The 576716-nt window shown below is 42.0% G+C and overlaps 1 protein-coding gene across 6 annotated transcripts; it reads right to left on the minus strand.

Moving 5' to 3' along the window:
* Nucleotides 1–45782: 45782 nt before the first annotated feature.
* LOC124721164 (single-stranded DNA-binding protein 3) lies at nt 45783–431898 on the minus strand. Of its 6 annotated transcripts, none has more exons than XM_047245993.1 (17): nt 431703–431898; nt 349851–349923; nt 336981–337042; nt 277915–277999; nt 241305–241346; nt 143521–143607; nt 141988–142086; nt 98248–98325; nt 80381–80429; nt 77455–77484; nt 64377–64612; nt 62235–62273; nt 58871–58931; nt 51562–51627; nt 49833–49903; nt 49522–49722; nt 45783–48474 (listed from the first exon to the last, which is right to left on the minus strand). In XM_047245993.1, the coding sequence occupies exons 1-17, from the start codon at nt 431756–431758 to the stop codon at nt 48370–48372; spliced, it is 1440 nt and encodes a 479-aa protein (XP_047101949.1). In that variant the 5' UTR covers nt 431759–431898; the 3' UTR covers nt 45783–48369. The 6 variants fall into 6 exon arrangements, with proteins under 6 accessions (XP_047101949.1, XP_047101948.1, XP_047101953.1 ...); XM_047245992.1 differs by having other exon boundaries at nt 241296–241346; XM_047245997.1 differs by lacking the exon at nt 141988–142086.
* Nucleotides 431899–576716: the final 144818 nt, after the last annotated feature.

Consider the following 576716-nt stretch of genomic DNA (forward strand, 5'->3'; position numbering starts at 1 on the left):
ATAAAGTACTTGATAAGTATTAGGTGTATGTATACACTTAGTACTAATTGTTACCAATTCCATTTTCATGATTTTATATTAATTGTTTATTATTATCTAATTTATGTAATATACAGGGTGATCAAAAAGTCAGCATAAATTTGAAAACGTAATAAACCACGGAATAATGTAGATAGAGAGGTAAAAATTGACACACATGCTTGGAATGACATGCGGTTTTATTAGAATAAAAAAACAAAAAAACAAAGTTCACAAAATGTCCGACAGATGACGCTGGACAGCAAAACTGCTACCGTGACGGGTGAGAGGTACGCCGATATGTTACAGAATGGCATCATCCCCAGCCTGGCTGATAAACACCTGCTGGAATGTACGATGTTTATGCAGAATGGTGCTCCACCCCATAATGCTAGACGCGTGAAAGATCTCTTGCGCGCGTTGTTTGGTGATGATCGTGTGCTCAGCCGCCACTTACGTCATACTTGGCCTCCCAGGTCCCCAGACCTCAGTCCGTGCTATTATTGGCTTTGAGGTAACCTGAAGTCGCAAGAGTATCGTGACAGACCGACATCTCTAGGGATGCTGAAAGACAACATCCGACGCCAATGCCACACCATAACTCCGGACATGCTTTACAGTGCTGTTCACAACATTATTCCTCAACTACAGCTATTGTTGAGGAATGATGGTGGACATATTGAGCATTTCCTGTAAAGAACATCATCTTTGCTTTGTCTTACTGTGTTATGCTAATTGTTGCTGTTCTGATCAGATGAAGCCCCATCTGTCGGACATTTTTTGAACTTTTGCATTTTTTTTTGTTCTAATAAAACCCCATGTCATTCCAAGCATGTGTGTCAATTTGTACCTTTCTATCTACATTATTCCGTGATTTATCCAGTTTTCAAATTTATACTGACTTTTCGATCACCTGGTATATGATTCTGTTGTATGAGCAAATGCACACTTGTTCGTGGCGCAACGTTTATGGACTACAAGACACAGTCGCAGTCTGTTGTTGACAGAGAATGTAAGGAGAAAGCCACAGTTTAGCTGGTGGCCGAACGTGACACACAGCCCGGACAGCTGATAGCAGCCTTGTGTGAAGCAGGGCCTAATCTCGTCACGCGGGGCCAACTTCCTGGGCAGCTCTTCAGAGGAGCATCTTCCCTGACAGCAGTCGTTATAGGGGGCCGACCCAAGGTGCAGCAAATGGAGCAGACATCCTGACAAGTATAAAAAAGCATTTTTTAAGTCCATGATACACCGAATACTAAAATTACCACTAGAAGCTAATGAGATCAAAAAGGAAATGACCATCTTAAAACAAATTGCAAAAACCAACTCTTTCGACACACGACAGGTAGATATCATTTTTAATAAAGTACAACAATCACAAAGTATTCCACTAATAGGTAATCCAAAATATATGAAGATGACATATATGGGAAACATATCAGATAGAATTACTAATTTATTCAAAAATTCTGGAATAACAGTAGCATTTACAACTGACAATACTTTACAACAAAAATTAAGACATACTGTAAGTAAAGATAATGTAAAATCTACCAGGTCAAGAGTGTACAAGATCCAATGTAGAGACTGTGAGAAAATATATATCGGCCAAACAGGCCGAAATTTTGCAGTAAGGTACAAAGAACATACGTCGGGTACCTCATGAACAAAGTCTGTATTTGGCCATCATATAGCATTCAATAATCATGCTGAGGGGACAGTAGAACAGAATTTACAAGTTCTTCATTATGCAAATAAAGGCTTACTTATGAATATCCTAGAAGAAATCGAGATATATGCTCATTTGAAAACCAAATCATCAATGCTGCTCAATGAACAATTAGATTTTCGCGAAAAATATTATTACGACCTTTTTGACGAAAATTTTATAATAAAAGCATCTACTCTTTTGTTTTTTAAAAATATAAGACTAGTTATACCCATGGCAAAAGCAATGTATGTAAAATATGCTGCACAACATAAAAAAAATTATTAAATTGACATTGATTATTATAAAAACTATTAGATCGATGAATTTTAAAAAAATTTAATCAGCAGTATCATCAGTTATTCAGATATACATGATGTGGAACGTACTCGTGGCTGCTACCCTACTGCTATAAAGAATATTGCTATAAAAACTACAGTTAAAATAAGACGATTCTGCAGCATCCAACAAAGATGCAATTGTGATGTAGGCGACTCGGTATAATCGATATATACCACAACGCCAAGGACTTTCACATCTTTGATGTAACTGGCACTGTAATAGTATCAAGGTTGCCCATAGAGGGCACAACTATTACACATCTTAGTTCACTGTTTTTATCCAGAATTTAAATAAGCTGTAGACATACTAACTATCTGTTAATCAGACATTTAAATGAATCAATTTTATGTTATTAGTGTATTTCCTACTTTTATACTTTGACGGTGGCGTCATATTATGAACGCTGATTGGCAGTTGTGAAGTAGTGTGACAGGAAGTAGGCGGAGCCTCTGCATATTTAAGCTCGTGCTTAGCACTCATAACCATCAGTTGACTGCGCAGCAGCGAGGAGAGCTCCGCCTACCATCCTAAGGGAGCCATGGGTATAATTAATTTTATTTTATCTTGTTAAATTTTGACATCATTAGACACTTTCATTTTATTTAAAGATTGGTATCTAGTATTTCTTAAAATGTATCCACAGGTCTGATGATGGTTTTGTAGAAAGAACCGAAACCGGTTACCTATATTATTAAAACATACATGATGTGATCAAGACTGAACTTTAGTCAAAATATAACAATTAATTGATCACTGCTTTCCAAAAATGTTTACCAAAATTGTAGACAACATGGCGCCTGAGACAGCACAGACATAACAGCTCATCTCAGGGACTTCTCAAGAAGCAGAGACTTACTGGTGTACTTAACTTTTCTTGCAAAGTTAGCGTTTTTTTATTACAAGAGTAACCACAGCGTTTTACTCACTTTAGCCGCGCAGGATTAGCCGAGCGATCTAAGGCGCTGCAGTCGTGGACTGTGCGGCTGGTCGCGGCGGAGGTTCGAGTCCTCCCTCGGGCATGGACATGTGTGTTTGTCCTTAGGATAATTTAGGTTAAGTAGTGTGTAAGATTAGGGGCTGATGACCTTAGCAGTTAAGTCCCATAAGATTTCACACACATTTGAACATTACTCACTTTAGTGGAATGCATAACCTCTTCATTCCTTCTTGGCACATGAGTCCAAGAGACTCGACTAGTGTAGCCACAACAAAAACAGTTCAGTACCAGGGGCCCAACCGTAAAGAGTATCTGTTTCTCTCCATCCTATCGTCCTAACGACCGTGAAAGCAGAATCGATCAGGCCATCCATCGATCTGTTTTCAGTTAGAAAGCAATAGCGCGCCAATGTGCTTCTCTATCAACAGTTCTGTATACAATTTGCCCATTATGCAGTCAAAAACCAACAACACCCTAGTTGTGTTTCTGTATCATCAGTTCTACATACACTTTGCTCACCTCGAACTTAGAAAGCAACAACACACCACACCACTTACTCTTCTCTATCGTCGTTTCTGCGTACGCTTTGCCAACCATAAAGCCACATAAATACCTGACTACGCATCCTGTGTGCTTGTCACATGCCAGAAGACTGAGAGGAAGAATGCACGTTTCTGGGTGCACTGCAAGAGCGAGCACGTTGTCCCACTCACTCTGTCTGCCCATCCACTATGATTCCAATGCCATTATGCTGTGCGGACAGCATGACAATGAAAACGTCTTGTTCCAGTCCTTGCTGCCACTGCCTAGAAGGAAGGATGTTAGGAACCGCCCACAACTGTTCCACAACCATGGGTACTACTAGAAGGTGGTCCTCGCCACACTTCCACGCCTTGAACGATTCAACCATCCTGTATCTACAGCTCCAATTTGTACATTCAGTTCAGCGAGAGGGTGTCCTGAACTGAAGTGAGAAGGTATAGTTCATGAGATCATCTGACGTGTGATTCCTACTGCCACAGTTACTTGACCTTTAGGTTGCTCTTTTCCTTACAGAGTCCGTACATCATCGTACAAGCCATTTGTTTTTGTGACTGAAGACTTTTCTATTTGTATGCAACGTTGTTATATCTTTGTGATATGGTGTGCTAGTGTTATAGTTGCCTATGCTATTTCTAATGCCTTTAATTGTAAAAAAAAAAAACAGCACTTAAACACTTGGAATACCACAATATTTTCGGTCAATCACTTCTTTATGTTATTACTCAATGAACTGCCATTATCAGAAATTCTATCCCCGTTAAAAAAGTTAATGTTTGGTGATATTAGATTATTTCACACTTATTATAATACTGATGTTTTGGCCATAAATAATTGCATTAGCAGTTGTGTCCAGTACCATATGGTGTAATACACTGAAGCGGCAAAGAAACTGGTATAGGAGTGCGTATTCAAATACAAAAATACGTAAACAGCCAGAATACGGCGCTGTGGACGGCAACGCCTATATAAGACGAGTGTCTGGCGCAGTTGTTAGATCGGTTACTGGGGCTACAATGGCAGGTTATCAAGATTTAAGTGAGTTTGAACGTGGTGTTATAGCCTGCACACGGGCGATGGGAAACAACATCTCCGAGGTAGGGATGAAGTGGTGATTTTCTCGTACGACCATTTCACGGGTGTACCATGAATATCAGGAATCCGGTAAAACATCAAATTTCCAACATTGCTGCGACCGAAAAAAGATCCTGCAAGAACAGGATCAACGACAATGAGCAGAATCGTTCTACGTGACAGAAGTGCAACCCTTCCACAAATTGCTGCAGATTTCAGTGCAGGGCCTTCAACAGGTGTCAGCGTGCGTGCCATTCAACGAAACATCGTCGATATGGGCTTTCGGAGCCGAAGGCCCATTCGTGTACCCTACATGACTGCATGACACAAAGCTTTACGCCTCGCCTGGGCCCTTCAACACCGACATTGTACGGTTGATGGCTGGAAACATGTTGCCTGGTCGGACGAGTCTCGTTTCAAATTGTGTCGAGTGGATGGACGTGTAGGGGTCTGGAGACAACCTTATGAATCCTGCATGTCAGCAGGGGACTGTTCAAGCTGGTGAAGGCTCTGTAACGGTGTGGGGCGTGTGCAGTTAGTGACAGGGGACCCCTGATAAGTCAAGATACGACTGTGACAGGTGACACGTACGTAAGCATCCAGCCTGATCGCCTGTATCGACTCATGTCCATTGTGCATTCCGACGAACTTGGGAAATTCCTGCAGGACAGTGCGACACCCCACACGTTCAGAGATGCAACAGAGTGGCCCCAGGAGCACTCTTCTGAGTTTAAACACTTCCGCTGGCCACCATACTCCAGACATGAACATTATTGAGCATATCTGGGATACCTTGCAAATTGCAGTTCAGAAGATATCTCCACCCCCTAGAGCTCTTGAGGATCTCTGGACAGCCCAGGATTCATGGTGTCAGATCCCTCTAGCGCTGGTTTAGACATTACTTGACTCCATGCCATGGCGTGTGGCGGCACTTCCGCGTGCTTGCGAGGCCCCTAGACGAAATTAGGCAGGTACACCAGTTTCTTTGGCTCTTCAGTGTATTTTGCGTTTAAGTGCCACAATGATCAAATTTAAAATCTACATACAGTGACGACAGTTACGCTTGTCACACATATTCCAGTTTAAATGCAGTGATTTATGTGCTGATTGAATTACATTAAATATGTTTGATCCACTTACAAGGTGATCTACATCCTCTACTACACATTCCTACTCCATATCTTTTGTTTACATAGACACACTTCAATTTTACCTCTTTATTGTATTTGTTCAGAATATGAGTGTCTGTCTGCGAGTAATTGTGCAATGCCTGGATCCTCAGTCGGTTCAAATCCTTAATAATCAGACAGGGAGACCACAGTTTTGACAGGGGCCAGAATAGAATTAGTGTACTCTTTAATTTATATTAAAATCGTTTCCCACACTGTCCTCAGTAATGTGAGTTAGGTTTTTTTCTCTGTCGTACTGGATGTAATTTTTTACTCACGTTTCACTTGTTTAATTGTGTTGGCAGTGACTGAAGGGACCATCTGGTCCAAAATAACGACGTTTGTAACACCCAACATGGCCTTAAGCCTCGTACTCAGCATTAATTAAAGTTACAATACAAATATCTTTCGGCATTGTTGAGTATGTTTCTGTGTTCAGTGTGAAATATGTACATGTGGTGACTACATGCGATCATGCGCGTGGAATGCGCGATCAGCAAATCGCCACCGAATGTCAGGAAGTTCATGTACCTGCCGCTTGGTGCGCTGCATCACGCTTATTCCCTGTCGCAGCACGGATGCTCTGTGAATTCTGTGACTTCGCAATTAATTATTCTGTTACTATTGACTAGTAATTAGTTCTTCCACTACTGTTAAGGGAAATTAATGTTCATATTCTCTCTCCTATTCGAGTTTATTACACAGATCAACTGGAAGCAACGTATGTTAACTCAGAGCAGCGAATTGTTAAACGCAATAACTGCCGTCCGTAGTACACTGTCCGAATTGCTGAATGCAATCACTGCCGTCCTTAGTCAACTGTCCGAGCCTTCAAATAAGCCATGGCCTCGTATCCCTGTGAGATTAACGACACCGGTGGCCCTGACATAATCGTGGCCAGAAATACGGATTGCAAGTGAAGATATTGTGTCGCACAACAGAAACATGATGAATTACGACGCACCTGTTACTTCAAGACCGGCAGTTCGACTTCCGCCGTTTAGGCCAAACAACCCTGCGCTCTGGTTTGTGCAGGTGGAGACAAGTTTTCGATGCTCCAGAAGAACGACAGATTCACCAAATTTGCACTAGTGCTTAGGCAGCTCGATCACATATATGCAGCATAGGTACAGCGCCACCAGAGACAGATACGTATCTGAAAGCTGAAGTCACGTTGACTGTCCACCTCGCAGAAGAAAGGGTATGAAGTGTGCTCATCCAAGAGGATATAGGTGACAAAAAGTCTTCACGATACCTCCGCCACCTACAAAACAAGGTCGACGTGCATGCTCACCTAGACACATTACTACACACGCCATGGAGAAGAAGAAAATGCCTCTGAACGACGTCGCCAATCGCCATCGTACCTACCTCCTGCTCCAACCCGACGTTAATGTGCAATAGTACTTCGACAGACTGCGACAAGCTGAAGAAAAAAGTCGCAGCGCTAGCACACGAACTGAATGACCGCCTGTTGAACAAAGTTGACGCCCTAAGCAAAGAACTGAGTGAACTTCTTACTGACAGGCACGTTAAAGGTAGTTATCGCCAGAGATGATGGAGCCATTCTGCATCCAATGCGCCGCATCATGACAACTCACAAGCAGCTAACGTATGTTGATACCATCGGTGGTTTAGTGTCCAAGCGCGTAAGTGCAATCTGCCTTACGAACACAACCTTGACACAACCCTAAGCGCCAGGCAGAAGTCCACATATCTGATTGTTCCTCTGCCCACCTTATGCAAGGCGGGGTCAAAATTTTTGGCTGACACAGGACTGGATTTGAGTATTTTTTGCCGAGACACAAACTGCATAAGTGCGGTCGGCACTTCAGTCCGGAACCACGTGGCTGCTGCGGTCACAGATTCGAATCCTGCCTCCGGCATGGATGTGTGTGATGTCCTTAGGTTAGTTAGGTTTAAGTAATTCTAAGTCTAGGGGACTAATGACCTCAGTTGTTAAGTTCCATAGTGCTTAAAGCCATTTGAACCATTTTTTGCCTAAGTGCCGCCCAGACACAAACTTCAGACTATCGACAACAAACAACTCCGCCATCCAGATGTACAGCATGCAGCATGTAGAGCTACGTCTTGGGTTGCTGTATCCCTTAGCACGGAATTTCTTCGTCACAGACGTGGCACAGTTGATAATTGGGGCGGATTTCTAAGTGTATTACTGCCTCCTCCCAGACCTCACCCACGTCAGTTAGCTGGACGCTATCACTGGGCTGTCTATGGCCAGTTTCCGACGCCACATGGCCAGCTGCGATGCCATTGTTATCCAGGTTGCAGAAAGAGAGTACACCAAACAACTCGACCAGCTTCAGTCAGGATCTGCGCTACCGCTACTTCCGCAGGTTCGAATCCTGCTTTGGGCATAGATGTATGTGATATCCTTAGGTTAGTTAGGTTTAAGTAGTTCTAAGTTCTAGGGGACTGATGACCTCAGATGTTAAGTCCCATAGTGCTCAGAGCCATTTTGAACTCAACCAGTACAAGGCTTCCCGGGGCCCCATAATAGGTATGCCATGATACTGTCCACTATATCAACTCAATGTAGGTCACCCGGTGTCATGTAGGCCGAGACAGCTGGCCCCAGACAAAAAAAAAATGGTTCAAATGGTTCTAAAGCACAATCAGACTTAACATCTGAGGTCATTAGTCCCCTAGACTTAGAACTACTTAAACCTAACTAACCTAAGGACATCACACACATCCATGCCCGAGGCAGGATTCGAACCTGCGACCGTAGCGGTCACGCAGTTCCAAACTGAAGTGCCTAGAACCGCACGGTCACACCGGCCGGCTACACCATTGCAGAAGCAGGATTTGATACCATGCTGGCCTAAGGCATCACTCCCCAATCCAGCAGCACTTGGTCACAACCCCTCCACCTCGAACCCACGAAGGACGCATGGCGGCCATGAGGTCATCACCATAGGTTAAATGCAAGGACCGTCCTTGACCGTTACCCTGTGCCACATTTGAAATGCTGTAACCGTACCTTAAGCAGAAACACATGTTCAGTGTGCTAGATTCTGCTTACACCCTGATTTCTGTTGCCAAACAACACATTCCTAAAACATTCAATATGACACCTTTTGCCCTATCTGAAAGTTTATTTATGACCTTTGGCCTGAGGAACGCGGCGCAAACGTAGCAGCGATTTACAGACTCAGTTCTACGAGGTTTACCGAATATTATTGCGTACTTGGGCAATATCCTCATCTTTTTGGAAACACCAGAGGAACACGAGCGTCATCTCATGCAAGTCTTTGAGCGCTTGGGTGCACTTGGTATTGTCCTGACTGTTTCTGAATGTGCGTTTGGACAGCCTGAAATAAGTTTCTTGGGTCATTAAATTTCGCCGGAGGGATTAAGAATCTTGCCAAAGAAGCTTCACATAATATTAAGTATTCTGCATCCTCAAATAACTTACGGGTTTGCTGCCGGGTGACGTCGTCGAACTCCGCCGATATTTCGACAGGAGCACACCCTGCCATTCTCAAGGCACAAATGCAAGGAAGAAAAAATGTGCAAGCAAATTTCATACCTCGGTTCACAGAGGGGAAACGAGGAAGACACCACACACAGAACAAGTGTCAACACAACCAAAGATAACCAACATCAGAAATATCGATAGTTACTATTAATCAACAGGTGGGATAGCACTAATTCTGTCCCTCTGTTTTTTGATGAGACAGATCCGGATTCCAAGCAGCATTTAAACAAAATCCAGCATCTCTGTTAATAAGGTTGCTTGATAGTCTGATTTCAACAGCTTCCTTAATAACACTATCCCAATAGCTGGACGTGCAAGCCAGAATCTCCGTGTTGTTGTATTCCATAGAATGACCGGTGTCAAGGCAATGTTCTGCAATAGCGGATTTGCTCGGCTGTTGTAAGCGTGTGTGACGCTTATGTTCAATACACCGGTCTTCCACAGTCCTGATTGTCTGACCAATATATGACATGCCACAACTGCAAGGAATAAGATAGACCCCAGCCTTACGCAAACCAAGATCATCTTTTACGGACGCCAACAGGGCCTTAATCTTAGAAGGTCGTCGAAAAACACATTTCACTTCATATTTCCGCAAAATATGGTAGGCATACACCAACATATACGAAGGCAGCGTGACCCAAGGTTGCCCTTCATGTCAATTAGGCATATGAAACGTTGAGTAGTTGCATTTTGGTGAGAAGGACCTGAAGAGGTGGATAAACAACCAAGGGAAGAGTGTAGTATGTAGAGCAGGTGGCAGTTTGAACACAAGCGCTTATGGGAATCAGGTCGCGTAGCTGCCGTAATAACCTGAACACCACTTGTATGAAACTTGTATTTATTCTAACTGCACAATTACACACATACACACATAAACAAGCCTCGCGAGCGTCACTGGTCGAAACGTAAACACACACTGCACAAAGGCGCGCGCCAAGACCCGCGTTCTAAGAGCGTGTCAGTGCGCAGAGATACCACTCTGCTCTATTCCGGTGGTCAATAACCCCCACAGAGACCCCCCCCCTTTCCAGTGCGGAGCATGGTGAGAGGAGGTGATGTAGGTTGGCGTGGTGATCGGTCCGTTGTGATGAAGTCACGGTGCCACGCCGGTGGGTGTAGCGGGCGGCCGAAATGGGGAAACTGGGATCAAGCGGCCCGGCGATGCGGGGGCGTGGTGTGCCGTGAGTGGCACGCGAATGCAGAGGTGGCCGTCCTCGTCAATCGAAGCGGTGATTGCCGCCTCCTCCGCGTCTGTCGGTACCGCAAACGTGTGTAGCAGTGTAACCTGGGTGGCTGAATCGTCCAATGTGCAGGGGGGAACGTGCAGGATGAACAGTGTCCCATCTCATAGCTGGAGGGACAGGTCCTCGACTGGAAAAGGTGACACGTCGACGTGGAAAACGGCGACGCTGGCACCGTCGGTCTACGTTGGCCGGTCGACAGACTCACTTAGGTGAGTGGAGGGAGGGGTGAAACCTTCACACGTGACCTTTCGTGCAGCCTCTGAGCTGGGGGGAGAACACAAACCACTGGTGTCACACGCGTCATCACATGCTTCGTCACACACGTCACGGGTACCAGAAGGGGGGGGGGGGGTTCGGCGCGTTTGAGGTATTAGAGATGGAAGGTGGCACGAGAGTGTGGTCGGGGTGGAAGTTGTATTCTGAAGTTGCCTCGTCGTTAAGGCGCCAAGCTGGTTTAAGGCGCGAGACGGACACTGAATTCTACCATTGCATAGAATGTCTGCTGCGAGCGGCTATCACTTTGTGTGGGCCCGAGTAAAGCGGGTGTAGTGCGGGTCGTACCGTATCATCGCGCAGCACCATGTAATCGCAAACGTGTAGGTCTTTGTGCACGAAGACACGAGGGACCGTGTGTGCTCGTGGGGGTGGGGGGCATAAATTTGCGGCGAATTGTCGGACGCGTTCTATAAGCGTTGGAAGTTCTGACTGTGGGGGAGGATCGGAATCCTCGACGAATTGTGCTGGGAGGACGAGGGGTTCCCCGTACAACAATTCCGCTAGGGAGGCTTGCAAATCGTCTTTTTAAGCGGAACAGACACCTAGTAGTACCCAGGGAAGGGCTGTTGTGGCACATCAGCGCTGCTTTTAATGTGCGGTGCCAGCACTCGACCAACCCATTGCTTTGCAGGTGGTAGGCGGTTGTACGTAATTTGTTTGCACTGCATAGATCGCATAATTTGCCAAAGAGCACAGCTTCAAATTGTCGTCCTCGGTCCATCGAGACCGAAGATGGGCAACCGAACTGCGCGATCCAGGAGGCGATGAAGGCCTGTGCGACAGAGTCGGCGGTAATGTCTGTACTGGAATCGCCTCCACCCACCGACTAACACGTTGATGATAGGTAAAATGTATCGGAAACCCTCGGAAGGAGGGAACAGTCCGACCAGGTCAAGATAGACGTGACGGAACCTGCCTTTCGGTACCTCAAATGAGCCCAATGGTGGGTATGCGTGACGGCCGGCGTGTAGGATGTGCCACCGGAAAAAATTTATCATCCATAAAAAACAACGTAGGTTGCGGTAAGTCTCAGGCAGGGGGAGGTCGCGTATAAAGGCGACTCTGTCTGACGTGGGGCGGGTCCCTTCCGCGGAAACAGTATACACCAAAAATGTCACACTGGTGGACCGCAACTCAGATTTATCGTCATTGATTTGGACTCCATTCTCGGCGAGAATACTAAGAACTGTTGATAGGTGCTGTTCATGTTCCTTGAGGGTAGTTGATGAAATGAGGATGTCGTCCAAATATGCGTAACAGTACGGGAGTGAGAAAAGGACGGAGTCGATAAACCATTTCCAAGTCTGTGCGGCGTTTCTGAGGCCGTACGGCATGTAACAGTATTCGTACAGTCCGAAATGGTTGATAATTGCTGTTTTAGGGATGTCGTACTGGTACGTGGGGATCCGATGGTACGCTTTTCGGCGATCCAGTGCACTGAAAACGCTTGCACCATGGAGTTGTTGGGCGAAATCTTGTATGTTTGATATAGGGTAGTTGTCTAAAATCGTTCTGTCGTTCAACTGTCAACTGTCGGTAGTCGCCACAAACGAAATGAACCGTCCTTCTTGGGCCCTAGATGGATAGGCGAGGACCAATTGCTGTTGGATGGACGGACAATACCTGAATCTAACAGCTCCTGTACAGCGGTTTTTGCATGCTGTAATTTGGTGGCATTAAGGCGTCGAGCCTTGTTGCGTACTGGGGGGCCTTCCGTGGTGTTCAAACGGTGACAGTATCGTTAGTAATCGCGCCTTTCACCTGCGGGACACCCTGGGGAACCACACTGGGATTAGGTGGGGTAACACGCGCTACATTAGATGTAGGAATGTCACTGACCTGCGGGAAAATGCATCGTTGCGGAGGTATCTGCGCCTCGGTGGAGTTCTCGTGGGTGTATCCCCGCGGTGCGGAAGCGTCCCCTGCTGCCTCCCGTGCGCGTGACAGTTCGGCTGACGTGGCAGTGATCAGCTATTGTAGGCGCGCGTTTTCGGCGCGAAGGTCGGTGATCTCGAGCCGCTGGGTTGTCAGGTACGACCGGGCGGCGGAGAGCTCTGTCGTGAGATGGGCGCATTCGGCTGTCACGGTGGGCAAGGTATCACAGTGTGTGGCAGGGGGCGGGAGGAAGGTGGCGAAAATCCCTGGTCTCCTGTTGCCAGAAGCGTGATGCATGAGGCCTGCTGCCTCGAGGTCTGGCGAGAGCCCGAAGTTATGCAGGAAATCCATACCGATAACGGGGCAGTCGACATCCGCGACGCAAAATGTCCAGGTGCAGCGTAAATCAGGCGAGAGATTTAGTTGTAGTTCGGCTGAACCGTGGACGCGAATTGCGGAATTGTTGGCTCCTCGCAGTGGCATGGCGGGCGTCAATGTCGAAGATGGGGCGCTCGACTTAGGAATGACCACGACGAAATAGAGTGTGCTCGTCCTGTCGTGGATGTACAGTCTGCCGGCATGGTGGGCAGCGGGGGTGGTCAGTCGATAATGTTTTTGGCGCACTAAACTGCCGGTGCGAGCCGTGGTGCCTATTCTGACTCGCGCTTCCCATTTGGGTAGTTGCAGGGTGCGTGACAAGAACGCACAGCGTCGCCGAACGTGATATGATACCAGCATGGTGGGTATGCTGGGTGTTGTGCCTGAGCCGGCGAGCCAGCAACGTCACGTGGCGTGTTCTGTTGCGACCGGGTGGAGGTGGGCGGGCCAACCGGTCGAGGAACCGTAACGAGTACAGCTGTCTGGCCACCAGGGGCTCCATCGGCTGTTGCTGCAAGCTGCGCGCCTGGCCTCTGCCGGCCGGTGAAACGTAGTAGACATGACGGCAGTGTCGCCAACATTCGGAGTGTCAGAAAAACAGGAGGACGCGACCTGTCGATGTTTGATGATGGAATATGCCTGGTCCGCCAGTTGTAGTTTTTCCTCCAGAGCGGCGTTTTGGTAAGCCAACAGGTGTAGTTGGAGGTCTGGCGGTAATTTCACAAGCCACAACGCCCAGAGTGCGAGGTCGGGGAGTTGCTCCTTGCCCACCTGGGCCCTTAAATGGCGCCAAAGTTGTGAAGGCATACGGGCCCCTACTGGCACGTCGTGAATTATGTAGTGGATGGCTTCTGCTGGAGGGTGCAATAAGCGCCTGATGATGCGAGCTCTTGCGATGGCATATCTGTGCTGGCTTGATGGCAAGAGCAATAGGTCGCTGACCAGGTCCGGTTCGTCGTGGAGGTGGGTAATTAAACAAATGAAATGTGCATCGTCTCCCCACACTCCGTGAATGTCCAGAATATTGTCCACTAACACAAACCATGATATAGCGTTGTCCTTCTGTGGTTGTGGCAGCTTCGGCAACTGCCCTACAGGTGGCTGCTGTGGCGTTGTGGGAAGATGGCGATGGGGGGGGGGCGGGGGGGGGGGGGACAGCGGAGGCCCGGAAATTGGTATAGGGTCGAGTGTCAGTACTGTAGCGCAATTAGGCCTCTGACCACATGAGACACATGGCGCGGGAGCAAACGTGGTAGGCGCGAGCATCACGGCTGCTGCAAATGCGGTCGCATGCTGTTGGTATGTCAGGAACATAGCGGTATGCGCTTCGGGTGAAAGTACCTGGTCGTGTGTCAGGCTGGTATGTATCATATTCATACGGGATGTTGCTGAACACTGTGGTGAGGGAAGTTCTTGTTTCACCTGCAGTATGAAGTCCAGAAACTGCCACGCTTTTGGATGCACTGCAACATGTGTGGGCCATGGTGCGTTGACTGTACTAGTGGGGTTATGTTGTGCACCTGGGTTTAACACTGTAGTCGGAGCTGTCGATGGCTGAATTACCGGCAATTCGTCCGTGTATGAAATTGTAGGCAAACTCATGACGAGCTCCGGGTGACAAATCACGTGGTGCTTATTCGGTGCATAACGGTGGCAGGAGGAAAGATGAGGAACGCACGTAGTGTGGTCGTATCGAAAAAGTCTGGGGTCACCACAATGGGAATCAGGTCGCTTAGCTGCCGTAATAACCTGAACACCACTTGTATGAAACTTGTATTTATTCTAGCTGCACAATTACACATATACACACATAAACAAGCCTCGCGAGCGTCACCAGTCGAAACGTAAACACACACTGCACAAACGCCAAGACCCGCGTCCTAAGAGCATGTCAGTGCACAGAGATACCACTGTGCTCTATTCCGGTGGTCGATGACCGCCACGTGCTTATTAAGTACGTAAGTCTGAAGTTCTATATAAGTGTTCTCACAATGTAGATAACATCAGCCAAGCAGTTTGTCGTATATGGAGGAGATTTATCCATGACAAGGTACGCCTAGACCTTCTTTGTTTATTTGTGTCCACAGCCAGACAATGTTGAGACTGCAAACAATAAAGAAGAGCAGGGAATCTCATGGGAGGTAGTGTTCTTACTGCTGCTAAATCACCTGACTGCTCAAGGAGAAAAGGCTAAAGTACACTCCAAAGTTCCATTCTTCCCAATTATGATGCCACACCTAGCCACAAGATAAAATAACAACATATGAATAATACTGACAGCATATTGAGGAAATGTTTCTTAAGTACCTTTTGGAGTAGTGTTTCAGAAACTAGCGTCATAAAAAGAACAGTCAGCCCACGGCAGTTAATGGAAGACATCAGGTGATGCAGGAGAAGCAGTAACGGAAGATAAATGTTGATCTTCCCATACCTGAGGACACATCATTTGCAGGAGAGAACGACAATCAATGATGCTTACAGCGCCACAAACAGTAGTATGCTAATTTATAGTTTTGCCTTTTCAGCATTTCAACATTGTACCTGTAATCCATCATGTAGACCATTTTTAATTAGGTGATTGTTTGTAAAGCATTGATGAACTGAATAATTAAGTGTACGTTTTGTGACTAACAGGTTTTTTCATCCCCATATACTCTATATTTGTTTTCAACATGTCTTCTAAGTTGATATTTGTAATTATTTTGTAGAGGCATTTGGTGCATGTTTTCTGTCTGAATTAAGAATTAAGTAGGAAGAGAGACAATCATTAAGTGGGTTTTTTTTGTTTTTGTTTTTTTTTTTGTTTATTTTTACAAAGAATGAAATAGCATAGGGCCAAGGTACTGAAGAATGGAGCTACGTATATATAAAAGGGTCATCTTGATAATGGACACAGGTGTTGGTGTATTTGTGCTGACAGTTGGGATACTAATGCATGTTTCTTACTAAGTTTAAGGGTATAGACCTTAAAGAATGGATTTCAGTGCACACTTGGGGCCAAATAAATATTAAATTGTGTGTCAACACTCGCAGGTTAATGACCGGTAGTTATAACACATTACATTAAAATAACTCACTAACCCTGAGGAGGACTGACTGCCAATGTGTGGAAGTGTGAGTGCAGATGAATATGATTCTTCTTTTCAGGCTTTATTGTTGCTATTAACTAAGTATCCTTATTTACAAAGAATTTCCTTTCCATTGTACAGTTGTCTTGAAGGAAATGATATAATTTCACGTAATAACTTACCGGTACCTTAGCAAATTCCATTGATACATAAATGTAAAGTAACTCGTTCATTAGGTACTGAAAAGCAGCATCTGATTACTTGCTTGTAGCTTGATATTAGTCTGATTAATTTTGAGCGCGCGTGCACACACACACACACACACACACACACACACACACACACACACACACACACACACACACACAAGTGGTTCGAATGAGTGTCAAAACAAACAACTTAATGGGAGAAGGACCAGCATGTCAACACCAGAGAAGGGTCTACCTATCATATTCACACCACTGACTCCTGACAGTGTGGGTGACATGTAGCACATCTTAGCAGGCAATAACACATGTATACAGTGGCCCATCTGTGTTAACATGATAGTCATTACTGCATATGGTTGCATGTCCCTGCAAAGAGAGGGTGAGTAAGGGAACCAACTTATAAAGCCAATGGCAGGTCATGTACCTAAGGCTGTTCACTGCTCCTGAGTCACAACAAAAGACACAGAAGCTGCAAGTTATACAAGTCAACTGCAGTAGACACAACACTACTAAGGCAACTGATTTCCCACGCAGTGTGAGCAGACTCGTGTAACTCACAATGCGTAGTGGTGAGGCATGGTTTGTAATTGGTATGGCTAGCTTTTCTGGTAAAAGAATGAACTATGTGATTACTGGTTTGCCACAGCATCCTGTACCTCACAATGCTATGTTTGTCTCCCAGTGATATCTGTGTTAGCAATTATGTGTTGTGACTCACATTCACATGCTTGATTATGTATAAACAGCCTACAACATGTATCCTCAGCTTCTATCAAAATATATCAATGCCCCAGACCTCTTTGCTGCCACACATGCATGTCAGAGATGCCATGGCAATAAACCTGCCATAGTTTGAGAGGCATTTGGACACTTCCTTGATGTTATCACAAGATGCAGCCATCATGTCAATCCCAGTCACTCATGTTTCCCCAAAAACACTGTTCCTGAACATTCCACACATTGTCATCAATTGTGTAACATACACATGTTGTATGAAATCATGTAAATTGCCATGTGCCTTCCTCACAAAACAAAGTATTGTCGATTGATAAAATGCAGTCCCTAAACTGAAGCATTCATATGGACCTCTATGTGAGGTAGTGTTTATTGTATTTGTTGTGTTTAACAGCTGGGCATTTTTCTAATGCATTTTAAAATTCTCTTTCAAAGTACTCACAACTGTAGTCTTCTAATGTTTAAATTACTCTGGTATGTCTTTGTATATTTTCACTTCCCTATGATATTCATTGTTACATAATGTAATCTTGCCTGAGATTTATTTCTGCTTGATTTGTGGCACAGTTAACACTGACGTGCACATACATGTTACTCATTTCATAGTAATGTTGGTGTATATACTTTGATTTTCTTCACATTGTACAGAACGTCCCACATGTTTCGTACGGGGTGACAGTTATTGAACTATATGAAATAAAATCATCATAACTTCTGAATGGTTTGTGTTAGGATGTTAAAACTATATGGTTAGCCTCAGGACATGATGAGAATTAGTGTGCGCATTATGGTTTGGCTTAGCAATGAAGCCCACTTTAATTTGGATGGGTTTGTCAATAAGCAAAATTGGCATATTTAAAGGAATGAGAAGCTGCATTTTGCGATCAAGAAGTCTCTTCACCCTCAACAGTTGACTATGTGCTGTGCAGTTTCCAGTCATGGAATAATTGGTGTGATATTCCTTGATGGCATGGTTACTACCTAATGGTATGTAAAGGTTTTGGAAGGTGATTTCATCCCCATTATCCAAGGTGACCCTGATTTCAACAAGATGTGGTTCATGCAAGACAGAACTCAATCCCATCAAAGTAGGAGAGTGTTTGATGTCCTGAAGGAGCACTTTGGGGACCGCATTCTGGCCCTGGGGTATCCAGAGGCCACTGGCATGGAATTCGATTGGCTGTCATATTCTCCGAATCTGAATACATTTGACTAGTTTTTTGGAGCAATATTAAACACAAAGTGTACAGCAATAACCCCAAAACCACTGCTGAGCTGATACAGCCATTCAGGAGGTCATTGACAGCATTGATGTTCTGACATTTCAGTGGGTCATGCAGAATTTCACTATTCGTTTGCGCCACATCATCGCCAATAATGGCAGGCATATTGAACATTTCATAGCCTAAATCGGAATTTCTGTAGTGGCTTTTACATGTTGAATAAAATGTGTGCATACCATAGTTTGTAACTAATTTACGTTTTTTCTTCATATAGTTCAATAATTGTCAGCCTGTATAATGACGTGTACAAAATATTTGTTCATTTTGTGCTATGTACATCACATCATTTAGAGTGGTGTCATCTGCACATTTTCTTCTGCCATGTGATAATGCATCTCTACAGTGAACACAACCATCAAAAACAAATTGATATAAAACATTTTATATATCCATGTTGCTACACAAATGATAGTAAATTGACTGCTACAGCATTTTAATACAGTCTCACTCTAAATAGTTCATAAGTTTTGCTTGTACATTTTCATGTGCAATTTATTATTTGCTCCCAATAATCCTAGTTTATTGTTTATCTGAATCAGCTTTGTTTTTGTAACTTAACTGCAGAACAAGATACAGGTAATGGTTAGGCAGAATGAATGTTGGTAATATCACTGAAGCAGTACTTTTGATATTTACAATTTCCACCACAACACCTTCAGTGAATGAGTGAATGTGGAAGTTGTAAATGAATGAATAACTTTTGCATAGTCACAACAATTTCTCCATCTGTTTTCTTTCTTTTTTGTATTTTCTTCTCATCTACATTGGCTGCCAGGTTGAGGAAAATTGTTTAGTGAAGGTTTCATCATATTTCTTGATGAAACCCCTCTTGGCAACAATTTTAAGAGGGATTACAGACTGATGTGAGATGCTGGCTTGTTCCAGGCCGTCCTCTCACATTTGTATTCCTATTTAAGTAATGATTTGCATATGTCTTCCCTGTCAGCTTTATTCTCTAATTCAATTCAGACAGTATTTGCTTTCCAGGATCAAATGATTTTCGCACTTAACTACATGAGTAGTTAGGGATAGCAATGCATTTTATTTCAACTCAGTTCTGATACTGTGGAAACCTTGGGTTTGCAGCACCTTCTGTATCTTGCTGCTCTTGGCTCATGGGAACCTCCAGCTGCAACAAGTAATCAGCCTTTCCCACAGGGTAGGTGCAATGATGGCAATTCAGAAACAACGTTTGCAGTTCTAGTGGGAGTAAACACAAGTACATGCTAGCCATCCTAATCCAGGGCTATGGAAGAACAGCAGGGTTCTGCTGAATTGTCAACATCAACATTGTGTTCACACAATACAGAATGGAAAGCTTTGGAATGTAGAGAGGCAGAAACCTCTTAAGCTCCTAACCTGCCACAGGGGGTCTGGATGACCAACTGCTGAAACTACTGTTTTGTCCTGTTGCTGGGCAGCATTCAAAAATTCTGATATATTGCCACAGATGCACCTGAGAAAATTTCCACTTCTGTTTTCCGTGCGAAGAACAGTCCACAAATACCTAAATTCGTAGAAATGCCAGAATACTTGCCTTGCCGTGAGAATATGGTTTGGGCCTTTACCGGGTGCAAAATAATGTCTCTGACTGGTGTCCTGGCATTTAAATTGTTTGCGAGAGATAGCAGGCTTGATTCCAGTCGCTTAATTCAAGGGACAGTTAGGCCTTTTTGGTGATTGGTGAAATAAAGTGTGCTGAGCAGTGACGTCAAGGTCTGAATGGAAGCAAGTGTTTCTCTGAGAGCAGAATATGGATACCTCTCCCTGGGCACCACTCTCAGGACTTTCACCACTTCGATAAGCAGATTTGGACTTCAGCTTTGTGCCACATCACTGGAGTTTGATTTAACAGTCCATTGGACTTGAATAAATTTCTTGCGATCACATCTGAGAAGATGACTGTGTCCTGTGACCACAGCCACAACAGCTTGCCCTATGCCAGCCAACACTAGCTCTTGCCGCTCTACAGTATATGGTGACACAATGCAGATTCATTGCATACATGGTACATCCACACTCAATGCCATCAACTGATGACAGTGGTTTCAGCTGTTTGAGGAGGGTGAGTTTTATTCCTGTGATTCACTTCCACTGATATCTTCCTGTAACATGCACTTCACACAACTGTTTGCATCCTTCTTTTCTTCCTGTCATATTGAATTTGGGTGAAAGCTTTAATTAAGCATCACTCTTATATTGCCATTGGAATGATGAATAATTTCTTTCAGATCATTTTGATATGATTATTCTCTTCTTTTTATTTTCATGGTGATGTTATGTACTCACTCCATGTTCTTGCCCTTCTTTATATTTTGAATGAAACCACAGTTGAATTAGTTTGCTGACTTTGACAGTAATTCAACATTAATTCAGCCAGTATTGTCCAGCAATACACTTATGGTTACCCTAGTTTGTCTTTCTGAATAATCTGCTCTTTGGTTTGTGATATGTAGTCATCGTCTACAAAATATGTTTTCTATGTGTTATTCATGAATTAATAAATGTATGCCATTAGCATATCAAACCCTATGATCCCACCATCAAATTACATTGCTAACACACTCCAACTGTAAACATCTGAGTAAAGCCCCCTGATGAAATCGGGACTTAAATTAAATGGCTCAAATGGCTCTGAGCACTATGAGGCTTAACTTCGGTGGTCATCAGTCGCCTAGAACTTAGAACTAATTAAACCTGACTAACCTAAGGACATCACACACATCCATGCCCGAGGCAGGATTCGAACCATAGACCGTAGCGGTCACACGGTTCCAGACTGAAGCGCCTAGAACCGGCCGGCTACTTAAATTAACATTTCCTGCAAGGGTCAGATCTATATTGATAATCACTGCAGGCTGCCAAGTGTGAAGAATAGCCAGTGAATTTAGGAGTACAAGGAATCAGAAGTTAACTTGCACAATAAAGCCAGGAGCGAAATTAAGCGCAGTCACATCAGTGAGTCCAGAAAAGATTTCTTTGTTAGCTAACATAGACTTTTCCATCTTCCTGGCAGGATCAAATGATATTGCAAGCAATGAAAAGAAAGATCCTGTAATCTCGCTTAAAAGAAGACTATTTGAGCTGAGACAAACAAACATCATCATTTTCTCAGTGCCACATTGACACAACTTGGCAGAGTGGTTATGTGTCAACAAAGAAACTGAAAGTGTTCATTTTGAAAATGCAACATTTGTGGACATTAGCAATTTGAGGAAAAGATTCAGCACTACACATGGGTTTCACATAAATACTATGAAAACATGTTATAATGAAGATCTTACAAATAGCAAATAAGATCTCTGCCGAAAGGCAAAATTCCTGAGTTAGCGTCTTGGTCCGGCACACAGTTTTAATCTGCCAGGAAGTATCATGAAAATTTCATTCTGAAAATATGTTACCTGTGCCCCATATGTATAAAACTTCTCCTAAATATGGGAGTGAACGAAAAGATGAACTGATAAGTTCAAAAAGCCAGATGGAATTTGTTGCACAAGAGCATCGGGTGTATCATGGACATAACATAGCTTTTGACTCAGATAAGCAATATGAGGAACAAAATGAAAACTACAAGTACTAATGTAACTGATCTACATAAGCAACACCAATGTGGAACTACACCATTAAATGGAGGACAATTACACCCACAGAGATTGCAAAAGCAGTAGCAAAGTTCTCAAACTCCACAAGCATTGACCACTCTTTGTTGTCCAGTTACAAAATTAGTAAAAACAGTGCATATAATTAGTGAGTTTGACATATTTCCTACAGTACTAAAAATATCAAAAGCTATTCCACTGCACAAAAAAAGATGACAAAGATGATCGCAAAAACTACCAATCAGTTTCAGGAGTTCCTATTTTCTCAAATATATTTTAATCTCTTATTTATAAACAACTACTCTGAGTAGCATAATTTACTTTCTAATAGTCAATTGGGCTTCCAGAAGGGAAGAAATACTACCACTGCAGTTGTCTCAGTTGTGAACAAAGTAATGAAAGCCTTTGAGAATAAAAATAAAGCTTCCCTTCTTTTGTGTGATTTAGGTAAGGCACTTGACTGTATTTCTCATGATATCTTACTTGTCAAACTCAAATTCTATGGTGTACAATACTCTAAATTGGCAGTATTTATATCATACAGAAAAACTTCCCAGATAAACTAAAATGTGCATATTGAGATGGGCAGCAAATTCAAGATATGTTCCTATGTATTGTGAATTAAAATAAAATGTGTGTAAATAGACATGACTTAATGGAAGACTCGTGTGTAAACAAAGAAATCATCGCGACAAATCGGAAATTCAGGAAGATTTGTAGCGGTTTTGTGCACACAACTTTCATTGAAGCAACGAGTTCAGTAAGAGAGCATTTTACTAGACATGGACTGCACAGAAACAACCTAGGCAAGAAAGTGCTGGCCAAAGAAATTCTCCAGGTGATAGAGACAGCAGGAGTAGATTCCTATGTAAAAATAGCACTACCTGCAACAGGTTTTCTGCCAATGACAACAGAAAAGTGCACCAACAGCATATGAGGAAGAAACATCTGCAGATACACCCTACGATGAAAAAATTACAACTGTGCAAACATGTAAAGCGTCACAGTCACCAGTGGCATTATCAGTAGCAGCAGTGGAAAAGGAAGTAACAGTAGCATCAACAGCAGAAGTTTCACCAGCAACAGTAACTATAGTGCCTCTAAAAGGAGAAATGAGAATTGCAGCAGGAGAAGCAGCATCAAGTGTTACGGGTAGACGGAAAACAGCACCTGCTGTCCGTTTAAATGATTTTTTAGTGGAAGGCAGCAAGATGAAGCAGCCCAGGAGATAAGTAGTGTAACAAATTTCATAACACCTCACCAAAACGTTCAATCTAAAATAAACAACATTTATGATCTTAAAATTTGCTATCTGAATGTTCAAGGACTTTAAAGAATTTATTGTAAACAGTTTTGGACTAGATAACAAATTTGATATTTTCTGTCTGAGTGAACATTGGGTTACTGAGAGTGTACTTACAGTTGTCAAACTTGATAACTATAATGTAGCAAATAGTTACTGTAGAAAACTGCATATAAGAGGTGGTGTGGCAATATATATTAATCAGTCATTCAGCTGCTCCATTGTTAAGTTGGACCTAGATTATTTATGTGAGGAACAGAACTTTGAAGCCACTGGTATAGTTATGGACAGTCTTAAGTTAGTAATAGTATCCCTTTACAGGTCACCTAAGGGTATCATCAATGTATTTCTAGAAAAATTGGACATGCTGCTACATGTACTAAGAGGGACCAGATGGTTGCATTATGACATAGTAATTGGTGGAGATCTGAATGCAGATTTTGATATAACAACACATAAACGTACTGTGACTGAGTTGAAAAACCTTTTAAGACAGTGCAATTTGCACTCAGTCAATAACAGGCCCACAAGAGATAAAGAGAGATAAAGCATGTCTTGACAATATTTTTGTCAACTTTAAAACTACAGAAGAGTCGTGTACTGTTACAGCATTTCCATTTTCAGATCATGACTCTGTATCTTTAAACTATACAAGTAGGTTCTGTATTGATAATAGTAATATTCGTAAGCCTGTCCCAAAAGTTATAATCACCAGGCCTGTCACAGATGACAAAATTGTTCAGCTCTGTAAGTCCCTTGCTGAGAGAGACTGGTTCAACCAATGTCATGGTGACACAAGTTATAGTCTTAGTGCTGATTTGTCAGGGAAACTATTATTTGAGAGATTTTTAAAACATTTCTGACACAATTTAATGACAATATCCCCATAAAGAAATGCAAATTAACTGACAAAGGCTTTACAAACAGGGCTACAAACAGACAAAATTCATGGTTCACTAAACAATTATCAAGTATGAAAAACCAAGTTATGGTGTTGCACAATATATGTAGCAATCAGAAAACAGAACATGCCAGATTAGCCTATATAAAATGCAGGAATGAGTATAAAAAAGCCATCGTGGAAGCCAAAAAAAGCACATAATTTCAATACCATTGATAATTCCACAAATAAGTGTAAAGCTGCATGGAAATTAATAAATGGTGTTGCTAAAGATGTAAGAAGCAAAAAAATTAATATAAGTCCCCAAAAATTCAATGATTTCTTTATTAAATCTGTTGAAAATGTAGGAAATACTATAATCAAACCTGATATCAGTTCATCAGAGTTACTTTCTAAAAATGTTTGCAGAACACCAACAGACACAGGTACGTTTATGTTCTCCGAGGTCTCACCTAGTCATGTCCTAAGCATTGTAAAACGGATGAAATCTTCAGACAGTGTAGATATATATGACATATCCTGTAATTTACTAAAGAAAGTAATAGACTATATTGTGTACCCCTTAACATTCTGTATAAATAAATGCATATCTGAAGGCTATTTTCCCGAAGAACTCAAAGTGGCTAGGGTAATTCCAATATATAAAAAGGGAGATATGGACTCACCTTGCAGTTACAGACCAATCTCCATAGTCCCAGCTTTTTCTAAAATACTGGAATGTGTAATTTACCAACAGCTATCTGTCTATTTTGAAAAATTAGGAATAATTAGTGACTCTCAGTATGGTTTTAGGAAAAAGTTGTCTACCGTGGATGCTATAAACTTTGTAGTCAAATACTTACATCAAGTGTTTGAGGATAAGGGCTACGCTCAACTCACATTTTGTGATCTAACCAAAGCTTTTGACTGTGTAAAGCATAAGCCACTCCTACAAAAACTGGAATTCTATGGCATTAGACATAATAGCCTTAAATTAATAAAATCATATCTTCAGAATCGTAAACAAGTTGTTTATGTAGGGAGAGAAATGTCGAGTATAGAGCAAGTCAAGGTAGGTGTTCAGCAGGGATCTGTGCTGGGCCCCTTTTTTGTTCCTGATAATGATAAATGATCTGCCGTCATTTATCAAGTCCACCACTGTGTTGTATGCAGATGATACATTTCTTCATGCTAGTGAGGATTTCAATAGCCTTAAAACTTGTGCAGCAAAGACAATTGACCAAGCATCCTATTGGTTCAAGGCAAATGGATTCCTGCTGAATGAAAAGAAAACACAGCAGATGGTCTGTAGTCTTAGAGACAAGCTTCTGTCAGATGATCCAAGTAATGTCAAATTTTTGGGGGTATACATTGATGATAAATTCTTGGGGTCAATATGTACAATATATTAGTGGTAAATTGTCAAGGGTTATTTACCTGTTAAGGCAACTTATGGATTGTGTTCCTGAAAAATATGTTAGAACATCCTATTTTTCATTCTTTCAGAGTATAATATCATATGGAATTATTTTGTGGGGGAACTCTAGCTGTGTACATGACATATTAATACTGCAAAAAAAAGCTGTTAGGATAATTACTGGTTCTGCATATAAGGCACACTGTAAACCATTGTTCTGTGAACAGAAAATCATGACTGTTATAAACTTGTACATATACTATGTTCTAATTTATACGAAGAAGAAATTTCCAGAAACAAAAACCAGAGAAAATGTACACAGCCACAATACAAGAAGGAATAGGTGCCTCTATATTCCTTACCACAGGTTGTCAAAGTCACTCAACAGCTACGAAATCATGGGGTACAAATTACTTAATAATCTTCCTCAATCTGTTCAAGAATTACCTGAACAATTATTCAAACAAACAATTCATGACTGGCTAGTCCTCCACCCATTCTATGACATAAGAGAATTTATCAACTGTAATATAATACTATGTTAACAAGAAACCTGTTGTTTCTTTCAAACTATTAATTGTATTTTAGTATGTATATGACGTTGTCTATTGCTGTAATGGCCGAATGACAATAAAATTATTATTATTATTATTATTATTATTATTATTAAATAATGAACAGTTTGCCACTGTGAGAAACAGGCACTCACAGCAGCAAGAAGTTGAAACAGGACTCCCACAAGTGTCTGTCCTTGGCCCCTTCTTTTTTATAATCACAGTCAATGATTTATGCCACTGTGTTCACAACTCTCTCATTTATTATGCCAATGACACAACTTTGCTAGCTCAGCATGAAAACATGCTAGTTCTATAAGACATGATGCAAGATGGCATGGAAGCAGCATTAAATTGGTTCTCATCAAATGCACTGTTTTGCAACTGTGATAAAAACCAGCAGACTACACTAAGATTGTCAAAAGAAATAGAGGGAAAGCAGTTAAAGTTCTGGGAATTAGAGTAGACTCTAAGTTAACTTGGGAAATACATATCAACAATACCTGTACAAAATTATCTTGAGTTACATATTAATGTGGAAACTGGGAGGCTAAGTGACAAAAGAATATTTAAGAGTTGTTTATTTTGGATTCTTTCAGTCACATATAGAATATACACTGTTGAAACATGTGTGTTCTCCTCACTTCAGTGACATTCTAAAAATACAAAAGATGGTGATACAAGCAATGAGAAATGCTGGTGGATAAAGCACTTCCAGCCATTATTCATACAGCCTAAAACATTAACAGTCATTAATCTCAATATACATGTCTCAACACTGTATGTGAAAAACAATATAGCAGATTTTGAAATGAAGGAAAACATACAACACCATAAAACTAGATGCAAAATATAATTAGATATACCCAGGTACAAGCTGGCAAGAACAGGGAATTCCTATCTTACAATTAGCTTAAGAATATTTAGTAGCGACCGATGACCGTAGCAGTCTGGTCCCTTCAATCCCACAAACCAACCAATATTTAATAAACTTCCATTTTCTGCTCAGTTAACTCACATAACTAGCTTCAGAAGCACGCTATTAATCCTTTTTCCGATATAACTGAATTTATTAATATAAAATCATCTGATATTCATTTTTAAGGTTTTTATTATGTCACATCAGTGACTGTTTTTACTTATTATTTTATTGTTTATTCTATCATTTCTAGATTCTATTTGCAATACAAAATGCTCAATTAGTTTTAAGGTACTATTGAAGGAAAATGTAATATGCCATCTGAATGAGTACATGCTACTGCTTTCTGATCTGCAACAGTAGTACTGGCAAGTTGCTGGTTGTATTTCTGTATACGCTCAACTTCTGGCAGTATATACTTACGACATTCAAAAAATTTTAAATTATGCCACTGTAATTGTACTTTTGTCACTCACTAACCCACACAATAGCTCTCTTACCTATTTCTGAAATTCTGTGTATACCATATAATGGTACATCAATAGAGCAACATAAAAAGCATGAAGGAAGCAAATGTGGCACCCCTAGAGCAGTTTTTTTTTTATTCTTATTGACAAATTAAAAATTTTAGTTTATGTACTATAATTGTTTGATATGTACCATAATTTTATGGCCTCAAACATGTAATTCCATCACTTCAAGCCATCAGAACTTATTGTACATAATAGTTTAAAGTAATAGGTAGGTTTAAGATATTATGGGAAAATTTTCTGAAATAGTATGCTATGGGGGAATTTTGAAAACCTGAACTGGAAACACTGTCCTTCTTTAACTTCTCATGCTTTGTACTTCTGTCTTTTGCTTTGTTTATATTTCCAAAACTATCTTTTGTCAGTGTTACATCACCTCCGAACATCTGATGCATTGTTGGCTGCCATTCAGAGTTAAGAGCCATGAATAAATATTTCTTTTTTTGCTTATGCCTTTCTGAGAGATTAGAATATTAGGTGTTCAGCAACTTCTTGCTTAACTTTAACTTTCTCATAGAGGCATCTCACAGCTGTGGAAACTTAAGCTATATGAGTTTACTTACAGTCACAGAACTTGTTTCTTGGTGACACAAGGCCATGGTTAAAGTTTTCTGTAAAATTAAAGAACCAAAAAGAAAAGATCAAATAGCATAGCTGGAAGCAGGTTAATAATCAAATTCTACATTTTGTCACATTCAAAAGCATAGTACGTGGTTCTTAAGCAAATAAATGTAGAGTAAAAGAAACGACTTTTCTCTAGCACTAGTGCCAGGGTCGGCATTGTGGGATTGGCAGTGCTCTAACCCCATCCCCACCCCATACCCCTTCTCCCTCACCACTCACAGCCTTGTGTCCAGCTTCCTATACGCACATGCATGCAACAGTCAAACACCATGCTGCTGTAACTGTGAATTGCACAGTTCTATACAAAGATTTATGTATCGTTTTCTTAAACTTGGGCGGAGTTGCTGACATTAAGCTTAAGGACTATACATTGTTACTGATAGTATCAAATGGAAGTAGAGGATTCTACAGTTCCACAGTGCCTATACATGAACTGCCACTGATCTTTTTTATAAATGTTTCATAAATGTATTGTTGTTTCAGTTTTCAAACACTAGAGTACTCTTTAATTTCTTGTATTTCTTAAAATTGTTCATAGTCATCATCAGGTACAGCTGAGGTGCCAAATGTGCTATATGCTTATATACTATGGAAGAACCCTTGTGTTTGTATTTGTATTTTCATTTCTTTACTCATCCTGTAAATCATGAGTCTGTACAAACAATATAGGATAATTCAGGTTTGATGTAGTACATACCAGTTTTGTACACACTGTGATTTTGAAAACTCATTCAATATATATTTAATATTGGTAACATAGCTATAAAAACAATAAAATGATAGAAAGAATAGCATAGTAAAGATAATTTGACCAGTTGCACTATATTTTCTTAGTGCTCAAAAAATTCCAACGCAGAATAGAAGGAGTGGTCAAGCAAATACTCTTTCAGTTTCACTTCAAACCTAAGTAAATTTTATATCTGTTTCAGAGACGATGGCATGTGGTTATACAACGTAATGCTAGTATGATACACTCCTCTCCTCCAAACATTTGTATTTACTGTACTGACAGGCAGGTAATGCTTCAGCCTAGTATCATAAGAATGGAAACCACAATTATGTTTGAAGATTTTTCTTCTTTTAATCTGATTGCTTTTGTGACATATAAACAAGGAAGGGACAGAATATTAAGACTTTTAAATATTTGTTAACAGGAGTTTCTGTATTTAGCATGTGTTACTATTCTAACCATCATTTTTGTAGCCTAAATTTTTTCTGCTATGTATGGGGTTCCCCAGGAAGATAATCCCATACATCAGAAGTGAATAGATACTGCCATGGAACTGTGACCACTGATGCTTGGCTTGTATTTTATAAGAGGATTTATAGCACATGTAAGTGTATTTAACTTTTTATTTACATTATTCAGGTGTGTCTCCCACTTAAGGTTATTGTGGATATGTATACCTTCATAAAAAGACAAGTTTGTCCATCAATGTTAAAAGTTAGTGTTGCCATGTGGACTTTCTGGGAAGTGTGGACACTGACCTTTTTTTCAAACTTTATTATTAGCTTGTTTGTTCTGAACCATTGTGTTAAATTTTGCATTTACTTTACTTTACTTTACTATATCTTTGTCATTTACCAGCAATGGCTGGACAGACTGCGTCACAAATACAATGTTTATCAACTAACATTTATACGACACCATATACAAAATTTATATTACAAATACAAGAAAATATTTATGCAGAGCACAAAAACACATAGAACATAGCAGGAATGAAATATAACTAAACAGGAAAGTAAAACTTCATAGCAGCAAATGAAAATACCATAAAGCAAAATGTCACACACACAAAGTTTCATTTTGGCAAAATATGTACTTTAAGTAAAACACAAAATTAAATGTGTAGTTAACATAAGAAGAAGATTAAATTTTGGCAAAATTATATATAAAACATAACAATATTTATTATTTTGTCCATTCAGTAGAACCGCTGTTGGAAAAACTCTTCCAATGAATATAGTCGATGTTGTTTCAAGTCCTGAGCAATTTTTTTCCGAAATAATTCAGGTGACAGGGATTTCACTTCTGGAGGCAGTTGATTGTACATTTTTAGGGCAACTGTTGGAAAGCTGTCTTGTGTACTTGATAGGTGACACCTTGGCACTTCAATGTTCCTCTTACAGCGAGTGTCATGATTATGTATTTCTTGTCTTATGCTAAAATTCCCTTGATTTTCTTTTATATACATGAGGCAGAAATACACATACTGGCTAAAGACAGTCATTATGCCTAGCCTGGTGAAAATAGGCTTACAGTGGTCCAGTCTTTTGCTAGAGGATATGATCCTGATGGCTTTTTTTGTAATAGCAACACATCTTTGCTGCCTGAGGAGTGTCCCCACAACAACAGTCCATAGCTAATGTGGCTGTGGAAGAGTGCATGGTAGACTATTGTGAGAAACTGGTCAGTTATTACCCTCTTCAGCTTCCTCAGGAGGTATATCACACGAGAAAGTTTGGTGCATACATATGCAGTGTGATCATTCATGGAGAGTTTGCTGTCAATCTTGAAGCCCAGTAGTCTGACAGTCTCCATGTTTTCTTGGTCTTCAATGTTGGTTAGACTGCATATCAAATGTTGGGTTTTTTCTTCATTGATCTTCATTTTGTTTATTATGAACCATTCTTTTATTTCTTCAAACATCAAATTTGATGCACCAAGAGCTTCTGCGGCTGTATGTCCTTTGGCAATAAGGGTAGTGTCATCTGCAAACTGCAACATTTGACTCTTACAGCTCATATCATTGACATATATGAGGAATAGGAGAGGTCCTAAGACTGATCCTTGGGGCACTCCATGTTCCAGTTTTTGTTCAAGAGAAGTTGCTCCATGCACTGATACTACCTGCTTTCGGTTTTCCAAATAAGATTGGAGTGTTGATAGAACAACACCTCCTACACCATAGCATCTTAACTTGGCTGTTAGTGTTGTGTGTGAGATGCAGTCAAAGGCTTTGCTGAGGTCACAGAGTGTCAGTGCCACACTCTCTCTCTCTCTCTCTCTCTCTTCAAAACTCTGTCGAATTGTTTTTAATAAGTCCAGTGTGGCTGTCACTGTTGATCTCCCTTTGCGGAATCCGTGCTGTGTGTTTTGGAGTAAGTTGTTTTCCTCAAAGTAATTCAGTACCTGGCGGTGCATCACAGACTCAGTATCTTTGGCTAGCACTGGTACCATTGAGATTGGTCTGAAGCTGGACACCTCACAAGGATCCCCCTTCTTATATGTTGGTACTGTGCACACCAGTTTAAGGAAGTCTGGGAAGACACCAGAAGATAGACATTTGTTTATTGCTATGGCTAGTGGCTGAGCTAATTCTGCAATAATTTTCTTTAGCAGTGTGCAGGACATGCCATAGATGTCTACACTTTCTGAGTGTTTGTAGGAGTTCACAATTTTTATCATGTCTTCAGGGTGTACTTTCTTCCAGTTTTGAATACTGCAACTGTCTGCATTTCTTATGTTTGCAGTTGGATCTAGGTCAGAGTGTGGAATTTCACTCACTGTCTTTTCCACTATTCTGACAAAATATTCATTGAAGTCATCAGGGCTACACGAATTTAAGCAGGAGGTAGTCTTCTTTCTGTTCTCATTTACAAGATTCCAGGCAGCTTTACAAGGATTTTGGGCCTCTTTAATGTATGTATCATTATATTTCTTTTTTGCTTCCTCTACTGCCTTCCTATAAGATTTTTTGTCTTTTAGGTAGTTGCAGTGATGTAATTCTTTAGCTGGAATGTCTAAAGCTGATTTCATTCGGTCCTTGCACATTGTTACAATACACTTCAATTTATTGAGCTCGGCAGTGTACCATTGTTTCACATTGATAACTATCTGCCTGCCTTGTGATTTGTCCAGAGGATTCTTCACTGGTCTTACCGGAAACATGTCATCAAATATTGCTTTTAAGGTTTGGAACAGACATAAGAAAGAATCACTGCCTACTAACTCTGCAATTTTCTGCTGCCAGTTTACACAAGATAGAGCTGCTTTGAGATCATTTAGTCTCTCTTCTTTAACAAATCTTCTTTTGAATGTGTAATTTGAATGCCATGTGCTTATCTGCGGTTTGCTCCTCATACTGGTTTCCATTACTAGTGCACAGTGATCTGCTATCATAGGTTCAACTACACTGAGTTTATAATCCCAGATGTTGAGGTTGGTGATTATGGTGTCCAGGCATGCACCACCCCTTGTTGGGAGCTTATTTGCAATAAACAACCCATAACTGGTAATTAATCTCATAAAGACCTCTCTCTGGCATCTCCATCACCTATGTGTATGTTAAAATCTCCACAGTGCGATTTTTGACTTTAGGCGTGTTAGGTAACACAAACAGTTTTCCATATGTCCAAGAAAATTCTCAAAGTCACCATCTGGTGAATGGTACACAGAAACAACAACTAAATCAATATTTGTTAATAACAGTGCAGCTAATTCAAGATCAAAATCCACACAAAAACTGCTTAAATCAATTTCCTTGATGCTATGATCTCTGTTGGCATACACAGAGACCCCACCGTGGGTTGCAGCTCTTTGAAACCAAGCACTGGCATGTCTAAGTATTCAACAGATTTATAGAAATCACCTTCTGCTTCAGCTAGCCAGTGTTCACAAATACATAAAACATCTAATTTAATTTCTTCTATAAAAAATGATAGGAGATCCATTTTGGTTCTTATGCACTGCACATTTACACTTGCAATGATTATAGGCATATTGTTTTCAGTACTAGAAACATTCTTGTGCAGTGATCCTTGATCCTTGTTTTTAACTTCATAATCTATTTTATTGGCATAACGGATGGTCTCCGGAACAAAAAACGCTTAATTACAACATTTTTGGGCCATACAGCAGTGTCCATTAGCTTGTCTTTTAGATGAAAGTCTACACCAATCTTAAAACTACTATTTACACCCTTAGATTCCAATTTTTCTACGTGAAAGTTGCTATGACCTGGTAGGATTTTCTTCAAAAAGTTAATTACGTTTTCTGCTGTCGTTCCACTTTTCACCTTTCCTAAATGAAACCATGCTCTCTTTTCCCCATACAGCATTCCTTGGTCATCACCAGTGCCTATTATTTTATTTTTCCTGTCACTAACACTTGAATTTCCAACTACTGAGATGGCATTGGTTGGAGGAGTTGATCTGATAGTCACTGTCTGTGGCAGTTTGCATGGTATATCTGTATTTAGCGCTGTACTATTTGTTTGTTGTTCTGCATAAGTTGTTGGGGTTTTCTTGTCCCTATGGCGAAAACTTCTTTTCCTAGAACTCACTACACGCCACTCTGTATTGGGTGAGAGTTTATTTTCTGAGGAATCTGCAGAGTTGTAGAGACTATTTTCGTCTTTATTAACACCAGATCCTGTTTTGTTGACCGATACATTGTTTTCATCAAAACACTCATTTGATTCCATGATATCAGTTTGATTACAATTTACGGTTGGAGATTTTTCGTCTGGAATGATCTGTTTTCCTTGTCGTAGAAAAGGATTTGAACAGTTTCTGTCACTACTTACATTATTACAGCATTCATCAGCGCCGTTTTCTCGATCACCAACAATTGTTTTGGATGTGTGAGCCAGGTTTCACAGCACATTAACCACAACATGGTGTTCATGTTTATCTGCCGGCAAATCCGTTTGTTTACCATTTGCAGTACCAATGTTTTCCTGCACAAATTCACTTACTTTGCTATAACCACTTTCCAAGGAGTCAGCACCATTTACAAGTGGTTTTTCACATATGTTTACGTTATATTTTGGAGACTGCAATTCTTCAAACTTAGAATCAGCACTGATAATTGTATCCAGCTTTTTATTCATTGATAGGTTATCTTCCGATATTTTATTTGTTAACTTGAGTATATTTTGCAAGTATTCTAATAATTTTACCTCACCGTTCACTTCAATATCACTTTTGTGTTTCTGCACTTCAGGTTCATGTAAATTTTCGCTACTTAACCTCTTTTCGCAGGACACTATATTTGGTAGGTTTTCTTCATCATATGATTTAATCAGGATATTTATGTCATCTGCAAAAACTACTATTGTCCCTTTAGTTAATTTTTCTGATAGATCCTTAACACAAAGAAAGGAAAGAATGGGCCCAAGAACTGACACTTGAGAATTCCATATATGGTGTGACCTTTTTGTCAATTACTATAAAAATTAAAAATTTTGTACATTTTTCTATCTTTGACAATAATGCAGGTGAGAGTGGGTTCACCTGTTAGGCAGGCATCGTGTTCCATAATTACTTAGCTTCTGCAACGAAATGTCATGATCACTTACATTGAAAGCTTTACTAAAAATAGCTGACTGTGTTGATCTGTCAGTTTTGAATCCATGTGTCAATCACTTATTATCATTTCTTCAATTAAGAAGGCTGTTAGTCTTCTAAGAAACAGTTTCTCAAGAATTTTGCCGAAGCCTGACATCTCTGATACAGGCCTATAGTTTGCAACCTCACATTTCTCTCCTTGCTTGTCCAGTAGTGTTATTTTTGCCACTTTCCCATTTGCTCATCAACAATGAGTTGAAAATATCTGTTAATGGTTCTATGATAAATACTACACTTGCTTTGATGATATTATCTAGTATTTCATAAGCACCTGCTGGATATTTGCTGGGTAATCTTTTTATAATCGTTAATAACACTTCAGATGTTCTTGGAGACATAGAGTTCCTGTATAAATTTTTGAATCTGAATGCAGTGTATTGCTGTCTGGTTGTGCTGTTTGGCAATCAGCTGTTGTGCTATACCTGAAAAATAACTTAAATTTAATAGCCACTACTGTGGGGCCAGTTACTTTATTGTTATTTTCATAAAGTTCTTTGTTGTCATGGTCTAATGACATAGCACCTGTTTCTTTTTTGATGATATTCCAGGTTGCTTTCATCTTGTTCCTCAAACTTTTTATGTGTATGCTATTTCCCATCTTCTTTGCTTTTGTGATAACTTGACGAATTATTTGTTCATATTGTTTGAAATAATTTATTTTATTAAACAGGATTTGTGGTTTGCTTTGAGTATTCATATAGTTTCTTTTTATTCTGGCATTATATTTTTATTCCTACTGTGAACTATTTATCTGGACTGGGCACAGAATTCATTACTTAAGTTTGTTTAGGAAGAGCTATTTCAAAAATAATGTTCGTGCATGACCATAATTTTTTCAAACTTGTCACCTGTGCTGTCTGAACTGCAAACATCACTTCTGCATTTTCCTCATTTAACTTTCTGACATTAGCTCTAGATTTTTTGCGGTTTTATGTCTCCTGGAATGGAATAGCTATTGTTAGTGGGCACAGTGATCTCTAAAACCAATGTTTGCAATTTATGTGCTGAAGGTATATTTATTTGTTTTTACAAAAACCTGATCAGTGGTTGTTGCTGAAGTACATTATATGAGCTGGGTTACTTGCAGTTGCTTTTAAGTTACAGGACATCAGTAGATCTTTGATTTCATCTTTAAATTTATTGGGTTTGGAGAAATCAACATTGAAGTCTCTGCATATGAAAATATTCTTCTTGAGATTGTTGAAATTCTCCACAGCTCTTCAATATGCTTATAAAAGGCTTTTTTATCACCATCTGGTGACCTATACACAGATGATTATTGTATTTTGATTTGGCAGTTGTACTATTGACAGTTCTATGTCTTTCTCTGGATAAGCTGTCAAATTTGGTTATGTTACTGAACTCTATATTTTCCTCCAACAGATATGGAGCTACCACCATGCCTGGGAATTTTTCTACAAATATGTTTGCTAATTTGAACTGAGGTAGGTGCGTCAATTCTAATATGTCTATTCAGCCAATGCTCTGTACAACATAATACAGGCTGTGTAACAAGATTTCTATTTCATTCAGCTTGTTGGAAAGAGACTGAACATTCTGGTGGAGCAATTTAATGTTTGAACTAGGGATTATATTGTGTCTTGCTTGACTGCTTACCCCTGTTTTAAATCTAGCATTGTTAACTGTAAGAAATCCTCCTCATTTTGATTTCTCACTAGCTGGTCCTTGGAATCTGGGTCCTGGCTTTCTTGTCCTGTGGGGCTTCTAACGATAATCCATGTGTTGAGAAGCATTTGTTTCACTTTCGGTACTTGTGCCTCAGTGGCTTTCAAAGTGTATTTATTTTGATGAAACACTGATGTCTTCAGGCAGACTTGTTGGTTCAAAGATGAATGCACCTTTTTTGTACAATTGCTAATTTTAATTAATGAAGAAAGCCTATTGCATTCTTGCTCCTTCCCTTGTCTGTTCAAGCGAAAACAGTGATGTGTGAATTTATCATGTGACAGTTTTTAAATTTCAAAGTTTATGAATATTCTGCTTTCTTTTCATAGTACATCTTGTCCCATGCATTTGCTTCCAGTCACTCCTGATTGTCCATTATGCAGTATATTTTCCTTGGATGACTGGAAGATCTGACTCACTGCTTCTCAACATTGAATTCACCATGGAGGGGGTTTAATATCCTGTCATAGTGTTGCAACATGTGTGGGAAGTATTCATATAAAATGTGCACGTTTCCCAGAGGACCCGGAAGTTAAAGCCATTCATTACTGACTTATGCTATAACCATGTCTGCAAAGATCTGCAGGATACTTAAACATGGGGTGAAATATGATTCAGTCACACTAACTAAAACAATGGGACAATTAGGCAGTACCATGAATAACAGGTTTATGGGACCCTTAAATTTATCACATATGTAACAACATGGCATCACCTGTATCAGACAACTAGGACTGGTGAGACCCCATGTATACAACATGAAAGGCAATGAAACCAGACAACAGAACAAAATCGAACAATGGAAAGTCAAGGATGGTATGTAATAACATCATGAAATGGATAGTTGCTACCCACCATGCAGTGGAGATGCTGAATCGCAGATAGGCACAACATGAAGACTGTCACAGAGTAAGATTTCAGCCAACGAAGCCTTTGACAAAAATGGACATCTCTCTCTCTCTCTCTCTCTCTCTCACACACACACACACACACACACACACACACACACACACACACACACACATATGACTACAATCTCTGGTCATGTGCATGTGAGTTGCATTTGCATGAGTATGTGTCTGTTGTCTGTTGACTGAAAGCTTATTGCATGACAGTCTTTCTGTTGTGCCTGTCTGCAACTCAGCATCTCTGCTACATGGTGAGTAGCAACTATCTTTTTCATAAAATTGTTACAGACAACAAAACACTATCTCCAAATTCCTGCCTTCCCAGCGTGCACAGTGAGAGAAAGCTCCATGATCCTAGGGTAGCATAATAATAATGTTGATAGAAATCAGTCTGGCAGAAACCTCACCAGTAGGAAGGCTCAGTTGCAATCAAGCAAAACATTGGTTTCTGCACTGTTACCTACTACTGGAGCAGAGGTTGTGTGCTGCAGGCTTAGTAACATGGGGCTAACTATAGAGCAAAATTACTCATCTTTCACTAATACAGTAGTCCTTCAACTGGAAACCAAACTGAATGGAACTGTTCATCACAGTGACAATACTCATGAGCTAACACTGAAAAGGGATCACTTGCAAACAGGACTAGACCATAAAAAGAATGCTCAACAATACTTGGTCTCCCAGTATGTGTAATGGTACCCAACCTCACACAGAACTTTCAAGAAGTTTGGCGGAGGACAAAAAGTGATCACCTGTGCCTTAGCCACTTAGAACAGACTACATTAAAAACACTCAGACAGACGAGAAGAAATGTAATATGAAATACAACAACTCCCTTATGTATATGTATCAGACTGGTTAGGACAGGCTGTTCCAGCACTCATGTCTGCTTGCAGGCAGCTAGGTGCCTGTGTGCAGAATTGGGCTAGGGTGGCCAAAGTACATGCACTTGGACAGCTTGGTGACCATGGGCAGGGGTAGACAATTTGCCAGTGCACTGTCAGTTAACACTGTACAGCTAACAATATCACCTAATGAGGATACTATGACTGATTAAATATGATTGAAACAGTCTATATGTAACAGAAAAATCCAGTCTAAGTAAAAATACATTTCATTACTTTTGTAGAATCTGATATATCTTTTAATCCAAAAGTTATGAAATATTTTTTGTCATGCATCGCATTGCCACAAGATGCAGATTCTTTTCCTCGTTGAACCATGAAGCTAGGAGCTTTTTGTAATTATTATCCTCCTCTTGGCAGTCAAAAGGTGTTTACAACAAAACATTGACCCACAGACATGATGTCAGTGGTATTTCTGTATAGTTTGGGAAACTCTTCAACATCTAGATCATTATATCATCATTACATATTTGTGTAGCTGTGATACCTGAACTTTATCTGGGTGCAATTTTGTAAATTGTTCACTTCTGATTGCATTTTGAAAGGTAAAGTTATGGTGTAACTGAAAATGGAGTGCTAAATAATTTCAGTTCATTATTTACACTACACAAGTCTTGAGTCTGTCTCAAGACTAACAAACCAGCAATATGTTTTGTTAATCACATTCCTGATGGTAATCTTAGAGATGGAAAACATTTAGAAAAAACAAGTTTGTTTGTGTGGCCATCCTCTGCAGCAATCATATAAATATTTGTTTTGTAAATAAAACTGCCTTTTCCTGCTGCTAGTTACGTTATTTATCCCATACGCGTTTCGCCTTCTCCTGTTCTAAGGCATCATCAGTGGGATCCATAACTATACAGTTTTGTTAGTTATAGATTATCAAACAGTTCACTTTGCGATTTTTTTTGTATAAAAAGTAATTACTTACGATTTGCTGATCTGTGTTTCCTCCAGACCAGATGTGAGGAAATGCAGATCAGCAAATTTTAAGTAATTACTTTTTTTTTACAAAAAAATCACAAAGAGAACTGTTTGATAATCTATAACGAACAAAACTGTATCGTTATAGATCCCACTGATGATGCCTTAGAACAGGAGATGGCGAAACACGTATGGGATAAATAAAGTAACTAGCAGCAGTAAAAGGCAGTTTTATTTACAAAACAAATATTTAGAAAAAAGTTGAGTTTCCCATATCAAGCTGCCTTCTGAATAGAAGGCATTAATGAAGGCGTAATGGTATCATAATCCTGTAATTCACTTCAAGTATCACATTTAAGTCATTTAAATGACCTCTCATACCTGTGAGAGGACAGTTAAAGTGGCAGAATAAGGCTTGAATGGTCTGCAATAAGGCAACAGGTCAATATACAGGGTGAAATTTATTGAACTATATGGAACAAACAGAAATTAGTTACAAATTATGGTGTGCACACACTTTATTCAATATGTAAATGTCACCACAGAAATTTGGATATAGGTTATGACATGTTCGATATGCCTGCCATCATTGGTGATGATGTGGCGCAGACAAACAGCAAAATTTTGCATTACCCGCTCAAATTTCAGAACATTGATGCTGTCAATGACCTCCTGAATGGCTGTGTTGGCTCAGCAGCAGTTTTGGGTTTATTGCTGTACACCTTGTGTTTAATACAGCCCCAAAAAACTAGTCCCAATACTCAGATCTGGAGAATATGGCAGCCAATCGAGGCCCGTGCCAGTGGCCTCTGGGGATCCCTGAGCCAAAATGTGGTCTCCAAAGTGCTCCTCCAGGACATCAAACTAACTCCCGCTTCGATGGGATCGAGCTCTGACTTGGATGAACCACATCTTGTTGAAATCAGGGTCACTTTGGGTAATGGGGATGAAACCATCATCCAAAACCTTTATGTACCATTCGGCAGTGACTGTGCCATCAAGCAATATTGCATCAACTATTCTGTGGCTGGACATTGCATACCACACAGCCACCCCTTGAGGGTGAAGAGATTTCTTGATCACAAAATGCAAATTCTTAGTCCCCCGAAAGCACCAATTCTGCTTATTGACGAACCCATCCAAATGAAAGTGGGTTTCATTGCTGAATCAAACCATGGTGTACAAACTAATTCCCATCATGCCCTGGGGCCAACTGTGCAGTTTGAATGTTCTAATGCAAACTGTTCAGAACTGCAACATTATTTAATCTATCACATTTTAACTATGTTGAATAACGGGGGGAGGCGCTGTCAGGAGTGATAAAATCCCAGTGGTTATAGGGTTCAGAAGAGACCCTTTTTTAGGGTAGGGAGGACAGAAAGAAACCAAATCTTAAGAGAGGTTAGGACTGAGACAAACCTTCAGTTTGAGAAAGAAACCAAAAAACATAATTCTAGCTTATTACATCAGCATAAACAGCTATTGGTTAAGAATTTTCAACAGTCAGCAGATATTTCAACTCTACCCAATTTTAACTCAGTCAATGTGAAATGTCAGCTATCTTCATTGCATCAAAATATTCAAGGACTAAGAAACAAAATTAATGAATTAATTATCTGCACAGATGAATTACAGTCTTCAAACCCAGCTGACATAATCTGCCTCTCTGAACATCATACAATCACTGGTATAGAACTTTTAAGTGTTACAGGGTTTAGGTTAGTATCTCACTTTTGTAGAACAGAAATGGAGAAAGGAGGAGTTGCCACATTCATCAGGAACTGTCATAAATTTAAGAACATTGACATTCATAAGTTCTGCCAAGAACAAAATATGCAAGCACGTGCAACAGAAGTAGAATTTCATAAAAAGTCCTTCATAATATTAAGTGTATATTCAGCACCTGCAGGTAACTAATCTGTTCATAAACCACCTTGAAGCTGTACTGGCCCATTTAACAACCAAAAATGAAGAAATAGTGGTTGCTGGTGATTTCAATGTAGATTTCCTTAAAGGCTCTCCAAATAAGAACTTATTTGAGTTAGTAACACTATCATTCAACTTAATTCCCACTGTAAAGTTCCCCACTAGGGTAGTCAATTGCTCACAAACAGCCATTGATAATATCTTCATAGAAAAGTTCAATGGAGCAAAATTATATTACAAAACTGATAACAATGGCCTCTCAGACCATGACATGCAGTTCCTTCTGTTAAATGTTAATACTGAACAGGTTATAAAATCTGTTAAATATGAGCTCAAGAGGGTAATCAATAAGCCAAAAATTGATTATTTTAGGACACTCCTCAGAGACATTCACTGGACTGATGTTTACAGTGCTCATGGCATGAATGAAAAATATAACACTTTTGCTAATAAAGTGCTTACCTTATTTGAACACCATTTTCTCCCAAAACTAACCAATGTTAGAGCGAAGTCTACAAAGAAGCCATGGATTACTCAAGGAATAGGGGAATCTTGTAAAACAAAAAGAAAACTGTATCTGCCAATCCAAAGCAGTTCTGATGTTGATGCTACAGCATGATACAAGAAATACTGCAAAATATTAAAGACTGTAATACGGACATACTCAGTTGCACAGTAACAATGTACGCAGATGTCAGCATCTTAGACAGGACATGTATTTAGGCTCAAAGAAGCTGACTGGAGTAATCGGTGAACATTCAACATTTGATTAAGTGTGATGTTACTATTTGATGATGCTGGCAGAAATGGGTGAATTACGGATGAACACATCATCCAGAAGGAATTGGTAAACCTACAAAGACAACAGAAGGTGAGGAATGAGCAATCATCAGAGGCACTCAGTGCCCCTAATTCATCTTCATCATTGATTTGACTTGCAACTTATGCTTCAATGGCTGTAAGGACCATTAATATGTGGCTCACAGAAAGAAGACTGAGCTAACTGCACCCCCTGTACTGACTACCATTGACCTCTGCACACCAAGCCCATTTGCAGTGGTATTTAGTACATTCAGCCTGAAATTTCATTTACTGGAATAGGAATGTCTTCAGTGATGAGTCCCGATGACCAGTGAAGACATCTCTGGAGACACCTCAGACAGTGACTGTTGCCCACCATACAGCCCGACAGTCAGGAGTGATGATCTGGGGTGCCATTTCATTTCATTGCAGCACCCTTACAGCACAGCAGTACATCGACAATATTGTAGGACATTTTTTGTTGACATTTATGAAAAGCCATCTTGGAATTACATTTCAGCAAGATAATGCCCACCCACACACGGCTAGAGTTTCAACTGCTTGTATTTGGGCTTGCAGAACCCTACCTTGGCCAGAAAGGTTGCCAGATCTCTTCCCAATTGAGAACATTTTATTGGAAGAGCCCTCCAACCGATGTGGGATTTTAACAGTGTAACTAACTAGTTAGGCAGAATTTGGTAAAATGTCCCTCAGGAGAACATCCAACAACTGTCAATCAGTGTTAGCCGAATAAGGGCCACAGGTAGATCAATACATCATGGAGAAATATGCTACTAAAATTTCAAGACAGCAGTTCCCGGGAAGATTCAGACAATGTATTACTCTCTCCCACATACATCTAACATAATGACCATGATAAGAAATTGTGAGAAATTAGAGCTAATACAGAAGCTTACTGACAATCATTCTTTCCATGCACCATTTACGAGAGGAAGACGGTGGAGGGGGATCGGTTGGTGGTACCAGAAATCCCCTCTGCCACATTCATTGCATGGTGCTGAGAGTATGATGTAGAACCAGACCGACTTGCTCAATTTATGAATCTGTTTCTCTTGGATTAATCATCCAATTTTCTTAAGTTTTAACCATTTGTTTGCCTGTACACATAGATCACATCTACCAGATTCTGTCCCATTCACGTAATTCCTTTTCTGTGGATTTTTTTTTATTAATTTTTTTCTTACAGTGTATTTAATTGTTTTCCAAGAGATTCATCCACTGAAAACACTGAACACTGTCTTTCTTGAGTGTGCCTTAATAAAGTATTCATGAAAGTACCAGTCTTGACATAACTGTGTGTGTTAGCTATGATGTAAAAAACATTAAAGCAGATACAAATATTGATTCATTGGAGATTTATAGAGTTAATTAAATGGTAACATTTCACATTCATTTACGAATTACATAACAAAAGAGTACTAAATAGCTAAGAGACTTATGATTATATTGTTCTTACTGTATAATGAGCAATATTAAGATCAGGATCTTACAATAGATTTAACCACAAGACTTTAGTTCTCCTCTTGTTTTGTATCTTATCGTTTCTTGTCTAAAATGCAAATACGAATTTTAGCACCTTCAATGTAAATACCATCCACATGTAATGAGTAAGTTGGAGTGTGCACTTAAGTGGGAAAAGGTTTCTCTGTCAAAGGCTATAAAAGAATATTCCATGACCCTTTGTCAAAGTTTAACACATGTTTCCCATGATCTTCCTTTCCATATGATGTTTATACACCAGAAGCAGATGTAATATACAGTGCCCATGATGCACAGATATGTTAAGCCATAACTATTTCTGCACAAGATGGTAATGGAAGCAAAATATTATTCGGCTGGCTCAAAATTAATTTACACTAGACATGACAACAATGCCATTATTTCAGAATTCTTCTTTCAAATAGCTCCTCCTAATTTACACTGATGCACATAAGAAGAAACAAATAATGTGATTAATCGTATGTGCTAAGTTATGAATCTTCAGAACTTAATAAACATCTTGACATAGAAACTGTTTTGTTGCTCTTGCGGAAAAAAAAAAACTGTATGTTTGGTGTGGACACTGTCACTATGCCTACCAATGAAGAGTACCTGTTTGCAGAGCAATTTGTCCTCCATATTTTTTTTTATTACTACTATTAATTGGTACAGAAGTGCATCAGAATCAGCAGAATGATTAATTTTAGTTTGTCTGGTAATTTCAAAACCACGCAAAACATTTAACTACAAAATTTTTGTAATGAGCCTCAAGTTAGAGAAGTTTTAAAGACTTCTAATTAATAAATCTGCATCATTGATTTTCTATGGGATCTAGACCGAGGTAATATTTATTTTTAAGCCCTACACAAAAGAACTGAAGACATATACTTTTTAACAGATAACAAATAGAGCATCATGTTAGTAAAATAGTAATCATCACTAGTAATTACTCTCTCAAATCTTTCAGTGGTTGAAAATATTATGTTATATTCAGTCAGATTTGAGACAAGTCACCCTCATTTAGGTTTTCAATGGCTGCACTAAATCAATTCAGTTCAGTTTTGTGGAACAAACCTCAATACAGCTGGCATACAGGGTGATGGAGAAACTATTTTTCATTTACAAGGGCAGTGGAGCATTCTGTGATTTACATAGTGCCATCTGTGTGTGTTTCTTGTGTTACTTATTTTAGGTACCAGTTTTCATGCTCTGTATATTGTTAACAAATTGGGTACATTATAAGCACTTTCCAGGTTGTCTGTGCATTGTGTAGCCACCATTTCAAAAAGTGTGCTATGGGAGGGTTGGTGTACGCTCACAGAACAGCTTAAAGGTACTCTTTATAACAAACTTGGATAGGCCGAGGAAGAACCTTCAGTTTACAGGTGCCCTGATGTTTCCTTCAATAATGCAACATAAGGCACCTTCCATATTTTTCCAAACTTCCTACTCTAGTACTTAGTGCTTCTCATCAATTGCCAATTTGTCCACTTCATTTCTAAGGTACCTGTGTACTGCAATTTTGCTTCATATTTCTGCTACATATCACTCAAATAGTAATAAAAAATACTGCTGCAACAACATTATCATGTGATACATAACTAGCAAAGAACAGTAATTGGTGAATTCTGTAGACAGTACTAAAAAAGAAAACTTGAAGAAATATTTTAAAAATACAGTGTGTCTCGGCAGGAATGGTTAATATTCAGGGATATGACAGGAACGATTATTCAGATTATGAAAGACTAATAAACATGGACTCTAAAATGCATACCTCAAAAACTACGAGCACTTTCTCAGTGGAAGAGATGTGCTTCACAGTAGTGAAGGTAAACAAATGATCATAACCCTTAAGGGCCTGCATTTTAGAGCCTATGTTTAGTACACTTTGAATAATCATTCCTGTCATATCCTTGAGTATTGCCCATTTGTCCTGGGACACCCTGTATACAGACCCACAAATCACATGGCACCCTGCATATAGACTATATGTTATTATGCATTACAAAAATATTTTATATATGACTATTTTTTGCAATAACTGAAGCTTTTCTGGGCATCTCTGTTGCCTATCAGTAACTATTTCCTCACCTCTGCAGAAAATCTTTAACAAATAGGTTTTCGGAATGGGTGGGATGCATAAGAGATAGACACATCCAACAGGTAAAAATTTCAGTTTCCATTGCTCACTCTCTCTACTCTTCCTTAGGGTGGAAATTCTTTAATGTGGCCAAGTACTCTCACTGCCGACATTCTACTGTTTTCATGTAACTCTGTTCCACTGACTTGAATAATGTCAAATGAGTCTCCTGTTCATGTCCATACATTTTTCATACGTTTTATGTGTAAAATTATACAACTGTAATTTTAATGTTTAATATACTCATGATTATTTCAATGTTAGCCATGTTTGAGATATGACAATTGTTTTTAAAACCAAATAAAACTCGCAGTTCTCAACATATATTCAATCATCAAGTTATCAATGACAATTTTACATAGGTCTGTATACTGAAATACAAAATGAAAGAATGAAGAGGCAGACAATAATGAAGGATGTGGGATGGCAAAGGAAATAAAGTACAAGAATCTAATAACTCAAATGTGTTGCATTATATTTGATGGCCACAGGTACAGTGACAAGTGTGTGTGTAGAACTCAGAAACTGTTTCCCTGCCTGAATCTTATCTTTTAATAACAATATTAACAAAAGGGAAATGAAACAAACATATACAGTAGCAGCGACACCGATAATTTACATCATAATACATGCCTCTATTATTTACACATCAAAGATACTATAAAGTGTGAACAACATTAAATAAAACATAATGCAAAACAGATAAAAATGGAGTGTATCACGCAGTCATAATCAGAGGACTAAAAAAATATTTAACAAACACCAATGCTTCACAAAAAGTAATGGGCAAACTTGAGCAAAGGCTATTACATTTTGTGTTGGTTACAATGCAGGTCTGACGCAGTATGATGTAACACACAACACACACACACACACACACACACACACACACACACACATTCTCTCTCTCTCTCTCTCTCTCTCTCTCTCTCTCTCTCTCTCTCTCTCTCTCTCTCTCTCTCTCTCACACACACACACACACACACACACACACACACACAAATGACAAATACTTATTGAATTTGGGTTGCACACACTGCTTTCTTTACATCTGTTGTGATGGATGTTTTCACAAAGGGCACACCACATAGATTATATTTATTTTTTATTTTTTTAGTATAACTAAACTGGCAAGACCACATGACTCATAATCTGGGGAACATATACTACAATTCCACGCACTGTTCCTTTCATATACTGTACAAAGGTTGAATCTTTGAGAGTATATAAAGCAGCTCTAAGTACAATGGAAGTTAAGAACTGAATTTGTGAGCTGCTCCACTCACTATGTGAAGAAACAATCATTTATTTACAATAAAACAGACTGGTTAGTTCACATTCAGATGCTACAATTAAAAGGAAAAAAATACATTCATAAATATTTACATTGCACACATTTTTTAAAAACTATGTCCTCCTGGCAAGACAGAAATACCCTAACATAATTAAACAATTTAACACATACTTTATAAATACTGGACTGTCACGGCTATTTGGATATATGACAATTATTAACAATTTAATGAAGAATCATTTCCATCTTGCCTAATAGTAACCTTAATTTATTCAGTAACTTCTCCCTTTCAGACAGATTTCCCATTCTCTTGTAACAACCTTATTTTTTTTTTTTATTTGAGAGGAACCTATTGTTACAAAAATCTACATAAATACATGCGGATTACTGGAGCAATACATGTACTCTTCAGCTGATGCCTGTGTTACTTAACATTTCTCCATGAACCCAATAGATTTTAGCCTAAACGAATTCCACATATAAATATTGCAAAAAACAATTACATGGTACTTAATTAGCAACTTCATCTTATATGACGTATTAAATTTTAGTGGAAAATCTTTACCGATAATGGCAACAGCAAACACATAGGCAGTACCACATCCACTATAAGGGAGACTAAAATAATTATGATATTTCACAATCTTATATTTTATTCTAAACTAACATTATCTGCAAAGGGCCTCAGTGATATAAAAGTGTCAGAAGGTTGAATCTTGCATAAAAATGTACATAGACAATTTTCACAAATTTACAACAGTACCATAAAAGGGTAGCTGAAACAAGATTAAATTTGATGGAGTGGTGTAGATGACTCACAACAGTAATGTGTTCCTTTAAGAGATAGTCTGTTATAGTACAAATAATATAAAACTTTAATTTCTTGTATAGAGCCCCCATGTATGAAATTAAAATCTATTTATTTTTGATAATATAATGCAACTGGATCTATTTATTGGGCTTTACAGTTTATGAGTGAAATTAGTAGGATTTATGGCAAAGTTGAAAGGATATGGAATCAGATTCGTGGAACAAATTAGACTCGTGGAGCGAATTTACAGTCATGGAGCAAATTATACTCGCAGAGTGAATTCAGATTCATGGAGCGAATTAGACGCACAGAGTGAATTTAGAGTCATGGAGCGAATTAGACATATAGAGCTAATAGACGCATGGAGCGAGTAATACTTTACTATTGTTCTTATATCCAAGTAAGCTCCTCACTGTTTAACAGTACATAGCGTGAGTTTACCACTAGACACACAAAATATCACACACCCATCAATACTAGACACGAAAAACACACAGACGAAAAGTTATTTTAACACTTACTTTCGTTTCATCATTCACACTGCATGAAATAACCCACTCAATCAGATTGCCAGCCTTACTGCTAGCTTTAGGAACATGCTACAAGACTGATGTATAACTTTTTTTTCTTCACAACATAATTTCCATTTCAAAGAAGTTTAAGAGAAACCACAACATAAGCAAATTTTTGCTGTCAATATAGAATTCAGCCAGCATGTACATTTTTGTGTCTGAATAAGGATTAAAGTTATAACATTACAGACTGCAATCTGATTTTACAACAAGCTGATCCTCTGTCTGACTGCAGGTCCTGGAACTGGAAAGGACTAGGATGCTTGCTTGATGTGGTATATGGTAAGGTACTAGGAGACTAACAGGAAAGGAAATTTGTTGGGACCACAAAAGGTTTGAGGAATGGGCCTGGGACGGGGTGTTATTGCATGAAATAATCCGGATGGTCGGAGTCTTTTTCAAACCTCTTGGCTTCTTCCTGCATGCTTTCCTTAATTTTCAGAATGGCGGCTGATTCAGTTTGGTCCTGGAAGGAAGAAAGTGTTCACTGCACAGTCCAAACTTCCAACATTTTTTATGATATCTACAGAAATCAAATTTTTACCGAATTTTTATTTTTGAATTTTAAAATTTCAGAATTGAAAATTAGCAAAGTAAAGTTGAGTTTTGAAAAGAAATTTGGTTCATGCAACACACCCTTCCGTCATCACGGCTTCGTGTGAGTTTGGCGGGCGGACATGTTAATTGTGTGACGAAGGCAGTAGGGAGGGGCAAGCGCATTAACATGAGGCATACTGAGAATTAAACACAAACTTTAATACTTTTTCAGTAATTATACACATTTTCATCACAATTACAAATTTAAGAGTGCATTCCATCTTGCAGCAGTATGGTGTGTTTTAACACCCCTAGCAAATTATAATGAGAAAAAAAAGAAGCAATTTTGCAAGTGGATCACACCAAAGCGTAGCTTCCTCCCTACTTCCCTACTTACACAATCTTCAATCTGACCAACAAAATTTATTTTAAGTGTCTATAAAAAATGCTTCAAATAAGTAAGCAGCACAGAAACTCAAATGGCTAATTTAATTCTGAAATATTTCCACAGCATATGAATTAAAGTGAAACATTATCTCACATTCCTGCAACAAATATTTCACATGCAAATACTAATTTATAACTCAAGTTTCAGTGTTTTCACACATACAGTCTAGCTGTGATTAGTTATGTCATGGCAAAATAATAGAAAGCAAAAACGTAAACAAAAAAAAAAACTGAAAATGATAGCACCAGACATTAAGGTGCACAATCATGATTACAACTAGGAATCAAACACGTCTAATGGTCAGAGTGTACATTCACGTATGTTGCCCACATCTAAGAAATACCTTACATTAAATTTAAAAATAGTTCAAAAATTTTATTTTATTTATCTAGCGATGTTGAGATAAGTCGAAAACTTGGCAAGCAAACTCTTGAACGTAGGACGGTTCCTTAGGCAAGACACCATGTCTCGGCGTGTTTGTATCTGGCACTACGTCTCGGAGAAATAGCCACCAGCACTCATACTCACATTTTCCCCAGGTCCCCCAAAGCCCCCCAAGTTGTAGTCTCCCATCCCACTTCCGCTGTCTTCTCGTGGTGTGCCAGGACCACCATTGGCTGGGGAGTTCTTCATTCCATCCAGGCCATCACCATTCATAACTGGCCCCATGGTATTAGGTCCCATTGGTCCCATTGGGCCACCCTCAGGACCAGTGGCCATAGGGAAATCCTGCAACAAAAGTAACATAAAACAACTAGCAAAGTAAAAACAAATGAATGAATTTAACAGTTTTGGCTTATTATCAGAAACAGATCATCTTCCTTAAGTTTTCTACTTACACCTGGTATATTTCCACCGGGGACAGACTTCATCATTGTATACATGTTCTCACCACCAGAATTTGAAGAATCTGTGAAACAATTAATTCATGTCAGATGAGTATAATTTTAATACAACTCATTCTTAAACTTACTTCATGTAACAATAAACCCAAAAATTTTGTCACAAATGCAACTGCCTGCTTCAACGGCCCACTTAAAAACAAGAATTATATAAAATTGAAAATGGAACATAAACTAGATGCATAGTAAAACATAGTACCCTTGAACTGTTAATGAAAGGAGCATCATTTAATATAAGCTGACACATAACTTTATAAATAACACAAATAAACTTTGTTTTTACTACTAAAGATTACTGTTATATCAATTTTAATTAATTAGTTGTAAAAGCTATATCTTACATGAGATGCCCTAACATTAAGTTAAATTTATCATTATCTAATGGGGAAAAGGTGTGGAATGGAGAAGATCTGAAATTAAAACAGGAAAGCAATCTCCAGATGAGACATGGCCTAATAAGATTTTGTACACATGATCACATTAGAAGCTGCTGTAATGATAGGTCGATTCAGCTTTGACTTTTCGTTATTGCTTACTTTTGTTTTATATGTATATTACTTTATGGAATGTACCTGCTCTGCTCCCACTATTTTCCAAGAAATTATAAAAATGTTTCTTATTTTAATATGATACACGGCAACAACATAACCCAGATTTACATTTGTTATAAGCAAAGGAATATGTTACAGGAGTTAATACATTTAGAGAGGATCAAGGCCATGCATAAAGTAAAGATAATCTGTACACACACAGAGAGAGAGAGAGAGAGAGAGAGAGAGAGAGAGAGAGAGAGAGAGAGAGAGAGATGATATATTAAAAGTCATAATTGAGTGAAGAATGTGTGAGTAACCTTAAATTAAATGTTATCCTAGGAAAGGATGCTGTCACTGCAGTTAACCTAACTTGTTAGACAGTGCAAAGTTCTCAGATTATTTTGTTATACCATCAAACTATGACTTACGTATTACAAAAGCTGATTTACATTTATGCCATGTTTTAACATTATAGAAAAAGTAGGAGCAAGACCTAGATGCAAAGCAACAGTTTATAATACAACAGGGAGGACAAAGTGACATTTCACTTCATGAAAATTTCATTCCACGAATACAATGCATTCTAATGCAATAGCTGTTCAGCACTATGGGGTCAGGAATATGCCAAGGATTTGATTAATAAGCTGGCATTTCAAAAATTTTCCAGTGTTGGTTTAGAACAGGCTTCACTAAACTGGAAGGGGAGCTAATAATCTTTTGGTTAGTACTGTACTATGTCATCACACTATACAAGGCAGACTGTACAAATAAATAGTTTTCTTCCCCAATAGATTTTAGATCACACTATTTCAACATAAGTATCTATAGAAATAACACTAGTTTATTTACGCATACTCAGTGCTACAATTCAGGTTGAAGTACAGTGTTATACTAAAAAAAAAGAAAAAGAAATTTAAAAAATTGGGTGGAGAAAATAACTACTAAGTTTCAGTGATTCTGAAACCTCAGGAAAGTCGCTATGGATTTTTGGCTATCCCTGTGGCCAATAGATGTTCTCATTTGACAACTAACTGCTTCCTGCCTTTATGTATACACAATATATTGGAATAGATGGGTTAGGGCAAGTCATGTAAGCCTGACAGATATGCCTGTCTTGTATATTCAGTATTCACCTTGTCTCGTCACAGGACTGGGAGTGGGCATTCGGTGACTAGCAGGGGAATAGGGACCCACAGAACCTAGAAAGAAATACAATCAGTGCTTCTTACGTGACTCACAATTATTTTAACAAATGTGTTGGAATATCTATGAACTAAAGATGACAAAAGAGATTAAAAATGAGCACAACATGCACTACTAACAATAAGCCATGCTATTTTATGGACAATTTCAACACAAAAATGCCCTTGACATAAGTCAGCATACAAATTAAATTTTACTGTCACAGCCACAACTAGTTTAGATACATTTACTGAGCTCATTTTTTGTAACCAGTGTATTTCAGTTTGAGTGCTCAACATGAAAAATTACAATAGCAGACATTTATTACTATCAGTTACAGAAACAGTTTCTGGAGCTACAGGATAAGTAATGAGTCTGTGTATTTAGTACATTCTTTTAGATTGATGCTAGCAATTCATATTATATACAATCAATTTACATGCAAAACTTTAGAAAGGAGGGAAAAGTTCTCAAAGCCATACTTCCCAGAACATGGCATTTTCAAAAAGATGACGTAGCTTCAAGGATTTATACATAAATCTACATCATCAATGTCAATACCAACATTATTTGAAATATGGTTTTCAGTCAAAACTAGGCCCCTCTAACAACCAGTTAAGTTCTAATGCACTTTCCTATTGCATGCGAAGTGCAAACATCACTGATACACTAGCCTTCTAAGTTTTAATAAATTACACTTAAGAAGTAACTACCCCACTTTCCCATAGTTAGCTCAAAGTGTGCAAGGTAAGAAGGTTCTATATTCTGAATATTACATACTATAGAACTGAGAGGTTTAACAACAACATGTGTAGAACCAATTTTGTATTTGGTCACACTGAATTGTTCAGCTGGAAAAACAACTACTATTAAAGCAACTGCAATAGGTAAACAGCTTTCATACGGTGCTCTTCAAATAAGTAAATACTAGTTACACAAGTTAAAATTAAAAGTAAATTGACAAAATCATTACTGCATAGGCACCAGAATCATAGAAACACCACAACTGCACAATAATTTTTACACCTGCTGATCAAGTTATGAAAGTAGTGTCTAATATGATATGGTAACACAATTTGTTTACTGGTCCCATCAATATTCATGTTACCACTATCCACAGAAAAAGTCTCCATACATTTTAGGTTTACCCTCACATACATTTCAAATTTCAGTGTAATCTTTAGAGATATAAGTGTGTTACTGGCTATGCCAATTATGACAATTCCTTATTAAAATTCTGAAACTGGTAACATTAAAATAACAAAGGTACCATCAAATGGAGTGAGTTTGGTCACTGTGGGAATTTCTGACAGTATGGTTTATTTGCTCTTTCCCACTGCATAGCAACTAACTGTTGCTAATTTTCACTTCTCATTATTTTAAGCATGAGATTGTATTTCCTGCATTCCACAACTTTTATTTTGGGCCACAACTTTTATTTTGGGCCACAACTTTTATTTTGGGTCTAATGTTTATCTAGCTAAATATCTGATGAACAGTCTCATTGTTGAAAGTTCACACACTGCCATCAAGGGGAAACTTTCTATTGTTGCAACTGGTGGAAAGTATTATAACAGCAGCTGTCAACAAGATCAGTAGTCTACAGCATTGAGACAGTTGTTGTACAAGCTTGTCAAGTTTTTCCATATAGAATTATAAAATAACAACAGGTTTCACAAAAGTGGGTACTGTGTGCAGTGATTTCAGACACTGCCAAGAAAGTGCACTGATGGCAAAGGAAGATCCCAACACCAAGGAGGAGTTGTGCAAGATAAACGAAAGTTAGTAGGCACATTTCTACATCCGAAAGATGACAATTATTCAGATTTCATGCCAGTTATGTGAGAGTGGCACTAGTTGCTCCACTATGAGGATGCAAATCAGATTTGCTTTAAATACATGCTGTAAAGGTTGTGAGCATTAGTTACCTTTGAGATTGGACACAGTGAGTTGATATTAGTCAGGAATGCCTCTATGACAATGAAGACACCATTATTGACAGCTCGCTGAATTGGTTTTGAGGTGTGTACTACAGCTCCGAGAAGCTAAATGTCCCTTCCAAATTCTGCAGAAAGACTTGGCAGGAATATATCCACTGTGCGTAACTGCTGGCAGCAGTGGTCAGGGGAAGGTATCATCACAAGAAGACCGGGCTCCAGACAGCCACATAGCACTACTGAGAGGGAAGACCATTGTATTTGGCGTACAGCTGTGATGTATCATGTTGCGTCTGCAGCAGCAATTCAAGCAGCAGTTGGCACCACAGTGACACAACACACTGTTATAAATCGGTTACTTCAAGGACAGTTCTGAGCCAGATGCCCTATAGCATGCATTGCCCTGATGCCAAATCACTGCCATTTGTAATTTCAATGGAGTCGAGTGAAAGCTCATTGGAGGGCAGACTGGAGGTCTTTTGTGTTTTCTGATGAAAGCCGGTTCTGCCTTGGTGCTAGTGATGGTCGTGTGTTGGTTAGAAGAAGACTAGGTGAGCACCTGAAACCAGCCTGTCTGTGGCCTATACACACTGGACCTTTACCTGGAGTTAAGGTCTGGGGTGCGATTTCATGTGATGGAAGGAGCACTCTTGTGGTTATCATATGCACCCTGGCTGTAAATTTGTACATAAGTCTGGCGATTCAACCTGTCATGCTGCCATTCATGAACAGCATTCCAGAGTGTGTTTTCCAAAAGGATAATGCTCACCCCAAATACTCTACAGCGTGTTGACATGATGCCTTGGCCTACGTGATCACCAGATCTACCTCTAACCAAGCACTTACGGGACATCAGTGGATGACAACTTCACTTCATTACTCTATATTAACCAATTCTTGGTGTTGAGATTTGTTCTCCTAATAGCACCCATCTCCTCTAACCACTGGATGTAATCCTCTTCGGAACAATGAGAGGAGCAAAATTAACTGAATGGAAGAAGTACACTCATGGAACCATTTCCGAGGATGCTTTTGCATCTCTTCTGAAGCCGACACCGACTAAGATTTCAGCTAATCCTACTGAAAACAAAGAGGTTTTTTTTTTATCATAGGCCTAATCTCATTTGATCCAGATCATGTCTTACAGAAATTGCCTGATACTGAGGAGGACTTGCAAAGTAATGCAGAGGCATGAGAAATGTTCACAGAAGTTCATTATCCTCCAAGTAAACCTGGTAGTTCGCACCATCACAAACTAAACGTTCCTCCTGGGAAATCAGTTATGGGCCATGACTTCTAGGAAGACAAAAACAGTGCACAAACAAGTGATATTGCTTCTAGCAGTAATAAAAGTGAAAATGACCCATTATCAACAGATGAAAGAAGAGGCTTTTCTTTTTGTGGACTACAAATACACATCTGGAAACAAGGAACATATGAGGCAGTACATTGGAGTGGCCACAAATGTTGGTGCAAGGGGAGTATGTGTGAAATTCTTGTACCCACACAACAACAGTAGCAACATATTTGTAGTTCTTAAATGTCCTTGATGAAGACACAACACAATACAAAAACAAGTTCCGCAATTACTTATACACCAGTTGAAATGAGATGGATGTTTATTTTTAAAGATATGCTTTAGATCTGTAGACTGCCTTAACTTTATTGTCAATGTCTGAAGTGTTTGCAACTTAATTTTGAATGATGAATAAGAAATCTGATTTTGATCTTTTAGTAGAATTCCTTTATTTTGTTTCTGTTTTTAATATTTCAATTTAGAGCTTTAAAAATGTGCAATTTAATTTTTCAGAAAATAAGAATTGATCTTTAATATATTAGAATCATTATCTCAATCCTTATCAGACATTCATAATGATGGACATCCTTAAAATGTGTTAAAATCTCTGACATTAAATAAGAAAAATGTAGAATGTTTTTGAAACGTCAACTTATGTCCAAAATTCCACCTGCACACTGTAAATTCAGATAGAGATTTAAAAAACATGGGGGTAATTTCCGACACTATATCTGTCTCAGGCAAATATAAGTACACACAGCCTTTGTGGTCTTAGTATGTTTTATTCGTTATATATATACCTCACCACTTCTGTAACAAACAATGCAATCTAACATAACCAATCAAAGTTACAGTGTAAATAACCTCAAAACCATCAGAAATCAACCAATTTGATGGTATATTTGGCAACATTGCTGTATACAGTTTGTAACTTTGTACACAGATTACTTTGTCATTGATGATGAATAAAGATCAGTAGCTATCAGTGGTTTCTTCCCAAGTAAAATCTCTAAACATGAGTATCAACTATTGTGATTGCTGTCATTAACTATTCCTCACAGCTTGCAGATTTTCAAAAACTATCTGTTGATTCACAGAAAAATTATTAAAATAGTTACCCAAGAACTTAATACATACATCAAAAAAAGTTTTGCATCACCCTGGTTCCCAGAAATCGGAAAGACAGGTGATAATGTATCACAGACACAGTACCTTTGACTATTCAGAGACATCACTTAGCCCACCCAAAGATGTAAACAACCATGCCTGAGCAGCACCTATTAGATGGAGGCGGTCTGACAACCCATCAGTTCCGGTCATTCCACCAGGAAGGAGGTACATGGCTTGTGTTGTCTGTAGTTCAACCATGCCAAGATGGCCAATACCATGGTTTGATTGTGTCTCCATTGTTACTTTGTGCCAGGAAGGGCTCTCAACAAGGGAAGTGTCCAGGCCTCTCTGAGTGAACCAAAGCGATGTTGTTCGGACATGCAGGAGATACAGAGAGACACGAATTGTTGATGACATGCCTTGCTAAGTCTGCACAAGGGTTACCACTGCAGAGGATGACCACTACCTACAGATTATGGCTCAGAGGAATCCTGACAGCAATGCCACCATGTTGAATATGCTTTTTGTGCAGACACAGGGCATCATGTTACGACTAAAACTGTGTGCTATAGGCTGCATGACGCAGAACTTCACTCGCCACATCCATGGCGAGGTCCATCTTTGCAACCGTGACGCCATGCAACATGGAACACATGAGCACAACAACATGCCAAATGTACCGCTCAGGATTGGCATCACATTCTCTTTGCCGATGAGTGTCGCATATGCCTTCAACCAGACAATCATCGGAGATGTGTTTGTACAATACGTGAATGCCATCCTCCGACTGATAGTGCAACCATATTGGCAGCGTATGGGTGAGGCATTCATCTTCATGGGTGACAATTCGCACCCCCATCGTGCACATCTTGTGAATGACTTCCTTCAGGATAATGACATTGCTCGACTAGAGTGGCCAGTATGTTCTCCAAACATGAACCCAATCGAACATGCCTGGGATAGATTGAAAAGGGCTGTTTATGGACGACATGACCCACCAACCACTCTGAGGGATCTACGCCGAATCACCATTGAGGGGTGGGACAATCTGGACCAACAGCACCTTGATGAACTTGTAGGTAGTATGCCACGATGAATACAAGCATGCAACAATGCAAGAGTACGTGCTACTGGGTATTAGAGGTACTGGTGTGTACAGCAATCTGGACCACCACCTCTCAAGATTTTGGTGTATGGTGGTACAATAAGCAATGTTTGGTTTTCATGAGCAATAAAAGGGCAGAAATGATGTTTATGTTGTTCTCTATTCCAATTTTCTGTACAGGTTCCGGAACTCTCGGAACCGATGTGATGCAAAACTTTTTTTTTTTAATATGTGTATTTTTTAAGTCTCTTAGTTTATCTATGAATCTAACAAAGTTCAAATTTTGGAAGCAATTAACACAAAATTAATAATAATTTGACCACTTTCAAACACAATCCTAAAACTGCTAGGTTTTCCTGATTCACACCAAACAATATGTAAAGTTACATCCTGTCTCAAAAAATGTGGAATTAGGTATGTCTCAGTGAAATGTGAAGAAAGTATGTTGAAATGCCATGATTCTACTATATTAATATGTAAGTAGGATGTAGATTATGCATGTAATAACACCCAACACTGAAATGAAGACCAGATAATCAAATGAAAGGTTATAGGAATTTGCATCTATGAAGAAACAGCAGACATATCTATAGAACAACAGTAACTGCCACGTAACTTTATTTTGAAAGGAACGTTAGGGACATACACGGACACCAATTCCAAACATGTTAGGTTGTCTTCACAGAAAGATAGATTAGTTGTGCTGAAATTAGCTTTACCATAACCGGTCACTATCTTCTTATAGTCTTTACCATAACCAGTCACTATCTTCTTATAGTCTTTACCATAACCAGTCACTATCTTCTTATAGTCTTTACCATAACTAGTCACTATCTTCTTATAGTCTTTACCATAACTAGTCACTATCTTCTTATAGTCTTTACCATAACTAGTCACTATCTTCTTATACTTTGTATGATTTTTTGTATTTGTTTTTATAAATGACGATTTTTTGCAACATGTTTGGCTGAATGTCATCACAGCCGTAATGTGCATTATATGCTGTGGCTCGTATCATAGCAACATCATCACAGTCTTAAAACCAAGTACATATATGCAGAAAAAGTCATAAAAAGTTTAAGTAATTGAAGATAAAATAGCAGTGGTGTAAAAGCACCAGGTAAGTCTAACAACACATAGTGACTCATTACAAGAAGGCAATTATACTGTAATAGATATTATATAAGAATTATTTCTTAGGAAGAACAAACACAGCACAAGCATTTGTTTACTACTCTTCTATTGTCAAAATAATTAGTTACTGTTATTCACATTAATGAATTATTACTCTAAACCAACTATCTACATAATTTTCATCCAAATTTGTGTGAGCAGTATGTTATAGTTATTATTAGACTTAGAAACCTATGAAGTTAAACTAGGTTCCTCTGTTTTAAATTCAATAAAAGTAGTATCACACCTACGTATGTTCTTCCCACCCTCCAAAGATACAGATGTGCAAACACACTTTGTGCGTGAAAATTTTTACCCTTAGCACCAAGACTGATTATGCCTCATCGATCACAAACATTGTGGAATGAGAAAAAGAGAAATATGTGCTTTCTTCAGGCAAAATTACCATTTCTGATCTATCAGTTTAGACAGCAACCTGTTTTGTTTCCAATTGTTTCTGAATAGCTGTAAAATGTAATTTAGACTCTTCATTTATCACTAACACAAGTTAGGTTCATTTTCACTTGACACGAAAATAGTATCAAACACACCACTTCATTACTTAAAACTGACAGTATTTTATGATAATATGAATAAACAAATGCACCACATCTTTAATACCTACATCAAAAACTTACCTTGTGGGCTAGGCATTATAGGAGTTCCTGGTCCTGGGGGTCCTGCAGAACCAGGTGGTCCCTGTAACAGAGGAAGAAATCATACATTACTGTTACCATTGCATGCATATGACGAATTCAGTAATTTCATTACAAAAATCAGCTCCAATACCTGACGTGCCCACATCAAGAAACTGGGGCTGTTTTCATTATGCCAAGATACTGAACTGTTGGTGTAGCCACACTGTCCTATAACAACCATGGATGGACAAACTTCGGGAATGCTCTATACATCGGATTCACCACTAGGTGTATTTTTCTACTGTTTTTCTACCTACTTTACAAACTACCTAGCAAACCCACAACTAGTAACACTTTTGCAAATATTTAAAAACCTGTGTGACAAAGTTTTCAACAGTTCTTATAGCCATACAATCAAAAACAGCCACCGTCAAACAAGCTAAACAGTCTTGCATTTGCGAGGACAATATTGTTCTACACTAGTGACACTGACATCAGAAAAGATGTTTACCATAGCTATTTTGAATCTATTGTAAGATATGGAATAATCTTTTGGGGGAATGCAAACAGTGTAAATATGATATTATTACTTCAAAAACAATTATTAGAAATATTTGTAATATTAAGCCTAGGGATTCATGCCAACTTTCATCGAGGAATCTAAATATTTTAACTATTTTGTGTATTTACATTTATAAACTATTTATCATCTATATATGATCCAATCCAGAATTATTCACAGAAAACCATTTTCAACATATCTATGACACAAGAAACAATGATAATTTCACATTACCATGTCGCAGATTAAAACTTTACCCCCATACTCCTCAATATATGGCAATGAAAGTTTATTATAAGAGTGAAAAACTTCTTCATCCAAATATGCCACTTCATGATGTATTTTGCATATTATGGAAAGAATGCCGAAATACTTTTCATTCAAATACAATGAATGCAATCACAAAAATTCAACATGATGTTCACCAGCTTTGATGAATGTTAAAAATTGCATGGGGTGTATAATACACAGCTGTTCTGGTTTATTTTTTTTAAAGACGATCATTTTGTTCATGAAAATTGTCACATTGATGACCAAACGAACATATTTAGTAAAAGGTAATACAGCTCTTTATTATCCAGTGCCATTTTTAACTTAGATTACAAATCAATAGCTAAATCTTAAATATTGTGATTTAATTCCCAAACACTTGTGCTTTGAAGAATGATTAGCAATTTTTAGTTACTTCAACTTCCTGACATAAACAAGCTGCTATAGAAACATGACACCAACCTCCCTTACCTACGAATTAACTCTTTGGACTTTAATATTTGTTTATGAAATAGTCTTCAATCAAAAGTTCATACCACAACCAGTCACAATGTCTATGAGGCACTGGTCCTCACCCTCAGGCACCAAGGAATACAAAACACTTTAATACTCTATGTTACTAAGGCTGTTTTCTACATTATTCCTAGTTTTTCATCTAGCTGCGAGATTGTTCACAGTTTCAGATTGTATTTCTACCTATGTAGAAAGGGAAAATGTATGTAGTCTACTTCTTAGAAGATTCTGATGGCACAAAAATAATGGAATTATCTAACTTATTTGTTGTTTTAACTACAAGTAATCTCATAAAAACTCTTCTAGCATGATGTTTACTAAATCAACTGCAACATTCTACTGTCTCACATAAACTCATCTTTACTAAATGTATCATATCCAGTTCATATTGTGGTCTTACACAGCACTTTATCAAAAATACAAAGACTGTGTATGAGGAAGTTATTTGCCACTGCTGACCAAATAAACTGTGCGATTCTCATAATGTAACGTACATATCTCAGCAACTTCAGCCACTTTAAAACCATTTGAACTTAGAATCTTATATACAACAATTTGTTTGATTTTCATTTAAATACTGTAGTGTGTGTGGTGATGCTACAAGACAGACTCCACAAACGTTTCCAGCCTGATACTGAAAAGTTGTGAGAATTTTAAGAAGCTGCAAATGATATACTGGGCCACATGTGGAAAGAATGCACCATTACAATAAATGAGTGCTACTAGAAGGAAAACTAGTTACTACTTTGTGATGCAATTTACTGGTAAGGAAAACTAACTTCAACAGTTTACTAAATAATTGGATGGCATCGATACGGAAATCTGTCAGTTATATTCCACCATTAAAGATTTGGCAAAAGACTCATCTAAGATGTGCATTCATTGGAAGTTAACATTGCTATGGTGAGCAGTTTTACGAGGTTAACAAGGAAAACATACCACTTTGAAGTGCAAGTGTACATTAGCAGGTCTTTGATGACTGGATCATTTGAGAGACACTCATCACAAAAAATGAGGAGAGAAAGATGGAAGAAATGGGTAATTTCACTTCTCTCTGCAGCTGACTGGCACTATCCTGGCTCTATCCTGTTGAGATGTTACTTACAAATTTTAGAGCTCTTTCAAGAGAAATATATAAAATATATAAAATTTTTGGAATCTGTTATTACAAGAGGATATAACCTTTTTTTTTTATTGTGATCCTCTTCTTGACAAGAGGTGCCACTAGTCACCCAAAGCAAGAGAAGCATTACTGGATGTGATGAACATCTCTCAGTCCCTTAAGAAGATCATGGAAACAATCTTCTAGGGACTGTAAGGCAAAGTAAAAGGATGCTACTTAAAATGTAATTGCTGTGCTTCACTACTACACTAAAACTAAGATGCCATTATAGAAAAAAGGGACAAGAGAAGATGAGTCATGGCATTCCCCTATAGTGCTGTTGCTTCCAAGGATATGGAGAACACTTGTAGGTTCTAGGAACTGTGCCATCCATCATGCAGTCTAAATTTGATGTGCAGTAACTTTTTCTTCTTCTTGAAACTGAATAAAGATTTCTGAGGCAGAAAAAATTGGATGACAATGAAAAAGAAGGTGCAGCTAGAAGGCATTTTGCCACATTAATCTTCCCAATATTTTTTTTAGAAATGTGAATTCAGAAGTGGCATAGTTGTTTTCTTTCCATCATCTATCAAAGTTGACCAGTCGTGGAACATTGTGAATTAACCCAGAATCTTGACATGTGGCTCTCAACAAAATAGCGTTCACATTTTCCACCTCCACACCAATCCAACACCTTAAGCTCATACCAGCTGCAGGGGCAAAATTTAGTTCCTTGGTTGCAGGATGTATGTTGGTTGCACAAGCCCATTTTTTCCACCCAGAAACCCTTCATATAATCATCTAATTATGCTACGTAAGGGAAGTTAACTCTTTATACAATGCAAAGCAGGCAATATAATTTCTGTTCGCCTCCTCTTAGCAACTATATTAAATTGTATTTCAGTACAGATACATACCCCATAATTTCCAGGAGATGAAGAGGAATAATTCATTGGCTGTAAACAAAAAGGAATGTATTAGAACAATATGTCTATTTAGAAATTTTAAGAATAATAAAAATAAGAATTACTTAGTAAAAATAATGTGTGTGTGTGTGTGTGTGTGTGTGTGTGTGTGTGTGTGTGTGTGTGAGAGAGAGAGAGAGAGAGAGAGAGAGAGAGAGAGCTGTGAGACAGTCTCACATAAAACAGGGAAACAACAAAATACTAAGTCACCAAAGAGCTCACATCAATAACACAAGAACAAGAATTTATCCTGCTTTATCTGCCGCAAATGCCACAAATTTCTTATATTTGGAGGTGATTTACCTAAGGTAGTTTCAGTGAAACAAAGGAAAGAAGCACAGACAGAACAAATATAAACAATATAAGTTAGTAATGGAGGGCTAGCATGACAGGACTAAATGACATAATATGAATAACCTTGTGCAAACAACTGATTTGTGGAGCTGGTTTTCAGCTTATCTCCAACACTATTATTTTCTCTTCTTTCCTTTTGCTTAGTGATAACTTGGGACATCACCTGAGCCACCAACATGACTGCAGACAATAGGTTGGTATGTGGATCTATCTCTATGTCGGCTATGTTGGATATTAATGATTTTCAAGGAGGATTAATTATTTGTGCATACTTTGTTTGTGCTCCCAGTACCAATCGAAAATTTACAGAGGAAATACAAAACTAAAGCATGCCAAGTTTACGGTAAAATTTGACTTGCTAAAGCCAATAGAAAGAAAAGTAACTCACAGGGAGGCAGACATGATCAAAGAAGATAGTTCTGTAATAACAACAATTATGCCATAAAAGTGATAGTTAAATCCTAATACATGTCTAGACAAGACGGGAATGGTTGAACACTAGAGACAGTTGCTACTGAAAACCAGGTGGATGCAAAGAGAACCATTCACTGGTGGAAGGAGCACAAAACCTTGCATAACAACAAATGCAAACACGCAATTTTTATCCAAGAAGTCCATGTTGCTTTATTCAACACCAGCATATCAGTATTTTTGCTGTTTTCATTATGCCTCTAACAGGAAAAATTTTATTTAGAGTATGTTATGTGCACAGTTAGGAAATCAACATTAGTAAGAACAATATTATTTCCTAGTAACTACCTCACATCAGGAATTTGCAATTGCAATGTATGATGCACACTGGGTGCAAAAAATAAAAACTTGAAGGTAATTTCTAATTTAGACAGGAAATACCGATTCTAGCAAATTGTGTCAGAAAACCATTTTTGAGAAATATACCACTGTGACACTACTGACACAAAACAGCAGCCAGTCAGTGGCTGTGCATTAGAGGCCGTGAAGAGTTTGTTGCAATAATGACTGAGGCCGTGAACATTGTTCCCAACATGACAGGAAGTTTTTCTAGAGAGTTCCGAGAAAACAGATGCATTTCAATTTAATTTCAATTTCTTTTGTTGGCTTTGTAGTTTACCATTGCTGATATACCTGTTACATTAACAGTTCATTACATGCCCTCTGTACAGTAGTGAAACTTGAAACAAGTGGCCTCCAGAATTCTGATAACATGAGGCACCTTACACAACCAAATATCAAGTCACCTTACTGCTATGCTTTTTCTTGTACTGCAGTATTAAAAAAATAAGATGAATTATGGAATGTCTAGCATTGTTGATCTGATAGTCAAGCTCTACCCAACACACATCAAACAAAAATCATTTTTAATGAGCCATAGGTGGATAGGAATTTAAAATCTGCTTAGCTTAACTCTGCACCTTAGCATGTTATCTTGAGGTAATTCCACCAGTAACTGTGCTTTTTAGCATATCAGATGGGGAAAGTTAGATCGAGTGCACACGATTTCAAATGCCAGTCACCGATTGACTATTTTCTTAAGTTGCATCTTCATTTATTGTAACTCCGTACTTAGTCAGTTGCAGGCTAAGGCCTTTATTAGTCATGTTGTGTGTCAGAGTCACAAATTACTTAAATTATTTTATATTCACTCATTCAACACAAATTCAAAAACAAAGATCCCATTGTAAAATCTAATGTGTACACAAGGACTAAGTTTTGCCATGCAAAACTAATTGGAGTGAACAAACAATAATCATGTGTGCTTACTGTAGATGTATTGGGCTGCCACTGAGGCCGTCCTCCCGGTCCCGCCATTGACATAGGTGGCATACCAGGTCCTGCTGGGCCGCCTGGTCCTGGACCACCGGGGCCTCCAGGGCCCAATGTACCAGTTGGAGGTGGTCCACGCATGCCTGGGCCGTATGAACCAGGACCCATCGGGCCCATCGCAGGTCCCCTCGGTGGGTTCATTCGAGGATTCATAGGACTCATGCCTGGTGGACCTGAAAGAGGTACAGTGTACAGATATCTCAAAACTGAAGTCATGTTTTGTGTGTTCTTTCATTTTAAATTTACCTCATTAAAATATATCTACCCTTTTCTCCAAATGACAGTTGTGTATGGACAAATTTTGTCCTCAAAACTGAGGTAAAATCTAACATTTAAACACAGTACAATGTGGGAGGGAAACTTAGGTCAGTTTACAGAAGCATACAACAGCTCTCATCAAAGCTCAGTCTCATTTTACAGCTACAATAAATATGAATTATACTTGTTAAAGTTGCTGAATAATATTAATGAAGAGTTAATTACTGAACACATACTGTACTTCTTATAAAACATCATCATATTGATACTAGCATTATGTTTCCTTCCACACGGAAGTGAAAAAAGATAGCAATAAATAATATAAAGAGTAAGTAACATAGCATAATCTGACATGTTCCTACAGAAGAAATCAACAAGGCAACAAAAGCAAACATGTTACTTTAGAAGAGTGCACATTAAAGTCACTGTTGGAGCTGTTGAGGTTTGTGCTCATTACCAACAATTATGTTAGATGTAGTTAGAATTGATGCAAAACTAATCAAAAAGGAAAATGTTACTTGTTATGTCTATTAAGAGAGATTATCCTTTCCTCTTGAAGCTCACTTATGTTCTAAAGTGCAAGGATGAAATACTGTGAATTTACTGTTTTTTTCTAAAATCAACTTCCTCTTAATATATCATCCCACATTCTTGAGTGTACACTCATTAATAATTTTATATTTTACATCAACTTACTTTGTTGATGACACATATGGCAGGCTTGTCACAAAAAGCCAGAGAAAATATATCAATAAAATTAAATTTCAGTTTCATTGTTATGGAACATAACTTGTCATTTCTAAAAATCAGTTATGAAAATCGTCCCAAAACTTTGGCAAAAAGTGCTAGTTATTATTGTTAGCAACATTAATGATACAGAAAATTTTTAAATTTTAGAATTTGCAGATATAAGGAAATAATTGACTCTTAGCATATCTAAAGGCCACACTGGTGAAATTAGGTATATATTAACAAAACCAGGTATTTTACATGCAGTGGGCAGTTATTTATCACATACAGCGCATTACTTAATTACTTCACACCAGTAACACACATTTAGCACAAATAAGAAACAATTTAGGATATTTGAAACTAACAGATAATGTTTTCAACATGTGTTATCAGTATATGAATATTTGCTTCATAATTTAACCCTGTAAACACTGAAGGCAAAGTATCTCACTGGTACCTCAAGTTTCACAAGCTGAACTAAATATTTTGTTATACTGCAACTATTACTGAGAAGCAACTCAATTAGCTGAGCAACACAGACAATATGTACTGGAGTATTCTTATGCCAGAAGTAGAAAACACTCATACAACCCAGAGAGGAGTGATTGCCCCCCTCCCCCCCTCCCCACCCCATATCCCCTCTCGCAGATCAGGAAGGTCTGAGAATTTTGATGAGGGTGGGGGAGGGGGGGGTGGGGGGGGTGGGGGGTGAGAGGAGTGCATAGTGTGAGAGTGAAGCAAGCTCAATTATCAGCATACAAATTCTACAAAGGTAAATACATTATGAGTTTGCATACACTGAAGTTTTGGTACTGGGTACAGAGGTAAGAGGAGTAGTGGTCAGCAAGTAAGAAAGGAAACAGATAGAAGTTAAGCATGAAAGAATATTACTGAACTAACAAAGTGCTGGTAGCAAGTTCTCATGTTGTTAGATGGTAGGAGTAACAAACAGGTTTAAGACGTATCCATACTGTACTACAGGGAAGGAAGATTCAAGTTTAATGTCCTTTCAACATCGATGTCATTCAAGACAGAGTACAATTTTGGGTTGGGTAAGGATGGGGATGGAAATTGGCTGTGCCATTCCACAAGAACCATCCTGGTGTTTGACTTATGTAATTCAGATAAATCACAGAAAACCTAAATTGGATGGGCAGATGGGAATTTGAGCTTTGGTGCTCCTGAATTACATTGTAACTAGAATTCTTGAGAACAGGCACTTAATATCAACTCTAGCACCCACTGTATGATAGTATCAAAATTTTACCTGCTGTGAAAACTTGAAGACCACCTACATCTCTACAGATCATGTTGGAAGCAACATCCTGAATATAGGCAGTAAATAATAACAGTTGAAATTGTGGGTAAGCATATTTCACCAATGTATGAAAGTTTTCATGTATTATCATTCTTCTCAGTTATGTACAGTAATGATTTTCATAGGCCCATTTTTGATTATATAGGAATTATTTCTATAATAACTGCAGGGTATCTCAAACTTTCACAATAATAATTATTCTATATCAGAAGTATTAAAACAGCATTAAAAACGATGTCCAAGAAAAATTATAGAATTAATCAAGAATTCTGGAGCAAAACTTCAATGCTGACTGAACAAAATTTCACCAAGTGAGAAAAAATTCATGAAATGTGATCAGTGCAGCCATTAGAAAATGATGGCTTGGGCTGTGTTTCATGGTAAGACTACAGCCTTGTTGTGTTGGAAATACAAAAATATTGAGCAGTGATACACCCATAAAAAGTTATAGAATTAAGTGCAATGGGTAAACAGTCAAATGAAAAATCAGTCCAGTTAACTGTGAGCAACATGCAACTCCAAAATTTTGATTTTGTTACAGCAGGTTCATGGTGAAGATTTCATTCCACTATGAAGTAGAGTTTGGGTTCCTGGACAGTTTAATGGGAGTCACATTTAAAGTTCAAACAAAGTTGGCTAAAAGAATGCTATGAGATAACATTATCAAGAAAGAGAAAGCAGCAGCAGCAGCTGCAGCTGCTGCTGCAAGGGTAGGGCAATAAATAAAGGCAGATACATTAATAGGGATGTAAAACATTTTTCATAACACTGTTTTCATCATTTCACTCCCTCAGTTGCATAGAGGTGCAGTTATACACAATGGGGACAGAATAATAGAACCTGACCAAATGATGAGGAAACATTTGTAATAAGGTGCAACACTTTCAAATTCAGACAGGCCTTTACACACTGACAGTGTTGTTCATCTGTTTCACCAACATAAAATTGTTGGTGGAACTTCGTTTCTTTCCCTCTTATGAAGTCATAAGTGGCAAATATTTTCAGTCCTCAAATACTCTAGTGAAGTAGGTGGAGGGCAGTTCGAGAAGGTAGTTTCTGTTTGTTTTTCAGGACTGACTGACCGACTGACTGGCTGACACACACACACACACACACACACACACACACACACACACACACACACACACACGTTTATTTTTAGGCAGATGGAACATTAACAGTGACTGCCTAAAATTAATACAGTGTGGGAATGAACAGCAGGTAGGCAATCAAACACACAAATACCATGAACAACAACAATTTTAAGGTAATATTAATGTATGTTCAGTTTCATATAAGTAACATTGTAGTTTGAAACACAGGAACAATACTTTTACCTGAAACCAGAATAAAAGTCCTCATGCATGTAAGGTACTATATATTTAATAACATTTCTGATTTTTGACCAAGTACATTCACATGTACCCACTATCAGACAAATGAATTATACAAAATAATTGTCATTATAACCTTCTGGTAAGTGTCTGATGCATATTAGTAACTACTTTTCTTCCAATTTTTTAACTGTGTACTTCATATGATTCGCACCACTCTTGAGCGCTCCTTTGATGCATGTTGGCAACAATAGATCTCTTTATTCCATATTACATTAAGTTCACATATCTGTCTCTACTTCTGTATTATTGTCAGAAATCCTCCTGCCAATTTTCTTGTCCCACGGATAAAATTATGAATTACCTTATCAAATAAAATCAAACAGTAGTCCGAAAGAACAGATATTACACATTCAGATAACTGATTCGCCTCAACTAGCAATGAATCCACCACCTTCAGTGTGAATGCACAATTACATTCGACCTCCTGCAGGAATCCCAAAGTAGCAGTCATGGAGAACACAGATGGGGACTGCAGATAGGAGGTGCTTGATGGGACTGTGGGTCAGCCAGAAGGCACACTGAGATAGTATCCAAAGTTGCGACCAACACTGTGTCCAGATGACACAGCAGTTAACACAACTTCCTAGTAAGCAGGAGATTCCAGGTTTGAGTACCAGTCTGGCACACATTTTCATTCATCACTGCTGATTCCACATAAAGTCTCGATGCAGCTGACATTTCTTTCCTTTCCTTTTACTCCTCCCCACCTTCAATTTACATAATTAGTATTTAAGCCACAAAAGCTAGAGACAGCAATAACAATAGATCTGCAGTTACAATGTTGGTACATCTCTCTTTGTTCATTGAAGCAGTCAAAATCTGACTGACCACTAACCTTGATATGCGATATTCTCGAAATGACAATTTCTGAAAGTACCATATTTATGTGACTGAAATACAATGAGGAAGTGGACATCAACACAAAAAGCTCACCAGGAACACAGTGTAGCAAATTGTGTTGTCCCCTCTGTGAGCTGTTAACTAACTGTTGACAAAGGCATGCACCAATGGAAAGAGCGAAGGAATATGATGAAATAAGTTAAGGTAGTTAAAAACAACTTTCTGGTCACAACATTTCCACCTCTGATCAGAAAGATACGAAGAAGCAGTATTGAGGTGTTCCATATATGGAATTGTCTTCTGATACAGGGTTACCTATTCTGGTGAGAGATTGCTCTTGTTTGTTGTAACCACCACATACACAAATTTCAGTTCACCAAATTTTAATACAGTGTATTTTATACTCTAATGAAAAGGCAGCAGCATAATTTTGTGGGGATCTGTTCTTTATTTTAGCTGACCAGGAGATTAAAGTAGCATACACTTTAAATGTTCATGGATTGTCTGAGCTCCAGCCTAATGTTCTGTAACTCATATTTTAATGTGTGATTCCATTATCATCAATTCAGAATCCTTTCTTTGCTGACTGTGTGTCTTATGATCAATCATCAGTAACACAGAATATTTTTGTGTCCAGCATAAACTAAATGAAGTTAACAGAGCACTGAGAATGAATTAATTTATTCCTTGAATTACACCTTCATTACGGCCAACAGAAAGGCCTTGGGTGCCCTAAATCAATCAAAACACACACACACACACACACACACACACACACACACACACACACACACACACACACACACGCACACCTCTTCAAAAAAAAACAGAACCAATAACTTAATCTTGCCATGGCTAAACCATCTAAAAACGTCATTTCTATCCTCTCCTTTGCTTATGAACTTCAGTTCATACATTTAGTGACTCACAAGTGGTTTGGTGCAATGAAAAGAACCCAAAATCACTGCAGATCTGACAAAATTTTACACAGTGGTAATTAAGCACTTTTAGTACACCAACAACTATCTACAGAACTGGCAGTGAGTAACTGGTGCATACAGTATTAGAATTTCCTTCCCTGCTGAAAGAACAAGCAAGTTGTCATCTCCAGCTGCAACTAGAGGCTTGTGAGGACAGAGTGAGCAACAAAATTAATCAAACAAATCTTCTACAGACCCTTAACTGTACATTGAGTTTTTGCCTCCCTCGTGTATTTTGAAAACAAGACAGAGCAAGATGTGGGAAAACTAAGCCTCATATAGTTGTATATCCACAGTCACTTCTTTACCTCCTCACTGCATTCATGGAAAAACAGTGGAAGGGTGTGTTCCTCAAACCCACATTTTGGCTAACATACATGAATCACCCTCATAGAGACACACTTTGCAAGAGTACCAGTAAAAATATTCAAAAACCTTAGCATAAAATGTGGCACACGCTAACTTTCATTTTAATTCATGCTTTTCCTGAAGGTCTTTTTCAATTATAGGATAAAATTAATACAAAATTAAATTGTACTGAAAATAGAGCATATATCTGGCTGATTTAGGCACTGAAAAATTTATTGTTAACTGAGGATGCTTAGGATGCTTGCCAAATGCTCATACAAACTGTGTCCTCCATTACATAAGAACATCATAATAATTAAGTTGTTACATTATCCTGTATTTATATTTGCATCTAATACACAAGTCATATTTTGGAAAGAAAACAGAACAGGTGCCAATGGAACAATAAAACACTTCAGTTAATGCAAAAATTTGTTTCATTTCCATTTTTTATTACATTAAGGCTTTATTAGAACAGTGTTTGCCATTTCCCATCTTTTGTTCATCCTCTGATGATCTATGCTTCAAAATTTTAAGTTACATGGGGCTGCACACTGACAACAATGTTGTCAATGCGAAGTTGCAGTGCCAAAAATTTTAGTTAACAGCAAAGACACCTGCTAAGAACTGACACTTTGTGTAGAGATTAGCTTTTGGTCATAAACATAAACAAGTGTAAAACACTGGCATAAATAGATAGTAAGACCCATTATTGTTTGATTACGCAATTTGCAATGGAAATGGCCACAATTGTTGAACATCTAGAAGTACATATCTGGAGTTGTTTAAGTGGAATGATCACAGAAAACTAATTGAAGGAAAGGCAGATTCACTGGGAGAATCATCATGAAATTGAATTTACCAGAGGAGGAGGAGGTAGCTAACAGAACCCTTGTTTAACAAATTTTGGGTGTTACTCATCAGTATGGGACCATTACATAGAAGAGACAGAAGAGCCAAAGAAAAAAGGTACATTCTGTGATGCGAGCATTAAACTGCCACAGAAATGCTCAATCAATTTTAGTGACAGATGTTAAGAGAGGCATTGTGCATTATGAAGCTGACTGTTACAAGTCTCAGAGTGTGCATTTCAAGAAGAGTCAAGTAACACACTACTTCCTTCTGCATGTATAATGTAAAAGGACAATTATGTTAAAATCATAATTTTGAGCTCATATAAAGGCTTACTAACAGTTGTTCCTTCCATACATGATTTGCAAACAGAATGTAAAATAAAAGAAATAATGTGGTATATCTTGCACAGTGTAAGGTGGATAGTGGAGTACACAGGTAGGTGCAAATGTAATGACACCTTTAAGTATATGCTATTTGAAAGTGAGGAAGGGCAGTGCATCATTCAGTGGGAAAAACTTGCTAAGTAAATTTGTTTTGGGATTCAATAGAGGGGCAAAGAAAATCAAAGTAGCTCAAAATGCTGCAAAGACTATGGACAGAATACCAATGACAGGAACATGGTAAGAAAAGTTTTGTGTTAATTTGAAACACATCAAGCATTAATGAAGACACTCTGAACACTTTAACCCATGATGACCCTCATTGGTCAAACTAGGAATACCATTTAATAAGCTATTACAAGTGAATCATTGCATAAAGTTTGCATTCTATGAGGCCCAACAGCTTCATGTTTTATGTGATAAGCATAAACAAAAACCAGTGGGTAATCATTTGGTCACAACTAAGTAATTCTTAAACAATGTGCAAATCATAATATTAGAATACTGTTAATTGGATTAAAAATGCTGAAGTTATCTCCAGTCAAGATAAGAAAGTAATGACTGCATCTAACAAGAATGTAATCTTTCATAAAAAAAACTTTATATCCATATAATAGAAGGAAACATTCCATGTGGGAAAAATTATATATATAAAATCAAAGATGAGGTGACTTACCGAACGAAAGCGCTGGCAGGTCGATAGACACACAAACAAACACAAACATACACACAAAATTCAAGCTTTCGCAACAAACTGTTGCCTCATCAGGAAAGAGGGAAGGAGAGGGGAAGACGAAAGGAAGTGGGTTTTAAGGGAGAGGGTAAGGAGTCATTCCAATCCCGGGAGCGGAAAGACTTACCTTAGGGGGAAAAAAGGACAGGTATACACTCGCACACACGCACATATCCATCCACACATACAGACACAAGCAGACATATTTAAAGACCTCTTAAATATGTCTGCTTGTGTCTGTATGTGTGGATGGATATGTGCGTGTGTGCGAGTGTATACCTGTCCTTTTTTCCCCCTAAGGTAAGTCTTTCCGCTCCCGGGATTGGAATGACTCCTTACCCTCTCCCTTAAAACCCACTTCCTTTCGTCTTCCCCTCTCCTTCCCTCTTTCCTGATGAGGCAACAGTTTGTTGCGAAAGCTTGAATTTTGTGTGTATGTTTGTGTTTGTTTGTGTGTCTATCGACCTGCCAGCGCTTTCGTTCGGTAAGTCACCTCATCTTTGATTTTATATATAAAACTTTATATCCATTCACATGGCTTCATACTATGAACTAGATGGGACAAGGTGGTCTTTTTGTTAATATCTGTAACAAATATCTTATAGGAAGGGGGTGAAAAAATATTTCATTAAGCACTATGGCAGCAGAGTGAGGTTAAATTTCTACATTTCTACTGAGACAAAAACATCTTCACACAAACTTCTTTTATGGTGAGGATTACTGCAATCTGATTTGGCAGCTTTCTGAACTCTTAACCAGCAGATTACTTCAAGCATGGAATCAAGAAACTAACCAACAATAATAGGTAAACAGAGACAAATATAAAATCATTAATTCATTTCAATTAAATATCCTTCCTCACATTAAAAAAGCCATGAAATTTTGTCTGAACCGAGTACGTTCATTTCCATTTTTTTCCATCCAGCCATTCCTGTGCTCTATACCCAAACAACGCCAGGTAAGGACTAGTTTGGTACTTCAACAATGCAGAGAAGCACACCTGTATATAGGTTATTATTTTGATGGAGTCACATCTCCTACAGGCATTTTACAGCTCCTGTCAGCCCACCCCCCTCCCCTCCCCAAGGAGAAATTCGCATGTCCTTTGGCCTATATCTTGTGTATATCACTTGGTCAAATGTGACATCCTTTTTTACAGTGTTTGCCATCATGTAACTGAGGCAGAACGTTGGTACAAGCCTGATATTTATCTACATGTATGTGGAAAACTGCCTATAAAACACATCCAGGTTGGCCATCAACCAGCCCCCATGAGGTGGATTTGATCTGAGGCCAGCACACCTCCCAGTGTCCCAAAGCAGGCACTTTAACACTCTCTTATACATGGAGAGAGGAGGTTTATTTCATTTTTTTATCCTTGACAATTACCAAAGATTATATGTGCAATGTACACATTACTGAGTAATACCAAAGCCTTGCACCTGAACATAGCCATTTTACAACTAATTACCCCCTACAATATCAACAAAGTAACACACCTCACATGTTTTTAATCACATCAACTAGTTCAGTATGGCTAAATACCTATTTTTAAAACACTGACCAGTACCAAATTTTCTAATTAACTTTAAACACTGGCTGCAATAAGAAAGGTATGTTTAAATGAGAATTATTAATCTGAAAGATGACACTTTCTCTGTTACAATGTGTTATGATTTCATTATCTGACATGACTCATTATAAACTCATCAAACATAAACCTAAAATTCAAATATTATCTTACATATGTAACAGCTCAAAGAATATCCATATTCAGCAGCCACTGCACAAATCAAAGGCTGAAAAAGTTCAGCCAGGCAAGTTTTCACATATGGTATTAAAGCCAACAGGACCCTCTCCCTCATTTTGTCATGGTGAAGTGACAATGCTTTCGTCTACTTCCTGCCCTTTATATATCCTCCCTCCTCTTTCTTTTTATTTTATGCTTATAACAACTGCATCTCCTTTTGAAAGACACAAAGTGCACTTTCCTGAACATGCCTATTCAATTCATACTTCAGCTCTGCCTGCTCTGTTACTTTCACTATGTTTTATTACACTTCGTGGTATGTGGTCAGTTAAGGAATGGAGGACATCAATATCACAATTAGTTTCTTCTGTAGCTATACATACCATTTTGTAATACGTTAGCAGCAATACCAATGAAATTAAATACTTGTTAAAGAGAAAAATCAAATGGATTTTTTTTTCACCTTTCACGAGATACTGTTCTCAGACTCAATCCAAATAAAATCACAGGAATAAACTGCATTCCCTTTAGTACAAATCCATGTTACTTTGATACCTCTTTTGCTGATTATACATTCATGAAGGTCACTACATTGAGTGACTAAAGTCATGGGATACCTCTTAATATAATGTCAGATCTCTTTTTGCTGGGCATAATGCAGCAACTTGATGTGTAATGGACTCAGCAAGTCATTGGAAGTTCCCTGCAGAAATCCCTAGCCATGATGCATCTACAGCCACCCACAACTGCAAAAATATTTCTGGTGCAAGATTTTGCGCACAAACTGACCTCCCAATTATGTCCCATAAATGTTCATCTTCAGCAATCAGGGTGGCCAAATCATTCACGCAAACCGTCCAGAAAGTACTTCAAACCAATTGTGAACTATTGTGACCAGACGACATGGTACATTGTCATCCATAAAAATTCCATTGTTGTTTGGGAACATGAAGTTCACAAATAGCTGCAAATAGTATCCAAATAGCCAAACATAACCATTTCCAGTCAATGGTCAGTCCAGCTGGACCAGAGGAATGAGTCCATTCCATGTAAACACAGCCCACACCATTATGAAACCACCTTCAACTCACACAGGGCTGCATTGACGACTTGGGTCCATGGCTTCATGGGGCCTGTGCCACACACTAATGCTGCCATCAGCTCTTACCAGCTGACGTCAGGAGCCATCTGACCCGGCCACATTTTCCAGTCCAGAGTCGAAGTGATATGGTACACTGTAGGTGATGATGTGCTTTTAGCAAAGGCACTCTTGTCAGTTGTCTGCTGCCATAGCCCCGTAACACCAAATTTTGCCACACTGTCCTAATGGATAAGTTCGTCATATGTCCCACATCAGTTTCTGCAGTTATTTCATGCAGTGTTGCCTGTCTGTTAACACTGCCAACTCTACGCAAATACTGCTACTCTCTGTCATTAGGTGAAGGCCATTGGCTACTGCCTTTTACCCATGGTAAGAGGTAATGCATGAAATTTGGTATTCTTGACACACTCTTGACACTGTGGATCTTGGAATATTAAATTCTCTAATGAATTCTGAAATGAAATTTCTCCTGAATCTAGCTCCAACTACCATTTTGTATTCTAATTCCCATTATGCAGCCATAAGCACATCAGGAATCTCTTCATATGTATCACCTAGGTACAAATGACAGCTCTGCCAATGTACTGTCCTTTTAGACCTTGTGATTGTGATACTAGTGATATGTGTATATGTACATAACATGAACCTATGATTTTTGCCACCTCAGTGTATGTCAGGCTACCCTAAAAGCTACAAAATGTCATTTTACAGAATCATTCAAAATATGTGTAATTCAGGAATTTCAAATTGACAATTAGACCTAGAAAAAAAGTGAATGCATGACACTCTTTACAAATACTGCACAGGTTGTCAAACTGTCACCATGTCATGAAATAAATATTGTACAATGGATGTGTCATAAATTTGTTTCAGACTGGAAATCCAACCTAGACTTGCTGCTTTTTGTGAGCGGTCACCTTAACCATTACTCTATCTGAGCATCTGTATTTATTTCATCCCCATTATCTCTATTTATTTTATGTGACTGAATTCAGTTAAATTGGTATTGTGGCAGAGTAGGCTGTGAGTCCACATTATATCTGCGCCTCCTTTGGTCCTGTTACAGTATGGTGAAACATTTGTGTTTGTTCAGAAGGAATAGGAAGAAACAATAACAATGAAAGATCTAGTATGCCGGCACTTACACTCTGATAACTTTAAATTTTAAGGCAACTGATCCTGAAAAGTTAGATAGTCAGATTCAATTCCCATGCTGACATAATTTTTTTATTTCTCACAAAAAATGTATTCAGTACATCAAAGTTCAGTATTTCTGAGTGTTACTCCACTGGTATCATTTAATGTCATTGTATCTTAACTGATTTCATCTACATTACTTCCATTCATCCCCTATTGCTGAATTCAATTTAATTGGTAAATACTTCGTATGTTTTTCCATTTCCTTGCCAGCACCAATCTTGCATGACTTAGCTTTTACTTCAAACAATGGAGCTCGTTGCTGGCACCTATGTTGCTCTGTGTGAGAAAATCTGTTTCTATTACAACCATATGGAGATATATTAGGACTATGTTGCAAGTTTGAATCATCAGCATCTGTCAATGATCTTTAGTAAGATGAGCTAAGGAATCTGTGAGATGCAATGAACATTAACACAAGCACTTAACTTAAATTTTACTATACCAAGAACAGAACAGATGAAAAAATTGTTTTACAGTGGAGTGTTTCACTAAATGCTATGAACGAAAATCCCTTGACTGAGATACAAATTTATGGGTATTTTCTGCTAGTTTAAAAGTGTCAACACAGTTTACATACTGCATTGACCAGTAAACACAAATGACTGTGGGACAAGAAAACAAAAAACAAAAATGATATTCTCGCACCTACTGAAAACTGGAAAAGTTTTAGTTAAATGTACAAATGTACCAACCAGCTCCATACAAATTATAATGAAGATGACATTTAGAAACATCAGGCTGAATTATGATGGATACTCCAATGATGTTTGAGAATTGCTCTCAGGTTTTCAATAAAAATTCTCTGAATGTAACCATGTAGCTAATAAGCCAGAGGTATGTAAATTATTCATAGCAAATATTTTAAAGTAAGCATTTTATAAGCGTGTATGAAATTTATGATTTCTATCTAATAAGTTTTTGGTTAAATATGACTCAATTATCAGAAAATTGTCAGTATCCTCTTAATGCCAGGAACATAATTAAACTGACCATGAAGATATGAGCAAATAAAGCAAGTAATGTGGCCACATGCAAGCATGACATATGTGAGGTGTTAGTTACAGTCAAGCATTAATATTACAATTTCCCAGCCCAGTGCAAGAGATATGTGAGCTTGCCTACCTTGCCAACCTACAAATTCTCCGCCTTCACCTGGAGGAAGACAGAAAACATGAGGCAATCAGTTCAAAGAATTTATAAAATTATATAGGGGAGCATAATGCCCATTTACTCAACGTTAAAATACATCACTATTATGTATTTTTCCATCTTTCTTTTTTTCTCAAGCACACATATGAGTATGATTTGTGTTGGGTGTTATGAAAAGTATAATCAATAACTGTGCACAGATTACTTTACATTAAAAGTCTGAGACAGATTTTTCATGAAGTACTCTGACACACATTCATTTCCAGGAGGGGAGAAAGTTGAGAAGGGAAAAAGCTGATGATTATTAAATACCAATAGGATATACTCGTAGCAAAAGAATAGCATCTATAATAGCACATAAAAAATTTAAAATGTGACTGAGTAAATATGGGAAATAAGAATAAACCTGAAGATACTCTTGTTTCATGCCTGGATCATTAATTCCTCTTATTATAGAGTACCTGTTATGATCCTTATTTTCCCACAAATTAAAATGTGTTTCATTATACGTGTAAAAAGCATAAACATTATATGAAATAAATTGTCAAAATGCAAAGAGAAATTATTCCTTTTACATGGAGATGGGTGGAATATGCAGAAAAAGTATAAGTCCATGAAGGAAACCTCATGCAAAAAAAAATCATGAGCAATTAATTTACATGCAATCTCAGAATTATTTCCTTGCTTCTTAATATGCAAATTTAAAATTTTTTTTTGGTAAGTTTTGACCCCTCTTATTTCATTCAACCAGTTTCTTTCAGGTAATCAGCACAGTGACTTCATAACTCTCAATGACACCATTTCCTACTAGCAGTAAACCCATGTTACTAGCTGCAGCACATTGCTTGATGGCACTGAAAATCTTTACAATACTGTGTGGAAATTGAGAATAGGAATCAATGTCTAGAAATCTTATCCAATAATGTTACAGAGAATCAAAAGTAGAGAGACCAGATCACTATGTTCCAACTAACTAAATTGAATTATTTTCTCAGGTGCACTTTTCTGAATCTTGTTTATGAAACCCCAATGGAATCACAAGGACTTAATTAACATGCTACATTCAGCACTTGAAAATGTCCAGATTACAACAGGCATCTTTAAGAAAGTGTGTCAGTTGATGGTACACATGAGCCAGGCATGCTTCAATTCTGTATGCAGGCAGTTTGAGAAGTTCATTGATCTTTTTTTTCCATTTTAATTTAGTATTTGTTTGAATAGTAGCGCTCACATATTTAGAACATTTTTTGTGCACGTATTTGTGGACCACATCAACTCATTTCTTGTCATGCAATGTTTGTATTTATGTTTAATGTCCAAGACACTAAAGAAAAAGATTTACTTTTCCAAGTCTGTACAAGTATCTGGACTACATGCCGAATTTTCCAGTGGCAAAAGACACTTTTCCTTAACTTTTCCATGTATGTTCAGCAGTGTAATTGGATCAAATTTCTTGAGATAGTTTCCTTTCCTCAACTTGTCTTCTATTCTCTAACTTTAAATTTTTAGTATAGCTCTGAAATAACCTATATAAAAGATGAAACTCATTAACTAATGAAGGCTTCAGTTTCTTTCCTCATATTTTAGTTCAGAACAAACTAAAAGTATGATTAACTAATACCAAGTTGCAACAGGGAAAAACAACAATAATCTATGTGTACAGTAAGTGACATTTTATCTGCCCTTATGTATTTAATCCAGTACTTATTACCACCAGAAACTTAACAAAACCACTGATCGTGTTATGCATACTTTTGTTTTAAATAAATGCAATTATGATAGACCATTATTGCCATCACAATTTGAAGGACAAACAGTTGCAACAGAAATTGGCAACAGTGTGCTGAATTTTTATTTACTCATTATTCATGATAATACAGCAACCGAGACCAGAAAAACTGGTGATTTAGTTTCATTCTTCCATTCTCTATCTCTCACCGAGTTTCTTTGTTCTCTCTCTTACAATCTTCATGTTCCTGTTTTCATTTTTAGCTAATGTAAACATCTTGTTCAAACTATTTCTTCTCTTCAGCAATAAATTGTGATGTTTTGTAACACTGGTAGTTTGTCAACAGCAGTATTGTTTGCCTGAACTTTAATAATCATCTTTTCTTTCATTTTCTGGCTCCATTTTTTTATCTTTTCTAGGAGGGTGCCTCCAAATGTTTGAAATTAAGTTTATGTAGATTACAAGCATAGTCCAAAATTTTCACTTAGCACTCAAGTGGATAAGATTTTCTGTTGACTGTATCTATGTTCACACTGAGCATTCCAAGAACTGAATTCAGATGTCAGGTGAGTGTATTTCATAAGACATCAAAAACACAACACATCAGATTCTTGAACATTTATGTGAAAAAAAAATTTATAAAATGTATTTTCAGTATCTCCCAGAACATTAACTATACAGAATATAGAGTAATTATATGCATTCTGACCATAATGACAGCTACAATAAAATGTAACAAATCTGTTTAAACAAGGAAACAATATTTTTAATAAATAACTTGTCATTTGAGCTAACAGTTCCAGAGCAGATCAATTTTAGCTGAAGTTAATTTTCTTTCTCTTTATCACAAAATTGGCTCTGTTACTGCCACAACCAAATGCTTCCATTCATCACTAACATTTGTGTTATGAAGCTTCAGTGTAATATACCGAGTTTCTGGTAATTTATGTGCAAAAAATAAGATCCAAATAAAACAATAGGTTTTAATGCTTATGAAGACCAATCTTACATGAAATACTATCAGTCATATAAAGTTAACTGTATATTAACTTGAAAGAACATTATTTATAATGATAAAGAATGAAGTTAGAAATTTTTTATTCATTCTAAATTTGGAACAATGTAAGCCAAAGCATTTTAAATATTACAAGTCATAACATATTTGTATACCTTGCCGTGATGGATCCATACTGTTTGGCAGCATGGGTTGTCCAGGAGGCTAGAAAATATCAAAAGGTTTATTTAAAAATCACATCATGAAACTAAGAAAAATTACTAGACTTAATTAAAGTAAAACCAAATTCCTTTTTTTTCTTATTTACATCTTGGTATCCATGTTGTGAATGAAATTAATATGCTGAAGTAAATGACTGAGGATTCATCACATGGAGAAGGAATTCTTTACAACAGAATGTGGAAACATATTGAAGTAATGAAACATGTACCAGATATCTGAGAAATGAGACAAATCAGAACTCTGTAATTCTGACATGAGGTTAAAAATTACTAAAGTAATAATTCTGTGAAGATCTATGGCCTGGTGCACATCTTTCAAATGGACACTACTTTGGCAACTTCCATGTCCCTAACCTACCCCAGTAATCTTATTAGGGAAAGGGAACCCTGTGTTAGTCATGAATAATTAGTACATCATTCGGAAATAAAATGATTTGATCCCATATGATTTTACCTTCTAGGCACAGGCTTCACCAATGGACTACTACACCAAACCATTATTAATGTGATCTCATTACATATAAACTCCACAAAACATTGACAAGATCAGCTGAACTTAAGCATATCTCAAAAATATACAAATACTCTCCAAAATCATCTCTTAGGTGTTATAAAAATTGATCTGTGCTTTACTGGATGTGTTTACAGAGAATTTTCTCAGGTGAAAGTAATTTCATGTAGCAGAAATATCTTAGACATCTTCAGGCCTTCTACGCATCCTTTGAAATACGAAAAAAGAGACTTTACCAACTTGAACTACCAAGTTCTGTTTGTACAAAAACTTTTATCACTGTACATATTTAATACTTATTTAAAAGTAAATTACATTAACATGAAATCCACAACCATGAAATCCACAACCAATGAATTATAGAATAAGAAGTCACCAATATTACATCAGGTACACTGAAGATGCTACAATAGTTTTAATTGTTTCATCACTAACATGGGTAAATTAAGTAAGCTCATACTAAAGACCCAATGCTAGAATTATATATGATGCATGGTTGTCTTTCCTGAAGGGGCATGCATGGGCATGCATCAGTCATACCTCCCAATCCCTTAAGTGCCCAAATTCATCCAGGATTATGCACGTTACTTTAAACATAAGAACAGACATTCCATTAGTGTCAGCATTTTAATACTGGCATATCACATCTTTTTCCCATTAGTCAAGTGACTCTTCTGCAGCATTTTAGAAGATCCTTTCATTTTTGTAATGAATAGGTGACTTCAGTTCAAGTAAAAACTGCTCATCAACTGTTTCATGCAATGCCCAAGTCAATATAAGATGCCATATTGGTTCTCATTAAAATCTAATTTTGTTTGAAGTGTAATATTTTGTATCCCTCAGATAGAAATTTGGTGCAACTGTGCCTTGGAGAAAGAGAAGAAACTAAATCTGTTTAATGTTTTGAACATGGCTGTGATCAGCAACTGTAATTAATTACAATGTCACAAATTTCTAGCCAACCAGTTGCAAATAGGATTTAAAATTCTTTAACGAGTTTTCAATGCCAACTAGGGGCACCTTCTTTAGAAGAAACTGTTACCTTACTTAACAATATCACAGGAAGGTACATTAATAGCAGGTACACATTAGAAAAAACAATTTTGACAAATTAAATTGCATAAAGTGTTTGTTCTAATGCCTACCTGCTACTAATGTACCTTCCTGTGATATTGTTAGGTAAGGTAACAGTTTCTCCTGAAGAAGGTGCCCCTAGTTGGCGTTGAAAACTAGTTACAGAATTTTGAATTCTATCTGCAAGCAGGTGGATGAAAATTTGTGACATTGTAAATCTGTTTATTTTAAAAGTGTTTTGGGATAACTACACGACAGGTTTCATGCTTCACAAACTTGCTGTGAAAACAGTGCATCATCTAGTCATTAGCATGCCAATGACTGATTTGTGTATGGAATGTGATGTTTCAAAACAAAGGTAAATTAAATGCAAATCATAATCCATTAAGAGGACTCCATAGCCACAACTAGATGAAAATAAAAAGAAGAACAAACAACATTTTTCATATTCTAAACTGTAAATGCATGGAGATGTGAGGCCCGACCTGAACCCAAATCAACAACTTTGCGATGAGTTAAAATGTCGACTTTGTTCCAGACACCAGCATCAAAGAATGTCCAACATCACCACTTCCTCTGTTTTCCGTTCTTGAGGAAGAATGGACTGCCATTCCTCCACAAACATCCAGACATCTCACTGAAAGTGTCCCTGCAGAGTTGAAGTTGCTGTAAGGGGAGGGTGCATCCCACCTTAATGTCCATTAGTACGTGTCCAGATACTTTTGACCAGATAGTGTATATGTGACATATGCTTTGACAGTGATGCATTTCAGGAACAACTGGACAGCTTATGGTTTTACACAGTGATGACTGGATACAGCAGCAAGCAATATTACAGATACAACTGCTACCCTGACCTTTTATTTTGCCTGAAATCTCTTCCACTGAACACATATACAGTATAATAGGGTGGCAATTTCTCACAGTCCTATAGCAACCACTGTTGATGCTTTGTGGACTGTAATATAAACTGTATGAAGTGATATTCCTCAGGAACCATGCCACAATGTCTTGTGACTGTAATTGCAGTGTATTAATGCTTCACACCAATGTGTTTTCTTGAACTCTGTGCTTACACACTGGCCTATAATCCTAAAATTTTGTTCACTACTGTATAACTTATGTAATTTACAGAGTTTGTCTCATTTAGTTGTATCCTTCTTGGTGTTGCAGTTTTCACAAATGTTCATCAGAATTTTGTATGCTGATTGTATAACTGCACCGAGGATGAAAACGAAAATATTGTTGACATTTTGAGACATACAAAGAGGTATGCATGTATACAGGCATAAACTGTTCTAGCCTCGTGCAGCCTTGAACTGGTGTAAACATCAACTTGCATACTCAGTTTGATTGGTACAGCAGTATACTAAAAACTTAACTTCTACCGTCCCATTCACAATACTATTATAGAACTACGAACATAAGGAGACTAGCATCAGATGTGAACACACTATTTTTATGAGAAAGACGTAATAACAATAACAACTAAAAATGGAATAAGTTGAGTATTTATAATGAACTTTCAATCACATTGAATAAAAGTATGAAGAAAGAGAGGAGTGCCAAAACTCAAAACCGGAATTACTTTTGTGAGTACAGGAAATTTAATACCTAACCACATTTATGAACAGAGATAACGAAGTTCTTATACATGTCTGACTCTACACCTCCTCTATGTGGTGAATAGCAACCAATTGCAGATGTATAGTTCAGTGACATGCAGGGGTGTGAACAACAGTAATGACAGTGCAAACAGAAAACACTATGCTTGTCCGCAAAATTTTTAGGCTCTACACACCACAAGCTCTTCAGCTTCATAAGAAACGAAATTTTGAGTACATGGCATTATTTCAGGAAGGAAAAAAAATAGAACACAGTTTACAAGTAAAAACCATTTTCACAGAAGTTACTGGATATTGTTATTTGGTTATGCACCACAAAGGAAAAAAATTCAAGTATTTCATAACAAGAGCACAGCAATATGTCAAAGAAGAACAGAGATAGTGACAAATTAAAAATAAATATGCTGGAAATTTTAAACATACCAATGTTTAAGGGAATTGAAAATTAAATGAGTGAAAAAATGAATCTTGTTATAAATGATGAAACAAGTGTAAGTAATGGAATTCGTGGAATTCAGTCACAGTTAATAGCCAACTCCACTCTAAGAACATTTAAGGGCTGAAAAGTTGGTGGCTCCATGCACAAAAGAATCTTAAGTTCTCATCCCACAAGAAAATGTATATGCAAGTTAAAGTTTTGAACCTGCACACTGACACACAGTCTTGTGATTAGAAATTACAGTTGTCACCTCTCTTTATCTTAAAGGCTGAATCAGAATGAAAATTCTTACTATAAATACCACGCAATGGTTATAAGCTCCGCAAGTCCCAATAAATATTGTGACATTAACCACAGACGAATAGGTAAACTGCTCTAGTTTCATGAGATTACTTTATACCTTACACCCACTCCTTCAGAATCAAAGGCCCTATTTAACAATTTTTGTCGCATAAAGTGTTCATATAAAACATTATGCCATTAGAAAGCAGGGAGAAAGGGATATTGGTATTTACTCTTCTGTTGATAAAGTCATCAGGGACTGGTCACAAGCTTTCATATTCCTTTTAAATAAAGAATTCCTGCATATACCCCCCACCCATGCACCCACCCACCTAATGTCCACTGGGCTAACCATCATGCCAGCTCATTCACTTTGGTGTTAGTAAAATTATTCCTTCCAAATAAATAAAAATACTTCTACTGCAGATTAACTCAAATGAATTAGTTCATTTAATAATGTTTTATGTAAGTGAATGTAAGTACTTGTACCACAGTTTCCTCATTCTCACAGCCATGAAACAATCTCTATATTTCCATTCCATAGGAACTCAGGAGTCACATACTGCAAAGCCATCAGGGATTCTGAACAGAAAATTTAACATCTATGTGTCTGAAGTACATTCTCAAACACAGACATGCAAAAAGTATCAACTGTGTATTTTATTACAAATATTATCTGAGAGCAGAATAAAGTTCTTTACTGCATCATGCAAGATGTCAGTACTGCACGTACTTTACGTATAACTGTAACTGAAAGTTGGATCATATTTATCTAAATATAAGGAGCAAACTATACATTTCACTGTCGAATTCTAGTTCACTGTCATACTTCAGAGAGAACAAATAACTGCAGCACATAACTGACTAAAGATTAAGTTGTAGTGAGCTGACACAGAAGGCACTGAAATGGAAGCACTTTTGTGTGATCCTTTTGTGGTTTGAAAATGGGTATATGTGTAAGAGCTAAGTGCATTTGGTATCCTTCATGATCATGGTCATAGTCTTTTTAAATAGACAAAGGCATGGACGAATCTCTTTACACAATGAATGATAGTATGGGAATCCTGCAAGTTATTATTTGTAAAGAACCTGTTCTGTGACTGGTGCATGAATATGGAGGTTACCTAGCATACACCACCACATTCAGGTTACTATCAAAATTGGATTCTTGCCAAATTCTATAATCTTATTATGCGCCTCTCCATGTAAGCTGGATTTGCCACATAAGACACTCATCCATCAAAAGCAAAAGCAATACCTATGCAAAATTTTAAATTTTGTAAAGTAATTCAGGTGAGTAGCCAACTGTAGGTATTTACAGGACCTTGTTGCCGTATAACAATCAACCCTTTTCTGACTGGTGTTTGTAAGGAGTTACGAATGCAGGCACATGAGTCCATCTAATAGCCTACTTATGCCATTCCTTTCTCTTACCAGAAATGAAAGAAAGCAATCATAGTCCTAATGATGTATTCCTGAGCAACCTTCTCAAAAATACTAAAATAAATGCAAAGAGCAAATTGATATAACAGTCAACATGGAGAAAAATATATTTGAAGATGTGTTCAAAAAAAAAAAAAAACTGACTGACAGATACATTATGAAGAAAAATGATGTGGAATATAGAATGGGATGATAATCAGTATTTATTAATTTGCATCACACATTGTCCTTTCAGTCACCATCATTATTTCCTTTCTCTTCTTAGTGGCTGTTTTCTGCTTACAGTGTGTTGTTTGTACATTATATCAAATGGTGGTAATGCTGGTACATGCCTGTAACGGCAGAATTTCAATTCAGAGTACTACAGAAAAATTAAATGACAACAGAATTATGATATATTTATTAAGAAACACTATGTATCCAAAATATTCAGGTTACTCCTATTATATACACAATCAATGGGGACCCACTGAATAAAAAACTCTTAAAAGCATGAAAGCACGACACGGCTTTAAACATTGGTTGGTGAAATACTCTACTGACCATTTGCATGACTTATCAAAATGATGTGAAACAAGTCTGTAATGTGCAAGGGTAATGTGTGTATGGCTACATGTTGGCCATATTCAGGTTATACAGCACAATGGTTACATTTGAATAAGAATGAATATCTTAGTCTTTACTGCAGCTCTTATACCTATTCATACACCAAATTTAAAGGCTTCTTCTGTTTTTAGGTAACATACGTGGCATCCCACCAGATGTATCAATAGATTATGCCATATCATCGATATGCCACTCTACACTTGGACAGTTCACGGGACCAATAATGCTCATGAACAATGTGTCATTTATTTTGTTTCAATATATTCAGGAAGTGTCAATAAATAACTTTTGTGTTCCGAATTGAAGACCACAAAATTAGAGATAAGGAGGTTCCAGTTCAGTTCAATAGGATAGCTATCATGGATGTAAAAATCTTTGGACTTGTGGTAACAGCAGCTTAATCAACATCAGCAACTGACAACATTTGCACAGCTCAGCTCACTAGCAGCTGCAAGCCCTGTCAGCTATTCCAGCTTTCCAGCCATTTAACGAAGTGCACGAGGACTAGGACATTTACCAGAAGTTGTTAGCATTACATTCCCAGGCTACATGAGTTTTTTTTCCCTATCCACCAGCCCCATTTCCATGATCTCATACAGCCCCCTGGCTGAACCTTAAGTTACCCCTTTTGGAGATTACTGCTTTGTTGACAGAACATTTTTCTACTGAAATAGATGTGGCTGCAGCTGGATTAGAATTTTTGCAACATCACAAATACAACTGAACGCTTTGTCACAAACATTTAAAGGTTGAGTAGAAAGTGCAAATTTGTGTTTCCTTGTGGTTGATCATATGCAGGAAGTTTAATTATCGGTGTCTCAATTCGTCTTGCCCCTGACAGAAGTGTATGCACATAAACGTTATGTCAGTCAGATACATTGTTAGGAGAAGTGTTGCATATAGCACAAACTTTTGAAAATTTTCAAGTTACCCAGCAAATTTCTTCACTTAAAATTTTCAGATTGGCAGGCCACGGTCAGTACATAAAACTTTCCCCTAATGTTTATCCTCTGGCTGCAGACAAAATCCTCAGAGGCGAAGGATGTCTCCAGCAGTCCAAGACAAAACATTAGGGGAAGTTTTACATATCAACCATGGACAGTCAGCCCAGAAGTTTTAAGTCAAATGAATACTGGCTATGAAAGCCTACACAGTATTATTACTCAGCAAATGTTCTCCAATGACTTCGATATGCCTATGCTGTACCCAGTGAGGACCAACACACTGCAACAGTATTTGCCTTCCAGTTTTTAAATGATAATACACATTTTGCATGGTGGTGGCACACCTGCCCTGTTTTACTCCACCTCATTTGGTTCATAGGCATCAGACATGACATTTTTGGTTATTGTCTAGTTCCAACAGTTTCGCTATACAACCATGTCCTGCATGTGACCATTATGACACAACACGTCCACAGAGTTCCTGTAAAAGACCACATAGTGGAACTACGTCAGAATCTGACATGTGCCCACTCCGTGATACTGTGCTGGAGTAAGCTGTAGCCAGCACACTGGCCGTCAAAGTGATTGTGAGATGATCAATAGAGGCCAAAGACACATTTGCAAGAAATGCGCCGCCAATGCCTTCTTGGCTGCCAGTATTTAGATCGCCGCCATGGACAGTAGGGCCCAGTCTGTCACACAAGCAGTCAGTCATCCAGTGAGTCAATGAGTCAAGTCCTCAGTCACAGCCCAGTGGGATTCACAGTTGCAGTTAGCTCAGAGTCAGTCAGTACCTAGCGACCAGAGTAGTGTACACAGTGGGACTTGTACTTCACCAGCAGTGAGGCTAACATGGACTATTATGGAAGAGCTTACACCACAACACTTGGACTATCTTACGTTAAGCAGCTTCCTGTTTAAGTTAATAAAGAACCGTTTTAATACATGTGTGCAGTTGTGTTATAGAAAGAGGATACCAGCCACGAAACAACATCCTCTCCTTGCTTCCCATGGTACAAGCCTACAGTGACAACGAGACAACACAAAAGTTACTATGATCCAGATCAACAACTTAACAAGAAGTGACCACACAGTAGCACATGGAAATCAGGAATAAATCTATAACATTCTTATGTGATACGGCTATGTCTATGTCTATGCTGGATCAGTCACATACTCTAATACTGACCCTCAGCCTTTGGACAGAGTATTATAATTTGTGGGACTACAGACATCATGAAATTCTATTAGGTCATGTGAGGATTTCTCTGAAATAGAAACAAGTAACCAGAACATTTCGTTATCTTGTCATTAGTGACCTACATTTTTAAACTTCATGCCTATTTGGCATTTGGTTTTTCTACTTAGCATACTGTTAACACTATTCAGGCTTCAGTGCCATACCACGAAACTGTCATTTTATTTCACAGTACGTGCTGTTATATTAGCCTGGTCTAGGTTCAGCCTTGACTTTTCAGGCACACATTGTTTTATAAATTTCCTCGGTACTTCTTCTTCTTCTTCTTCTTCTTCTTCTTCTTTTTTTTTTAAGCCCACCAGATTCCTTTGGCCTTGCAGAATGAAGTGAAATTGGAATTACACATATGGAACAACAGTAAGTGGTTCCACTTTTCCCCTTTAGACAATGGGCCTCTCCCTTTAGAGCCATATGTAAGCCTGTGAAGCAGAAGTAGTTTTCTACATTTTACCTTGACCCAACAGTTTTCATATTAATGGGTTGCCAGTTCTTTTCAAAATTTATCAAGCTTCCATTGGCCAAGGAATAAAAGATTAAATACACCTGTTAATCTTTACCAATACAATAAGTTTCAGTCTGGAGTTGCAAGTGCACCTGCTATTTTTCAACAGTTCTTATAACAGTTGATATCAGATATTCCTGAACGCATGAACTATCTTCACAGCACCCTGGTTACTGGTATTACAACTGAGGAAGATCTATGATATTTTTGTCAAGTTCTCATGGCTCAGTCTGAAAAATGTGTTATATAGTTTTTCTAAACATCAATTTCTTCAGCATGCTTAGGCTAGTGAGGGCAGAGGTTACTGCCCACACAGGGATACATCAAAGTGATCAAAGATATGCCAGTTCCCAAATCTGTGATGGGCCTCTAACGGTTTCTCACTAAGATCTCAGCAAGGACATTCCTTTCCAGAAGCCTACGTCTCATCACCAGGCAACTTTCACAACTTGACTACCATCAGCCAACTTTTTTAACAATTTATTAGCCTCAGTTGCCACTGGGTTTGGCAACAGATGTCTCTCCTGATAGCACTGAGCTCATCCTATCCCTTAACGTTCCTGGGTGGTTCTAAAAAACCTATAGCATTTGTTTCCAAAATCTTAAGTCACGCACACAAACATTATTCATCAATACAGAATGAAACACAGCTAGTATTACTGTAGTGCACAAACTCTGCATTTTCCTTTATGGAATTGTTTCATTTGGTTACTGACCACAAGGCTCTGCCTTTCCCTCCCCCCCCCCCCCCCCCCCCCCCCCAAGACAGGACCGTCTGAATGAACAGCTTACAGTTTTCATCATTTGGCTTTTTACTTATCCAGTAACAAGTACCCCACACATTACCTCCTAACATTCTAATGGAGATGCCCTCTACTCCATATGAGACCAGATTTGGAATAGGACACACAGGAAACTGTATTTTCAAATTGATTCCCAAGCTGAGCAGTCTTTGAAGGAGTTCCTGGTAAATTCTAGGTATATCTCAGTGTAGCCCTGGAAGGATCCCCTATTCCAGGATTTGTCCAGCATGCCTGAGCAGGATGGCAATTGCAAGTATCTGACTGCTTGGCCTCCACTGTTTTTTTAAGACACCAGCAGCTCCAGATTTACCAAGGTGTCCTGCTGCTGATGCTAGGAGATGACATTTGCCAGGTAGTGACACCTGTGGTTCTGGAGCAACATGTGTTGCAGTTGCTCTATTGGTCTTACTGTGGTATCTCTCACAAGAAACATCTCACTTGCAGCTATGTTTACTGATTACGAATGGACATTGACAGCACACAGATGGCGCACAGCTGTTTATCCTATCAGGCACACGTACCAGCATCTCCTGTCATGCTACCACTGCCTGGAATGCACACAATTGTGGGACCATCTGCATGTGGATTCCTTCATCCCATTTCTTATATGTTGTCAAGTTGCAGCAGATGACCACCACCACCACCCTAGAGAAAAAAAAAATTTCCCTCTAAGGTACCCCTCGCATCTTAGTCACAAAGAATGGACCATGGTTTACAGTGGCTGCCTTTTGGCTAACCTGAACACAAGATGGCATCAGACACACCAGACTCTTTCATTTCATCCTACCTCTAAAAGCCTGACAGAACATTTTGTCCATACTTTTAAGACCCAGATGTCCAAAGCTACAACCAAATTGGCTCTCAATTTTTTCCTATCTTCTTATGGAGAAATGCCCATCCAAGGCCACAGTTGGCACAACTGCTGCACGGCTGTCAGATCCTGCTCAACCCCATCTCTGGTCGAAGAGGAAAAAAATACCTTTTTGGGTGAGCACTGTCATCTGGGAGTGCACCTTCTGGCAGATCCCATGTTGGATTCTGGGGTCAATTTTGGCACAATAAGACCATCAAGTTTTTTCCGGTGCTGACTGAGTGGCAGTTGTTCCACAGGCACAAGAAATAACCTTGGTTGTGATGTATCAGGTATACATCTCCACCACCCAAGGGGCTGCCACAACAGTAGCCACCTCTGTGCATTACCTCCAGTATCTCACCAGAGACATTAGGTGTTTGATCCTTCAATCTCCTTCAACTGTGTTTCCCTGCTGGTGGAGTCATTGGTGCCTCTGGCACCTCAATCTGAGCTGCTTCTTCACTTCTTCTTTTGCGCCAGAGTATTGACACCCCACAGATGCCAGCCATGACCTCATTTGCACCAGCCCACTACTTCCATGCCATCCCAGGTCAGCCAGATTGGTTTCAGCTCTATAATACCAATTCATGGGGAATGTGGGGTGGGGGGTGGGGGATCTTCTAGTAGCCCTAGACCTATCAATAGATGATGCTATACTACTCATGTGATTCAGGACATGGCCAATGGGAAGAAAAGTGGTGCTTCAAGTTATGGCAGATTTTAAAAATGGCTTATTGACACATGTCTCTTAACACTAGAAAGCAATGAGGACCATCAAGTGCCATCTATGTAAGAAATATAAATCACCATGGAGGAGGAGGAGGAGGAGGAGGAGGAGGAGGAGGAGGAGGAGGAAGGACATCATAAGACTGAGGAATTTCTGACAAAAAGCAAGCAGTAAGTTTCACAGGAAAAGTCATGCAACAGACTGAAGTAGGAGCTTCATGCACCTAGAGAAAAGTAGGAAATAAGAAACTGAGTAGTTTTAGGTAGGATGTGCATGAGAAATATATTGTGCTGCCTACAGAAACAAAAGAAGATTTGCTAATACAGGACATGAATCTGCAACAAAACCACAAGACTCAGAGTCAGTTTGTACTGAAAACACACACCTACTACAGAGCAGTTGGTAACAGAACACAAAGTGAAATAGATCTGTGACAGATTTATGGAAGCATAGAGATGACAACTCACTAGGTTGGAAGAACCGATGACACTTACTACAGCATTAAGACATCTGGTAAGGACTACTTTTCCTCTACATGATTTTGCAGACAGAATGCATCTGAAAGTGAACAGTCTGCCAACAGAAGTGAGAAAACTGTAAAAGTTATTGAAAGTGGTTTCTGCCAGCAGAAATCACATTGTAAAAGCATTTTGCCACTATGACTGGTCGTATCTCCAAATCAGCATCTAGATCTGTACTCCAGATAGTGTGTGGCAGAAGTGCATGGCAGGGGGTATGTCACACTGTACCCATTATTAGGGTTTTTCCATTCCATTCATGTATGCAGCTTGCTATGAATGACTGTTTTAATTCCTCTGTGTGTGTTGTAATTAATCTAATCTTGTCCTGGAATTAAAGACGAGAATGGCCAGACTGTCTAATATACAACCATCATCTATAATCAAGATACAAATAGGAGAGCTTAAATCCCATGAGAAGTGCCAGCATATCACATGAGGCTGAAAGAGTCGCCGAAGAATTGAAGTTAGATGTAGTGTGTCTCCAATAAACAGATACTAATGCAGGAAAGGTCCCCAGTGTGCCAATAACTGCCCAGATAGCCACCCAAGGGCAGCAATAATAGTATTTAACAAGGCTCTAACAGTGACAAAAATGTCACAGTATTCTTCATAACACTTAATATGTATGGAAATGTTAACTGGAAAGGAGAGTTGCAGCCTGGTTTCCACGTATTTTCAATTTAGTGATGAGATCAATGAGTATCTGCTAAGAGTAAATGATATTAGTAACCTAGCACAAATTAAACCTCTTGTGTAATCCACAGATGCATATGTGAAGTCAGTATTGTGGCATATCCACCTCACTGATGACTATGGAAGGCAACAAGAAGCAGCCATTATGGCACTCAACCCGCTGGTATTCAACACACATCACAATCCACCAATTTATGGAGGTAGGGTGGAATAACAGAGTTATTATATTATCATACACTACACCACCACTGGAGGTGAAATCCAAGACACAGTGGAGTTACAAAAAATGTTATGGGAAGACCATAGAAGTAATAAACTTGTGTACTCCTTCGCAGAAAAAGAAATTAGTCAAACAGTTTTAAGACTGAGAAATAAAGAATCTCCGGGACCACATGCAATGCCTGCCGAAGTAATACAAGTCTTATTTGACCAATTAGATATTTACTTGTGTGACATCATCAGTTTTGGGATGTAGCATTAGAGCCTATGATACACAAGTTACATGACAGTGGTAATGTAAGCAGACTGGTATCATTTTTCAGATGACATGCTGTTCACTCTAAGTGGCAGCTCCAAAAGAATTATAGAAGAAACTTTAAGCACCTCACAAAGCTATGTACCTCCTGCTCAAAGGAAACCTTGTAGGAAACCTTTTAAAAAATTAAACAACATAATGATTACAGTTGCAGTAACGACATATCTAGGAGTATTCCTGGATAAATGTAGTAACTTTGCACATCGTATAGAGGTGGCACGCAGACAAGGCACAAATGTGATTCGCAAATTAATAACCATTGGAAGAAGGCAATTTTGGCTTCCTTTGAAACAATCAGAGCAAATCATCAGTCTATATTGGTATCAGTTGCAGAATATGGTGTGAGTGTTTAGGATTATAGATTTCAGCTAGTGAAGCCAGCCTCATTAAAATGAGAAGAGTTCAACAAGGAGTACTACTAAGAGTAATGCGCACCTGCTGCACTACCCTGAATGATTCGTAGTTGATAACAGTAGGAATACACTCGTTGGGATTGGAAATTAAAAAAATGGGAGCCCTTTATGGTTAAAGAAAGGCAATCAAATGGAAGTACAAAGGATACTTTGTACTAAAGCTAGGCAACATACTCTGCAGATTGAGAGAAGCCAACTGATGTCGGGGACCAATGAATGAAATAGTTTCTCACGAATGTGCATTGTGTTAATACAGATTATCACAGAAGTGTGGATCCTAAGACTTTATTGTGGAATTGTTTGTTATAGTGGAAATGCTGCTGACACGCTGCCCTACACATAAGGAATCCAGCAGACAATGGCAGTTGACTGCAGTAATACTAGGGCAGATCCAGGAGCAGAAATAGCAATTTACAGTTTTAAATGTACCAAAATAAATTAACAAAAACAGAACAGATTCTGTAGCACTAATAGTAGTATTAGTAGTTGGTTTATTGCTTAAGGATTTAATTGTAGTTTTGTAGTAGAAGTAGTTGTTTAAGATCACTTGTAAACAACCTTTATTGTCAATTACCAGTTTCTTTAAGCATGGATACCATCTTCACATCTGTGAATGCATTCATACAATGTGAAATCATACAGTGATAAAATTAAGTATGATAACAAGTGCATTATAATAGCAAACCCATGTTACAACATACCACAGTAAAAGGGTATTACATGTTTCGTATACCAGCTGTACATGTACTCTTTCCAAAACACTGCCAGGTATGTGAAGGACAGAATGGACGATGCTTAGACAGGTGAAGGTTAAAACCACAGTATATGGAATAAGTTGCCAAATTCCCAAGTCCCATACCACACACTACTGCTTACTTCATCCCAGCCAGGAGTCTGTTAGACTGGCACATGGTGATGGCCGGTAATTGCCGGAAAATTGGCAATTGGCACGAAGAGCTGTCAGTAGTGTATTAATGTATTTCTTTCTGAAAAGTATTTATGTATTTTAATTACACCACAATTCCTGTTGATAAGAGATTCCTGAACACCTTTTTTATAAAAATTATTGTAAAATAGTGATTAAAACTTAAGCTAAAAATTATTCTTATTATGTTCACTTGCACAAGTGCTCCCATGTACAAGCTGCTTTAGAACTTAGTGCAATCTATGCAGACTGATATACAGTAAGTATGACAATGTTTTGTAGTTTATAAAAATCTGCAGACATAACTGTAAAATTATGAAAATATGCAGAGGTGAGTTACAAGGTGGGCATCCACTGTGTCACTTGAAAAGCAATCTATGCTGTGGATGACAACTTAAGTAATTACCACATACACAAATAATGAAATAATCATAGTGATAGTAGAGCAATAATCTGTGGCTACATTGTGTTTGAGGAATCTACCACTAAAAAACAGACTCATTGTGATGATGTTAATTGGTAAGTTAAAGCCAATGGGTTGATGACATGCTAAATACGAAAAACATAAAAAATCTCTAGATAGTGAACAAATTAAATTCACGTTTAAGATGCGTGACATCCCCATGAAATGCTCATTTACTATGTTCTGTTAAGGTTATCTTCCCACTTTTTTCTGTGCCAACCAATGAGTATGGGAATTGTGGGCAATGAAGATAAATCCAGCCCATGGGAAGAAACCCTTAATAGAACACAGTAAATGAGCATTTTTTGGGGGTGTCATGTGTCTTACACATGAATTTAATTTGTTCACCACAGAGTGTTTTTATGATTTTCATATTTAACATGTTGTTAACTCACTGACTTTTGCCTATCCATTAACATCATTATGGTGAGTATATTTTTTAGTAGTAGACCCCTGGAATACAATTTAGCCTCAGTTCATGGCTCTGATATAGGCAGCCCCATCATCTAACTGTTACTACGTGAGTTAAATGTGCTATCCACTATTGCTGTGATTATTTTATTATTTGCATACAGAAGCCCACCTTGTAACTTGCTTCTGCATATTTTCATAATTTTACAATTATGTCAGCAGATTTTTATAAACTACAAAATATTGTCATACAGCAACTTATTGTTTATTGGTTTGTGGTAATTGCACCAAGTTGTAAAGCAACTTCTACATCAGCACACTTGTGCAAGTGTACGCAATAAGAATGAGTTTTAGCTTCAGTTTTAATGATAATTTTATAATCATTAAAAAAGTGTTTAGGAATCGTATTAACACATAACAGGATGTGTTGTATGAAATACATTAATACACTAGTGACACCTCTTAGTGCTGAATAAAATATTCTTGGTTTTCAAGCAGCGTCAACTGAAAATAAAATTCTCAAGCTTTTGATGGCTAGCTCTACCATCACTGTCAGGAGTAAAACTGCCCTGCTGCCAATATTTCCCACTTATATACCTATGATTATGGCTGCTGGCACCAATCAGAGAGGGCCAATACGACATGTGCAGAATGTGAGTTGGGCAGTTCACAGCAGCTCTGGCCTGCTGCAGGACCGAGTGACGTTTGGTTGCGTGAAGGGCTGGCACCATGTTTCAAACCGCCACCCCTACCTCCCTATAAGCATTATGCATCAGCTGTTGCTTCCTTCTGATGGCAGATGCTTAACGCTTGTAGGGATGTGGTAGCAGCAGTTTCAAACGTGGCACAAGCCCCTCACGCCACCTGACATCACTCGGTCCGGTGGCAGGCTGGAGTTGCTATGAGCTGCCCAACTCACCTTCCACGCACGCATTGTTTTGGCCCTCCCTCATTGGTGTCAGTGGCTTTAATCATAAGTATGTAAGCAGGAAATAGTGCCAGCCCTGGCAGTCAGTAGTTTAACTCCTGATGACGATGGTGGAGCTAGCCATCTAAAGCTCAAGAATTTTGTTGGAATTGTCACAGCTTGAAAACCAAGAAGATTTTATTCAGTCATACCACCGCAAAAGACACCTCTTAGTGCCAACTGTCAATTTTCCTGCAATGCCCACCACCTACCAGTCTAATGGTGCCCCAGCTGCAATGAAATACACAGTAGTGAGTAGTATGGGACACAAGAATTTGGTAAACTACTGTGTATATTGTTGTTTTAACCTTGACTTGCTGATGCATTGTGAATCTCATCCCTCACATACCCGCAATGTTTGAGAAAGAGTACTTGTACGGTTTGTATAGAAAGTATGTAATAACCTTTTATCAAGGTTATTTTAACACAGTTTTGCTATTATAATGCACTTGTTATTACACTTAAATTCATCATTGTACAATCTGACATTGTATGAATGCATTCGTAGATCTGAAGATGGTAACCATGCTTACCAAAACCGGTATTTGACAATAAAGGTTATTTAGAAGCGATCTTGGCTAAGAGGTTCACCTTCTCTCAAGTAATTAATACAGATTGCCCCTCAAGATAAGTAAACTAATGAAGTAATTGTAGTATTAGCATTCCTGTAGTATTAGTTTTTTTTAACTAAACATTAGGAATAAATAAGTAATACATAAATTTATTATTATCCAAAGAAAATGTGATTTGTACGGTCTATTTTAGCTTCCCAGATAACTGGCTATAACTGTGAAGGAGATATATATATAACAAAGATGATGTAACTTACCAAACAAAAGCGTTGGTATGTTGACAGACACACAAACACACACACAAAATTCAAGCTTTCGCAACCCACGGTTGCTTCATCAGGAAAGAAGGAAGGAGAGGGAAAGGCAAAAGGATGTGGGTTTTAAGGGAGAGGATAAGGAGTCATTCCAATCCCGGGAGTGGAAAGACTTACCTTGGGGGGAAAAAGGGACAGGTATAAACTTGCGCGCGCACACACACACACACACACACACACACACACACACACATCCATCTGCACATAACAGACACAGCTTGTGTCTGTTATGTGCGGATGGGTGTGTGTGTGTGTGTGTGTGTGTGTGTGTGTGTGTGTGTGTGCGCGCGCGCGTGCGTACTAGTGTATACCTGTCCCTTTTTCCCCCCAAGGTAAGTCTTTCCGCTCCCAGGATTGAAATGACTCCTTATCCTCTCCCTTAAAACCCACATCCTTTCGTCTCTCCCTCTCCTTCCCTCTTTCCTGATGAAGCAACCGTGGGTTGCGAAAGCTTGAATTTTGTGTGTGTGTGTGTGTCTATCAACATACCAACGCTTTCATTTGGTAAGTTACATCATCTTTGTTTTTAGATATATTTTTCCCATGTGGAATGTTTCCCTCATATATAATCAATGAATACATAAATATTGATGCACCTCAGTATACCCACATCTAGTGGAGTCACAGTGAGCTGTGAACAACAGAGAAACTCTGGTCAGCAGGGTGTAGGTGGAAAGGTGGCGGGTGGTGGAGAGAGAGAGAGAGAGAGAGAGAGAGAGAGAGAGAGAGAGAGAGAGAGAGAGAGAGAGAGAGTGTTCATCACTACTTTTGTCAGAAATCACTGCAGAATAAACTACCAGTGTAAAAACTTGTGTGCTATCATGCCAATCCATGTTTTCGTCTACCTTGTACTAAGTTTTTGACTATTGGTGTTACTTCGATTTGAAAACATTTCTGTCTACTTTAATAAGATCACTTACCCCATTAAATTCATTTCCAAGCTGAGGCATCCGGACACCAGGACGAGGTCCTGCAGGGTAGCGAGGGCCCATGAATGGCTGTAACAAATAAAGGAACTCTTGGCAACACAGTCTCCAAGCACAATAAATTTTGAATGGTTTTTGAAACAGCAATCTGCTTCAGTGCTTATCCCTGAAATCAACCATTTTTTTAACAAAAGTGTAATTTTTTTATGTAACAACATCCTGGAAACAAAATATAAAAACATATTTTGTCAGAATATGTTAAAATATCTGCAAGCATCACAGAAATCAGTGCTATTATACTTTTATTTCTAACTTACTTATATATGCTTGGAAAGTACAAGAACACATTCTTCAAATAGTCCTACTTCAGTTTATAATTCCAACTGACAACAGCAAAACTGTTTCATTTTGGCTAAATAATATATTGTTTCCAAAAATAAATTTACACACTATATTTGAGTCTAAAATATTTCAAGATAAATATATCTTTCAGACCACAATTTCAAGTCGCACAGTTTTATGGGGGGAAAAATCTGCATTGGGTGAGGAAGGTACCATAGCATTACCTTTACCAAACAGATCAGCTAAGATTTTTGTATTTTTGTTTTTTAGTTCACTAATTAACTTTTTAATTTGCTCATACCAGAAACTGTTTATACACCAGATAAATAAATTTGTACACAGCAACTGGTGGTTCAAATGGCTCTGAGCACTATGGGACTTAACATCTGAGGTCATCAGCCCCCTAGAACTACTTAAACTTAACTAACCTAAGGACATCACACACATCCATGCCCGAGGCAGGATTCGAACCTGCGACTGTAGCGGTGACACGGTTCCAGACTGAAGTGCCTAGAACCGCTCGGCCACAGCAACTGAGAGTACATATACCAGACATAAGAGCATAAATGAAAATGGAGTGTTTAAATGATGATAAGAACTGCTCAGTTTACACAAAAGGCAGAAAAAAATTTTGCGCCACACTCATGACTTACGCTGTAAGAGTTTACCTCAAACTTTTTTCTTAATACTCTTTGAATCACAGGAAATCACTGAATATGGTAAACCATGGAATGAAAGTAAAAGTAAATATCTATTTTCATTGCAGATCAGTAGAGTGCACTGTGTCACTGTGGCCAGTGTACACAGTTCAACAAGCCTCCATGCTTAGATGATGTTCTCACTGTCACCTTATTGTAATAATAGGTTTCCAGCACAAGAAATTGCCAACCAAATTTGCAATGTCATTCAAAACTTCAACCATTATCTTGTGACACAAAACATTGAAGATCAACATCTCAATGGGCACCCACATTCAACAACACCAGTTGCTGATTACTACCAATTACGTCTTATGGGTAACCCCTAGCAGAAAGAAACAGAAATGTGCACAATCTTGTGTCAACCCAGACAGTCTCCAAATGATCAATATGGTCTCTAGGTATCCATTGTGAAGTACAGTACCAACTGCCTGTTCTTTGCTGCATTACCCTGCTCCCCAGCCTAAGTCATGTCTTGGGTCAGTACCAGTCTTTTATCTGACCGAGTGTAATTTGAGAGTCAAGCAGTATTGAAACAGGATACTTGAACCTATTGTCCACCCCTACAGTCAACATTTCGGTGATGGATCAATCTTTCAAAACAAAGCAGGCACATACTACATACACCTTGTGAGAATCTTCCTCCAAAAGGCAGGAGTCAACTGAATGGAACGACCAATGGTAACATGGTACTTTATGTTACCCAGCAGCAGATCTTGACTTCATAGATGTGCAGGGCTATGCTCTTTGAACAGATTACCTTTACTTTGGTTATGATTTTGTTAACATATCACAGTGAAGTTGCCACACACACACACACACACACACACACACACACACACACACACACACACACAAAACTGCAAGAATGCAATCCCCAAACTATGGCTATGGAAGCAACCAAATGCATATATGTAAATAGTCAGACTGTTATTGTACACAACTTTGAATAATGTGTAACGCACTACTGTGATAAAGACATTCCATGTCATAAAAGTAATCATGATTAAGATTTATGCAAGATTTACCTAATCCATTCTTACTAACTATGCCAACCTCAATGACAGTGCCCAGCTTCCTGCAAAGAAATTTACAAAATCTGTTACTAAACATTACATAAAACAATCTAATCATACTCCTTGTTCAGATTACAAGAAAAGGGAGAACTGGTAAACACGGTGAGTGGAGTGTGGAGAAACAAATCTTGTTTGGTGAAAAACTAATGGCCAGTTCCACTTTACACAACCACTTCTTCTATTTCACCAATACGATATATTCCAGTTTTATGAATGTACTTCACATCCTGCATAAAAACATACTGTTACATTATGTTTCTTCTTCATGACATGTACTGTAAATTCATAATTAATTAACCAGAATTCAACACTGATAGTCTCCTAATATGCCAACAAAAAAAATTACAGATTGACATACACAAATAATTTGATCATTTATTTACAGATGTGGAAAACTACACAGATGCACTCACGCAGTAATTTCCTTTAACACTTCAACACATACACAACATATTAGTATGATTAAACTAGTTTTTATAAATTACAGAAACACCACAAATGTAGTAACAACTGAAAAACTACTGTGTCTGCAATATCCACAGCCTCTGCCTCTGACCATGGCTACCCCCATACACATATGGAGCAACAAGCTGGTTGTGCTCCTGCTCTGCAGGGGACACTCCCTCAGCAGATCCAGATATCAACAGTTCAGCAGGCACAGTGTATCAAGCACAACAAGGTGGATTAATTCCTAAACATGTTATTCTTTTTTGAAGTACAACTCCAGCTGGCACCACAGAAATTTGCAGCACTAGCTTCACCATTCACCAGAAGAGGCGCCAGCCACAAGACCAGTGGCACACACATTCCTGACAACAGCACCACTATCTAGAGTATTACTTCATTTTTGCAAATGATGCGCTATGCAAGAATCAAGCAAATATCACTACAATGCGTGTGTATTTAGGAAGGCCACTCTCAACCATTTCAGTTCACTAAGCCAGTGCAAACAGTTCCAATGCACAACAATCACCAGGATCTACTCCTGACAGTTCCAGCAGCTGTCCAATCTGGAAGGCACTCACTGTAGGCACTACAGATTTAGTTATAAGTTAGCCCAGGGATAGGCCTTGAAAAACTGAACACAGATCAATCGAGAAAACAGGAAGAAGTTGTGTGGAACTATGAAAAAAATAAGCAAAATATACAAACTGAGTAGTCCATGTGCAAGATATGTAACATCAAGGAGAATCTGAGCTCAGGAGCGCCGTGGTCCCGTGGTTAGAGTGAACAGCTGCAGAACGAGAGGTCCTTGGTTCAAGCCTTTTCTCGAGTGAAAAGTTTAATTTTTATTTTCAGACAATTATCAAAGTTCAGGCACTCACACATAATCAACTTCGCTCTCCAAAATTCCAGGACATGTTCAGATTTGCTTGGACATATGCAGGATTTGACGGTCTACACACGGAAACATTTGAAAACGTAAAAAATATGTTTTGACAGAGCACAGGGAAAACTGTGCGACTGTGAAACTGTTGCATTTATTTGTTGCAGTTTATGTGACAAACTCTTATGTTTTCATCACTTCTTTGGGAGTGTTTATCACATCCACAAGAAAACCTATATCGGGCAAGGTAGAAGAATCTTTTTACACATTCGCCAAGTGTGCAAGTTAGGTGGGTCAACAACATATTCCTGTCATGTGACGCACATGATGTCACCAGTGTCGTATAGAATATATTAGACGTGATTTCCTGTGGAGGAATCGGTTGACCTATGACCTTGCGATCAAATGTTTTCGGTTCCTATTGGAGAGGCACGTCCTTTCGTCTACTAATCGCACGGTTTTGCAATGCGGTGGCAAAACACAGACAGTAAACTTATTACAGTGAACAGAGACGTCAATGAATGAACGGACAGATCATAACTTTGTGAAAATAAAGAAAGTAAAATTTTCACTCGAGGGAGGACTCGAACCAAGGACCTCTGGCTCCGCAGCTGCTCACTGTAACCACGGGATCACGGCGCCCCTCAGTTCAAGTTGTCCATAATGTTGCTTATGTTGCGCATGGACTACTCAGTTTGTATATTTTGCTTATTTTTTCATAGTTCCCCATAACTTCTTCCTGTTTTCTCAATTGATCTGTGTTCAGTTTTTCAAGCCTTTCCACTGTGTCAATTTATAACTAAATCTGAGGGGGGTGTGATGGGGAGGTTCCCTTGTCAGTAGTTGCCATCATTATACAAAGGAATGGATTTTGATTTTTCATCAGTAAGTGCCAGTGCTTAATCAACTTGGGATTTATTATCCTGACTGTCAACAAGTTCAGTTACTCCAGTCATTGTGATTCCTTCTGTGGAATTTCTTCTCTTTCAAGTATTTGTACATGGACAGAGACTAAATATTACTGTTTATCAAGCATTAAGTTGTGGTACAATTTGTTTGTTATTGTGTGACACTGGTAGTCAAGAGGTGTATCTTGCATTTTTGGATTGAAATAAAAATCAATACTAACTGCACACTACCTCAGACAATCAGTTATTGAGTGTGTGCTATTAAGTAGGACACATCTGTATCAATTTGATAGAACTCAGCCACAAGGTAGCATAAATGACATGGCATAAACATAACATGAGAAGAACTCAAGTAGTAAATGTCTGTCTAATTGTAGAAAATGTTCGGGGGGGGGGGGGGGGGGATAAAAAACAGGAGTATAAATAGTCCATTAAATTTCAGGCATGCAGCCATGCAAATAAAATTTCTTCCACTGATATTTTAGCCACATATCTTCCGACCACCCTCAGAGTGAGTTACAAGACTGATGACAAGGTGCCAAGTGCAGCCTTATATGCTCCACCATGGTGGTACAGCGCTTACGTGTCACAGGCGCTGGTCACCGGCAAAGAGATACGCTTACACATGCGCCGCCGGTGGTGAAGGCATACAAACATTCGATTTTCTTATCGATGTATGTTCGGTACTGGGCTTACGTGTCACAGGCGCTGGTCGCCGGCAAAGAGATATGCTTACACATGTGCCGCCGGTGGTGAAGGCATACAAACGTTCGATTTCCTTATCAAAGAATGTTCGGTGGCAGTGACACCATGACGACTTCTCTGCAGTTTAATTACCCCACGATCCAGATTCCATGCTTTGTCCAAATTAAAACCATTATCTCTATTTACTAAATTATTAGCTAATCTAATCTCTATAGCTTCCTTGAAGAAAGAATCCCAAGAGGAAGAGGTGAATGTTACAGTCTATCCCTGTAATTCATGGAATGCCTTGTATCAATACAATGTTCAGCCACAGCTGACTTGTCTGGCTGTGATAAGTGTGTGTATCTTCGATGTTCCACACATCTCTAATGAACAGTGCATGTTGTTTGACCTGCAGATAACTTCTCACAATTTTTGCAAGGAATCTGATACACACCCACCTTACAAAGCAATAAATTGTCCTTTACAGAGCCGAATAAACCTGTTACCTGTGTGGGAGGCTGGAAGACCAACTTAACACAATGTTTCTCGAGAATATGGCCTATCTTCGAGGAAAGAGCATCCACATAGGGCAAAAACGCACTTGATTTGAAGGAATTACTATATTCTTCCCAATCACATACCTGCACTTTAGATTATATACTGAACGCTTTACGAATTTCTTGCGGAGAAAATCCCTTTAAAAATACTCTTGAATGTGAGCTCTTCTTGTAAATTATCTTTATCGGATATATAGTGTGCCCTATGCACTAAGGTCTTAAGGACACCTATGGTCTGTCAAGGGTGATGGCAGCTACAGGCATGCAAATATAGATTTGTATGTGTTGCTTTATAATATACGGCATGTCCTAAAGTGCCATCAACTTTACGGTGAACAACAACATCCAAAAAGGGGAGACAGCTGTCTTTTTCTATTTCCATAGCAAATTTGATACTAGCATGGATAGAATTCAGATGTTCAAGACATCAACGTAATTCATCCGTCTCGTGTGGCCATACTACACACGCTTATCACATCCTGACAAGTCAGCTGTGGTCGAATTGATACAAGGCATTCCATGAACTACAGTGATGTGAAAATTGTAACATTTACCTCATCCTTTTGAGATTCTGTCTTCAAGGAATCTTCGCCCGCATCTCGTGGTCGTGCGGTAGCGTTCTCGCTTCGCACGCCCGGGTTCCCGGGTTAGATTCCCGGCGGGGTCAGGGATTTTCTCTGCCTCGTGATGGCTGGGTGTTGTGTGCTGTCCTTAGGTTAGTTAGGTTTAAGTAGTTCTAAGCTCTAGGGGACTTATGACCACAGCAGTTGAGTCCCATAGTGCTCAGAGCCATTTGAACCATTTTTTCAAGGAATCTTCAGAGATTAGGTTAGCTAATATTTTAATTTTAATAAATAGAGATAATGGTTTTAATTTGGACAAAGCATGGAATCCGTATCTTGGGGTAATTAAACTGCAGAGAAGTCATCATGGTGTCATTGCCGCCGAACATACATCGATAAGCAAATCTGATGTTTGTACGCCTTCACCACAGGCAGCAAATGTGTAAGCATATCTCTTTGCCACCAACCAGCGTCTGTGACCTGCATGCGCAGTACTCCCGCGATGGAGCTTGTAAGGCTGCACTTGGCACCTTGTCGTCAGTCTTGGGACTCACTCTGAGGATGGCCAGACAACACACGGCCAAAATACCAGTGGAAGAAATTTTATTTGTGTGGCTGCATGCCCAAAATTTAATGGACTACATTACGCCTTGAGAAGTTGAAAATGCACAGGAGTATAAATGCTGTACAACCAATTTGCCTAGTGAGCAACGTATGAAGGGCAGGACAGGGGAGTGTTAATGTGCCAAGAGTCATAGGCAAGTGACTGTATGTACCACATGCATGGTAGGTCAAACTAGAATTCACTACAGAATACTATTAGTGGGGCCAAAATGAAACATTCTCAGTTCAGTACAAAGACTGTGTCAATATGATTACCTCTTTTTCATTACATCAGTACATGTTTCATGAAAACTTAACTTCAGCTCTACATGCAAAACAGTTTTGTTTCTATTGATTTTTAACTGTAACTGTGTGGTTTCATTTGAAGTAGATTGACTGAAGTACAAAGCCATAATAAAATTCTTTGTTTGACGTGATTTGCATATACGTAAATATTTCTTGGAAGGTTTTGGATTATGCACTCCTACTTTATGACCAAATAAAAATTGGGTAGCTGTGATCAAAATGTGACTATACTTTATTTGCACAAAGGACATTCAATTACAACAACAAATGAACACAAGAAAGCATACAATACGTCTGAAATATCTTTCTTCGGGACAATGAAAGGGTATCTCATACCCAGAAAATCATGAAATCCTAAGAACAATTGTTACATACAACTCACTAATTTGGTACCACGTGACTACTGTCTGTCACCACATTTAAAGAAATTTAGAGGCAGAAAATGTTCTGAATTCACTGAAGATGCTCTAGTAGCCAGGGATGGATATTTTGTACCCTTACATAATCACACTACTGATAATGAGTCTGCTCACTATAAAAACAATGAACAAAGTACATGGACCTTTGGACATGGACATTTCTCGTTACCAACTGACATGAGAAAGACATTAGCATTTGCTCTATGAATATTTGAAAGAGAAACTTAATAGGCTATGCCTTCACCAAAGAAATGGAGAGGAAGATTACCTGCTAAAATATCTAGTGCTGATTTAGAAAGAGGTCGGTGCAATGTAAAAAAAGTTGGCACATCTTTTATACAAGAATCACAATCTCCCAATGTCAGGCCATAAAAGTTTTATTTTACTTACTGCAGGAATAGTAATTACTGCAAAATGTGTGGCCATACATACTGTTCATGTAAGTGTTTTATTGGCATTCAAAACACTGGTGTTTCCAACTTAGCAGCATATGGCATACACTCTTACTTGATCCTTTGTCAATTATACTAAAAGTAAGTATACTTGCACCCCTCAACACAAGCAATTTTTGTTTCAATGAATACCAGAACACTCACCACCCTGCATTACATACTTGTCAAACGCATTATACATCACAAGCAGAATAATACCAAGAATGATAAGCCCAAGAATCATTACTGGAACATGTGATGCAATCATTTATCATCTATACAAGCCTCAATGGAAGTGAAATCCAGCACAAACACATTTCTTTAGAGTACTGCAAACACATCTTATGGGATTCAGCTCAGTATATTGAGTTACCTTAGGGGGCACTGAATCTTCTGCTGTTTGAGATGTTCTACGTGACTGAGTGGTGGTGTGCTACATGAAGTCTTCATATATCTTTAAATGTACACACAAACCACCTCCTCATACACGGGCACTGCCTTTACCAAAGGTATCAATTTCACAGATGTTTGATAGCTATCGACCCACTTCTGTTACATCAAAAGATGACCAACTTCAATTACAAATGAATATGATATGTGATATAGTCTCAAGTATTTTAGGCATAGCAGAATGATGACAAAAGTTGTCCAAGGATGGCATATGTTGAGCAGATTGTACCTGTTCAGACAGCCAACAAGTATATGGTTGGCAAACCCTTCTTTGTTGCAGTCACACAACAGGGATGACACTACGCCAGTATGATGTAGATGTTTCCTATAGCAACAGTTGTTGCCTGAAAGTATGTTCTAGTGTTCTTGAATCTTTTGGAGCACTGTCATTTCTGACACCAGAACTTAGTCATCAGCACCAGTTTAATTATAGTGTAATATCTGTATTTGTATTTGTATTTGAATCGCTCTTGCCATTTTGTGTACCACTTTTCTTGGAATACCAGTTCAAGGATGTCAAAGACCTCTGTGGTTCTATGTTCCCTCTCTCTTTTGTAAGTAGCTGCAGTAGCTGGATTGTCTGCTGTTTCATTTCCCAGAATGCCACAGTGAGCTTTTTATGCAGCACGCTAACACTAGTTGTGAGCTCTGGTATCAAGTTTGCAATGTCATTTGCCACTAGATGATTGCTCCATCCACTGTAGAGGTATCTCTGTTATTCCAGTGCTGACCTGGAATTGTAGGAAGTAACAATCTGATCATCTAGATACCTATCAGCATTCAGTGGCGGTCATTGTACAATCATAATTTCAGCTGTCAATCTTTATGTCCTTAGATAGCATGAATTTCTAATCCCTGTGACACTCAGTAGCCAATCATCTCTCCCTTCCAATGGCTTCACAAAGGGTGGACTGTAATTATACTGGAGTTGAGGTAATTTTTAATAGCAACAAATCCCCACCACCAGAAAATTTAGAGTCCTGATCTATTCTTTGCTAAATAATGCCAAATGACATATTTTCATTACAAATTATTTTCTAGTTCTACTAAAACTAAAAGGATTAACATTTAAACACCTGCCTCTCTTCATCTGAGGCTTGGTATGCATCCAATCTGTCAAGGGCTCTTCATCACAGTTCCTTCAGTAAATGACCTCTGTATGCCAGATGCCCTCCCACTCTCATGTCACTAACAGTCATCATACTTCCAAACATATGGTTGTCTGCTATGTAAGGATTGCAGTGCCACTGCTTTTGATGTGTACATTTTGTGCTCCACCACTGCACTAATAACACAGTAACATAGACTGGCAATGGCAAGGACAGCGTTTCTGAAGAAGAGAAATTTGTCAACATCGAGTATAGATTTAAATGTCAGGAAGTCGTTTCTGAAAGTATTTGTATGGAGTGTAGCCATATATGGAAGTGAAACATGGATCATACATAGTTTGGACAAGAAGAGAATAGAAGCTTTCGAAATGTGGTGCTACAGAAGAATGCTGAAGATTAGAAGGGTAGATCACATAACTAATGAGGAGGTATTGAATAGAATTGGGGAGAAGAGGAGTTTGTGGCACAACTTGACTAGAAGAAGGGATCGGTTGGTAGGACATGTTCTGAGTCATCAAGGGATCACCAATTTAGTATTGGAGGGCAGTGTGGAGGGTAAAAATCTTAGAGGGAGACCAAGAGATGAACACACTAAGCAGATTCAGAAGGATATAGGCTGCAGTAGGCACTGGGAGATGAAGAAGCTTGCACAGGATAGAGTAGCATGGAGAGCTGCATCAAACCAGTCTAAGGACTGAAGACCACAACAACAATGGAAACACATGAATTTTATATAATCACACTTCTTTAAGTAACAACTACTATCAACAGATTTCTCTCCCCCACCTCACTCACCTCTACTAATGGCAGAATTTAGAACTATCAATACTCATAACCCAGAAAAAGGTCTGCCCAGGAAGTACACTGTTTTTATGCTCACTACTAGTGTAACGTCTTTCAGCTGAAGATATCATCAGAATTTTTTATGGAAGGAGGCCTTAAGAAACTAGTCAAATGTTTTCTCAAATGGTTGAGTATCAGACACATACATGCTGAACCCTCACTAAGTGACAAAGGATGCATAAGTGGTTACTGGAATCCTATTGCCAAAAACAAAGGGAATGTATGTATCTAACAGATCTCTAACAGAAAAGTTAATGGTCAGCCTGTAAGGTTTCTACTATGTTTACCACCACATGGAAACAGTACAGCAACGATTTTTTGTTTACAGTTATCATATACTGCCAGTGTTTACTCCAGAAATTGACTCATTTTTGAGAAAATAATATCTTTGGCATGAATGTGAATTTACACTAACTATAGATGAGAAACTAACTGCTTGCTAAGTATATTTATCAATCTACCAATAGAGAATACACAACTTGATACACTATATACAAGATATCCAGCCATTTTTAAAGACTTTTATCATTACAATACATGAATTAGTTTAAGAATTTTCTTATTTATCAAAAGTCATCTACATTTGAATCATTTCATATCTTTAGCTAACACAAAAGTGCTTGAAAAGAATCACTCTGATCCTTTTATGGAACTGCATCCAAAATTACAGAATACTTCTTTGTGTTTCCTGAGTAGCATCATAACTGCCTACTTTCAGATTGAACTTCATGGAATAACCATCCGCTGTCATCAAGGCAGCCGAGTATGCAGAAAAGATTGTGATTACTTTCCTGGCCAACATATCCCATGAATATATTTGCTCTGTGATCTTATGTATTGTTGTAGAATAAGCAGTAATCCTCCTCTGAACTTTTAACTCCAATTCAAAAGATTCCCACTTCAAATGATTGTGAACACAAAAATAATTATCAGAATTCAGTTTCTTTTTATTTTCATAGAAACTTCTTATGACCAATGTCTTTAAAATTGAAGCAAGCATTTGGCAGCATTTTTCTTGCATCTTTTGCACACCCATTTTCTATGATTCCCTTTTTTTTTTTTGTTCATACACATTGCACTGCTGTTTTGTGGGTGACTCATAATGGAGAGACCATTTCTTGTCTCTATTTACAATCAACTTTTAAGATTTTTCCACTTTGTCTTGAAATGGTCCATTCTTAAACATTTTTGATTACATTAGCAAAAAACTATACATAGGTATAAAAATTTTGTTGACACTACTTAGAGAATTACCAAAAGCTCCCCAATGATCTTACATAAATGTGTCCTGTCTAATGCAATAGATTTCACGCAATTTCTTCACTTTTTTTCTTCAGTGTGATTTCTTCAAAACTCTGGTGCTTGTGGATGGTCCTCACTATCCTCCTTTGCTATTACTGAAGAGAACCGTAACAGCGAGTTACTTTCTTGGTCTTCTTATAACTCGAATGACGAATTGCTCTTAGTGAGTGTGAACATACTTGGGGTCAGGTTCATCACACAGTTAAAAATTTTCTATGCAGTTAGAATCCAGTATTTCAGAATGAGACGGGAACAACACACTAAACCATAGCTCTTCAGTCATGGTTTGAAAAACATGGTAATTAAATTCATCATTTACCCTAACCACTATAATCATCTGATGACAACAGTACTGCCGGCCGGCGTGGCCGAGCGGTTCTAGGCACTACAGTCTGAAACCACACGACCACTACGGTCGCAGGTTCGAATCCTGCCTCGGGCATGGATGTGTGTGATGTCCTTAGGTTAGTTAGGTTTAAGTAGTTCTAAGTTCTAGGGGACTGATGACCTTATAAGTTAAGTCCCATACCGCTCAGAGCCATTTTTTGAACAACAGTACTGAGGTATTACTGCAAGTAGCAGACCTACCTTGCTTCTTTGTCTTCTTGAAACCATAACTCTGACTTTGCAACACAAATTATAGAAGAATTAGCCCAAAACAAAATGTTTGTACACTTTAGTGGAGTATAAATGAATAGAGGTGAAACACTAGATACCTACATAGGAATCTGTGTGAGCCTCAATTTCCGTTGTTGGCTTATCACTATTACTTTCCGTGAATATCGCTAAGGATGATTTACAAACAGCTTTAATTATTAAAATAATTACTCACTTTTAAAAGCACTGTTTAAATCTATAATGATGTTTTTGACTGAATGCAGGTTTGTGAAAAACCACACAAATGATATACAAAACTTTAACAGTTGGTTTATCACAACTTATAGCTGATAACAGATATTCTTTAATTACATTTTTTGTTGTTCTAGAGATTGGTAATTGTTTTGGCTATACTCCTTACTCAAAATCACAACACTATTTCTGCAACACCTTTTGTGCATATTATTGGTCACATATTTATTCTGGTGTCTGTAATTTGATTTCACAACTCTATAAAACCTTTTATTTATTATACTACAAAAAAGTAAAATATAGGCAAGTTTCTTTAAGTAAATGATTCTGTTAAAACATGGGGGAAAAGCAGAATAGGAAGTGACAAGTGATGCAAGAGTTAAATATTTATCATCTGAAGTACAAACTTTTCTATCACCTGAAGTACAAACTTTTCAGTACTTGCTAAGTAAGTTGATATGTGGTAACACATGGCAATTAATAATACTGCTGGTAATTAACGCAGAAGGTACAATGAAACAACACAGCTTACAACAAAAACTAACATCAGCATTGTGACAGAAATAACAGTATTAGTTTTATTCAGTCACTGTCACTGAAACACAATAAATAAGAAATAATTGTTCACATAACTTGCGGCAATGAACCCAGGTGACATCTTTAACAACCGCCAATATTTTGAAAGGTGCGCACCCTGTTATTTTCAAAGCACAAACATAGGAATGAGGTGTTGTGCAAGGGAATTTAAAACCCTGGTTTGCAGAGCATATCCGGAAGATAAAATGAACATAAACACAGGCGTGCAACCCCCCCCCCCCCTCCAACTACACACACACACACACACACACACACACACACACACACACACACACACACACACACACTCTGTATACACTAGCACCCCACCACCAAACCAATGATAAAATGATGATAGGGATAGCATTTGAATGACTGACATTTCAGTAAGTTCTGATGTGGCATCTCTTCACTTGCATTTGCACAGTTTGTTATGGTTAACAGAGGTCCCTATTAAAACATATGTTGACTTCCATTTACTTTTTATTCATTAAACAATGCTATTAACAGATGGATGGAGTAGTGGTGGCAATTTGTTTGCGGAAGTCTTTGAGGAACATGCCTTGGAGCCAGTGGCATTGAAACTTGTGAGTTTTTTCAAATGTATAGAAGATACTTTTGTTGTCTGACCTCATGGTTGTGATTTAAATGGCTTTTTAGAACATCTGAATTCAATCCGCCCAAACAGCCGTTTCACAACGGAGATGAAAAAGTATGGTATCCTTCCCTTCCTTGATGTGCTAGTGAGGAAGAAGTTAGATGGTACACTGGGATATAGTCTTTATAGGAAGCCAACTTAGACTGATATCTACAGGCTAACAGTCATCACCATCCAGATCAGCATGAAGCAGTACTTCGTACCTTGGTTCACTCAGGGCCCACATCATGTGCGAGCTTTTCAGCTGCGTTAGCCCATCTCAACATCATCTTTCGTCAGAATGGTTGTAGTGAAAGACAGATCAGATGTGCATTGCGCTACTGACTAACTGTGCACCGAGGGAGAGATGATAATACCATGGTGGCACCAATGAATATGGCCATTTTGCATTACACAGAAATGATTTCCAAAAGGGCTGAAATATGATGTGAAATACATTTTCTGATCACCATCCATGATAGGGCCCTCTTAGGATCCATGAAGGATGATCTTTGTTTGTGTAAAGTGGGTGTCTATCATATTTTTTGCACCTGTAGAATGTCATTTATAGTCCATCAGGACCATGGAGGACAAGTATACTGAGCATGTGTGTCACACATGCTTACAACAGCTGAGAAAATCTACTACTGCAGACCATTACCTTGTTACCAATCATACTATCAAATGTAACATGGAGATTCTTGCACACCCTGCCAGCTACTGGGATGGTGTTATTAACTAAGCAGTTGAAATAAAACTAGCAAGTGACCTTATAAAGAAAGAGTGACATTTTTTATTAAATTGTGAATAGAATCTCGCTCTCTCCCGTGTCAAGAAACAGAGGAATGAAGTTAATGCTACCTTACCAGTTGGTTATTAATTTTCACTATCTGTAACTTCTTAGGCTAATCATCTTTAGTTATGTGGTGGTGCTAACATTTCCAGTGTGTGTGTGTGTGTGTGTGTGTGTGTGTGTGTGTGTGTGTGAGCGCGCGCGCGCGTGTGTGTGTGCGCGCGGGCGCGCGTGCGTGCGCGTGTGAGCACTTGTGTTTGTTGTGGAAGTGAGGGAGTGTAACTTGAGTAGCAGCAATCATTCATGCAGAACTGTCTCCATTCATGTGAATTTGATATGACACATACATAAACACTCTTGCACTAGTAGTTCGGAATTTGTAAATTTGACAAACAGTTTTACTGAAGTGAAAAAAATGTGCATTAAAATATTCTTTGTAAGGAAGATTGTATCAATAGGTCTAGGTCTCTGTTTCTTAACAAAGAAATTTTACCTACAATATATGACACTATTTAGTCTGTGGAAAAATAAGCAACCATAGTATCCTGACTCCCAAAGCTATGCAAAACACCAGTATAATTCTAACAACCTTTCCTCACTATAGTCCTGAGATGTCATCCGACAGTGTGTGTAGTGTGTGCAGCGACTGAAAGTGATACATGAACAAACAGGGTAGCACAAGCTTTTTACATTATTAAGTAACTTCTTTGCAAAACTATTGTACACTGGGTATAAACCAAATGAGGTAACACTGTTTTAAACAGACTGGCCTGGCATTCAGGAGGATGGAGGCTCCAGTCTCCATCCAGTCACACTGATTTTCTGTGGTTTCTCTAAATTACTTCTGTCAAATGCCAGAATGGTTCCTACAATAAGGCCACATCCCACTGTATGTCCCACTTTAGATAAACCACACCTGTAACTATGTAAATGGCTGCAGTTATGTTATTTTAAAATATCATTTGTAAATACTATTGCCAAACAAACTGCAACTTGTTTCCTCCTCAATGGTGAACATCCTACACTAATGGAGCTACAATGAGTCCAATAAAATGGCTTCCCAAGAAGAAGAGTAACATGCAACACCATTTCTAACAGACTGAGTTGAAGGCAATTGAAGGTGTACATCTTACGGGTAAGTACTGACTAGTGTTTCTGTCTCTTTATGTGTAACATATTTTTTATTCAGAAACAAAACACCAGTTTACTGAATTACAAGACTATTCACTCGAGTTTTGCATATTACCTACCTATCCGAAACTTGAAATAAAAGCTTCAATTGCACAAATCAAACAATTTCCAAAATTTTGGTTCTGTGTTTTCAAGTTTACAGAAACAGATGGAGAATACTTAGAAAAAGAGCACATGCAGCACTGATATTCTGTGCCTCTGATGCATTGTTACCACAGGGAAATAGTTCATCTGCACAAACAAAGGTAGTGTCATCACCTAAAAATCAAATTTTTGGAACTGTATGAAAGTTTTTTAGTCCTGGAATATGGATAAAAAAAGCAACTAAACACAAATACAAAGAAATACACTAGGTCCTGTCAAAGGAAAATCTTTGGTTTAATTGGGCTGAACTGCTACATAAACAGTGTACTCTGTGTGAAAATCAGGTGTGTTATAAAAGTATACAATATAGAATCTGGTATGCACAACATAAGAAGCATGTTTATCAAGGGTATCCAAACTGTTAAGTCAGAATTTTTCATTTGAATATGCTTAGTGAACAGAATGGGCACACTATTGTTCTATAAATACAAATGGTACAGTTTGTGGGATGTCCGTATGATATTTTTCATATTACAGTTCATCAAAATGTAAACTAAACACTCTGCAGTCACCACCAGATGGTACCAATGTCTTAGAGTGTGAGCATTGCGTCACATAACATGAGATCAAATAGCATGTGCCTAAATTTTCTAAGAGATCTAACAAGGGAAATCAGAAGCAATGTTGACCGAGCTTTGGGCTCTTGTTACATATTTCCTTGAGACTTTGTGACCATGAACAACATGCAAATATCATCTCCCACAGTAAATGAACAAATGTTAAAAACATTAAAAAACCTGTCATTGACCATTAAATGGTGGCTAATGGCAAGCACAATAAGGAATGACATTTGTTTTATGTAGCTCCATACATTTCCTCTTTCTAAGACCTAGCCAAACTCAAAGTTGGAGAAATCGATTCAGTATAAGGTTACTGAATAAGAAACAACATGCTGCTTGTGAATTTGTCTAGCTCTGGTTTCTGTGGGCAAGAACATTCGATTTCTAACAGAGTAAACACATAATGAGAAACAGATTTTACAATCATTTTTCTCACTTTCAGTTCACTCATCAACATTAATCATCATGTGAAATGAACATTTCACCTGAGGAAGACAATGAAGATAATAATGTGCCAGCTTTATAATTAATTATTCGTCATTACGAACACGATATCGTATGAGCTGAGAAGCAATGCACTGAACCACGCAATGGCGGGTTAAGTGTTTCATGTGAATGAAGATTTAGTGTTTCAGAACGGTGTGAAGTCCCATGTGACTAAAACAACAGTGTGAAATCACGCAACTAGTGAAGGTAGGCGCGGAGGGCAGGCAACAGTTTACATTATCTAGCCCTACAAAAGGAAACAGAGCACTTTGATGGCGGTTGGGGAGAGGAGGGGTCGAAGCAATTGGTTGGAGCAACATCATCACAGAATTGTTTAAGAGGCAACTGTTAGTCATAGTCACATATTTCAGCTTATATGAGTAAGTCAGAATAGCTTCAGCATTACACCACAGTAATTTTTAGCTGGTCAAGTTTGACTGTTGTGGAACTGTGTGTTTCCTACAAAATTTATTGCTTGAAATCCACTGTTAATACGACATACACTTTTTCTCATTGAAACATGCTATTCCTTCACACCTTTCTTCCCCTTCTCTCCCTCCACCATGTTACCAAGGTAAGGATTACCTGAGAAGCAAATGTGGAAATATGAGTATAATACACTCCTGGAAATTGAAATAAGAACACCGTGAATTCATTGTCCCAGGAAGGGGAAACTTTATTGACACATTCCTGGGGTCAGATACATCACATGATCACACTGACAGAACCACAGGCACATAGACACTGGCAACAGAGCATGCACAATGTCGGCACTAGTACAGTGTATATCCACCTTTCGCAGCAATGCAGGCTGCTATTCTCCCATGGAGACGATCGTAGAGATGCTGGATGTAGTCCTGTGGAACGGCTTGCCATGCCATTTCCACCTGGCGCCTCAGTTGGACCAGCGTTCGTGCTGGACGTGCAGACCGCATGAGACGACGCTTCATCCAGTCCCAAACATGCTCAATGGGGGACAGATCCGGAGATCTTGCTGGCCAGGGTAGTTGACTTACACCTTCTAGAGCACGTTGGGTGGCACGGGATACATGCGGACGTGCATTGTCCTGTTGGAACAGCAAGTTCCCTTGCCGGTCTAGGAATGGTAGAACGATGGGTTCGATGACGGTTTGGATGTACCGTGCACTATTCAGTGTCCCCTCGACGATCACTAGTGGTGTACGGCCAGTGTAGGAGATCGCTCCCCACACCATGATGCCGGGTGTTGGCCCTGTGTGCCTCGGTCGTATGCAGTCCTGATTGTGGCGCTCACCTGCACGGCGCCAAACACGCATACGACCACTGGCACCAAGGCAGAAGCGACTCTCATCGCTGAAGACGACACGTCTCCATTCGTCCCTCCATTCACGCCTGTCGCGACACCACTGGAGGCGGGCTGCACGATGTTGGGGCGTGAGCGGAAGACGGCCTAACGGTGTGCGGGACCGTAGCCCAGCTTCGTGGAGACGGTTGCGAATGGTCCTCGCCGATACCCCAGGAGCAACAGTGTCCCTAATTTGCTGGGAAGTGGCGGTGCGGTCCCCTACGGCACTGCGTAGGATCCTACGGTCTTGGCGTGCATCCGTGCGTCGCTGCGGTCCGGTCCCAGGTCGACGGGCACGTGCAACTTCCGCCGACCACTGGCGACAACATCGATGTACTGTGGAGACCTCACGCCCCACGTGTTGAGCAATTCGGCGGTACGTCCACCCGGCCTCCCGCATGCCCACTATACGCCCTCGCTCAAAGTCCGTCAACTGCACATACGGTTCACGTCCACGCTGTCGCGGCGTGCTACCAGTGTTAAAGACTGCGATGGAGCTCCGTATACCACGGCAAACTGGCTGACACTGACGGCGGCGGTGCACAAATGCTGCACAGCTAGCGCCATTCGACGGCCAACACCGCGGTTCCTGGTGTGTCCGCTGTGCTGTGCGTGTGATCATTGCTTGTACAGCCCTCTCGCAGTGTCCGGAGCAAGTATGGTGGGTCTGACACACCGGTGTCAATGTGTTCTTTTTTCCATTTCCAGGAGTTTATGCTTCTCAGAGCAGTCATCATGATACCTAAGAGAAAAATTCTCTCTTAATCTGTAAACATCCTTTTCTGTCCATGATAGTGTCACAATTACCATCATTTACTAGAATATTACATTACAATAAATATACTCTTGTGATTCATTTTGCAAGTATGAGCTCAGGAAATTTAATTTCATAGTGCTCCCCTCTCAAACATAATCAATGTACCAGCTTACCCTGCTACTAAAATCAGTTTTTCTGCTAGGCAAAATGGTCTGTGCACTTCCAAATAAGACAAACTCACCTCTTACTTGAGGACAGGATATGCTTGTCACAATCCAGTATTAAGAGAAAGTGACAGAAATAATACCAGTTTGAAAAATCAGTACCGATGTATCGATCAGGCCCAGTTGGAAGTAGCAACTAAGGGTCCCCTACCAAGGTTACAGTGAAGACTAACATATTGGGGCATGTGGAAGCACACATCTCCTATATGACTCACAGGGGGAGGGGAGAGGGGGGGGGGGGGGAAGCAGCAGCTCTATTTGTCAAGCTGGTGGAACTCAAGGATATTAGTATAGCAACTGTGATGCTACCTGTTGGCATGGTCAGTATAGCTTTAATGGCTTCAGTTCTGTCATGTGGATGGTAACAGAGAAGAACCACATCATTCTTCCCTAGTACACACAGCTCCCTGCTAAAATTGTTATGGTTGTCTCCTGGATGAAATATTCTGAAGATAAAATAGTTCCACATTTGAATTTCTGGACAGAGATTGCTCAGGTGGAAGTATTAGACAAAAAGAGAATGTCAACTGCAGAGGGTCAAAGTATTGTTAAAACACTAACACAGTGTGGAAATTACAAAACGTGAAGGTAGAAATGGAAGATAATGCATACTAGTATTTCAGGTTTCAGTAAGATGTGATGGCAACAAAGTTTTTAAGGTAGCTGGGAAACCGAGTAAAGGGTTATATGCAGAAAACACAAACAACATTGACAGTGTAATTCAGTGGATATCAAATACACATTGAGTGATATTGCCATGTTTTGCCAACCTAGGCAAGAAGTGAAAAATGATGTCCCCACTTTTTAACAACCATCGGTCTCCCTGATACCCCTCCTTCTCCACCACCACCACCACCACCACCACCACCACCACCACCACCACCACCTACATCCAATGGCACAGCAATGCAAATCTATTATATTTTAAATCATTAGACTAAGGTGACCAGACATCCTCATTTCCTGGGGACATTCCTCAGTTTTCATGCTTTGTTCTCAATTCCTTTGAAACTAACTGAGGACAACAAATGCCTTCAATTCCGTATTTTTTGTCCTTAATTTTTGAAATTCCCCAAAATAATTTAAATTGGAAGAATATGTTTAACATTTTAAATTGGTACTCAACTGCATATACCAGTGCAACCAAATTTGGCTTCAATTACTTATTTTATTTAATTGCACAAAAACAGACTAATAAACGTGTGGAACTATTTTCTGGTGCGAATGAATTTTTTGCAGTGGCTCTTTCCCTTCCCTGGAGTGAGTGGCCCTAAATTAGAGATGGGCAACTGCTTTTAGTCAATCAAATTGCTCATGATAATCACTAAACTCTAATTTTTTTAACATTTTGTTAATTAATTTTTTTATTAAACTGTTTCTTCAAGAAAGTTACTGGACTTGAAACATTTCTTCTTCTGTAGAGTAAATTTTTAGCCTTAGATTTTTTCCTTGTCTAGTCTCAGACACTCAGAGACAGACTTACAGACAAACACCAACTCATTTTTATGTATGGGTAGATTAATTGCACTTACCTTTTACTCCTTTCAAATATGCCAAAAAAACTACAAAACCTAGCTTGTGAATACATGATTAATTATCCACAGGAAATAACAGTAGAAATAAAAACATCAACAGTATCACTGATACTTGAGAAATGATCTGCAGAGACCAAAACAAAACAAGGGACTGCAACCCAGAGCACATGCCCCATTCCAGCACATGACAGAGATGAATCAAGGTCATGTTTGTTTCGGCTTTTTACTCAGTAGCAGCTCCTTTAGTTTTGAAACAGGTAGAGGCAATGCGTTCACTTTCATCAAAATAAGTCATGACTTATTAAGTAGCTGTTCCATATGCTTTTGAAAACAATTTGGTGTTTTTAATTTTTCCTCTTTTTAATTTTCCCTCCTCATTTACCCAGTTTTTTTTGTCTGAAATTAATTTTTTCTGCTCTTTGCACCCCAAAAATTTTGCTACCCTAGGTGGCAACCTGGTCTTGCCTAATGGTAAAAATGACACTGCACACACTGTAATCATGCAAGTATACACACCAAAGGATGCACCTGACAGTGAAACTAAAGAGGAAAGTGATAACATTGTTGACCTCATAAAATATATCAAAGAGCATGAGAATTTAATCACAATGGGGTACTTTAATGCAGTTTTAAGTGAATGTAAGGAACAGAAAATAATGTGAGACTTTGGTTTTAGCAACAAAACAAGAGAGGAGAAAGATTAATAGAGTTCTGTGCTGGGCATGAGTTAGTCCCTGCAACTACACTTTTCGGTAGAATTAAGTACACATGGAAGATATCGTGGCATCAGACGATATTAAAATGCCTATTTTTTTAAAAAAACAAAAATTCAGTACTCGGGTTAAGAATTGGACGAGTTATACAGCGCTAGCACTGTTAGTAAGATATTGGTGTGGTATAGGTTAAAGAGGCTGAAAAGTTTGATCTACACAAGTTCAAGAAATTAGAAACTGCCTGCCTTGGAAGAGAATGTGGCAAAAGAAATAATGATACTTCAAAGTGCTACTGATGTGGAAAACTGATGGAATTACATTTACTGCACTTCTTTTGATGTATCAGATCAAATATGAAAAACCCTGAAAAAAAAGCATCCAAGGGAAACAGATGAGATAATGGAATTAATAGAGAAATTATAAAAATATAAAAATGTAGAAAATGAACAACAACATTATCTAACTCAGAAAATGAAATTATGCAGAAATGTAGAAAAGCTAAAGAATTATAGACTGAGAGAAGATATCATGAGATAGATACACAAATGAAACAGAGTAATATGGATGCTGCACAATGACTAATTAAACAATTCCTTTAGGAAACACAGAACATGAAGTACAATGACTGGAAATGAAAAGGGTAATTGGAAGCACATGATGGTGGGAACATGTAAACAATACTTGGAGAAATTTTACAATTGCCAATGAGAAATTATGCCACTTGAAAATGGGGACACAGTGCATGAATATGATAAGAAAGATTTAGTATCAGCTTTTGAATTTCAGAAACCTTTGCATAATCTCTGAAAGTATAAGTACCCAGCTATTGATGAAATATTAGTTGACTCTTATGGGTATCAGGCCAAAGACCGAAAGACCAAACAGTGTCTACAGGGAAAAAATTCATGTAATCACAAAATCTGTTTATCCTAAGTCGAATACTAAAAATACTGACCAGTGGGGTGCATTGTGGGATATGGAAAAATTGCAGATTATTACGAACAGTGTTTTAGAGGTCCAATGTCAATGTATATTGTTAAATAACATGGGTTAAGAACAAATATTAAATGTCTGTACCACGTCCAAGTGCAGCAGAACTGTATTAATGGATAAACTGGAGAATAACAGGGTGGAATGGTGGCAGTGGAGTGTAGTAGCATGAAGGCAGGTATATTGCCAGATTGTGGTCACGCACTTCCCTCCTTCATAGTATTCACAATGAAGAGTGAGCAGGCCATTCCCCATTATCTCTACTGCACTAGAAGATATTCCGCAAAGACATACTGACCCTTCCGCAGCTCACCTTTATGGTTCATTCGTGACGCAGTGTGCAAATATGCCCACAAGTGTTTATTTTCCATGAAGTGAATTAACACTGCATGATACACACACATGAATTACTAATAAAACTGACACAAGAAACACACATGGGCAGAATCGACATAAATCTCTGCCCACTGTTGTACTCGTACATTGCTACAGGGGAATTTATTCTTAGTTATCCTGTATGGCAGTTGCTGTGCTCTTCTGGGAAAGGCAAATTCCCCCACCATGAGTGTTGCTTGCTTTTCAGTTTAAAGACAGACGACATGTCCCTAGCATTTCCTGTCCAGTTCTCTCATGTGAGTAGATGAGGGAAGTTCACTGAGCTCATGTTTATATGGTGGATCTACATTTATAGCATTTTACACTTGCAGACAGGCTCTTCAATGTGGTAAACAGTTTACAGCACCGGCTGCTGAGTATTTTACATAACAGCTTACTTAATAACTGCAAGTAAATACTCACTCAATAAACTTAAAATAACTCCAGCATATAAACACTAGCCCAGTGAAATTATTTTGCCTGTTCACATGAAAGAACCAGACAGAAAAAGCTGGGAACATATTGTTCGTCTGTGAACCTAAAAGTGACCAACACTCATTGTAGGAGAAGTTGCCTTTCTTGGAACAATGGAGCAACTGGCATAAAGAATGAGAGTCAGTTTCCCACTGTAGCAGTGTAAAACAGTGTGTAGAGATTTATGTTGATTCTGTCCATACATGTTTCATGTGTTAGTTTTATCAGTAATTCATACCTGTATTCCATGAAGTGTTAACACACTTTGTGGAAAATAAAAACTCGGGGGCATATCTGCACATTGTGTCGCCTGTGATTCAAAAGGCAAGCTACAGAAGGATTGGTGTATCTTTGAAATACCCTGTAGTGCAATACAGAGAATGGAAAATTGCCTGCTCACTCTTTATTTTGTAGACCTGTAAAAGAAGGAAGTGCATGACCACAATTTGGTGACATACCTTCCCTCGTGCTTCTACCCTCTACCCTCTACTCCCTTCTTTCCACCCTGTTATGCTCCCAGAACACAATTTATCCCTTAATACAGTTTTGCTGCAATCAGGTGTGGTACAAACATTTAATATTTGTTCTTAATCCATGTTATTTAACATTATACACTATTTAATTAGCTGCAAGTTTTCCATCCCCTGAAATGCAGAAAATATTAGTCCTAGAGAAAAAATAAATATGACATTTTTTCTACGAAGTTCAATGTGGTCTAATTTTGCCTGGGAAATATTTTGACTAGAAGCTGTAGTTTTCAAGATATTCAGACCTATAAATGCCCCCCTCCCACCTGCATGCACACACATACACATAGTCAGGAATTTTGGAATGTTATTCATTTACCATTCCCCAATGACTGTACAAAAATTTGTGATTTCTATTTTTCCCCCCTAATTTTCCTTTGTTGCAGTCAACAAAGAGCAAAGTAAGAATGATACAGGCTTATGACTGAAATTTATGTAAATGAGTAAGTAACGTGAGAGTTTGAAAAGAATGTAAAAAGTAACTTTAGCGCTGCAGTTGGATTGACTCAGCAAAAATTTTAAAAAATACATACATTGCATTTGAACATTTAGAGAAAACATTGAAAAATACATGGATTATTCTCAGGCAATGTGGTTATCGCATACAGGGATAGAAGGGTAATGCATCCTGTTTGCATGATGCAGAGTCATCACTGACAGAATTATACAGGATGCCAAAATCAGGAAAGGTGTAAAGCTGGGTTACTCACTGTCACCACTGATATTTGATTTGTAAATCTGAGAGCATTACCTCAGAAAATAGAATATAGTGACAAGGACTGCACTAGGCAAAATTACTTTCTGTAAAAAGGAAGATCTGTTAACATCCAGGAGCATAAATCTAGAGACCAGAAAAGACTAATTGAAAGCTAAATTTATAGCATATGTGAGTAATGAGGATGATAGAAATGAAACGATCAGAGGTGTCTGAAATGTTGCGCTACAGGAGACTGTTTAAGATCAGATGGTTTGATTAAGTAAGGACTGAAGACATCCTATACGAATCCATGAGGAAAAATACCTCACAAAGGACATAATTAATCAAAGAGAGAGAGAATGATTTGACATATATCACAACCTAAGTAATTGCCAGAAATTGAAATGGACAGGATAGTAGAAGAGAAGGTCTGTTATCCCACTGGAGTATCGACAGATCAGTTCATGTGATTTCACACGTCTAATGAGAACAGATGCCGATTTACAGACTGTCACAGATTGTCTTGGCCTCACTTGTCTCAGCACGCTGAAGCATACCACACCCTCTCCAGTGGACTTATTTACCATGACCTATTGACATTTGGCTATATTCTGGATACTGATTTGTACTCTATTATTCTCGGCCATCAAACTTTGGCTTGCAGATTGTCAGGTCTATTTTCCTAATGCAGTGTGGTTTTCGTTCTCCATTCATCTTCATGTTGTGACTACCATGAGTACACAGACTGCGTGTCTGTGCACTAAGAGGGTGGTTTGTACTGGAATGCATCCCAGCCTGATGAAGATACTGTGTTCTCCAGCACAAATGTTTGGATTATTCAGTAAATCTCCATTGGTAAGAAATGTCCACCTCTACAAGTTTGTTTTTGCTTGCCTCAAGAAGAGTTAGGATCTAGTATTTTCTGTAATTTTTGTCCAACTGGTGTTCACTAAACCTGCATTATTGAAGGACACACACACAAGAGAAAGAATCACAGGCTTAGGTATGAGTATGTAAACACGTCGTCAAAAATATAGGATGGAGTAGTTATGCTGAAATGAAAAATATGGCTGGCAAGTGGGAGGAATGGTGAAATGCATTGTATCAGCTTTAGGGCTGACGACCAATACAATAAGAGCAACAAAAACAATTTAACTTTTGTCCTGAAACTGTTGAAGAAAGTTTTAGGAGTTAATGATTTAATACTATAATGACATAACTTCCAACAAAAATACTGAGTTGCATAATGTGATGTGTTAGAAACAGAACTTGCTACAAGCAAAAGTGAATCAGAATGACTTTACTAAATGTTCTGTTCGATAGGCTGCAACAGCCTTTTCCACATTTCTTCCTGAGTAATTTGGTCTTAAGACAATGAATATTTTAATACCAAACATACATTCTCACATTTCTAATTATAGTCTCACTAGCTGAGTACCCAGTGTTGCCCAGGTATGTGTGTATTCCAATCTTCTGTTACTTCATCTCCTCATCCCACCCCCTCTCCCTGACAGACTTGTCCCACCCCCTTTCTCTGTCCATCTCATCCTCGCTCTTATATGTGTCCATCTTCTCCTTCCCCCTCTCTGTCTGTCCACTTCCTCTCCTTACCACCACCACTGCAACAGGAGACTGGTGGTTCTGACTCCCACAGCATTTCTTTCCAGATCTCAACCAATATGTGTACCAATCAAGTCTGATTTAAATCATTCCAGTGGTTTAATGAGATTTTTACCAATGGCTTCACTCACATACATACATGTCAAATACATTTCACATGTATTCAAAATATTTTGTTCATTTTTGTATTCATATTTAATCTGAATCTCTAGCAAATTTCTCTCTGTAGTTTCATTTCCATGCTGCTCAATGCTTATGACATCTTATCTCCTGAACTATGTGTCATACTATGACAGAATTTTGCAGATACAGCCAGTGGAGTATGAGCAAACTGTCTGTGAATAGAGTTAGCAGTGAATTCGTAATAAACTAGAATGTCTTGCTTCACGCGGCAGTTTTACTGCATGAACAGTAAAAATGTAGTAAGCTACAATTTTTTTCTTTTCATCATACTGTAGGGGTCATCAGGGAGAAAATGTTTTGGAGCTTATAGGAACTCAACAGCGAGGTTATCAGCACAAAATGTTTTTAAATGTTTGAAATTGTGTGTAAAGTTTGTTGCAACTTTGGAAGTGCTCTCATTCTCAAATACTGGGTGACTGAAGTATGGTCATTCATGCGTCATGCGCTACACTGCTTTTCAATGCCAGCAGCAATTCTTTGAAGTCAGTAAGTGCTATGGGTACCTAGTTTAGTTGACATTGGCCCAGTCAATTAGGAGATGTAAGATATACACCATAAACACATACATACATTTTTATAGTATGTATGGATTCATAGCCTACTCTCAAATTGGAAACAGTAATTCTCTGAACGTTTCTAGCCTCTTCAGCCACTCTGGCATCAGGGATCTGGGTACACAAAATAATGAGGTAAGTATTTCTACTTACCTGAGATAAGATTTAAACAAATAAATAGTCATGTGATGAGACTCCCTAACCCAATCACAATATGTTACAGCACCACAGTTTAAATCCTGGGACGCTTATGAAAAAATGTTAAAAGAAGTACTACTCACTTTGGGTTGTCTCACAGCAAGTAAATGGGAGACTGACATACGTAATAAATTAAGTCACACAACACATTTGTATTACATTATTTTTTTTAAAAAAAACAATGGAAGTTCACTTGACTGGAAACAGAATCAAACCATAAACTCACATTGGTGTTAAATTAGTGTCTATTACGGATTGAGATTTTACCAAGATTTGTCTCTATGCAACTTATAATACCTAGTGCACATTATTTTTACGGAGAGACTTCCAATTCTGACAACATTAAACAAACACTGATTCATGGTTCCTACTGCTGCATGTTTGGATTACTTGTTACCAGAATGTAATTGGTAGGCTATGTTGTGGGTCATTATGAAGTGTTTGTAGCTTCAGTACAACAAATGTGTTTCAAATACGTGAACAATTTAGTCAATACACACACATATGCCTCGATGAGTACTTTGAGGTTACCATCCAGCACAAAGGGGAGTCCCACACCACCTATTTACCTAAATGCCTATGAACATAAATCATTGGTAAAATCACTGAGAAATATTCAATCCATACAAGGTACAGTATGCCAGAGCTGGAACTGGCATAACTGTCCTGTTCATGCTATTAGATTCCACATCACATAGTCAGTCTTTGTTTGCTGTTGCATGCCTGTGAGAAAAATCAAGGGGTGCACAAAACATTGAATGTACAACTTATCCATCAATAATTTGAATAACATACAAATAAAGACAACATACACATAGCTTAAACTGTAAATGACTGTATCCAGTAGAAAAGTGTAAATGGCAGACTAGACATAGTACATCTGTATTATCAATTCACATCTGCAAATACCCATAAACACCCCGTAATCAAAGCCCTTAATTCATTTACACTATTTTGCATTGATCCTAATGGTTGGAACTTACATCTGCAATTCAGCTGTATTAATACTGAGCCAAACTCAAACTGAAAAACAAAAAGCACTGTTATTGACAATAAATAACAAGTTCACAGTTGATACTGACATTTGCAGTGATCCCAGCAGTAGATAAAGACTGCCTTCACTATTACAACAAATAAATGAAACTAAGCGTACCAATGTCTAATTATACATATACAAATGCGCTACTTCAGCAATGCACAAAACTACTCTTCAACCATCATTAACCTCCACCACCAATACCAAACTACAGCTTCTAACACACAGTAGCAACAGAAAAACAAATGTCTCCTGAAAAACAATAGTCCATTGATGTATGGTTTACAGTTCAAAATCCAGGCACATTTTCCCAAACATAAAACACGCACAAAACTTAGTCATCACTGGTTGTGTATTCAGTAAGCAGCTGTTAGTAACGAAGAATGTACCTTTCTGAAATAAATGAAATATGAGGAAAGTTATAAACTACCTCCATAACAGGCTTATTCCATTTGCTGGTTTCAAGTGGTGGTCCATATCCTAAGACTATTCCTATAAATCAGGTATCAGCATTTTTCCGGTTTAAAGGTCACCATAACTACAGCCATGCTTTTAGCAACTATCACAAGCATGTGCAAAATTGTGTCTTTCATTTGAGTATTTTATCTTTTGTTTGTCATACAGATGGTAAATGTGGTTACTGCACATTCAGCAGGTTGCTCATGCTGAAAAATACACTAAAAAAGCAATCTCCTGATTTTTCCAATTTATTTAGAGGATATTTTTGATACCATAAAATTATTCAGAACATAGAGGGCATTAAAAGAAACACTTTTGCAAAGTTTGAGCGCAGATATATTTCACTAACCCAAGAAAAAAAGGAAATCATAAGCAGATACCCATATTTGTATCATTTTTCTCATTATTAATGAAAAATGTTTAAATAAAACTTCGAAGTCAGAAATGCTAAACTCTTCTCCGAAATATTGTTTCAACACACACATGCATTCCACAGAATTTGTGGGTAAACAAAAATCTCTGTATCTAGTATACAATACAGTACAAACCACCGGTATATTTTTTGATGCATGATGACATTTATAGACGATGTCTGCATTGTTTTGGTTTTTATGTTGCAGTAGTAGGTGTTATTCATCCATGTTGTTTTCAATAAGCCATTTAGATCCCTGAGCCATGGCAATCATTTGATTTTGTTCTGTTTTGTGTATTGTATATGATTTTCACATACATTGGTTTTGTATACAATGGTGTGTAAAATTTGATCAGTGTCCAGTGAAAACTGGTGTATTAGGAGGAGGTGGTGGCTGGGATTATGGTCTTCGCTGTAACTATATAGGTCTAATGGAGATCTGTTTCTTAGGTAAAGCTGTCAATCCAACAGCTGGTTTAAACAACGCAGTGCTTGACAAGACATGGAAGTAGTATTACCTTGCCTTCCTTCCACCTGTGAACTGAATCATCTAGGTAGTTACAATGTGATTACAATTTAAGGAGGAGTCAAAACTGTGGTGAAACTCAAGATTTGTCAAAGTAACTAAAATTGTCAGAGGTGAAAGGTGTTATAAGTAACATGAAAATCCTTGGACTGTTCAGCAACCATTCCCCAGACCTCTGGGTCCATAGGCTATCATTTAGTTTCTCAATCCATTTTCAGAAATTTTTTCCTGGATTTTAACCTGTATCTGCATATCTGGCAATGTTACAGGTAGAAGGGTGGTCAGATGCCATTCCTATCACCACCACCACTTCTACTCCTTCTACTCCCCCCCCCTCCCCCCCCCCCCCCCCCCACTACCGGGCATAATCTGTCTGCCCCATCTGACAGTTATCTCATGTTATTGCATGTGAAAGTGTTCAAATAATTTCTAAATGTTTGTGAATCATTTAAGTGAGATGGGAGATCTCATCTATTGATTGTTTCTTGTGGCCTCAGGTCACAGATATGTCTCTGCTTACTAAGCTTGAAGCTTGTATCTTCAATGTGTTGATGAAAACATCTCCTACATGCAAACTGCAACTACACATCACTACCAGTTTTAAGATTTTTCTATGGACAGAGAATGTAGTTTACTACCCGGTAGATCCACATTTCCTCCAAGGACATTCTGATGGTGTCTACAATGACTTTTCTCAGAACAGCCTCTCAGACTTACCATTGAATCTGCCGAAGAAAATACGAAAAATCCTCTGGATTATGTATGACTGACTACAGCACATTTCAGTCACATTGTTCATGATGCACTGAATGACATCTACCATCATTTATTGATAGCCACACAGGGAAGGATCATGTTCATAGCCTGCCTGTTCTCTCAACCTCAATCCTATGAACAATTATTTTTGGGGTCACCTAATACAGTTGTTTAAGCAGCAGACACCTCTAAGAAAAATTTCCATAACATTGCCACAGAAACCTGCAAAACAATTTAACATGCTCAGACACTTGTGTTTCACCTGGTGTGACAGTCCATGATCTGATGATTGCCTGCACAAGTACAAGCAAGCAGTGGACATTTTGAATATTTGCTATATGTTATTGACTTAACTTTGTACAATTTTCTTCATAAATATCTCAAAAATTAAGGTTTCTTGGACATAGGCTTATGTGGGTTTTTCTTTCTTTTAGTGTGAGTACTCTGTCCCCAAAGTTAGTCAAAGTATTTCTGATACAGCCTGTATGCCATGGACCCTCCTTCAACTATTTCTACATATAGGTGGGTAGTTGTTCCTTTCCTATAGCTCAGCATGGGATCCCTGTTCTTCAAAAAACTTCAATAAACTTCGAACTGGGAACAGTAACAAGTAGATGAGAATGTTTCTTCCCAGAAATACATGAAAGTCGGGTATTGCCAGACTTCTGTTTTTTTCCTCTCTAAAGGCAAGAATGGTAAATGGAAATTATGAGGAACTCTCCTCTAAAATAGAGGACAACACAAAAAATATAGTACCACACCCATTTACAATTCACACTGATTTAGCAGAGGTAGGTAAGCTTAAGCTATAGCTTGATTCTCTTCAGCACATCATTCAGTGAAATATGTTTCATAGCCACATTAATTTCAATGGTGCCCCTGACAGTGCTTAAGTGAAACAATGAGCTAAACCCTTTCTTATGCAGGCTATACCTCAGTAGCTTATATGGAGAACCTCTAAAGTATGGAAGATACAGAAAGATGAGAGGCTAGTTAAGGCTTCAAGTTTGTCTGTCAGGTTTACTTGGATAACACTGATGGTAATCAGCTGCATGAAAAATTAGGTATCTGGGTTAGATGTCACATCTGGCAACCAGTATTAAGTGGTGACTAATGTTCATTACAGCATTTGCACCACTAAAAGCTAGAAATATTTCGGTTCTTCATCTTAAATACTGCCAATACATATGGCTCAGTCGTTCATAAATAAATTTTGAGAAGCATTCTTGAACACAATGATCCCAAAACTCAAAAACCTGGGCCTAATAAATGAATGTTTATATTGTGGACCCTTAATAATTGCATTCATTCCTGAAGTGTGAAGAATGATCATTATTTAGATTTGCAGTGTTCAATAATTAATTTTTAGGGAGAATGTTTAGGATTGTTCATTTACAGCTTGAAAAATACTCAGATTAAGATTGTATTTTACATGAGCTGTGTTTTGATAATAGTTAACCAGTTCATAATTTGTAACGTAAATTGACAAAACATTTAGCTCACAATTAGCACACTTTACATAGTAAAAAGTGTGTCTGATAGTAATCTAATTGTGTACGTTCTAACGTAGTATGGACTCATAACATTTAAAAATTGATTCCTATTTATGAAAGGTGAGCATGTTACTACAAAGTATCAGTATCCTATTTGCCTGCTGTAGCAGTCCCTCCCACCCATGAGAAATTAGCTGCATTCATTTATTTGTTTTTTCAATCTTTAATACCTTTTCTGCACATTGATAATACTGGTATTTTAAAATGGTAAATACAATAATTACCATTCAATGATTTTTTTAACCTGAAGAATCAATCATTTTATTTATTTTTTTAACTTGAATCAATTACGTAATTTTTCTTACATACTCGCACTGACAATGAAAACTTCCTAAATACGATAATGGTAATTTTTTTCTTTAAACTTCAGATTATGCAAATGATGAACTAGTTGTTGTAATAAAGGATATATTAAATAATTTTTGTTTGTTGTGAACTAGTTCATAATCTCTGGATTTCCAAAGTCAGTGAATTGTAATGACCAATCCTTTAATTTCAAACCCGAGTTAATTACCTTATATATATAACGTATAATATTTTTCATTTCAAATCATATAAGCATTTTATTGAAGAAATGCAAGTGTTTCTACCTTTCAACTTAGCAACAATAGGTGATATATGAGCAGTACTTGATACTGAGAACAATGTGCAAAATGTGAAAAATGCAGGTGCTGCAAAATTTTTTATTTTATTAATTAAAAAGCTATGAAGTAAGTCATACAGCTACACGTAAGATTTTTTATTTCACTTCCTATCATCCACACTTTAATCACAAATAATCAATGGGCCATGGCTTACTTTAAAAATTTGCTTCCATTGTGCGACCATGAATTTGAAAATGCACATTAAGGCTTTTCAGTAAATTACGCATCTTTCTAACTAAACTGACTTCATTTATTGAACTACTGGTACAATGTTTTATTCCATGATTTCAATTAAAATCAATGACACAAAATTTCTCCATACAACTTTTTTAACAAATCAGAATACACCTTGATATTTTGGTATGCTATTGTGATAAAAGGACCAATGTGTTAGGTTCATCTCCAGTGGAGTCTAGAGCTACCTAGTTCATTCAAAACGTGTTAATGGAACTATCATCTCTAATAACAGCACCATTGATGGAACACTAATCTGTTAACTCATTAATTAAAAGTAGCTGCATTTCATTATCTAGCATCCAATTTGCTAGATACACAAATCAAATGTTTTCTCACAGCCCAAATACTATGTTTAAGTGGAAGACTGTTGCTAATACCCACCAAAACATGGTTTTCCAGCTCATCCGTTAATGACCGACATGTCAATAACCATTTAGGCAAAAACTGCATACATGGCCCACAGGTTGCAAGTGTTATCTCTACTCTGTTTACCACACTGAACACATTTTGTTGAGTAATACAGAAACATTCCTCCTAGCCTCCTGAAGCCAGCTGAGGAGCTAATTTAATATATAGAGAGTTAAACTGATGTGCAAGCAGACAAAGTAGCATGAAGTCTGAAGGTTCACATCAGATCATAAGGACAGATAAGAGTGAGAAACTATTAGTTGCTTTCTTTATACAGATTACTGTCTTCCATTGTAGCTACAGATGGGCCACACTTATTTTGCCATACAAGTAATGGCAAATAAGTTATTTTTTGATGGACTAATAATTTATAGTTATTTGTACTGTGAAGACTGTTGAAAAACAGACCGAGAAATGCCATACTTTATTTCATGGTTTCAAAGTTTGTGTGCCATATTTGGCAACTTTTGTGACCACATACATGCAACGAAAAAACATCTTCAGTCGCATGAGGGAACTGTGCAGTAAAAGTGGACGGATTGCTTTCTACACTTGCTCCTGCAGCCACCACTCTCGTGCCAGCTAGTGTGGCCGACACATTAAAGATCCAATGAAAATGCATCATTATTTTGTACTAATTCTACAAATATAATGACAGCAAACATGATGCTGATATATTAATACTAACAAGCAGTCCACTACTTGTATACACAATTTTAAGGTTAATTTATGCTGCAATAAGTAATGCAATAGATCATCATACTGCAGACGTGTTAAATCCTGGGTGAGGTAGAACACCAATGATTACAGGACTGGTTTGAGAACACTTTTACCACACCAGTGACTTAACATTTGGTGCTACCCCTCCCAATCTCTCTCTCTCTCTCTCTCTCTCTCTCTCTCTCTCTCTCTCTCTCTCTCTCTCTCTCTCTCTCTCTCTCTCTCTCTCTCTCGTACACTTTCACCCATGTAAGTTTTCACTGCTGACTGTGATACACACAGTACACAAATCTTGCACTTGGGCACCCCTGGCATCCCTCTTAGCTTGACGTCCCAAATGGTGACACGAATCATTTGTGAATGGCACTTGCAGAATGATTGTTGGTAAGCCTCTGTATGAACTAATTTCTCAATTTTTCTTGTCATCCTCATGTAATTAGATACACGCGGGAGGAAGTAACATGTTGTCCAACTCTTCCAGGAAAGGGCTCCTACAAAATGTCAATAACAGTGATGTACAATGACACTCTTGTAGCATCATCCACTGGAGTTTGTTGAGTGTCTCTGCCCCCGTTCTCATGCCAACCAAACTATCCTGTGACTCTTCATTGGGTCTCTCTCTCTCTCTCTCTCTCTCTCTCTCTCTCTCTCTCTCTCTCTCTCTCTCTCTCTCTCTCTCCAGTCCTGCCTGGTAAGGGTAGAGATCAATCAACAATTCTCCAGAATCTGTAGAACAAGCACCCTGTAAGCCACTTCTTTTGAGGATGGGTTTCATTTCCTTAAAATTCCTCCTTTTGCTACTATTTTCCACTGAAGGTCACTCTGGATAGTTATTTCTAGATACTTTATGGTAGATACTGTTTCCAGCAATTTTCCACCAGTAGTGTAGTGGATTTCTTTTCCTCTGTATGTGCAATATGTTACATTTACTGATGTTCATGGTCAATGCCAGAGCCTACATCATTCATCAATCCTCTGTAGGTCATTATGTAAAGTGATACTGTCTTCTGTCATTGTTACTTTCTTATAGAAGACCTCATAATCTGTTAAGAGCTTCTGATGCTTTCTGATCATTTATATAACATTGTAAAAGTTAATAGCCCTATCACACTCCCTTGGAGTACTCCAGAAATTATCTTTTACATCTGATGATTTTGTTCTGTAAAGAGCAATGTGTTGATTTCTATCTGCAAGGAAGTCTTTCATCAGTAGCAAATCCGGTCTGTTACTCAGAAAGGTCGTATTTTTCTCACTAAACGGCAGTGTAGGATGGTTTCAAATGCCTTCCCAAAGTCTAGGGACACAGCATCAATGTGAATAACTTGTCTACAGTGCAATGGATCTCACGGCAGAAGACATCTCTGTGTTTGGAATCAATGTTGCCTTTCATAGAGGAGATTTTTGTCCTCCAGAAAGTCTTCATTCTTGAGCAGCAAAAAATGTTCCATAATTTTGCAACAGACTGATGTCAATGACATACACCTACAATCATATGTATCTGTCCTATGACCCCTCTTGAAAAAGGAAATGACCTGCACTGTTTTCCGGTCGCTATGTACCCTTTGTTGCTCCAGTGAACTACGACAAACTGTTCATAGAAGGGAATAAATTCTTTCACAGAATATTTGTAGAATCTTATAGGTATCTCAGCTGGGTCTGATGCCTCTCCACCACAAAACGCCTGTAAATGCTTTTCTATTACATGACCGGTTATCTCAATATCTGCCATTTTGACATTCGTATGATGATTGAAAGGAGGGACTGTACTATAATACTATGATCTTCCACAATGAAACAGGTTTATAAGACCAAATTCAGCGCTTTGACCTTTTACCTAGTCTTCTGTTTTGGCACCATTATGGTCACTAAGTAATGGAATAGATGATTTCGGACCATCTGTTGACAAAATTTTACTTTCAAAGTCATTGAATGCTTCTCAAATCGCTCTCCTTACACTCAGTTTCTCTTCGTTCAGCTTTTGTTTGTCAGCTAGGTTTTGACTTCTCCTGAATCTGTGATGAAACTCTTTGTTTATGTAGCAGTTTTCTAATACAGCTACTAAGCCCTGCGAGTCTTTCTCGTTTCTTAAGACCTCGCTCACAACATTCTTTTATAACTCATGTTAAATGAAGCTTTTGAATTCTTTTCCATTTGTGCTCAACTTTATCCTCAGCACTGAATATTTTATGCTTACTACTCGTACACTCTGCAGCTTGTATCCTGTCACTCTTGCTAAGCAACAATATCTACTTAACATTCCTTGTCCAGCCTGTAGACATAGTTACTATCAAAGCCTCATGATCACTGATACCTTTTTCTCTGTGTTAACTGATTCAATAAGTTCAAGTCTATTTATTGCTAGGTGCTCTAAGTCATTACCTTCAAGAGTCGGTTCTCCAATTCTCTGTTTCAAGTAATTTTCGGACAAGACATTCAGAATAATGTCACATGAATCCCATCTCTGGTACCAGTTTTGGTAGTACGACTCTCAGTCTAAATCCGGCGAGTTGAAGTCACCGCCTACTACAATGGCATGATCATGAAAGTTATTAACTGTATTCTACAAGTTCTCTCTACCACTACAGCTTTTGACTCAGCTTCTGACTAAGATTGTCTATAAAATCATTCGACAACGATTTTTGACTGACCTTCGATGCTTCACTTCATTCAGATTAATTCACATTCTGAATCCACAATACCGACTCTAGATATTATTGAGTATTTTACTGCAATCGACATGCTGCCACCATTGGTGACTAACCTACACTGACGATAGATATTCCAGTCTGAACTTAAAGAGTTTCATTGCTATTCACATCCAGCTTTGACCAACTTTCTGTTCTTAATTGTATCCGAGTACTACAACCTCCAATAAGCAATACTAATGATGGGACCTTTCCTTGGCTGGTCTTGCATTTTACTAGTATCATAATAACCTTTCCTATACCTCACCTGTAAAGACAAGTATTCTCTGATAACACTGTGCCTCAGGTATCTTCGAATTTGGCAGTCATTTCATACACTCCTGGAAATGGAAAAAAGAACACATTGACACCGGTGTGTCAGACCCACCATACTTGCTCCGGACACTGCGAGAGGGCTGTACAAGCAATGATCACACGCACGGCACAGCGGACACACCAGGAACCGCGGTGTTGGCCGTCGAATGGCGCTAGCTGCGCAGCATTTGTGCACCGCCGCCGTCAGTGTCAGCCAGTTTGCCGTGGCATACGGAGCTCCACCGCAGTCTTTAACACTGGTAGCATGCCGCGACAGCGTGGACGTGAACCGTATGTGCAGTTGACGGACTTTGAGCGAGGGCGTATAGTGGGCATGCGGGAGGCCGGGTGGACGTACCGCCGAATTGCTCAACACGTGGGGCGTGAGGTCTCCACAGTACATCGATGTTGTCGCCAGTGGTCGGCGGAAGGTGCACGTGCCCGTCGACCTGGGACCAGACCGCAGCGACGCACGGATGCACGCCAAGACCGTAGGATCCTACGCAGTGCCGTAGGGGACCGCACCGCCACTTCCCAGCAAATTAGGGACACTGTTGCTCCTGGGGTATCGGCGAGGACCATTCGCAACCGTCTCCATGAAGCTGGGCTACGGTCCCGCACACCGTTAGGCCGTCTTCCGCTCACGCCCCAACATCGTGCAGCCCGCCTCCAGTGGTGTCGCGACAGGCGTGAATGGAGGGACGAATGGAGACGTGTCGTCTTCAGCGATGAGAGTCGCTTCTGCCTTGGTGCCAATGATGGTCGTATGCGTGTTTGGCGCCGTGCAGGTGAGCGCCACAATCAGGACCGCTTACGACTGAGGCACACAGTGCCAACACCCGGCATCATGGTGCGGGGAGCGATCTCCTACACTGGCCGTACACCAGTGGTGATCGTCGAGGGGACACTGAATAGTGCACGGTACATCCAAACCGTTATCGAACCCATCGTTCTACCATTCCTAGACCGGCAAGGGAACTTGCTGTTCCAACAGGACAATGCACGTCCGCATGTATCCCGTGCCACCCAACGTGCTCTAGAAGGTGTAAGTCAACTACCCTGGCCAGCAAGATCTCCGGATCTGTCCCCCATTGAGCATGTTTGGGACTGGATGAAGCGTCGTCTCACGCGGTCTGCACGTCCAGCACGAACGCTGGTCCAACTGAGGCCCCAGGTGGAAATGGCATGGCAAGCCGTTCCACAGGACTACATCCAGCATCTCTACGATCGTCTCCATGGGAGAATAGCAGCCTGCATTGCTGCGAAAGGTGGATATACACTGTACTAGTGCCGACATTGTGCATGCTCTGTTGCCTGTGTCTATGTGCCTGTGGTTCTGTCAGTGTGATCATGTGATGTATCTGACCCCAGGAATGTGTCAATAAAGTTTCCCCTTCCTGGGACAATGAATTCACGGTGTTCTTATTTCAATTTCCAGGAGTGTATCTGCTCCCCAGGGGGTTCTAAAGAAAACATGTGCACACCACATGTACTCCACTACACTAGCAGCCACTTCCCACATGTTGTTCTTGCCCTACCTATTAAGGAGAATCTTACAATTCTGCACCCAATAGAGGAGGTAAAGAAATTTGCGTCCAATACCATCACAGAATCATCTGAGTCTCTGGTTTAGAGCTTCTACACTGTTCCAAACCACACGACCCTGGGTGTGATGCTACAAATAATGAGCTTAGCCTGCACCCTGCATGTGATGCTAGTTGCTTCCACCATATCAGCCACCCACTGAAAGGAAACTAAGATTACCTTATAACACAAGTGGCAGACATCATTCACTGTGATATGTGCCATTATTTGCAGCTAGTTGCACCCAGTGTATTCGATAGCTGCCAGCAGAGACTCATCCATGTCTCAAATGAGACCCCTCCATCTGCCTCCCGGCAAACTTAACAGTTGCATGCTGGCACTCTTCACTGCTGTGTTTCCCTCAGGGGTTCCATTACCCACTTAACAATGGAGCTCCCAGTGATTAGCATAGCCCTCTGCACTTGTCCGGACTTGACAGGGAAATCAGCAGCTGGCCCAACACAAGAGGCACCCTGTGCCAGCTCAGAAACATTACCAACACTGGGTAGCACCGCGTACCTGTTAGTTAGGAGTAAGGAGCTAACTGTGTGGCCTGTTCCCTCTTTCGCCTTCCGTCCAGTGACACGTGAACCCCCCACTGTCAACCAAGCACTCTGGAGTGAAGACGATGTTGCATATCTGAAGACACGATGACAGCCATGTCACCAGGGGATTCCACTGGCAACTAAGTTGTCATAGGCCTTGTCACTGACACCCCAATCTCACCACAGTTTTGAGCAGTAGCCAGAATCCCGTCAACCATGGCCAATGCAGCTTCTGGCTGTTTACAGACAGCAGCCAATTCCCCTTGTGACCATTCACAACAAGCACAATCCCTATCCGCATAGTACTATGTAAAAAATTTAAAAAGATATCAAAAAACGCAGACAAAGCAGTCCAGAATAACTGGGAAAGTAGAAACAGACCCCCCCCACAAAACAGAAAATTACGGGACAGTGGCACCACTGAGGTTGGAATGAATTCAGAATATGAACAAGGAGAATAAACCAACACCAAAATCTGCTCTGCAGAGTTCTCACTGTAGCCTAAGATAAATACTAGCTCACTCCACACAAGTGGACAGCACATAGGCAGACAACAAACTGAGACTACCAACTGGCTGCTGTAAAGTGTTCGAACTACTAGATCACTAGCTCACTTAAACTGGCCCCCAAATGAATCCATACCAGCCCTCACCTCTCATAACTACCATCTGGTTTCTGCACAAGTTGTAAACAGTCTTTGACTCCCTGTATTTTACCCCTGCTACCTACAGAATTTCAAAAAGAGTATTCCAGTCAACATTGTCAAAAGTTTTCTAGAGAGTCAAAGTGTCAGTACTGCCTCGTGTATTCCTACGTTTCCGCAGAATCCAAACTGGTCTTCCCCAAGGTCAGCTTCTAGCAATTTTTCTGTAAAGAATTTGTGTTAGCATTTTGCAACCATGACTTATTAAACTGACAGTTTGGTAATATCTGCCAGGACCAGCTTACTATGGTAATAATATATTTGACATGTGCTTATGTGGGCAAAGTCACAGGTAGAAAGCTCATCCTAAACTCCTGGAATGATATCAACCAAATTTGGTACACACATTAATTATGATCTATAAAGAAACACTGTAGTGGTAAGAAACACTAGCCTCCCATTGTGGTGAGCCTGGTAACATGGAGAGAGGAGGGGTCTGGAAGAGATACACAACAATTGGGGGAGTTGGTAATGGACATGGAGAGGGATGTATATGAGACGGACAGAGAAAGGGGTGAGTAGGAGATGGACAGAGAGAAGAGGAAGGAGAAGATGGACAGAGAGAAGGGGAGGAGATGGACTGAGAGAGAGGGGGGAGGAGATGGACAGAGAGAGGGGGGAAGGAGATGGACAGAGAGAGGGGGGAGGAGGATAGACAGTGAGAGGGTGGTTGGAGGAGGTGGGCTGGGAGAGGGGGTGGAGGAGATGGACAGAGGGTGTGAAGTAGCCTGCCAAGACTTCGGTTTATCATCCCACAATATTGCTGCTCACGTTGGGCCAGATCATCCTGCTATCCTTCGTATGTGGAATTCCTGGGTTCAGGAGGGCCAAAGTTAACACCGTACAAGGCAGGTTTAAGGCCCAAGAGACACAAGCCGCAGCTTGAAACGCCAGCTGAGAGGGGTGCCAAACGCAACCCAGCTGTAAGATTTCTTTATGGTACTTATCACAATTAGAAGTGGCCCCTTGGGACACCAGGGCTGCCCAAGTGCAAGATTCATATACAGTCCCTATCACCATTCACAGGGAATAGTGACACGAATGAAACTGTAGGACGAAACGAGGTTGGGAGGGGGGGGGGGGGGGGCTGGGGCAAATGATAAGTCACTTGTGTGTAAAAATATTCTCGAACCAGTGCTTACACCACAAATGATCCAACTACCAGAAATCAGGCCTAATCGTTCCTCTGCCCATGCAGGGTAGTATAATCATGTCACATACCTTGAGTCAAGAAATAGGCTCTTATGCAGCAAAGAAACTGTCAACACATACAATGCGATGAGAACCAAGGACTGTCCATCACAGTGACCATTGTTGTGGCTTCCCTTGATGCAACAGACGAGTGTCACGTAGACAGTTGTGAGTCTAATGACGACATTCCACACACGAATTGCACCCCATTACCTTTTTAAACGAGTCCCAGTTCTGTATACAGCATCACGATGGATGCATCCGTCTAAAAAGTCTCAGAGGAGAAAGAACATTGCCAATTGCAATCCTCATCGTCATACTGTCCCAGCACCTGCTGTGGGGGTCTGGGATACCACTGGGTACACAACACTATCACCTCTCTGACGTGTGTTGGAGATGCAGTTATCTTTCAACAAAGTGACATAAATCGCATCTGACCTAACTCAATAAAGAGGCTGTTAGAGTGCTGCCATTGACGGCACATTCTCCGTATCTCTCACCCACTGAAAACATCTGGCCACGGATTGCAGAGAGACTGGCACGCCACCATTTCCAGCCACTGTGATTGATTAACTCTAGCACAGAGCTGGAGCAGCGTGGAATGACGTACCCGAATGTGCCCAGCATATTCAGTTACACTATTCCGAACTTGGTTGGAGACGTTGTTGCTGCCAGGAATGATAGCTCTGTGCACTGAATTTCTTAACCCGTATACCACCACATCTCTTACAACTTTATCATGTAGTCTCCTTACTGTACTGTATACGCACAGTAAGTAAAATTTCATTATATGCTATCCCTCCCAATACTGCCAAGCTGCTGAAGTGTTAATATACGTTCATGGTAAAACGACTCCGTGTCACATTGTTGATTGCTGAATCGTTACTGTCGTGCACTGACTAGTAACAGGTCTGGAGTTCTCCGCCAACGAAATGTTTCTAACGCAACAATCTGTTGCAAGTAAGAATGAGAATCTTGTATGGCGACCCAGCAAACTATAGTCTTCTTCTTACGTGCGTAACTTCAGTGCCAACTTCGCTAGCTTTTCCTCCCCCCCCCCCCCCCCACCCACCAACCACTTTCCTTTTAGAGTCATACTAAACAGTGCTCTCGGGGCCTCTACGATGTTGTTACTACTAATAAAGTTATTACACATTGGGAAGGAAATGAAAAAAATGGTAGATACAGTGTGAATATTTAAGTAGTCATAATAACGTATTCTTGTCGTCTTGTCTCGGCAGACAGTCTCTTGGATCCCATGTAAAACTTATTACATATTAGGAAAGCGGGGCATAATATTATTACGCAAAATTCAAAGGCCAACATTGTTCAGAAGCTTCTGAAGGACACTGGCACGTTGTTAGTTACATACAGGAATACTATACCAAATAACTACAGCGTCTCTGATGTAGCGCAGTATTCTGCCACAAAAATCATTAGTAAACTGTCACTAATCATGAAAAGCTGAGACCCCAGAGAAATATTTAAAAATAAAAGCAACAACGTAGCTGGTATAAATGGAGAAACTCGGTACTTCAGTCTCTCAAAGTTGACGGGAAATTCCAAGTTGATAAGAATTAACGACCCACGAATGAATGGCTCACAGTTGTCTCCATGTAAATGAACGTGATTCAGACAGACGAAGTGAAATTAGAATGCAGTCTTTTTAATGGTATTGCCGGCCGCGATGGCCGTGCGGTTCTAGACGCTTCAGTCCGGAACCGCGAGACTGCTACGGTCGCAGGTTCGAATCCTGCCTCGGGCATGGATGGGTGTGATGTCCTTAGGGTAGTTAGGTTTAAGTAGTTCTGGGACTGATGACCTCAGATGTTAAGCCCCATAGTGCTCAGAGCCATTTGAAATTTTTTAATGGTATGACAGTAATTGCAAGCAGGGTGAATCGAAGGCGCACAGTGTTGGCTGTCACTTCGGTAACTGCCCAGTACTGGTAACCGGTTAATACGATAACAACGAATGCTCAATAATTCGTTATTTACTGCAGTTATATTTCGCCATCTCCAACAGTAGCACAGTCTATGCCGGTAAGTAGCACAGTCTGTGCCGGTAACTTTCAATAACAGAAGAGGGAGTGACGAAATGGGATAACAACGCTAGCGACTTAGAACCTCTGTCTTTGGAGATATCAGAATTAAGATAAAGACAATATTAATACAGTCTCTCTCTCTCTCTCTCTCTCTCTCTCTCTCTCTCTCGCTCTCTCCCCCCCCTCTGTCTCTGTATATGTGTATGTGATTATTTCCTCAAAAGTTGCTGCCAAATTTATGTTATTATAGCTCAATAAATTTTGAACTGACCATCACCGATTAAACTATGGCATTATTAGCTGCAACTCAAAACAGCCTCTTCATGTTGTTAACAACAAAATGAAACAGAAGCTCCAACATACTACTTCGTTCGCATATAGCATACGTGAACTCATGTAATTGCTTGAAGCCAACTTTCTTATGTGCAGTACACACATAAGCGTCTTTAAAAAGAAAAAAAAACTTCTGAAGTCTTTATGATGTCGACGTGACTGCACTCCGTGGAATTAACAGTGCTGTGAAGATAAAAAAGAAAATCAAACAGAAAAAGAAACCAGTTAGTGCAGCGGTGCTGTCGTGCAGTCGAAGCGTCCACGCCGTCTGCCAATGTCGTCTTGAAATCCCGCCACGCCGCCGCCCACCAACGCTGCCACCTAGCGGGCAACGCTCAAATTACTTCTCGGGATGAATCACTTGCTGCCATCTGCCGACGTCGTCGTAGTGTTAGGAGGGGCAGAGTGGGGTATAAATAGCACACAAATCATGCAGGCAACATTGAAGGCAGAAGGCAATACCAGAACAAACCCAAGAGACCACACCAGCCAGCATGCGGCAGGCGGGAAAGGCATTAGGTGGGGTGCAGCATGCGAAGCGGGGACGTACACTCACCTGGCCGGACATCATTTGACTATGCGGGGGTGGGGGCTGGGGGTGAGGGGACGGCTGTGAAGACGGATGCGTCGGCGGTGATGGCCTCATGGTCGAGTTCTGGAACAAAGCGTCAACAGTCAACACAAACGCACACTCCACCGATAGGCGTAGGAAGGATCAAGCCTACAGGAGGAGCGAAATTAAGCTAGCCATACGCGCACAGTTTCGAGCTATCGCTGCTCCACAAATTTGGCCTTTCGCAGGTTAACGGACTGGGCAACATGTGCTCACGCACTGTTTCGGGCCATCAAGTGCTCCATACATTTGGCCTTTCGCAGTTACTACGAACTTCGTTAGTGTATGTTGGTATTCGTTTTCGAGCTACTGCTGCTGCTGTTGTTCCTGCTCCACACAGCTGACGTTTCAAATGTTTTACGGACTCGTCCTCATATGTTCTCGTTTCCATGTAGTGAAGTCACACTACACCGAACGCGGCAATGTTTTGCAGATCGAAGTTCAAGATCTTCAAGTGTTTTCGCGAATATTAAGCTTTGTTACAGTATTACAAATTTACCAAGCAATTTAACATGTCGTAGGACACACATTTTTATGACACTCAACTATCCACTCAGCACTGCCGTACTACGGAGCTGGTCCAGTTACACGTGAGGTTTTTCAAGCAACGTAACAATGGTCTTCTTCATTACAGGATGTTCAACATGTATGTTGGCTTACTTAAGTTACCAATTACATGCCTCAGTCATGCCGGAAGTATGTTTCCACGCAGCAACATAGATCTTGCCGAACGTCAGTCTTGTCTCTGTAGTCCGACGCTTGCCGACTGCCATCTTTTACAACATTTACTCCATTATTGGTATTCCCACGAAACTGTTACAACGCCTTTGTAGACAACGTGTGTACCTATCATTACGGGGTCCATGACGCTCTTGTCAAAGTGATGACTAGTTTTCCATTTGATATCCTGCACGAAGCTTCATCTGTGTGATAATCGCTAAAAAAATACTGGTCTTCCAACTTCCTTTTGTTTTTATTTTACAGCTTATATTATTCAGCTTTCGCCACAATATCTTACTTCCGGAAGATAATCACATACCAGTTTTAGAGAGATCGTGCCAATGTTCGGCATCAGTCGATGTTTCTGCATCTTTCGATGTTTCTTATCCACTACCATTCAGACGCGATGTCGTTCTTCACCCGGCGCGCTTCCGTTCCAGTCTGATTAGACCAATGTATCACACAACGAACGCAGCCGTTAGGGTAACATCGACACGCGTGCACACACAGGCAGCACACACATGCAAGTCTGGAACATGTAAATAGTTACCTGTGAGAGTCCAAACCTGCAAGAGAGACGACAGCTGAAGGGTTGTGGGTAAGTATGGCTGGCTGTAGCGACAGACAGGGGTAGTGTGCAGATGCAGGAGTAGGTGGTGTGGACGGGCTGGTCACATCCAAACAAAGGGAGAACAATCGTGCAAGCATCACAGGCAACGACAAACAGCGACGGAGGCACGCTCGCCGAGTACTTACTGGGAAGAAGCCGGGCGGCATCGGCCCACCAGGCATCCCGTCGTTGGGAGGCATCTGCCCCAGCGGACTCGGCGCGGGGCCCGCGTTCTGCAACAAAACCAGTTATCTTTAACGAAACCACACAGGATAACAACTTAAAGCGCACACAAATTTATTGAAACACCTATTCATGGCAAGACGCTTGTTTCTTCTCTCTCTCTCTCTCTCTCTCTCTCTCTCTCTCTCTCTCTCTCTCTCTCTTTCTCCTGTGTGTGTGTGTGTGTGTGTGTGTGTGTGTGTGTGTGTGTGTGTGTGTGTTTTAAATAAAAGCCGGCCGGAGTGGCCGTGCGGTTCTAGGCGCTACAGTCTGGAGCCGAGCGACCGCTCCGGTCGCAGGTTCGAATCCTGCCTCGGGCATGGATGTGTGTGATGTCCTTAGATTAGTTAGGTTTAATTAGTTGTAAGTTCTAGGCGACTGATGACCTCAGAAGTTAAGTCGCATAGTGCTCAGAGCCATTTGAACCATTTTTAAATAAAATAATCATCTTTCTCACACTAATATTGCAATTCACTCAAGAATACATGTCCTACACTAACATTTACGGAAGAGTCAGCACCCAAGGGGTAGCCTGAATGGATTCAGAGCCGGGGGTGTAGAACAATGTACCATCGGTGAGTGATTAACACTGGTTGCACATGACGTAAACGTAGTTCAAACAGCACTTTCTCTTGTTTGAAAGGGAGCACTCAATGGGACCACAGCAAGTGATGGCCCTATAGTTCCGTATGAATTGTTAGCTCTGCGTTTGAGGGCAAAAAGCTGTGCACTTGTCTGCATAGATGATGCAACAGCGTCTGCCACGGGCTAAGCTTCCCATTGTGCAGAAATTACAGTAATGCTTCAGTTATATAACAGGCACGTGTTGACCGCCACAGATGTGTTGAATGGAAAGATGTTTTACGGAAGATCCCCGCTTCAACCCCGACAACGATGACCGCATGTGATCTTATTTATTTAATTACTAATCTACTAGCTGTACCCAGCCACGCTTGAAAAAGCAAATGTTTCTAATAAGTATGGGAATTGAATATACGTCCTATTCTCCTCCCCCCCCCCCCCCCCCCGCTCTCTCACACTCTCTCTTCTCCTCCTCCTCCTCCTCCTGCCTCTGTGTCTCTCTATCTCCTCTTCCCCCCTCCTCTCACAGACGCTGAGCCTTGTGTATAGTTACTGCAAATTATGTAGTAGTAGTAGTAGTAGTACTCTAATCATAAACCAGTAAGCCATAAATACAACTTTTCTGTTTGCTAACAACGTTTCGCTATTACATAATGTGTGTAGTGTGTGTTTTTTTTTTTGGGGGGGGGGGGGAGTGTAAACGTTTTTTTTACAGTAACGTATAAGAAATTTAAGTAAATCGGAAAGGAAAATTTTGAGATGTTTGGTATACATTAGAATGCAAAGTTGTGTCAAAATTTAAAGGCAATCGGTCATTTCAAGGCAATCTGTCAAGAACTTTCTGAGATACACAATTCTGAACAAACGAATATTTACATTTTTATTTATACAAATTTATTTGCGTTTTGTGCACACGTGCCATAAAAGCACACAGATCACAACTGATTATTGTAATAGACAACAAACACTATTCTCTTGGGTTATTAAAGAAGAAAGTTACAAATAATTGGTTCTGAAGTAATATTGTGCTATTATCTTCCCATTACACACGCCTTCCATAAGGTAAAACGTTAGAAAGTCCATGAAGATTTTTCAAGTTGTCGCATTTTCTGGTAGTGGTAATGCTAGATGAAGACTAATCTTTCCATTCGGTTTTTCTCTTTGCTGAAGTTACTTGCTGATCGTTGTAACACGCGAAAAGAGCATGTGATTTTAATCAGTCAAAGCTGTGGAGTCTCGGACGCCGTCTTAAGGAATCTTCACAGGCGTTGGATAAACTCCCGTTGGTGATTTTAAACTCTAAATGAACAAAACTGTTGTGCAGTTTCAAGTTCACTCTTTTCTTTCATTACTGAACAACACACAGTTTCAAAAAAATTGAAGTTAACTCCACCTCTACATCATGCCGAGTACCCTTCCGCTTCTCATTTTAATTACGGCAATATTTGGGTTCTATTTAGCCTTATTTTAGACTTCTCTATCGCGCGGTCTGTTCACATTCATACAAATTATTGTAAGACTATCATATAGACCACGTAACGTGGGCCAGTAATTAGGATACTGGACACTCATTTGTGGACTCTTCCATATTTAGGTTTTCTGTGGTTTCCGTAAATCGCTTAAAGAGAATGCTAGGTGGATCTTTTCTATTAGACACGACCTGTTTCCTTCAACACTATTGTCTAATCTCACTTGCCCTTCGTCTGTTAAGAGTTCTTCGTCAACGGGACGATAAATCCCTGTCTTCCTCGCTTTCATCTTCCCCTACACCATGAGTGAATTATGAAAGAGCGTTCTCGTAATTTATTGCACGGATATCTGATATCAATGATCGCGCATGTACGCACATACAACATAAAACTCCATAACAGCGGAACTCCACGGCCGTATCGAGACAGTGGACAAGGCAGAATTATCTTCTCCCACTCCTGCAGTATTAGAATTAAGAGGCCTTGTTGCGCGTCTCCGTATGTGAAGATTACTTTCATGTAGTAGCATCGGCATTAACCAGCACTGTAGTCTCTTCAGTGTTCTGTAGCAGTGAGAAAATGACACTTGATAAACTGCACAGTTCTATCTCTCTACCTACCTTTGCAGCTCGCACTTAAGTGCCTGGCAGATGGTTCTTCGAATTAGTTTCAGACTATTTCTCTACTGTTTCACACTTATCGCGCGTGGGAAAAATCAACACTTTAATCGTTTTGTACGAGGTCTGATTTCTCTTATATTTTATTATGATGATCATTTCTCGCTATGTAGGTGGTAGACAGTAAAATATTTTCACATTCCGGGGGAAGTTGGTGACAGAAATTTCTTTCAACTATCTCGCCGCAACGAAAAACGCCTCTGTTTTAACGACTGCCAACCCAAATCGTTAATCATATCCATGACGTTCTCCCACGTACTTCGCAGTAATACAAAACGAGCGCCCTCTTTGAACTTTTTCGATATCCTCCGTCAATCCTATCCGTACAGGATACCACACAAAACAGCAATACTCGAGCAGAGGACTGAGTCTGTTTATTAGACCTGTTGCATCTTCTAAGCGTTCTGCCAATAAAACTTAGTCTTTGTTTTGCCTTCCCCCCAACATTATCTGTGAGATCGTTCCCATTTAAGCTATTTGTAATTGTAATTCCTAGGTATTTAGTCGAATTGACAGTCTTTAACTTTGTGTGATTTATCGGGTAACTGAAATTTAACGGGTTTCTTTTCGTACACACGTAGATGACCTGACACTTTTCCTTATCGAGAGACAATTGCCACTTTTCGCACAATAAAGATAGCATATCTTTTTGATCTGATGATTTTACTAGATGGTAAATGACAGATCATTTACAAACCATCTAAGACGGCTGCTCGGATCTCCTCAATCGTTTATCTAACTTAGGAACAGCAGAAGGCCTATAACACCTCCGTTGGGAACGCCGTATATCAGTTCTGGAACTCGATTTTACGTCGATTACTACGTTCTGTGACCTTTCTATCAGGAAATCACGAATTTAGTCGCACAACTGAAGCGGTACTTCATAGGCACGCCATTTGATTAGAAGACTTTTGGAAGTAACGGCGTCAAAAGCCTCCTTGATATCTAAAAATAGGAAATCAATTTGACATCTCCTGTCGATAGCACTCGTTACTTCGTGCGAATGAAGAGCTAGTTGTGTTACGCAAGAACGATATTTTCTGATCCGTACCGACGATTTACCAAAAGACACATCAGTCTTTCTCACGTTGGGATAGGAATAATTATCCACTGAAGGGATTACAATGCCCTACGTTTAAACTTAAAGCCGAATGAGTGTTTACTAGGCCACACAACGCCCCAATAGCAACAGGGGATTGAGAAGATGCGAAAATTGACACTCCCACCACTGCTGGCATCCAAAAGAAAAGTTCCACTCACAGATAGATACGAGAATCCTTGAACCTCCCCCCCCCCCAAGACACAGCAGCATCCTCTGATCCACTGCAAACATGGAGTTCTGCTACTGTCTACCAAACAACTACTAGCATACTTGCTGATTCCAAGCCGGTGAAACAATTTACGAGATTTTTCTGCACAAAACACGCAAAATTAATCCAAAATGATAAATCTGCATTGTGGCCGTATCAAAATTACTTAATTGCATAGTTCTACACTGAAACAAATCAAATTGTTCCGATACACCTGACAACGCAAACTTACGTTCAGAGCTGCATCGTCGTGTTTACGTCGAAAGATATACACTGAAGAGCCAAAGAAACTGGTACACCTGCGTAATATCGTATAGGGCCCCCGCGAGTACGCAGAAGTGCCGCAACACGACGTGACATGGACTCGACTAGCGTCTTAAGTAGTGCTGGAGCGAAAAGACAACATTAATCCTGCAGAGCTGTCCATAAATCCGTAAGAGTACGAGGGGTGGAGATCTCTTCTTACAGCACGTTGCAAGGCATCCCAGATTCGCTCCATAATGCTCATGTCTGGGGAGTTTGGTGGCCAGCGGAAGTGGTTAAACTCAGAAGAGTTTTCCTGGAGCCACTCTGTAGCAATTCGGGACGTGCGGAGTGTCTCATTGTCCTGCTGGAATTGCCTAAGTCCGTCGGAATGCACAATGGACATGAATCGATGCAGGTGATCCGACAGGATGCTTATGTACGTGTCACCTGTCAGGGTCATATCTAGACGTATCAGGGGTCCCACAGCACTCCAACTGCACACGCCCCACACCATTACAGAGCCTCCACCAACTTTAACAGTCCCCTGCTGACATGCAGGGTCTATGGATTCATGAAGTTGTCTCCATACCCTTATACGTCCATCCGCTCGATACCATTTGAAACGAGACTCGTCCGACCAGGCAACATGTTTCCAGCATCAAACGTCCAATGCCGGTGTTGATGGGCCCACGCGAGGCGTGCAATCATCAAGGGTACAAGAGTGGGCCTTCGGCTCCGAAAGCCCATATAGACGATGTTTCGTTGAATGGTTCGCACGCTGACACTTTTTGATGGCCCGGCATCGAAATTCGCAGCAACTTGCGGAGATGCGGTGTTCCATCTTTCGTGCGCCGACTGCAACACCACGTATAAACTCAAATCTTGATAACCTGCCATTGTAGCAGCAGTAACCGATCCAACAACTGCGTCAAGACACTTGTAGTCTTATGTAGGCGTTGCCGACGGCAGTGCAGCATTCTGCCTGTTTAAATATATCTGTTTTGAAGTCGCATGCCTACAGTAGTTGCTTTTGCGCTTCAGTGTATAACAAATGAAAAAGCCCAACATTATCCATATGGCAGGATTAATTTATTTAGTTTACCAGTTTGCGGCTTACAAAGTCGTCATGAGAATTTAAATGACTATCGTAGTCCAAGAATTTACGAGGGTGTGTCAAAAAGCACTGCCTTAGACTTCTTTTTTCTGTTCAGAATAACGGTTGTGGTACTAAAATCCATGCATATTACTCGGTTGACTTTCCCGCTTTTCTGACGCAAGTTGCAACCGTCTGCTGATAGACGTGTCTGAATTTTAGAATGTAACTAGGGGCTGTGTCACGTAACTATGTCAGTGCGTTAGGAACCGCGTGCTGCAGTCTAGTTTCTAACCGCCGACAACGTGCCTCCAACTGAAATCCACAGAAGAATGAAACCAGTGTACGGTGGGGTTTGGATCGACATCAGTAATATGCGACTCTGGGTTGTTCGTGCTCGTAATGAAGGAAACGGTGGGGCTAAAAATGTGTGTGACAGGGTTCGGAGCGGACGACCACGTAGGGCAATAGACGAGACTCATCGGAATCGGGTTGATGAACTCATCAGAGAAAATCTTCGGGAAACACAGACTCAGCTCTCAGATAAATGGGGTATATCACGAGAATTCATGCCTGAAGGCGCCGCCTTAAACTCTGCACGGTACTGCGAGATCCTCAGAAAAAAAGCACGAATTCGAACAGTGAGAATTCATGCCTGAAGGCGCCGCCTTAAACTCTGCACGGTACTGCGAGATCCTCAGAAAAAAAGCACGAATTCGAACAGTTCCTCCACACATGGAGCAGCCTCTCCTTCAGCATGACAATGTCAGACCACACACTAGCGTTCACTGTCATCGATCATCCTTCATAGAGTCCCAACTTGGCCCCATTCGGTTTCCACCTGTTTCCAGAGCTTAAAGAACACCTTCGAGGACTTCACTCTTACAGTGACGAAGATGTGCAAGCAGAGGTAAGGTTGTGGCTCCGTCAGCAAAGTCAAACCTTAAATAGTGACTGTTAATAAACTGGTCTCACGTTGGGAGGAATGTGTTCGCCGGCAGGGTAACAACATGAAGAATAAATACGTTGAATGTCAATAAGGTTATTTTATTTTAAAAGCTTTAAGAGTTTTCACATAACATATTCGATGGCATTACTTTTCAGCAGGCAGCAGCCACAATATTTCTACTCAACAACGGAAAAGATGTTACTGACCTAGACTGAGGCACGAACATACAGTGAATGCCATCTTCCACAGCCTAGTGGTAATGCAAGTAAAAACGCAAAAAGTTGAACAGTATATAAATGTTACGTGATGAAACCAGGAAAAATTACCGTTAAACTCGAAAAAAGCGTCTACATAATTATTTAAATTAACAGTCGTAATTAAATTAGTACTTGACAAGAGTGACAAAGTTAAACATCAAGAGGTATTACAGGTAAAAAGTGATACAGAAATATAGTAAAAGATAGAATTGACAATTTTAACATAGTATAGATCACATAGACAATCATAACAAAATAAATAAACAGAGGCAAATGGAGGAATAGAAAGAAAAAGATTGTGTGCTGGGACCGTGGCTGCTAGCCGTGGCCCACACTCAGTACATGCTCAGCAAATGTGGAGTCATAATTCTGTAACTTCCAGCTGCGTTTATGTACAGACAACCTAGTTGCTAATAGCCCAATATAAAACTTTCTCAATTAGGACTAGAAATTTTGAATACCCCACTGTTTACTAGAAAATGATGGTCAGGGCCGAACGCACCTCTGGAGAGTCGCACATGGTTAATGACTACAGTTTCACTATAACGTAGATCGTTAAGTGTACTGTGTTCAAATATTTGGATGTCATTACGCCCATGCAAAATTATCCCTCCCACAACCAAACACCTGGACCACCAAACCGATCACATTCGACAATGCTGGGCGTACCCTCTTATGGCGAGAGCTGGGAACATGTAATACGCCCAGGAACGATTTGGTGCTCCAGTTGGTATGTTGTAGAGAGGCGCCATACAGCATGGGCATACTGATATCCTAATCTTTGAAACCTGTACACTCACTGGTCAACGTTACTGTGACACTGTACTCCTTCCTCACCTGCGTCTTTTCATGGGTGCTCGACCGCATCCAACTGCGCAGGTTGAGAAACTCCTAAAACACGAGGATATTCGGCGAATGGACTGGCCTTGCAATTTCGTTTTTGAGATATGTAACTGGAGTCACAGCCGTACTGCTCATCACGTCTTTCATGCGACGCCTCGTGTCGACGGGAAGTGTCCGTTTGTTTCTAGGTACGAACAAACTGCTTTTTTAACGCGAAGTTTTCCGTTCTAGTTCTACAGAACACTCTAAAATTAGTTTCATGCAACATTTGTTCCATCGATATGCATTAACATCGGCAGTAAAACACGAACTACAGCCAGTGCTTCTGCTGCATGGCGGTAGCTGTCAGAACGATACTCTCGCTGTTGGAGTACTAGTTACTCGTGTGTAACTCTCGATGTTAACGCACATCAAATGTTTCAAATGGCTCTGAGCACTATGGGACTTAACATCTGAGGTCATCAGTCCCCTAGACTTAGAACTATTTAAACCTAACTAACCTAAGGACATCACACACATCCATGTCCGAGGCGGGATTCGAACATGCGACCGTGGCAGCAGCGCGGTTCCCGACTGAAGCGCCTAGAACCTCTCGGCCACAACGGCAGCTAACGCACATCTATTAAACAAATATCATAATAGACTAATTTGGGACCGCTATATCAAATGGGCGTCGCATGAAAGATGTGATGAACAGTATTCGTTTGGGTTGACTTTAGCTGCTCAATGCAGAAACGAAACTGCCACTATCTGCCGAAGAACCAGAGAAAATGCGCCAGACTACTATTAGGAGGGACACAAACCTGTGTACTTAAAAGAGCATTCTCGTTCGACAGTAACTCTTGCACACTGGCACTTTGCACACACTTATTGACTGTTTAACGTTAGTGAAGCCACGCTTCATCATCTGAAACCAATCTGGAACTTCCTAATATCAAACTCTTCTACCAGATAGATATTTTTGATAACTCATTCAATAACCCTAAGGAGACATTTAATAGCACAGCATTGTAAAGGAGCGAGTCAGACGGCGGAAATGATGGAAAATTAGAGAATCGAAGCATTTGAAACATTCTCTTGCGGAAGGATGCTGAAAATTAAGAAGTCTGATAACAAATGTGGAAAGAAATAAGTAGGAAACACTAATTGTAAGGACGCGTAGGAGATAGGACCAGTGTTACATCCCCTGATTAACTTCTGTAGTACTACAGGGAACGGTAAAGTGAAAAACTGTAGGGGACGACAGAGCTTAGAATACATAGGATATCCCAAGACGAATGGTCGATATTCAGGGATATGACAGTAACGATCGTTCGAAGCAAAAACAGTCTGGTATATATGGGCTCTGAAGTGCATACCTTACGTGCTATGAGAACTTGTTCAATAGAGGAGATGTGTTTCACTGTAGCGAAGATGAGCCAGTGCTTGTAGCTCTTAAAGTATGCACATTAGAGCCCACGTTTTTGAGTACTGATCAATCCTGTTGAGGCACTCTGTATACAACAAATAACTGAAGACTTCGTGTTTTACTCTGAGAAGTAATCGTTGAGGGCCACATGAAACAAATAAGTAGACTGATGACTAACATTTATGCTTATCGTCGATTCAACACGTATTGTGAGCACTTTTTTTCATCTTTTGAGAGAGTACTCTGATCTCCACGACCATCGGCATTGTGTCCGTCCTTCCGAAATTTGTACATCATCGACGTACTTTAAACATTTTATAAACGAGTTTCATCACCTTCTCTGGTACCACTGTCGTCTTTTTCAAGGTATCAGTTTCCATGCTGCACAGCAAGGTAAGAACCCGAAATTGTTTCAGCTGTAACCTGACGGTAGCTAGTCATGTGACGAAGTTAGTTGCTACTTACTTTATTCAGTAATAGATTTGTGATCAGCACCGCGTAGCCGGTCAAGTGCACCCCGTCCCGTAAGATGGTTGCAGACCTCATCGCACGTCGTTGTTAGGAGTAGGTGCGCCATTCGTGAAGCGGTGAACGGCGTGAGGGCGGACTAACATCCTACAGCGGGGCACCTCAGCTCACAACAAATTGAACCACTAGACTCGAGCACGTATTCTGGTAGACCGTCAGCGAAGATTTCTGAGAGAGGAGTTACCAAACAAACGGCCGTCAGTCCAGATATGCACTCGTTTGTCCGGAAAGACTAGTTTTCGCATCAGTATCGGTATACGACCACCGTTGGTTGGCTAGGAGTCCGTTGGGTACTTTATATAATGGCTGTACACTGGCGCAGTTGGTGTCAAAGAAGCAAGAAAATGGCGGTAGCAGTACTGTTTGGGGGACAGTCCCATGGCAGTCTGTAGTACTTCTACGGATCGAAAGTACATCGACCTATCATTTTAAACGATATGCGCACACACACACACACACACACACACACACACACACACACACACACACACACACACACACACACACACTATTAGGCGAACGAAACTTTTCAGCCTCCTTGTTCTCCGGAATACACATCCGCCGCAACACGTCCCTCATCGTGAGTGCTTTTTTGCGACACACTTCTGCACAACAGTAGACACAACTGGTGGCATGTCATGAAATATTGATAAAAACCTGATACCTGCACTTCATTTACTCGTAGCACATGTAAATTATTCTGGGTATAAATGCTTTCGTCGTCCATGTATGTTTATGCAATCAATAAATAAACCAGAGGGAAAAGAGTGGGCTTTGACGTTGCGTCAACGATTGTATCTGTAACTAGACGAATAGTCCGAAAGCCACTGTTAAATTCATGACTTAAGGTAATTTTTTATCAGTATTAGCCATTCCCTGTCCAACTCCCTTCGCATATGGAACGAGGAAAAGGACATTCTGGATACTCCGAATGCATCCTCACGTATCTTGACGATACCTACGCGAGGTGTCCCACGAAGACAGTGCAACTATTGCTTAGTCTACCTCTGATACCTATTTTTAAAATCCACACTGTAAGATTTCGCGACAGCAACGTCGGCTTTCTTCCACCGTTCTTATTTAAGTTATCCGACAATGTGTTAGATGTTTGTGGAAGTTTTACCGACCTGGTAAGATCCCTCGAGAGCGCCTCTCATCTACTTTGGCGTCCGCTGTCAGTAGTAGTACATTAACCCCAAATGCTGCAAAAAAGGAGCACTAGCGAATTGTGTGCGGTCTGTATTAGATACATAGTACTTCTCCAAATTCCGGGCAACAAAACCACGTCTTTTACGCGCCTTCTGCATTACAGATCTCGCGAGTTCGTTCCATTTTGTATCGCTTAGAAATATTGTTCCTATTAATTTTGCAACCGGATGCTATGAGGTTCTGAAGCGTCACTGCACACTGAGCAGAAGCTCTGACAGCAAAACGACGACCTTTTCAAAGGGGCCACCAGATATTTATTCCAAACGATTTAAGGAAAAATCAGTGTTAACACCACTCACCAATTATGGTTCAAATGGCTCTAAGCACTATGGGACTTAACATCTGAGGTCATCAGTCCCCTAGAACTACTTAAACCTAACTAACCTAAGGACATCACACACATCATTGCCCGAGGCAGGATTCGAACCTGCGACCGCAGCAGTCGCGCGGTTCCGAACTGAAGCGCCTAGCCGGCCGCGGTGGCCGTGCGGTTCTGGCGCTGCAGTTCGGAACCGCGGGACTGCTACGGTCGCAGGTTCGAATCCTGCCTCGGGCATAGGTGTGTGTGATGTCCTTAGGTTAGTTAGGCTTAAGTAGTTCTAAGCTCTAGGGGACTTATGACCTAAGATGTTGAGTCCCATAGTGCTCAGAGCCATTTGAACCATTTTTGAAGCGCATAGAATCGCTCGGCCACCACGGCCGGCCACCGATTATGCATTAGGGCTATTTCGACTGGGCGACTGCTGCCTTCAAGGTGGAAGGAAGTAAGTTTAGGGTTTAACGTCCCGTCGAGAACGAGGTCATTAGAGAGACGGAGCACAAGCTTCGACTGTGTCAAAGATGAGGAACGAAATTGGCCGTGCTCTTTCAAACGAACCATCCCGGCATTTGTCCGAAGCGATTTAGGAAATCACGGATTCGAACCGTCGTCTTCTCGAATTCGGGTCCACTGAACTGAGGGCAATACGAGGAACAACTTATAATCGTGGAACATGTGATCAATATTTCGCCATCCCCTCCATCCGTTATTGCCAATAGATGAATCCTGACCAGATGATGCTGCTGCTGCTCCTTCATTCAAGCAGTTCCTCATTTTGTCTCAAGAAGCTATGTTGACCCTCTTCCAGACCTCCCCATCTTAGAGAAAAACCTTAGGAAGTACGATGAATCGAACCCGGGTCCTTCCGCATTGCAGGCCGTAGATTTCTAAAAAACCAAACAAAATCCACATCTGGACGGCAGACTGGGATATGTGCTGCAAAAATGCGAATCTAGTACAGTAAACACGAGAATAATGTTGTGTATTACATTGAGAGCGCACTGCTCGTGTTAGAATGAACGCAGGTACAAAAGCTGTATGCATTTCGTAATGGTAATGTAGCATAAGACTCACGCGGGAATGACCTTGCCACTTTGTCGTAAAATTAAGACTGTTTAGAATACAGCGCCATCACCTGTTCCAGAAAGCCGTTAAAATAATAGCACCCTTGCGGTAGTGGTTTTACTAACAAAATAATAATGACTACCACGTCTAAATGTGGATATTCAATGCCGGATAATTATTTAACAACGTAATTATACTGACGAAAAGTAAGTGTTGTATAATTTTCCACAAGGAATTCTTTTTGGTCGTGTCGCTTGAAGAAAAGAAAATTTTTCTACCGTCACTGAAGACTAACTCTTCTACGTCGGTTCAATGCCCCCCTTTGTTAGATCACAGTGGCGTACTGAAAGGATTCCATCCTGCCTATGACCTGCAAGATTTACGTGGTGCAGTTAAGTGCCCGGAAACGTATTAACGCGGCTTCGATCCAAGGTCTGGTACAGAGATTTAACTTGCCACTTATGTTAACAGCAGCGTAAAATATCCTAATTGCCACATTAGGAACTGCTAACGAATTCGAGAATCGCTCCTGCAGGACTATAAATTCTAACTTTGTTGTGCTGTTTGTGCGTCATAGATAAAAAGCAAACGGAATATCAGATGTGGAAAGAGAGACGCAGAACATATTAAACACACAATGGTTTTGTCGAAATTTAATGATAAACAGTAGCTTGCAACACTTCTAGAGTAGCAAGCCTGTAAAGAAGTACATTTGCCACATGTCAAGGACAATGACCTAGTGAACGCGGTCGTCTTCTACAGGTCAGAAGACTTCAGCATAATTGCGTAAGCCTGCCCTGGTGAGGGATCTGTCATGACCTGTACCAAGAAATCATGCCATTCATCTGAAACTAAATTAGACTGACATTGAGGGAATTGAATGCCACTCACCACAAATTAAGAGGAGAGAGTCTTCGACTAATTCATGCCTCCCGCTGACAGTGACCGGCTACTGTATCTTAACTCTACCAGAAATCGCTGATCCAGGGACCCAGCTGGGAATAATAAGAAAACATCACGCAAGTTCTATTGAAACAAAATTTTACTACGAATTTTGTGTCGACCCATAGATCTCAGTAGAGAAAGGAACAAGAATTTATAGACAGTTCCAAATTCACGTCACTTCTGTATAGACGAGAAATTTTGGGCCATGGAAGAACATTAACATTGTTATTGTTATTACTATTATTATCATTATTATTGTTATCACTGTTCGTTTTCCAAGATGATAGATCCATGATGCAGTTAACAGTAACTCTTAATGAGTTTTATTGTTTTTTTAACCAAGTATCTTTCGCCTGATTGCTTTAGCCATTGCCAGGGGTCTGCAGCATGAATGATTTTTAATGATTTTCTTACTATTATTTTGTTTTCGGTTGTTCCTTCACATGCGGAGTGCTCAGCAGAACTACGTTTAATTACTTATTTACTATTTCTCTATGTCCGGTGATCTCGCCGTCGACGGAACGTTTATTAGGTTTCCCTTACAATTAAATTGGAAATTTGTGGTAAGGTCTTACGGGACCAAACTGCTGAAGTTATCGGTCCCTAAGCTTACACACTGCTTAAAACTTAAACAAACTTACGCTAAGGACAGCACATATACCCATGCCCGAGGGAGGACTCAAAACATCCAACGGGGGGAGCCGCACGAACCGTGACAAGGAGCCTTACAATCAAAACTCTAACCCTTGATGTAAACCGAAAATTCAATTATTGTTAGTGGACCAGCCTGTAACGTCAGTGTATCAAACACAGTACTGGCATGTTGGTGTCAAGGCAGCCAAGTTTATGCATTACACGTCGCTGTGTCCGGCGAGCACATGGATCTGGAGGGACAGGACGGGCCTTGGAGTAGAGGTCTCGTCGCGCACTGTGATTGGACCACAAAAAAGTATTCTGTTAATGTTCTTTGAACGCCTATAACAGGGCTATGAAAAGAATTTCCGTTTTTTTGTATAGTATCTCATCTGAATAGAACAATAGCGTGCACAGCGAAACAATCGCGTTTGAAAAGCATGTAGGATTAAAGGCCTACCCCACATTCCGTACAAGGATTTAACAAATTTACGGTTTTTCTTAACAATCTGCTGTATTGTGTTATAAACTGAAGCATGCGAGGTATATACATAATAGATGGATAAGCTCTTAGAACTCCTTCCCCTGCTTATTATTTGACAAATGTGTCTTATGTCTACGTCTGACAAACGACTCTTAAGTCTGTTCCACAGTAAGTACTTTCCGACTCACCGTTTGTCACAAATTTCTAACAAAGCAGCTACCCTTTCATTTTCCCACGAACTGGAATTTACAGAAATGAAATTTGCCTTCTTTACCTTCACTCTTAAGACTTTAATAGGAAAAATGGTCAGTGAATGTATTATGTTGGTCCCTTGGCATGATGTCCAGGGTTTAGAGCTAGAACCACGGCGTCTCCCCCTTCCCTATCTCCTTTTGCAAGTACTGTAGTTTCAGCACGAGACCTTATCACAGAGGGTGAGGAAAAATGTAAGAGGAAAGTGCTCTGAGCGCATGCGCACAACGAGTAACCCAAATCCTAGTAACAAACATCAGTCGTCAGGTGTCTGATTCTTAGTGTGGTTAGTGGGTCAATGTTAGCGGTTCAGACTGGAACGTCGGCGCCGGCTGACATGCTTACAGGCTTCTGAGACTACCTCTGGCACACGCGTGTAGTACTGGACACTCAGCTGCGAAGGATGAAGGAGTACTGTCACACGGAGCTGCCACTAGTGGTGGGGGAACCCTCACACTCGGCTTGCGAACAAGGCCACCGAAAAAAGGGCACTTTTTGCCCCAGCCTCAAACTAGAAAAAGCAGTACCGTCAAGTTGTGACGAATGCTGCCAAATCGTCACTCGTACGAACTGTAAAAATGAAATTCAGCAGTAATAATTTTTATCATAATTATCATATGAAACATTTATACACAGGCGACAAGTCATAGGATAGCGATATGTACGTACACAGATGGCGGTAGTATTGCGTGCACAAGGTATAAACGGGCAGTGTTGTCATATCTACTCAAGTGATTCATGTGAAAAGGTTTCCAACGTGATTATGGCCGCACGATGAGAATTAAGTGACTTTGAACGCGGGATGGTAGCCGGAGCTAGACGCTCCAGACACTCCATTTCGGAAATCGTTGGAGAATTCAATGTACCGCGATCCACAGTATCAAGAATGTGATGAGAATAACAAATTTCAAGCATTACCTTTCACCATGGGTAACGAAGTGGCCGACGGCCTTCACTTAACGACCGAGAATAGCGGCGTTTGCGTTGACTTGTCAGAGCTAACAGACAAGCAAGAATGCGTGAAATAACTGCAGGTATCAATGTGGGACTACGCCGAACGTGTCCGTTAGGATAGTGCGACGAAATTCTGCGTTAATGGGCTACGGCAGCAGGCGACCGACTTGGGTGCCCTTGCTAACAACACGACATCGCTTGCAGCGCCTCTCCTAGGCTCGTGGCCATATCAGTTGGACCCTAGACCACTGGAAAACCGTGGCCTGGCAGATGAGTCCCGATTTCGGTTGGTATGGGGTCGAGTGTGGCGCAGACTCTACGAAGCCATGGACCCAAGTTGTCAGCTACTTGGAGACCACTTGCAACCAAACAACGATGGAATTTTTATGGACTACAAAGCGCCATGTCACCACCCACCAAATTAGCCGAGAGCGCTAATGCGCTGCTTCCTAGACTCGGGTAGGCGCGCCAGCCCCAGGTCGAATCCGCCCGGCGGGTTGACGACGAGGGCCCGTTTGCCGGCCAGCCTGGATGTGGTTTTTAGGCGGTTTTCCACATCCCACTAGGTGAACACCGGGCTGGTCCCCACGTCCCGCCTCAGTTACGCGACTCGCAGGCATTTGTAACACACTCGCACTATTTCATGATTTACACTAGACGCAGACAGCTGGGGTACAATGTTTCCACGGGGATACGGGTTGGCGACAGGAAGGGCATCTCGCCACCCCTTCAATTAACCATGCCAAATCCGATCGTAAACATGCCGACCCTGCGAAAACAGCGGGAGAAAGGCACAAGCAAAAGCATAACATAATGCGCCATGTCACCAGGCCACAATTGTTTGCGACTGGTTTGAAGAACATTCTGGGCAGTTCAAACGAATGATTTGGTCACCCAGATCGCCAGACATGAATCCCATCGAACATTTATGGGACATAAACTAGAGATCAGTTCGTGCCTAAAATCTTGCACCGGCAGCACTTCTGCAGTTATGGACGGCAATAGAGGTAGCATGGCTCAGTATTTTTGCAGGGAACTTTCAATGACTTGTTGAGTCCATGCCATGTCGAACTGGTGCACGATGCCAGACAAAAGGTGGTCCGACACAACATTAGGAGGTATCCCATGACTTTTGTTACCTCAGTGTATTTTATAACGAAACATAGGAAGGATGGTGATATCTTTTCATTATCATTGTTTTCTCAAATCCTTTTACGATTATTGTTTTATATTAACAGAAAACAACTAATGGAATAATTGTATCGAAATTAGCTCAGAAAATCACTGTAGTTAGAATAAAATACGAAAATAAATAAAATACAAAAGTAGTACTAATTAACAATGAAGGCATAGAACCAGTTTATGACCTGTGTTTAGGCAAACTGAAGATGACAGGATGGATAGCAAAAGAAAAACCCATGGTTACAAATTACCTGGAACGCATTTGATAAGCTAAACTGCGTCCTCAAAATCAAGCTTCCGAACCGTCTTAAATGAAAACGGTGCAACTGGAGTGTGTTACTTGTTCGGAATTATCGCAGAAGACATGGGCATTTAATGTAAATATTATTTAAAATAGGTTGCTCAGCGTGTAATGGAGTGCTGCACGTTAGGAATTACTAGGAAAGAGAAATCCGGCAGATAGATAAGAGAGCAGACTTGAGTAGAAGTCATATTTTATGACTCTAATGAACGTGGAATGGAAGTGGGCGTAACATGTGGCCAAGCGAATGGATGACTGATGGACCAACGAAGCTTTGTTGGATTTCGAGTAAGAAGGGAATATCTAGATGACGACTTAATGGGAGGTGGGCAGATGTCATCAGAAAACATGCAGGAGTAGCATGGATGCGTAATGATGGAAAAATCTGGCGGAAACTTCTGCCAAGCAGTAGAGGTCCAATTTCTGATGATGATTAATGCACATTTAGTGCACGTCCCTCGGGAAATACTTATTTGTTTGACTGTCTGCTCCATTAGAGCTTTTATTTACTGACAACTGGCAGCAGAGTGTTCAAATTAAATCGAGTAAGTTCACTGAATAACTAGGGACAGACACTGTGTTACATCGCAAGTATTCAGGGTGTTCGGGCGGGAAAGGTCAATATTTTACACAGTGATAGTATAAGCAATTCTTAACAAAAAATGTTATATGAACATAGATCCACAAATGCTTCGTTAGGGAGGTATGAGTATTGAAAGGAAATTTAATTCGGTTATGTTGCGCATTTCTACTTAGTGTTTATTTACTTTGCATTTGGTATATAATGCATTAAAACATGCATGTTACATGTATTCAGTTGAAAAACGACTTACCACGACTTTTACAAACGGCTTTAACACTTATCGTACAGTTCAAAGAACAGGTTCGAATATCCCGCCACGAACGTTAATGTACTTTTGCGCTCTAGCGATAACATTTTGTGTTGCTTGTTCAATTGCCTGTGATTGGTTCCTAATCAATTCAGCAGCGTTACGAAGCAGTTCATCTCGTGTATTTACCTTCACTTTGTGGGCCTCTGATTTCATCCAACCCCATAAACAGAAATCTAAAGCTGTAAGTTCAGGTGTATTTGAGGCCAGTTAACGTCACCGCCACTGCCAATCCAGCGATTATGGTAGGTGTGGTTGAGATGGTCCCTCACACGTAAGGTAACATGTGGAGGGGCACCGTCATATTGAAAGTACATTCCAGTTCGCTTGGCTAAAGGAACGTCTTCCAATAGTTCCACAAATGAATTTTCCAAAAAATGCAGGTACGTCTCTCCCGTCAATCGCTGATTGGTGATGAAGGGACCTATCAAAAGGTTACCGATCATGCCGCACCAAACATTTATGGCAAAACGAACTTGTAAATTGCTATCCACCGAAGCGTGTGCATTTTCCCGTGACCATCGATGATTATTGCGTGTGTTGTTTATACCATGTGGTGAAAACTGGGCTTCGTCAGTGAATAGTATGTATGGAAGCAAACCACTATTCTCAATTACCCAGTGACAGAATTGAAGTCGTTGGGCATTGTCGCCAACGTGGAGATTTTGGACACGCTGTATGTGAAATGGATACAGGTTTTCCGCATGTTATGTTTCCCATACACGTGTCTGTGGGACACACGCAAGGGACATTCTTCGTATGCTCATACTGGGACTTCGCTCAACACTTGCGATAATTTCTTCCTGTTCTTGCAAAGTTTGTTGACGTGCACGCTCGGACGACAAATGTCTACTTGGAAGAGAGCCTATTGCACGCAAAGCGACAAACACTTTGGTAAACAACCTGCGATCAGGTAATCGTAGAGTCGGAAAGCGCCTGTGGTATTCTTCTCTTGCAGCGGTATCACTACCGTCGCAGAAGCCATAAACATACACCATATCTGCGTATTCCTCATTCCTGTACACCTGTGGCATTGTTAGCAGCGCTTGTACGAACACAGTTAATACCATACACTACACAGCAAACCGAACCGTCACTGGTACTCTACACAATGCGGCTTACACGGCACAACTACGCAAACAACGGGTGATTGTACAACGTACGTCACATAACCATAATACGTGGTAGGTTGCATAGCGTAAACATATGACATGTACCTATGCATTGTTTGCAAGAAAATCGCGTTACGGTCCAGTTGTACTGCGTATACGTTCACGTTGTGCACATAAGTTTTGCAGAATTGAAGTTCCTTTCAATACTCATACCTCTCTAACGAAGCATTTGCGGACCTGTGATCATAACATTTTTTTGTCCAGAATTACTTATACTATCACTGTTTAAAATACTGACCTTTCCTCCCCAAACACCCAGTACATTTAAGAAAAACTAGTGGTGCCAAGCGAACCATACGATGCTAGACTAGTCTTAAAAAAAAGTACAATTGAAAGCGAGTAACCGGGAAAAAAATAAATAGAAGCCTCCAATGAACACACAGCTATTTATCTAGATGGCACTGCAAAACTTACTTAACTTCCATTTCCCTAAACAAGTTTCACAGCAGACTTTAAAAAAATGGTTCAAATGGCTCTGAGCACTATGGGACTTAACTTCTAAGGTCATCAGTCCCCTAGAACTTAGAAATACTTAAACCTAACTAACCCAAGGACATCACACACATCCATGCCCGAGGCAGGATTCGAACCTGCGACGGTAGCGGTAGCGCGGTTCCAGACTGTAGCGCCTAGAACCGCTCGGCCAACCCCGGCAGGCCAGCAAGCTTCGTTTATCGTGTTTATCCGTTAAGAAGCGTACAGTTACACGGCATTTATTCACTATCTTTTGTGATTCACTGTCCATACATCTCTTATGTTATGTACGAAATTTTTCACCATTCCTGAAATATAATTCAACAAGAGACAATCAACGATTTTAACAAGGGCTTATGCCCAACTTGACAAAAGCAAAACAGATCATTACGTCGACAAACCTGGGACTGTTTGCTGTATTTTCGTCATTCTTGTAGCGTTGAAACAGTCACATATCCGTATAGCCACCATGAATAAAATATATTTGTTAAGTTTAGCATTACTATGGACATCGTTAACTGCGGCAGTGATAGCAGCAGCTGCTGGCTATGTTGCCTGCCGTAACTTGGAAGTTTGTTGTGCTTCAGCAAAGTTGGGGAACACGTTGACGAAACATTTGTTATTTTTCACCTCCTCTTTTGTTTACTGTTGTCGCTATGACAAATCGAAATGATTTTGTTTACTGACTTCAACATAGTGACATACACTACACGATGAAAGCGGCACGTGCAATCAAGGATTCTTATCTGCCGAACAGCGACATCGATGAAAAAGAGGGGAAAAGTCGCGGGTTAAAGCACTGCACAGGGCTGCAGTTTCATTAGTATTTCCCAACGCCAACGGAAGATGGCAGAAGTTGGGATCGCAACGAACGTATAACGACATGTGCCGCTCCTTGCGGAGAACTTGGGAACCGCTAGATTGGAATTTCTAATGCGGACACGTGTAGTCTTCGTTCTTAATTTTTTAAGTGTCTTCGATAACGAAGTAACTGTAGGTATATAGGAACACGTTCGATTCTAATTAGAAGCGAGATTAAGTGCTCAACAATGCGATTTACCGAATTAAAGAATACGACGGAAGTGACTGTGCAATTTAATCAGCTGTTCTCCCAGTGCACAGCAATAGAACACGACGTGACTATTATGTAGGCGTCCCGAGTTTGTTGTATTAATAATGCTGTTGTCCTCTTTTAAACTAAATTTCTTCGAGACCTACAAATTTGAAGTGACGTGTAAGTGTCTTGACAATATTGTCTAAGACTACTATAAAGAAAGTGATAACACTACTGTTAAGTGGCGATTTTAATCTTACGCACATGACACTGTTTACTACTAATATGCAATCATTTTTTCTCGCGACAGTACGTGATGTGGAAACTGACACAGATAGCCAGAGGAAAATATTACCATTTTGCCGCTTGCTGCAAAACAGTTACTACTGCTTTTCATAAGCAAAGTTTTGCGAGAGTAATATGTCAAAAAACCTTAATCCTGGCTGGCCACAGTATGTAAGTCAATACTGTCATCCAAAATTAATTTCCTCCTTGTTCGTTCCGTTTATCAGTTTTGGATGTGTTATAATTACAACGTAACATGGTTTTTGTGATACGAAGAAAGACATACTACAACATAAACCGTTTGTAGTCTCATACGTATGGTTTACGTGTCACGTAGAGCTATCTGTATCTACACAGTAAACTGCAAGATCTCGAAAGGTGTCAGAAGATCCTAAACTGGGCAGTGTAAAGAAGCGAATAAATAAATATCTAGCGCATCGCATCCCTAACAACGAATTATTGTTAACAAGAGCAGGTATATTGGTAACTTGTTTTTGAATACAAGTGACATTTTACAGTTAAAAATCAGTCATTGCTGCAACATGAAGTTCAAAACATTTAGTTCCACATGCAAGCCAATCAATTTTAACTTAGCTATGTCCTTAATTTTATAAACTACACAGTCCAAGAAAAAAAGATACTTTGAGTCACATAAAAATACCAACATTACATTTTTACTCGTGGATTCTTTGCATTTCCAACTTAACAGCGACATTCTTATAAGGTAACACTGGTTCAGTAGGTAGGGTTCTGTGCGTCGAACAGTATTCAAAAGCATCGTGTAATACATTACATTTGAACTTATTTGCTTTACCGCCAAGTTGATAAATAATGCCCGCAGCTCGTGGTCGTGCGGTAGCGTTCTCGCTTCCCACGCCCGGGTTCGATTCCCGGCGGGGTCAGGGATTTTCTCTGCCTCGTGATGGCTGGGTGTTGTGTGATGTCCTTAGGTTAGTTAGGTTTAAGTAGTTCTAAGTTCTAGGGGACTGATGACCATAGATGCTAAGTCCCATAGTGCTCAGAGCCATTTGAACCATTTTTTTGATAAATAATGTTTTCCCACTTTGTAGCTTGTGATTTGACGAGGACGTCCGTTTACAATTAAAAAATCCTAATTATGTTCTGACCGGCGCTGGCGGTCATGTGTGCATGAGGCGTATGAATTGTGTGTGTTTCTCTTCTGGTGATGAAGGCTGTGACCGAAAGCTTTGTATAAGTGACTTAATTGTGCCTGTCTACAACTTAACATTTCTTCTTTACGGTACGTAGCAATCTATCCATTCTTACATTGTTAATTATGTTCTGTGTAACACACACTAAAGAATTGGGTTCTTTCAGCGAAATAAATCTAGCTACTGACACTGCGAAGGAGATTTGCCATTTGTATAAAATAAAGTTTCATATATGCTCAAAAGCTACATAAGTTTCTAATGAATCTGTAAGAGCATCTAAGACTAGCTGCCACTAATAGATTAACGCTTTAGCGCAAACTCCCAAGATCATCTATCAGTTTACACATTAAACAAGGGAGTGGCCCATTGGCTATACGACATAGTAGACTTTATCCCGATCTTGCTCCCCGATAAAGGCTGGCGCTCGGAAGCTTGTGTTTGGCAGGAAGAAGCCGCCTGAGCGATAACGAGACAGGCGAGTTGGAAATCTGGTATTGATTTTAGGGACGCCGGGTGCGCGCGCTGTTGCCATATCACACGGGAATAAATGCCTCCTGGGTAGTGGGAGGTTTGCCAGCTACCTTCGGTTGCGTACTGATTCCGCAGGCTGCGGAAGACTGGCAGACTTGCTACGCCCTACGGTTTTCTACACCTCTGCAGTGGAAACTAAGAAAGAAGACCTTTCCATTAATAAGCCTCTCCATTTTTACGTGTTAACATGCCCGCAACCATCACTAACAATGCTACAGCAAAAACGGTGAAAATGGCACAGTTACGCTAAGAAATATTTTTGTGCAGAAAGCGAGGATACGTTGAAGGCAATCCTGTTCGTCGGACTGACATTCGTGTGGTGAAAATTTTCACTAGCTTGGAAAGATGTTTAAAGAAAAACGACATAATGTTACTGCTGGTTGTATCTGTTTACTTTTCTTTAACTGAGTCTTCACTTTATTTTAACGCGAAACATTGGGGTCAACACAACTGATGCCGCTCTGTAGAAAAAGTAGGATGCGACTATCTCAGATAAATACACAGAGCCAACTAACGGCTGTACGCACACAATATTTTCTTCAGGATCAATATTATAAGCAGTTACTATAGAATTTTACACACAAACTTCATTAACAGACGAAACAATAACTTTTTTATGCTCGGTTTTGCTTCTTTCTTCCCTTCTATCTTTTATTGTTTACGAAACTGAAGTATATAAAATCTGGACTCTTTGCTACAATCAATCCGTGATATATTAAATCACTCTCTCGTAAAGAAGGGGAATTCACTGTATGATGCTAGAAACCGTCGACAGCATTTGAGGAACGCGTAAAGAAATGAAAGTGGACTGTCAGGCAGACGATTGATATAATAAATGATTCGAATGGCCGTCTGAATTGCGTTATCTCTTGTAGTCACCGAGCTCCACTAAAAGGGAACTCAGGTCCTGTGTGCCTACACTGAACACAAATTCGTCGAACTGTACGGAAAGTAATATCATTAATTCGCAAATTGTACTACACATCACTAATTTGAGACATGCCCTGAAATTACTAATATGCAAGACTTTTTTGTTTCGATACCACGTTTAGTCCATTGTATGCCAAGTTAGACAGCGATTTCTTACACACCAATACCATCAAATTGCCGTGAAGAAAGATAGTACACTTGCGTCGAACTGTTAAGTCAAGACTTGATTTTAGTAACCATAAAACTACTACTTTCATTAGAGTGTGTTATAGGAGGATACAACAGCAGTCTTCGTTAAGATGGCCTCTGTCGTGGGCCTGTACTAAGTGTTTCCCCACCAACAACGACACCATGATGTCCGAAGATATTTGGATTGCTACATCGTAATATCCCACACGCCAAACAATACATTGTCTTGTCATCTGGTGAGCTGTGACACACGGTAGAGCTGAGCAAACGACCTACGCCAGACGAGAAAACCTCGCAGTATGGTTCAAATGGCTATGAGCACTATGGGACTTAACATCATCAGTCCCCTAGAATTTAGAACTACTTAAGTAACTAACCTAAGGACATCACACACATCCACGTCCGAGGCAGGATTCGAGCCTGCGACCGTAGCGGTCGCGCGGTTCCAGACTTAAGCGTCGGAAGGCAAGAATGGAACAGGAAACACAACTATACGCACTAATGTATATGGACCAGGTCCACCAACGGTATGTTCTCCGTGCCGGCCAGGGTGGCCGAGCGGTTCTAGGCGCTACAGTTGGGAACCTAGCTGATGCTACGGTCGCATGTTCGAATCCCGCCTTGGGTATGGATGTGTGTGATGTCCTTAGATTAGTTAGGTTTAAGTAGTTCTAAGTCTAGGGGACTGATGACCTCAGATGTTAAGTCCCATAGCGCTCAGAGCCATTTTAACCATTTCTATGTTCTCCGTACCTGTGCGTTTTTGAGATTATTCTATTTTTACGGAAGACAACGCTCGTTCGCATAAAGCAAAATTGGTGGAGGTCTTACTACGACGTGACTATCGTTGTAACGCCGCACCAACCATGCATCCCAACGTCGTCGTATTGATCATGTGTGCGGTTCGCTTGGTAGACGTTCTGAAAGACGTAACTCCGAAGAATGTTTCAGCGCCGGCGGTTAGCTGATTTTCTTTGCACATCGCCAAATTTCCTTCCAGAAGTTTCAACAATCTTCCCGAACTCATGCCACACGATGCGAAGCAGAGTTGGTCGTTTGCAATGACCACACACCCTATTTGAAAATTAATTATGTTTACTTAGTTTATGATATGTCACTGGTAGTGGTGGTGGAAGGTCTATATATCGACTGGCATGCGATCAAATGCAGAGAACTTGCACAGTAGTATTCCAGTAAATCAGGAGTATATAGAGGGTGGTCAGAAACAGTATGAAAGCTTGTAAGGGTGTTGCAGGGTAGGCTGTGATGTGAAGTAACAGTTAAGAAGAATAACTCGATACTCTGTATAGCTTCCGAGTCAGTTAGCATTTAAATCAGCCAATCAGGCCGTAGTGCGCTTAGATTCAAGCAGCCCACCAGAAAAGGTGTCGCCAAACGTGTTTCCGTCTGGTTTTCTAAAACCGAACAAAAGAGCGATATCACAACTGAACATGAGACTGTAGTAAGGATCGAATACGAGCCAAAGGCTAAGCACTCTCGTGAGGTATCATCCACGCTATGAGAACAACTGACACTAATTGCATGTGGCGGGTCGCTTAATTTGCTCGCGCAACGGCCTGATTCGCTAACTTCAATGCTAATGAACTCGCAAAGGGTGCGACGTATCGATTTTTTTTTCTTAACAATTCTTCCTCAGCACAAGTTACCCTGCAACACACTTACAAGGTATTCAGACTGTTTTCACCACCCCGTGTATATAAAATTTATGTGAAAGAATGCTGCCGGCCGGGGTGGCCGAGTGGTTCTAGGCGCTACAGTCGCAGGTTCGAATCCTGCCTCGGGCATGGATGTTTGTGATGTCCTTAGGTTAGTTAGGTTTAAGTAGTTCTAAGTTCTAGGGGACTGATGACGTCAGACGTTAAGTCTCATAGTGTTCAGAGCCATTTGAACCATTTTGAAAGAATGCTCACAAGCAAGTGAATCAGAGACAGCTTTTGTGTCGCGGAGAAAGCTCTGTGGTCGTCAAGGCAATCTGTTGAGCGTATCAGCGACTGGGATGGCACAACGCATTTTACAGATCGTTAGCGTGACAGCCAAGAGCAGAATGGCAAGCCGCGCGACACCACCGCATATAATTGCCGCTAGATCACGGATGACGAACGTACGGACGGGACTCAGCCTCCGAGGTCGCAAAGGAGTTGAGCTTTCCACGTGCATCTTGTGAAGGCTGACCATGAATATTTAGCTTACATGGAAGCACCCTCCACCCGTGTCAACTACGATGGGCAACGAAGTTTTCATGACACAGGTCACCGTGCACACTGGGAAACGTAATACAGGACAGACGGGAAAAATGCAAAGAATCACTCGCCAATTCAGTGCTTCTGAACAATAGTTGAGCAGTCCCATTACACAGAAGCACCTTGTTACGTGGGGTACAGAAGTCGTCGCCCCAAATGTGTACCTCCGATCATCGCAATCTTAGGGCACAGGTATTACGAAGGCCGGAGACGCACAGCTAGAAGTAAGTTCGCCGGTACTGACGAGCAGCGGAATACGATGGTAAAAGGCCGATGTAGGATTTGAACACGACGAATACCTCAGGAGGCCATGCATCTCTTCTCCCAACATGGCAACGTTCAAACAGGTGGTGGAGGTATTCTCGTGTGGGCAATGTTTACAGGGGGTAGCAACCCGCAGGAATTATGTACTTTCAAGCAAGTTCCCATCGTTCGATAAAAAGGTCTCCGTGTACATTATGGTGATTGTAAGGACTGGAAGGCGGCCTGTGATGAAACTTACTGAGGACATTGGGATCCCATCGAGCGAAGTGTTCGCGCATTGGATCCAGTTCTGAAAAATCTTCCCAATTTGTGGATGGCTTTCGTGAACGTGAAACGATGTATTCCATGCCACTAAGTTCATATGTGAAATCTAATGATTATGAAAGTATAACATCGAAGAGAATTGAAATCTTCTCCCTTTAATGTGTGACCTCTCTTCTCACTTCCCCAAATAACAAAAAACACCTACTTGTCTCCTGATTGTTTTGATTCTTAATTTAAAATAAATCCCTGAATATGGGGATTGCGCAGAGAAAAAAAAGTTATTATTCTTCACGCGCGGAATTGAAGCATAGGTCCATGTACAGGATCATTTAGTAATCGCGAAAGCGTTACGGAGATGATAGATAAACTCCAGTGGAAGACTGCAAGAGACGCTACTGTGGTAACATCGCCTTTAGCACTGGTAAAGACCTCAATTCGGCGAGGAGAAAGTTCGCAGTTTCCTTCAAATATGCCATATCCAGCTAATGCCACGCACTGATGATTTAAATTCAACAGAGCTACCAACTGCGTGGATGTTGATTGCTACGTTTCACCCTCAGTTCCAAACAGTAACAACCAAGCTCTGTGGGATTAAAACCGGGTGATTTAGCTGGCCAGTCGAGGAGCGATACTAGGTTCATGTTCACGCTAACCTGAATGATTGGACGCAAGCCATGGTACGATAAACACTACGAAAATACAGTAACACCACCCGCCCTGAATGACACATTCCACAAACAGCAGGCCGTACGCCTCACTGGGCTGTCAACCCTTTCATCATACGAAGAGGCAAAATCGCGACTCTTCTAAACACACTACATCGTCACCACTCAGCTAATTTTTAGTTTGTGTTTGGCTAACTGCAAAAATGTTGTATGAGAAATGGCCTTTTGCAAGATACCTGAACTCCAAATGTTCATTGCATGCAGTTCTGTTTGCTATATTCATTCGGAAACTGAGATTGACCTACGAAGGGTGCCCAATAAGTAATGCAACTAATCTTTTTTCTCGGCCAGTTTCGGTTGAAAAAATGCGAAATTTGTTGAGGGACATCGTGGAATATTTCCGCTTCTGCACCTATCGGTTCATGAAGTTCCGATAGGCGGCTGCGCTGTACGTAGCCTTCAAAATGGCGTCTGCAACGGAGGTGCGTTCCAAGCAGAGAGCTGTCATTGGGTTTCTTTTGGCGGAAAACCAGAGCATCGCAGATATTCATACGCGCTTCCACAATGTCTACGGAGACGTGGCAGCGAACAAAAGCATGGCGACTCGTTGGGTCCTGTCCGGTCTCCACCACCCGGCCGCACACTGCTGAGATTCCTGCAATGTTGGAACTTGCGTGTTCGTCGCCACATAAATGCAAACAAATGTCCATTCCCCATGCCAACGCCAAGGCCGAGAGGAGCTCACGAAACTTCATTGGCCTGTTCTTCCTCATCCACCCTACAGCCTCGATCTCGCACCTTCCAACTTTCATTCGTTTGGCCCAACAAAGGAATGCACTCCGCGGGAAGCAGTACGTGGATGATGGGAGGTTCTTGATGCAGCAGGACGTTGGCTGCGGTGTCGACAGTAGAGTGGTACCATGCGGGCATCTTAGTAAGATGGCGTAAGGCCAGCGGAGACTATGTTGCAAAATAGAATTTTGTACACAAAAGAGTGGGGAATAAAATGACGTACTGGAATCTCTAATAAAACCAACCCGTTTTCCGAAAAAAATGTGTTGCATTATTTATTGAACGACCCTCGCACATTCACTAACAGCTGAAATTCTATGGGGTCTGAAACCGAATGTCACTTACAGGGCGTGACACTCGTCTTGCGGCCTTGTCGGTTAGGATCTTTTTACGACCACTGTTCTTACGCCATATTACATGGCTGCGGGCGGTACAACATTCCTTGTAGACACGTACGGTCTGCATTGACAACTAATCGGGCAACTTCATCCGTGGCCATGTTCCCATCCAAAAACAAGGACTCATTTCTGTCATTCTGTCACGCCTCTACGTCGAACCATCTTACTGTGCCGGTCCCATAAAACCCACTGGCACATACACACGACTTCACTATCATGACATACGTCAGTGGTGGAGGCACATGACGTCTGGCACCAGTTCTCACTATCTACGGCGCTCCGAAGGGCCCAGTGTGCTATTTAAGGGTGTGACTAATCTTATTACTGTAAACAGCACACGGACCGTGTGGACACAGTATTATCTTGGGATGTGACATTTTATAAGCAATGCAAGTAATTTCAAGTTGCTATAAATTAATGTGGAAAGATCTCTCATGATAAACTGCCAAAAGTTCCAACGGAGAAACCGACATCATCGTAGGATGTTCAAAAACCAGTTATGTGTGGAAAATGCATTCAGTAAAAACGGAAACCCTTGTCTCAAATCAAAGCTATGTGAGTACACAACACAAATCTCTGAAATATTCAATTACAGAATCACTGAAATACAACCCAGGGAAAAACCGACACACCACGAAAGAATTATCTGTGTGGGACGGTATTTGGTATATGTGACGAACGGACAAACAAATGATTACGGATCTAGAAAAATTTAATTATTTATCAAGAGAAAGAGCTTTACAAACTAAGCAAGTCATCAACAGGTTGGTTCACCTCTGGCCCCTATGCAAGCAGTTATTCGGGTTGGCATTGATTGGTTGAGTTGTTGGATGTCCTGAGGGACATCGTGCCAAGTTCTGTCCAATTGGCGACCTTTCTGGCCAAGGTAGGATGTGATAAGCACGAAGACAAGCGCAGTAGACACTTTCGCCGTATGCAGGCGGGCATTATCTTGCTGAAATGAAAGCCTAGGGTGGTTTGTCATAAAGGGCAACCAAACGAGGCTCAGTCGGCGTACAACCGCGCTGTAAGGACGCCGCGGATGACTACCAAAGGGGTCCTGCTATGAAAAGAAATGGCAGCCCAGACCATCACACGTGATTGTGGGCTCGTAATGGCGGGCGAGTCAGGTTGGTATCGCACCGCAGACTGGGGCGTCTGCAGACAAGTCTTCGGCCTGGAATCTCTCTGACCGGAGTAGAACTGTCTTCAGTGATGAGTCCTGTTTCGAAGTGAGTCCTAATGACCGGCGAAGATGTGTCTGGAGACGCTCCGGAGTTAAGAGGGTAGAATCACCACGAGAGGTCAGCGCTAGCGAAACGAGTTGTTCACGTGATATTCATTGGACTGCCTGTAGCCGGCAGCGGTGGCCGTGCGGTTCTAGGCGCTGCAGTCCGGAACCGCAGGACTGCTGCGGTCGCAGGTTCGAATCCTGCCTCGGGCATGGATGTGTGTGATGTCCTTAGGTTAGTTAGGTTTAAGTAGTTCTAAGTTCTAGGGGACTGATGACCTAAGATGTTAAGTCCCATAGTGCTCAGAGCCATTTGAACCATTTGAATTTGACTGCCTGTAAACACGTGTCATGTCAGTGCTATTGGAACAGAGCTGTGGCGCCGACGTGGATGTGTTGTTGTTCCTGGGTAGTGATTTGCGAAGATGGAAAAAAAAAAAAAAAAAAATCAAGATTTGAGCTGTGATGAAGTACTTCGCACAGAAAGGTATGAAAGCTAAGGACATTCATGCCGATTTCCAGAATACACTGGGGGACTCTGCTCCTTCATATTCAACTGTTGCCAACTGGACATATGAATTTAAATTTGGTCGGGAGAGCTTAGATGATGATCCGCGCAGTGGTCGGTCAAGATGTGTCACTACTCCAGAAATCATTACAAAAGCGAACAAAATGGTCATGGAGGATCGCTGATTGAAAGTGTGTGAAATTGCTCACGCTTGCCAGATGTCATCTGAAAGGGTATATCACAATTTAACTGAAGAATTAGAAATGAAAAAAATTATCTGCAAGATGGGTGCCGCGACTCTTGACGCTGGATCAAAAATGCATGAGAATGGACATATTGGAACAATGTTTCACCCGTTTTAGGAGAAACGAACAAGGTTTTTTGCGCCGGTTTGTGACCACAGATGAAACTTGGGTGCACTACTGTACCCCAGAGACAAAAACAACAGTGAAAGCAGTGGAAACATGCTGAGTCTGTGCCACCAAAGAATGCAAAGACAAATCCTTCGGCGGGAAAGGTCATGGTGTTCTGGGATGCGAAGGGGATTCTATTTGTAGATTATCTCCCAACTGGGCAAACAATTACTGGAGAATACTATGCTAACCTCCTGGACAAATTGCAACTAAAAATACGCGAAAAAGGCCATGTTTAGCAAGGAAGAAAGTCATCTTCTATCAAGACAATGCGCGCCCATACACAAGTATCGTCGCCATGCCAAAATTACGCGAACTAAGGTATGACTTGTTGCCACACCCGCCTTATTCACCTGATATGGCTCCGCCAGACTTCCATCTCTTCCCAAAACTGAAAATTTTTCTTGGTGGACGAAGATTCACTTCAAACGAAGAACTGATAGCCGGAGTTGATAACTATTTTGCAGGCCTGGAGGAAACTCATTTTCGAGATGGGATCAAGGCACTGGAACATTGTTGGACCAAGTACATTAATCTACAAGGAGATTATATTGAAAAATAAAAAATGTTCAGTGATTTAAGTACTTTTTCTATTCCGTTCCGAGAACTTTTCAAACCACCCTCGCAGTTTCTCCAAAGTCAAGTATCGTGTAGCAAATTTTCTCTGGCGAACTCCATCAGCTGCCAGATTTTCAGCCTCCTCCCAGTTCATGTCCATGCACTGAAGATCCTTTGCCAAAGTTCGTTTCCAGGTATTATCGGAGCTTCCTCTACTGCTTCATCCTTCTGTTGGTTTCCACAATATTGCTGATTTGGGGATTCTTCCATCTTCTAGGCATAGAAAATACCCCGCAAACCTCAGTCGTCTTCCAGCAACGATTTTGTGCAGGTTGTACGGACCATTTCTTCTCAGCACATCATCATGTGAAACGTGGTCGCAACATCCGATCATCAAAATTCGCATCAAGCATCGTTAGTGAAAAACACTGAGTTTGTGTGCTGATTTTACTAACATTTTCCAGGTCTCACTTGCTGTTTGCATGGCCCATGGATAGGATGATTGAGTACAGCCGAAGCTTTGTGGACATACTTTTACAGTATGCCATACGGATCGCAATCTTTTCAAGACTGCAGAAGCTTCACAATTCTGCTGCTGATGTTTGCATCTGTGTCCCAGTTATTACAGATAAAGATGCCGGGATATATAAATCTCTCAACACCTTGTAGTACGTACTGTTGGACTACAGTCTGAGTGAATACATTTCCACTTTTTATGCACATCGTGCCTGTCGCATCACTATTAGCCTACAGAACTGACCATTCCATCTAGCTTGGTAGTCATTAGTTATAAACTTTATGATGTTTCTGCCAGATGAACCACGTCGTCTGGAAAGCCCCAGATCCGCAAGCTTACAGTTCTTATTCCAAAATACGCCCATGTTAGAGTTGTTTATAGTTTTTCTCCATTATGAAAACTATGACTAATATGAAAATGAATGGTGCCAAAATCCATCCTTGCCTTGTCTTGACGTCTGCAAGAATGCTAAAGCAACGGGAGGTACCTCCTCCCCTTATTATACAGCAGCTCGAATCTACTTATCGGTTTTTGAGAACATCAATGAGATCATCAGGGATTATACAGGCTTACAATATTCCACAACGATTGTCGGTGTATATTATCAGTACCTTTATAAGACTCTACTAAGTTGAGCTTCAGTAGACAGCCAAATTCTATGCACTGATCTATTATGTTTCATTGAACAACTATTTGTTCAGAGCAGCTACTTTATTGCTTTAAAGTGCTTTGATTGCTGCGCACACCTCTGTTTCTGTGATATTACCTATTTTTACCAAAAGCTCTTGTAGTGTGACTTATTTTCGAAATTATAGGTATTAAGTGGGTTGGGCTGGTTTAAGGTTTCTTTGAGGTACTCAGCTCATCGGGCAGCTCGTTCATCGTTTGTGAACCTAAAATTCGCCGTTTTTATCCTTTAGATGGCCGTTTGAAAATGTCAGTATTTTGTCACAGTGCCACCTCGCTCGATACATTTGTCTCGTGACGACGAATAACACTCTTCAGATGACAGCAGTTCCCGAACTGAGGGTAGCGTAAGAGAGGAGAAGGGGGCATTCTCGGGGACTGCGGCGTTGTAGCGTGACGCTGGGCCGTACCTGCGCCCTCCTGCTGAACAGCGCCGCCGGCTGTGCTGCCTGCCAGGCACGCTCGGGTCAATGAAAACCGCCGCCCGTGTTCCGACGTTGCTACGTCGCACCCGCTCATCCGACCGGCTCATTGCAATGCTGCACCCTAACACAGACGCTGTCTTCGCTTTTGCCCGTGTGTCATTTATTTCTCCAACATCACACGAATTCTTTTTTAACAGGCATCATCTAACACATTCCGGTCGCTGTCCAGTTATACTGATTGTCGCAGAAACAGCACACCCGCACTCTCTCTCTCGAAAGCAGAGATTAAGAGTTTTTACCTGTAGAATGAGATTTATGCAACAAATCAAGAAAAGGAAGAGAACACACACACACACACACACACACACACACACACACACACACACACACACAACGAAATGTAGCAATTCTACCCTGGATTCGATCAAGGCTTTTGAAGAGTTTCCCTTGGCTATCAGGCAAATACCGGACCTGGAAATCCTCTCCCAAATACACTGATGAGCCACAACAATATGACTACTGTTCACTGAGATCCAGATTGAATGCCGCCTGGTGCCGTTGTAGGCACGTTATCCAGTAAGTAATGCATACAGGGTGTTCGGAAATTCCCGTTACAAACTTCTAGGGTTTGTAGTGGAGAGTGAGTACATAATACTTTGAATAGAAACCCATGTCCGGAAACGGTAACGATTTCAATTCAGATATTTCGTTCATCCACTTCTGTTTGAGGAATTGAATTAGGCGTGACGCAGTAAAATTATTAGGTTACAATTCGAAAGGAAACATAACGAAACCTCTATCACTTAAGCATATTTGTTTGTATTAATACTTAAACATTACGCGTTTACATTATTCCAAAACAAAAACAAAAAAACCAGCATACTGTATGTACAGAACGCCGGCCGGGGTGGCCGAGCGGTTCTGAGCGCTACAGTCCGGAACCGCGCGATCTCTACGGTCGCAGGTTTGAATCCTGCCTCGGGCATGGATATGTGTGATGTCCTTAGGTTAGTTAGGTTTAAGTAGTTCTAAGTTCTAGGGGACTGATGACCTTAGAAGTTAAGTCCTATGGTGCTCAGAGCCATTTGAACCGTTTTTTGTATGGACAGAACAGTGCTGATGCATTACAACAACGGCTCGATGTCGCGACCGCAAGCATTGTTACAGACATTGTACCTACGATACAAGTTCTGGTACACAGTCTCCATCGTACCTGATGTCTCTTCCATTTCTAGTGCAGCGGCCAGAACTCGTACCAACAGGTCTTCCTCTGTCTCTATAGGAGTCTCATAAATTAAACTTTGCATACGTTAAGTGACATCAGGTGACCGTCTGACGTGGTACAAGTTATCCTGTCCACACTACTGCATACCAGGGCAAGCAACTCTTGAGACTTCTCTCTTTCCCTCGGGAGACGTGGACGCGTTTACACATCTGAACTGAAGCCGTCGCAGAACAGAAAAAGTACGTTTCCGAACATGGGTTCCTCTTCAGAATATTATGTACTCATTCCTCTCTCTACAAGTCATAGATGTTTGTAACTGGAATTTCCGAACATCCTGTAAAAGGGGAGCAGATCCGTATGGGTACTCATTCTAGCGACGATACAGGCCACAAATGAGGAACTCCAGTGACTTCAGTGACTCTGATAAAGGCAAATTGTTATGGCCCGGCGTCTGGAAACAAGCATTTGCAAAACTGCGAAGCTGGGCAACTGTTCGCTTGCTACTGTCGTGAACATTATGAAAACTGGTTGAAGGACGGCGACACCACAAGGCGGCCACGTATTGGACGTTCATGTCTAATCACATAACGTGGAGACCGGAGGCTCGCTAGCTCTGTAAAGCAAGATACGCGGCGATCTGTGGGATATTTGACAACGGACTACAATACTGGTACGGTCCCCAGTGTTTGAGAGTACACTGTTCGGCGCACATTGTTGAACATACGGCTCCGCAGCAGACGACCTCTACGTGTTCTCATGTTGACCCAACGATATCTTCAGTTGCGACTGCAGTGAGCATGGGATCACAGAGATCCTATCACGGATCAATGGAAATGTGTCCCTGCTCATATGAGTCACATTCCTTGTTACACAAGGCCGGTGTTGGCGTCCAGACACTCAGTCATCCAGCAAGCACCGTGCCATGGACACACGCTGGTGGGGGCAGAGCTATGCTATGAGGGACATACACTTTGACTTCCAAGGGATTTGTGATAGTAATCTAAGGCACCATGATGACTGAAGTAAATTAGCGTTATGTGGGCCAAATGCATCCTTTCACACTTCCCGTCGTCCCAGACGACGATGACACCTTCCAGCAGCGAAACCGTCCGTATCACACGGACAGGGTTGTGCCACAATGGTTTGAGGAGCGTAATATAAACTCACGTTCATGTCTTGCCCACCGAATTCGCGTGACCTGAAACCCTTTAACACATCTGGGATGCTATTAGGAGCCAGTTACGCGGCCCGAAACCACCTGCCCGTAATTCGCGAGAAGTGTGCATTGGCATTTGGTGGCACATACCTCCGGAAACCTACCAAGGGCGCGTAGAAACTACACCACGCAGAATCGCTGCTGTACTGAAATTCAGAGGTGGCCTAACACGCTGTTTAACATGTCGTAATAATGTTTTCGATCATCAGTGCGTATTTTTGTCGGAGTCCTCTGCTTCAATCCCATTCTTCTGGGATATTTGATGCAAACGAACCGCCATTGTACACTGGGTCGGATCTAAAACAGTCCGCTCTACCCCTTGAAGTAGAGAACAGAAAGTAATAAAACACACACACCAAGCAAACGTTGAATATCACTGTTTGCATTCTTTCGGAAACTACAGGAAACATTGTCAATTTCGGCACTCCAAACGTGAAAATGATAAAATATTAGTGTCTCTTAATGGAGCCCTCAAAATTGGATTTTTTTAATAGTTTGTGGATATGTTGTGTCAATACTGCATCAATACAATTTTCCTGGTTCTGACTGGTTGTAGCCGGCCGCGGTGGCCGTGTGGTTCTAGGCGCTGCAGTCCGGAACCGCGGGACTGCTACGGTCGCAGGTTCAAATCCTGCCTCGGGCATGGATGTGTGTGATGTCCTTCGGTTAGTTAGGTTTAAGTAGTTCTAAGTTCTAGGGGACTGATGACCTAAGATCTTAAGTCCCATAGTGCTCAGAGCCATTTGAACCATTTTTTTTGACTGGTTGTTTCTATTGTTAATGGTTGTCCAGAGGTGTAAGTTTCGGATGTCCTAAACACATTTTTAATGTTGTCAGGAAGTAACTAGCCTCACTTTCTACGTCAATTGTTTAACCATTTCACTGTAACATAACCAAAATTCTTCTCCTTACTATGAACACCGTTGTATTCGTTCTTCGAGCCCTTTGTGAACCACGAAGTGTTTCTGGATTCAGCAGGCTTTCTGGAACTGTCTATCTTTCGTTAAAGCACGCTACCACAGGATTGAAGTTAAGACGTGTTACGTCTTACCAGTTCTCTCCTAATTCTTCTTCTTCGTCCCGGCCTATATCATGTATCTTTTTGCAATCCGTATGTTTATTACTGGATCTGGCAATGTAAGTGGTAGAGGCTGGTCGGATTCGCTTCCTGTCGATAACCTCGCCCCCAAGACGCAATTTGTTCACTACCATCTGTTTGCGCCGTAGAAGCGTGCGAACGTTTTCTTCATGTTTGCGAATCGTGTAAATGAGACAGGACATGGATACGAGCCACATTTTCATAGTCGGATGTGGAAAAACCGCCCAAAAACCACGTTCAGGCTGGCCAGCACACCTATCCTCGTCGTCAATCCGCCAGCTGGATTCGATCCGGGGCAGGCGAGCCTCCCCGAAGCCCAGAAGCGATGTGCTAACGCGCGCAGTTATCCGGGGAAGGTCCTTCCCCAGTCCATCGACCTTGAAACTTTTTGAAGTGTATCTGGCTAGCAGATAGCAAGGGAATATGGCATATCGTGGCCACTACAATTTACGTGGGATAAGATGCAATTTCTCAAAGTACCTCATTAAACGAAAGTTTCTAAGTCTTTCATTACGCGTGGTTTAAGTCGTCAGCGTTTGGATGTTATGTAATATGTAATGATCTCGAATCTGCGCAGTGTTGCGTTGTCAGATATAAGCCAACGATGAATCACCGCCTAGCAGACCAGACCGTACAATAGCCCCCAGTTCCGGAGACTTACATTCTCTCACAGTGGGGGTGAGGACGCGGGAGATAGAATGGGGGGAGGGGCAGAGATATATAAGAGGACTGTAAAAACAGAGAAGGAGAAGTTTCAACATTGGGTAACCCTTTCAGAATAAAAGAGCAAATAATGATCATTTCTGAGTAATGGCAACACAAGAATAAAAAATCTTTTGCTTTTGGTTAAAACTTCCTAGTATTCAAGTAATTAACATTTAATCTATCTCATTAGAAACTACATATTTTTGTCGTTATGATAATCATATTTTTTCAGGAAAAATTAAGGTGAACAATGGAATTTTTGTATCAGTCAAGAGATACAATCCATTGATCAATGGGCACCGAAACTGACTTCCGATATGCAAATGAAGGCTGAAATTCAAATCGAAAATGAAAAGTTATGTCCGATTTCGGTCGGTCCTACGATTGCTTTCCAACGATTTATTAATGTTAAAAATTTTATGTTTCACCACGGTTCGAAGTCCACATTAAACAATAGGGTCCCCTGTAAGTCAGTTGGAAGTCTGAAGGAGGCAAGGGAATGCTATCTTCAATAGGACTATGCCTGGAAAATCACTGCGGTATTCGTCATGGACTGCGGCTGGTCCCGGCGGAGGTTCGAGTCCTCCCTCTGGCATGGGTGTGTGTATGTGTGTTTGTCCTTAGGATAATTTAGGTTAAGTTGTGTGTAAGCTTAGGGACTGATGACCTTAGCAGTTAAGTCCCATAAGATTTCACACACCCCACTGCGGTATTCACTCAGTCTTCCAGTTGTGAGCAGCTTTACATATAAACCCCACTACCCATTCTGTATCACAAAATAATTTAACATGTCGTATCACCCTGACGTGTTTCTTTTTTGTCAGATGAAGGATGGAATTGACCTCTTCGGATACTGAGAGCAGGCCGCATGTTACACTGAGACAAATGCTCGTCTCCTCACAACGGAACGGAGGTATGACAAAGGTACGCAAAATTCATTGTGTAAGTGAACGCCTTTGACTACAGGAAGAGACTGCAGCGCTGTCGCGGCCCGGCTGTGTACTGCAGGGATTCCTTTCTCGGCAAGAAAGCTGCGAAGACCCCAAGGTCGCCACGTCCTCATGCCGCTCGCGGCCTGCTCCACCACACCACACCACAGACGCTGCCAGCTTCGTGCTCATCGTGATCCTGCCTCTTTCCACTGGTTCCATTCTTTATTCAATCGCACTCTGTTTTTAAGCCCATGTCACAGCCGACGATTACCAGAGGTACATAACGGTACTCCCCTATAACCGTGACATCTAGGGTGGTAAAACACTGTATTAAATAAGACTTTGTAGCTACTATGAGAAGTTAATATGCAGAACTGCCAACAACGAAATAAATACGATTCACCAGAAATTATGAAGACATTCAACTTATTTCAAGAGGAGAGGAAGCAGATACAGCCCTAAAACCCAACGCCAGCCAACAAGTTCTCTTGAGCTATGTATTGACAGCTTTTCGCAACTGCAGTGCGGGATGATTAACGGCTTATACACTGAGCTGACAAAAGTCATGGAATAGCGATATGCACATATATAGATTGCAGTAGTACCGCATACGCAAGGTATAAAACGGTATTGTACTGGCGGAGCTGTCATTTGTACTCAGGTGATTCATGCGAAAAGGTTTTCGACGTCATTATAGCCGCATGACACGAATTAACGGACTTAGTAGTTGGAAACCGTTAGTGAATTCAATATTTGAAAATCCGCAGTGGCCAATGGCCTTGGCTTAACGACCGAGAGCAGCGCCGTTTAGTTGAGTTGTCATTGCTAACAGTGAAGCAACACTGCGCGAAATAACCGCAGAAATCAATGTCGGACTTTCGCCGACCGTATCCGTTACGACAGTGCGGAGAAATATGGCGTTAATGGGCTATGGCAGCAGGCAACCGACGCGAGTGCCTCTGTTAACAGCAACGACATCGCCAGCAGCGCCTCTACTGGGCTCGTGTCCGTATCGGTTGGATCCTAGACGATTTCAGTTTATAAGAGCTGACGGTAGGATTAGAGTGTAGCGGAGACCCCACGAAGCCACGGACCCAAGTTGTCAACAAGGTACTGTGGAAGCGGGTGGTGGCTCCAGAATGGTGTGGGGTGTCTTTACATGGAATGGGTGGAGTCCTCTGGTCCAACTAGATCGATCATTGACCGGAAATAGTTGTATTCGGCTACTTTGAAACCATCTGCAGCCATTCATGGACTTCATGTGCCCATGACAATGCGCAATGTCACCGAGCCACAGTTGTTCAACACTGGTTTGAAGAACATTCTGGACAATTCTAGCGAGTGATTTGTTCACCTAGATCAGTCGACATGAATACCATCGAAAATTTATGGGACATAATCGAGAGGTCAGTTCGTGCATAAATCCAACACCGCCAACACTTTCGCTATTATAGACGGCTATAGAGGCAGCATGGCTCAGTATTTCTGCAGGGGATTTCCAACGACTTGTTGAGTCCATGCCACGTCGGGCTGCTGCACTACGCCAGGCTTTTGAAGGAGGTCCGGTGCGACATTAGTCATTACCCCACGACTTGTCAGTTCAGTGTACGTGACCACCGCGGCTACTTATAAGGGGAAGGTCTCGGACTCGGCCAACCGATTCAGCTCATATTTGGCACGTCCCTTGTGTACAAACTAAAATAAAAGACTACGATATTTCGGCTCAACAGCCCTCCATTTTCGAGAAAACCACCTCTAAAGTTCATGTTGCGCAATCGACTTAATGTTGACGGGATCGATAGATAATTGACATATGAGCATATTTTATCATTATATATTACTCTGCAAACGCATATTTTCCTAGGAATCGAGGTAAGAAACTTACGACCTCTCCTTACGTAGCCATTATGTACACGTTGGTGAACGAAAGCGCCGCGAGAGTAGCGCTCAAGCTGTTTAGCTAGGGCGCAGAGAACTCGTGTTCGAGTCCCAAACGAATTCTGCCGATCTTTTTTTTTCTTTCTTCGTATATCGAAACTGATAGTAATATGACCGTTAATAAGGTAAGCAAAACAATAAGGAATATTAACAAGGTAGGAAGATAAATTCCTAAAACGACTTTGATCAGTTAAGGATTAACATTTTGTGCCTCGTACGAAAACAATTCCGAGTAGAATTGCTGCGAGTTTGTCACGGGGGATCACAAATACCCAACCGTGCGACGTCAGACTACAGTCAGGCGATGAACAACTTTTTTTTTACAATTTTTTTGAGGCTTCAAACTGCAAGGTTTTTCTGGAAATCCAGCGAGAATTGCCACACCGCATGGATGCAATAACGATTCATAGCATAATTCATGATCAAACGTCAGTACCGATTCACCAGGCGATGATATATAACATCAGGTTCGCATCAAAACCCGAAGCGCAAATATTTTAAATGTACAGCAAGTCTGTTTTTCGCCGAATCTTCTGAAGCAACAATAGAGTTGCACGAAGATCATGTTCATTACGTCTTCTTGATGCGCCAAGTATACTCGCTTCGAGCGTTTATATGTTAAAATACCATCAATGCAACAAGGTGAGTTAAAGTGCCCTGTAAGACGACCAGGATTAAAATTTTAAATTATTTACTAATGAAGTTGTTTGAGAATTTTGCCTACACTGAAGCGCCAAAGAAACTGGAATAGGCATACGTATTCAAATACAGATGCGTAAACAGGCAGAATACGGCGCTGCGGTCGGCAACGCCTATAGAATACAAGCGTCTGGCGCAATTGTTAGATCGGTTACTGCTGCTACAATGGTAGATTATCAAGATTTAAGTGAGTTTGAACGTGGCGTTATAGTCGGCGCACGAGCGATGGGACATGGCATCTCCGAGGTAACGAAGAAGTGGGGATTTTCCCGTACGACCATTCCAGTGTACCGTGAATATCAGGAATCCGGTGAAACATCATTTCTCCGACATCGCTGAGGCTGGAAAAAGACCCAACAAGAATGGGACCAGGGACGACAGAAGAGAAGCGTTCAACGTGACAGAAGAGCAACCCTTTCGCAAATTGCTGCAGATTTCAATGGTGGGCCATCAGAAAGTGTCAGCGTGCGAACCATTCAACGAAACATCATCTACACTCCTGGAAATGGAAAAAAGAACACATTGACACCGGTGTGTCAGACCCACCATACTTGCTCCGGACACTGCGAGAGGACTGTACAAGCAATGATCACACGCACGGCACAGCGGACACACCAGGAACCGCGGTATTGGCCGTCGAATGGCGCTAGCTGCGCAGCATTTGTGCACCGCCGCCGTCAGTGTCAGCCAGTTTGCCATGGCATAAGGAGCTCCATCGCAGTCTTTAAAACTGGTAGCATGCCGCGACAGCGTGGACGTGAACCGTATGTGCGGTTGACGGACTTTGAGCGAGGGCGTATAGTGGGCATGCGGGAGGCCGGGTGGACGTACCGCCGAATTGCTCAACACGTGGGGCGTGAGGTCTCCACAGTACATCGATGTTGTCGCCAGTGGTCGGCGGAAGGTGCACGTGCCCGTCGACCTGGGACCGGACCGCAGCGACGCCCGGATGCACGCCAAGACTGTAGGATCCTACGCAGTGCCGTAGGGGACCGCACCGCCACTTCCCAGCAAATTAGGGACACTGTTGCTCCTGGGGTATCGGCGAGGACCATTCGCAACCGTCTCCATGAAGCTGGGCTACGGTCCCGCACACCGTTAGGCCGTCTTCCGCTCACGCCCCAACATCGTGCAGCCCGCCTCCAGTGGTGTCGCGACAGGCGTGAATGGAGGGACGAATGGAGACGTGTCGTCTTCAGCGATGAGAGTCGCTTCTGCCTTGGTGCCAATTATGGTCGTATGCGTGTTTGGCGCCGTGCAGGTGAGCGCCACAATCAGGACTGTATACGACCGAGGCACACAGGGCCAACACCCGGCATCATGGTGTGGGGAGCGATCTCCTACACTGGCCGTACACCACTGGTGATCGTCGAGGGGACACTGAATAGTGCACGGTACATCCAAACCGTCATCGAACCCATCGTTCTACCATTCCTAGACCGGCAAGGGAACTTGCTGTTCCAACAGGACAATGCACGTCCGCATGTATCCCGTGCCACCCAACGTGCTCTAGAAGGTGTAAGTCAACTACCCTGGCCAGCAAGATCTCCGGATCTGTCCCCATTGAGCATGTTTGGGACTAGATGAAGCGTCGTCTCACGCGGTCTGCACGTCCAGCACGAACGCTGGTCCAACTGAGGCGCCAGGTGGAAATGGCATGGCAAGCCGTTCCACAGGACTCCATCCAGCATCTCTACGATCGTCTCCATGGGAGAATAGCAGCCTGCATTGCTGCGAAAGGTGGATATACACTGTACTAGTGCCGACATTGTGCATGCTCTGTTGCCTGTGTCTATGTGCCTGTGGTTCTGTCAGTGTGGTCATGTGATATATCTGACCCCAGGAATGTGTCAATTAAGTTTCCCCTTCCTGGGATAATGAATTCACGGTGTTCTTATTTCAATTTCCAGGAGTGTATATGGCTTTCGGAGCCGAAGGCCCACTCGTGTAGCCTTGATAATTGTACGCCTCGAGTGGGCCCGTCAACACCTACACTTGACTATAGATGACTAGAAACATGTTGCCTGGTTGGACGAGTCTCCTTTCAAATTGTATCGAGCGGATGGACGTGTACGGGTATGGAGACAATCTTATGAACCCATGAACCCTGCATGTCAGTAGGGGACTGTTCAAGCTGGTAGAGGCGCTGTAATGGTGAGGGGCATGTGCAGTTGGAGTGATATGGGACCCCTGATACGTCTAGGTACGACTCCGACAGGTGATACGTACGTAAGCATCCTGTCTGATCACCTGCATCCATTCATGTCCATTGTGCATTCCGACGGACTTGGCCAATTACAGCAGGCCAATTCGACACCCCACACGCCCACAATTGCTACGAAGTCACTCCAGGACCACTCTACCGAGTTTGAACATTTCCGCAGGCCACCAAACTCCTCAAACATGAACATTATTGAGCGTATCTGGGATGCCTTGCAACGTGCTGTTCAGAAGAGATCTGCACCCCCTCGTACTCTTACGGATATATGGACAGTCCTGCAGGATTCACGGTGTCAATTCCCTCCAATACTTCTTCATACATTAGTCGAGTCCATGCCACATCATGTTGCGGCACTTATGCGTGTTCGCGGGGATCCAACACGATATTAGGCAGTGTACCAGTTTTTTTGGCTCTTCAGAGTAGTAATTTTACTTACCTTATTAACCCTACTATTCCTACGAAAACTGATACGCGAAAAAAATACAATTAAAAAACCAGCAGAGTTCGTTCGGGAATCTACCACGGGTTCTCCGCTCCCCAGCCAAATGCCTTGGTCGCTACGCCAACAGCGTAGTTCACCAACGTGTACGTTATGGATACGAAAGAGGCAGTCTTGACAGTTTCTTTCCTCGATTTCTAGGAAAATATGCGTTTGCGGATCCCACATATGAGGGCGGCATAAGCTTACTTTTCAATCACCTGCGTCATGAACTTAAGAGGTGGTTTTCTCATAAGCGGGAAGGCGTTGAACCAAAATATTTTAGAAGTCTCGTTTCAGGACGCATACAAGCGATCTGCGAAATATGAGCCGGATCGGTTGGCCGTGTCTGGTGCCTTCCCCTCGAGCGCAATCCGTCTCTAATGCAACTGGCATCGTCCCAGAAACGAACATACGCCGGTAAGTGAGGCTTGACCATATAACCCCACAGCAACAATCAGCTCAAAATGACGCGATGTCTGAAGGCAGCAGGAGATACAGCTTGTACCTTCTGTGAATAGTAGGAGTGTATCTGCTGTAGTTACTAAACTCAAAGTAACGTGCGCTACACGTGTTTCACGTACAAGTGACAAGAGGACGCTTATTCTACGCGAGCATGCATTGCTTCGTCAAAGTCAGGTGTGAGAATAGTTCATTGTCATCCTCCGTCGTTAGACTGTGGTACCACTTCCATCGTTTCATTAATCGTTCCGCCGGCCTATGGTGGCCGAGTGGTTCTAGGCGCTTCAGTCTGGAACCGCGCGACCGCTACGGTCGTAGGTTCGAATCCTGACTCGGGCATGGATGTGTGTGATGTCCTTAGGTTAGTTAGGTTTAAGTAGTTCTGAGTTCTAGGTGACTGATGACCTGAGATGTTAATTCCCATAGTGCTCGGAGCCATTTGAACCATTAATCGTTCTAACAGTCATCTAAACATGATCACTTCAGATGTCTCCTCCGTAAATATTCGACGTGGTATGTTTTCCCAATTTTGCTAAGTTTATATGTGCTTGTCTGTCCACGAAAATCTCATCTCAGCCAAACTTGGACAGGGTACAATGCCATTTCACTTGAGTTTATCGACCGTATGGTTGAACTTGTAAACAAAGACTAAAGTCTTACAGAACTTGACGTCACACTTGACTGTCAGTATACATATCATGCCATCTGCAGCGCCTTACGGCAATTCCCAGTCCCATAGTCTTGTTCGTCTTTCCCACAATGTAAGTATGTACCTAATAAATCAATCTATTACATCATAAAAAACAACGATTCGTATTTTCTCCTATTTCATTGGCAGAGTTATCCCGCAAAACCTTTCTCCTAACTTTATTTTCTAAAACAAATACTCTTCTCCACTATCCCTGAACGTGTGTACCATCACCGCGGAAATACCTTGTATGTTTCCTTTCTCATAATCACAGTAGAAAATGTTAATTCCCTGGAAATTCTGTTCGACACAACACAGACATGGAATACACGCCGAGAACAGTTCTGTACTAAACCAGCAAGAGCCCCTTCCTGTTTCGTAGATTAAAACAATAAGCAGTAAGAAAGAACTCCTGTCTTTAAACTAGGTTAGCAAACTCTCAGTTACCACCGTTCGCACAAATCATTTTGATGTGGATTAAGAATAGTATAAGGACAACTACAGGCATTGAAAAAACAGCATTATCTCTGCTACAGTTCAAAGGACTGAAGATACTGACAGTATTCCCTAAATATGTACATAAAAATGAATTATGCATCACCCTCCACACAGAAGTTTCGAAGAATTCTGCATAAAAGTGAAGATGTAATTCAAATGTAATGCACCTTCCAATTTATTCACATCCAAAACCCAACAAATAACGTCTACAATAACCTAGCAAACAAAAATCACGTTTCTTGATTAAGTCCATTGTTTAACAAACTCACTAAGTACCGAGTAACACGTCCACTTGAATGAAGTGAAGACTGCACCCAACAAGGCAAGCCGTCCACGATTTCATTTAATCATTGTTTGCCCAATTTATCCCATTCTTCAGTGGCAGTTCTGCTTAACAACAGTAGACTTCGTGGTCGATCAGGAGGTCGCACAGCTCCTTCCAATCGAAAACAAGCATATTCCATGGGATTTATATCGGAGGAAAATGTAAGTTCAGCATAGTGCCTTGGTTTACGGGCCTGGCACTCTCCATTACCGTCTAGAACATCGAGTGGTGTTGTGGAATCATGAACATTACCTGTGTTTTTGAAATGATTCTAGGTGTCTACAGTATCACCTAGACTCACTGCTATTCGACTCGCTTCATTTCAACAAGGGCTGTGAATAAGAGAAGTTGCAACAATCCGTGTGCGATCAAACGCTGATATTCGTCTTCAGGGCAGCGCAGGACGTCCGTACGATGAGGAAATAGTTTGTGTCCGAACAATCAGCCTGATGCTGCTTTGTCATCTACCATCACAAGAAAAGTCTTGTACAATTTTTATTTTATACCATTCAAATACCATGTAGGTTTTAATGTTTCAGAAATTAATCTGGAGGAAACCGCATTTGTCGTGAATATTGCAAGCCAGCGGAACATATGAAGCCTGCATCGGACAACCAGCCACAATGTGGGCAATCTTAAGGGCAGAAATTAATCGAAAATGGCAATAAAAGTGTAACTGAGCAAATCTACCGTAAATCTCTTACTTACAACTATATGAACATTATGAATATACAACTTACTGATGAAAAAATAAAATTTCTCAAGGAAACATTTTACGAGCTTTAAAAAGCTGCATCTACACATACTCAAATATGGTCATCTTGAACAGTAGCAACTCTGAACCACTTTCCTTGCTGTTAATACTAAAGCTCGTTCACACACTTATTGTCAACACAGATTTTCTCCACATGAGCTGGCAACTTTTACAGTTGGAGGAAATGCATAGGTGGGGCAGTCAAGTGTCGACAAGCATCACATCCATTTTCTGACTAAGAATTGGCACCTCCGCATGTCACGTCACATGAGCTTTGTGAAGACTGCCTTATCGTTTTACAGAGTCATTTCTTCTCTTAGTTCTCGCCACACGGAGTGGCCGCTCGGTTAGAGGCGTCATAAACGGATTGCGCCGGAGGTTCGAGTCCTCCCTCGGGCATATATATATATATATATATATATATATATATATATATATATATATATATATATATTATATGTGTGTGTGTGTGTGTGTGTGTGTGTTCTTGTCAGTTTAAGTAGTGTGTGAATCTAGGGACCGATTACCTCAGCAGTTTGGTCCCTTAGGAATTCACACTCATTTGAACACTTTCTTAGTTCCCGTGCTAACCGTTTCACATGAAAATCCAGACTACTTAGTTAGATGTCACCCACAATAAGTATGCTTGTGTCTCGACATAGGTCCATTTACGACATTCCGGAGGGACAGTTACGTTTTTACTTCTGTACACCAGTGCCTTGCGAAAAATCAGAATTGTCTTCGATGGGGACTGGTTCCCAATGATATTTGATAGATTAAAAAACTGAAAACCCACCTCAATTGCGAAAAAAGCACCTAGTGTTAAGTGTTAACCCAGGTTTCGGCGTAGGTAACTACACCTTCTTCAGAACAACAATAAAACCCACAAGAGCCTAAGAAGACCTTTGTCAATGAGTAAAAGAACACCATAGCTATACATTTATACTTGTTTTATTGTTGTTCTGAAGAAAATGTGCTTATCTACGGCGAAACCTGGGTTAACACTTAAAACTAGGTGCTTTTTTCGCAATCGAGGCGGGTTTTTAGTTTTTTAATATACACTCCTGGAAATGGAAAAAAGAACACATTGACACCGGTGTGTCAGACCCACCATACTTGCTCCGGACACTGCGAGAGGGCTGTACAGGCAATGATCACACGCACGGCACAGCGGACACACCAGGAACCGCGGTGTTGGCCGTCGAATGGCGCTAGCTGCGCAGCATTTGTGCACCGCCGCCGTCAGTGTCAGCCAGTTTGCTGTGGCATACGGAGCTCCATCGCAGTCTTTAACACTGGTAGCATGCTGCGACAGCGTGGACGTGAACCGTATGTGCAGTTGACGGACTTTGAGCGAGGGCGTATAGTGGGCATGCGGGAGGCCGGGTGGACGTACCGCCGAATTGCTCAACACGTGGGGCGTGAGGTCTCCACAGTACATCGATGTTGTCGCCAGTGGTCGGCGGAAGGTGCACGTGCCCGTCGACCTGGGACCGGACCGCAGCGACGCACGGATGCACGCCAAGACCGTAAGATCCTACGCAGTGCCGTAGGGGACCGCACCGCCACTTCCCAGCAAATTAGGGACACTGTTGCTCCTGGGGTATCGGCGAGGACCATTCGCAACCGTCTCCATGAAGCTGGGCTACGGTCCCGCACACCGTTAGGCCGTCTTCCGCTCACGCCCCAACATCGTGCAGCCCGCCTCCAGTGGTGTCGCGACAGGCGTGAATGGAGGGACGAATGGAGACGTGTCGTCTTCAGCGATGAGAGTCGCTTCTACCTTAGTGCCAATGATGGTCGTATGCGTGTTTGGCGCCGTGCAGGTGAGCGCCACAATCAGGACTGCATACGACCGAGGCACACAGGGCCAACACCCGGCATCATGGTGTGGGGAGCGATCTCCTACACTGGCCGTACACCACTGGTGATCGTCGAGGGGACACTGAATAGTGCACGGTACATCCAAACCGTCATCGAACCCATTGTTCTACCATTCCTAGACCGGCAAGGGAACTTGCTGTTCCAACAGGACAATGCACGTCCGCATGTATCCCGTGCCACCCAACGTGCTCTGGAAGGTGTAAGTCAACTACCCTGGCCAGCAAGATCTCCGGATCTGTCCCCCATTGAGCATGTTTGGGACTGGATGAAGCGTCGTCTCACGCGGTCTGCACGTCCAGCACGAACGCTGGTCCAACTGAGGCGCCAGGTGGAAATGGCATGGCAAGCCGTTCCACAGGACTACATCCAGCATCTCTACGATCGTCTCCATGGGAGAATAGCAGCCTGCATTGCTGCGAAAGGTGGATATACACTGTACTAGTGCCGACATTGTGCATGCTCTGTTGCCTGTGTCTATGTGCCTGTGGTTCTGTCAGTGTGATCATGTGATGTATCTGACCCCAGGAATGTGTCAATAAAGTTTCCCCTTCCTGGGACAATGAATTCACGGTGTTCTTATTTCAATTTCCAGGAGTGTATTAACCAACGATAACTGACGCGTTGCGATGTTGAAGGTTCTTATATTTGATAGAATTCAAATGTGTCCTCGTCCGCTGTAGACACACACTTATTAGAAGTGTCCCTGGTCATCAATACAACAGTGAACGCTATGGGTATACCTATGCCAAAAGTAGACGTTTCCTTCTGGTGTCCATTTCCTTCAAACACTCAAGATGAAGCGGTCATCAGCATCTGAAGCCGTCAGTCGCTACCTTAAACTGCTGGAGTTGGCAATGTCTTTTAATGATTACTGGCTGCTAGGGGCGACTTTGCGCCACGGTAACTGATGTTCGATGCAAGCAGAGTCCAAGTTGGTTTCGATAACCCAATTTGTCATAAATGCTATGGACAGAGTTGTGATAATTGCTCTACTGGTGTATGGAACGACACATCTAGAAAATGGGATAATGGCGAAGATATATGTTGCAGTCATTCAACAACCAAAATTTAAAGCTGCCAAATACGATGGTAATCAGGTAAGTACCCTGCACTGGATTATCAAAACGGTAACACATGTAACGACTTTTTACCATACTATGTTGGCCTGAACTACATGTAAAGACGGTGTATAGAATAGTACTGGAAGCTACAACGCTCAGCTACGCTAAAGACGTCCTCGAGTGAAATGTGAATGCGAATGTAGAAGAGGAAATGGTGAAGTTTTAATACGTCACAGTGTGGAATTTCACCTCACAGACCATTTCCAAACCGAAAAGGTCTAGTCACACAAGTCAGATTTTTGGTTCGTCGAGAGAAATCTGGCCAATGAATTGCAAGATTGTTTACTACGCTTAAAGCAGAACTTAGGCGACGCCATATTGGGTTGCGGCGTTTATAGATGAAACCATTATTTCGTGGCTTTTATAACTTACGTGCTAAGACTATATGCTGTTTCAAAGCACCGGCACACCGAGGATTTCTCTAAGATGCTTCGTGTTTGATGCTATTTGCTATAGTAAAATGACGGAAAACGCCGTATTAGTAGTTAACGACTTAATATCTGATGTTTTTCGTATTACAGTGTGGTATCTTGCCCCACTCTTAGCTAGGGTGCCTACGGGACGCAGCGTTCTCGGAATGCTATACAACAATTCAACCACATGACGTTAGTAGTTTTATTTCCCGAAAGCAAGTTGACAATACTTGACTATAGCAAATGTCGCTAGCAAGAGGCGATATGAAAACAATACGGTCTGATAGCGAAGCACTAAACACGTTGCAGACTCGGGCCGATCTCGGGCTAGCAGGAGTTGCATATATATTCATTGGCTGCAGGGGGCGCGCCTGGTGCGGCGCGGTCCGATTCCGCGCACCATGGGCCGCCCTTTCTTCACCGCCTACTCTGCTCTTGCGTTCCGCCTCTTCGTTCCGGCGTTTTTGGTTACGCCGGAACATACAACTTGCGTGCTATGAAAGTGTGCCGGTCATGTGCACTGTCATATTGAAGATTTATCGGAAGCACGTACTTCTTGGTACCAATTCTTATAACTTAACGACATTTTTAGCCATCAGGACATCCTAAGACCTAAAATCAGAAAAACGTATGTAGTCTACTGGATAGAGGCATGGTTTATGATCTGAGAGGTTGTCTGCCTGTGTCTTGCTGTTAACAAATTTTTATTCACCTTTGTATTAACTAAATGATTCTAGGACTGACAAATTAATAGAAGTATGTTATGTATGAATAAGAGCGGTCTCCGTTCAGTAGTAAGTTCAATTTGTGAACGTGCCAGGGAAACCTGGACCAATGAACTGCAGAATTGCTGTTACTTCATTGGTTGATTCTTTGCAATTCAGTACAGTGTACAAGAATACCACATACAGAATACAGTTAACACGCGAAAAGGGGACACTTGTGCGTTTTAATAGACGCAGTGAGAGAGAAGCAGTGCTTATGTATCCCGTTAAACGTAACAATTACCACAATAGCACTGCTGAGCCGAAGCGTTTTCCCGTGTATCTGAAAAGGCAGTATGCATTATGCCGGAGTTCATGAATCCAAAGTAATGCCACAGCACTTTTTTTTTCAATATGCGACGATCACTGACAGATCTAACGTAGCTATTTTATGCGTGGACATTTTCACAAACAAACTTGAGTTTGCGCATCAGATATAGCCAAAAAATGCCACTGGGAAGCACTGCGGTCGCCGGATACGTTACGGAGCATGTCCCGTGCTACTTACAGGCTTGTCTGAGCGCACACCAAAGGCGTTGGAAACCACGTTTGGAGAAATATGTTCCGAGAACGGCTTTAAGGGTAATAACCAACCTCGAAAATCGATACCTCAAACTGTTTCACCTGACAACCTGTTTGAGGCGGAAAGCGGTTCTGCCAATAATCTCTCCTTTAACAGAAGCTGAAACGTGAGAGCAGGTCAGGAGTACTATCTCCGACAGTGAGAATGGAGATAGTAGTGTGAGATTCTGCGCGTTAGTGTCTTTAGAGTGGGTGACAAAGTGGCAGGTCATTGCCCATGTGTGTTAGAATCGTCACACATACATGATGTCTTTGAAGGGAAAAAAATATTCAATAGACAGTATCCACAGAATTTTATCTTTCATTTGATGTTTGTTTCCAGTGACGGTTGAGATCCTTACACGGGTTACTGTTTCACACATTTCATACGTGTACTTTACGGCAACAAAGTGTACATACTGTATTAAGTTTACAACCTTTACCTACGTCTCAACGCGACTTATTTCCCGTGGACCAACTTCTGTATACCGTTGCCGCAGAATTCTATCGCTAGCGACTTCAACCGAGATTCGATAGTGTCAGATATACCCTGAGCTATAAACGGGATCCATAAACGCATACTTTGTTATATGAGTACTTATTCACTCGAGTAGCTCAACTTGACGTTTGCACTTCGGCGTAAGGAATCACGAACTCTGAAGTTGACCTGGTCTTTGGTGGGCGTTCCGGCACGCATTGAAGACCTGTTCCTGCATTATCTGCTCTTCACTGAATGGATTGGCGTATAAAAATTCATTCAAGCGTCCCCATAACCGTAAGTCTGGGAATTTAGATCTGGGGAACGGGGATGCCTACGTGTGACGGCATCTCAGACCAAATCAAGGGTTATAAAATATCAGCTGGAGGTGTTCACGCACACGGCTGCAAAAATGCGATGGTGCGAGGCGAGGCCTTCCACTGCTCACTTTTTGGGGTCCTAGAGGACCTCTGCTTCTTAGACGCTGGGAAGTTGGCCTAATAGCTTGTCGTATGGTATACCATGACGTGACTAATATAGTGGGCACGTGTCCTCTGATTACGTCCATTGCTAATGGTTCCAATGGCTCTGAGCACTATGGAACTTAACATGTGAGGTCATCAGTCCCCTAGAACTTAGAATTACTTAAACCTGACTAACCTAAGGACATCACACACATCCATGCCCGAGGCAGGATTCGAACCTCCGACCGTAGCGGTCGCGCGGTTCCAGCCTGAAGCGCCTAGAACCGTTCCGCTACAATCCATTGCAAACAAGTGGTGGAAAAGAGAAAATGTGCTCATCTATCCTTACGCACAAACAGCACTATCAGTAAACACAAAAGTGAAGTCATTTTTGTAAGTGAGTATATTATCACGATGAACATCCAGCGCTGCGGCTAATTTATTACACGGTTAGATACATTAACACGACAAACTGAACACACAACGGACGGCAGACTACCTATTTCACTAACTAATGAATACCTAGAGAACTATGATGCAGAAAGATATCATCAAAATAATATGTTGGCACCAAGGGAACGACTATCGTGGTATCTGCAACCAAATGTATTGCAGCCCTCATATTCAGATCTCATAGTTTGCATTTACGGACACCATGGTTATCGGAGTTTTTTTCCTTTTTTTTTGTTTGTTTGTTTCGACGAGTGCTACTATCTCTCAAAGTATTTGACACTTAAACTACCAAAATAGTCCCTCCACAATATGACTTACATAATGGAACGTTGTCATAACGTAAGAGCTCATGAGGGTCAGAGATTGGTGGGGGCGATGGGGCAGTTAGGAAAGGAAATTATAATCTTTCCAAACCAAGCGGAGTTATATGTAACTACAGAGTGTTTCTTTAGCTGTTTCGCCAATACGGGGCTCTTTCTTGTGAAAGGAGCAAAAAACAGCATTTTTTAAATATAAATCGACTCAGTTTCGTGTATTGGAATGTTGTATAATAATAAAATAATAATAACGCGTCACTTTCCAGTTTTAACCAGACATAACGTCTGAGAAATGAATATAATAATAATAATAATAATAATAATAACAGTTTAATACCATTATCCATAGACATTCTTCAATTCATTCATGACTCGGTGTATCTATTATCGTTGATAAGTTTGTCGAGTTGGCACTTAACATCTATTGCCGGACGTTATGTTAAAAATCGGCGAGGGTATATTGCCAGAATCGAGTGGGTTAGTGACTCTGCTGGAGAGCCTTTGTCTGACTGTCCCTCCGGTGGAAAAACTTATTCGTCTCGTTTATGGAGATGTGTGTCAAATAATACCTCACGAGAGCCGCGCGGGATTAGCCGAGCGGTCTTAGGCGCTCCAGTCGTGGACTGTTCGGCTGGTCCCGGCGGAGGTTCGAGTCCTCCCTCGGGCATGGGTGTGTACGTGTGTGTTTGTCCTTAGGATAATTTAGGTTAAGTAGTGTGTACGCTTAGGAACTGATGACCTTAGCAGTTAAGTCCCATAATATTTCACACACATTCACAATACCTCACGAGAATTCTTGGCTTTGTGAACGAGCAATACTGACGCCCATTATTATCAAGCGGCTGCTATAAACCAGAGCATTTTGGAAAAAATTTATGGGAATGAGGCGATTGATCGACTCATAAATAAATTCTGGACTGGACCAATGCTACCACTTTCTTAACTCTTTTTCTGCATCCGGATTTCCCGCGCATAACATCGCTCTGAAAGTGAGTATTCCGATTATGCTGCTTCGGCACTTAATCCCTCCGAAGTTGTGTAACGGAACTCATCTTAAAGTGGTGTCGTTTCGTAATGAACATGGACAGGCGCTTCGAGGTGCCTGTGTCGACCACAGAACGAACTGTTTCTCACATGAGCGACTCTACATAGCTTGCTCGCAGGTCACTATCGCAGATAAATTGTTTATAATGGCTCCTATGGGCAAAAACATCAAATGTTTTACACAAATAAATTCTTTAATTTAAGTAATTTCTTTCAATACAACACTAGTTTTCTTCCCCTATCCAGATCTATAGGTATTTCATACTTCAAATATCTGTATCTGTGCTTACAATCAATTCTTTACCGTTGCGCCCTTTTGACAGCTACACCTCCAGTTTATTTTTAAATATCCTTCAAGACTTTTTCAAAATTCATGCGGGTTTGAGATCCTCGCCGGCAAAAGCTAGTTGTTTGTAACACACATTACCAGGACTCGCTTTAATTTTTCAGGCTACCGCGACCATGAGCCAGGACGTTTACTTCAACACTCTCGGTGAGAAAGTATTGTTTCCTCTACATCTTCATGCTGAGTTGCCGTGCACACTCTCGTTTTCCCAAGATAACAAAAGGTGCCTTCACGGGGCTGCACGCATACGTTCCTGGTTTGATGAACATACTACACTATTGCACCCCGACTGGCCCGGTGAATAATCCATTCTCAAACCCATAACTAATGTCTAGGACTATTTGGAACAGTCAGCGAAACGTAGCAATCAACACCACTCCAATTCTGTAGCTCTACAAGATCTTGTCAATTTGTGGCTGCAACTGGTATAGCACACCTCAAGAAACTTCTGGATTCTGATCTTCGCCGATCCGGAAAAAAAAGAAGGATCAGAGTTTATCGTTCCATCGACAGCGGGATCATTAGAGATGAACCGACGATTTGAGGACACTTTCAGCTCTGAAGATGGTTTACACAGTGTTATTTAAGTTACGTCTTATGGGGAAGAAACTTTTTTGCCTGGTGTACTTCATTGCAAGGCTATCGTAAACGCCACAGGTGGAGGCGTATTTTTTACACATTCCGAAAGAGAAATAAGCATTAAAGATGGGCCCAGAATCGTAACCTGGGCGGGACTAACTTTCGTCACTTAACCTCTCACGCTTTGACGTCATTCGATTCGCACACTGCTGCACACTGAGGTGACAAACGTCATGGAATACCTCCTAATATCGAATCGGACCTCCTTTGCCGGGCGTAATGCAACAACTCGACGTGGCATAGACTCAACAAATCGTTGCAAGTCTGTAGCAGAAATATTAAGCCCTACTGCCTCTTTAGACGCCCATAACGGCGAGAGTGTAGCCGGTGCAAGATTTTGTGCACGAACTGATCTCTCGATTATGTTCCATAAATTTTCGATGGTATTTATGTCACCCGAGTTAGGTGAAAAAATCATTCGCTAGAATTGTCCAGAATTTTCTTCAAACCAGTCATGAACAACTGTGGCCCGGTGCCATGGCGCATTGCCATTCGCACATGAAGTCCATGAATGGCTACGAGTGTCTCCAAATATCCGAAAATAACCATTTGCAATCAATGATCGGTCCAACTGGACCAGAAGACCCAATCCATTCCAAGTAAACACAGCCCACTCCATTTGGAGCCATCACCAGCTTCCACAGTGCCGTGTTGACAACTTGGGTCCATGGCTTCGTGGTGCTGCGTCACACTCCAATCCTGCCAACAGCTCTTACAAACTGAAATCGGGACTCATCTGACGAGGCCATGGTTTTCCAGTCGTCAAGGAGCCGCGAGGGGTAGCCGCGCGGTCTAGGGCGTCTTGTCACAGTTCGCGCGGCTCCTCCCGTAGGAGGTTCGAGACATCCCTCGGGCATGGGTGTATATGTTGTCCTTAGCGTAAGTTAGCTTAAGTTAGATTAAGCTGTGTGTAAGCTTCGGCACCTATGGGCTCAGCAGTTTGGTCCCATAAGATTTTACCACAAACTTCCAAATTCCCAGTCGTCAAGGCCCAACCGATAAGGACATGAGCCCTGGAGAGGCGCTGTAGGCGACGTCGTGAGAGGCGCTGTAGGCGACGTCGTGCTATAAACAACGGTTTTCACGTCGGTCGTCTGCTGCCATAGGCCATTAACGCCAAATTTCGCCGCACTATCCTAACGGATACGTTCATCGTACATCCCACATTAATTCCCACTGTGTTTCACGCACTGGCGCTTGTCTCTTAGCACAGACAAATCTATGCAAACGCTTCTACTCTCGGTCGTTAAGTGAAGGCTGTGGGCTACTGCGTTGTCCGTGGTAACAGATAATTCCTGAAATATGGTGTTCTCGCCAAATTTTTGATACTGTGAATATTGGAATATTGAATTACCAATTTCCCAAATGTAATGTCCCATGCGTCTTGCTCCTACTGCCATTCCACGTTCAAAGTCTTAATTTCCGTGCGGCCAGAATAACGTTGGAAACTTTGACAGCTCCACTAATGCACTGCCCTTTCATACCTTGTGTACGCAATACTACCGCCACCTGTATATGTGCATGTCGCTAGCCCATGACTTGTCACCTCAGTGTGTAATTGATGAATCTGGTAAGACGGCAATCAGTCGTCGACATGCCTCGCCGACGTTTACATCGTATTTACAGATGACGTCCTACTATCTACACTGAAGTGCCAAAGAAACTGGTACAGGCATGCGTATTCAAATACAGAGATACGGCACTGCGGTCGGCAACGCGTATAGAACACAACAAGTGTCTGGCGCAATTGTTAGATCGGTTACTGCTGCTACAATGGTAGATTATCAGGATTTAAGTGAGTTTGAACGTGGCGTTATAGTCGACGCAGGAGCGATGGGACATAGCATCTCCGAGGTAACGATGAAGTGCGGATTTTCTCGTACGACCATTCCACGAGTGTACTGTGAAGATCAGGAATCCGGTGAAACATCGAATCGCCGACATCGCTGAGGCCGGAAAAGGACCCAACAAGAACGGGACCAACGACGACAAGAGAAGCGTTCAACGTGACAGAAGTGCAACCCTTTCGCAAATTGCTGCAGATTTCAGTGCTGGGCCATCAAAATATGTCAGTGTGCGAACCATTCAATGAAACATCATCTATATGGGCTTTCGGAGCCGAAGGCCCACTCGTGTACCCTTGATGACTGCACGACACAGCTTTACGCCTCGCCTGGGCCCGTCAACACCGACGCTGGCCTATTGATGACTGGAAACATGTTGCCTGGTTGGACGAGTCTCCTTTCAAATTGTATTGAGCAGGTGGACGTGTACGGGTATGAAGACAACCTCATGAATCCATGAACCCTGCATGTCAGCAAGGTACTGTTCAAGCTGGTGCAAACTCTGTAATTCATGTCCATTGTGCATTCCGACGTACTTGGGCAATTCCAACATGACAATGCGACACCCGACACGTCAAGAATTGCTACGGAGTGGCTGCAGGAGCGCACTTCCGTGTTTAAACACTTCCGCTGGCCACCATACTCCCCAGACGTGAGCGTTATTGAGCGTATCAGGAATGCCTTGTAACGTGCTGCTCAGAAAAGATCACCACCCACTCGTACTCATACGAATTTCTGGACAGCCCTGCAGGATTCATGGTGTTAATTCCCTCCAGTAATACTTCAGACATTAGTCGAGTCCATGCCACATCGTTCTGCGGCCTTTCTGCGTTCTCGCGGGGACCCTACACGATATTAGACAGGTGTGCCTCTATCTTTGGCTCTGCAGCGTAAAACATTGTGTTGGGTGTCGAGACGGAGTATAATATGAATGTTGATCCAGCTAAGCCTGTTGTTGTGTTGCATGCTCAAACTGTGTTTGGTGGTGGATATTTTCACTTTCCTTTGACTGGTGTTAAGTCCATCCTGGACAAGCATGGTTAACTGTGGTTACTGTTCCTGTTGATGCTGGTCTACGACCTAGTGCTACTGGTCTGGAGAGCTTGCCTTCACGCGATGATCTTGTTTAGAAGACTTGTGATTACTCAATCTGAAATTACGATCCGTAGTGACACAGCCGGTAATTTCTGTGTTGACAAAACACTGTGTGTGAGAACTCATCGATTGCGTAAATTTATAGATGACTAGGCTCAGGAGTTGTAGTGACAGATCGTTTCAGAGCAAAGCTGCAGAACATTTGGAGTAAATTCCCTTATCAGGCTTTATAGAATAGGAGAGGTCAGTTTGCCAGCTACGGAATGTAGTAGTACGCGACCTACTGGTACAGGGGACAAATACGCCTCAGACATGTATATGCCGGATAATGTTTTGAGGGATGGGATACATGCGCCATGGTTCAAAAGCCAGGTTGGAAAGCTGCTACGAAGCAACAGGAGTTTGCAGATTAAGAGAAATTGATGCCGTGTTGAAAAATTATTAACAAAGCCAATATGAACTTAACGAAAGCAACCGGAGAAGCGTTTTCACTTAGCTCGAAAGTAAAATTTGCTATCACATCTGACTCAATATCCTATAAAGTTTTGGTCTTACGTAAGGTCAGTAAAGGGATTAACACAGTCTATTCAGTTGTTCGGTGCCCACACTGGCACCGAAACTAGGGGTTCCTCTTTTTCTTTGTCTCACGAACGCCAGTATGGTATACAGTGATTCAAGTAACTTAAATCGCTGAACTGTGGAACGATATCTAGATCAGATAAGATTCTAACATGATTGTAACACAGTTTACGAACTGTTTATTGGGAGTCGCTGGAGCAGCGAATGGTACTCAACGACTGGAAAAAAAGTCAAGTCATTCTCGTTTTAAATACGACTCTTCTGACGAATATACGTAATTACAGACCTATATCGCTGATATCCATCTGTGGTAGGGTTTGGAACACATTTCACGCTGACGTACTATGACCTTTTTGGATTACTAAGATCAACTCTGAAGTAGTCAACATGGATTCCTCAAACAACGACAATGTGAAACCCAGCTAGCTCTGATCGTGTATAAGAGGAAGGCCGCAGAAGATGCTGGCGCCCAGGTTGATGTGTTCCCTGAGTTCCGGAAGGTATTCGGTACAGTTCCACTTTGTCGCTAAGAACAACGCTAAAGCTTACCGATTATAGGACCAGATTTTGTTACTGGATTCCGGACTTCGTAGCGTTCAAAATGGTTCAAATGGCTCTGAGCACTATAGGACTTAACATCTATGGTCATCAGTCCCCTAGAACTTAGAACTACTTAAACCTAACTAACCTAAGGACAGCACACAACACCCAGCCATCACGAGGCAGAGCAAATCCCTGACCCCGCCGGGAATCGAACCCGGGAACCCGGGCGTGGGAAGCGAGAACGCTACCGCACGACCACGAGATGCGGGCGAACTTCGTAGCGGATGAACGGCTAACAGTGCGAAACCATCCGATACAAAATTGTTCAATAGCCTTTACTGCTCACAACAAATATAAATGATTTTACGGGTAACGTCAGCATGTCCGAGAGGCTGTTCGCTTACGATGCTGGTGCCTGTAGGGAAATTGCCATAGCCAGAAAGATGAAGCGAAATGCACGAGGACCTGAAAAAAAAGGGATATATATATATATATATATATATATATATATATATATATATATATATATATATATATATATATATATATATATATATGAACAACATGAATATGATTAGTTGGATAACAAGTCTTCCACGCGGACTTTTCATGTAATTTGTATTCTAACACAAATCTGTTGTGTAACCATATCATCACTTTTGGAACTGTCAAATGTGGTTTATCCTACGGCAACCGAACTGTGAACCAACCTAAGATGTGTTTCGGCGATATCATGAAAGCCTTTTGATTATAATTTTATCATTTCAGGTTCTTTTTGAATAAACAAATTAAAAACCCATGTGCCTGGTTACTGCTGTACACCAACAATATGCATCCAATGATGATTTCGTTTGGTACTGGTGCCACACACTTTGGAAATATCGAAGACTGGTGTTTTGAAAGGAACCTTTTCTTTTGATGGACAGCCTGCATTTTCCTAGTAGCCTACCAATGAATCCACGACTTCCATCTGCTTTATCTTCGACTGAACTCATGTGATAGTTACTCAACATATCCCTACAAACTATTGTAACCAAGTATTTGTATGATTCCAATTGCGACTCACTGCTACTGTGCTCAGAGAGTACTAACTTTTTTCGTTTTGTTAAGCTCACAAATTTATATATCTAAAACATTGCAAGCAAGTTATCAATCTCTGCATCCCTTTGAAATCTCATAAAGATCTGACTGAATATTTCAGCGGTTCTTTTGGACAATACTTCATTATAGACAACTACATAATTTATGAAAAGTCTGAGTTAATTGTTATGTGCATCGTCATTAAGGCACAACAAGAACAGCAAGGGTCCCAATACTCTTTCCTGGGGCATGCCTGAAGATGCTTCTACATCTGTCGATGACTACAAGTAGGATTAATGGAAGAGATGGATAAAACCGCACGAAGAACAGCGCATTTCTTCTGGTTCATTTAGTAAATCCGAGAAAGTTACCGAACAACTCATCGTACTCCAGAGGCAGGTGATATCAAAAAGTCGTGGTGCTTCACTGTAAAAATTCTAAGAGCATAAGACAGACAAATATACAGGCAACATGCTACATCCTACCACATTAATGTCGCTAAATCACTACAATGAGAAAATCAGAAGAATTAGAGTTCATATGGAGGCCCACTGACAGCCATTGTTCCCATGCACAATTCGCGTATTGTACAGTCATCCATACACAAAGAATAACTGGTTAAAAGCTCAACACTAGACGTAGAAACTCCGCCTGCCTGTGACTACAGCACAAAATTCAATATTAACAAATTGTTCGTTGGTACTACATAACAATTAATTCCTTGATGTAACTTAACACAGCGTCTCACAAGTGTTGTGAGATTTGAGCGATCTCCTGATCTCAGGACGGAATGGAAGAAAATACTGAGAAAGAGTGCTTACACATTAGAATATAGGAAGAAGTGGCAACAGCGGGAAGTGTTTTATCACCAAGGTTGGAGTTTAAGCACGGCGGAGTGTTCTCGGCTACCTGCGGCGGCGGCAGAGCCCTCTACTCGCCCTTCCCCACCCCTCCCCGGTTCATTGTGGAATTTTTGCCCCGGTCAGTCAATTCGTCGGCCCGCATTCACGGCGTTCCCGCCGCAACACTGCTGGGTCTAACCCGTCACAAACCTTACTGCGTATCGTGAGTGAAGCAGCCGTTCTCTTACACAAAACAGTAATTATTAGTCTTCACAAATATATACATCACTGCGATGCTCAGACAGAGCGGCGTTTACCAGATAAACAAAAGCTGTTTCCACCGGTTATTTACAGACAGCTCGCGTGTCAACTGACAAATGAACTATCGTTCAGATCTTCAAGAGGACTCGTGTAATTTGACGGTTCCAAATTAAGTTTTATTTACTATTCGCGATAAAATATGATTCCAAACAAGTACTAATCGATGTCTTCAATTTCTTCCTCCTGCTTATAAAGCAAAAAGCATATTTAATTTGAAGTTTATTAGATTTACAAGTGTGACAAAAGTTTAGAATTTCTCTTTCAACTTAAAATAATCACCTTTTCTCGTGGTTCTCCCGCGCAGTCAAGTATTTCACTATATACAGAATTCACATCGTTTTAAGTAATAACAGAAGCAGGGGGGGGGGGGGGGACCATTTTGAAGGTTTATTACTCTTTACATATTTACCCGTTTTACCGAATCCGTGAGGCATTTACAAACAAAATTTTCGGATTTAATAACGTATAAGTTACACTAGTATCATCGAACTTTTAATAGCATTCGCCGTTGTCACGAGTTAATCAGGGTGGCACCGAAAATCCGGGCAATCCGTATCTATTCCTGATGAGACGGTTGCAACTGTCTCGAGCCCTGAGATGTTAGCAAAACTAACATGGGAAGAAAAATCTAGTAACGTTCTGTTGATCTCCACTGGAATGTTGTTAACACTACGCTGCGTCTAAGAGCATCACGATTTCTCAATCTGTGTTTATCAACAATGGGCCACATTATTTGAAATTACCTTAGTCATGTAACGTATACTAATGATTACAATAATTGTCCCGGTGAACAAGTCCTGTTAAATATGGATACTATTCAGTCACACAGGCCGTGTAAGTTATTATCTGCGTTAAATATTTTAATACAGATACCGGGAACACACTTTCCAACGTTCTGAAGTGGGTTATTAAAGCAGGTGAACTGCAAATGAATGTGCTTTATAGTATAGACCTATACCATTATGTGAGTAATGACGCTGCGCGAGACAAATCATTGTTGGTTAGCTTCAGTGTGATCTCCGGTAGAGTACGCATTTCCATACGCAAAATCCATTTTCACAGCGTCTAATCTCTGGATTCGTAACATATTTAACAGTTAATTGTTTTCTACATCTAAATCGATAACCTGCAAATCACAGTTAAGTGCCTGGCAAAGGGTTCATCGAATCACCTTCACAATTCCCTATTATTCCAATCTCTTAGAGCGCGCGAAAAGAACGAACACCTATGTCTTTCTATACGAGCTCTGATTTCCCTTATTTTATCATGGTGATCGTTTCTCCCATGTAGGTCGGTACCAACAAAATATTTTCGCATTCGAAGGAGGAAGTTGGTGATTGGAGTTTCGTGAAAAGATACCGTCGCAACGAAAAACGCCTTTCTTTTAATTCTGTCCATCCCAAATCCTGTATCATTTCAGTGACACTCTCTCCCATATTTCGCGATAATACAAAAAATGCTGCCCTACTTTGAACTTTTTCGATGTAGTCCGTCAATCCTATCTGGTAAGGATCCCACACCGCGCAGCAGTATTCTAAAAGAGGACGGACAAGCGTAGTGCAGGCAGTCTCCTCATTAAATCTGTTCTTTGGTTCGCCTTCCCCACAACATTTTGTATGTGTTCCTTCCAATTTAGGTTGTTCGTAATTGAAATGACTAGGTATTTAGTTCAATTTACGGCCTTTAGATTTGACTGATTTATCGTGTAACCGAACTCCAACGGATTCCTTTTAGCACTCATATGGATTACCTCACATTTTTCGTTATTTAGGGTCAAATGCCAATTTTCGCACCATACATATATCTTTTCTAAACCGCTTTGCGATTTGTTTTGATCTTATGATGAGTTTAATAGTCGATAAACGACAGCATCATCTGTGAACAACCTAAGACGGCAGCACAGATTGCCTCCCAAGCGTTTATGCTGATAAGGAACAGCAAAGGGCCTATAACACTGTCTTGGGGAACGCCAGAAAACACTTCTGTTTTACTCGATGACTTTCCGTCAGTTACTACGAACTGTGATCTCTCTGACGGGAAATCACGAATCCAGTCACGTAACTGAGACGATATCCCATAGGCATGCAATTTCACTACAAGCCACTTGTGTGCTACTGTGTCCAAAACTTTCCGGAAATCCAGAAATACGGAATCAATTTGAAATCCCTTGTCGACAGCACTCAACACGTCGTGAGAGTAAAGAACTAGTTGTGTTTCACAAGAACGATATTTTCTAAATCCGTGTTGACTGTGTGTCATTAGACCGTTTTCTTCGAGGTAATTCATAATGTTTTCCTACTGAAAACAGTGGAGGATATTTTCGTAAACATTAAACCCTAATCAAATTTAACCACCATGGTCATCGAGATGCTCTCTCTCTCTCTCTCTCTCTCTCTCTCTCTCTCTCTCTCTCTATGCTGGTGTTTGTCCCTCTGTGGAAGAACATGAGTTAGTTGGCGCAGGAAGTGCACGTTGTACCTCTATTTTTATCCACGAATACGTGCAAACAGGTACCGCTTCCCCCACTACCGCCCACGCCACTCAACAAGTGTTTCTTACTATTTCCGGTCTTAACGATCTTCCTTGACACTACACAGGCTATGAGAATGAAAACTAATCAGTTTACCATAAGTATGAGTAGACGTCGTGAAGACGTTCTCGTGCTATGCAAAAATGATTATGGAACCATCCCATTCAGTCTTTCGTGGACCAGACCGTAGTTGGAACTACAGATATTAAACTTACAACGCCAAAAACACATTTTGCATTTAAACATAAATTCACGCATGATTATTCTATTACTTTCCCACCACTTGACCACAACATTAACTTACAAATGGTTTATTTTAATAAAATTAACCAGCACTGACAAATTATTTAAAGCTAAGAAACCACTAGATGCCAATGAACTTACACTAAATTTGGCGATGTATTAGCAGCATCCAACAACAATGGAAAAACTTCTGCGCAGTAAAAGGACTCGTAACTAGAAATACCGCAGGTCACACATGCTTTTAGATGGGTACGAGAACGTATACACACAATCTCAGACAAATATCCTAAATGGCAGTCAGCTGCACGATCCTCGAGCACTTTCTAACTTTTAAAATCATTCAGCTAAGAAAACAAGATTCTGGTAGAGTATAAAGGATTCAGGAAATAAAACTTGTTTTCCACGTAGATAACTTTTATCGCCAACGATGTGTTTGAAACTGCTGACGTTGGTTAACAAGCAGATCCCGTCTTCCTAGATTTCAGAAAGGCTTTCGATATTTTAACACACTGTCGATTGTGCCAATGTTACCAGGAACGAAGGTAACATCGGGTATGCTGCACAGAAGCATAATGGGGCCGCTCATAAATTTAAGCGACGGCCGAAAATTGGTATGTAGCTGACCAATGAAAACTAAGCCACTTTCAATTACTACTTTACCATGTACACTAGGGAAGTAGCGATGTACGTCATAGAAAAAAAAAAAAAAGAGAGAGTCGTGAACGTTCCTTCAATTATGCGGACAAACGCATCCCGCTATAATAACCTACAGAATTACACTGAACGAAGGATTACTCTTCGGGCTCTCCAATATAATGACACGACAGATATGAGCAGGCGTTCACCAAACGTGACACTGAAAACTGTACTGTGAAATATCGCATTAACCTCAATGATGACATAGGCATTCCACCACCTCTGTAGTCTAGCATGAAGCTCGACTCATCGGACCAATATTTGTGTTGCACAACGCTTCGCTGTTGCCTCTACTGATAAGGTAGTCGCAGCCAGAAGCTTCTTGAGTTCGGCGTCACGAATTTTGTGTATCGACCATTTCAAATGACTTCGTCTACTGGAATTTATGTCTACATTCAAACTCCTTCTTCCCAACCCTGGGCGAATGAATGTGTGTACAAGAACAAGGTGCAAAGTTCTCAACTCCACAGGGAAAGGCTGATTTCAAAAACAAACTTTTCGACGTAATTCACTGATTTTTCAGTGTGTGTATGTATCTCCACTGAAGTGCATCTCAGCAAACTCTACGAAACACATCTACGACTGCTACAGCCCCTTCAATGTTTTCAATTAGTTTTGATCCGGAAATAAGTGGACTTTAAAAAGTGTCGGATCTGCTGGTTGTTTCAAATATTTGTACTTCAGATCCCTCACGCTTACAGTCCCTTTTCGCGTTACGTACATTGTCCTACGATAAGATGATTTTTCCTCTCTTCCAGTTGATAAAGTTTGGCGTAAAGTTTTCCAGTTATTATTTTAGTCTTTGTGAGGTAATCAGTACGAAGAATACATTTGTCTTGTTATTCAGTGGTTAAAGAGAATTGTTGGAAAGTAGATTGATAATCCTATTACAAAGTTTAAAAACATTTTACCACTTTTAAAAGTATGTATTTACATATCTGAAAGCGAAGTTCATTCTTTGGCCACAACGCTAACGATTCACATACACGTACAAACGAGTTAAGACAGGGTCGTCGACAGAACAAATGCAGAATGAGAACAGATCCATCTAGTGGTAATTGCTGAAGCTCTTGGGCGATGTTGAGGGAAGGTACATCAGGCCATTAAGTTAAACGACGCTTAACTTTCCCGATTGTCAAACTAAAGGGACTCGACAATTAGCCAGTCGAGTGTTTCCGCAGGCCAGTTGGCTGGCAGGAACAGTGCTGGAGACATCCATAATGAAGTTTTCGTTACATATGGAAACGCGATTTTAGGCGGTGCATGAAGAACGTGAGGGGGAATACAGCAACTCAGTTTTGTGGAAGGAGTGGAGGAAATTAAGCAATTCGTAAATGAGAGCGACTGGAAGATGCACATCAATGTTTGCATAAATTCGTACGATCTCTGTATTATAGACTCTCTCTTAAAACCCTACAAAACAGGAAATTGGGCTTCCTTTTTGAAGGAACAATCCCAGCACACGCTTGAAGTGATTTAGGAAAACAATGGAAAAGCTAAATCTGGTCGGCCATGCGGGAACTTTAAATTAGCTTTTCTCACACTGGAGTCTGTGTGACAACTTGTTTACGTAAATAAATAACAAAAAAAGAAAAAAGAAAGAATTAGTGCCGCCATGCTCATATCTGTGAGAGCTTTCGTACAGTATCTAGTGCGAAATGGATCTACACACAGATATGCAAAGGAATCACTGAAATTGCATCAATGCAGTTCAAAGGTTTCCATTAACCGTGTAGTCAATTTTCAGCCCTGTGGTATGTGTTCGATCTATTGTACATAACTACAGCACATCCATGTAAAGGTATAATTTTCTTACTATCAATGAAAATGTCTATCGCACTCATCTTCTGTGGTGACCTATTAATTCAATATCTGTCGTGACGTCAACAAACTCCGCATGATGTATTTGATTAAATCTCAGAGCAGAGCTGAATCTATGAGCAGTCAGCTGCTGGCCTCTGCGCATACCAGTCTTGTCAGCTTGGTAGAGGAATGCCTGGAGGCAGCGGTGACGGTGGCGCAAGAAAAAGGGGGAGGGGGGGGGGGGAGAGGATTAGCAGCTTCTAACATCGTCCTTAGTTCCGATCAAAACAGAATTAAGTAAGCTCACAGAAATACCTTGTATAACCTTCGATTAGGTATCAATCCAGTATCCGTTCGAAGCTCTTTCAGTAAACGCATGGAACTATTCTTAGGCGTTCGTAACTAGGGTCTAACAGAAACAATTTTTGGAAGTTATTTTCTCAGAAAACAGCCTTTACAGCCTATGGAATGTCATTTGTTGCAAAAATGGAGGGTGATGGCGATGGAAATTTTTCATTCTGCAACAGAACGTTACTGCTCGCAACATAGCAGTAATGTTATACTTCTCTGCTACTTCATGCGGTCGGAATACGGATGTAGTCACTACTTCACAAATATTCTTGACATTTATGTTATTACTTCCGTAACGCGTATCCGATACATAATGAAATAGATCTGACAGAAGTTATCACACTTTTTCACTCTGCAAAATTTCGAATTCTGCCTAATTTCAAATGTTCCCCTAAAGCCAAAACTCTGGGAAACCCTGATATCAAATTTTCTAAAATTTCACTATATCTGCAAAAAAAGTTCAATAACGTGTTTGTTCATTTTCACTTTATGAACTCCGAGATTCGGACTGAGAACGTGAATTCAGTAACTAATGTGAAAGAATGTTACAAAGTAAACATACAATATACTTATCAAAAAGTAAACACATTTGACACTTACTTCGCGTAACACGTTCAGAAACGTACGCTTTACTTTGATTTTCATCTTTGATGCTCGTATGGCTGAAAATGAAAACTGCCTATGCATCACGCACGACAGGCTAGGCGGTCTGCTTTTGGAGCAAGTACACAAGCCGTCTGAAAGCTAAACTCAGGTGCTGCGTCACAGCGGCAACAGGGCAGTAACGGTGAGCTTAGCAGCGCACCTCGTTCCAGTCTTCTGCGGAGCACGACTCCAGCACACTTCCCCAGCATTTATTTCACCTTCCAGCGGCGACCGGTTGGTTACCTCAGCGGCGGCGGCGGCGGCAGCAGCAGCAGCAGCAGCAGCAGCAGCAGTAGTACGCGATGCGGGTTACTTCTGTTTTACCTACACTACAGTCAATTTTCTGGTCGACTATTCTTGGACATCTTCAAGATGCTACGAATACTTGCCATGCATATACGATCCAAACGTCATGTAAATTTTTGTGTTTTGCTGTCGCTGTTTAATCCTAATGTGGTTTATCCTTCCATCTCTGCTAGTTTTTAATATCCTTCGTGAAGTTACTTTATAAATAATTTTTCGATACAAGACAGGCATGATACAATGGTGCGCGTATACCCCGCACACAAACATACTGAAGGGAGGAACGATGGGACGAGACCGCAGAGCATATGCATTTACAACTTAAAACGTAATTCCTCAAAAAATGGTTCAAATGGCTCTGAGCCCCATGCGACTTAACTTCTGAGGTCATCAGTCGCCTAGAACTTAGAACTAATTAAACCTAACTAACCTAAGGACACCATACACATCCATGCCCGAGGCAGGTTTAATTCCTCCATAATATACATAACCACTATCATTAACCCTTAACTACTATGGACGTTGACAGGAACACAGTTACTAGAGGGGTCTCTCAGGCCGCCTTTTTATTTTTTATGTATAAAATAAGTCTTTCGTTGAATATGTGTTTTTATGACTTTCTGTCGCTCATTACAGTCCTTAGAAGTAGAATTTGGGAAATTTTAATGTTTTTAAACAATGCAGGACTTTGAACATTTAATACAAATAAAACAGCAGAACTTGCGGCACATTTTTAATTTATGTGTTACGAAAATAACAGTAGACAGACAGCTCTCTATCCACTCACAGATTATTATCAGACACATAATATTACAGATTCGCAAAATAACTAGTTGGGAAAGCGCATTTCTTTTATGAAAAATTGGATGCAAAGTCAGTTTTGAGTTTACTGCTCGTCATGTCAAAGTAGAGTGGCTATTGCATTCCATAATTCAACAAAGGTAAAAACTCTGCCATGTTTTACTTATAAAAGACCAAGTGCAAGATAATTATGTAGTCTTACGAACATCTTAATCATATTTCAATCACTTTCAACTGGTATGCATTTCACACAGACCTTCCTAGAACATTCCAAACAAATCAGAACACTACACTGTTGACACGGAAATCTTGTTTTCTTCTTCAGATGAAGAGGGAACAAGGAACGGTAGATATTTTTCGTTTTTCCAACTGTTCCTTCAGTGTCTACGGTTCATCTAGTATGTGAAGTATTCTTCTGGTGGTGTCAACTCTCGTGGCAAGTATCTTATAGAAACTCTATACTTAATATGGGGCTCAGCAGGATCTCTTGCTAGAGTCTTCATGAAGATCAATCTCGTCTTTACTTCTGCCTTTGGATAAACTTGACGCACCACGTAAGCATTCACACTACAAACAACATCCACCAGCGCGAAAAAAAATGTCCATCTTCTCGTTCGGCAGCTTGATGAATAAGCTGTCCGCACCACCTTTTGCCGTGTTATAAAACATGATGATCTCAGGTTTTCCTGATACAGGATCATTGTTCACTGCATGGTCGATAGAAGAGATCAGTATTGCAGCTTTTGACATCTTGGTCATAAAGGAAACCAGTGTCATTGTCTCCTGTAAAACCATAAACAGTTATCTTCACACCTCGTTTCTTATTAGGTAGAAACTGCTGTGGTATCTCCGTTTTATTTCTTTTCAGCGTGCCGACGTATGTGAGGCCTTTTTTCGAAAATGCGTTCACTGGGTCTACTGATGAGTACCAGTTGTCACGTGTAATATTTCTCCGCGAATTTTCAATGTGCTCTAAGCTTAGATATTTTCAGATGTATCAGTTGAATGATTTCATCTAGAATATCTTCGGTAAAGAACAGTTTCCATGCCTCCAAAACAACAGCGTTTCCTCGAGACTTTTCGCCGTCTGAAGCAGTTCAGGAAGTTGCAAGACGATGTTGTGTTGCCTTGTTCTTATGTTATCTGGCGGCTGCTGCTTTCTCCAGCGAAAAGATTTGTTCTTACCGAAGAAGTAAGTTTCTACATCGTCATCAGCTGTCACATCTTCATCACTTTCTGTTTCCTGCTCTGAATTAGTGTCTTGATCGCTAAAGATCTCGAAATCAGGGTCATTATCACTGTCGTCAAAGTCTTCGTCTGAGATTCACTGAGATGTCCTCGAACATTCACATCTGTTTTATGTAAAACACGTTCCCTAGAAGGTCCAGTTTTCCCCACCATACAGGACCGATGGCGTTCAAAGGGACGATGACACGCAAACACTAGGGTACGTCTGTGAGACGTGTCAAGGCCCATGAACAAGAAACAAAGGGCAGGAACAATGCAAGAGTTCTGGCACGTGTAGCTTGTCAACCAATAGGAAGGTACAAAGAAGAGTCCATTTCGCTTCGCACGGATGTATGAAATATCACGAGGCAAAAAAATCGTTTAACGTCCCACCCAGGGCGGGACCATTTGACACACTGTACAAACACTTAGCCCAGAAGGATGGATCAGGAAATCGGCTGTGACAAATTCAAAATACTATTCCGGCATTTTCCTGAACTTATTTTGGAAAACTACAGATAATGTAATTTTGGATAGCCAGGCGGGTATTTGAACCCCACTCCTCCTGAATGCGAGTGGATTACCTTAATGAATACGCCGCCTAGTTGTTTGGCACATCTAGTAACAAGTACATATGCGAATGCTTTACACATTATTAGCCAACACTAGTTCGGAACACAACAGGCACAAACTATGTAAATGTACAGCTGCGCATAATCCGAAGGTTGTCTGAACTTTTTCTCTCTCTTTTTGTATTTATTTCTTAATAATTGCAAGATATGAAAGCGGTAAGCTATACGAAAATCTTTAGATCAACTTAACACCGACGCTTCGGATTTGCTTTCTGACACTCGCCCACCAGCCAGCTCATGGATAGCAGTTGAAAGTGATAAATGCTGCGTATACAGCAATAATATTGATTTTCAAACTGCTCACGGTATCTGCAGCAATCGGTTGCTGCCAAGCCTATTAGTACGAAGACACACTGTTATCCGAGCTAAAAGCAAGACGGGTCTTATTATACGGGTGTTTAAGTGATACAGATAAATCTCATCACATGGATTAAACGATGCGGTTGCGCTGATGATCCCATATGAAAAGCAGCTCGCGCGACGCTCTGCCACCATACCGGTAATTTAACATCGCATCCGGAACGCCTTGCCAGCCGCATCGCCCAGAGCGAGACGGAAATCCCGCGGCGCCATAGGCGGGGATAATTAATTGGACAGTTAACACGGGCGGAGCGGCAGGCTTGCCAAGAGTAGCGAAATGACAGCTGTCTTTCACAATATGTCCTCCAGATAGAAAATCGAAACTGAATTGTTATTAAAAAAATGGCTGAGCACTATGGGACTTAACATCTGAGGTCATCAGTCCCCTAGAACTTAGAACGACTTAAACCAAACTAACCTAAGGACAACACTCACATCCATTCCCGAGGCAAGATTTGAACCTGCGAGCGTAGCGGTCGCGCGGTTCCAGACTGAAGCGCCTAGAGCCGCTCGGCCATACGGCAGGCAATTGTTAATAACTGAGGTAGAGAAGAGGCCTTGTATTTGGCACATAACGACCGTTGAATACAAGGATAGAACCAAGAAACATACGGCATGGCATGACATGACAGCCCATGTACTGTCAATTACTTCCCCATTTTGCGGAACATTTATGTATGGAGAGAAAATCTGTTGGTATGTGTTTTAGTCTCTTCCTTATTATAATGCTATGGGTTACACGGGGGTAGATGGGGAGGGGGGGGGACGGGGGAGAGAGAGCAGGGTGGTGACAGCAAGGGCATTTGACCACCCTTTAAATTAACCGTGCAAATCCGTTCATGACCAAGCCGACCCATCGCCGATGGGGGACGAGAGAAAGAATTTCGTTCGAGCCTTTCCTCAAAGTTGATATTTTTAAAAATTGTGCCGTGTATTTTCCAAAGACTCCTATGTCAATAAAAACCAATTTATAATCTAAGCTAGGCACCGCTAGAAGAACAATGGAAAAGAAGTCCCTGTAATTGGAAAACAGTGCCCCACTCGTATTTGCATTCACCAACCGAATGCATTTACCATACATTGCCCTAAGCAGTTCGGGAAATTCGCATGGGTTTCGTATCCATTCGGAACATTCTTCCACTCCTCCTCTGTAGGTTGAAGTCAAGGAGGCAGACCTAAATCGTACAGCACACTGTTCTCATTATGTTAAGGCTGTTGACTTGTCGATACTGTACGTTTAGCGCAACTGAACTAAATAGCCATATATCTAAAACCGAAATAATAAATTTATAAAATTTATGGGCAATATTTAGCCATCATTTAATTATGTTAAATATTTCAAAGGTATTGCTAAACCTTTGTTGCGTTTATTTTCTATTGTAGCCCATAAGGCTCAACAAAACTGCCATAACTTTAGGGACTATTGTCGGAAATATACAAAGAAAGTGATGATATCTGATTAATGGTGTGCTTCCTAACACACAGACCAGCTGTTATTTTCATTTTATGCCCATTATTTCGACGACCAAGTTTTTTCCTTTTATGGTACTCGATGCCTGGACTCCACCCAGCTTCTAACCATTGTGCTTGGGGTCCAGACGGCTAATACACGTTAACAGCAGAACCCGAAACACCTGAAGAAGATAGCTAGGTCAATAGTCGAAATAATGTCCATAAAATCGAAACAGCAAGTCGTCAGTATGCTCTGAAGCACACTATTAATCGATCACGCCGAGAAAACCTGACGATATCTGGTTCAGAAACAGTTAAAAGATTGAAGTTCGTTAAGCTGTTCATCTGGGGCTCTAGACACATGTTTTAGAAAGAAGAGATACAGTATCAACTGAAGTCTACAAGAAGACGGAATACAGCACAAACTTTGGAATAACTCCTCACAAAAGACAACACAGACTATCAGGTAACACCAGATGGTGTTTTAACACCTAAGCGATGTTGAGTAGGGTCGGATCTTTATAGTTGTGAATACGAGCATCAAGACGTGCGGCATGGAGTTTTGTAGGTCTCGAATGTAGTCCAGTAATATTCCATCCCATGCCGCTTGCATCTGAGCGCACACATTGTATCGATTGGTGAGTGGAAGTCGCGTCCTGATGACACGCTCCATGGAATCCCACACATTAGCAATCTGGGAGAGATTGGGCGATGCGTCTGGCCATGGCAGTGTATCCACAGCAGTAAGGCACGATCGGGAGGTCGCAGCAGTATGAGGACGACAGTTGTCCTGTTGAAATAGGGCATAGGCATGGGCGTTCACGAACAGCAGAGCTACCGATGTAGGACGGACCTCATGCATGTACAGTGCGGCTGTCACGGAGCCCGTAAGGAACTTCGACGATGAATGGGCACCGTCTAGGACAACGGCCCACACAACATCACATCATGGTGGTGGGACGTGTGACAGCAGACTACAAACTGCTCTTCGTGGTGCTCTCCACATTGATACCAGACAAGGACCCGGTGGTTGTGACCTCCAAGACAAAACCGGATGACCTGCTGTCAGTCTGCAGGGCCCCATGTCCGTCGTTGCCGAAACCAGGCGAGCCGGTCGGGACGCTGTGGGGGTGTGAGTGGAGTCCGGGAAGCCCTGCCTAATGCAGCCGCCTGCCAATAATACTAGCACTTGCAGCATGTTGCATAGAAGGAAGGACAGCGCACTGCTCGGCCCCTATCGTTGCCGTAGGACCTGCTCCCGTGTGGCTGACCATCTTTCGGCCCTCCCTATGCGGCCCCTCTCGAACTCATAGCTGGGCAATCTACTGTCAAATTTGTCACCAGGGCATATCGCATGTTCAGGTGATTGGTTCTTCTGGATGCGGCTCTTTATGGCAAAGAGTGCACATCATTTATTCGGCACTGTATCTTTCTAGTGCTTAAAACGATTTCAATATGTTAGCTACATTTGGGGACTACCACGCACACGTAGGCTACATGTCAGTTGTCGCAGATTACATAACCCGTAGGCTACGCAGTAACAATGGCTGTTAAGAAAGAACAGAATTTAAATACAAAACTCTGTAGGCAAGGGGGACTAAAAGTGGTGGGGGAGGGAGAGTTGACGAGAGTGAGCTGCAGACAGGTATATGAGTATGTAAATGGAAGTTTATTCCAAGTCGGGTTCCTGAAACTACGTAAGGCGCTCAGATCTGATTCCGTAAAGAGAACATCGCAGGATAGAAACGTGCCACGATCATGTATGTAGGTTTTACATGTAACGTAACTATATAATTACCCTCACTGGTTACTGAAACACTGACGAATGGCCATGTAACTGCTTATGTCGAATATATTATATTTCTTGAATTGAGTGCATAGCTTGGTAGACGAAAACCTATTGAACAAATCAGCAAAGGCTGCTTGAATACATTTAGGTCCACCTTTCGCAGCTATAAGAGAAATTCCGTCACACGTTCACATTGTCTTCCTCCGGCCCATTCTCCAAATCTTTCTTAAAGCCCGACCGGCCAGCGATTGTCGACGGATGAGACATCGTCCTACATCGCTCTAACACACCTCGACAGTTATTCTGCATATGGCCGTTTTCGGGCACTTATGAACGACAGAATACCGGCTGCACTTCATAAAGCATTTTGGGTGCTGTCAGCACTATGAAAAAATAAAAGGAATATTAGATTTTATCGTAGAATCAGCGTCTAAGTCAAAGATGGAGCAACAGGTTCGAATAGGTGGAGGAAGTCGGTCGGCAGTGTCCTTTCTTAAAGTAATCACGGAGGCATTTCAAGAATAAGAGGAACAATGAAAAACCTACACAGGGACGGTCAGACGGAGATCTGAGTACCGCTCCTCTCTAATTCAAATCCAATGTCAATCATTGCACCGTGCTATGGGCAACAGTACCATTTAATTACGTAATAGCACAGGGCACACGAGTGGCTACAAATAGGCATAAGAGTAGTGGTAAAATCCCTGCCCATGAACGTAGCGTCTATATGAGGTGTGCAGTGGCAAATGCTAGTAGTTCTCTAGACGGTTTGTTACGCATTTGTTTGAGCAACTTTCTAGACTTAATACAAACCGAATGAGTCTCCTTACCCCCCCCCCCCCTCGACTTTTTTTGGGACGACATACTGTTTAAATGGGACTAGTCTGACCAACTATATTCTTAAACGCATCTGCATTATGTGTAGAGGGAATGTTTATAAAGGATGGTGAGGTTGTCCACGACTTGGGCGTAGACTAATAGCCGGCAAAATCAATTACTCAATGAAGGGGATTCTTATAAATTATGTAAGATGCTACTTAAGTGACTCCTAAGTTCGTTCATTATATCAAAAATCCGCTTCTAAAACAGTTATACCGCGAGCCACATCAGGTAGGCATAGATAACCGGCTGTCAATCAGCCTAGCCCTGATCTCCACCCAAAATGTATTGGCGCAACAAAAATTGCGTCTGAAGTGTACTGACAGATATGATTAGAACGTAATATGCTCCTATGAGTTATTATTAACAACAGATTGTTTTTAATTTATGGCAGGGACCAAAATAAACTCACACAATTTACTTCTCCTTACTGGCAAACAAGTAATGAATTATGGGTCGCAGATTTGCCAATATAAAGTACAACGGTGAAAATTATTTCTGAAACAAAACATACTTGAATTTCACGTAATTGTTGTATCTGTGGACTGTTGACAGAAGGAATACTGGATTCCTATGTGAACATATGTCAAAATAGTATCCAGAATGGAGAGAGAGAATCCAATAGTATGTTACCACAAGATTAATAGTAAACTTGTGGAGCCTGCATTGACGTGTCAATATATGGGGATAATGTTGGAAATTGGAAATTTGTGGTAAGTTCCTATGGGACCAAACTGCTAACACACCCATGCCCGAGGAAGGACTCTAACCTCCGACGGGGACAGCCGCGTGAACCGTGGCAAGGCGTCTGAGACCGCACGCCTACCCCGCACGGCGGGGACAATGTTAAGAAGTGAAACTGAATGGAACAAATACACTATCTTATCAAAAATATCCGGACACCTAGAGGTGTACGTCAACATGAGGTGTTCCTCCAGGCCGGCCGGAGTGGTCGAACGGTTCTAGGCGCTACAGTCTGGAGCCGCGCGACCGCTACGGTCGCAGGTTCGAATCCTGCCTCGGGCATTGATGTGTGTGGTGTCCTTAGGTTAGTTAGGTTTAAGTAGTTCTAGGAGACTGATGACCTCAGAAGTTAATTCCCATAGTGCTCAGAGCCATTTTGTTCCTCCAGATATTCAGACACCTCACTTGTGTCCCCCAGAAAAGAGTTAGCCGTCATAAACGCTCTCTGCACGTTAGCCAAACCCAAAGTCTTTCATCGGATAGTCACACGGTATAGCATGACTCAAAATCACTCGTTTCCAGCCAATCACTATCTTGTGGCGAGCCTCTACACCAACTCAAGCGCCGCTTAGCATTGACTATGACGATGTACAGCTTATGAGGAGCTGATCAACTGTATCTTCTTACCGAGGGTCACTATGCTATTTCGACTACTGGGCACTGGAACCTACGAGTAATTCCACCCGCCAAGTTCGAGCGATTTTGTACACTTCGCAGTGCTCCGTGGTATCTGTCCGTCAGTACACGAGGTCTGTCTCGAATGGTTTAGCTGTGGGTTGCTCCTTCGCGTTTCTACTTCACAATCACATCAACAGTACGTTTGGGCGGCTTTAAAATGGTTGAAATGTCCCTAAATGGGTATGTTCCTGAGGCGACATCGAATGACCAGTCCAAGTTCGAAGCCACTGTGCACTCCTGGCCGACCAGTTGTGCTGTTACGGCTTCCTTTTATGCTGGAGAGTTCGCCTATCGCGACACTTAGTAGACAATTCCGCATTACATAGAGAGGTACGGGTACTCTTGGCCAGATGATGTACGTGAAAGTGCAGAACCTCTCTTAAAGATAAAGCATACAAGACGTCTAGACTCTAGAGTAATGTCCTTATGAATTAGGTGTGAAGGTAGACGCCGAAGTAATCCATAAACGTGGTGCTAGGTGAGTAATCAGACACCGGGACTTTCGCAGAATACCTAAAAAAAAGCGTTAAATTTATCTTCCATTTGAACGTGAATCTGTATAATTTACATCTTAATGACTGAAACGCAGCAGTTTTAGTTTATTATTTTCTTCCTTTTTTCACATAAATGCCTTCCTGACGAAATAAACGCCGTATGTTGCGTCTTTATTATTATTTTTACCTTTATTATTAAAAGCAACACTGAGTGTCGCTGTAAATCAACGATGAGTGGCGGTGCAAAATGTGGTTTTGTTATTGTTCTAAATTTCTTCTTTTTGCAGTTTTCATTGTGATGTCGTCGTGCAAGGTAGCTAGGAACATATCGCAATTCAGTGTTCCTTCGCGCATTGAACTGCAGAGTTACATTAACACTTTCGGATACGACGTATTTTGTACTGGCGGTAAAGCACTTCTGTGCAAAATGTGTGAGCATTCGGTGAAGTATATAAAAAAAATTCTTTCTAAACATATCAGTGCCATCGAACACAAAAATTCAACCTCCAAGGCTACTAAGAAGAAGCTTTCTTTGCTTCAAATGGCAACTGCACCATCGCGTCGAAAATCGCATTCTGTATTCGACTTACGTGAAGCTTTTGTTGATGCCGGAATCCTTCTGTAGAAACTACAGAATCCTACATTAAGAGAGTTTCTGGGAAATGTTTGCGGAAAAAAATTTAGAGGAGGTGACAGGGAGGGAGGGAGAGCGTGGACGTATTAGAACACTGCGTCTGCAAGTAATTTATAATGAATGAATTAGCTGCAAACAGTTGCATTTGTAGGCGTTCATGTCTACGTTTACATTTATTCACGTTATTGAACATTGCTTCTTCACTAACGGAGTTGCAGAATATGGCAACAGAAGTTTTTAAGACAGCTGTTGTAAATCTTCGTAAGTAAAGAAACATTGTCACGAGCGTGGCATGTCGGGAAAGGGGTGCCATTCATATCGGTGCGTTACCGCAAAAACATTGTCACGGACGCCACAGATTTGACTTTATACGCTAGAAGCGCTGCTGTTTGGTCACGTGATGAGAATCAAAAGTCCACGAATCACCAAAGGTTGGCCATGCTTGCTGCATACAGATGAAATTATGTCCATTGAGCCAAGTTCATGGAAAGGTTACGATGAAGTAATGAATCGCTACAGATGAAGTTGAAAATAAACATAAGGAATTCAACGGACGATCCAACTAATCCTTTGGGTTTTATATTGCTAATGTAATAGTTGGGCCATTAGATCCTTCAGACAGTGAAACAAAATCATTCCTGCTAACAACGGAGTGTCTGGAAAAACAATTCAACTACCGCTAAGTTCTTTACCAATTCATTAAGTTAATGTGGCCCGAAGAAATTCAATACGTGAATGTACTCCTCTTTATCTCTTCATACACGAAAATGTCTGGGACTACTTTATAAATGCTATTTCCAAATATGCTTTACGTGACATGCGTAGCACATAATTTCCACATGGTGTCAGAAGAGATACAAAGTTTGTTTCCGGATGTAGACAACCTGAATTGCAGTATTAACACTTTGCCGTCCGCGCGTCTCGTACAAATTTATTCGCTTGGCGCCGGCAGCGCTAATTCGGATTACTTGGCTTGTCGCCGGCCGTTCTTGACATTATCGAGAGATTATAAATTGTTACGTTTTACTAATTTCATCGTTAGTCCTCATAAGTTCTCAACCCTGTTTCCCTAATTTCATGAAATTAGGAAGATATACACTCCTGGAAATGGAAAAAAGAACACATTGACACCGGTGTGTCAGACCCACCATACTTGCTCCGGACACTGCGAGAGGGCTGTACAAGCAATGATCACACGCACGGCACAGTGGACACAACAGGAACCGCGGTGTTGGCCGTCGAATGGCGCTAGCTGCGCAGCATTTGTGCACCGCCGCCGTCAGTGTCAGCCAGTTTGCCGTGGCATACGGAGCTCCATCGCAGTCTTTAACACTGGTAGCATGCCGCGACAGCGTGGACGTGAACCGTATGTGCAGTTGACTGACTTTGAGCGAGGGCGTATAGTGGGCATGCGGGAGGCCGGGTGGACGTACCGCCGAATTGCTCAACACGTGGGGCGTGAGGTCTCCACAGTACATCGATGTTGTCGCCAGTGGTCGGCGGAAGGTGCACGTGCCCGTCGACCTGGGACCGGACCGCAGCGACGCACGGATGCACGCCAAGACCGTAGGATCCTACGCAGTGCCGTAGGGGACCGCACCGCCACTTCCCAGCAAATTAGGGACACTGTTGCTCCTGGGGTATCGGCGAGGACCATTCGCAACCGTCTCCATGAAGCTGGGCTACGGTCCCGCACACCGTTAGGCCGTCTTCCGCTCACGCCCCAACATCGTGCAGCCCGCCTCCAGCGGTGTCGCGACAGGTGTGAATGGAGGGACGAATGGAGACGTGTCGTCTTCAGCGATGAGAGTCGCTTCTGCCTTGGTGCCAATGATGGTCGTATGCGTGTTTGGCGCCGTGCAGGTGAGCGCCACAATCACGACTGCATACGACCGAGGCACACAAGGCCAACACCCGGCATCATGCTGTGGGGAGCGATCTCCTACACTGGTCGTACACCACTGGTGATCGTCGAGGGGACACTGAATAGTGCACGGTACATCCAAACCGTCATCGAACCCATCGTTCTACCATTCCTAGACCGGCAAGGGAACTTGCTGTTCCAACAGGACAATGCACATCCGCATGTATCCCGTGCCACCCAACGTGCTCTAGAAGGTTTAAGTCAACTACCCTGGCCAGCAAGATCTCCGGATCTGTCCCCCATTGAGCATGTTTGGGACTGGATGAAGCGTCGTCTCACGCGGTCTGCACGTCCAGCACGAACGCTGGTCCAACTGAGGCGCCAGGTGGAAATGGCATGGCAAGCCGTTCCACAGGACTACATCCAGCATCTCTACGATCGTCTCCATGGGAGAATAGCAGCCTGCATTGCTGCGAAAGGTGGATGTACACTGTACTAGTGCCGACATTGTGCATGCTCTGTTGCCTGTGTCTATGTGCCTGTGGTTCTGTCAGTGTGATGATGTGATGTATCTGACCCCAGGAATGTGTCAATAAAGTTTCCCCTTCCTGGGACAATGAATTCACGGTGTTCTTATTTCAATTTCCAGGAGTGTACATACGTAAATAAATACAAAATTTGTTTGTTTCATATATTTGTTTATTTGCATTGTCTTTGGTACTTAGTATTTTTTTTTCATATGAAGTGCAGCAAAACAGTCTCCAAGATGTAACGCAACTCCACAAGACTTGCACATTAAGTTTGTTGTTCTTTTTTTGTTTTCGAAACATATATGGCAGTTTCTTCGTTTTCGTTTTATCGTTTCGGAAATACGAAGGCCTATTAGGTGGTATAGCTTTATGTGACCGGAACGTCCGTCAACAGGATCATGATGAGACGTATGCGATGTAGTGGCAACTTCCAAGTTATGCTCCGCGCATTCATCGTAATTAATCGTATCGTCTCTTTCGTCTGCCACGATGACAGGGCACAAGTACTTATAAAAACAAAAAAAAACTTGCTGACGTGTTTAACTTATTGTTACCTAAACAAAACACTAACAGAATGCAAAAAAATACTGAAATGCTGCCGCCGGCCACTGCGCGATACTATGCTCACGACACCACTCTGGTGTCGCAGGGCGGCAGAGTGTTTATAAGATACTTGGAAAGCACCGCCAAGCATTCAGAAGTTTAAAGACACTGCACCAGTTGTACCTCTGCCCTGTCAGTCTATCATAATGAGATGGGGGACATGGATTCCAGCAGCAGTTGACTATGCTTCACATTTCCGGAACATGCTACTCGCTCTTGAGGATTAAGCGTCTCAGTTTTAGCAACAAACGAACTTCTCGAATCTTACATTGCGGCCGAGTTCGGTTTCCTGCCACAACAGATCTGCAAACTTCAAGAAGTAGTACAGCCTTTGACGAAGTCGGTAAAACTTGTGGATGATGCAGTGCAAATATTGGAGTGTGTGCCAAGGAAATGAGGTTCATTAGTTACGGAAGAATATAAACTAAAGTTTCGCAAAATGCTGATCGTGACAGATTTAGAAATATTTTACAAATTCTACAAGATGACACTTTTACTGCAGTAGAAATGGACCCTATAACAGTTTAGTGTTTAGAAGTCGTCTTCTCAGATGAAAAATTTATTATGTAACACAAGATACAACTTGTCTCCTGAAAATTTAAAAAAAAACGTAAGCTGACAATGCATTTCAATGCATCGGTTTTCAAGGATCATTTTCATTTTTCTGTCAAGGAAAGTTAGTATTATGTTTAAATCTTCAAACTTACTTTAAAAATGTAACATAACACTATGTTAACAGAAATACGCTGATTGTGTGATTGTTCGATTAATGGAATCTAGTAAATAAATAGACATAATTTAAGTTTCTTCTACATTGCCTTATATTGCCTACTTTCGCTATTTATAACGCCTTTTTGTCTGCCTGTTTTAATGATTTATAATACGTAACGTTCTAGTCTCTGGTTATAACAGTTCGGACAGCCAACCCAAAAATGTTACAGAGATATTTGAGGACTTACATGGGAACCTTTGGAAGAATTGTTATGATGAACTCTCGAAAAACTGATGTCAATTTACAGATTCTGTATTCAAGGTAGACTTGCGTATAGCCAGTGAGAACAATATGAGAGAAACTAAGGCTATTTAGACTTGCAATAATTTTTCTGCCACTTCATACGGGAATGGGATACCATGGAACGTAGCTAATTTGTTGCTAAGTACTCTCCGTAACTTTACAATAACTTGTGAAATATGTTCGTAGATGTGAAGGTCATGTAGTCAGGCATGGGTATCACTAGCCCCTTATTCTTTTTAATAGAAAGATGCATATACCGAGTTATTCCTCCATGTCCAATCATTTATTTCCATCGGCACTGGTTTTCGGGTACTTATTTTTGCGCTGTTATGGTCAAATAACTCTTCAGGATCTGTAGAACACCCTCTTTCTATCACGCCGAAGGCTTGTGAACTTAACTACTACGTCCACTATCACTAACGTTCACTATCTAACAGTGCCAGATTACCCACGTAGCAAGAGTTAGAAAATGCCACGGGCCCGACGCATTAGGGGGCTTCGCGCCTGACTGTAAAAATCTGTCAAGTTAGATATGAATGCTATTGTACCTACCACGGAATGGAAAGACGGTGATGTCCAAATCTACAGTGAGTAATGTTCAGTACTTATAGAAAGTTAATGTTTTTAAAATCTTTAGCAAAATTACTGTGGTCTTCGTTTTGAATTTGGTTTTAAATATAATTAAATTTAATTCCTGATCTTCAATGCCTCATTTCAGTCATTGTATTAACATTATTATTGTGACAAATTTAATCAAGTGAATTTATATTTAAAAATATGAATGCAATAAGTATCGTTTATATATTCTCATGGTGCTAAAAGAATTAAGCCGGCCGTTGTGACCGAGCGGTTCTAGGCACTTCAGTCTGGAACTGTGCGACCGCTACGGTCGCAGGTTCGAATCCTGCGTCGGGCATGGATGTGTGTGATGTCCTTAGGTTAGTCAGGTTTAAGTAGTTCTAAGTTCTAGGGCTGATGACCTCAGATGTGAAGTGTCATAGTGCTCAGAGCCATTTGAACCATTTTGAAAAAAATTAATGTGTGAAATCTTTGTATGACGATAAGGATTAAAGAAAGTGAACATATCGTTTTGGGCTCACCCAATATAATGTCTGCAAAACGTTTTGAGAGCCTCACCGCCGTACTTCGAGAGGCGTGTCATTTCTCACTGCTACCAGTCTTTGAGCAATTCAAGTGCACACGTGTTCAATTAATTTCATATTCATTACAACAAATAACTACCACAGATGAACGTGAGCATTTTTATAATGGGCTTTACGGAACTTGGTAAATTTGTTTGACATTTAAAATATATGTCAATAAACATACGTCGTCAGTTCTGCTGCAACTGTTTCCACCCCGCTGCACCCATAACTTCACAGAAGTTTGTAAGTTTGTGTATTATTTATCCTCTCCCCACATACTCCTTTGGGCAAGGATTACTAAAACTTTTACGGACTGTAAATAGAATGTTTCTTCTGCTATGTTTAATCGATGGGCTTGTATTTTTTTAAAGTTTAAATGTTATGGCCGGTTAATAAAAATACCGTAATTATGTCATAAGAAAAGATTCGAACGAAGAAAGAATGAAAGGAAGAAGAATTGTTATCAAAATAAAACGCCATACAACGATTAAAACGACGTGGGCTAAGATTCGAAATGAAGTACAATAATTATGTTTAAAATAAAATTACACGGATAAAAATAAAGATCACAGAGATTAAGATTATTGAGAAAAATTACCACGCCGTTGGAACTGGATCCACGACCTACAGTCTACGATCCTACAGGTTTTGTCTCTTCTTGAAGTGAAAACTCTTCCAGTGTGTGTAAAATTTCAACGTCGTGACTCTTTGCGACACATGTTACAAGCGAAGTGGGTCACATAACTAATTATATATGTATATATATGTAATGGTGATTGTGCGTGAACCGTATAAGATAAATAAATGCTGTCACGGACTGCTATGCACATACACTCCTGGAAATTGAAATAAGAACACCGTGAATTCATTGTCCCAGGAAGGGGAAACTTTATTGACACATTCCTGGGGTCAGATACAGCACATGATCACACTGACAGAACCACAGGCACATAGACACAGGCAACAGAGCATGCACAATATCGGCACTAGTACAGTGTATATCCACCTTTCGCAGCAATGCAGGCTGCTATTCTCCCATGGAGACGATCGTAGAGATGCTGGATGTAATGCTGTGGAACGGCTTGCCATGCCATTTCCACCTGGCGCCTCAGTTGGACCAGCGTTCGTGCTGGACGTGCAGACCGCGTGAGACGACGCTTCATCCAGTCCCAAACATGCTCAATGGGGGACAGATCCGGAGATCTTGCTGGCCAGGGTAGTTGACTTACACCTTCTAGAGCACGTTAGGTGGCACGGGATACATGCGGACGTGCATTGTCCTGTTGGAACAGCAAGTTCCCTTGCCGGTCTAGGAATGGTAGAACGATGGGTTCGATGACGGTTTGGATGTACCGTGCACTATTCAGTGTCCCCTCGACGATCACCAGTGGTGTACGGCCAGTGTAGGAGATCGCTCCCCACAGCATGATGCCGGGTGTTGGCCCTGTGTGCCTCGGTCGTATGCAGTCCTGATTGTGGCGCTCACCTGCACGGCGCCAAACACGCATACGACCATCATTGGCACCAAGGCAGAAGCGACTCTCATCGCTGAAAACGACACGTCTCCATTCGTCCCTCCATTCACGCCTGTCGCGACACCACTGGAGGCGGGCTGCACGATGTTGGGGCGTGAGCGGAAGACGGCCTAACGGTGTGCGGGACCGTAGCCCAGCTTCATGGAGACGGTTGCGAATGGTCCTCGCCGATACCCCAGGAGCAACAGTGTCCCTAATTTGCTGGGAAGTGGCGGTGCGGTCCCCTACGGCACTGCGTAGGATCCTACGGTCTTGGCGTGCATCCGTGCGTCGCTGCGGTCCGGTCCCAGGTCGACGGGCACGTGCACCTTCCGCCGACCACTGGCGACAACATCGATGTACTGTGGAGACCTCACGCCCCACGTGTTGAGCAATTCGGCGGTACGTCCACCCGGCCTCCCGCATGCCCACTATACGCCCTCGCTCAAAGTCCGTCAACTGCACATACGGTTCACGTCCACGCTGTCGCGGCATGCTACCAGTGTTAAAGACTGCGATGGAGCTCCGTATGCCACGGCAAACTGGCTGACACTGACGGCGGCGGTGCACAAATGCTGCGCAGCTAGCGCCATTCGACGGCCAACACCGCGGTTCCTGGTGTGTCCGCTGTGCCGTGCGTGTGATCATTGCTTGTACAGCCCTCTCGCAGTGTCCGGAGCAAGTATGGTGGGTCTGACACACCGGTGTCAATGTGTTCTTTTTTCCATTTCCAGGAGTGTATATTTGAGATCTACATTCGGTATGTAATTTAGTAGATTAGAGAACGCAACGAATAAGCTGTGTCGATGTAAATGAATGAATTCGGAGAAAATTTTGCCGCCTGTGCAATATGCTGGCTAAAGCCTGACAGATACATCAAATGGTTCAAATGGCTCTGAGCACTATGGGATTTAACATCTTTGGTCATCAGTCCCCTAGACTTAGAACCACTTAAACGTAACTAACCTAAGGACATCACACACATCCATGCCCGAGGCAGGATTCGAACCAGCGACCGTAGTAGCAGCGCGGTTCCGGACTGAAGAGCCTAGAACCGCTCGGCTACAGCGGCCGGCAACAGATACATCAAAATGATGTAGTACTATAATGTGTATCTCAAAAAATATGTACATAAAACACAGCAATAGCACGTTCTTATCTCATACGGTTCATCCACAATCGCCAGCTTGGTGTTTTGTATTGGCTATGCACGGCGACTTCCAACAACGAAAATAGCGATTGCGCGTAAACTATAAAATGTAGAGAGACTATCACTGGAACATTCAAAAGAATGTGTTACTTTCATTTTAACATGTAAAAGAAAATAAATTAATTTTTGAAAGGTTTTCTTTTTGATTAAAAGAAACTGAAACATGTTCTCCTAATTTTAAGTGTTTTGTTCTCACATGACGAACTTTGATTATATTTGTACCTGTTAGTGGCTGGGTGTATTTGCTTTCTTTGAAAAAACGTTGTTCAACGAAAGCATTTTCCGGGTAGGTTCGCCGCTGTGCGTTGTCGGCTCGGAATCAATGAGCGCAGTTGTCCGCGCACGTGTCGCGGCGTCCACGTGAGGCTGGCTCTGGCCTTTGTCCTCTCCTGCTAGTGGAGCATTCATATTGTTCCCTAAAGTTACTGCCTGTGTACAGCGAGGCTACGGCACTACCCACCTATGCTCATGATGATATTTTCGAGGGTCTACTGTATCACAAGAAATTTTTCGTAGACGAGGACCCACCAGGGTGAACAGCTGAAAGCTGTGAAACATGGGACCCAATATTATACAGCGGTGCAAGAGGTTTCGAAAATCGATTTCACCCCTTCGGTTCTGCCCTATGAGAACTTACGCGCTCTTAGATCTGACGCAGCGAACTGGTTCTGGCTTCAGTACAAAATGGGTGTAAATTGCAATACAGACATGTACCGGCATCCGCAGGCTCCATTTTATTTTGTAATTTTTCCTTCTACGGAGATCGAGATGGCCAACACGAGCAGCAGGCCTAGAGATACGGGCCGACAGTACGCACCGTAAAGTGCAAAGCGTAAAGCAAAAGACGAAAAAGAAAAAAAGCTTTTATCAAAAACTCGTAAGCTGTCTGAGGTTTTTAATGTTCAGACTGATGTCGAATCTGAGGGAATTGAAGCAGAACATACTAAAGTTGCACCTCATTGTACAGATGGTGGCATTGGGACCACAATAAAATATTTATCAGGATATGCAAGTCTTTCCCATGTAGCCACATTTTTCTACACGTGACACTGTAGTCGAAACGACAGCAAGTCCTCCAAATCCAGCCAAACAAAAGATAGAAGCATTGCACGCCCTCTCGCCCCAGAGACTCCTTCACGCCAAAGACAGGTGAAATGATATTACACATTCTGCAAGCAAAACACGAAACTAAAGTAAATTGTACTCCATAGGTATTGGTGAATGGCCGAGAAACTTTGATCCAGATTACTGGAAAGCGAATGGAAATAGTGAAGTAAAATATATGCAGAGCAATTTTCTGTCTTCGAAGATAAAATATTATAAAGGAATTAAACCACGATTCTGTTGAACACCATTTTTCACAGGTAGACATAGACTAAAGAATAAAACTCACATTTGAATTTGATTGTTTTATTAGAATCTAAAGGGAAAGTTTTATGTTTTGTTTGCTAATTTACTAATTCAGACAGCTCGTCATAGTTTACAACAGATGACTTTGATAACTGGAAGAACGATAATATTTTGCTGAAAAGACATGAAGAAAGTACGTTACACATGATTTCGTTGTTAGTTTGCAAAAACAAGAATGCGCGTATCGATTCTCAACTTGTGAGTCGAACAGGGACCAAACGAAAGTATTGGCGAACGCTCTTGAACGAATTAGTGCAGTTTCAACTTTGTTAGAGAACGAGGACTGGCATTTCGAGGTAGTGGTGAAGTAGTTGGCTCACCTTACAGTTGGAAAAAATTAGGTTTATTAGAATGAATGGATAAATTTGACATTTTTTGTTCAACATACACATATTCATGCAAATAAAAGAAAGGTATATGGATTATACATTTCAAGAACAACGTGCCAGGATATTATTTTGACAAAGACATGGTTGGAGAACGTGGCTGTTACATGAAATAAATTGTTGCTGGTATACAGCAACCAGCTACAAATTGGTTTTAGGTTACTTTAATTACTTTTGAATACATCGTGGGAGCAGACAGTGATCAATATTATTACTAATAGTTATTATTAAAATCAGTCTTAATCACGAATTTATTTCTTCTGGTAACCGGGTTCGACCACGACTGTGGTCATCTTCAGACCAAAATGCTTTATGAGCAGAAGTCTCCTTCTGGTGGTAAATCACTGCTCAGGCTCCTGCTCATGCAGCATTTTGGTCTGAAGATGACCACAGGCGTGGTTGTAACCGGTTACCAGAAGAAATAAATTCGTGATTAAGACTGATTTTAATAGTAACTATTAGGTTACTTTATTTAAAAAGCACCGTTACTTGTTTCAAATTTTTCACAATTCATCTTCAGATGGTTTTTTAATGCTTTCATCAAAACAAATTATACCAATTTTTTGGTTGGATGTTATAAACCAACAATTTAACATACGAGGAATTTACCCATTTAGTTGCATCAAGCATACAAGATCATATTTGCGAAATTAGCAAATTCAATCTTCCTGTTTCATTGGATTCTACTCCAGATACATCGCATGTAGGCCAAATGACTGATAGTGCATTATATCCTGCCATCTGGTCCAGTGGATAGATTGTTAAGATTCTTGCATATGGAAAGCCATATTTCTGAGCAACTAGACCAGATATTACTAACTTTTTTTAATTAGAATGACGTTGATATCAAAGACTGTCGCGGGCACAGTTCTCACAATACTAGCAACATGAATGGGAAGTACAGCGGCTTCGATGAACGAATTAATAAGATAAATAAATACGCAGAATGACTTCAATATAAAAATATACTTTTTCTTCGACTTCGTTGAAAGCCTCTATACATTTTTCCCGCTTCTGCCTATCAATGGGCTGTTCTTTTGAATGCAATGAAAGTAACTAGTCAAAAATTCAGATTGTGAAAAGGTTGTCTACAGTAAGCAAATATGTGGTCGGCCCGAGCAGTTCCTACGAAGGCCCTTACGCGGTTTGACCATTATCATGCAAGTTTTGGATGACATATCCAATAACATGGATCGCAAGGTAGAGTATCTTAATCGGGCTAGCTTCGAAGATAGGTTAAGTTAGAAACAGGAATACTGACTATCGCTTGGAACAAAATCCTAGAATGCTTGCAAGCGGCACACTTCGCTGCAGTCGTCTGACCAAGACTTTACCACGGGATACTCCTCTTTTAAAAACAGATACATGGGTACGTCCAAGCAATGTGGTCCACATTTTCAAATAATGAAGCAAAAGACAAAGTGCTGGCCGGATGTGAAGAATGTATGCAACAGAATTGAAGAGGACGCGAGCGAAATACAAAGTATGACAATTTCTGTGGCTCTACTACAGTCTATGACGTTGAAGAAAATCATACACCTTACCAACATTTCGAAAGTCAGGTGTTTATCGTCATAACTGATAACATGCTGTATGCCTTATCTAAACGCATGGAAGCGTTCATTGAGTAATTTGTATATTTGGAATATTTCGGCAATTTAAGCCTAACACCAGAAAATGTCTTGAAAATAATTCCAATTATCTTCAGTGCTTATTCACCCAACCGATTTGGAAGAAAGCCTAGGTAAAAAACTGCGGCAGTCTGCTGAGCTGCGCAAAACAAATGTGACCCTTGCTACTGACAGCAAAAATCGCGGCCCCTGGAACTGCAGTTTTACAAACTTTTAATGGAAAATTCATTTGAATCGTTTTTCCCAAATGTAGAAATACACTGACGGGAAAAAAATGCCAAACCAAGGAGGAGTTGTGCGACATAAGCAAAAGTTGGTAGGCGTGTTTCCCCATATGAAGGATGATGTCTATTCAAATTTCACGCCAGTCACGAAAGAGTACTGCTGCTAACGCCACTATGAGGATGGAAATCAGGTTTGCTTTAAATACACGCTGTAACGGTCAGGAGCGTTAGTTCCCTTTGGGATTGGACGTGGTGAGTCGATAGTAATCAAGAATGCCTTTAAGGCGACAAAAACGCCATTAACACCTCACTGAGTTTGAACGAGGTCGTGTAAAACGGATACGAGAAGCTGCATGTACCATCTGAGAGACTGCAGAAAGACGTGCCAGACATGTAGCCACTGTACATGTTTGCTGGCAGTGGTGGTCACGACAATGTACGGTCGCAGAAGACGGCTCCGGACAGCCATGTGGCAACACCGAGCGGGAATACAATCGTGTTCGGCGTGTGCCTCTGGCGCGTCGTAGTTCATCTGCAGCGGCCATTTCACCACAAGTTGGCAGAACACTGACACAACTGGTACAAATCGGTTACTTCAAAGACAGCTCCGAGCCAGAGATAGAGGCAGGCATTCCACTGACGCAAAACCACCGCCATTTGAGACTTCAGTGGTGTCAAGTGAGAGTTCACTGGAAATTTGTGGTAAGAACTATGGGACCAAACAGTTGACGTCATCGGTCCTTAGACTTACGCACTACTTAATCTAACTTAAACTAACTTACGCTAAGGACAACACATACACCCATGCCCGAGGGAGGCCTCGAACCTCCAACGGGGGGAGCCGCGCGAACCGTGACAAGACGCCCAAGACCGCGCGGCTACCCAGCGCGGCTGAGAGTTCACTGGAGGGCGGGATGGTGGTCTGTTGTGTTTTATGGGACTGCCTCAGTGCCAGTGACGGCCGTGAGCTGGTTAGGAGGAGGCCAGTTAAAAGCCTGCAACCAATCTCTCGTGAGTGCTAGAGACACTGGACCTACACTTTGAGCCGGCCGGAGTGGCCGAGCGGTTCTAGGCGCTACAGTCTGGAGCCGCGCGACCGCTACGGTCGCAGGTTCGAATCCTGCCTCGGGCATGGATATGTGTGATGTCCTTAGGTTGGTTAGGTTTAAGTAGTTCTAAGTTCTAGGGGACTGATGACCACAGAAGTTAAGTCCCATAGTGCTCAGAGCCATTTTTGAACCTACACTTTGAGTTATGGTGTGGGGATAGATTTCGTAGGACAGCAGGAGCACTCTAGTCGTCATCCCACGCACCCTGACTGCGTATACGCCCGTCCAGTGATTCGATCAATTGTGCTGCCATTCATGAACAGCATTCCAGGGGGTGTTTTTTAACAGGATAACGCTCCCCCACATACCATTGTTGTTACTCAACATGCTGTACCGTGAGTCTACATGTTGCCTTGGCCCGCTCGACGACCAGAGGTCTGAAATCGATCACATGTGGGACATAATCGATCGTCAACTTTAGTGTATCCACAAACAGCATTAACCGTCCCTGTATTGACCGACTAAGGGCAGCAGTCATGGAACTCCACCCCACAAACTGACACCGGGCACCTGTACAACACAAAGCATGCACGTTTGCATGCTTGCATTCAACATTTTGGCGGTTACACCCATTATTAATGTACCAGCACTTCACATTTGCGGTAGCTTATCTCGCACTTACACTAACCTGTGATCTCGCAATGTTAATCACTTAAATATGATGCCTAAACAAATGTATTCCTGAAATTTCATTACCCCACATCAATTATTTTTTGATATTGCGATTTTTCTCAGTCAGTGTAGTCTTAAGCATTTACTTGTTTTTTGATAATCGTCAACTGCAGAGGAGAACGTTCTTTTTCTTCATTACGGCGCAATGACTTACGGAACACCATGGGACAAGAATGTCTAAACGACCTCACCTTAAGGAACAAGAACTGTTATTTTCTTAGAGACACTGATTTGGGTAGTGTTAGCACTAAATTTCCCCTAATTAATTCGAGCAAAGCTTTTTAGTGAAGTGTTGTTTTATTTTATATCCTAAACTTTGAGGTCGAAAGCAAATCAACGGCCCCTTCTCAGGACTTGCCACAGGCTCGCGCTGGCTTAATCCGGCACTGATATCTCATCAAAACTATCCGGACACCACCATGTAATGCGGAATCGACGCCTAGATGTGACGAGAGGCGGACTCGCCAATATAAAAGGAGGTGTGTAGCACTGTGTGTCAGCAGAGAAGCAGCAACAGCACAATGGATCGGTCACGAGAGCTCAGAGACTTCGATAGTCAACTGGTTTTCGTATGCCACCTGCGTAACAAATCCACCAGGGACATTCAACCATTCTACAGGCGTCCACGCCGACTGTTAGTGATGCGATTGTGAAGTGGAAACGGGAACAAACAGCCACAGCTAAACCAAGATCAGGAATATCTTCCCCGACGTCACGCCATCACCTTACAAACGGCTCTGGAAATACGGATGTATTATTACCTGGATCTGAATTATTCCCGTTTATTCCTCGGAACGATAATGGCATGAAAACTGCATTAAAATGGCGCTTCTTATCTAAAATTACGTATTTATAAGTTCCAGTACGCAGAAATTATTATTTGCTAGTTCGATAACTTTCGTTTGTAGCTGTTTCCGTCACTCATATGCACTACGCGTGAACATACTATCGAGGTAATCCGCACGCACGGAATTCTGACCACCGTAGCATTACCATCCAATGCCATAAGGTATCCTTTTACGAAGAGACTTGCTTGACCTTGCTTTTAAAATTTCCGGTATTTCCCAATGTGAAACAATTTTCCACAGCCAACTACTTAGCACGTTTGGCAAATGGGGGACCATCGAAATGTACTCGTGGCATGGCCCTAATGGACGTGTCTGGCGGCTACATGTCGTTATTCAGGAACGTTTGTCAATTGTGTAACCATATACCTTGTATAGCCGAGTTAAGAACGCTTGCGGTTGTAGCGGCCCAATTGTATCCGCTACACACCTTCAAGTAGTAATTCTAGGTTGATGCTGCGAAGATATTAACTGAATGATGGAATTACGATTGTAAGTGGGGAATAATCACTTTAATAATTGTTCTGTGTATCTGAAACGGTGAGTAACAAGCCGCCACGCAGTATATCATGTCAGGGAACGGAGTACATGAATGGAGGAGGCGTGAGCAGTGACAGCAACCCAACTATGGCTTTGGCAACCAACGTCTACAACTCCTGCCTCAAATATACAGCCAAGGTTAACATCCTAAACCTGACATAAAATCCTCTCTTTCCTCAGAATTGCAGACTTATCTTTCTCTCAAGCATTCTAGGCACAACTTTAGAACGCCTAACCCTAATTCCACTGCAAGATTTCCTCACCGATAGGAACTTCACACTCCCTGAACAGTTGGGTTTGGCGCCGGGCATGGCATCATATCCCTGGCCACCCGATTGGTTGAGTAGATCTGCAAGGCCAGGGTTTTTTTGGGCATTTAAAAGACCTTCTATTGTGTCTGCAATGTCGGCCTAATATACAAGTCCCACCAGTATGACTGCCCTCGGCATCTGCTGAAGGTCCTTCCACTCATTATTAAGTAATAAAAGTAAATACTGATAGACATAATAGTATTAAAACAATAGAGGCAGGAGTGCCCCACGGTTCTATCCTGGGGCCCATTATACAGTATGTACACAAAAGACATGTCATGGCGGGACAGTACCCATCTAACACTATTTGCAGATGTTACCGCCATTTATGCTAGCCCCCCGAACTCCAATTACATCGTGCTCAACATACAAAGGCACCTTGATCAATTACACAATGGCGTAATTTATGAAAAATTAAAATAAACCCGACGAAATGCGATGACATGATCTTCACTACCAGGAGACTCCAAACGGTGGACACATTATAGACGGAAGGGATCTCCCCTGATGCGATATTACCAGATGTCTAGGACTAGCGCTTGATAGTAAACCGCTGTGGAAATCACATATACTCGACGCGTGTAATTATGGTTCACCTAGACTTTCCAAGTTATACCTATTGTTCAAGGGCATTGGACTGACCATCGAAGCTAAATTACGTACCTGGAAGATGGTGGTCCTTCCTGCAATATTATATGGTTACGAGATCTGGGACGTGGCCGCAGACACTCATGTAAGAGAAGTGCAAACAGTTGAAAACAAGGCCCTTAAAATAATCACGGATGATACACTGTTCGTCCCTAACACATTAATACATAGAGACACAAACATGCCCACCATTACCACAATCACAGAACAACTAACTCAATCATTCTATTCAAATGCAGAACATTCTGCATAAAATCTTATTTCCTGCTTACGATCTGATCCCTCTCACGTCATTCATAAGCATTCTAAAAATAAACTAACCAGAAACTTCATCTACATCTACATGGCTACTCTGCCAATCACATTTAAGTGCCTGGCAGAGGGTTCACGGTTCAAATGACTCTGAGCACTATGGGACTTAACATCTGTGGTCATCAGTCCCCTAGAACTTAGAACTACTTAAACCTAACTAACCTAAGAACATCACACACATCCATGCCCGAGGCAGGATTCGAACCTGCGACCGTAGCAGTCGCGCGGAAACCCATGTTGACTGTGTGTCAATAGACAGTTTTCTTCGAGGTAATTCATAATGTTTGAACACAATATATGTTCCAAAATCCTGCTGCATATCTACGTTAACGATATGGGCCTGTAATTTATTGGATTACTCCTACTACCTTTCTTAAATATTGGTGCGACCTATGCAACTTTGCAGTCTTTGGGTACGGATCTTTCGTCGAGCGAACGGTTGTATATGATTGTTAAGTATGGAGCTAATGCATCAGCATACTACGAAAGGAACTTAATTGGTATACAGTCTGGACCAGAAGACTTGCTTTTATTAAGTGATTTAAGTTGCGTCACTACTCCGAGGATATTTACTTCTACGTTATTCATGTTGGTAGCTATTCTCGATTCGAATTCTGGAATATTTACTTCGTCTTCTTTTGTGTAGGCATTTCGGAAGGCCGTGTTTAGTAGCTCTTCTTTTGCAGCACTGTCTTCGATAGTATTTACATTGCTATCGCGCAGAGAAGGCACTGATTGTTTCTTGCCGCTAACATACTTCACATACGACCAGAATCTCTTTGGATTTTCTGCCAGGTTTCGAGACAAAGTTTCGTCGTGGAAACTGTTATAAGCATCTCGCATTTAAGTCCACGATAAATTTCGAGCTTCTGTAAAAGATCGCCAATCTTGAGGATTTTGCGTCTGTTTAAATTAGGCATGTTTGTTTCGTTGTTTCTGCAACAGTTTTCTATCCCTTTTTTTTTTAAATCAAGCTATATCTGGTCTACACTTATATTATTAATTTAGAATGAGTGGAGATTGTATGTCAGGAAGGCGTCAAGTGAATTTTTATCTGCTTTTTTGAATAGGTGTATTTTTCGCTTATTTTTTGAGGATTTGGGGATTACAATATTCTATCTCGCAATGACAACCCTGTGTTCACTAATCCCTGTATCGGTTTTGGTGCTCGTTATTAACTCAGGTATTAATTTACAGTAACAAATAAACAACACACAAAAAATACACAAGCAGTTAAAAACCTCCATGCTTTAATAAACCCTAGCTGAAACATCAAGCATTAAGGCAACAGCCACTTGTCCTTGTGCAACGGCAGCACGGAACATACAGGTGCTGTCGTCGAACTGAGAGAAGACTCTCAAAAAACTTTTTTTAACGCCAGTGTTTGCATTACATGCTCCACGACAGCATTATCCACACTGATAAAATCTTAATTTCACTTCAAGAAATCTAATTAGATATTATGAGGCTCATTCAATGTAACTGAGGTTTCACAATATGTGTAGCTACTCTTGTATTCAGCAATTAATGGGTTTTCTTTTTGCTAATTTGGAGTGCAATGCCAGTTTTCTTTTTTAGTTAATGAATGTTAAGATTTATAGAGAGAGAATTATTCTTTGCCTGTGGTGGATTACTCCTCGGAACTCCCCGAGTTGAACTTCGATTGTTGTAGGACGTACGTGAGAATAGGCTGTCGTACGCAAATTTAGGGCCCCAGTACGATTTTATGAACTAGGTCTGTTGCTACAATCTTGGATTTTTATGTTAGGCCCCCTTTTATCGACGATTCACCCGAGCCGGATTAGCAAAAGTGATACATATGAAGTGTGTGCTCGGAAACTGGAAGTTGGACTTCTAATAGTTAAACCCAATCTTTCAGGCCATTCAGTAAGAAAACTGCCAAAAGATATCTTAAAATTCTTGTTGCCATTGGAGAAAGGTAGAAGGTATTTAACATACATTCAATGTTGAAGAGAAGAATGTAAATGACAACTGGCAAAGAAAAAAACTTAAGACAGATTAATGCGCTCTCGGCGCAAGCTCTGAGAACAAGGATGGTAAGGTTTCAGAAATGTCCTTTTCAAAATAACGATCCTGGTATTCGCTTTAATCAATTTAGAGAAACCACGAAAAACAACAATCGAAATAACCGGACGGAGATTTGAACACCGTTCCTCCCAAACTCTAGTCAAGCGCCCTAACTACTTCCTCACTATACTCGGTAGTAAGCAAAGAACGAGGAACTTCAAGATGTTTAACTTCATCCTAATAACAAACCGCCACCTGCGGCAGTCACACAAATGTGTGTGCATTAAACACGGTGCGCCTGTAAAGTTTGGTCTCAGAAGATAATGGGAAGAAGATTTACAAACCAAATACTTTTAATGACATTCAAAGTAATTACCATTAGCTACAACATACTTCTGACATCTGTCGTAAAGCTGTTGGAAACTTTCAGAGAACGAATTTTGTGGAACCGCTCGAAGAACGGTGGTCACGCGTTGCTAGACATCACCATCATTACAGGAGATAAAATCTGGTGCTACCAGTACGATACGGAGACCAAGCGTCATTCGACGGCATGGTGTTCATCGTCTTCCCCGCACAGCTCAGGTAGAATTTCATGACGGATCAAGCCCTTGCTGTCAAAAAAAAAGGAGATAACATCGTCTTAATCTTGGATTTTGTCAGCCGACTTTTTCTTGTGGGAGACAGGGAAGACTATGAACACCGTGACACTGACTGTCGCTTGGTTCGGGGTCGTACTAGTCTCATCTCCTGTCATGATGCGGATATCCAACAACGCGTGGCCACGGTGCTTCGAGCGATTCCACAAGAAGCGTTTGCTGAAAGTTTCCAACATATTTACAACCGATGTGTGTAGTAGTAGCTAATAGTGATTACTTTGAAGGCCAGTAAAGGTTTTGTAACTTGTTTCCTCTATTTTCTGATGCTATTCGTGGACTTTTCAGACGCATCTTCTATGGCAAGCAGCGCGGGGTAGCCGTGCGGAGGTTCGAGTCCTCCCTCGGGCATGTGTGTGTGTGTGTGTGTGTGTGTGTGTGTGTGTGTGTGTGTGTGTGTGTGTGTTGTCCTTAGCGTAAGTTATTTTAAGTTAGATTAAGTAGTGTTAAGCCTAGGGACCGATGACCTCAGCAGCAGTTTGGTCCCATAAGGACTTACCGCAAATTTTTTAAAAATCTATGGCAGCTGAGTCCATTGTGCCCAAGAAATGGACTCGTTTAAGATAATCTGTGTACTGTGAGGTGAAAATTGATATCAAAATCACAAAGAATTTAACACACGTGTCATTGCTATAGATATATATAATATATACCACTGACGCTGGATTCTGCACCCGAATACTGGTTTGGCTATTAAAAATTTTGAATGCAGTTCAAGGCGTTTACAATAGTCCTTTAAAGAAGAAGCTATGGAAGTCTTGGATGGATAGTTTGCAATCCTTCCGGGACCATATTTCTGCGATGTAACCCACATGAAGCTATTTAAAAGCCATCCTGGCCATCTTAACGTAACGATGAACTATCTGACCTATATCCCACAATTCACCGCTTTCCATAGTATTTGCAAGCAGTAGACATCACGTTAAGAAAATTTGTGGTAAGGTCTTATGGGACCAAACTGTTGAGGTAATTGGTCCCTAAGCTTACACACTACTGAATCTAACTGAAATTAACTTACGCTAAGGACGGCACACACACCCATGCCCGAGGGAGGACTCGAACCTCCGATGGAGGGAGCCGTGTGGATCGTGACAAGACGCCCTAGACCGCGCAGCTCACGTTAAGGCGACTTCGATGACTGTAACCGATGGTATGAACTTGGGAATCTGAATCGGCAACTGCATAGGTTGCAGTAAGGCCACGGACTCTGTCAACCACGATCAATGATTATGTACATATGTTCTATACGCGTGAACTGCGTATACTGTCGTTGACTCTTAATCAAACCAATCGTGACCGATAGAAAGGTTACCTGCGCCCCACCTGGTGCCGATGAAGTACTAGTTTGCGTAAAAGCACAACAGGAAACGGCGCCAGAATGATGCACCCACTCTAATAGTGGGAACTACTAAGTGGGATATGCGAACAGTCCGGCCGCCATGCCATCCTGTGCCATATGGAGTCATTGGGATGCAGTATGAAGGGGCATAGGGTCAGCAACCGCTCTCCTTGCCGTTGTCGGTTTTTCATACCTTGGAGCAGCTATTTCTCATTCAAGTCGCTCCTGAACCAGCATCACGAGGCTGAGGGCAGCCCGTTCCAATCCTCCCGCCACGGAAAAAATTTTTTGGGCAGAACCGACAACTGAACCGGGGACCTGCCACATGGCAGTCAAACGCGCTTACCACTCTAAATGAAGGCGGACAGAAGAACATTTATGACTAATACTTCAGCCATGTTACTTCCCTAGCGTCTGAGACGCACCGAATCGAAAATTTGTGTAGAAACATAAATATTCCGCTCACAGTAACCAGGTGACTGTGCACAACGACTGAAATTACATAGCACTTTAGCAAACCTTCCTATTTGTTCACTGTTTAATATCATGTGGAAGGGAGACGAAGAGGTAGATAATATTACCTACAATATAATATTAGGAATATGTTTTACGACAGTCATGCAATTTCTTGTCCCACAGTCGGCAAAGTTTCACCAGAGTCAAAGTCACATCGAATTTTCCACTATATACGTACACTAGAAATTATGATTTTCGTTCAAATTCGACGTAATACTTTTAGATTTTTGTGACAATTGAAAAATTATTAAACTACAAGAAAACATTATTCCCATAACTTATCAGATGAGGCTGCAAAGAAATATTTCTAGGTGCATTAGTTCAACTTAAAATTATTACTGCAAATCTCACTAACAGTCAAAATGAAAAAAAAAATTGTTAGTTCCGTCAGAGAAATCCAAAATTTATCCGTTTTCGCGGATATCTATACATTTACCTCTGGAACGTGAGAAAAATATTTTTTACAGAACAGTTATCTAATCATGCACATTCATATTAGTAGTGAAGCAGTATTACCATACTCACGTGTGCAATACCGTTGACACCATAACCGGAGTTTACGAAACCCTGTAACAAGAAGAAAACAATATTAGAACACTAACAAGCTGAACCGCGTACAATAACAAACGGTGCTTGTTATGCCATGGTTTGCAGACACGGTGAAACCTCTGCGGCGTTTTTAAGAACTTCCATAGTGTGAAGAATTGTGTAATAAATTTGTTTCTGGATGGGGTCCGCCTTGAGCAAACAATTTCCTTTCCTCCTCTTTTACCCAGACATGTTTCGCTGAAGTTTATTTTCTTTCTACAAGCAACAGGAAAATCGCTCTTAACTATATGCACATATATAAATTTGAGCTTTTAAGAAAATACAATTTTGAAAATAGGCATGATTTTTATAAACATCTTGGTACCACATGCTGTGCTTTTCTATATTTTGCGTTACTGTTTTTCTTTTCCAGTTTGTCAGCTGCGACGATTGAGAACTTAATACAGGAAATTCTTTACATCGAAGATTTACGAATGGGAATGTCAAAGTCAACATTTTATTGTATGTTGTGCTTGTATACGCAATATGTTACACTCTGTTTTTCTGATTTCCCTGTTAGCTTCATTGTGAAGAACTTTACTTTGTAAACTGCAGACTAACAAACAAATATTTTTTTCAAGAATCTTGGATCATCCTATTCCTAGCTTCGTCAGCTCCCTGACAAGAGTACTTTTCACACGATTGACTGAATCGTTGATTCCCGTCAACTTATTGTCAAACCATTGTACAGTTTGCTCTCAGAACTACAAAAGAAAACTGACAGTTTTCAATTGATTCGGTATGGTTTCTGTGAACATTGTGGATGAATACATCATCCAGGCAAAAATGTCATGCATGAGAATCAACAAGTAATTGCAATGTTCAGGCGGCTTTTCCAATCACTTTTCCAGAATGAGTGCCTCCTTTGTCAGGGCTGTCACCTTGTTTATTTATCTAACAGACAAACACCATCACGCAAGACATACAGAATATACCTTTGACGCCGGCCGAAGTGGCCGAGCGGTTCTAGGCGCTGCAGTCTGGAACCGCGCGACCGCTACGGTCGCAGGTTCGAATCCTGCCTCGGGCATGGATGTGTGTGATGTCCTTAGGTTAGTTAGGTTTAAGTAGTTCTAAGTTCTAGGGGACTGATGACCTCAGAAGTTAGGTCCCATAGTGCTCCGAGCCATTTGAACCATACACCTTTGACACTACAGTCACTACAACGTGAATTGCAGGGTTCCGTCCAGTCTTGAATAATTACATCTTTCATGATTTCCGTTCGTCGATTGAGACAAATAACTGGATGGTTCGATCTGAAATGGACACGATCGATGACTTCCTCTATCCTTGTGCACCGTCTCTAATGACCTTGTCCTTGACGGAACGTTATAACCTACTCTATCTCCCTTCTTGCGACCATTAAGGAACTTCAGTCTTGAGTACAGGCACGGTATAATCGTTTCACTTAGTTTGTATTACAGTTAATCAATATCAAGCTACTTGGTAACGATCCTACTCCGAAAATCGATTTAATTTCAATATGAAATTTATAGAAGACTCACAAATTCTTGCACGTTGGAGTCCACCTACAAAGTAACACCAGCTTGAGTAGAATGAGTGTGTACCGCGCAGTCAGACCTGGAACTGAAGGAGATCCACGCGACAGAAACCCTTATGCTCCGCTGGATGCTAGGCATTTCCTTACTTATATCATCTCTTCGACGACAATATCCGGTAGTTTTTTGTATTAACAGTTGTTCCTGAGGCTTTGAATAACCTGCTCCCAGAAATTTCCTGGTGGATAGGGCTAGGCTCTCCGACTTCACTGAATGTCGCACATGTAAAACATGTTATCTTTGTTTAGCAAGTGGATAGTACCATAATTACACTAACTTGCCTGACCTCAGACCACCTACTTTATCATGGACAGCTATTTCGTATCTTGGAACATCCTTTTCGCGAAGGTCTGTATCCTTGACGGAGACCAACGATTTCAATTCCGTTGTTAATATCGCCATTCCATCGTTGCATAGATCGTCCATATGTCACCAGTAAGTCGGTACCTAGATACACGAAGCTTATGTCACAAACTAAAACGTCCACTTAAGGGTGTGATGGTACCTGCAGAGTCGGCCTTTCATCTTTTCCATTGTAATGTGATAAAAATGTCGGAGAGTTGTCAAGAAGGGAAATGCCAATACCGAAGTGTGCATAAGTATTTCCACCGCATGATCTCTCAGTTCCCTGTCACACTGTCAAGTGTTCAGGGTCAAAGTAACAGCAATGGCAAATTTAGATTACTGTTCAAAATGTTCAAATGTGTGTGAAATCTTATGGGACTTAACTGCTAAGGTCATCAGTCCCTAAGCTTGCACACTACTTAACCTAAATTATCCTAAGGACAAACACACACACCCGTGCCCGAGGAAGGACTCGAACCTCCGCCGGGACCAGCCGCACAGTCCATGACTGCAGCGCCTGAGACCGCTCGGCTAATCCCGCCCGGCTTAGATTACTGTATTTGGGGTATCCCCCGCAACAAAAATTAGCTTCATACCCACGGAAATTTGTTCTCTACGCGGTGCTGGTCTCGCAGCTCCTAAATCTCAGTACAAGGAACCTAATAATTACATAAAGACAAAGGAAAAAGGACTCTAGTGTAGGCGTTCCATATTGATGTCACTGTAGCTTTGTGGATTGTCACCGTAAAGTGAAATCCTTCGAGAAAATACACTATGTAAGAGATCTTTTGCAGTCGTTATTGAACACCATCCATTGAACATACAACCAGTGAACCTTCGCTGCTTGTCTTCCAAGTTCTACAATTTCCTTGTCACAGCTGCACTTGAGGTGTTACTTTCCTTCACATTTCAATGATGTATCATGCTAAAAATTACACATCGGTACTGTAATCAAGAGAGATTTTATTTTTGCTTCTGCTGCTACGTCGTAGTTTGTTATTTTTTACTGTTATGGCCAGCTGCCGCATTTAATGGAACAACAAGTTGTCGCAGTAGCTCTACTGGTATTATTTTCCTGTAGATAGCTTAATCAGAAACTTCAGTGCGAATACAACGGCATGTCAGCGTACGCTATAGGACCATATCGATTTCTCCAAAGTTACAAGAGGAGTTGTATCTCGTCATGTAGTACGGAAGTCTTCATTTCTGCAGCTCTACACGTCCGTGTAGAATCACCGTCAAATGATGGATGATAACAAGAATTGTTTGTACTCCTAAGGGGACATCCATTAATTACGTGGGAAGTCTTCTTTAAAATTTGGACTCAACCTTCCCCCTTGGTGAGATTTGGTGGTACCGCTCCCCCCTCATGTGAGGTTTACCGTGTAGTCGGATAAAACTATGTAAAATGAAATCTTTAATTTGTTTTAAACGGGGAACCTATGTGAGTGTACAAATAAGTGACTAGCCACATACCTTCTACACTCCGAAATTATTCCTTACACTGACGTAACAGGTCATTTGTCCACATATCTGAAATACTGTGCCTCAGCTGCAAATTATTTTGTGGTTTCTTTCCTGCAATACCAACAGAAGAATTCTCTGAAAGTCCCGCTCCTAACCGTCAGGCATCCGCCCCCGGTAGCTGAGAGGTCAGCGCGAGAGAATGCCAATATTAAAGGCCCGGGTTCGATTCCCCACAGGGTCGGAGATTTTCTCCGCTCGGGGACTGGGTGTTGTGTTGTCCTAATCATCGTCATTTCATCCCCATCGACGTGCAAGTCGCCGAAGTGGCGTTAAATCGAAGGACTTGCACCCGCGAGCGGTCTCCCCAACAGGAGGCCCTAGTCACGCGACATTTACACTTTATCATTCAGGCAAAACTTTCCGCAGAAGCCTTCATAGTCCCAGAAGTTCAATTAAAGAAAAACAATAACAAACATGGATTAAAGATGAACATTTTAGGGAACTTCGGCTTTATCCTTTTACAATCCACTGCTTACGCCAAATTCCATGTGTTGTTGTTGTTGTTGTTTTCAGTCGGAAGACTGGTCTGATGATGCAGCTCTCTATAATACTCCATTCTGCGCAAACCTGTTCATCTCCAAGTACTGTAACCTACATCCTTTTGAAGCTGGTTATTGTATTCATCTCTTGGTCTCTCTCTACAATTTTTACCCTCCCTCCCTCCCTCCCTCCCTCCCTCCCTCCCACACACACACACACACACACACACACACACACACACACACACACACACACACACACACACACACACACACACTTCGTCCCATACTAAATTGGTGATCCTTTGGTGTTCCACAACGTGTCCTTTCAACCGAGCCCTTCTTTTTGTCAAGTTTTGCTACAAGTTTCTTTTTTTCCTTTTCTATTCAGTACTTCCTCATTAGTTACCTGATGTACCCATCTAATCTTCAGCATTCTTCTGTATTTCAAAAGCTTCTACTCTCTTTTTGTTTGAACTGCTTATCGTTCATTTTTCACTTCCATACATGGCCACAATACAGACAAATAACTTCGGAAAAGACTTCTTAATACTTAAATCAAAATGGTTCAAATGGCTCTAAGCACTATGTGACTTAACATCTGAGGTCATCAGTCCCCTGGACTTAGAACTACTTAAACCTAACTAACCTAAGGACATCACACACACCCATGCCCGAGGCAGGATTCGAACCTGCGACCGTAGCAGCAGCATGGTTCCAGACTGAAGCGCCTCGAATTGCTCGGCCACAGCGGCCGGCAGAAGTTTTGTAATAATCCATTTACACTGATCAATGATTGCGTCACCAAGTGAGAATCTCCTCAGGCCTACGCTTCTGAAACTGTGTCAAGTTAAGGGACGCAGACAGAAAAAGATACGGAGGTTCGAAGTAGCTACCTCTTACATGAAAAAACGCCTACTCGCGATTGACACATTGGTATACATCTGGGGATAAACCCGCTCGACTTTGAAGCATAACGTAAAATTTGGTACTTCAACCTCGCTTTTAATTTACTTTGTTTTATTTCGCTTGCAATTTCTTTGAAACCATTCCCTCACGTATCACTGCTACCTCAGCGTATGGTGTTTTACTCTGACATCCAAATTGTAACCGTTGTTGCTTTCCAATATATTTGTGAATTGTTACATTGATAAGAACACTAGACAGAAAAACCCCGCCTTTCTCTGAATTGTAATGAGAGCGCTAAGATTACGTTTATGGTAGTTATTCTTAGAAAACATAATTAGTTCCACAATTTTTCTGGCAGAATTTTTCGGTCGCACATACGCAAACTCAGCAGAACTAAGCAGAACTACTATCAGTTCCTCCTCCAATTCACACAACCCAGTAGAACAATTCTTTATTTTTTGGAAAGAGGAAAAAACTGGACAGGAGGCGGACGAATAAATCTTTCATGAGTCTACAATACGCCCGGAGAAGAGACAGAGGAGTTATTTTTCACATGTTATAGAATAAAGAAACACGCATTAGCCATTGCTCCTGGTTTAATATTTTTCGGGCATAATCAATTTTTAAGAACATTAGAGATCCAAATACATCACGTAGCGTAACTGAGAACAGAACTACGCATAACGAAGCATTGCAGAAACCCAATTATTACTCGTATTCATTCAAACTATACAGTGTGCTTATTTTTAATACAGGCTGGAGCACTTAAGAAGCTTAAGATTTCTATAACCAGGAGATGAATAACGCAGGCTTCAATGTTCGCGGGTGGGGTTTATTAGCTCACAATTCGGACACAAAAGAGAAACGACAAATTCCAAAAAAGGTAGGGAGGGTTGATACTAAAACATAGTGCAAAACAAGATAGAGGATGAAGTCGAGTTTACGCAGATCATTTTAACACAAAAGCCGAGGGCACAGCTAACGGAATGACGATCTGTGTAGAGTGAATAATGTGAGCTATATGAGGAACAACATTTCGTTATTCTCACTATGGAAGAAGTCATCAAAATGCAATGAAACGATTTGACGCTGTACCCAGCAACGGCACGGTACTTGTTGGTAAACACGCGCAGCTGCAGACTCATCTGTATCACGTGACAGGGGCGCGATCAATACCTGCGTCCAGGTCTCGACGCCGTGCAGACCAACACGGCGCGCACTCAATTCCCTGCCAAATGACACGAAAACTTCCCTCAGAACCTAGCAACTGACACACAACATTTTAACTACAGTGTTATTTGTGAACAATATTAATTGCACCAAGAAATAAAGCAGCGAAACTCATTTCCTATCACGATAACTGAGCTCCCTTTTTTTCTTTTTTATACATATAAAAAACAAAGGTTAAGTTTGACGATGATTTCATTAGGGTGGACTGCAAAACCCTGACTGCACAAGGTTCAGGAGTGAAATCGGTTGCACCGTATTCCAAGGAACTATCCAACAATTGCCTTAAGCAGTTTAGGAAAATCACGGAAATCCTAAATGTGGCAGGACGAGTGAGAATTTGAACTCCGCTGTCCCGAGCGAAAGCCCAGTGTATTAGACACGAAGAACTGTAACATTACGTTGCCTTACTGCTTGTGGTCCGGTAAACAACGCTGTGTACTGAAATAATAACTTTCTTTTCCACTGGCTTTTACTGTAGGGCGCAAGTCTCTCATTCAAAGTGAAGCATTTACCACTTCTGCTTCCTTTTTCTTTGTGTTACAGACCGTCAGTTATAGACGGAAATCTTCATTTAAGTTTGAAAATATCGTTGGACTGATGACCATAGATGTTAAGTCCCATAGTGCTCAGAGCCATTTTTGAAAATATCGTTGTACATGCTTCCAATTACTTCTGAGATAGCTTTTAATTTTACACTCGTAGGTCTCTTTATCGTAACACAATAAACACTTCAGCTACCTAACCAATCGCTGGATCCTGTTCGTCAACCATCGTAAATTCACTTCTTGTAACCAGAGGCACACCCAGTGCAAGTGACGAATATAAAGTTTTCAGAACCTCCAAATTCAAAATACTCCGTTGATTGTTGCTTTCGTTTTGACGTAGAGACTAGCGGGAAGACTGATGACAGGCATCAAGGCACCAGTCGTAGACTGATTAACTCGCCATTTAACACCATCCATAAAACAAGAGAAGCTATACTAAGGTCAACCGACAGCCTATTCCGTTTACTCCGAGCGAACTCTGAGTTGCTCGTCGCCTCCCATAGCAGAACCGCAGAAAGAGTGGTAGTCTGAACTCCGAATTACTTTACGGTTAACCGGTTCAATTCACCAGCTCCAGCGCACACGGAACGGAACAAAGTTTTTTTTTCCGCTGAAGAATCGGGATGTTTCAAGACGGACGACCAACGTGTCCACGTCTGGAGCTAGTATCTGACGTGATGGGGGAGAAAGAAAAATTCGCGAAACATCACGAAGTGGAACAGCGCGCTGACGTGGAGAAAAAAACTGGAAAGACGAACGGACCAGTGTCGGTTACAATGTCAGTCAGAGAGCACCTCGAGTTCCTGCTGCTAATAACGCCAGTACACTGTTCGTTTGTTATATATTTTTAATTCAAACAGGAGCGACTTCAGTAATATATAGGAATTGTGATGGTTGTGTACAGATGACTTGGTGACCCTTCGCTCTCAGCTCCAGGCGGTGTTGGCTTCTGTCACACAGCTTGAGGCTGCTACTAAGGGACATCGCTGTGGAGGGTCGGACGAGGGGATGCGAGTAACGTCGACCACGTCTCACGCGTCCCCCGATCGGTCCACTTCTGTTGCCGCCCCGTCTACTGCCTGCATCGAGGTTGGCCCCTCACCTGTGGTCGAGTGGAAGATCATTCCCAAATCTGGGAGGCAGCGAAAGACTTTCTGAGGGGCCGATCGTAGGGTTTCCCCAGTACGTTTGACGAACCATTTTCAGCCCGCCGCTGTGGCCGAGCGGTTCTGGGCGCTTCAATCTGGAACCGCGCTGCTGCTACGGTCGCAGAGTTAGAATCCTGGCTTGGGCATGGACGTGTGTGATGTCCTTACGTTAGTTAGGTTTAAGTAGTTCTACGGTCTAGGGGACTGATGACCTCAGATGTTAAGTCCCATAGTGCTTACAGCCATTTGAATCATTTTGAACGAACAGTTTTCGGGCATTATCTGTGGCTGACGAAGTCTCTAAGCCGGATGCAGACGTCCATCCTGTTCCAGAGGAAGCTTCTCGGCTCGCAAGGTCTGGGTATTCACAGGGGGCGGGTCTGCTGGTAGTTGGGAGCTCCAACTTTAGGCGCGTAATGGAATCCAGTGTGTACTCCATGTGAATACCAGGAGGAGTCATTCCGGATGTGGAAAGGGTGCTTCCGGATGCCATGAAGAGTACACAGGGCAGCCAACTGCAGGTGGTGGCTCATGTCGGTACCAATGACGTGTGTCGCTTTGGATCGGAGGAGATTCTCTCCAGTTTCGGGCGGCTAACGGGAATGGTAAAGACTGCCAGTCCTGCTTCCGAGATTAAGGCGGAGCTCGCCATCTACACCATCGTCGATAGAACCGACTGCGGTCCTTTGGAACAGAGCCGAGTGGAGGGTGTGAATTAGACGTTCAGGCGGTTCTGTGACCGTGTAGGCTGCAGATTCCTTGCCTTGCGCCATCGGGTGGTGGGTTTTCCGGTACTGCTTAATAAGTCAGGAGTTCACTACACACAGGAAGCGGATACACGGGTAGCGGGGACTGTGTGGAAGGAACTGGGCGGTCTTTTAGGTTAGAGAGTCTCAGGAAACCACAGACAGGGCGTCCGTGTAAAAGGGTGCAGGTAAAATGCAGTGCGGCAGTTGTAGCAACAATCGGTATTGTTAATTGTCGTAGGTGTGTTGGGAAAGAACCAGCTCTAATAGAAAGCACTGAAGCTTAAATAGTTATAGGTACGGAAAAATCAAATGGCTCTGAGCACTATGGGACTTAACATCTGTGGTCATCAGTCCCCTAGAACTTTGAACTACTTAAACCTAACTAACCTAAAGACATCACACACATCCATGCCCGAGGCAGGATTCGAACCTGCGACCGTAGCGGTCGAGCGATTCCAGGCTGAAGCGACTAGAACCGCCAGATCACAGCGGCCGGCAGGCATAAAACGTCATCCGAAATTGTACTGAATGCATCCTCAGAAAGAGATTTCGAACAATTAGTTCATCTACATCTACGTGATTACTCAGCTGTTCACAATAAAGTGCCTGGCAGAGGGTTCAATGAAACCACCTTCAAGCTGTCTCTACCGTTCCACTCCCGAACGGCTCGCGGGAGAAACGAGCACTTAAATTTTTCCGTGCGAGCCCTGATTTCTCTTATTTTATCGTGATGATCATTTCTCCCTATGCAGGTGGCTGCCAACAGAATTTTTTCGCAATCAGAGGAGATAACTGGTGATTGAAATATCATGAGAAGATCCCGCCGCAACGAAAAACGCCCTTGTTTTAATTATTGCTACTACAATTCGCGTATTATGTCTGTGGTAAAATCTCCCCTACTTCGCGATAATACAAAACGAGCTGCCCTTCTCTGTACTTTTTTGATGTCATCCGTCAGTCCCATCTGATGCGGATCCCACACCGCACAGCAATACTCCAGAGTAGGGCGGACAAGCGTGGTGTAAGCAGTCTCTTTAGTAGACCTGTTGCACCTTCTAAGTGTTCTGCTAATGATTCGCAGTCTTTGTTTGGCTTTACCTACAACATTATCAATGTGATCTTTCCAATTTAGGGTATTTGTAATTGTAATCCCGAAGTATTTAGTTGAATTTACAACGTTCAGATTTGTGTGACTTATCGCATAATCGAAATTTAGTGGATTTCTTTTAGTACTCATGTGAACAACTGCACACTTTTCTTTATTCAGGGTCAATCGCAAATTGCCACTTTTCGCGCCATACAGATATCTTATCGAAATCATTTTGCAAGTAGTTTCGATCGTCTGATGACTTTACAAGATGGTAAATCCTCTGCAAATAATCTAAGAGGGGCTACTCAGATATTCTCCTATGTCGTTAATATAGATCAGGAACAATAGAGGGCCTGTAACACTTCCTTCGGGAACGCCGGATATTATTTCTGTTTTACTCGATGACTTTCCGTTTATTATTATGAACTGTGACCTTTCTGACAGGAAACCACGAATCCTGTCGCACAACTGAGGCGATATTCCATAGGCACGTAGTTTGGTTAGAAGACGCCTGTGAGGAATGGTGTCGAAAGCCTTCTGGAAATCTAAAAATATGGTATCAATTGAACATCTCCTGTCGATAGCACTCATTACTTCATAAGTAAAAAGACTAGTTGTGTTTCGCAAGAGCGATATTTTCTGAATCCGTACTGACTACGTGTGAATAAATCGTTTCTTCGAGGTACTTCATAATGTTCGAATACAGTTTATGTTCCAAAACCCAACTGCAAATCGACGTTAATGATATGGGCCTGTAATTCAACAGATTACTCCTACTTCGCTTTTTGGGTATTGGTGTGACTTGAGCAACTTTCCAGTCTTTAGGTACGGATCTTTCTGTGAGCAAAGGGTTATATATAATTGCTAAATATGGAGCTACTGTTATCAGCATACGCTGAGAGGAACCTGACTGGTATACAATCTCGAGCGGAAGCCTTGCTTTTATTAAGTGATTTAAGCTGCTTTACGACACCAAAGATATCTATTTCTATGTTTCTCATCTCAGCATTTGTCCTTGTTTCGAATTCAGGAATATTTACTTCGTCTTCTTTGGTGAAGGAGTTTCGGAAAATCGTGTTTAATAACTCTGCTTTAGTGGCACTGTCATTAGTGACTTCACCGTTGTTATCGAGCAGTGAAGGTATTGATAGCGTCTTGCTACTGGTGTGCTTTGGGTTTTCTGACAGATTCCGAGACAGAGTTTCGTCATGGAAATTATTGAAATCATCTTGCATTGGAGTACGCGCTATATTTCGAACTTCTGCAAAACTTTACCAGTCTTGGGGATTTTGCGTTCTTTTAAATTTGGCATGCTTTTTTTCGCTGCTTCTGCAACAGCGATCTGACCCGTTTTGGGTACCATGGGGGATCAGTACCATCACTTATTAATATATGTGGTATATATCTCTCAATATACATAAAACGGATCAGGTCGTTGTTGCAGAAGCATCGAAAAAAAGTGTCAAATTTAAAAGAACGCAAAATCCCCAAGATTGGAAAAGTTTTGCAGAATTTCGAAATATAGCGCGTACTTCAGTGCGAGATGATTTCAATAATTTCCACAACGAAACGCTGTCTCGGAATCTGGCAGAAAACCCAAAGAGATTCTGGTCATACATAGAGCACACCAGTGGCCAGACGCAATCAATACCTTCACTGCGCAAAAACAACGGTGAAGTAACTGCTGACAGTGCCACTAAAGCAGAGTTATTAAACACGGTGTCCAAAACTCCTTCACAAAGGAGACGAAGTAAATATTCCTGAATTCTAATCAAGAATAACTGCCAAGATAAGAAACATAGAATTAGTTATCCTCGGTGTACCAAAGCAGTTTAAATCACTTAATAACGGCAAGGCCTCCGGTCCAGATTATACACCAGTCAGGTTCCTTTCAGAATATACTGATACAATAGCTCCATATATACAACCGCCCGCTCACAGAAAGATCTGCACCTAAAGACTGGAAAATTGCTGAAGTCACACCAATACCCAAAAAGGGAAGAAGGAGTGCACCGCTGAATTGCATGTCTATTTCATTAACGTCGATTTGCAGTAGGGTTTTGGAACATATACTGAATTCGACCATTATGAAGTACCTCGAAGAAACTATTTATTGACACACAGTCAGCACGGATTCAGAAAATATCGCTCTTGTGAAACACAACTAGCTCTTTATACTCATGAGGTAATGTGTGCTATCGACAGGGGATGTCAAATTGATACCGTATCTTTAGATTTCCAGAACGCTTTCGACATCGTTCCTCACAAGCGTCTTCACCGAGCGAGGTGGCGCAGTGGTTAGCACACTGGACTCGCATTCGGGAGGACGACGGTTCAATCCCGTCTCCGGCCATCCTGATTTAGGTTTTCCGTGCTTTCCCTAAATCGTTTCAGGCAAATGCCGGGATGGTTCCTTTGAAAGGGCACGGCCGATTTCTTTCCCAATCCTTCCTTAACCCGAGCTTGCGCTCCGTCTCTAATGACCTCGTTGTCGACGGGACGTTAAACACTAACCACCACCACCACAAGCGTCTTCTAACCAAACTGCGTGCCTATGGAACATCGCCTCAGTTGTGCGACAGGATTCGTGGTTTCCTGTCAGAAAGGTCACAGTTCGTAATAATAGACGGAAAGTCATCGAGTAAAATAGAAGTAATATCCGGCGTTCCCTAAGGAAGTGTTCTAGGCCTTCTATTGTTCCTGATCGATATTAACGACATAGGAGACAATCTGAGTAGCCCTCATAGATTATTTGCAGATGATGTTGGCATTTACCGTCTTGTAAAGTCATTAGATGACCAACACGAACTGCATAACGTTTTAGATAAGGTACCTGCATGGTGCGAAAATTGGCAATTGGCCCTTAATAAAGAAAAGTGTGACGTTATTCATATGAGTACTAAAATAAATCCGATAAATTTCAATTACGTGATAAGTCACACAAATATGAAGGCTGTAAATTCAGCTAAATACTTAGGGATCACAATTACAAATAACCTAAATTGGAACTATCACATAGATAACATTGTGGGTAGAGCAAACCAACGACTGCGAATCATTGGCAGAAAAAAATGGTTCAAATGGCTCTGAGCACTATGGGACTCAACTGCTGAGGTCATAAGTCCCCTAGAACTTAGAACTACTTAAACCTAACTAACCTAAGGACAACACACACATCCATGCCCGAGGCAGGATTCGAACCTGCGACCGCAGCGGTCGCGCGGTTCCAGACTGTAGCGCCAGAACCGCTCGGCCACCAGCGGCCGGCTTCATTGGCAGAACACTTAGAAGGTGGAACAGGTATACTAAAGAGATTGCTTACACCACGCTTGTCCGCCCTATTCTGGAGTATTGCTGAGCGGTGTGGGATCTGTAGACAATTTGACAAGCATATCTTAAAGACATGGTACGGAAAACGAGGGAGCGGCCAGGAGAGTTCCTACTTTGACACATCAGTGTACATTGGAAAAAGTCTCCGTTAGCTCCGGTTTGGAAAAGCCAACATTAACGACCAGGAGAGATACGTGCTAATCACTCCATACTTAAGTACAGCGACGCCACTGTTAAAGGTCACAGCGGTCAGTCAGAAACACGAGGTCCAGAAGCGCTGATGGAAGAGTTATCATAATCGGTTTTGATTTACCACTTTATCGGTACGCATGGGACAGCATGCGATCCCTAATACGTATGTTCCGAAGCACCGGCATAAAAATGGCATTTTTCCGGGGCTCATTTGTCGGGTTCTTATTGGCAATAGAAAGGTAGGGTTTAGTTTTATAGCCCTTAGGCTAGGAACCATTTATATACCCAACAGAATGATCACTTACTATTACTATCCTAAAGTACAGGGTTAAAGTTTGAATATTACACACTTCCTCTAGCTTATGCAAATGGAGCAAATCGGTTGGTTCTTTTTGCAATAGATGTTGTCTACGGTGCGCCTTAAGGGGCTTATGGAGGCATCATTTAGTTCATGGGCGTATCCTCATAAATTCAAAAAACATGGTTTTTGGGTACTAAACCCGTGCCGCGGATTCCAAGACGACTACGCACAGCAAATGGCTGAAATTTTTACGATATATTTCTAAGATTCCGATCTCTAACGATCTTGAAAATTTTCTTGATATGTTTATCCGTTTCCGAAGCACTGAGGTCAACAGTAGTCCTAATTTTACACGTAAAATACGCACATAAAATCCAGCCTGAATGGAAAACGTAGTTTATAAAGCGACGCACGCAGGGAGAAACAGGATGTTAAGTGTCTACGTTGTCATCAGCAGCGTTCTAGGAACCTTATGTTGTTTTAGTGGAGCACGCACCTTACACTGATTCCTTACAACCGACTGACCGACTTACCCGCATCACTGCTATGATTTCACATAAGCCTGGATCGTCCCACGACTGCCTGGCACCAGCTGTACACCGTCAACAGCTCTGCAAAGCGACCAATGTGCTCTTTCAATGGGGTTACTAATACATAACTTGACAAAAAAGTGAAGCACCCTGAATACATAGCCCGAGATCAATGTAACTTCGTACACGTACACATCATGGGTGGGTATATAAATGGATTAGCATTGCAATTCTCCGAGACAGAATAGCCACCAGTCTGCATTAGTGCTGTCCGTGTTTAGTGTTTTTACGGGCCTGGGAGGGTACGTAAGGTGTGTGAACATCGTCAGATGGTGATTGATCACTTAAAGACACTGAGACGCCGCGTTCTCATGAGAGACAGAATTATCAGGACCTGGCACAGTTCGAAAGGGGGTCTCATGGTGGGTCGCCATTTTACCCGAATGGTCAAACCGTTCAATAGCCAGATATGTGGGGCATTAGGGTGTGACAGTGGCCTGACGTTGGACTGCATGGGAACCGGATGCAGGAATACTCGTCATGGTTCCGGTCGACCACGTCTGACCACTACCTGGGGGGATCGCCTTATTGCGCACCGAGCACATCGTAACCCTTTCGCATCTGCACTAAGGATGGCGGTTATCGCTGAAACAACGGGTTTTCGGTTGCACTGGTTCTTTCCTTCTCCAGTTTAATCTGTCTCAAAACCGTTCAAAAAACCGGCTTCTAAAATAATCGACTCTGTTTTTTATTGATATTAACTCTAGTAACAAACGCGTACTTCGAACTACGGTGGAAATTCTAATGATGAAGGATGTATCACGATCGATACGAGGCTGCGGCAGAAGTTCTCATTGTCTCTAGCAAAGAATGCTCAGGTGAAGATCACGGATGTTGTGACAGCGAGAGCGAAACGTCAGGCTGGTTACATCCATGAATAGTCACATTTGAATGGTATCAATTTTTCACCCTGAAGCAACCACAAAATTAAGGATTCAGTTATTATCCCAAGTTTATAGCATCTCAATAAAAGTATAGCTATGTCGATCAGATTTACAGTCTCTTCTAAGGAACATAGGCCGGCCGAAGTGGCCGTGCGGTTAAAGGCGCTGCAGTCTGGAACCGCAAGACCGCTACGGTCGCAGGTTCGAATCCTGCCTCGGGCATGGATGTTTGTGGTGTCCTTAGGTTAGTTAGGTTTAACTAGTTCTAAGTTCTAGGGGACTAATGACCTCAGCAGTTGAGTCCCATAGTGCTCAGAGCCATTTGAACCATTTAAGGAACATAGCGGATATTTTCTCCGTATATAATGTCGCTAATCTGTTCTGCCTACTCCCGTTTTTAATCTTTTAAAGCAAATGGAGCATTGTACTTCTTTGCTACTGCACTTCGTAAAACACTTCCACGAACTAGGGATGCTACCATTCTGCAATACAACTGATTTTCGAGGACGACAGCGAGAAACTACCTGCATGCAGCACATACAAGCGTACCATCTACCAGGACACGCCACTAGGGTTGCCTGGAGTCCGACTTTAGCCGGATATGTCCGGCTATTTACGGCCTTTTCCTGCCAGAGAGAGATAGCTTTTGTTGGGCTTTTTAGCGATGAACTAGAGAACGTGAAGCTAAGGCCCGTAGCACGAGTAATAAGTATGAGGAGGAAGACGGAGATATACTGCAAGGATACATAGACACCAGTCATGGGTATTCGTATGTGTGTGTGCTATGTTTTACTTAGGTGACGGAACGAGTCTAGCACACAATGTCACAACCATGCTAGGCGCTGAGCGAGCGAGCCAGAGAAGAAAGTGCGTTTCGGCCGATGACCACCCTCCCCACGACGCCACGCTCGCGCGTCGCTCCTACCAGTATCCAGAAGCGCATAAGAAGGAATTTTATTCGGAATGATTGACATTGGCAGAATATTACATTGCAAATTCCAGACAATAATGCCAACGTCGAATGATTATTCTATTTCATTAACGCTCAATGAGTAAAGGAACGCTATAAACTGAAAATCGAAACAATCACAAAGATGTTGTTGTGTAATTTAAAATTATCCTGTCAAGGGTTCCACGAAATGATTTCTAAGACAAACAATATTCAAATGAGCAATTTGGTACTTAACTACATATTATTATTATTATTATTATTATTATTTATTATTATTCGTTTGTAAGCGCAACTGAAATAAAAGTCATGGAATTCTTTTCACTTTCTGTCCCAGAAGAACGTATAGTTACTTACTTTGCTTACTGAAGAGTTTTTAGTTTGTTTTATCTTAGGAAGAATGCAACAATAAAGCAGACTGAGCACTTAGTTGATATCATAACAGCCAAATTGTAAGGATGTTTACCGATTGTTTTTTAGTTTAAGCACGTTTATGGTTGGACTCGCAAAAAATTAACTAGTTTATTATTAGTAAACGACTGAAAATACCCACTGACAATTTCTAGTCAAAATTTGTAGTCCGGCCTTTATGGCAAAAATTCTGCCTAAATATAACGCCGAATCTGTCTTTCCTGTTTCTGGACGTCACACGGCAACGGGTACATTATTGTCTTTGCAATGATGTACTGATTCGTACGTCGTGCGTTTATTGCTAGTGCCCAACGGTAAAATACAGCCGGTCGTCTTTTCAAATTTCTATTAAACCCTATGTTTCTAAGCAATGGAAATTTTATGGATAAACTTCACCCGTTTTTTAAAGAAAAGTTTCATTTAAAAACCAAAAATTTCAGCACTGCTGCTGTCGAAAATCGATGTGCCGGTTTTTTACTAGGTTATTAGTAAAAAACGAAGAACCCGTTATAACCGAGACCAAACAAACAGCGGTTATCAAGAAATATACCGGTATCAATGTTAACTGGTTTTTTTTCCCCCATCCCTAATCTGCGCCCGCCAGCCGAGAGAAAGAAATGAACTCCTTGTAACATTCTGTGTCGTATCGCACCACTCGTCAGAGACTGGCAGCAGACGGACTATGGGATTACCGTCCCATAGATAGGTTGTCGTCAACACCACAACACAAACGACTACGTTTGGAATGGTGCCGTGACCGAGAAACAAGAACTGCTGAGGAATGGCGTCGCACTGCGTTCAGCGATGAATCTCGGTTCTGCACTACCCTGGAAGACCAATCATCGGGGAGTACTGACGTGACATGAAGAGAGGTCCCACTCTTCCAATTGTTTTGGATAGGCACAGGGGTGTGATGACGTGGGGAGCCGTCAGGTATGTCTTCAGGTCACGGGTGGTTGTGACCGAGGGAGCTCTTGACGACACAACGGTACGTCACGAACATCCTACGTCCTCATGTGTTACTACTCTTGTCCTGTACCGCAATGACCTTTTTGCAGCCGAAAAATGCTCGTCCAAACACGGCGCCTGTGTCTATGAACTGTCTGCAAGTTGTTGAAGTACTCCTGTGGCCACCAAGATCCCAAGATCTGTCACCGATAGAGCATTGGACCAGTGGCAACTGCTGTGCCTGAGGAGAGGCGTCAACAGCTTTAAAATATTCTTCCAACCAAGTGAGAGCATGTATCCAGGACAGAGGGACTGCAGCGTCATACTGCTAAGTGGACTCCTACTGCCAAGTTCTTTGTAAATTTGGCTCTATTTTGTAATCGCGGAAATAACGTCACATGTCCTCTCAACCCGCGAAGTTTCATTTCATTTAGTTTCCTCAAACCTTCCAGGATGCTTCACTTTTGTCAGGCAACGTATTTTGTCCGGGTAGCTTATTACCGTGCTGGTTTGTAAGCATTATCAGTGCCTAACTTCTGGGCTCTTTTCATAAACGGCTTTTTGAGTCTAGACTTTCTGATAAAGCGAGCTTCAGAGACAGCAACTAACTCTATCACAGAACTTAGTCTTTCCCATGTAAGGCTCTACCACATGATCCCTGGAAGCACAATTAACGGCTTTACTAACGTTCAAACTGGCCGTAATCTTCTTTTACAACTCAAACCCTACTAAACAAGCTCCTGGCATCGAGTATTTCTGCGAATATATAATGGCTTGTACACCTGTATCAGGTAGAGTAAAGTTTGAGTTTACCTTCACTCTTGTCAGGTAACTTCCAACTGATACGCGACCCCTGGCCATATTTAACTTTCTTAGTTCTCAATAAGTTACAGCAAAGGGAACACGACGGGAGGGAACCACACGCAGTCTGAATTTTACGTATGTATAGGATACGTCAAGTTCAGAACCGAAATATCACTCAGTAAACGAGGTTCGAAGTAACTTCCAAAAATTCTCGAGAAAATCGACTTTGAAGTTTTCTGACCGTCATTACTATGCTAAACCAAGGTCTGTTTGTCGACAGGCCGTGTGGTTGTGCGCTAGAGTGCCTGCGCCTCCCATGCGTGTGGCGCGGGTTCAATTTCCAGCACTGGCAAAATTTGTTTAAGGTGCATGTTCTATGAACATTTCCCTGAAGAGTAAAACACATAAGGATGAAAAAAAATAGTTTGTGGTGTGTCTTTTCTTAGTTTAAATAATCTTTTGTATAGAAAAACAGTAATTAAGAATTTATATTTGCAACGAAAACTGGATTTTTCTACGTGGTTTGTAATTAGAAATAATAAGACTGCAATTTTCATAAAAATAGCAATTATATATAGGTCAGCATATATTTGATGAATTTTATATTTGACTTAGGTACTCGTATTCGAACTGAACGAAAATAAAACGAAAAAAAATTAGCGAAACGAAACTCAAACCAGTGATTACCGGCCTCGAGGCCCATTGCTTCTTTTCCACCTTACCGTATTTTAAACTTCACGGAATTGCTATTAGAACATGTACCCCTGTTTAAAAATTTGCATCAGCCGGGAATCGAACCTGAAGCCCCCACGTCACAGGCGACCGTACCACACAGCCTCGCGACCTGTCGAGAAAAATCGATCTTGCTTTAGCATACTGACGAAGAACGGGAAACTTAAAGTCGACTTTGTCGAGAACTTTTGAGAGTTGCATGGAACTATTCTGGGAGATTAATATTTACCTCCTGAACTTCACGTACCATAAATATAAAAAAATTAAAAAAAAAAAAGATTGCGATTTGGTCCCCTTGTTAGTAATTTGTTTGGCTATTGTTCATTTCGTCCTAATTTTAACAAATTTCTGCTAGCTGTTATTCTTTACGTAAATAAGCTTAATCACTTGGTGTGTTTAAGTTAGTAGCAACTTCAGGCGCCTTTGTAAGGCGTCGGAGGGGGTAGGCGGTGCAATGACAGCTACAGAAAGGGTGGAAGAGCCTTCTTCCACTGGTCCCGGCGGTGGAGGCTCTCCCGCTTGGGCATTGTGGGTCCGAAGGGTTGTCAAGGTCAATGGGAGGCCGGCGTGAGGACAAGGTGGTAGCAGAAAGACAGACGGCGTCTAACTGAACACTCCATTACTCCATCAAGTTACAGCGGTTACAGGTGCGCACTCTCGTCCGGTAGCAGGTCGATGTTCCACGGTTGTGACCAGGCGTGTGTTCAAAAATGGTTCAAATGGCTGTAAGCACTATGGGACTTAACATGTGAGGTCATCAGTCCCCTAGACTTAGAACTACTTAAATCCAACTAACCTAAGGACATCACACACGGCCGGCCGGTGTGGCCCAGCGGTTCTAGGCGCTTCAGTCTGGAACCGCGCGGCCGCTACGGTCGCAAGTTCGAATCCTGCCTCGGGCATGGATGTGTGTGATGTCCTTAGGTTAGTTAGGTTTAAGTAGTTCTAAGTTCTAGGGGACTGATGACCACAGTAGTTAAGTCCCATAGTGCTCAGAGCCATTTGAACCATTTTTGAAGCGCCTAGAACCGCTCGGCCACTTCGGCCAGCGAGGCGTGTGTCTCGCGGCCGACAGCGGGGCGACACTGCGCTATGGCGCGTTGCCTGACCGGTGCGTGGTGTTTGTGTTGTGCTGACGGACTAGGAGCTGAGTCGGCAACTGGCGGTCACGGCCCACGCAGCGGCGGAGGTCGCAAAACAGAGGCAGGGCAGCGCGGCGACCCAGACACAGGTTCTCGAAGTACAAGTGGCGGCCTGACTACGACGACGACGGCTGTCCAGCCCAAGTTGAAGGGTTCCGGCAGCACGCCGGCCACTGGCTCCAACTTCTGCCTGGTGCCTCCCTCCAACAGTGAGCATAAATACGGCTCCGGTGACTGGCTGGCTGGCTGGCTGGCTGGCTGGCTGCCGGCGAAGGAATGCAGCAGCGTTAGTTGGAGTTGCTGCGCCGAAGGTTTCTTACGAGACACTTTCCGCACACTGACGCAACGTGCAGCGCGTTCTGCATGTTGGCTGTGTCGTCAGCAGCGCGCTTTCGGGATGGTAACTGAAACACTGTATCCCGAATTTCCTTCACGTCGCGGCGGTTCCGCAACAGTGTGAACGAAAGTGGATCGAGGGCCAAGTGTTAAACAAACGTAGACTAGGTTACGGACCTTGTACAGCACAACGTTCACATCGTGTGGCGTTGGGCGGAAGGTCGATGTCAGACAGTAATAAAAATGCGTCTTTCTGCCGTTGGACATAGCATTGTCCTACTGCAAGAGAAGTGTGGTTCATTGAAGGTGTATTACCACCGGGCACAGGTTCGAGCAGCGATTGTAACGGGATTACACGCAGTGGAAGACAACACTGGGCTACGAGAAATTTCAGTCAGGATTCGGATCAAAAGACTGTCGCGATGAACAGAGGCCATAGAAGTGTGCCTCTTGCCATGGTTCATGACAGAAACTCGATTCACTTCCCCGTAGAACATGACGGACAAAATGCACAAATTCGTACGTAATCCGTCAGCGGTCTGTATAAAAAGGTCGCTGTGCAAGATGATACCCTGAGACCGTTATGAGGGGTGATATTTACTGGAGGGTCACTCAATTTGTCACAGGCGAGCATCATTCTTGTCTCGGCTGGGGATGCCGTTCTAATCACAACTGAACCACATTTCATTTTCGAAATCGCTGCTACTTCCCCAAAGAGAGGGGGTATGTCTTTTCTTGTCTCTTAGGCTTACTACGGCGTAGCCAGGAAAGGAAACTGCAGGGGCCGTGCGGTCACCAGCGGAAGAAAGTTTAATCGGCTTTTATGTTAGTCATCCGCCATGGCCCCACCCACTCCGAGTGGAGGTTCTCCCAACGAGCATCACGGCTACCTGGTCAGTAATTCGTTGCCAAGTGGACACATAACCACCCGAGAACACTCTTTGCTATGGATAGTTAACCATCTAAGATTAATATAAGCACACAGACAAAGCAAATACTGGTGAATCCCTCCAGTACAGCAATAATAACCGGCAACTCCAGCTGAGTGTACCCAGCAGACCATTCCGCAACGCAGAGAAGGCGTATTGCACACTGAGCACAAAAAGCGACAATGTTACCAAGCATTGCACGATACCCAAACACTAACCACACCCTTACCCTTGCATGCTGTGTCGCAAATATCAGGAAAGCCGCTACTGCTCTTACTGCCCGTCCTGACCATTGTAGATGTTCTTTCCCCTTGGTGCTTGCCTTGGCACCTTTTTCAAAATGGCTCAAATGGCTCTGACCACTATGCGACTTAACTTGTGAGGCCATCAGTCGCCTAGAACTTAGAACTAATTAAACCTAACTAACCTAAGGACATCACACACATCCATGCCCGAGGCAGGATTCGAACCTGCATCCGTAGCGGTCGCTCGGGTCCAGACTGTAGCGCCTAGAACCGCGCGGCCACTCCGGTCGGCACCTTTTTCCCTTCTACCCTTCAACTCGCTACCCTTCGTTCGCTTTTCGACCACTTCTATGTCCTATATGGGCTTGTGTTAGTGGGTAACCCACCCCAGACGCACGCACAACATCACGACCCACATCGTGACATCTCCTCAACTGAAACTAACAACACGGAAGTGACGACAGAACTTTTGTAATGGTCACCATGTTGGTATGGGCGTGAAGGAGATCTACATAAAAACGGGGGGCACATACTCTTACTCCTTGCATACGTGAGGAGTTTCCAGCTCGGGTACCAGTAATGTGATTTGCGCGTGGTCAGGTGGCTACCACCGTGCAGGTACGTGACCACCACCACCACGGTATTGTGGTGTCGTCCGAAGAACGAGGTCCCGTGTCGAAGTTGGTACCTCTCGACCAACCACAAGTACGCATAGTCGCTGACAGACGCAAAGACGAATGAGAGACATCGGCGTGCACGCGCCCACAAGATTTCCACACGCCACTGCTGCTGCATGCTTGCTTACGTCGGAGCGGAGTGCAGCTGGACCCCATTCTGCAGTCATGGCCGTGGATGACAGCATCGTCTCACAACCGAGCTAGCAGTGCGAGCGTTGTATTAGACAAAACCATGTAGGAAAGTTATATTCAATTGTACATTCAGAAAGGAGGCTTAGCTTGTACTATATAAAGTGATAGGTTAGTTTACGAAATATTAGTCACAATTGCGAATAATTTTGACATCAGCAGCAATTGGTCTTGAAACAATACCTATTGGTCTGAAGGAACAAACACTGTAAAAATAAATATTACAGCACACACGGGCAAAAAAGATGATATTGCTAACGTTGAACACATTTGTCTCATTAACCCTGTTGCAGGAATCTCGGTAAAGCTGCGAGCACGAGGGGTGTAGACACTGTGGCATACGGAGGTTTGGATCTGTCCTGGGAGCCCGTCGAGGCATGGATACATCATTTGACGTCTGTGTTTCTACTATGACTGTATCTTCCCACTACACTGCAAAGATGATAAAATATTTCTCTCCCCCACTGCGGAAATCACGAAATGTGCATGCGTAAGGGTTGTGGACTCAGTCCAACTAGGCAATAGATCAATATAATACATTTAGACAACACTGTCCACAGGAGAACAGCGATCTTGTGCTATAATTTGGTTAAAATAACAGTCTATATCTCAATGATGTTTATCTATTATAACTGGTTTTGACTTTACCTTAAAGGTCATCTACAGCATAAAAGCCCCCGATGGCTGGTGCAGGCGACTCCTCGGCTGTTCTCGTGGTAGCACGACCGTTAACTGTTAAGATTAAGCTACCAAGAGAACAACAGCACCAGTCATAGGGGCTCACATCCTGAAGATCACTAATTTAAAGTCAGAACCGGTCATAATAAATATCATTGCGATCTCGGCTTATTTTAACCGAAAGGATCAATATCACTATTCTATAAAAATATGACAATGGAGTTGCAAGAAGGTTGTTGTTGTTGTCTTCAGTAATGAGCCTGGTTTGATGCAGCTCTCCGTGCTACTATATCCTGTGCAAGCTTCTTCACCTCCCAGTGCCTACTGCAATCTACATGCTTCTGAATCTGCTTGGAGTATTCAAGAAGTGCAAGAAGGTAAGGAGGTAATTACTACAGAATATCAAAATATCGAAGAGTTGTTATAGTTTTATTTTCTTGTATCAGTACAGCGACTGCTGAGATACGTTTATTGTTTCTTGTTGGAAGGGTCATTGCTGCATTGCATTTACGAGATCAACAGACCAGGAGATCATTCATCCTACCAGTTTATTGTAAGTTTAAACACATTCCAGACTATGGCCCACTGAAACTCCGGTGCCTGTTGTAAAGGGTTAACATGACAAAACAAGTCATTCACAAGAACAGAATCACCTCCACCGTTATCATCGGAATCACTTTGAAACACTGCTACCTTACGCTTTTTTATAGGTCTAATGTCACTCTCACTGGAATCGTCCTCGGGACAATGAAACATTTATTCACACATTCTCAATCTTCATTCTCAGAACGAACACCTCAATAAGCTTCGTCAAAAACTTCAGGAAGTATTTCAGATTCGTTCACTTGCTTCTGGTTTCTGAATAGGGCGATCTCTAAGAGTAGGAGGGACTGCAAGACGAAAGTAGTAATTACTTGAAATATCAAAATAAAATCAAAATGTGAAATAAGCAGGATGTAGATGATGATATTAAAGTCTTGATACGTTGAATTTTTGTGTTAACACCTAAATAGATGAAGTAGTCATAATGTATCACAGCAGATGGTGTCTACGGACAGCGTCTAGGAAACACCAGTTATCTCGAGATCCGTCCGTAACGGATGGCTCGCGAAACATGAGTCAACTCGGGATCCGTCAGCAATATGTTAACATGCTTCTGCAGCACATAATAGGGCAGATTACAATTTATATGCCGAAGAAATTTAATATTTAACGTATTATGTCTTTTCAAAACTTCTGAAATGCTTTAATGATTTTAATGTGGAATTATCCATTTGAAACAGTGATTCGCTTACTTAAAAATCAAGCTTCTGTAGACAAAAAAATAAGTAATTTTCAGCTTACTGTATTTTCTGGTTATCTACATCATGTGGATGACTTACTCAAGATATTATGTATTAGTGTAACATTTTTGACAAAAACTGTTTCTATAAAACTATTATTTTCTCAAGTTTTGTTACGTGTAGGATAGCTCCCTGTGGCACTAGGCCTATCAGTTATCGTCTTTAATAGCAGCGGAGTTTTTTGCTACTTACTCTTACTCCTCTCCTACGTAACTATACCACCATTTAGTTTTCATGTTCCTGACATCAATATCAGAAAGGCTAAACCAAACACAATGCACGTGAACAATTAGTTCTTGGCTTCGGTGAGCAATTAACGTCTCATTTCATAATGGATTTTTTGTTTTACTACTGAAATATCGAACATTACTGTATTCGGTATGCGACATTCATGCTCGTCGACACAGAAAATGGTGATTACCATACGGTAAAAGCCGGGCGGAGAGCCATAGACTCGGCGAAGTCTAAGCCGGCCAACGGAGCGTAAGAGCGCATGTCTCGCGAATGTCATGGCGCTCGTTGCTGCCGACGCGGCAACCTCGCAAGGCTCCCCACCAGTCTCCAAGTCCGAGGATATCATGGTACCCCGCCGCTCACGGCCGCCGACCCGCCGAAACAACTCTTCCGTCTCCCCCTCCTCCCCCTCTTCCAACACTGGCACCCAGCCTCCATATCTCTCTCTCTCTCTCTCTCTCTCTCTCTCTCTCCCTTTCTTTCTTCCACACTATACCCTTCATTTCTTATTCATTTAGGCCCCCCCCCCACTTCTTTCTGAGTGGTTTATTCAACGACAGCCCCCGTTACGAGCATACACACTGCATTGTTTAGATAGTATAGCATCCCCATCTGTAGCCCACAAAAGTGAACGTAGCAACCAGAACACAACTATTGTCAAAATGCCCTGGAAGCAGTAGGTTTAGAAGAGATACTTTTTGACTTCGGAGTACGACGAATGATACGTTGCAACTGTTTTTAGTACCGATTGGCCACTGAATAATGTAAAAATTCGAAACATTTGGCTGTATCTATTCCGAAAGACTATGAAGTAGTTCATCACAATGTGTATAAAATGGTTCAAATGGCTCTGAGCACTATGGGACTCAACATCTTAGGTCATAAGTCCCCTAGAACTTAGAACTACTTAAACCTAACTAACCTAAGGACATCACACACACCCATGCCCGAGGCAGGATTCGAACCTGCGACCGTAGCAGTCCCGCGGTTCCGGACTTCAGCGCCAGAACCGCACGGCCACCGCGGCCGGCCAATGGGTATAGTCCAACTGTCTTCCAGTCTCCCGTTCAGAATAGCAGAGACAATACCATCAATAGAAGAATAAGAAAACCAGTGACGTATCTATAAAAACGAAAATAGTATGCCGCGCGGGATTAGCCGAGCGGTCTCGGGCGCTGCAGTCATGGACTATGCGGCTGGTCCCTGCGGAGGTTCGAGTCCTCCCTCGGGCAAGGGTGTGTGTGTTTGTCCTTAGGATAATTTAGGTTAAGTAGTGTGTAAGCTTAGGGACTGATGACCTTAGCAGTTAAGTCGCATAAGATTTCACACGCATTTTTGAAAATAGTTTCCCATGTTTTGTGAACAAGTTAGCAATCAAATATATGTTTAGCCGAGTTGTCAATGCTCCTGACAGCAACACTTGTTAGGAATATTACTTGCATATTAACTTTATCGGCCGTGAGAATAAAAAAAATTCTAAATAAACGGCGTTTGTGGAAATGATTGCGTCCCTTTATTTATTGAGGCTGTCGTGTTCGACTTAACAGTATCTTGATAAAGTTTCAAAGTGGTGCACAGAAAGTTAACTTCCTTTGAACGTTCAGATATAGAACAGCAGGACTTGGACAAATTTTCCATTTAGTGTAATCAATGACAACAGTGTTTACACGTGGATAAATGTAAGATGATTCCCACTGGAAAGAGAAAGAAGCGTATATTTGGTTACATCTTGAGCACGCGATATGCAATTGAACTATCACGTAAAAACAGTATTACTGAAAGCGAATGGAAGACTTATATTTGTTGAAATTATTCTGGGTAACTGTCAATGTCTGTAAAGAAAATGACATACAAGACGCTAGCGAGACCAATTATAGAATAATGCTTCAGTGTTTGTAGTCCTTATGAAGTGGCATGACAGCACACTTAGAAGGAATTCAGAGACTTGCTGCTACGACCGTAACAGGACGGTATAGCCCATACCAAAGTGTAAGCGGTATGTTCGAGGAGCTTAACTGGGAATCCTTGGAACAAAGACGAAATAGTTCTCGCGAAACCCTGTAGGGTATATTTAAAGAATTTATATTCGATGAAGACTGTGCTACCAATATGCTGCCACCAACGCGTATTTCGCGTGGGGATGACGAGAACAAGGTTAAAAGGGATTTCGCGGCATACACATGCAATACAGACACGTCATCCCCTCTCCACCCTCACTCAGTATGAGAATGGAAGAGGGAATAAAGTCGATAATATCGTGCCACCGCCTCCGCCATTCACTGTACACTGGCTTGCAGGGTATGGATATATGTGTAGGACGCAGAACTGTGCACTCAAGAAAACGTAAGAACTTACTACTATACGCGAACATTACGAATCAGTTACAACTGGAGTCAGTCGACTGAAAAACTACGAATGTAACCATATACCACCTATAGGGATTTGGAAAGAAATGACGACATATGCTCGATAGCAGATAAAGTAGGTGACAATCTTCGGTTATTGGTGGGTTTACAGGGGAATTTTGGTTAGACCACAGACTTCTTACAGATAATTCGTGAGACCTATCCTGGAGCATTTATGAAGCGTGTGGGATCCATAACGAATCAGACGAACGGGAAATATCTAACGTATACAAGAAAGGCGTAGTACGAAAAATTACGAGATTGTTTGACTCATGGGAGAGCTCACGGAAATTACGACAAATCTGACTAGGTTTCAAAAACAAGTGTCATTTGAGGAATCTAGGAATACGCTGCAGCTCCCTATGTATCGCTCCCTTGGGGAGCATGTAAATAAGGTTAGACTAATTACAGCGCGTACAGAAGCTTTTACACAGACATGCTTTCCACGCTCCATACGTTAATGGAACGGGAAGAAACCCTAATACGTGGTACACTCGGAACTACCCTCCGCCATGTCCTCCATGAAGGTTTACGTGGTATGGATGCACATGCAGAGTTTAGACGAAAAGCTTAGATGATGTTTGAGTCTTTCGTAGGAGAACAAAAATGACAGTAAAAAATGTTCAAATGTGTGTGAATTCCTAAGGGACCAAACTGCTGAGGTCATCGGTCCCTAGACTTACACACTTCTTACACTAACCTGAACTAACTTATGCTAAAAACTACACACACACACACACACACACACACACACACACACACACACACACACATGCCCATGCCCGAGGGAGGACTCGAACGTCCGGCGGGAAGGGCCGCGCAATCCGCGACATGGCGCCTCAAACTAAACAGCAACTCCGCACTGCAAAATGACAGATGACGAGCATAAGCGATGTGTGTCACGACCCAAGAATCTCTTCATGTGAAAATACATGCTTCAGTCGAAAAAAAGCTCTCGTCCACGTAAAAGATTCGTCCTAAATGAACATTTAGGTTCCCAGCACCATATTAATAAACTAAACAGGACATACTGAAAACTCAGAATATCATTATTGACAAACAGAAAGAAAATTATCGACTGAAGCAGGGTATCATTTCGCCACAGGCTGTTCACTAATAATAAACATTTTTATTTTTATCTGTATACCCGATTGGCCGCTACTGTCGAGAGCACTCATGACGTAACGAACTCTTACAGGACACAATTCAAAAAAATTAAATTTATAATATTAAACTGACTGTAACATCGTAACAAAAAAACAATTAAGGATCATACGTAATCACATGGATTACAATATCGGTACATTAGGTGCGCGTCACAACAGTCAAGACTCATTATACGGCGGTTTTCACGTCTCAGAACAAAGCAGATGCAAGATATTCTACACTCGCTACATATTTGTCTGTTATATTGTGAGTCGTGCACATTGATGTACAATCGGTTTGCTTTTATTTTTACGCGCAGCTAGTGTAAGGAATCGTCATCTATGTAACTATGTATGGTACTTCACAGTTTAAATGCTGCGACTCAACAATCAGCTTGCTATTTTATATTGTATAATTTTTTGAAACGTGTCCCATTTGAGTTCGTTGCTACGCGGGTACTTGAAAATGGCGAAAATGCCGAAACTGATCTTTAGAACAGAATAACAACAAAATTTATGTTTTCATAAGAAATGAGCAATGTTGTACAAAGGAGAGGGAGAATGATACAAGTTGAAGACTCAACGACATCCAGGTCATTAGAAATTGAAAATAAACTTTACATCTGAGCGATCTACCGGGCCTCTGTTAACGTCATACCAGCAGCAGCTTAAACTGAGTCTGAGAAACGATACAATACCTACATCAGGATGTGACATAGATACTTAAAATCTGTTCCATCAGAATGTGAGTCGAGTCGCTCAATAAATGCTCCAACTCTGACTAGATGTTGACGGGATGCAGGTTGTGAAATTTGGATGGGATGGAGGTTATAATCTTAGCCACCATTCATCCCTTTAGAAACGCCCAACAATAGTTAACGAAAACAATACTTTTTGTCGAGAACGTTCTTCATACCTCACCAGCTGCGACCTTTTAATCTCCAAACTGAAGTTAATGACCTCAAATATGGGACACTGGAATTGTCTCTCAAGGCTGCTACGAGTTTCCTTGTAGTGATTTGCGAATTGTGTTACCCCTGCTACAATGTTACTTGAACCTTTCCAGTTGTCTTTTTCAGTGGCGTATTTTATTCGCCACAATTGCAATTTCTAGAAGTATGTTATGTCTGCGCTGGCCACTGTGGCCGAGCGGTTCTAGGCTCTTCAGTCCGGAATCGCGCTGCTCCTTAGGTCGCAGGTTCGAATCCTGCCTCGGGCATGGATGTGTGTGTTGTCCTTAGGTTAGTTAGGTTTAAGTAGTTCTAAGTCTAGGGGACTGATGACCTCAGATGTTAAGCCCCATAGTGCTTAGAGCCATTTTGTTATGTCTGCAAAGGACGGTCGTGAGGGTTCGTCACGATCATGATACGTTTCATCACACTACCGCAGCGCCGATCTCACAGTTTGACGACAGCTACCATAAATGACAACCATATCCACGTTTATGACTGTCATATATAAATTGTGAAAGTCTGACTAGCCCTCACGAGTAAGTTAACTGAACGCCACAGCAGAGCGCAGATTGATGGGCTTCACGCGGGCAGGTAAACACACCAACCGTACAGTAGGGCAGACGTTTGTGGCGAATCCTGACGACTGAACAGTGGTTTCTGCCGTTGTCTTCTTGTTTTTATTTGGGTAACTTCCACCCATGTTATGTCACTGAGATCCTCTCCGAAGGCTCTTCCCAATTCTACATGAAGTACATACTTCCATTAAAATTAAAACAAACTATATCTGTGTAATAATTAGGCAACTTTAATGGTTAAATAGTACTTGGCATACTTCAGAAAAATTCGCCATATTGCTCGCTTTAGCTTACCAAGAACCCCACATTGATGTATCTATACGTTCCGGCTGTGTTTGAGGTCTTACTGGCCTTCCCTTGTAGAGATGACTAAGACAGCGAACAAATTTACAACCGACCCAACGATGGAAATAAGTCCAATTAATATATTTAAGAAGTTTGAAAGACTGTATGGTGGAACTTTAATTAAACTGACAATACAACAAAACGAACAACAAAAACGGGCTAGCAAGACAAATTGATAACGGTGCAAACGTAACAGATATCCTGCTCCATCGGTTCTGTGTAAAATCAGTGCAGCTAGAGAAGACTTGTGGGTTCCAAAAATTTACGGTTTTATGGATTAATTCCACGAAACAAACAGCAATTAACATAAAGTACACTGCCCAACAACAAAAGTGAGGGACCCAGAAGGGGAGGATGAAATTCCAAGGATTGAGAGGCTTTGTGATGTCATTTCAGTTATTACAATAGCAAGTCAAATTTACAAAGAACTTTGTAATACGAGCCTACTTATCTGCAAGACGTTGCATCCCCTTATGACCTGGATGCCTGCACGGATTCTGTTAGAAAGGGTATCACAGCCGCTGTATCCTCTCCTGAGGCAAGTCGCCCCAAGACTGTTTTAACTGGTCCTTGATATTCTGCATACTGGCAGGGACACATCTGCAGATCTTGCTAGCCACGAGAGAACCTTATCATCACGCAAAAAGCTCATAGACACACGCGCCCTTTATTGACGAGCATTGTCCTGCTGAAAAATAGCACCACTATACTGTCGCATGTCAAAGCAGCATGTCCATGACGTATCGTTTTCTCGTCAGAGTTCCCACAATCACAACCAGCCGTGACTTAAGTCATATCTGATGGCTCCCAACACCATGACGCCAGGAGCAACACGTTGGAAAAACGGGACCTCTCCCCAGGTGGCTGTCGCTCACGCCGACAATCATGCCGGGTAGTAAAGAACCGAGATTTACCGTCGAACACGCTGTTACACCATCAGCAGTCCATGCTTCCCACTCACGGCAGCACACCAGGCGCAACCGTTTGTGGTGTTGTGTAGACAACCTACGCGTGGGACGGTAATCCCATATTCCGGCTGCTCGTAGGTCTCCGACTAATGGTATGCGATGACAATATTACAAAAAGTCCATTACGTTTCCTCGGATGGCAAATGCACATGTGAAGGCGTTACGATGTGCTTGGCGCACAGTACGGCGAACCGCTCCTGGTGGCCAGACGTAGTCAACCGTTACCTTAACGACAGATATACGCGTCCTCCCTTTGTCTTGCAGTCCAATATCAGTTTATGTCACATCCGAATGCCCTACAAATCTGCGTACTGCACGATTCAGCCAGCGGACCAAATGGAGACTCGCAATGATGCACCTTTCAGACTATGCCAGGTGCTGATAATGGTGTCTCACTGAAGTACAGTGACATCTCCGCGCACTTCACAGTGATCACTTAATACGTGACACTGTTCGCGCCCCTTATATCGACTACCAGGCCTGGTAACAGCATCAGACGAAAAAAAAAAACGCGAAAGAAAAAACCACCAAACACGAACAGAAAACACCAAACGCGAAGAAAATTAATGCACTCTGGTGGTCGTTCTACCTGTCACAGAAAATAACAACTGTTGAATCATTTACACACTCGCCCATGGTGTGTACATGTACGAAATGCCATTGACATCCGACCATGTTCTCTCGGTGCTTCACATTTTTTTGGTTAGGCAGTGTATGATCGATATTCTAGTTGTGGAAACATGTTTCACAAACGCTTCAAATAAGATGCGTAAAAATTTTTCTTTTGTTATCTTTGACCAGAGGCGCCAACGCTAATTAACCGAAATTGTGTCCCAACTTTGAATTCCAAGTCATTTCTTTGTTACATTGTGTATTTTAGAGAATCTGTGGTATAGACCAGTGTTTTTCAGTCTTTAGTATTCGCGTCCCAATTTTCAGTCATAATTTTCATCTCACCCCCACACCCCTTTTTGGTTCAAATGGCTCTGAGCACTATGGGACTTAACATCTGAGGTCATCAGTCCCCTAGAGCTTAGAACTACTTAAACCTAACTAACCTAAGGACATCACACACATCCATGCACCAAGCAGGATTCGAACCTGCGACCGTAGCGGTCGCGCGGTTCCAGACTGAATCGCCTAGAACCACTCGGCCACATCGGCCGGCGCCACACCCCTTTTCCTCGTATGATAGCTATATACATACGACGCTGAATGTACAAAGTTACAAACCTTACAAATTACCAAAAATAAGTAAAATTTTTGCTGTTTCGCAACGCCGATCGGCTACATTGACAAAACTAGAATCTGTGGCCATCTATCGCTACCTGTCTGACAGGTAGCGGGCAAAAATACTCCCGAAGGTCTCTCAACTGCGTAAGCAGTAGTCTATGAAGACATCACACCAAGTGGCGAAACCAAAAGACAGTTTAGTAATAAACTGCTCTTTGAATTCTGGGCAGGGGTGGATGAAGAGTTTCCTGTAGTAAAAACAAGAGCGTTTCGCGTGCTATTACCATTTTCAACATCCTGTCTTTCGCGAAACCAAATTTTCTGCGTTGACTGCTTTGAAGACCAAATATAAATTTCAGCTAAACATAGAAAAGAAGTCAGTGCGTCTATTTCTAATATTAAACCCTTCTTCGAAAAACATTACTCTGCAAGCCAGGGCCAAGGAAGTTATTATTAATTAAAAACTTTTTTTTAACTTGATACTGAATCGTAAATTATTGAACGCAGTTTGTAGTACTGCTACAGTCCCATTTATAAACGCATTATATCAGTGTAAACGTGAATTTTGGTTTTTGTTGTGTCAGAATATATTTTTTCTTTAGCTAGCGCACCCATTCATTGTTATCACGCCCCCAACCCACCCCTCCCCTAATCACCAAGGACCCCACCCTCCCCCACAGACAGAATCGCTGTTCTAGATTAGTAGCACTTACACGACGCCAACACATTTCGTTACATAGGACTTGCCTGTTGTGCGCAACTATAGGATATGATTGCGCAATCTGCAGTAAAGCAGGTCATTCCGTTATCACAGTCACAACGGAAAGATTAGTTACGCCGCGTGTTTCTGTAAGTCCGACGGCAAACATTTCGCAGCGAAGTACACAGTTCCTTGTCTCTCACCGAACGAGGTTCATATCTCCGCGCTATCAGTATGATTCAGGTTTTCCTTGATTTTATGTATCTCTCTAGGCGAACGCCGAGACATTTCATCCGATATGGTCAAGGTGGATTCTTTCCAGCACTTTTACCGCATATGAGTTAGTGCTGCAACTTATGTCCTTGGCGATGAAGACCAAGTTGAACGGTAATCGTCTGCCCGTCAGTTCGTCCACGTCTATAGGCCACTCGTTTTTCTAATTAATATTGGAAAAAAAAATAGGTCGAAGTGGGATACACAAATTTTTCCGTGGCTGTTAAAAACAATGTGTTATTGCGAGGTTAAGCTAAGTCCACCCCCCCCCCCCACACACACATATATACATACACACACAATTACAAAGCCTCCACCAGCTTGAACAGTCCCCTGCTGACATGCAGGGTCCATGGATTCATGAGCTTGTCTCCATACCCGTACATGTCCATCCGCTCGATACCAGTCGTCAACAGTCCAATGTCGGTGTTGACGGGCCCAGGCGAGGCTTAAAGTTGTGTCGTGAAGTCATCAATGGTACACGAGTGGGCCTTCGGGTCCGAAAGCCCATAACGATGATGTTTCGTTGAATGGTTCGCTTGCTGACAGTTGCTGATGGCTCAGGATTGAAATCTGCAGCAATTTGCGAAAGGTGTGCACTTCTGTCACGTTGAACGATTATCTTTAGTCGTCGTTGGTCCCGTTCTTGCAGGCTCTTTTTCCGGCCGCAGCGATGTCGGAGATTTGATGTTTTACCACATTCCTGATATTCACGTACTCTCTTGAACTGGTCATAAGGGAAAATAACTCACTTTATCGCTCGCGCGCCGACTGTAACAGCACGTTCAAACTCACTTAAATCTTGATAACCTGCCATTGTAGCAGCAGTAACCGATCTAACAACTGCGCCAGACACTTGTCTTATGTAGGCGTTGCCGACCGCAGCGCTGAGTTCTGTCTGTTTCCGTATCTCTGTATTTGAACACGCATGCCCATACCAATTTCTTTGGCGTTTCAGTGTAGATTATACTTACTAATCTGAGTGTGACCGCTCGTTGCCCTTTTCCCGGAGGTGGTCAAGGATCTGAGCTAAGTCAGAGTAGGGAAACATGATCTGGACAAATTTATCTCACACGCCTGTATTAGGGAGGTTAGGAACAGTTTTCTATGGGAAATGTCAAGAACTAAATGCAGAGAACACAAAAATACTCTGCTCTCCCCTCTATTACATCACTTGCAACAATCGCAAGGATAATACCCGGGAAGATGCGACATCTTTGAACTGGAGAGAAGCTCTTTCTATTCTTCCGGACGGACTCAATGAATAAAAATCAGCGGAAGCCAACGAAACGTTCTCCTGCCTCATACGTAACGATTGCATATATTGATTCAGTTCCAGGTCAGAAGGTACTGACGGACTGATTATCCTCAGATTATAAAAGTCCACTGAGTTGAATTTTTGGCTGGTCGCTCAAGCTCTGGTAGGATAAGGATGGTTTTGAGGAACCATGCCAGAATTTTCCTGAAATTATTTGAGAAAACCAGGGAAAATATAACCGGAGGGCATTTGAATCTAGCTTCTTTCGAATATGAGTAACGTGTCTTACATCACTGATCTTCGTCTTTCTGCTTAATCAGTTTCATTTCCGCCACTCAAACATTGGAGTCATTTACATTAAGTGTTTCGTTAACAGAAGTCCATCACTAATAATATCCTTGTTGCACTGAATTTTAGATTAAAAAGCTAGGTTCATTTCTCTCTCATTCTTTGGAGCACCGAATACTCATCTAAGGTAGAATACGTACAAGTATCGCATTTTAATTCGACATCATGCTTATTTTTAAGAATCTGTGCTTTGGAGTATCAGAAATGTGGAATTCACGCGCTGTTAAGCATGATGTTATTGATGCTTCAAGTAAGTGTGCACTACGGGAACAGTCACTATGTTTCAAATACTATTAAGCCATGTCACTACTGTCATTACGTCGCAGCTACATCGTCAGAATATATAGTGGCGTAAACAGATTTAAACCCAACAAATCACAGAACCCCTACGTTAAGCGATTTCATAAATAAGATCCGCTCGTCTGATACCCTGAAAAGCATCTTCCACAACATGTTTAAGTTTCAAAGCTGAGGCACATCGCACTTACGAATATCCCTGCGTATAAAAATTTATAGGAGAAGTATAAAGACTGATATAACTTGGCGGCAGGTTATATTCACTTTGAAGCCTATCGCATGTGGAGTGAGAGCAATTTTGTAATTACAACTCAAGTTATTTAACACATTCGGTCTCTCCCGAAAAACGTACCACGAGAGAAGCAACTACACTGGATTCCTTTGCATAATATTACGCATACAAGACGAAGGAACTTTCATGTTTACGTCATGTAGACGAAGATGTCTTAGGTAGCGAGTACACATTTGATTAGGAGAAGGACGTTTGCTTTAAATGACTTCAGGGAAGATCTAAAAACCTAAATCTGACCAGCCGGACTGATATTTGAACAGCCGTTCTCAAGAATGCGAGACCAGCGTGCTAACGTCTGCGCCACCTCACTGTACATGCGAGTGTGGTAACAAAATCCAGATTAGTACCGTGAAGAATAAACATTCGAAGAATAACATGGAACAAGTGATTAGGTGTGATTTTATTTCGGAAGACTGTAAAAATTATTCTAGTTTTGTGTCAAGAAAGTACGTGGTATCATTCACACGCTGACACGATATGTAAGACATTCAAAGACAATTAAAACCAAACATTTATTCTAACTGTTATTCTCTGCATTGCCAGGAAGCATCTGTTCCGAAGAAGCTTGCTAAAAATTGAAGCTACAGATAGGAAATATTAGTTTCAGAATAATAAAATCTAAAAACCCGACCAGAAAGTCGTGTGTGTTAAAAGTGCAGCTTCCGGGACGAATGTGGCAGGCGAATTAACGCTGAGGGTTGGTGTGCCAGCCAGCGTAGATGTTGTTGTTACGCGATTTCCCCACATCCAACTAGGTGAATATCAGCTGGTACCCTAGTCCCGCCTCAGTTGCAGGATTCGTAAACGATTTACAAAACTAACTTTCACTTTCACATGAATGACGCTACAGGCTGACACTTGGAGTATACACATTCCGTCCCGGAGGTAACGGTGTGGCGACAGGAAGGGCATCCGGCCATCCTTTACATGAATCATGCCAAATTCGTTAATAACCATACCGACCCTGCACCACTGCGGGGCTACGGTACAAGAAAAAGAAGATAATTACATCGAAAGCAAAATGAATGAGCGGTATTGAACATGGAGCACTAGAAGAACCTATTGCCGCTTTGAGCAGCAACTTCTTAACATACATACTTACAGAAATGAATGCCAGTTATTCTCATATTAGCCGAGCGGTCAGAGGCGTCTTGCCACGATTCGCGCGGCTCCCCAAGTCGGAGGTTCGAGTACTCCCGTTTGGTCCCATAGGAACTTACCACAAAAAAATTCTTATATTTACTACAAAAGAATACTTACATAGTCATGGAACGCCTTCGCTTCGCTGGAATGCTCGCAAGTATCCCTCCGTTCTGGCGCCGCACAATACAGATCCCAAAATACACTGTAACAAATAGAAACATTTCAGAATCATCATTCCATCCATCAGTATGAGTAGACCGAATTACTCTAAAATTTAGTTTTTATTATGAGGGAAGATGTCTGTAATAATTCTGTTGAAGATACCAACAGACCTCATGTAAACGAAATGGAATACGAGAGACAATGAACCCGTGCGGAAATATGAAATATATTCGATTCCCACTCCTGCCTACCTGGTAAAATACTGGTGCGAATGAGTGTCGAGATGGCTTTTTTTTTAAAATAAAAGTCACATGGAATTCATTCTCGTTCCTCTTTAGTCGGAGAAACTATCCAAATTTGCTTCGCGAGGCGTCGAATAGCAAAATCATGACCTACAAAACAGCAACAGATCTAAATTCCACTAGGTTTCTCGTAATATGCTTCCATCACACGAACGAGCGATGCATGACCAAGAACTCTTTAAAAGTTCAAATTGACAAAGTCCAAAATTCTCTGCCAGGAAAATCGAACTTTAAAGGCCTTCACGGGAAACAGAAGAAAATAAGACAACATACTCGTGAGGGAAATTAGAGAAACATAGCATGCGATCTCAACATACTGTTAATTGCTGAAATTGATTCGACATCATACACGAGATATATAAAATGAATGAAATCGTTCTTTGACTTCCACTATCTTAATAAGAAAACGTGTGGTCACAAAATACTGCTTCAGGCAAGCAGATATGAAGTTTATATTTAAATCAAACAACGGCACTATAACAGTATATCGTAGATTTACTTCTTCGTTACTTTGTTTGTAAACAACTGGTATTCCCGTGGAACCTAGTAAGTACATCCAAGTGTGACGGTGTCTTTCGTCCTAATTGTGAATTAAGAACAGCAAGAATGCGATAGATTAACTAATGAAGAACTGATTGTGAGTTTACAAATAAGTGAAGCACCAAAACCTGTCTGAAGCTACTTGTGTATGACATTTCTGGAGCCCAAAAACCTGATAAGTTGGAATCAACATGGGTTCCTTAAACAACGATTATGTGAAATCCAGCTCTGTTCGTCCACGAGACTCAGAAATGAATGAACAGAGACGCCTAGGCAGCTGCCGTGTCCCTTGACTTCCGGAAGGCATTCGATACAGTCCCGTACTGCCGCCTAATAAACAAAATACAGGCATGTGGAGTATCAGAACAACTGTGTTACTGGGCTGAAGAGTTTCTACCTGACAGAACACAGCTTGTTATTCTTAACGGCCACAAGTCTTCAGACGTAAAAGTTACTTCCGGCGCGTCCCAGTACAGTGTTATACGGCCATTACTTTTCACAATACGCCTTATGAATAAGATCGATAATGCTCTGAAATTATACGTATAATACTTAAGACATACCGTCCGATATTTAATTGATATTGGGTACAGCAGGTGGTGCCTTGCTTCTGAAGTTCCTTAATTCTGATAACAGTGTCTCTCAATGCGTTGCGTCACCCATCTCGTTGGCCAGCCTAGATAGTTTCCTTACAGTATTCCAACTGTCACCAAACCTCATCATGTCGTGTACCGCAGTTTCGAGTTAATATCGTGCAACAAAAGTAAACGCGAAATTTCTGACTAAAATAGTTGAGAAGTATTTAGTAAAACTTAAGTATCAATTGTAGTCGAGCAGTATTCATTTCGAGAAATATGGAAAGCATTGCACCTGAAACTATCTAAGGACTGAGTTCCTGCCCTGAACTCCTTTAATGGAAAGGATTTTAACGTTTCTCAATAGCGCAGTCCTTGTCACCTTGACAGATTCGTTATTTATGTGGCAGTAAGAATTATCTGGACGTGGCTAAGGAAGATTCATTTTCATGGGTACTCGCTACTACAGAAGAACTACTTTATAACGATACAGGAGTATAGCCGTATTATAGGCCTACGAATCATAAATGCCTTACTGTCTACACTACATGAACACACACTGTAAAATCTGCCTACTAATATAACAACACCTGATTAATTTTCAGGGGCACCTAATTTTCCTAATGCCGCTAGAACATCATTTTTTGCACACCTATCAACGTAACTAGCGAGCGACTTGGCGCAACTGTTATGATCTCTTATTTGGATGAAAATCCCCGTCCGCCAGTCCCTAGTTGCCCGTCCTACACAACTGCTCCGGAACCCTGAAGAGTTAATAGACGATTCACAAATTACAAAATTATGTATGTGACGTCTCTGTGTCACCTAGTTGTGTTAGGTTAAAGCATCGAACTGATACTCTACGGAAAAGCTATGCTCATATGAAAGAAACTCCTGGCTTATGCTAACAGTAACTTCCGGCAAGTGCATGCAGTGTGAATCGACGTGGAGCGCGAGAAACTGACTGTCGAGTGTCTAGTAGAACTAGTCTTCAGATTGTTGGCGAAGGTGGTACAGTGCAGTGGCCGCATAGCAGTGCGCTCAAAGATGATGTGATCGAGAGCCAAGACAAGAGGAGCTTGATATCGTGCGTACCATAGGTCTTCCTGTCTTTAAAAAGGCAGACTCTATTGTCACGTACCCTGACGTAAAATGATGTCGCGTTGTAGATGAAATTTAAGTGAAAAGAGGACAATGACTGAACGGTACAGCTGAGGTGAACCGAATCTTGGGTAAAAATATCTACCTGACAACCTCGAAGACTAGGAAGGGTAACAATGTCTGGAAAAGGAAGTCGGCAACAACTAAAACCTGTAATTTCCCTTCGCGTCTCCCGTTCTGAGCCGGCCGAAGTGGCCGTGCGGTTAAAGGCGCTGCAGTCTGGAACCGCAAGACCGCTACGGTCGCAGGTTCGAATCCTGCCTCGGGCACGGATGTTTGTGATGTCCTTAGGTTAGTTAGGTTTAAGTAGGTCTAAGTTCTAGGGGACTGATGACCTCAGCAGTTGAGTCCCATAGTGCTCAGAGCCATTTTTTTCTCCCGTTCTGATTTGTTATTTAGGTTTACATACGTATGTTCCTTCTTCGTAAAATGCCACACATGCCGGAAAGACATCTATGAATATGTAGATTAGGCAGTAACGTCATACTTTCAGACATACCAGAATTGTTACTTTCGCGCAGTCATGCCAGTCAACGCACATTATTGGTGGTTAATACGGAATACAAGCTGTGATACATCAAAAACAGAAAAACAGATGTAAGAAAATAATTTGTGATGATGGACGAGTTTCCATGTCCAGGAGCTTCGACAGACTTAGAATTATGCTAGGGCGGTTTCCACCTGCCATTTAACAGGAAGTCATTGATCAGAGTACACGCATAGTCCGCATGTTAGTTGGACGCTGTACGCAAGGTAGATATGGTCACATTCACGGATCCATCTTACAGATACAATGATACTGGTCACTCACTTATGACCACTTATTTAGACTGTAAACTGGGTGGGCCATGTCATCTCTGTTTGCAACGAAATGTCGCCCTCAACACCAGCTCATACCAGTGAGAATTGCTATGTAGCAGGTAGCCGGCATCCGAACGCGATATCTAAACGAAAGTATTTATCAGGAGTATTCTGAGTCGATATTGCAAATATCTGTCCTGTATCCAGAGCTCCTGTAGTTACATGTCGGTATCCAGGCGAGGTGCCGCGCGGAATGGCCGCGCGGTTTAAGCGCCATGTCACGGATTGCACGGCCCCTACCGCCGGAGGTTCGAGTCCTCCCTAGGGCATTGGTGTGTGTGTGTGTGTGTGTGTGTGTGTGTGTGTGTGTGTGTGTGTGTGTGTGTGTGTGTGTGTGTGTGTGTGTGTGTGTGTTGTTCTTAGTATAAGAAAGTTTAAGTAGTGCCTAAGTCTAGGGACCGATGACCTCCGTAGTTTGGTCCCTAAGGATTTCATACACATTTGCAAATTTGAACATCAAGACGAGGAAACGACAAACCGTCGGCTGTGAGAAATTTCACATCTTTAGATTTCATTTTAATAGCTCCGGCCGTGAAACCAACTTCTTTTTTCATTGATTACTTAAAGAAACTGATGTCTCTTCTTTCTTGCGCTGCAGGTAATTGCAGAGCCAGATATTAGTCGTTTCCCATGACCTGTGCACATTCCTCAACTAACATTTGAGTGACATACTCTGTACTGCTGGTAATACAGTCCAGTCCAGCATAAACAATGCCACTGGCGTCCTGACGACCTTTGACTTCTGGTCTCAATCCCATAGCATTAATGAAGTTACGGATTATTGAAGGACTCCTGGAATTTTCACTCGGTGTCATTCCCTTCATTACATGAACCAACAATACCACTCCATTCTCGGTAACAAAGCTAAGTGTTCACATGCAAATACCTATTAGGAAAAGAGGTTTTATGTGCCATATTGTAAAACACATAGTCTTAATTATATCTGTATGCAGGACGCCTGTGTACTGAGAAAAGGAACAAAAACAACAGATATCCTCACAGCTTAAGATCTTTAGCGATGATAATAAAAAGAAGAATGAAAATTAATTTTTAACATTCTAATCCGACGAGGCGATTGGAAGACGGAGGTCAAGCTCGGAGAAGAAGATGAGGTACGGCATCTGCCGTATCCTTTCGAAAGGAACCACCCCCGCATTCGCCTTAATCGAGTTTGGACAGTCAACGAACTCTTCTTTTTTTCCAACATAACTGCCTATAGGTCGTCGAACAGTACAAATATTTAGCGCAAAGTTTAATATCCAGATAAAAGAGCTATGCAATAACTTTAATGATGTCTGCGACTCTCACAGTCAGAAATGTTCAGGAACAGCAATATACTCACAACTCTAGGTACACTAGTTTACGATTATTACCAATGGCTACCTTACAAGGTATTACAAATTACTTCTTGACAGAAAACTGAAACCAGCAAGAGCGTACCCATTATCTGAGATAGGTGGCTGGGAGCAGCTCACAGTGTGTGACGAAATAGTTCTGAGATTTCTCCGACAGCTGCCTCAGGGGACATTTGTTCGAGAAAGTAGTGTTATATGGTTCAATTAATTTAAATCCGTAAGATGTACGATTCACCTGAAGACCGGAGTGGAAACTGAAACCAGCAATAGAAAAATTTAATTCAAAACTTCGGAACGTGGCATTCCTAAAAAAAATTTATTGCATCAACGAAGCTTTTTGAAAGGACTGGACCAGTGTAACATCTCCGATTAGTCAGTTTCTCTTTTAGACACACCTGGCTAGTTATTTGTGCAATACATTTTGAACAGTGAAACTATATTTAACGGTTACCGGTAATCGGACAAAGTTGTTAACACTAAGGTAAATAAGAAGCAGAGGCACAGTATAGAGCAAGGGGGGCTATCAAAAAGTTTCCTTTAGAAGGCTGTCTAGAGTCGTTATGCCAATCAAACAAAATTGCCGTAAACATTCAGCCAATCATCCCACCGACGCACCAGGTTGGTAAAATACGGTGCCCTGCTGCGTGAAGTAGTCCATATCTGCCTGCTACACATCCTCGTCCGACAGGAATCGTCGACCCTTCAAGGCATTTTTTAAGAGACCGTAGGCTTGTAAACCGCATGGGGAGAGACATCAGGACTATAGAGCGGGTGCTGGAGTGTCTCCCACTTGAGTTGACGTAACTTTTGCCTTGCGACATTTGCCATATGGGGACGTCCGTTATCATGAAGCACAAGCACCCCTTGCTGCATCATTCCACAGCGGTGGTTTTCGACATATATGCTGCCCCACACACATTCTTCGTTCCCCGACGAGTGTCTACCTGTGGTTCTCCTTTTGCAACCAAGAAATGAATAACAGCACATTAGTCCTGTCTACACTCATTCTGTAATAATGTCGCCGTAGTTCACGTTTCAAATGTGTATGAATTCCGAAGGGACCCAACTGCGGAGGTAATCGATCCCTAGACTTACACAATACTTACACTAACTTAAACTAAGTTAGGCTAAGAACAGCAATACACACGCATGCCCGAGGGAGGACTTGAACCTCCGGCGGGAGGGGTCGTGCAATCCGTGACATGGCGCCTCAAACCACGCCGCCACTCCGCGCAGCTTCACGTTTCCGTGCTTACCACATGCACAACGGAAAGACACGACTGCTACACTAATCCCTTGCCTACATGTAGGTCCTTATATACCCACACTAGAGTCGCGCTACGTTGCATATTCGCTGCAGCATCGCTCTGAAACGGAAAATGTTTGAACGTTCCTTACAAATCGACTCTCATCCCCATTTTCTAGAAACGATTCACTTGAGTTTCGAATTCGCGCGTGAAACTGTCCTCGCCGCATTCGATGACTGTGCACTCGAGCCATGAACAACAGTCGTGATGCCTTGTTTATAATTCAGTGCGAACACGCGACCGCAAGAAACTAATCTGGAAGAAAAAAAAATCGCAACACACAGGAGGAGTTGTACTACAAACTGAAGTTGGTAGGCATGTTTCTACATATGAAAGACGTCCGTCCGCAGCTCGTGGTCGTGCGGTAGCGTTCTCGCTCCCCACGCCCGGGTTCCCGGGTTCGATTCCCGGCGGGGTCAGGGATTTTCTCTGCCTCGTGATGACTGGGTGTTGTGTGCTGTCCTTAGGTTAGTTAGGTTTAAGTAGTTCTAAGTTCTAGGGGACTGATGACCATAGATGTTAAGTCCCATAGTGCTCAGAGCCATTTGAACCAACCAAAGACGTCTATTCAAACTTCGCGCCAGTCGCTTAAGAGTGGCGTCAGTAGCGCCAATTTGAGGATGCTAATCAGGTTTGCTTTAAATACATGTAACGGTCGGGAGGGATAGTTACCGTCGAAATTGGACGTGGTGAGTAAGAACACCTTTAAGGCGACAAAGACGTCATTATCAACACCTCCTTGGCAGGAATGTAGCCGCTCCATGACTGCTGGCAGCAGGAGAATGTACGGTCTCAAGAAGACGACCACGTGGCACTACCGGGAGGAATGACCGTCGTGTTCACCGTGGGGCTCTGGCGAATCGTACTGCATCTGCAGCAGCAATCTAAGCAACAATTGGTACCACAGTGACAACGAACTGTTACAAATCTTTTACTTCGAGGACAGGTCCCGGCCAGACGCCCTGTGGAGTGCATTCCACTGATTCCAAACCACCGCCAATTTGCGACATCAGTGGTGTCAAGTGAGAGCTCCTCGAGGGCAGGGTGGAGGTCTGTTGAGTTTTCTGATGAAAGCTGGTTCTGCCTCAATGCCAGTGATGGCCGTGTATTGGTTAGGAATTTGGGGGCCTGCAACCAACTTGTCTGCGCGCTAGACACACTATACCTACACATGGAGTTATGGTCTGGGGTACGATTTCGTATGACAGTAGGAACACTCTCGTGGTTATCCCACGCACCCTGGCTGCAAACTTGTACGTCAATCTGGTGATCCCACCTCTTGTGCTGCCATCTATGAACAGCATTCCGGGGAGGAGAGTTTCCAACAGGATAACGCTCGTCGACATACCGCTGTTGTAACCTAACATGCTCTACAGTGAGTCGACATGTTGCCTTGGCCTGCTCGATCACCGAATCTCTCTCCAATCGAGCACATATGGGACATCATCGGACAGCTCCAGCTTCATCCACAACTAGCATTAACCGTGCTTGTAGTGACTGACGAAGTGCAGCAGGCATGGAACTTGATCCCACAAACTGATATCTGCCACCTGTACAACATAATGCCTGTGCTTTTGCATGCTTGCATTCAACCGCCCAGTGGTTACACCAGTTATTAATGTACCAGCATTTCACATTTGCAATGGTTATCTTCAGTTTACGTTAACCTGTGATCTTACAATGTCAATGACGTAAATAAGTTACCTAGATAAATGTAGTCCCGAAATTTCATTAGTCTACATTGATGATTATTTGATATTGCAATTTTTTCCGTCAGTGTATTACACCATTTAATGCACTATCAGTGTTTATTAGCAGAAACTGAATTTCACCTGCACGTTCATGAACTTACAAGGACACACTAATGCCATTACATTCTGTAGATAACAATTTCAGCGTCTGTTCGAAGTTTTCTTTTCTCCTGTTCCCTACTGTTTATCCTGTCCTGCACAGGGTTCGCTTTTCAGGATTTAGCAAATCTTATTCATAATTTATCTTTGTGACCGAATGCTCTCCCTGACGCCACAGCTGTCAATGGACGTCTGTCTGAATAGCATGAATTTGTTCTGTGTGGTATCGTATTTTAACTATTTGTGTACAATGTTATCAGAGGCGGAAACGGGGGCACAGCCCAACATTTGCCTACACGGGCTTAGGAAACCGCCTAAAAATCAGACTTAAGCTGGCCTGTGTACCAGCCCACGGTCACTTACCCGCCACGCGTTTTCGATTCGGGTCTGGTTCACCTCCCTGTCTCGAAAACTGGAGCGCTACGCGTTACCTTGTACGAACAGATCAGTTTCTGCGCAACACATATGAAACAAAAGAAGTAATCGTACGAGCTTTGAGTAAGAATGAAAATGTGCATTACGAAGCCACATCATTAAGATTGCGCTATTTTCTTTAACACTGACTGCCTTTCCCGTAACCCTTGCCGTTTCCGTTGCAACATAATGACCGATCGAGCCCTCAATATAAGTGATTTAGCATTTAAAGGCAGGAGAAAATGTTACACCTTCAAATCACGGAATCGGCTGTCTACCGAAATTTTCGCGCCCCGTCAGTTGATGGGACTGGCAATTAAGGCGTTAAATGTGTCGACATCTATACCTCGTAAGGACTGTAAATTTCTACATGGCCAAAAAAATTTTTGTCGCGCACCCAAACTATATGATTTCATTTCTATGAATGACGATATACTTATTTACTGCTATGCATACTACTACGTTGTAGATACTTTTGCAAGTAAGGATTGATCTCTGATGTCAGATTCAGTTTTGATCAACAAAACAGGAAATGAAGAAGCACGAAACTGCGGTAACTTTAGGAAGGATTCCTGCTGTTACGGCATTCCATTACTGACTTCTGTTGCTTTAACGGCTTATGAAGCTGACTGTTTCATAGACCTCTAGGTTTTAACTTTTGACCCCTCTCAATGGACTGTGTATTATTTTTATGCTCTTACATCTAAATATTTTAGCGTTCATACGCCGTTTGAATTCTACAGCCTTTAAATGCAGATTTTGACCGTGTATCTTCTGCCAACTCTTACCAACCCTACGAAAATAAGAACCCATTTGTGTCCTTACGGAAACCGGATTTTTTAGAATATCAATCCAATGAATACGTATGTTCAGTAGATATATCCTTAAGTTCCGCACAGAAATATAAACAGATTGCCGGCCGGTGTGGCCGTGCGGTTCTAGGCGCTACAGTCTGGAGCCGAGCGACCGCTACGGTCGCAGGTTCGAATCCTGCCTCGGGCACGGATGTGTGTGATGTCCTTAGGTTAGTTAGGTTTAATTAGTTCTAAGTTCTAGGCGACTGATGACCTCAGAAGTTAAGTCGCATAGTGCTCAGAGCCATTTGAACCTATAAACAGATTTTCACTGCTATCTGCAATACGATACCATAACAGATACGAAGTGCAAGATAGGTAAGAGTCATTTCATGTACCACTTAATGCTAGAAACTTAAAGAATGAAAGAACTTTAATTCCACAGCAGAGTTTAAAATGATACGAAACATACTGACGCGTCAAAGCTATTTGGCTGTACTAGTGCTCTAACACTTGCTTGTAACTGACAAAGCTCTGAAGATACCTAGATACTCACCAAGACCCACTTTTAAAAATACCGCAGGGCAGCGACTATGTGCCCTCGAAGAAAGGATACGACGAAGAATGGCTGCTGGTCCAAAAGGGCATGCAAGAGAACGTCGCGAAACGTAGATGGAGAACTCAGTCGGTAAGAATGCTGGCCGTGAGAGGCTAGGGTCCACGTTCTGGTCCCCGCCCTGCAAACATTTTTAGTCTGTCAGGGAATTTCGCAGCTCTTTTTCCCGCAAGTTATTTTTCTCTTTAAACTGAAGCTATTTAATGCGCTATTAAGCATTGCCCCAGAGAAGTAGTCATTTATCAAAAATTTACCCACTATAGACAGATAATAATGCAAAGTTGCATACTGTCAATAAATTCAGTAATGAAAATTTATGTGAACATTCTTCCCAAAGAATCTTTACTCTTTTCACTTTGGTACATCTCTATTCCCTCTTGATCCGAAGCCATATACTAATTACGCCCAAGCACAAGACTTACAGGTGAATTCTGCACCAATTCTACGCCATATGAAATGCCATTTCAGGCAAACGAGAGACACGTACACTCAATAGTTTCGCCACTGAGAAGTATGTTTTTACTTATTCGAGATGAACTTGGCTTGAACGCGGAGCAAAGACACGACAGCCCGAGAGACTATTTGAGGTAACTCAATTCGCACAAGTTACATCATACCGGTGTGTCAGTTTACGCACGTCGAAGGTATCTTCTGTTTCGCCTCTGTTGTCGGCGGCCATACAAGCAGGATTTATATTATACACCTTTATTATTGCTTAGAGTGCACGACCTTATGACACATTACACTTGAGTAAGCAAATAAGCAGGCAAGTCACACATATACAGTCTTTAGCGTGATGATAAATATTACCAACGAAGAGTTAGTTTAGGTTTTGTAAATATAGGCTGCCCACAGTTTTGACAACAAAAAAATCACTTATGGCTACATTATTCGTTTAAGCCTTTCACTGCGCATTTAGCCTGAGCAGCCGCCTGTCATATGCGGGTAATTTCAGTGTGGTGCGTATACGGACGACTGTAGCAGCGTATCATTGTTGAGAAAAAATTAAAACGCAAAATGCATCATCATAGTGTTAAACCGATTCTTTTTTTAATCTTTATAGATACACTTTTTCAAAAGGGTATTTTATTAGGAGAAAAAAATACTTAGGTTATTTTATTAGGAGAAAAAAATACTTAGGTTATTACATTAGTAAAACTTCGAAGGGTGCTATTTTTCCGAGACAAAACTTCAAACATAAAGGCGCATTACACTTTATATAAATGTACCTAAGGTCACTTCACTTGTCATATTTTGCACATACGATACGCGTTCTCTCAGCAGTCTCCTTCTTTGATGTTTCTGGGATTAACGGGGTAAAGTGCCGCTCGGTTCGGCGTAAGGGATTAACACAATCAGCCGATCTCCTTCCACGATGGCCCTCTGTTTGCGGTCAGTGGTGAATCTCTAGGATCTTCTTTGAGAGTTTCTGATGAGAATTAGGTGCCGAAATATTTCTTCTCGTTTGAGTTTCTTATAACGCAGTCGCGTTCAGCAGAGTCACATCCATCAAATGAAAAATACTTTTTTATATCCTATTGAAGTTTCTCGCACACATTCTACTGAACTTAGCATCATATCTCTCCTGTCGACGGCCCCCTATTTTCATTTTAGCTTAAGATGCAAGCTTGTTTCAATTTGGCTTCATTTGTGCTTGTCAGTTTTGTCAGTCGTTATAGTTTCACGAGTTCTAAGCACATCACTTCCCGCTTTTACCATTTGTTACCATAGCTACGTCGTTCGCCGTCATGACTGGACAGACTGTGTCAGTGCTACAGCTTGTCCTGCAACCTGAGAAGAGCAGGAAGTGTATTTGTTGACAAACTTGATCTCACCTGTTATAAGATTTTTTAAAGAAGCAGGCATACCTTTACGGTTTCTCCTTACAGTTCCACACGCATTAGCCACTCTGTCATGCAGATAAGCAAATAATACTAATTATCAAAATACAGTGTATGATATTTACCAAGATACCGTTCTACTACAGCAAGAACAATGCTTCTAGGTATTCCAACATTTCCACAAAAATGTCCGCTGCTGCACCCACAGAAATAATACAGTCAAGAATATACCCAGTTTCACAATCATACAATACAAAAAGTTTTATGCAAAATCTATGGCGTTTGGATGAAATCAACTGTTTGAAGATGACTCGATCTTTGTACATAACTAAACTTTCATCAATGCACAAAGTTTTAAAAGGATGGAAAAATCTCTAAATACTTTTCTTAAATGATCCACAATGCGCCTAATTTTCCAGATTTTATCATCTCCAGGGCCCTCATTGTTACCAAGAAAGTGTAACATCATTAGTAACATAAGGTACTACTATTGGATTAAACACTAACGGGTAGTTCGTCCAATAAATGTTTTACCTCATTTTTTCCCACTTGAGCCATGAGAAAATTTACGGCAAGGAAACAATAAATTTCATTACACTGCGAATTTCCATCGTCACAGTTTTTACTTATCACTATCGTCGTCGTCGTAAAGGCACTTGTAATTCAGATTAAATTGCTCAGCTACATAGTTAACACTTTCTTTGCTAAAAATGACTTGGAAGCAGTCATACACAGTAGATGAATAATCTAAACTTGCGATTTTGCAAACGAAATGACTGTTACCGAAATTATATACTTTGGTGTCTAAATCATAGAGCCTTTCCCTCTAATATCATCTGTTTTGAGTCTTAAAAGGCTCTCCTTCGGAATCTGCCGAAAAAGCGATGGTATATCAAAAATCTGTATCTGCATTTACTGGTTCAGCGTTACCTGATTCACCAACATTCTGAATATTTGTTGTGACAGAGTCACCTACATGCTCTTCGGCATAACTCTCTGTCCAACCATTGTCACCTGGATTGGGAATAATGTAGACGTCATCACTTTGATGAAGAAAACTGAGGAGCTCATCTTTTGAAAACGGACAGTAGCGCCGTATCACTTATTCGATAACAAGGAAAGTGCAGCACATAAACTAGAAAATGATACGATACCAATGACCTCTAAGGAGATTTCAGCGTTCAGTAAGTCGTTCGGGTAAGTATATACGCATTTTAGCTGTATTCACGCATCTAACTATTTTCATTAGTAAATTCCCTTTGTTCCGAATTTCTGACTCAGGAACTCCGTCTGCATTTTTGTTGCCTACTTGGTTCAAATGGTTCAAATGGCTCTCAGCACTATGTGACTTAACTTCTGAGGTCATCAGTCGCCTAGAACTTAGAACTACTTAAACCTAACTAACCTAAGGACATCACACAAATCCATGACCGAGGCAGGATTCGAACCTGCGACCGTAGCGGTCGCTCGGTTCCAGACTGTAGCGCCTAGAACCGCACGGCCACTCCGGCCGGTTGTTGCCTACTCCTTAGTCGCCAAACTCAGTTTTTTTACTCTCCATCACGTATAAATTTAGTCCGTGAGAGGTACCTACATTTTAGCTATATGAGTTTCATTTCATTATTGAGCGATCTTCAGAGAAATACGCAGAATATTTTCCCTTGCATAGAGACCAACGAACCTAGTTTTTGAAACAACTCCGTTCGTAAGGTACTTTTCAGAATAAGACCCCATATCTACCTGATTCAACGAGGTCAGTTTGCACTATTATTATGAAACGTTATAGAGTTGCCGTTATTTTACCTCCTATCATTTCTCATTGATATCATCGAACAGTCTAGACATCTACTCTGGACCTATAAATACTCCTTCTTCGAATGTAGTCCAAACATGTTAGCTTTTTATACGTTTTGCCGGCAGACGTATTTCTCTTCTACCCATCTGCGTTCTTTCCTTGACGAGAACGCTGAAAAATGGATTGCCGTTATCTTCCGTCTACACGATTTTTCGTACGCAGCCTCCTAGTAATACCCAGAGGTAGTGATGGGACAGCAGACTTGTTTTAACAACCGACTGGGCTGTCTACTGTATTGTCGCTCAGTCGGTTTTTTTCAGTCTGCCGGCCAGAGTGGCCGAGCGGTTCTGGGCGCTACAGTCTGGAACCGCGCGACCGCTACGGTCGCGGGTTCGAATCCTGCCTCGGGCATGGGAGTGTGTGATGTCCTTAGGTTAGTTAGGTTTAAGTAGTTCTAAGTTCTAGGGGACTGATGATCACAGATGTTAAGTCCCATAGTGCTCAGAGCCATTTGAACCATTTTCTGATTAGTGCTCACCGAGCATTTCGCATTAGGTGCGAACTTGACCGACATGATTCTCTTCCTGATAGAAAAACTATTCGAATTTGGGTATCAGACGTAAAACGCTGGAGACGATCCCATTGATTATGTTCGTAAAATGCACATCTTCCATGCTGGAGGCCAATTTATAAATACAAACAGAAACCAGTACATTATAATAGTAGTAAAGGCGTAGAAATTATAAAGTAGTCAAATTGTGTATCCATCGCGAAACTGAAGTAATTATTGATGTTCTGAAAAATAGGACAGCTTACTTTTAAAGAAGCGGAGGAGGAGGAGGATATTGGTGTTTAACGTCCCGTCGACAACGAGGTCATTAGAGACGGAGCACAAGCTCGGATTAGGGAAGGATGGGGAAGGAAGTCGGCCGTGCCCTTTCAAAGGAACCATCCCGGCATTTGCCTGGAGTCATCTAGGGAAATCACGGAAAAATCTAAATCAGGATGGGCGGACGCGGGATTGAACCGTCGTCCTCCCGAATGCGAGTCCACTGTCCTACCGCTGCGCCACCTCGCTCGGTTTTAAAGAAGCGCTCTATGGTAAATAGATTTCTGCTAAAACCCGGTAACTAAGTACTGTTCTGTTAATTGTATACAATTCAGTCTACCATCGTGACAGTCCGTCCGAATTTCCAAATAACTGATACGTTTGACATTATCGTATTATGAAAGATGCAAAAAAAAAAAAAAAAAAAGAAAAAATTGAGCAGATGAAGTAGATGGCCAAGAATATTTACTCGTACATCAACGTTAATAGAAGATGCGGGTAAATCGCAAAATAGCATGAAAGCCCAATTTCTGAAACGTTTCAGATTTTATTTGTACGTGATACCAAATCTGCGTCGATTATTCCTACAAATCTAGAATCTATTTTGCAGTCCACGGTGCTTTTATGATAAAGTTTTTCTATACATTAAGCCTAGGGACCGATGACCTCATCAACTTGATCCCGTAGGAACTTACCATCGCCACTCCTCTTTCCCCTGGTGCATTTCCTCATAATATGTTACGCTTCTCAAACCATTCTAAATTAACATCTGTGTTACCGCTGCTAAAATGTTAGTTATATCTCTCTCATCAGTTGCTGATCTTTTTCGATGGTGTATTTTATTCTTCACACTACCAGTTTCTTAATTTTTTTTAAGAATGTTTGCAAAGATATATCGTAAGGAAATACATATGAATCGTAACGGTTTGGCACGATCAAGATGTTTTTCAGCATACAACTCACCGCTGCTGGAACAGTTTGGCGACAGTCGCCATAAATGACAACAATATCCACATTTTCTACTGTCCAGTACATTGTGTACGCCTGAAGAGCCTCACGACAAAGTTGTTTGGACGCTACGACAGCAGAACAGGCTGATGGACTTAGAAGTGTATGGATAAACACACCTGCCATACCTTAGTTGCGCGTTTGCTTCCGTTGGGTAAAATATGGCACTTGTTTGTGGGATCCGTTCTCCTAACAACTGGAGAGTGGTTTGTGGCGGTGTTATCTTCTTAATATTCAAGTTCTACACATTAACGTCGCTGTAGTCCTCTTCGAAGGCTTTTTCCAATGCCACGTAAATATGTAATTTCATTTTAACACTTAAAAAGCGAAGCCCGTGTCAGTGTGGCAGCCATGAAAATTGAGTTAAAAATGGAGTATATCAGAAAATTCCTCACACTGACAGCCATAATTTACATCTACATCTACATTGATACTCCGCAAGCCACCCAACGGTGTGTGGCGGAGGGCACTTTACGTGCCACTGTCATTACCTCCCTTTCCTGTTCCAGTCGCGTATGGTTCGCGGGAAGAACGACTGTCTGAAAGCCTCCGTGCGCGCTCTAATCTCTCTAATTTTACATTCGTGATCTCCTCGGGAGGTATAAGTAGGGGGAAGCAAAATATTCGATACCTCATCCAGAAACGCACCCTCTCGAAACCTGGCGAGCAAGCTACACCGCGATGCAGAGCGCCTCTCTTGCAGAGTCTGCCACTTGAGTTTGTTAAACATCTCCGTAACGCTATCACGGTTACCAAATAACCCTTTGACGAAACGCGCCGCTCTTCTTTGGATCTTCTCTATCTCCTCCGTCAACCCGATCTGGTACGGATCCCACACTGATGAGCAATACTCAAGTATAGGTCGAACGAGTGTTTTGTACTCGTAAGCCACCTCCTTTGTTGATGGACTACATTTTCTAAGCACTCTCCCAATGAATCTCAACCTGGTACCCGCCTTACCAACAATTAATTTTATATGATCATTCCACTTCAAATCGTTCCGCACGCATACTCCCAGATATTTTACAGAAGTAACTGCTACCAGTGTATGTTCCGCTATCATATAATCATACAATAAAGGATCCTTCTTTCTATGTATTCGCAATACATTACATTTGTCTATGTTAAGGGTCAGTTGCCACTCCCTGCACCATGTGCCTATCCGCTGCAGATCTTCCTGCATCTCGCTACAATTTTCTAATGCTGCAACTTCTCTGTATACTACAGCATCATCCGCGAAAAGCCGCATGGAACTTCCGACACTATCTACTAAGTCATTTACATATATTGTGAAAAGCAATGGTCCCGTAACACTCCCCTGTGGCACGCCAGAGGTTACTTTAACGTCTGTAGACGTCTCTCCATTGATGACAACATGCTGTGTTCTGTTTGCTAAAAACTCTTCAATCCAGCCACACAGCTGGTCTGATATTCCGTAGGCTCTTACTTTGTTTATCAGGCGACAGTGCGGAACTGTATCGAACGCCTTCCGGAAGTCAAGAAAAATAGCATCTACCTGGGAGCCTGTATCTAATATTTTCTGGGTCTCATGAACAAATAAGGCGAGTTGGGTCTCACACGATCGCTGTTTCCGGAATCCATGTTGATTCCTACAAAGTAGAGTCTGGGTTTCCAGAAATGACATGATACGCGAGCAAAAAACATGTTCTAAAATTCTACAAGAGATCGACGTAAGAGATATAGGTCTACAGTTTTGCGCATCTGTTCGACGACCCTTCTTGAAGACTGGGACTATCTGTGCTCTTTTCCAATCATTTGGAACCCTCCGTTCCTCTAGAGACTTGCGATACACGGCTGTTAGAAGGGGGGCAAGTTCTTTCGCGTACTCTGTGTAGAATCGAATTGGTATCCCGTCAGGTCCAGTGGACTTTCCTCTATTGAGTGATTCCAGTTGCTTTTCTATTCCTTGGACACTTATTTCGATGTCAGCCATTTTTTCGTTTGTGCGAGGATTTAGAGAAGGAACTGCAGTGCGGTCTTCCTCTGTGAAACAGCTTTGGAAAAAGGTGTTTAGTATTTCAGCTTTACGCGTGTCATCCTCTGTTTCAATGCCATCATCATCCCGTAGTGTCTGGATATGCTGTTTCGAGCCACTTACTGATTTAACGTAAGACCAGAACTTCCTAGGATTTTCTGTCAAGTCGGTACATAGAATTTCACTTTCGAATTCAATGAACGCTTCACGCATCGCCCTCCTTACGCTAACTTTGACATCGTTTAGCTTCTGTTTGTCTGAGAGGTTTTGGCTGCGTTTAAACTTGGAGTGGAGCTCTCTTTGCTTTCGCAGTAGTTTCCTAACTTTGTTGTTGTACCACGGTGGGTTTTTCCTGTCCCTCACAGTTTTACTCGGCACGTACCTGTCTAAAACGCATTTTACGATTGCCTTGAACTTTTTCCATAAACACTCAACATTGTCAATGTCGGAACAGAAATTTTCGTTTTGATCTGTTAGGTAGTCTGAAATCTGCCTTCTATTGCTCTTGCTAAACAGATAAACCTTCCTCCCTTTTTTTATATTCCTATTAACTTCCATATTCAGGGATGCTGCAACGGCCTTATGATCACTGATTCCCTGTTCTGTACATACAGAGTCGAAAAGTTCGGGTCTGTTTGTTATCAGTAGGTCCAAGATGTTATCTCCACGAGTCGGTTCTCTGTTTAATTGCTCGAGGTAATTTTCGGATAGTGCACTCAGTATAATGTCACTCGATGCTCTGTCCCTACCACCCGTCCTAAACATCTGAGTGTCCCAGTCTATATCTGGTAAATTGAAATCTCCACCTAAGACTATAACATGCTAAGAAAATTTATGTGAAATGTATTCCAAATTTTCTCTCAGTTGTTCTGCCACTAATGCTGCTGAGTCGGGAGGTCGGTAAAAGGAGCCAATTATTAACCTAGTTCGGTTGTTTAGTGTAACCTCCACCCATAATATTTCACAGGAACTATCCACTTCTACTTCACTACAGGATAAACTACTACTAACAGCGACGAACACTCCACCACCGGTTGCATGCAATCTATCCTTTCTAAACACCGTCTGTACCTTTGTAAAAATTTCGGCAGAATTTATCTCTGGCTTAAGCCAGCTTTCTGTACCTATAACGATTTCAGCTTCGGTGCTTTCTATCAGCGCTTGAAGTTCCGGTACTTTACCAACGCAGCTTCGACAGTTGACAATTACAATACCGATTGCTGCTTGGTCCCCGCATGTCCTGACTTTGCCCCGCACCCGTTGAGGCTGTTGCCCTTTCTGTACTTGCCCAAGGCCATCTAACCTAAAAAACCGCCCAGCCCACGCCACACAACCCCTGCTACCCGTGTAGCCGCTTGTTGCGTGTAGTGGACTCCTGACCTATCCAGCGGAACCCGAAACCCCACCACCCTATGGCGCAAGTCGAGGAATCTGCAGCCCACACGGTCGCAGAACCGTCTCAGTCTCTGATTCAGACCCTCCACTCGGCTCTGTACCAAAGGTCCGCAGTCAGTCCTGTCGACGATGCTGCAGATGGTGAGCTCTGCTTTCATCCCGCTAGCGAGACTGGCAGTCTTCACCAAATCAGATAGCCGCCGGAAGCCAGAGAGGATTTCCTCCGATCCATAGCGACACACATCATTGGTGCCGACATGAGCGACCACCTGCAGATGGGTGCACCCTGTACCCTTCATGGCATCCGGAAGGACCCTTTCCACATCTGGAATGACTCCCCCCCGGTATGCACACGGAGTGCACATTTAGCTAAAACTGCAGTTATATACGGTGGTCAGGAAACAGTCTGAAAAACTTGTAAGGGTGTTGCAGCGTAGGATGTGCTGCGAAATAATTGTTATGAAGACTTCGATACATTGCGCCGTTTCCGAGTTAATTAGCATTGAAGTCAGGTCGTTGCGTGCGAGAATTCAAACCACCCGCCAGAGACGGTGTCGGCAAACGCCATCCTCGTTTATTTTCCTACAACCGAACAACAAAGCGATATCCAAAAACTGAACATGGGATGGTAGAATTTGCGCTCGCAACAGCCTGATTGTCTAATTAGCTCTGAAGCGGCGCAACGTATCGAATTTTTTCTTAATTATTTCTCAGCACAACCTACACTCCAACACCGTTACAAGCTTTTCAGACTGTTTCTGACCACCCTGTATAAATGGAAATGTCCAAATTTGACAGCCAGTCCAGAGCACTTTAAGTAAGTTGGTGTAGAGTCCTCGGATCACCGGCAAACACTCGAAGCTTGCACTCGAAAATGTGTTATGTTGTTTGCTTCTCCGCTCCGCAATCGCTGTCAGCGGACGAACGGAAACCCCATTTCTTCCATGTGTAACCACACCTCCCTTGAACCGTCCGGATGCGGTTGCAGCCTCGATCAGGTTTGGCACGGTAGCTGGCATCCCTCACCCCTCTTTGTTCAATAAGGAGCCATATGAGCTCTGTTGTGCGGACGGCCGTTACAGCGTTGTTGACATATGAAGGTCACGTCGAAAGAACTGATACTTTCTAAATCAGCCCGTGCGGTCTGATTTCAGAGGAGCTGTTGGTGACTCTTGTAGTGCACCGTACAAAGGAGAGTCCTTATGAGGAGTGATCTTGAGAATTTCTACCTTAGCTGCTTTCCCCAAGGAAGAAGCCACCCCAAGAGATCGTAGTTATTTGCAAACGGGCGGTTCATGGGCAACGGTTTAATACCGGCTACTTCCTCCACGAAGTTCCGCTACACAGCAGCACGTATGCAAGGGAAATATGATTAGTTATTTTCAGGACCAAACAAGCGTGGAACACTCATCAATCAGCATGAGGGCGATTTCATCTGCCAAGAGTTGATATCTCTTAAGCCTTATGTTGCAGATGTTATGTTCAGATGTCGTAACAATCCAGGCGATTCACACCGAGGATGACATTTTTCCAGAGGAGAAGATTCCATGGACATGTTCTGGTTGGTGCCATAAATGGTGAACAATACAGCATTGTAGGGTATGTCAGATCTCATCTCAGTAACTTATCAAGACAGGACAGATGGTACCTGTTTTGGTTGTAGAGATTGCCGGCACCATCGTTTTAAATATCTGCAAACTTCCGCACGTACGTTGACCAAATCCATATGTAAAATACTTCAGTCATTCAGCTGTGTACGTTGGTGATATCATCGGCCATAGTCCTGTCTGGTATATCGAAGAGAGGACAGCTATGGAGTTATTTTAAATGAATTCATGGATATATACAATATGCGGCTTGTGTACAACGCTGAATATCCAGGAACGTCCCTATCAATTACATTCATGTCGACAACAATATCGAGTGCTGCGCGTGATGCTTCTAGGGCAGAAGGATCGTGTTTATGTGAGAAACGCTAACACGGTGCATCGATAAAGAATATCTATTATTTGGTATCAAAGTGGACTACTACTTATTCACAAGGGGTATCATGTATGAGTCACATTTTCTGCTCACCGGGACCGTATGAGGTGGCGAGTGTAAGACACTTGAGTTGCATGCTACAGGGCCGTGCTTCGAATTCCCTACAGATCCAGATTTATATTTCCGTGGTTTTCCCTAAATCGATTAAGACGAAGTCTAAGAAGATATAATGAAATGAGACACTGTCTATTCCGAATGCCGGACATTTGCCACACTTGCCCCTTCGCCAGGTAGCTTGAGTAGCGATCCCTCAGGTAAGGGACGCTCTTCCCCGCACTACCTCTGTCCGCTTTCAAACCGCCATCTCCACGTCTTACTCGATACAACCAGTACGTAAGGGACCTACTTCTTCGACATCTTGGCCAAATACAGAGCTTCTTTCCCGAAATCGAAATATTTACAACTTTTGGGAAACGAAAGCAATACCGACGATTATATCAGTATGTAATTAGTTCTGCCAAGTATAAATATAGATTCCTCTGTCTGTACGGTAGCTTCCTTTCACGCTTACTGATTGCGATAGAAACAGTCCATCGGCATGGGAGCAAGAAGAAAGGAACGATGAAACGAGAATGTGAATGTACGCTAATAATTTCTTTTTGATCACTCCATTTGTGCCTACCTTAATCACTACAACTGCATACCCAAAAGACAATAGGAAAGGAATAAATGGGTTTGTGAATGTTTGAAAAGAAGAACGACATACTCCATATTAATTTACTCTCTAAAAACATTAGTTAATAAAGTGTAGCGGGACAGCCGGCCGCTGTGACCGAGCGGTTCTAGGCGCTTCAGTCCGGAACCGCGCCGCTGCTACGGTCGCAGGTTCGAATCCTGCCTCGGGCATGGATGTTTCTGATGTCCTTAGGTTAGTTAGGTTTAAGTAGTTCTAAGTTCTGGGGGACTGATGACCTAAGATGTTAAGTCCCATAGTGCTCAAAGCCATTTGAACCATTTTGTAGCGGGACAATGTTCAAAATATAACTGAACACCCGTTCACTAAACAGAGATAAGGACATCTATGATTGACATGCCATCTTAAGTCGACTTACAATTTTAAAATGTTAGAAATAAGGAAATGAAGTAATACAGAATGCCACGCTTGTAACGTACGTTGTTGTTCCACATTGTTTAGCTCTGGTATTTACAGGGTCACAGAGAAAGCATCTTAGGTTCTGGAGGGAAAAGCCGCAATTGTAATTACCTGCACTACAACAGAAACAAGGACAACTTAAGGAAAAATAATGTAAGCTCACAATAGACTTTGAAGCAGATAGTTCCTGTGACTTAGTATGGGCAGAGGTTATATTCGACAACCGGAATAAACTAATAACTGGCTCCTTTTACCGACCCCCTGTCTCAGATGAAACAGTTTCTGAACAGTTCAAAGAAAACTTGAGTCTCATCACCCCACTCATACAATTATAGTTGGCGGTTACTTCAATCTACCGTCCACATGTTGACAAAAATACATTTTCATACCCTATTGTAAATAGAAAACAACTTCCGTAATTGTTCTAAATGCTTTTTTTAAATTATTTTTAACAATTAGTTGACAAGGCCATTCAAATTGTAAATGGTTACGAAAACACACTTGACCTCTTAGCCACAAATAATCCTGAGCATCACAACGGATACAGGGATTAGTGAACACGCATTCGTAGCGAGGCTCACTTCCGTAACAAAGAAATTCACCAAAACTAAACGCGAAATATATCTATTTATAAAAGCAGCTAAAAATTCGGGTGACGTCTTTCTAAGAGATAGCCTCCAATCCTTCCAAACTATGTAAATGAAGACCATATGTGGCTTAAGTTCAAAGAAATAGTATCAACTGCACTCGAGATATTCATACCAAATAAATTAATAAGAGACGGAACTGATCCCCCATAGTACACAAAACACTACAGAAATCTGTTGCAGGAGCACCGCAAAAGGCACGTATAATTTAGACGAATGCAAAATCTCCAAGATTGGTGAAGTTTCACTGAGGCTCGAAATTTGGTGCGGATTTCAATGCGAGAAGCATTTAATAGTTTCCACAACGAAACTCGCTCTAGAAATGTGGCGGAAAATCCAGAGAGATACTGGCCCCATGTTAAGTAAACCAGCGGAAAGGCTCAGTAAGTACCTTTATTGCGCGACAGCGACGGTAATGTTACTGATGACAGTGCCACTTAAGTGGAGTTAGTAAATGCATTTTCCGAAATTCCTTGACCAAAGAAGATGAAGTAAATATTCCAGAATTCGAAATGAGAACAGCTGCAAACATAATTTAGAAGTAGATATCCCTGGTGTTGCAAAGCAACTGAAATTACACTGTCAGTGACAGAGGAAATGATCATATATCTTTTCAAAAACTCTCTAATGTATATGAAAAGTAGGTCTAATATATTTGTTTCTGATGTTTTTTAGTAACAATTAATTTTCAGTAGTAAGCTCCTTGCTTTTACTGACCTGTTTAAAGATAATCAAAAATTTAGTAAGAAATTTTAATTGTTAAAGGACTATATCTAAGTGTACTTAAGTAGATTTACATCTACTATAAATGTTTGCAGCTAAACTTAAATAAAAAATACTTGAGGTGCCAAAATTGTCAACCTTAGGATCAGATCAGTTTTGGGATGTCAATTTTAGGTGCAATTAAAAGGTTCAGTTCCCATTTTCTTTTACAAAAGCGTATTCTATCAGTTTAACACACCATGATATTTTAGATGATAGTTGCGATTCTGAAGCTTCAGAAAATTATTTTAGAACTCACAATTATTTAATAGTATGGCCATAATATTGGAAGGTAGAAAAAAAGTTATCTTAACGTGACAACAATAGGGATACTTTTGTGAGGCTTGAAACACTTTTTAATTTTTATATTTAAGGGTGATTTGCATCACACTTTGCACAGGCTTTGGACCTTGAAAATGATAAACGACCATTTACCATCCTGACGTATGTAAAATCGGCCTAAACACGCTGAACTAATGTACACTCTATTTACAATTACAACTTAATATTAGCTCCTATAATGCTGCTTCAATGTTTTAATAATTTTACCTCAGTAATCTGCGAGGACTCAGTGGCCTTCATAGTTTTTTAATACATTATTTTTAACGTATTTTAGTCCAGTTTCTGAATATGGGGAATGGCTTTCAAGCAAGGCCTAATGTTGCCAGTCTCTTCATAATTCTTTACGATTCTCTCTATCCTGTCGTCCAGCTTCAAGTACTTGTTCTTCCTTTTCTTACCTTCAAGATTCATTTCCAATTTCATGTACATGCAGTTTATGAGCTCTGCTTCCTTTTTCAAGCACTCCACCAAATAGTTGATTATTGGGTGAGGGGTTCCAATAATACTATTTATTTTGTTGTGACACCTGTCAACAGCATTCGTCGTTCGGTGGCTTTTCCGTAACAGTCCCACATTTCTATTGCGATATCCTCATTCTCTAGCCACTTATCCACAAAGTAGTCAAAACATTGAGAGAACCTTCCGTTATCAGGAGCTTCTGCATGAATCTCAATCCATCCATTGCTTACGTCCTCCGGTTTTACAACTGCCAGCACTGCACACATGCTGACGTGAAGTCTTAAATCCTCGTTCTAGCGGCACTCCTCAGTTAGACCGAGAACTCGAATTCTTCTCCATAAACTCTTCTTCACATGGAAATAGAATCCATTTATTTCAGTTGTGGGAAAAACTTGACGAATGGCCAGTATCGCAGCTGCCTCAAAGTCCACCTTTACTTGTTTAGGACACCACTCAGAGACTGCCTGTTTTATCAGACGAAACGGGAGAACATATGTGTCTTTCTTCTTATTAGGGAGCAGTGCAAATACAGTAAGAAGAATGTTTGTTTCTTTAATATGGCCTCCTAAGTCTACGTATATGGTGTAGATCTTTGTAAAGTGCTTGCTGCATCTCTTAAATGTTCCATCCATAAAAAAATAGGAACAAGTTTTTAAACTTTCTTTTCCTTTGCTTCCACTAAAAATCATTATTCTCACCTCTAATCTATCGTCTTCCAGAAGAAAACTACTGCAATCTCCCATTTGTAATAGATCTTCAAGAAGATCAATTTCGTAAGAGTTCTTAGGCTCTTGTTGGTTCCCCCGCTCTTGACTCCATCGACGACGCATGGTTCTCTTCATGTATTCTGAATTAGGCATCACTGTAACAAAGTCGTCAACTTTATTATGTAGATTACCCATTCCATCCGCGTATATCTCCGATAACTGTGTAGTTTCTTCTGGAGACCTTCTCTTCGCCCTTTCCACTTGATTTCTCACTTTCAGAGCCACATCGTCAGGTGGTCCACAGAGATGTTCTAATACGTTCAACACTTCTCCGTTCCTCGAAAGCAGCTTTCCCTTGCAATGATCCTCTTTTCGGCGTAAGCACATCCATGTAACAACACCTTCTTTAGATTCCCTCTGTTTAAGATACGCGTAACCTTTGTAATGAGCAGGAGGCCTGCCCTTGTACGTTGTAATAACTTCCATACTGATGGTCACGTTAGGAACTTCGAAAGCAAACACGGGGTGGGCGGGTGAGGAGGAGGAGGGCGGGGGGGAAACAAGGAGCAGGTAAAATCGTGGCAAATGTCCGGCGTGGCAAATGTCCGGACACCGTCTATTCCATCCCCAAATCCCAGCTCTTGCTCTGTCTCTAATGAGCTTCTAGCGGACAGGACATTATACTCTTATCTTCCTTCATTCCTTCCTTCCTTGCTTGCTTGCTTACTTCATACGACGGGTGGAAGTTATAAAGTTCGCCGAGAAACACCAAAACATACTCACTGAAAGCATTGCTGGGAGAATGTAAGTTATACTCAGTCGAATGTTTTTTATTTTTTTTAATTCTCTATGATGATTAACCGACGTCTACGACACTGTGTCTTACACATATTGGTTGCATACCCCGCTCCGATGTTTCTGTTCGCCTTGGCATTATCGCATTCCTTAAATAAAGCTGCGAAATTTCAGCGAAGATAAAGCATCTTGCCTTAAGGTTTTAAGTGCTCGCCAAATTGCTGGATACGCTGGATGACATTTCCCTTTGAAGCTTACTACACATGTGCAGGGCCAACTCAGTCTTAGTGTTCGCTGTGGCAAGAACTGCTGACAGCATGGCCCAGATATCCCGGAAGAGCTATCAGCAGCACCTGATTAACTTTTTTCCACCTTGTCTGGTTGCAGTGTGAGCACTGTAACTGGCAGTTGCTCTCTATACTCATACATGGTGACAATATTGTAACTCGACAATGCACACCTACCGTGAAGACATTAACTACATTTCATTTATGACCTCTCCGACACTGGCACATGAATGATTCTTTGAAAGCTAAAGTGGGCAGCCAACTGGAAACGAGACAGAGGGGGGAAAAGTAACTAAACTGTTTACTGTTATTTCAGAAGTGACCGTCAATGGTTAATACTCGTACATTTATCTCATTGTGAGACAAGACGGTCAATGTCTTCATGCAAAAACGTTTGCGGTTGCCTGTGGAACCATGGTTGAACCAGGGCGTGCTCCCCTTCGTGCGAAGCAGATTGACAGCCACGAATGCCTGTCTTCAAGGTTCTAAAAATATGGAAATCGCATAGGGAAAGATCGGGACTGTATGAAGGATATGTAAGGGCTTCGCAGAGGAACGTCTGCAGAGTAGTAGGAACAACCTTGGTAACATGTGAGCGGGAATTATCATGCAACAGGATGTCGTCTGTCAACATTCCTAGATGGACTGGACTTTTTGGCGTGCTTCAGTTTTTTGCTAAGTGTCGATATAAGGCAGTGCGTTAGTTGTGGCGCCATGGTAAACTAAATCACTGAGCAACGGGCCTCTGTAGTAAAAAAAAATAAGGACATAATGACTTTCGCGGAGATGGCGTGCCTGTTTTGATAACGCTGCATAAGTTACGCTGGGAAGTTCTTACACACCCCCATGCAGCCCCGATCTCTCCCTATGCGACTTTCCTATTTTTTGGCGTCCTGAAAAAAGACAATCGTTGCCGTCGATTTGCTTCGGATGAAGAGATGCAGGCCTGGGTACAACCTTGATTCCATAGCTAACCACAAACATTTTTCCATGACGACACTGACCGCCTTGCTTCACAGTGGGATAAATGTACTAACAGCTATGGAAATTACTTTTGATATAATAAGCAGCTTACTTACATTTTCCCGTATGTCTCGTTTTCATTGGACTGCCCCTTATATATCCGTGAAGTCAACTCAATGTGTGGTATCATGGTAAGAACTAAACCGTGATCTCCGTTGTACTTTACTGCAGACGGATGAAGACAGAATGGCGACAAATATATACTCACTGAAAGTGAGCCCATCAGAAAGGGCGTTCTGATCCTATCGCTCTGACAAAAAATCAATAAATAAAAAAAGAGAGTGTAAAAAATACATATTAACGAACAACGTATACTGGAATAGCTGTTGCGATTTTACTTTGGCAGCAAGCGTTTGTACATTCGTGCGCAGTTTCAATCCGCGTGTAGGAATCGCTACGTGATAACGGATGCGAAACTCTGTTTCGGCAGTTTTGCCATTCATATCTATCGTGATAACCGGTATGTCTTTCGAAAAGTTTCACCCTAACACTACGTTCTAAAAGCCACCTTATGTGGCTCGACGGAGGGTACTTTCAGAATCGTTTATTTCTCATTTTCCTACATTCCACTTCCATTCGAGAACGAGCGCAGGACCGACAACTGTAGGGAAGCCACCATCGTCAGTCATATTAGATCCACTGTTGGATTAAACACTTCTCTAAATGGGCCTCATCTACAGGTATGCCTATTACTCCTGCGTGTTTTCTGATGTCATCGATCTACCTTTTCAGGCCTACTTTCAAACTGCCTCTGAACGTTCTTCAATTAGTAGTTCAAATTCACGTGCACAAAAGGCAAACAGAACGGTATCACCAACATGATAAATATGGTTCACATATGATACACAATATTAAACAATGTTCCTTATCCATTAACCCAGTTCAGGGACCTGGACACTACTTCCGGTTTAGCATCGACGAATATATCTTTCGGTGTACTCCCACAGGTCAAATTGAGATTTTTTCCTCAAGAGCTATTAATACAGAGTTGGTTCAAAATAAATTAAAAGCTTCCTCAAATATACGGATCACAGGCAAAGGGTTAATATTCATACTCACTTTTCCGTTCTACACGGTGTCTCAAGAGGACTTGTCCATATTCAGGAATAAAAGATCTAGTAGTACTTGTTGATTTTCGCTACAGTGAAACACATCTCCTACTGAAGTGAGAAGATTAGTGTTTAACGTCCCGTCGACATCGATGTCATTAGAGACGGAGCACAAGTTCGGATTTGGGGAAGGAAGTCGGTCGTGCCCTTTCAGATGGACCATCCCGGCATTTGCCTGGAGCGATTCAAGGAAATCACAGAAAACCTAAATCAGGATGGCCGGCCACGGGTTTGAACCGTCGTCCTCCCGAATGCGAATCCAGAGTGTTAACCACTGCGCCACCTCGCTCGGTCCCTACTGAAGTGCTCATACTTTTCACGGTAAGTATTTTAGAGCCTATGTTTATTAGACTTTATTGTTTGGAATAATAGTCTGTCGTATCCCTGAATGTTGAACATTCCTCCTGAGACACCATGTATAACTGTAAGTGAGCCACTGTTTCTGGCCGGGCGGAGTGGCCGCGCGATTAGAGGCGCCATATCACGGATTGCGCGGCCCCTCCCGCCGGAGGTTCGAGTCCTCCCTCGGGCATGGGTGTATGTGTTGTTCTTAGCGTTAAGTTAGTTTAAGTAGTGTGTAAGTCTAGGGACCGATAACCTCAGTAGTTTGGTCCCTTAGGAGTTCACACACGCAACACACACTGTGACTGATTTTATGTCTCTGAGCACTATGGAACTTAACTTCTGAGGTCATAAGTTCCCTAGAACTTAGAACTACTTAAACCTAACTAACCTAAGGACATCACACACATCATGCCCGAGGCAGGATTCGAACCTGGGACCGTAGCGGTTGCGCGGTTTCAGACTGTAGCGCCTAGAACCGCTCGGCCACAACGGCCGGCGACTGATTTTAATCCAGTATTGTTTCTATGCATTTAGTGGTATTTTAGTTAATATCTTGCACATTATGGAGTGCAGCTGCCGCTCCGGTCGCAGGTTCGAATCCTGCCTCGGGCATGGATTTGTATGATGTCCTTAGGTTAGTTAGGTTTAATTAGTTCTAAGTTCTAGGCGACTGATGACCTCAGAAGTTAAGTCCCATAGTGCTCAGAGCCATTTTTAGTGGCAGCTGATACTGTTTTTCAAAACTTTTTTTGAGTTTGCTTTTTTTTTGCAATGTGGAAGAATTATACTCTTTTTCCGCCGACAGCTGCACATAATTTTGACAGTTCCTTTTGTTTTCCTATTACTACTGAAACATCTACCGGCACCTTTCTTGTCTTCATACCTCAAATGGCTTGATACACGCAGTCTCTGACTACAAACTTAAACGTCCGGGGTTTCTTTTCCTCTCACTTATCACTACTTTCATTTCTGTCAATTATTTGTTAAAGTGAGAAATGCTAAGTTGGTCGAGGTTCGGAATTTGCGTTAAACTATAGGTCCGCGTATATCTGGCTGAGGAAGTCCAGGCCTAGGTCAGAGAAAGCCAAGGGCATACCACCTCCACTGTGTAGTAAAGCTCTGCGGTGTCCAAACCAGTTTTCGGGTTGAAGACAGCTCCAGTATTTTTTTACCAAAATACCAGAACGTCTTAGGATTCTTCCATCAGACTAGGACGACAAATTTGCTTACGAATTCATGTAACGCTTTCTTTACGCCCAGTTTTGTTTCGCTCGACTTTCGTTTGTTAATTAGGCTGGCTTCGCCTAAATCTATGACGAAACTATCTTTGTTTTCATAACCACTTTACATAACGGCTATTTAACCACGGCGGGTTCTTGCCACTCCTCACTACTTTGTTCAGCATACAGCTGTCTAAAGCTCATTGTAAATATTTTCGTCCCCAGAAGTGAATGTATGCAGCAGACTGCGGAGGAAATCTCTATGTCTTGTTATACTATCTAAGCAAAAATATTTTCATACCTTTAACATTCCTTTCATCTGTAGCCACTCATGCTCTAACAGACATCACTAGTTAGTTCCTGACTGTTCAACATAGTTTTAAGGAAAAACCTTATTAAAATTACTTACAATATAAGTTTCTACCCAAATTTAAGATTTCGCCGACATCCGCTTCTGAAATCAGCCATCTTTTTGTTCTTGGAAGAGTGTGAGCATCATTACCGTCAAAAAGCGACGTTATTTCTAGGCTCTCACTAAAGCTCCTAGTGTAATTAACCTTGTCGATCTTTTCATCTCTTCGAAAACCCAACAATATATCAACGGCCCTACAGAGATGTTCCTCTAACCTGGTAGTAGGTTGTGTTTCAAAAATGAACAGCATAGAGACAGAAGTGATAACACTTTCTGCAGGACCCCATCATTTTGCAGGGCAATGTTCAAGCATGTACAGTGCAAGCTGTTAATGATTTGTTTGACTGATGGGGCTGCTAAGTGCTATACCACCTACTGCACTTCCCTGACTTAAGCCCTCGTGAGTTCAACTCGATTTCTAAACTGAAGGAAACACTTCACGGCATTCGCTTCAGAACTGCTACAAATTCGTCGGGCAATAGACCGCGCTGCTCGAACTGTCAACACAACTGGCGCTGCTAAGAGTATCGTACGACTTCCACATCTCTGCAACGGGTTATACACAATGCTGGTGACTACTTTGAAGGCCAGTAAAACTTTGAAACACGTATCTATTTTGTACGAGCTGTAAATAAATAGTTGCCACTATTAAAGTTCCAACCCTCGTATGTAATTAAGAACATAATACTATATTAGAAACATCGAGAATGGGAAAAATTATTTACAATAAACGTGACATTCATATGAAGTGATCACAAGGGTTATGACAGAACTAAATCATGAACCTGTGACAAACATCGATTGTGGATCCTCATGGTTACGAATCCTGCCGTCAATCAGTACAGAAGATGACACTTGGGGAAGGAGAAAGCAGAACCACGGTAACTGCCGACTAGTGAACAAGTTTTTCACTGTGTGGGCGGTGTTGTCGCTTACAGACCGAACTGGCAACAGCGTGTGCAAGCGAAAGTACGTCAGTCGACAACGTAAGCTCTTGTTTTCCGGCCGGTGCCGACGACCCCCAGCTTAGGGCAGGTGCGAACAGCGCCACAAAGCTGCAGACATCCTACCCCCCTCTATAACTTTAATAGCTACGGATACAGCTCTCCGATATGCGCACACTGTCATGCTACTCAGTGCATCTCAAGGAATGACCTCAACTTTAACGGGTCCATGTTTTGTCATAAAGAATTTTACTTCAGGATGCATAAGTTGTGAGTGTCGCTTGATTTGAATCAGGTGCTGCTTAGAACAGAGAGATTTACCAATCTCTGAGAAAACTATTTTATTTTATTTTTTTTACATTTGTAGCGCCCCAGAGTTTAAATAAAAGTATTTTTTATATCTTTCGCAGTTGTTTCGCTTTTATTTGTGGAATATTCTGATTTTCCTGAAATAAATTGTACGTCATTAAAAGTGGTGGGACAACGTAATTTTGAACGTGTGTCTAGACCAGACTTTTTGGTGCTATTTTTGAAAGTTACAAAGAATTTATGATGCACCAGGTAATTGGAGCTTTAAGATTCAATTATTCGTTTGCGGAAATGGAACGGGAGTTATGTAACATCAAATCTAAAATAGTAAGATTATCGGAAGTGCGGAGTAATAACGAGTGCCAAATAGAATGTTTTATTACAAAGTAACAGCAGGGAGGAAATCAAGATGCAGGTTTTCTTGTACAAAATAAACAGAAAATAATGTTACACAACTGAATGCATCCCAGACAGAACAGAAATGGCAGCAAATCCCACTAAAGACGAAAATGGGGCCTTTTAAAAGCAAAAAAGGTTAGAAACTAAAGAATGATTCTTCAGTACGTAACGTTGGCCATGATACCGATTATTATATAGGTCATACAGGAGTAGAAAATCCGCAAAGAGATATAAATATTTATCCGTAACACAGCTTCCCAGAAGAAATCAAATTTTAAAAAAAAATCGACTTGGCAGGAACAAACTGGCACTATAAACAGGACTATATTTAATCACGCATAAAAAAATTTACAGGTTGTGAATGCCACCAATTTACTTTTGAATTGCAAATGATCAGATACAGAGTATACACAGATACTCAGTCAGACAAAAATAAAATCACTGAGGAAATTATAAATGTATGCTATCGGGATTTATTTATGAATAAGAAGGTGTACGAGATAACATTAAGCAACAATTTCAGCCTCTTAGGTGATCATACATACATAGAAGAATGACCATTTAACAAAGTTACTTAGCTAAAGAGTACATTATTTAACAGGTATGAAGGTAACTGGAACAGGATAGAGTATGATGAATTAAGTAAATTTAGTTCCTAATGTCTTTGGGAGGCTACAAGAAGATACGCTGCTGTATTTTCTTCTGCACTAAATTTTCCATGATTCATCGATAGTTCTACAGAACAGTCACTTGAAGACAAATATAAAAAACAGAGGCAGCCAGATAATCTCAAAGCTCTTTTGGCTAAAATGATTTTGTCGAAAGACATTGACACTCACAATTCTTCTATGTACCCTTCAGCCATAAATTTTGGACCTGTTATCAAGATCTGTCAAATCAGTATTGAAGGCATGAGTAAATCAAGGTCTTACAGAAGATTTCATCAAAAATCTACCATCAACACTGCTGCTTTTCAGGAAACCCACATTGAAAATGACGACCAAATGAATCCGAGAGGAAAAATACCTTGCTTTGATTTCCTAGGAACAATGTACCATCGTACTTATGGAGTGGCAACATACGCACGATCGTCAATCAAGAATACACATTATGCTCTGTATCTGATCTCAGTGACATCCGCGAAGTTACAACAAAAATTGGAGAACTAATAGTAATTAATATATACGAAACTCCAGTTATCTCTTGGTCTTCATAGGTCACACCAGCATCAACACCCCGCCACATATCTCTGAGACTTTAAGTCACCACAATCCATGGAAGTATACGGAAAATGTTGAAAATGGTCAAGCTGTTGTAATGCATAGAATAAAGGAACACCTGTACCAGCAGCTTCGAGACAGGAGTATATTCCCGATTTATGGTTTGTAAAAGACAATGAGAATTAGCTCTCCCAAGTTCCCAGTTCGTATTACACGACTTCCCACACACCCAATCTTGATTGAAATTTGGACAAGTATCTAACTCGTATCATCCTTTCCACAACATAGATGTATCTTTAGAGAAGCGAAATAGGGTGGGTGAATTTGCTAAAAATCTTGACGAAGTCCTGGTTGGATTTCCCCAAAAGCAAGAAATTGTGAGGCCTGTTTGTAGCTATTGTAAGTGCATCAAAGAAGACAATCCCTAGGGGCTACCGGAAGCAATATATCCCAGGTTGGAATGGAACTAACTGGGAGCACTGTGATGAATTTCTAAAAGGCGATGATCCGGAAACTGCGGATAACCCACTTCAAAACTTCGATAGAGCGGAGACATACTAACTATAGAGGAATTATTAAGTCACTGAAGTTTCAAACATCAAGTAAAGAAGCATGGTCATTACTAAGGAAGTTGGGTGAAAACAAAAAGTAAGAACAACACTCATATTAGCTAATACGTTTGCGCCACATTTACTGTTCACATCCTCAGTACCAAGCAAACTTACATTGCTCAAAAAGAACACTAATGCTGGTTTCTGATATCTTTCTCTGAATCTGAAATTTCTGTTGCTCTTAAAACCAAAACCTGGATAGGCACCGGGAAATAACGGACTCCATCTCTAATTTCGTCTACATAGTGGATACCACGCAAAAAAAGGGCTGGCGGATTTCTCGGTGACATTATAATATCTGGTTCCATCCCATAAAAAATGAAGCAATCAAAAATCATAGCAATACTCAAGCCCGGCAAGGCATCAGACCAGTCGAAGATCTATCGCTCAGTCGCACAATTTCTAAGATCTTTGAAACAATTTTATACAGTCTGAGTATTCCAGTGATCTATCGAGCAATCTGCATTCCACCAGGACCAGGACGGAACTGCACTGATAAACTATCATTAACAACATTTACTGAAGCAGGATACCAATTGAAGCAGCGAACATCAGTTGCGTTCTTTGATGTAAGTGCAGAGTATGACACGTTTTGGAGGCATGGGCTGCTTCACGAAGTATTACAACTTGTCCCATGCAGACGGACAACAAAACTAGTTGACAACGTGATGGCTAGAAGGACATTTCCAGTATCTACAAGAAAAGACACTAGTTGGCCAAAAGTATTGAATTATGGCTTACCACAGGCATCCGTCCTTGCTTCTCCATCTTTTATTTTAGAATAGAGTGGTGTCCAAAATTAAGGCACCAAACTGAAATTTTGCAAGGTTGTGTAAATTTTGCCACAAAACAGTATAAACAGCTGATAGTAAAGCGGAAGCAATGTAAAGAATACACAACGTAAACAACTGCAGTATGCAAAACAGTAGAAAAAAAAAGTTCTTTGTCTTTTCCAATTTGGCGGCTTTGCATACACGTTCAAACTGGCTGATGTGCTCAATATGGGGTGTGACGACTTCTGGCAGCAATACAGGCCTGACAACGACAGGGCATGCTGTGAATGGTATCATCAACCTCATGTTGAGGCAATAACGCCCATTCTTCCTGGAGAATAGTTCGAGAGTCTTGGAGAGTAGTCGGTGGATGCTGAAGTGATGCAACCAGTCTTCCTAGTACACCCCAGACATGCTGTGTTGGATTCAAATCGGCAGAGCGAGTAGGCCACGCTATGCGTGCAATATCAACCACTCTTGCTCTATTATGTCGACCATTATCGTCCATCAACACGAAGCCTGGATCCGCACCACCTCGCAACAACCGCACATGAAGTCCCAAGATCTCTTCTCGTCACGATACCTGACACCAGTTACACCTTACCGATTCACCCACACAATTTCATGACGAAGTGTTCATGCGGTCAACATAATTCCTGCACACAACATTAGGGATCCTCCTCGATATCGGTCTCTTTACATAATGTTTGGGTCCCGAAATCGTGTGCCATGTTTCCTCCAGATGCGAATGCATCCAGAATCACTCTCCAGATCAAATAGGGAGAACATAGACCCACTGTTCGACCGCCCCGGTGGCATGTTGACGACTCCAGTCTAGACGTTCCTCTCTGAGAGGACGCATCAGAGGTACATATACAGGACGTCTCTAACAATAAATGCCACTCTGCCGAAGCCTTATGGACAACGTTTGTCTCGATACAACACGTCCAGTGTATGCTGCGAGGTCAGATGCCAGTTGCCATGCAGTGCTAAGGCGGTACCATCGTGCCCTTACATCCAAATAGCGGCCTTTCTGATATCACACGTGGTCGGCACTGCCATGGTCTTTAGGGTACTGTTTCTGTCTCTATAAATTGTTGCCTCATCCGAGAAACACCAGAGCGATTAACATTAAGCCATCTGACCTCATCAGTTTGCGACTGTCCTGCTTGCATTCTTCTTATGGCCCTCTACCGCAGAGAGACTGGTAGGAGTCTTCTTTGTGCCACACTGCACCGTCGGTGACTTAATACACAGCGATAGTGGGTGTAGGACTCCCCGGATAGTGGGTGTAGGACTCGCCGGCAAACACTACCCCGTTTGATAGGTGTTCTGACGCCATTGTGGATGTAATTGTCCATTGACCGGAATGCCATTTTCCGTGCAGAAGACGATTGTGCTGACATCTGTTGACAGCTTGTATGATTATACAGTGAATTAGACACAAGACAGTGAAATACGGGTTGTTGCTTTAACTTTGGACACCAGTTTATATCTAATATTCCTCCAACAAAGTCTAGAAAGTTTGGCTGTGCGGAGGACTGGGCAATAGTTACCCAACGCAAAATCTTTGCAACAACTGAAGACATCTTAAATTCTGATCTAGAGATCTTACGCCAATATTTCCGTACATGAAAGTTACAACCAAACTTAGATAAATCAGCAGCTACATGTTTTCATCTGCCCAATACATTGGCACGCAGAGCCTTTGATGTCTATTTTGAGGGTGACAACCTTCATAACAGGCCTTCAAAATATCTTGGGATCATGTCAGATAGGACGCTTTCTTTTGAAAAGCACTTAACACAACCATCTGCTAAGCTCAAAAGCAGAATCAACACTCTCCACAAATTCTGTGGCGCTGGTTGGGAATCGTCAGCACTCTTCACATATAGACACACTGATCAGTATACTCAATAGCAAAGTACTATGAGCGTCTCTGACTTAATAACCCACACGTAAAAAAATTAAGACATAGAATTTAACGAAGCCATGCGCACTGTCAGTAGCTCAACACGATCTACTCCCAAGAACTCTTTAGCCATATTCGACCGCCTGATATCTGAGAGAAGAGCGCGATACTACGTGAAAACTGCCGATAACCTTGACCTTCCAAAATTGAACGAAGTATTCCCTGCGGAGCGAAAATGATTAAGATCGAGACATCTCACGCTTATCACACTCATGGCTCTTAAGGAAACTGAGTTCAATGCCACCGATGAATGGAAACGCTGCTGGCAATAAAACTATCCTCCGCAATGCCTGAAACTGCTCTGCATCCGGAAGAAAACCCCTGGATATGTCCAGCCTCGGGAAATCTGGACTACCCTGAACTACATCCGAACGGATCATGGAAGATGTGCAGACACACTGCAAGTGGGCTAAATGATTGTCACCGTATTTTGACTGTGGTACGGAACTACAGACAGTTGCTCATGTTGTATCATCGTATCCCGCGCCTGTCTATAAGGGTCCTTTCGAAGATTTCCTGGCAGTGACAAGTGGAGTGATAAAATATATGGAAGATCTTCATACTGGTATATAGCTGTTGTCATTTGTGTTATTTTATGCTGGAGACCTGTTTTATTGTTGTTGACATGTAGTAATTTAGTAATCTTGGATATGTGTTGCCGTATAATAATAAATCATACGAGTATTTCATCAGTTAATATGACAGATGGCGCAGTAAAAAGATGACATTTTACACATATTCCAACAGTTTGTACACGTTTGGGTAGTTTCAGAGATGGATCAGGAAAACAAATAGCTAGCAATGCATATGTTATTCTGGAAGAAATGTTAGTTTAAATGTATAAGGCCATTTCGACTAAGAAAAAAGAAAAGGGCGCCGAAAGAGTGTGGTTTGAAGCGAATAGCTTAAGCTGGAGGAAAAGTTACACGTACTCCGAAATGCGCAACATAATTCATTAAAATTGTAACCAAAAGCGCAGGAAAATTTTAATCAAGCAAAGGAACCTTCTGGTGGATATAGCATAATATAGTATTTGCAGATCGTGAAAATAATTATAGAACGGAGCTGGAAATTCCACGAAGTATGATCAGAAAGGGCTTACGCACAAATATCACATACATTTAAAGATTTTCTTCCACAAATTTTACATAACGGGGTAACGGCATTCCTATTCCCTCTGTAAAGAGAAATCCGCCGCACGCTGGTCGTCACGGTCATTGCAGATCCTCATTTCAGGTGAAACTTCGTTCTCCCAACCATTTCTTCACCTCCGGAGAAAGGTGGGAGGCACTTGGTGCCAGATCTGTACTGTAGAGATAGTAATTCACCAGCTCCCGTTTCAGATTTTGAAATGTTGCTTGATGCAGTGCAACACCTAATCCCAGTACGCCTCTAAGTTGGTTTTGACCGATCTATGAAACCTTCGCGATTTCTCACAATATGTAGCTGCCTTGATTGTTGTCCCCAGCCCCGAACGTCCTGTGCTTCCCCAGAACAGCAACTGCAGTTATCTGCTACCACATGGTCCCAACAAAAGACGAAAAATTTTACTGTGGGGAGAGAGAAGCTAGTGAACGTTATGACACTTACCTCGATCGTTATGCTGATTATGTCGAAAATTACTATATAGTTTGCGAATATAAAGCCTTTCAGGTATGTTCTAATTTTCGGTGCTTTCGGATTTTCTTAAGTACTCTTGGTCAATTGCTTGATTTTAATTACTGACTTCAGAAAGGGCCTCCGAAATATGCGACTTCAAAATTTAGAAATACAGGGCACTTCAAAAATCGTCCAACACGATTGCCGAACACTATCAATTTCAGATTTCTTACGATAGCACAATGTGAAGAATCTAGAAAGGAGGATTGAAAATTGCTTCACTTGGTGGCAGTTGAAAAAAAAAAAGTTGTATTTTAAAGCGAGCTCCTGTGAAATTCTTCTAGCAAGGCAAGTTCTGAGAATCCCTTTACAACAATTAACATAATATATAACACTAATGTCTTCATGAAACCGCCCCTCCATCCACGTAAATGCACTACTCTGTTTCACTGAACGAAATACGTGTGTGAACTGAGTTGAGTCCTCAGTGTGGGCTGTTTCAGTGGCATCATTCTGCAGCTGCATATAGCTGTAGTTGCTCCTCATTTTATGCAATAGAAAGCTACAGTAATAGTGCACCGAGCGGTTTAAGTACTGTAATTCCTTTAATGCACATAGAATTATATTTATCACACCGAAAATCTGAATGTAAACGCTCCGTATTTGAGATCCTATGTATACTTCTTCAAATTCGCCTATATGAATTTGTTTTTTTGAAGGTAGAGTAAAAGGTTTGTTTCTTTTGGTAGTGCCCATCACTGAAACTTAGAGTTTGGAATCTATCGAGGTTAGAACTACCTCTGCACAAACAATCTCAAACAAAACATTAGCCGCCAGTGCAGCTGTGGTATGTTACATTCTTCCTATAACGTTGGCATAATTTCTGTAAATACCAACGCTGGGAAGTATGGTGCCTTCTAAAAACTAGACGACAGTAGGTCTCACAATATTCTCTTAAAGATTTCTATGGTTAATATCGTCATATTCCCAATCTTTAATAAAATTACATGACAATTACATTAACATGAATTTTTAATAAAAACAAATGAAACTGATGCAATATGTAACAAAAGTACAAGTAGGAGACGAGGTACTGGCAGAAGTGCAGCTGTGAGGACGGGTCGTGAATCGTGCTTGGGTAGCTCAGATGGTAGAGCACTTGCCTGCGAAAGGCAAAGGTCCCGAGTTTGAGTCTCGGTCCAGCACATAGTTTTAATCTGCCAGGAAGTTTCAGTACAAGTATACTTTTAAAGGTTTTATGTACACTTTACTAGCATCTGCTAGTCATATAATGTAATTCGTGAAGAGACCACGTTCGGTAGTAATATGCTGCAACTAATTTACAGATGCCAATAAGCATCGAAAGCGTCCCTGGACTAATACCTGTCTTTCTGCTGTGATACAACAATAGTGTTTACTAAAACTATATGACAGCTGTACGGGAACAGACAGGTCACAGAAGAACAGAAATCTTCTACAATGATAACAGCGATTGCAAAGTCCTTTCGGTGAGTGTCCTCAAGTTTGCGATTGATAGCTGAGTGGTGACGAACCCATGAAGAAAAAGGTTTTGTTGAAGGTTACTACTTCCTTGAGTTATGTCAAGTGGTAGGTCAAACAACATTCGAGATCGTCTTCACGCGATTCGTCTAGTGCAGGCAGGGGTTCAAAATGGTTCAAATGGCTCTGAGCACTATGGGACTTAACATCTGAGGTCATCAGTCCCCTAGAACTTAGAACTACTTAAACCTAACTAACCTAAGGACATCACACGCATCCATGCCCAAGGTAGGATTCGAACCTGCGACCGCAGCGGTCGCGCGGTTCCAGACTGAAGTGCCTAGAAGCGCTCGGCCACCAGCAGCCGGCCCAGGCAAGGGTGCTCAACCTTTTTTTAGGTTTGAGATCTAGTACATGCAATTTAATCCATTTAGAGTACTGACTTAAAAATGCATAAAACTTTTAAGTAAAAAACAATAATTCGTCAGAGTCAATCTCACACAATCTGAAAGATAAGGATTAATCAGTTTATTTTGACACTTACATTTCACTATGTTCATCGTTGAAAACGCTGCCCTACAAGAATAAATTGATCCAGAAAAAGATAAAACATGCGATGCCACTTTTACAATATTACGGTAGGTTTCTACACTCATTAATTTCCAGAAGTTTATCTACATTGTTTTGTGACTTTAAGGAGATGTCTTTTGTACTCATACTACTTCCTCTTCAAGTTCAAGCTCACAACGAGAGAAGAGAATACTCATTCTAATTGAAACACCTTCCACATTCACTTTGTTCAAAGGTTGAGCTATGAGAATCAGAACAGGTTCCAATCCCTTCAAATCTGAAAATCGGTTTTCAAACTGTCTTCAGGGCTGTCAGGTTGGCCATACACTTCTTTGCAGCTTCTTGATCCAACGATATTTGCTGATCCGACAGTTCTGACTGCATTTGAGGAAAGTTTTTCACATGTAATTTCTGCATGTGCTATCCAAAGGTCCATTTTTTCCATGAAACACTTCATGGCAGGCATAAAAGTTATGACAGTTTCGTGTTTTCCTTGAACTTCCTTGATTAACTCATTTAGTTTACGTGTCACATCAGTTACAAATGCCACGTGCAACAACCAGCTGAAATCGTGCAGTTGTGAGTAATCTTATTATCTTATGAATATGAACAGCACTTCCAGTTTCGATAACACAAAGTATTTTAGTGATCATTACCTCCGTCTTTCACATTGTTGTTTTGTGGAAGCGGGAAAAAAGAGGTTTATGTTGCCTACTCTGGAGGCGGAGCTCGTTCCCCGTGCTCCCCGCTCGGCGTGACACCCGCTCATAACGCGCCGTCAAGTTAAAAATTCGCCAGCATTAAGATCATCATGCTGGCGGGAAGACTGGTTGGTTGGCATAAGCGTTACAGGCGGTGTGATGCAGGTGGAGACGAGAGGCAGTGACATGTCAACAAAACGGTGTTTTACAAAAACAGTTCTTTTAAACAGATTTCGGACACAGGGTTTGAAAGATCTACTCATAAAGCCATGTCGATCGACATATCGATCGCGATCGACAGATTGAGCAACCCTGACCTACAGTAACGTTCTAAATTGCATGCTTCACCATTGGTTGCTGTTTGCGTACATTTGTCACCGTACTGCTCTGCTTGAAAGACTTGAAAATTTATCGCCTTCTACATGCCTTTTGTTAGAAGAGCAGGCCAACTTCTACTATTATTCTATTGTAATTTTATGCTTATTTTGATGTACAATATATTAAGTCTTATGTGTATATCGCTCTTCAATGTGTCCTAACTTATATGTATGACGATGATGGCGGTGTAAGCCCTGCTCAGATGCGAAAATAAGAATACTTGCTGGTTGCCTGAAACCAACGCGTTTGAAAACACGTATTATCTACTAAGCATTGCTCTTCCAACTATTTACCGTAATATAGTCACACACGCTCAAATACGAAGTGGTCAACGAAATGAAATATTCTGTCTGCATAGGTAAAAGCCATGACGGGTATATTGCAATGAACTTACTACTTCCTGCTATGAATAAGGCATGTCCACAGAAACAGTATAACCTGTAGGAACTTTTGGTAGGGAGAAGTAATTTAAATTGATTTGCCGCGCGAGGTAGCTGCGCAGTCTGAGGCGACCTGTCACGTCCGTGCGGCTGCCCCGTCGGAGGTTCGAGTCCTTCCTCGGGCATGGGTGCGTGTGTTGTCCATAGTGTAAATTAGTTTAAGTGAGATTAGGAAGTGTGTTGGCTTAGGGATCGATGACGTAAGTAGTTTCCTCCCATAAGACCTTACCACAAAATTTTCCAAATTAATTGATTTAGGAGTAATTCCCTGGACGCACTAAGGCGTGGACAAAAGAAAAGAGTATCTAAGTTGCGATACTCCCAACAATCGTCTTACTGTGTCTGTGAGGGCGAAGACCATGGAACTGTTCCACAGAGTCTTGTAGTTAATAAGAACATTTCAGTTTGGAGAGAAGACAATTCTCACAGTGTGTCTATCACGTCTGAATGTTAAACACGAATCTGTGTGAGGACGTTATGCTGTGAACAAAAAAGCGATCTTGTGGGTTGGGTACGTCAGCTAAGCGTGAGCTTACCAGAAATTCGAGAAGAAATTTTAATCCCACGGCGGGCAAGCCTATACTGCATATGGTGTCTTAGTTGTCATGCTTGAAGACTGTACCATGCCTGCCCTCTTTTCAGTAATTAAACTTTTGTGGTTTCTGGACATCCCAGATCGTTTTCCTTGGAAATTTTTAATCGTCAGTGCGCGTGAATTCAGTAACTTAAACCACGGGATCTACGCGACATGAAGCATTAACACTGGCCACTAATGATGAGATTTAGTAACGGCGGTAGGACGAATACTTTCTTACGTTAAAACAACTATTAGGACCATAGATACTAGAAGGTGTTTGGGACAGTTCAAGGCCGGCTGGAGGGGCCGTGCGGTTCTAGGCGCTACAGTCTGAAACCGCGCGACCGCAACGGTCGCAGGTTCGAATCCTGCCTCGGGCATGGATGTGTGTGACGTCCTTACGTTAGTTCGGTTTAATTAGTTCTAAGTTCTAGGCGACTGATGACCTCAGAAGTTAAGTCGCATAGTGCTCAGAGCCATTTGAACCATTTTTGAACAGTTTAGGGTAAACGCATCTGCGCCACGAACGCTTCGCGCTATTCATTGATTCATACACTGGTGTGACGAAAGTCATGGGTTAGCGATATGCCCTTATACAAATGGCGATAACATCGCGAACACGAGGTATAACTGGGCAGTGCTTTGGCGGAGCTGTCATATATACTCAGGTGATTTATGTGAAAAGGTTTCCGACGTAATTATGGCCGCACGACGGAAATTAACTGACTCCGAACGCGAAATGGTAGTTGGAGGTACAGGCATCGGACATTCCATATCGTAAATGCCTTGGAAATTCAATATTCCGAAATCCCCAGTGTCACGAGTATACCGGATTTTAGGCGTTACTCCACACCACGGATAACGCCGTAACCGAAGGCCCTCACTTAAGAACAGAGAAAACTGGCGTTTGCGTATAATTGTCAGTGCTAACAGACAAGCAGCACTGCCTGAAATAACCGCAGAAATCAATATGGGACGTACGACGAACGTACCCGTTAGCACAGTGTGGCGAAATCTGGCTTTAATGGGCTATGACTGCAGACGACCGAAGCGAGTGTCTTTGCTAACAGTACGATGTCGCCCGCAGCGCCTTTCTTGGGCTCGTGTCCATATCGGTTGGGCCGTAGACGACCGGCCGTGCCCTAATCAGATGAGTCCCGATAAGTTGGTACGAGCTGATGGCAGGGTTCGAGTGTGGCGCAGACTCCACGAAGCCATGGACCCAGGTTGCCAACAAGGCACTGCGCAAGCTGGTGGTGGCTCCATAATGGTGTTGGCTGTATTTACATGAAATTGACTGGGGTCTGGTTATGTTAGGCTACTTGGAGACCATTTGCAGCCATTTATGGACTTAACGTTCCCTAACAACGATGGAATTTTTAGGATGACGATGCGCCATGTCACCGGACCACAATTGTTGGCGAATAGTTTGAAGAACATTCTGGTCAATTCGAGCAAATGACTTGGCCACCAAGATCGTCCGACGTAAATCCCATCGAACATTTATGGGACGTAATCGAGAGGTCAGCTCGTGCACAAAATCCTGCACCGGCAACACCTTCGCAATTATGTACGGCTTTTGAGGCAGCATCGCTCAGCATTTCTGCAAGGGACTTCCAACGACTTGCTGAGTCCATGCCACGTCGAGTTGCTGCACTACGCCGGACAAATTGAGGTCCGACATGATATCAGGAGATACCCCATGACTTGTCACTTCAATTTATGTACAGCCACGGAAAAATACATCGCGAACTTAACAGCAGTGCAATGAATAACGGCTGCATACGTCATCCTTAATCGTTGTCTCATCTCTCAGCTCGACATACTGGTTTTCAATGCCACTGTTCTTTTGAGTTATATGCTTCCTCACGCACATATCAAGTGGAGGTAGGACCTAGGAGAGAGGCAACGTCGCACAGTCTCCGTTCGACCAACTAGGAATGTTCCCCATCATTTTAATATATTGTACATCAATATAAGCATAAAATTACTACAGAATAATAGTAGAAGCTGGCCTGCTCTTCTAACAAAAGGCATGAAGAAGGCGCTAAATTGTCAAGTCTTTCAAGCACAGCAGTACGGTGAAAAATGTCCGCGAACAGCAACCAATGGTGAAGCTTGCATTTTAGAACGTTACTGTAGACCAGGGGTACTCAACTCGTCGATCGCGATCGACCTGTCGATCGACATGGCTTTATGAGTAGATCTTTCAAACCCTGTGTCCGAAATCTGTGTAAAAGAACTGTTTTTGTAAGACACCGTTTTGTTGACAAGGAATGTTTCGCATGGAATTTGTAGGCGGTACAGTAATTCTGACAACACTGTCACCGCCTCTCGTCTCCACCTGCATCTCACCGCCTGTAACGCTTATGCCAACCAACCAGTCTTCCCTCCAGCATGATGATCTTAATACTGGCGAATTTTTAACTAGACGGCGCGTTATGAGCGAGTGTTACGCCGAGCGGGGAGCACAAACCTCTGTTTTCCCGCTTCCACAAAACAACAATGTGAAAGACGGAGGTAATGATCACTAAAATACTTTGTGTTATCGAAACTGGGAGTGCTGTTCGTATTCACAAGATAAGATTACTCACAACTGCACGATTTCAGCTGGTTGTTGCACGTGGCACTTGTAACTGATGTGACCCTTAAACTAAATGAGTTAAACAAGGAAATTCAAGGAAAAAACGAAACACTCATAACTTTTATGCCTGCTATGAAGTGTTTCATGAAAAAATGGACCTTTGGATAGCACATGCAGAAATTACACGTGAAAAGTTTCCTCAAATACAGTCAGAACAGTGAAACAAACCTCCTTAATGCTGTTTTAAATCTAAGCGACTACACACACCATTTACCTCATCTGACTTTCTGTGCCAAATGAGTAACTGATGAGCTCTACCCATTCAAGGCATGTATTCTTTCTTGAGCTTTCTAATTTTCTACCTACCACATTTGCTTTGTAAGTTCACTTAAATTATATTCTTTTCCAACAATAGTGTTTTAATAAAGTAATTTAAACATAATTGTGGAACGCCTGCTCTCACAACACTCGTAGTGGGGTTAAGCGTAAAGCGTAAATTCGAGTTATGTATGCGTACATGCATACTGTGGTAACCCTAATATACAAGTGGAAGAAACCAATGGCGAAGCAATTTTTCCAACTGAATGAAGTCTCATTTACACGTTTTTACAGGATGTACGCTGCATATGAGGACAATCATTGTCTTATGTCGATGACTATACTGTGTTGTTTAACAATTTCATTATCTTTAACAGGGTCACCCGAACTCCAGAGAACACACGTTATTCGATATATTTTCTGAGCATTTTGTTATAAGGAAACCGTAGTCATTGTTGATTCGTTTTATTTCTTTTGACTTATTACCTGTATTCATCTTTGCACTTTTACTGGACTGAAAATATCTGCTCAACTGTGCAAGTTCGACAGTATGCGCTGTGTATATTGTTTGGAAACATTTTCTATCTACTCACGGTACTTGGCCGCAGACAACAGTACTACCCGCTTTACTCTATGACACCAATCTTGCATTCAGCACTGCTCAGTTCTGTATCGGGTTTGTTTATCCGGCAATAGTTGTTTTATATTAAGACTGATATACAGCAGAATGGATAGGTTTACTGATGAATAGCTGCCTGGTACGCACCTCGTGTATGAGTTCACTAAATGCAGTGAAAGAGCGGGACGACGACACCATACCGAGCTGTTCACCCAGCGACGGCAAACATCACATTACTTTGTATCAGCGGGTTGTTGCTTTACTCATTGTTTCCAATGGGTCGCTTTCGTGTTGGAATATTACAGTCTTCTTCACAGTTGTCAAGATATTTACACAAAAAACAAAGGTAAATGGCGTAACAAACCGACTGAGTCAGAATTACACTACGACCATCGGAGACAACGGGTCCCTTATGCGACACAACTTCCGAAATTTTGACGACAGAGTTTGGGTTAACCTCGTATAGTATCTTCCAGCAACGACGTAGTCCTACAAGCAGGCAGTATCCCTTCAGAGATTACACAATACTACCGAAAAACCTGTCTTGATGGCAGGGCGCGAAATTGAACACCGGTCTCCCCAAACAAAAGGCCAGGCTTACCAACACGCCACCTAGCTGGGAGCAATCGGTTGCAGATACGCCTGATACCATTTTGGAAGATACTATTCCACACTATGAGTATTTACACTGTTGCGGCAAAAAAAATGTGAGCAAAAATACAGTCAATAATACAGAACAGCCCACCCGCCGTCCTTAATGGTCTACACATGTGCTATGAGGGACAGGTCTGATAATAATGCTCACCAGGAAGTTGGACATCTTCGAGAGCGTTTCTAGTAACGGGAGATGTGTGTGGTGACCAGATGCAACAGCCTACCTCTTGACGCTGTACAGGCAGCAAAAGAAGAGACTGTGTTAGGTTCGGAGTTTATGTCACGGCGTCTAGTGCTTCCTCAACAGACACCAGAGGTCAAGTTAGAATATGGCTCCCTACAACACGATCAGAACTGGTCATTTGCGTCGTTGCCTACCACAATCCAACAGCTGCCGCCCTTGCCGACGCACTTGCACTAAGTGGCGATCACTGACGACTAGGCATGGTCTGCAGTTCTTAGCCTTCGGCCCTGCATCCCTCTAGTTTCGTCTTTTACTACACCACTGGAACCTGCCTGTACCGCAACGAGGTGCAAAAGAAACCGTGGCAAGGGGAGCACATGCTTGCAGCACAGGCTCCAGCAAATGGCCCCAGGTGGCCGTAGCAGCCACTTGCGTCAAACTTTATTCCTTGTCGTATTACGGTCGTCGCGCCATGTGCAATGGTTGCTCGTCTGAGGCGGCTGGTGCGGTATCTGTGTGTCGCTGCTGTCCGAGGCAAAGACAACGAGAATGTGCACGTCCTTTGGTCACTATTGACACTGCTACTCTCTGACACTTATCGTCGAATGTTTTGGAAATTTCTTTGGGGGGAGGGGGGGGGGGCTGCCATGCCTTTCGCTGACTCACAATAGAAATATTTAACATTCACATAACTACACGAATTGTGTTCGTCTATGATGTAGTGGTATGCCTGCAATGTGTAGTATTGCAATCCGATGCTCGAAACATCAGAGAACTCCTTCAGAAAGCCATACATACACTCCTGGAAATGGAAAAAAGAACACATTGACATCGGTGTGTCAGACCCACCATACTTGCTCCGGACACTGCGAGAGGGCTGTACAAGCAATGATCACACGCACGGCACAGCGGACACACCAGGAACCGCGGTGTTGGCCGTCGAATGGCGCTAGCTGCGCAGCATTTGTGCACCGCCGCCGTCAGTGTCAGCCAGTTTGCCGTGGCATACGGAGCTCCATCGCAGTCTTTAACACTGGTAGCATGCCGCGACAGCGTGGACGTGAACCGTATGTGCAGTTGACGGACTTTGAGCGAGGGCGTATAGTGGGCATGCGGGAGGCCGGGTGGACGTACCGCCGAATTTCTCAACACGTGGGGCGTGAGGTCTCCACAGTACATCGATGTTGTCGCCAGTGGTCGGCGGAAGGTGCACGTGCCCGTCGACCTGGGACCGGACCGCAGCGACGCACGGATGCACGCCAAGACCGTAGGATCCTACGCAGTGCCGTAGGGGACCGCACCGCCACTTCCCAGCAAATTAGGGACACTGTTGCTCCTGGGGTATCGGCGAGGACCATTCGCAACCGTTTCCATGAAGCTGGGCTACGGTCCCGCACACCGTTAGGCCGTCTTCCGCTCACGCCCCAACATCGTGCAGCCCGCCTCCAGCGGTGTCGCGACAGGCGTGAATGGAGGGACGAATGGAGACGTGTCGTCTTCAGCGATGAGAGTCGCTTCTGCCTTGGTGCCAATTATGGTCGTATGCGTGTTTGGCGCCGTGCAGGTGAGCGCCACAAACAGGGCTGCATACGACCGAGGCACACAGGGCCAACACCCGGCATCATGGTGTGGGGAGCGATCTCCTACACTGGCCGTACACCACTGGTGATCGTCGAGGGGACACTGAATAGTGCACGGTACATCCAAACCGTCATCGAACCCATCGTTCTACCATTCCTAGACCGGCAAGGGAACTTGCTGTTCCAACAGGACAATGCACGTCCGCATGTATCCCGTGCCACCCAACGTGCTCTAGAAGGTGTAAGTCAACTACCCTGGCCAGCAAGATCTCCGGATCTGTCCCCCATTGAGCATGTTTGGGAGTGGATGAAGCGTCGTCTCACGCGGTCTGCACGTTCAGCACGAACGCTGGTCCAACTGAGGCGCCAGGTGGAAATGGCATGGCAAGCCGTTCCACAGGACTACATCCAGCATCTCTACAATCGTCTCCATGGGAGAATAGCAGCCTGCATTGCTGCGAAAGGTGGATATACACTGTACTAGTGCCGACATTGTGCATGCTCTGTTGCCTGTGTCTATGTGCCTGTGGTTCTGTCAGTGTGATCATGTGATGTATCTGACCCCAGGAATGTGTCAATAAAGTTTCCCCTTCCTGGGACAATGAATTCACGGTGTTCTTATTTCAATTTCCAGGAGTGTAGTTATTTTCTCAGTACTTACATACGCAGCATTTAATTCAGATTCCCGTGCGGTTCTAGGCGCTTCAGTCTGGAACAGCGTGACCGCTACGGTCGCAGGTTCGAATCCTGCCTCGGGCATGGATGTGTGTGATGTCCTTAGGTTAGTTAGGTTTCAGTAGTTCTAAGTTCTAGGGGACTGATGACCACAGATGTTAAGTCCCATAGTGTTCAGAGACAATTCAGATTCCGTCCACAAGAAAATTGTTTGAATCATTGTCAAAATTTGATATTTTATGTGGAACCTATCTTGTGTTTAGTTTCCAATTGCACATATGTATACAGGGTGGTCAGAAACAGGCTGAAAAGCTTGTAAGGGAGTTGCAGGGTAGGTTGTGCTGAGAAATAACTGTTGTAAATTCGATACGTAGCGCCGTTCTCTAGTTAATTAGCATAGCCAACCAATTGGCTGCGCGCAAATTCAGGAACCTCACCAGAGAAGGTGACGCTAAACGTGTTATTCATTTGGTTTCATAAAACCAAAAGAGAGAGCGATATACAAAAACTTAACATGGGACGGTAGCTAGGATTGAACTCTAGCAGATCCTGAGCAGTTTCGTGCGCTATCATCTACCCTACGAGAACAACTTACACCAGCTGTATCTGGCAGGCTACTCGAATTTGCGCGCGCAACGGCCTGGCTGGCCAATTCAAGTGCTAATTAACTCGGAAACAGCGCAAAGTATCGAATTGTCTCCGTAACAATTCTTTCGCAGCACTACCTATCCTACAACACCGTTAGAAGCCAATTATTTTCTTGTAGAATGGGTCCATAGCTTCTATAATTTTTTTAAAAGACTTCATTTCGCCTTCAAGCCTTTAGAATTTTATTTCCCACAATAAAATTCTAATAGCTGAAAGCAATATGAACTCCTTAAAAAAAACTTCAGAAGCTTTTCAGAGTATTTCTCACCACCCCGTATAACTGATCCCTAAGGATAATGTAGGCTGAAGTAACGGTATTCCCATGAACCTTGTCACGCCACATTTTGTAATAGATAACCTTTAACCGATCTCTTTGGATTCTTGTCATAGTAATGAAACTTAACAGAAATAAATTTTATTTTTAATTCGCAGGCAACAGCGGGTGTACCAGCGAAGACGCGCTGTTTTAACGTGTTAATGCGCGTGCGGCTTCACATCTATTAGCTATGATATATGTATGTGCCAATCAGCGTCACTATTAGTGCCGATCTGCAGATGTGTCTCCAGTACTCGCCGCACAGAGGCCACATATTAGAAGCTGAAGCGTTTTCTCTCTTCGATTTTTGTCACGGCCGCACAGCGAGCAAAAACCCGCTACGATAACAACACAGCCTTGGCATCTGCTCAGGGCTTCCAACAAACGTCAATGGATTTATGACGAACCATCTCTCACCAGCTGGAACTCTTACAAGCAAGTTCCAGAAAACCAGCTGTTTCAAGTCCAGCAACAAATACACTGATCAGCCAGAGCGTCATGACCACCTACCTAATAGCTGGTACGTCCACCTTTGGCACGGATAACAGAGGCGACGCGTCGTGGCATGGAAGCAATGAGGTCTTGGTAGGTCGCTGGAGGAAGTTGGTACCACATCTGCTCACACAAGTCACCCAATTCCCGTAAATTCCGGGGAGGGGGCGATGAGCTCTGACACCACGTTCAATTACATCTCATGCGAGTGCGACAGGGTTCAGATGGGCCAGCAAAGCAGCTGAAGCTCTCCACTGTGTACCTCGACTCACTCCTTCACACTCCTGACCTTGTGACATGGCGCATTATCTTGCCAAAAATACCATTGCCGTGGGGAAACATGATCGTCATGAAGGGGTGTACGTGGTTTGCAACCAGTGTACGATACTCTCTGGCCGTTATGGTACCTTGCGCGAGCTCCACTGGAATCATGGAGGCCCAGATTCATGTTTCCCAGTGCATAACGGAGCCGCCGCCAGCTTGTCTCCGACCCGCAGTACGTCAAGGAGCTGTTCCCCTGGAAGACTACGGATTCGCGCTCTCCTATCGGCATGATGAAGATATCGGGATTTATCAGACCATGCAACGCCCTGCCACTGCGCCAACTTCCAGCGCCGATGGTCAGGTGCTCATTCCAGTCGTAGTTGCCGATGTCGTGGTGTCAACATTATGGGTCGTCGGCTGCGGAGGCCCAGCGTTAGGGGTGTTCGGTGCACCATGTGTTCAGACACAGTTGTACTCTGCCCAGCATTAAAGTCTGATGTTAGTTCACCACAGTCTGCCGCCTGTCCTGTTTTACCAGTCTGTCCAACCTACGATGTCCAACATCTGCAACGAGGGATGGCCGCCCAACCCTACGATGTCTGGACGTGGTTTTACCTTGGTTTCACCACATGGTGAAGACACTCACCACAGCACGCCTCGAACACCCGACAAGTCGTGCAGTTTCCGAAATGCTCGTGCTGAGCCTCCGGGCCATCACAATCTGCCCTCTGTCAAACTCAAATAGATCACGCGCCTCCCCATTCTACACACGGAAAGACGCTCACTGATACTACATGCACCGTGCGTGTGTCTGACTAGCAGTCATTCCTCGCCAGGTGATGCTGCTATCGCCTGGACGGGTTTATATCGATAGTAGGTTAGTGGTCATGATGTTCTGGCTGATCAGTGTAATTCTTTCGTGGCCACAAAATTTCAACTTCCCAAAACAACGACACATATATGAGAATGGAGGCACTACGCACTGTGTTTTACTATGACAAAATATTGAAAGAGCAATGAAAAAAGTTGGGTGATTCGGCATTCAAAATATTTGAGTCACCATGCACTTCATGGAATTTACTTAAGCTACTGTAAATGGACACACGATCCAATGCATCTCCTGTGTGTTCATTTTCTTTGCTTCGGGGTAAAAATCTACTTTGATCTAATACTGAACAGAAACATTTTAATGACTGACTGAATACAGCCAAACAGACTCAAGATGAACATACTACACATTTCAAGTGGTTCAGCATTGGGCCGGCAGCGGTGGCCGAGCGGTTCTAGGCGCTTCAGTCCGGAACCACGCGGCTGTTGAGGTCGCTGGTTCGAATCCTGCCTCGGGCATCGATGTGTATGATGTCCTTAGGTTAGTTAGGTTTTTAAGTAGTCCTAAGTCTAGGGGATTGATGACCTCAGATGTTAAGTCCCATAGAGCCATTTGAACCATTTTGTTTAGCATTGTGGCGTAAAAGCTTAAGTTTTTCTATAGTAACGATAGCCTTCCTTACACATACTACGTCGTCAATGAATGATCATCTTGTGGACTTGCAAACACAGCAATGTGGCCATGCGACAAGAAAGAAAGGAGGCTGGTCTACTACTTCGTCGGCGTCGAGCTCTTTATAAACAGAGCACTAGCTCAGATGGGGAATAAAGCGGCCGCTTTCTGTTCATGGAACCACTCCCATATACTTTTTAAGTGATTTGGAGAAACCACGTGAATTTACATCAGCATGGCTGCACCAGGATTCGAACCCCGCTTTTATCGAAGGCCAGTCTTACTTCTTACCCGACGCTGGTCCTCGCTCAGTCGTATGCTACGATTGGTCACGCACCCAGTGAGTCAACAGAGAAAGGATTATCAGATTAGACAAATGGAGCCTCCATCTCTCGAAATGCTGAACATTTAGGATGGTCGAGAGCTGCCGCAGTGGAGCGTATGGATGTTAGTACGAATGGTGTGAAATCTACCTTCGGCAAAGCTCTAGGGGCAGATATACGCTTGGTTGTCAATGTGAGAGTAGACTGGGCGCTGCCAAAACGCTACCTATTCTATGTAACACTCAACATTCGTCATCTGTAAGTAGCCGTCAAATGAAAAGAGACAGGTGAAAACAAGCAACTGAACTCGCTTTTATATTAAAAGTAATCTCCATATGTGTTAATACATTTATCCCACTGAGACAAGACGGTTACCTACGATATCACTTTGTACCCATGCGTGCACCTCTTCGAAGCAAATCGACGGCCACCAATGTCTTCTTGCAGGGATCCAAAAAATATAGAAAACGAGTGAGGAGAGATGAGGACTGTATAGAGGATGTGGAAGGGCTTCGCAGCCAGACTTCAACCGCGTAGTCGAGACTACCTTGGCAACACGTGGGCAGGCTTTATCTTGCAACAAAATAATGCCGTCCGTCAACATTTCTGGGCATTTGGACCTGATGGCGCTCTTCAATTTTTGCTAAGTGTCCATATACCACTGTGCGTGATTTGTGGCGTCGTGGTCCACAAAAATCAATAAGCAGCGGAACTTTGTAGTCAAAGAATAAGTTCATCGTGACTTTCGCGGAGTTGACGTGCCTGTTTCAGCTGCACTGTAGAAGTCGCAGTTTGTGAAGACCCATAGCAACTGGTTTAATTTTTAGGAGACCACAGGTATGATACATTAAAAGACACCTAGCGCACAGTATGACAGGAATCTTAAAATACTACTACGAATTTCGGAAGCATATGATGTCAAGTACCTTACTAAACACTTTCTAACACTAACCTATCTGCTTTATAAGCTCTATGCAAGGTTCCGACTTAACCTCTCGTCTGACAATAGTATGTGCATGTAGGAAAGTCTATGTTCAATCCAACATTACTGTTTACGAATATTTTAAGTACCCTGTTGCTGATCGCGATGAGAAATTTGCACCATAATTGATGATGGTGGTGGTGGTTTGTGGGCGCTCACCTGCACACCGTAACTACCTCTACATTGGAATAGTTCCCTTCAAAAACGACAAGTGAAAGCAGAAGGCAAAAAGCAGTGTCACTACCTATTTTTGAAATGCAGGGAGGTTATAACCATAGGGCGTCGATATATATTTGGAGATATTAGGGGAGGAAACAGGAAGAATATTTGCAACAGTCATCTAGCGTAATATCGGATACTATCGCACCGAACACCTGGGGATATATCTTCATTTAAGCTGTTAGAATCATTAGCTCCCTCTCTAATACGGTCGAGCAATCAATTATAAAACTACTTAAACTGTAATTCTTCATAACGCTCGGGAATGCAAAAATCCTATCGTCTAAGGATTATCACGAATCCTCGCATTAACGACCGTCAATCTACACATACTTACGGTACCAGTAAGCCCCACAATATTTTGAAATATCGAATTCACATGCATAAAACACCTTCAAACATCTGATTACTTTACAAATGAATTAAATCACTGTGTTACATATTTTACGTTAAGCATGTAAGCGAGAAAAAAACTAGGAAAGATTTAAAATTGTGCTCAAACATTTTTGTTGGAAGTTTTTAAGTGTTGTTATTCCCAAATCCTGAATGAATGAAACCGGGTATTTGCCCCCCGAAAGACAATTTCAAACCATAATACGTGTTATATTATGTTACACTTTTAACACAGAAACATACCTCTTAAGGAGCAGATTATAACAGTCTTTAATTTTTACATTCGGTCTATAAACTACGTGAAATATTGAAAATCTAATTTTTATTGCCCCTGGAAACCTTAAGGTACGGACCTGAAGCTGTTCTGGATTACGGAATAGTCGCTAAGTTATATAGAGGATGACTCGGAAGTGAAGTTACGGACTTTAAGGGATGATGGAGAAAGGTAAATGTATGAATATGAGGTAAGTGAATCTGGCTCGGAAACGACCGAGTCTGAAGTTATACGCGAAAATCGTTCTGATACTGCTGACATTAGAATACATGTACCGGTACTGTTGTAGCTAAGATTGTAGGGTACGCGACTTACAGAGATGGTAGTATGGGACGAAACAAGAGAAAATGGCTAGTAAACATGGGCTCTAGACTGCGTACCTTAACAGCTATGAGCAACTTTTTATCTTCGCTATGTGAAAAAAAATGGTTCAAACGGCTCTGAGCACTATGGGACTCAACTGCTGAGGTCATTAGTCCCCTAGAACTTAGAACTAGTTAAACCTAACTAACCTAAGGACATCACAAACATCCATGCCCGAGGCAGGATTCGAACCTGCGACCGTAGCGGTCTTGCGGTTCCAGACTGCAGCGCCTTTAACCGCACGGCCACTTCGGCCGGCGCGATGTGAAACATCTACTCTACCCAATAAGTGCCAATAGCTCTTAAGGTATCCATTTTGGAGCCCCTATTTAGTGGACATTTTGTTTCGGTCCATACCACCTCGCCCAAAAACAAGTAAACCGAAGAGTTTGCAGTACAGGAGCACCCTCTGTTGAGTTTGGTGACTGCCTGGGGAACGTGAGTGGTCTAAGCAGGGAAGTACAGAAGAAGTGGTGTTACAGTTGGGGATTTTTTTCGTGGTTAGGATGTGGTTCCCTCACTGTGCTTCAGAAAACGCGAAATGTGGAAAGATATGAACGCATTTTACAGCGTTGTATTCTGCATACAGTAGATGGACTGTTGGGAGAGTGACTGATTGTATCAGCATGACAATGCGCCCTGTCAAAGCAGCATCTCTGAGACAAAGGTTTGTGGGCAATAACATTCCTGAAATGAACTTGCTTGCCGTAAGTCCAGACTTGAACCCAATGGAACACCTTTGGGATGAGTCGACTTCGCTCCAGATCCCAGCGTCCAATATCACTACCTTCCCCGTTTCGGCTCTTTATGAATAATGAGCAGCCATTCCTCCAGAAACATCCAGATGCCTCATTGAAAGTGTCCGCTGCAGATTTCTAACCGTCACAGAGGCAAAGGGTCGACACATCCTAAATTAATGTACGGATACTTCTGGGCAGATAGCGTATTTGATTTGAAAGTACCAACATTTTGCTTGTAATTATAATCCTGCCAATTATTAACAGTACTGTCAAATAGAAGAGATGTAAGCATTGTGAAATTTTAAGTTAAATAAGATAATATTTAAAAGCGCAGGGTATGCATGATAAAGAAACAACATTTTTTTTCTAAAGAGACAATGCATAATATGATTTTCGATGTTAGGAAAGAATATGCATGATGACAGAAAGAAAAGCAGGATTTAAACATTTGATCAACTATAACTAGTGCAATACGCGTATACAAAAAGGTATAGTGTAGAACGTTATGTCGTCCACTGGTGGCGCTATTCTTCCGGCAGCAGAATGTTTACGTTGTTAGTCATTCGCATGGACTCGTCAGCGCGGTGTGGACGGGTAGTACAACACCTCGTTGCCGGTAAACTGAACGTTTACGGTCAACGGTGAGGACTCTACGGGTGCAGATAGGCCTTTAGTTAATGAGCAATTAAGTCCCCAGGAAGACAGGGCGCAAATTCCATATACCTGTTTTGCAACGATATGCGAAGAATTGCCCATTCATACAGCACACGTACCTATCGCCACTCATAGAGCGCACGCATCTCTCTCAACGAATCCAGGACAACTGCCTCGAGATACCTGCGCAACCCTTTCTCTTTCCTTGGAAATGCCATTTCTTCCAGTCGCCAATTACATTCCAACATTTACCTACAGCAAGGCTTAGAGGCCGTAATGTCACAGGATTTGACAACTCCGACTCCAGCCCGCATCCAGATTTCTACGATACCTTTTTTCCTTGTGTAGAGCTTTTGGTAAAGCGTATCATTACCCTTAGCTGTCAATTTTGTCGCTCAACAGTACATCTCCAGATTATCGCAAAAGCGTTTCCGGAGTTGGCGGTCTCTCTGCCGCGCGAGCAATGCACGTCATCAAAGATTACAGAGGCGCCCGCGATGCCCACTACTATAGCATTTGTGCATTTCCCAACGGGACTGCCCATCGCGCGCATATATTTATTAATAGCATTATCATTTGATTTCCTCTTTCTCAATCCAAACGGATTGCCAGCTCCATGTGTGCCTGCAGACGGGTGTATAGGTCTTCGCATATGACGCCTCTTTATCGCGAACAATAAAGTTCAATTGCTTCACGAATAGGTAAGGGTAGAAAACTATATTTGGTTAGCAAGCGTAGCGATGCTTCAGTTTCCATGGCATCCACTTTGAGCTTAGCATCAAAGGAAACAGTCCTTGCGCAACCATGTTCAGTGTTAACAGTCGACCATAAATGGACTGTGTAAATTTCCGCGCTTGCTGTGATATGAAATAATACAATTGTCGTGAGAGAAAAAACAGAATCGTTGTTGGCACAGAGGTGTAATGTCGGAAGATCAAGGGCCTGATACCTTCATTAAGCTTTGATAACACTCCGCTTACAACACACTCCTACAACCAGAAACTGTCGGTAGGCACTAGAATGTTACAGGAAGCTACTGCTGACCTTTATCACGATGGCACAACCAGAAAAATAATTTTCACTTAAAAATGGCATGTTCGAAGGATCATTCATGTTTGGATATTTTTTATTACTATCTCGCTTCGGAATAGTAACGCAGTGGGAGGTTTATAGTATTACAACACAACTCTACGAGACGCTTGCAACCACTGTAGTACAGGAAAGCGCAGTCCGGCACCTGAAAAATTTCCACGGACACAGAATTTTTATCTGAAATAAGATAAAGTTTACGGCACCAACCGATAAGAAGGCTACTAAAAAGCGCGAGCATGTTTCAGCATAGCTTATAAAACAAGCTCAGAGATAACGCTTTCTTGCGTGGGCTATCTGTCCATACTAATGACGGGCTTGCATGAAAAACAGCGCAAGTGGTTCAGAAAATTTAAAGACTTCAGGTAGTGTTTTTCCATCTTTGTTGTTTTCTTAATGCGTAGCCTCAATGCGCGTTGCATTAGTCAACATTGGGGCGAGAATATCTTAGTATTTTCGAAGAAAACTGCCAGTACTTTCCTCTGTTTCTCGCATTCAAACTAAACTATTCTAAACGCACGTAAAATATTTCGAATCCTGAAAGTTTCAGTTAAGTTTTTAGAATAATCCTTTGCTTTTGATGGGAATCTTATTTTTTTCCATCTCTATTAATGCATACGCTTTACTAAAGGGCCAAATCTCATTCCTCTGGACACGCTGAGTGCAGCAGTCGCTAACTTACAATCTCTAGGGGGTCTCCAGCTTATAATCCCCCTATTCTGATTGTTCCAGTATCCTGAGTATCAACTCAAGACTCATGAGTCACTTCTACAAGAACTAACGAGCGTATGGTCTGTACAACATTTTCAGAAGTTGTGATATTGCCTTGGACTCCGCAAAGTTAGGGTAAGTTTTCAGTAAGTTACTACCTGCCTACCAGGAATGACTTAGTATTCCCCGTGAAGGATTGTTCACAACCGAAAACTGCCAACTCTGCTTTTGTTTCCACATTATATATAATGTGGAAAGTGACATTATTAAATAAGAAGCAGTAATGCTACCTACTTAATATAAGACGAACTATGATTTAAAGGCGCGATTAATTGCTACGGTTTTCGAAAGACAGCATTGCCACTCGACGACGTAAACTAGTTGCCAACGTTGCACGGTATATCTAACAAATATTTTGTGAACGTACAAATTTCGGAACCCATGTTCAACTCCGAGCTTCGTTTGATAGTTATAGATGCAAAGAAATGGATACGGCTTTCAACTGGACCACGCCTCATACAGCACAAAGACTCTTCAAAACCAACTTTGGTTTCATGCCGTATTTAACACTTCAGAGTCAGATTCACGGAAACTGTATGCCCTCTAAGTCTAGAGTTGCCATACTTGTGTCTTGCCGCAAAGTCATTTTTTTTTTTTTTAGCAGAATAAAAGTAGTGGGCGAAATGAATCCGTCAGTACCCCATTCATAGAGTTCACTATTAATAGGGGCTTCCATTGTTTGATATTATCTAGACATCTTCAGAAAATGCTGTATCTTTATTGTTGGTTCGTTCTGAATCATTTTTCCTCCTTTCAGATTTTAAGAAAGCCTGTAACACATTAACACTTTGTTAAACGACACGGAAACGCGACAAATCTAATAAAAATACGACTACGTATACTTCGTTTCTTTCTAGTTATGTGAGCTATTTATTACTGTATAGGATTGACTTCTAAAACTCAAGATCTCATTCCCATATAACGACCCCAAAATTTATCGACCATGTTTTAGGATCCAGTTAATACCCGAATCGCTTCTGTGAAACTTTTAGTGAAACAGCGGAAGTAAATACAACTGACATGGTAACGCACTTGCTTCATTATTACAGTTCTTTGTAAAACTGCACTACAGCGAAAACAACTATGATCAATAGTCGAGTATGTTTCGTAATCTTTAGTTTGGGATGGACCCTTCCAGTCTTAGAGGACACAGACCATACACAGAAGCATTTATTTACTTAAATTATTTATTTATTTATATTCTAAATACCATCAGCATGTTGCTTCGCATGCATATCAAACCCCATGTTTCCAGAAGCGTGGTCTCTTTGGTTTCCAGATTAGATAGGAATTGGCTACACATCTAATGCTTATTCACTCATTGTTAACTGCAGTGCCAGTGGAGCACTAAGTATGCAGCCGATTGTTTCAGAATACGGTACTCGTTGACAAGAGCTCACCCCTATAGGAAACATGACATTTAATTGCCGCGAAGTTCTTAACCATGCTCCCACTTTTCAAATGCCGTAGACCTTACCGCTAATGAAGAAATATGTACTCACCACCACCACGAATGCAGAAACCCAGGAGGTTCGCCTAGCGTTATGTTTTTCTCCCATCGGATCTGGAAAACAAGAAGCGAGCGTTAGCAGGGGCCGCCAACCCACGCTCAAAACCTGTATTGATTTTTGCGGACGCGCAGTCCCTCGCCAGCTGGCTGTCTGCAGGGGTGCTGCCCCGGCCTCAGCTGCGCCAGTCACAACTGCGCTCGTACAAATACATCACTTACCACTGCCACTGGAAAGGTGTTGTCTGAACTGAGTGTTTATCAATTCTGTATTACGTATCATCCTACAAATTTTGAAAATGCTACAATAATTCAGAAGGTCATTAATTCTTTATCATGGCTTGACGAAGGCATATTTAAATACCTAGGAAAAATTTCGCTATTAAAAATTACTTGAAAGTCAAGCTCAGTTAAACAACATTGTATAATGTGAATGAAAAACACGAAGGCGAATCGCAGTTTTACATTTTATACAGACTGACGGAAAAAAAATTGAAACACATGCGACATAAACGAAAGTTGGTAGATGGATTTCTACCCATCAGGTTTGCTTTAAATACACGCGGAATCATCCATGCATTCAGTTGCTGTTTTTCATGCTCACTTTGATTGGATTGAACGTCGACCTGCTTCTCCGCAGTTTCGTGATACCACGGGGGTAGATTCCTATTGCTCCTGGTCTTAAGCGCCCCATAAACACTATAGTATTAACGATCCCTTTAAATGTTTACGAAATTTTACTTTTTACAGTAGACAGCGGGAAACATTTCCGATGTTTCTGCAGTTCTTTATGGGAAATCCTGTGTACGATTCATATTAACAGGGTGCCTTTGCTGGGTGAAAACCTTAAATGTAACTTAAATGACAGAATATCCTGTCACATAATTTCAAATTAACTGTCGTTAAATTCCTCTATTATTGCTCCAAGATGGTATTTGTAAATTCCTTTCAATACTGAGTTACTACCATGTGCGTTAGAGTGTCTTCTCCGTTTAAAAGCTGTGAACTCACTGTCAAATATATCATGGATTATGGAGTGAATCTATGATCAGACTGCTGCATCGTAACCCAGCATGAGCAATTGTTAGAACAAAAACGTGATTGGAAATTACGTTTTTCCTCATGTTTGTATCCTGCCCTTGACGAGCCGAAGAAACCGTTAACTTTGGAGCAATCCGATTTTCTCTACGAGTCATATTTGACTCCTGATTGCCATGGAAGGCATTTATTTCAAGGACGACGTGAGAACACTCAGTTCATCTGGGAAACGCGAAAACGTTGTTCTTAATGTTTGAAGGCGATATGAACTGCGGTCTGCCGGCCGAAGTGGCCGCGCGGTTCTGGCGCTGCAGTCTGGAGCCGCGAGACCGCTACGGTCGCAGGTTCGAATCCTGCCTCGGACATGGATGTGTGTGATGTCCTTAGGTTAGTTAGGTTTAACTAGTTCTAAGTTCTAGGGGACTAATGACCTCAGCAGTTGAGTCCCATAGTGCTCAGAGCCATTTGAACCATTTGAACTGCGGTCTGGTAAGTACAATCCAAGAAAGTTCATAAACGATGGCAAGCAAACATTCGCCCTGGTTTACTGGTGACATTCGTAGAATATTCCGAAATCAAAGATTACTACACTATCGCTAGGAGAGGGACTGCAGGGATGCTAACAAAAAAAGTTAATCTTAAGAAGGGCTATGCGTGAAGCATAGAATAGTTTTAAGTCAAATCCTGGGGAAAGATTTACCAGAAAATACTAGGAAATTCTGGTCATTCGTAAAGTCAATGAACAAATCCAAACCTTCCATTCAATATCTCGCGGATCCGTCCAGTGTCGAAACTGAGGACAGCACAAAGAAAACACGGATTTTCAATTCCTTATTAAAAATGTATTTACTAAAAGTATAGGCATACTAACCTACCAATGCTACACCGCCGCACACTTACAAATTGGCTATGGCGGCATCAGCATCCTTGGCAATAATAATTGAACTATTAGGGCAAGAGCCGGCCGTGGTGGCCGTGCGGTTCTGGCGCTGCAGTCCGGAACCGCGGGACTGCTACGGTCGCAGGTTCGAATCCTGCCTCGGGCATGGGTGTGTGTGATGTCCTTAGGTTAGTTAGGTTTAAGTAGTTCTAAGTTCTAGGGGACTTATGACCTAAGATGTTGAGTCCCATAGTGCTCAGAGCCATTAGGGCAAGACAACTGAAGACGACACAGATGGCAAAGAAGTATGTGAACTGTTTATTATTTCAAAGTAATCGCCGTAACTTACTGCATTTGTCCCGCTGTGAAGCAAGACGGTCAATGCCTTCACGGAAAAATGTTTGCGGTTGTCTGCAGAACTATGATTTTACTAATGCGCGCACCTCTTGGTCCCATGTAAATCACACCACAAATGTCTTCCTTCAGGCCTCCAGAAATATGGAAAACACATGGGGAGAGATTGGGACTGCATGGGGGATGTGTATGGGCTTCCCACCAAAATTTTTTAGTCAAAATAACAGGCACGCCAGTTCGAAGAAAGTCATTATGACTTTTTTCTTAGACTGCAGGGTCCTGCTGCTCATTGACTTTGTGAAACACTTAGAAAAAACAGAAGCGCGCCATTAAATCCAAACCGCCCACGAATGTTGACGGACGGCATTCTGTTGCAGGATAATGCCCGCGTATATGTTGTCAAGGCTGTCTCGAATACGCTGCAGAAGTTACACATCCTCCATGCAGTCCCGATCTCTCCTATTGCGTTTAACATATTGTTGGAGCCCTGAAGAAAGACATGGGTGGCCGTCAGTTTGCTTCGGACGAAGAGGTGCATGCCTGGGTACAATCATGGTTCCGTAGGCAACTGCAAACATTTTTCTATGAAGGCATTGACCGTCTTGCCTCACTTTGGGATAAATGTAATAGCAGTTATGGCAATTACTTTTGACATAAGTTTGCTTCTTTTTTTCCGTATGTCTTGTTTTCATTTGATTGCACCTAACTGATAAAGGGAACAAGTCACTTGGACTTGAAGGAATTCCAATTTGATTTTACATACAATACTCCATGGGACCAGCTCCTTTGCTAGCCCATAGTTACAATCAGTGTGACTGGAGACTCTTCTCCAGGTCATTCTTGTACACAAAAAGGGCAATAGATAGGATGCACAAAATTTTAAATCAACACTGGTAACGTCCTTCTGTTGCTGGATTATAGAGCAGGCACACTATCAGATCAAAGGTATCCGGACACCCAAATGTAATGCTGAACTGACCATTCAGTATCACGAAAGGGGAACCCACCAGTATGAAAGGAGACAGGGAGAAATGTGTGTTAACAGTAGAGAAGCAATAACAGCAGAATGATCTGTCAGGAGAGCTCAGTGACTTCGAACGTAGACAAGTCATTGAATGTCACTTATGTAAGAAATCCGTCAGGGACATGTCAACCCTTCTAAAGCTGCCCATGTCTACTGTTAGTGACGTGATTGTGAGGTGGAAACGCTAAGGAATGACCACGGTTTAACCAGGACCACGAAGATGTTATGTAATGATGGACAGGGGCCATCTAGTATTGCAGAATGTGTTGTAAAAAATCAAAAGAAATTAGTGGAAGGAATCACGCTTGAGTTCCAAAGTGCTACCAGCAGTCCAGCTAGCACAATGAATGCGTAGGGAGTTAACGCTACATGCAGAAGGATATGAACACATTTTACAAAAGAGTGTACTGTGTACTGCAGAGTAACAGTTCAGAGATGATGACTGACTGTATCAGTCTGACACTGCACCCTGTCGAAACAGGGTCTGTGTGGCAGTTATTTGTGGACAGTAATATTCCTGAAACAGACTGGCTTGCCGAGAGTCCCAACCTGAGCCCAATGGAACACCTTTGGGATGAGTCAGAATGTCAACTTGAATCCTGGTCCTAGCGTCCAATATCACTACCTTCTCTGGTTTTGGCTCTTGAAGGATGGAAGGATAGTCATCCCTCCAGTGATATTTAGACACTTCACTGCCTGTGTCCCCAGCAGACTTCCAGCCGTCAAAGGTGAAGGGTAGGCACACACCATATTAATGTCCACTAATTGGGTGACCAGGCACTGTTAATCACATAGGGCAAACACAAAAATTATTATGATGCTCAAAGAAAACGAGTACATCTCAGAGAATTGGCACAAATTTAGAAAAACAGTTATGTGCAACACAGCTTGTTCCATTCATGGAGGTCACCTTGAAAACAACATACACAGGTGAAAAAAAATAGGTTTCTTCTCTTCAGATTTTAGTACCACATCGTAAAAAATCTTCAGCTAGTAACCAGGATACGATTGCATGAAGTATCTTCACAAAAATATGATTGGCTGGAGGAATATTTCACTAAACAAGTCCAGTACATTGTACTGGTCAGTGAATGTTCCACAGAGAATAAAGTACAATTGAGTGTCCCTAAAGAAAGAATATTGTTAGTTCTAATATTTTCAATATCTGTAAATCATTTAACCAACAGCACTGTAAGTTTGTTTGCCAATGATGCAGTAGTGGATAGCAAGCACTATCACTGGAAGATCCTATGGAACTGCAGGAAGACCCTGACAAGAATTCCACTTCATGTAATGTCTGGCAGCTGACCTCAACTGTGCGTAAATTTTACATAATGTCTGTAATAAAGTGAAAGAGCAGTGTAATATCTAATTACACGGTTAGTGGTGAACACCTTTATCCCTTCACATTATGAAGTATTAATGGTAATATTAAGAAACAATATGAAGAGGGACAATCACGTGAAAACTATTAGGGAGGTCAAATGAAAGACATAGATTCGTTGGAAGGATTTAGGTGAAGTATGGCACATCAAATAGAAATTGCTTTAGTGCAGACAATTCTTGAGTAGTGTTGCTGTGTTTGGTGTCCATCTGAAGCAAGTATGTCAGCACATACCAAAAAAATTCAGAGGCACACTTATATAATCCTAACAGCTCAGTATGGCTCATATTATAGTGTAACCATAATGCTTGGAGAGCTTAATTGGGCAGCTTTGGAATAAAGATGAAACAGTTCTCACAAAACCCTTTTGGGTAAATTTAGAGAACTTGTATGTGAAGATAACTGTTCAACCATTATGCTGGCACCAACTTATATCTCTTAGGGATCATGAGGAAGAGGTGAGAGAGATTACAGCCTGAACAGAGGCATTTACAAAGACATTTTCACCTCACTCAATACAGGAATGGAATAGGAAGGTGTGGAAGATCACAGTGCTCTAACGATGTCTGTAACTCTCATCGATACCACAGAAGATAGTGATGTCTCACTGCATACTGCAATAATGAATGGGAGTTGCTGGTGAAGCCACAACCTGTCTCCCAGCTCCACAGTGCTACCACAGAGGCCGATATACAGCTAAGCAGAGAAAGGCTAAGCTCAGTTTGTAATGTCTGGTCAAGAAGACTACATCTATTTAGGACCCAAGTTACTCATGCCTTGGATTGAACTGTCACTGTAAACTTTGCACTTCCAGAGAAGAGTTAAGTAAATGTGCATATCAAGTGCTGCTTTAATATCCAAAGACAGTTACAAATATTCAGCACATGCCTTTGGAAATGGATTTTATTAAGTTAAGTAAATAAAGTGAACTAATATTTCATATGTTGTAGTTACACACCACAGTCTCCCATACCAATCAAAGAAACCACAGTTATACTGGACGATTGCAGTTTCAACAGGACATAACAGAAAGAAAATTTATAGTTCTGGTATGATGTAGCCTTCACTTTGCACTGTACAGTGGATTGCAGAGTATTCATTTAGATTTAGATGTATTAGGAAGTTTAATATACGTGCATGAAAAATTAAAGGAATAGTAGTGAATTTTTCCCAAGATTTGTGTGCGGCGTTTAAGATATCAGTAACTATTGTAAGGAAGGTATTTCTACTACTATTTCCATAGATCAATGAATATAACAGAAATACACACAGGCCTAACACATGTTATCAGCATAACAAAAGCAGCCACTTTGTATCTGCGGTGACAAAGTATCTATTGTTGCCTGTAGTATTTCGGGTATAATTCATTGTGACAAATTAATTTGTTACACCCCTACAGAGATAAATGACAGGAACGATGACACTTAATACAGAGGCCTCAGCCTAAACTTTACTATAGATACAACAAGGTGCAGAACTAGAGATTATTGAAGACTGACAGCTTTAAAAGGAAATCTGTGTTGTTTACATTTAACAACAGTGGTGAGGCATATCAACTTGTTTGCATCAAAAAACTTACTGAGAAACAATATGACCTAGATTAATTGCATTTTCTCTGATAAAAAAAAAATCAGCCTCAAGCAAAAGTAATAAAAACACAAAACCCTATACTGCACCCATCATCATAGAGCCACGGCGATACAGTTGGCAGACACACATTTAATACTCTCCTTGTTATCCAGCAACAATGCGCTCTGCACAAGCCAGGGACAATCTGTAAAAAAAGTAACAAGCCAAAAAAACTCTTCTTCATACAGTGTTCAGTACTAACACCTTCACAAGTCTAATAGACACTTGTCCCACAGTAGCTAGGCAGTTTGACCAGGCTGCATTGATGCCATTTCTGATGTTTTGTGCATCATTTCAGATATTTTCAGCTGAGTTGAAGTCCTGTGAGTTTGCAGGCCAGGCCAGGTCTGCGACTGCTCCTCAATGTTCTTCATGCAAATGCTTCCAGTACAGAGAATGAAGGAGTTGTAATTTTTGGCTACAGAGCAGGTAATGCCTTGATCCCCATTAAGATGACAGACAAATGCAAACATTTGATATTCTAGCTGCCAGTAACACCACTCCAAGAACTCATTGATAAAGTTGTCAACCGCTTCTTCTCAACCTGGTGGATCCAGGGTTGTTTGTGTAGCAGTGTTAATCTTTGGGCTTTGCCTACAGCTGTGTTTTTTATGTCTTTACGTGTATGTGGATTGGACTTCTCTTTGTGATACTGTTATCAGTGTGCAGTTTCTCTGTTTTGGATTTGCTCCTTCCTTTCAAAGTGCCTCATCTCGTAATTGATGATGGGTCTGATGCTTGCGTGGTGGATGTGGGGGGCCAAAACTGATCAACAGTGTTGACTTCTGGTTGATGAGCAAAACTAATGCTCTAATGTGTTACATTGTTTTCTTATGGATGTCAAAGTGATTCTTTCATGTGAGCTTCCACTCAAGGATGACTCCCCCTAGGTCTTTTGTTGATAGTACATAGGATATGCTTGTTGAAGATGTCAGTGGTGTTGAAGTCTGTTTGGTGTCTTCTGATAAAGATCACCCCTCTTTGCTCTTCGTAGCATTGAAAGCTATTCACCATGCTGCAGTCTACTGCTGTTATGTCCTGGTAAGCTTTCTGCAGTCTTGTGTGTACAACAGTTAGCCAAAAACTTGTGGTGGTGAGCACCGTATCAGCAGCATACACTGTTTTGCTGATCCTCTGAGATGTGGGGTTTCTATTGTATGAAATGTACAGAATGGGAGCAAGGACACTTCCCTGTGATAACTCAGCATGGATATATATATATATATATATATATATATATATATATATATATATATATATATATATATATAAAGATGATGTGACTTACCAAATGAAAGTGCTGGCAGGTCGACAGAAACACAAACATACACACAATATATATATATATATATATATATATATATATATATATATATATATATATATATATATATATATATATATATATATATATAAAGATGATGTGACTTACCAAATGAAAGTGCTGGCAGGTCGACAGAAACACAAACATACACACAAAATTCAAGCTTTCGCAACAAACTGTTGCCTCATCAGGAAAGAGGGAAGGAGAGGGAAAGACGAAAGGATGTGGGTTTTAAGGGAGAGGGTAAGGAGCCATTCCAATCCCGGGAGCGGAAAGACTTACCTTAGGGGGAAAAAAGGACGGGTATACACTCGCACACACACACATATCCATCCACACATTATAACTATATAAATAATGTGTGTGTGGGGGGGGGGGGCGTGCGCACGCTTATGCATTGACACATTGACACTCCATCCCCTACACGGGCAATGAAGGTATGATGACATAAATAGCTGGAGGCGAGCAAGACTTACAATTAGTAGGGGGAGAGCTCCGACTGAACACCTTGAAAGCATGCCACGGTGCCAAACACTGTCAAATGCTTTTGATACATCCCACTGAAGTATTCCATGTTGGCAAAAGCAAGTATCACATTCTGTCCTGGGAGCGATGTCTTCTTCTAGGTTCTTGTTTGCAAGGATGACTGATACACTGTCTTTGATCAGATGGAGATGTCGCTGATTGGTAGTTGCTGAGTTGTTGAGTGAGTGTGGTGAAGGCTCATGGGGCAGAATCATTACGTGCTGTAGCTGCCTGGTCAGTGAAAACAAGAAAGAATATCTTCTCAGATACTTTACTCAGTGTTACAGTGTAAAGCCAGTGTTAGCACACCTGTTAGTAATGATAGGGAAGAGATGGCTGTGATGAGAGGTCAACCAATCTCACACTGGCAGACCTGCCTCCAAGACGACAACGTGACAGCAGTGGCCCCTAGTTGAAGAGGACATAAGTGCCCCACTCAACTGGTGGACCCCACTTTGATAGCAACTTCAATGTTAGCCACTTCGTTAGCACATGCATCATGACCTCTATCAATATTACTCTCTACATAGCACAGACTCATATTTATTCTGAAGAAGACTGATTGTTTTGTACGTCGCCCTTTGTTTGTGACACATCTATCAAAGGTAAGTAATTGTATCTTGTCTCATTGTAATAAAACTCATTAATACGAGTTGATTGTCTAGTGCACAGAGTATGCAGGATTCTTATAGCAAAACACTCAGCGTGGGTAGCAGGTTTACTTATTGGTACTCACAGTTAGCTGGTTCTGACTGTTCTTTGCTTGTGTTAGGTACAAACATGCTTCGATGCGTCTATGTACTGCTTCTGCAAGATAATAATGTTGAAGAGTCTGGTAAGGCAAGCAACAGTTACTTCAGGGAGTTACTTGAGAGTTCGGCCATTAATTTTGTCGCATCCTGCTGCCTTGGTTGTCGGTAGAAGACATAAGTGGGAAGTCATCTCACATTCTGTCATGGGAGCAATGTCTTCTATTTCTTGTCTGCAAGGAAGTCTGATACACTGTCTTTGATCAAACAGAGATGTTGCTAGTTGACAGGCTGATTGAGGGGTTGAACATTGCTCTCAAAGGCTTCTGCCAAAGTATTTGCCTTGTTTGCTTGTGTGTCTGCTGGTCAGCAGGGTGTGGTAAATGGTGGAAGTCTGTCTGGTGAACGCTCTATGATCCAAGATGGACTGTCAGGTTCCAGGATGTAAACTTTTCTTCCATCTTCTAGCAAGAGCGGTTTCTGCTACAGAAGATTTATGTGCCACTTGGTGGCTGGGTGAAGAGTCTTGTGCTACTCCCTGCATAGATGATTTCGTTTCCTGATGAGAAGGATTACCACAGGACATAGAGCTGGAGTAGTAATACTGGGAATGTAGTTCAGCAGAGTGGTGAGTTGGAGACAGTCGATTACCATATTGTTATTGTTGACTGCATCTTCCAAATTAGTGTCATCAATTAGCACTGCAGCAATACTTCTGGAGACATGTTCTCAGAAGTGATTTCAGTTTGTCTTCCTGGTCTTAAGATGTGGGTGTCGAGGTAGGCTCCATCATCGAACTGGAGGCCACCGAAAGATGGCCTGACGGGAATTTGTGGACAATGTTGGTGTCTAGAAGTCAATTGATGCTCTTAAGGATGGTTATGTCAAGGATATCCAGATGACTATAAGAGATGGTACATTCATCTGGCCTGAACACTTGAGCATGACGTCACTTTGTAGCTCACTGTAGTCTTCGTACACCAGAGTTAGTGATGTGGGAATTTCATTCCTGGTTCTTGGCACTGAAGTCTCCAGCAATAAAGACCTTGCCCCGAAGTTGCAGAAGGGCATTTGCACCGTTGACTGTCACTTGTCCCTTTGGCACTCTACAAACTGCGACAAAGGTAACTACCATTGGGTGGTTTCTATTATGACAGAACTGACCTTTATAATATCAGTTGTGGTGAAGTAACATTGTGATTAAGTATGAATTCTTTCACACAGATCGCCATTCCTCCACCATGCGTAAGTCTGTTATTCCTGTAGTGTGCATAGTTGACAATATTTACTGTTAGCTCAGGCTTCAGATTGGTTTCGATGACTAAACAGACAGATTTCAATCTGATGGTGGGGCAGGAAACTGAAGTTCAGGACGGGAGGGAAGAGACTGTTTCCATCCCACATCACTGTGTGTAGATGCTGCAGTCTTCTAAAGTCGGCCATGTTTGAGGTGCGTCTCCTCTTATATCGGTGCAGTGCTGCATCTGATGGCAGCTTGGTTGTTGGCCAAAATGACGTTTGGCACATTGTCCACGATCGTAGCTACAGCTTATAGCATTTCGTTCATTGTTCAGATGTCCTGAGGAGGGCGGCGAGTTCTGTTGCTGGCTGGTAAGCAGTGGGTTGGCATGCTTCAAGCCAGTTTACAGATGGTGGTGCAAGCTCTTCTAGTTTTACAGGAGCTGCTGTAGGCGTGCTTGTGGTGATGGTGGCTGATGCACAAGCTGTTCCTGTATATCAGTGAAGTGAAGATCGTCCCTCATGGTGAGGACGTGTTGCTGCGCTGGCTGACGCACAGATGTGGTAGGTGTGGCAAATGCAGTTTGGTCCATTCTGGACTGGTTTCTTCTAAAAGTCCTCGCCTGGTGCATCTTCTGCGTTAGTGGTTTGAGTTCTCACTGGCCACAGCGTGTGTTTCTGTGAATCTAGCATCCTCTGCAGCTTGTGGGACAGATTTGTTGAAGTGCATATTTCGCTGGTTTGTCTCTATGTGCACTGTCTACTGTGTTCTGTTGTCACTGAGGAGGAAAGCCAGGAGTGGAATCTTCCGTTCGAGCCACGCATCATCATTCACTACACTTTGGTAGTGACAAAACCGATGTCTTCAAGGACTGCCCTGACCGTGTCTTCTGTCGTCTTTATCTGGGTTTCTCGAAGATCAACTCTTCACATCTTGGGTTTTAACTATGGGAACATTAAACACCATATATTCATCGTCCCAACCATGTTGATAACATCAATACAGTCCGTCCCAGTGATAAGCCTAAGCTTCAAGCTGTCCCCTCCAGTGTTTTGCTGTTAAGTCCGACTTACAGATGGCTTACCCTGTTGTACAAGACTCTGTATTCTTCTGGAAACTCAGTACAACTGGTGGCAGGTTCTGTCTAGCACTGGGTGGTTTTTCTTCTTCTTCTTCTTCTTCTTATTGTTTACAACTTGCTTCTTTTGCTGGTGCTTCACAGTCATCTACAGCTACGAAAGTGTTTGTTGCCTCCACTGGATGAGCGAGTTTTTTTTTTTTTTTTCGTGGTGGCCTTACGAAAGCTCCGTCGCTAGCCGTCGAAGAACGTTGTACTCCAGTTGTTGTGGTTACTGCTGGTAGTTTTCTTCCACTAGCTGGAGCAGAAGCTTCTATTTCCATGACTTCATTGGAAGAATCCAAGTTTAAAACCATATTGTCGTCCGTGTGCAAATGCCGGAATGTCACCAAATCGTGATCCTCCTTACTTTTCCCGGTCGTCGTCGTAGCAAGCCCCGCCGGACGGCGACCGGCAGACTACGACGGGACAACAGCCTTGTTCGCCCTTACGTCTGCGACATCGGGCGCTCGAACTAGAACCGGTCATCATTTGAGTAAAACATGGCAGAGTATCTTCCGGCGTGCACCAATCTTTGCACACCATCCTCCCGGAAGACTTCCGGAACACGGCGTCGTGTACACGGAGAGAAACTTTATTCTTTTGACCACACGACGAAAGCTGTCCTGCATGAACCACTACTTTTGTGTTTACAGACTGCAACTGGACAGGAGTGTGCGGGTCTCTTGTGTGCAATTCAATCCGAAGTTTGTTTTGAGTTGAGCGGAAAGACTAGCGTTAATGTCCTATAGTGATCTCTTACTTATTGTGAAATAGTTTGTTCATTTTTGCCACGTTATTGGCAAAGGGCACCAGTGAACTGTAAAGTTCATTTCAATTCATGGCTATATCTGTTCGGACTGTCTATAGCCTATAAAACTTCTTTCCCGATAGCTGCATCAAAGCATGCTAGGAGTCAAGAACAGGTCTTTAAATGGTTGAATTCCGTCCCAACTCTGAAGTGAAGTTAGTTCCTTACAGACTCTGATGTCTGGCACTGTCTAGTTCACAATGTCCATGAGCCTCAAGTTACTGTACGTGCCTTAACGTACCCCATGAATAAACGTCTGTTCAGGAGTGGTTGTTGCTGTTTGTTTTCGTCGCCGTCGTCGTCGCCGCCGCCGCCGCCATCGCTCCTGTCTTCCCTTGTCCGGAGACTGGTTTGATCTAGCTGCCCCCGCTGTGTGAGCCTCAGTACTACTGTAACCACCATCTATTTGAGCCTGCTTTCTATAGTCAAGCCATTGATTTCCTCTGTAAATGCTAGGGACTTCACTATTTGGACAATTCATTGCGACATTTACATACATAACTCCACAAACTACCCGCACTGCTATTTGATTCTAGAGGTGCTCTATAAGATAATGAAAGAATAGAACGCCAACTACAATTTTCCATACAAACTGACAAAATGTTTGGATTTGTGTCCCAACATTCTGATGATTGCGACGATACGTGGAAGTATGAGACGAACCAGGTACTATGTGCAATAATATTCTGATACGATACAATTTGATTATATTCCATTTGGCCATAAGAGATTGTTACGAATAGCTGTTACAGTCAGAACTTCACTGAGAGAAACGTTGAAAATGTCTTACCTCTGACAGAAACGTTTGAGCCGCCTTCTGCGCCCCAACATGAAGCAGATACTCGTACACGTAAAGAGCTAACCTGCAAAACAAAAGGAAAACATTACTACAGCGGAACAACAGAACAATGACATGCTGCAGTTCTAACGAATTACTGGCGGGCATATCTTCCAAAATTGCACAACATGATGTGATAAAACGAAAATTACCATCTGTGTATCCTAACGCAACAGGACTGACACTGCTTTCTACCCTATAACTCAAAGTGAGAGCTTAAGACTAAATAATTATTTTGTACAGCCTTCACAAACTTTCTAGTTGCACATCGGGCATTACAGTTTGTAAAGACCTGTAACGTTTCCTCAGTTTTGGTAATGGAAAAGGCGGAGAGGTCTAGGTACCTGAAATATGTCTAATACATTGGTTCTAGCTCCTTGTACTCCCTAATGTTTTATGATTGCTTTGAGAACATGTAATATCTTTCATGCAAAAGAAATCAAACGGAGTATTAAGTCCTGATAATTTTGTCCTGAAGGAAGAAGGGGGAAGGAAATAACTTTTAGTAAACATCAAGGAACCTACTTCTCCGTTCCGCTGCATCTCTATTTCCAAGTCTTCGTGGAGAGTGCAGAATCGCTATTTTAAATTTCACAGGAATATGCACCACCAAAAAACCATAACTTTCACATTAAAGCTACAAGAACCTGAAATAAGATGTTATGTTGCCGATTTCTATATAACAGACAAACATTATGTATAATAAATACTTCAAACATAACGCACTGAATATCAAGGGCCTCGACTGATTAAAATAAAAATAACTGAAGAAGAAAATAGTTTATTTGTGTTTTGTTACGTCGGGAAATACCACAAAATCTAGCAGAAATTTTCCTAGGAAACGAATGACTCGGAAATAAGATGATAAATGATCAGAAATATCCACATACATATCTACCGATGACGTGTCTCAGCTGCAGAATTCAGTTCGTGGATGGAATGGATTATGAATTTCTGTAATGTGAGAAAATCAATCGCCTTTTCCTTAACCAAAATATGAAACGATTCTGTAAGTACAAACATTAATCTTGAGGACAATATGAAAATAGCGAAACATAAACTAGAATGGTTGAAAAATGATTTGAAGCCTTTTCCTATAGAACGAGTTCAGTGCCTTGACCACGACAGCAATTCATACAATAGTCTTTCAACTTAGTCTCAAATCTAATAATTTCGTGCAGAAAATCTACTCAGACTTATCACTACGTGGATATGGAAAGGTTCACTTCGACAAGATGTAAGACAATCGTCCAGGAGAAAGCATGTGAACCTTTGCTAGGGAAATAAATGTTTCCGTTGCCAGTTAGTTTTGCTTGTGATACTAAGACGGTGCCATCCCTGTGGCCACTTATTTTTGTGTTGTGATGACATGTCGCACAGCAATACACCATGGCATTTACGTCACCAAGCAAATACCGATTTTCACACATGTGCGAATCTGACCAGGGAGTAAGTATTTCCAGTAGTCCGTCCATAAAACCAGATGGATCTCTGACAGGATTTACATAATGTATAAAACGCAAACATCAGTAATATCCGAAGATACTTCGCAAAAGACAATACTTATTGGAAAACATCCCTTGACAAATACTATGTAATCTAGAGAAACAGAACCACCACAAAACATTTTGTCAGAGTGCAGAGGGAAACATAGAACAAAAAATCGGCATATCCATTAAGCTATACAAGAAAATCACGTACACGAGATAAACGTTGACGGCAGTACAATCGTTCTGCCATCAGCTGCAAATGCTGGTTCTTTGAAATTCCTCAACAGCATTTGGCGAAAAGATCACCTTATCCGAAGAATTTCCGTTACATTTTCGCAATGATTGAACGGACTGGTGAGCAATTTAGCAGCACGTCACTCAACTGCTGCTACACTCTGATCAAAAGTATACGGATACCTGGCTGAAAATGACTTACAAGCTCGTAGCGCCCTCCATCGGTAACGCCAAAATTCAGTATGGTGTTAGCACACCCTTAGCCTTGATGACAGCTTCCACTCTCGCAGGCATACGTTCAATCAGGTCATGGAATGTTTCTTGGAGAACGGTAGCCCATTCATCACGGAGTGATGTATGGATGTCGGTCGGTGATGCCTCGCACGAAGTCGGCATTCCAAAACATCCAAAGGTGTTCTATAAGACTCAGGTCAAGACTGTGCAGGCCAGTCAATTACAGGGATGTTATTGTCGTGTAACCACTTCGCCACAGCCTGTGCATCATGAACAAGTGCTCGATCGTGTTGAATTGCTCTACAACAGTGGGAAGCAAGAATGTGCTTAAAACATCAATGTAGGCTTGTGCTGTGATAGTGCCACGCAAAACAACAGGGGTGCAAGCCCCCTCCATGAAAAACACGACCACACCATAACACCACTGCCTCCGAATTTTAATGTTGGCACTACAAACGCTGGTACATGACGTTCACCGGGCATTCGCCATACCCACAACCTGCTATCGGATCGCAACATTATGTACCATGATTCGTCACTCCACACAACGTTTTTCCACTATTCAGTCGACCAATATTCACGCTCCTTATACCAAGCAAGGGGTCGTTTAGCATTTACCGGCGTCATGTGTGGCTTATGAGCAGCCGCTCGACCATGAAATCCAAGTTCTCACCTCCCGCCTAGATGTCATAGTACTTGCAGTGGATCCTGATGCTGTTTGGAATTTCTATGTGATGGTCTGGACAGATGTCTGCCGATTACATATTACGACCCTCTTCAACTGTCGGCGGTCTCTGTCAGTCAACAGACGAGATCGGCCTGTACGCTTTTGTGCTGTACGTTCCCCTTCATTGTCACTTCACTATCACAACGGAAACAGTGGATTTAGGATGTTTAGGAGTGTGGAAATTTCGCATACATACGTATGGCACAAGTGACACCCAATCACCCGACCACGTTCGAAGTCCGTCTAATACGAAAAACTTATGTTTTTGGGAGTGCCCGGATGTTTTTTATCACATAGTGTATGTCTACCAGTAATCCGACGAGGTGGTGATCCCAAACACTTCAGAGCAAGTCGCACAAGCATTCTGTACGCGGTATCCTTTATACCCCACACTTTCTCCAAAACTCCGAATAAACTGCTCTCTGCCATTCGCCATTCTTACAAATGACCAATGTGCTCGCTCCATTTCACCTATTTTCGCAACGTTACGCCACGTAATTTACTCGAAGTGTCTCTTTCAATGCACATACCAGTAATATTATATTTGAAAATTGTACCAGTTTTTTTCCCCTCCTACCTGTTCGTATTAACTTATCTTGAGCCACATTCAACGTATGTTCTCGTTCATTGTACCAAATAGCAACTCGGTCCAACTCATTTTGTATTCCACTATATTCACTCGACAATATTTCTGCACAAAACAGCAACATCATGAAACCAAAGACTGCTGTCCAGTTTATCCAACGGATAGTTTACGTTGACTAGAAATAGTAGTCCTATCGTACTACACTGGGCCACTATGGACACTGGCTATGTCTAACACTGTGCTGGTCAACATAGCGTGGTCTAGCAAAGTCTTCACACGCAAGCCACATCTTTGTTAGGGTACACAATAATATAATGTCAAGATATTTCCAGAAATTTAGGAATAGAGAATATAGATGTTGGTCTGCAGCCTTGGTTCGCATATGAAAACTGCGAATTGTTTGGAAAGTGACTCTTTCTAAAGTCATTCTCGTTTATGGACAAAAGGTTTTCTGTATCTAGGAAACTTATCAAACTGCAAATCAGAACAGTCGAGGATGTTTCAGCAGGCAGATGTGAACTTTATTCGTCTATAATATTGCGAATCTGCTCTTTTCTGCAGGAGAAACCGGCACTTTTCTCCAGACGTGCACGAGATTCACGATGAATGAGAATTAAGAAAGGGGCCAATGCAACAGAGTACACGCTACGAAAGCTAGCTGGAAAGTCATCAGTGTTGTGCACCTTTCTTGTTTTCAACTGATTTGGTTACTTTTAAGCAGCAGCGATTTTCATTTCTATTTGATGAGGTTGATAGGTTTGTCCGCGGACGACGACGACGATGATGATTATTTGGATTGAGGGCGATCGACATCATGGTCACCAGCGCCCTGACAAAAAAATCACACGCTAATCTCATAAGTGGGGACGAAAGCTGTCCCCCCCTCCCCATGCGGAGTAGTTTATAATGTATCAAAGTCTGCCGCCCTTCCCCACCAGTTTAGGAATGAGACCTGACAGTTAAAATTTCACCACCCTTGTAACACTTGGATCGGTATCTGCGAGGATCGGGGGAAGATCTCCAACGAGACTGAGGGCTGCCCTAATATCAGTATATAGGACACACGTAGCCACAATACGCTGAACTGAAAGCGGCACGCTACAAACTTCACAAAGTGGTGGATCCTCCAGCCGGAGGACGAAGTCATGTCTCAAAGGGCTATTCCCGATGCGCAGTCTGGTAAACAGAACCTCCTTCCAGCGGCGAGGCTGACATGAAGTCCGCCAAGCCTCTGCGGTAGGTTTGAGCGACCGCAGTTTGTCGTCTGTCACCTGCAACCATTTACTCTCCCACTGACGCATAATGCATCTGTCAGAGAATGAGATGATGGTGTGTAACGGGATGGGACATTGATGGACAGCACCATCCCAACATGCTTCCTTGTCGGCTTTGTCGGCCACGTCGTTGCCCAGTATCCCAATGTGGCGGCGGTCGAACGATGGTAACTTACTATAATCTTCGAGTGTTACCGATTTTTTTAACCGCGAGATTAATGACCTCGGCTTTTCTTCTGCTGTCTGTTTTCGCGCCAGACTGGTTGACGAGTGACAACAGAAGTTTTCGATCCGCTCAGCGTGTTTACGTAGGACCAGTATTTTCTAGTGTTTTCAGGGAGGTTTCTCGCTAACTTGGGAAGGTAGAAGTTGTTACATGCGTCACCTATACCTTTCCATTACAGCCTGCCTGCAGTTTGCTGTCTGACGTTGCTGCTTTGAGTTTGTGTTGGGTAGCATGTGAAAATCTGTTGTGTTTTACAGCCAAACGCTGTAGGGAAGCACCTGAAATTACAAACCAACAGCGCTTCTTATAACAGCAGTTTTATTGTTAACCGGAGACACCTGTTGTCGGGAACTTCCTATTTTAAGTATTACAAGAATGAACAGACGACATACATCCGGAAACAGATTGGTCGGAAATGCATGAGCCATTATCTGTAATAGTTAGCACGATGGTACATTTCAGTTGGCAACTACGTAGGGACTTCAGGAAATTACGCATGCCGTGCACGTGAAGACCATTGCTCCGTTTCCTCGTTTTTTACGTGTAGCCCTTATTCCTGGCCCGGCGTAACTCCGTCTGCAGTTTTCTTATTATTTTTTAGTATTGGCAGACATAATCTTATGATTATGCGTCTTTATTCTGCATTAGTTTTATTCTGTGACATGGCCAATGTTTGACCCTCAAAATAATTTAATTTTTGTTCCGAAGAAGATACTATTATTGGCATCGAAACCTAGGTAAACTAAAAATGAAATCTGCTTTGCAACTGAAGGCTGAATTTCATATTGTCTGACCCTCTGAATTAACTTTTAAACGATTTATGCGATTTCAACAAACGATACCTCAGATCATAGCATTAAACGATAGCTATCGTCCCTGAAAGCCACTCATCAGAATATTTTATTTATCGACTTATGACGTCTTTTATATCTTTTTTACTACGCAAAATTTTGTCAGAACATCGTATTCTCCACAATTACACAACAAATCAACACAGCATGAATACCTCATTTTGTTATTCTCATGTATTTATTTAATGAACAACTTACTTCTTTGCCAGTAACTTTATTTAAATATTTACTACGACTGATAATGCACAATCATGGTAATTTAAGAAGTGGTCAATCGCTTGTGTTAGCTGACACCGCTACTAAAAATAGTATCCAAAAGACGCTTCTGCCTGGCAGGCACAAATAATTGTTTAAACAATATTTACCAACAATTTGCTTCGTCTATCGTGTGCGCACTTGCGGAAGAATGCTGGCTTATTTATTAAAGAAAAACCTTTATTTATAATTATGGTGAATGATCTCAGTGTGACCGAATGTTTGGAACATTTTTTTATTTAAATATTGCTGTAATACATTTATTTTGTGCGGGAAGTAGTCAAGTTGTATCAAGTCATGTCTGTAGATCTCAAGAACAACATAAATTTTTGGTGACGAAGGCCTTCATCCAATGAGAGCAATGAGATGTGTACAGTGGTGAAACACTGCTGGAGTCCAGTGGAGATGGTCACTTTTTCGAACGAGGGGCTCAAAGAAGCGATTCTGGACACTTTAAGTCGAGTGCAGGAAGACCTGCCTGTGCTAAAGTGCGTTATTCAGTCGTGTAAGTGATTGATTCCGGGCGGTGAACGGCCGCGACAATACTCTGACTTTTGAAGGGACCAACTCACGAAAGGTCTGAATGTGTTCCAGCGGAAGACTAACATTTTCTGCTTGTATTACAAAACTGAGGATAGGCAGAGTATGAGTTACTATTCTTTGAATCGCTTGTGTTAATTTGCGAATCATCGTATTGAGCTCTGAACCGTTTTGAGCTAGTGAATATTACGTGTATTGTGATCACGAAAGGGACTTAGTTTTCGCACATCTATGACGACTATCTAGTTTGCCGATTTTGCTACCATTCTCGTAACGCTTTCAACTTAATTTTACTGGATTTAACAAGATTATTTCTGTCTGTATTACACTTACTTATCATAGGACCACTTTCCATTCATTCGAGATGTCCTATTTGCAACGAGTTGGCTGCAAGGCATGAAAGCAGACCTGTGCGGCTCGACCTTCTGACCACATCGAGCTACTCTTTTTTAAGAAGAGCCGCGCATAGTCCAACTACCAACGATGTGAGCAACATCAAGTAAAGACTCAACTGGCTTGCCCGTATGGACTGCTGGTTGGAAGAACTACTACTATTCAGCAGAAAACAGTTAGGTACCGTCCAGACTTCCTTTGATTGACATGTCCTTAACCTATTGTTCTGCTAAAAGGTCCATCCTTTTGATTAACAGGCACTTTCACGTACAAACGGGGTGCTTCCAAAATACTCTTATTGCCGACATTTGAAAGTTGTTCATCACTCTGGAAATCTTATCGAGTAGAACTAACGTAAAATATAAAGAAGACTCAAAGAATATCATCCTGATATGTCACCGGGATGTGTAATCAATTTGAGAGCGTTACAGAATTGCTCAAATTACTTTCATTGTGAATTTTACTGATAATACCTCGGTATAGCAGGAAGGCTTACCTTGCAGCACCGAGAGTCAATTTTCTAAGCAACTCTAGAAACATTACTTTCACATACGGCTCGCGTAATGATAATGACTAAGAAACTACTGAACTCCAGGTTTAAACGTACGTGTTCCGATAGTTGCTTCCGAGAATTATCTGCGAGTTTAAGAGCTAACGTGAGAAATAATATTGTACTGTTATGAACCTTTAGCACACTGTTCCCGATTTATGAAGTAAATGTAGAATAAAGAAAATTGTTTGTAGAATAAAGAAAATTGTTGAATAGGTTCTAGGTCCACATAATAAGTGTATGTAATATTCTACATAATATTTAAAAAAGTAGTAGAACTTTTCCCTGTAACACTTTTTTATCACCAACTGAAGTAGAGGAATAAAAACGGAGAGAGGTGTGAGAAGCGGTGGGCAGGGACAGGCCAGCAGGGTAATTTTTGTTAAGGAAAGATTGTATTTGGTTTGATAGGTTTAGAAGACCAAATCTCCCTACCCTGGGAGTATCAAACAAACAATATTATCCTAAAAAGCATGATTAGGGCTTATCCCGTAAATGACGAGGTTATATGAGACTGACAACAAGCTAGGATTTGGGAAGGCAATCAGCGAAGGAGTAAAGTCACCACAGTGTGTGGGTAGACGTTCTAATGAGGTGTCTGGACACTTGCGAACGCCGACACGTGCGACTCCGGAAGTTTGTGGTTTTACCTGCTCCACAGGGTTGAGTACCCTTGTCACCTCCTCCTCCCCGCCACCTGGCCGCTGGAATTCCCCTGGACGGTGTCCAGACACTTGCGTTTTAACCTGTTCCTAAGCGATAACGTCACGCTGGTCGAAACTCAAGTCCTTATTCTCACTTTGCTTCTGAAGTTCCTAGTACTACCTCCGGTATGTAAATTATTACAACGACCAAGGGCAGGCCTTCTGCTCATTGCAATGGTTACGTGTATCGTAACGTTAAGGAATTTAAAGAAGGCCTTCTTACATGGGTGTGTTAACGCCGGAAATCGAATCATTGCAAGGGAAGAATGCATTCGAAAAACCGAGAAGTGTTTAACGTATCAGAACATCTCTGGACCACCCGATGACACAGCTCTGAAAGTGCAGAAGCAAGTGGAGAGGGCGAATAGGAGGGTTCGAGAGAGAAACTCGGATGGAATGGGAAGTCTTCATAATAAAGGTTATGACTGTTACAGTTAGGCCAAACGCAGAGTCTCTGAAGAAAACCTTGCGTCGTCGGTAGTCATACAGGGGGGGGGGGGGGGGGGGGGCAACAAGAGCCCAAGAACTCGTATGAAATTGATCATGAACATCTCCTAAAAATATGATATGGCAGTAGTTTTCTTATAGAAGATCAGAGATTAGAGGAGGGCATAATCATTTTTAGTGGAAACAAAGGAAAAGACAGTTCTAAAACATCTTCCAATTTTTTAAAGGATGGAAAATTTTACGAGCTGCAGCAAACAGTTCGCACAAATCTATACCATACATGTAGACCTGTCTGAGTGACGAAACAGTCTTCCTGCTGTATTTGAACTGCACCCTAATAAGAATAGACACACATCCGTTCGCCTGTTTCGCCTGATTAAACAAGCAGTTCTTCAGTGGTGTCTTAGAGAAGTGAACGCAGATTTTCAGACAGCTGCGATATCGACCCTTCATCAGGTTTTCCCCAGAAGTGAAATAAATGGATGTTATTTCCATATGAAGAAGAGTTTATGAGAAGATTTCCACACCTCGGTCTAACTGATGACTACCGCTAGAACGAAGACTTCACGTCAGCATGTGTGCGCTAGCATTTGTAAAACCAGAGACGTAAGTAACGGATGGGTTGAGATTCATGCACAAGCTCCTTATAACGAAAAGCTCTTTCAATTTTTTGACTACTTTGTCAAAAGCTGAGGACATCCCCATAGGAATTGCCACGGAAAAAGGCACCAATCAACGAATGCTTTTGAAGGGTGGCATAACAAAATAAATAATGTTACTGGAAACCCTCATCCTAGAATCACCTAGTTGGCGGAGCGCTTGAAACAAGGAAGCAGACTTCACTAACTGCATCTACGTGAAGTTGGTGATGAATCATGAAGGGAAGAAGAGGAAAAAGAAATACTTTAAGCTGGACGACAGGATAGAGAGGAGCGTAAAAAATTATGAAGAGACTGGTTCAAAAAATGTTCAAATGTGTGTGAAGTCTTATGGGACATAACTGCTAAGGTCATCACACTCGAACCTCCACCGGGACCAGCTGCGAAGAGACTGGTAATATTAGGTACTGCTTAAAAGCCATTGCCAATATTCAGAACTGGGGTAAGGTATGTTAAAAGTTGTGTATTAAAGAGCTATGAAAATCACCTAGTCCTCGCAGATTATTCAGTAAAAATTATTAAGTACTGTGTATAGAAGCAGCATTATCGGCGCTAAGCGTGAAAACGCTGTGACAAATATGTTAGAGATGGCCATGCTGTTGGGGGCGGGGGGCTGTTATGTGTGCTCAGTTCCTATTTGAGCTAGGAACATAGCGTAAAAAGTTTTTGCAATTTTGTCGAAGAAAGACATGGTTAGAGACCGCGGCTGTTACATGAAATTGTTGATGGTGTACAGCAACCACCACAAATAGGTTTTAGGTTACTTTTTAAATGAAGTACTGTTACCTAGTATTATCCTAGGGCAACTCGCGGGAAACCAATGTGTAATTTGTTTTGATGAAAACATGAAAAAACCGTCTGATGATGAATTGTGAAAAATTCGAAACAGGTAACAGTACTTTTTATTTAACCGGAGAAACCTAAAACTCATTTGCGAATGGTTGCTGTACACTTCAACAAAAACTTTTTGGTTTATCCCGGTTTAGCATCCATTTGTATTGCCGTTCGAACATCTTTCTTACTGTAACTATGTTACAATATATTAAACAAAGTTTGAAAGCCGGCCGAGCGGTTCTAGGCGCTCAGTCCGGAACCGCACGACTGCTACGGTCGCAGGTTCGAATCCTGCCTCGGGCATGGATGTGTGTGATGTGCTTAGGTTAGTTAGGTTTAAGTAATTCTAAGCTCTAGGTGACTGATGACCACAGATGGTAAGTCTCATAGTGCTCAGAACCATTTGAACCATTTTGAAAAGTTTGAAAGACAAACCGGTGCTGGTATCCAGGCAAATTGTGCGAATCCAATACTTCCTTTTGCAGAAGATGTTAACTGGACTGAAATTAATGCTCAGCTAATGGCATCATTTTGATTTTACAGGTAAAAAAGACGTTTATCTGGGAGGTCTTTAAAGAGCGCCATTTCTGTACTTTAAACTTGTACGATTCGGTTCAAATTTTGCACTAGGAAAGGTAAATGGCTAAACTGAAAACGGAATTTTTTTATTCCAATAATCTTTATCCGATGTCGGGATATGATTGTTTGAATGTAGCACGTGAAATTCATTCTTACGTGAATTGAATGCGTGATAACGGTTTAAAGTGATCCAAACAAAAGCTGCATTCTTACGATAAAATCTGACCACCTAGTTCACTACTGAATCAAAACAATATTGACGCTTCCACTTTTCTAAAACGATACTGCTTCTGGATAGCTCAATCATACTTAAATAGTGATAACAACCGAATAATGTTTAACAAGAGCAAGATAAATGTGCTGACGTCGATCCTCGCAAAGCGCTGCAAATCTCATGCTGTGACTTTGGTTTAGAACAAATTAATTTCGGTTTACTAGGTGTTGTTTGTCTGACTATACGCCGTTGCTGTTGCCACTAATAGGGACTATCTCGTTGACAGACATTACAACCGGCTGCTGAGGCGAGAGAACTGGTTTGAATGAGGCAGTGAGAACAGTTCCAGTATTCCGCTGACAGGCTTATTACTCATTCATCTTAAGATGCTGGCGGTCCTTTCCGTTGATTTGTGTCAACCTTAAACTTCATAGAGTGCGTTTCTATTACTCCTGAGATAGCTTGTGACTTAATGACGTTTCATCTACCGAGATAAGAAATGTCTATAAGAGCGCGGCCCGGAAAAGGTGAACCGGCGGCTGAAACTGCCCATTATGGTGCGATATGGAGATTATACAATGTATGTTTCAAAACGTAAGATTTACTCAAGAAGAAAGTGACAGAGTTGCAACTTCGAAACTGCATATTAATATTTCATTCATTTAGTGCAAACTTCGATCCTTTTTATTGTGCGGTCAAGAGCTGTTTGTTGTTTTGTCTTTACTTACAATGAGAGTAGCAGTCTACAGGTTGACACACTGGACTCGCATCCACAGTGGTAGGAGTACAGATCCCATTCAGCCATTCTTATGGGAAGGTTTATGCTCTGTCTAGTTGGAGAATACGTACACGGAAGCAACATACGTCATTCTACAGGTCACAGAAAGGAGAATTGTGATCACTGAGAAACTGAGCTATCAGAATAAATTAACAACCAGTGAATAAATACAAGAGTTGAAATGATTTTCCAGAGGGGAACTGAGCTGTGGGCGAGAGAGGAAGGGGTTATGCAACAAAACCAAAACAAATGTCTAATAACACATTTCAATTGCTACAACATTTAATTACTAGATCACAGATGCTTGCAGAATGCAAACTACAGGACGCCATAAGAAAAGCCCATTCTTGGGCACTCATCCATGGCTCACAATTCACTACACCCAAAACATATGTAACGCGTTTTTCCGACGCCAAACAATCCATCCACACCCGTTTATAACGAGTTCGTTAAGGTAGTACAGATATACAGAATTATACGACGAATTTCAGACGCTAACGCTACGTGTCTACTTATTACATGCCAGATTAAACAGAAGAAAAAAAAAAAGCTCTACGCTGCTTTAGTACCTCCTGGACGCATCGATCATTCTTCGTTTGTAACTTTATAAAACCCTTATAAAACCCGGGTCGGCATCCCGTGGTATACCTTTTAGACGTAGGACGTTTCGCCCGAGCGCCGTAGTTAGCTTACTGGCAGGGGCAGGGATACATTCCTTGCAAGTTTTGACGACTCCAACTACTACTAAACGGGAGGACAGGCACTCAGCACTTCAGGAGAGGTAGAGGAAGGGCTCACTAATCCCGCTACTCAAACTCAGCAACGGCCCTTCAGGTCAGGTACAAGAGCATATATATATGTTTGGACAAAGGAGTCCTCTGCACAATGGAGACCGACAAATGAGCACCACCCATTGCGTTCTCTTTTTAACTCTTGTTTGCATCGGCTCCCCCATACATTTACATTTTTGTAATCTGTACAGTATACAGACTCTCTTCCATTCGGCTAAAAAGTGTCAGCTCTGGTTCCATATCAAAAACTAGCAAGAAAAGCAAAGAAAGGTAAGTGTTCATCTAGAACACAATGGGCAGATTGCTCTTTTTGAAGTAGGTGTCGTACAAAGCTTAAATGTTATTGTCAGCTTATACATATATTGCAAACAAAAACACATGCCACTGATCCTAGTAATTATGTTATCTTTTTTTGAAATACTTAATCATCCCCATGTTAGGGTACTTAAGACAACTTTTTTTAATTATAATACAAAAGTGATAGTCTTTAGAATGACATTGGTGCGCTCTTGCAATATGGCCCACAGAGCTGTTGCGAAGAGTGATCAAGAGAAAATCACAGATACTATTAGTTGCGGATTTCAGGTATTGACGCCAAGGGCAGTTTAGGACAAGTTGCGGAGTTAAGGTGCTGAGCAGGCAGAGTTGCGGATTTCATTTGTGCCGTACTTAACTACAGGTTGCGGCGCTTTAATCCGGACAAATTTCAATTTGAATTTCCCGCCATATGGTAGTTTCACCGAATGTCACGACTGGGGTTCTTGAAAACCACAGGAATCTAATAAATAGTCAGAATCTCAAAATGGCCGAGATGGTACGGACTAGTGCGGAGTACAACCGAGGCGCCGCGATTCTTCGGGTACCCGAGATCAACTGTTTACAATATTGTGGCCACGTATAATGCTTCGGGGGAAGTCTGAGGAAGGCTCTGCTACCCGGCGAGGAAACCTCATTCGACGAAACTCGTGTCGCGAACTGCGGAAGTCATCGAAAAGGCTCAGGTGGTGATTTCGGAGAACCCTGGGCAATCGCTGAGGAAATTCGCGTCACTATTGATGTCAGCGAGCGAACAATGCGTCGGATGGCCCAAGAGGACCTCATACGAGCCATATAGTCCAAAAACTGACTCTCGGATAACGTTGACATGTTCTGGTCAAAGGAGTTCTGACCCCCGAATAGCCCGGATTTGAAGCCCCTCGACTATCAGCGCAGCCTTAAGAGTTGCCCTAGTGTCGCATCTCTACGCACCACTATCGAAGCATCATTCGCGAATATGGACAGCGCTGTTTTAAGGAGTGCTTGCGATCGTTTCAGGACAAGATTGGAGTGGGTCACTGCGGCTTAAGGGGGTTACATCGAGTAATGTTACACTTGAAAGATACCACTACTTATATGTCAAAGAATTTTCATGTGTATTTTGTTTTAAAACGTTTACTTTCAAAAAAGTTTCATTTGTCCGGATTTAAGCGCCGCATCCTGTACACTGCCTACATTATCTTCTCGGATAAAAGCATACGATACCCACAAAAACGCCCTCGGTCTGATGTCCAAAATTTGCCCGTACGTTGCCCTGAACTTCAAGATCTGTCCCTGATTCCAAAAGATATGAGAAATCCATCTACTCGACGACCAGTACTTCATCTTCTAGTGAACGAACTCCACAGCTCGGAAATTATCAACACTGAAATATGCGTTGATGGCCGAATGGGCTACGCCTTCACACATATATAAAAGCGCCACTCCAAATGAAAGGAATGTAGTGTACTGCAGAACTGACAGCCATTATGCTATTGATACGGCAGCACCTGCTTACAGGAGACGTTTCTGGAGAGCAGTGCCACGTTAAGCAGTTTGCAAGAAATGGTTCACTGCTGTCTCCAGCACTCACTTGTATTGCCCTTCAAGACCTACTTTTCCAGCATAACGTCGGAAGGTCGATCGTATTTCTCTAACCCCCCATCCACGGCAGAATCCTAGGAAACGAACTACTAGATCATTTGATCAAGGAAGTAACCAACAAATAACTCATTGGTATTAAGGGCAGTGTTCTGACTTACGACCGCATCCCGGCTCCTAGCGACATGGAATAGAGAGTAGGATGGCGTAGTTAATCCTAACGGGCCAGGTACCATAAAATATTCCCGAAAGGCATTTGTTTCTTCATGAAGAGCATCCAACCGAGAATCTAAAATTCTTGATCGACTCCGCATTAACCACACTAGAATAACCAATGAATATATTGGCTAAACAAGCTGATCCACCTTTCTGTAGTTGGTGCTGTCCCTTTATTGGTGGCGCACGTTTTACTGAAGTACCCCACATTTACCGCGAGAAGGCGAATTCGTGAAACTATCCTACTCATTACCTACAATTTTTGATGATTATGTCCAAGCAGCGAACCTGGCTTTAAATTTTATCCAACAGTGCGCCTAGTACAGTCTTGAGAGTCAGACGGTATTATGGTCTCGCTGGCTTCCAGGGATGGCTGTATCAGGAGTCACACCCCCGAAAGGACTTCGTCTGCTTCCAGCTGGCGTATTTCCCATCGTTTGAGCAGTTACCAGACAGCGCCAGACAACAGGCTGTACTGCGCATGCGCAGCTACGATGACGTAGGCAGCCCGTGCTTGGTGCTTGCTTTGCTCATACGCTTTTCTGTGTGGAATTTCGTGCGTGGTGGGGCATCACGTGTCCATGTGCAGCCCTGCGGCATGTTGGTGAGAGGACATACAGAGTTGCACCTAGAGCAATTTTTTTGTCATATCCCACCCAGATGAAGGATGCAAATAAGGAAGCAGTTCTTGGCATTTTCAAAATTAGATTCCACAGCTCAAAGTACCATAACATTTTGCTGTGGGGTGACTGACAGTTTTTTTTTTTAAATTTGTACTCTGCAATATTACTGTGTAGCATACCAATTAGGTTTACATCTACACAGCACTGCAAAAAGCTAGTAGGATGGAATACAATTTTCTTGCAAAAAAAAATGTTTCTTATGTAGCTTACACCAGTATAAAGGACAATAAATTTCATGACTATTTCAAAATGTGTAAAAAATTAACAAGGTTGTCTGAGAGGCAAAGAAACTGTACAACTGACAGTTTATATTCTACTCTAGGAATAAATGTAAATCCTTGTGGGGAGTTAAAACGATAAAACACGGTATGCTGCTAGTCTACAATTTAGCATAGAACGGCATTCTATAAATTTAAGATGTAAACACAAATTAAGAAATAACTTCAGGCCTAGAGGAAGTTTTAGACAAGTGCCTTGTGATCGAAAAACACTGTTTCACAGAAGGCAGATTTGTAAAATTCTGCTACAGCTGTCAATATATTTGAAACAAAATATTTAGTTCAAAAACTACTGACCAAATTTGCCTACTTAGTCAGCTTCAAATCAATGTTTAGGTATGTTCGTACGTATATAGCATTAAGAGATCTTACAGTGACATAAAAGGAACAGGACATCAGAGACTACTCCAGCAGCATCGGAGTTTCATAAACCATACTAAAATGCTTCATTCCGCTCTAATTGCACATTTATATGTCCAGATGCACTTTGAAGTGCCTGATATTCAGCTTTTCTATGTGGTTTTCGTGATACCAATTTTCTTGGAGATCCAGTATTGTATTCTCATGTTTGATTCTTTGTTATGGTATAATGTCATTCCTCCCAGAAAATGAAAATTTGCACTTGAAATTGATAGAATTGAAAGTAACCAATAGTGCGGAACGAGACACTTCGTTTCAAATAAACTAACTCCCTCAGCGGAAAAAATTAATACAAGCAAATTTCTCTACAAAATAGTCAGAATTAGCTTCATTAAGAGATTAATGGTTGATTGCTAATAAAGTGGAAATAATACAAAACCATAAAATTGGAACTACTAACTTATTTTTGTGTTTCATGATTATGAGAATTTATATTAATTCACTTGATGGCTCCCGGCCATAGAAATCTGTTTTGTTTTCATTTGACATGGGAGCCGTAAACGAAGAGACCAGCAATACCACGAAACATATTCACGGGTCACGTGAAGAAGGATCCCCATCCGCACTATAACACAGCTTGCTCTGCAAATGCGCGAATCTGGCAGCTTGGGCGCGCCGGAAAAATTTTTCCGGGTAGCATCTGGCTACTCGCTACTACTTAGCTCATACGGCAAACAGCCACGCTTCAAGTAGCCAGAAGCGGGAGGACGGCACTGCTCATACGCGAATTCAGTTCTGCGCATGCGCACGAGCCCGTTGGCAACTGCTCAACCGAGCCTCCAGAGAATGCCGGAAGTTGCCATCGCGGACATTTGTGGTCGCCAGGGTTTGCCGGACATTTATGGTCACACCCTGCGTCAGGTAGTTTGAACGGCGATCCCTGTGGCGAGGGAGGCCCTTCCTCGTACTCGTCGTATTCGCTTTCAAAGCGCCGTTTCCGTATCTTACCCGACACAGCCAGTACGTAAAGCGCCTCCTTCTTCGACATCTTGGCTTCTTGAAATTATGTTGCAGTAGCATCTAATACCAAAATATTTCCAACTACCGTTCCATTTGTACCAAAATATAGAGCTTCTTTTCAGTATCCGTAAATCTGAATGTTTACAACTTTTGGAGGACGAAAGCAGTATCATCGACTATATTAGTATGTAATTTGTTCTTCTAAGCATAAAAATCCTCTCTCCGTCTGTACGGTAGCTTCTTTGCATGCTTACTGACTGCGATAGAAACAGCCCATGACCATGGGAGGGGCAGGAAAGGAACGATGTAAAAAAAGGGACTTCGAATGTTCGCTAATCAATCTGAATGTTGCGTTTGTGGCTATTTCAGTTGCAATGGCTGCCAGTCCAAAGGACAATAAGGCAAGGAGAAACAGGTATTTGAATGGTTGGTAGGAAGAACGCGACATACTCCACGCTAATTTACTCACAAAAATCCAATACCCCTTGCGGCCAAAAATTCATTCATATGGTTCAAATGGCTCTGAGCACTATGGGACTCAACTGCTGTGGTCATAAGTCCCCTAGAACTTAGAACTACTTAAACCTAACTAACCTAAGGACATCACACACATCCATGCCCGAGGCAGGATTCGAACCTGCGACCGTAGCCGTCGAGCGGTTCCAGACTGTAGCGTCTTTAACCGCTCGGCCACTCCGGCCGGCAAAAATTCATTAATAATGTGTCGTGCGAAAGTGTTGAAAACAGAGAAAGAAAACGGTCATTAAATAGGAAATTACAGCTGAAAAAAGTTAGGTGTGCCTATAATTTCTTGCGACAGGAGGGTCATTTGAGTGATGTTTAATGTTAGCTTCGTTTAGCCAAATCCCACTGCTTATTGATTAAAATCTAGTGAACCGAGTGCGACCAGCTAGTTTCATCATGAAGCTAATTAGGGATGCTCCTGTGAGGCCTAAAACACTAACTTTTACAATTAATAAAGGCGGATCTTATCACACTTCGTACAGGCTGTGGATTCTCTAAATGATAAATGATCGTTTACCATTCTGTCGTGTTTAAAGTCAGCCTAAACACGTTTCATTTTCATGCAATAGCTACAGTAAACCTTGTAACTTAATACCAGAATGAAAAAGGCTAATATGTCCTGAGCAGAGTCAGGAATGTAAAAAAGGGAACTAGTTTGTCGACTTATTTGGCAGCTTAGGCGACATTTAAATAAAAAATGTTAGTATTAGTACTCACGCCATGCAACTATAATGCATTGTGTCACGTTAGTAACATCGTACATGTCACACCCCGCCCCACCCCCCCACCCCGCTTCCACGAATAAATCCCACCCTCAGAAATTTTGTCCCCCAGGAAAACTTAAGCTATTACATGTATACTCCTCAGCCATATATTACATACTGTTTACTATGGCTGGCAAGTCTTCTGGATCTTGGGCACAGGAGCAGAGACTTCAGCCTACAAATTGTAAGATGCAGTTGTACGGTTAACTAGTTAAAAAAAAAAAGTATGTCAAAATATTTTTATCTGAAAGCATTTCAATCTACCCAGGTCAGTCGAAAAGCTAATTCCCTTGTGCTATAATAGGAACATATTTTATCCCTGTTCCCAACTTTTACTCTACCGTAATTTTGACATTAGACCGCCGTAGCTTGGCAACCGATGTTGACTCTGACGACGACTGATCCGTTATAGGTTTTTTGTCTTTCGAACCATATTGCTTATATCGCGGCAACGGATAAAGTTCCACAAAACAGGATGACCATTAATTACATGCATTTGCCTACCTTCTTCCAAATTTGAACCAGTTCGCACAAGTTCGAAACATAGAAAAGGCGCGCGAAAAAAAAACCACAAATAGTGCTCACGTAAATTGCGAATGAAGCTTGATTTTTGGTTGGTTGGTTGGTTGTTTGAGGTTAAAGGGACCAAACAGCAAGGTCATCAGTCCCTTGTTTCAAATAGACTCCATTCTGCTAACGGGACATCTCAGTATAGTCAGAAAAATAAAACGGATAAAGGTGAAACGTAAAAGGGCAGTCACGTTGTCATTAGTAAAAACAAATGAGGGAAGTTGGCAAGAGAACGAACCCAACACTATGCTGAAACAGCATAGGCAAGACCACCTGTGACTTAAAAGGTACAACTGCTATAATGCAGAAAGTACGTATGGGAATAGAAAAACTAACCAAGCCTTAAAAAGAAGGGGTAAAAACAGAGTAAAAGGGAAAGAAAAGAGGATTCCGGTCAGGGAGGTGAATCGGGAATCTCTGAACACTGCCTACAGTGGGAGACACCCAAACACTCACCGCCCTGCCCCAACACCAGAGGGAGATTAAAAACTTTAAAACTGAGAATAAAAACCACTCTCCCGGAGGAAACCTAGAACCAGAGAGACCATCCGGGAATCGTCAGCCAACATCAAAGGTAAAGTGTGGGGGAGTCTGTACTTAGCACGCAGAGCCAAAAGAAGGGGGCATTCAACCAAAATGTGGGCCACTGACTGGAAGACTCCACAACCACATAGCGGGGGTGGCTCATCACGCAAAAGGAAACCATGGGTCAGCCTGGTATGGCCAATGCGGAGACGACACAGTGTGGTCGAGTCCTTGCGGGAGAGGCTAAAGGAAGAACGCCATGGGCCTGTATTCACCTTAATGGCACGAAGTTTATTAGACAGTGGAGTAGCCTCCCAAGAATTGGCCCATGACTGTGCAAAGTGGGATTTGATGTGAAGCCGTAAATCCGCTGCAGGAGGGGTTACAGAAAACGGGGGGTAAGTAACTGCTCCCCCAGCCAAACGATCAGCGAGCTCATTACCCGGGATACCCACATGGCCCGGGACCCATAAGAAGTCAATGGAACAAGCAGCACGGTGAAGATCAGCGAGATGGTCATGGATGGCAGAGACCAAGGGATGGCGCGAAAAACACCGGTCAATAGCAAGAAGGCCACTCATCGAGTCCGTACATAACAAAACGCGGTTGTGTTGGGATTGTTTAATAAAGGTAAGGGCCCGGGAAATTGCCATCAATTCCGCAGTAAACACCCCACATGAGGGTGGCAGTAGATGATTTTCCGTTCCAACGAAGGACGTGAAGGCATACCCAACATGATCAGCAGATTTAGAGCCATCAGTGTAAAAAACAACAGCATCCCGAAACTCCCATAAAATTTGGCGGAAAAAGGAACGGAACACCACCGGGGGGATGGAATCTTTCGGACCGCGGCGGAGATCCATCCGAATTCGAGGCCGAGGAACTAACCAAGGAGGGGTGGAGGGGAGGGAGCGAGGAAGACAGGACAAAGAAGGAAGCCGAAAATCACGGGTAAGACACGCAAGGCGCAGCCCAACCGGTAAACCCGCCCGAGGGCGGGAGTCAGGCGGGCGACGTCCATGGTCTGGGAATAGGATAGAATAGGAAGGATGAGCGGGAGAAGAACGGATAGTAAGGGCATAAGACACCAGAAGCTGGGACCGCCGAACAGAAAGGGGGGGGGGGGATCCCAGCTTCAACCAGGAGACTATCAACAGGGCTAGTAGGGAAGGCACCGGTGGCCAAACGGATACCACGATGGTGGACTGGATCCAGCACGTGCAGCGTGGAACGAGCAGCTGAACCATAAACTTGACAACCATAGTCCAAACGTGACAGAACTAGAGCACGATAAAGACGGAGGAGGAGGGAACGGTCCGCACCCCAGGAGGAGTGGGCAAGGAAGCGAAGGACATTGAGTTTACGGAAACATCCTACCTTCAGGAGTCTGATATGGGGCTGCCAAGTGAGCTTGTTGTCGAAAAGAAGACCTAGGAAACGAAACTGTGGAACCACAGGCAATCTTTGTGCAGCGAGATAGAGCTCTGGATCAGGGTGGACCGTAGTACGGCGACAGAAGTGGACCACCCGCGATTTTAAAGGAGAGAATTGAAACCCGTGGGAGAGGGTCCATGCAGAGGCACGCCGTATAGCCACCTGGAGCTGCCGTTCTGCAGATGGCATCGAGGAGGAACTAACCCAAATGCAGAAATCATCCACATACAGGGCAGGGGCGACCAAGGGACCGACAGAGGCCACAAGTCCATCGATAGCAATGAGGAAAAGAAGGACACTCAAGACAGAACCCTGTGGGATGCCCGTCTCCTGGGTCCGTGGAGAACTAAAAGCAGTACCAACTCGAACTCTGAATGACCGATGAATCAGGAACTGGCGGATAAAAATCGGGAGTGGGCCCCGAAGACCCCACTGATGAAGGGTTAGTAAGATGTGATGGCGCCAGGCCGTGTCATAGGCCTTGCGAAGGTCAAAAAACACTGCAACCAAATGGCGGCGCTGGGAAAAAGCCTGCCGAACTGCGGATTCCAAGCGAAGCAAATGATCGATTGGAGATCGTCCCTCTCGAAAGCCACACTGGTAAGGGGACAATAGATCCCGAGATTCGAGGACCCAAGTGAGCCGACGGGCTACCAGCCGTTCAAGTAACTTACAACCAACATTGGTCAAACTAATTGGCCGATAGCTGTCAACAGATAGGGGGTTCTGACCAGGCTTAAGGACAGGAACCACAATGCTATCCCTCCACTGAGAAGGGAAGTCACCCTGGAGCCAGATACGGTTAAACACCCGAAGAAGATGGCGCCGTTGTGGAGCACTGAGATGTTGAAGCAGCTGGTTATGAATGGAATCTGGGCCAGGAGCCGTATCATGAGAAGCAGATAGAGCAGAAAGAAATTCCCATTCAGTGAAAGGTTCGTTGTAAGATTCTGACTCACAAGTGGTGAAACATAAGGTGACAGCTTCAGCCTGCTGTTTTTGATGAAGGAAAGCAGCTGGATAGGAGGCCGACGCTGATGCCACTGCAAAATGGGTCGCAAGATGTTCTGCAAGAACTAATGGGTCCGTACAAATGCCATCTGGGAGGTGAAGGCCTGGGAGGGTGGACTGCCGATGGCAACCTTGGAGAGAGCGAAGTGTAGCCCATACCCGTGACAGAGGGACAGTGGAACCAAGGGAAGAAACGAATCGTTCCCAACATATCCGCTTGCTCTGTTTGATTAAATAACGGGCTTTAGCGCGAAGGCGCTTAAAGGTAGAAAGGCTGGCTACAGATGGGTGCCTCTTAAAGTGTTGCAAAGCTCGACGGCGATCACGGATGCCAATGGCAATGGCCGTACTCCACCACGGGACTTGCCGACGACGAAATTGTCCAGATGAGCGCGGGACAGCAAGGTTAGCAGCGCGAACGATCGCGTCAGACACGTCACGTAGGACGTCATCAATACAACCCGACAAAGAGGGAGAAAACTCGACCTGTGCAGTATATAGAGGCCAATCGGCGCGGTGGAAAGACCAACGAGGTAACCTCTCCATCGGGGAGCGGGAAGGGAGCGTGATAATCAACGGGAAATGGTCACTATCACAAAGGTCGTCGTGTGGCGACCAGTGTAATGAAGGGAGGAGAGAGGGAGAAGAAAGAGAAAGATCAATGGCAGAAAAGGTACCATGACCAGCACTGAAATGAGTAGGGGAGCCATCATTAAGAAGGCACAGGTCGTGGTCTGCAATAAATTGGTCGATAAGAAGACCTCGTCTAGATGGAAAGGCACTGCCCCACAAAGGATGATGAGCATTAAAATCCCCAAGGAGGAGGAAGGGAGGAGGAAGTTGCTGAAGAAGGGTGGTTAAGGCAGCAGGTGTAAGAGTCCTGTCAGGAGGGAGATAAAGATTGCATACTGTGACTGCAGAGTCTAAGTGGACCCTAACAGCAACTGCTTCCAATGTAGTTTGGAGAGGAATCCACGTGCTAGCAATGTCTGTACGGACCAACGTACAAACGCCACCAGAAGCCCGCAAGGGTCCGACCCGATTTCGACAGAAAACACGGAACCCGCGGAGGGTCGGTGAGTGAGCATCAGTAAAATGAGATTCCTGGAGAACCACACAGGCTGCTGAGTAGGACGAAAGAAGGGATTTCAATTCCGGAAGGTGACGATAGTAGCCATTACAATTCCACTGGAGAACCACAGAACGATGGTTTAAATGAGGGCTGAACACGCTAAATCCAGTCATACCGCCGGGTCCCCACCCGTCACCGACAAGGAGGGGGCGACATCCATAAACGACAGGTCAGAATCCGGTTGTGAAGCCGGGGAAGGGACCTCCGGTGACACCAGAGGCTCTTTGTCCCGGGACTTATGTTTCTTCTTCTTTTCAGGCTGAGATCGAGGAGGGCTGTGTGGCATAATGGAGCCAGCTGCAGCAAGATCAGGAACAGAAAGAGACCGGGCGACCTGGGGGCCGATAGACCGCGGCTCTCGCGGTCGCCGCGCTGCAGCAGACCTTTGACCTGGAAGGTGCCGGGAAGGGGCATCCCGGGAGAGGCGCCCTTGACCGGCAGACGCCGAAGGAGTGGGACACTTCTCCGGCTGGGGAGGGGGAGCGGCGCCCAGAGGAGAAGGTGTGGGAGCCGCAGGGGAGGGGGGAAGGAGAGGGGTCCGGGACGGGGGTAAGGAAGGGGGAGGAAGGGATGAAGATGTAACCAAGGCGTAACTAGATGTCATGGACACAGGGTGCAATCGTGCATATTTCTTACGGGCCTCTGTGTAGCTTAAACGATCAAGAGACTTATACTCCTGTATCTTTTTTTTCTTTCTTATAGACTGGGCAATCTGCTGAACGTGGAGAATGACTACCATGACAATTTACACATACAGGAGGGGGAACACAGGGACTCCCCTCATGGAGTGGACGTCCACAGTCACCACAGAGAGGGTCCTGGGTACAGCGAGAAGACATGTGGCCAAAACGCAAGCACTTAAAACACCGCATAGGAGGTGGGATGTACGGCTTCACATCACAGCGATAGACCATAATCTTAACTTTCTCAGGAAGGGTATCCCCTTCAAAGGCCAGGATAAAGGCACCAGTATCAATACGATTATCTTTAGGACCCTTCTGAACACGCCGAACAAAGTGAACACCCCGCCGTCCGAGATTGTCCCGAAGTTCCTCATCAGTTTGAAGGATGAGGTCTCTGTGAAAAATCACACCTTGTACCCTATTTAGAGACTGGTGAGGGGTAATGGACACGGGAATTGTGCCAAGATGGGTACAGGCACGAAGGGCCGCAGATTGGGCAGCCGAAGCAGTTTTTATCAGTAACGAACCCGACCGCATCTTGCTCAGGGAGTCCACTTCGCCGAACTTGTCTTCAATGTGTTCCACAAAGAATAAAGGTTTGACACTGGTGAAAGTATCTCCATCAGTCCTGGTGCAAACTAGATAACGGGGGAAAGGTTTTGCCCCTAGACGACGGGCCTGACCCTCCTCCCAGGGGGTAGCCACGGAAGGGAAGGCCGAAGGGGCAAGAGAAGCAGCACTTGAGGAATCAGTACCACGCAGAGAGACGGCCGCAGAAGAGCGGCCAGAGGTTTGGACCCTTATGCGTTTCATCTGCATAGCGTCCGCCCTGATACCACCCACTCCGATCAGGGGCTCTCCTCACGGGCGCCACCCAGCCACAGCAAGGGCCGTCTGGCACGGCGGCCATTGCCGGGAGTTCCGATGCTCCAGGATGACGAGCAACCACTCCAAGGCATGCATGAGGAGGTCACAGCTCAGGTATCAGAAGTGTGATCCCTGTGTGTTCAGGGGGCTCAACCAAAAGGGTACATAGCGACCCCACCACACGGGCTGGCTACCGTGCTGGCTATGCACCCTAGCATCAGACAACGACGTAGAAGAAAAGGTGGAATATACTAGGAGGGCACACGTCGGAGACACTAGGTAAGGTGCTCTTCCCCAAATGGCTCACACTACGGAAGAGAAATTTTGGAATGGAGGTCAAACCCCAGAGGGGGACCAAGGAATGCCAAAAGGAGGAGATGATTACGCAACAAAGCCAGAGTGTAAAACCAACAGAACCAGGAGGATAGCGGGGGCCAACATAAGCAAGGACACCAATAGAGGGAGAGGAGAGGGCGAGGGGAAAGGGGTATGGAGGGGAAAGGAGGGGAAGGGAAAGGAAATGCAGCCCGGGAGAGAAAGAAGGCTGCAATGGCTCGGGGCCCCGTGCTCGCCACGCACGTATCCACAAAAGAGTTGTGGACCCCCTGGGGGGAAGCTTGATTTTTGAAATTTGTTTCGCAAAGAAGGAAAAAAACTGTATTATTGTTAGATTCTTGGGGCTGTCAGTGTGAAAGAACGTTACAGAGCACCGTACATGATAACAAGGAACTTGTTCATTTGGTGATCCCAAAGGGCTCGATGGCACAGTTACAGTCGTGAGAAGTATACATGTTTCGATGTTGGAAGAACTTTGTGAGAAGATTTTCAGATCTAGTTCTGTTGAATGATTTTGATGTCAATCTCCATTTGAGAGACAATGTAATCAAGCTGAAGTCACAAGAACATAATTCTTACCAACGTACTGAAATATAGGCCGGCCGCGGTGGTCTCGCGGTTCTAGGCGCGCAGTCCGGAACCGCGCGACTGCTACGGTCGCAGGTTCGAATCCTGCCTAGGGCATGGATGTGTGTGATGTCCTTAGGTTAGTTAGGTTTAAGTAGTTCTAAGTTCTAGGGGACTGATGACCTCAGAAGTTAAGTCGCATAGTGCTCAGAGCCATTTGAACCATTCTTTAACCAAAAATTGTATTTTTGAAAACAGCTTTATTACACCTGGATTTGTGTAGCTTAAACGCTGCTTTAATTTGCTGCAACAAAAGTTTTTTCGAAATTAATAAATGATGGTGGGGTTTTTCGCAAAATTTAAAATTATAAAATTAGATAATACCGTCTTCGATAACGTTAATTACATATAAGCTATCTTATGAGAAACATTTTTTACATATCATCGTTTCAAAGAGATTCCCTCCACACGTAATAACCCAAATTACAGTTCAGGTTGTGTTTTACCCCTTAAAAGTGAACCTGGACACAAAGAAAAAATATATATTGCGTTATTTTGAACCTTATACACATCCACCAAGTTTCATAAAGATTGTTTATTGGCACTTGGGAATGTTCGCTTTTGGACGACCTAAAGTTGTGGCACTGCAACTGGCTGCCGAAGTGCTGTTCTGTTGTCTGTGCGAGCCGATGATTACTTACATTTAACATGTTCACGCCGGTGCTGACAAATGCTTTTCTCGCCATGGCGCGGCGCACGTATCCATACTTTTACTTCATCTGGCGGCGCTGCTTTTCGTGTTTCTCGTTCTATTCAAACGCCCGAAGCTACTATTTTAATAACTGTCGTTGGCGAAAGAAACGACAAAAGTATACGGTATCTGATTTGTTCAGAAAACTCTCTCGCTGAAGGCTCACAAAAATAATCGTATTTACAGCCGTTCGTTGCGCCTGGCTGATGGGTAAATACATTATACATTATTGTTTTACTGGCTGCGTAATTGGGAGCAATTAAGGCTGAGCGACCTGCCACTCAATCTCATCTGCCGTTGGTGGAGAAATATGTTAGCGGCGGCTAAAAATTTACTTTCATACCCCTTTCAAAGTGAAGGGTCCAATACGAGTTTGTGCTTTAATTGCTTGAGTGTATTGGTATTCAAAACTTGAAATGCGTCACCGGTAAACTTAAGTATAAAAATATAATTAAAACTGTCTCTTGTGACGCATTTTTGTTTTGTTTTCTCGTCCATATTTGTACCAATTCAAACGTAAACAATCCATATTGCGTCTTCTAAATGCCGAATCTTTGACTATTATATGAGACAGTATTCTCATTATAGTGCGATTACAATTACTACAAGTGACGCAGTGCGTTGCCACCTGCGCATCGACAGCAGAAACAGAGCACATGACGGGCAGATGCGAACTATGGAGAGTTCGTGCGCTACACTGGAAGATACGATTGGCCCTCTTAACTGTCGAGTGCAATATAATATTAATTGCACTGTAGTTTCAGTTAACATCTGCAATTGGTTGGGTAAACCTCTCAGTCCGTGCTAAGCCACTTACGCGGGGGTAAAAACATCGAAACAAATTTAAATGAAACGACGACCTCACATGTCCCTGTAATCTGAAGAGCGCTCGGAAATTGCGCTCCTATAATTATTGGTCACTTTTGTTATTGATAGTATTGTTGTACAGTAGACACGCGAGAAGTTGGCCAGCGCCCCCAGAGTACTACTGCTACATGACGGTACCCTTCGGAACTGTTCGTGTTGATTGTGGTCTATTTCAGATTGCTGTCAACCTGAGCTATCTAGCACAAGTTACACTACAGTTGCGTGGTGAAGTGTTATTGCTTTCACCAGGTGTGCGAATGACTTGATTAATAATGGTATTTGTCCTTATAAAGTCTATATATGAAATACCAGTTTTCTTCTACTCACTTCATTGTACTACAACTTTAATATTACATTCTACAAATAATTACTGTATTTGCGGGTGGTCGTCTCTTTAATGCACATTCACGAATCAGTGCTCGTCCATGTCAAAATTTATTCAACAGTAGCTGTTCGGTACGAGCCGCGCACTCCCGTGATTTGTAAGTAATGGAAGACAAACAATACAACATTTATCCTGCAGCGTCGCTGCCGCTGTACCAGTTACCCCTCCTCCCTGAGGCAGGTGGCTAATTTTACTTAGTTCACGGCCGAATTCAGAAGGATCAAGTAAAATTAAACACACCCTGAAATATTACTGTCTCTGTAAGTATTACTGTTTGTTACTGAGCAGGGAAACTACAGTCTTACGAAGCCCTTAACGTCAGCTGACTTTTTTGAATTCCGCTGATAGCTGCTAAATGTATATTGTTATAAAATATGCCTGAGAACCGCAGGCCACACGAATACTTAATTCGCGTCCCGATTTCACGACCACTGTTTTAGATGAAAACTGGTACCAACAGTCGTCGCTGCTGTGAACTTTTTTGATACCTAAGCTCCATTTACTTTAGTAGGCGCGGAAGTTGTAGTGCTACGCGTATTTTGGTGAGCGATTTGGCCGCCTGGAGTTGGTATAATGGGTGACGAATTTGCTTGTGAAAACACAACACCACCAACTCACCTAGACGAAATAATAATGGATTAACCGCACACGCACACCAACACAAGAAACCATCAAACAGTCTAAACAACACCAAACACCTGACAATACTGGACACTCTCCTCTCAAGGATCAATTAAAATTCCCATTAAAATTGAAAATACGTACGGAAAAAAGACGCAACACCACCTACAAATGAACGCTACTGTATTCAAAACATATTGTAAAGCAACTACGCTCGGAATCTGATATCTTTTACAGATTGTCAAAACATATGTACAACGATTAAGAAAATCAACCATATCAATACTACCAAATTACTTACAAATTGCACCCCATTTATACATCTATTTATATATACATGTCTTCACTTATACTGCTCATTATTATTATCCATATGTCTTGATTTTCATTGAAACCTATCTTATAATAATCTTTACTTAAAAAAGAATATACTGCAATAAAATTGTAAGCCATATACGACGAATGCACTTGCAAGAAAAATCAACTGTAATAAAAGTAATATGGAAAACGCTATGGCTGAAAAGGGACGTCAGCATGCCCTAAAACAGCCCGCCCTCCTCCCTCAGAGGTTGGAATGAAAAGTGGAAAAAAAAAGTTGTGCGACTGAGGACTACCTGTGCGGCTCCAGCGCTGAGGACGCGTCACGGTCAGTCCGGCTAGGCGAGCAGGTAGAGAGACAAGCAGCGTGGCCGGATGTGGGTATATACCGATACGGGGAATTTTGACGGCGTACGTTCGCTTTAGAGGACAGTCAATGCTCCAAGAAATGGCGGAGTGTCAGACACTCTTAAAGATGGCTAACTCACAGCTCTTAGAGAATCAATAATAGTTTACAGTCAAGTATTAAAGCAAATCTGAATACACTGGCGACCCCAGGTAAATGAGGAGCATCCAATAACAACATCATTTCAATATATTTAAAACAACAGAAGTTATTTCACAGTGACTAAACATTTACACAATGAGCCTCTGAATTAACAGCTTTTAATCTTTTCATGTGATTTCAACAAACGATATCTCAGATGACAGCACTTAACTATAACTGAAAGCCACTCATCTGTATGTATTATATTTATTGACTTATGACGTCTTTTATATCTTTTTTGATCATGCAAATGTTTGTCAGAACATCGTATTCTCCGCAAGAACACAGCGAAAGCCGGCCAAGGTGGCCGAGCGGTTCTAGGCGCTTCTGTCTGGGACCGCGCGACCGCTACGGTCGCAGGTTCGAATCCTGCCTCGGGCATGGATGTGTGTGATGTCCTTAGGTTAGTTAGGTTTAAGTAGTTCTAAGTCCTAGGGGACTGATGACCTCAGAAGTTAAGTCCCATAATACTCAGAGCCATTTGAACAAGGAATGACTACAACATGAATACCTCACATAGTGTCATGCTCTTGTATTTATTTACTGACTGTTACTAATTTTGCCAGATATTTAACTACTGTTTGCAAATGCTAATACAAAATCATGGTGACTTAAGAAGTGGTCAATTGCATGTGTTAGCTAACACCACTATTGTAAAGAGCACCAAAATACACTTTTGACAAGCACGCCCTAATAATCATTTACAAAATATTTAACGACAATCGGTTGTCATTTTTTGTGAATGCACTTGCAAGAGTGCTCGCCTATTCATTTATGAACAAGCCTTTATTTACACTCATTGTGCATGGTCTGAGTATGACTGAATATATACAACAATGTTTTTATTTAAATATTGCTGTATTATGTTAGTTCAGAGGGGGAATTGGTTATATTGAGTCAAATCATGTCTGTAGAATGTAGGAACCATGTATTTTTTATGGTGCCAGCCTTCAGCCAATGGAGAAGCAGACAGCAGAAGAATACTACAGGAGTTACGTATGTAGAGACAGGGACTTCTCGAGGAAGAGCTCAAGAGAGCTGTTCTGGAAACTTTACGTTGAGATTTCGTGGAAGGCAGATCTGCCTGTGGTAACATACGATATTCCGTCATGTCGGTGACAGACTCTGGGCGGTGAACGGCCGCATCAACATGTAAACTTCTGAAGGGACTTTATATTTCGAGAGGTCTGAATGTGCTCCAAGTGTAGGATCAACTTTTTCTGCTTGCACTGCGGATCTTAGAATAGACGGAGTATGCGTTACTATTCTTTGTATTGTGTGTGGTAATTTGTGAATCATCATGTTGACCTTTGAACTATTTTAAGCTGGTTAATATTTCGTGTAATGTGATCACGAAATGGACTTATGTAAATGGAAGGGGGAGGGGGGAGAAAGGAAAAGAAAGGGAAGGAACTACTGATGTCAGCTGCATCAGGACTTAATGTGGTATCAGTGGCGACGAGTTAAAATTTGTCAAATGGCTCTGAGCACTATGCGAATTAACTTCTGAGGTCATCAGTCCCCAAAATTTGTCCTGGATCGAGATTCGAGCCAGGGATATCCTGCCTACTAGACAGTTGCGTTAAACACTGCGCCATCCGGACACAGTGCTTAACGTAAATGCGTGAACTATCTCGGTACGCAGGGCATGAAAGCAGACATGTGAGGCTCGAGATTACCACGACATCGAGCTGTTCGTTTTTAACAGAGTTGTGCACAGCTCAACCACCTAACGTGCCAGCAACACAAGGTTAGGTCGCCACTGGTTTTTTCGTATAGGATGCTCTTAAGCAGAGGAACTACTAAGCAGAAAACAGTTAGGTAGCGTCGCAAAGTCCAATGGCAATCCCAGTTTTCGAAAGCAATTTTATTAGGCTTAGCTCATATGACAGTTACTGTTCCGCCGCAGACACATACTGTAGAGCTAGTAGTTTGCAAAAACAGTTGTTTGATAGGCAACGGCCTAGGCGAGGTCTCAAAAATTATAAATAAACGGTATTTTTCCCCAGACTATTAAGAGTTCGTGTGAGACTGATTCTAGTAGTTTTTATCTCTTATCCCGAGACCTTAATTCTATGAGAGTTCGAAGAACATGTCCTGAAGGTTAAGAGTAGGCTATTCACGATGCGTTGTGTAGTCGAGTGATACACCAGATTACTACGGGGCTCGTTAATGGAATAGGAGTAGAGAATACTTTCCCCCTTCAAACCGAGCCATGCAGCACTTATTAAAACCATTTCATGAAATATGTAAGCGCAGGAAGTTCATTTGAATGATTACGTAACTACATCAAGAATGAAATCCTATTCGCCGCGTGTCGTCTGGGCAGCACAGAAGAGTGCAGTCTACGTTTCTCTAGCGACTTAGCGACATGAAGACAAGGAGCTTTTCTAGCTGACATTTTTTTATCAGGAAACATTCAATTTATCAATACGGGTTATCTGCTTGCACTCGTCCAAATTATATTAGGATTTCCTTAAAATTTCAATTTCCTCTAAACTATCTAGTAAAATTTTAACATAGTATTTTTTAACTCTTTAAATTCATATGTACCCGTTTTAAATCGCTAAATAAACTTTTACCATGAGCCTTATGCTTAGACAGTTCTTAATCTGTGTGGACAATTACGGTTAGTGCTAGTCACTGAGTCGGCAGTTTCACGTCATTTCACTCACACGGACTTTCCTCGGTTACAAAGGAAGCGCGGGGAATTCAAATAATGGACCCAGCCGAATGTCTTCTGGTTTATTCAAAAGCTTGCAATCCCTTTGGATACAAAAATTATTCATAAATGGTATCTGTGTGTACTTCACAGGGGTTAGAAATGCAGTAAGAAGAAAACTTTCAAAATTCATAATAATGTATTATGGTTGGAACTACCTTTAGGTGTACCAAAACAGACAGTGTGGAAGTCCATCCGCTCTTCTTCGTTAAATTTACGCGAGAATTTTAACGTTATTTGCTGATGTACCTTCAGAATGCACTATTCAGTGACTCTGAATCAGTTAGTCAAATAAACGTGTGCTCCGTTCGCTCGGACCGACCTCTTTACACGTTTATCACCTGTTACAGCAGTGGCAGTAGTGTGCTCCCTTCTTTTACTTCAAACTCTTAGATGCTGCCCAGTTAACCAGATCCGCTAATCAGCTGCAGTGGTGAAACTTTCTGGGTGATTAAAACCGTGTGTCGGACTGGGACTCGAACCTGCGGCCTTCGTCTTTCGCGGGAAAATGGTTTACTGACCAAGCTATCCAAGCAAGATCCAAGTTCCGCCCCCACAGCTTTATTTCCACCAGTACCAGTACTCTTACGTACCAAACTTGACATAAGTTCTGCGTACTAGGACTGTTGATATTCTTATAAATACCGGGAATTCGATACATCGATATTAAAAATAAAATATCTTTATCGGCCCTAGATATACAGAAAAAATTTATCGATATTTCGAAGGAGAAAATATCGACGTAGCAGCCTATAAAAATATCAGCTGAACATTGTAAATATACTGACAGTTTTAGAGCTGTATATTTAATTATTGATTCTGTTCATCAACAAACCAGTATATACCCCTTAGAGCACGAATTTAAAGGGAATCGATGCTCGCTCATGCTTGGCGATAACCACTTTGCTAACAATGGTAACTGCATGTAAGTGGCGCAATAAAAGGTGTCCGATCCGATGGGTCTGTTGCTCGGTTTCGCCTCATTTTTTATTTGTCTGATACACTTCATGTCGACTTCCTTGTTTTTTCTTTCCTGCAAACGCCAGCGAACTAGCAGTCGTAGTGTCAAAATTGCGTGGTGAAATTAAACATTGCAGTCTCTGTTGTAGCGCCGAGCGCCGATTACGTCAGCATTTCTCCTCACATGTCTCCGCTCACCGTGAAGACTAATCTTGTCATTTAGATTTTTGCACACCTGTTTCAGCAACTCTTTTTTAAGGAAGCCGACGTGAAGAAATAGCACTGGTGTACTATTTCTTCACATCGGATATCTTTTTATTCCTTTCACACCGCCACCAGCGAGTGCAATCGGACTTCTTTGTGCCATCTACACTTACTTCACACAGTCAAAAAGGAAGACTAGATGTCATGAAAGCTCAAAAAGTAGTAAGACTCCTTCACACAGTGAAATTAAAATTATGTTCTACTACAATTTCAAAAGAAAAATTTCAAATACGTACCGAAAATTGAGAAAAAAATATAAAATAAAAATATTGGCACTCGATATTGCCTTATCGATATCGATATATCTGCAATATTATATCTCCGATATAAATCGATATTTTGTGGAAACACATGGGTATATCGATATTTTTTTTCGGCAGACCTACTGCATACTTTGCGGGACTGCCACTTCTGGAAGAAAGGGTATGGCAGACACATGGCTTACCCACAGCCTGGCAGGGGATGGGGGGAGGGGAGGAGAGCGGAGGGGGGGGGGTTGGTTTCCAGTGTCTGCAGCGAAGTAGCCGGCCGCGTTGGTCTCGCGGTTCTAGGCGCTCAGTCCGGAACCGCGCGACTGCTACGGTCGCAGGTTCGAATCCTGCCTCGGGCATGGATGTGTGTGATGTCCTTAGGTTAGTTAGGTTTAAGTAGTTCTAAGTTCTAGGGGACTGATGACCTAAGATGTTAAGTCCCATAGTGCTCAGAGCCATTTGAACCATTTTGCAGCGAAGTGTACCCTGATATCAATCTACCTTGGAGATTAAAAATGTGTGCCAGACAGGGACTCTAAACTGAGACCTCCGCTGCATAGGTCCATGTTAATGTCCTTCTCCGACATATAGTTTTATTCCGCCGGAAAAGTTTCAGATATCAGCACTCACTTTGCTGCCGAGCGAAAATTCATTCTGAGCTCTAGTGACGGCTAAAGTGTCCACTCGAACTTTCATTTACAGGTGAAAACGAGAAAAAACTTGTACAGCAGATACAGATTCTGATCCAGGCGACACTTTGGTGAGCTTCCACGCATTTATGAGTGAGAACTACTGGAATAGTACACATTTGAATAGCTATCGTGGCATGTTATCACCAGGTGCGCGTAAGCGTTTGTGTGTGTGCGTATGATGGGAGAGTGGAGGGAGAAGGGCTATTATTAACACTACAGACAAGCTGTGGCGTCTGTGCTTACTACGTTTTTATTTATGTTTACGTTTATTCCCGCTATATATTTAGAAGTCGTTAACGAGCTGCAGACGGCGAACCGCACTGACGATGTCGCTCACCGGCATGGTACCTCTGATACGCATTGTACTCACTTTACAACTCTACAAAGTATCAGTCACTGCGATAGAAGCCCGTTAGGCCATTTTATAGCACAGTACAAAGTACTTTAGCTACAACGGAGCAGGCTTTGTGCTTAGAACTCTTCCACATTTCTTTAAAGGCCGCGGGAGTTTTAAAGTACACACCAAATTAACGTTCAGTCATATCATCTGTATTTGTAATTCACTCTCGTCATTTTTACGGATGAAGCAGACGGATTTTCAGAACAAACCATCTTTCTCTTCGAAAAACTATCGCTACGTCTGCAGCACCGACAGTTGGACCAGACGGTTTTACATATCACATAAACATTAAGTCGAGACGCCATACTCACTCCACAAAATTATTTTCTTTCGTCTTATGCTAAAACGGAAGCTGATGTAAATTTCTAAAATAAAATTTCAGTCCATTAAATAAAGCATGTTTCACAATGAGGACCAGACTACTGTGGCTGTACGCTGCTCTCAGGTTGCAAAATGTTAAAGCTGTATACTGCACTCAGGCTGAAACAGATAATATCGAAATATATATGCGACTGTTAGTGGAAATAAGAATTAATTTAAGTAATTAACTTTCTCACGAGACCGGGTACAGTCACATTCCACTTCAAAGTAAGGAGTACTGTTATCTCCCTATGCAAGCAGAAAAATGACTGCGGAAAATGTGTTCGTGTACAGGCGCGACGGTTTAGTATTAATTCCATTAATTAATGAGAAAGCCTTTGGTCTTGCCGTAGTGGTAACAAATTCCCGTCAGATCACCGAAGTTAAGCGTTGTCGGGATTGGCTAGCAGTTTGATGGGTGACCGTCCGGGTCTGCTGAGTGCAGTTGGCAAGCGGGGTGCACTCAGCCCTTGTGAAGTCAATTGATGAGCTACTGGACTGAGAAGTAGCGGCACCGGTCACGAAAACTGACAATGGTGTTCTGACCACATGCCACTCTGTATCCGCATTCAGTGATGCCTAAGGGCTGAGGATGACACGACGGCCGGTCGGTCCCGTTGGGCCTTCACGGGCTGTTCTAACGATGTTTGTTTCGTTTTTAGTTAATGAGCAGGGGAGAAAAGTGACTGTGGGAAAGGAGAAGACGAAGGAACATGGTTGCAAAATGTTAAAGCTGTATACGGAAGTGGTGTGCAACTTACGGAAGGAAAGGCGACGCTGAAAGGAATGAGGACAGTAATTGGAGACACAGACCTATTCGTTCCACGTGGCACTGTGAATGCATTGATCTGTTACACCGTCTAATCCAAAGTACCCAGACACCCTCATGTAAAGTGGAATAGGCCATCAGATGTCGCGGGAGGCGAACCCGCCACTATACCTTTAACGATTTTTCTTTCCTCTCGGCTGAGAAAGACTGGCAATAGCCAGTCGTTTAACCCCAATTTTAAACATAGATAATAAAATGGAATATTCATGTAGTTAACACACTTAAATATTAAGTAGCTATTTTAAAATTTGTGGTTTATAAAACTCTAAATTTCAGTTCTAGGCTAAAAACATAATTCCTGAGATTTTCCAGATTTTTCCTGGTAAAATATAATTCCCTGAAAATTCCGTTTTCCATAAGACTCGCCACCTTGTTGAACTTAATAGAGATGACATGTGTGACACTGTTGTATCTGTGCAGTAGGTGGTGATATGATACTACAAGGCTCGTCTCATGGAGGAGTATCTTCAACAGGAAACAATTCGTAAAATGGAGCGGCAAGCATAATGCGGGCGATGACACGTACGGTTTTAAATAGCGCGACTGACAAGTCGTAATCTATTTCATCCAAATTTATGGTATACAGCATGCGGCGCTTAAATTCGGACAAATTTTCATTTGAATTTCTCGCCATACCATAACTCCGCCGGAGGTCACGATTAGCGTTCTTCAAAGCCATAGGAATCAGAACCTCAAAATGGCCGATGTGCTACGAACAAGTGTGGAGTACAACCGAAGAGCCGCGACAATCTAAAGTGTTCGCTCTGGGCGTTCGCCCACTGAAATAGTTCGATTCTTCGGGTATCCGAGATCAACTGTTTACAATATTGTGGTCAAGTATAATGCGTCGGAGAAGTCTGGGAAAGGGTCTGCTAACCCGGCGAGAAAACCTCATCCGAGGAAATGCGTGTCGCGAACTGTGGCAGTTATCGAAAAAGCTCGGACGCTGATTTCGGAGGACCCGGGGCAATCGCTGCGGAAAATGGCGTCAGAATTAACGCCAGTGAGCGACCAATGCGTCGGATGGCACAGGAGGACCTCATACGAAACATTTAGTCAAAAACTGGCTTTCTGATAACGTTGACATGTTCTCGTCAAAGGAGTTCTGGCCTCCAAATAGCCCTGATTTGAACCCCCTCGAGTACTATGTTTGGAGCGTAGCCGAAAGAATTACCAATAAGACGAAGCACCCTAATTTCGCATCTCTACGCATCGCTATCGAAGCAGCATTCGCTAATATGGATAGCGCTGTTTTAAAGAGTGCGTGCGATCGCTTCATGACAAGATTGGAGGCGATCGTTGCAGCTGAAAGGGTTTACATCGAGTAATGTTACTCTTGAAAGATACCACTACGTATATGTACAAAGATTTTCATTCTAATTTGTTTTTTCTTTTAATAAATTTGCTTTTAAAAAAGTTTCATTTGTCCGGATTTAAGCGCCGCACCCTGTATGTAGGGCTTGGTCAGAAACGAAAGTCACAAGTGAGTGCTCCAGATGACCAAGCATTCGGAAGAAAATAAAGTTTTTGGCACGGGTCGGGCAAGAAGTGAGCTACTTGTGTTAGCTCGCTTTCCAGGCAGCGGTTGGCGCAGCGAAAGTAGTGCAAAACGAGGGCCGTGGGGTCGAGTCACTATGCAGAAACTTACTTGCGTTCCTTCCACTGAAAATAAACCGAAATAATGCTCAATATATCTTATTTATTAATATCTTCATAAAAGGCATAGGAAGGAAAGGCAAAGAAAATTTGGAATTACAAAACAACATTTCCAAGAAAGGATTCTACTTACAGCGTCCATGAGGACTCCAAAAATTAGTTCCCAATAAGTTATTGTAGTTAAACTGCACAGGATTTCGTCTTCCGTCAGTTTCATTCTGGCCTTCGATCATCCCTTGCCAGCTGCAAGCGAGCAATAGGTTGCCAGTGCAAGATGCAGAAAAAATTTCTGCTTTCGCTGAGTCTACAACGAATCTCACATAACACATGTAAATCATCACATGTAAAATAAAAAAAACGTGATTTTATGTACTAAATTCTCGGGTATGCCTTACATTACCTTTCTGGAAAAATTATTTGTAATTCCAAATGTTCAAAAAAATGCGTGTGAAATCTTATGGGACTTAACTGCTAAGGTCATCAATCCCTAAGCTTACACACTACTTAACCTAAATTATCCTAAGGACAAACACACACACCCATGCCCGAGGGAGGACTCGAACCTCCGCCTGGACCAGCCGCACAGCCCATGACTGCAGCGCCTGAGACCGCTCGGCTAATCCCGCGCAGCTCCAAAGGTCCTTTGCCTTTCCTTTCATGCCTTTTACGGAAATATTAATAAATACAATATACTGAGCATTATTTCAGTTTATTTGCAATGTAAGTAAGGTAAAAATTGAAGACAGTTTCTACAGAGGGCCTCGACCCCTTACTCTTCTATCGTTCTGTACTCTAGCCGCCGCACCAAACACTGGCAGAAAACTACGCTAACATAAATGGCTCATTCCTTCCATAAACTACTTTTTCTAAAGGTTTGGCCCTATTGAGCTCCCATTCCTCTCACTTTCACTTCTCGTCAAGCCCTGCGTGTACCATAAATGCGGACGAAATCTGTTATGACGAGTAGGCGCGGTTCCCTCATGAGTGGGGCGGATCTGCACATTGCTTGTAGAACCGTGGCGCTAGGGTTCGTGGAGCAAACTTTAGGGACACATTCTTAATCGCGCCGAAGTCGGCGTTCAGGATTGCCACGTAGAAGAGTGTGCGGAATTTCGTCAGTTCTAAAAAATGGTTCAAATGGCTCTGAGCACTATGGGACTGAACTTCTAAGGTCATCAGTCCTCTAGAACTTAGAACTACTTAAACCTAACTAACGTAAAGACATCACACACATCCATGCCCGAGGCAGGATTCGAACCTGCGACCGTAGCGGTCGCGCGGTTCCAGACTGTAGCTCCTGGAACCGCTCGGCCACTTCGGCCGGCTCAGTTCTAAAACCTGCTAGGCATGTGCACTGCGAGTTGCAGCAGTGTTCCATGCGAAAACGAATCTAACACAATATTACCGCTACTTCAGCAGTACTTATTGCAGCTATGAATATGAACATGCAGTTGAACCGAAAACGTGGTACTTCGGTTAAGAAGTACAGGTACCACCATCACAATCATACTTATTTGATTAAAGAGCAACTACCGAGATGACCACCGAAAACATTTAAGAACGGAGAGTGAAACATTTGATATAGCTGGAAATCATGAAGGACAAAATCAACCGGACGAGACAGTGAAATGGTTGAAATGGCTCTGAGCACTATGGGACTTAACAGCTATAGTCATCAGTCCCCTAGAACTTAGAACTACTTAAACCTAACTAACCTAAGGACATCACACAACACCCAGGCATCACGAGGTAGAGAAAATCCCTGACACCGCCGGGAATCGAACGCGGGACCCCGGGCGCGGGAAGCGAGAACGCTACCGCACGACCACGAGCTGCGGCCGACGAGACAGTGATTAGAAGCATTTCTGCAGAGGAACGCCTTAGAGCTGCTCTCAGATTTTAGCAAGGTTGGTTGGTTGGTTGGTTGGTTTAAAAGAGGAGAAGGGACCAAACTACGAGTTCATCGGTCCCTTGTTCCGAAGGAAACAATGCCACAAGGGTGAGAATGCGACATAGACTTACAACACAGAATGAAAGGAAAAACCACGACGACTGAAGGACAACAAACACTTAAATGGACAAAATGGGACATGAAAACCACAAAGACACAGGAACACGTAGAAGAGATTAAAACAAGAAAGCAGGTTACCATGGCTGGCTGACTATGAAGATAAAAAGGAAAAGCCAGCCACTCTGCAACACATTAAAATCTCCATCCTGAAAGCACTAGGGTTGGGGACATACAGGGACAAAGGACATGTGCTAAAACTTAGAGCAAATGATAAAACTCACCCTCTCGAATAAAACGTAAAACTAAAGCTGCTGTTGAGGCATTGTAGCCCAACACCGAAGGTACGGTGCTGGGAAAGTTAAAAGTTCGCGCAGAGCGGCTAAAAGTGGGCAGTCCAGCAAAAGATGGACGACCGTCATTCGTGAGCCACAGCGACACCGAGGTGGGTCCTCGCGACGGAGGAGGTAAATGGCCAATGCGGAGCAGACAGAGAACCACAGAGTCCCTGCGAGAGGCGCGCACGGAGGTCTTCCACACATTCGTAGTTTCCTTAATGGCACGCAGCTTGTTGTGCGTATTGAGGTTATGCCATTCCGTCTCCCAAATGCGCAAAACCTTGCCGCATAATACTGAACGCAGGTCAGATTCAGAGAAGCCGACCTCCGTAAGCGGTTTCCGCGTAACCTGTTTGGCCAGCCTGTCGGCGGACACCTGGATGGTCGCTTCCAAAGGATGACGAGGATACAACTGGTCGATAGCTTGTGGGCTGTTCATGGAGTCAGTACACAGGAGAAATGACTCGCCTGGGCATGGGCGGATGTGCTCAAGAGCACGAGATATGGCCGCCAGCTCTGCAGTGAAAACACTGCAGCCATCTGATAAGGAGTGCTGTTCTATATGTCCTCCATGGACATAGGCAAAGCCAACGTGACCATCAGCTATCGAGCCATCGGCGTATATCACTTCATGGCCCCAGTACATGTCGAGAATCAAGAGGAAGCGACAGCGGAGAGTCGCAGCGTTAACTGAATACTTACGGCCATGCGAAAGGTCCAGGCTAAGCCGCGGCCTAGGTGTACACCATTGAGGTGTTCGTGAATGAACCTCACATATTTGGTAAAGGCAAGGACTCCAGTTCGGAGAGAAGGGATCGCACACGAACTGCAATTGTAAGCCCTGACCTGGGCCGCCGATGAGGGATATGAACAACCGGGGGCGGGATAAGGAGACGGTAATTCGGATGCGTAGGAGAACTAAGAACGTGTGCAACGTAACTGGAGAGCAATTGCCCACGCCTAACCTGCAATGGTGGGACTCCTGTCTCCACCAGGACGCTGGTCACCGCACTCGTCCTAAAAGCTCCCGTCGTTAGGCGAACGCCACAGTGGTGCACTGGGTCGAGCAAACGCAACGCTGAGGGTGCCGCCGAACCATGAACCACACTCCCATAGTTAAGGCGGAATTGAACAAGGGCTCTGTCGAGCTGCAGCAGCGTAGAGCGATCTGCACCCCAGTTGGTGTTGCTCAGGCAGCGGAGGGCATTGAGGTGCTGCCAGCACTTCCACTTCAACTGACGAAGGTGAGGAAGTCAATTGGGCGTCGAAAACAAGCCCTAAGAATCGATATGTCTCTACTACAGTGAGTGGATCGTCATTAACGTAAAGTTCTGGTTCCGGATGAACGGTACGACGCCGACAGAAGTGCATAACACACGATTTTGCGGCTGAAAACTGGAAACCGTGGGCTAGAGCCCATGACTGCGCCTTGTGGATGGCTCCCTGTAGGCACTGCTCAGCAACACCAGTACTTGTGGAGCAATACGAAATGCAGAAGTCGTCTGCATACAGAGAAGGACCATATTTAAGCTCTTACGTGACGTGATGGCAACAAAAACATCCCCTGACTTCTTACAAACGAATAAAGTCTGTGACTGGACAGAAGATGCTGTTTTTATCAAGACTGACACAGATCGCATTTTGGATAAGCCCTCCACCTCCCAAACTTGTCCACTAAATGCTCTACAAGAAACTGTGGGTTCATTGAAACAAAGGAATCTCCATCAGTTCTCGTACATACGAGGTATCGGGGTGAATAAGGTTCGCTGCCATCCTTACCCTGGCATTCCTCCCATGGTGTGGCCATGGAGGGGAATGATTTAAGGCCATACTTTCTTGCATTGTACTGAGACCTGGAACGCTTAGAGACTGCTGGTGTTTGACCACCAGCAAGTGATGACGTGGTACACTTCATCGCGCGTCATCCGCCCTGATGCCACCCACTCCGACCAGGGGCTCTCCCTATGGGCGCCACCTAGCCGCAGCAAAGGCCACCTGGCAGGATGGCCATTGCTGGGAGTCCCGACGCCCCAGTATGACGGGCATCTACTCCTTGGCATACGTGGGGAGTTAACGGCGCAGGCATCAGTAGAGCGATCCCTGTGTTGTCAGTGGGCTACAACCAACAGGGTACATGGTAGCCCCACCACAACGGACTGGCTGCTGTGCTGGATACGAGGTGCAAAGAAGTCCATGATCATCGTCGGCGCAAAAAGCGACACTGCATAGTGCATGGTGGAAAACGTAGCCAGGAAGGCGTCCTCGCCCAAGGGATGGAGAATGAGCTGGACTGCAGTTCGACAACGAGAAAGTGGGCTACAGATCTCAAGGCACGATGGACACGACGCACCATGTAAGGCAACCTTCCCCAGTTGGCTCGCTCTTTGGGAAAATTTTGAAAGATGGAGGTCAAACCCAACAGCGGACTATCACATAAAGGCAGAAACGTGTGAGACGCCTTTTAGTCGCCTCTTAACGACAGGCAGTAATACCTCGGGCCTATTCTAATCCCCGGACCCGCATGGGAGTTTTAGCAAGGTCACTTCCCGGAAGATATAAATTTGCCACAGGAATTTCCGCATCGTCGGTCTGTAATATAATTCTAGACACATGCAAAACACTTTATGGTGCACTACGCCTAGAGGCCGTGAGGGTAAAAAATTGTAAGTAGTAGTTATTTCATTAGTAATTATTATTTACAGAAATTGCTGAAAATAACATGGAATAAAATCTCACACAGAAAGCAAAGTCTTTTTTTTTTAGCTACGTCAGCGTTTAAAGAACGAAAAAAAAGACTTACCACTTACTAGTCTGTGGTCATATAATTACCACACTCGTCGTAAAATGTTATAAGGAAAGTAGTGCCTTCATTTGAAACAGTGTGACACCACGAAGATACGGAGAGAGACCAAGAAGTATAAGGTGTTGAAGCATGGGATGGTGCTGGAAACAACCTGACTTCACACATATTGTCACAAATACCAGCCTGTGCAGTACAAGTTTCAGCAAACCTCGCTTCAGCACTGAATTAATCAAAGATTCAGCCTCTACTCCTTGTGTAACGTCCATTCGATGCAATTTCTTAGCCACCTTACTTCCCACAGTTTCATGTTCGTTCGGATCATCTGTTGTGATCTGCTGCAGAGCAATGGTACACCTTTTCATCATATTAAAGCTAGTTGATATATTACATTTCTGTTTCTTCATTTTTTTTCTTTTTTTTTGCAATTATGAACAAGACATACGAATAGGTTGTTTCTTGTTCCCTCGTGTAGGGAGGAGTATTACATTACTTTTGTTTATTTAGGACCGGGCGTGAGTCGTGCTTCGGTAGCTCAGATGGTACAGCACTTGCCCGCGAAAGGCAAAGGTCCCGAGTTCGAGTCTCGGTCGGGCACACAGTTTTAATCTGCCAGGAAGTTTCATATCAGCGCACACTCCGCTGCAGAGTGAAAATCTCATTCTGGAAACATCCCCCAGGCTGTGGCTAAGCCGTGTCTCCGCAGTATCCTTTCTTTCAGGAGTGCTAGTTCTGCAAGTTTCACAGGAGAGCTTCTGTAAAGTTTGGAAGGTAGGAGACGAGGTACTGGCAGAAGTAACGCTGTGAGGACCGGGCGTGAGTCGTGCTTCGGTAGCTCAGATGGTAGAGCACTTGCCCGCGAAAGGCAAAGGTCCCGAGTTCGAGTCTAGGTCGGGCACACAGTTTTAATCTGCCAGGAAGTTTCAGTTCATATTTGTTCATGTAGATGAAAATGAAAGACTGTCCGGCGGTGGACTTCTTGAGTACACGGACTTCTTTCGTGCATTCAAGAAGGGCCAATTAAATTTGCCACGTAACGACGAAACATTAAAGAATTTCAATTTTGTTTTTCGGGTGATTAAGTTTTGTATTGGAAGGAAACTTTGAAGACCTTGTTCTAAATGAAAATTAGAGCACGACAGCAGAATTTTAAGCTGCAGATAATCTTTTTCTTTCTTCTGCTGCATATCCACTAATGGACGTTTGCGATCACATTGGCCCAGTCTTCTCTCTCTCTTTCAGCATAAATCAAGTCCCCGGTGTTTCTTATTCCTGTCCACTGTCTGATGTTGCGGAGCCATGACAGTTTTCTCCTGCCAATTCCTCTTTTGCCTTCAGTCTTCCCCTCAATTATTAGTTTAAGAAGATGGAATTTTAAGTATTCGATGTAACAATATATGATGTATTCTATATTTGGGGCATTGTGATCGTGTAAGCGTATTGAGTGCTTCTAGGTCTGTGTTACTCCATTTCACTACTCCAAATGAGTAGGTCAGTATTGGTATAGCATAAGTATTTATAGCTTTTGTCTTCTTTCTTGCTGTCAATTCTGTTTTCAGTATTTTTGTTAGTCTATGTCTATATTTTTCTTTTAGTTCTTCTTTAATATTTGTATTATCTCTTCCTATTTTTTGTCTGTATGCTGATTATTTATAGGCATCTGGTTTTTCCATCGCTTCTATGCAGTCGCTGTGGTTATCCAATATGTAATCTCCTTGTTTAGTGTGTTTTCCCTTGACTATGCTATTTTTCTTACATTTGTCTGTTCCAAAAACCATATTTATATCATTGCTGAATACTTCTGTTATCTTTAGTAATTGGTTGATTTGTTGCTGCCAGTAGTTTTAGATCATCCATGTATAGCAAATGTGTGATTTTGTGTGGGCATGTTCCAGTACTATTGTATCCATAATTTGTATTATTTAGCATGTTCGAAAGTGGGTTCAGAGCAAGGCAGAACCAGAAAGGACTTAATGAGTCTCCTTGGTATATTCCACGCTTAATCTGTATTGGCTGTGATGTGATACAGGGTGTTTCAAAAATGACCGGTATATTTGAAACGGCAATAAAAACTAAACGAGCAGCCATAGAAATACACCGTTTGTTGCAATATGCTTGGGACAACAGTACATTTTCAGGCGGACAAACTTTCGAAATTACAGTAGTTACAATTTTCAACAACAGATGGCGCTGCAAGTGATGTGAAAGATATAGAAGACAACGCAGTCTGTGGGTGCGCCATTCTGTACGTCGTCTTTCTGCTGTAAGCGTGTGCTGTTCACAACGTGCAAGTGTGCTGTAGACAACATGGTTTATTCCTTAGAAGAGAGGATTTTTCTGGTGTTGGAATTCCACCGCCTAGAACACAGTGTTGTTGCAACAAGACGAAGTTTTCAACGGAGGTTTAATGTAACCAAAGGACCGAAAAGCGATACAATAAAGGATCTGTTTGAAAAATTTCAACGGACTGGGAACGTGACAGATGAACGTGCTGGAAAGGTAGGGCGACCGCGTACGGCAACCACAGAGGGCAACGCGCAGCTAGTGCAGCAGGTGATCCAACAGCGGCCTCGGGTTTCCGTTCGCCGTGTTGCAGCTGCGGTCCAAATGACGCCAACGTCCACGTATCGTCTCATGCGCCAGAGTTTACACCTCTATCCATACAAAATTCAAACGCGGCAACCCCTCAGCGCCGCTACCATTGCTACACGAGAGACATTCGCTAACGATATAGTGCACAGGACTGATGACGGCGATATGCATGTGGGCAGCATTTGGTTTACTGACGAAGCTTATTTTTACCTGGACGGCTTCGTCAATAAACAGAACTGGCGCAAATGGGGAACCGAAAAGCCCCACGTTGCAGTCCCATCGTCCCTGCATCCTCAAAAAGTACTGGGCTGGGCCGCCATTTCTTCCAAAGGAATCATTGGCCCATTTTTCAGATCCGAAACGATTACTGCATCACGTTATCTGGACATTCTTCGTGAATTTGTGGCGGTACAAACTGCCTTAGACGACACTGCGAACACCTCGTGGTTTATGCAAGATGGTGCCCGGCCACATCGCACGGCCGACGTCTTTAATTTCCTGAATGAATATTTCGATGATCGTGTGATTGCTTTGGGCTATCCGAAACATACAGGAGGCGGCGTGGATTGGCCTCCCTATTCGCCAGACATGAACCCCTGTGACTTCTTTCTGTGGGGACACTTGAAAGACCAGGTGTACAGCCAGAATCCAGAAACAATTGAACAGCTGAAGCAGTACATCTCATCTGCATGTGAAGCCATTCCGCCAGACACGTTGTCAAAGGTTTCGGGTAATTTCATTCAGAGACTACGCCATATTATTGCTATGCATGGTGGCTATGTGGAAAATATCGTACTATAGAGTTTCCCAGACCGCAGCGCCATCTGTTGTTGAAAATTGTAACTACTGTAATTTCGAAAGTTTGTCTGCCTGAAAATGTACTGTTGTCCCAAGCATATTGCAACAAACGGTGTATTTCTATCGCTGCTCGTTTAGTTTTTATTGCCGTTTCAAATATACCGGTCATTTTTGAAACACCCTGTATTATTTGAATTTGTTTGGATATTAAGTGTGGTTTTCCAATTTTTCATTACTATGTTTAGGAACTGTATCAATTTAGGATCTACTTTGTGTATTTCCAATATTTGTAGTAACAATGAGTGGGGTACACTATCAAAAGCTTTTTTGTAATCAATGTATGCGTAGTGTAGCGACCTTTGTTTAGTTTTAGCTTGATATGTCACCTCTGCACATATTATCAGTTGCTCTTTACATCCTCGTGCTCCTTTGCAACAGCCTTTTTGTTCTTCATTTATAATTTTGTCCTGTGTTGTATGTGTCATTAATTTCTGTGTAATGACTGAAGTTAATATTTTGTATATTGTTGGTAGGCATGTTATGGGGCAATATTTAGCTGGGTTTGCTGTGTCTGCTTGATCTTTAGGTTTCACATAAGTTATTCCATGTGAAAGTGTATCAGGGAATGTGTATGGGTCTGCAATGTAACTTAAATTATTTAGTTAGATGTGAATGTGTTGAGGTGAACTTCTTTAGCCAGAAATTTGCTATTTTATCTTTTCCAGGGGCTTTCCAATTGTGAGTTGAATTAATCGCTTGAGTGACTTCATGTTGCAAAAGTATCACATCAAGCATTTGTGGTATCATCTTGTATGTGTCTGTTTCTCCTTGTATCCACCGTGCATGCCTGTTATGTTGTACCGGGTTTGACCATATGTTGCTCCAGAAGTGTTCCATGTCTGTTATGTTTGGTGGATTGTCTATTTAAATGTGTGTGTTATCTATTGTCCGATAAAATTTCTTTTGGTTTGTGTTTAATGTTTGGTTTTGTTTCCTTCTATTTTCACTTTTTTGTGTCTTGTAAGTCGTTTGGCCAATGCTTGTAATTTCTGCTTCTTTTCATCTAATTGCTCTATCGCTTCTTGTTGTGAGATTTTACCTAACCTTTTTCGTTTTTTTCTGACATTTCATTTCTTATAAATTGTGTTAGCTGTCCGATGTCTTTTCTCAGTTTTTCTATTCTGATCTGTAACCTGTGTTGCCATGCTGGTTTTGTGGGTTTCTTCTGTGTGTTGGTTGGTTCTGATCTCTGCCTAGTGTGTATATTTAGTGAAGTGAGTGCTCCTATATAAACCAGTAGTTGTAACTCTTCCATAGTTGTGTTTTCATTTATTTTGTTGTGTATGATTGTGTTGATAGTTTTTATTGTTGTTTCGACTTGTGGGTTATTTGGCGGTCTATGCAAGAATGGTCTAATGTCTGTATTTGTGTCTTTGTATTCTATATATGTCAGCTGAAATTTTTCTTCTATATCTAACATGTGTGTCACTTCGTGTTCTATTTGTGCTTGTTCTGGTGGCTGTCTTAAGATTTTGTTTTCCTCTGATTGTTTAATTGATGCGTGTTGTTCTTTGTTTGTTTGCTCTGGGATGTTTGAGTCCATTACTGTATTTTCTTCTTCTTCTGATTGCACATCATTTTGTTCCAGTATTTGTTGTACTTGTTGTTTGATGTTTTCTAATTCTGACTGGGGTATCCTGTTATTTTTTTATTATTACACGGATCTGATCAGCTAGTCGTTGTTGTGTTAAAAATTTTAATTCTGGGTATCTCGTAATAAATGTTGTGTATACTTGCGATCTGTATCCAGTTGTGTTGGTTCCTAGGTTTGTTGCTTGGTAATAACAGAACATGAGGTGTCGATTAACTTCATCTGACCATCTCATCCTCTGTCTTTGTTTTCCTTCTAGCGTGGTTGCAGGAAGCATATCCTGCAAAACACCACTATTTGGATTTAAATCATTTTCCAGTTGGCTAGCAGTGTCATTACCATTGCGGGCGGGCATAGGGTTCAAGCGTCGTCCCCGACCATGACGGCGCTTGTCCGAGGCTTCTTTAGTTCTGTCCTGAACTAATCACACTAAAAGGGGGTTAGCCCTATTAGTAGTTTGTTCCTTTCGTCGCCTTTTACGACTGGCAGAACATACCGGAGGCCTATTCTTTTCCCGGGCCCCGACGGGGTTTATTATTATTATTATTATTATTATTATTATTATTATTGCTTACTAGCTTTTTATACCAGTAGGATGGTGACTATTATATGAGGTTCTGCAAATGTATGTGGTGTAGAACTGTGTGTTTGCATCTTACAGTGCTTCAGGTCCTCAGAGTATATTTTTCTAAGACTTATGTTCGTCTTTCACACGTGTGCTGAATGACAGCCATTGAATCTCAATTATACGTCTATTTTGCTGAATTTATTTTAAGTTGTGCAGGGAGTCTGTAATCTTGCTTTTCAATGTCACCACGAATCATCTGAAGTACGTAGTAGAACGTTTCTCTTATTCGTAAAACTCATAGTTCTTCCAATAACTAAGGGAAGACTGTTCCGAATTCGCCACTTTCTTTTCGAAACAGATTTAGCTCATTCATATGAATTCATCATCACAGCAAAATTCGCAGTGCAGCACTCTCCCCCAAGTGCAGAGTTATCGTTACATCCACACCGCCCAAGGAAGTTAAAATAAATTCTAACCTTCTTGATATAATAGATTCCAACTCAGCCTAACCACCCCGTTCCTGCCAAAAACTGACGAAAGATGAGAGGCATTGAGACCAATCTGTCGGCCGATGTTATCGGGCGACCTCTCGCGAAGGCGTAAGGCGACCGTTGTCGGTGCTTCTATGAACGCAGCCTGAACAGACTGCGTTAACACGGATGTTCTTGCTCGGGGATCTGTGTGGCTCGTCTTAAATCACGCTGTTGGGAGTATCTGATTGATGTGGGAGGCATATCCTCCACCGGTCCTCCATTTGCAAACCCATGTCGCGCGTGAGCAGATTCGCAAAGAAATGGTATTAGCTTCTTACAGAGCAACACACACCATTGTTTTCAACTCTTGTGTTCTACTTCAGAATTGTGTGCGCGAAGTGCAACTGCCCGTAAGACACGTCACCACAGGCCGTTTGACAACTACTGCGTGATAAAGGCGTAATATAAACGATTCGATGCATTACGAACTACAACAATGCAATCTATTCTGCTTCTGCGAGTTTTTTTGAAGTCATATACCCACCACACATTAGGTTATCACTCTTTTCATCTCTCGGTCCATATCAGTTCCCCTGCCCACACCTCCGGCGTATCCATTTCATTTACATTGGAGATACAACGCTTTCCACACAACTGTCTTCTTGTAATTACCGTGCATCTGCACTGCTCCCTGAGCGAACCTGTGTTTAGAATGGCATTCGCATGAAAAGTCCATGTGTCGCTGTCTTAAGCTAATGGTGCGATTCTGAACTTTCTTTTTGAGTACTATCGGACGTTTGGAAGACAAATTTTCTTCCCACAAGCACTACAATCTATTTTTAATTTTTTATATTTTTTCGTATAATTCAATATCTGCCTTGAGCTGCAGTGAATACAAAACCTCAGGTTATTTAAATGTTTAACTGACTTTATGCCTTACTTCGAAAACTGTTCATTTGAGTTCTTTCAGATGGTTCAGATGGCTCTAAGCACTATGGGACTTAACATCTGAGGTCATCAGTCCCCTAGAACTTAGAACTACTTAAACCTAACTAACCTAAGGACATCACACACATCCATGCCCGAGGCAGGATTCGAACCTGCGACCGTAGCGGTCGCGCGGTTCCAGACTGTAGCGCCTAGAGCCGCTCGGCCACTCCGGCCGGCGGAGAAGGCTTAAAATTAAATGTAGAATGGATATAACCGGACGAAGAGGGAAGCGCAAATTACAGGACGAGATGCGCCAGTCTGAGGATAGACGGACGGAATTGTTTTTGTGTAATAGCCGAATAATACAATTTGCCTTATTTGCGAAACTGTTGTACCCGTGTGGAAGGAATACGACTTAAGGAGGCACTATGAATGCCGGCATTCTGCATTTTCTGAATTGCCAGAAGACCTACATAAACAGAAGATCTCTCTTTGAACGAGAACTGGCATGTCAGCAAGCGTTTTCAGAATTCCTGCTGAAGGTTCAGAAACTGCTACAGAAATAAGTTTAGAAATAACTTGCGTTATAGCAAAAATTATCCCGTCATTTATGTACGGAGATTTTATCAATAATTGTACCGTGATAGCTGCAAAAAAGATTTGCCCGGAATTAGTTAAACATTTTGCGGAATTTCAGTCGAATCTGTTGACTGCGCAAAGGAGAATTACTGCAATGTCGGCAAGTACAAATCGCAAGTTAAAACTTGCTCAAAGAGATTTTCTTACTTCTTATTGGCTGTTGATTAATCAACTTATCTCACCTCTACACCCAATTGTATTTTCACGTGGGATAACGCACGAGTTTGCAGTATGCAAAGAGGTGATTGGAATGAGTACATGGACATTGTTAAAGTGCCCAACAAAAATGAGCGGGTGGCACAGTTTGTTGCCGAAATGCAGGGTCTCAGAGCGACCCTTTGCCATTTCATTCATGTACGTGTCAATGTCGCTCTCCCCTCCCTCCCTGCCGCCCCCCCCCCCCCCCCCTCCGTGATCACGCGACAGGAGGACGCAGAAAAAGCGTAACACCTTGCTGCTTCGGATCACGTTCAAGTTGAGTCGAATGGTTTTGAACGGTCACTAGTGGTTCCACATTGTACCAGAGCAAAAACTGCGATCGCGCTTCACTTTAAACGTGGTGCGATTATGTTCAGGCGCAGGATGACCTTAGAGGACGGTTGAATCGTTCGGCAGTGTCAGTGGTTGTCAAGAACGCCGTCCCGCTGCCCATCGCATTGCAGACTGTCGTGAAAATCAACGCCCCATTATAAGAGATGAGTTCGTTGGCGCTGTGTGTGCCATCCTTTGAGGCCTCTTAGTGTCCGTTCTGGGCGGCGGTGTGTCTGTATGTTTTCTACGGCCACCGTTAAGAAAACAGCATGATTTCAACTCTGGCCGTCGCTGTTCTGACCATCGTAGCAGAGGCGTCGAAATGAGTAGTTTCATCGCTTCACAAGTGTTCAGAAGTTGGGTGCGTTTCTACATCTACATGGATACTCCGCAGATCACACTTACGTGCCTGGCAGAGAGTTCATCTAACCACCTTCACAATAATTTTCTTATTATTCCACCCTCGAACACCGCGCAGCAGTATTCCAAAAGAGGACGGACAAGCGTAGTGTAGGCAGGCTCTTAAGTAGATCTGTTGCATCTCCTAAGTGTTCTACCAACAAAACGCAGTCTTTGGTTCGCCCTCCGCATAACATTTTCTGTGTGTTTTTTCCAATTTAAGTTGTTCTTAATTGTAACTCCTAGGTTTTTATTTGAATTTACGGCCTTTAGGTTTGATTGATTTATCATGTAACCGAAGTTTAACGGATTCCTTTTAGCACTCATGTGGATGACCCCACACTATTCATTATCTAGGGACCATTGCTAATTTTCGCACCATACAGATCTCTCTTCCAAATCGTTTTGCATTGTTGATCCTGTGCCAGCGCAACAGACATCCTTTCGACTCACCTTAGATTTCGCATGTGGCCAGCAGACGCTAGTTCAGTGACGTAGCGCCACTCAGCACTGGGGTGTCGATATGGTTGTTGGTCACACCGGAGCCTAGGAACCAACGACTGGTGTCTGTGTACAGGAACATTTTTGAAGTGCCCAACAAAGATGCGCGAGTGGCACCGGCAATGTTGTGCCGTGCTGGAGGAAGGGGGGCAGGGTGGGGGTGGGGGAAGGTAAGGGGTCCCTTTGCCATTTTATTCACGTACATGTCAATGTAGCACCTCCCCCTCCCCCACACCCGTAATCATCACGGAACAGGAGAGCTGAAATAGAAGACACTCTTTGCTGCTCCGGATCACTTCCAAATTTCGTTGAATTGTTTTTAACGGTCCCTAGTGACTTCACCCTGTACAACAGGGCAAACATTGCGATCGCTGTACACTCCAAAGTGGCCAGATTACTTTCAATGGGGTTGCAGGCCCACGGTGTGCTTAGAGAAGGTTCGAATCGTTCGGTCAGTGTCAGCAGTGTCAAAGGTTGTCAAGAACGTCGTCCTCCTGGTCATCGCATTGTAAACTGTCGTTTCCTACCGCGAAATGTGTGGGAATCAATACCCAGCAGGGAAGTAATTGTTTCGTTGACGCCCTATATGCCACCTCCTGGGGCTTTTTCGTGCAGGTACCGAATGGCGGTATGTCTGAAACATTTTCCTCGACCACCCACAAGAAAATAAGCTGATATCAACACAGATGCCTCGAAAAAATGGGTGAAATGTACGTAAGAAGGAATATGATGGACTCATCGTGTGACACGTCCTCTGTGGCGTTATGCAGAATTGTGGTGACACTTGGCGCCAATGTGACGCCATTTACCCACCTCACATCTCACGTGTAATTCTGAGCTCCGGCCATCTTTTTCGCATGTATCGACACCTTGCTGTTTGAAGCGTCGCCGAGCCGAAAGTTGACATCGCAGAGCGCCACGCGTTTGCACCACTACAGAGGAAGGTTCTAGGCACCTTTGAGCCGGTTTTCAAACTTCTACGCCGCAATGGGAGACAATTACGAGGCATCGTAAAAATGACCATTTAATTGTGTTACGCAGTGTACTTGCGTATTATTCGCCCACAGCAATGATGCGAGACCGTGCCACTGATGTGATGGCGGCCCGTCCACATAGTTCGTTCTTGTATTTTTCTTTTCTTTTTCATTCATGTTTTAGTCAGTCCCGGAAACGAAAGGGCGGTTCCTTGTAGAACTTTTTTCTTTTGAACCACGCCAGTGTAGCTGTTTACTGGGGTAGGGGGATAAGCTTTGTTGCAAGGTTGACTGTCCCCACTTGGAGATGGTTCAAATGGCTCTGAGCACTATGGGACTTAACTGCTGAGGTCATCAGTCCCCTAGAACTTAGAGCTACTTAAACCTAACTAACCTAAGGACATCACACACATCCATGCCCGAGGCAGGATTCGAACCTGCGACCGTAGCGGTCGCGCGGTTCCAGACTGTAGCGCCTAGAGCCGCTCGGCCACTCCGGCCGGCGGAGAAGGCTTAAAATTAAATGTACAATGGATATAACCGGACGAAGAGGGAAGCGCAAATTACAGGACGAGATGCGCCAGTCTGAGGATAGACGGACGGAATTGTTTTTGTGTAATAGCCGAATAATACAATTTGCCTTATTTGCGAAACTGTTGTACCCGTGTGGAAGGAATACGACTTAAGGAGGCACTATGAATGCCGGCATTCTGCATTTTCTGAATTGCCAGAAGACCTACATAAACAGAAGATCTCTCTTTGAACGAGAACTAGCATGTCAGCAAGCGTTTTCAGAATTCCTGCTGAAGGTTCAGAAACTGCTACAGAAATAAGTTTAGAAATAACTTGCGTTATAGCAAAAATTATCCCGTCATTTATGTACGGAGATTTTATCAATAATTGTACCGTGATAGCTGCAAAAAAGATTTGCCCGGAATTAGTTAAACATTTTGCGGAATTTCAGTCGAATCTGTTGACTGCGCAAAGGAGAATTACTGCAATGTCGGCAAGTACAAATCGCAAGTTAAAACTTGCTCAAAGAGATTTTCTTACTTCTTATTGGCTGTTGATTAATCAACTTATCTCACCTCTACACCCAATTGTATTTTCACGTGGGATAACGCACGAGTTTGCAGTATGCAAAGAGGTGATTGGAATGAGTTCGTTGTCAGGGAGAACAAAGGGTAGTGGTATGTTCACTGGACTCTAGAAAGAGTATTCGACATTGATTTATAGCTAAGTTAGCAGATATTACGACTGACTGAGCGACTTCCATAGTGAGAATTAATTCTTGACTCTTAACATTACTGAAACAGCAATTATGAGCGCACAGCGATGATTTGGTAGAACAGCACTGTGTAATCCACCAGAAGACTTGGTGCCCAAAGGAAATAAGTTTTCAATATGTCACGAAAATTGTGGTTTCAGCGATTAATTTCGTAACATCTCACAGTCTCCAACACGAAACTTTTCTTGAAGATACTGACAGCGAATAGAGTGACCTGATTTTTTACATTACGGTAAGATGGGGAAGTCGCGGTAAAACGCTTGCGCTGTTACTGAATTTAATTGAAATAAAGATTTTCACGACTGAAAAGGACAGAAATACCTCTGAATCAATAAATACCGATCTGTTATGTGACTGCAATTTTGACTGACATCATTAGTAGTCATTTAAAATTTCAGGACAAAAATCAGCCGATTACTCAACTTTATGGTCATCTTATACCTTTTCAGTTTAACTTAAATCTGTTCCAAACCCAGCTGAAATCGGGCAAGTATGTCCATTTTCCTAATAACAAGAGAGTGTCAATAGTTGAAAGCAAACTTTAAGAGAGTATACGATGAAAAAGATGGTAACCTGATATCAGCCTTCAAGGCTCGTATCACTGATTTTCACAAGATGAGGCCGTTGCTACAATCATTTAGCAACCCTTTTGCCATTTTGTCTCAAAATTCACCAGAATTGGTGCAGTTTGACATCGACAGGCGAAACGATGGAACACTGAGAATTAAATTCGATGATACTAATCTGTTGAATATCTATCGTTGGGCTGGCAGAAACAATTTTATGTTAACAGTAGATAAAGCATTAAAATGCGCTGTCCTCTTTGGGTCAGTTTATATAACACGTGAACGAACTTTTTAATAATGAAAATTAATAAGTCAAAAATAGGACAAATGGAGTCAATTTTCTACTGAGGGTTGCAGCCCGCGGCACTATAAAGTCTGTATGCCCCTGGTCTAAAGGAACTGGCACAGCACCTATTATCAAGTTATGAAGATCATCTCAGATGAACAGCAAATATTGGACGACGAGGTAGGAGCACGGAAATATTGGAGGAAAAGGTGCTTACATACATGTGTCGCCGGCCGAAGTGGCCGTGCGGTTCTAGGCGCTGCAGTCTGGAACCGCGAGACCGCGACGGTCGCAGGTTCGAATCCTGCCTCGGGCATGGATGTGTGTGATGTCCTTAGGTTAGTTAGGTTTAACTAGTTCTAAGTTCTAGGGGACTAATGACCTCAGAAGTTGAGTCCCATAGTGCTCAGAGCCATACATGTGTCTCCTGTCTGTCAACAGGAATGGAGTTAACAGCTGGCTTAAGTGGAATGTACTGTTACGCAGTATGTTGGAATAAAATGTGCCCACTGAGATATCTGAGTCCTGCTGTCATTTTTAATAGTGTTTCTTGCATTTCAGCACAACTTGGTACACCCAAAATGTTACTACAGAGTACATACACAGGCAACGTAAGGAAGGTATTAACAAAGCTCCTTATAAATGTCGTACGCTCTTTCCTAACAGGAGAGCGTAGAATTGAAGCGTTTACCCTTCACCAGATTTCTATCTTGACCAACAGGAATGTGTTTAGTGGACATTGCACTAAATTTCTTAGTGTCTTTTTCATCTTTTATTCATAGGCAGATATAATCACTTTAAGCGGGGAATTAAACCAGACCCAATCTTTCCGAAATCACACACAAAAAAATGTATTGCACTGGCAACTGATATCCAACAGAAACTTCGAGATGCTAGGTCACTGATCGAACGATATGTAATGTTTCTTACTGTTAGGAATAATTTTTAAATTCATTACAATTAGATTAGGATGAGTAGCTAGGTAAGCAGTGCAGCGAGTAAGATACTTTATTCCTACAGGACGGTTGAATCAGGAGCTGTGCTAGGCCACCTTGATTCCCCCACACCTTTCTAAAATGGGTTCATCCAAATACCAAAGAGATTCTCTGATGAATAGAGAATTACTCCCACAGTTTTCCTCCTGGCGCACTGGTCAGCGTATAATCATAATATAATGACACAACCATCCCCTCAGTCTAATGAGGAGAAGTAGTACGAGTAAGTTAATGATGATTCTGACACAATGAACCTCTTCTGTCGCATAGCGAATTATAATCGCCCTCCCCATCTCCCCTTCCTTAAATAGAACAGCCGTGAATTACAAAAAGGAAGCAGCTACCCAAATAGTAAATTATATGTGACATTAACACTTTCTCTTTTGGTGGAAACACCTCGAAGCGTCCAAGCAGTATTACCTGCTGAAATGGCTTATCAGAGGTTACAGTCCCCACTTAGTATTCGGAGCAGAAAGCTGACTAACTGGAAGCCTTAACACAGATCCGAATATACATCGCAAGGAGAGACTAGTCGCCAATAGCAGCAGCATTTTTACTGCTATAAAAAATCGATGAGATTAGTAATGTTATTACAGATTCCGAAAGGGAAAATCTGGATGAATTTACACATGAAAGTTAGCTCGAATAAGGTAATCGCATGCTTTTATACACCCGCTGCCTCCAAGGCCTAGCGGCACAGCTACTTGAGAATATCGTGGGTGAATTTCCAGATAATATTGTCACAGAGGAAAGACTCCAATTTGCCAGCCTGAGAACGGGACGGCGGCTCCCAGCTATTGAAACTTCTAACAGAGAGAGGGATTCGTGTGAGATTGTTCCGAATGTCTTTTCTTGCAGTTACGTCGAACCGTATGAGAATCGAATTCTGAGGACAGCGTCTTAGACCAGCAAGCAACTAATAGAGCCGAACTTTTCGAATCACTTAACGTAAAGAAGGACGTCAGTAATCGTAAGGTTGTTATAGAATCAATGATTACGCGTTTTAGGAAGAATGTAGGGAAGAGAGTTTTGCTTAAGAAGTGTGACAGGAAACTAACTGCTGAGTATCTGAACAGTCAACAAAAAATATTCAGCTCTGGAGACGAAGATGTGGATTACAAATGGATAAAATTAAAAGAACACTGCACAAAATACCTGAGGCCAGTAAGATTATACGAGTTTCCGGGGCGCCGTAGAAAAAGGTGGTCAGATCGATGTAATGTATTAATTGAGGAAGGCATGTGACATTTCTCCACTGAAATTTAGTGAACAAATCACAAGCTTACCTAGTATGGAATTTGTGACTGCTTCTGTTCTTCCTATCAGACAGTACTCAACACGCCTTTCGTAACGTCTCGGCTGTGTCACGTATAGGGCGCTCGTCAGCACGGTCATCGGCGTCCTTGCTGAACTAACTGGCGACGAGTATGGTTAATTTTTTTCAAAATTACGCACCAAAAGGTGCAATGTAAAATATTATTCTGCAACACCCCGCTACACACACTCACTCGCACCCACACTTTCCCATCCGAAGTACGTGTGCATTAAATAATTTTAGTGTTTAAATTGTACAGACCATAACTACGTAATAGCTAAAATAGTCTAACAGGGAACCATTCCTGGTTGATCAATGAGAAAGTAATAGATGCACTGTCACCCCGAAAATCTTCCAATTACGAGACTACGTAATCAGACATCGCAGAGAATCATAGAACACTTAACCACATTCAGCTCATCGTCTTCTAAAATAGAAGGCGGGTTTGCTGTAAGTCTGATATAAAACGCCTTCTGCCACCCTAAACACTACATACTGGTGAATCTTCTCGCAGGAGGAGGAATCCATGCATCAGAGGATAGTGTCCTATTCGGAAGCGAGTTAAGAGTATTTTCTCCCGTCGCAGCGACCGGAAGGAGGAACGCCACGGCCGTGTCCGTTTCACCAACGGCAGCTTCTTGTTTCTCAACCCTAAGCACCTCCCAACCCCTCAAACGCATAATGTTGTGACTCAACAGCGATGTCAAAATGCATGTACAGGGGCAGCACATTGGGGAAATGTGTTTTTCAAGCGAGTATCCTTAGGTGCTTCATTACCCCGAATTCCCATGTGACCTGGAACCCGGAAGAATGACACTTCCTTGCCTTGCCCCTTTAAGTGGAAAAGGGTGTCATGGATCATTTCAATATATGTGATTGATAGCCTTGAAGGGCACCTGGGGATTCGGTACATAAGGGGAATCTGGATGTATGGTTATACCACATCTGCCGATGTGCCCCAGATCGCATTCTGCGTCTGGGGGTTAGTCTGTACGGATCGGTCTTTAAGTAACATGGTGGGGAGCTGATAGTGTGGTTACGAGCTTTTATATATGACATATGTTGGGCGGCAAGCGCCCTCGGAAATACTCTCACATATTCGTTCGTATTTTGAAAAATTCCAAGCCGAGCGGGGGCAAACTCAGAGCTGGCTGGCTGGAAATAACATATCGCAAGCATTTATTGATGTACAGCATTGAACTTTAACTTATTTCGGTTGCATTTTTGGAACTAACACTAGATAGAGTGCGGAAATCTACTCATGGCTTTGCGAGGTTTAATATAATGGTCTGTAATACTTATGGACCGACGATACCTGCGCATCATGTGTCACTGCCAAGTTACATTACTCCATGAAACTTTGACCATACATAGAACTGCTACAGGACAGGACAGTACAGTACAATACAGCACAGAAAATAACCAAAAGAAATACGCAATTGGAATAACAGACATGACATTTCTATTCATAGACAATAATTACGCTGAAGTCACTGCGCTTTATGATGGTCCCCTAGAAAATTACAAAAGCTGAGACATGGTTCTTACTATGAGGTTGCCACAATGCATAGTAATGCAACGTGCTCCCATGCTGGCCACACATTTCGTAAGCAGTTGTTGCTGTCGGGCGTTCCATTCCTCCACCAGCACTGTTGACAACAGCTGAGTGGACGTGCTGCAATACGTCTCCCCAATGCACGTTGTCGATGGAATTTAAGTTGGGAATGGGCAGGGTAGCTGATTCGCCGAATATCCTTTCGTTCCAAGACCTCCCCCACCTGCGCTCTTTGATGCGATCGTACACCGTCATTCATAAAAATTAAGTCAGGGCCGAATGCACCGTTGAAAAGAGGGCTTGGGGGAGAAGTGTAGTGTCACAATAATGTTGAGAACTAAATGTACTGTGTTTAAGTATTTGGAGGTCAGTGCGCTCATGCAACATTATGCCTCCCCGCACACTAACATCTAAATCTCCAAAACGACCGTGTTCAACTATGTTTCTGGGTGTACTGTGTGTTCCTATCTCTCGCCATATGAGCGTAGGGCAAGAGTCACTGCTCGGAGTGAATCTGCTCTCATCTGGGAATATCACACGACCCCAGTCCTCATTGGTCCAGACCCTATGCGCTTGGTACCATCATAAACAGTGCAGCAGATGTGCAGGCGTTAACGGGACAAAACGCACTGGTCGCAGGGCAAAGAGATCATCCCCATTCAGTTGCCGTGCCACAGGAACGTGACACTGCTTGCCTTGCAGTCCTGTTAAATGTGGTAGCAATCGCAACTGCTGTTTGATGTGGGTCCCTCCTTGCCTGATGCACAATGTAGCGGTCATCCGCTGCTGTAGTTCGCAACGCTCCTTATGCACGTTAAACAGCGTGAGCAATACCCAACACCTGGGCTACACTCGCCACACTTCGTTCTTCAAATTTCCTGATGGGTCTTCTCCACGTGTAATCGTTTCAATGAGTAATACCACTACAGCGCACTGTAACTTCTCGCTGATTTGACACACACTTTTTCCGTTTCTGTAACTGTTTCGTGTTGTGGGACCAGCTCCATCTGGCGCTTCAGTTATCCTAACCACACGCCATATGACTTCCAGCTTTCTGTGCTCGACTGGAAATCCTCTCCCAATATGCTCCAGCACTTTAATTTTCGCAGAGTTTTTAGCATTTTATGTTACTTTATCCACCTCGTCCTTAAGTTTTGAGTAGCCGTATAACTCAGCATCATACACTACGAATGCATTGGGTAAGCGAATCTTGAAAACATATTCTCGAAAACATGCAGCGCAGCCCATGGAATTTCCCTGCTTAGACCCACATGGGTGAACTACAACACAGTTCCAGTGTTCGGAGAAAATTCTCTAACACCAACATTTAAAAACATAGTCGTGGGGACAATTGAATTTTACACTTATAGGAGTAAATCTCCAAATTCTAGGCCTCATTAACCCGGGTGGCGAGTGACTCCAACCTCTACAAAGCACAGAAATTTGGTCCCGCATGAAGAGCCACTATGTCCTGCTTCAAGCAAATCACAAATGCTCTTAATGCTGGCAGACTATTGCCAAGCAGTCACTCCACTGGAGGGCGAGCTACAGTGAGGAATTCTGGTGACTGTGGGATCGAAAGTATGCTACACACATGTTGCATCATGAGGATCTGCCACTGGCTAACGAACGGTGGCTCACCAGCCTCAGCACAAGGGCTGAGGATGTAACTGTTCCTATATTCTCCTGTCACCAATCTAATTCCCTCATGGTGAACAGCATCGACGGATTTTAGATAAGATGGCCTAGCTGAGCTGTGAATCGTGGATCCACATTCAAAGAGGGATCGCACAGACGCCTTGTAAGATTGGTGCAGACATTTTAAAATATTTAGTCCCTTTAGCCCTTTATGCTTTGATATTCTTGAGGTGCGGTAACCATGTCTGCCTTTCATCAAATGTGACAACCATAAACCTCACTGAAATTTTAATATTAAGAACAGTGTCCCACATTTTAAAAATGGGCAGATTAAACAGATGACAGGAATTATTAAAATTTAAAAAAAAAAATCAAGAAAATTTAAAATCTGTGATATCTACCCATTGCTCCAATCGTCTTATCGTTAGCTGGAGCTGACTGACGTGACGAACACGACAGATTTAACTAATTCTGGTGGTATTCCAACACAGTGTTTTAGGGCTGCTACTGTTCTAGAATACATACAAGCGATGTAGTGGGTAACGTCAGAAGCTCCGTACGGGTGACTGCGGATGATGCTGTTTATACTAAGGTTACAACGCCAGAATACTGTAGCGAAATACAGGAAGACCTGCAGAGGTGCGACGATTGGAGCAGGTCCTGGAAGTTGACCCTGAACGTAAATATGGCTTGCGGACTGAACGTAAACATGGCTTGCGGACTGAACGTAAACATGGCTTGCGGACTGACCACGCAAATGCAGAGCAAAGATCTCACCTCACAGCGTTGTGAAGAGGCATCCTTGATTCAAATTCCTAATAGTGTGGGAGGCTTAATGAACGATTCCCCCCGCAAACACACTGAAGATTAACCAGTCAATGACGGAAAAGGTGGGTTCATCCTTTCATACTCCGAATATTTTTTGACGATTCAGAGGCTTCGCAGGACAAGGATCTTTGTTCATACTACGTAGAGACTTTGGGATGGGTGAAGTTTTGTGGAAACGTACAGTTATGCTGAGTGAGACACCTAGAGCTCACGGTGGTGCTACAGGGCATTCACGCGAGTATGCTGGTTTCTTCCACTGACCATTACGGCACCGAACTCTTGTTTACGAAGAAGCAATGTTCGCCAGAGAACATAGAGCGTTATCATTCCTGCTTCAGTTTGTAGCGTTCCATGCCGCAATCATTACGTGCCACATGACGCTGTGGAGACAAGGGTAAACAGCCCGGAGAACATTCGTTAAGGTTAGTATCCCATGATCGACGGCGCACGGGTGTTGTGAAGGTTATAACGTCTGTTGTACGCCGCGCTGGCAGCAGCAACGCACTGGATTAAGGCATAACTGTTCACAAGGTACAGTCGAAGCTACGGATATTCCGATCTTCCATCTTTAGCTTGTATGTGGTGTGGGTGTACGTGTCATTAGGAAGACGAATACGGACGCCCATACCTGATCAGTTATGTCCATTATTCCGGTATCGCTGTATAAATTATTTTTCATTAGAAATGATTGCGCAGACTACTTGTAGCAGAGGACGTCATATATACACTGTCCGATCAAAAGTATCCGCACACGCCTATCTAACGCGGAATTGACCACTAGATGTTACAGGATACGGACCCTACAGTATAAAAGGAGACGTGGAATATCGCATTTTGAGTAAGGAAGTAACAGCAGACTGGGTCTGTCAGAAGAACGCCTTCGAACATCAACTAGTCATTGAATGTAAGCTGGGTAACAAGTCCATCAGCGACATTTCAACCCTTCGAAATCTGACAAATTCGATTGTTGGTGATGTTGTGAAGTGGAAACGTGAAGGAACATCCACAGCTAAGCGAAGACCACGCAGACGTCATGTACTGACGGACAGGAACGGTAAAATATTGCGGACGGTGGATGCAAAAATGGCACGAAATCAGTTGAAACAAACACCCGCGAAAAAGAAGGAAGGAAGGAATATGAGTTTAACAGCGCGGTTATTAGAGAGGGAATGGAGCTCTGGTTACGAAAAGATGGAGGAGTAAATCGGACGTGCCCTTTGCAAAGGAAGCACCCCAAGCAATCGCCTGGAATCATTTAGGGAAATAACACGAAAGCTAAATCTGGATGGCCGGAGAGGAATTTGAACCTTTGTCCTCCCGAATGCGAACCCGTGAATTAACCACTGTGTCACCTCGTTTGGTATCCCGCGAGCGTACAAGATGTAGCCAGCAAACCAGCTAGCACAACGAGTGTGCGTACGGATTGTAAGTGTGGGGTAAGAAGGTCGAGGAGCTGCTCATAAGCCACACATTTTTCTAGTCCGTGTCAAGCTGCGACTGAGGTGACGTAAAGCGCGACGCCTCTAGACAGTGTACCGAACGAGGTGGCGCAGTGGTTAGCACACTGGACTCGCATTCTGGAGGACGACGGTTCAATCCCGTCTCCGGCCATCCTGATTTAGGTTTTCCGTGATTTCCCTAAATCGCTTCAGGCAAATGCCCGGATGGTTCCTTTGAAAGGGCACGGCCGATTTCCTTCCCCATCCTTCCTTCACCCGAGCTTGCGCTCCGTCTCTAATGACCTCGTTGTCGACGGGATGTTAAATACTAATCTCCTCCTCCTCTTCCTCCTCCTAGACAGTGTGCGCCTACAGACGAGTGATTTGGAGTGATGAACCACGCTAAATGCTATGGCAATTCGATGGAAAGGTTTGGGAATTTATTGGCGATTTCCTGGAGAACGTTACCTGCCAACACACGTAGTGCCAACAATGAAGCACAGAGATGGTGTTCCAATACGAAGAAGGTTTTCGTGGTTAGGGTGTGGTCCTCCTATTTCGCTTCAGAAAACGGTAAATGTGGAAGGAAATGAACACTTTTGTAGCACTGCTTACAGTAGAGGAACAGTTCGGAGACGATGATTGTTCAGCATGACACTGAATACTCTGATACAAAAGACCTGAACCCAATCGAACATCTTCGGGATGACGTGTGTGTGTGTGTGTGTGTGTGTGTGTGTGTGTGTGTGTGTGTGTGTGTGTGTGTGTGTGTGTGTAGAACGATACTCACCCCCCCCCCCTCTCTCTATCTCCTGCATTCATGTTTTCCATTCGCAGATCGCACGAAGGAAAAAAGACTTGCAGTAGCTCTTTATTCCCAAATTTATCTAACATTACCCTTCTTTTGATTAGGTGTGAAGTTCGCCGAGAGAAGAAACTTGGGCCCCAAAATTTGGGAACTGAATATATTCCGCGATGTACACCGTCTTCCTTGTTGCATAGTATCGAGCAGTTTGTCACTGACAGTCACACGGTGAAACAAGAGGCACGAGACGAATCGTGTACTTTTTTCTTGAATCCTTTCTACCTGCTATATTATTAGAACTTAATAAGGGCCCTATATCGACGAGCAGTATTCAAGAATTGATCGAAAGACGGTTCCGTAAGTGACCTCTTTCGTTTGTGAATTACACTTTTCATTGTTCACAGACAAACTTGAGTCAGCCAGCTGCCACCTTAAGTCGGCCGAACAGGTAATTCCTACATACTTGAGGCTCGTGACACATTACAGTTTCTGACTGCATTCATGTAAATCGTGCAGTCAATTACATTACAAATAAGTATGTGCAGTGTCTTCATAGACAGTCTTCGTACCGAGCGCTGACTATCTTCAGTTCTCAATCTTTAATAGCGTGACCTCGTGTGCAGAACTGCGTCATCCATGTCAACGAAACTTACTTAGACGTTCCTCAGCCAAACTCTATGCTAGATATTTAACGATACTACGCCACTGCCCAACATATTCACGTGTGACTATCCTTTTTGTAATAGGTGAAACATTTGCAACCGTGTATCGGCAGATCCCTAACATTCCACGAGAATATTTAATTATCGACTCGCAAGAGTCCGACGAGTTACTGAGAGCACACTGAGCGCATTGGTTAAGCGTACTGGACTCGCCTTGTGGAGGACGATTGATCGAATCCTTATCCGGTCATCCAGATATAGGTTTTCCGCGGTTTTCTTGAACAGCTTAACGCAAATGCCTGGATGGTTCCTTTGAAAGGCAGATTTTCTTCTTCAATCCGAGCTTGTGCTCCATTCCTTTTACTAACTATGGTAGTATCCCAGCTCGAACAACGAGAAATGAACAAAATTTATTTTAAAATACAGAGATATGCCTCTGCCAACGCCCAACAATATCATTTATCTACAAAACTCTGCATCAATGTACAATCAGTGTTTAAAGGTTTACGAATCTGAAGATTGCATAAGACCAAATTTCTGCATAAACAGTACCATGTAAGAGACACTTAACTTCAACAGCTTCACGTGTGTTCATTCTGAAAAACGTTAGACATTTGCTTCAAACAATATACAATGAGGTGACAGTCATGGGATAGCCATATGAACATATACAGATGGGGGTAATATCGCGCACACACGGTATAGAACGGCAGCCCAATGGCGGAGCTGTCATTTGTACTCACGTGACTCATGTGAAAAGGTTTCTGAAGTGATTATGTCCGCACGACGGGAATTAACAGAATTTGAACGCAGAATGGCAGTTGGAGCTAGACACATGGGGTATTCCATTTCGGAAATCGTTAGAGAATTCAGTATTCCGAGATCCACAGTGTCTAAAGTGTGCTGAGAATACCAAATTTCAGGCATACCTATCGCCAAGGACAACTCTGTGGCCGACGGCCTCCGCTTAACGATCGAGAGCAGCGGCTTTTGCGTAGAGTTGTCAGTGCTAACAGACAAGCAACACTGCGTGACATAACCGCAGATAATAATGTTGGACGTACGACGAACGTATCCGTTTGGGCATTGCGGCGAAATTTGACGTTCATGGACTATGGCGTCAGACCACCGGCGCGAGAGCCTTTGCTAACAGCTCGACATCGGCTGCAGTGCCTCCCCTGGGCTAGTGACCATATCATTTAGACTCTAGATGACTGGAAAACCATGACTCAACCAAATGAGTTCTGATTTCAGTTGGTAAGAGCTGATAGAGGGGTTCGAGTGTTGCGCAGGTCCCACGAAGCCATGGACCCATGCTGTCAACAAATCACTGTGCATGTTGGTGGTGGCTCCACAATGGTGTGGGCTGTGTTTACATAGAATGGACAGGGTCCTCTGGTCCAACTGAACCCACCACTGACTGAGAAGGATTATGTTCGGCTACTTGGAGACAAATTGCAGCCATTGAAGGACTTCATTTTTTAGATGGCAATGCGCCATGTCACCGTACCACAATTGTTCGCGGTTGGTTTGAGAACATTTTGAACATTTAGAGCTAATGATGTAGCCAGCCAGATCGCCCTTACATGGCGAGCGAATGTTTTAGCAACCCACATCGCCCGACATTGATTCCACCGAACATTAATGGGAAATAATCGATAGGTCAGTTCGCGCACAAAATCCTGCACCGACAACACTTTCGCAATTATGACAACTATAGAGACATCATAGTTCACTAGTTCTACAGGGGACTTCCAACGACTTGTCGAGTCTATGCTGCGTCGAGATGCTGCACTGCGTCGGGCAGGAGGTGGTATTAGGAGGTATCCTATGACTTGTCACCTCAGTGTATAATGTGTTTCACGCTCTAGCATACGCTGCGGGCCCTCCTTCTGAATTGGCTAGTGATGTATCGGTTTTAACCAAACAAAGCAGGCTGGTAACAGCTTTGGAAAGAAGTCCGAGAAAATCATTGCTCCATGTAGTACTTCCGACTGGTGTGTCAACAGCATTTGCTCACAGAGCCGTACAAAAACTCAAACAACTGAAATCTTACAAAATCACGACAGTGTATCGTCTAACCAATTCCAATGCTAGTGCTCGACGCAAGTACAACTGGGTACTGCAGTATGTACCGGTGGACTGAGTAACTATTGCTATACCAACACGCCACTTTCAAATTTGTTTAATACCAGCATTATGACTATCTTCTTCTTCTTCTGTAGTGGTCAATCCAAGGATTGGTTTGCAAAAGCTACAATGGCAGCTTGTCTCCATTCTGTGCGTCTTTCAGCTTTTCTCTTCATTTCTTTATAGGTGTTACATCCCACATCTTTCACGATTTGATTCATGTACCTCAGTCGTAGTCTTCCTCTTGGTCTTTTTCCCTCGACATGTCCCTCTATGATTGTGTTCAGGAGTCCTTTATGTCTTAATAGATGGCCTGTAAATTGCACTCTTCTTTTAACAATGAAACTCCAGAAGCTTCTCTTCTCACCTGCTCTTTCCAGAACCACTTCGTTTGTGACTTTGTCGATACATTTTATTTTGAGCATGCGTCTATAGCACCACATTTCAAAAGAACTTAGCTTCTGGTCTTCCTCTGTCCCGAGAGTCCATGTTTCACACCCATTGCATGCCACACTCCACACATATGATTTCAAAAATCTTGTCCTGATTTCATGGCTGATGCTCTTAGATGTTAATATGTTTTTCTTCTTGTTAAAAGCAGCCTTTGCTTGACTATCTATGTATCATTTATTCCTGTTTTTAGGAGTGTTCTGCTCATAAATACCACCACTCTCTAACGCGAGAGCAAAGTATATTCAAATTTCTCTAACAATTCGTGTTTGACTCTGAAGAAGTGCAATGGTGAAGTAGTAGGTGTGCTAAGCAAGGTCGATTGGTTGGTTGGTGTGTGTTACGGACTAAACAGCGAGGTTCAAAATGGTTCAAATGGCTCTGAGCACTATGGGACTTAACATCTTAGGTCATCAGTCCCCTGGAACTTAGAACTACTTAAACCTAACTAACCTAAGGAAATCACACACATCCATGCCCGAGGCAGGATTCGAACCTGCGACCGTAGCGGTCGTGCGGTTCCAGACTGAAGCGCCTAGAACCGCTCGGCCACACCGGCCGGCAAACAGCGAGGTCATCAGTCCCTCAGTCAAGGGTTAGTTTATCCAAAGGTAGTGACATCCACCAGGGATGTGGTTGGATGAGGAAGGTACGTAACAGTGGTAAAACTGAGGCACTGAATGCAATACTGATGCCAGAGCTGAAAAAAAATTCACGGAGAAGTGAAAACATGTGTACTGGATCGGCACATAAGTAAGACCACTCAAGTAGTTTCCCCCACAGCTCAGTCGTGCCGAGACAAACACCTCAGACATTAGACTCCAATCCAACCCGATTAAGGGTGAAGACAGCTACAGATTGAAGAACGCCTCCTAGTTACGAGATTCAGAACAGTTAAAGGGAAAAGGCTAAAAATGTAATGGACATCAGCTGGACCATCAATAACAAAACAAGTTGAAACAGCCTCACATGGGCGTCCACTAGACTCTGAATGCGAAGTGGGCAGGCCGTCCTACAGCCATCTCTCCCCTGATCCATCACAAAGTGCTGAAGACCAACCACCAGTCAGCAGAGTGCTACTCCTAAAACAGGGTGTGGTAGAAAAAGTGGCAAACCACCTGAAAGCAATTGATACCCAGGAAAGAGGAAAGGAAGGTTGTTAAGGAAGCAGGCAAAGCAGGCAGGGTCAAGTGTCCCCCCCCCCCCCCCCCCGACTCAGTAAATGGCAGGAGACGTCTCCAACACCAACTACCAGCCCCCACCCTGAAATTAGTTTAAAACGTTATGTCTGAGAATTAAAAACCAGTTACTGAGAAGAGTACGACTTCCACGACTCGCGCGCCAACACAAGAACCAAAGAATTCTGAAGACCATGCTCAGAATGGAGAGCCAGGAGGAGGTGGCATTCCGCCAGAATGTGAGCAGGGCTCCGTAACCACAATGCAGGGGTGGCTCGTTACGTAAAATAAAACCATGGGTCAGTCTGGTAGAATCGATGCACAGGCGACATACAACAGTGGATTTAGTTCAGGAGGTACGAAAGGAGGAATTCCACACAGCAGTAGTCTCCTCAATAGTGCGGAGTTCATGGAGGGTGCAGTAGCCCACCATATCTTCCATCTCCGAGAAAACACGGAGGCCTTAGTTGCACCCACAAATCCGCACCTGGGATCACTTAAGCAAATGACTTGGGATCCATACAACCGAACAGGCAGTATGACTAAGTTCAAAGAGGTGGTACAAACAGCAGATATTTCAGGGTGACGAGCTTAACATCGGCGAATGTCTGCAGGCTGCTCACTGAGCCACTAAATATTAGAACGCAGTGAATGGAGGCCCGTTTAATAAAACGGAGGGTTCTGTTAATGGCCGTCAGCTCCGCCGTAAAAACACTACATGTTCCAGGTAATAAATGGTGTCCTCGACCGGCGAGATATGATCCTATCCACGGAATTAGAGCTGTCAGTGTAAAAGAGGGTGGCACCCTAACACGTCTGAAGAAGTGAAAGGAACGGACGCCAAAAGGTCCTGGGGGCGACTGAGACTTTTGGTCCTTCAAATTGATCGGTCCTAATTCGTGGCCTGGCTACCAACCGGAAGAGAGGGGTGGTGGCGGCGAGGAAACACGGAGTACACTAAAGAGGATAGGCGAAGGACATGGCAGAGAGCTGCGAGGCGCATATTAGCTGGCAATCCCACCTGAGGGCGGGTGTCACGGGGCCGGTGCTCCTTGTATGCAAAAAGAATAGGATATGTTGGGTGGTCAGGAAATTGTGGAATGGCTGTTGTGTAGGTGAGAAAGAGCGGGTACCGTCGCAACTGAAGAGGTAAGGCTAATTCCATGAAGATGGAATGGGTCCATTAATATCGAAGCCAAAGGTACTGTGGAGCCTTAAACCTGTCAACCACAGTGCAAGTAGGATTGGTCCAGAGCGCATTAGACACAAAGGAGAGGAGTGCGATCTGCAGCCAAAAATTGGGACTGTGCAACAACTACTTACATAGGGAGAAACAATCACCACGATAAAATAAGGGAAATTAGAGCTTGTACAGAAAGATATAGGTGTTCGTTCTTTCCGCGCGCTATACGAGATTGGAATAATAGAGAATTGTGAAGGTGGTTCAATGAACACTCTGCCAGGCACTTAAATGTGTTTTGCAGAGTATCCATGTAGATGTAGAACGTCTAAGTGCTGGGTACGCAAGTACAGTTTTGGGTCAGGATGGACCATAGTACGATGACAAAAATGCAGAATCCGCGTTTTCGCAGGCGATAAACAGAAACCATGGGAAATGGTCCATGCAGAGACCTGGTGGATGGCGCCTTGGCGCTGGAGTTCAGGCACGGACTCCAACTCAAAACTGACGAATAAAAATTAGTGGGGAGCCGTGAAAGCCCCGGTCTTGGAGGTTAAGTAAAATGTGAGGGCACCAGACAAAGTCGTATGCCTCATGTAAATCAAATAAGACTGCAATGAGGTGTTGGCATTTAGAAAAACCTATCTGATTGCTTTTTTTCAATCTAACCAGCTGGTCGGTTGTGGATCGTCCTTTCCAGAAACCACATTGATAGGGGAAACAAAAGGCCCCGAGATTCGAGAACCCAGCATAATCGGCAGGCAACCATCTTTTCAAGCAGTTTGTAGTGCATACTGCTGTGTCTAATCGGCCGGTAACAGTCGATGGATGCTGGGTTTTTATCCTGTTTAAGAATTGGAACGATGATTCGAGCATTAGCACAAAGTAGCTTAATAAAAGTGATAAGGTTGGTCTGAGAAGGATGTCGCTTGAATAACTACAAGGCTCTTCGACGAACTTGAACAGTCGTTGCTATGTATTTAGTCCACTAGGGCACTGGCCGGTGGTGGAGGGTACCTGTAGAAAGGGGAACGGCAGTTAAACAGTGGTGTGGGTGATCGTGTCGGAGACGTCTTGCCCAACATCGACGGGTCCATCACACAGAGAGTGTAAAGGTAACAGTAGAAGTGGACAGCTGCCAGTTGGCTCATCAAGGCACCCACTGTGGTAGTTGGTCCATCAGGCAGTGGCAAGTAAGTAACAGGATTACCAGGAAGTGGTCATTGTCACAAAGATCGTCATCTACTGACCAACGTAGCGAAACCACAAGACTTGGGGAAGAGATCGTTAGACTGATAGCTGAAGAGGTGCCACAGGTGGCACTGAAGTGGATGGAAGTACCATCGTTGAGGAGAGAGAGATCATAGTCGACAAAAAGCTGGTCAAGTAGGAGGCACCTACCAGACGAAGTGGTACTCCCACCACAAAGGGTGGTGCATATGACAGTCACGAAGTAGGAGAAAAGGGGATGGAAGTAATTGGATTAATGTGGTCAACTCAATGAAAACAAGTTGCCTGCCTGGAGGTGTGTAAACGTTGCAAATGCAAATGATGATCTCTAAGGTCGTATGCATCTCCACTGCTATTGCTTCCAAAGTGGTACAAATGGGAACCCACACGTTGAAGGAATCCGAAACAATGTACAGACCCCTCCATTTTCCCTCTTGGGGCCCGCCTGGTTCCGACACAATGAACGATAACCACACAGCATTGGGCGATGGTCATCAGTGTTGTGCGTTTATTGTAGAGCAACACAAATTGCACACGAGGAGGGAACAAGATTGTGTAGTTCTGGCAGGTGACAGCCGTTCACTTACAGGTGTCCAGGTTAGACATGAAGACGCCAGAACAAATTGTCATGCCTCAGGATCACTGAGTGTCACTGATGGTGTTGGAACCAGATCAATGAGCATTCGTTCAGAGTCCGATAGCGTGGGGAGAGGGTGGCGGGTTGGCGCCTAAGGGGTCACCAGAGTAGCTTTGTCACGATTCTTTTTCTTCCTCTTCTCCTTCGCAGCCTTTGGTGGCCGGGATTCTTCCATCGAGTGTGGGGACTATGAGGAACGAGTAGCCATTGTACTCATAGGCCGCGATCCTTCAGCCTTTGGCTGGTGTTGGGCCTCTTATTTGTGGGCATCCTGCGAGAGGGGCCCCAAGAGAGAGTCTTGTCGCCAGTACACACCAAGTGAGGAAGCTACTCATTCAGGTGGGTGCGTGGATGCGAGAAGTGCTTCCCAAAGACGCAGCTGCCAGAACCACAAGTGAGGAGGGTGGTGAAAAAACTGGTTTGGAAAAAAAAGTTATGGCTTTGACTTCCATATATTGGTCGTCGAATCAACAGGATGTAAACGCTGTTTTGTGTGTGTGTGTGTGTGTGTGTGTGTGTGTGTGTGTGTGTGAGAGAGAGAGAGAGAGAGAGAGAGAGAGAGAGAGAGAGAGAGAGAGAGAGTATACGGCAAACTCAACAGGTTTAGATTCCCTCCATTTTCTTTCTTGAAAACTGGGCGCGCCAGTGAATGTGTTTTGTGCAGCTGACACACGAAAATCGTCGTTCACAAGGACTACCTTCGTGTCGTGATCGTCCACAGTTATCGCATTTTGGGTCCACCGTGCAGCAGGATGACATATGACCAAAGCTTGAGCATCTGAAGCACCTCACGGGTGTTGAGACCGAAGGTTTCACGTCACCTGTCCACCATGGTAACTTTTCCTGGACGACATTTCCTTCAAATTCTACGATGAAGACGCCTATATCTGTTAAATTACTTACTTCTAAGAACGAGAGCTATGTGCCGACCACTTCATGATGGGGGTTGTTTTGCGAGGCGACAAGTCACGCCAACGTCGCTCACCGATCATCATACAAGATGAAATATGCGCAGCTGGCACGCTGTAAAATGATGCACCGTTTTGCACACTTATGGTTGAAGACATGGGTTTTCCCATTGATCTGCAATACAGACGTACTTTTAATTGGGCCAAAGCCGCAATATGTCATCAACCAATATCGGTGAAAGGGGTTACTTCGTAACATGCGTTGAGTCCGTGTGGAATGTGGTGTTTCCTTGTGGACGCACTTATTTCTCATATCTGTTGGAACTAGAAATAGCGTTCTTCTGTATACATCAAATCCTTAAAACGTATACAGGGTTAACACGAACTCCGATGAAATTTCTCTGGTTGTTGAGACAGGTTATCTTGGTATTTTGGTATCAGAGGTCCGTCCCCGTCGTCTCCTGTGGCTCGTTACAGACTAATATCATTGCATTTGATTTCTTACCCCCATTTATCTTAGTGCCTCTATTGCACTGAAAATATATGCACAATAGTGTAAACATCAACAAACGTTATTTGTATCTTGCTTGGAAACAATCTTATTCACTCACAGTTGTTGCTGCTGAAAACAGTGATGCCCACTTCACTCTTTGTCCTCAAGCACCCTTTCACCGCTGTTCGCTTCTGTATTGCCTTTTTTTATGGCATTGTTTGTTGTGCGTTATTAATTATACACAAGAGTATGGATAGATTCACTGATCGATATGCAGCTCGTATTTGGGTTCACTGAATGCAGTCTAAAGGCGGCACTATGAAGCAATGCTGAGGTGTTCCGTCAGCGACGGCAACCTCATCATAGTACTTCATCATGTAAACATTTCCCTTTGTACGGCAGCCGACTATACGGCACCGCATAAACAGCCGTGGTATCGAGAGCCGCTTTCACATCTACGCGACACTGGCCTGTTGCCGTCCAAACGGCACACTGCAACCGTGGAACTGCCGTACACTCCAACAGCTGTGGACAGCTGCCATGCTGTTAAAACGGTGACGTTTGGGGTTAGTGGAGGCTTTGTCAAAAATTGGTGCGTCCACATCTGTCATCTTTCAGGCGAGGCAGTCTTAGAGGCAACAACAGCGTATGAATCCGTTAATTCGTTCGAATGTTATGTGCCTCACTTTTTGATTCAATAACTACTTCTACACCTTTAGACGGCTTTGGAAAAAGGCATTCAGCAATCACTTTTAGTGGAAGAATGACCACTTTTGTGGGGCAAAACCAGAAACACTCTGAGGGCAGGATTCATACAAAAATGCGTGGGTCGATGTATTCAGGAAATTGAGTTTTTGTTGTACCGTTTTCAAATACTGTAGTTACACTGAATGGAGTAATACCAATCTTCCCAAAGAAATTATTTTTTAAAACATTGCCAGACTACATAAGCACTTGAAGTCGAAAGTTATCCATTATGTTCCTGACATTATTTATGAAAGTCAACCATATACCGGCACTCAAAGTCCAATTATAGATAATATATATTCCGTTTCAAATTCTCGATTATCGATAGTATATATTCCGTTTCAAAGCCACCTCTGTCACGCACAAAGTTATGCGCAACGACACAGGCTTTTACAATATATACAAAAAAAAAAAGAAAAAAAGAAAAGAAAAAAGAAAAAAAAAGAAAAGACTGCGTTCAGGTTCAAAGATATTTATTCATTTGTAGCTCCATGTCAATTGCATGCAAATAAATGACCAAATTGCTTCTGACACTTCTGATTAGTATATTTAGTTATTCCTCTGTGTTTGCAGTAGTTAGTTGCCCAATGAAATATGATGCGCCGAATATAAATTACGAAGACTTTGCCATATACTGAAATAGTACTTCTTTCCATTTACCTGATGGTAGCAGCCAATATTTGTATAGGCTGAATAGATTTGTCTTGTGCTGTAACGTAGCCTTTAGCTACGCAAGTAGTTACTGAATGTTGATACCATCATTCAAACGTACTGAAAGAACTTCTCAGGTCCGCTACGAAGTTCTTGAAATATGGGACTGAACGCCTGAATGCATTCCTTTTTAAATTAAATTGATGGCTTCACTCTGTTCTGTTGCTCCTTCCTTTTAAACGACGATAATATAACGTCTCTGTTAGCATTTGTTCAAGTTTCATTGCGCAGTGACTCCGCTCAGAGACTAGGAAGCAAAAAATGACGATAACTACCATGCCGTGGACAACAGCAACAAGATAATGTGAGACCACCGCGGCGACATGCTGTGTACGCGGTCCCGTTTAGACAGCTGCCGGCAAGTGTCAAATGGGCCAGCACAGTATACTGAGTCGCTCTACGCACTGCCATAATCATGGCGGTAGACATTCTGGATTGTACACATAGGCAACAGTTCGAACACACAGTGATGGAAGCGTAAGTTTTTCGCTGTTTCGCCTGAGTGTTGTAGCATTACTGTGCGTTTTCTGTTTGTTTTGGTGACGACATGTACCAAGCTTTTTCGATGTTGTGAAGGTATATTTTACAGAAACCCCAAAGTAACTGAGATAACAAATGGCATAATCACTGTCGGCATTTTAACCGCGGCTTTGCTCGGGCATGTGCTTGTCACATTTTCACGCATCTCCTCTTCCCCACTCCATCCGTCCGTCTCCTCTATCTCAGTCTGTCTCTTATTCCCCTTCCTCTCTGTGTCCATCTCGTTGTCCACCTCTGCTCAGCCATGCCCATTCACACATTTAGCTACTGGAACACATACCAACCGACCAGCATAACACACCTGTCGTGCAGGACAGCCTAGATGTCAGGGAATATCAATCCTTTTCAACCCCACCCGTACTGGAAAAAGGTATTTCTCACCCCCACAGTACTTATTTTCAGACAGTAGGATGTGTGTATATCAAATTTGGTTGAAATTGAGCCAGTGGTTTAGGAGGAGAGATGCCACTCACTCACTCTGTCTGGAGACCACGTCTCTTATAACAAAATATTCAGAAAATATCCCTGAAAAACCTCCGAAACTTTGTTGGCAGAGAGTGTCTTCAACTTGCATACATCCTACAATACAGTGTACCACAAAGGACTCTTTTATTGAAGAGTTCCTGTGATAGCAGTACTCCAGTGCACAGACACCACATTGATCCAATTTGAATCACATAGACCGTCATCTCAAACACTACCAGGCAATGGCCGGGCAGTGTTGCCCATAGTTGAGTGCAGTCCTGGTGCGCTAAGAGAATCTTATAAGGAAGATGTTTACTTCCTATGGAGCTCATACTAGCACTAGCATTACTTTGCTTCTTCTGGTGTCACTTCTGCTTATTGAGTGTATTTACTAATGGATGTTTATGGACATACTTTTCAACAGCATCTCTTTTCTACAGTATTTATCACTCACACTCTTTCTTTGAATTCATCAACTGTCTCTCTGTATCTGCTGAAAGATTCTTTATTTTTCGTTTGACAAGATACTTCCTAAATACAGTCTCTCTCTTCTTAATTATACGGGATAGTTTGCGGTCTCTGCTGATACAGTTATGGACTACTTCATCTTGTCATTCTCGCCATCCACAGTATCTCTGTAGTCCATGCCATATCCATTATCTACAGATATTTTGTTGATGGTGTCTTTTTAAAGCCCAACCTTATGCAATGTAAAGAAATATCGACCAAATGCAATTTCAGTACATATCAAAACACAAACATATTGAGCTTGTTCAATGCAGCATTTTATTTTATTGTTAGATAATGTTAGTTCTTCAGATAGCTCCATGTGTAGATGTTCTAACTTCATTAATTTCTCCTTTTCAAGTATTTGAAATACTATGTTAACAGTTCAGGTGATGATGAGTTTTATACTTTTATTGTCAATATTACTTCCCACTGTTGTTCTAGGAAGTTAACATGAAACTGACCACTTATATTATCAGCAATTACAACCATGTTGTCAGCATGGAGGATAATACACATCCACTCTAAGCTTATGTTAACTCTTCTCTCCAGCACTTCCAAAGATTCTTGGAAAACTGCTCCTGAATAAAGGTTTTGTAAAAGTGGAGATATTACACATCCCCTTCTTCCAACTATTAAGTTGGACAAATCATTACCAGTACAATGTAATTCCAACAACTGTTTGATACATTGCATATACTTTTGGTCTGTATGGAGCTGCATTAGATTATGATGTGATACATGACTAAAATTACTAAAAGTTTTTCTTCATCTATACAGCAGTGCATTCAGTTTTCCTTGATCATAATTCTAAACAAGCATTTGCATTGCTAATGTGTCCAATAACCACATACCCCATTGCTTGTACTGTAAAAAATTGATATTAACTTTCTACATTTCAAATGTGTCCTAAGTTCTAAAAGATATGTCATTACAACTGGGCACTTATGTTTTATTTTTGATGTGTGGCATGTTCTACACTGTCTTGCACAATTATTGAACTTCTAAAAGTAATTTCTACTCACTAGTGTAATATCTGAGGTCATTGCTGTATGGCAGATGATGTCACTAGGACCAATGTCTTCAAGAATCATAACCCTTATTACTGAAGTATCAAAGATCCTCATGGATCAAAAAGAAATGTCAGAAGGAGATCAGATATGAATTTTATGGTGTTCTCCTTAAATCATGGTATGGAGTATGGAACAGAGGAAGTATTGCTCTGTTTTCCCCTTCCACCATTCTAACTTTTTAGTATACTGAACAGTCATTTCACTGTCAATTTACCTCAGCTAATGATGAATTTAGCAGGTGCAGACTTGCCATTTATGCTGTGCAATGAGCTGCTGTCTTATCAGCTGTGGATTTTCTGTTTTTCCTTGTGATTTCTTTATTCGATGGTCAAAACTCTGAGAGATTTGTTCCTTCCACTATTCCTTTGTGATAATTCTATACAACACACAGAAAACTGGACATTATGACAAGGAATTGAAGTAAATGGTTGGGGTATATACAGCCTCTGGAATACAAAAAACTTCCTACTCTGTAACATTAATCCTCTTCCTTTCTAAGACTGCAATATGCGGCAGACAGCAAAATTACTGCAGAATCACCACCAGTTCAGTTCTGAACAGGAAGTAAGGAGTACATCAGGGGGGTGGGGATGAAGGGCAGAAAGATTAGGCTGTAGATGCCCGGAGGAAACCATCCTCGCCAAGACTGATTTGATTTATCAAACCTGAACGTAGATGGATGTATGGAAGAAATGGAGCATGCAGATGGTGGTTAATTGTCTACTCCAGCTACCTCTACTTCATCTTACTTATTATCTATCAAGTCAACTACTGCCAACAAGCAAGTTTTATTCTTCTCATGCCCAAAGACTTTGATGAAAAAAGTTAATGAAATTACCTAAACTAAATTTTGACCACTGTCATATAACCCCCCCCCCCCCCACAGACGTCTTTTTAAACTATTTCTGCAGGCATTAAGAAATAAGGACGAAGAACGAATAACTGAAGAAGAAAACAGATTTTTCTGCATACCATCTTGTCCCATCAGTATACCGAAAATGTTGACATCATAGCCGGGTTAAAACAACAGCCAGGGCTGGTTATATTACATAGGTGAACTAGTGACCTACAACTTGGATGTGTCATGAGTAAATTTTATGATGAAATGGTATTAAGGATTTTCTCTTGTTTACTCAATGTCACAACACAGTATTAGCATATTTGGACATGTCCAAAAGAACAGACCCCATTTTGATCCTCTAGCCAGTATAAATCAGGAACAGAGAAATTAAAGACATCAGCTTTCAGTGGGCATTGATTTATAACAATGGGGAAAGTTGCAGATATGTGCTGGTCTGGGATTTGAGCCCAGGTCTCCTGCTTACTAGGCAGACACACTGACCACTACCCTATATGCGCACAATGGTCACCCTAACCACATTAACTACCTTAGCACGCCTCCCATAAAACGCAAATCCCCAGCCTATCCACACAGTACTTATTAGTCTTATTACTTGTGGCATCTTGCCCATTCCCATAAGAGTTTGAGCTTCATGTGCATCTGCACTGAAGGGATCATTGGCCATCATTGTCGTAATTATATATGTGGTCTATGTTCTTCCAGACATGCCTGAAAGAACAGACACCACATATATAATTAAGGTGGCAACAGCCAACGATCCCTTCAGTGCAGATGGTCACTAAGCTTGAACTCCTACAGTAATCAACGAGATGCCACGAGTAGTGAGGTTAATGAGAAAGGGCATTACATCAGTAGTGTGTGCACTGGACTCGCATTCGGGAGGACGACTGTTCAATCCCGGGTCCAGCCATCCTGATTTAGGTTTTCCGTGATATCCCTAAATCGGTCCAGGCAAATGCTGGGATGGTTCCTTTCAAAGAGCATGGCCTACTTCATTCCCCATCCATCCCTCATCCGATGAGACCAATGACCTCTGTCTGGTCTCCTCCCCCAAACAACCCAACCCCTCAGTAGTGTGTGGCATAAGGTGAAGATTGGGGTCTGATGGGAGATGTGCTAGAGTAGTACACATGAAGTGATCAGTGCATCTGCATAGTAAGCAGGACAGTTGGGTTCGAATACCGGGCCTGCACAAATTTTCAACTTGCCCCATTGATATAAATCAATGCCCACTGGCAGCTAATGTCTTTAATTCCTTTGTGAAAATGTTAGTAGTTTTCAGTAGCTTATTCACGTAAAGTAGAATATATTCTGGGACTTTTTAGGAGGGTTATGGCAAGATGAGTCACCCTTTGAAACACACTAAGAAAAAAAAGATGCACTACAAAGGAATTATTCAAATGGGTGGAAATATGTAGATGTAATGTACATGTGCAGGCAGACAGATTATTACTATTTCAGAAAAATTGTATCATTTATTCAAGAGACAGCTTTATAAATTGAGTAAGTCAGTAACACAATCGTCCGCCTCTGGGCCTTATGCAAACAGTTACTCAATTTGGCATTTTTTGATATGCCCATTGGATGTCCTGAGAGATATTGTGCCAAATTATGTCCAATTGTCACATTAGATCATCAGAATCCCGAGTTGATTGTACAACGCTGCTCATAATGCTCCAGACATTCTCAATTGGGATAAGATCGAGACACCTTGCAGGCCAACCTGTACCTCGGCAATCCTGAAGAAAACAGTAGAAACTCTAGCCATGTACAAAAGGATGTTATCTTCCTGAAATGTAAACCCAGGATGGCTTACCATGAAGGACAGCAAAACTGGGTGTAGAATATTGTTGACATACCACTGTGTTTCAAGGGTGCTGCAGATGACAACCAAAGGCGACCTGCTACGAAATCAAATGGTACCTCAGACTATCACTCCTGGCTGCCATGTCATAAGGCAGGTGATAGTCAGGTCGGTATCCCACCACTGTCAAGAGCTTCTCCAGACACATCTTCGGCCTGGAATCTCATTGACTGCAGTAGAAATGTCTTCAGTGACAAGGCCCATTATAAACTGAGCCCTGATGACCAGCTAAGACTATTCTGGAGACACTCTGGACAATGGTGGGATACCAATCTGACTGTCCCCCACCATATGGCCTGACATCCCCTTCGGTTGTCATCCATGACGACTCAGCACAAAGGTCACGTCGACAATATTCTAGGTACGTTTTGCTGCCCTTCACGGCAAGCCATCCTGGGCTCACATTTCGGCATGTTAATGCCCATCTGCCCAAGGCTGTAGTTTCTATTGCTAGTCTTCGTGCTTGCCAAACCTTACCTTGACCAGATAGGTCGCCAGATTTCCCATATTGAGAACTTTTGGAGCATTATGGGCGGGCCCCTCCAACCAATTCGGGATTTTGATGAAATAACGTGCCAACTGGGTAGAATTTTCCACAATATCCCTCCAGAGGGTATCCAACAACTATCAATGCCAACAGCTTGCACCAACACATTATTGACTTGCTGAATTTGTGGAGCCCTTTCTCTTGAATAAATGATCCAATTTTTCAGATACTGAAATCATTTTGTTTGTCTGTACATGTACATCAAGTCTACAGATTTCTGTCCCATTCGGTAATTCCTTAGTGGTGCAGCTTTGTTTCCTCTCTCGTTAAGAATATATTTGGATTAGAATGTTGGTGGTTATTTGCGGATTCAACCAACATGCTTGAGTTATAGGGGAGGGGGCCAGTGCTCCCCAACTATGTGAAAGAGCCACAGTGCCCATGAGATGTAAAATTTACTGATATTGAGGTTAGACATCTCACACAATAAATTAAACATTAATGATATGTTTCTATTAATTTTTTATTGTAAAGGCATGGTAAAATAAGTCAAAGAATACTTTCAGGGATTCAGAAATGATTGAAAAACTGTCATGACTATTATAAATAACAGCATGCTACCTTCTAACAGATACATATTAACATAAATTTGATATGTGTGACTTTACAAGTAGACTAGAAACATGGACTTGTAAAAAATCGTGTTGAAATGCATGAAAGCAAGCAGAGGTTCATTTATTGTTATCACATTTGGTAAACTGTCTTTGTTTCATTGAACCTCTCCTGTACACTTTAATATTTTAACTTCTCGTATCATAATGTACAGTCTGTTGTGGTTGTCAGTTACATGGCTATTACCAGGATTGGAGAGGGGAGGGGGATGTCTAATATATTACTCGTCTAGGGAGCCACAATATCTAGCTCCGTGGATTGTATGCCACATTTTGACACAGACGTCTGTATTAGATATCACCCACAACAAGGTTAAGGAACCAGCTAAACTGGACTGCTAAAAAAATTTAAAACCTGTTCTTAAAATTTAGAAAGATAAAACATTTCATTCAATTTCGAATACATAAAATTCAGGTACTATTTTGATTCCCCATTAACTGCAAAATAATATGGCAGTGATAGTTGTTAATAGAAGTAACTGCTTATGACAAGAGGTGACTACAACCACTGAATGGACAGCAAAATAAACTGAGTACTGACCTAGAGTGCTTTGTGTTTACCAGTTTTCAAAACTAAGCTGTCAGTGTGTCCGAAACTAAACTTTAAAAATCTGTGTGCAATATCGGTTTTCCCTTGTGGCAGTGATACATAGGCTTTACATGCGGAAAACAAAGACTTCAGGTTTCCTCAGCGAGCAATTGAGAGATGTAAGATGGTAATTATTCAGAGCGGCCAGAAAACAGACGGATCACGGAACAGAAGAGCAGAAGGCGATTAGAACCACAATGGAAGAAAACGGTACTTAGGGCTAGGGGGAAGGGCAATACCATTCATAATCAAGCAAATGGATAATAAATGAACCAAGGAAAGTTCTCTGCTGGATTCCAAGAGATAAAGAACAGACGACGAATATATCGCAGCAATCCTGTCTTCCGCAAAGTTACAACTGAACAATCCACAGAGGCGTCCGGATTCGGCGCGCGCTCCAAAACACACACACACACACACACACACACACACACACACACACAAAATAAACATAAACCCCCTATAGCTTTTATTCTATCACTATTTTCCATCCAGTCTTTCGGTCTAGCATATAACTGCCATAACTATTCATACAATAAATATAAAAATTGCTTACAGCATCAAAACCGACCTACCAAGAAAAGCAATCGCTGCTTATTTTCTTTTACAGCTGTGGGAGTTGCTCGTGCAGACAAAATATTTGCTGTAAGTGGTAAAATAATTCATTTCCATTACCGCATGGTATATGACAATTTAAACTTTTTCTCCCAGCAATCTCCTGTAACTACCAGGTTATTTACTTGTAATCTTTATCACGCCTTGTCATTTAGCAATTAAATTGACAGCATAACTGAATGGACAGAACACCAAAGACTGCACATCACAGTAAAACAAGCGTTTTGTTTTATTTAAAACTTCTGATGAGCAAATTTACCCCTCTCAGAAATTAACCTCTTAACAGATAGCACCTGTCTTTCTGTCGTTTGTTAACCTGACGGTGATCCGTACACTTCCTTCAGAGAATTCTTCTGTCAAAAAGTATCGCAACGTAAAATACTCTTGGGACAAAAATCTAATACATTTTAACCGAACACTCAGAAGTCTTGGTTTTTTATAAAATTTATTTTCGTAACTAGAACTCTAGTAAAAGCCGAGGATCAAATCATACAGTAATTATCAATAACTGATGAATACGTAAACAAAACACTTTTTTTACCCCAAACAAAGTGATTATTTGTAATGTCAGAAATTTTCAGTTTTTTTTTCAGACCGAATAGACCTCATTAATTTGTTTGACATTAACCAGGATGCAAACCTTAGATGTTACTTTTTTTTTTTTTACATAACATTATTCACAACATGATATACATACGGCACTGTTTACAAATACGACACATAATGTAGACACCAATACTGGACCTAAAAACACTGCCAGTCACATTTTCGTACATAAAATATTAAATTTTGCGTTCATTCCTAACAACAATCTGATGTATCATTTTAAACACTTGTTAAATTACATGACGCCGATGTAAACAACACGACTTAAGAAACTGTTCGTATCATTCCTGTAATATGCATTCACCTCTACTTCTACACTCAAATACAATTTTACATACCGCTTGCTACGAATGTCTAGCTTGTTATAGTTAAATAAAAATAAACTAGTCAAGTTAGTAAACAGTCGAAAGACATAACAGTACTTACTTTTCACGAGCCTGTGCGTCTGACGGTACTGTCGATCCCTTCCCTTTCGCGTACATATTGCAGACTTCAACTGTCACGCACCTGTCAGACTACGAGGGCCTGCAGTGACCCGGTGACCATGGCAACGTCAAAAGACCTGTCAACTCTGAACCCCTGATTGGCTCTGCTGCACATTTGGCAGGAGGAGCTTCGCCACTACGCTTTGCGTAAGAAGAGGGAGACGGAGAATGCGTTCCTATTGGTCCGAGCTGTGCCCTCCCCCTCGGCTGTTAGGACTGCAGAGCCTACCCCCCAGTAACCTTCTGCGCGCATTCTGAGAACTATTGTTTTTCAGTATGTACACTGCTATTACTTATTTTTCAGATGTTTATATACATAAATGTGTATAATAAAGATTTTCTGACTTTTGTAGTCTTGCGCATTTCTCCGTTATGTGTCTCAAGACCATGTATATCGTAAAAGGTGGGGGGGGAACACTGCTCAACAGCGGAACACCAGCGCGAGCGGCAGCCTACTACGGTTTCCGCCAAAGACTTGTCAATATCGCAGGGACGCTGCAACCGACAAAAAATTTTCGTTTTTGAGTATTTTCAGTGCCGTTTCAGTGTTGCATATGTATTTTCGGTAATTGAAAATTGTATTTATTGGCTTATTTATCTCATCAGAACGCTATTATGCAGTTTTACGTCAAGTTGGCGTTTAATTCATATTCAGCACCCACTGCCCGATGAATGCCGCATCTTTGCGACTTGGCGCATAGTGTCTTTGGAGTAGCAACCTATGGTTGATCATTATTCAAACTGATGGCGGTGTGTTCGCTTTGACTGTATATATTTCGACCATTTTTCTTTTCATACCTAGTTAATAATATGTAATATAATTTACAAAAGTTACCCTATCTTTATTTCATTTTATCATACACACCTATCTCCTCCCAATATTAGTAGTGTTCCGAAAAGAGTTCGTAACAAAACATGTAATACCAGTAAAAGTACTAATAACACCATTCGATCTATTCCAATAAATATTTATGTTACAGTTTTTTGGAGTCAAATATTTAACAATTATTTGATAAACTTTCATGGTCACAAATTGTTCTTACCGTCGTCCAGTGTTCAAAGTTCTTCGTAGTTGAACTAGCAATTGTACTGCCGGGATGATTGCGGTTGTTTGTGATTGAACGATATTTGTCGGTGCTAGATTTGTGAGTCGTATCCGATTAATTCTCTAAGTTATTTAGAAGTTAATTGATTCATTACTGCTCCCGGCATTGTAGAGCTCGCAGCGGACCAGCGAACAAAAATTTAATCAACTACCAGGAGACGTATTACATACATTTCACGGTACAGTAATTTTATTGAAAAATTGTAGCTGTGCTATTGTAAAACTTGATTGCTAAACATGTTTAGACGTGTATCATGTATCCGAATTTTCAGAAGGCCCTTATTTTTATAAAGAGGGAAATAAAAGTAAGACAGTTTGGTTTCTTCCTCAGTATTCGGTAACTAGTGCAGGGAATTTCTAAATTTTAGTGGAAATGTCCGGCATTAGTGCGTATTCGTCTGCGAGGTCGTTGACATCTTGCGCCTGCGCATCCTAGGTCAAAACTGCCTGAAGCATCGATGAGATTGTTGGGTTGCCTACGCGCAAGCGCAGCAAGCTATCTGCGGGCCAAGAGCAAATCGCGTAACTTCGTTATCTGTCCCCTTAACTTGGTTTTACTGGTTTATAGAGTACATTTTAAAATCTTTGTCCGTGGTTTTTTGTTCAAGTTTATAGAAAAAGTTAGTAAACGAACAACACAGTTATTAAATACATTTTGTTTCATTTACACGTACATAAATCTTCATACGGTGTACTGCTGCTTGCGGAACAAGTATACTTGGCATCAGTGTGATTTCCCACCTCCAAATGTAGTCACGAATGTTACGCAGGCAAATTTCTTCCAGCTAGTTTCCATATTTGTCACTCCTCCATAAATTTCATTACTACGTTCTTACACTGTAATTGTATTACAGGGAAGGATCGAACATTTTTCTGTAAATACTAGCTATTGTATTTTAAAAGTGGGCATTGCGTAGAGTCCGGGGCGTCCCTTGCAATTTCCTCCAATTATATTTTATTGGTCTGTAGTACACTAGTACCTGTCAGCTAAACTCATCACGAATTACGCACCTCATCTCCGAATATTTTCAATTTCTTCAGTTAGTCTAACTTCACACTAACCCGAAAAAAAACACAGTCTTAAAGGGTAAATGACACAAGTGTCTTTCAAACCACTTCATTCTCTTTCAATTTACATACGCCAGAATTTTCACAGGCTCTGCGTCAATGATAATAGATTATAAAATCTACCACAATAAATTACACACACACACACACACACACACGCAAACAAACAATCAGCTTAATTATCAACACGCTCTCATCCATGATGGAACATTAATGTTGTTCTAAATTCACAGCCATCGAAGCAATAGATTTACCATAAGAAATAGTAACGGATTATGACAGACGTGAAACCATTTAATGTATATGGAAAACGTTAAACTATATGCCTCAACAGAAACAAAGATGATAATCAGCTCTTATAAATAGTAGAATTATTTTATAAAAACATAAGCACGTCATCTGACCTGGGCAAATGCAGGAGAACGAATACAAGGAAGGACAAATTTTTATATATGGATTTGAGATGAATAATTAAGAAAGAACTGAGCCTATAGGTGATTGCGTCTCCTACAAGTAATTTTTGCCCTTCAAGAAAGACGGCTGTTGCCTACAACCATGAAACAACGTGTCAGAATACAGACACCAGCAAACTTTCTTCAGTTTTGGAACGGAAACGACATAACAAATAAACGGGTTCGGCATCGCGCACGTTTAATTTTAGAAGGGTTAATAATTTTCTCCTAAAAATTCGGAGGCATTACTATTCAGCACGTGCTCGTACAATGGTAAGTGACGTGGTCGGCAAAACACACCTGCCATGTTTCTGTTTCAGTCAGTCGGCTTGCATAGCCACCGTAGGGTCTTTCTGTTCCCTTACTGAGGAATACTGTAGTGGCTGCTGTGATATAAAAAGGATGATAGCGGACGTTCTTGGTTCTGTACCCAATGTGCTGATGATCATTGTTTGCACATTCTTCGACTATCCAGTACCTGATTTCCTCTTGTACGATCAGCTGGAGGAAGCTTCGTAAGAATGTTTGCAGATCTTGTAGACTTTTCTCTCTAATTTCTGTCCCAAGAAACAAGAAAATTTCTCAGAAAATAGAGTGAGAAGCTAATAAGATTTATGAATCTAAGTGCCATTCTGAACTATAAAGTCGTTCATCTGTAAATGCGATTCTTGACAAGGATGTGATTTATGTCGCTTTCTAATGACACAACACTTCTTTTGTTTCGAATCGGTAAAATATATTTTTTATCGGATTCTGCAATTTAACTAGCCACCCGATACTTACAGTGGGATCCGTCTAAAACTTAAAAAGCAGCGAGTTCCACATGTTTCTACCAAAGAGTCTATTCATGTGCAAGTAGTCTTAATGCTCGAAATTTTTTGACTTAAACACTTGTCTTTAGGCTCTATGTTACGTTATTAATTTCTGTGACCAATAAGATTCAACTATGGAGACCTGATCGTCTCAAGTACCATCCCGAAGAGCTTTGCGCATCGCTGCATTCATTTCCGATTGTCATACTAATACAACAATAGGCGAAGTTCATGAAGGAGTCAGCAATCAATGTAGTTCGGAATTCGTTCACTATGTAGCCAGTATACGGTCCAAAATTAAAATTAGTATCGGCAACTGACTCACACTCAGCCGCAAATGAAGCATTACTTATAACTATACCCGATGATTTCTCCACAAATATTTTAATAGTTTCATACTAACAACGCTTTTCAAGCTATTATGAAAAAACTGCATCATTTACGGGACGCTGCGTAGAAACAACCCCCACCCCTTCCACCTCTAGGTCAGAACACATCCCAGTTGTACGCGGTATTGTCTTAGTTGATTTTTATCTCAAGTGTGCTGCAAATTGAAAAACTCATTCACGAAGTTCTTTTCGCTTCTGTTGCTGAAACATCTTCAGTGACCATGATGTAAAAGTTACGAATAATTAGTACCATATATTGTTTAATCATTATAAAGTTAAAAACAAATTTGACATAAGCATTGTCTGTGACACTACCCTAAAAACACAAGGAAACTCTAAATGCAAAACAACAATGTCCACATAATGTCCACAAAAAAATTTCCTGAGTTATCAATAAAATTTCAAATCTATAATGTGAACTGTGCAAGGAAATCATATGCAGTAACCGTGAAAAGCGGTCTTCAAAAAACCTACGAAGAAATTAAGAAATTACGCCAATGAATGAGTCTAGTCAACCAGTGCTGATGACAAAGGGAGAGACAATTGTCAACAAAATGTGTAAAAAGGGACAGTAAACACTGAAAGTAATTTATTAAATACTAGCTGAGTACCCGACATTGCTGGGGTATGTATTTAATCCAATCTTCCAGCAGTCCATCTCTTTCTTCCATCTCTCTCTGTCTACCACCCCCCTCCCTCTGACCAACTCCACCACCCACTCTCTCAGTCCATCACCTCCTCCCCCCTCTCTCGGTCCATCTCCTCCTTCCCCTCTCTCTATCAATCTGCTCCTCCCCCACTGTCCATCCCCTCCTCCTATTTCTAATTCCCTCAGATCCTCCCCCTCTCTTAGTCAATCTCCTCTTCCCCATCTCTTCGTCGATCTCCTCTTCCTGTCTCTCTGTCCATCTCCTCCTCCACGTTTCTCTGTCAATCTTCTCCTCCTCCTCCTCCCCCTCCTCCTCCTCCTCCCCCTCTCCTCCACGTTTCTCTGTCAATCTTCTCCTCCTCCTCCTCCTCTTCCTCCTCCTCTTTCTGTCCATTTCCTCCTCCCCTATTTCTGTCAATCTCTTCTTACTGCTATCTGTGTCAATTTCCTATTTCCCCCTCGATGTCTGTCCATCTCCTCGTCCTCCCTTCTCTCCCCACGTTTTCACACTCATCTCAATGGGGTGCTGGTGGTTATTAGCCCTACAGTATTTTTTCCCTATTGTACCTAACATGTGTGCCAAATTTCATTGGAGTCGTTTCAGGGGATTAGGATGAGTGTTTTACCCGTGACTTTGCCCACATGTTCTGTCAGAAACATTACATAGAAATTTAACATAGTCCACGAGTACTTGTACACATATTTTACCTATATCTCTAGCGCATTTCAGCCTGCAGTTTCATTTTCACGCAGCTCAACGTTTATGACGTTGGATCTCCTGAAGTATGTCCTGTGCAATGATATAATTTGCAGGTACATACAGTTTTAAATGTGTCTACTTTCTGCGAAACATGTTGTGAATATAGTTACTAGTAAAGAGGTAATAATCTGAAACGTCATGCATGCGGCAGTTTCCTACAAATCTCACTGTTTACGTCGTTATATCTTCTGACCTAAGTGTTATACAACATTGAAATTTTTTCTGGTCCATTCAGTGGTGTATGTGAATACCGTCTGCAAAATGTGTCACGAATACCGTTAGTAGTAAAAAAGCAATAAATTAAAATGCCATGATTCATGTGCTAGTTTTACTAAACGAACAGCGAAAAGGTCGTAAGCTGTAAACGTTTTTCCTTTCAGTATGTGTATTCTCACGTCGTGGATTACACTGCTTTTTCACCCCCATCCCTTATCCCTTTGATTAGATGTAGATGTAGATGATGATTAGAGTTGCAATTATCTGTGACGGGTAGGACGGCCATCAGAGTGCGTTAGTGTAATTCGTGTTTAGTGCTGTTACCAGGACTGGTAGGGTATGCAAGGGACGTGTACAGCTTCAGATGATAAGTGATCACTGAGAATGACGCGGAGATGCCACGCAGTAGCGTGAGACAGCGTTACACACAGAGTTTGAGTTGAGCCTTATTGTGGGTCTCCATTTGGCCAGCTGGTCGAATCGTGCAGTATTCATACTTAAAGGGCATTCGGATGTGTCAGTGGCCTCATGCTGGACTGCATGGGAACATGAGGACAGGCATGCTCGTCCTCAAGATTCCGGTCGACCACGTCTGGCCACCATAGGAGAGGATAGCCCTGTTTGTGCTCCAAGCACATCGTAATCCCTTCACATTTGCATCTGCCATAAGAGGACAAGTAATGGACACGGTGCAACATTCTGTGCCATCTGCACTATTTGTCGGTGTGGTGTGCGTACTGTAAGACCTTCGGTACACACACCATCAGATTATTTGACTTGTCGCTCTAACGAAGTAGGCGAGTGTCAGCAATATGTCTCGTGGTCTTATCGTGGCGTGTTTATCTTCTGCCGTTAAGTCAGACGATAGAAATGCCACTTGCACGCTTAGAGTAGCAGATTGACGGTGGCCAACTTTAAACAGAACTTGATTAATTTTCACACACATTTATTAAAATAATAACAAGCATAAAAATAACTTGGTTCTGGATGCTATTTACAATTGACAATCTGAAGTTCCTTTGGTCTTGTTACGTTAATCTTATTCTCACATATCTCTGATACTTGACAAAGTGTCTATACATTTCTCTTCATGGCTATGTACAGGAATATGATAATCTTATTAGGCGCAGACTGAAACTTGACTATATACTGATGCAGACTAATGCAGACTGACTAATCGGAGGTCTGTACACTCGTTATAATACCTTGTGCGTTCATGCATCACTGCGCGAGTGTGATCCGCGAGGAGAAAAGGTTCTGCGTTAGCAGCAATCTCATTGGCTGCGTTACATATTAATAAGCGGATCGGCGGAAGCAGAATTTTGTCCTTCTCTAAGACAGTGCCATCTCGTAGTGCGGAGACGGACGAGCGCTGCGCCTGCGCTGTTGTGCTTAGCGGGGCGCGCTCTAGTGGGAAAGTTGTGTACGCGCTGACTACGCGGAACTATGTACACAACAGTCGGAGACCTGCAGCAGTCGGACTGGGGAATTACCGTCCTGCATGTAGTCTGCTGCCAACACTGCAACACAAACGGCTTCGCCCGGAGTGTTACTTTGGCCGGAAAGCATGGATTGTTGAATGGTGTCGCACTGTCTTCAACAATGAATCGCAGTTCTGCGCTACCCCGGATGAGCATCGGTGGTGATTGTGGCGACTTTCTGGTAGAGGTTCCATTCTTCCAATGTTTAAGTGAAGCACAGCTGTGTCACTTCTGGCGTCATGGTGTGGGCATCTGGTATGACTTCAGATCACAGCTGGCTGTGATTGAGGGAACTCTGGCGGCAACGGTGCGCCATAGACACCCTGCGTCCTCATGTGTTATCTTTCATTTGACTGCATTGTGGTCCCATTTCTCAACAGGACAGTGCTCGTGAAGCCCTGGCACGTGTTTCTGCGAACTGGCTTGACGCTGAGGTACTCTCGTGGCCAATCAGGTTTCCAGGTGTGTCCCCAATAGAACGTGTATGGAACCAGCTCGGACGTCAGCCCCGTCATAGTGCCAGTATCCAGGATATCAAAGATCAGTTAAAACGGTTGTGGGTATCTCAACTCAGGAGAGGATACAACGGCTTTCTGGCACGCTTCCCAACTGAATCATTGCATGTATCGAGACCAGAGGGGGTACAACGTCATACTGATAAGATCGTTCTTACTTCGAAGTTCTCTGTAAACTTGACTCGATTTCGTACTCACTGCAACAACAACACATACTCTCGCGACACGTGAAGCTTCATTTAGTTTATTCAAACCACTCTGGGCACTTGGCTTTTATTTATTTATTTATTTTCAGGCAGTGTGATTATCAGTGGTGTATTCGTTTAGCTTTTGCGTACTTTTTCTGCGATCAGTTTTATTTTCCCATTTTAAGCGTACCGCAAATTGAAATGCTGATTCTGCAGCCTTTATTCGCTCTTAATGGCAGATGACGTATTTAAGAAATTACTTTCAGTGTTTAGTGTTCCTTCTTTCATGTCTTGATGACAGGCGTCGCTTCCTTTGTCATCATCAGCGCCTGAGTCTACATTTATTCACGGGTTTAATTTTTCGTGGGTTTTTGAACGCCCCTTTTCTCGGTCATTGCACCTGATTCCTTTGCACAATTCATATCGTAGATTTGAAACTTTATCCGTAACTCAGTTAATTTGTCAGTGGACATTGTTTCCCCTTTAGTGTTTTCCTGTGTTTTTAGGGTAGTGCCACAGGTATTGTGTATAATAAATTTATTTTTAAAACATAAACTGTAATAATTATTCGAAATGTTTACATCATGGTCACTGAGGATACTACGGCAATAGAAGCGGGAAGCCTCTGGTGAAAGAGGTTTTCAATTTGCAGCACAATTGAGGTAAAAATCAACTAAATAATAATGAGTAAAATTCATACGTAGGGGTGGAAGGGGTGCGGGAGGTTTCTACGCAGCCTCTCGCAAGTGGTTTAGTTTGTTCCTAATAGCGTGAAATTAGTTTTTGATCCTGCATCCACTATGAAAAGACACAATTGAATTAAAGACATTAGCTGCGAGTGGGCACTGATTTTTATCAATGGGGCAAGTTGAATATTGTGCCGGATTGGGATTCAAACCCATGTCTTTTGCTTATGAGGCAGATGCGCTGACCACTGCGCCATCCGGACACAGCGGCCACCACGCCCGCACGGACTATCGGACTATCTTACCACGCATACCGTCAGTCCCAAATTCTCAACTTATACCACACGTTAGCCTCACTACTCGCGACATCCCGCCGATTCCCGTAAGAGTTAGAGCTTGGTGAGCACTGAAGGGATCATTGGCCGTCATAGCCTTAATTATATGTACACTACTGGTCATTAAAATTGCTACACCAAGAAAAAATGTAGCTGATAAACGGGTATTCATTCGACAAATATATTATACTAGAACTGACATGTAATTACATTTTCACGCAATTTGGGTTCATAGATCCTGAGAAATCAGTACCCAGAACAAACACCTCTGGCCATAATAACAGCCTTGATACGCCTGGGCATTGAGTCAAACAGAGCTTGGATGGCGTGTACAGGTACAGCTGCTCATGCAGCTTCAACACGATACCACAGTTCATCAAGAGTAGTGACTGGCGTATTGTGACGAGCCAGTTGCTCGGTCACCATTGACCAGACGTTTTCAGTTGGTGAGAGATTTGGAGAATGTGCTGGCCAGGGTAGCACTCGAACATTCTTCTGTATTAAGAAAGGCCCGTACAGGACCTGCAACACGCGGTCGTGCATTATCCTACTGAAATGTAGGGTTTCGCAGGGATCGAATGAAGGTAGAACCACGGGTCGTAACACATCTGAAATGTAACGTCCACTGTTCAAAGTACCATCAATGCGAACAAGAGGTGACCGAGACGTGTAACCTATGGCACCCCATACCATCACACCGGGTGATACGTCAGTATAGCGATGACGAATACAGGCTTCCAATGTGCGTTCACCGCGATGTAGCCAAACACGGATGCGACCATCATGATACTGTAAACAGAACCTGGATTCATCCGAAAAAAATGACGTTTTGCCATTCGTGCACCCAGGTTCGTCGTTAAGTACACCATCGCAGGCGCTCCTGCCTGTGATGCAGCGTCAACGGTAACCGCAGCCATGGTCTCCGAGCTTATAGTCCATGGTGCTGCAAATGTCGTCGAACTGTTGGTGCAGATGGTTGTTGTCTTGCAAACGTCGCCGTCTGTTGACTCAGGGATTTAGACGTGGCTGCACGATCTGTTACAGCCATGCGGATAAGATGCCTGTCATCTCGACTGCTAGTGATAAGTGGCCGTTGGGATCCAGCACGGCGTTCCGTATTACCCTCCTGAACTCACCGATTCCATATTCTGCTAACAGTCACTGGATCTCGACCAACGCGAGCAGCAATGTCGCGATACGATAAACTGCAATCGCGATAGGCTGCAATCCGACCTTTATCAAAGTCGGAAACGTGATGGTACGCATTTCTCCTCCTTACACGAGGCATCACAACAACGTTTCACCAGGCAACGCCGGTCAACTGCTGTTTGTGTATGAGAAATCGGTTGGAAACTTTCCTCATGTCAGCACGTTGTAGGTGTCGCCACCTTGTGTGAATGCCCTGAAAAGCTAATCATTTGCATATCACAGCATCTTCTTCTTGTCGGTTAAATGTCGCGTCTGTAGCGCGTCATCTTCGTGGTGTAGCAATTTTAATGGCCAGTTGTATATATTTGGTGTCTGTTTTCTCGCATATGATACCGCGACTAATTAGGTTTATGAGCAGGGGCACTACATCAGTAGTGTGTGCTATAAGTTCAGAATTATGGCCTGGCGGGAGGTGTGCTAGGGTAATCCATGCGGCTGTGTTGTCCACTTGTCAGGATTGCGTGGCAGTCAGTGCATGTGCCTACAAAGTAGAAGACCCAGGTTTCAATCCTGGTCCGGTACATGTTTTAGATTTGTCTGTTTGATATAAATTGATGCCCACTGGTAGTTAATGTCTTAAATTCCTCTGTGTCTTGATTCTCACTTACGATGTGACACTGGGTAATTATATTTAATGTTTTCAGTATAGGATGATTGTTCCGCCTAGAAGCCTCAACTACTCTCGTCACCTGCGTTTAAAACTACCTAGACTAATGATCAAATTTGACACTGAGAAAATGTTTAACAAAGCAACAACTCGATACGTTAGTAAGCACAAGGTAGTCTTACGAAAGAGTGGCAGCTTTAATAGTCAGTTCAAATCTAGCTGGAGATCAGTAGACTTTGTCAAACGATGTAATCCATCTATAACAGTGACGAAAAAGAAATTCAGTAAAGAAATCTTAAGTAAACTTTCTGTCTTCTCGCAAATTCGATTAAGTGCCACGTACGAGAGGTCATACATGGTTCTGGAATATGGAATAACAGACTGAACTGGGGTGTAAAATGAATGAAGTTGCAGACACGTACAGTTCTTCGTACCTGCATTTTTATTCCTGTATCAACCTCTATATTTTCATTTTATTATAATGGTCATTTTGATTAATTACTGTGTGACATTGTATAATTTCTCAGTAGGAAAGCCGGCCGCTGTGGCCGAGCGGTTCTAGGCGCTTCAATCTAGGACCACGCTGCTGCTGCGGTCGCAGGTTCGAATCCTGCCGCTGGCATGGATGTGTGTGATGTCCTTAGGTTAGTTAGGTTTAAGTAGTTCTAAGTCTAGGGGACTGATGACCTCAGATGTTAAGTCCCATAGTGCTTAGAGCCATTTGAACCGTTTTCTCAGTAAGATTTCCGTATGCATATGCTCACACCACTATATTGTCACATTTGCCTGCTAGCCTTGACACGTTTGTTGTATATTGTAAAAAGCCGTAGGCAGAGACAGTCTTATTCATCGCCAAAAAGTTCCTCTTAATCTTAGTGCTTCTTAACACTTCCAGAGTTGTTACTGCAGTTATTTTTTCTCTCATTAAAATAAATTGGCGTCACAAACTAGTCGGGGGATAAGTAGATAATTAATTTGTAAATGCAGGTTACTTTGAATTGCAGTGGTAGATTGTTACAGTATTCAAACGATCTTCAGCACATGCGATGCATGAGAAATTGGCAGATAGCAAACTTAGCCATCTCTGTGTCGAAATTTTCTGATAGTGCTGTCAGCAGCAACAAAAGTTTTCTGACAGGGAGATTCACAACTAGACAGTTTTGGATAAAGTCTGGCTGAATACTTGTTGTATCACTTTTGATCAGCTTGTGTCCTGCAAGACTGCGTTAATAGAACAGCTGGTCAGCGGATCCTGTTAATGGGCGAGTAACTCAAAAAAATGTTCAAATGTGTGTGAAATCTTATGGGACTTAACTGCTAAGGTTATCAGTCCCTAAGCTGACACACTACTTAACCGAAATTATCCTAAGGACAAACACACACACCCATGCCCGAGGGAGGACTCGAACCTCCGCCGGCACCAGCCGCACAGCCCATGACTGAAGCGCCAGAGACCGCTCGGTTAATCCCGCGCGGCGAGTAACTCAATATTCTGCGTAGTGTGATGCTGCCTCTCGTATTTCCGGTGTTGTCGTTGGAACCGACGAGCAGTAGAAGCTCTGTCGTGGCAAACGGGAGGAGCGGGGAAGGAGTGCAATTATTTGAGCGGAGTATAGCTAGTTAACGGTTCGGATTAATTGCCAAGTAAATTCGAGCTTCCGATTACAGCAGTTCCTCTGGTTATCTACAGCGCTGACATCGGAGACGGTGAGGAAACGAAAGAAACGGTAATTGGTACTCTCTGTTCTAACAGAGCTTCGTACACAGTAGATGACAAGTTTATATAGATTCGCTGCCTCTTCTTGCAAAAATGCTTCATTTGAGAATATTATTACGTTTGTAATCAGAAAATAAATATGTTTTAAGTACATCTAAACGGAGACTGGCTGACGGGCAGTTTTTGAAGAGTGGAGAACCAAAAGCGAGCTACACTGAAGAGCCAAAAAACCTGGTACATTTGCCTAATATCGTGTAGGGGCTCCGCGAGCACGCAGAAGTGCCGCAGTAAGACGTGGCATGGACTCGACTAATGTTTGAAGTAGTGCTGCAGAACTGTACATAAACCCGTAAGAGTACGAGGGGTTGGAGACCTCTTCTGAACAGCACCTTGAAGGCATCGCAGATTTGCTCCATAACGTTCATGTCTGGGGAGTTTGGTGGCCTGCGGGCGTGTTTAAACTCAGAAGAGTTTTCCTGAAGATACACTGTAGCAATTCGGGACTTGTGGGGTGTAGCATCGTCCTGCTGGAATTGCCCAAGTTCGTCGGAATGCACAATGGACATGAATCGAAGCAGGTAATCAGACAAGATGCTTATGTACGTGCCGCCTGACAGCTTCGCATCTAGACTATCAGGGGTCCCACAGCACTCCAACTGCACACGCCCCACACCATTACAGAGCCTCCACCAACTTGAATAGTCCCCTGCTGACATGCAGCGTCCATGGATTCGTGAGGTTGTCTCCATACCCGTACACGTCCATCCGCTCGATACCATTTGAAACGAGACTCGTCCGACCAGGCAACATGTTTCCAGTCATCAACCGTCCAGTGTCGGTGTTGACGGGCCCAAGCGAGGCGTAAAGCTTTGTGTCGTGCAGTCATCAAGGGTACACGAGTGGGCCTTCGACCCCAAAAGCCCACATCGATGATGTTTCGTTGAATAGTTCGCACGCTGACACTTGTTTACGGTCCAGCATTGAAATCTGTAGCAATTTGCGGAAGGGTTGCACTTCTGTTACATGAAACGATTCTCTTCAGTTGACGTTGATCCCGTTCTTGCAAGTTATTTTTTTCCGGCCGCAGCGATGTCGGAGATTTGATGTTTTACCGGATTCCTGATATCCATGGTACACTCGTGAAATGGTCGTACGGGAAAATCCGCACTTCACCGCTACCTCGAAGATGCTGTGTCCCACCGCTCGTGCGCCGACTGTAACACCACGTTCAAACTCACTTAAATCTTAATAACCTGCGATTGTAGCAGCAGTGACAGGGTTGTTGACCTATATAGACGTTGCCGACCGCAGCGCCGTATTCCGCCTGTTTACATATCTCTGTACTTGAATAAAAAATGGTTCAATTGGCTCTGAGCCCTGTGGGACTTAACTTCTGAGGTTATCAGTCCCCTAGACTTAGAACTACTTAAACCTAACTAACCTAAGGACATCACACACATCCATGCCCGAGGCAGGATTCGAACCTGCTACCGTAGCGGTCGCGCGGTTCCAGACTGTAGCACCTAGAACCGCTCGGTCACTCCGGCTAGCTGTACTTAAATACGCATGCCTATAGCAGTTTCTTTGGCGCTTCAGTGTATATGTAAATTGTGTACGGAGTCCTATGCCACAGACGGAGTAACAGTCATCTGAAACTAGATCACAAATTTTATTATAATGACAAGCGGACAAAATATTACGGAGTTTTAAGTACGAAAGGCAACGCCTGAGCGGGAAAATTTCTGAAGATAATTGTGTGTCTATATGTATGTGTTTATCAGACGTATAATAATTTGTAGTGAAAACTAACTCGGGTGTAAGTATACGATAGCAGAAACGAAAAAGTTCCACTAAAAATACGGGATCCATAAACATGGCGTTTTAGGGATAGTTACCAATGTGTGGCTAAGAATCAACACTAACGGCAATATGGTGTAAAGCCCTAGTTAGCACGAATATATCTGAAAGGCAAACATTTCGATTAAGTCTACATCTAAAGCTGTTTTCGGACTCAATGTTAATGAAACATTTTTGTTCTATTATCGTATACTTTCACCCGTGTCTGGTTTTGCTATCAGTTACGAGAGTGAGCTGAAAAGTAATGCCTCCTAATTTATGTGAAACCTGTTAAAGCTTTTTAAATAAAGCAAACGTTACTAAAATTCTACATCTGTATTCTTCATGTCTACGTATTTGCAGCCCTCTGCCGCTGGGTGGCTCCGAATTACAGGGCGTAACCTGGTGGTGTGTAACATAACTATGTTGGTGAACGAGAAACAGCGTGCTGTAATCGAGTTTGGAATTCGGAGAGTTCGTCCACACTTGGAGAACCCTCTCCTTCATCATAACAATGCCAGACCACACACAAATGTTGCGAAATATGCAACAATCCCATGCCTTTGGTTCACTGTCATAGATTATACTCCATACAGTCCCGACTGGCCTCATCCGATTCTCACGTTTCCAAGGCTTAAGGACACCTTCGAGGACTTCACTCTCGTAGTGATGAAGCGGCGCAAGCAGAGGTGAGGTTGTGGCTCCAGTGACAAAGTCAGACATGGAGAATAAAGCCGTAAAATGTAAATAAAGTTTGTTTTATTTAAAAAGCTTTATTAGTTTCCATACTGAAAATTCGGAGGCTTTACTTTTAAACACGCCCTCGAATGATACATGCTGTACAATAGACAATTAATCACCTGTTTCCTATCTCAGCAAATCTTTTTATTATTGACAGAAGCATAAAATTGTGGGTTGAATTCAACCCGCCCAAGATCACTAGGAAAACCGTCGTTTTCAATAAATGTTTGTATGAGCTATACATACTGCTGCTTAGAACGACGTCAAATTTGAGTGGAATACTATCGAAGAAGGGGGAAATGTTATGGAAACAAAAGAAAAAAAATTAACGAAAATTCTCCACTAGATGGCCCTGTAAGCGCCATAACGTAAATGGGCACGTAAATGACTGTTGAATTTCAGCACGACGTCCTTGGGGTGAGTCGCATATTAAACCACACTGTCCAATATGCATTACTGCACAGGTTTGGCTTTCTACAGTTGTGGCACTTCTAGTTGTGTAAGCCATCCACCATGGTAAGGTCGTACCGCACCGGATGGCGAAATAGGTTTTTTACTGTCCTGGGCCCAAAACCGCCACGAAAAGCAACAATGACATTGGTTTTTTAATTCTCCTGAGTCAAAAAACCACATAAAAAGCAACACTGAAAACGGTTTTCAATTGTCGTGAGACTGGCGTAAGACACGATCAATATACTGTCCATAGTTTTCTGCCACAAGATGAAATCGAGAAACAGCATGTTCCATAACAGATCGGAATGTCTCGGGGATCACGCTCAGAATGCATTGCACAATGTGCCTTTAATTCAGTTATGTTTTTAATCGGAGCCCTGAACACAACATCTTTCAGATAAGCCCACAACCAGAGTTCACACCGATTAAGATCAGGTGATCTGGACGGCCAGGCTGTAAGCAAATGACGGCTGTTAATTTTAGCATTTCCAAATTGCCTGTGTAGCAACTGCTTCACTGGCTATGCAATATGTGGAGGAGAGCTACCTGCATAAAAATGATCCTACCCACACATCCACGCTGTTGAAGGATTGGAATGACGTTGGTGCGCGAAAGAAAAAAATGGCTCTGAGCACTATGGGACTCAACTGCTGAGGTCATTAGTCCCCTAGAACTTAGAACTAGTTAAACCTAACTAACCTAAGGACATCACAAACATCCATGCCCGAGGCAGGATTCGAACCTGCGACCGTAGCGGTCCTGCGGTTCCAGACTGCAGCGCCTTTAACCGCACGGCCACTTCGGCCGGCTGCGCGAAAGACTCCGCGTTTACCAGTGGCGGTACAGGTAACAGCACCCACATGATCCAACTCATCAAAAAATTATGGTCCTACGACGAATGATGCTCTCAACCCGTACCACACAGTTACCTTTGCAGAATGGAGCTGTACCGATTGATGTGCGAACGGATTTTCGTTGCCCACATTATGCAATTCTGTGTATTGATATGTCCTTGGAGATGGAAATGGGCTTCGTCTGTCCACAGAATATTCGATGACTATTTATTGTCCACTTCCATGCGAGTAAGAAATTCTAGAGCAGACTTTTGCCTTACTGGCAGAGCAGCATGAAGCATTTCCTGAACGTGGATAATCTCACAGGCATGTCCAAAGTTCGGGCAGTTCCCTGTGCAATCTATGTTTGCACACCACCACTCTATCCCTCTTGCAATGTGGCCATATCTTCTACTGACATCGGATCAATTGTTTTCCTCCCTCTGTCACATTACCCTTGAAAAGAACCTGTCTTTTCGAATTTCGAAATCAGTTTCTCCAGACCCTTGGCAGACATCGGTCCAGCGCCTTTTCTCGTACCGCTCAGCGTCCGGAACTTCTGCAGAGCTACCGGAGCACAGCAACCGGTCTTGTAAAAAAGCTTTACCAGCAGCACGCGATCTGCATTGAGACAGTCAAGCTCAGCGTCTCAGACGCAAACTCAGGAGCAACCGTGTACCTAGTGTCTTTCATTATGTATATTCTGGCGCTTACAGCGCCGTCTAATGGTAAAATTTACGTTAAATATTTTTGTTTCCATAAGGTTCCCTCCTCCTTTGATAATATTAATTCAGATTTGACGTCATTGGAGCAGTGGTTCTTTTTTTTTACAGCATTTCACCATTTTGAGAATGGAACTTCAATTATATAATCACTCTGTGTATCCATATATATTATAAAATGGGAGATGGATGTGCATATGTCTGTATACAAGTATGTACATATGTATGTTCCGCATTTCTTCCTAAGCCACTGGACCAGTTTTAACTAAACTTGGTACACAAATCATTTATTGTCTAGAAATAATCGCTGTGGGTTAAGAACCACCAAACTATGAGAGGGATACGGATGAAAAAGCAGTGCAGCATACGTCGCGCGAATACGCATACTTTATTCATCCAGTATTAAAGAATGGGAGCACTTAATGTCTAGCAGCAAACATTACACATAATTTCAAACCCTTGTGAAACTTTTTATCGCTGACAAACGCGACAAAAGGATGAAAAGTGAAAAGTTTATAGCTTACTACATTCTCGCTGTTCATGCAGTAAAACTGCCGCGCAGCCATGACATTTTAATTTATTACTTCTTTAGTACTAACTGTAATCGCGACACATTTTTCATAGAGTATTCACATACACCACTGCATGTGTTTGCGAAATTATATCATTCTACGAAACATAGTTCAGGAGATATGAGGTTATAAACTCTATGATGAGTGAACAACTGCTGCATCATCCATGACGTTTAATTTTTATACTTCTTTGTTACTACTCTATTCACAATATATTTAGCGGACATTATGCTACTGAATGTACCTGCAAAATTATATCATCATACGACACATAGTTTATAAGATTTGACGTCATAAACACTGAGCTGCGTGAGATCGAAACTACAGGGTGAAATTCGCTAGAGTTACATTTGAACTGTGTATAAGAATATGTGTGAAATACGTTCAATATATGTGAAATGTATGTGACATGGGCGTATTCAGGCAAAGCCACCGATGGACTGCTTCTCCTAAATCGCTGAATAAATTTCAGCCAAATTTGGTACACATACAACTTGCTTTCTGGAAAGAGATACTGTGGGGGTAAGAATCAGCAATCTCCTATTGGGATAGTTGTATTACGTTACAGAGACAAAGAGGGAGGAGGAGATGGACAGAAAGGGGAAATGGATAGAAAGGGAAGACGAAGAAATAGACAGAGAGATTAGGAGTAGATTTATTTTAAGTAACTGCGTATATGCAATTTATGAAGTGTGCATTCTGTGTTGTTTGAACTCTTTGTTGTATAGCGAGAAAATCACAGTTTTGTAATGTATATATGAAAAAAAGCAAAAGAATATGTTGAAATTGTAAATTATTATAATATGAATATGTTTATGGAAGAAGTATGTATGTCTAAGGCGCTGCAGTCATGGACTGTGCGGCTGGTCCCGGCGGAGGTTCGAGTCCTCCCTCGGGCATGGGTGTGTGTGTTTGTCCTTAGGATAATTTAGGTTAAATAGTGTGTAAGCTTAGCGACTGATGACCTTCGCAGTTAAGTCCCATAAGATTTCACACGCATTTGAACAAAGAAGTATGTATATTAGAAGCTGATTCATGCTTAGGGCACCTGTGCTTGTAACTTGTAAACGCTGTAGGGAGGTCCCTCCGCAACGAAAGTGACATGGCGCGATGTAAAAAAGGTGGGTTTGGCGGTCGAACTGAGTGGATCCTTTGTGTCAACGGCACACAGAGTGTGGCTAGCCTTAGCACGGTACACATTGACGGTTCTTAAGAGAGGCAATTGGAAGCTGCATTAGAAGGAATTTGCCTCAGATGTGGATCTGGCTATTATTTACTGTTCACAGAATAATGGAATGGCTCTAATATGTTGAAAACAGACGCCAAGAAGAGATTTATGAAGTATTCGCACATCTAGAGCCGTGAGTACAGTTAGCCGCCATTTCGCCTGCTACTGATCTTCGCCATTGCTACACAGACTTCATACATTCAGTTACGTAATGTTTATTGGTATGGACCAGTTAATTTGTGTGTCGTTTCAATAACAATCACACAAAATGTCAATTCGTGTTCGAAACAATAACTTCAAATCTGATCACAAACCTACAACCGAGTGAGGTGGCGCGGTGGTTAACACACTGGACTCGCATTCGGGAGGACGACGGTTCAATCCCGCGTCCGGCCATCCTGATTTAGGTTTTCTGTGATTTCCCTTAATCGCTTGAGGTAAATGCTGGAATGGCTCCTTTGAAAGGGCACGGCCGACTTTAATCCCTATCCTTCCCAAAGCCGATGAGACTGATGACCTCGCTGTTTGGTCTCTTCCCCCGAATCAACCCAACTCCAACGAACCTACGCAGGGTTCTCACCTAAGTGCAACTAAAACAGAGTATCCCGATTTAAATGAACAATTCTTGCATTCATGTGTTTAAAAGTGATTTTTTGTCTAAAGTAAAAGGAGTAGCAAAAGTTAGAGTAAAATTTGGATGTTTTGTTTCTGGACTACTCCAAGTGAAATTGTTAAGGTAGGAAGTTTAAGTACAAATATTTAAAGATCAATACGAAAGTGAAAACCCCAATTATTTAAAAGGCTAAAATCATAAAAGTGAAGTTGGGCAGTCTTTTGCTAAAGTATCTTTTGTTTATTATAAAATATAGTTTTGTAGGATTACAGTGCAAGATTGTGTAAATATTATTGCCAAGAATACCTGCTTCACAGGTGATTGAAGTACAAGTACATGTTGTTGTTGTTGTGGTTTTCAGTCCTGAGACTGGTTTGATGCAGCTCTCCATGCTAATCTATCCTGTGCAAGTTCCTTCATCTCCCAGTACCAACTGCAACCTACATCCTTCTGAATCTGCTTAGTGTATTCATCTCTTGGTCTCCCTCTACAATTTTTACCCTCCACGCTGCCCTCCAATGCTAAATTTGTGATCGCTTGATGCCTCAGGACATGTCCTACCAACCGATCCCTTCTTCTGGTCAAGTTGTGCCACAAACTTCTCTTCTCCCCAATCCTATTCAATACCTCCTCATTAGTTACATGATCTACCCGTCTAATCTTCAGCATCCTTCTGTAGCACCACATTTCGAAAGCTTCTATTCGCTTCTTGTCCAAATTAGTTATCGTCCATGTTTCACTTCCATATATGGCTACGCTCCACACAAATACTTTCAGAAACGACTTCCTGACACTTAAATCTATACTCGATGTTAACAAATTTCTCTTCTTCAGAAACGCTTTCTTTGCCATTGCCAGTTTACATTTGATATCCTCTCTACTTCGACCATCATCAGTTATTTTGCTCCCCAAATAGCAAGACTCCTTTACTACTTTAAGTGTCTCATTTCCTAATCTAATTCCCTCAGCATCACCCGACTTAATTCGACTACATTCCATTATCCTCGTTTAGCTTTTGTTGATGTTCATCTTATAGACTCCTTTCAAGACACTGTCCATTCCGTTCAACTGCTCTTCCAAGTCCTTTGCTGTCTCTGACAGAATTACAATGTCATCGGTGAACCTCAAAGTTTTTATTTCTTCTCCCTGGATTTTAATACCTACTCCGAATTTTTCTTTTGTTTCCTTTACTGCTTGCTCAATACACAGGTTGAATAACATCGGGGACAGGCTACAACCCTGTCTCACTCCCTTCCCAACCACTGCTTCCCTTTCATGCCCCTGCCATCTGGTTTCTGTACAAATTGTAAATAGCCTTTCGCTCCCTGTATTTTACCCCTGCCACCTTTAGAATTTGAAAGAGAGTATTCCAGTTAACATTGTCAAAAGCTTTCTCTAAGTCTACAAATGCTAGAAACGTAGGTTTTCCTTTCCTTAATCTTTCTTCTAAGATAAGTCGTAAGGTCAGTATTGCCTCACGTGTTCCAACATTTCTACGGAATCCAAACTGATCTTCCCCGAGGACGGCTTCTACCAGTTTTTCCATTCGTCTGTAAATAATGCGCGTTAGTATTTTGCAGCTGTGACTTATTAAACTGATAGTTCGGTAATTTTCACATCTGTCAACACCTGCTTTCTTTGGGATTGGAATTATTATATCCTTCTTGAAGTCTGAGGGTATTTCGCCTGTCTCGTACATCTTGCTCACCAGATGGGAGAGTTTTGTCAGGTCTGGCTCTCCCAAGGCCGTCAGTAGTTCTAATGGAATGTTGTCTACTCCCGGGGCCTTGTTTCGACTTAGATCTTTCAGTGCTCTGTCAAACTCTTCACGCAGTATCGTATCTCCTATTTCATCTTCATCTACATCCTCTTCCATTTCCATAATATTGTCCTCAAGTACATCGCCCTTGTATAGACCCTCTATACAGTCCTTCCACCTTTCTGCTTTCCCCTCTTTGCTTAGAACTGGGTTTCCATCTGAGCTCTTGATATTCATACAAGTGGTTCTCTTTTCTCCAAAGGTCTCTTTAATTTTCCTGTAGGCTGTATCTATCTTACCCCTAGTGAGATAAGCCTCTACATCCTTACATTTGTCCTCTAGCCATGCCTGCTTAGCCATTTTGCACTTCCTGTCGATCTCATTTTTGAGACGTTTGTATTCCTTTTCGCCTGCTTCATTTACTGCATTTTTATATTTTCTCCTTTCATCAATTAAATTGAATATTTCTTCTGTTACCCAAGGATTTTTACTAGCCCTTGTCTTTTTACCTACTTGATCCTCTGCTGCCTTCACCACTTCATCCCACAGAGCTACCCATTCGTCTTCTACTGTATTTCTTTCCCCCATTCGTGTCAATTGTTCCCTTATGCTGTCCCTGAAACTCTTTACAACCTCTGGTTTAGTCAGTTTATCCAGGTCCCATCTCCTTAAATTCCCACCTTTTTGCAATTTCTTCAGTTTTAGTCTACAGTACATAACCAATAGATTATGGTCAGAGTCCACATCTGCCCCTGGAAATGTCTTACAATTTAGAACCTGGTTCCTAAATCTCTGTCTTACCATTATATAATCCATCTGATACCTTTTAGTATCTCCAGGATTCTTCCGTGTATACAACCTTCTTTTATGATTCTTGACCAAGTGTTAGCTATGATTAAGTTATGCTCTGTGCAAAATTCTACCAGACGGCTTCCTCTTTCATTTCTTAGCCCCAATCCATATTCACCTACTATGCTTCCTTCTCTCCCTTTTCCTACTGTCGATTTCCAGTCACCCATGACTATTAAATTTTCGTCCCCCTTCACTACTTGAATAATTTCTTTTATCTCATCATACATTTCTTCAATTTCTTAGTCATCTGCAGAGCTAGTTGGCATATAAACTTGTACTACTGTAGCAAGCATGGGCTTCGTGTCTATCTTGGCCACAATAATGCGTTCACTATGCTGTTTGTAGTAGCTTACTCGCACTCCTATTTTCTTATTCATTATTAAACCTACTCATGTATTACCCCTATTTGATTTTGTATATATATAACCCTGTATTCACCTGACCAGAAGTCTTGTTCCTCCTGCCACCGAACTTCACTAATTCCCACTATATCTAACTTTAACCTATCCATTTCCCTTTTTAAATTTTCTAACCTACCTGCCCGATTAAGGGATCTGACATTCCACGCTCCGTTCTGTAGAATGCCAGTTTTCTTTCTCCTGATAACGACGTCCTCTTGAGTAGTCCCCGCCCGGAGATCCGAATGGGGGACTATTTTACCTCCGGAATATTTTACCCAAGAGGACGCCATCATCATTTAACCATACAGTAAAGCTGCATGCCCTCGGGAAAAATTACGGCTGTAGTTTCCCCTTGCTTTCAGCCGTTCGCAGTACCACAACAGCAAGGCCGTTTTGGTTAATGTTACAAGGCCAGATCAGTCAATCATCCAGACTGTTGCCCCTGCAACTACTGAAAAGGCTGCTGCCCCTCTTTAGGAACCACATGTTTGTCTGACCTCTCAACAGATACCCCTCCGTTGTGGTTGCACCTACGGTACGGCTACCTGTATCGTTGAGGCACGCAAGCCTCCCCACCAGCAGCAAGGTCCATGGTTCATGGGGGGTACAAGTACATATAAATCTTTAATTAAGCGATCTGGGGTAGTACTGTTAGAAGTGGAGTTATGCACATTTTCAAAAATAGTGTAGTTTTGGTACCTATCATGAATGGTTCTTTTTTAAGTTAATTAAGCCCAGTGTTGCATTTTATTACCTTGCAAAGTAATTTAAGTGAATGATTAGCTTTTAGCGATAGTTTTTAGCTTTGAAATAATCAAAGAACTTTGGCTAGTGAAACTATACTAGTTTATGGGTCCCCATCATATTCGCCTCCTGTTAAGAAAAAAAAGGACTATTACTGTTACGAAGAAAAACTGATATATGCAGAGGAGCTTAAACAGTGTATTTAAGATATTCTTTATCTTCATTTGTGTTATTCATGCCAATCAATATAGAAGCCCCTCATATCCAAAATTAATTCTGCACTTCATGCAGCGATGTTTTAGTATTTCGACTGAGTGATGCTATTGATTGTGGCTGTCATTAGTCTGAGCTCGGTGCAATTTTGCTCCCCATAATTTACTGGTGTGTGTTATTCGTAACTGCCACTACACACAGTACACAGTGCACTGTGTCAGTTTGTATCCGGTTTGCTATTCAAAACGAAGTCTCAAATGGTTTAAACGGCTCTAAGCACTATGGGACGTAACATCTGAGGCCATCATTCCCCTAGACTTAGAAGTTCTTAAACCTAACCAACATAAGGACATTACACACATAATTGTCTGTTAAGGGGTTGCAATACATGTGCGCATTCAGTGTTCCGTCAATGAAAACCAGGCCTATGAGCAGACGGTTTACCATCGCACACCACACGTTTACACTCCATGAACGCTGACGTTCCATCTGATGAAGCCAACGGGAATTGTCAACAGACCAGTAATGCATGTTTCGGCAGTTCACCTGGTTCAAAAATGGTTCAAATGGCTCTGAGCACTATGGGACTTAACTTCTGAGGTCATTAGTCCCCTAGAACTTAGAACTACTTGAACCTAACTAACCTAAGGACATCACACACATTCATGCCCGAGGCAGGATTCGAACCTGCGACCGTAGCGGTCGCGCGGTTCCAGACTGAAGCGCCTAGAACCGCTCGGCCACTCCGGCCGGCAGTTCACCTGGCCATGACTGGTAAATGAATCTTCATCACTAAACAAGATACGTGATACATTTGGAGTACCCTGTCTTAATGTCCATGTGCAGAAGTTAACTCGATTATCATAATCGTTTCTATGCAGCTCTTGATGCAGAGAGATGTGACAGGAATGGAACCTTTGGCAATAGAGAATGTGTAGGACACTTGCCTAACTCATGCCACTTCCCTGTGCGATTATGTGGGAGCTAACGTGCGAATCAACTGCAACAGTAGCAAGAACGCCGTCACTTGTTTCCTTCTGTTACATTGTCTAGGTGTTGCACCACCACTTTTACGTAACTTGTTGATGACTTTGATTAATAATTGCCAGTATTGAGATATCTTGCCACATACATACAGCATTCTTCCTACACTCTCCATACACAATGAGCATGTCGGCTTTTCCTGCATTGGTAAATCCCATCGTCCATTCACGACCTACTGGTTGGACTGGCACCCACTGACTAGCAAGTCGTAATCGATTCAAGGAACGCACAAGCACACTGTAGGCCAACATAACAACAACGTACCTAGCAACTACGCAGTTTGAATAGCACAAACGAATATCGTTTTGGAAACTTTTCAAAATACGGTATCTCGTAAATGTTTCGCACTAGAATCCTGCAACAAGCGCCACTGACATTCTAATTTGCCCTACTTTTAGTCTGCTAATGTGAAGTCATTGTTACATTTAAAAAGTGCATGTTTGCCCTAAAATACAGTTTTTAAGTAAATTTACAATCTGTTTATTGGCTAATGATACGAGCCCCTGACTACCAATCCATTCTGTGAAAACCGCACATCAGTAGTACTTTCCATTACTGCAATATTTACGGTGCACTTTTCAGGCGATTCAGCCTGTGTATGTACACTGACGGAAAAAATCGCAGCACCAAAAAATAATTAACGTAGAGTAATCAGATTTCGGGAATACATTTGTCTGGCTAACATATTTAAATGATTAACATTGCAGAATCACAGGCTAACGTAAGCGCGAGATGAGCCACTGAAAATGTGAAATGTTGGTACATTAATAATCGGTGTAACAGCCAGAACGCCTGTTGCAGCTGGTCGGTCAATACAGGACGGTTAATGATGGTTATGGACGACGCTGGAGTTGTCGTCCGATGATATTCCTTATGTGCTGGATTGGTAACAGATCTCGTGATCGAGCAGGCCAAGGCAACGTGTTGACACTGTAGAGCAAGTTGGTTTACAACACTTGTATGTGGACGAGCGTTATCCTGTTGGAGGACACCCCCTGGGATGCTGTTCATGAATGGCAGCACAACAGGTCGGATCACTAGATTGACGTACAGATTTGCAGTCGGAATGCACGGGATATCAACGAGAGTGCTCCTGCTTTCCTAAGAAATCACACCCAAGAGCATAATTCCAGATGTAGGTCCAGAGGGTCTAGCACGCAGAGAGGTTGGTTGCAGACCCTCACCTGGTCTCCTAACCAACACACGGCCATCACCTCCGCAGCACCAGCTTTCTTCAGAAAACACAACAGACCTCCACCCAGCCCTCCAATAAGCTCTCGCTCGAGATGGTGGTGGTTTGGGGTCAGGGCGTCTGGTTCGGAACTGTCCTTGACGTAACCGATCTTTAACAGCATTGTGTGACTGTGGTGACAACTGCTACTCAAATTACTGTCGCAGATGCAGTACGACGCGCCAGAACCGTACGCCGAACACGATGGTCTTGCCTCTCGGTGGTGCCACGTGGCCCTCCGGCGATCTGTCTTCTCGCGACCATACATTCCGGTGACCACCACTGCCAGTGGCGACCGTTACAGCGTGTATTTAAGCAAACCTGATTTGCATCCTCATAGTGGTGCTACGAGCGCCTTTTATGTGACTGGCGCTAAATCTGAATAGACATCATCTTCAAGATGTGGAAACACGCCTACCAACTTTCGTTCGTGTCGCAAACTCCTCCTTGGTGTTGCGATTTTTTTTCCGCCAGTGTATTTACATGCTGAGTCACGTAGTGAAGCAAGTATGAGTTTCTACATAGAATGATACAGTTCTTAGCGACATCCGAAAGCGCTTGAAGAGACTAGTACAGTGATAAAATGCTTGTTAATTTTGAGGTTGACGCTCTTCGCAAAATAATCCGAGAATAATTCTAAAATTGAAAGGCAAGTCGATTGGAATCGGCTGCTGCGTTGTAAACGCTCTTATGCCAGGCTACGTCCTCATATGAAGCCTTTCAACTGTTTACTCGCCTGCACTGCAGAACTAACAGAAAAATGGTGTCTATCGGCAGATCATTTCTGCGTCAATATTCTCTGCATGCAGACATGTACAACAACGAGCCGGCCGGAGTGGCTGTGCGCTTCTAGGGGCTACAGTCTGGAACCGAGCGACCGCTACGGTCGCAGGTTCGAATCCTGTCTCGGTCATGGACGTGTGTGATGTCCTTAGGTTAGTTAGGTTTAATTAGTTCTAAGTTCTAGGCGACTGATGACCTCAGAAGTTAAGTCGCATAGTGCTCAGAGCAATGTGAACCATTTTTACAACAACGGGGAGAAGTTAGACATGCTACTTTTATATGGCAAATATCAAAGAAATGCTGTCGAAATGGTACGGCGTTATAGTGACGTCTATCTTGATCGTCGCCGTCCGTTGTTAGGTCACTAGTGCAAACATGCCGCTTCAGTGTCAAACAGAGGACGAGGACGAAGACTGCAACTCACAGAGCCCACTAATAAGCTGTACTGGCTACAACACTTGTAAATCCACATGGTGACACGGGACGTATGGCCAAGGAATGTGGAATAAACCAGACGAGTGTCATTCGCCTCTTGTGTCGCATAAACTCCACACATAAACTCCACCCATAAACTCCACATTCCCGAGACCATAATGCTCAGTCCTGTGGCCTGGACCTTTCCCACCATTATTGCAGGACCGCACACGCCGGAGGCCTCCGTCCGATGGGGCGTAAAACGCGATTCATCTGAAAAGACTAACTGTCGCCATTCATTGGACGTCCAGCTGCAATACTGGCGTACAAATTCCAGCCTTCGTCGCCGATAAACAGCAGTCAGAATGGCTGTACGAACCAAGCGCCTACTGCAGAGGCCCATATGCAGCAACGTTCTGTGAATAGTCGTTGAGGAGACACTGTTGATAGCTCCTTGGTTCATCTGGGCTGTCAGTTGTTCAACAGTTGCACGTCTGCTCGCCCGTACACATCTCCGTAGCTGTCGTTCACCCCTGTCATATGCACCTCTTGGCACCTCTTGGCTACCTCTTCCCGGTAGCGAAGATGAACATGTGCTCATACAGTAGCACTTAATGTGTGCGTTTTTGAGCCCATGTTTACTATATGTTTATGATTCGAGTAATCATTACTATCATATCTCTGAATATTGACCATTCCTACTGGGACACCCTGTGTACAGGGTGTTTCAGAGTCTTCGCGTAAGAGTTCTAGGACTGACAGGCCACGTCATGGTGAACAGCTTTTGTTAGGGACAAAATGTTCGCTGAAGTTTCGCGGTGACGCTAGGCTTGTTTAATGCTGTTTATGCCCTCAGAGGCGGCAGGTCGTAAGCATTCTACAGCGTGTATACGCATTGCGTGTTTCCTATAATTCAATCATCTGCTCAATATAAAAAGGGCAAGACCCAGCAGGATTAAAGTTATTAATTCAATCCTAAAATATCTTTCCCCGCTTACAGGCACTCATTCTTAACGTTTTCTAGTTGATAACCACTCTATCAATTTACTGGGGTAGGGAGTATGCAGCACACCTGGTTGGTGGACCCTGCTAGTTCAATGAAATCTCGTCGTCCCAGAGCCGGCGAATACTAAAGAACACCTAGCGTTGCCGGGAAGTGTTAGTGAACATTTTTGTCTCTAACAGAAGTTGTTCCCCATGACGTGACCTATCAACCTTAGACGTTGATGAAAAGTCATTGAAACACCCTGTATATACACTACTGGCCATTAAAATTGCTACACCGAGAAGAAACGCAGATGATAAACGGGTATTCATTCGACAAATATATTATACTAGAACTGAAATGTGATTACATTTTCACGCAGTTTGGCTACATAGATCCTGAGAAATCAGTACCCAGAACAACCAACTCAGGCCGTAATAACGGCCTTGATGCGCCTGGGCATTGAGTCAAACAGGGCTTGGATGTCGTGTACAGGTACAGCTGCCCATGCAGCTTCAACACGATACCACAGTTCATCAAGAGTAGTGACTGGCGTATTGTGACGAGCCAGTTGCTCGGCCACCATTGACCCGACCTTTTCAGTTGGTGAGAGATCTGGAGAATGTGCTGGCCAGGGCAGCAGTCGAACATTTTCTGTATCCAGAAAGGCCCGTACAGGACCAGCAACATGCGGTCGTGCATTATCCTGCTGAAATGTAGGGTTTCGCAGGGATCGAATGAAGGGTAGAGCCACAGGTCGTAACACATCTGAAATGTAACTTCCACTGTTCAAAGTGCCGTCAATGCGAACAAGAGGTGACAGAGACGTGTAACGAATGGCACCCCATACCATCACGCCGGGTGATACGCCAGCGATGACGAATACACGCTTCCAATGTGCGTTCACCGCGATAACGCCAAACACGGATGCGACCATCATGATGCGGTAAACAGAACCTGGATTCATCCGAAAAAATGACGTTTTGCGATTGGTGCACCCAGGTTCGTCGTTGAGTACACCATCGCAGGCGCCCCTGTCTGTGATGCAGCGTCAAGGGTAATCGCAGCCATGGTCTCCGAGCTGAGTGTCCATGCTGCTGCAAACGTCGTCAAACTGTTCGTGCAGATGGTTGGTGTCTCGCAAACGTCCCCATATGTTGACTCAGGGATCGAGACGTGGCTGCACGATCCGTTACAGCCATGCGGATAAGATGCCTGTCATCTCGACTGCTAGTGACACGAGGCCGTTGGGATCCAGCACGGTGTTCCGTATTACCCTCCCGAACTCACCGATTCCATATTCTGTTAAGTCATTGGATCTCTACCAACGCGAGCAGCAATGTCGCGATACGATAAACCGCAATCGCGATAGGTTACAATCCGACCTTTATCAAAGTCTGAAACGTGATGGTACACATTTCTCCTCCTTACACGAGGCATCACAACAACGTTTCACCAGGCAACGCCAGTCAACTGCTGTTTGTGTATGAAAAATAGGCTGGAAGCTTTCCTCTTGTCAGCACGTTGTAGGTGTCCCCACCGGCGCCAACCTTGTAAGAATGCTCAGAAAAGCCAATCATTTGCAATCACAGCATCTTCTTCCTGTCGGTTAAATTTCGCGTCTGTAGTACGTCATCTTCGTGGTGTAGCAATTTTAATGGCCAGTAGTGTAATTAACAAAAACAATGAAGCATGTAGAAGACATGATCGGATGTCAGTGTAACTTCGTACACGTACACACTATCGTGGGTATGTAAATGATTAGAGTTACAATTCTCTGTGACAAGCAGAAGTGCCTTAGTGTTCCCCGTGTTTAGTGTTTTTCCTAGGCCTGATAAGCTATATAACGAGTTAGAACAGAGTCAGATTTTGAGGAAAGGGGTCTCATTATGGATCTCCATTTGCCCGATTGCTCGAATAGTTCAACATGCAGATCTGTGGGGGATTCGGATATGGCAGTGGCCCAGTGTTGGTCTGCATGGGGAACGTGAGGGCAGGCATACTCGTCCTCAAGGTTCCTGTCGACCACGTCCGGCTGCCACAAGGGAGGGTCGCTGTATTGGGCCTCAAGCACACTGTAACACCTTCATATCTGCACCTGCCATCTGAGAACAATAATGGGCTCCCTGATACATTCTGTGTCATCCGTCACCATTGGTCGGAGATTAGCTGCAGCTGGACAAGAGAATTACCCTCCCATGCATAGGAGACGTTAACACTACAACATAAACGGGTGAATTTCGAGTGGTGCTGTGTTCAGGGAGCATGGGCTGTTAATGAATGGCGTCGCATTATGTTCAAAGATGAATTGTAGTTCTACACTACCCTGGATGACCATCGTCGGCTAGTGTGGCGGCTCACTGTACGGAGGACCTATTCTTCTAATGTTTTTGCAGAGGCACAACTGTTTTACTCCTGTTTCCATGGTGTAGGCATCAGGTATGACTTCAGGTCATAGCTGGTAGTGATTGAAGAAACTCTGGCCGCACATCATAGACAGCCTGAATCCTCAGGTGTTACTTCTCATGCGACAGTTTCTTGATGTCATTGCAAAATAGGACAATGCTCGATAATACCTGGAACGTGTCTCTGTGAACTGACTCGACGCTGAGGCACTCCCGTGGCCAGTAAGATCTCCAGACCTGTCCCCGACACAACGTATGTGGAACCAGCTAGGACGTCACCCTTCCCACCCGAATCAGTGCATGTATCGAGGCCAGAGGGGGCACAAACGTCGTACTCGTAAGTGGGCTAGTGCTTCCACGTTCTTTGTAAATTTCACTATACTTTGTAAACACTGAAATAGCATTATACATGGTGGTCCATTGATAGTGACCGGGCCAAATATCTCACGAAAAAAGCACCAAACGAAAAAACTACAAAGAACGAAACTCGTCTATCTTGAAAGGGGGAAACCACATGGCGCTATGGTTGGCCCGCTAGATGGCGCTGCCATAGGTCAAACGGATATCAACTGCGTTATTTTAATTAGGAATCCCTATTTTTTATTACATATTCGTGTAGTACGTAAAAAATATCAATGTTTTAGTTGGGCAGCTTTTTTCGCTTTGTGATAGATGGCGCTGTAATAGTCACAAACGTATAAGTACGTGATATCACGTAACATTCCGGCAGTGGGGACGGTATTTGCTTCGTGATACATTACCCGTGTTAAAATGGACCGTTTACCAATTGCGGAAAAGGTCGATATCGTGTTGATGTATGGCTATTGTGATCAAAATGCCCAACGGGCGTGTGCTATGTATGTTGCTAGGTATCCTGAACGACATCATCCAAGTGTCCGGACAGTTTGCCGGATAGTTACGTTGTTTAAGGAAACAGGAAGTGTTCAGCCACATGTGAAACGTCAACCACGACCTGCAACAAATGATGATGCCCAAGTATGTGTTTTAGCTGAGGTCGCGTCTAATCCGCACATCAGTAGCAGACAAAGTGCGCAAGAATCGGGAATCTCAAAAACGTCGGTGTTGAGAATGCTACATCAACATCGATTGCATTCATACCCTATTTCTATGCGCCAGGAATTGCATGGCGACGACTTTGAACGTCGTGTACAGTTCTGCCACTGGGCACAAGAGGAATTACTGGACGATGACAGATTTTTTGCACGAGTTCTGTTTAGCTACGAAGCTTCATTCACCAACAGCGGTAACGTAAACCGGCATAATATGCACTATTGGGCAACGGAAAATCCAGGATGGCTGCGACAAGTAGAACATCAGCGACCTTGGCGGGTTAATGTATGGTGCGGCATTATGGAAGGAAGAATAATTGGCCCCCATTTTATCGATGGCAATCTAAATGGTGCAATGTATGCTGATTTCCTACGTAATGTTCTACCGATGTTACTACAAGATGTTTCACTGCATGACAGAATGGCGATGTACTTCCAACATGATGGATGTCCGGCACATAGCTCGCGTGCGGTTGAAGCGGTATTGAATAGCATATTTCATGACAGGTGGATTGGTCGTCGAAGCACCATACCATGGCCCTCGCGTTCACCGGATCTGGCGTCTCCGGATTTCTTTCTGTGGGGAAATTTGAAGGATATTTGCTATCGTGATCCACCGACAACGCCTGACAACATGCGCCAGCGCATTGTCAATACTTGTGCGAACATTACGGAAGGCGAACTACTAGCTGTTGAGAGAAATGTTGTTACACGTATTGCCAAATGCATTGAGGTTGAGCCGGCCGGAGTGGCAGAGCGGTTGCAGGCGCTTCAGTCTGGAACCGCGCGACCGCTACGGTCGCAGGTGCGAATCCTGCCTCGGGCATGGATGTGTGTGATGTCCTTAGGTTAGTTAGGTATAAGTAGTTCTAAGTTCTAGGGGACTGATGACCTCAGCTGTTAAGTCCCATAGTGCTCAGAGCCATTGAGGTTGACGGACATCATTTTGAGCATTTATTGCATTAATGTGGTATTTACAGGTAATCACGCTGTAACAGCATGCGTTCTCAGAAATGATAAGTTCACAAAGGTACATGTATCACATTGGAACAACCGAAATAATATGTTCAAACGTACCTACGTTCTGTATTTTAATTTAAAAAAAATACCTGTTACCAACTGTTCGTCTAAAATTGTGAACCAAATATTTGTGACTATTACAACGCAATCTATCACAAAACATAAAAGTGGTCCAACTAAAACATTCATATTTCTTTACGTACTACACGAATATGTAATAAAAAGGGGGGTTCCTATTTTAAAAAAACGCAGTTGATATCCGCTTGACCTATGGCAGCGCCATCTAGCGGTCCAACCATAGCGCCACCTGGTTTCCCCCTTCAAACTAGACAAGTTTCGTTCTTTGTAGTTTTTTCGTTTGACGCTTATTTCATGAGATATTTGGCCCGGTCACGATAAATGGACCACCCTGTGTATCCTCTCAACACGTGAAGTTTCAATTCAGTATACCCAGAATTTTTGGCTTCCCTCAACAATAAAATACTTTGATGAGATAGGTGATACCCAATTTATTGCCTACTGCACTCGTGAGGACTTGAAGTACAGTAGAATCAAAGTCGTGGCATATCAGGAGTACTGAGTAATATGCCGAATTCCTTTGATTTGTGTGCTGCTTATAAAATATTTAGTGTCGTAGTGTTATAAAAGTTTGTAGCTGTACAGCCGTTTTTATTAATGAAGTACTGGATGACGATGTACTAACTTTAGGGAATGCATGAAGTGAGGGATTCGAAGATTTGCAGCCACCCCAAGATGATGGATGCCCTCGCTCTCTATCAATCAGAGCAACTCGAAGGCTCCGTGGCCAGCTCTGATTAATAGCAGTGAAACCCAGATACCCTCTCTACAATGCTATTTGTCATACGTTCCAGGGTATTCACTTAATTTATCGTGGACATTTTTGAGTAAACTTACATAACAATAAAAAACAACTTTGTTTGTACAACTGATAGCCGTTGCAGAGGTCGTAGCGTTTGTTGCTAGTGAACACGTAACACCGGACAGCTGCCGCCGCTCGCTGCATCGAACGCACCCTCTGCAGCGCGAGATACTGATACGAAAATAATTTTAGAGAGATCTGCTATTACTGGCGCCTCAGAAAGTGAAATAAATTGTCATTGTTCTCTCAGGGGATGTAGACTTTTAGTAAAAGGAGGAAATGCGGAACACAAATTACACAACGAGTGGCCTTCAACGCCACGTTTGATTTTCAGTACTGCAACCGTTTAGCACTATATCACGGTCACGTACCGCAACGGATTGCTTGAAAGAAAGAGAACTTTTTTTTCTTTGATGAACTGCTGCAGCGTTAGCAGCTTTTGTATACTGCCGGACTGTGGCAGACAAGTGTATTCTCTTCCTGCCCAGTGGCTAATTCTTTTATGAAAGAGTGTGCGCCATATAACCATAGCCTACTCGGGAATACATAGCCCAAGTACAATGCCACATTAATCCGATAACTTTTATTTGTTTATTAATGTAACTTTATTTTTCTACGTCTATGAATGTGGATCTTGTGGATCTCAAACGAAGCCACCACTTAGATATTTTTTTTCCGAGGACTGTACATGATCTCACTGGACAAAATTTAATCACCTGACATACAAAAACACACTGGTTGTTTTGAACGCTGTTTATAATGTAGAACTGGTACCGAGAAGTCATATCACCCTCCACCACTGACATGGAAGTGAAGTGAAGTAAAGTGGTGTATGTGCGCCAGTCCGTTGTACGGAATTAGCGCAATAAGATGAGTCGACAGAGAGACGCGAAAGAATTGCAGAAAGGAGCTGTAGTGTTTGGACGTGCCCATGATCACACTGTGAGTGAAGTTGCCCAATTTGGTTATGCATCAGTACGGTCTGTCCAAGGTGTCTTCAAGGAATGATGTACAGGTTGGGGTAAATAAAAGTGGCCGGAGAACAGAATTTCAGGGTACTAAGAAACGCAGCAGAGAAAAGGAAATACAATACTAACCTGACTATCTCTTCAAACTTCTGGGCCCTGCTCAAAAAAGCTGCTGAAGGCGGATAGAAGCTGGACTGCTGGAATTGCTGCAATCTCATCCGAAATGTTCTGCCACAGTTCTCGAACACTATGAGGGTGTTGCGATACACCTTAGTTTGGATGTCTCCTAAAAATAATCGCATATTGACAGATCAGGTGACCTGGCTGGCCAGCTAGGGCCGCGACCAGACTGACCTCTACTAAAAACTGTCAGGTGTGAAGATTGTGTAAATGTGCTCCAAAGTTACTCTATCCTGTTTTCCTCCTCCGTTAATGCTGCCGCAAATGGTTTCAGAATGCTAGCAATGTAACGCCCTGAAGTCAGCGTCTGATAAAAGAAGATGGGACTAATAATGCGGCGTGCAGACACTGCATACCAAACCCCGGCCTTCTGATCGTGAAATGGCGTTTCGTAGAAGTTATGCGGATTCACCGTTGCCTAGAACCTGTGATTTTGTGAGTTGACATAACCACTCAGGTGAAACCAAGCTTCATCAGATACAAAGAACAGGTTCATGTCCAAGCCATTCATTGTTATCTCAATGAACAGGCACTCACAAAACTAGAGGCGCTGAGCAGCATCTGCTGGTTTTAATGCATGAACAACAAATACTCGGTAGGGATGCATGTGCAGGTTCAGGTGGAGTATTCATTCGTCTGCATGATCGACGTGATATGCCGGTCTCGTCGGGTTCATTTGGTAGGACTCTGAAGCATTTTCTGGTGAACTGCTGCCCCCTTCGCACGGCTCCACTCACACTGACACAGCCCGCACTACGCTCTGAACCGGTGCGGATTACGTGGTGGGTGTACACGGGGTGTGCGCGTCACGGGTGCGGTTAAATGGTTCAAATGGCTCTGAGCACTATGGGACTTAAAATCTGAGGTCATCAGTCCCCTAGACTTAGAACTACTTAAACCTAACTAACCTAACGACATCACACACATCCATGTCCGAGGCAGGATTCGAACCTGCGACTGTAGCGGTAACGCGGTTCCAGATTGAAGCGCCTAGAACCGCTCGGCTACCGCGGCCGGTGGGTGCGGTTATACGCATACATTCACGTCCAGTCGTACGCACTACGCCGGGCCACTGTTATTTACTCCACCCTCTACAAATGGCTCTGAGCACTACGGGACTTAACATCTATGGTCATCAGTCCCCTAGAACTTAGAACTACTTAAACCTAACTAACCTAAGGACAGCACACAACACCCAGCCATCACGAGGCAGAGAAAATCCCTAACCCCGCCGGGAGTCGAACCCGGGAACCCGGGCGTTGGAAGCGAGAACGCTACCGCACGACCTCGAGATGCGGGCCCCACCCTGTACCTCTCTGGGCCATGTGACATGGCGTAGGAACAGTTGTCATAAAATACCCTAAACGACAGAGATCGGAGAATGGTATCACATCCTGTCAGTGACGATCGGATTCAAACCCAACAGGAATTGCCGCTGTCAGTGAATGGAGGCCCACCTGAACCAGTTTTATAGCGAACATTTGCGAAGGGAACTGTATGAAATAGACATCTGGATCGGGTGCCTCGCAAAAGGCCATTTCTCAAAGCGGCACATAAAACTGCACTTCTTCAGTGGGCCAAAGTACACAGGAACTGGCAGTAGCTTACTGGAGGTGTTTAGTGTGGTCCGACTAGTCACGATTTTGCGCCTTTTCAAATGATGCAAGGCGTCGACTGCAACGATGACCCAACGAACCGTTTAACCCGCTGTGTGCGAAGGTGTAGTTCATATCAGAAGTATTTCTGTGATTATGTGCGCTGTGGCGCACCCACCGCGGAGCGCCGGAGGCCGAATGTCTGCCTTCCGCACAATTGAAACGCTCGCTGCTCCATTGCAGCTGCGACAGCTCCAAGAAGTCAGCAAGCAGACCATTAGAAGGCGACGCCGGCGGTCGCGCCAAAATTTCAATCGTCGCACGCAGCTAGCATCGGCGTGCGCCAATCAAACTAAGAAGCCAATCAAAAAAGTGTGGTACTCCACACATCGAGGATTTAAGTTCGCGCTGGGTCAGCAGAAGGCCACAAGTCAGTCAGGTTGGAGCCCTGACAAGTGTTTACTTGCGAGTATGTGCGCGCCTTTCGTTACGGTCACGAGTTCTGCTCAGCGGTGTTTAGTAATAGTGTCTGAGTCGACGGTGATTTGTCATTCGCTTTCTAAGGCACCGTTGTGTTTCGTAAGTGTCCCGTTCTACAGAGGGTTTATAGGCGACAGGAGTTAGTGTATTTTGTCTGCAAGGGCCCTGACTACGTCAGCTGGGGCGAGGCAAACCATGAATAGGGCCAAAGACAGGAATCCGCGGCTAGGCCACTCTTCTGCCGCCACTTTGGGCAGCAATGTGACAGCGGCCGATCGACGTCCATCCTGCCAAGCTGTCGGATGCGCCGATACTGACACCACCCGACAGGCTAAGGACTGGGCACACTTTGTCTCCCGCCACAAGTCACCTGTGACCACTGACCGATCTTCCTCTTCGTCATCCGACGATACTCGTGGCCGCCTGGTGACAGTCACGCCATGTCGGCCCCCAATATTGATACAACCAACCACCATGTAGACGCTAGGTCGAGTGCTGTTTCGTCTACACCATCTCTTCGGCCTATGGGCCTTCTGGAGACTCCGATGCTGTCGGTCCCCCTCCCCCCGTGGTCGAAAATCTAAACTGCCATCCGCTCGCACCCATCGCAGCCGTCGTGATTCAGATTCAGATGCCTCCACACCTGGAGCAGCTGCACTTGTTGGTGCCATGGACCAGGAAATGGGTCCCCCTCTCAAACCCACTCCTCAGAATGCGTCGCCACCACCACCACCAAAGAAGGAAAAGCTCCCTCCTATCGTGGTTTAAAACCCACGAACTACATAAAACTGAACACCGAACTTCAATGACTTATTGCAGACAAACTGCAGGCAGTTTAGCCGGCCGCGGTGGCCGAGCGGTGCCAGGCGCTTCAGTCCGGAACCGCGCGACTGCTACAGTCGCGAAGTTCGAATCCTGCCTCGGGCATGGATGTGTGTGATGTCCTTACGTTAGTTAAGTTTAAGTAGTTCTAAGTTCTAGGGGACTGATGACCTCAGACGTTAAGTCCCATAGTGCTCAGAGCAATTTTGCAGGCAGTTTACCACAAAGACCATGTCAAGTACCTGCTTGACACAAAGGACGATTATCTCAAAGTCCTCAACTTTGTGAGATCAACAAGGGCTATGGACTACTACACTCATCATGCTTCTGGTGACAGACAAACTAAAATCGTCATCAAACATTTTCCTTGCGAATTTACAGAAACAGACGTCAGGGATGAAGTACTCCGTCTCTAGTTTCTGAACCCTTTGGTCTACCAATACAACAAGAGGGGCTCTGAGATCCGGTAGTTAATCCCTACACCCACCCATGTTGTCTCCCTTACTAGGAGAGAGGACATCGAAAGCATTTACCACACCAGGTATCTCCTGTGCACCAAGGTGCGTATTCAATTATATGAAGGCTGCAACGGCCCCTCCATCTGCTGCAGATGTCAATGATTGCGACATACCGGCAATTACTGCTCACTGCCTTTCCGATGCGTCAAGTGTGCTGGCTCGCATGTGTCGGAGAAATGCAAACTCCTGGCTTCAGAAAAACCCACTTTGGCCTGCTGTTTGGACACCATTCATGACCCCCACCATCCGGATTCCTCGAAGGGCTGTCCTGTATACCAGAAAGCGATGAAGTCTTCCAGCCCTCCATGAAGGAAACCAAGGGCTAATCGGCCACCCCCGCCATAGGGGGACTGCACCCCATAAACCTGACAACCATCATACCACAGATGCTCAGGCATCTGACGCATCTGATCCAGGAACGCCCTCCAGCTCCATCCCCTGTAACCATCTTTGCTGCTGCAGCTCAGTCTACTTCTCATCTGCCTCCTGTGATGAATACCAGCACTCACCAAACAGAAAGACTGTCTGCAGCCTCCTCACGATGACCTGTAGACGTGCCCTAGACCTCCATTGCAGCACCGTCTCCACCAGTCACCACACCCACCCCTTCCCACCGAAGGGTCAAGCAGCCCATCCAGAATATTCACCCAGTGGTGGAGACAGATGCTTCTTTTCGGGATGACATGAGAGAGATCCCCCAGGTCATCTCTCTGTTCATGCAGCCCCGCATCAGGGCTGTCATTCGTGAAACAGCTCAAAAGATCAGTCAATTGGAGGACAGAGTCAAAAAGGTCGTCATCCTTGTTGACGGGTCAGCCAGATATTATTATAATGGCGAATCACCCACTGCACAACCATCAGCCCCCTCAGGATCTAGTTGTCTGTATTTTTAATGCTAATGGTATTAAGCATATGAAGACTGAACTGAACTTCTTCCTTTAGAGCCACAATGTGGACATTTTATTTGTCTCTGAAACCCGCCTCAGACCTGCAGACGATTTTCGACTCTGCAACATGATTTGCTATATCACTGACCAATTCCATTGCTGAGGTGGTGGCATGGCAATATTCGTACATAAGACACTAATCTACAATCATGAGGCTCTCTAATCACTAGAACATATAGAGGCCACGGCGGTCACTGTTGCTACCTGCCTTGGTGCTGTTACTTTTGCTGTGCGTATTTGAGCCCTAACCTACCACTTCTTGAAGCAGACCACCATATATTGACGTCATTGACAAACTCATTTTTGAGGCAGATCTCGGCACCAAGAATCTGGCTTAGCATTCTCGCGTTGCTAATTCCAAGGAGAACTCCACCTTGAACTGGAAGATCCTCTGGCACTCTTGGTCTATCGCCCTCACACTCCCACCCATATAGCAGTTCACTCCGACTGCCATCTGGACGTTTTGGATGTGGCCATTTTGGAGAACACTGCAATGCAGTTTCCGTTGGAAACACTCCACGAATTGGCCTCTGACCACAACCTAGTGCTCCTGCACCTTGCTGATGTCATTATGCCTTTAGACATCCGTTCTACCTTGACCATCATGGATTGAGACATTTTTTACGGGATCGTCAACACCACCGGGTAAAACCTAGACCTGATGACATCTGCCAATCTGGTTAGCGCAGTTGATTACCTAACCACGAAAATCCAGAAGGCAATGATGCTTCTACTTCCATTGTCCCAAGGGCTTTAACCCCTGTCTCTCCTACTGCATGAACTGAAAATCCAGAAGAAGAGCTACTGCTTATCCCTCAGGATAAGCGTCACATGAGGCATCTCCAACGCGAATTCTGCCACCACCTTGCCGATTGGACAATGGAACAATGGGAGGACAAGATGTCTGCCTTTCTCCTCCAACATAAATGAGAATGGGCTGTCATCCGACCCCTACGGTGCTCCACAGTGAGGATCAACCATCCCATCTGCACAGCGAATGACTTAACTTATGATGCCCTCCATGTGGTAGAAGCTCTGGCTGATGCATGTGAGGCCCAAAACCAATTCCTCGTCCAGGACCTTATGGCTGATGAACTCCAGGATGAATGCGATATTATGGTGGCCATCACTGCTTTCAGACAAAGACTCACTTTATGTCCCTGGCAGAAGTCCATTGGATCATACGGCAAAAGCATGGGCAGTCGGCACCAGGTTTGGATGGCATTTTACATGAACACCTCCATTGGATCCCACGCAAGCCACTGGTCTTATTTACCGACATCCTGAACTGCTGTCTCACACCCAGCCTTTTCCCCCACAGTAGAAACAGGCCAAACTGTTTACAATCCCCAAGACCTTGAAGGATCCTAAGGATCCATTAGCCTTCTGAATACCATGGCACCGGTCCTAGAATCTTCGATCTTCCACTGCATTTCCTAACTTCTGGCAGTGGCTGGGACAGTCTGCCCAGAACAGTTCAGATTCTCTTCCAACTTGTCACCCAAACTCAAAGTTCTTAGGATCAAAGACCATATCAGCAAGGGCTTTAGCTCCACCATGTTGATGCCAGCAGTTTTCCTGTACCTGTAAAACACATACAACAAGATTTGACAGGGCAATCTCGTGTACAAAATGCCCACACAAACGACCATCCCAGACATCTATATCAAGGTCATGGATGATTTCCTCCATGATAGTACCTTTTTGGTAACTCAGCAAGGGAAATGCTCAAGCTTGCACCACATGTCAATGGGTAACCCTCAAGTCTCTGTGTTGTCTCTCATCCTCTTTAACATTTATGTTAATGATATGCCAGTCATCCTGCACTGCCACCTGGGGCAATACCCCAATGACACACAGCGCTCTATATGACCAGCCACAACATGGACCAGCTCACTGCTCGTCTCCAGAGGCAGGTGGACGCAACAGCCACCTGGTGTCATTCAAACAAGATTGCCCTCAATGCCACCAAAACTACGGCAGTCTGTTTCACCAAACAGCACCCAATCCTCCATCACAACATCACTATTGCAGGTGTCCACGTCCCATCGTCCCCGATGCCAAACATCAAGGTGCCGAGATGGATAAAAAACTGCTTTTCCATCGACAATCAGAAACGTCACCCAAAGAGGACAGACGCTGATAAAAGAACTGTACCTGCTCCTTAACAGCAGGGAACTGACCTCAGACACCAAGCTCCGGTTGGTTATTCAACCTTCCCTCACTTATGGCTCCTCCGTGTGGGGTACGATTAGTGTCTCCCAGAGCAGACCCCTCCAGCACCTGCAAAATAAGGTGCTTTGGTGGAGTCAGTGTGCCTCTCCACTCATGAGGGTTGTTACTCTATATGAGAAGACAAGCATAGTAACTCTAAGGACATCCATTCGAGAGAAGGCAAGGTGTTTCTGTGACAAAGTGGATGCCCTGTGTGACACAGTCACTGGCTTACACCGCATTCCCACTACTACTCCCTGGCACTGGAATCACCACCCTGTTGCTCTCACCATCCTCAAGGAATCAGGTTCAGATCGTGGCTAACGATAGCCCTGTTTTGGCCACTAATAATCTGTCAGTCTTGATATAACCAAACAATATGTGACATCAATGATATGACCCTTAGTATCACTACCTATGTAGTTGTGTTCCCTCTTGCCCGCTACCTTGACTTCCATCATCAGAAGGCGGTAGAGGATTCAAGTCCCACCATCACAACTTAAATGTGCACTCCAATTAGGTCATTGTGCTGTAGAAAGATTTACCCTTACATCCAGACAGTAAGACTGCCATCTACCAGTGATGCAGTGATAGTGTACCCCCTCCACAAAAAAGGAAAAAAAGAAGAAAATTAAAAACAGAAGACAGTGACATTGAAAGCCCAGGGCCAATGAATTTTAACAGAGCTGCCACAGCTCACCCAAGACATCATGTGCCCATGGACTGGCTTCTACTAGTTTAGTGCATCTGGACCTTATTATTGTTTTGGTGATTGTAGGTAGTAACAATAAATTTTCACTACTTGTGTTCAGCATGGACTTAGCATCCACAATGAGTAGGCTCCATAGCGGCTTGTCAGATCTTTAACTTTTATTGTACCAGTTATATCCTATAGTAAGGGGCTTGATTATTTGTTTCCCAGTTATAGACATTTTGCAAGACTGTGTTGTTTACTACAGTTTTCATGAATAGCTCTTCTTGCCACTGTAAATTTTCTAAAGTATTTAATTTCTATGGCATTAAATGATTAGTTTTGGAAGCCAGATCAAGAAACATTTTTTAGTGTTGTTAATATTCAACTAAAGGCTCAGAACTGTGTATATTCAACATAATTGTGTCCATAAATATTTTACAGTTTAGGTTCTGCATATCAGTTATGTCAGACATAATATTTTGGGTATGTTTTTGTACAATGAATTAGATGCACTCATTGACATTTAGTAGAACATGAAACAAGATGTTTATTTCAGTATTCTCAGCAACAAAGTGTTGTCTTTTCTTCTACATCTTCATGATCAGAGTGCTGTGGACACAACAGAGTTCACAGGGCTGCATATATACATTTCTGGTTCAATGAGGTTTCAGGTATAACCTATCGCAACTTGAATTGCCTACCAATTACCAAATCTTAATACCATAGAAACTGTGTGCAGCTGTTTGGAGCAGTGGCTGAACATCATTGCGATTTAGTTGCTCTTCAGGATCTAATTGTCAACAAGTGGCTTCAGCTGGATATGACACCTAACAAACTTATAGACTCACTTCCTCACCAAATTGAGATCATAATGTAGGTTAGCAGCAGTTCTATATGGTATAAGTGTGATGTCTTCAGGGAGTGACTCATTTTTTATCCTGTGTTACAACAACAATCAGTTTCACTAGCGAAGTATCGTGCCTGGAAGACAGGGTCGCACTATGTATTTGTAGAAATGGGATATAGTGAAAGAGGAGACTGGTAGAACTAGAAAGGAACAGGAGCAAATAGCAAGGGTAGATGGCACATTAGTAACCGATGGGCACAGCGTGGCAAATCTATTTAACAAGTACTTTATATCTGTTACTGATAGAATGGGATTGTCAGGATCAATAAATAATGCCCTTGAATATCTGAAACTAGCCTTTACAAATAGCTTCAGGTACATGAATCTGTCACTCACTTCACCAAAAGAAATAACTTCCATAATAAAATCTTTAAAAACAAAGCATTCTAGTGGTTACGATGAAATATCAACAAAGTTAATCAAGGCATGTTCTTGTGAGTTTAGTACAATTCTAAGTTAATTGTGTAACCAGTCAATTATAACTGGGACATTTCCTGACTGGCTAAAATATGCAGAGGTTAAGCCTCTATTCAAGAAATGGGATAAAGGGATACCATCAAACTACAGACCGATTTCACTTTGCCAGCATTCTCAAAAATTTTAGAAAAAGTAATGTACAGGCAGCTTCTCAACCATCTGCCCACAAATAACATATTATCAAGAACACAGTTTGGATTTCTGAAGGGTTCTGATATCGAGAAGGCTGTTTACACCTGCAGTGAAAATGTACTTAATTCATTAAATAACAAATTACAAGCAACAGGTCTTTTCTGTGATTTGACAAAGGCATTTGATTGTGTGAACCACAACATCCTTTTAAATAAATTAGAATTCTATGGTGTCACGGGTAGTGGTGCAAAATGGTTCAAGCCATACCTCGCTAACAGGAAACAAAGGGTGTCAGTGCAAGAGACTAGTGAATTAAGTCATCAGTCATCATCAGACAGGGAAGAAATTACATGTGGTGTCCCACAAGGATCCATCTTAGGGCCATTGCTTTTCCTTGTGTGCATTAATGATCTCTCATCAATTACACTGCCAGAAGCAGATTTCATTTTGCTTGCAGATGACACAAGTATTACAATAAATAGTATGTTGAGTGTAGTTCTAGAAAGATCTGCTAATGATATTTTCATGGATATTAATAAATGGTTTAAATCCAACTCACTGACATTAAACTTCAAAAAGACTCACTATATGCAATTCAGAACCTGTAAGAGGTTTCCACCCAGCATATGCATAAAGTATGAAGAAGAGCAGATTGAAGAGGTTGACAGGCTTACATTACTGGGATTACAACTTAATAACAAATTCAGTTGAGAGGAGCACACCACACAACTGCAGAAACGCCTTAACAAATCTGTATTTGCAATTCGAGTGTTAGCTGACATAGGTGACATAAAAATGAAAAGGCTTGCATACTTTGCCTACTTTCATTCCATAATGTCATATGGTATAATATTTAGGAGTAACTCTTCAAGTCAAACAAAAGTTTTCAGAGTCCAAAAGCGTGTAATACATATTATTTGTGGAGTAAATTCACAGACGTCCTGTAGAAACCTTTTCGAAGAACTGGGTATACTAACTACTGCCTCTCAGTATATTTACTCCGTAATGAAATTTGTCCTAAATAATATATCTCTTTTTTTCTGACAAACAGCTCAGTTCATACATACATACATACAATACCAGGAACAAAAATGATCTGCACACGAACTTAAAAACACTTACTTTAGTTCAAAAAGGGGTCCACTACTCAGGAACACTCATCTTCAATAATTTGCCAGAAAACATAAAAAATTAGATACAAATAAAGATCAGTTTAAAAGAAGCCTGAAAGACTTACTAGTGGCCAACTCCTACTCCACTGACGAATTTTTTAATAGAAACAAATTATGTATTGTTCCATTAAGTTTCGGGTGTGCAGCCGCAAGAAATCTCCTTCTTCTTCTAATATTTCAGCTGTATACCGTCCAGCCATCTTCACTGTGAGTCCCAAGACTGCTGCTCCAGTGCTCGCTTCGTCCCTTTATACTCGTGCACTGGAGCAGCAGTCTTGCGACTCACTCTGAAGATGGCTGAACAGTATACAGCCGAAATATTAGAAGAAGAAGAAGAAGAAGAAGAAGAAGAAGAAGGAGATTTCTTGCAGCTTCACACCCGAAACTTAATGGAACAGTCTTTGTGCCGCCAAAACCTGAAGATTCAAATGATGTATTGTATATATTCATACTATTAGTATTGTTATTTCAGCCTAAAAAAAAAAATTGACATGTTCCACGTCCATGAGAACCTCCTCAGCATGGATCTATGGAACAAAAAACTAATCTAATCTAATCTAGAGTCATTTTTGGAAATTACAAGTCTCAGACCAGCCACCAGAGCAGAATGACTTGAAGCGGCTCTTGATGATTACAACAGAAGAGAATAAAAATAAAACATGCGAGATCTTTAATGCGAATTAATACAATCAGAGATGTATTTGCTAATAAGGAGTGTGGAGAAACACTATAGATTCCTCTCAGAAAAATTTGTCTCTTGACAAAAGATTTTTCACCCTCCCCATAATAGTAACACTTCTATGAGCCTCGATGACATTAAAGATTCACTGTTCAAGCCAACTGTTAGGGAGCTAGCAATATTGAGGGGAGATGATTGATTCAAAATATAAAGTTTCTCTCTGATGATGATGTGACTGAGAATTCGACAAAGCAGTGAAAGCTTAACTTACAACTAGAGGAGAAAAGTAGTGGTAGTAGGTGTGGTTTTTTGTATTTTGGTTGTTGCTAGTACTGACTCTACATGACGTCAACTAATAGGAATGCTACGTAACAGGGATATTGGTAGCACAATGTTAGTGATCATTGTCCTGATTAAAATAGATAGGGCCTATTGGAAAGGCCTTGCTGCCTTGGTTTTGAGTGGTAACAGCATCTTCCAGTGTACTATACATATGCTCTAGACTCCACATAAAAATTATACAGCCAACATTATACACAGGTCAACATAGGCTAATTATCCATTAATGGTTTTTATGACTTTTTGTGGGACTACATGTTTCCAACAGGACAGCCATACCTATAAGTGAAAGTTACGTTCATATTTTGTAACTGTGAGCATAAATGTTCTTTGTAGCACATGTGCATGTGTGCCCTTCCTGGCTACAATGGTAGTCGGTGCAAGGACCTTAGAAGCTGATCAAGGTAGATCATATCATCATCAACTTCCAAAAATTATGTAATACACCTTAACTGTCTTTTTGCCTGCCCTAGCTGCTGCTGGGTGCAGTAGCTGCAACTGTTGGTGTTGTTCGTTGCCCACATCTGGCTGCTGGCAGCACCATTAGCTCTGGTCAGTGTTGCTTCCTGACATCGGAATGTCCTTATTAGGCATCCTACATCTCTTCTGATTGCAGTTTCATGAGTTTTGATGTTATTGCTAATACTGGCCTTAGACTGACTATTGTCTTGGTTAATGTTCACAACGTTGCTTCCCCGATAATCAGTGGTGAAGGCATGTTGTATCTGTATTCTGCCTGCCACAATTTTCAGTGCCCATGAGTCTCACTAATACTCGATTTTGGTGCTCTCCTCATGTGGCCTTCTTACGGAATGCCCTAGACTGAGTGGAGTCTGTGAATAATTCCTTTTATCTTCTGGAGGTCATTGCCTCCATGCATAATGGTTATTACCCAAGATCAGAAAATGCGACTCTGGACAGTTTGAGTCCATAAGACTCCTAGCTGTGAGCGAGCCTGGATTTAGTTCTGGAGGGAGACACCATTTGCTAATGTCTAATGTCTCCTGTCCGTGCACTCACCTCCCCCCCCCCCCCCCTTTCTACACATAAACCTAAATATAACTTGCTGTCATACTCAATTTTTGCATACAAGAGTTGCCTATGAGTTTAGTAATAATAATAACAATAAAATATATTAAATGTTTTAGTACAGTAGTAATAATTTATAGTAAGATTGTTTAGATCACTGCTTAGTACATTGCAATGGAGGGACACTGTGGGAATGAGTTCAGATAATGAAATTATCTCAAGGTAACTGATAAGATTAAGGGGTATCATATTACATTTCCAGTGTCAGGTTATGCTTGAGTTAATTTGATGAATTATATTCAGACTCTCCCCTCTCCCACCCCCTTCCCCTGGATCCGACACCCAGTGCCCCACCACATTCCCCCCACTCCCTTTAATGTCACATTTTTATTACTGGAACAAATTTGTGGCAAACACAATCTTTTTCTGTGCACAGCAGTGAAAGAATTAGGTTTGTTATAAACAATAATAAAAAATTAAGTTCTGGATTATTAACAGTAGTTTTCTCTCTTTATAGTTCAAACACATGAGCCCCATCATTGTGTATCCTGTAGTGAAAGGATCAGGTTCTTTTGTAAATAACAATGATATAAAAAATTAATTTATGGCTTCTTATAAACAAATTTCCTTTTGTCATGAATCTGGATGAGGAATCACATGCTGACCTCCAAGTGTGGCATTTTTTCTTCGCTCTGTGTATTATATTTACAGCAGTCTATGTAATTAAAAAAAAAAAATTGTACCATCTTTACTTTCAGTATAAAAGATTAACATGTCTTCTACACAGTCAGTTTATTGGTATCAACCATCCACATTAACAAAGTTATGATGCTTGATGCTAAACCCAATAAATGCAGAGTGACGGTATTTGTTGTTAACTTCTATGAGCGCAGTCAGCATATATTCCAATCTATTACCACTGATTCATCTGTCCGTACTTTGAATACAGCCATTACTTTGCTCTCAAAGGAGAATAGTGACAATTTTAAAGTGTTCAAGAAATTTGCTTGACTCAGACATCTTAGATATAATGGAACTAATTATCTCTGAAAATGTTACAGTGCTTCAGCTGAAGGGCTATGGCTTCAACAAGAAGGATCTTGTTGCTGCCTGCTTATTACATGTTAAAATGGCTGAAATCTAGAAATATGTGTAAAGTGCTTTTATAGATTTATAGGAAACTTACAGAAAGATATCATAGTTTAAATACTATAAACTGTTATTTGTTCCCTAAACAACTTATAACATTGTAATGTAATATTTCACAAAGATTTAACTTTGCTGCCTCAAGTACTTAAGAGCCTAAGTATGAGCTCTATTACAAACATTATGATGTAAATGCATAGTGTCAGATTGATGGCCTTCCTTCTATTGAACTGCACTTCACAGGTTGTAAAAAGGAAGAAGAAATAAATAAATGATTTTTCTTTCTAAAAATAATAAACATGTGTAGACTTCATAGTTTTGAAAGTTGGTTAGATTATTGTAATGGGAACCTAGTTCTGTTTAGGAATAGAGTAGATGTGGCTGTATCTCATTCATTCTATGGTCATCAGACACTATTCTACATAGGCTACAGATATCACTGGCAGTGGCAGTTGGTGGCAGTGGCACTGGAGGCTCGTGTGCGTGAGCACCAACTCTTGGTAAGTAGCAAATGTTTGTGTGCAGGCTTATTCTTTGAAGAATAAGGATAGCATTTGCATAGTGGTCAGGGGATGGGGTGGAAAATAAGAACAAGCTTGTAAGACATATTATTCTTTATTTATGTATATACATTGTCATAATATTTTTCTACAGTAATTGTGTTGTGCAATATTTTGTGAACAATTACATTCTATTTGCTGAGAATTTGGCCTGTATAGCATTCAAACCTGTGGGCTATAGTGGTCTCTTAAATATGGCCTGTTCAATGATACATCTTCAAACAAGATTCTGACCATTATTGAGTAGTTAGTTTGCAATAAGTCAACATCACATCTATAGTTCTAAACTAGTGCTTACCTTATTTGGTCATTGTTGGTCTCATTGTCCTCCATAAATTATGATGCAAGTCCCAAATCATTGTCCTTGCACCAAGGAATTTTAAATGGTCAGAGAATTGTTATTCAGGTAACTTCTGATAATTATTCCAATAAATGCAGTTTCCAAACTTTGAAATATATATATTCTTCAGTATTTCCACATGCAGCACTAATAACATATAATGCTTTTGCCTTCAGCAGTACTACAAAACAATAATACATTGTTTGCAACAACTCTTCTGCCAAGTGTGTACATTCCACAACACATTTCCACCAACTATCTGTACCTCCCTCTATACCAACAGGAACAGTGATCTCATGTAGGGTTCAAAGAGTTTATAACACTATTGGTAATAATTGCTGATACAACACAGAAACCATAAAATGGATTTACATGAATCTAAGTGAAATGCTTCAACATTAAGTTAAATATACAGGATAAAAAAATTAAGTATGGATAACTCATTTTTATGCATGTGTATATATCAAAATTACGCTCATCAAACTGAAAAAAATTGATACCCACAGATATTGTACAGGGTGTGACAAATAAGTAGCCTGTATGAGTGGATACAATTTGTGGCAGCATTAATGGAGGAGGAAAAGACCAGTTACTTCCAACAGGATGGAACAACTGCCCATACAGCTTGGAGCACACTTATGCTATCTTCATGCCTGACAGAGTTGTTAGCAGAGCTCAGTCTGGTCACAGCCCTAGCTGTCTGTCCACCCGTCTCATCTGATCTGTCAGTGTACAACTACTTTGCATGGGCATTCCTCAAGTCTAAGATGTATCACAACAACCCTCCAAGTACTCAGGAACTGCAGCAGAACATTTTGGATGAGATTGCAGGAATTCTAGCATACAGCTTTGATTTGTCTTAAGTAATTTGCAGACCAGAGCTCAAAAGTGCCAAGAGCTGAATGGTGGTCACTTTAAACATCTGCTACAGTCTGTTTAGTACTGTATTTCCTTTCCTCTGCTGTGTTTCTTTGTACCCTGGAACTCTGTTCTCTGAGCCACTCTTTTTTGTCCCACCCTGTATGTTTCTCATTATATTATTGGCTTGATTGCATTACACAACTCGCAAAACTCGACACGTAAGCATTTATGGGTGGGAATCTACTACTTCCATGATGCAAAAAGTAAAATAAAAGAAATATATAAATTTTTCATGAAAACCATGTTACAAAATTACCAAAATTAAATTTTACAAAAGTTTTACAATAAATTGTGTTTTATCCCATGGATATTGTTCCACTGTACATCCTTCACTCCCTTCTGCTGAAGTGCAATATCAGTAGTCTCTTATATCACTGAGTTGTCATCTATTTGCCTCACACCATGTTTTTTGGCATCAATACACAGAACCAAGTTTCCTAACACAAGTAACAACAGTTTACATTCAGTAACTTAATTGGAGATCTTGAATTAATATACAAATATATCAGAAAATTATTTGAGGTGAAATTTCTCAACAGCATCATAAGTTTCCAACAAAACAGGCATGGTAATTTAACAATTATAGGAAATGCTTCAAATGTATGCAGTTCAGTGGTTTCAGTATGTTCAATTGATAGACAAATAACTGCAAATAAACATAAACTGAGGTGACAAGTCATGTGATAGTGAACACACAATACAGATGGTGGTAGCATTATGTACACAAAGTAAAAAAGGGCAGTGCATTGGAAGAGCTGTCATTTATGCTCAAGTGATTCATGTGAAAAGGTTTCAGACATGGTTATTGCTGCATAATGGTCATTAACAGACTTTGAACACAAAATGGTAGCTGGACCTAGATGCATGGGACAGTCTGTTTTGGAAATTGTTAGAAAATTAAGTATACTGATTCTGAGATCCAGTGTCAAGAGTGTGCTGAGAATACCAAATTTCAGGCATTACCTCTCATTATGGACAATGCAGTGGTCAATGGCCATCACTTAATGACCAAGAGTGGCAGTGTTTGCTTAGATTTTTCAGAACTAACAGATAAGCAACACTCCATGAAGCAGCTATAAACATGATTGTGGGACATACAATGAATGTCTCTGTTAAGATAGTGCAGCAAACTTTGAGATTAATGTGCTAAGGTAGCAGATGACCAACGCAAGTGCCTTTGCTAAAAGCACAACACGGCCTGTAGTGCCTCTCCAGGGCTCATGATCATATTGGTTGGATCCTAAAGGACTGGAAAATTGTGACTTGGACAGACGAGTCCTGATTTCAATTGGTAAGAACTGATGGAAGGTTTAGCATGGTGCAGACCCCAAAAAGCCATGGACTCAAGTTATCAACTTGGACTTCAAGTTCCCAAACAACAAAGGAATTTTTATGGATGACAGTGCACCATGTCAGTGGGCCACAATTGTTCACAATTGGTTTGAAGAACATTCTGGACAATTCAACAGAATGACTTGGCGACCTAGATTTCCCAACAGGAATCCCACTGAACTTTTATGGGAGACAATTGAGAGATTAGTCCATGCACAAAATCCTGCACAGGCAATATTTCCACAATCATGAGTGGGTATAGAGGCAGTATGGCCCAATATCTATGCAAGGGGCTTCCATGACTTTTTGAGCCCATGGTACATTGAGTTACTGAATTATGCCAGGGCTCTAAAACACTTGAAGAGCTGTGAGCACTTGGTCATCTTTGCTAGTGTGAAACACATCTCTTCTGCTGAACAAGTGCTCATAGATCTTAAGGTATGCATTTTAGGGCCCTTATTTACTAGACCTTTTTTCTTGTTTTGGTGTAAGGAACCTATGCCTAAAGTTTGTAGGAGGTTTTTGGGACACCATATATACATATATGCATTCATGAATACCAAACACCTTTGTATGTTTTTTCCATGGTATTTTAATGCATATGTAATTCATTAGACTAACCAAATTTCAAATATGTGTCTGTATGAATTGTCATGGCTGAAATAACATAAATGTAACAGCAAAATCGTGCATCCTAAAAGCTGGTAGTATTTATGATGATACACAAAACAACTTAGAAAATTTTTTATAAGCTTGTAAAGTATAATGAGTATAAATCATGTAACTAACTACAATTGTAGATTGTATAAAACATATTACATACTGGTACTTTAAGTAAATATTGAGTTACAAAAAATTTAAGTCTTCTTAACTCTCTACTTAATTGGGAAATTTTCAGTCACTGTTTGTTCATGAATATTTATTCCTGAACCATCTTCAGAATTTACAGTTGTGTGTGTTTGTGTTCTTACACAACAAACTCAAATCAGTACAATTATGTGGCACTACCACTCCATTATATAGCTTTTTCTATCCAACTGTCTCATTTTTCACATAGTATACACAAATATTTCAGTGTTCAATATTTTGATTGTCTTCAAATATGGTTAAGGGTCAATATTCATCAGAATGTTAATGACCTAAAACACTGAATGTCCACTCGGAATAAGTGTTTCTCAGTAACTACATGTAACTATTACTTCAGCATTAAATCATTGTACTTTTTGATGGGTTCGCATAATTGAGTAATCTTAAGTAGGTAAGAATAAAAGTACTGATATAAGGAGATATTTCCAAAAGTTTGACAGAACAGGACAATATGGGTGTAGCATACAAAATAAAGTGAATAAATGCTACTACAGTTGTAGATTTGTGCTTGGCATGGCACATCATATACCAAGAATATATGGTCTCCTGAAGGTTTACAGAATTTATTACTATAAAAAAACATAAAATTTTATGTCAACATTTAAATGTTTTCCTTAAATAGACCAACTATAACTAGTATATGAAAAAATCTTCAGCAAAAAGTTTTCATGTTGATCAACAACTAAATATGGAGCCTCAGTATACATAATTAGCCATTCTTTAAGCCCTCTAAATATAGGGTTTCAGTTTAGTAATGTTCCTTAGTCAAAACAATTTCCTAGATTTCAGACATATCAGTCTGTAGGCATCATTTGCATATGGTTTTTCCAGTACCTCAAATGGGTTTATATAAGCACTCCATCTTCAGGCCAAATGTGGCCATTGGGACCATCCGGCCACTGTGTCGTCCTCAGCTGAGGGTGTGTATAGGAGGGGTGTGTGGTCAGCACATCGCTCTCCCGCTCGTTATAATAGTTTTCTTTAACCGGAGCCGCTACTATTTGCTCGTGTAGCTTCTCAATTGGCATCATCAGGCTGAGTGCACCAAATGGGTCTATATAGATGTCAAAGAATTTTTTTTAACTGAGCAGTTAACAATTTGGGTCACCCAAGGGTCTTAACTAACTCTCCTGTCTTCAACTGTGTTGTTTTATCTCTAACATCATGTCTCTTCTTTCATGCTTCGCCTGGTTTCTTCAGTGCTTCTTTTGCAAGTTTCTCATTCTTGCAACATGCAGTGCCACTATACAGTCTTTGAACAGAAAATTGTAAGACTTTAGCAAAATTTAGGAGAAGTAGCATGGAGGCAACCATAGAGCATTTTGTTAACAGCCATGGGTCAGTAGCCCCAGTGTGACAATATGTGATGTGGGTCACAATAACAGACACACCATTGGAATGTGAAGCAAAGATAACTGAGGACAACACTGAATGGCACCACACAGCAGTAATCATGCAGAAAGTGGGATGATGTCACCACACCAGGGCAAGTCTCTTCTTATGGTGATGTGACTAGGTGTTGGATTTTAATAAAACAAATGGACATCAGAGGGATATAAATAAGTCTGGATTTTGAAGCCATGGATCACTTCTTACTGCTGGAAACCAGCAGCACAACTAGGACACCAGAACTATGCAAGGCAGCAAAATGACTGGGAACCACCAGCAGTAGCCACGAGTTAAGGACTCAGCTGCACCTGACACTGACATTAGATTCTTCACAGAACTTGGTGTCACAGCCCCATTGACCTGCCATCTGTGCCTGCCACCACAAACACTGAGTCCCTAATTGGACTCTGTGCCGCAGTGCCAGCCACCATCTGACTCTTGTCCAAGGGCAGCAGGTTGAACCCCGTGGACAGCACACTCCACACAGAGCCACCGTGGCTATGTGCAGAGCCAAGGTACCAATCCCCGAGTGGAACTTTATTGCACTGTGACATGTAGAACTGCTGATAGCAATGGCCATAGCCTCCAAAGGCTGCTGGCCTCAGCTATGCAAGGCACACACTAAGCAGTTATCGGTCCTAGCTGCTGTCCATTCATGAGCACCAGCCCAGCGCAATGAGGAGAGGTGTGCCTGCCTCACTACATCATATACAAATGTCAATAGAAGTCATCTGTTACTGTCTACAGCATTTCACTTGAGCCCACTGGCCTGTCACCACCACTCACTCAGCCTCCAGTGTGCACAGTGTGCCATATAGTCGTGACAGGACCGCTGTTGTAATCAGCAGTGGAGGGTATGCCACCCCAGTAGCATGATGTGAGCCACAGCTTGCAATATCTTCATTTAGGGTGAGTGAGACCATTTTGTCTTTGTGTTGTGACTCTCATGTGGTTGAAGTTTAGAGGGCATGATTGTATGAAGGCTACTGTTATAACTTCAAGTTGAACAAATATATTTCAAGGACGACGCAATACATGAAAGTCACAGATCAAGTAAACAGAGTAAGACGTGTGTCCCTTTAACAGTCAAGTCATAAACTGAGCCCAAGTCTAGCAGCCGCTGGCTGGATGGCTGCTTAGGTGGTGCTGCTGGCAAGATGACAGGAGACATGGGGGTCGAATCTGCTGGGGCTCCATGCACCAATCTGCCTGTTGCGGCAGGTCCGGTTGTTATAACAGGAGACATGGGCGACGTGTCCGCACCCGTAGGAGGAGGAGGCAAGTAGAGTTGCTTCGACAGATGATGGTCACCTGGTTCCTGCATGGGAAAGTCTCCTGTTGGCATCAGTTTTTGTGCTGGCACCGATATGATGGTGAAAGGATTGCGTTGTGAGTAATGAGAGATTCCATGATCCTGAGCATCAGGTAGAGCCGAACGTGGTGCAGCGGCAACCGGAACAGGCATTGCCGGCACACAAGGCCAAAGCTGGTCCGAATGACGCACTGCAACACCCGTGTCCATCTGGATTTCATACAGGCGTAGGCCACGGTGTCATAAGATGCAGCCAGGACTCCATTTTGGCTGCCTGCCATATCCCCATACCCATACAAGGTCACCGACAGTGAACCGACCAAGCGGAGGCACCCGCGGCCATGAGGTGGAAGGCCGCAGAAGATGAAGTAACGTGCGGGGCTGTCGGCCATGTAAGAGCTCAGCCGGGCTGTGGTCGCCCATGGGGGTGAAACTGTAAGAAGCCAGAAATTGGAGAACCGCATCATCTACAGTAGAAGACAGGAGTTTCCTCATCTGAGCCTTAAATATGCAGACCAGTCGTTCAGCCTCACCATTTGACTGTGGATGGAACGGAGAGGCTGTGACATGCATGACGCCATGACGGGCACAAAAATCCGCAAAATCGGAAGAGGCAAATTGCAGACCATTATCAGTAACAAGAGCAGAGGGAAGGCCTTCCAAAGAGAAAATACGAGCTAGAGCATTGGTGGTTGCTGCACTGGTAGGCGACATGCAATGGACAATGAAAGGAAAGTTAGAGTAGGCATCAATAACGAGAAGCCAATAAGTACCTAAAAAAGGTCCCGCGAAATCAGCATGAATACGCTCCCAGGGCTTCTCAGGCGAAGGTCACAGTGCGGCCTGTGACGCACAAGGGTTGCAGGCAGCGACCATGTGTGTGATTTCAGAGTCGGTGCCAGGCCGGTACACATGACGGTGCGCCAGAGAATTTGTGCGAGAGACACCCTAGTGCCCTTGGTAAAGGAGGCGCAAGACCGAAGCACGCAAAGACGCGGCGATGCATTGTCGGTTGAAAGGAGGATAACACAATCCCTAGCCGTGAGGCGGTAACACAAAGCATAGTCATTCCGCAACGGATCAGAAGTCTTAGCAGATGGATGATCTGGCCAACCCTTTTGAATACAGTGTAAAACCCGGGAGAGGGTAAGGTCAGAACCCGTAGCAACTGCCAGCCGGTCCACGGTGATGGGAAACCCATCCACAACCCACTGCTCGGCAACATCGAGGTGAAAACACAAAAGTTCGTCCCTATCAAATGCCAGATCAGGACCCATGGGAATGCATCAGCATTCGCATGTTGAGCTGTCGGCTGGAAATGAATCTCATAATTGAAATGAGACAAGTAAAGAGCCCGACACTGGAGGTGGTGTGCAGCATTGTCGGGAAGTGACGTTGATGGATGAAACAAGGAAACAAGTGGTTTGTGATCCATAACAAGATGAAATTTGGATCCATAGAGAAAAAACACCAAACTTACGAAGAGCATAAATAATGGCCAAAGCTTCTTTTTCAATTTGAGAATACTTTTGTTGGGCATCCGTGAGTGTTTTGGCGGCATAAGCAATGGGTTGTTCAGAACCGTCGGAAAAATGGTGCACGAGGACTGCACCAATCCCATATTGAGAGGTGTCTGTGGCAAGAACAAGATGTTGGCCAGGTCGATAAGTAGCCAGGCACGGGGCCTGTTTCAGCACAGTCTTCAATTTCTGGGAAGCCGCATCGCATGACGCGGACCAGTGAAAAGGCACTTTTTATGCAACAGGTGATGCAACGGGCGATGCAACGGCTGAGCCATCGAAGCAGCAGATGGTAAAAACCTGTGATAGTATTCTATTTCCCCCAAGAAGGCCTGCAGTTCCTTTACAGGTGTAGGGCAAGGAAGAGCATCGATAGCTGCGACAGTTTGCTGAAGTGGACGAATACTCTCCTGAGAGAGTTGAAACCCCAAGTACATGATAGATGCCTGAAAAAATTTTGATTTCTGAAGATTATACTTAAGACCGGCAGTCTGTAAGACATGAAAAAGTGTGCAGAGATTCTGAAGATGTTCATCAGTGGTGGAGTTAGTGACAACAATGTTGTCCTGGTAATTTATACACCCAGAGACAGTGAGCAATAATTGTTCCAAGAATCGCTGAAAGAGAACAGGGGTGCCGGCAACCCCGAAAGGCAGTCATTAGTATTGATTGAGGCTCAAAGGCGTGTTAAGGACCAGAAACTGCTGGGAAGCAGCGTTGAGAGGAAGTTGATGATAAGCTTCTGACAGGTCAAATTTAGAAACATTCTGGCCTCCTGCAAGTTTAGTGAACAATTCTTTAGGTTGAGGCATAGGGTAAGTGTCGATAAGGCATTGAGCATTTACAGTGGCTTTGAAATCGCTACAGAGACGAATATCACCATTTGGCTTAGCAACGACAACAACAGGAGAGGACCACTCACTGGAAGTGACAGGAAGCAAGACCCCTGATGCAGTGAGACAATCCAGGTCCCTTTTGACCTGATCACGAAGGGCCACAGGAATGGGCCGAGCCCGAAAAAACTTAGGCCGAGCAGTGGGTTTGAGAGTGATATGAGCTTCAAAGTTGTTTGCACGGCCTAACCCAGGAGAAAAAAGGGACGAAAATGTCGTTGACAAGGAATCCAGTTGAGCATAAGGAACAGCATCAGAGATGATATTGACTGAATCATCTATGGAGAACCCAAAAACACAAAACGCATCAGAACCAAAAAGATTCTCCGTGTTACTGTGGTCGACCACAAATATGGGAACAGTGTGAACGACAGATTTGTAAGATACCTCAGCATCAAATTGTCCCAAGAGAGAAATTTTTTGTTTATTGTAATTCTGCAACTGCCTAGTGACAGGTGACAGGATTGGGGAACCCAAGTGAAGATACGTCTGAGAATTGATGATAGTGGCAGCAGAACCAGTATCCACATGCATGCGAACATCTCGACCAAGTATTTGGACAGTGAGGAAAAACTCCTCTGAAAGGGAAGAAGTACAATTGACAGACAACACAGAATCAGAATCAACTCCATGTTCATGAACATCATGTATGTGGTCGGATTTGCAAATGGATGACACATGAACCTTTTTGTAGCATTTGTGACACACGGCCCAACGTTGTGGACAATCCTCTTGTGAATGTTTCGTTAAACACCGCGGGCATGAAGGAATTGCCATGGGTTTTGCTGAAGTTGCTTAGAGGTTTCTTTGCACTTAGGCCGAGACTGCACTTGGAAGTGTACTCCGGCCACGACAGCCAGTGGGGACACACCACACGCTTCGTCAACAGTGCAGAGAAGTTGTATTTCACTGACGTTGCCCCATGCCTCTATTTGCGCTCCAGCAATGCGAGAAATTTCAAAAGACTGAGCGATGGATAGGACTTCATCTAGAGTCAGATTTGCCAACTGAAGGGCACGTTGCCTAACTTCTTTGTTGGGTGCCAATCGGATAATAGCATCCTGTATGATAGAATCGGCATAGGATTCTTTGTGAACTTCGGTAACAAATTGACTCTTTATACTGAGTCCATGATGTTGAGCAGCCCAAGCGCAATAGGATTGATTTGGTTGTTTTTGACAATGATAAAAGGCAACACGAGAGGCTACCACATGCGTTTGCTTTTGAAAATAGATGGACAGAAGTGAGCACATTTCAGGAAAGGACAAAGACGCAGGATCTTTCAAAGGAGCCAATTGCGACAACATGAAAGGAACAGAGACTTACATGTTTGGTCGTCTGCGACATGAAATGCCAATAAGTGCTGTCGAAGACGTTTTTTATAATCAGACCAGTCTTCTGCCGTCTCGTCGTAAGGAGGAGAAGGAGGTAGAGACAATGACGAGAGACGCCCCACATTTGATGCCACGACGTAATGACGAATCACATTTGTGAGAAGCATTTGCTTTTCTATGAGACCTTGCAGTAGTTGCTCTAAAGTAGCCATGGAAATACATGGGTCAATGATGAAAAAGAAAAATTCACTACCTCGTCGCCAATTCTTATAACTTCAAGTTGAACAAATATATTTCAAGGATGACGCAATACATGAAAGTCACAGATCAAGTAAGACGTGTGTCCCTTTAACAGTCAAGTCATAAACTGAGCCCGTGTCTCACGTTCACTGGCTGGCTGGCCACTTAGGTGGCGCTGCTGCTGCATGGCTGGCAGACAGCGCCGCACGTAGAGGACGCGCATAACTGCGCGGCGGCACTTTGAAAGATCGGTGTGTCACAACAGCTCCCTTTGTGAAACCAGAGGAACCAGTAGATTTTTTTTGCAGTTTAGGGGTAATGCTAGGAATGAATGGCTGGTGACTGTGCATTGTACCCAGTGTAATTTACTTAGCCATTCTCCCCTTTGTGCTGAATCAGTAGTAGTGAACTGTTTTACGGTACTTGTAATCATTTTGGGCACACAGCTAGGCATTTTGTGGGCCTAGGTGGCTCATGAGCAGGCAGACCAGGTAGGATAGTAAAATGAGTGGCTGCAGAGTGTACTATCTGTACTAATTTTTGTTATTTCTCCTGGTTTTTATGAGTTATAAAAATGAGTAATGGCAAAATCTGAGACACACAGCGATGAGGCTATGGAATTATTAGTGAATCCAATACCTCAGCTGAGAGCAGATTAGGTAACTTTACACAATATTTTGGTAGAGAAATGTAATGAACTGGAGATACTGAAATCACAAAATTTAGGAGTGGACCCAGCTGTTGCTAACCTTGTTTCTCCTTTCTCTTGAAGGGCAACTGTGAATGTTAGTGCTTGTAGAGGATCTTCAGTCATCGGCTGACATAGGTGATTGGTCAGACAAATAGTTATTTCAGATGTAAAGTTGCATTTGATAGGAGAGGTGAAGTGTAATGTGGAAACTTCTGATCAACTGAGGCAGGGTACAGGAGACAAAACAGTTCAGTTTTTTGTGAGAAGTTAAGTCAATAAAGAATATTGAGACAGTAGAAGACTTCTTTTGGATATGAAAAGACACCACATACATATAATTAAGGCAAGATGGCCAGTGATCTCTCATGGAAATCAATGAAATGCCATAAGTAATGAGGATAATGGGTAAGGGATGCTACAATAGTAATGTCTGGATAAGTTGAGTATTTGGGTCTGATTGGAGGTGTGCTAGTGGCAATCTGTGCAGTTGTGATGACCACTGTGTCTGGAGAGCTTAATGGTCAGAGCATCTGTCTAGTAAGTAGGAGACCTCAGTTTGAATCTCAGTCCAGCACAAATTTTCAACTTTTCCTATCGATTTAAATCAATGCACACTTGCAGCCACCGTCTGCAATTACTTTGTCTCTTAATTCATACTGTCTGCTGGATTGAAATGATGTCTGTCCTTTCAGACTTGCCTGAAAGAAGGGACACCACATAAATGAAATTGAGAAATTTATTGTGCTTGGTCAAAGATGACCTCGGCCTTAAGAAACATGGCTTATACAAGACCCCACGCCAGTGTGGGAAATCGTATATTGGGCAGACATGTTGAACCATGCAAGAATGTTATGTTGAACACATACAAGCCTGGCTCAACCTGAGAAATCAGCAGTAGCAGAACAGTGGCTGGACATGGGGCATTTTATGTTTTATGAGAAGACTGAAGTTTTATCCTCATTATCATATTTCTGGGACTGTGTTTTTAAGGAGGCCATACATATCCATACAGTAGACAATCTTAGCAACAGGGAGGCAAGTTTATAATTAAGTGCCATCTAGAATCCAGCACTGGCTGCCATTAAATCAAAACAGAAGAAACAAGAACTATTGATTCATGATTCAATGCAGTGTACTGCTGAGATTTAATTCAGCTTTTAAACACAGAAGCATCTCACAGCATAATCACTGCCCACAGCAAATGCATGAAAGGCCTTTCTATGATTCCCAACAGGGGGCACTTTCCTCCAACTCTTACACACACACACACACACATACACACACACACACACACACACACACACACACACACACACACACACAGAATTTCAATGCTGCTGCATGCCTATTATCAGTCACGCTTTTTAGCAGTGACAGCAACAGCTACCACCACCGGAAGACATTCAATAGCTGTACTGATAAAAATTGTGTGACTGGGACAATATGATCCAATGGGAAACCCGAGAATAATATTTGTTTCATCACTTGTCTTTGTTTCAGTGTCTTTATCTGGTAAGTCCTTTTCAGTTGATTGGAACATTGTATCTCAGCTAGCTTCTCACCAGTCAGGATAATTTTTACTGCATTTTCTGCACAACATTGCTAATTTTTTCCAAAGTGTGTTACTAAATATCTCTTCCACAACATTTACCCAAAATGTTTGCAGAAAATTTTTATCACTAACTTCAGGTTTTAGAATTAGACTGATTAGGCATCTCACATACAGATTTATTCTGGATGCTTTCAGTGACTAAATCATAAGCATAATTGATAATGACACATACAACAGATTCAGACTCTTTATTTGCAATTTGTCATTCCTCAGTCAACTTAATAAATAACATAGACTCTTATTCCTTCTCATCTAACAAATAATCCTTAAATCCAACAAAATAAGCAATATTTTAATTTTCATTGCCCTTAATTCCTCCCTCATCAACATCACAAACATCAATTGCATTTTAATTTACCATAAGTTTCTACTCGACTCATGGTCTACTACTTTCTACTACTTTTTCTCATTCAGAAAAGGTCTCACAAATATTTAAACTATCACAAGCAGTCTCATTCAGATTTTCTCCTGTGCCAAGTTCATAAAAGTTTTCTAAATCACCTTCCTCTAACCCATAGTTAAAGTTTTTAGTGTAGCTTACTGTAAGACACAAACAACACCATAGCAACAATTAACCAAGTTTATTCTTCTTCCACATAAAAGTTAACAACAGTTGAGAACATAGACAGAAACATAAAAACAATCCAAATACTGATACAAGCAGTTGCTGACAATAAGTATGAACACAATATGAGAGTGAGTGGCTGCTGCACCACACCTATAAAGAGGAGTGCCCTGGTGAGAAATCAGAAAGATTCAAACTACTATCTCCAAGAAAACTTTTTACTGGCATAGTAAAAATATCTATTACAATTTGTATTAAAATGTTTTTGTACACGCATATTCCTGTAAACTTCATGACTGGCTTTGAACATCAAGCAAATTATTCTTGAAACACTGCACATGCCTCTTATATTTGTTATATTTTTCTGAAATGATCTTTCCAACACTACAGAATTTTGTTTCACAGTTATTGTTAACAGATAAAATGTCATTATTAAAATAACATTCTACTTCTGAAATTTCAACTCACAAATTTAGTTTCAGATCAGTTACTTTATGATTAACAAACTGAACACTGGATTCTGCGTTTGTGTCTCTGACATTTAATTCTATGATTTTTTAATTTTTAATTTATATCTGTCTACTTATTTTGCCTCTGAATGTCAGAATCTAGTTTCCTACCTCCATTACAGAATCGCAACTTTCAGCAATCTTGAAACTCCCTGGCAGATTAAAACGGTGTGCTGGGCTGAGACTTGAGCTCAGGAGCTTTGCCATTCACAGGTAAGTGCTCTACTGACTGAGCTACATGAGCGTGACTCTCAGCCCAGCTCACAGATTTACTTCCACCCATTTCTCATCTCATACCTTACAAACATCACAGAAGCTCTCCTGAAAACTTGCAAGAATATCAAATGCAAGGAAACTAATGTCACAAGTAATAATTTTCTGTTATTGTTTGGGAGGTGTGAGATGAGGAAGTGGTGGATGTAAACCTGTGAGGATGGGTCACGATTCATGCTTACATAGCCCAATAAGTAAAGCACATGCCTGCAAAAGGCAAAGGTCCTGAGTTAGAGTCTTAGTCTGGCATGCAGTTTTAATCTGCCACAAAGTTTCACACCACTGCATACTCCACTGCAGAGTGTAAACTTTCTTTTTTTCATCAGTGTTATTTCTTAACTTGATTTTCATAGCTTCTCTGTTGTCAATAATTTATTTGTTTCAAAAATTAAATTGTTCAGTGTCTCACAGATATCAGAATTTTGTTTGCTGTGAGTGGTACTGTTTTGTGCTAAATCCTTTATAGCTGTGGTCATTATCTCACGAATTGTTCTAATGATGATTTGTTTCTTGAATCTATCAAATCTTTCAAACTTGGATCCTGAATTCCTAACGCTAAATCATCTTTCTCATCAATGCCCTGAACTGAGCCACTTTTCTCTTTCTTTAGTGCCATTTTGAAAATTTGTCTAAGAAAGTATGTTAGCAAAGAAACTAATGTCACAAACAATAACTTACCTGTCACCATCTTTTCTCTACCAGGATGATTAAAGGAAAAGCTAGAATCGTGTACTTAACTTCTGGTGCTGTATGACCATTATGTTCTTCATTCTCCAGTCCTATTGTTCACAGGTCTTGACTGTTCCTCCATTTCTTTTCTATTTCTTTGGCTTTTGCATTCATGGTAAATTTTAGTTTCCCTCCACATTTAACTTCTCTCAAAAATAAGTCTGGGTAATATTTATGTTGTGACTCGCCGATCTTTTAAAGTGCTGGCGTGCAGTTACGGATGTCCTCTACATGCGGCACTGTCTGCCAGCCATGCAGCAGCAGCGCCACCTAAGCGGCCAGCCAGCCAGTGGCCGCTAAACTTGGACTCAGTTATGATTTGACTGTTAAAGTGTACACACGTCTTACTCTGTTTACTTGATCTGTGACTTTCATGTATTGCGTCATCCTTAAAATATATTTGTTGAACTTGAAGTTATCACAAGTGGCGATGAGGATGGGATTTATCTTTTCCATCATTGACCCACATGTTTCCATGGCTACTTTAGAGCAACTATTGCAAGGTCTCATAGAACAGCAAACACTTCTCACAAATGCGATTCGTGATTTCATCGCGGCATCAAATGTGGGTCATCCCTCGTCATTGTCTCTACCTCCTTTTCCTCCTTATGAAGAGACGGTGGAAGACTGGTCTGATTATAAAAAACGTCCTTGACAGCACTTCTTGGCATTTCATGTCGCGGACAACCAAACATGTAAGTCTCTGTTCCTTTCATGGATTTCACCTCAAATGTATTGGTTGTTGTCACAATTGGGTCCTTTGAAAGATCCTGCATCTTTGTGCTTTGCTGAAATGTGCCCACTTCTGTCTGTCTATTTTCAAAAGCAAACGCATGTGGTAGCCTCTTGTGTTGCCTTTTATCATTGTCAAAAACAACCAAATCAATCCTATTGTGCTTGGGCTGCTCAACTTCACGGACTCAGTAGAAAGTGTCAAGTTGTTACTGAAGTTGACAAAGAATCCTATGCCGATTCCATGGTACAGGATGCTATTATCTGATCGGCACCCGACAAAGAAGTTAGGCAACATGCCCGTCAGTTAGCAAATCCGACTCTAGATGAAGTCCTATCCATCGCTCAGTCTTTTGAAATTTCTAGCACTGCAGGAGTGCAAATAGAGGCATGGGGTAACGTCGGCGAAATATAACCTCTGTGCGCTGTTGACGAAGCGTGTGGTGTGTTCCCGCCGGCCGACATGGCCAGAGTACACTTCCAAGCGCAGCCTCAGCCTAATCGTAAAGAAACCTCTAAGAAACTGCAGCAAAACCCATGGCAATTCCTTCATGCCCGCGGTGTTTTACGAAACATTCACGAGAGGATTGTCCACAACATTGGCCTGTGTGTCACAAATGCAACAAAAAAGGTCATGTGTCATCCGTTTGCAAATCCGACCGCATACATGATGTTCATGAACATGGAGTTGATTCTGATTCTGTGTTGTCTGTCAATTGTACTTCTTCCCTTTCAGATAAGTTATTCCTCACTGTCCAAATACTTGGTCGAGATGTATGCATGCATGTAGATATTGGTTCTGCTGCCACTATCATCAATTCTCAGACGTATCTTCACTTGGGTTCCCCAATCCTGTCACCTGTCGCTAGGCAGTTGCAGAATTACAATAAACAAAAAATTTCTCTCTTGGGACAATTTGATGCTGAGGTATCTTACAAATCTGTTGTTCGCACTGTTCCCATATTTGTGGTCGACCACAGTAACACGGAGAATCTTTTTGGTTCTGATGCCTTTCACGTTTTTGGGTTCTACATAGATGACTCTGTCAATATCGTCTCTGATGCTATTCCTTATGCTCAACTGGATTCCTTGTCGATGACATTTTCGTCCCTTTTTTCTCCTGGGTTAGGCCATGCAAACGACTTTGAAGCTCGTATCACGCTCAAACCCACTGCTCGGCCTAAGTTTCTTTGGGCTTGACCCATTCTTGTGGCCCTTCGTGATCAGGTCAAACGGGAGCTGGATTGTCTCACTGCTTCAGGGGTCTTGCTTCCTGTCACTTCCAGTGAGTGGTCCTCTCCTGTCATTGTCGTTGCTAAGCCAAATGGTGATATTCGTCCCTGTGGCGATTTCAAAGCCACTGTAAATGCTCAATGCCCTATCGACACATACCCTATGCCTCGACCTGAAGAATTATTGTTCATTAAACTTGCGGGAGGCCAGTATTTTTCTATACTTGACCTGTCAGAAGCTTATCATCAACTTCCTCTCAACGCTGCTTCCCAGCAGTTTCTGGTCCTTGAAACGCCTTTCGGCCTCAATCACTACCAACGATTGTCATTTGGGGTTGGCAGCGCCCATGCTCTCTTTCAGCAATTCTTGGAACAATTATTGCTCACTGTCCCTGGGTGTATAAATTACAAGGACGACATTGTTGTCACTGGCTCCACCACTGATGAACATCTTTAGAATCTCCGCCCACTTTTTCATGTCTTACAGACTGCCGGTCTTAAGTGTAATCTTCAGAAATCAAAATTTTTTCAGGCACTTGGGGTTTCAAATCTCTTGGGATGGTATTCGTCCGCTTCAGCAAACTGTCACTGCAATTGATGCCCTTCTCGCCCTACATCTGTTAAAGAACTGCAGGCCTTCTTGGAGAAAATAGCATACTATCACAAGTTTTTACCATCTGCTGCTTTGTTGGCTCAGCCGTTGCATCACCTGTTGCATAAAAAGTGCCTTTTCATTGGTCCACGTCATGTGAGGTGGCTTTCCAGAAATTGAAGACTATGCTGAAACAGGCCCCATGCCTGGCTACTTATCGACCTGGCCAACATCTTGTTCTTGCCACGGACGCCTCTCAATACGGGGTTGGTGCAGTCCTTGCGCACCGTCTTTCTGAGAGTTCTGAACAACTCATTGCTAACGCCTCTAAAATGCTCACGGATGCCCAACAAAAGTATTCTAAAATTGAAAAAGAAGCTTTGGCCATTATTTATGCTCTTCGTAAGTTTGGTGTTTTTTCTCTATGGATCCAAATTTCATCTTGTTACGGATCACAAACCACTTGTTTCCTTGTTTCATCCATCAACGACACTTCCTGACAATGCTGCACACCACCTCCAGTGTTGGGCTCTTTACTTGTCTCATTTCAATTATAAGATTCATTTCCAGCCGACAGCTCAACATGTGAATGCTGATGCATTGTCTCGCCTTCCCGTGGGTCCTGATCTGGCATTTGATAGGGACAAACTTTTGTGTTTCCACCTGGATGTTGCCGAGCAGCGGGTTGTGGATGGGTTCCCCATCACCGTGGACCAGCTGGCGGTTGCTACGGGTTCTGACCTTACCCTCTCCCGGGTTTTATGCTGTATTCAAGAAGGTTGGCCAGATCATTCATCTGCTAAGACTTCTGATCCGTTGCGGAACTACTACGCTTTGTGTTACTGCCTCACGGCTAGGGATGGTGTTATCCTCCTTTCCACCGACAATGCTTCACTGCGTGTTGTGGTACCTGCGTCTTTGCGTGCTTCAGTCTTGTGCCTCCTTCACTAAGGGCACTGTGGTGTCTCTCACACAAAATCTCTGGCATGCCATCATGTGTACTGGCCCAGCACCAACTCTGAAATCGCTCTTACATGGCCGACAGCCCCGCACGCTACTTCATCTTCTGCGATCTTCCACCTCATGGCTGCGGGTACCTTCGCTTGCTCGGTTCACCGCCGGTGACCTTGTATGGGTATGGGGATATGGCAGGCAGCCAAAATGGAGTCCTAGCCACATCTTACGACACTGTGGCCGATGCCTGTATGAAATCCAGATGGACACGGGTGTTGCAGTGCATCATTCGGACCAGCTTCGCCATCGTGTGCCAGCAATGCCTGTTCCGGATGCTGCTACACCACCTTCGGCTCTACTTGATGCTCGGGATACTGGAATCTCTCATTACTCACAACGCAGTCCTCTCACCATCATATCGGTGCCAGCACAAGAACTGACGCCACCAGGAGATGTGCCCATGCAGGAACCAGATGACTATCATTTGTCGGAGCAACTCTACTCGCATCCTTCTCCTACGGATGCGGACACATCACCTATGTCTCCTGTTATAACAACCGGACTTGCTGCAATGGGCAGATTGGTGCATGGGGCCCCAGCAGATTCGACCCCCACGTCTCCTGTCATCTCGACCCATTATCATCGGGGACACCTCCGTCCGTACGGGAAGCCTCCTCCTCGAGACTTTACGGCGAGTCAAACAACACCTATGGACGTTAGCAATCTACAGGCCACCTCCATCATGACCTGAGCAAAAAAATTCAAAGGGGGGAAAAGTGTTGTGACTCGCTGATCTTTCAAAGTGCCGCCGCACTGTTACGTGCATCCTCTAAATGTGGCGCTGTCTGCCAGCCGTGCAGTAGCAATGCCACCTAAGCGGCCAGCCAGCCAGTGGCTGCTAGACTTGACCTCAGTTATGATTTGACTATTAAAGTGTACATACGTCTTACTCTGATTACTTAATCTGTGACTTTCATGTATTGCGTCTTCCTTGAAATATTTTTGTACAACTTGAAGTTATCGCAATTTCTTCGTACAATCTAATTCAGACATTTCCCAAAAGGAGGGTCCATAGATCTGTGTGCCCTTTTTTGGGAAATTATTTAAAATTAATCAGCGGATTATGGAGAATATTCTACCTAGGTTTTGTTCCATTATCTCAATGGTAGAAGTCAGGGCAGCATTGTCTTGATGTGTGTGCATGCAGTACTTCTCATTCAGTTTAATGTAGTGAGTGCTTATGTGGAGGTTAACCTCAAGAAACATGTTGCCAAGGGAACTACATTTAAATTTCAGAAGTATTTTGTTCTGAAATACAAAGCATATTGTTCAGTACTAGGCTATGACATGTAAAGATCCATATCCATCATTCTGGATTTGGAAACAGAAATACACTAATGACGTACTGAAAAACCTGAGATTATCAACAGTGGTATTTAACACATTGACTTACTAATATTTTTCCTCATAATTGACTCTATATTTACTATTTGAATTTCAGAAAATAATCATATTTTGTATTAACACACTTTTCTCAAAATTATGTACTTTTTTTATATGAATTCTTCATAAACCTATCCTTACTATTTATTGAAGTGATGAGGAACGAAGCTAATACTGTTTTAAAACCTTTTGTCAGTGTGGTATACCCTAGAAATACAGGCACGTACAACAGCACTAGACATTTTGTGCAGTCGTACCATGTAACATTTTTTTCTTCTTCCTCGCTTTGCACACTATACAGTTTCTGGATGGTGTTTTCTTGATGGTATTGAGGGGAGATAAACCTCACAAAACCCGCAAACAATTGCTTATAACTTACAAAATATCAAAAGAAACAGAGTGTGTTATACACCACTGAACAGATCAATTTCTTAGCTTTCCAGTGGTATATAATGTCATGCCATCTATTAACAGAGAAGAACATTAAGAAGTAGCTATAGCTGCTTGGTCTGTCTCACAGTGGGAAAGGTAATAACAGACTTAAAACCTGCAGCTGGCTGTGAGCTGGCTATACAAGACAATGAGTTAATCCAGTGAAACCAGAAAAAGAAAAAGATGTTACGGATTTATTTAAGTACATGGGTGATGAAAGTGGTTTGTGGTTAAGCAATATGCTTGAATATAGTCATGAGCAACCATATGTTATTTACAAAATAGACATCAATGCAGGACATGAAGAAGAAGAAGAAGAAGAGAAACAAAAGGTCCTTCAGTAACTGGAAACTATACCAGACCAACTGTCCATCGTAATATATGGACCACAAGAAAAAACAGTGGTATTTTATTTTTATAGTTGTCTTTTCTTATCAATTTTCTTTTGCAACAACTCTTCTGCCAAGAGGATCCATTGGACAAAACATTCCTACCAAGTTTCTGCACCTCACATTGCAAATGTCCCAAGTTCAAGTCTTAATCTGGCACACAGTTTTAATCTGCCAAGAAGTTTGTTTATAACATTATCAATAATAATCACTGGTACAACTTTGAAACAATTAATAATGCAGATTTACATCAGTTCAGATCAGATGCTTGAACATGAATTTAAATGTGCAGGATATAAATATTTAAGTGCAGAATAACTCGTTTTTATGAATGTGTACATATTCTTGTCAAACTGAAAATATTGATACACATTGGTTTCCTACATTTCTTATTATATTATTTTCTCTACTGCATTACAGAGTGCAGCACCATATATTGGTATACTTTCCATGAATTCAGCTTCTAAAGCCATGTTACCTTCATGACCTACAGTTTTACACTTTGGCACGGAGAGAAAACAAGCATTTATACAAAGTTCTAATTGCTTCATATTTACACTATATTAATGCAAATAGCTCACAATGTCATAGGATGCACCTCTGACATACAGTCAGTATTTCTGTACCAGCCACCAATGCACAGTATAGATTACACTACTTCACAACACTGCAGTGTTTTATGCAGGTGCACACATCTGCTGGGGTTAATTCTAACACAGTATTCCCATGCATATTGACTGTTTAAACTTTCCATCCAACTACATGGATGTCAGTTGCTATGTGGGATGGGTAGTTATCTTCTCTGTGTATGTTATAATGATGCACAGATGGTCCCATTTGTACCACAAATACTGCTCCAAAGTGTTGAACATTTTCTGTTTATGTTACTAGATCAGAGACATTGCAGGGTGCTAGGTTTAAATTCACACATTTAGATACACCATCAGTCAAATTGTACATGTTTGTGGGTAGTAGTATTCTGCTGGCACTTAACTGAGGCTCAATGAGATGAAGTATTTCTGGCAGCTGTTGCAGTTGTCATTACAATCCAGAGTAGAGTGGCAGCTCCGATAAATCAGGAACACCACCCGTGATGTGCTGCTGCTGCTGCTGCTGCTGGCTGTGGCACAGACAATTGTATATCCAACACATGACTGTCCTGGTCGAGCAGTTCTGATAGTGCCAGATCAGGTGAGCATTGTACTTACTCCTTGTCACTACAGCTCGTGTAGGGCCTTCACCACCTGGACGATCTCCACCCACTCTTCTCTGCTGTCTGCCTTAGCTCTCAATCTTCTAATTCTCATTCTTCTCAAGTCATCCTCCATGTTGTCTAGCCATCTGGTCCTTGGTCTGCCCCCTTATATGGTTTCCACCTGGTTTTCCTTTGGAAACTTTCTTGACTGTGCTGGTCTCCACCATTCTTTCTACATACTGCAACCAATGTAGTCTATTACTCTTTATTTCTGTCATGATAGCTGGTTTGTTGTACAACTCTCTGATCTCCTTATTATTTCTGATTCGCCCAAATCCCCTATCATTCACTAGCCCAAAGATTTTTTAAGTATCCTCCTTTCCATCTCTGCAAAAACTTCTCATCATTTTGCGTCATTGTCCAAGTCTCTGAACCATACATCACCACAGGTCTCACTATTGTACAATACACTGTCAGCTTAGGCTTCTTGGTTTGAATACTTTAATCAGTGTGAATTAGCTCCTGTTACCAGCTGTAATTGTTGTGACAGTGCACCACATTTAACAGTGCTGCCACGACAGTACGTGCAAACGGCGATAGAGGCGCTCTGCAACTCGGCTGAGCGCGGGAGCGCCACCTAGCTACGAATGGCGCCGGCCGCATGTCACGGCACGGCAGTCGAATGAGAGATACTGAGTTGTTATCATGTAACCAGCTATTGTTTCTAAGTGAGTGCGTTTGAATATCCACGCAATTATTGGTGATTAAAGGGTATAACACTTTTTGGCGACGAGGTCGGATATTTTCACTGCGTTGTGGATTTGTGTGTTCGTGACAGGGCAGACATGGAACAGCTTATGCAAGCGCTCATTGAACAACAAACACAGCTGACGGCTGCTATTCAGGCACAACAAACACAGCTGACGGCTGCTATTCAGGCACAACAACCACAGCTGACGGCTGCCATTCAGGCGTTGTCGACGTCGCTTACTCATTGTCTGTCTTCCTCTTCTCCGCCTCCATTCCCTCCTTACGACGAGGCCGCTGAAGACTGGAAGGATTATGAGAAGCGTTTGCGGCAACACTTCTTGGCTTTCGGCGTTGTCGACGCTCCTATGTGTAAGTCGTTATTTCTATCTTGGATTTCCCCACGGGTCTATCAGCTGCTATCTCAGTTAGCCCCTCTGCGGGAACCTGCCTTCCTGTCCTTCCAAGAAATGTGTGACTTATTGTCTATTACCGCAAAAACACCCACGTCGTTGGCGCCCACGTGGCGTTCTACCAGTGTCATAAACAGCCCCATCAATCTTACCGGGCTTGAGCGGCGGAACTACACGGTCTGAGTGGGAAATGTCAGTTAGTCACGGACACTCATCATAAGTCTTATGCTGATTCAATGGTTAGGGATGCTATTCTACGGCTTGCTCCTGATAAAGAAGTTCGGCAACGTGCCCTACAATTGCCAAACCCGTCATTGTCGGAAGTTCTAAGCATCGCTCAATCCTTTGAAGTGTCTCACGCTGCTGGCGCGCAAATAGACGCGTAGTGTGATGTAGGCGCTGTACAGACCACTTTCGACACGGACAATTTGCCTGTTTCACAGTAGAACGAAGATGTGGTGGCGGTTCACTTGCGTAAACAACGTCGCGTTGGGCCGCAACGCTCGCAGCGAAAACAGCAGTCGCAGAAGCAGGTTCGTTCCGCACTTCCTTCTTGTCCACGTTGTTTCGTACAGCATGACAGGACCGCGTGTCCAAAACGTTGGGCCACGTGTAATTCATGTAGGAAAAAAGGCCACATTGCTTCTGTGTGTCAGTCCCCTAAAGTTCCTGTCGACGAGGACGAGGCATCGGACATGGATGTTAACTGTGTGCTTTCTCAAACAAATAAGTTGTTTGTTACTGTTCGTGTTCTGGATAAAGACATTCGCATGCAAGTGGACACTGGCTCTGCAGTAACTCTCATTAATTCTCGCACGTATTTGGAGTTGGGCTCCCCTCCCTTGTCTCCAGTTACGCGAAATCTGAGAACTTATAATTAACAGAAAATTACTATCATTGGCCAGTTTGATGCTTCCACTGCCTACAAGTCTGTTGTTAGGCCCCTCACGTTTTATGTGGTGGATCATGCGGGCACTCAAAACCTGTTCGGTTATGATGCTTTCCAGTTGTTTGGGTTCTCCATTGATGATGATGTGCACCTCATATCTGAGGATATTCCGTATCAACAGCTGGATGGACTGTGTTCTGAATTTTCGTCCGTGTTCTCTGCTGGTCTGGGTCGTGCCAAGGATTTTGAAGCCCACATTACTCTTAAATTACAGCTCGCCCTAAGTTTTTCCGGGCACGCCCTATTCCGGTGGCGTTGCGTGCACCTGTCAAGGCTGAGATAGACAGGTTAACAGCTTCAGGGATTCTCCTTCCTGTTACCTCCAGCGAATGGGCATCGCCAGTAGTGGTGGTTTCTAAACCAAACGGGAGTCTACGATTGTGTGGTGATTTTAAAGCCACCGTCAACGCTCAGAGCCTCATTGACACTTATCCTCTTCCCCGTCCTGAGGAGTTATTTACCTAGCTCGCTGGGGGCCAGTTCTTTTCCAAACTTGACTTATCGGAGATGAACCATCAGTTGCCATTGGATGCTCCTTCCAAGGAATTTCTCGTCATCAACACTCCTTGTGGGTTGTATCAGTACCAGCGGTTACCATTTGGCGTCGCTAGAGCGCCGGCCATTTTTCAGCGGTTTTTGGAACAGCTCACGGCTTCCATTCCTGGCTGCATAAACTATCTGGATGACATTGTTGTCACGGGGGCCTCCACTGAGGAGCACCTTCGCAATTTGCGTTCACTGTTTCGGGTTTTGCATTTGGCTGGGTTGAAGTGTGATCTGGACAAGTCACAGTTCTTCCAACCCTCCATTGTGTATCTTGGTTTCCACTTGTCCAGTGAGGGTATACGTCCTTTACGTCAGCACGTTGCGGCCATTAACGCTCTACCCCAGCCGTCTATGGTCAAAGAACTTCAGGCGTTTCTAGGCAAGATTGCTTATTATCACAAATTCATTCCATCTGCTGCGGCGGTAGCTCATCCTCTGCATCAGCTGTTACGTAAAAACGTCCCTTTCTGTTGGTCCGACGAGTGTGAGCAGGCTTTTGTCCACCTGAAGGCTCATTTGCAGTCGGCGCCTTGTCTTGCCACATTCTGTCTGGGTCAGCACTTGGTTCTGGCGACTGACGCGTCACAGTATGGCCTAGGGGCTGTTCTCACCCATCGGTATGAGGATGGGTTGGAACGACCCATCGCCTATGCTTCCAAGACCCTCAACAATGCGCAACGGCGTTGCTCTCAAATCGGAAAGGAGGCGCTCGCTATCATTTATGCTCTAAAAAAGTCCAGCGTTTTTTTGTATGGTTCTAAGTTTCACCTCATCACCGACCACAAGCCGCTGGTCTCTCTGTTCAGCCCATTGGCGTTGCTTCCAGATAAGGCACCTCACCGCCTGCAACATCGGGCCTTATACTTGTCTCGTTTTCACTATGAGATTCACTATCGCCCCACGGCCCAGCACGCCAACGCTGATGCATTGTCGCGATTGCCGATGGGCCCCGACCCGGTTTTCGATCGTGATGAACTACTCTGTTTCCACATTGATGAGGAAGAACGACATGCGGTCGAGGGTTTTCCACTTACAGGTTCGCAGGTCGCGTCGGCTACTGCGCTGGACCCGGTCCTGCGTCAGGTGATCAGTTTTGTTCAATGGGGTTGGCCGGACAGGACCAAGGGCCGGGCATCGGATCCTCTTCGCAAATACCATGCCTTGCGCCTTCATCTGTCTGTTCATGATAGTGTTGTTCTTCTGGCCACGGATGGCGCATCTCCACAGGTCGTGGTGCCAGCCTCTCTTCGCAAAGATGTTCTCAAACTGTTGCATGAAGGCCATTGGGGGATTTCTCGGACAAAGTCCCTGGCCCGCAGGCCCGTTTATTGGCCCGGTATTGATTCGGACATCGCCCACATGGTTGCTGCGTGTGGCCAGTGTGCTCAACAAATGGCTGCACCTCGTACAATGCCCTCTCCGTGGCCTGATCCGGCACAGCCATGGGAACGGGTGCACGCTGACTTTGCCGGCCCCTTCCTCGGTACTTATTGGCTACTGTTGATTGACGCCTTCTTGAAGTTTCCATTTGTTGTTCGATGTCCATCGCCCACCACTGTGGCGACGATGCTGGCTTCATCCAAAATCTTTGTGCTAGAAGGTCTTCCATCCACGATCGTCACGGACAATGGCCCTCAGTTCTCTTCGCGTGCCTTCCGTGACTTTTGTACTGGACAAGGGATTCATCATGTTACAGCACCGCCCTTCCATCTGCAATTGAATGGGGAGGTCGAGCACCTTGTCCGCACTTTCAAAAGCCAGATGAAAAAATTCCTTAGTGATTTTTCCACAGATGACGCTCTGCTGCAATTTCTAAGTTCTTATCGCTTCACGCCTCTGGGTGATCACAGCCCTGCTGAACTCTTGCATGGCCGCCAACCGCGCACTCTACTGCACCTGCTTCACCCTGTCAGGCCTTGTGCTGTGTCCCCTAGTGCGCGAAAATACTCGGTGGGCGCAGAGGTGTGGGCACGACAGTATGGATCTCGCCCTAAATGGATTCCAGGGGTGGTCAAGGCTCTTTGCGGCTGCCGGCATTATGAAATATGTACGAACGACGGCATGGTTGTTTGCCATTACGACCAGACGCGCCCACGAGTGGTGGCCACGCCAGTGCCACCGCCCCTTCCTTCACCTCCACCAGCCCGAGAAGCCAGTCCTGTCGCTGCTGCCAATCTACCATACGTGTCGATGCAGCCGACGTCACTACCGCTTCTGAGTACGCCGGAACCGGCGCCAGTCGCGACGCCACCTTATCCGCGACCCATCTCGCTGGAGCACACCACCAGGTCCACGACACCTGTGGATGCTGCTCCGGAGTTTTCACCCATCATCTCGTCCAGGAGGCACGTTCCACGCACGAGCTTCCGTCCTAGAACTTTCGACAATACTCTCGTGTCTCTCCGCGGGATCTTCTCGGGGCCTTACAAGAGGCCATGGATGTCTCCGCACTGTCCATGTCTCCAAGGAAGTGAGTGTTTTTTTTTTCAAGGGGGGAAAAGTGTTGTGACAGTGGCACGAAATTTAACAGTGCCGCCACAACAGTACGTGCAAACGGCGATAGAGGCGCTCTGCAACTCGGCTGAGCGCGGGAGCGCCACCTAGCTACGAATGGCGCCGGCCGCATGTCACGGCACGGCAGTCGAATGAGAGATACTGAGTTGTTATCATGTAACCAGCTATTATGGCGTCCGGTACAGTTGTTTATAGTGAGAAAGTGAACAAAAGTTATAGTTGTGTGGTGAAAAACGGTACATATGTAAATGATAACAGTGAAATAGTGAAGCTAAATGAACGTGTATCAAGCCTGCAATTAATTGTAGATGTACTAAGGCGGGACATTGCGCATTTAGAAAATGAAAATGCCGAACTGAAAAAGGCGCGTAATATCCCGATCGCCAAAGCAAGTAAAACACGGAACTGGGAGCACAGGACTAGCATGATCACGGAAGAAAGAAGCGAAAAGGTGATAAATACAACGAATGGAACGATCCGTAAAAGCAGTTTCAGTGTCCTACCTACAATAAACGAGTGCTCTGAAGTGGATATAGGCCTAAAGGCAGAAACAACAAGGCAACATATGTTTACTAGGCCAAAAAGGGTTGATCGTGTGAAACTCAGTGACTGTAGAATTACTGTGGTAACAAAAAACCGTTTTCATGCACTAGATTCAGATATAAATGTGGAATCCACGGAAAACTGTGACGACAACAACACGCCGAATCTACATAGTGACAAGCACATGAGCAGAAACTTCCGCAATAAACGTGAAGACAAACTCAAAGTGAAAATATTCTCTGATAGCCATGGACGTGAGATCGCAAAAATACTACGTTACAGTCATTGTATACAAGCAACTAGTATTGTCAAACCAGGTGCACCCATCCAAGAACTCGTTAGAAACATAGAAACTGAAAATGATCGTCATATTGTCGTCATAGCAGGAGCCAATAATGTATATAAAAACGACCTCCACAGTGCAACACGAAACCTTAAGGCAATACTAAATTCAACAGGAGAGAAATCAGTTTTTGTAGTCGGAATTCCACATAGGCATGACCTTTCGGAATGGTCATGTGTGAACGTGGAAATCATAAAAGCAAACAGGCAATACTCAAAGATTTGCAGGGCCTACCAAAATACATATTTTATAAGTATGGATTCCTTGCAAAGAGACTGTTACACGAGACATGGCATGCACCTTAATAACAGAGGCAAGAAGATTCTGTGCCAAAACATCAGCATGATACTGAAAGCATCTGACAACCAAGAAGTAATTGCTGCTCTTCCAGTTCCTTGCTTGACGCAAGCAGAGCCTGAAGAAATAGTTACTTCTATTGCAGCAGTAGAAGTAGAGGTGGAAGCAGCAATTGTACCTACACACATAACAAATGCTGCAGCAGCAGTACCTACCACACTTCATCTACAGGATTCAACAGCAGCAGAAGATGAAGCAACATCCAAATCTCCACTGTCACCAGTTGCCCCAACAATGCCTACAGCAGCAGCAGCAGCAGTACCTATCACACTTCACCAGCAAGATTCAACAGCAGCAGAAGAAGAAGCAACCACCTTATCTCCTCAGTCACCAGATGCCACAACAGTGCCTCCAGACACCATAACAGCAGTTACATCAATTCCTCTAGTAGCAGCTTCATCTACAATATCATCACAAGGAGGGAAGAGTAGGTATACAACAGTAGATGTGCTACCACTCCAAGTGAACAAATTTTTAGTAAAAGGCAACAAGAGGCAGAAATCCAAAAGATAAGCCCTGAAAAACGTTTGAAAACCAATCACCATAGTGTTCAGTGTGTAAGCAATAAGAGCATGGATCTTAAAATATGTTACCTTAACGTTCAAGGACTAAAAGATAAAGAACTTATCATAAATGAGTTTGGTCTTGATAGCCAGTTTGATATTTTTTGTCTGAGTGAACACTGGGCTAATGAGAATGAACTTGCAGTTGCCAAATTTGACAATTTTAGTATAGTAAATAGCTACTGTAGGAAAAAGCACATTAGAGGTGTTGTGGCAATTTACTCCAACCAGTCACTCAATTGTACAGTAACCAAACTAGACCTAAATTCCTTGTGTGATGAACAGCACTTTGAAGTTACGGGTATAATCATTAATAGTCATAAGCTAATAGTAGTATCCATGTACAGATCACCAAAGGGAAGCATTAACATATTTTTAGAAAAAATGGACATGCTATTGAGTAAATTAAGTAATATTAAATGGCTACATTATGATATTGCAATAGGAGGTGATTTGAATGCTGATTTTGATGTTACTAAATGTAAGGGTAGTGTTGCAGATGTGGAAAACTTACTAAGACAATACAATTTACATCATGTTAATAACAGGCCCACAAGAAACAAAGCATGTTTAGATAACATCTTTGTAAACTTCAAGACCACTGAAAACACATGCGAAGTTGTAGTGTTCCCATTCTCTGACCATGACTCCGTATCTCTAAATTATGCAAGTAAAATTCCCCTCAATAGGAGCAATGCAAATAGACCTGTCCCAACAGTTGTGATTACCAGACCCATAACTGAGGACAAAATTAACACATTTCGTAATTCCCTTGCTGACAGATCCTGGTTTGGCCATTGTAGTGTCGATGGACATTACACATCAAGTAATGACCTGCCAGCCAAAATAATATTTGATAGATTTTTTAATGCGTTCTTGACCTATTTAACCATAGTATTCCCATAAAGAAAATCAAAATAATGGACAGCAGCCACAAATCCAGATCTCAAAACAGACAAAATATATGGTACACTAAACAGCTGACAGATCTAAAGAAACAAGTTTTGTTACTGTACAACATATACAATAGTATGAAGTCTGACTGTGCCAAATCAGCCTATGTGGAATGCAGGAATGAATACAAAAAAGCCATCCTGCAAGCCAAAAAAACCTACAATGCCAACAGCATACATAATTCCACCAATAAATGCAAAACCGCTTGGAAAGTAATTAACAGTGCTGCCAGAGATACTAAAAGAGACAAAATTAATATCCCACCACAAACACTCAATGAGTTTTTTATTAATTCAGTGAAAGAAATAGGAGACACAATTAGCAAACCAGACATTAGTCCATCAGAGTTACTCTCCCAAAATTGGGGTAGACAGTCACTAAATACAAGCATGGTAACCTTCTCCGAAGTATCGCCTAGATATGTACAAGGGGTCATAAAACAACTGAAATCATCTGATAGCTTAGATATATATGGCATATCATGCAACCTGCTAAAAAAAGTGTCTGACCGCATTCTCTACCCCTTAACCCATTGCATAAACAAGTGCTTACTTGAGGGATATTTTCCTGATGAGTTAAAACTGTCTAGGATCGTCCCAGTATACAAAAAGGGAGATAAAGACTCTCCATCTAGCTACAGGCCTATTTCAATAGTACCTGCATTCTCCAAGGTAATAGAAGGCATCATGTACCAACAATTATCATCTCACTTTGAGAATCTAGGAATAATTAATGATTCACAATACGGGTTTAGGAAGAATCTGTCGACCATTGATGCAATCAACACGGTAGTCAGTTACATCCTCAAAGTTTTTGAGAACAAAGGCTCAGGTCTCATTCTGTGACCTAAGCAAGGCCTTCGACTACTAGAGAAACTAGAATTCTACGGCATCAAAGAAAACAGTCTCAGACTATTAAAAGCTTATCTCAACAACCGTAAACAGGTAGTTTGTGTTGGTAAGGAAATGTCAAACATAGAAAATGTTAAAGTAGGTGTGCCTCAGGGATCTGTACTGGGGCCCTTCCTGTTTCTGATAATGATCAATGACCTCCCCTCGTTTATTAGATCCACCACTGTATTGTATGCAGATGATACGACTTTTCTCGATAGCAGTAACAGTCTTAATGATCTTAAAACCTGTGCTGAAAATACACTCACTCATGCAGCATATTGGTTCAGAGCAAATGGTTTCCAGCTAAATGAAAATAAAACTCAGCAGATAATCGTCACCCTAAGAGACAAGCCACTATCTGATGACCCTAGTTCTGTTAAATTCCTGGGAGTTTATTTAGACGAAAAGTTATCCTGGGGCCAACATGTAAACTATATTAGTAGTAAACTATCTAGAGTAATTTATTTATTAAGACAACTCAGAAATTGTGTACCTGAAACATACATCAGATCATCTTATTTTGCATTTTTCCAGAGTATAATATTCTATGGCATTATCTTGTGGGGTAACTGTAGTCATATACATGACATCCTATTATTGCAGAAGAAAGCCATTAGGATAATTACAAATTCTTCACATAAGGCTCACTGCAAACCCTTATTTACTAAACAAAAAATTATGACTGTAATAAACCTCTATATATACAATGTCTTAATCTTTACGAAGAAGAACCTACAAGATGTGAAACGTAGAGAAAATGTACATTGTTACAACACAAGAAGCATCAAACACATATACACGCCTTACCACAGACTATCAAAATCAATAAATAGCTATGAAGTCACAGGGCACAAGCTATTTAATAAGCTGCCACATGCCATACAGGATCTTCCTGAACATACATTCAAAGAAAGACTGCATGAATGGTTTATTGCCCACCCGTTCTATGATATCAATGATTTCTTCAACTGTAAAATGCAGTAATCCAACAGATGACCCACTGTACATTTATTGTAATATAAGCTAAAATATTTCAGTAGTCAATACCTTATCACACTGTATTATAAATTGTAACTTCATTTGACGTTGTCAATTGCTGTAATGGCCTAAAGACAATAAAATCTTTATTATTATTATTATTGTTTCTAAGTGAGTGTGTTTGAATATCCACACAATTATTGGTGATTAAAGGTTATAACAGTAATCTTCTCTGATATCATTATTCGCAGTTACCAGTGAACCAAGACATTTGTAGCTCTCACAGCATTCAAATTCTTTCCTGTCCAAAGTCATGCTTCTTTCTCTTTTATTATACCTTTTCCTAGATGTTAACATATACTTCATCTTTGACTGATTAATTTTCAGCCCCACCTCCATTCCATATCTTTCTAATTTTTCAAGCTTTTTTTCCAGGTCCTGCTTCCTCCTGGATAACAAATCAATATCATCTGCATATGGAAGAACCTGCAGCACTTCATAGAACAGTGTTCCCCCAGGGTTGCCACTTTGTGTCTTTTGCATTACCCTCTCCAAGGTGACGTTAAGCAGAATAGTGGAGAGCACTTCACCCTGTCATAATCCTCTCTTAACTAGGTGTGCATTGTGCTGCTGGTAAAAAAGGAAATAACAAAAAGTGAGTAAATATGACTATATCAATAAATGAATAATAACAATTACTTTAATAATAACTGATGGACAAATACTTACTTTTCAATCTGGTTGTCTGCGTCTTCTTATTCTGGCTAGAGGCAGTAGCTGATCTCTGCGAGCACTTCATGATGAGCCTTTAATTACTGTGTCAGACCTGAAATGATGCCACTCATACAGTTGGATTTTTTTTTATAACAAAAAAGGGAAGGGGAGAGGGAACTTGACTCCTATTTGTTTATGGGTTTTCCACTGTTTTTGAATATTCTCATTTATCCAGAGAGAAAAGGGGGGAGTGGAGGGGGAGGGGACAGGGGGAAAGGTATGAGATGAGGAGGTGACCTGGAATTTTACTCACCAAATTGCCTTAGTTGTAACCCAACACTGGATACGTAATATGATACACCTGTATCTTATCTATGACCTTGTAATAAGATCATTATCTGAGTTCATACAAGCAGTTCCCCTCCATTTATTTCTTTTATTTATTTATTAATTTATTTGTTTTGATCCTTTGAGTCATACATTGTACAGAAATGCACATCATGATATAGGACAGGTCATTTGATACATATTAGGCATTTATAAGAAGAGATACATGTCTATGAATCTATAAAATGGGTACAAATTTATATCACATGTGTAATGTACTTAGGTCTTATATTTATTCTGTACCAAAATTTAGCATTTATACCAATAAAACTTACATTCAGTTATGTTACATAAGGTCAGTAGCTTGGGATCCATTATCTTGTTATAACGTCAAGTTAAACACATATATTTCAAAACGACACAGAGCAAGTTGACCAAGCAAATCATGTGAACACAGTAACATTCAAATTAGCACTGAGTCCAAGTCTAGCTGGCCGCTTAGGTGGCGTGGCTGCTGCATGCCTGGCAGACAGCGCCGCATGTAGAGGACGCGTGTAATTGCACGGCGGCACTTTGAATGATCGGCGAGTCACAACACTTTTCCCCCTTTGAAATTGTTGCTCTGGTCTTGATGGAGGTGGCCTGTAGATTGCTAACATCCATAGGCGTTGTTTGACTGGCCATAAAGTCTCGAGGAGGAGGCTTCCCATACGGACGGAAGTATCCCCGATGATAACGGGTTGAGATGACAGGAGACATAGGGGTCGAGTCTGCTGGGGCCCCATGCACCAATCTGCCCATTGCAGCAAGTCCGGTTGTTATAATGGGAGACATGGGTAATGTGTTGGCATCCGTAGGAGAAGGAGGCGAGTAGAGTTGCTCCGACAGATGATGGTCATCTGGTTCCTGCATGGGCGTGTCTCCTGGTGGCATCTGTTCTTGTACTGGCACCAAGATGATGGTGAGAGGGCTGCTTTGTGAGTAATGAGACATGCCAAGATCCCAAGCATCAGGTAGAGCCGAAGGTGGTGTAGCGGCATTCGGAACAGGCGATGCCGGCACACGAGGCTGAAGCTGGTCCGAATGACACACTGCAACACCCGCGTTCATCTGGATTTCATACAGGCATAGGCCACGGTGTCATAAGATGTGGCCAGGACTCCATTTTGGCTGCCTGCCATATCCCCGTACCCATACAAGGTCGCCGGCAGTGAAGCAGCCAAGTGAAGGCACCTACGGCCCTGAGGTGGAAGGCCGCAGAAGATGAAATAGCGTGCAGGGCTGTCGGCCATGTAACAGCCCAGCCAGGCTGTGGTCGCCCATGGGGGTGAAACGGTACGAAGCCAGAAATTGGAGAAGCGCATCATCATCAGCAGCAGAAGAAGTCAGGAGTTTCCTCATCTGAGCCTTAAATGTGCGGACCAGTCGTTCAGCCTCACCATTTGACTGTGGATGGAACAGAGGGGCCGTTTCAAGCATGACGCCATGACGGGCACAAATATCCGCAAATTCACAAGAGGCAAATTGCTGACCATTATCAGTGACAAGAGTAGAGGGAAGGCCTTCCAAAGAGAAAATGCGAGCTAGAGCATTTGTGGTTGCTGCGGTGGTAGTTGACATGCAATGGACAATGAAAGGAAAATTAGAGTAGGCGTCAATTACTAGTAGCCAATAAGTACCTAAAAAAGGTCCCGCGAAATCGGGATGAATACACTCCCAGGGCTTCTCAGGTGAAGGCCACGGTGACGAAGACGACTTCGGGGCGGCGGCCTGTGATGCACAAGGGCCGCAGACAGCGACCATGTGTGCGATTTCAGAGTCGATGCCGGGCCAGTACACATGACGGCGCGCCAGAGATTTTGTGTGAGAGACACCCCAGTGCCCTTGGTGAAGGAGGCGCAATACTGACCCACACAAAGATGCAGGTACCACAACACGCGTTGAAGCATTGTCGATGGAAAGGAGGATAACACCATCCTTAGCCGTAGCGCAAAGCGTAGTAGTTCCGCAATGGATCAGAAGTCTTAGCAGATGGACGATCTGGCCAACCCCTCTGAATACAGTGTAAAACCCGGGAGAGGGTAGGGTCACAACCCGTAGCAGCCGCCAGCCGGTCCACGGTGATGGGGAACCCGTCCACAACCCGCTGCTCGGCAACATACAGGTGGAAACACAAAAGTTTGTCCCTGTCAAATGCCAGATCAGGACCCATGGGAAGGTGAGACAGTGTATCAGCATTCGCATGTTGAGCTGTCGGCTGGAAATGAATCTCATAATTGAAATGAGACAAGTAAAGAGCCCAACGCTGGAGGCGGTGTGCAGCATTGTCGGGAAGTGACGTTGATGGATGAAACAAGGAAACAAGTGGTTTGTGATCCGTAACAAGATGAAATTTGGATCCATAGAGAAAAACACCAAACTTATGAAGAGCATAAATAATGGCCAAAGCTTCTTTTTCAATTTGAGAATACTTTTGTTGGGCATCCGTGAGCGTTTTGGAGGCATAAGCAATGGGTTTGAGTGTGATATGAGCTTCAAAGTCATTTGCACGGCCTAACCGAGGAGAAAAAATGAACGAAAATGTCATCGGCAAGGAATCCAGTTGATCATACGGAATAGTATCAGTGATGATATTGACAGAGTCATCTATGGAGAACCCAAAAACGTGAAAGGCATCAAAACCAAAAAGATTTTCTGCATTATTCTGGTCGACCACAAATATGGGAACAGTGAGAATGACAGATTTGTAAGATACCTCATTATTCATTATTCATTATCAGTGAACTGATCCCAGATGATGCCACCACTTGTAATCTACCCCTCCCTCACATCATTTGTTGATTGTCACTCACTTCATAATTAAGGATGGCAAGCACCAACCAGAAGTAAGTGAAATTAAAGTAGTAAGTTACTAAAAGAGGAGAAAATCAGCAACTTCCAGTCAATGGTAAATGAACTAAAGGAGTAAGTTACTCCAAAAGTAAATTTTTCATTTACTTCTGAAGTAAACTGATGTAATCCATTACTGGTGGAGAGCACCATTGAAGAGTACACTACTATGTTAGTAACTTAAGGAGGAAATAAAGCTGCAATTTACTCCTAGGCAGTAGTAGGAGTAAAGAAAGAGAGTAAGTTACTATCTTCGAGTTCAACTGCTCTACCATATGGTAGAGCAACTGCTCTACCATATCAGCGCACACTCAGCTGCAGAGTGAATATCCCATCTGGAAACATCCCCTAGGCTGTGGCTAAGCCATGTGTCCACAATATCCTTTCTTTCAGGAGTGCTATTTCTGCAAGGTTCGCAGGAGAGCTTCTGTAAAGTTTGGAAGGTAGGAGGCGAGGTACTGGCAGAAGTAAAGCTCTGGGGATGGGCCGTGAGTCGTGCTTGGGTAGCTCAATTGGTAGAACACTTGCCCGCGAATGGCAAAGATCCCGAGTTCGAGTTTTTGTCCAGCACACAGTTTAATCTGCCAGGAAGTTTTAAATAAGAGTATCATAGCTGTGTAATCACAATATACTTTTATCAGGTGAAATTTATATGCACCATATACATAAGGTGAAACTGGAAGAACATGTTTGTACTTCTGTAATTAGTATGCAATAATATATAATGGAACAGATGATGTATTTATTTATGTATGATTGTGTAGATATGTAATGTGATATACTAGAATGCAAATTCTACAATGAGAATCATAAATTTGTAAGTGTGTTAAAAACTGTATGTATTTAACTAAAAAGTGCAGGTTGTAAAGAGACACCCTCCCCTAGCATTACTTTTCCTCAACAGAAGTACGCAATACAAAAAATAAATACAATTTTTTAAACAGGTTAATATTGTCTCAATTATTTTCTAAAAGAATTCCTTATGATTTTGTATACGGTGTGGTATATTTCAAGCAAAAATGTATAAAAAGAAATTACTTCATTTTCATTGTTACAACTGATATGTATTAGCTCTGTATGTACAGTTAAAACTACTTTTCTTTTAGAAACATTTGAAATTACGAAATATCTGGCAAACTAAAACTTCCTATTTTTAATTATGCAGTTGGGTAATGTTTATTACGTTTACTTGTCGATTCATTTATAAAGAAATGATATCAATTGGTAGAGATTCGTTTGTCAAGAAACATTGTAAACTCTTTGGAATATTGTTTGTACTACAGAATGGAATAGTAGTGGGCATGGAGAATGTGAGAGTAGTGAGAATTTTGGTGTAGTATGTACTAACGATTTCTTCTCATGGTCAGAAAACAGTATTATTGATGTATGTAAATCAGATGATGGTCGTATTGGATCTGAACAAGGTGGTATTTTTTTATGTAGATGTGAACGAGAGCTGTGAAGTAGGCTAACTGAGGTTGGTAAGTCTGAGACTGGTAGCTTTTTGCAAATGAATGTAGGTGAGATAAGCGACTTTGATGGAGATGAAACTTGTCTTGTTAATGATGTTGATGAAGTAATTTTGGAAGAATACAGGGTTATTACAAATGATTGAAGCGATTTCACAGCTCTACAATAACTTTATTATTTGAGATATTTTCACAATGCTTTGGACACACATACAAAAACTCAAAAAGTTTTTTTAGGCATTCACAAATGTTTGATATGTGCCCCTTTAGTGATTCGGCAGACATCAAGCTGATAATCAAGTTCCTCCCACACTCGGCGCAGCATGTCCCCATCAATGAGTTCAAAAGCATCGTTGATGCAAGCTCAGAGTTCTGGCACGTTTCTTGGTAGAGGAGGTTTAAACACTGAATCTTTCACATAACCCCACAGAAAGAAATCGCATGGGGTTAAGTCGGGAGAGCGTGGAGGCCATGATATGAATTGCTGATCATGATCTCCACCATGACCGATCCATCGGTTTTCCAATCTCCTGTTTAAGAAATGCCGAACATCATGATGGAAATGCGGTGGAGCACCATCCTGTTGAAAGATGAAGTCGGCGCTGTCGGTCTCCAGTTGTGGCATGAGCCAATTTTCCAGCATGTCCAGATACACGTGTCCTTTAACATTTTTTTCGCAGAAGAAAAAGGGGCCGTAAACTTTAAACCGTGAGATTGCATAAAACACGTTAACTTTTGGTGAATTGCGAATTTGCTGCACGAATGCATGAGGATTCTCTACCGCCCAGATTTGCACATTGTGTCTGTTCACTTCACCATTAAGAAAAAATGTTGCTTCATCACTGAAAACAAGTTTCGCACTGAACGCATCCTCTTCCATGAGCTGTTGCAACCGCGCCGAAAATTCAAAGCGTTTGACTTTGTCATCGGGTGTCAGGGCCTGTAGCAATTGTAAATGGTAAGGCTTCTGCTTTAGCCTTTTCTGTAGGATTTTCCAAACCGTCAGCTGTGGTACATTTAGCTCCCTGCTTGCTTTATTCGTCGACTCCCGCGGGCTACGCGTGAAACTTGCCCACACGCGTTCAACCGTTTCTTCGCTCACTGCAGGCCGACCCATTGATTTCCCCTTACAGAGGCATCCAGAAGCTTTAAACTGCGCATACCATCACCGAATAGAGTTAGCAGTTGGTGGATCTTTGTTGAACTTCGTCCTGAAGTGTCGTTGCACTGTTATGACTGACTGATGTGAGTGCATTTCAAGCGTGACATACCCTTTCTCGGCTCCTGTCGCCATTTTGTCTCACTGCGCTCTCGAGCGCTCTGGCGGCAGAAACCTGAAGTGCTGCTTCAGCCGAACAAAACTTTATGAGTTTTTCTATGTATCTGTAGTGTGTCGTGACCATATGTCAATGATTGGAGCTACAGTGAATTTATGAAATCGCTTCAATCATTTGTAATAGCCCTGTATTATTATGATGATGATGATGATGATGATGATGAGTACCAGGTATTTGTGGAATTTAAGAACAATGAAGTTTCAGAGTTGTTTGTGAATGATGTTGACAATGTTGTTTTTATTTTTGGCAATAAAAAGGTAATTTTCGGTTTTCAACTGGAAATTTTAAAAACAGTGTGATATAGAAAAATATGAGAATATAATTAACTATTCAAACAATTCTTCAGAAGTTATTTCTTGAATTGGAACCATGAAAACCTGTGTTATCAAAAATTTCAGCTTCAAGAATCAACCCCTAGATGTGAAGAACTGGAGCCAACTACAAGAAAAGGAAATAGGCAAACAAAGTTTATTGTAAATCTTACTCCTCTCCAAGCTTACTAAAAGTGTCAGGGTGGTGAGCATCAAACTAGTATAAATTACTCTTGTAGTAACTCTTACTTCAGTTTATTTCTTTAGTTGTAACTAAAGTATTAACGCCTTTTTGCTAAAGAAGTAAGCCATTTCTGCACATTGTTGGCATGTGCATTACCGTCCCTCTCAGAAAATATTGAATGTCGGCAGACATTATTGCATCACCTTTCGCATAATTTATGTTCATTGCTATAATTTTAGAAGCTAGAAAGGATTATTAAATTGAGTTATTAAAATTGGAAAATATAAATGCTGTTGTACTAATTAATGATAAGATCTGTGTATTGGGGAAAAGAAATGTGCTATTAATGGATGAATCTATTGTTAATCCTGCCATCTGCAGCTACCAACATCCATTGTTGGTTGGTGACACACATTAATTTAAGCATGGGTTTGAGATATGAGCTAGCAGCAACATGGAGGTAGCCAAGAAATGATCAAAAAACATACCAGAAAATGAAAAAGAGTGCTTTGCTAAAATAATGAAAAAGTACGTAACTACTATTGAATCTAAAAAGCATGATGTCAACATGCTAAAAAGCAAAAAGTATGCTTAGGAAAAAAATACATGTTGAATACAATGCAGAAGCTCTTGCATAAAGCTCACAAGAGCAGCTTAAACTAATTTGGAAGGACATGAAAGCGAAAGCAAAGAAAACGAAAGCTAAATGTAATCAAGAAAAAGCTCAAACTGGTGGTGGAGTAGGTGAGAAGAAGATCAGTGATATAAGCCAAATGGTTGTTGATAATATCCCACAAGTTTTTATGGGGAGTTAATGACAATGACACATCTGAAGTTAACATGATACTTTAAAGAAACTTCAATGATGATAACTGTTGTGAACATAGCAATGAAAATGCCGAAGGTGGAACTTCAATCCCATAGTCATGAACCTCAGCCTGAAGTCTCTCATGGGATCTTATCAGAAGATGCACCTAGGAAAGGATGGAGAGAACATGCAGCTGTACTGAAGAACCAAGAGTTGTTGAAAAAAAGCAGATGAGCTCCATTCCTTAAAAATGTGTTTAATGTGGTGTCACCGCCAGACACCACACTTGCTAGGTGGTAGTTTAAATCGGCCGCGGTCCATGTAGTACATGTCGGACCCGCGTGTCGCCACTGTGATCGCAGACCTAGCGCCACCACCAAGGCAGGTCTCGTGATACGAGAGAGGACTCGCCCCCAGTTGTACGAGAACCAAGCTACCGCCCCAGTTGTACGAGAACCAAGCTACCGCCCAGTTGTACGCGAACCTAGCTATCGCCCAGTTGTACGAAGTCTTTCTCTCTCATTAGCCGAGAGACAGAATAGCCATCTAAGTTAATGGCTACGAACTAGCAAGGAGCCATTTGTATCAGTGCCTATAGCTTCGAGTATTCAAGAGAGATGTATTCCAAGGAATCAATAAAAGTTAAGTAAAAAGCATCTACATACTTTTCTTCTTATTCATTCATAAGTTCTCATGTTCCAGACTTCACGCCCGTCTGCATTAGTCTAGCGTGCCTTTCTTTTGGCTACTACCGTGTGGCGTAACAGTCTTGTTACGTCACTACAGATTGGCGACGAGGATGGGATTCGAACCCACGCGTGCATAGCACATTGGATAGACAGGACACACTTGACTGTGCTCAGGAATCTTTTGAAACTTCGCCAGCTGTGTGTAACATTAACCGGCCCGCCGGGCGCGCTCGCGCAACGCGGCCCGGTCAACTGCCCTCGCGGCCGTCCGCACAGCGACCGCCGCGTGCTAAGCCAGGTGTGCCGCGCCAGCACACAAATGCAGTGAAATCATGCCCGCGGTGTGCTACTAGACATTCGCGTGAACATTGCCCATCACGCCAAGCTATTTGCTTTTTCTGCAATAAGAAAGGACATGTTCAAAGTGTTTGCCAGAAACAGCTCAGATCAGACAATCACAATCATTCCAGGCCCTTTGCTTCGCGCCGGAATCGAACCAAGGACACTCAGGCTCGTGGACCTTCGCCTATGGACATTCATGTCGTTAATTCCACTTCGTCCAGTGACAATTTCTCTAACAGTAACTGTGTTCGTCCCACAAAAACTGTGCGTCGACGTCGCCGGAAATCACGTCCATTAGCAAGTGATTCTGTACCAGTGTCTGTTCCAATTGCACAAAACAGTCGCTCTTGTCGTCAGCAGGACAATAAACTTTTTGTGGACTTAGACTTTGAAGGCCAAGTGATACCATTCCAGCTCGATACCGGAGCTGCAGTTTCATTGCTCAATCACGACACATACAAACAACTGGGCGCACCTCCGTTGCGTGCCGCAAATGTTAAGCTAACTACATATTCCGGACAGAAAATTCCTGTGTTAGGACAGTGCAGCCTTCTTGCAACATTCCAGGGACAAACAAAACTTGTGTCATTTTACGTTCTTCGTTCTTCTTCTGCGGTGAACTTATTTGGTCTAGATTTATTTAAGTTGTTTAACATGTCTATTGTAAATCAGGTCCTATCAGTGAATCAGACTGTGCCTACAGACAGTGTTTCTTGCTTATGTGACGAATTTGCAGATATTTTTGCACCGGGCTTAGGTTGCGCTAAAAACTATGAAGCACATTTAGAACTGAAGGTAAACGCGCAACCGAAATTTTTCAGGGCGCGCAATGTTCCCCACGCATTGCGTGATGAGGTCGCAAGAACGTTACACGATCTCGAATCACAGGGTGTAATTGAACGTGTGCAAGCTTCTCTCTGGGCCTCACCCTTAGTAATTTTGCCAAAACCTCCCGGAAAATTGAGACTTTGCGTGGACTTCAAGGCCACAGTGAATCCACAGCTAGTGACTGCTACTTTTCCTTTGCCCCGCCCGGAAGATCTTTTTGCTACACTGTGCCCGGGAAAATATTTTTCAAAGTTGGACCTAGCCGATGCGTACTTGCAAATACCGGTGGACGACGAATCCCAGCGCGTATTGGTGATTAACACGCATCTTGGATTGTACCGCTTCAAAAGACTGCCTTTCGGGTGTGCATCCGCCCCTGCCTTGTTTCAGCAATATTTACAAACTATTTGTGCGTCGGTCCCTACTGCAGCAAACTATCTGGACGATATAGTGATCTCCGGACAGACAGAAGAAGATCATCTTGCGAACTTACGAACATTATTTCAGGTCTTGCGGCAAAATGGTCTTCGCTTGAGGAAGGACAAATGTGTGTTTTTTGCTCGTGACTTACCATACCTGGGACATGTCATTAATGCCCAAGGCATACATCCGAGTCCAGAGCACCTCCGTGCCATACAAGACTTGCCGTCCCCTCAAAATCTGAAACAGCTACAGAGTGTGTTGGGTAAAATTAATTATTACCATAAATATGTGCGCAATGCCTCTTCCATTTCAGCTCCGCTTCATCGCTTACGCCGTAAAGGTGTTCCGTTCGTCTGGACGACGGAATGTGAACGCGCCTTTCGCCAGTTGAAATCGGCGTTGCTTTCTAATACTTGCCTTACGCCATTCGATCCCCAGAAACCCCTTTTGTTGATGGTAGATGCATCGGATTTCGGGATCGGTGCTGTACTTGCGCACAAAGTTGGCTCCCATGATCGCCCTATTGCCTTTGCGTCCAAATTGCTCTCGTCTGCGCAAAGAAATTATTCACAGATAGAGAAAGAAGCTTTAGCTCTCGTGTTTGGTGTTACTAAGTTCCATGATTTCTTGTATGGTCGTCACTTTACCATCATCACAGACCACAAACCTTTGACATCGCTTTTTCATCCGACCAAGCCTGTACCTCCACGTACAGCGCAGAAATTCATTCGCTGGTCTATTTTCCTCTCGCAGTACCGCTACGATATCTTGTATCGGTCCACTGCTAAGCACGGAACCGCCGATGCGTTGTCCCGTTTGCCTGTTGCTGAGGATAAAGCATTCGATTCTTCCGAACTTGCTTGCCTGTTCATTGATTCGGAAACCGATGAAGTGGTCGAATCGTTTCCGATTGATTTTCGTCGTGTAGCTACAGCCACAGCTGCTGACCCTGTCCTTGCTACTGTTTTACGTTTTGTTGCTACGCGATGGCCTTTGTCAAAGTCTCGGATCGAGGATCCGTTGGTTCGCCGATTTTTTGCTCACAAGGAGAGACTTTTTGTTCGACGTGGTGTTTTGTTGTTGCGTTCTGATAATGATCAGTCCCGAGTCGTGGTCCCACGTTCGTTACAGTCCTCTGTTTTACGGCTTCTTCATCAAGGACATTGGGGTATAGTGCGAACGAAACAACTTGCTCGTCAGCACTGTACTTGGTTCGGAATCGATGCTGCGATTACGAATATGTGTTCTTCGTGCCCGGCGTGTGCCGAACAACAGTCCGCACCGCCGCGGAAAGTCTTTGCGTGGCCAAAAGCCACTTCCCCTTGGCAACGCTTGCACATTGATTTTGCTGGTCCATTCTGGAATGCTCGATGGTTGGTTCTGGTCGACGCCTTCAGTAATTTTCCTTTTGTTGTTCGGATGTCTTCCACGACGTCCTCCGCCACCATCCAAGCGTTGTCTGCTATCTTTTGCATTGAAGGTCTTCCGCAAACTATTGTTTCCGACAATGGCCCACAATTCATGTCCGCAGAATTCCAGTCATTCTGCCAGGCCAATGGTATTCAACATCGGACATCCGCGCCGTTTTCGCCTCAGTCCAACGGTGCCGCTGAACGTTTGGTCCGGACTTTCAAGTCACAGATGTTGAAATTGAAAGAGTCGCATTCTCGGGAGGACGCATTGTTGCTCTTTTTGTCTTCGTATCGCTCTCAGCCCCGAGATGGTCGCTCGCCGGCTGAGTTGCTCCACGGTCGTCCTCATCGCACCTTGATGTCTTTGCTGCATCCGCCGCATCAGGTTCCTGTGCAGCGGCAGACTCCTGCTTTTGCTCCAGGCGACGTTGTATTTTATCGCAACTATCGAGGTTCACGGCGTTGGCTCGCAGGGCGCATTCTTCGCTGCCTCGGCCGCGCGATGTATTTGGTTTTGGGGGCCTCTGGTGAGGTGCGTCGGCATCTCAATCAGCTGCGCCTCTGTCGTCGCTCGGGTTCTGCCGCTCCCCGTCTGCTTTCAGCGACGGTGCCGTCCGGTCAGCGCCCTGGGGACCCATCTACTGGCTCGCCTCATCCCCAGGTGTTACCGACGATGCCTTCCATTTTGCCCCATGGCGACGCGCCGCCGCCGCCGCAGCAGCAGCAGCAGCAGCCGCCGCCGCCGCCGCCGCTGGTTCTCCCGCCGGCGCCGCCAGCATTAGACGCTTCGCTGCAGCCGCCAAGCGCCTCCCAGGGTCACGCGCCGCCGATCGCTTCCCGTGACCAGCTGTCCTCCGCCATGGAACTCCAGCCCGCTCCGGACCACATGACGTCATCGCGCGTCGGCTACCCCGACGCCATGGAAATAGACCCTTCGGTCCCTCATGTCTTCTCACGGGCGCATACACCGCATGTTGACGTGCACCCTGGACTAGTTTTGCAGGCGTTTCCTAGCTCCCCTCGGACCGGATGGCCGGGTGCGGGTGGCACAGCCTCGCCTGTTGTTAGGCTCCCCACCTCATCGCATACGTCAACATGTGGTCCTCCCCACGGCGGGCGGAAGCCTTATTACACGACCGTTCGCCGATTTGCGGGGGAGGAATGTGGTGTCACCGCCAGACACCACACTTGCTAGGTGGTAGTTTAAATCGGCCGCGGTCCATGTAGTACATGTCGGACCCGCGTGTCGCCACTGTGATCGCAGACCTAGCGCCACCACCAAGGCAGGTCTCGTGATACGAGAGAGGACTCGCCCCCAGTTGTACGAGAACCAAGCTACCGCCCCAGTTGTACGAGAACCAAGCTACCGCCCAGTTGTACGCGAACCTAGCTATCGCCCAGTTGTACGAAGTCTTTCTCTCTCATTAGCCGAGAGACAGAATAGCCATCTAAGTTAATGGCTACGAACTAGCAAGGAGCCATTTGTATCAGTGCCTATAGCTTCGAGTATTCAAGAGAGATGTATTCCAAGGAATCAATAAAAGTTAAGTAAAAAGCATCTACATACTTTTCTTCTTATTCATTCATAAGTTCTCATGTTCCAGACTTCACGCCCGTCTGCATTAGTCTAGCGTGCCTTTCTTTTGGCTACTACCGTGTGGCGTAACAGTCTTGTTACGTCACTACATTTAATATGAGAGGAATAGGATGCAAAAATGTTATTAATAGAAAGACAACAAGAAATCATGGAAGAAGAGCATAGCCTTAAAATGGAAATTATAAATAAGTTCAAGAACGTAATGGAGCAAACTTCAAATTCCAATTCTTCAGCCAATGTTTTCGAGAAATTCAGGTTTTTACGAATGAATAAGAAAATATTCATAAAACATTTTTATTTCCTTGATATTTTTTCAAATGGTTAATATGTTCTTGTTTCTTGTATGGCATAATATTTGTGTTTATCATTTCAGTATCATTACTAATTTTTGTTAATACCATATTCTAATGTTTATCTGAATTTGCAATATTATAAAATAGGTCTTTTTTTTTAGAAATAATCAAAATATTGTATGACTTTGTATGATTAAAGCAATTAAGTATAACAGATTTTCTGGCAGCTTGGCCTGTAGCGTCTGCTTCTGGCTGAAATGCATTTTGTTCACTGTCATTAACCTCCACAGCATCAAGGTGAAACACATCTCTAACTTCTATTCCGAAGTTGTGTAGAACTGTGGCAGCCACAATAACATTCCCACTATTTTTTTGGTTTAAATCCTATTGTTTTAGTTAGAATTTGGAAACGTTTCTTCCAAATACTGAATGCTTGCTCTGTTACACATCCAGTAGCAATATGGGCCATACTGTAGTGCCATTTGGCTCCTGTGGGGGATCGGAACACAGGTGTCATAAGATGTTTGGAGAGAGCATATCCACTATCTCCAACAAGCAACCCGTCATATTGTCCGTTTTCAAATTCTGCAGCAACTCTACTATTGTCTCAAATGTGTGCATGATGCATAGAACTCAGCCAATGGCTAACCATGTTGAGAATCTTCATATTGGCATCACAGATGATATGTATATTGATAGAAAAGAAATTCCTGCAATTTCTGGATAGTTCTGCTTGTGCTCCAGAAGGACAAGTATGGGAATATGTACATTCAGGAATCCACCAGTTCAATAGAATTCCATTTTGTTCTTTGATATATTTTCTTGGGTCCATGAAATGGAGACACACAGTGGCTTTAAGGCAATTAAACTGTTTATACACTGTTAAGAGGTCTTCCAGCAGTTATACGATGGCTATTAATGAGATCCCTTGCTACGATTTGATAAGTACCTGTGCAAAAGATTTGCAGTCCACAAAGAAGTTGCAGCCTAGGAGACAAAGTGCGGTTCCTGTCAGAATTATGCTGCAGTAACGACTCCAGCATACCAAGCAGAAACTCAAAAGATTCCTTACGAAACCCAAAATCTTTGAAGTCACTGTCACTACACATCACAAATGGGTCTCTTCTCCCCACTCTTGGGATGTTCACCTCTTCCTCATCTCCATATATTCTTGGTAGTCCAGGTAATACATAGAATTCAACACTTAAAACACTGAACTCGAAGATAGTAACTTACTCTCTTTCTTTCCTCCTACTACTGCCTAGGAGTAAATTGCAGCTTTATTTCCTCCTTAAGTTACTAACATAGTAGTGTACTCTTCAATGGTGCTCTCCACCAGTAATGGATTAGATCAGTTTACTTCAGAAGTAAATGAAAAATTTACTTTTGGAGTAACTTACTCCTTTAGTTCATTTACCATTGACTGGAAGTTGCTGATTTTCTCCTATTTAGTAACTTACTACTTTAATTTCACTTATTCCTGGTAGGTGCTTGCCATACTTAATTATGAAGTGAGTGACAATCAACAAATGATGTGAGGGAGGGGTAGATTATAAGTGGTGGCATCATCTGGGATCAGTTCACTGATAATGAAGATTTTTCTGTTGCATAAGAAGGGTGAGTGATTTGTGTCATTTGCAGTTTATGTATGAATGGATTTCCAGTCTCTCAAAGAAAGAAGACCGTGAGCTGCCCAACAAAGTTGTATCAACAGTGAAGATGTACTACCAACAATGATGGATTGGATCAGATGAAAGAGGACTTTACAACTACGATGGGGAACATCAAAAAGGAAAAATAAGTACAAACTATTTGCGAAACTAATTTGTTTGTGGTCTTATGTGCTTGTTAAAAAAATGAATAGAGACAAGGGTGGTAGTGATGTAGAAGTGAAAGCTGTAGGACCTAGCAAGGACATGTTTGAACTGAGTGAAATCATAGTCAGCAAAGAAAAACCAATATTTTGAAGTTAATTTTGGCAAAACTAGAGGAAATGAAGACAGATAAAATAGCAAATTTAGTGCAGTTAATGATCATTTAACCAAAAAATTTGCTTCACTACAAGGACAATTAAATGACCTGAAAACTGAAAACAATAGTAAAATGGATAAGGTACTATACCAAATAGACCAACTTAGTAATCAGATTTCAGAGCTAAAAAGTGGGTTGTCAGAGGGTTTAAAGAGTGTGAATGAAAAAGTTGATGTCTTAGAAAAAAATTTATTTTTCTTGGAAAGAGAGTTAATCATCAAATTGACAAGACATTCGAAGATTGTTAATGATGTCAGAGATGAACAGAAAGCTGTAGAGGAAAAATGGAACAAGACATCGCTAGTTCAGAGCAAAAAATTTTAAATGTTGAAAACAATAAGCAAACTAATGTAAATGTTTTGGATCAAAAAATTTGAGCAATTCAGGAAAATTGCATTCACAAAAATCTGTATTTTAACAATGGTAGTGTGTGGTCCAACATTCCAATCAAAAGATTTCCATGAGACAATTTACATCCATTGGATTTTCTGCGCTACTTTAGAACTTTAGAGATAGTTTTGTGTCAGGTGTGAGTGACAATCAAAAATTAAATTTGTCAAAAGACATCTTGAAGGTGAAACTCTGTCTTGGATATATTTTAATTTAAGTCAGTGGGAAACATATCAAAGTTTTGAAAAAGAGTTTTTAAAATAAATTTTGGCCAAAAGCTGAACAGGAGGGCATTAAAAGTGAATTTTTGAATGGATCTAATTATAGGAATAGGGACGATACTCTGAAAAAGTTTTGTAAGAATCAACTTAAGAAATTAACACACCTTGACAAACCATTTGACGAAATGACATTGACTGATGCAGTTAAAAGGAGATTACCAGAAAGGATGTAGTGGGATTTAATATACAGACCTGACAATTGTCTTGAACAATTTTTGCAATATGTTGACAGGCTGGATAGGGCAGTAGAAAGAAGTATGTACCATAACAGTTGGAATGATAGAGATCACATTGGGAATAACTACAGAAACAGAGATAATGGTAACTTATATCAAGATCAATATATTAATAGAGAGAGAACTTTTGAACATCAGCAGAACAGGAATAATGGGGGTAACCATGGGCACTCTAATAGCAGAAACAATCATAGAGGTAACTACTCAAGAAATGGCAGTCCACCTCAATGAAGGTCCTCAGTTTTGGGGCAAGGAAACACAAGCAGCACAGGAGCCCCAATTTACACTTGCAATTAAGACAATAACAACAGTGTTAATGATATGGCACAGGTATCTGAAGTTGACAGAAGAAATATCAGATTTCTCAGTTATGTTTTGATCAAAAGTTTTGGGATACTATGTTTAATTATAGTGAGGTACTAATTGGAAACCAGAATGTGGGAGTAGTGGGAATTTTGATGTAGTATGTACTAACGATTTCTTCTCATGGTCAGAAAACAGTGTTATTGATGTATGTAAATCAGGTGATGACCGAATTGGATCTGAACTAGGTGGTATTTTTTATGTACATGTCAATGAGAGCCGTGAAGTAACTGAGGTTGGTAAGTCTGAGACTGGTAGTTTATTGCAAATGAATGTAGGTGAGGTAAGTGACTTTGATGGAGATGAGACTTTTCTTGTTAATGATGTTTACGAAATAATTTTGTAAGAATATGATGATGATGATGATGATGATGAGTATTAGGTATTTGTGGAATTTAATCTTCCATGAAAATATTAGCTACTATGGAAGATTTCGAGGACAAAGCACTACAGACTGCGGTATTGAAACTTAAATGTTTTTGGCGATATGTAGATGATATGTTTGTGGTATGGCCACATGGGACAGCAATGCTTCCTTCTTTTCTGGAACATCTGTACTCCCTCCATCCAAGCATCTGTTTCACCACGGAGGTAGAGAAAGATGGTGAGCTCCCGTTTCTGGATGTTTTGGTTCGTAGAGAAGGATATGGCTCCTTGGGTCATAATGTGTTCCGGAAGCCTATGCACTCAGACTTTTATTTACAAGCTATGAGCTGTCATCATCCTTCACAGCACAGCGGTATATTACGGACGCTAGTGCATAGGGCTAGAGCCATCTCAGATCAGGACAGCTTATCAGCAGATCTTAGCCATCTCCATGGTGTGTTTGCCCAGAACGGGTACTCCGAGAAGCAGATTCAGAATGCATTTCAACCAGCACACTCCAAACCTCAAGAACAGCCTGAAGAAGCAGAGAACACCACAGGGATGGTTTTTCTACCATATGTTGGTGGCATGTCTTTTAAGATTGACAGAATTTTAAAGAAATATCAGATTAAATGTGTTTTCCGGCCTCCAGCATGAGTGCAATCAGTGCTGGGCTCTGTTGAAAACAACCTTGGCCTGAGGAGATCAGGAATATATAAAATCCTGTGCCACTGTGGGAAGTCTTATATTGGCCAGATGTGTCATACGGTTAAAGACAGATGCAATGAACATAAACGTCACACGAGGTTGGGTCAGCCAGAGAAATCTGCGGTTGCTGAACACTGCCTTGACATGGGACACGGCATGAACTGGGAAGAAACCAAGATCGTCTCGTATGCTTCCACATACTGCAACTTCATCACCAAAGACGTGGTCGAAATACGTATAAGCAGTGACCTAATAAACAGAAACACGGGGCTTCACCTGAGCAAAGCCTGGGAGCCAGCCTTGGCACCACTAAGGAATTGTCAGCCGCAGGTTAGCAACTGCACTGAGTCAACGCAGATGGGAAACCTTAGCGCAGATGATTAAATCATGAGCCAACACCTCGCGCACCTGAATGGGCTCCATCATTCCTGGCTGCATTTTCCCGCACCGCGGTGCGCTTTCACAGACCACGACCCATTTCTCCAGCAGAGGACTCTAGTATTCAACACTGTCTACAATTGATCTTCGATGATGTTATGCCCCCACTGGCACCTGCACTGTCCTAGAAAGCCAACATATTAATTGGCGAGCTTCTCAGCGACACGACAGTAGCACCTGAAGATGGCGGGCAGTTGTCTCGGTGAAATATTGTGCGGTTTCTACAATATTATCCGGCATAATTCCCATGAACCTATCAAGCAGATGCAGCACCGGAAAAGTCTCAAACTGCATATCTGGTAACTCTATGGGGAGGAGATGGTTAACACTGTATGTGAGTTCGATAAACTTCGCAACAAAAGGGAGAGACTGTTGTGCTCTCTCGCATTCTTACTGAGATGTCAGGACCAGCAAACTACACTGATTTTCGCAAAGTGGACTCTAGAGCGGCCAGGAGAAAAACAATGAGCAAGCAGGACACTGGTGAGAGAAAGAATCTGTTATACTAGATGAGTATTAGACCAAGTCTCCAGAAGCCTGCTCTCACTTCATCTGAAGATCTCGTCGTGTCTGTCAGCGGATTCCTGGTAGTGGGTGTACAGCTCTACTTGGGTGCTTTCAGCCTGAGCTTGGCAGCAAATCATTGAGAGTCAAACTTCTAAGTTCCAATGCCTTTCATACTGGTCATTGCAAGAGGAGAAATTTAGCAGACGGACTATGTTTAATCTAACAGATAAACCATTGAGTGACGCTGCAATGTCAGTGTTAAAAAAGGGACTTAATTTTGCACCTACTCCCAAGACCTTGCCCATCAAGGAGTTCGTCAGTGCCATTGAACAAGGTGTTTTAAAACTTCCGAATGATGCTGCTGAAGAAATAAGGTGAGAGGCTTGCAGATCAATAACCAGGATGCCTGCACCCAAGCAGAACGTCACCACTGAAGAAAGATGGGTGCTCCATTCATTAAAAGAAGATAATGATATAGTAATTTTACCAGCTGACAAGGGTAACGCCACTGTTCTTCTGCCTGCTACATCTTATTTTGGCAAGATGATGGAATTACTACAGGATACAGCATATCACTGCCTCCAGAAAGATCCAACAGATGCAGTAAAATGCAAGATATCGCTCTCCTCAAATCCAGCCAACTTCCTGACCATCTGAAGAAGAGTTTAAGAGAATGAGCACCAGTACTGCCACGACTTTATGGCCTGCCAAAGATACATAAGGAGAATGTTCCACTTTGCCCTATCGTCAGTAATATAGGTGCCCCAACATACCACCTAGCTAAACATCTGGCTTCTCTTCTAAGTCCCATGGTGGGGAAATGTGAACACCATATTCAAAACTCAGAAGATTTTATATGACTAATGAAGAACCTGCACCTTGAATCTGCTGATTTACTAGTGAGTTTCAATGGGGTTTCTTTGTTCACACGAGTGCCTCTGATGGACTCATTACAACTCATAGGAGTTAAGCAGGAAGAGGATATCTTACACCTTTTTAAACACATGCTTACCTCCACTTACTTTTTATTCAATGACCAGTATTTTGAGCAGACTGATGATGTTGCTATGGGTAGCCCTCTCTCCCCCATTGTAGCTAATCTTTTTATGGAAGATTACGAGGACAAAGCACTTCAGACGGCAGTTTTGAAACCCAAATGTTTTTGGAGATATGTAGATGATACGTTTGAGTATGGCTGCATGGGACAGCAACGCTTCCTTCTTTTCTGGAACATCTGAACTCCCTCCATCCAAGCATCTGTTTCACCATGGAGGTAGAGAAAGATGGTGAGCTCCCATTTCTGGATGTTTTGGTTTGTAGAAAAGGAGACAGCTCCTTGGGTCACAGTGTGTTCTGGAAGCCTATGCACTCAGACTTTTATTTACAAGCTACGAGCTGTCATCATCCCTCACAGTGCAGCAGTGTATTACGGACGCTAGTGCATAGGGCTAGAGCCATCTCAGATCAGGACAGCTTATCAGCAGAGCTTAGCCATCTCCACTCTGTGTTTTCCCAGAATGGGTACTCCGAGAAGCAGATCCAGAATGCATTTCAACCAGCACACTCAAAACCTCAAGAACAGCCTGAAGAAGCAGAGAACACCACAGGGATGGTTTTTCTACCATATGTTGGTGGCATGTCTTTTAAGATGGATAGAATTTTCAAGAAAGATCAGATTAAATGTGTTTTCTGGCCTCCAGCATGAGTGCAAATAATGCTGGGCTCTGTTAAAAACAACCTTGGCCTGAGGAGACCAGGAATATGTAAAATCCTGTGCCACTGTGGGAAGTCTTATATTGGCCAGATGTGTCATACGGTTAAAGACAGATGCGACGAACATAAACGTCACACTAGGTTGGGTCAGCCAGAGAAATCTGCAGTTGCTGAACACTGCCTTGACATGGGACATGGGATGAACTATGAAGAAACCAAGATACTCTGGTATGCTTTCACATACTGGGACTCCATCATCAAAGTTGCTGTCAAAATTCGTATAAGCAGTGACCTAATAAACAGAGACACGGGGTTTCACCTGAGCAAAGCCTGGGAGCCAACCTTGGTGGCACTAAGGAATTGTCAGCCGCAGATTAGCAACTCCACTGAGTCAATTAAGATGGGAAACCTTAGCGCAGATGCTTAAATTGCACGCCAACACCTCACGCGTGCAAACGGGGTCTGTCATTCCTGGCCGCAATTTCCCGCACCACGGCGTGTTTCCACAGGCCACGACCCATTTCTCCAGCAGAGGACTCTGGTATTCAATGCCATCTATGATTGGTCTTCGATGATGTTATGCCCCAGCTGGCGACTGCACTGTTCTAGATAGCCAACATATAAATTGGCGAGCTTCTCAGCGACGCGAGGGTAGCACCTGAAGATGGCGGGCAGTTGTCTCACTGAAATACTGTGTGGTTTCTACAATATTATCCGGCATAATTCCCATGAACCTATCAAGCAATGTTGTTTTTATTTTTGGCAATAGCAATGTAATTTTCAGTTTTGAAGTGGAAATTTTAAAGACAGTGCGATATAGAAAAATGTGAGAGAATAAAATTAACTATTCAAGCAATTCTTCAGAATTTCAGCTTCAAGAATCAACCTCCTAGACATGAAGAACTGGAGCCAACTATGAGGAAAGAAGATAAGTAAAAAAAAGTTTATTGTAAATCTTACTCCTCTCAAAGCTTATTAAAAGAATGTATTATGAAGTCAGTGACAATCAACAAATGGCGGAGGGATAGATTACAAGGTACATGTATAACAGGGTCAGTTCATGGACGAAGTAGGTCACCAATTAAATCATCAGTGACATAATACATGAGTCCATGGGATTTTTCCATCCCCACTCCCAACCCCTACATCCATCCCCCTTACCCTCACCTGAGAAAGACCAATTGAACTATGTAAATATTGGTGGGAAATTCAAAATGTCACATTGTCATGCTGGCTGACTTGCAATGTGAGTACCAGCCTAACCATGACATCGGAATACAAGATATCCAGCTTCAAATACAAGAAGGTGACCAAGGCATACTGGCACAGCTCTATAACAATACAATCTAGCCCAGACCTGTTGGAGTATTTATAACAACATAGAAATCTGACCCAGAGATGGAATACTGGTGCGCCTCAATGATGTCAGAATCCAAGCAAATGTTTATGTTTGGTCATCACATATGTCATACAGCATTGTAAGTCAAAAGCCCAGACTCTATGTCCTGTAGTAGCAACAATTATGTCTTTATTTAAACAAGTACCCCTTAGGGAGGGATGAGAGACCTTTGACTCTGTCACCCCTGTGTTGCCACCCCTGCTGTTGATGCCAATGCTGGTCAGGCCACATTCACCACCAGACAATGGCTCATAGTTCAACAGTGTATCCATACTGTTCCAGTTGGCAACTTACAGCTGAATGACTGGCTCACACTGTCACAGCCTGGAATGTCTGCTACTGATCCAGTGTACGACATTACACTAATAGTGTCCTCCCCACTATGACTGCCTGCCACTGGCTGCACATGCTGGTCACCTGGAGCAGCTGCATGAAGCTACTATGCACACTACCTCTAGTGTGACATCACTCCACTTGCATTGACAGCCACCATTATGTTCTTGAGACACCGCTACTGCACTGTGCCAGTCAGGGTGCTTGCATAACCTGACAGATATTTGCATGACTGGAAACTCTGGTGTTTTGTAACCTGTCTGCACCCTACATGCTGCTAGATGTCAAGACAGAAGATGTTCATATAAACCAGCTACCTATAGCCACCTGCAGTCTGATATTTAGCTGGTAACCAGCCTGCTACATATATAGCTGACATGCTTTTGCCCTCCATACTATTCACTCAACAGGAATTTCATTGCTATTTGTGGAAGACCCACACAAAAATTTCACTTCTCATATTCCATATGATTCCATATGATTGACAAATTGTGGTGACATCACAACAAGACAGTTCTTTCTGAAAATCCAGATATGCTTATCAAAGAATACATTGATACAAAGCTGGTATAACTCAATCAGCAAATAAAGAAGCTTGAAGATGATAATCATACATTAACAGCATTTATGTTAGACCATTATCCACCTAAAAAGTGATGTAAGCTGTGTGATTAGTGTAGTGCAATTCAACCAGTTTAGCCGTTGATTCCACACAAAGTTATGGTAAAACAAATATGTATACTGTCAATAAGCAATGATTTAACTTTGCAATGTGCAACTGGTGAGGTAACTTCACCTTCATGAAGTGTCAGGAACTACCTAAAGAGTCAACATCTTATAAGTATTATCAATGTTTTTGTGTATATGCGTAGGTGTAGTGTACTGTGGTTTAACACGTTTTATTCTCCCATTTGCAGATGATGTTGTGGCGTACCCTGTAATGAACACATCTCAGCAGGAGTACATATCAATTTTCAACATGCCTTTCAGCCTAAATTCAAGTGGATGTAAGTGTGTTAGCATGAGAATGCTCTCTGATCTTAATTCAACCCAGCAATGATTTTTGGAAATCCATGTTATTATTGTACAAAAGTAATATTAAACCTCACAGAGTGGTTCGGGCTGTGTGACAACTCAATAGCCATTGCAGGCATGCTTACTCAAAATACTGGAACAACACCTACATTGATACTATGTGACCAGAAGATCAGTGCTGGTGACTTCCCATAAATGATAAAAATTTTTACAAAATGGAATCAACTCACATGCAGGAACAGACCTTCAAGAATTTAATGTGCAGTAGTTTTGCCATACTGCATGCACTCGGACAAAGACTGAGCTGGCAGCTTTACATTTACAGCTTCTATGAAACATTGTGGACCAATTTACAGGAACTTCCATGGCAATCTCTGAATGCCATAGAAGTAAACATAGCTCAGTATTTTGATGCATGTTGCACATCAGTACACAGAAATATGTATGAGTTTAAAACACCTGTAGGCACAGAACTGCAATCCTATTTGGGTATGTATACATACCCAGCTATCCTCAGAAATAAATGAAGCATGTGTGTGACATCTGTGTTCTTCTTTTACCCTGTAAAACCCCTTGTATGTTAATATAGTTATATAGTATTCAGCATGATTGGCTCGACAAAGCATCCTCTCCATAATGACTTCTGAGAATTCTTCAGAAAAACAGAATAAGAAGAATGGAACACTTTTGACTGGTTATTTCTCACCACTCATCACGTGGGAAAACAAATGTTTTAATGTTCATGCTAATGGATCCAGATGGTGTCACTTGAAGAATGTATATAGGTTTTCAAAAACAAATGGTTCAAATGGCTCTGAGCACTATGGGACTTAACATCTGTGGTCATCAGTCTCCTAGAACTTAGAACTACTTAAACTTAACTAACCTAAGGACATCACACACATTGATGCCCATGGCAGGATTTGAACCTGCGACCGTAGCGATCATGCGATTCCAGATTGAAGCACTTAGAACTGCACGGCCACACCGGCCAGCTTTCAAAAACAATTTCAGCCAAAGTACCAGCTACTTGAGGAAATAGTTTCAGGTATTGATTATGTTACATATAAGACTTTCACCCAAAGTGATGAATTCCCACCACCTGAACAAGTAAAACTTAATACTGTATTCATATTTGATGATGTCATAGTGGTTAATCAGGGTCAAATATGCAAATACTTGTGTTTTGCTTGCCATAGAGGTCTTGATATATTTTGCCTATGTCAGACATTTTCAAGGGTCCCAAAGCAACTGATAAACCACAATGCAAACTTTGTTATTGCCTTCAAATAGGATAATACGAATTTTAAACACATTTACCAGGCACATGCAGGAACTGACATGACATTCAAAGAATTTACAAATTTAATGCATAGTTTTGTAGTAACTGATAAAATGAAGCAGTTGAATGAAGGACGATACTGCATGACCTTTCAGGAAGTGTGTGTGTGTGTGTGTGTGTGTGTGTGTGTGTGTGTGTGTGTATGTGTGTGTGATAGTGAAACGATATGGCAATTGAGACATTATACTTTAAAGCATGGATACGTTCATGAGGTCATCTGCCCATAATCAGTCTGAGATGGGTAGGCAGGACATTCATCTGAACCTTGAAGTGAAAATTCAGATGCTCAACAACAGTATTAAGTGTCACACTACTAGACTGGATGTACTCAACGAATGTAACAAGGAGTTAAATACCGATTCTCAAATCATCATGCAGCTAAACACATCAGTTAACTGCAAGGGTTGATGTAACTGAAAACAAGACAGAACTGCACAGAACTTTGAAAAGAATGCAAAGAGGAGTTATGTAAATTATATACTGCTCCAGGGTCTACTCAGTATATAACAACATGTTAACAATACATAAAAGTCATTGATGCATGTAAGATTATTCAAGAGAAACTTTGACTGCTGAAGGAGCCTATCACAGAATCTCTCAAATGGCTCTCAAACATTAACAAAGAGGGAGAATGGTAAGATGCTATTTCATTAAACATTATGAGACAGAACTTACGGTGTAAGGAAGGAAAAACCATAGACGCTGGATACCCAACCTATAAGTTTTACCGGGAATGCGGTACGGCACAGAGACAGAGAATTTGAAAGAACACTAAGTTTACTGAATCTAATATTCTTTAAAACTACAAAATTCTCAGTTATTTACCAAAAGACATCGAAAATTATTATCAGATGTTACATATGGTGGGGGTGTATAGGAAAGCCAATGGAGTAGGAGCAAAATGTACCAACAGTTCAAAATACAAAAATATTATGAAATGTGTTAGCAGACATACTTGCAGAGCCACTATTAATATTCAGAATAAGAAAAGTAACAGTACATCATCCCAACATATGTATTACAATGACCCCAGTGAAATAGTTGAATCATTATGCTTGTTCACAACATCATCTACAACTGGGAATACACCACATTCAAATGAAATTATTTCTATAATTTCTGAGCTTAGAGAAAGATGGTGATGATGCTGTTTGGTTTGTGGGGTGCTCAACTGCGCAGTTATCAGTGCCTGTACAAATTCCCAACCTTTGCTCAGTCCAAACTCACCACATTCAGGAATGATGATGAAATGATGAGGACAGCACAAACACCCAGTCATCTTGAGGCAGGTGAAAATACCTGACACCATGCTCAGGAAGCGAGAACGCCACCGCGAGACCACGAGCTGCAGGCTAGAGAAAGATCTATCATTGAACAATAATCATGGAGACAGTTGCTCAGGAACTCCATAAACCAGTCCACAGGGCTTTCCCATGTAGACAGGTTATAATTCAAAGGTTGGATGACTCATAGGTATGACATGAAATTTGTGAGAAAATAATGGTTTCAAATACATTTTAATGCTCATTCAGATGTACTCAAAATTTGCATGGGCATTACTTGTGAAAACAAAGATGTGGAAGACTGTTGTAAAAGTGTTTTAACAACTATTACAGACAGAAAAGAACAGCAACCCACACAATCTACAAACAGATCATGGTGATGAGTTCTATAATAATAGGTATTTCAGAATGGTAATGGAACAATATGGAATATATCACTACTTGATGTTCTCTCAGATGAAAGCATGTATTGTGAAGCATTTGAACCAAACAATAATCAGATAAATATGGCTGCATTTTAATCTTTGTGATTCTTTCAAATAGATGGATACCCTCCTCCAAATCGTCAGCCTTTACAGTCAATCTGTCCACAAGACAATAAAAACTGAGCTGATTCATGTACATGATATGAGCTTCTAAATATTGTTTATAATTATATTAAAATGGTAGATCCATGCAAACATAAATTTAATGTAGGTGATTTTGTACATATTTCAAAATACAAGACAGCATTTGAGAAATATTTCCTTACAAACTGGTAAGTGGAGATGTTTACAGTTTCCAAGGTGCAAAAAACAAATCCTTTAACTTGCATCTCAAAAGAGAGCAGCAGTGGTGAAATTGCTGCTAATTTTTACACAGAAGGAGCAGTAAATGAGACTTCTTCCTCATAGAATGTGTCATGTGGTGGAAGGGAAAGGAAGCCTTGATCAGTGGTTAGGATTCACTTCATCACATAACAGGTAGATAGGTGACACTGATTTTCTGTATAACAAGGTGTGCAAACCTCAGACAGCACAGTAGCATAATGTGCAATATGGGAACCACAGCAGAAGTAGTGGTACCTTCGATATTCTGCGAATTGCTCTTAATAGATGATGATGATTGGTTTGTGGAGCACTCAACTGTGCGGTCCTCAGCACCCTGCTTTTAATGCCCTACATACAACTTTTGTCAGCCTGGAACTAAGCATGATAAACAACTCACATATCATGCAGGGTGATTAATCTTTTAGCAGAGGAATGCAGACTTCATGACATAGTGTACATGATGAATAAGGATCTCCCAGGATGTCACACTGCACATAGAATATTAATTGATTGAGCCAAGGAAATATTTTCAAAAAGGGATATTGATATTGGTCAGCATATCACTGCACTTCTAAGAGACAAAGCACTGTGCATGAAATTTAAACTGGGTATGGAGTTAAATTTCTGTTGGGTCATGAACACCACTTATTGCCTGCTGAAGAATAAGAAGACGGGTAAGTCAGAGTGTTTTAAAAAATATAGTCAGTTATCCTTGGCTGCAGCTAAAAGAGCCTCAAAAATAAAGATGATTAAAACACCCAGAGTCCTATTCCTGCCAAGCACATCAGGTGGATTCCTTTCATTCTTAATTGCACTCTTGGCAAGGCTATCAGTGGTTATTTCCATGGCTGGCAGTGAGGCAGTTATCAGCAGAACAGTGAAGAATGCAGAAAATGTATAACAGCAACTCAACAAAGCCAAAAGATTTATGAAATATACAGGTTGGACATATGGGCAGGCAGTGGGCGTTATGGAATAATAGAGTAATTTTTAGAGAAAGGCCATATATTGGTGAAAGCATGTTGAAATGGGCTACATAGGCCCAGGGAGGTGAGGATGAGCCCGAGCTTAGAATTTGGCGAACATTGTTCGTGAAGCTACCGAAAGTTGTTGTCTGCCAGAACTAAGTCCACAGTGCCGCAGCACCGGGAGTAGCGGGAGATGTTCAATGCTACAGGGCATGCATCCGACTCGCGGGTGAGCAAGAATACAAGAGAGTAAGCCCAGCGACGGGCGGCCAGGTATATTCGACGTACCATGCGGCTTCCTCCACCCTGATTGGTCAGAACCGAGCAAACCGTGCGGGCGGCATGGAACTTTCCAGAGTGTTGCCTGCTAAGTGATGCCTGGGACAGCGTTACCTCATAAGCACATGAGAGAGGCACATGAACAAGGTGCCCTTCATCGGTGCTGACTTCCTGTTGCTAAACCGTGGGATGAAAGAATTTACAGGCAGCCAACACCGCCGGCCGTGGTTTGGCCACAATAGAAAAATGAAGTTAATGTTTGAAAGCTCATATAATGAAATAAAATCTCCTACTGTCTGGCTCATCCTTTACAGGAATCTGTAAATACTGGAAAAGGACTATATTTAAAAACACAGTGGAAAGGCTGAAGATTCTTTATTTAAAAAAAAAAAAAAAAAAACTATTAGCTGTACTGCCTGACAGACCATTTACAAATATCTATCTGCTTAAATTCATCAAAATGTTCTCTATCCCAAGATTTGATGGAGTATTTATGTGGAATACACTACCCGAGAATATGTGGAAATCTAATGAACATGGAATTCTAAATTTACATGTTGTGGGAGGACCTGGAACTCATTAGGTTGCATATATTAGAAGAAGAGCCCAACATAGCTCATTTAGTGATTTGCAGGTGCCAGAAGAATTACGCCCTTACTTTGCCAGTAGCCATATATTTTGCAATTTTCAATGCTGCAAAAAGTTCAGTACATACCTGCTGGGAGGCCTATGTCTCAAGTTAATAATGACAGCCATGGGGAAGGTATAAAAATGGTAATCACACACCAGTTCGTCAGTTGAGCTTAACAAGTAATGTCATACACTTTGACTTTAAATGGTTGATCATGAGCGTTAAGTGTAAATTACTCCCCCCAACCCAACTGAACTAGCCAAATGGGGTTGGAGTATCATGCTGATAGGTTTACAAACTTACAAAACAGTTCCAAACATCACTGCATCAAACTCTGATCTACATCTGGAAGGTGATGAAGTTGTACAAGTAGCTCATAGTGCATATGATACTGACAACTTAAATGAATATTTAAAACTGGCACTAGAAGGTTTCAAGTTAGATATGATCATCAGCACACGTAAAATTGAAATAAGGATGAACTAGCACAAAGCATATTTTACAAAGGGAAATTCAATCAGATCATTACTAGGTCTCCTGTAGTATCAAATTCTGCAAAAAGGTCTGAAAATTTTTACGAGTCAGCTCACTCAATAGATATACTACCAATCGGTACAATTCAGGTTGAGTACAATATTGTATTGAATTCCTTTCTCAATGACAAACTGATTTATAATATCTATGGGTTCTTCCCTACAGATCATGTGGGATATAAAATTGTGGAGATACCAAGTAACACAATTTACCTCGTAGTGACTCTTCAGATGTTGGACTACCTTGACGTGAGGATTATGGGCCAGAAGGACTGTCTCATCGATTTTCATGGTGAAGAGATCGTGATATGCCTTCATTTGGAGAATGATGTGTATGCATTATGAAACAGACATTAATAGCCAGCAGTACTTCACTTTACAACTGAAACACGAGGTGTTAACACCAAAGAACCATCAGATCCTTAAAATGTTAGGCCTGAAACCATGTAAGAATAATGTTGTCACTCAACATAACCATTCCAGCCAAGTATGATGAACAGATCATTCGTCAAGAATACTTCCTGGATGAATATTTTGCACTGGCAACATTCAAGACCAATGGTGAGGTCTGCATTGTAATCCAACTGTTGGATGATCTGACTATTCTGAGCAGGACTTTCTTGCACTTGGAAGGTGAATTCACAAGAAAATATGGGACTTCCATGCCAGCATCTCATCTTACATGTAAAGCATTCACATTCCTGTTTCAGGAGATAAGATGTGAGCTGACGGTATAAAAATTGACCACAGTAGGAACGTAGGTATCACATCAACCATAAAAACACACAATTGAGCATCAAAACTGAGCTTGAACAGTTTAGAAAATGCAAGGTGGTTTATGGATAAACCACCATAAGCAGATTGGTACAAACAATTTGGTGCTTATATAACTCTCAAAATGCTTGTGAGGTACCTTGAGGATATGAAGAGGATTCTTGTTAATGTGAACCAGGCACTTATATTAGCAGGAAGCAGAACAGATGGTAATGCACATATCCAGGGGGCCAATGGAAAGAAAAAAAAGACGTTACTTGATAAATTAATTTAGAAAGTGCCTAATTTCTCTGTAAACAATGAAGAATGCTTGAAACTTTTAAAAATACTTTTTAAATATCCTCTACGTCCAAGCTTATCTCATCAATCATGGACTCTTAATATATTGACTCAGTTAGAAACACCTTGATTGATCATCCTTGCATTTCAGGCTGATAGGAAAGTGAACCTCAAATACAAATCAAGTGAATTCAGCAACTATAGTTTAACAAACACTGAGTATAATTAAATGCTATATTTTACATGTATGAAAACTTGTAGCATGTTTGGACTTAATAATGTATACAGCCTGCTTTTTGATATGTACACTAGGTTTCATTCTACATACCATGAGAGTGAAGAGAATGAGGGTTACTCACACAGTCTATAGAGGTTTAAAGAGTTGGTATTATAGTGTGCTTCAAACAGATTGAATCAGTGGAGGGTGGTCCTATTGACATTTGTATTAACTTTGAAGCCTCCGAAAACTTTTCAGAAAGAAACATCAGTGTTCACATTAATGCTACACAACTGGATCATCAAATGTAGTTCACTTAAGGAAATTGTGGTTAAACTGAAGAACCAAAGAATCTGGTACACTTGCCTAATATCATGTATGAGCCCCTGCAAGCACAGAGAAGTGGCAGGGACTTGAGTAATGTCTGAAATAGTGCTGGAGGGAATTGTTACCATGAATCCTGCAAGGCTCTCCATAAATCCATAAGAGTACTTGGGGGTGGGGATCTCTTCTCAACAGCACATTGCAAGGCATCCCAGATATGCTCAATAATGTCCATGTCTGGGGAGTTTGGTGGCCATCAGAAGCATTTAAAATCGGAAGAGTGTTCTTGGAGCCACTTTGTAGCAATTCTGGGCATGTGGGGTGAAGCATTGTCTTGCTGAAATTACCTAAGTCCATCAGAATGCACACTGGACATGTGTGGGTGCAGGTGATCAGACAGATTGTATATGTACATGTCACCTGTCAGAGTCGTATCTAAACATATCAGTTACAGAGTAACTACACTTCATTTTATTTTTTACCCCTTGTACCAGCATTGCACTGAAAATATCTGCATAACAGTGACAGTGTCAACAGTCTGCACTGTGTGTCTTATTTGGAAACAAACTTCTTCCGTTCACTCATGGTACTTTCTGTTGATAACATTAAGGCCTAAATTACTCTTGGCCCTCATGCTAGCATTCAGTACTGCTTGGTCCAGTCTTGGGTTGGTTTTCCTGGCAGTGTTAGTATGTTAACAGCAATATACAACAGTATGGGTAGGTTTACTCATGAGAGTCAGCCAAGATGCATCTCATCTAAAGGATCAGTGAATGCATTGGAAAAATGGCATGCTGGCAATATGTTCCACTGTTTTCACAGAGATTGTTGTTGTTGTGGTCTTCAGTCCTGAGACTGGTTTGATGCAGCTCTCCATGCTACTCTACCCTGTGCAAGCTTCTTCATCTCCCAGTACCTACTGCAACCTACATCCTTCTGAATCTGCTTAGTGTATTCATCTCTTGGTCTCCCCCTACGATTTTTACCCTCCACACTGCCCTCCAATACTAAATTGGTGATCCCTTGATGCCTCAGAATATGTCCTACCAACCAATCCCTTCTTCTGGTCAAGTTGTGCCACAAACTCCTCTTCTCCCCAATCCTATTCAGTACCTCCTCATTAGTTATGTGATCTACCCATCTAATCTTCAGCATTCTTCTGTAGCACCACATTTCGAAAGCTTCTATTCTCTTCTTGTCCAAACTATTTACCGTCCACGTTTCACTTCCATCCATAGCTACACTCCATACAAATACTTTCAGAAATGACTTCCTGACACTTAAATCTATATTTCTCTTCTTCAGAAACGCTTTCCTTGCCATTGCCAGTCTACATTTTATATCCTCTCTACTTCGACCGTCATCAGTTATTTTGCTCCCCAAATAGCAAAACTCCTTTACTAATTTAAGTGTCTCATTTCCTAATCTAATTCCCTCAGCATCACCCGACTTAATTCGACTACATTCCATTATCCTCGTTTTGCTTTTGTTGATGTTCATCTTATATCCTCCCTTCAAGACACCATCCATTCCATTCAACTGCTCTTCCAAGTCCTTTGCTGTCTCCGACAGAATTATAATGTCATCGGCGAACCTCAAAGTTTTTATTTCTTCGCCATGGATTTTAATACCTACTCCGAATTTATCTTTTGTTTCCTTTACTGCTTGCTCAATATACAGATTGAATAACATCGGGGAGAGGCTACAACCCTGTCTTACTCCCTTCCCAACCACTGCTTCCCTTTCATGTCCCTCGACTCTTATAACTGCCATCTGGTTTCTGTACAAATTGTAAATAGCCTTTCGCTCCCTGTATTTTACCCCTGCCACCTTCAGAATTTGAAAGAGAGTATTCCAGTCAACATTGTCAAAAGCTTTCTCTAAGTCTACAAATGCTAGAAACGTAAGTTTGCCTTTCCTCAATCTTTCTTCTAAGATAAGTCGTAAGGTCAGTATTGCCTCACGTGTTCCAGTATTTCTACGGAATCCAAACTGATCTTCCCCGAGGTCGGCTTCTACTAGTTTTTCCATTCGTCTGTAAAGAATTCGTGTTAGTATTTCGCAGAGATGGCAGCCCCATAACACCACTTTTGCATCTGTTCATAGGTGCCCACAAATAACCTCATCCTTTCACGTTATTACATTTTGTTGATTGCATATTACAGCATTTTTCACTGTTGTGAAATTATTTCTGTAGAAACTAAGGTAAATCTCATAATAAAGTCTATTAACTCGTAATTATATTTTTACCTTGTAATGAGCCATTGGAAACCACATGTCCTTTATTAAAAAATACTGAAAAACACCTCTGGACAACCTCCAAAATTTTGGCAGTTAAGGTCTCATTCACCCTGTATATGTGTGTATATATGTATTTATTTATTTATTTCATGTTCCGTAGATCTTGTATTGTGAGCATGTCACCTGAGATGTGGAATGAGTCAAACATACAAAACAACAAACATACAAAAAGATACAAAACAATCTTCATTAAACATATAAAAAATGTTCTACTAAACTGCATATAGTTAATACAAAGTTTAGAGGAAAAACAGATATTGTACATATAACAGCAGATTTGTATATACGCATATACATAGGGTGATTACATCATAATGTTTCAATATTTTAGAGATGATTGAGAAGCGTAAATGTATCAGTTTGAGGTAAGGGACTCTGGAGTAAAAAGTTACAACAGCAAATATTGTTGTTGCTAACATTGTAAAATAGGAAACTTTCAGAGGTGCTAGTATGGGCCAAAACAAGAAAAAAATGAGCATTTATTCATCTTTGCTACTGTGAAACATCTCTCTTCTATTGGACAAGTGTCCATAGCTATTATGTTATGCAATTTAGAACTTATATTTGCAAAATATTTTTTCTTGTTTTGAACCAAACTCCAAAAATTTGGAAACCAAAGTGCTTTCAGTAGAAGAGATGTGTTTCATAGTATGCTTATAAAGAGTGTAATAGGTCCACAAATATAGTCTAAATTCATGTCTATAAACTACTATGGATCCTGAAAGGACAGCAGTACAGAACGCATTTGATCTCATTTTGTGCAGAAATATTTTCACTCAGGAACAGTGCGTTGCAAATTTCATTTCAAACCAACAAAGTATTTTCCAAATAGATTCAAAATTCCTACTGAAATGGGACTACTTTCCCATTCCTATCTGAAATTCCTCTCTCATGTCAACATTCTCTGTAGACATCAAATTAGCTCAAATTTTTAACTTTCTGGGCTTTATACTGTTATGTCCTTACCCAGTTCCAGCAGTAAACAGTCCTTTAAAAAATTAGTGTAAATGAGTTTACTATCTCAGATTGAGTTTCACATTATTATCTTACCTGAATTATATTAGTAACTAAGGGGAGTAGGCCATTAATTAATATTCCAAATTTGAAATTTTGTGATATGAACTATGCAGTAATCTTGCACCACATATTCTCGGAAATTTACTTCTCCCCTATTTCTGAAAAGCTACAATGTTTATTCATTATGATTATTTAAAATGATAGCTCTACTTGAGAGCTGTCCAAAACACCAATAGCAATATTGTATTCAAAGCAATTTGTTTATAATTAACTAAAATGCAATTTAAATTGTTGTATTGCAAAACTCATTGAAATTGTATATCAATTTAAGTAAACTCTTCCAAATTGCATATCAGAACATGTAGGGCAATATGTGTCTCATTTTTTGATGTATGTAACAAAAATCATAATGACTTTTAATCGTTATTTTGTGAATTTTACATTTAACAATATATTCAATTGTTTAGTTTTATATAAAAAGAAGTGGCACATGAGTCACATGGGTGGTAGTCAGACAGTCAGTGAGAGAGTCAGTCAGTCTGCATTACTGCATTTTGGAAGCTGTATGTGTGAGACTGTTTTGGAGGCTGTCAGATGATAAAATGTATGTACCATCAATGTATGTACTGATCAGTCATAATACAAAACAAGAAAAGTGATATACTCTGTGTTTTATTTAAAAATTAGTACATCAGCAATGTCAAACGCTGGGACTTTCTGAGGCAACAACCCCTGGGGATTTCAAATTTGAGTATCTCATCATATGGAGCAGCTAAGTTATTATGTGAACTTTTATTAACAGTTACTGAAATTTTCTAGGTTTCACTCACCTTTCTACTTGTGAATGGTGGAGGCCCAAATTATTAAGTTGCTCTGATGGTATGATTAAGAATTCACTATTGCTACTGTCCAATTATAGATAGAACTATAAAAAAAAAACAGTACATTTTATTCTCAGTTAGCATCAGTGGTGATTATAATTCTTCCCTCCTCTCACACATTTAAGAGTGGCATTTTACTACTCACAACTTTCCATGGATTCAGACCACATAGTAACATAGAGCATCTCTAATGCCATTTATTTCATAAATCACAAGTCAGATATAGTATGTTGCAAATCTCGTTCGATAACAATATACAATATTAAAAAAAAAGAGATCAAATATCATAAACATACATTTTTATGAAGCCAGAGAAAACAGTAATACAATGTGTTATCAAATACATTTTATGCACATTTGCCACCATAATCAGTAAAACACACATTCTCCTTCCAAAAAACATTCCACAAATATGAATCAGTTTTCCATTACAATTACAAAAAATCCCACAAAATGCTACTACTTTTAGAAAAATGTTCAAATCAGAGAGAGAAAAAAAAAACAAATTTTCACTTTAAAAAACATAGAACAATCTTTTCACTTTTGAGACGTAAATGTAAACAAATTTTCCTTGATGCTGTGAGATTATGCTTAATGAATTGCCATTATCTGCACTTACTACCTAATGAAACATGTCCAACCTGATGAAGAGAGAACAGATTGACAGAAAGACAGAACTTGAAAATATTAACAGAAAAGTTGAAGAAATAATGCACCACTCTGCATGAAAAGTCAGAAATAGTGGTGCATGGCTGAAGGCCTGTGATCATGTCACAAAATCATGAAATGAACTCATGATCCTGTGAGGACAAAAATGTTAATGCTCTCTTCAAACATCATTGGCGTTTGAATCTATTTCTACTATTGACAGTATCTGTTTGCATATGACAATTTTGTCACATACGTGTACAAAAGTTTTCTGATATGGCACTGACAAAAAAATCCATTTCCTTTTCACACAGTGCTTTGAAATTTTACATGTAAACACACCACCTATAACTTTGACATCACAAACACATTCCTGTAATGAAACTTTCAACATTTTTGAACATTTATTAAAGCAATAATATCAAATGTCAGTCACAGTGGGCAAAAGTTTATCATAAGCAGACTGAGGAAGTGTCATGAACTTTCCATCACTTTCATCACAAGCATTGTGAATATAAACTAAATGTTTATTTGACACTGCAATTGTGAAGCCATAGGTGCAGTACATAAAATGTTTCTTTAAAAAAAAGGGGTTATGTTACCAGTTTTGATTGACTATGCCATCATTTTTAAATGTAAAACATCAGTTAGAGAATATATAATGGGAATTGTAACCATACATCTGACAACAGTTACACAAAATAATGAGACCAGGCAACTGAGGCAATGGTGGCACAACCAAGTCACTACAAGTTATACCCATGTATGCCCAACTGTTCATCCTTGGCAAGCATGTGCATAACTTGTAGTGACTTTGTTGTGCCACTATTGCTTTAGTTGCCTGGTCTCATTATTTTTTGTAATTGTTGTCCAATGTATGGTTACAATTCCCATTAATATTCTCTAACTGATATCTTACATTTGAAAATGATGACGTAGTTCATTGAAACTGGTAACGTAATCCCCTTTTTTTTTACAGAAAAATTTTATGTACTGTGAATATGATTCCATTATTGCAGTGTCAAATAAACATTTAACTTATGTTATAGTCACACACCTTTATGACCATTATGTCAGGATACAGAATCATTCTGAATATATAAATTTGCTAACCCAGCAGACTTGTGTAAGTATATATTAATTATGTTTATTTTTTGAAATTTTCCAAACATCTTGCCATTTTAAACTACAAACAAGCCTAAATTTGTTACAATATTGTGAAGACTTTTTTGTTTATAGCTTGGCACCATTCACCATTGTTCAAAACATTGTCTTTTACATCAAGAAAATCACTCCTCTGTTCACTGGAATTTTTATACTGTACAACAGCACCTACAATTTAAGTATTGTTATACTTTTTCACGAAAGTATTCCCACAAATTTCAAACATACCAATTAGTCCAACCAGAGTAGTTTCTGACTCACTGAACCCAGTCTCAGCACAAGCTTCCAAACTCTCTAACTGTCCATTATTAATCTGCAGTTTAGGATCACTGTTTCCATCAAGTTTTGATTGTAATTGTTCACTGTTTTCATCAAGTTTTGGTTGCAATTGTTCACAGTTTTCCTCACGTCTATTTGTTTATTGAAGTTTTGATTGTAATTTACTTATTTCACACAAAATTATACTTACCACTTCAACCAAACTGAAAGCCTCATTTTCTTTTACAACCTTGTTCAAAATCTGACGACCCACTGCTCCACGCCCTTTTTATTGATTATTTTTATTTCATTACAGCCATGTTGTTCAGTTTAACCTCAGAAATACCAATGCTATTACTAACCTGTAGGTAGGGTCCAGAGGCTGAAAATATAGTACTGTCTAGAAACAACAACAAAATTTCAATAACATATACAACCAAACGTGGTTTGGGAGGGGAGAGAGAAGGAGGAGAGGTTACTTTGTGAGCACCACTAAAAAATAAAAAATGCAAATTTCATTAGCTTTTGTTGATTTTTATTAACAACATAATTTTTCAAGAGATTCTGATGTATAAGTAGGGTCCATAATCTCAAAATACTGAATATGACATTTTTCCTGGAAAGTCACATCTACCACTAAACATCAATTGCACTTTGATTTTTAGGTTCAGTTTAGCTGCAAAAATTGAAAAATTAAGGAATCTGGTAGAAGATTTCAATGAAAACAATAAATATTTTCTTCAAAATTTTAAAATGTGAAGCACATGAGTGCATTAAAAAAAAAGTTACACAGAATACACCACCATTGGTATTACTAGGGTTAAATGTCACTGATAATGTTAGCCAAAATATTAAGGTAAGAAGATATAGATTTTACTGATCTTTGTCTTTTGTTTTGAGTCCAGTTCATCACCAGTCCACAATCACAATTATCTTCATGTGCTACCTCTATTAACATAGGTTTTTGTTTGGATTCCAGTTCATCACCAGTCTGCAGTCACAACTATCTTCATGGGAAACTTAAATTTACATCTCCAACATCAAATCCAAGTGTAAATTTATTTTATTCTCTTTTTCAGAACTATTTGGAAATTCAAGCCAAACTTTACTCCCATAAATTAAAAAGTTCATTCCACAAATTTTACAAATCTCAGTCAGCAAAAGTGCAGTTCTAATAAGCACATTACAACTGTGGCACTTATTAGTTTCCTCAGGGAATAAAAGTTTACAAAATAATTAAGTTTTTATACTCATATTTTTTTTAAAGTCTTCAGTAAAATATTGACATCATTGTCCAGGAGGCCCCAGGTTCTCTGTCTACTTGAATGGGACATGTTTTTCTTCATTACTCATTCTTTATTCTCTTCCATATTTATGCTTGATATTTTCAAAAAATTATATAAACTCATTTCCATCAGATCATAGCAAAAAGCAAAGAACAGCTGACTGATGATACCTAACATGACATCCAAATGCATGATTAAATAAATATTTCCTAGTTTTTCTTTTGATAATTTTCTCTTTTAGCAAAAGAAATGATAGGATGATAGATTTTACTTAAAAATATTATGCTTATATGTTGTACTAAACAATAACTGAAAAGAATGGTCACATTTATTGTTGGCAATTTCAAATAAAGTTTTGATTTTATCTGCCCAAATGATTGCATAATTGCAATGTAAACACATACAAAAAGGTGCACATGAAACCCAGTATCAACCTCTACTCATATGGAGTAGCCTATTCCCCTGATGCTTTACAAAGTGAATCACGGACCGTGGGAAAACCAGAAAAAAGAAATGCAAAGCATTTGAGATTTTAAGCTATGTAAAGATGTTCAAAATTATGTTGACTGGCAAGTTAAGAAATGAGGAGATTCTGAGCAGAATCAGTGAGTAACAAAATAACAAAATAAATGGAGAGCACTAAAAAAAATAAAAAATAAAAAGTGCAAGGACTGCTCTAGTTGTAGGTCACATCAAACCAGTCAGAAGACTGATAACCCAATGTCTTAATCAGATTCATTCTAGTTGCTTTCCATTTTACAACCCCCCCCCCTCCCCCGTCCAATATCTCTAATATTTCATGTGATTATTTACCTCCTTTTCCTGTGAATCTCTACTTGGGTGGAGTTTCATTGAGATAATATGTGGAAGTAATTGAACCTAGTTATTTTAAACCTAAAGTTCAGTACTGTCAATGAATTGTGTCATAATCTGTGCACTGAGATAGTTAATATGAGCTTACATTATATCATTGAGATATTTCATTATCTTAATTTCCTTTTCACTTTACGAGATATACCAACATGAAATCCACCAGACCACTATCTGATTAACTTCATATGAAACTTTGTAATTGGCAGTCATATTCAGTTGACTTTATGTAATACATGAGAGAATGCAAGATGATCATATCCATATAACACAAATAAAAAGCCTTAGCGTATCAGCTGACACTTTTGTTGTGCTTTTAAAATTGAACTCAGAAGCTTATTGACTCCATAAACAGAAATTGGTATACTGAAATATGGCATTCTTTCAAGGTTTCCATCATCAGTCCATTGCATAACCATACAGAGTAAGAGAGAGACAAAGATTCATAGACTAGTAGCTCAAAAGCTTCTAGATACCAGGTATGGATCCATGCTGAAACACCAATATTAGTATACAGTGCAGCCTCCACAAATTGAAATGGAGGCATTGACTCTGGCATGCATTTAGTCATAAAGGTGACAAATACTGTCATCTTTCAAGGTGTCTAATTTTTTCTTCTGTAATTGTATTTCAAAGGAACTTGGTTCTATGTATGCTACAATGGCTGAGATAAAGAGAGTGTTACAGCCACACAAGGATGCCACATAACCAGAAAGGTTCTTCCATGAAGAACATGGCTAATTTTCTCCCTCATTCTTGTATAATCTGAGCAGTTTTCACCTCTAATGACATCACCCTCACTGGGACATTCAAGTATATTGTTCTATTCTTTTCAGTTATTGCTGCAGGACCTGACAACATAAGTAATATTTCCTCTTTTGTTTCACACATATTCTGTACATATTTTACAGGTGTAAAAAAGGGACAAAAAGCAATCCACAATTACTTTGTCTCTTATCAAGTAAATTCCTTCTTCACTGTCAGGAAGTCCAAGTTCCTTTCAAATAAAGTTTAGATAAGAACTTATAAATATTATTTTTTGTTAAAAGTGCTGTTTCTCTATCTTTTTCATCATGAGTTGAATGAAAAACATGGCAATGCAATAGGATTCTTGAAATATAACCTCTGCTTCCAACCCAATAAGATAATGAAAAATAGATTTTCATCAATTTGTGATTCAGAAAGAAACAGTGAAATCATAAGCACATGGTGTATCTAATTCATATATACAGATTTATAGAGTAAAAATTTGCTTCACTTGTGAGTAATTTTCTTAATTTCTTCCATGACTGGTTGACTGACTGCCCCAACAGCTACTCATTTATATACCCATAATTATGTGAGTGCACCACTTTCCACAAATGTAGCTTTCATTTTAGTATGTCAACCCCATAGTAAGAGGAGGGGCTACTAACATACAAGTATTATGGGGTTACAAGTACATAAATGAGTAGCACTTGGGCCAATCAATCATGGCGTACCACACCTAAGCCAAACAAATGCAGCTGGAACAAAAACGTTAACTCTGGGGATGGTAATGAAATTATCCAGATGGGAAACATCACATGGAATGTTGTTCATGAATGGCAGCATGACAGGTTGAATCATCAGACTGACATAAGAATTTGCAGTCAGGGTGCATAGGATAAGCATGACAGTGCTCCTGCTGTCATAGGAAATCACACCCCAGTCCAGAACTCCAGGTGCTTTTTGGATATCTTAGTCAGGTGCAGAATGAATGGCACTATAGGACACAGTGTGTACAGGAAAGCCACCCATGCTGATTTGTAACTCCATGCTGCCAGTTGCCCTCATCCTTCACAGTGTGATGGTGTGATAGAACATTGGCACACAGGGCTTACACAGTATCAGTTGGAGAAAGCCTACCAATGGAACTTAACAACTTGAAGCACATTTTTCAAAAAGAACAGATATGACAAGAGACAAATTCAATGTGCTTTAACAAAGTATGAACCCAGCAAACAGAAAATAACAAGGAGGAAAAGACAATAGTGTATCTGCCACACACCAGCAAAGTATCAAACAAAATCAGCAGAATCCTGGCTCAACATAACATTGAATTCATATTCTGTCCACCACTGAAAACACTTGCCCTATTAGGAACAGGGAAAGAAGACTTGGGGCTCCATAAACCAGGTGTTTACAGTATACCATGTATATGCAGTAAGGCACATATCAGGAAGACTGTACAGACAATCAAAAAAAGATGCAATGAACACAGAAGACAGATTGAACTCAAGAAATCAACAAAATCTGCAGTTTCAGAACACTCCATAGCTACAGGAGACCTGTGAAGTGTGAAGAAATGGAATTGTTAAGACAGACCTCTTCATTTTGGGACTGTGTTCTGAAGGAAGCCAGTGAAATATGAGTGACTGTTGGGCTTATCAACAGAGACACCGGGTTCACTCTCAGCAAAGCTTGGGACCCAACAAAATCACAGTATTGGCCAAGAGTGACTTCTGAGCCTGACACAGGCCACAGGAATACTAAGGGACCAGAGTCAAAATACCACGTCATAAAAGTGACTCCACCCAGCTGGAAACCCGACAGTAGTACAAACAGTTGATTCACTGGGAAAATGTAAGACTGCACATCACTAACAAGCTATTTATAAACCTCACAACTGTGAACAAAGACATCTTTTTCCAGGTGGACCAGGAGCTACAATTTCTTTGGTATCCTTCCAAATGTACAAGTATCTATGTTCCACAGAATAGTCTCCACCCACCTGTGTGTTGGTACCATATTGTAACATATAAATTCACCTCCATGATCAGTCACAATCACCGCCCCCTATAAGAATGTTACAGAGTTGATAATTCTATTTTTTGTTGATAGTCACTCAGCCCTAAATATTTTTGATCTGGATACCTTCTCATTGTTTGGTTTCTCCATCAATGATGACGTTCATGATGTCCCTGCAGTTCCCTTCCAGGAACTTTATGACCTCTGTGATGCAGTCACACCTGTATTGAAGGTTGGCCTACAGTGCACCACAAATTTCAACTCTCCTGTCTCCTTGCGACCACATGTGGTGCCCCATTTCTGCTAAATTTGGCCTGTTCCAGTCTCCTTACAGACTGTTGTTAAGTGGGAACTCAATCAGTCTGACAGTGCTTGGGTGACTGAACCAGATAAAACAATAATCACATGGACCACATTTCTGGTAGTAGTCAAGAAACCCAGTGGCTTCCTCTGGCTATGCAGAAAATTTAAATCAACAGTCAATGCCCGGTGATGAGTAGAAACCATAGGCTGTGGCGATAGGCTTTACAACTACTTCATTGTAGGCACTGGAGAATTTCACAAATGAAAGTGCTTGTGAGACAACATGCTTAATGGACAGAAATCAACAGGGACATGAAAGCCATGGTGTGCTGCTGTTCAGCTTGTGCCCAGTGTCAGGCAGCACCATCCCAGTCTTTCAATCCCTGGCCCATCTCCTATCAACTTTGTGTGACTAATAGTCGTGGATGCCTACTCTTAAATACTGTTATGTGGTAAGTATGGTTTCCACAACAACAGAAGACACAATGAACATGCTACTTCATATTCTTTCCATTGAAGGGTTTGCCTGATCTACAATATCAGACAATCATGTCAGTGGCTTTCAAACAACTGTGCGTATCAAACAGCACAAAACACCAATGTCAAAGTGGAGTTTATGATGAAGACATTTAAGCAGCAAATGTTGCAAGCAATGGGAATCACCATCATAACAGCAGCACTTGCACTTTTTCTCAGCATGTGCTGGACCACTCCCATCAAAGAGCGTAGTGTGTCAGAGCTCCTTTGCAGCAGACAAGCACTAGCACTCCTCCATCCCCTGGTCCAACAGCCCCAGGAACCCCAGACCTGACACTTACAGTGGTACCCACTGGGAACAGCAGTATGGGCATGCTCATACAGAGCAAGAACCACAGGGACACCAGCAACAGCAGTTACCACCCACTGGCAGTCACCACATCAGTCAACACACCAAAGGTGCTGTCATACAAACCACATCCACCTACATCTACCAACTGCACCGACACCTGTGGTACAACCTGAACTAGAAAGACCAGCATTACCAGTCCTATGACCTCACAGATATAACTTGTGCCCACAAAAACCAGTGCCAATTTCATGGGTCACAAACATGAAGATGGAGATCTCCCTGCAGCCTCTACAGCCACAGCCAACAATACTCAAGCCAACAACAGCCACACCACCACATCCCCGTATAATGCCAGACATTCTCATTTCCTCATGCCAGCTAGTGGGCTTAAGTGTTGGGACACCAATCATGCCACCAGTTCACCTTTCAAAAAATTGTTGATGACATTTCCAGCCATATATGCTCATTTCCGGTGTATGTGTGGGGGGGGGGGGGGGGATCTGGTATCTTGACCTGGCAAATTTGGAAGCTCACTGGAGAGCAGGGAACTGGATCTCAGCTGCAAGGTGGAGCTTTTAGAGAGATAAGTGTTAGCATTGTCTGGCCACACCACCACACATCATTCCACTGGGCAACTGGAGCTCATGGCCACCCTGTAAGTTATACCATGAAGCAACAGGGACTCAGTGGTGTATTTGCTTCACTATTGTGTCACTGCTGTAATGCACCATTGGTTCTTGGTCATGGCTTTCATTGCATCTTAGGTTTCGTCTCTCAAGATTACTCACCGGAGTTTGTTTATCTATAGTGTCATCTCCACTTGTCCATTTCCTCACTGTTTGTCTTTCTGTTCACACTCAGCAATCCACTGTTGATGGCCCCAGATTGGTCAGTCCAGCCTCATCAGGTTTCTTCTGAGTCATTCCTGATATTCACTCAAATCTTGGTCATAATACACAGTTTTCCATAATTATAAATATGTCTTTGATGTTGCATTCCCCACTGAAGAAAATAATACATAGATAGAGGGCATAAAAAATTATCAGAAACTATTAGAAAACTTAAATGCAGCAGCAAACAAAATGTACATTTGAAACTACGAGGGCAAATAAAAAATTATTTACACTTTTGCCATAATGTTTGTTACATTGCCGTTGTCATCTGTCCTCGCACATGTCATTGTTATACTGTTGTGGTAATGCTGTGACAGTTTTTATCTTATTTCTGCCATTGTTCTTCCTTCTGTTGCAGATATTGCATCGCAGCTCCATTAGAAGTGTGCACCAAAGGGAACAACAGACGGTGATCCGATTTCTCTAGTAGGAGGGTGTCAAAGGGGCAGACATTCATCACAGACCATCATCTCAATATGGGAGAAGTTCACTCTCACATAAAACTGTGTTTTTGTGGATCGAGAAGTTTAAAAGGGGACAAACAAGTGTAACACATGAAGAAGGAGAGGGATGGCCACCAAACTCCGCTACAGATGACAACATTCAGCAAGCTCGAGAGATGGTTCTGGCAAAGAGGCTAATCACTATCAATAAGGTAGCATCCACTTTGAACATCAGCCATGGCTCTGCCCATCACATCATCCACAACAAGCTCAGTTTCTGTAAGGTCTGTGCATGATGGGTACCAAGGAAGCTTACTGACAACCATAAGCTCACTCATTTTAGGGTCTGCCAATGCTTACTCACTCACTTCAACAATGAAAGTGATGTGTTTTTGAGCAGAATTGTCACTGGAGATGAAACTGGGTGCATCACTACGAGTCTGAGTCAAAGCGCCGGAGTATCCAGTGGAAACATCCTGGATCACCAGCGAGGAAAAAATTCAAGACGGGGCCATCCGCAGGAAAGGTTTATGTTAACCATGTTTTGGGAATCACAGAGGCCCATACTGGCAAGGTTCATGAAAAAGGGAATGACTATCAACAGTGCGGGGTATAGTGAATTGTTGGAAAATAAGCTGAAGCCAGCAATTCGCACCAAACACCAATGTTTGCTGTTGAAGAAGGTGTTGTTGTTACATGACAATTCACTGCCACACATGGCCTGTCACACTATTGAAACCATTAACAAGATGAAATTTGATGTATTGGAAACCCTCCCTACAATTCAGACCTTGCTCCAAGTGACTTTCACTTGTTTGGGCCACTCAAGAATGCTTTGAAAGGTCGCCAATTTGCATCAGATGTTGACGTGTGAAATGTGGTGCAAAAGTGGCTTCATGACCAACCAAAAACCTTTTATTTGGAAGGAATACATAAGCTCATTGACTGTTGGGCCAAGTGCATTGAGAAGGAGGGAGATTATGCATAAAAAATGATGTGGATTGCCGTACCCCTAGCTTCATGTTAATAAACGGTAGCATAATAAGTGTAGATAATTTTTGACTTGCCCTCGTATAGGTAAGATACTACAGGAATGCATACAGTAAAGTTATCATTTATTACCAAGTCTGTGTCATTCACCAAACATGGCTGGATGGACTGCATGAAGAATTACAAAACTGATGTACTGCAATACAAATATGTAAAATTTCAAAAAAATTTAATAGCTTAAGCATTTTACTATACACACATTTCATCTCCCACTGACATTTTAATTATGTGGCAGATTTATTAGTTTGGAGGTAGTTCAGTAATCCATTCACTTTCCGCGCAGTCAAAAATTTCCTGGATGGTGTATGGCAGACATAGTTTTAAATACTGAATTTTTTTCTCGAACCTCTCCAGTAGCAGAACCTGCACTTCCATGGATAGTAATTGTAACATTTTCAGTGAATGTGTCAAAAAGCTATCACTCATTTTGGACAATTGACAGGGTTGGTACATTTATGTTCTCTTTGTTGTGGGGTATGTGCCTCTTTCTCAAGGAATATAAATTTTCCTTGAGAAGGAAAGAGGCTCGTAAGTCCATATTGTCAAACAAGGATGTAACAAAAGGAAATTAATCTAGAAATTGATTAATATTGATGTGGGAAGAAATAAAGTAAGACCATTAATTTGTCACATGAATTTAGAAAAAAATTAATAGAAAATCAAAATCTGCTATAGAGATCCATGTTCAACATTGTGTGCTGCACAGTGTGCTCCAAAACACTTATGCCTACAGTAGTATTATAATCTGTCATCATCTACACCTACATGTCTGTTATGCAGTTCAAACTTAAGTGCCTGACTGAGTGTTCACTGAATCATTTTCACAATATTTCTCTACAGTTTCACTCTCAAACTGTGTGCAGGAAAAATGAACACTTAATCTTTCTGTGTGAGCTCTAATTTTTCTTATTTCATTATGATGGTCACTTCTCCCTATGTAGAAGGGGGCCAACAAAATATTTTTGCACTAAGAGGAGAAAGTTGGTGATTGAAATTTTGTAAAAAGAAACTTGGCACACTGAAAAATGCCTTTGTTTTAAATATTGCCACCCAACTCACGTATAACACCCATGACACACCCTTCCCTTTTCTTCAATAGTACAAAATGAGCTGCCCTTCTCTGGACAATTCTATCTAATAAGGATCTCATACCACACAGAAATACCATGTCAGAGGATGGATAAGCATAGTGTGGGCAGTCTCTATAGTGAATTTGTTGCTCATTCTAAGTGTTCTGCCAGTAAAATTCAGTCTTTTGTCTGTGTTTCCTGCAACATTACCTATGTATCACTCCAATTCAAGTTGTTCATAATTGTAATCCCTAGGTGAATTTGTAGCCTTTAGATTTGTGTGATTTTTGTGTACCAAAATTTAATTGATTCCCTTTAGTGCTCATGTGGATGACCTCACACTTTTCACTGTTTAGGGTCAATTGCCACTTTTTGTATCATACAGATATCTTGTCCAAATAATTATGCAATTGGTTTTGATTTTGTGATGACTTTACTAGAGGTAAATGACAGCATCACCTACAAATAATCAAAGATTTGAAACTTCCTGGCAGATTAAAGCTGTGTGCCCGACCGAGACTCGAACTCGGGACCTATGCCTTTCGCGGGCAAGCGCTCTACCCATCTGAGCTGCCGAAGCACGACTCACGACCGGTACCCACAACTTTACTTCTGCCAGTACCTCGTCTCCTACCTTCCAAACTTTACAGAAGCTCTCCTGCGAACCTTGCAGAACTAGCACTCCTGAAAGAAAGGATATTGCGGAGACATGGCTTAGCCACAGCCTGGGGGATGTTTCCAGAATGAGATTTTCACTCTGCAGCGGAGTGTGCGCTGATATGAAACTTCCTGGCAGATTAAAACTGTGTGCCCGACCGAGACTCGAACTCGGGAGTGCTAGTTCTGCAAGGTTCGCAGGAGAGCTTCTGTAAAGTTTGGAAGGTAGGAGACGAGGTACTGGCAGAAGTAAAGTTGTGGGTACCGGTCGTGAGTCGTGCTTCGGTAGCTCAGATGGTAGAGTGCTTGCCCGCAAAAGGCAAAGGTCCCGAGTTCGAGTCTCGGTCGGGCACACAGTTTTAATCTGCCAGGAAGTTTCATATCAGCGCACACTCCGCTGCAGAGTGAAAATCTCAATCAAAGATTTGTCGCTGAGTGCCACCTGTGCTGCTTCATAAAGTGGGTATGCCTCTTTTCACTGTTGTCCAATCACTTTCCACAGATGTTCATGACATTAGCATGCAACTGGCTCACTAGTTTCACTGTTTTCAAGACACTTATTCCCAGGTGCTATTTTATTTTATTTATTTATTGCAATACATATTCTGTAGCTCTAGTTCTGCATGTTAACACATGGATGTGGAACAAGTCAAAAACATTCAGTTCATTATTACACTAGTTTCCATAAGGACAATAAACAAAGGTTAATAATACAAGTTGGAAACACAATTGATAGGATAAAATTACACTCACAAGCCGAGTTCCAGATATAACATTCTGATTTTGTCCAAATAATTTTTTACAGCTCACCAATTAATCTGATTAATACAGCAAGATATATTGAGGCAGGAATATACAACAGTATTTGGGAAATAAAATCAGCTATCTCTGCTATAGAATTCATCTACAGAATAGAAAATTTTTTCAAGCAAGAACTTTAGCTTATTGTTAAACAGTACTTTTTTTATCTCTTAGACACTTTATATTACTTGGAAGTGCATTGAAGATTTTTGTTCTTGTGTATTTCACACCTTTTTGCACCAGGGACAGATTTTTCAGCTTACAGTGTATGTCACATTTCCTCCTCGTGTTATGGTGATAGTACATTTCATTTGTTTCATATTGTGAAGGATTGTGAAGCATGGATGTCATGAGTGAAAAGATATATTGTGAAGCAGTGGTTAGGATTCCTATTTATTTAAAAAGCTTGTGACATGAGATTCTTGTAGGCACTCTACGCAAACTTCGGACAACCTTTTTCTGACATGTAAAAACCTTTTTCAATAGTGATGAATTTCCCCAGAAGATTATTCCATAACACATAAGTGAATGAAAGTAGCCAAAGTAAGCAGATTTTGAGACAGTGATGTCTCCAATTTTGGCAATTATCTTAATGGCAAATGTTGCTGAGCTGAGCCTTTTCAGGGTTTGATTGATGTTCTGTTCCCAGTTAAGCATGCTATCTATATATATTCCCAATCATTCAGATAAATATTTGTGCTGTTTATAGTGAGTCTTTGTCCATCATGGTCAGATAGACCATTCATGACTTTCCCAGTAGTTGTATCACCAATTTTGGTCTGTCTATAAATATATTATTCATCAGTGTGCTTATACATGAAGTTATTCTAGTAGGGAAACTAACCACAGGAACCAGATTATACATGGACAACAGATTTTCTAGGTCTGACCTGTCTTTAGAATTTGTTAGAAAGTTAACATTGAAGTTCCCAAGCATTATCACATCTGTTTTGTGTTTGAATATGTATATTAGGAGAGCATCTAGCTTGTTCAAAAAGAGACTAAAGTTCGCTCAAGGTGCTCTGTATACTGTGACTAGTGATATAGGGGAATTATTCAAGGACAATTCTGTGGCGCAGACCCATAACAACAGATTTCTCCATTTACAGATTGTATCATCACTAGAAATATTCCCAGTTCATTTCTATTCTTTTATATACTTTCCTTACTGCATCACTTGCAAATAACACTACCAGGCAGCAGTCAATCTCAGGGCATCAGAGCTCACAATGTTTTGGCTCTTCAGGGTTTTTTACTGTCTGTCTGAAGCTTCTCTTCCTGGGACAATTATGAAGTTCATAAATGGATGTTTAGGCACAATGATTACTACATGTTTTGCTACTTTCTTTTGTGACACTTATTTCAATTTGTTACCTATTTCAGTATTTTGAATGGCCACTGGCGTGGAAATAAAAGTTGCTGCACTGGTGTACGTAGAGGAGCATGTATTTGTTATCACACTGTTGGTCTGTGTCAGAGTTTAATGTATTGACTCTGAACTCTAAACCACTGATGAATAGGGTGTGGTAAATGGGAATAGGTGTAACAATCTGTGTATCTTCTTTGTTTTCACACGAGCTATCCATCTGGTGAGCTTTATCCCCTGTAACTTCTTTTCCACCTGAAACACTGAGCAGTTTTGGCTCCATGCTGCAAAGTTGCTGGAGTAGCTGATAGAAAATTGTGGGAGTGAGGATTGATATCTAATTTATTTGCTGCATTGCCTGTGTTGGCAGCTGGTTACATGCAAGTGCAATTTCATTGTATTGCTATTGGCAGTTAAAACACTTTATGTCTTAAATTAATACATCAGATAACAAAATTAAATCTACATGGGCAACAGTTAAAAAAGAAACTGGGAAGCAGTTAAAGAATGAGACGACTTGGTCATTATGAGAAACAACAAAATAATTAGTGATAACTCTCCGGTACCCAGTATATTTAATAATCACTTTCTTGAAGTGGCTCAGAAGATTGGCACTGACAGTCATAAAGCAATGGAAGACTTGCAACAAGTATTACCACATACATATTGGCAAGAAATTAAGAATGTAATTATCTGCCATAAACACTCACAGAGTTCCAGAATGAGATTTTCACTCTGCAGCGGAGTGTGCGCTGATATGAAACTTCCTGGCAGATTAAAACTGTGTGCCCGACCGAGACTCAAACTCGGGACCTTTGCCTTTCACGGGCAAGTGCTCTACCAATTGAGCTACCGAAGCACGACTCACGCCCGGTACCCACAGCTCGAGTCTCGGTCGGGCACACAGTTTTAATCTGCCAGGAAGTTTCACTCACAGAGTTGATACTATCTCAAGTAAAGTACTTAAGTCCTGTTCTTCAGATATATGCAATGACTGTCTGGCCTCAATGCCTACCATATCTTTAGAGGTGCTGGAAAGGACTATGTGTGCAAGAATAATAACAAACAACTTTCAGAATAGGATACTTAGTCTCAATTTGGATTTCAAACAGACTCTCTCTTAGACGAGCTCATATATTATGGTATCAGAGATCTTGGTGGTTATTGATTTTCTAACTAAAAGGATACAGACAATGGAAAGTCCAGGATGGAGTAACAACAAGTGTGTGTGTGTGTGTGTGTGTGTGTGTGTGTGTGTGTGTGTGTGTCTTTTTTTCTGCTTCTGAATGAGGACTTTTTTTTGTCTGAAAGCTTAAAGTATAGCAGTCTTTTCATTGTGTATGTCTCAATTCCCTACCTCCTCTATGAGGTGAGCAGCACTTTATTTCTTTCATATTGTTGTTAAAAGCATACAAAGTGTCACATTAAGAAATTCAGGGAGTGTATACAACGAAACTTCTTCAGAATGGGGAATAATCACTACAGGTATTCGGGAGGACTCAAATTTGGTCCAGCCTTGTTCATTTTATGTACAAATAATCTACCATCTCATATCTGAGAAACAAAAATAATTCTCTTTGCTAGCAGTGCAAGTAATGTCATCAAGTCTAAGCATGCATTTACACTGCCATCTGGTCAATATTGAACCACAAAACTTTATGTGATTCTTGAGTTTCTCCCAGCGTATTTGATAATCAAAATATCCATGGGTGTACTGCCGGTCTACAGTGTCCAATGGGCACAATATTTCGCCGATCATACATGTCGCCATCATCAGGTGAACTGACAGACTGAGCTCCTGTGAACGTGCTGGCATGGAGATCCGTATGCTATGGCTGCTCAGAGGGATTGGGTTCGGTCACCACGGCGGCCGATTTAAATACCCTCTGCCCGCGGCGCGCTCCCTCCCCTGTCCGAGCCCCGAGCCACGGTCGCACGTTGGAACAGATTGTGATGGCATCTGAGATGACGTTGGTGTGATGGCTCTGTCCGCCGTGGTCATCACAACTATACGTTTGCTCAATTTACTCTTGATTAACCCAATCGCTGGTTCCCAAGCCTTATTAAGATTATAGCCACAGTCACGGTTTATGAGGGCATCATTGGTGCGAATTTTGATGGCCTCTCTAACAACGCTGTCCCAGTATCTCGACGTCTGTACCAGAATCCTCGTGCATTCATACTCCATAGCATGATTTTCCGACAAACAATGTTCATTGACTGCTGACTTGCTTGGATACATCAGTCAAGTGTGCCTCTGGTGTTCACGGCATCGATCCTCGACGGTACGCATCGTCTGACCAATATACGACTTGCCACATTGACATGGAATCTGGTACACGCCAGCCTTCCTCAGACTGAGGTCATCTTAGGCGCTCCCCACCAGTGCATGAGTTTTATTCAGAGGACAGAACACAGTTCTGACCCGGTGTTTCTTCAAAATGTGGGCGATTTTCCCCAAGAGTGCGCCTGTATATGGAATAAATGCAGTGCCTACCTCCTCCCTCATGATTTCATCCATCTCCACAGGTTGTGCTGTAGTGGTTGGGCAGAGAGCACGTTGAATCTGCCACTCTGAATACCCATTTTTTCGAAATACAATTCTCAGATGTTCCAATTTCTGGGGTAGACTCTCTGCATCAGAGATAGTGTGCGCCATATGTACTAGAGTTTTAAGTACCCTATTCCTCTGTGAAGGGTGGTGGCAGCTGTCTGCATCAAATACAGATCAGTGTGCATTGTCTTCCGATACACCCCATGACCTAGGGTGCCGTCAGCCCTTCTCTTGAGCAAGACATCAAGGAAAGGTAAATTACCCTCTGTTTCAGTCTCCATAGTGAATTTGATGTTGTGGTGTATGGAGTTTAGATGTGTAAGGAAGTCAAGTTGTTTATCCATACCATGTGGCCAGATGACAAACGTGTTGTCCTTGTAATGGAAAAAGCAAGTAGGTTTCCATTTGGATGATGACAGGGCTTCCTCCTCGAAGTTCTCCATGTACAAATTCACTACCACTGGTGAGAGTGGGCTACCAATGGCGACTCCCTCCATTTGTTCATAGTATTCTCCATTAAAAAGAAAATACGTGGAAGTCAAGACATGCCTAAAATGTTCAGTGGTTTTCTCGTCAAACTTCTGACTAACCAATTCTAGTGACTCTCGCAGGGGTACCCTCATAAACGAGGAAATGACGTCAAAACTCACCATGATATCTGACTCATCCAACCTGAAGCTATCAAGGCGTTTAACAAAATCCACGGAATTATGGATGTCAATGATGACCTCATAAACCGTGACTGTGGCTATAATCTTAGCAAGGCCTAGGAACCAGCGATTGGGATAATCAAGAGTAAATCGAGCAAACGTATAGTTGTGACGACCATGGCAGACAGAGCCATCATACTGACATCATCTCAGATGCCGTCGCAATCTGTTCCACCGTGCGACCGTGGCACAGGGCGCGGACAGCGGGGGGAGCGCGCTGTGGCCGGAGGGTATTTAAATCGGCCGCCGCCGCGACCGAACCCAGTTCCCTCTGAGCAGCCATAGCGTACGGAGCTCCGTGCCGGCACGTTCACAGGAGCTCAGTCCGTCAGTTCACCTGATGATGGCGACATGTATGATCGGCGAAATATTGTGCCCGTTGGACACTGTAGACCAGCAGTACACCTGTGGATATTTTGATTACGAAACTTGATCTTTGTCTGCTTTCTGTGACTCGTGGGTAGGTGGCACCTACATTGAGAGAGTCCTGCTGTGTAGTGTGCGGAGCAGCACTGGGTAGGGTCAACAGTGAGCTCTTGTGTGTAAAGTTGTTTCTCAAGTCATTGGTTGCTTGGGAGGTATGGTAGCATCTGTTGTTGTCTCCTGGAACATGGTCATGGATAAGAACTGGTGGTGCCAGGCCTCCCCGATAGCAGTAATATATATCTTCTTGTTGCCTTTGTGATGCAGATGAGGCTTAAAGGTGGAGTTTTACATTTCTACCCTTTAATAGCCATGAGAATTTTCCATCTGCCAAGTTGCACTGATCTCCTTCTGTTTGGTCTGTAGCCATAAGAGATAACAGAATTAACACTAGAGTTACCATCTGGTGTGTTCATGAAAATCTGGGCAATGCATTATAATTCTTGGATTGGCAAATGAGATTTTAAACCCTGTGTTAAATATTAATGAAACCTTGAATTTAATTGAGAAACATTTTAGAGGTGTGATGATGTATGTTGTGTAATGTATTGTTTTAAAATGTTTTAGTTATTGCCAAGCCTTGGCACAACAAAGCTATATTGTGACTTGATTTATGGGTTATAGTGGGCCAGTATAATGGGCATGGTACATGTTAGTTGGGAGTAGTTTCAGAGGTCAGTGTTTAATTTTAATTTTTTAGAATTGTTCCTGTGGGGCCAAATTTATATAGAGGTATACCTCAGTTCAAGGTTGAAGGCCCACCTGATTATTCTGGGTTGAAAATGTACACTTTCGATGCCATTGCAGTTTACGTGGCTTAGGGAGTTGTTCGTTTATGAGAATTTAAATTAAATGCCTGCCATGTGAATTATTACTATTTAATATTAATCTGGCTGAATATCCATCATTTTAGAATATTTAGTATAATTGAACTTAACAAATTTGTAATGTTCAAAGAACTCTGCACTGAAAATCTAACCTGGATGCTCACTCCATAGATTCTTACAATTTAATTATTGCCCAGGCTGCTTATTCATTATTTTAAATTTTCTATACAACTGAATTTAACAAATTTGGGATTGTGTAAAGAATGTCTTGTTGCTGAAAATTTAACCTGAATGCCCATTTCACAGATTCCTTTGTTTTATATTAACTGTGCTAATTTTGTAATTTTCATATTTTGTAAAATCTTAAGACTGTATGTATGTGCTTTCAGAAATTCAAAACAGTGAAATGTGTTGCAAATAAAGGTGAACCTGGGGGCCAATCCTTTTACCTTGCTTTTCTTTAAATTTAATTAAGGTGCTGCTGAGCACTATGAATGAAGTATCTTTTTCTCTTACACATCTCTAATTTATACTACCTTTAAAAAACGTAGTCTTTCTGCATGTCTCAACTTTTATAATACTTCCTTCTGCAGTTGTCTTGACACTGATTTTCCATGCATACTCCTGGAACATGCACTTTTGTGGATGAAGCATAGCATTTATTGTCCACTGTTCTAGGTGTCTTACTTCTTTCTATTATTGCTTTTTACTGAATATGTTTTTTCCACGTTTTCTACATTATGATCTTTTAAAGGGTTGCACATCAGTAATGTCATCTTCAGATGCTCTTTTCAATGAATGTGTTCTACTTGATCAGCATCTGATGGTTTTAAGTGCTTCAAATGAACACCCACTCTTCGTTGCGGCTCTTCATCTGATTTCTCATCAGATTGCATTTGGTATTCTGAAGAAGGAGGGGAGATATCAGATGGAATATCTGAAATAAGACTCTCATTACTGGCAGTCAAAGCAGAAGACCAACTGGCTGATTACAGAGGTTTTGCCCTTAGGACGTATGAAGAACCAGAGCTTTCTACACACATGTTTTAGTATATATTTAAAACATTCCTTAATATTCAGCTTAATAAACATTACAAGAAACCAAAAGGATAAATTTTAATAATTCCATTTCCTGTCTATAGATATCTAATAAAACAGAAAAAAGAAATAAAGTATCACAATATGATTTCAAAATTATGGTACTTCAGAAGATTATTGTAATACAACCACCCATGAGATTCTGAATTATGTACAAGAACTTTCATCATTTTTCTCTCTTGAATTCATTATTAAAAAATTGATGTCATGGAAGGAATTCCAGATGAACATGAATGTACTCTCAAAAACACGTTTTGAGGCATAGTTTGTTAGTATCGCATGGTGGGAAAGGGGTGCCATTCATGTCAGTGCATTACCCTATAAACATCAACCTCATGGATATTATAGTTTAGAATAGGTTTCTTTACAGATAAATCTTCTGCTACCAGTCACAATTTTCTTTATTTACTTTCCACACAATGCGCATTGGGAAATGATTCCCATTTTCAAGTGTGTTTTTTGTGTGTGTTATGCCATTTCTATTGAAGTTGTCAATGCATAAGAGTCTGCTTCATTTCATTCACTTTACTGCAATGTATAAGAAACACGTGATTTTTTAGATGGTTATCGATTCTTTTCTGTGGGTTGTCACCACTAACTTCGAGCCTCCAACAATAAGTGAGGTTAGGAATGTGCATGACTCTGGCTATCAGACGCTTTTGTTCCCACCACATGTGCCCTCCCTCATCGATGGTGCAGTTACCTCTTACGGATCTCCGTGCAGTGTGGGACCAATGCCGATTTCTGCAAATGCTTCATTGGACAACCTACCACCACCAGGACAACGATTTGCCATGCTGCAATCCATGCAGTACCATGCGGATTCCTGCCACGTGGCCAGAACTGCTTTGTTCACAGGTCAACCTCCTCAGCATCCAACCACACCCGCACCTTCCTCGGTTCAGCATCAGCACATGCCTTCCTGCTTCGATACCTTGGCCTGCAACAGGAACAATAGCTTGTTATCTGTGCCTGACCTCCATCTCCGTCCTACTGCTACGCCTCAGTGTTTTGTGCCATGACATTCACCTTATCCACACACCGTTTTGAGTGGAGTGATTATGAACAGTGAACATTCACACATTCTGTCTGATGTTCAACATCATTTTCCACACTGTGCTTCTGGACAGCCCACACCTCCGCAGCCTCCCTGCAACACAGGTGGCTCTGGCTCTGATTGTACATTGAGCTTTCCGTGGACTAGCACGCGTTTTCAAACTTTGAACTTCTTCTCACCTGTCGCCTCCACGTCAGCTCCAGTCGAGCTTCCACTACTGTTCTCGGCACATCTCAGTACCTCATCCACGTTGGTCTTCCACGACATGTCAATCCAAACACACCTGCAATGTGTGGAACTTCCGCAACCGCAATCGACACATTATGGTGTCTCACCCACGTCGCCCTTCAGTGTCGTGATGGATCCCACTCAACCACAACGTGTCACCTTCACGCTGCCACCCGAACAGCTGTCGTTGTCACATCCCTTGCAGGCACACTCTCCTGGAATACTACAGCAACAACAGCTCGATTCAGGCAGTGCCCTGACAATCTCAACTCAACCTGCTCTTCCGAACATTCTACAATGCTTACTGACACTGCCGCCGTTTAATCCCAACAGAGCAACAACCTGGTTCAAAATTGTGGACGAAGTGTTTGGCCATTACAAACTCAATGAGTCAACCAGGTTTATGTGCCTCATCACCTACCTGCACGACCAGGAGGACTTGATCGCTGACCTCGTCGATGCCCCGGACTCATCTACCCAGTATACTCTAGCCAAAAAGACAGTTCTACGGCGGCTTGCACACTCAACTGAGGCAGCAGTATGGCAAGTGCTCCACGTCAAGCAACTATGCAATGACAAACCTTCCCAGCTCTGGAGACAGCTACATGCCCTGGTCAGCATCGATCTATTCTCTGACACAGCTCTCTTCTCCATCTGGTCAGATAAACTATCTCCTCACATCCGCTTTACTCTGGCTCAGAGGTCTCCCGAACCTGTCGAGCAAAGAATGACTATTGCTGACAAGCTACACGATGCATCACTGCTCTATTTCACCAGCCACTGCCTACCTGACAAGTCTCAGGTTCAGGTTCATCGTCCCGTGGCCGAACGCGGCCGGGGCCACACTGTGCTGACCATTCCGCTCGGTCCGGGAAGCAGTAAACAAGCTACTGGGACGTCACCGGCTCTGCCCACGGTCACACCCCCTCCTGCAACTGAGCCTGCTGCAGCCACCGAACCTCATCCACCACCACTGGCAACGAACGTTCCACAGGAAATGCAACCGCACTACTCGTACTGTTACTTCCATACATGCTTTGGTGAGGCGGCACGGAACTGCAGACCACACTGCTACTTCCCAAACGCCTGCACACAACATGACAGGCACCCCCCAGTGCTCCATTCTGTCCAGGAACAACCGGATAATTGTGGACAACTTTACATTAAAGACATTTCATTGGGATACCTTTTCCTAGTGGACACAGACGCCGATGTTTCGCTGCTGCCTACCTCCTTAGCATTGTCGAACATCCGCCCTCATCATACTACACTGCAGGCCGTGAATTCATCTAAACTCCAATGCTTGGGTTCAACCTCCCACGTCGTCTCACTCTCCACAAACTGCAAACTCGAATGGACTATTTTAGTGTGCGATATTGAGGAACCTATACTAGGCATTGACTTCCTGCGACACCACAAACTTTCACTGGACCTAGTGCAAAACTCTGTTTTTCATCACCCATCCAAGACTCACTTCCCCTGTGCTCCGTCAAGCAAACCCCCCCCCCCCCCCCCCCCCACCACCACCCCCCCATGACACAACATCGGTCTGGGCTCATCTCATCTGTACATGCTCGTCTCTGTCGACGGCGTTACAAGAAACAACGCACAAGTGCCTTGTCGAGCTTGAAAACGTTGCTCGCCTACACAAGGAAAACTTCGAGCTCTCCTCTGGCTCCACGAAACTCAGCTCCAGCTCTCCCATGCAGCAAAGGAATTACAGACACTGCAGCTAGGTTAAAGCAAGGTCAGTAAGTGCGCCAAATCTGCTTGTAGTCCCAGCAATCGAGCCTCTGTGTGCTTACCTCCTGCTACCCCTCACAACTGTGCTATCAAGTCTGCCATAATGTGTACTGACAGTTCCACAGGGACACACCCTCATAACACGGCAGCATTTGACACTCGGCCGGACACGAGTGCGCATGCGCCACGAGTGTCACGTGTTCCCAAACTGACAGCTCCTACCCCTCCCCTTGTGGACAGTGCCTCAAACTATGCAACTTTGGCTCCGGCGCGCCGCTGTGCGACCGCCACTGACAACAAAAACAGTGCACTCACGCCCAGCGCTTCGCCCGCAACCGTACTGCCACAGGCCGCACCCTCAGACAATGGACTCACTAACGGCTTACGAGCTCTACCGAGCTCACCTGACCTTGGTGCCACTGCTTCGGGCCGGCGGCCATCTTGTCGCGTTGACTCCTGGGACACCTTGCCACTTCGTCTACCGTCAGATCCGCCGCGTGGCTCCGAAGACCACGACCACGCCTCGCCCGCCCTGGCGGCCGCACATTGTAAACAAACCACCTCCCGCGCCGCTGGCAACATTTCCGTCATCACTAACGGCACGGTTCACAAACTTCGCCTCACGCCAGGTCCCCCGATCTCCAGTAAACCACATCGACTTTGTCCCGAGCACCTCTCCGACCTTAAAAAGCAAATTTCTGAACTTCTAAGCTCCGGCGTCATTGAGCCCTCTGCCGGTAGCTGGTCTACGCCCATTCATATGGCACCCAAGAAAGACGAATCCTGGCGCATGTGTGGTGACTACCATCGACTAAACGCATGAACAATTATGGACACGTACTCCATACCCAACATTGCCGACTTTACCAGTTCCCTCGCATGTGAGACCACGTTCTCTGTCATTGATTGTAAACGGGCCTACCACCAGATCCCCATGGCACCTGAAGATATTGAGAAGACAGCAATCACCACCCCAATCAGGTAATTTCAGTTTCGATTCATGCCCTTTGGTCTGAAAAACGCAACCCAGACCTGGCAACGCTTCATCAACGAAGTGCAATTCGACCTAAAATTCTGCTTTGCATACCTTGATGACATTCTTGTGTTCAGCTCCTCCATCAAGGACAACATTCGACATGTGCAAACTGTTATGTACACTCTCGTGGCAGCAGGCATCGAGACCAATCAGGACAAATTGCTGCTACATCAACCCGTTGTCACTATTCTTGGTTTTTGGGTCTCTGCCAACGGCATTTCAAAGCCCCCTGAGAAAGTACAGACAATACTAAACCTACCCAGACCTGTGTCATTCAAAGAGCTCTGGCACTTTCTGGGGACGGTTAATTATTATTGTCGACATCTACCTCAGGCTGCGGAGATTCAGGCTCCACCAATGGACGCCTTGGCAGGCACCCACACTTCTGGATCTCGGCCCGTTCCATTGACCCCTGCTATGACTGACTCTTTCACCGCCCTCAATAATCTTCTTACCGAGGCCTGCACCATCGTGCATCCTCATCCCAATGTGCAGCTTTTCATCACCACAGACATGAGCGATACTGCCACCGGCGCTGTCCTTAGCCAGACTATCGACAGCCAGACTTTGCCTCTGAAGTTCTTCTCGCACAAGCTCACCAGTTCAAAATCGAAATATTGCGCAGTTGACAGGGAGTTGCTCGCGGTCTACAAACCGATCAAGCATTTTAAGACTGATGTTGAGGGTCGCCCTTTCTATGTTTTAACGGACCACAAACCCCTGGCTGCAGCCATTACAAACCCGCCAGCGAACCCGACTCCTCGCCGATGAGGTTGACACCAGTATCGATCTGAGTATCGTCTTTGAACTAAGCTAAACATTACCTTTGTGCAGTCCTGCCATCCAGTTCTTTGTGAGCCTTGCTTGTGTAAAGAGGTGAATAAATGAACTACTGCAAAATGGGAGTGTTGTTTGGTGTACCTGACCCGAACATCCTCCTCAACCCTCTGCAACCTGAAATATCATTGGACGTAAATAGTAAGTTCTAAATGTTTACATCACACATACACCAGTCAAACTGATTTCTCAGTCATTTCAACTTCATGAAATGACGTAGTGCTACAGAATTTCTTTAGAAACCAAAGGCTTTGCTAACTCTGTGACAGTCTTGGTTACAGATTTCTGGACTGCATTACTGGGTGGAAGGTTGTACAGGGCTATTACAAATGATTGAAGCGATTTCATAAATTCACTGTAGCTCCATTCATTGACATATGGTCACGACACACTACAGATACGTAGAAAAACTCATAAAGTTTTGCTCGGCTGAAGCCGCACTTCAGGTTTCTGCCGCCAGAGCGCTCGAGAGCGCAGTGAGACAAAATGGCGACAGGAGCTGAGAGAGCATATGTCGTGCTTGAAATGCACTCACATCAGTCAGTCATAACAGTGCAACGACACTTCAGGACGAAGTTCAACAAAGATCCACCAACTGCTAACTCCATTCGGCGATGGTATGCACAGTTTAAAGCTTCTGGATGCCTCTGTAAGAGGAAATCAACGGGTCGGCCTGCAGTGAGCGAAGAAATGGTTGAACGCGTGCGGGCAAGTTTCACGCGTAGCCCGCGGAAGTCGACGAATAAAGCAAGCAGGGAGCTAAACGTACCACAGCCAACGGTTTGGAAAATCTTACGGAAAAGGCTAAAACAGAAGCCTTACCGTTTACAATTGCTACAAGCCCTGACACCCGATGACAAAGTCAAATGCTTTGAATTTTTGGCGCGGTTGCAACAGCTCATGGAAGAGGATGCGTTCAGTGCGAAACTTGTTTTCAGTGATGAAGCAACATTTTTTCTTAATGGTGAAGTGAACAGACACAATGTGTGAATCTGGGCGGTAGAGAATCCTCACGCATTCGTGCAGCAAATTCGCAGTTCACCAAAAGTTAATGTGTTTTGTGCAATCTCACGGTTTAAAGTTTACGGCCCCTTTTTCTTCTGCGAAAAAAACGTTACAGGACACGTGTATCTGGACATGCTGGAAAATTGGCTCATGCCACAACTGGAGACCGACAGCGCCAACTTCATCTTTCAACAGGATGGTGCTCCACCGCACTTCCATCATGATGTTCGGCATTTCTTAAACAGGAGATTGGAAAACTGATGGATCGGTCGTGGTGGAGATCATGATCAGCAATTCATGTCATGGCCTCCACGCTCTCCCAACTTAACCCCATGCAATTTCTTTCTGTGGGGTTATGTGAAAGATTCAGTGTTTAAACCTCCTCTACCAAGAAACGTGCCAGAACTGCGAGCTCGCTTCAACGATGCTTTCAAACTCATTGATGGGGACATGCTGCGCCGAGTGTGGGAGGAACTTGATTATCGGCTTGATGTCTGCCGAATCACTAAAGGGGCACATATCAAACATTTGTGAATGCCTAAAAAAACTTTTTGAGTTTTTGTATGTGTGTGCAAAGCATTGTGAAAATATCTCAAATAATAAAGTTATTGTAGAGCTGTGAAATCGCTTCAATCATTTGTAATAACCCTGTACAATTCCCTTTGATAGCTCAGAGATGCACTACACAAAGGAAACAGCTACTCAGGTAGCAGAATACTTGTGGAGAGGACGTAAGGGTTCTTTAGGCAAAGCAGCAGTTTGAGGTACTTTGATGAAAACTCACCAGCTGACATGCAGTTAGTGAAATCAGACCATGTTCAGAGTAAAGACACTTCAACTGTCAATATTTTATCAGTAAATTAGCAAAGTATTTGTGAGAAATTTTGTGAAATTACTGCCCTCCAGGAAATTTGTCATGCTCAAATTACCTCAGCAAGTCATGGAATGTGTATCAGAAAGAGAGAATAAACACCACAAGAGGAGTAGTTTTCATTGCAGTTGACAAAAATATTGCCCCTATTGGGTTCCAATTTGAATGTGACTGGACATGTAGTATAGGTGAAAACAAGCTAATTGCTGGATGATTTTACCAGTCACTCGGTTCTTCCATGACAGTTTTTAAGTCATTCAAAGAAAGTCTGTTCACTAGTGCAGAAATATCCAGATCATGCATTAGTCAGAGATGACTTTAACCTACCAAGTATAGACTGTAATGTCTATGGATTCACTGCAGGGGTTATGGACAGGCAGTCTTGTGAAGTATTTTTGAACATACTGTCCAAAGACTGTCTAGGGATTAAGAATCAAGATGTCATAATAGTGATGATGGTTACTAAAGTTAAATTGATCAAAAAGGCTGCAAGAGTGTTTTTGCTAGAAAGAGTAGTTATGGAGTTGTTAGCATCCAACTTAGACAATGAATGGACACCATTCAGTTCCAATATGATGGACACAGAGGAAGTGTGGGCAAAGTTTAAACAGACTGTATATAGCACTCTGTAGAAATATGTGCTGAGTAAGTCTACTAAGGATGGAAAAGACCCACCATGGCTTAATAACAAAATCTGGAAAATGATGAGGAAGCAAAAACTGATGAAATTGGGAACAAGCAGAGGAAGCAAAGACTGCTACATTCTCAATTCAGAAACATGCATCTGTTAAAAGGTCGATGTGCAAACCATGCAACTACCACCAACATACCTTAGCAAAAGATCTTGTCAAGAACCTGAGAAAATTCTGGTCACATGTCAAATCATTGAATGGGTTGAGAGCTTCAATCCAGTCACTCATTTGCCAGTTTAATGTGGCAACAGAAGATAGCAAAAGGAAAGCATTTAAGAAATTGTTCATGCAGAAGGATTGTGCAAACATACTGTCATTTGACAATCAGACAGCCCCCATATGGAGGACACAGAAATAGGCATCCTTGGTGTAGAGAAGCAACTGAAAGAGTTGAAAACAAATAACTCACCAGAGCCAGATGGAATCCCAGTTTACCAAAAGTACTCTGTGGCATTAGCCTATTACTTAGCTTGTATTTATCGCAAATCTTTCGCCTAGTGCAAAGTCCCAAGTGACTGGAAAAAAAACGCAGGAGATGCTCAAGGATTCTGCAGTAAACCAATGTCAAGGATATTGGTCTGTAATTTTGCGGGTCAGTTCTCTTATGTTTCTGGTATACAGTACCAGTTGGGATATAATTAATTTCCATGAGTCAGATAAGCTTTTATTCACAAATCAGCACAGATTTAGAAAGCATTGCTTGTGCTAAACTCAGTTAGCATTTTTGTCACAGTACGTACTATGAAACCATGGATGAAGGGCAAAAGGCAGATTCCATATTCCTAGATTTCTGAAGAGCATTTGACATGGTGCACCACTGCAGTCTGTTAATGAAGGTATGAGCATTGGAGTAGGTTTCCAGATATGTGAGTGACTTGAAGACTTCTTAAGTAATAGAACCCAGTACGTTGTCCTTGATGGCGAGTGTCCACCTAAGACAAGAGTATCATCAGGAGTGCCCCAGGAAAGTGTGATAGGACTGCTATTATTCTCTATATATAAAAATGATCTGATAGACAGAGTGAACAGCAATCCGCAACTGTTTTTCTGATGATACTGCAGTGTACAGAAGGGTGTCAGCAATGAGTGACTGTAGGAGGATGCAAGATGACTTAGACAAAATTTGTAGTTGGTGTGATGAATGGCAGCTAGGTCTAAATGTAGAAAAAATGAGTAGGAAAAACAATCCTGTAATGTTTGAACAAAATTTTAGCAATGAGCTGTTTGACAGTCACATCAGTTAAATATCAAGCTGCAACACTGCAAAGAGATACGAAATGGAATGAGCATTTAAGGATTGTACTAGTGAAAGTGAAGAGTTAGCGAAGGTTTAGTGAGAGAATTTTAGGAGCATGTCGGTCGTCTGTAAAGGCGGTTGCATATAGAACACTAGTGCAGCCCATTCTTGAGTACTGGTCAAGTGTCTGGGATCGCCACCAGTTTAGATTAAAGGAAGACATCAAAGCAATTCAGAGGCAGGCTGCTAGATTTGCTATGGCTATGTTCATTCAACACACAAGTATTACAGAGATGATTTGTGAACTCAAATGGGAATCCCTGGAGGGAAGGCAATGTTCTTTTTGAGGAACACTATTGAGAAAATTTAGAGAACCAGCGTTTGAAGCTGACTACAGAACAGTCCTACTGCCATTAATGTACAGTTCATATAGGGACTACAAAGATAAGATAAGAAAATTAGGGCTCATATGGAGGCATATAGGCAAATGTTTTGCCTCACTCTATTTGTGAATGGAACAGGAAAGGAAATGACTAGTGGCAGTACAAGGTACCCTCCACCATGCACCATATGGTGGCTTCTGGAGGATGTATTTGGATTTAGAACACCACCACATGCAACATGTAAATGTTGTACTTTAGAGGCCATAATGCTATGACCAGGTAGCATGCTTTCCTGGCATCTGGTGCCCCAAGTTAGGGCATTGCACAATTTGAGTTTTATTACACAATTCTTTTTGGAAGAATTCTGCAAATAGTTTGTATTTGTCTGCAATAGTTTTTATTTCTATACTTGCTTTTGTATTCACCAGTGCTAGGCACTTTTTTTTTTTTTTTTTTTTGACATACACTACTGGCAATTAAAATTGCTACACCAAGAAGAAAGGAAGATGATAAACGGGTATTCATTGGACAAATATATTATACTAGAACTGACATGTGATTACATTTTCACGCAATTTGGGTGCATAGATCCTGAGAAATCAGTACCCAGAACCACCACCTCTGGCCGTAATAATGGCCTTGATACGCCTGGGCATTGAGTCAAACACAGCTTGGGTGGCATGTACAGGTACAGCGCCATTCAGCTTCAACACAGTACCATGATTCATCAAGAGTAGTAACTGGCGTATTGTGACAAGCTAGTTGCTTGGCCACCATTGACCAGACGTTTTCAATTGGTGAGAGATCTGGAGAATGTGCTGGCCAGGGCAGCAGTTGAACATTTTCTGTATCCAGAAAGGCCCATACAGGACCTGCAACATGCGGTCGTGCATTAACCTGCTGAAATGTAGGGTTTCGCAGGGATCGAATTAAGGGTAGAGCCATGGGTCGTAACACATCTGAAATGTAACGTCCACTGTTCAAAGTGCCGTCAATGTGAACAAGAGGTGACTGAGACGTGTAACCAATGGCACCCCATACCATCACACCGGGTGATACGTCAGTATAGCGATGACGAATACAGGCTTCCAATGTGCGTTCACTGCAGTGTAGCCAAACACGGACGCAACCATCATGATGCTGTAAACAGAACCTGGATTCATTCGAAAAAATGACGTTTTGCCATTCATGCACCCAGGTTTGTCGTTGAGTACACCATCGCAGGCGCTCCTGTCTTTGATGCAGCGTCAAGGGTAACCGCAGCCATGGTCTCTGAGCTGATAGTCCATGCTGCTGCAAACGTCGTTGAACTGTTCATGCAGATTGTTGTTGTCTTGCAAACGTCCTCATCTATTGACTCAGGGATCGAGACGTGGCTGCACAGTTCGTTAGAGCCATGCAGATAAGATGCCTGTTATCTCGACTGCTAGTGATATGAGGCCATTGGGATCCAGCATGGCATTCTGTATTACCCTCCTGAACCCACCGATTCCATATTCTGGTAACAGTCATTGGATCTCAACTAATGTGAGCAGCAATGTCGTGATACAATAAATCGCAATCGCGATAGGCTAGAATCCGACCTTTATCAAAGTCAGAAATGTGATGGTACGCATTACTCCTCCTTACATGAGGCATCACAA

This window comes from Schistocerca piceifrons, chromosome X, assembly GCF_021461385.2.
Source record: "Schistocerca piceifrons isolate TAMUIC-IGC-003096 chromosome X, iqSchPice1.1, whole genome shotgun sequence".
In the NCBI taxonomy this organism is placed as follows: Eukaryota; Metazoa; Arthropoda; class Insecta; order Orthoptera; family Acrididae; genus Schistocerca; species Schistocerca piceifrons.

Bases quoted from the DNA above. Each gene is read 5' to 3' on its own strand.
- LOC124721164 (XM_047245992.1), bottom strand. From the start codon at position 431,758: ATGTACGCGAAAGGGAAGGGATCGACAGTACCGTCAGACGCACAGGCT. The intron at 349,924-431,702 runs GTAAGTACTGTT...TTTGTTTTGCAG, and splicing joins GACGCACAGGCTCGTGAAAA to GTTAGCTCTTTACGTGTACG. The intron at 143,608-241,295 runs GTAATACTGCTT...GTTTTGTTGCAG, and splicing joins GTATTGCACACGTGAGTATG to AACGCGGGCCCCGCGCCGAG.